General features: G+C 41.1%; 1 protein-coding gene and 1 long non-coding RNA gene across 6 annotated transcripts in view; both read left to right on the forward strand.

The window, feature by feature from the left end:
- Nucleotides 1–13,178: 13,178 nt before the first annotated feature.
- On the forward strand, nucleotides 13,179–254,400 carry ZFHX3 (zinc finger homeobox 3). Of its 4 annotated transcripts, none has more exons than XM_058528162.1 (10): nucleotides 13,179–13,791; nucleotides 97,792–100,550; nucleotides 105,482–105,978; nucleotides 158,159–158,390; nucleotides 212,187–212,294; nucleotides 229,935–230,068; nucleotides 230,217–230,417; nucleotides 239,973–240,075; nucleotides 241,402–246,870; nucleotides 251,017–254,400. In XM_058528162.1, exons 2-10 carry the CDS (start codon nucleotides 97,838–97,840, stop codon nucleotides 252,702–252,704), a joined length of 11,145 nt encoding a protein of 3,714 aa, XP_058384145.1. In that variant the 5' UTR covers nucleotides 13,179–13,791; nucleotides 97,792–97,837; the 3' UTR covers nucleotides 252,705–254,400. The 4 variants fall into 4 exon arrangements, with proteins under 4 accessions (XP_058384145.1, XP_058384147.1, XP_058384144.1 ...); XM_058528161.1 differs by lacking the exon at nucleotides 13,179–13,791 and adding an exon at nucleotides 24,154–24,395; XM_058528163.1 differs by lacking the exon at nucleotides 13,179–13,791 and adding an exon at nucleotides 24,154–24,395 and having other exon boundaries at nucleotides 212,190–212,294.
- A 132,620-nt stretch (nucleotides 254,401–387,020) lies between these two features.
- LOC131396158 (uncharacterized) overlaps nucleotides 387,021–576,716 on the forward strand; it is a 213,028-nt gene continuing 23,332 nt past the window's right edge. The window contains exons 1-4 of one of the 2 annotated variants that reach the window (XR_009216431.1): nucleotides 387,021–387,645; nucleotides 402,298–402,345; nucleotides 483,391–483,493; nucleotides 492,047–492,203. This is a non-coding gene — a long non-coding RNA (uncharacterized LOC131396158). The remainder of the gene's footprint in view (nucleotides 387,646–402,297; nucleotides 402,346–483,390; nucleotides 483,494–492,046; nucleotides 492,204–576,716) is intronic. The other variant, XR_009216432.1, reaches the window with a different exon arrangement.

Here is a 576,716-nt window from a genome sequence, read left to right on the forward strand (position 1 = left end):
AAACAGTAAGTCCTTGGCCTGAAACATTTGGAAGTTTAAAATTAGAACTTGTACAAAATATTTAAAGCTTGTAGAAAATTCTGGATTCCCAGCATGCCTGAAGAGGATTTAGATCCTGACATGCCTGAAGAGACGTATCTATGGCTGGACCTCCTCAACCAGACCCTCCTGCCAGCTTTGTCCATTGATCTGTGCAAAGGTTTCCAGAAGGTAACCTCACAATGTCTGAATTCTGTCCTTCCTGGCTGCCAGGGCCATTTTAACAGATACAGTGCTGGAAGTGTTTCTCAAGAAATAGGAATGCATCCGAACATTGAAGACCAGTACTATTTTAACGGGGAAGATCCCATCTCTGCATTTTACTAGGGTCTTCCAACAGGATGCTGTATTTCTGATTTTCTATATAACCCAGCGGTAAATATGCCCATCAAAACACTCATATCCTCCCGGTGGAGTCCCAGCTTTAGGTGCTTTGGGGATTATGAGTTCACACTTAAGTAATGATTATTTAATAGTCTCACTCTTGCATGACCTTCCCATGCTTCCTTCCACCTCACCACCCCACCCCAAACTAAAAGGTGTAAGAACCCAGGAGATGACAACCTGGGGTGGGGGGTGGGAGGTGGGAGCAAAATGGCCGGTGAGAGTCTGTGTTCTGCCCATTAGCCCAGGCGAGCCATTCCTTTTGATTGCCCCAGTTGTTTCACCCTCTGGCTCACTACCTTGCAGTCTACTTTTGAGGCAGTTTCCAGGGACATCCTATCTCCACCTTTCTGTAAGGATAAATGAAGAGTTTGAGGCTCCCTTGTCTTTATTAAACATTTCCTCTAAACTGCATGCTTTGGCTCTGCGCCCATGTGCACCAAGAAAGCTTTTCCGGGGCAGCTGAAGCCCAGAGCTCTGCCACATGGTTCCTCATATAAATAGCCCTTTGAACAGTCAAGGATGCACCTGCGGCAACGCCATGCCTCCTCTCTGCCTCCTGAGTCTTCCCAGCAACCTGGGGCTCCAGCTAGAAGGATGCTGAGAAGCCTCCCTGGCCCCTGACAGGAGGAGGAACAGCAGCGGCAGAGAACAGACTAGGAGCCAGTTGCACGTGCGCCCTCAGCACCAGGCCAAGAAGGGCTGGGGCCTGTGGTCTGGCTGTGGGGAAGGGAGGGCGCCCTGGCCTGCAGCAGTGATGGACACGTGGGCGGAAACGGGAAGAGGAAAGGCTGCAAATAAATAAATAAATACAGCATGTTTGACCAAACCCCCAACACCTAAATCTCCAGGCCCACTGCGGCAGGAAATTGAGTGGCTGGACGGAGCAGCTTGGCTCTGCCCACCCCACAACCTTGGCCTGGAAGGTTTTCTAGGACTTCCAGACTTTTTTTTTTCTTTTTAGAAATCTCCATCCTATAGAGAAAGAGGAAGTGTATTTTTAAAACAGAGTGAAGACTCAATGGCCACAGATCTGAAAGAGATTAAAAGAGGAAGAAAGGTTTGTTGAGGGAAAAGGCAAAGGGCACCCAGAAGTGAGTGTGTGTGTATGTGCGTGTGTGTGCGCGCCCAAGACAGTCTAGGAGACAGCCTACAAGGAAAAAGAAAACAAAGGCAAGTGTGACACGAGAGAGAAATAAGTGGGAGACGGAGTGAGTATTGGGAGAGGGGGCCGGGCGCCGCAGGGAGAGAGGCGGAGAGGATGGACGCCGGAATGCAGGCAGAGCCGGCAGAGGGGAGGAAGGGAGCGAGGGAGGGAGGCGCACATGTGTGAGAGAGAGACAATGATGTCAGCATTTCCTTCTGGATTGGTCACGTGGGCCTTGCCAGGTAAACAGACTGGAAATAGACTCCATAAAGGCTGCGCCTGCTGGGGGAGGGCGGGAGGCGCTGCCGCCGCACCCTTTCCTCTCTGCTGCGTCTTGAACAAGCTGGTGTTCACGTTGGCGACAAGGTGGTGTCCGAGTGGAACTGCATTTTTACGAGCCAAGGCATATGACTCAAGGAGGGAAAGCTATTTGCTTTTATAATTAGCTCAAGGAGTTTAGAGACATTTTGATTTTTAAAAAGAGTAGAGATGAAGATGACTGTAAATCTGAGCTCAGATGCTGTGAGTGCCTTGGGTGGGGGGTTTGGGGGCGGGATTGCTTATCCTCATTTGTCTCCTTGGAAGGAGGTCAGATGGGTCTAGATTAAGGATGGATTGGAAGGCTGCAGTTTAGAATGAAAGGATCAGATGCTGTGATTATCAACATTAGGGAAAAGAAAATGCTAACAGACTCCAAGAGAATATATTAAAGGAGTTTGATCCAGCTCAGTATGTGACCGTGGTGCCACAGGGAGGAATTGAGACCCCATGAAAGAGATTAGGTGAAAAAAAGACAAGTTACTATGATTTTCAAGCAGAGTTTTTTCAAAATGATATAAAACGATCCCCAACCAAAACATGGCAGGAATTCAGGGCATTTTAGAATGGCAAAGGCAAGTCTGGAAACTTTATCTGAAAAGCAGAGCGGATGGAACAGGTAATTCTTCCACCTAGAAAGCTCTAGAGACCAAAATGGTGTGTGTGAGGGTAGTATATATGGCTCTTTCCTCAAATTCCTGGAAATAGGGCTTTCACATCTATGATGGAATAGCTTATTTAGGTCATTCTTTGAATAATTTTGAATTGAAAGGAACTACCTTATTTTGGTCATAATTTTTTATGTCCTGGTGGAAATTTGGCCAAAGCCTGTGGGAGGGAGAGTGAACAACTGTCTCGGTTTTCCAAGGTTGAGGGGGTTCCTGGGATGCAATTTTAAATCTAGGACAGTCCTGGTCAAACTGGGACCAGTTGGTCACTGTAGAGGGAGGCCTAGTCTAGTCTAGAGAGAAACAATAAGATAATTCATCCCCACCCTGCTCCACCAACAAACAAAACAGAAAAACTCTTTCACTCTTTTTCTTCTCTCCTCCTCTCTCTCCCTTCGTTTCTTTCCCTCAACCTTCCCTGATCTGTTTATAGCAGGGAACACTGCAAGACTAATTTGAGTGTATGTGACTCTGGACAAGGACTTAGGAGCTGGCAGAATATAGCCAAGTTGAACAGTTGGCTTTAGTCACACCTGGGAAAAACAGGAGGGGAGAAAATAATGTGCATCCCCCCCCCCAACTTCCCTTATGGCGTGGGGGGAGGAGGAGTCCATCAGTGCCACAAGTGTACTTTCAGCCCTTGGGTTGAAAGATAGATATTTGATACCCCTCTCCGTTAACAAAATACGTCACTCTGACAAGACTCCCAGCCCAGAGTTATTTTTGCAGCATTATGTAATTGGATTGCCTGGTCAGGAGTACTTCCTTAACAAGGCTTTCAGCAACCCCTCCATGTGGGCCTGGCCAGTCCTGCCCAGTTACACACACTTGCTTCAGCCCATGTCAACCCAGCTAAGCACAGTGAAGAGCTGTCAGCCCACAATCTGACCACCGCATCCCCCACCACCCCAAGGAGTGCTTCGGTGCTTGGTGGCACACGTGGAGGCCGGTTTTGGTAGAAGACTTGCATGGCCCAAAGTCAATATATATCCACAAAGCAGGGCCTGCTGCCCTCCATACCCTCCCCCACCCCCCCCAAACCCAGGGACTGCAAAACTGAGCTCCTGGGGCAAGCCTAGAGTGCCCAGGAGACGCTCCTAAGGCCTGCCATTTCGAAGTCACTGCCCTCTCTTCTTCCCAGTTTTCTGGATTTTCTCTTATTTGTTCATGAGTAATTGGTCATCTGATCATCCCTTCCTGTTAGCCTGCTGACTCACAGAAGTTAGGAACTTGTCTGAGCTTCACAGTAAGAAAATTTACAAAGAAAAACAAAAGAGGCCGGGTATGAACTTCCCCTGGTATGGCCTTGTGCAGGTCTGCAAATCCAGGGCTGCACCAGGCAGTCATTTCAGGGGGGATGTTAGGTTGCTGTCATCCTGGGGGCCTGTTCCGGTGGTTGTATTTCATTGTCCTTTCTGTCTTTGGCCTTTAGAGAACATCCTCCGTGACTTTCAGTGACATGTCTCCTAGCCTGAGTCTAGCCCTGAATCCATACGAAAACCAGAGAATCCTTCCCAGAATATTTTTCTTTCCCTCCGCTCAGCCCATCTGCACTGCATCTCTCTCCTGTCTTCCCTTGGGTCCCTGGTTCTCCTGACCTTGACGAGAGGCAGACGGTGTAATAGAAACAGCTTTAAAGCCAGACGGAGCTGAGTTCGAAATCAAGCTGAGCCACTTCATAGCTGTGTGATCTTACTCTCTGAGTCTGATATTCCTCATCTGTAAATGGGACTAATAATACCAGTTCCCCAAGGCCACAGGGAGAACTGAATGCAATTACATGTAAAGCACCTGCCAGGGAACTAACACACAGTAGGTGCTCCACAAATGTGGAGCTTTCGGGGCGGGAGGAAGAGAAAAGGGCCAGTTGGCCAGGCTCCTAGGGGCTGACTTTCTTCCTCTTTACTACACTACCCATCTCCTGCTCCAGTGCCCTTTTGAGGGTGCTGAGTTGAATCTCACCCTCATTTGGGGTGGGGGAGTCAGGAGGGAAGGGGAAGAGGTGTTCTTGGTCCCAGACTCCCAGCACAGGGTCCCTGGATAGAGACCCCCACCACCACTGTTCTTTTTGGGGAACCTTCCCAGCCTGAAAATCTGGCCTCCACCTATCCTCTTACAGCCAGGGTCTCTCTGCAGACCCCTCCAATGCTGGGCACTAAGTTCAATGTATTAGCTCTGGTTTTGTTTGCACCAAGTTGCAGGGGCCACCAAGTGCCCAGAGCAAAGAGGCAAGGGACAAGTCTGGTTTCTCCCCAAGTGTCCACCTGTATGAACTTTGCATCTCTGTTGTAAAGGAGGGTTCACTCCAACTCCGCAGCAGGAACTAGTTGGAACCCGTGGGTCAGGGATCCCAAGGGCAAACAGAGGTACAAAGGGCCACAGGCAAAATAATGTGGGAGACAAGGAAGACACGTTCCCAGACTGGAGGTGGAGGTGGGGGGGGAGGGTAGGAAAAGCCAGCACCCAGGGGCACCTCTAGCTGAAGTGCACAAATGCCAAGAGCCAGTGATGTCGGCAGTACCTGGAGGGGGGCAGGGCAGAGTGGAGGAGAGCCTGTAGCAGCGCGCACCGCTGTTCCAGTTGGCAGGAAGCCCTTCCCCGAAGACTGTAAGTTTAACCTTTAGCATTCAAGTGTCGGGGCTTAAGTGTCGTTATGAGCAATTCTTCCTGCTGTGGCGTTCCCAGACTGCAGGAAGAGGGGTCAGCACAAATCTACCCGCTGTCCTCTTTCTTCCCAGACAAAATGAGACGGAGGGAGACGTGCAGAACCAAACACGCAGACACAGGCGCTCCTCGAGCCGGCCCCTCGCTAACCCTAAACATCCACTCCCACCTCCTTGGCCCACCCGGTTTCTGGTCTGCCTCCGTGGTGAGCAGGGCCCCAGGGGGTTCTCCACTCCTAGCTCTCTCGGGCCGCCTCAGCCAGGAGCGGCTGCTTGGGAACCCCGGCGCATGTCCTCCCGCAGCTGGGTTCAGGGTCCCCAAATGCCCCTGCTGGTCGACACTATGCCCCTACCTTGGTGCCCTGCAGGACGGGGTTGGGGCACCTGTGTCCCGAAAGAAGCCGAGAAGCCCGGTGAGGTCGGTGGAGAGGGACTCGAACCACGAGCGGCCCAGGGCGAAGAGTGGGAAGTGAGCGGGAGGCAGACACTGAGCCTGGGCAGCTCAGGCCACCCGCACCAAGGCACCCGACGCCGTGCCCTCTCCTTCCCAGGTGGCTGCTGAGGCCAGGCTCCGGGCCTAGTGGTTTTTCTCGGGGGCGCCCTGCAGGGGCGCAATGAGGTGCTTGAATTGGTCCGCCCGGGGCCATTTCTCTGCCCAGCCAGGGGCCGTGGGGCCGTGCCTTGCGCACACCTGTGAGGGGCGCCCGAGTCCCAGCGCAGCAGTTCTGCGCCGGCTTAAGCTCCCCAGCCAGCCTCTCCAGGGGCCTGCGCGCCCGGGCTTCCTTTCGGAGCCCCGAGCCGGCAGAATAAAGGTTTCCCAAATGGGGCTGGGTGTGCCAGACATTAGGGACGCGCGCCGTGGCTCAATGAACAGTGGTCTCCGAAAACTGTCGGGATCCGTGAGGTTATGGATCTTGGGGAGGAAAGAACAACGCCTGGTCGCTACAACACCAAGCCCTGGGGGCAGGAGAGCAGACGCAAAAAGGGCGCGCCCTATGCCTCGTCCAGAGGCAACTGGCGTCGAATGTCCTTGCTGCCCCGCTGAGCCCTGGAATTAAACAGGGAGGCGGCCGCGCCCACAGGGGGCCGCTGCCCTGGCACAGGCTGGGCTCGCAGGACATTCGTGGGGAGCCCAACTAGCCAGAGTCCCAGCCGGTGCGCCCCTGGGCTGGCGGGCACCGGACTTCTTGGAGCCCGCGGGGCCGCGCCCTCCGCCCGCCGGCCTTAACCAAGCGCTGGCACCAAATTTCGTGCCATCCACGTGCAGGAACATCGGGTTTGCCTTTTCCTCTGTTTCTGAGAATGGGAAACAAACGAATTGGAAAATTTTTGCTTTGGAAAAATATCTGTTCGATGTCGTTTGGTGCTTAAATTGTCCTTGGAATTTTTTTTCAGCTTCATTTGGAAAAGAAAAAGAAAGTCGACGCGCTCTTTAAACCGTCCCCTTAGACGTGCAGTCGGTTACTGCAGACATTTTCTGGGGCGAAGAGAGCGAAATGAAATGGGAGGGAGGATGAGGACTGGGGATCTCTCATTTTCAATCTCATTACTGGCTTTGAGGAAAGGCACAAAAAATCAGGAAAAGATAGTTCGTCGCCCACTGATTTCCTTCACTTCAAAGATCTCCCTTGCCCCTTAAATCAGAAATATTATGGCGCTAGGTAATTCTCACGGAAAAAAAATGCACGTTTCTTCAGAATATGTACATGGTATAGGTCCCTTTTTACATTTCTCAGCAAAAAAAAAAGCGGGGGTGGGGGCGCGGAATAAGGCAGTCAATTCCCTGGCTATTAAACAAGCCAAGCCTGGAAGAAATGCAGGCATCGGGGGATTGCTCAGCCGCGCATCCCTCCATTAGCGCACGCCTGCGTGTCTGCGTGTCAACAATGCACGTGCTACCCTGGGCACCGGCTCCCCAAGCCGGCCCTAGCAGGCTCTGCGCAAATGGGCGCCAGGTCTCAGTTGCCCGCTCGCAGTCGTGGTCCCAAGCCCGCCGCCCATGCCTCTCAAGGATCCCTTTTTTCTGCCTCCGGCTGGCAAGTCGGAAGCCTAGATCATTTCCCCTCCCCAAGTTATGCTCTTGGAAATCCCTAAAGCGAACGTAGCGGGACCAAGGGTCTCTTGCCCTCGAGTTGTTCACTTTGTTGCGTTGAGATGAGGATAGTTCTCTCTTTTCTTCTTTTCCCGCCCCAGGCTTCAGATGTAGTGCAAACTTCTGGTACCAGGTCACCAAAAGGGAAGCCAACGCTTGCCGGTGGGGCGGGCGGTGCGGAACCCAGGAGAGCCACCAGCTCCGAGGCGTCTCCTGCCCCAAGGTTGGCTTTCAGATTTCCATTGCAAAGGAGCTGAGGAAAGTGGGAATCTGACTCAAACCCTGGAACTGAATAATTGCCCTGCATTTTCACAATGCGCCATGTATTCGAAATGAAGGGCAGGCTTTATCATTTGGAACTCTTTCAAGGACCCGGGCGCTCCAAGTTTGGGGCTAATTCTTTAAAGGTTTTACTTCTGAGAAACAGGGAAAAAAGAATGAAAGAATGAAACATACCCACAATCCATGTACTGGGGATGGCACTCAAGAGTAGGTTGTGGTCTCTTTTAAATCGGGAGTTCAAAAGAAAAAAAAAAAAGGCTTGTTCCCTCCCCCTTGCCCCAGGGATGAAACCTCTCTAGGTTCGAGCGGCCAATTTGGTTTGATTTCCGTGGTTTGGAGGCTCTGGCGGGGTTAGGGGCACCGGGGCTGGGAAGACAGACCTCAGCTGCCTTCTGGACCAGCTGGTCAGCTGTTGGCCCTGGAAGCAGAAGCTGAAGTCAGGGTGATTCGCCCTCACTCTGGCGGTTGGAGGGAGCGTCTGGGGAGCGCGTCGCCGAGCCTCCCCCGCCGTGCCCTACACGCCTTGTATGTGGATCTCCTCACTTGCTCGTCTCCCTATCTACTCTCAGCACCCCCACCTGCCTCCTGTCCCCCAGAGATCCAGTTCGCCTTTCTCTCTGTCATCTCGAGCCAGTTCTTTTCCCACCAAAAACTCCTTTTTCTTGGAGTAACTTTAAAAAACAGCTGTCGTTGTCCTAAAGTCCAACCTGGTGGGGGTGGATTTGGGAAGCTCTTTCTCAATTAAGGTCCCTTTTGTGGGCACCGTGTACACGCCCCTACGGTCCCCAGGACATCACCTGAGCACTGAGATCCATAACCTGGCGCGCCCACGCAGCGCCAAAACAAAAGGGGGCTTCAGACGCTTTGCTCTTTTCCAGTGAAACGCCTCAGAAACAAATCTGAATTTGGTTTTTGGTTATCTTTCAGGCGTGAAAAATATTTTGACAAAAGTATTCTCCAGGCTGCCTGAGTTGGGGGAAAGAAAGCTTGTAATCGAGAATGTGGGCACAAAGCAAGAAGCTGCATATAATGGACGCCACTGTGTACATCCGCTCACGATTGTGAGGAGCATAAGCCGAGTCTGAGGGGCTGGCGCCAACATCCAAACTCCCCCATCCTGCCAAGGGCACCCCTGTCTTCCGCCAACAGGGAGCAATTTTTATCCAGACCCAGCTGCTCACCCTCTGGCGCATTAAGAGCAAACTTTCTGATTTGGTGGTTGAAGCTTGGGGCACAGTGGTTTAACCGTAGGACAGAGCTGCGGATGGAGCAATTCTGGATGTTCAGAAGAACCTCACCCCACACCCCTAGGAGAAAGAGGAACTGTTCGATTTGACTGGGGGTCAGGAGCTGGGCTGGGGGGTGGGGAGAGGGAACGGATGGATGGAGCGCCAAGTGCAGCGCCTGGCTGCCTCTCTCTCCTTTTTCTCCCCCCCACCTCATCTTCTGCCATTTCCAGAGGCAGGAGAAAGGTGATCTCGGACTTGACCCCTAAATCACAGCTGCTGGTGGCGGCACCTCGCTCCGGGATGAGCGCAGCCCCTTCCCCGGGCTCGGGCAGTTTAACCCTTTCATCTCCGCGCGCTCAGGGGCCGGCGGCAGCGGCGCCTCTGACCCCGGCACCGCGAGCAGCCCGCCTCCTCGGCGCGGCACCTTGGATCCCACGAGGAGACCACAAAAGGGCGAGACTGCGGGGCGCTGCGAGCCTGGGGCACCGGCCGGCCGGCCCGGAGCGCTGCCGGGGAGCCCGAGGAAGAGCCGGAGTTAGCGGAACGAAGAGGGATGTTTGGATCGTGTTAACTACCCAGACAGATGCACTTCGGCATGTCTGCATTTATGGAATCCATATGTTGTCGTGGCAAATGAAAGGACAGTAACACGTACATACAATAGACTTAGAATAACAATATACATTCAAAAAGGAACCCGCACATTCTTCACCCTGCAACCCTTCCCTTAGATCTAGCTCTGGAGTTGCACGGAGAGGCGTCCTCTCAACCTCCCCTGCCTCCACACGGGGTTTTCTTTTTTTCTTCCTCCTCCCTTTTTTGTTTTTGTGCCCCCAATACCCCAGCAGAAGAAAACCCAGGGCCCAGAAGCTAGGCTCCTTGGAAGTGAGATCTCCTAAGATCCCCTTCACCTCCCTTCCCCCGTAAGACTGGCCCATGGCATCTTTAGACCTTGGACCAAATAATAACTGCTCACATTGCAACCCCAGATTCTGAAAATTGCAGGGGAGCAGATTCTTCCTCAAATTCACCATCCACATCTTCATCATTAAACCAACACTTCTATGTTGTATTTGCAGAAAAGTAGCTTCAAACAGATCTGGAAACAATAACCCCCAGCAAGAGAGCACAGAGCACACGCATAGCTCTGTACAGGACCTGCATTTATGTACACCTTGTATATTCGTGTGCACATATATATTCACGCACACACAGAGATGCAAAGACATCTAAAGTCATTCAAATGTATATTTATGTACCAATTTATGCATATATCTTTGTGTTTATATATACATCCATTCATTTGACAGAGAGGCAGAGAAATATACACATCAATGCAATATTTAGCCTACATTCCACTTTCCCTCTCTACTGTAAATGTCTTAAAAACAGATCACTCTAAAATTTTCTGCCCTCTCGCCAGCTAAATGAAGGATTTAGATTCTGAATTTCTCGGTTCCTTTTTTCATTTTGTACATAAAATAATCCATATAGATGCTGGATTATCGCCTAAGCATTATTCAATCACACAAGCTTGGTACCTCTCCTCCTTATAACGAATTCACTCAGTAAAATTAGCATAAGTATTTACCAGATTAAGCTGACATTTTCCTATATTGCAACATGAAATACATTTATATCCAGAATTTCCCCCAAATAGCCTGGTATAAGTGGGGAGACTGACTTTCTCTGAGCCGTTTTGTATAAGAAACAAGCTACAAGTTCGCTTCTAGTAGTATTTACATTTTTAAAAGAAAATAAATACATAGCCTTTAAGTGAGTTTTCAAGATGTACAAGGAGAAATTTAATTCTGCTACATCTTAAAAAAATAAACTAACAGATTTATGAAGGTTCGTGAAGACAGATAAATAGGAGGCAAATATACTCCTGAGGGTCTGAACAATTTTCCTTACCTGACGTATTATGGAAAAATTCAGAATTTACCAGTCTTCCTTCAGTCAGCTACATTTTACACTGACCTGCATTTTGGACTGAAAGGGAAAAAAAAAAAAGATTAACTGTTGCCAATGAAAAATTTAAAATAATAATCAGAAACCGGACAAACTGAAGGTAAAAATATACAATGGCTACAATAAAGATAAATATTTATTTAATCAAAGTAGAAGTTGTGTTTGGACTGTAGGAATGTTTCATCCTTCCCTTAAAAAAAAAAAAAATCAAGAAAGAAAAAAGCCAGAGTCTTTGCAGGCTCCTGGAGAGTTCCCATTGTCCAGGGCTATCGAGAGCCCAGAATGGCATTAACCTCACAAAAGACACATTGTGCAGGGGACAAAAAAAAGCCCCTTCTTCTACAATAACTTTTAGCTTTTTTATTTTTAGAAAATGACAAAGGTTTTGCAAGCACTCTCTGGTGAAACCTGTAGCAAGCCAGGCTGGACTTGGCTTTATTGATCAACTGTCCCGCATGGAAAAGCAGCCAGGAAAAGTTTGAATGGCAATCCAGATTTGGCTCTTAGAGAGGAAACCCCCGATTTTTCTAAATGTATTTTCTTTTTTTTTTCCTCTAAATAAAACAGCATTATTCCCAGAGTGAATTCAGAAGGATTAGATGAGGTAACTCTCCAAAATCCTAAACCCGTTTCCTCCCCCTAGTCTTGACTAAGAAGCTGCATGCTCTTAAGAGCATTGGAAAAATCTCTCAGAATGAAGAATTCCTTTTTAATCAAACAGATTTCTCGATTAATTTCCAAATTCCTTCTAAAATAAGTCATCTAGCTAGGCTGGGGCAAAAAAATTTTTTTCTAAGAAAAATAAGTTTTAGTGCGGGCTCTCTCTTTACCTGAGGTTACAGGGTTCACTAATAATGCTTTCAAAAACATAAATGTTGTTTTTACATTTGTTTGCAGATCACTTAAAGTGCAAATTGCATTTTATTTTATTCCAGGCATTGTAATTTCAATGGTACGGGTTCATATTTAGAACTCACATAAATACATGCTTGTCATTAAAAAAAATCTATTGCAGTAGCAGTGACGCTAAGGCTAGGATTAGAAAGGGGGGGGAGGAAGAAAGAGAGAAAGAGAGAGAGAGAGACTGAGACTCTTGTTCTTCCTGCATTTGTTTGCTTCTTTTTGGAGGTACTGTCCACCCGCCTAAGTGATGGCTTTGATATACTGGGAATCGGTACAGTAGCAGGGTCCCTGGCTGCTGTCTTTGGTTTCAGGGATCTCCTTTGGGCTGTGGTGGGATGTACTGCTCCTAGTCTTTATCTGAAATCCATCCTCTCATTTCAAGCCCTTTGGCTTCGAGACTCTGCTCCAAACTCTTGGTGGTAGCTTTAAGACTTTTTTTTTGGCATTAGGGAAGGGGTATGTAATTTCCCCCCTTTCTCCACTCTAGACCTTTCCTCACTATTTAAATATATTGGCTTTCTTTCTTACGAATTTAGTCTGAAATTATTTTTCACTGCCTTTATTACATCCCTGCTTTTGATGGCAAAATAGCTTCCTGTGTTTTGAAAACATCTGCTTTCCAGGTTTTACACGAGAAAATTGATTTTACTTTTCTCTTCAGTCCAGAAAGGTAGAAAGTTGGATTTGTTTCCAAGTGCAACTTTTCCTCTTTCCTTAAGTTACCCCCCTTTCAGTTCTGATTCACTTTCCCCCTTTTATTTCTTCTAATCATCACTCCCCCTTCCTCTTTCCTTCTAAAGAACCAGAGAAGATTGATCGCTTCTTATTTCAGAAGACAAAATTAACATATTATATATTTTTTGTCTAGTCTATGGTACGTGTTAAAGTTTTCTCGGTATTTTCCACATTTGTCCTCTGATTTGGGGGGAGGCAATTTTTCTCCTTTAAAAAAATCTCAGATTTGCAATTTAAACTGGCCTCGATGCTAACTCTCTGCTCTTTCACTTAAATCTTTGCTTCAACCTATCCCACTCCATTATTGCCCCCCCCGTTACTCCTCTCTTCTTTGAAGATGCTCTTTCTATTTAATTTAAACATTGCTGCATTTGCCAAAAAAAAGAGAGGGAAAAAGAAAAACGAGAAAGAAAGAGAAAGAAAAGAGAAAGAAAAAAATCTTAAAAAAAATCTTAACCAGGTTCCTATTGTTGCTTCTCTGCATTTCACTTCTCGGTGTGTGTGTGTGTGTGTGTGCGTGTGCGTGTGCCGTGTGTGTGTATGTGTTTTTAATACATGCATAAACTTTTGGTGCCTCTCTCCCTCTTCCTGGGCTCTTCTCCCATCCTCTCTTCCTGCTCTCCTGGCCCTGCTCATCACTTTCCCCTGGTTTTTTTTTTTTTTTTTTTTTCCTCCCTTCCTCCCCTCTGCCTCCCTCCACCTCCCCCTTTTCTTTTTTGCTGAATCTTATTGATCCAGAAGGTGGCTAATTAGCCCTTCCCGTCGTGCCTGGGTAATGAAGCACATGCGCACTGAATTAATCACAGCCATTTTTTGCAGGAAACTAATTAGCAGAATAAAGATCCAAAGACTTTTTTTTCTTTTCACTCATCAGCTCCCACTTCCAGCGCGTCCCCTCCGACCGCTGCAGCCGCCGCCGCCGCCGCCGCCTCCTCCTCCTCCTCCTCCCGGCCGCAGCCGCCGCCGCCACCGCCTGCTTTGCATCCCAATTACAGCCTAGAGCCGCTGCCGCCGCCGCCGCCGCTTCTCCTCCGTGGCCCCTGCCCGCTCCGGGGGCTGTAAACTCCCCGCCAACCATGCTGCTCGGCGGCAGCGGCGGCGGCGGCTCCGGCTCCCCGGCTGCGGCCGCCTCCCGCCCCGGGCTCCGCCGATCGCGCTCCAGCTCCGCCGCCGCCGCCGCCGCCGCCGCCGCCAGCAGCGCGTCCTCCGCCGCCGCCGACCCCCGCCAGCCGCCGCTGCTGCCTTGATGGGCTCCGCGGCCCGAGCGCCTCTTTTCGGGATTAAAAGCGCCGCCAGCTCCCGCCGCCGCCGCCGCCGCCAGCAGCGCCGCTGCAGCCGCCGCCGCCGGAGAAGCAACCGCGTAAGTGGCAACTTTTCCCTCTTTTTTTTTTCCCGCCGCCGCCGCCGCCGCCGCCTGCTCCTCCTCCTCCTCCCGCCGCCACCGCCCGGACGCGGGGCTCCTCGGGGCGCCCGGGCTGCTTTGCATGGGGCTCGTCCTGCCCCCTCCCGGCTCCCGCGCCCGGCCGCCGCCGCCCGCGCTCCCCGCGCCCGCGCCCTGCTCGCTCGCTGCGTCCCGCTCGCCTTCCCCCTGCGCCAAACTTTCTCTTTCTCTTCTTCCTCCTCCTCCCGCCGCCGCCGCCGCCGCCGCCGCCGAGCCCGGGCCGCCCCCTCCTCCCCGGCCCCCGCGCCGCCGCCGCCGGCCGCCGGCGACCCCCGGGAGGGTGGAGGCGCCCGGGGCGAGGCCCGCGCGGCGAGTTTGGAGGCGCCGCCGGGCAGGGCCGGCTGGGGCGCGGGCCGAGGGCGGGAGGGCGGCCGGGGTCCGGGCGCCGAGACAAAGGCGGCGGCCGGGGGGGTCCGCGGTGCCGAGCGCCCCCGCCCCCCCGCGGCCCCCAACTTTGCCCCACCCCGAGAGGCGCCGGGGCCCCGAGCTGAGCCGCCGCGCGGGGCGCGCACCCGGCCCGGAGCAGTGGCCGCGGCCGCCGCTGCTGCTGCTGCCGCCGCCGCCACCGCTGGCCGGCCGGGCGGGCGCCTTCCGCGCTAGGGCTCGACTTGCCGGGGACGCGGCCGCCGGGCCGGAGCCCCGGGGTCCGAGAGGGGGAGAGGGGGCGAGGAGGCGGCGGGACCCTCTACCTGCGCACTCTCCGCCCTGCCACATTGGCAGCGCCGCGAGCGCCCAGAGGGGGCTCTGCCCTGGACACTAGGGGCTCCCGGGGGCTCGGGACTGCGCCGCCGGCCAGGACTAGACCTAGCCTGGCCGGCCTCTCCTTGGCCAGCTGAGTTGAGAGACATCGGAGGATTCTTTTTTTTCTTTCTTTCTTTTTTCTTTTTTTTTTTTTTGCTCACGCGAATCTGGGATTGTTTACATTCTGTTCCCCACTCTCACTTGTCGTCCTGCTCCACTCCTCTTTTCCATGTATTTTCTCCATTAGATGCAAAAACCATGTTCTTGAATTTTACATTATGCATTTTCATGTACATCTTTTTGCATGTTTCTTGGAGAATAGATCTAAGTGCATTTTATGCAGTGTACTATTTAAATTGTGTATGGACTCAGGACTCGTAGGCTTCTTGTGGAGCTATCAAATTAAAAAATATATTTTACTTTACAAATTAATCTGTTGCTCATAATCTGACTTTTGCAGAATGTTGTGCAATTCCTTCGACTGTGGCCAATTCTTTGATTACAAGTGCTTTCAGAAATCACCCACTCTTAACTTTTCCCCCTTGTTGCTTTGAAGTAGGGTAAATATGACAATTTTTATTGGTCTCAATTATTGAAACTTGATCTAAGGACTATATGGAAGGAGGAGGCTGATTGCCTTTTTCTGGCCTCCAGTTCTAGTGACTTTTAAAAAGGGGGTTTGTTAAGTACCTTTGAAGAATATAACATACGGTGGTCGCTTGGCTGTAATGCAAATTACAGAGCATAAATTCACTTCGGAATTAAAAAAAGGCTCGAGCCCTTTCAGGGGGGACACTTAAGGATTTATTATGTTTTTTAAAAAATTACTTTTTTCTCCCTACTTTGGGAGAATGGCTAGTTACAGACCAACTTATTTGGAGGTCTTCGGAAAGGCTTGGGAAATGGGAGAGCGGAGAAGATTGATTACAATCTGCATAATCAATAGGGCAGCGTGCTGCACTCGTCTACCTACATTTACTGTAAATTTCTACAATATTTGCAGCATGGGTGCTCCAGTGCCTTCCTCGGCTTCTTAGAGTGGATTTAGAGGCAGTAGAAGCAGAATTTACTGCCCAGCCCTCCGGAACAATATAGGGGAAGTCCACTCGATAGTGGCTAATTTTAAAACTCTTTCATTTTATGGTACATTTTTTTTTGGTAAATCTGTTTACGTGTGGGGGTTTCGGATACTCAACCCCCAAAGCATAGGTATCCTATAGGTTGAGGGGAGTGGAAAGTCTCGGGGGGGTTAGGGAATGGGAATTCACTTATTGAATTACCACTTTGGGGGCCCTCTTCTCATCCTATAATGTTAGATATCTTTAACTGGTATGAGTAATTTAGAGATAGGAATACAAGAGAGAGTAATACACCAGAGATTGAAGCAATGTCAAAAGTAAGGATTGCTGTGTGTGTGTGTCTGAGAGAGAGAGAGAGAGAGATAATACAGACACTTATCTTATAGTCAGGCTTGAAAGCTTGGTGGTAGGTGAATCCATATTTGGAGATGATTTTGAAATAGTCTAGCAAATGGTGCACGAACAGGATTTTGTAAAAAGTGTACACGGAGTCAGTTTTGAAAGGATTGCGGTTTGGGGAGATGAGGTGTGGGCAGGAAAACCCACTCTAGGCCAGCAGTCTTCCTCTGTCTGTGTCTCCTCCCTTCCCCCGCTCGAGTTTTAGTTTTTAATTACTTAATGCTGAAACGCACAGGGCTTATATAAATATTTGCAAATGCTCTTTCCTATTGATTTCTCTGAATAAACTGCCCTGCTCAGGTCCAGAGAGGAGGCAATTCAGATCTGTGGACTTTTTAAACATATAAAGTCTCTGGAGGAGTGTTCGTCTGTGCATGCGTGTGTTTATGGGTAGAGTTGTAGACACGAAGATTTTGGGGGGCTGCAAGGAGAGTTCAGGCTCTCCGTAGTGTGAGCTGAGAAAGCTGGGCTGGAGCTGGCCCCATGGCCTGGCAGTCCTCTCTCTGTGTGTGTGTGTGTGTGTGTGTGTGTGTGTGTGTGTGTGTGTGTGTACAGGTACACACTGTGTGGGCGTCCACACTGGGGGAGTCAGAATGCATCTGTACTTACATCTCCCCCCACCTTCCATTAAATATGGAGCGGTTTTCCAGGACTCGGTGACTGCCTTCTCCTCAGGGTCACATTGAGTTCGAATCTGATCCAAGGTGCAAGAATCCTGCAATGGAGAAATAAAGGAATATACAGAATGGGGTCAGGTCAGCTGCTCAGAGGCCAAAACCCCTACAGCTACTTTGATTTTATGTTTTTTGTGTATATTTTAGGCTCCTCCTGCCATGTTACAAATTGTGCCTCCTCCTCTCAGGTGTTTGCTCTGTGGCTTAAAGGCACCGGAGCCTTTGCTTGTATGGATGTCTGCTCCCAGCAAGAACAGAAAACCCACAATACCGAATCCAAAACAAAACGAGGGAGGAGGGGGAGGAAGAAAACCTCTATTGAGTTCAGGCAAATAAGGTTGGGTCTCCAGATCGGATTACAAAGCAGCTTTGAATATGCAAGACAGCACACAAGACCAGTTATTCCAGTTACAACAAACTATTAAAAAAAGAGAGAGAGAAAAGAAAAGGCATGTTTAGGTCGTAATTTGTTAGTACAAGGAAAAGAATCCCACATAAAGCTGCCTTTTTTTTTTTCCCCTCCCTTTGCTGGCTTCACATAGAATTCACTCACCCTTTTCCGATTCGTCTGCTTACTGTATAGGTTCTTTTATTAAAATCTTTTGGGTTTAGGAAGATCGCTGCAAGCAACACATTTTCTGTATTTTTTTTTCCCTTTATCTTAGAGGAGAGTTGGCAGGGGTTCTGTGGTTTGCAGTTACACAATATGTTATCATGTTTTTAATCACTAAATCATTGCAGTGGTTATAGATTTACAGTCTTGGAGTATTACAGAGAGGAGCAACGGCGGCTATATATATGCTTTTAAATTACACCAGTGTAAACTGAGATCAGCAGCTGTGAATATGGTCGGCAGGCTTCAACCCTCTCCCCCCCAGGATCTTAGTTCCTTTACCCTCTGTGATTTTTTCCAAATTGTTCGGTTTACTTAAAATTCCTTATCTCTTCAGCACCCTCCTCCAAAAAAATTAATTTTCATTTCAGACCTCTAATCCCTGGTAAGCTAGAATTCAAACTCTTGAAATATAACTTTGGATCAGAGAGTATAATAAAGAAAAAAAAAGTAGATTTCCTAAGAAATCCTCCTGGTTTCCATACCGACCTCCTGCATAGGGGTGGAGGGCCGACTGCAGATCAGAAAGTGGGGGTGGGCAGAGGGACGGGAAGGCAAGCTTGTGGCGCTGGCCTGCCTGGAACCTCCAGTGTCCTGTCACCTCGAGCCCACTTTCAGCTTCTGTTTTTCATATTATTATGTAACAGAATCCTTGGCAGCATTAAAAATTCAGTATTACAAGCTGATTGTAATGCTGCCTCATTAGACAGCACTGTCTGGCCTTGTATTAAGTGAAATACAGAGCACGGCTTTTAGATTATAAACACCAATAAATATTAAGGATCAGCAGAGGGGGGAAATAGTCAGCTGGGTTTTTGGCCCCTTCTGGTTTTCTATCCCCTCCCATCTTCCTTTCATCCCCCTCCTCCCCCTTCCTCCCTCCCGCCCATGGTAACTGTCATCTGTTTTCTTGGGATGCTGATATGTCGACCCTGGTGACATTTTAGGAGGGCTTTTTATAGAGTTATCTTGTGTACACAAAAGGTTTGGAAGTTTGTTTTGTTTTGATCTGCAATAAACAGGTCCTTCACTTTGCTGATGTCATTTCCGTTCATATTTGAGTTGTTTATTGTGCTTCTTCTCGGGGCCCTCTCATCCCTACCCCCACCTGGCTTTTCAGCCAGAGCCTGTGGCTGCCTGGGGAAGGGGGGACACGGTCCTAAGCTGCCAGGTCTGGGTTCAAAGGCTGAGGGTTGCGTGTCACTGCCTTGTCCTAGGGTTCGCCCGCTGGGGAAGATGTTTCTAGCTTGAAATCTGGTTAAACACTCCGACATCCACTTGCTCTGGTATTTTCATGGCATGCAGTGATTCATCTCAGTTTCCTTTCTTTGAAACCACCCCCCCCAACACACACCTTGTCTATTTCTTTAATACATCCTTATTGTCCACTTTCCATGCACCTCCCCCGCAAATAAAAACCAACCTTGTAATGACGACTTTGATTCAGTCGCAAATCTGAAGCTGGCATTAGCGAATTCATGCTGTGGAAAAAAATAAATGTTTCCAGGCACTGCCCCACAGCGCCCCCCCCCCCCAACTTCTATCCCTATTCAGTTTTTTTTTTGTTGTTTCTCCCGCGTTTATTTTTCTGCTCCCTCCCTTTTTGTAGACATAAAGGCTGTTCTGGTGTTACTAAAAATGACTACAATGTCCAGTGGTTCTTCCTTCCATGTGTTCTGCCATTGGAATCTCCCCTCCTCCAGAAATAAGTAGCATGGGGAAAGGAAGGAGGAAAAACTGTGTGTGTAGGACCCCAAGGCTTTCCTCTAATAAGTTGATGGGCTTTAGGTTAAAAAAAAATATTATTGTTTTGTTCTTTTAGGTTTAGAAATAATAGGGAGAGAGGGAAAAGCAGTCATTAGGAAGTTCACTGAGCTGCTTTCCAACTAAGACGGGTGAAAAATGAACCTGCATTGACACTTGGCTCCATGTGAAAGCCCCAGTAACCTCTCCCCCCTTCCGTGGCCCTGGTCTTTTGTTCCTGGAGAACGGAGCTAAGGTGCTTTTTCTCCCAGACCAAAGGCAGCAGGCAAGGAGTCCCCTTGTGTGCGCATCGCCTTTAGATGGCCTTCTCATGGTTATTGTCAATGCAGACTCCCCCAAACAATTGCTCCAGGGAGACACAAAAGCAAAAACATTTGTCCTATTTTTTTAACCTCTTTGTTTTAGATTTTTTTTTCATCCATTCTTTAAATTTCACAGTTTCCATTTGTCTGCAGAGAGACAAACGGAACAGCATGAAGCGCATTTTACCGTAGGCCTCACTGGCGATTGGAACAGCCTCAATAGAAATCCAAATTCTAAAACACTGGCTGACTTGGAGGAGATGTGAAATTTCAGCTTGGGGCTCTTAAGTCAGATTAGCACAGATTTCGAACAAAAATGCACTCACGTGAAAAGATAAGAAAATGGGATTCTAGAATCATTTTGGGGAAGTGTGAAAAGGGTCATCTTTTGTTTATCTCTTGGTATCCTGCCCCAAGAAGTGGTCGCTTGACAGGAAAGAATTGCAAACCCAAATGAAATCCTTAAAAAAAAAAAAATCTGATCCCGGTTATTGTGCTTCTGGTGTATTGTTGAAGTGATTGTTTAATGCGTGTGTAGGGGAACTGTTGGTAACCTGCTATGGAATTGATGCTGGGTTGGGAATTTTTTTAAAACCTACGATTTATATATAGAGGCCATATCCCTTCCCCTCTTTTTTTCCTCTCCTGTTTCCTTTTTCCTTTCTTTTCCCTCCAACCTGCTTCCCCTCCAAGAATTCAGTAGTTTGTGTCAGGCTGAGTGCAAAGGGATGTGTCAGACAGTGGGGGTGGCCCATGAACAAAATAGGAGTCCCCTTCTTTTCCTGGCCCCGGACAAAGCACCTCCCTCCCGTGATGTATGGACCCCGCATGTGATGCTGTCCTTAAGCATCTGTCTGCCTTTTCATTAAAATTCTCAATTTCAAGGTTTAGAAACACAAATGTAAGAATCCCCTTGGGTATAAAAGTCTTGCATGGCAAATTCTCTTTGCCCTTTCAGAAATTATATTTTTGTTTAAAAAAAAAAAAAAGAAAGAAAGAAAGCTTTTGACCTAACATTTTAAAGCTGTTTTAAAGCAAGTTCTTTATTTTTGCTTTTTAAAACTTGGGTTTTGTAACTTAAAATTAATTTGGAAAAGCTCTTCCCAATCACAGTTTTTAAAAAAATGGTTACTCATTTGTGTCTTTTTTATATGTGTCATTGACAGATTTAGGGTCTGAGCTGGGAGGGTGGGTAAGTAAACTAGATAATGTACCACCTACGATTGAGGGGTAAAAATTAATCTATGGAATTAGCGTTGCAGCAATAGTGGGAGGCCTTGAGGTTTGTGTCAGAGAAAAGCGAATCAAAACATCTGTGTATAGTCCTTGGCCCACCAGCCTCCACTGGTTGTGAAGGTGAGTGTGGGATGTTGTGAGAAAAAGCTGCATTTTGTGCCATACTCAAGATAGCCTGGCCACCCAGTGGGTATCGGGCCCCTAAATAGAATTGCCTAGAAATCATGGGGCGAATTCAGGGCATGGAGTGCAATTGAGCTCCCCATGTTTACTTGTTTATTTCAGACTCCCCCCCACCCCCCAGCCTCCCTTCTGGCTTTTTCTTTGTTAAAGCCTCAAAGTTATTTAAGCACTAGTTTTAAAATCAATGTCTATGTATAATTTAATAAAAATAGAAGGATCTAGAAGAATACAAAAATCCACCTAAACCTACTTGTCCTGTGAAAATAGAGCCCAGGTTTAGCCAGAAGTCAGAATGCTGACATTCACAGTATCTTAGCTTAGAGATCATATTTACCTTTGCTGAAGTGAAAGGATACAGCATTGGAGAGCGAGTGTGTATGAGGGGAGAGAGAGGAGCCAGTTTGGTTCGGTGGGGATGTTCGTAATTTACCAGCCAGCTAAGCATCAGGGGGCTGGCCTCCGGCTTGGAGAGTGGGTAAGGGGAGGCGTAGGGAAGGGGTTAGCATTCCCTGATTTATTTTTAAATATTTATCCTTTTGGCTGTAGCCAATTACGCTTTCCAGATGAGGTGAGACTAGTTATGGGGAACTGGGAGGGAAGAATGGCTTTTTCTGCGAGTGGCTTTATTTGTCAACAGTGTTCAGGTCAGAGCGATGACAGTGCCAGCTGTCATTGCTGGGTAGGCCGAGGGTTTAACATCAGGCAGCTGCCCTCAGAAGAGCTAGGGCTTTTCAGAGCTGGAGGACAGAATTTGCAACATGTATTTCAGAGAAACTGTTGATTTCATACGTCAGTGCAAAAGTCGCAGATCCCCTCTGAAGAGGTATTGTTTTTGTTAATGATGGAAGTAAGTTTTGATAGAGGTCACAGCTTTTGTGTAATCCATTATATTCATAATGACACAGAGGCCATAGATTACCTGCCTGTAGATTACCTGTTAAATTTTTGCCTGTAACAAAGGTAAGCTTGACCAGGCCTCACCGTGTATGTAGCTGGTACCGGATTAAGATAAAGGAAAGGGAGCCAGGGTCGCTCTCAGTTCTACTTGTCAGGCCTCTGAGGTGCAGGAGGCGGACTGCAGTGTCTGCCGCTTGGGAAACTGTCCGGACAGATCCTCTCAGGGCCTTCTGCCCAGCACCTCCGCATCCTTCCAGATTACTTTATAGCTGATTCTTGGGGCTTTCTAGCTTTTATTTTATTGAAGATATTTATCTGTTGGCCCACCAGGTCCATGATGTCACCTGATGATGAGGTTGTCTTCTGTTAATAAAAGTTAAGACAAATCAGCAAAATTAGATTTTCTGGGAGTATAAACATTTTCTTATTGCCTTTAATTTATCTGATGGGCCATGGGTTGCTGCCAGGTAAGACCATGGGGCCTGGAGTCTTCATTTTCCTGGGGGCATTTCCAGAGACATCTCTGCCTGGAGTGTGCAACGTTACTTGCGTTCTCGCCAGCATCATCATCTTCATGTATTATTCATAGTCACTTTTTCAATTAAATTATTAATTGGTTTTCTTTAAGGTGTTCTCAACTCGTGGGGCTAATATAAATAATAGTGTGTTTTGAAAACACCACCTGTTCTTGGGCCTGAAGTCAGGCGGGCTGGAAACAGCTCTGCCCTGATCCTGCTCTGGTTTACAAAATCATCCTCCACTTTTCCTTCTCGCTCTCCACTCCCCCCTCTCCTCACTCTCTCATGTGTGACAGAATTTGGCTTGTGGTCTCCTTTGTCCCTAATCGGACATGATTCCCTAGAGACAGTCTTTTCTCCCAGGGCCCTTGCTGAAAAAAAATTTTTTTGGAGTCTCTTGTCTGGATGAAAATGCAGAGAGGGCTTGCCTGTCCCCAACAGGTTAGATATTTACGTTAATTTGAACCCAAATTACATTGTGCACGATGCCTTATACAAGCGGACATGGTAGTTTTTATCAGCCAAGCATCCTCTTTCCTGCATCAGCGTGTGCTTAATGCTAATAGGATTCCATACATACAGCTCTTCGCCCCCTGAGCTTATTACATTTCTAACACTTGCATGGTTGGTTATTGTGCAGTCGGAAGGGACTCTCAAGGCTGTGTGGCCAGCCTGGATGGGTGGTTTTCAGAAAGGGTGAAAGCAGGTGCCTTTCTGTGGTGAGAGAATCAGGAGTAAATTCAGACTGAATGTGTGGGATTCTGGCAGGGAGGACAGGGGACTTCCGGCGAGATTTCTATGGAGCTGCCTTTGCATATCGGAATGGAAAAGGTGAACGTGGGGAGATGTACAAGTGCCTAGCAATTGCTTTGACCAACTGAAGTGGCTGCATTAAATGTGACCCCAGTGGTAGAATCTCCCTATGAAGGGCATGATCTGTGCCTTCTCTGAAATGAGGTGGCGTTTTAAGGCGAGTCTTACTAAAGAGACTAAGCTTCACTGCAAACTGTGACTTTTTTTTTCTCTTCTGATTGTCTCTGTTTTTCTTTTTCTCTTTCTTTCTCCGCCATGAAAAACTCTATCCTTAAAGTGTCAGTGGAGAGCGGGGGATGTTTTTATAAGTTTCTGCAGCTGAAAAACAGAAGTGCTCTGTAAAGCAGTTAATAGGATGGGTGTGTGTTTCAAATAAATTCCTGTCCACATTGGCTAATGTCCCCATGCTAGAGTGGCCTGGCTGTGACGTGGATGGGGCCCAGAGACCGATGGCTACGGTTCGGAGGCCCCAGCCTCCTTTTTGTGGCCGAGGGCGCTTCCCTTTCTTCTCGCCCGATTCTAGGCCGGCCCCTGACTTTTGATGAGTGAGGGGTCAGCTCCTGGGGAGGACCTGGCTTTGTTCCCGCCGGGCCGGTTCCCTGGGCGGTGTAGGCCGAGTCGCCCAGGGCTCCCGTCCCCCGGCGCGCGGCCCTGCCTGCCTGGAGGCCCCTGCCCGGAGCGAGGCCGAGCGCTGGGGCCTCGCGCGCCCCTGTGTCCCCGTGTCCCCGCGGGCGCGGCCGCCGCCGAGCACCCGGCCTGCGCCCGGCACGACTGTAGATGTCAGGCTTTGCCCGGGGAGCCGAGCCGCGGCGGGGCTGTGAGTTTCAAATTAACCTTCCGCTTTGTTGCTGTGTAATGTGGATCCCTGAAGGCCCCCCGCCCCGCCCGCCCCCCTTCCCCAGGCGGTGCGCGCTGCAAACTGCGAGTTGAGCTTCATTTACATAAAGCGATTCCGGGCGGGCGGGCGGCGGAGCCCGCGGCAGGCAGGCCGGGGACCGGGACTCGAGCGCCGCGCCCCGTGGGTGAATCCCTGCCGCGCGCCCGGGGACCCTCCCTCCGGGGGAGGGGCGACCGCCAGCCCCGGCCGCCACCATGAGCCCCCCTCCCCTGCCTGTGCCCCGCCTGCACCTAGCCAGAGCCACCTCGGAGCCCCGGGGGCAGCGGGAGGTGGGCAGAATGCCGCCTGGGCTGGGTAAGTTCAGGGCTCGGGTGCTGCCGGAATTTCCCCTTGTCGCGCACGCCGCGGCCCCCGGACCTGCGAGTGCCTCCTCCCTCCGGAGGTGTGCGGAGCCTTTGTGTGCCAGGTGAGTGGAGCCTCCCTCCCCCGGCGCCCGCCCGCCCAGTTCGCGCAGCCGGCCTAGAGCTGCAGGCAGGTGCTGCGAGTCTTGGCTGAACTTCCCATTCTCTTGGGGCGTGTGGGGGAAGGGCAGGCAGGATGCACTTGAACTACTAGACTCCAGTGGGAACCTACCTGGGGTGAGAGCGTCTGAATTCTGCTGGGCACAAAGTAAAGCCCTTCCTCCTCTCCCTTCCATCTTTCCTCCCTTCCCTCCTTCCTTCCTTATTTTGCTTTTGGATTAGTTCCTGCCTTCTGAATACTTGCAGAGCTGGTGTCATTTAGAAGTTTGGGTTCCTCCACCTAAAAATGCACCCTTTTCAGCCCAAGAGAAGTCACTGGTCAGTTCGAAACAGTGTGAAGAATGCGCTTGTTGTGGAGTAATTGAGAGGAGAAAGTGTGGAGCTGGAAGGCACGGTCGGAGATGGGCTTTGTCCACTCTCTAATTCTAGTTTATTCGCACTCGGGAAACCCGGAGCAGCATTCATTTCTGTGGAGAGGGGCTGGTGGAGAGGGAGAGCTGAGATGTTTGTCCTGTTAAAAGAAGAGGAATGCCCAAGTTAGGTCAAGAGCAGAAAAAAACCCAAACGTAATCATTATAGGCTTAGAGGGAAAAGAACTTTCTGGAAGTTGGTTCTTTCTGCTTTGGACATACCTATGTTATAATGATGGGAAAATGCCTTGAGGGCAGAGACCACAGCTCCTGCCTGGTGTAGTCTGAGAGTGCATTGCCTGGCATACGAACTGGTTTAAATGAAATCGGTGAGCAGGTGAATCCAGGCGAGTCATCCCTTCCCCTACCCTCTATTTGTGTCATTTAACCGGCCTTGAAGACTCTAAAAACCATGGACAGATAACCCTCGAGAGGACCTGTGGTCCCTCTTTGGGCATAGGGAGAGGCCTTGCCCTCAGGCTGGGGCCTGCTTGGTGTAATGTATTAAGGCAAGCAAGGAAAACAACCCTAAGCCTTGACGGTAGATAGTGGGAAAGTTACATGTCATCTGATTTCATCCCATGCTTTGAGATCCTTGGAGACAAGTCACTAAATAAATAGAGTATAATTTAAAGCCCACGTCAGCCGGGAACTTCATTTCTTTGCCATCAAGCAGCAGGTGCGAGTTTGTAGAGTTGGCCCCTCGAGTCCCCTCATTCCTAAATTCAGGAGGTGTCAAACCTTCATGTTCTTTTAATGGCTGTGGTTTCTGGATAGGTTTCAAGGGGAAACCCTAAAAATCACGAGTTCCAGTAGGCTGGGCTGGAGAGGGAAGCCCGAGTGCTGGGGCAGAGACCGCATCTGAGAGGAAAACATACACCTTCCAAGGTAACCTGATCAAGAAAGGACGAGCGAGGCCGGGGGCCTGGGCCTGTTCCTTGTTATCAGAACAGCCACTGGCGCCCTGAGATTCTGAATCCTTCTCGTTACCCAACCCCAAAACGGAAAGCAATTAGGGAAAGAGGTGGGGTGTGAGGGAAGTCAGGGACTGCGGCTCTAAATAATTTAAGGGTTTCAAGAATGGGGTCATTGGAGAGAGGAACATACCTGGATGTTTGCACACCTGTATTTGCGTTCATTCAATTTTGCAGAGACCCCGAAGGCCCCCTTTCAGAGGGTGTGTAGCTATGAAGGCCAAGAGAAACTTTCCCTCTCCCTTCCTTAAATTACAGGACTAAGGAGACTGTCTGCATTTAGTTTCCAGCGTGTTCTCAGAGAGCGTGTAAGTGCCTCTCAGAATGGGCTAGGGTCACACTTTGCTCTTTTATTTAATTACACAAATGTTATTTAACAACATGGGGCGGATGCAGAAGCAAGCACTTTTACACTTTAAAAACAATCCTTTTGGAATCACAAGGAATGAAGTGACTCGGAGACCTTCTGTCTTGATGACATGGGTCACCTCCTTTCCAAACTCTCGTTTGAAATGGCTGCATTTTCTATGGGATGGAGAGAGCTGCTGTTTTCCAGTTCTCCTGAAAACAGCTTTGATTGACAGGGAACTATTGAGAAACACTTGCTAACTCTTCCAAAATAAAAAATCTGAGCTGTTTCTCCAACCACCTGAGACTTTAATTTTGGTTTCTTCCCTTCCGCCTTTTATTTGCACAAATGAATACTCTGGGAGGGTGGAAAGGACCCAAATAAAACAGTGCTCTCAGCCGGCCTCTGTTTGGCTCGTCCCAACAGGACAGTGAGGTGCCTTCCTTCTTGCTGCTTTGGGGTTGGACTTGACTGCCATGTCAACTCGGTGCCAATTGGACTGCCCAGTGGCAAGGAGCTAAAATAAGTGAGATTTCAGTTTTCATCATTGTGACTTTAAATGATGATGACTAGACACTCCCAGGATAGGCCTGGCTCACCTTGGGTGACCCAAAGGTTGTTAGTTCATTAGAATAGATCTGTGATTGCAGACTGCTAGCAAAGTATTATCTGAGGCTGGTGATGATTTAGCTTACACTTCTGGTCACAGGTGGTGTCCAGGGAGCGTGTCCTTATTGTGACTGTGTGCCATTGTTCCTTTGGGACGTCGGGGCCTTTTTTTTGCTTCTGAAGTGTTAATGTGAGAGCGTAGAAATACTGGAGGGCCCAAGCAGACCCTTACCTAAGAAATCATTTTTATTGCAGAGTTGCAACAGTCTCATGTTAAAAAGTAAATATTTAAGTGACTAAGCAACATTTTATAAAAGTGTAGGGAATTGCTCAAATTACTTGAAGGGAAAGAAGGCGAGTTGTCCTTACACCCACTTTTTGGAGTAGCTAGCTTGCTTCTTAACGTGAAAGGGGTTAGCCTGGTCTTACAGGAGAGAAAGTGGTGATTCTGGCCTGAAGAAACTTGCAGGCTCCTCTCATACTTGCCAGTATTACAGGGATAATGTACCTGACGCTGAACATTAGTAACCTCAAGAAGTACAGTATGTGGTTTCTACTTGCATTTGTTATTAAAACGGTTGCTTGCTCTTCGCCTGACCTATTTCTGTATAGAGCTTGGGCCTGTTGGCCAACTCTGGTTCCTAAAGCTGGTGTAATTAACCAGGATGGGGGTGTTACCTAAAAACACAACAGGAAGGCAGATTCCATTACAGGGAACTTCATAGGGGTATCCACATGTGCTGGTATGGAGATTTGGTTGTAATGGTGATTGTTAGAAATCAGCACAGTTCAGAACCACCATCCTCTGCCTGGGTTAGAAACTGCGGTCCGGGAAATGGGGACCCAGTTTTAATAGAATCCAGGCAGGAGAATTCCTTGGTAGGAGGTAATCTCAATCAAATATTAAGGGGTGCCTGTTCTGTCCAAAGCACAGTGTCCTGAGTCTTTAGGCTGCTCAAATTGAGAAACAAGTACACAGAAGCTAAGATTGAGTCAAACTGCCCCAAGGGAGAGACCCGGGTGAAAAAATCTTGGCTCATTGGCAAGCCACTCTCAAAATCCAGATTAAGGAGAAAAACTACAAAATCAACAACTGTCAGATTTCTTTTCTGTATGGTTTAAAGTTGGCTGCCAGAGTGTTCTCTTTGTGCATGTGCAAAGTGACAATCAGATGTTAGAGGGCTTTTTTTCCCCGCTAATATGGTAAATGACTCCTCTATGGACAGGAACTGGGGAATTGACAGCAGCATTGTGCTGAGGCTTCAGAAGCAGTGAGATAACTTGAATGTTTTTTTCTGGTTTTCATTCTTTGGGACAGGGGACAGGTTGGTGAGGACAAGGCAGTGAGTAGTCTAGCAGTGACAGGTGTGTTTCTAGAGAGTTCTTTGCCCAAGGAAGGTGGCTTGACTCCTTATTAGTCACTTTTAAGGGTGATTTTTCCTTAGATGTTGCTGCCCGTCTTTTACCCTTGATTCCTGGAGTTTCTTGCTTTTGCAAGGATAAGGGTGTGAATGAAAAGGGGGGAAGGGACATAGAAAGTTTGCTAGGTGGCGAATTTGGCTCCATTTCAGAGTAAGATTTTGGTTTTGTTGGTTTTAACCCCAGACAGGGCCTCTTAGCAAAATGCCTGAGCTTAATCTGCCTTTTCGGGTGAGTCCTTCTCTCTTCCCACGGGAGGGTCACCATGCAGTCTTGTCAACATGAGGATTAATGCATGGGGTTTTGATGTCTACCCCTCCAGAGAGGCCGTAGCTGGCCTCCTGTGTCCCGGGGGGCTGGCGGGTCTTAGGTGGTTCAGCTGCTCATTCTTTGAATTTTGCTATTAGCACATGCTGCCTCCAAGATTTTTCCATTCTCTTTCCTCGCTGAAGACATTCTAAGGCTTCCATGGAAAGGAGGAGTGGGGTGCACAGAACATGTCCTCTGTGCCCCCCCACACCGCCCCTTCTGGCTGCTGCAGATTTGGGACTGAAGCCAGCGAACCCCCTTGCAGGCTGCTCCTTGTGAGGATGGGGGAGCACTGGGATCCCCCTCCCCTTCTATTCTGCTAATCACATAATGGCCTTAAAGGCTTTCTTAAATGATTATCTTGTCTTCAATTTTAAGTGGGTCTTTTGGGGCAACAGTTGGGAGTTTATGAAGTATCCGCAGTCATCTGTAGGGAGACTCTGAACTGGGAAAACTGGCTCGGTTGGACTCTGAAAAGATGGTGGAATTTTCATCTGCTGCCGATTTCACGCACCGTCCTGAAAGTGATTTCAGCCGCAAACCTTTGATCTGGGAGTGAGACTTCTCCCACCTCCTATGCTTCTGGAGGCAAGAGTTGGTGACTGACTGCTCAGACCTCCTCCTCTTTGTGTATGTGTGTGTTGGGGGGTGTTTGCTAAAGAGAAGGGCTGAGTGATTAGGGGAGATTGGGGGTAAGCATGGTGGGGGCTTGGAGGCAGGGAGGGGGCGATGTGTTGACTTCATTAGGTAATAAGGACTGAAGTACTTGGGGGTCTTTGGGGGTGGGCAAAAAAGCAATTTTGCTGGTTGCTTGGTTGTGCCTGATTTCACCTGGGAATGTGACTGGAGAAAAATTCTTCTGAGTCTATTGGTTGAGCTAGATTTTGAATGAGATGTGTTGCCTGCGCACATCTCTGTCATAGGCTCTGTGTTTCAATATTACAATTCCAGTTCACAGGTGGCTGTCTGTCTTCTCATCCGAGTCTCTTTAGTGGAGAGGCTGGAGTTAGATTAGCTGAGGGAAGAAAAGACCAAGGGGCTTAATTTGATATTTGATTTCAGCCCTGCAGCACCCCCCACAAGTCATATAAGTGCCTGTTCGAATATGGAATTCTCCCTTCAGTGTATAAAAAGCTCTTTTCAAAGAAGTTTAAACTCCTGTAAGTCTATAAAAAGTACGTATGTGTAGACGTGAACTTATTTGCTTCCCACACTCTGACGGTCTCTGAGTGGCCTATTTTGGACAACTTTTCCTTCCTGACATCTTTCTCCAGTGAAAATACGCTAAAGAACATGAGTGTGCCTTTTTTCTCCTTCTCAGCAACTTTTCTTTTTTTTTAAACAATTTTTCTTAACTACTCAAGAAACAATGCAAGCCTCTTCCACCGTTTCAGGCCCTGCTTCCTAAAAATGCTCTCTGGCTCAGGGCCTTGGTTCTTTATGTACATTTGGCTTGGAGGGGGAGTGGTTTTTGCTTTCCTTGTAACATCTCTGTAGTTCTCCATGGAGCATCTGCATCGTTGTTAAAGTGTCACATCAACTTTTGGACACTTAAGGAAGAGGCCCGCAGACTCAGTGTGTGTTAGGAGGCTGATGTCACTGTTAAAGCAACTGCCTTTAAATGCCACCTCTGTTCTACCCGGTGCTTGAATGGTATCACTTTTATATTTGATACATAATGATTGCCAAGGGACAGGCATTGATGAAAACTGTCAATCTGTGGACCTGATGATATGAGCACGTGTTACCTGGGCCCACCTGGCTTACTTTTAAAATGTAGTTCCAGGCAAAGAATGGCAGAAGTGAAAATAATAGGGGTCCCCCCGACTTTTTCAAAGAGGAGGTTAAAGCTGATTTTTCCTCCCACGGGTATGAAACCCAGAGGTAGAGGTGTCTTTGGGGAAAGCAGAGAACTTTTACGCCTGTTGGGAGAGGACCCTTGCTGGGGAGTCTGTATCAGTTGTCCAGAGAGTGGAGAAATTGGCTGATAGAGGAAATTCTGGAGCAAACCCCTAAGTGTGTAATTGGTGGGAGGTGTAGTCTTCAGTGGCTGAAGGAATGAGATCATTACAGAGTATGGTGGGGTAGAGTCCAGTTCAGGATCAGAGTGCTGCTCACGAACCAGCCCTTGAAATGGGGCTTCTGTTGTTAACACTCAGTTTCGTGGGAGAAGCAGAGATGAATCAAATGAGCCTGCTCTTTGGGAAGCCGGCTTCTGCTCTTCACTCTGCTTTAGCCTGCACCCCTCTGCTGGGGTCTTAGGGTAAGGCCCAGCTCTGCTCCAGCCTAGCTGTGTGACTGTGGACCCATCAGTTAGCTTCTCTGAGCCTTACTTCCTTTATCTGTAAAATGGGCATAATACACACCTCACATTTATAGAAGGAATTAATTGAAATAGGAAACAAGGCTTCGCAGTGCATATTCAGTAGCTGCTCCACAAACGTTCGTTCCTGTCTCCATATCCTTTGCCTTTGTGTTTCTTTTCTTCCTGCTGATGGCCTCTGCTACCTTTTGTTTCCCAGCACCCTGGAGGAAAGAAACCGAAAGGTCCAGCATTTCTTCAGCTCTTCCCTTACGGGCTGGGAATAAAGCCAACTTCCTTTGACATCCTGCAACTGCATTCAGGAGTGAAAGAATCTGAGATAGACAGTGTCCCCATCCTCCCCAACCCTGCCGTTTTGTGACCCCCACCCTACCCCCTCAAGCTGGCAGGCGGCCTTCTAAGTGAGCAGCCCACTCAATGACCCACCTAGAGAGGCCTTCCCGGGCTGGCTTGTATATGCTAATAGGCCTGACTTGTCCTGGCTTGTTTGTAGTGATTTGTGGAGGCATTTATATGCAAATACTATCAACTTGCTGAGTTAATTATCATGTGCCTCCCCCCTTCCTGCAACGTCTTCCAGCCTGGCTCCGCGAAAGGGACTATTCTCATTCATCGCCGCACTCTTCCTGTGTTGGCCTCCTCCATCCGTTGCCCTGTCCCCTTCCTGTGCCCTCAGGCCCGTCACAGGAACCTGTGTGGTCAGGGGTGGGGAACTGGGTACGCCAGTGGCTCGCCCAGTTCGGATCCTCTATGAGAAGTGTCACTTTGCGTGCAGGGCGGTCTGGCTCACGTTCCTCTGAGCTTTAAAACCCCAATTTTTACCTCCCAGCCTGAAAAACAGAGCTGCCCAGACCTACCAACTCTTGACACTCAGTCCTCAGCCTGGTGAGAAAGTGAATGTAGTTTTAACATTATTATTATTACTTTCATTTTCCCACATTGTTTATACCACTAAAACCCAGTACCAATTCTGAGTCCTACAGAAAAGCCATTTCACAAAGGGATGCCCCCTCCAGCCCCCTGCCCCTGGAAATCTGAGTATTAAAAGTGTGCGTGCGTGGACCTCGGATCTAGTCGTTTCCTGGTTATGAGTGGGCTTGGTTGACATTTGGGGTTGGATAATTTTTGTTAGGGGAGGGGGCTGTCCTTGACTTCTCTCCACCAGATGCCCGTAGCACATCCCTCCCTTTCCTCATGACAATCAAAAATGTCTCCAGTAATTGCTGACTGTCTCCTGGGGAGGCAGAGTCACCCCAGGTTGGGATAGAAATTGCATTTGATTCTCTTGGATAAAAGGATGGCGGATTCCTGCTTCCTACTCCATGTTAGACACAGTTATTGAGCAGCTTCTGAGTTTGTGATTTGACCTGGGTAATATCAGATATTTGCCATTTTTTAAATTTTTTGGTCTTTTTAGCATTTAAAAATTCATACTCTTTCCTTTTAGGGCATGGCGATGGGCTCGTGTTTGAGATGGCAACATTTTCCCCCTCTAGAACACTGTCCCGTAGAAATGGAACTCAAGCCCCATTCATATTGTACGTTTTCTAGTAGTCCATTAATAACAAAGTAAAAAGAAACAGGAGGAATTCAGTTTAAAATATGTTTTATGCAGCCCACAGGATCGCCACCACATTCTCGTTTCAACCGTTGGGACTGGCCACGTTTCTGTTGCTCAGGAGCCCTGTGTGGCCAATGGCTACCATATTGGACAGCTCAGCTCTAGGATGCTCCAGGTAGTGGCTACCATATTGGACAGCTCAGCAGTATCTAAGATGATTGTGGCCATTTCCAGCTGTGAAATCAAACAATTTTCTACAGTTAGTGAGTCTGGGAGAAAGTTTTTTTCTTCTCGCACAAAAAAAAAAAAAAAAAAAAAGGCTTTGTGTTTATTCTCTGAGAAGTAGGGCCTTGGCTGCACAGCTGCAGCCGTGGAGCAGAGGCCGAGAGAGCTGGGCCTCTAATCTCTGGGGAAGCTCCCCCGGCCTCCGTGGGGGAGGCCCTCTGGGCAGTCCTCTGGGCCGGGCCTGGAAGGAGGGTAAACATTCCGAGGGCTCAGTGTACTCTCACACACCACACAGACTAATGGTTCGGGTTAATTTTGTGTACAAGGTCCCTTTTGTTGGAGAAGGGGGTGAAAGTCCGCAGCTGTGACCGGAAACAAGGGAAGGGCCTACTAGGATGACCTTGTTTTGGAAAGTCTAAATGGAACACTAATGGCAGAGATCTAAGACGGGTGATGTATGTGTGTGTTTGACTGGGCCTAAAGATAAGCTGAAGAGTATTTTAAAAGTTACTTCAGTGCAACCTCCCAGATAACCGTAGGCCTGGGGCCAGTTACGATTTATGGGGAGCTGGTAGTCAGGCCTGTGTGTTGGCCTCATTTTATCTTTTGAATCCAGGCTGTGTAGCTTAACTGGTGGTGCTCTGTTTGTTTATTCTGTCATTTTTTTGGAGAGGGGCAGTGGGGGCACATCAGGTTTTGCAGGGAAGCATAGTGGCGTGTTATAATGCACACAGAGCTGTTCACCTTTCTGCTACTGGGTGCCTTGGGACGGTTCCTCCTTGCTGTCCCTAATAATAACGTACACTGCTGGGGTGCTGCATTGTAGCTCGCGGTAGCCTGGAGTGCAGGCCCACACATCGAATGGTGCCACAAGCCTGCCAAAGATGTGAGCTGGGGAGGAGGTGTGGAGGCCTTAATATAGCTCCGAGCCCCAGGTTTCTTTCATCTCTGAGGTCAGCCTTTTCCTGTTGCCTCTCAAGTCATTGAAACTGGGGCGCTGGGCCGGCCAGCACACCCAGCACACTTTCCTAGTAAACAGCACAGCTTTGGGTGGTGAGTTCTTAGCTTTTTCTGAACAGCAGATGAGCAGTGATATCTTCTGTCACCCAATGGGATCCTTTCATCCCTACATTGAGCCGTTCCCTAGACACTGCCCTTCTAACTTAAAGAGATCCCCAAATTTATAGAGTCGCCGAGGATTTGATGAATGCAGTTGAATAGCGACTGGATACTCTCCTTCCTACCCCAGTGTTCCCAAGGAGGAGCCTTGTACTGCAAAATACTCCCAAGTTTTGTTCTTGGAAAAAGGATGTTCTTGAGATTGGGGGACTTTGCTTTTCATAATACATATTATAATCTGGTTGTGGCATTTGGATGTTTGCTTAATTCTTGCACTGTTTCTTATTTACGCTTTGACAAGGTATAGTTTTGGGGGTCATTTCTTGGAGGACAGTAAGGATAAAATGGAAAGTTCTTTTGATTTTTGGACTTGATCTACAAAATCTCGTCTTTATTGATAGATTGGGGTAGGTGTATGGGTATCTTTTTTTTTGAGGATGGGGGATGTGGTCTAAGGTTCCTTCAGACTTTTCACTTTACCTATCCCATAAGCCACTGCCATCTGCTTTGAAAAATTTATTTTTTCATTTTAAATCCTCAAAGACAAAGGGACCTGGAAGCTCAGACCTGTCCTGCCACATTCCTGAGTAATTTGGTTTTGATTAACCCAAGGAGAAAAGTTGGTTTCTCCTAGCGACCGAGGGGATCAAAGCACCCGGAGGGGCCGTTCCCCTAATACACGCAACCCCCTCCCGCCGGCCGCTCTCCCTCCCTGGCCTTTTCAACCTCCCCCTCTTCAGAAAGCCTGAGCAGGAGTTATTTCCACTTTCTGACTCTCAGAGAAGTGGAAGTGTATCATAGAGCTTTGGGTGGACAGACTGGGGAGAAATACCCCCCCCATTCCTTTCTTCCTAAACTCCTTCTACCCCCACAAAGCTGCAAAGCACATTCCTGTGCTAATCCTGCTGCTGGAGGAATGCAAATGGCTGTAATTGTGTGCCCCAGGATGGGCCTTCCGCATCTGTGCAGCTTTTCTTCTTTGAGGAGGTGGCTAAAAACTTCATTTACATGGAGAAATGAGGCTGGCCTGTGATCCTCAGTGGTAGGATGAGCCCTTTCTAATAGGAAAGGGGCCATGTCTGTGTTCTCTGCCCCTTCCTCCTGCTTTCCTTCCCACCTGACAGTGTGGGTAGGTTGGGGGGCGGGTACCGGGCTCCTGCTGGGCATATTTTATGGGAAGGGCAGTTAAATGAGAGAACTCTGCTCTTGACAGTAAGAAATCAAGCTAGAGTATTAGGCAAGCCTTGTAATAGGTAATCCTTGCATTAAACTACAATAAACAACTTATTTGTATTTTTTAAGGCAAACTATGGGTCTCAGAAGTAATTGATAACATTTTGGAAGCGGTGCACCACTCCCCTGACCTTGGCTAGTTTCTGAAGAACATCTGACCTTCCATCTTTTTTTCTTAACTTCTACTTGCAATTTGGCAGTGGGTTATTTGGATACGAAAATTTTTCAGCACAATTAGAAGTATTGCTTGGGAGTCGGTACATTGTAGCTTTAGGGAGATGTTCAAAATAGACAAAATTCTGTCTCCCTCAGATTCAAGAACACTTAACTCCTAGCTGAATCTGACATTGAAAGATGGCCTGAGATTCTAGAACAGCACCGTCCAATAGAAACATAGTACCTGTCACATATGTAATTTAAAGTTTTCTAGTAGCCACATTAAAAAATTAAAAGAAACTGGTGAAATTTTAACAGTATATTTTCTGTAGCCCAGCATTTCCATAATGCTGTGATTTTAACATGTAATCAATATAAAGAAAACTATTAATGAGATATTTTGCATCCGTTTTTTCCTTAAATCCTGCGTTTGTTTTCTACTTAGAGCACATCTCAATTTGGACTAGCCACATTTCATAGGCTTGGTAGCCACAAGGGGCTAGTGGCTACCTATTGGACAGGGCAGGGCTAGCATACAAGTGGGCTCTTCTGAGGCATTCAATAGATGGAGATGAGTCTCTTATTATCTCTTGTGACCAGCTGCTTCTGTTTCCTGGGGTTCTGGGGTACGTGCTGTGTCTGCGCACAGTTTCTTCTGTAAAACTGCCAGGCCCCGCTGACATCCTCATAGGATTGTCAGGAGGCAAAAATGTGATTCCACTCTGCAAACGTTTTGTAGACTGCTTCATGGCCTGCGGGTGGGAGGTGGAGGTATCCACCTGGTTTCTAAGGCCTTTCCAAACCAAGAATACCAGCAGTGGCAGCAAGGTGGCCCACACCCTGGGGAGGTGGGGGACAGATAGGACAGCTCTCATTTGTGTGAGTTCTAGTGTGTTTATTACGACAGTCTTATGGCTTTACATGTCACCCCCACTTCATTCGTGAAATCACAGACTGGCAGGGCTTCAGGGAGCTTCTAGAAACCATCCATTCCACCCTGTCCTTGGTGGCTTGCTAGTTTGTAGCGGAACGGGGCATGAATCCAGGACCTTGGACACGTGGGTAGTTGGTGCGCCATCGCCTCTGACATCACGCAGGCATCCAGTTGGTTGGCCAGGCCCGGGCGGTGTGTTGTGTGGAGGGGCCTTTCTTTGAAGGCTCTGGCGCTGCCCAGGAGTGAATTGCAGGAGCCCCTGCTGTTCGCTAGGTCACCAAGCCTGACAAGGAGAGCACTTCTCCTCTTCCCTTAGTGTTGATTTGGATTTCTGGTTTCTCACGTATCTTAATGCCACGCAGTAGAACTCTCGTTCCCTAGTCGAGGGCCACTGGGCATCTCTGGTTGGGGGAGGAGAAAGGGAGGGACAGAGGGTGATAAGGAAAAAAATCAGAAACCACCTTGCACGGGAGGATAAGGGATATGATAGAGGGAAGAAGTCCCAGCTTAAACTTTTTTTTAAATGCTGTTCCTGTTTTTCTCTTGTTCCCTCTTGAAGGGACTTCTCAAATCCTGATGACTTAAGTCCTCCTAATATTACAGCTCTTGGGAGTAAAACAGCAAGGAAGGCTGTCCTCTGGCCTCTGCTGGCAGAAAGAGCAGCTGTAAACCGTGTCCCGCAGATGATGCGCCTTCTTTCTGAGCGGCGGTTAAGTACCGGGGTTTTCTCACTATTGATCCTCGCATTCCTTAGTCGATGCACGTGATAAGAACAGTCTTCCTTCGCCATGGCTGTGCCCAGGGCACCCAGCCAGGCTCTGCCTTTTTGAGGGCCTCCTCCGGGAGGATGGTGGGATTTGTGCCCCTGGTAAGCTGAGAGGCAGGGGCGGGTTGGGGGTTTTACGGAGGGAGGTATCTAATTCCTTCAACAGGCCAGCCTCCTGTGCAGGCAGGAAAAAAACTGTGAAAGTGTGAGGTTGAGTGGCCCCGGCGCCGGCCTCTGCTGGGGACAGAGGAGCGCAGCTGTCTGACCCCGGGTGAAAAGTTCAAATCTGCATTTAAAAGGAGTGCCAGGAGCACCTCCCCTCCCCATTTCCCCAGTCAAGTTGAAACCGTTCACAATTTAGAGGATGTGATCAGGCCTTGCGCTGGGACCTCAAACAGCTCCTGGTTCCCTTCTGCCACAAACCCGATGATGCGAGAAGCCAGGAGAGAGAGTGGGGGGCTCTTCTAAGATGCAGTTCTTGGGTAACAATGATTGAGGACCCCCCCAACTCGCCCCAGGCACTTGGAATGAGAGAGAAGTTTCTTTTTCAGTCAGACACAGGGCGTTCAACCCCTTTCCCCACATGCTTTTGGGGAGGACTTTCCTTTTCTGCCCTCCTCCATGGGTGGTGTGGAGCCACTGGCAGGCTCTGGGAGACCCCGGGATGGGGCACAAGGTGACATCTGGCAGCCGTGGTCCCCTCTCCACAGAGGGGCTGCTCCCCTGTGTTGGGCTTGTGGTTTAAAATGCTCTGCTGGGCCAAGTCGACCAGCCCCCTCCTCTGTGCCCTCCCACTGTCCTGAGTGAGGGGTGCCCAGCGCTTTTCTACAGGCTTCCACTGCCTCAGCAGGCGAAATCAAGATGGGCCTTGTGGGGTCAAGGAGGGCCTAGGCTTGCGGGGAGGAGTAGGGGTGGGGCGAGGAGGGGAGCCCGGCCCCTGTCTGCCTTCAGAGCTGAGAAGTGACAGCATCAGCCTTCTCTTCCTCCTCCTGCTTCCCTGCACACAGGGGGGTCTGGCCACAGCCCTGCCCGGAAACCCCTCCACTCGGCTCTGATTTGTTTACTTGAGCATTAGGTGAATGTAAACAGTTCAACCTCTCCGATTTTATATCCCTAAAGGGTCTGAGTGTGAATACAAATGGGTATTAGGCCCCTGCGGTTTCAGTGACTTCCCCCACCCCCTCCGGTTGCTAACTAGCAGGTCTGTAACCTGCCCGGAGGAAGATACAGTCTTCTGTAAGCTCCGGGACTTGGGCTGCCTCCTTTTTCTTTTCTTTTGGTTTTGAATGCTGAGATTTAAAAAGTGATGTTGGGAGGTCCCCCTCTGTAGGACTGGAAGTTTAAGGGCAGCAGAAGAAAGCTGCCGTCAAGGGGAAATCTTAGTTATTTTGATCTCTTGTTTGGGGAGGAGGAGAAATTTTGTCTTGCCTGTTACTTTGTCAAATGCACTCGTGAATCTTGACTGTTTGGTTACACCAATCCTTTACCACTGATCGGGTGGGATAGTATACCTTTGTTGCATTCTTTCTGAGTCTTCCTTTTTCAAGGTAGTTAGGAACTTGGGCTTTTGAACCCTCGACCTTGTAAGAAGTGTTCTGTCTAGGGAAGGATCTATCTGGTCAGTGTAACGTGAAGTCTTGCTTTCTTCCTTACTAGAGTAGGACACATACATGTTTTTTTTCTTCAGGGGATCATGGGAACTCAGTCTTGAGGGCTTCATGTTACCCAGAAGGTTCTAGAATGTCCATTCTGTTAAGGAGCTGGCCTTCATACCCCCACTCCCAACTCCTCCTACTCTGCCCCACTCTCAGTTCCAGTAAGGGGTGCCCTTTGCAGCCAGAGGGCCATTGTGACCTGCAGAGGAAGGAGCAGAACGTCACCCACCCTGTACGTTTGCGTTCTGGTTCACGCGTTCAAGGCTCGGGCGGTTCTGTTCCCTGTGGTGGCTCTGAGTCCAGTCACGCCATCACAGGGGCATTTTAATTAGCAGTGCGTTAGTCATTAGTGAGTTATTGTTTTTGTCTGGAAACACTTAAGTACTGTTTACTCGATGTCTCAACGAAATGCAAAACAGCAATTAAGCAGAAATTTGTTGTATGAGGCAGGAACCAAAATGGATTGTCGAAAGCAGGTCGTGGTTCCTCCAAACCAAGTAAAATCGCTTTCCTCTTCAGCCTCCTGATACCTGGAATGCTCCAAATCCTCTCTTTCTTTGCGACCTGCCCCCTAGAGTTATCTGATAGAAATACTTGGGAACTTGGTGTCTTCCTGTGTCCTTCCTTCATGGGTACGGACGTTTAGGTTTGGTGTAGTGTTAATGTTTACTTTTTTTTCCCCTGGCTTTTTTTTTGGCTACCTGAGGTACTTCAAAACCCTTTCAAATGAAATTATTTGTGAAAACTGTTGCATATCCTTGTGTGATGGTTTATAGAACTTGAGTATATTTTCTTTGCTCTTCTTGAGACCAAGTGCCATTGTTAGTCTGATAGATCCTTTGTGACCTCTTGAGAGGGTTGGGGTGCTGGGGTGGATATCCCTTTTACTTAAGAAAATCCTTTTATGAGTTGGTGGGAAAGAAGCTAAAACTAAGAATTCTGGCTGAGGCAGAGCTGGAGAGGCTCTAGGATGCAAAAACAAAACAAAACAAAACAGCCTACAACTTCAACAAGAATCACTGAACCCAGAGGAAGGAGTTGCTCCTTGCTGAAACAAACAAATAAATAAACTTTGGTAGGATTCCCACCCTTCCCAGAATCCAAGGGTTATGGAAAAAGGAATCACATGAGAAGGCTGAGGTGGCCGGTAAGGGGAGCAAGTTAACTCTGAATGATATCATATTGGCCTCCTTTCCAGGATACCAGTTGGTGTAAAATTCTTCCCACCAAGTTCGTCATTGGGGACCCCAGTTTCAAGCTGCTTGGGCTCCTGTCTCACCCTCCCTGTCTCTTCTTTTTTTTCTGTTTTCCCCTCAAACAGTATCTTCTGACTTCCAGATTTCTGATAAATTGATAAGAGCCATTGCTTGAGTCAATAGAGCTGTAGACACTTTGCCAATATAGCCCCGGCTCTATTGATCTGCCAGTAAATTAAAGTCTTACTTAGAGTCTGCCGATATTTCTAATCTCCTGCCTCACCAATTACATCCTCCCAGCTACCTGGAAAGGGGACTTGAGCTTTTGAACCTTTTGTGTATAGTTGCGAGCGGACAGCTGTCTTTCCACGGGGTTGGGGCCACTTGCTTTGCCTATCTGGGGGGGGAGGAGGAGGAGGAGGAGGAGGAGCATGGAGGAAAATGAACCAACTTCACTCCTTGTATGGGATCGGTTTTCATGCTACAAGGTTCATTACTAGAAAACAAATTCCATCATGGTGGTCACGTATATTTTATAGCAAGTCTTGCAGGCCACTCTTACCCTTGGATTTGTTCCAAGTTTGGAAGTAGAGAAAGTTGAGAGTAGCTGTTCTTGGAGTTTACCCTGGCATATTTCATGGCTGTCTTGCACTTAAAAAAAATTGTTGACAGCCTTTCTCTTGCACTGGGAGCGAATGGGAGTTTGGATTAAAAGCTGGGTTATTAGTGTTTATCACTTTAAAAAAATGCCCGAAAGTTTGTGGAAAAGAAGAACAGAAGAAGAGTGCCCAAAATAGGAAGGACTGGAGGCATGCAGAGGTGCTTGCTGCTTTTTTGGGGTTTTGCTGTCATTTTGCGTTCTCATTGAAGCAGAGGAACGAGGGAGAGAGAATTCATTTCTTTGTCTGTTGTAACTTTTGCCCATGGTGTCCCCTCTGCCACTCCCTTCTCGCTCACTTGTTTGAAGTTGAGTAACAATAACAACTGCTTCAAGATGTCTGTGCAGGAACAATGGGGCCCACAGAGTTCCCTACCGGGATGCCCACTTTCCGCCATGGCAGTTTGAGCAGATCGTTTGTCCGATAAGCTCTTTTCAAGTCCCGTTTATGTGGTTGGCTTTGGGAAGAAATCTCCAGATAAATGCTGTGTTCTCTCTAATACTCCAGAGTGAAAAATCAATGGGAGGGATAATTCCTTCCCTTGTCCAGCACACGCTTCTTGTGTGTTTCTACTGCGAGCAGCACTCAGAATTTTATTATGAGAAATCCAGTCCTGAAGTCCCTTCTCTTCTCCAGCACTTTGAAGAAGGAAGCCTTAGGAGATGCCTGTGTCCCCTCTAGTAGAAAGAACGGCTCGAACCCTGTGACCTGGGAGTGTTTCTAGTCTCCCTCTTTCTCCCTCTCCTTACTCTCAAGTGGGAGAGGTTGATGGTGAGCTGGGGTCAGGTCATGTGAAAAGCTGGCCAGTGGGGTTCGTCAGCTGCCTGAGGGAAGGAGGGGATGGAAGGTTCATGGGGGCCCAGGACTAGGAGTGAGGCGTTAACTGGCCTCCCCTTCTTAGCCAAGGCCTTGCAGGACTGCCAGAGGGTGGCCAAGATGGCGGCCCGCCTGAGGCTGTGAAGGGAGCCTTGCCTCTCCACATGTTCCCTCGGCTCCCTGGGCTGAGTGAGTGAAGAAGATGTTAGACAAGGAGAAACCCCAGGAGGTTGGGATTGCCTTTCCCCTTTGTTTGGATTGCATTGTGTTGTAGGAGGTGTTTAAATCTTGTTCACACCTGTCGAGGCTGAGGCCTGGCTTTGAGAGCAGTTTGTAACAAGACTTCTGTTGTTGTTGCCGAAAAGGTTTCTAGCTCACAACAGAGGAACTTGATTGTAGCAACTTGTTAATGTTCAATTAGGCAAATTCTGGGTGCCCTGGGGCAGTGGAAGGGCCTGCTGACTTTCCCTGGCTGCCTCTGCCCCTGTTTGCAGGGCTGGGGTGGGAGAAGCAAAGTCTCGTCCGTGGGCTCTTCCAGGGGCCACAGGTGGGGTCTTGGCTGAGCTTGAGAGCCTCTGTGAGGCGTTTGAGGTTGGTGAGGGTGAAGGGAGCAGGTCTGATGGCCAGCTCTGTGTCTTCAGCTGTAACAGCCTTTGCCTGTGTTGGCACTGGCTGACTCTCCCGCTCTTGGGTGGGGCGCGGGCTGTGCATCCTGCACAGTGTGCCTGTGGGCTGGGAGGAGGGGGTGGAGTGAGGACACAAACCCAGTGTGTGGCGGCTTCAGCATCATGCTGCCCTGGGCCGTGGAACCCGGTTATCTTGCGGAATCTGAGCCTGACTGGCCCCACCTGGGTATGTTCTCCGGCATGATTCTTCTTGAATGACTGTCCAGTACCTTGATGGGCAGTGTTTTCCACCTCCTGGTGAACTGAGGTCTTGGGACGGTGGAAAGGGAAAAACAGGAAGCTCGTTTCTCTAATAGGATGTTTGACTCGGAGGTGCTTACATTCTGCCACAGGAACGTGGTTGGCTGACAGTTGTCTCTTCGTGGTAGAAAAAAAGAAGAGGGGATGTGGGGTGGAGGGAGACTGGAGCTGTGCTTTTAAAAAAGAAAAGAGCAGCTCAGAGGGGCCGTGCTCTATCCTGTCCTCCCCTGGCCCACTGTCAAGGTGTGCCTGGGACCTGGCAGCCCGGAAGGAGGCGAGAGGTGTATGGTCCCTTCCCGCTGTCTCAGGGAGCTTCTGTGCTGGCAAGGCCTGGCTGTAAAATATCGTCCCCTGTGGTAGCCTCGCTCCGCAATGTTGAGCGATGAGGAGTGCGGGGCACCCGGCAGTGTATTAAACACTAGTTGAGCACAGGAGGGGCAGTATATCACAGGAGAGAGATAAGCAAAGTTCTCTGATAGTGGATCAATAAAGGTTAGTGACATCATATCTCAAAGTGAGGGAACCTGCTTTCTACACAGCCATTTATCAGATCACAGCCTGGAAGGGCGTTAACCCCTTTCTGGCCAGATTTCTTCTTTCTGAACACAGACCAAAACTTCTTCTTGGGGGGCGAGGAGTTCACTCCCCTCAACACTGTTATTTAAGCACTCTTTGTGTGCTGGTTTTGGAAATGCCTTCTGCAGTTCTCACATTAAGCCAATAGTGGCTTTGGGCATGCACTGTGTGTTTATGGAAAGTTTCTTAACTTTGAAACTTGTTCAGAAATTCCCATAAAAAGGCAGTGTTTCTACTGAAGCCTTAGGACGATGCCAGCGTGTTATGGGTGTGCAGCTGTCTTGCTGTTGGACACCTGGGGGCTGGGCTCTATGTTTGATGGTCAAGCAGTTTGACTGGACGGGATGGTTGCAATTGTCACAAACCCAAGAAGGCTCATGGTTTGTCTTTTTGGCTTTGTGGTGTTCTGGAGATTTACAAGTCTCCCAGTGGTCTGAGATTGGGAAACTGCAGCCTGTAGGTCAGAACCGCCCTGGTGCTTGTGTTTTTGTGTACGATCTGCCAGCTAAGAATGGGTTTTTACATTTTTAAATGGTGGGGAGAAATCAAAAGAAGAATGGCATTTCACGACACATGAAAATATGTGAAATTCCTATTTGTGTCCATAAATAAGGTTTTAGTGGAAAGCAGCCAGGCTTGCTCATTGACGTGTTGTCTGTGGCGGCTTTCATGCTACGATGGCAAGCCGAGTAGTTGCAACAGAGACTGAATGGCCTGCAGAGCTGAAAATATTTACCTGGCTCTTTACGGGAAAAGTTTCCAACCCCTAGTCTAGCTTCTAATCACAAATCTGCTGCTGTCTAGCTGTGTGACCTTGGGTAAGTCACTTAACTTCTCTGTTTCATTGGTCTCTGTAATAAAATCTTATCCCTTGTCTCCTCCAGGGTGTTCTGAAAGTCCAGTGACAATGGATGAGAGATGGGTTTGAAAAATAGCTTGTGTTTGCACACTGTTTATTATTAAATTAGCAGACCCTCCAGTATGTAAACCCATCTAAGATGGCTACGACATGGGAATTTTCCTCATGGAAACCTAGTGCCTGACATGACTGCTTGAGCTCTGCAGAGGTCTTGTACCTTGTGTCATTCCTGTGTCACATTGGGTGAAGTTTGAGTTTCTTTGTCTCTCTGAAAACTTGAGGGCATGCATCTTCCCGGCGCGAGCATCTTTTGCTTTGCGAGGGAACATCAATTTTCCTCGGCGACTGCTGAGATTTTTATCCTTAAAGAGTTGGATCACTTTTCTTTCCTTCCCACCGGTGATTTATAGATGGAGAGAGCAGGCCTTTTCCTGTAGGTCTCTGACTGTTTATCTTTTTGCTTGGGCCCTGACAATATGCTGGCTGGGATGTTCACATCAGCTGGGGCGTTTGGGGGCGAGGTGCCAGTTGCAGGGCTGGTTGTCGGGGGGTGGGGGGCGGAGGCCGGAGATTCCAGCCCAAAGCTAATGGGCTGATGTCCAAGTGGGAAGCGTATTTTCATTGAGGAAGTGTAGATATTAGTGGAGGCTGGATTACTGTGTGATTGTGCTGTCAATACTGCCGTATTGAGTCCATGAGAGCCCGCACAATACGGGGAAACACTTAGCTCTCTGCTACTGCTTATTGAGAAGCCAATAGCAATTTACTTGCTGACACTTGACATCAAATCCATTCCCAGAGGTGGAGCTCCTGCAAACGACCATGGAGCTTGCTTCCCTTCCCAGGGCCCTCTCCTACCTTGGGGGTCCGCACTGTGCATCCTGCAGGGCCCATGGCTGCCTCCTGGTTGAGGGAGGCAGCGGGGTTGGGTAGTAATGGGGGAGATGTTCCCCTTTAACTTTCAGAGCTGGCAACACGTTCTCTTCTCTTCCTAATGGCTCTTGTGCTCGTCTTCTTTCAACAAGTGCTAAATGACCCTCTCTTCATTCCTCCCTGGGGTGTGAGTTTCCTGCATGTGGGAACTTTCTTCTCTCTCCGTAACAAGTTTGTTTCTTAAAATGGATCCATGAGGCAGTCATATGTGGGAGAGGGCTGAGGAGTGTTTCATCTCCAGGAGATGGCGAGTGCCTAGGGGAGGATGCTGTGTTGGAGAGCAGAGAGCCCCCCATGGGACCCAGGGCAGAGGAGTAGGGCCTCCCCGCGCCGACGTTCGGGGGGGACATGTGACTCCAGGGCTGCGGGGATCGGGCACAGCCGAACACTTTGTTCCTTCTCTAGCTACACATGTGGAGTCTGTCTGCAAAGTGTCTGGCTGCTTGATTTACAGTATTTTCTCATGGCCAAGTTGAGATGCCTTCAGACCCTGGATTCTTCTCTGAATAATCAGCTTGCAAATCAGAGTAACCCGCTTCTGGGAGGCGGAACCTGACACACGGCAATTTAGGGGTGACCAATCCCTGGCTCCCGTGGGCTCCTCTGCCCTCACTGAATGGTGGTGCGCTTGGAGTTGTGTCTCTGCATTCCCATGCCTCGGGCCCCAGTCCAAACACCCTGTTAGTGTGTGTCTTACATGGGTTTCTTTGCAAACACTACTTGGAGGTCGGATGAAGGGAGAATGAGGCCTGCTTTGTGAAGGGTGGATGACCTTGAACTCAGTCACCATGGATGGTGCCTGTTGAAGGTGGTGGGAGGAAGCTATCTCTTTGCCTGTGGGCTATCTCGGGGCTCCTTGGAGACCGGCCATCAGTTCAGTGGATCTGCGGCCTCCAGTCTAGAAGTTTCTCCCTGACTGGGAGACTGTCCTGCCTCACCCAGCCACCTCCTCCCTCTGCTGAAGACTTGATTATTTCATTCATATCAAGCAAAGCAGAGTTGCATGGAAGTAAGGTTAGGGGGCACTGATGCTTTTACCTTTTCTCCAGTGACCTTGATTAGACCCAGCATACAGTGCAAACGTGTGTGCAGCCTGTTGAGCACTGTGCTTGAGATGATGATATTTAATTATGATAATAGGCAAGCTTTGTTTATAGAGCATCTTTCTCTGGAAAAATGACAGCACTCAAAGGAAGTCATTCTACTGGGTTTACAGCAAAAGCTGGTGTTTCCCCTGGCAAGCCTGTCCAGAAATGGAGGTGTTACTCAGAGTTCTGTTGCTGTTTGTCACAGTCTAAAGGAGGTGGAGCCATGTTGCCTTTGGACCGACAGTGTGGTGTGTGTTGTCAGAGCATCCTTCTGGTTGCTCAAGTTTCCGGGATCAGTGTGGGTGGTGGTAAGACGACACGAAGCGCGCCTGGTAGGTGAGGTTGTGGACCTGAGCTCTAATTCCAGCAGACTTCAACCCTTTTCTAAGCTCCAGTTTTATTTAAAACAAAGGGACAAACTTGAAGGGTGCCTTAGGAGTCCTTCTAGCTCCAGAGCATCATGGGAGGGAGTCCAGGAGGTGACTAGATCTGTTTGAGGTGGCAGGAAGCACACTCGTTGAGCACAGTGACATTGCCCTGATTCCTGGGAGAGGTTGATCATGATCTGGTCTGTTCCTTGGCGGTCTATGTGGACTGAATGGCGGGAGAAGGTCCACCGAGGGGCCAGGCTGGTTCTTAACCACTACACAGATGTGGAGGCCTTGGCGTTGTCCAGGACGGGTTCCAGGCTAAGGGTCATGTAGGTGCAGGCTCATATGCTCTTTAGAATTAAATATGGGACTTCCTGCATTTATTTTGACCTTCAAGAGACTCCCCAAAGCCTGTGGCTGTTACTCTGACACTGTGGCTCACAGGCCTGTGTTGTAATAAAATTCGGGGAGTTGTCCTGGTGTGCTTATCTTATTTCACCTTAAGCAGTTCTGGGATTCCACCCTTTTTTACATCCTCTCACAGGCCTAGTCCAGGACCCATCCTCTCGTGGCCGAATAAAACAAGTTCCTAGTGAATCGCTCATCTCCCCATCTCTTTCCACCTCCAGGCAGCCTCTATGCCAAAGATCGCAAAGTTGTGGCCTGTAGGCAAAACTTGGCATGTAGACGTGTTTTGTTCAGCACACCTACTATATTTTAAAAATTGGTATGCTTCATGTAAAAATCTGAATTGGAAACTTCTCTTGGAAAAAAAGGGGGAGATTTGGCAATTCTGGGCCTTGAGGGCAGAAGCTAGCTAGAGCAGGACAGTGGCTGCCCCTCCTAGAAGGGGCGTGTGCTTTTTTGGTCACCAGGTGTGTCTCACTCCATTACCTGACACCTGGCCAGCTTGCTCAGGTGTGTTACCTGCCTGGCCCCTGGAGGCCTGTGCATTCTGCGATCGCCCTGTGTGCACCGCCCCTGGATTGAAACTCTGTTTCAGTGGTTTTCAGTGGGGGCGATTTTGCCTTTCACCCACACCAGGGGTATTTGGCAGTGTCTGGAGACGTTTGTGGTTGTCACAACTGAGGGGGGAGATGCTACTGACATCTGGTGGGAGGAGGCCAGGGACACTGCTAAACCTCCTACAGTGCAGAGGCAGACCACTCCCCCTCCCTGCCCTCAACTGCCCAGCCCAAAATGTCAGTAGTGCGGAGGTCCAGACCCTGCTGTGTTTTCTTCCTTTCGTTCTCCTGATCAGGGGCCTGCAGTGGCTCTTGATGCCTAGCATTTTCCACCTGCCTGCAAGGACTTGCAGGCCCTGCCGCCACGAGGCTGGGCTGTTCCTGCTCGTCCTGATCGCCCCACTAAAGCTCCCAGTGTCTGTGCTTCCTTCAGGCTGCGCTCCATGCTGCCGCTGCCTCTGGGCCTCGGGCTCCTTCCTGCCCTTGACCTTCTGTTCACTCCCTCATCAAATGTTTGAGAACCCTTTGTGTGCCAGACACGGTTCTAGGTGCTTGTGATTCTGCAATGGGGGGAGGGGAAAAAAAGGAAGAATCCTGCCTTCATGGAGCTTGACTCCCTCCTTTCCCTCAGTATACATAATTAGTAAGTAGAATACAGTGTTTTAGAAGATGCTAAATGTTATGGAGAGAAGCCTGGTAAGGGATTAGGGAGTGCCACGAGTGGTTTGCAGGTTAAGTAGGGGGTGAAGAAGGCCTCATGAGAAGGCAGGGTTTGAGGAAAGACTGAGGGGAGTAAGTGATGTAGAGAGTTCTGGACAGAGAGAAGACTCCTTCAGAGTTCCTGAGTGGAGCATGCCTGGCATGTCCAAGGAGCAGTGGGAGGCCTGTGTGGCTGGAGTGGGTGTATGTGGGAGAAGTGGCAGATCCTGTAGGGCCTCGAAGGCCACTGTGAAGATTTCCCCTCTGCTCTGAGTGAGGTGGCTCCATCGAGGGGATTTGTCTGCAGGAGCCACTGATCCGACTTGGGTTGGACAGGCTCACTCTGGCAGCTGTGCTGGGCTGAGGGGGGAAGCAGGGGCTGGGGACAGAGAAATGATTGCAGCCAGCCAGGCAAGAGGTGGTTCCCGCCCGTGCCCTCACAGTCCAGGGCCCAGAAGTGGTGTACGAGTTTCCTGTGGCTGCCTTAACAAAATCTTACAAACTGAGTGGCTTACAACGACAGAAATTTGTTCTCTCACTGTTCTGGAGTCTAGAAGTCTGAGGTCGAGGCATCAGCGGGGCCACGCTAGCTTCCAGTGGCTGCTAGCAGTCCTCGGCATTCCTGGGCTTGTAGCTGAATCCCCAGTCTCGGCCTCTGCCTTCATGTGGCCTTCTTCCCTGTGGATATCTCCGTGTGTCCTCTCCTCTTTTAAGGGCACTAGTCATTGGCTTTTAGGGCCCACCCTAATCCAGTATGACCTCACCCTAAATTAATTATACCTGCAATGACCCTATTTCCAAATAAGGTCACATTCTGAGGCTCTGGGTGGATGTGAAATGGTGGGGGACACTCTTCAACCCGCTCCAAGTGGTCACCCTCTGGATATATTTTGAAGGTGGGGTATGGGACAAGAGGCAAAGAAGAGTCAAGGGTGCCTTGAGTGACTGGAAGAATGGGATCCCTATGAGCTTGGGCCGGGCAGCCTCCTCAGGGTCCCCCTCTCTTCCCCTGGTCCCAGAGCGGCAAGCCCCACTTCTCCAGTGTGTCTTTCCTGGCTGCTCTAAGCCCCGCCACCTTTTGTCCATCTTCTGCATGTCTACTCAGTGTCACTGTTTAGGCCTCTTTAGTTTGCCACTCAAATATTTAACTGTTTAATTCTACAAGGGAGAGATGGCCCATCTGAAGAAGACTGAAAAGGAATTTAAGAGGCTTCATTTTTCAAAGCCCTCGAGCCTGTGCTCTTTCAACTAATCCTCATAGTTGTTCTGTAAGGTATGCAGGGTGGCGACACGTCATTTTTTTAGATGAGAAAAACTCAGAGGCTAAGTGTCTTACGAGGATCACCTAGCGGTTGGTTCAAATCTGAGATTGAACTCCGTGGGCGGGCAGGGCACCAAGATGGAAGAGTGTTGGGGGTGGGATGGGGATGGATCCCGGGGAGACATTCTCTACTCACCAGCCCCCCTCTCCATCCCAGGATGGCTCAGAATCCAGACAGAGGGGGGCCTCAGAACCGCCTGCATGCATGTTGGGGATTCACCCTTTGAGGGTCTGGACAGGAGAGGGAATGGGTCACACTCCTCCTTCTGAGATGAGCAGGCTTTTCCCTGATAGTTTCAAGAGTTATAGAGAAGAAGGATAAATCGAGATGAACTCCTTGGCAGGAACTGTTTCGCATGTGAACCAGATGTTCTGCAGTCGATGCTCATAATTTGTTTGTTGGTTGGTATGGACTACCCTGCCTGGAAGAATGTCTACAGGTGCTTGTGCTCCCAGAGGCTCTGGTGTTAGAAAAACCAGGGACTGGATTCTTGCTCTGATACTTCCTAGCTGTGTGGCCGTGGGAAAGTTGCTTGGATTCTGTGGGCCTCGATTTCCTTCTTGGCAAAATGGAATCCATGCTAGTACTCAACTTGTAGGTTGTCTGGAGGATGAAACAGAGAGAGCAGGTAGAATGTTTAGCATAGTTTCTGGTGCATAATTGCACAGGTGTTAATTGTGCAGTTACAGTAACTTAATGCATTGTAATGTTTCCCCCGCTTTAGCTAGACTTGAATAGAATAAGATAGAAAAGGACCAATAACTATGCCTGGAACTCCCTGGCTTTACCTTTAAACCAATTTTTAAGGTAAATATTTGAATGGAAAAATGTCAAGAACATGTGGGGCATTGAAGAGTCATTGAGTCGAACTCAACACTGGAGGTCTGAGCTGATCAGTTCCACTTGATTTCAGTTTCGATAACTTTATTGCTGAGTCGTGGTTGACAAGCACTGCCAAAGCAATGGGATGGGTCTGGCTGGGGCAGCTGGTTTCACAGTGGTTTGTCCCGTGTGTTGTACAGTTCCCATTTTCTGTGTATTTCAAAAGCTGTCCTGTATGGTGAGGCCATTATTGGCCCTTACAGGCTGCGTGCAGGGGGGTGTTTCTTTCAGAATTTAAGATGGAGACCTTTGTTTTGAAATTTCTTGTCAGAAATCAGAACTGTATCTTTATTTCTTGATAGAACAATAGCCATGTTAGCCCTTTTTATGGTTTCCCTGGCAATCTCCCTTTGATCTGATCTGAAATTTGGTCGTGATGGCTAAGAAAGTCTTCTTCCAGTGAAAGTTTTCCTATGTGGTTCATTAAATTTATTTTTAAAACTTTTCAGTAAAGTACCCTGGTATCTCTGTAGAGTGCAGTGCTTGTTGGTGTTTCTTATACTGGGGACAGTGGCCTTTCCCACGTTCCTGGTGTTGTCCTGTCTCTTTCTTGTACATGCTCAGCTCTCAGACCAAGAATGTGAAGGATCCGTGTGAGATGTTGCAGGGTAAAGTGGATTTTGTCTTTCAGCAATGGTAAGGAATGGTGATAGTCAGTTCCCATGGAATGTCTGTGGCTGAGGCTCTTTCGAAAGGGTAGAGGGCTCAGGACAGGACCCATGTGAAGTTGGAACATATATTTTTTTAAAAAGTGTTTATGCCCTGCCAGGAATGGCAGACAACTTTCTCATTTTTCTTACCAGTGGGCTAAACAAATCAACAGTCCCAGTTGTGAGTAGATGGAAAAAGAGATGTTGAAAAGGCTGTAGAGGCAGGGGATGGGAGTGGGTGAGGCTGAACACATTATGAGACCAGGGGAGAGATTGGATAAATCTCTCTAGGAACTGGCTCAAGTTTTGGATTGGGAGGTTGCTTCTTGCGAGTAGCGATGACTCACGCTCTGCAGGTTCATGCCCTCTGAAGCAGGAAGGTCTACACGAGGAAGAATGCTAATCTGAGGGCATAGATATAAGCAGTGTGGAGCCGTTGCCCAGGGTCAGCTCAGGTTTGGACAGGAAAGTGCTGTTCCCTCCATGCTGTAGCAAGGCTGGGAAAGGCATGGGGTAGAGTCCAGGCAGAGGCCTCCAGTGGGCACACTGGTAGGGAAGGGCGGATTGTGTTCAGACGCAGTGGGAGGGTGGCAGTGGCCTATAAACCACACAGATCATGTGCGCGTGTGCACACACGTTGGTGCTGATGGAAGGTGCCAAGGGCCCTCTAGGGCTTAGTGGTGTGCCCGAGGGCCATTTTCCTGGGTATATAAAGTGAGAGTGAGGCAGACAGTCGCTGGCTGTTGGCCACTTAAGCAGCATTAGGCCACTTCTCGAAATGAACTGACTGCAGAGTCCTTCCCTCATAGAGGTAGCTTTGTAAAGTCACAGGAGGATTTAATCCCAACTCTTTGACTTGAAGCAGGATGAGAAGGTGCCAGATGTATGGCTGTTTTACTCTCATGTACAATGATGGCCTCAGGACTCTTGCATGATGCATCTCAGGAAATGGAATTATGGGAGTGATAGAACGGAGCGCTAGGTCTCTGAGGTGCGTGTTCTGAGAAAGCTAGGTCAAAGTCTTTTTGAGACTGGACACTTTGGCACCAACACTAGGGCACAAGCCAAGCTGGATGCTTAGTTCTTTTTGGGTTGGCTTGAGGAGGATGACCTTTGAATGAGAAGAATTGTAGCCTTTGGGATGAAATCCTGGCAGACAGGCATGGGGGAGATGGTTTGATGACAGTGTTCAGTGTTGAGAATTTATGGAGACTGGCTTCCTTCAGTCTTCAAGGGGAGGACATACTCCAGCTCCCTAAGATGAAGAGAATATGGCAACACACACCAATCAACGTAGGTTGATTTAGTTCAGAATGCCCCCAGAAATTCAAAGAAAATTCTAGCCATTTATTGCCTAAATAATTTTTTAAATAAGATCAAAAACGTGGGTCTTCCCTTCCCCCCTCTCAAAAAAAGCCAGAACTTTTCAGCTAGACTGGGGAAATCCTCCTAGGAAAAGAAGGGAGTAGAAGTAGGGAACCAAGGGGATCTGAAAACCTGGTGATGGCTGTGGTGGGAGGGCCTGCTGGGGCACGAGCTCTGTGCAGGCAGTGGGCGTCCCGGCCTGTTTGGCTTACTGCTCGTCCCTAGCCTGAGCCTGTAGGTCAGTCCCTGGCACACCGTAGCCACTTGGATATTTGAATGCACGGATGGACAATTCCCTGGACAGACCCTGACAGGAAAGAGTCTGGAAAGGCTCCTTGTGCGGGGCGGTGTTTCTAGCTCCCTGGAGTTGGAGAAGTCAGCTGATAGGTTGTGCTACAGATCAGAAAGGCACTGGTCAGGCGTGGAGAAGAGCAGGCGGTATTTAGACGTGAGGGCCAGCAAGACGTGGGCGGGGAGCCGAGGGAAGTGCAGCAGAAAGCACAGTATTGGCCAGGATTTGATGGCTGGGTGAGGGGAATCCTTGGGGTGGGGGCTGCAAAAATCTTGGAGCACTTTCAGATACTCCTTTTAAGTATTTTTCCTCCTTGGGCTGCTGGAGATTATTTTCTGGGACGTCTTCCCATACTCGCCTCCCTGAATAAAAACAAAAACAAGACCCCCCACTCCCCTTCATCCAAGTGTATAAGAAAATCCCAATCAGATCTTGAGATCACATACTAATTGCCGACCCAGGCTTCGTATTCCTTTGTCTTTTTTTAAAGGCACATTAATGCATCAGGAGTAGTCAGCGAACTCCCTAGGGACCTACAGCTGAACTTGGGTAGGGTCCCAAGTGAGCTTACACTGGTGGAGAGATTCTGCTCTCTGCAGGGTGTGATCCCACATCCGTGGGAGGCACGGAGAATGTTCTCGGTTCACGTAGAGGTTACAAGAGTGGCTGTAAATGGACGTTCGTATAGAAGAGGAGGAAATTACTGGAGTCAGAGCTCTGGTGCAAGGGCTTTAAAGGAGGCCATAAATTAGTCATCAGAGCTGAGGGAGATGGGATTCTGTTTCTAGGGCTGGTTTCTTTTGAGGGGGACATCGCAAGAAGCAAGAGGTAAAGAGAAACTGGTCAAGTAGCCTGAAGATTTTGAATCTTGGGCAGACTAGATGCCACTTTTGCTAGAATTCAGGTGCTCTTGGACTTTGAATATGCAAAGTTATCTTTGTTAAGCGGGAGGCTGAATGAGAATCCTCTGTGGAAGGTGGTTAATTTTTTTTAACTGCTTCACCCTGTTTAAAGGAGTATTTGTACATATGCACTGAAACTGCATGTTTAAATCCTATTGAGTAATCTTCTTTATCCGACCCTAAACATCATAACATAATACTTCATGTTAATTGTTAACATAAAGGAAATGGGCTAGACTGAGAGAGTGCAAACAAACGTGTAGGATTGGTAGAAATGGGAGAATTAAGTAGTGATGGGTGTGGAGGATTAAGTGGATGGATAGTCTGGTGATTAGAAGAAAGTTGGGGCAGATGGGAACAGGAAGGAGATCCTGGTGGGATCCTTCGTTGCATAATAAATGAGAAGAATGTTCTTTGCATAGGGGCAGATGTAAAGCAGAAATGCACTTAATTGCTCGGCAGCAGGACGTGCTCCTCTATCGTCCGGCCCCTCTTTTCATCTTTGTGTGGGACGTTCTTCAAGGTGCCATGCCTCGGTTTGGTCAACAGTGGCCTGTACCTGTGTGGTATGTAAAACCTAGTCCTGGAAAGCTGGCTCCTACGGAGGTGTTGGGCAATTGGGTCCAGCTGGCAGCCAGCTTCTGATGTGGTTGGCTGCCTGGCTCACACCTCTCAGGTGCTGGCGAGATGGCGAGATCCAATGGCCCCAGGCTACCACTGAGGTGGGCAGGATGCCACCACCTTCCAGAGCCTTCCTCCTCTCTTTGTCTTCAGGAGCCCAATGGGCACGGGCCTTGGCTTTCCTGTTCTTCAGGCTGGCTGCCTGGCAGCACAGCAAGGCTTGAGGCCGGCCCATCTGTAGGATCCGTTGGCTGAGGTTGGCCTGGCCCAACTTCTGTCCATTTGGAACTACGGATCTGGGGATTCTTCCCTGCAGAATTTTTTAGCCCAGTATCTCCTGTTAGATAAAATCAAAATATCATACACATATATTCTTTGTTTAACTGCTGTTTTTCTATTGTTTCCGTGGTTTATTCTGGAGGTTTATGAATCTCAGATGCAGTAGGCTAGTATGGACATTTTTTCCTGTCTCATGCTAAGATGCTCCACTGAGCACTACCCATAAGATGTAACCCTGGCTTATGGCATCAAGGGTTCTTGCTTTTTGTTCTAATTTTTGGTGATGGGGAAAGAGAGAATTCAGCTGGCTCTCAGAGTTTAGAGAGGGAGGTTGTTTGAATCCTAATGAGGGACATTCCTGCTTTGTTCATTGTCACAGTCCCCCTTTCTCCAGAAGGGTCATATTTGTTTCCTATTGATGCTCCAACAAATTACCACAAACTTTGTGGCTTAAAACAACATAAATTGATTGTCTTACAGTTTTGGAACCCAGAAGTCCGAAATCAGTTTCACTGTGTCTAATAGTGAAATGTCTAATAGGCTCATGTCAAGGTGTTAGCAGGGCTGGTTCCTTCTGAAGGCTCTGAGGAGAGAATCCGTTTCATTCCATTCTCTGGATTCTGGAGCCCGCCCACATTCCTTGGCTCCTGACCCTTTCCTCACATCACACTACCTCTTGCCTCCATCATTACGTCTACTTCTGTCTGACTCTTGACTTCTCCTGCATCCTTCTTATGGGGACCCTTATAATTTACATCAGGCCCACCTGGATATCCAGGATAATTTCTCCTGTCTCAAGATTCTTCACTTGATCCCATCTGCAAAGCCTCACTTGCCATTTAAGGTAACACATTCGCAGATTCCAGATTTTAGGATGTGAACATCTTGAGGGGCTGTTATGCAGCCCCCTGTGGTGGAATTGTTTAGTCAGCAAGAAGGAAAGCCCCATGGACCTGGAGTTATGTGGCTCGGGGTGGTAAAGCTAAACCAAGTATCCTCGTGAAAACTGGAGCAGCTTACCTGTTCTGGCAAAGGATGTTTCCTTGGGAGTGAGGGGGAGCCTTTGAGGTGAAACTTAGTGGCTTCTCTCCTCCCCAAATGATGTGATATTATTTTGTGAGATTGTATTGTGGTGAGATGCCAAGAGTAGTACTTGCGAGAGAAAGAGAGTGTTTTTATAAAGGGTCCCGAGGAAGAATCCAGGTGTTGTAAGAGTAAGAACAAAGGTTCAGGGCAGCCTGACATCACTTGAGAGGTCAGTCATAGGGTACAAATAGGCAGCCCGTGATGTTGAGTGGGACAGTGGCCTCTGCACTCTTTGAACAGCCTCTCAGGGTGGGCACCTCCCCTACACGAGGGCCAGGTCTGTGGCATGTTGCCAGCAGTGGTTCCTGTGTGCCCAGCTGGTATGTCCAGTCACTGGACCATAGCTTTCTGGCAGCCTCAGAGGGTCGCATGTTCATAGAATGAGGATATGTTTCTAGAACCATCATGGATACATTTTCTACTAAAGGCGAAATTGCAGTGGTACTTCATTCCTTGGCCAGACTCTGGTAGTATTAGTTTGAACAATATGGAATTGGCCTTTTTGGATTAAATTAGAGCAATTAAATGATATTATGGAGGAATGTGTTAGGTTCTAGGTAAAGATCTTAAGGGCACAAGTTTTGGAATAAAGTATAGGTAGTTGGGTGCTCAAATCATATCAGATGTGCCAGGATCTCAAAACTTGAGATAAAAATGATTTCTCTCAGATTCCTCTTTTTTATATTTAGTTGCCAAGATTAAGAAAAAAGTGGTTTCAACCAAGTTCCAAGGAGGACTTGTGGGCTGGAGGCCAGTTGCTGCCGTAACACGTGGCCACCATCGGACGTTGGCTGTGGGCTTGGGGGCCGTCGTGGTGCACAGGTGGAGCTGAGATGGTAGCTCCAATGCGCCATGGAGTTGAATGGGAGTGCGAGGCTCTCCGCCTGCTGTGAGTCGTACCTGTCCCATGAGATGGGGTGCTGTTGGGAAAGTGAGATCAGGTTCTCAATCAGCAGTGGCTGCAAAGCTAGGTGAGAAGACGGCCTTCAGGTGCCTCGGTTTTAAGTGGCTGTGACATTTGATTGTAGCTTGAATGTGCTTTTTGCTTGATGAGCTTGCATCACCTGCCTCTCTTTAGTGACAGTATTTTAGTAGTGGTGGAAGAGGCTTCCTCCTTGGGCCTGGAAGGCAGCAATCAGCTGCTCCTTGATAGAAACTTCTCTGGTGCCCCCAGAATTTGTATGAAACATCCAAGCAACACCAAAAAAGGGGGTCCCACAAAATGAGTTGAAGGGCATCTTAATTCTCCTTGTGTTATCCCAGCATTATTTTGGAAGATTAGCTTGAATCTTAAAAATCTGTCTGGGGGACTTGTGATGTTCACGTCTTCCGTGGTAGGCAGAGAGCAGGACTTGATTTGAATGGCTCTTTATTTTGAGTAGAGCCTGTGCTCCGGATGGCCTGGCTGCGCATGGCGTGGTTTCCGAAGACGGACGCGGAGCGTATCGGCCAAGTGGAGACTTCTGGCTGCCAGCTCAGTCCTTTTATGAGGTGCTTCGAGTCAGCTCCCCTGAGAGGAGGAGGCTGAGATGAGGTAACCTGGTTCTGCAGGTCAGCAGGGGAGGTTCTGCCTTGGGGCGATGTGCTGGCCGCTCTGATAATGCAGCATTTTCGCTTTAATGCATCTTAAATGTGAATTATACTATTAATTACTGCTGGACGAAAAGGGATTAGTGCAGCTGGCCTGCTTTCCCTTCTGCACTTTTACACTTCCCCTTCGCTAGGGGACGGCCAAAGGGCAGTAGGTTTTCCTGTCATCTGTCTTTTGTTTTAGCGGCAATGGCTGCAAAGCCTCCTGTGCTCATGAAGACAGTGGGGAATGCATGGGGCATGGTGCAGAGTCTTGAACTCTGCTTGGCACATGGGCGATCAATGGAGATGGTGCTGTTTCCTTCCCCAGAGTTGGGCATTCTTCACCTGGCTCTGAGGGTGTCTGTCTGGATGGCTCTTCTCCAGCCAGGAGAGTGGCCTGCTGCCTCTTAGCTATCAGAGGGCCTTGCTATGTGGTGGGAGCTAAGTGCTCCCTTGCCATGGGGTTGTGCCTCCGTGGACGCTGTCAGTGGAAGTCCCTGGGTGCTGTGTCCCTTTGTGAATTTCTTAAATGGTCAAATAAAGTCCAAACGATGGCTCTGACTTCTGCTCCTGGTCCACTCTTGTCCCAGTGCCAAGGTAGAGATTTTAGTAGCCAGCAATGCGCTAATACCTTATAATTTGAGACATTCTGAATTCCTAAGCTTTGGTACTACTACCTTACCTTTGTATAAAATGGTATAGATTTTAAGCAATATACGATTACATTTTATGTTTTTCCCGTATTCAGGCTAGTATACTCATTTTTCATCCATATGGAATGAATTTTTTTTGAATAGATGAGGCATTAAATAACAACATCTCACTAATAATACTCCCAGGAGTACATAACTTGGTAGTGTTTGCAATTACATACAGTGTAATCTGTTGTGTGTGCAGGCGTGTGGCTTTCTGTTTACTGGCATCCTTCATTATATGGTAACATAATATACAGAATTTCCCAGTTGCAGAAATTAGAAAGTGGGAAACAGATTTCTTTAGCATAAATTAGAAAACTGATTTATGGAGTTTGTTTTTTCTTTTCTACTTGATATTGCAAAGTTTGTGGGAAAGATGGGAGTTGACACTGCCTTAATGCTTATAATCACAAGTTAATTGAATTTTAAGTAATAAGGGAGAAGTCTGCAATAACCAAGATACACAATATGGGACGTTCCTAAAATGGGAAAGACTAGGTGAGGAGGTGGAGGAAACTGGAAATTCTACCATCTTCTCAGCTGTACATTTGTGAATTTCAGGTTTCAAAATGGTAGCCTGGTGGGAAACCTGGCTAAACTTTTTTTTTTGATAGTTTCTTTTTTTTTGGAGCTCTTAATTCTTCTGAGCTTGGAGGTTACAGAATTTGAGATCATTTTTTTCTCCTCCCTTTTCTAGCCACAGATGTTTATCATCTTGGAGCCAAGTCTTGCTTAATGAAACCAATCTCTAAATCTCATCAAAGAAAGTATGGAAATTTACTTGGTTGTATACTTAGTATATCTGGGATGGTTTTATTTCATTTATTGAGAGCTGGCGTTGCTTTTTAAATGAATTTTTAAAGAGGCAGTGCATGCCTATAATAAAATTTTCAGAAGGTACAGAAGAGACTTCCTTTCCCCTCTCTTCCTATGCTGCATGCCCCTCAATCACTCAGTTCCCCAGAATCACCTGCTGTTACAACCCTTCTGTGAGGCATGTACTTGGATATAGCTGTCACAGCATTATATAGTTTTTATTTTTATTATTTTTTTTTTGCTGAAGAAGATTCACCCTAAGCTAACATCCATTGCCAATCTTCCTCTTTTTTTGCTTGAGGAAGATTAGCCTTGAGCTAACATCTGTGCCAGTCGTCCTCTGTTTTGTATGTAGGTTGCCGCCACAGCATGGCTGATGAGCGGTATAGGTCTGTGCCCAGGATCCGAACCCCCGAACCTGTACTATGGAAGCAGAGTGCACTGAACTTAACCATTACGCCACGGGGCCGGCCCCTGTAGTTTTTTTTACTACTTAAACATTAAGTAGTGTTTTCTGCTTAAAAGGTTTTTTTTTCTTTTGCCAGAGTTTCTTCATCTTCTTTTAGAGATGTTTTTATCCTCTGTAGAATACTTAATATTAAAAATATTAATGAAATCCAGTTATTTGAAAATTAAAAAATTTTCTCCTGAATCACTTGGATCAAAGGGGAAATGAAATTACTGTTACAGAATCGTTAGGAAATTTTGAGAACTCTGTATATCTAAATGTATGGATTATTGCCAAAGTTATATTTAGGGGCACATTCATAGCTTTAAATCTTTTGATTATTAAATAAGAGAAAATGAAAATTAATGAATTAAGTATTCAACTCAAAGCTGGAAAGAATAAAACAAGCCTAATAAGATGCAAATGATATTAATGAATTAGAAAACAGACAAAAACATTGAACTGATACATCTAAAAGCTGTTTATTTGGGGGAAAAAATCATGGAGCTAGACCAGACCACTCTCATGGAAAAGAGAAAACCCAAATACACAAAACTAAAAATGAGTTAATGTGATGGAAAAAGAGAGTAACAAATTACAAATTATATTAGCAATAATTATTTTACAATGTAAAAATAAAATACAGTAACTTAAAATAGCAGAACTTCGAAAATCTCAGTGGACACGGCTGTTCTAGCAAAATGACTCAGAAGTCTGAAGCTTTAAGCCAGGAGCTAGGGAAGAAACTGAACATTTAAAAAAAAAAAACTTCCAAAAAGGGCTCTGGATGCAAGCAGAGTTAATGGGTGAGTTCTTCTAAACTGTGGAGGACAAAATAATTGCCTGTTAAATAAACTGTTTCAGAACATAGAAAAAGAGATACAGCATCCCAGTTGGTTTTACAAAGCTAGCACAACTCTGGAAACCAACATCATTACGAAGATTACACAAAAAGAAGGCTGAAGATTGAGCTCAGGCATGAATATAGATGCAGAAACACCAAATAAAACAGTTGCAGATTGAATTCAGTGTTTTAAAGGGATCTTGACCATATAGGGTTTACCCCAGAAATGTAAGAAGGGCTTAATATTAGAATGTCTGTTCTTCAAATACATCATGGAAGTAGAACAAAGAAGAAAAAGATAATATATATCCGAAAAAGGCATTTGGTAATTTTCTACTCTTATTCCTAGTTTGCTGAGAATTTTTGAAAACCAAGCTACAAAGAGATTGCATTAATTCGATGAGGAAACCACAGCCCCCAGTAGGTGGAGACTTACTGGTAACCCATGAGAAGCAGCGTAATGAAATTGGAAACAAAATAAAGATTGCTCAGCGTGCTCATTTCTTTTTCCTGCCTTATTGAATTGGCCAGGATGTGTAGAAACCAAAGTCAAATAAAGGTTAAAAAGAAGCAAAATTATTTGCAGATGTTATTGTCTTCCAAAACACACTTAAATTAAGTATGAAGTTCAGTTACAAAGTAAAACTTCAAAAATCATTAGCTTTCTCATATACCGGGAAAACTCAGAAAATATCATGGAGATCACTCAGTGGAATGGAATCAAATAGAAATGTGTCTGGGAACGGTAGCATTTCAAATAAATGAGAGGGATTAAAATAATAACAGCTCACATTTTTCAGTGCTTTTAAGTGCCAGGCATTATGCTGAATGCTTTTGCATGAACTCATCTCATTTAATCTTCACAAGAACTGTATGAGGTGGACACTACAAATAGTTCCATTTTTATAGATGAGGTAGATGAGGTTTGGAGAGTTTAAGGAACTTTCCCAAAGTCACTCAGACTTGAATACTGATCTGACTGACAGCAAAACCAATGCTTTCCATCACCGTGCTTTACTGCCTCTAGTATTATGTGGTATTACAAATTTTGCAATAAATGGTTGTAGGACAGTTAGATAACCAAGAAGGGAAAAAATTAAGTTAGAGTCATTCTCATAGCATATATTACCATAAATTCCAGATGAATTAGAGAGGTAAAAGTAAAACTGAAATCACAAAAGGACTAGAAGAAGGTTTAGGTAGATATTAATCTGAATATGGGGCAGGGAGGCCTATTAGGCCTAACTCTTCTGCTGAAGAAGACATAATGGAAAAGGCTCATGTACTACATTTTTTAAAAATTCTTTATGCTGGGCACTAATAACAAGATTTAAAGGCATATGACAAACTGGGAAAAGATGTTGACCATACATGTAATTGACAAAGTTTGTCCTAAGTATCCTTAATATATAAAGAGCTCTTGAAGTCAATGATAGCTAAAGATAGTGGAAAAATGAGCAAAGAATACAAATGGGCAACACATATGAAGAATAAATTCAGATTGCCCATTGGAAAAGCCAAATGATAGTTCATTGTTTTAACTTAAACGAGGTTGAGTTTTTTGTGTTTTTTAACCAAGATGTTTTTATAAAGCAAATACCCTGTTATGGTGAGGGGGTAGAAAAATTGGTGCACCCTTTCTGGAGAGTAGTTTGTCAGTGTGTGTCAAGAAGCTTTGAATACTTCAATTTGTAGCTTGTCCCATCATGAATTCCTGATTCTCCTTACTCTGTCCTGTTATTTTTTTTCCATAGCCTATGTTGCCTAATAAAATGCTATCTAACTTTTAAATTTACTGCCTTTGATTGTCTCCCTTGCTAGACTATAGGCTTCACAAGGGCAAAGATCTTTGTCTGTTTTTTCACTAATTTATCCCTAATGTCTAAAACAGGACTGGTGACCCAGCATTTTCAGTTATAATAAAGAAATCATCAGTTGTGCGTGGGAAATTATAAATAAAGGTTTTCATCACAGACATTTATAATAGTGAAAAACAGCAACAATCTAAATCTCTCAGAAGGGATTGATTTAAACTGTGGTATATCCATATGGCCGATTCTTATGTGGGTATTTAAAACCCCTGTCGCATGGTTATGGATGTGGGAAAACAGTGATGCTAAACTCAATGAAAGGAGGCTGTGTGTACTATAGGACTTCAGTTTAATTGAAAAAATATGCGTAAAGGAAAGGCTGAAAGATACATAGAACATTAACTGAGTGGTTATTTCCAGGTGGTAGCAGTGCAGGCTGCTTTTAATACCTTGTTTTCTGAACTCTGAATATCTGTTACTTTCATAATAAAGAATATATCTGTCGAAAAGTTACTGAGAATGTAAAATCACTTGAAAAGCAGTGGTCTGTGGCTATATCTGGAAGACTTTTGGAGATTATTCGATCTTCTGAATTAGCGAGAGCCTAATTAAAAAAAAATCAGCAAGAATGCTTCGCAAAATCTCCTTAGGCTACTTAGCCTTAATTATTTATGATCTTTACAGTAAGTGTCTAGAGTATGTGTTTGTAAAAATAGTGGAAGTCTTATGGATGTGCAAGCTTGTGGAATCCTCCTGGAGATGCGAGAACACCTCTGCCCACTTGAGCTTTCTTGATGGAAATGTGTCATCTTCCTGATGTGTCATACAGTCTCCAAGTAAGCTTAGATTGGGCCTCAGCATAAGCTGAGAATGAGGATTTTCAATTCTCACTTTCACCGAGAGGCACACTATCTACCTGTTGTGACCCGTCACTGTGTGGAAGGACCTAGGGAGACAGGTGTAGGAGACTCTGCCAAGTTAGAGGGTGAAATGTCCAGGGGAGGGGGACCGGCTGCTATAGAACGTTAACAGTGAAGTGCTGAAAGAGAAGATCAGAGTTCCTGATGGGATTTTCCTGGCCATTAGATCAGAAGTATGTTCAGCATGTTTGGGGTGAAATTTCCCAGATCGCTAAAGAGTCATGTGCCATCTTGGCCAGCATTCTGAGTTCCATGTCAGTTACTTTATGACTGTGGGTCTCAGTTTCTTCATCTGGAGAAGGAGAAGACCATCTCTTCACTCTGCGTTCAGATCTGACATTCTGAAAGAATCTGATGTCTTTGTTTTAAGGCATGTGTTTTAGGTATCTATGTCATCTGTGGTGATGGAAAGGCCCGGTGAGTGTTGTCACTTCATAGCTTCGTGGACCAAAATGTGCGCTTGATAGCTGAAGTCACATAGTCAGTGGAAGGATGAGTCTGGCCTAAATGAGAATCCCAGTCCTGCCGGTTACTGGCCCAAACCTTCTACTTTTCATTTGTAAAGTGAAGGGGGATATATTAGTTATCTGTTGCTGAAGAACAAATTACCCCTACACTTAGTGGCTTAAAACAACAAACATTTATTATCTCACTGTTTCTGTGGCTCAGGAATCTGGGTGTGGCTTAGCTGGGTCCTCTGCCTCAAGATCTCTCACGAGGCTGCAATGAAGGTGTTGGCCAGGCTTGCATTCTCACCTGAAGGCTCGACTGGGGTGGGGCCGGCATCTGAGTTCATTCACGTGGTTGTTGATAGGATTCCGTCCCTCCAGGGCCGTTGGATCGAGGCCCTCTGTTGCTGGTTTGCTGAAGGCTGCTGTCAGTTTCTTGCCTCTTGGGCCTCTCCTTAGAGCAGTGCACACATGACACTTGGCTTCCCTTAGGGAGAAGGACAGAGGGTGCAGAAGACAGAAACTACCGTCTCTTTGTAACCTCATCTCAGAAGTGACCTATTCTGTTCACAGATCCATGATTACAAGTGAGTCACTGCACAGCTCACACTGAAGGGGAAGGGATTACACAAAGGTGTGACTACCAGGAGGTGGGATCAGAGGGGCCTGCCCACCAGGGATTTTAAGTACTGAGAGAGGTGGTGGTTTGTTAAAGTGTTGGGAATGTCTTAGATGCTCAGTGTTAGCTCCTACCCCTGGCTTAAAAACTGCTTTTTTTAAGGGTAATCTGTGTGGTTGAGCAGAGACTCTAGGAGTGGGTTGGAATGTGGGGAGGGTCTCATCTCACAATCTGACATCCATTCACTGTCGTCTTACGTTTAAGCCTTCAAGTGTCTGTTGGCCGGCCTGTTAGACTCCCGACTCCTGGCCCTGTGTCTGCTGGGTGTGCCATGGCTAGCGTAATTCGAGAGGGAACTGGGTGTTTGGCTGCTGAAAACGTCCCGTGTGTTTCCGTGGGTTGGGCAGCATTCCGGGAAACACCGGGAGCTCTATGGGAGCCTGCACGTCGAAATGGAACAGCCTCCCGAAGTTGTCCCTTTTTTGTGCCTGCATGCCACCACCCATGAAGTTGAGGTCTGCCTGGCACAGCCTCTGGTTGGGGACACTCCAGTGGATCGAGCTGGGTGCCAGACATTGCCACAACCCTCGGAAATGAGTAAGAAAAAAATTTAAAGCAGAGACCTCCCCCTAGAACAAGCTGAGCTTTGTGCAGAACAGGCTCCAAATATGAAAAGACCATTGTTCCTGGATGGCTTTTTAATTAATGCTCACCACTCACACCCATCAGCTCGCCAAGAAGAGCCGCCTCCTTCCTTCCTCCCTCTGAGCGCCGGTCCCCTGCTCCTCTCCCCATTGCCTTGGGGACAGGTTGAGGGACCCTCGGGGATGGGAGGATGTTGAGAACAGTGTTGACGAGTGGTTCCCCCTCTTTTCTCCTGCCCTGGATGCTTAGTGGAGGGAGCCCTCCACCTGTTGGAGAGCAGCCCTCTGCATTTCCAGGTTCAGGAGCCAGGCCTGTCCCTTGGGGGCTCCTGGCACAAATCCCAGCCTCAGCCCATTCCAGTCCTTCCTCCCAAGCTCTGTGCACACCTTCTCTTGCCTGAAGCCAGAACAACAAGCCAGGATGAACTGTTTTCTATGTATTTCAGTTTCCCCTCGTTTTACTGCTTTTAGAGCCGAGTCTGGATTGATGAGCCTGCAAAAAGTCTAGCTTTCTAGATCAAATCCTGTACTCCTCTGGATAGGGCCAGTGTAAATGCCGGGAAAGGGGCTGGTTTAGGAGTTGCTACTGGGATGCTGTGTCTGGTGGGCTCAGCCCAGCCCCCTGCCCCGTCCCACCCTGGCGTTGGGAGGCTTGCTGTTTGGGACCTCATTTGCTTCATGCTCACTATCCTTGAAGAATGGGGTTCCTGTTGGGGCTCAGTGCTCAGGACAGATGCATTATCCCTGAGCTCTTGTACTTAAAGTAACTTTGTGCCACTCCTACACAGACCTGAACTGAGCTTACAGAGTTTTCTGGTTAACAGTTGCCGAGCCTCAACATTTTATCTCCTGTGGAAAATTTTTTTTTTCTGTTTATAGCAGCTCCCGAATTTGTGGGTTTGTCCTGTGTCTGTGCTTTAGGATTCCGCAGGTGTGGCCTCAGTTGATTATTCTGTATAATTTTGTATGTATAGTGTATATACATCTTTTGTGACCAGGGCAGAAATAATTCAGCATAATGTTGATTTCAAAATGGGATCTGTCATAGTCAAGAACACAGCAACCCAGAGACATTTGTGTGGCCACCACAGAGTTAACTACGAGTCGTCATCAAGATGGTGAATTTTCAAGTTACAGGGGTATGAGGATTTTAAATTAAGAAACCCCGGGGGTCTAGATGAATGGTGGACAAGCCCTGGAGTGAAGATCTGATTGACCAGATAAGTTGTACACGATTCCTTGAAAATCTGTTCACTCTGGGCCCGGCCAGCTTAACTTCTTGACATGTCACCCAAGCATAATTGTAAATGCCGTGGGAAAGAATCTTGAGTAGGGGTGAGTTCTGTGAAGTCTGTGAGTGGGAAAAACAAGCATGAATTATTACAGTGAGGCCAGATTAGAGTTATATTTTAGGTTCTCATCAGCTGAGGAAGCCACTGCTTTAGATCTCTGTAATGTGGCAGCCACCCGCCACATGTGGCTACTGAGCACTTGAAATGTGTCTGGTCTGCGTTGAGCTTTGCTGTAAGAAGAACATACAGCAGATTTCCAAGGCTTAGTATGAAAACAAGGGGGAGATATCTTAATAAAACTTAGATGGATTACATTTGAAATAATGTTTTAGACAAGCTGGGTTAAATAAGATATATTACAGTTAATTTCACGTGTTTCTTTTCACCCCACCCCCACCCCCGGCCCCAACATGGCTACTAGGAAATTTAAAATTACATATGTGGTTTCCGTTTTAGAGGAAGGATTGAGATGAAGGATGGCTAAGCAAGGGAGAAGTGCTGGTTTGGGTTCTTGGTCAGTGAACTTTGTGGAAAGTCAAGCTTGGCTCCACTTGGAGTACTGTGAATAATGATGCCATGGGAGCCGATCTGTGCTTGCTTTGCGGACTAACCCACCCTAGACAGAAGTTCGTCAGCTTGGGTCCCTCTGGCTGTGGTCTCGCTATAAAAAGTGATGAGACAGATGCTGTGGCCAGGAGAATGAGTCGTCCCACGTACTGGGGAGGCCTGAGTGCCATTAGATGCACAGAGGCTGTGGGGCCTTATCATGGCAAGCCATCGGGGGAAGGACGATTACTCAAGAGCTGGAGCAGCCCTCCAGGCTGGAGAACTCTTGCTCAATGGTGAGACCTTTAAGAGAAGACAACTATTGCTCAAATGGACCTCTGGACCCTCTGAATCCAATCGTTCCAGTTACATGGGCCCACGGGCAAGACAGCCCATTTAATTCTTCAGTGGTATTAAGATCTTACCCCACAGTCATCGATGGGCCTGACAGAGCAGTTTCATGTAGAACCTGTTTGTGAAGGTTTGCCTTTATATAAAGCAAAGTTAGACTTCTGTCTGTGATTTTCTTTCTCAGAATGGTTTGGGAGGGTCTCTTTTTGAGCAGGGCCCAGCGGGCCTCTTTCACGAGCACCGGATCTTGCCCTCCTGCACGGAGGCACGGACGCTTTCTGGGCAACACAGAATGTCCGGCCTCACTGTTGGCTTTTACCAGCCGAGGGGTCAAGGGTTCACCACTCCAGTTGTCGGTAGTATTATCCAGAGGGGTAGCAAAACAAGGTCGACCTTAAGCTGATTTTAAGTTTGTCTTTCTTGTGTTCCTGCATCCAGAGTACTGGTCAAACCAGTCTGTATCTGGCTGATTATTATCAATAAAGTAAACTTAACTCTGTGGCCAGAAACAGTCTCGAGCATCCGGCAGCTTGGGTTTGCCAGGTTAAACTGCCATAGCGACTGGTTTGCATTTCAGGGAGGGCAGTATCTCTTAATGTGAGAAGTCAGGGCCATTTCTGCACACGGGGAACCCGAACCCCCGCTTATCTTGTAGAGTCACAGACAGTTGGGAGTCTTGGTACGAGGTTGGTCTCTTTTCATAGAGTTGATGGATAGTTGTTAGCACATTGGTACTTGAGAATGAATGGGTAACTGCATGGGTTGTTGACTCCGATCCTCTTGAGGGTCACTTGGTGCTGGTTGGTGGTCTTCACACATTGGTTGCAGAAGATAAAAAGCCACAGTTCCTGCCTGTGAGGACACCATGTCTAGTTGGACTAATAATTATCCACACATAATTACCTACATTTAGGGGCTTAGGAGAAGTAGAAGAATCTATGAATAAATATTCACAGTTAAGCGGAAGGCAAGGATAGCATAGTGCCTCTTGAACAGAGAATTGAGAAATTCTGGAGCCTAAGGGCTTCGGTGGCCGGGATAATACCTATGTTTATTTGCATTTTCAGTTTACACTCTTCTCCTGTGTGCTACTTTGACCCTCTTAACAATCTCAGAGGTCGTTTGGCCAGACCAAGACTTTTCCTGTGTTCATGGAGAGTTCCCGGGGCCCTGTGAAGTTACACGATTCACCCAAGGTCACGCAGCTAGGGAGCAGCGCTCACCATGGGGTATAGGGGCTGATTCTTGTGTTCTTGCTGCCCACCACACTACATCCCTCAATTACACTTTCTGCAGAAGCTTAGAGAGCTCTGGAGACTGACTGATATAGCTTGTGTGTGTTTCATGTTAGAGGAATCTGGGGGCTGGCCTTGGGGAGAGGAATATGACAGCTATAGTTGTGGACGTGATTAGAGGGACAAAAAAGGTGTCTCCATCAGAGAGGTTTGTGCCAGCGGTTTAATTTCCTTTATTTCAGGACTGGAAGTTATTTAAATTACTTTATAGACTTCCTGTTTCCTTGCAAGAGCTCATTAAGCCCAGGCTGAACTGCAGTGTTGCCATAATGGAGCCGCAGTTCCCGTTCCATCCTCTAGGGCGCCCAGATTGGAGAGGTGCGCGCTGAGAGTGGAGGAGAATTTGGGTAGCTTGTTTATGGTGACCCTTTTAATAGATGTCCAGTTATGATTTGTCATTGACGGTCTTCCTCAAGCGTACCCAGTACTCTGGACTCTGTAGACTGTTTTCTGGACTTGGTAGCTTCACCGTCACATTATGGAGAAGAGGCAGGTGCATGATCTCATCTGGCCATGGGACTGGGAACCCTGCCTACAGTTTTGGTGATTGGAGTGCAGCCTTGGCTTAGATGTGGCATTAGAAGCTGACGTGTGTGCAGTGAAGGCTGAGGATTTCCTCCGTGATCAGGAACACGTGTTTGTGTGGGGGTTATGTTAACCCTGTCTTGATGGGAAGGTTTTCAGATAGGGATTCCAGAATTGTACTACAGCTTTTGAATCCAAAGACAGCTCTTGAAGAGATGTGTATTTGACTATGTGGTTTACCTTTACACTTGCCAAAAAAAATCATTTTAGATTACAGAGAAACACTCCGCCCCTCGGCATCCATAACTGTTCCATCAGGGGAAACTGCCCCTGCACTCAGGGCTGAGTTTGTTGCAGATGCTTATTAGAAATAATAGCAACAGCAGACAGGTGTTAGGAGGGAACATACGTGATGTCAACATCAAGAATCTGTCAATGGCTCCGTGCAGATTTGTGGGCCAGCTGTGATGCAGGGAGGCTGTGCTGCTTACCTACCATCCACCTGGGAAAGGTAGAAATTGGATAGGCTGCCACACCCAGGCCTTCCTTGACTCAATGACTTTTATTCCTTGGTTTGAAGTTCTGTTACACGCTATATATCCCTTTGGTACTCAGGACGTACTCAGTTATAGGTGGTCCAGAAAGTCCTGGGGGAATCCTACACTTGGGAATTGGGGAGGGATAAGTCATTTCTTACTAATAGGCAGACAAGAGTCTTTCTGAAGATGGAGGTAATACAGCGACTTAAGTGTAGCCTGAGTCAGTCTAAGTCAATATGCATGTGCGTGCCTACGTGAATGCTGAGTCTTAAATATTCATTTACAACGTTAAGATCTGTAATTTCTTCATAAAGAATTCTAAAATAATAAAGATGACCTGGTAGGCAAAATTCACTTGTATGTTCTAAAAGCTTTTGATAAGGTCCCTCATAAAAGATTAAGAGAGAACAAAACCACAGTGTGGTGTAAAGTCCTTGTTGTGGATTAAAAAATGATTAAGTGATAGGAAACAGAAGGATTCTGGTGGAGACCCACTGCTTCTAGTGGGGAGAGGTTAATAGGAGGGTGTCTGAGGAGTCTGTCATTGGGGCCGGAGTTATTAAGTATATTAATTGTTTGGAGAAGGAAATGGAGGGTGAATTAGTGAAATCGGCTGCTCTACCCTGGCTTTTGTCACTGGATTCAACCCAGAGTCTACACAGCCTGGAATGCACTGGGGGATCGGGTGGTGCAGTGGCAGAGGAAATGGAGTTTGAGGAAGGCTATAGTGTAATTCAGATTGGCAGAAAGTCTGGTCGGCGCGGGGAAGCTACAGTACTCCCTGAACTTGCTGCCTCTCCTGAGGAACGAGCTTCAGGGGTTATCAGGTGCAGCAGCAGTTCAGTGAAGTGGCTTTTTTGGGACAAGTAGATAAAGGAAATGGGGATGGGATGGGGTTGAAAAATAAAGGGTTTGTTAGGAAGGAGAAGCACGCTGTTGTGCTGCGGGACTTCTCTTACTGTCCTGCCGTATGGAAAGGAGGGACAATTCTGTAGCCTTTCTGACCATGTTCTCTTTTGTGTGGTTGTATTTGTTTTTAGAGTCATGATGAGGGTGGTCTGCTGTACATGGAAACGCTCACCTCTTTATTTCTCTGTGGGGACTTGGCGCATAACTCTGAAACATGTCATATGCATGTGTAGGCACCTAGTGGAGGTGGCCTGTTGGACGGGTCTGGTGGAATTACCAAACCATAGCAGATGATGATATAGATCCCTTCGGGTTGACCGCATGGCCTGGCATCTTGAATTTTCCAAGTTCAAGGTGGGGTGTCTAAGCTCTTTGGGGAGGAGAATAGTTTTGAGTTGAGCTGGTGGTGGTAGTATACTTTGGGAGTGCAGGCAAGCCAGCAGTGGAGCTGTCATTGTGCGTCCTGCCTTTTTGCATTTCTTTTTGTTGCCTCTTTAAGGCTGCTTGTTGTAGTCCTTCTGTGGCTGAAATGGAAGTTTCTTGTGCATGGCCATCTGCCTTGAGAGCTTGTACTTTCCTGAATGGGCTATTCCAGGCAAGCAATGGATTTCTTTCTTAGCCACTCTCTTTTATTTACCAATTTCCTTTTGTAGCTGTCTGTCTTCTTAACCGGGTCCCACTTTAATTAAAATCTGGAAAAGTGCTGGCCTCCTTCAGAAATGTTGCTGAGTCCCTCCTTTTGGCTGTGAGCAGATGCCTCTGTGTGGGTTGGGGTCCCCAGCAGGGTCCCCCCCAGGGAATTTTTGCAATCTTGGTCCAGCATAGTTAGAAGCTGCAATTACTACGTGGTCGCTAATTACCCCGGCCTAACATTAGATCAGTTTACAGAGGGAGCTTGGAGCCTGTCAGCAAAGGTCAGCCTGAGGTCCTCTCACTAAACAGCCCTCTTGTGATGGCTGTACAAGGGAAAAAGCATTAACGGGGGGAAGGCTGAAGAGCCAGCTCTGGCTGCAAGGTCTTTGCTGGGGGGATGGGAGAGGGAGAAGTGCTATTGATGACTGAAGAGGTCACAGAGGCTGATAACCCTTCTCACAGCGTTTCTCAGAAAGCCTGGAGGAAGGCGAAGCCCTTTCATTGAGAGGCCTTGCTTTAGAGAGGGTGAGAGGGATGCATGGAGGAAACCAGGTCGCTCCGCTCGGTGACTTAATGGTTGACTCTGTTGGAAAGATCAGTTCAGCGACAGCCTCTGAGAGGGGAAGTGGGGCTGAAGAGAGAGCTCCACGAATGTGGGGTGTCCTTTTTGTTACATCTTTTTACCACTTGTACTGTATTATTTGCCTAAAATTTTTCTTTTCATGGACTGTCCTATTAAAACCATAAATAACCTGCTCTAACATCATTTCCAGCAGTGATTGATATCTGAGGAATCACAGGTTTGGGCAGGTTGCATTGGCTCAAATACACATTAAATAGATAACGATTCGAATTTAAAATGTTTACCCCTGTATTGTCTACAATCACCCAGCCTATGGCCAGTGGGGCTTGTAGGACACGCTGGAAAGTAATGGCGGAAAAGACACTAGACTGGAGGTCTGAGTCCTGGTTTTCAAGCCCAGCGTTGCTTTCTCACGAGATGTGTCACGGTGGGTGAGTCTCCCTGCTTCTCAGAGCCTTAAAAATGAGGATACGGTCTTCGTTAGGTTTTATGCAAATGAAATGAGAACATTCTCTCTTTCCGTATGTGTATGTGTGTGTAATTATTAATAGCTGACACCTATTAAGCATCTACTGTGCTAAATACTCCACTGTCTTATTATTCCTTACACCAGTATGGGGCAAATGTGAGCTCTACGCCCCTTACATGTAGGATGAACTCAAAGCAGGTTAAGAACTTGCAGCTTTTCAGTGGCCTCCGTGCTGGGATGCTAGTCCAGGGCATACGCTTGTAGCCTATTTCATCCTATACTGTGTTATGTAGTGGAGTTTTTTGTTATTGACCCATTTCAAGGTGTTAGTTTGGTTCCTCTCTGATATCTGCCTGTTGGACTCAGTATTAGAAAAAAAACATTTGAAATGAGAAGGATTGGAAAGAAAAGAGTGTTCAGCTCGCCGTGGGTGGGTCTCTGAATTCCCTCAGTGGCTCGGTTCTAAGTGGCTCCATTCCAGTCATCTGTTCTTCCCTTCACTGGTTGGGACAGGCCTGGATTTCACCATAGCTCTCCCCGATCAAATCAGTGCAAGATCAGTATGCGGTGATGGGGGCCTCAGAGGCAGGGGTACGATGTGTTACATTGATAAAGTTCTTGCAGCCTGAGACATGGGCTTCAGAGCAGTTTCAGAACTCCATGTGCGATCTCGTTGCAGGTACAGCGTGTCTCCCTGGCCTCAGAGGCTCTGGCACTGCCAAGACCCAGGAGGACACTGTGCCATCCCGATGCTCCAAAATGGCCAAGGGACAGCACTGGGTTTAGTGATTGTCCCTCCATCACCTTAAGTGGGACTGCTATCTCCCACACTACTGTAGTTATGGATGTGTGCCCCTCTCTGGACTCGCTGAGTCTGAAATGGGCCCAGACTTAGCACTCTTTGATTTGTATAACAAAGGTACGGAAAGGAAAAGAACCCTGTCTTATTTTATAAATTAGGAAAGTTCAGCTAGAGAGGCCCAGTGAATGGGCTGTGGAAGCCCTGTCAGGGGAAGGTTTGGAGAGAGATCCTGGCCTCTGACTCCTGATTCCTCTTTTCTGGAGCCAGAGGAGCCCCAGGCCTGTGCGGGGAAACATGTTTTACTAAACTATTTTACTGAACTTCCACCCCCCGGGTGCTGACTAACACCACTTCCCCTCATATAACTTCACGTTCGTGTAATTAACATATAATTTGATACCTGGAAATTCATGCTGGGTGGAGCTGGAAAGGATTACTCAGCTTTTAGCAATTCAGACTCTCGGGCTGTAGAAGTCTGTGCTGCCTCCTGGTTCTGCTGTTACTGCTAGCTTGTTTTGCCAACATCTTGGCTACTTAATTCTTCCTTCTGTCCTGAGAAGATGAGTGAAATGACGATAGAGTAGGTTTTATCAGTTAAACTAGTGAAGAGTTGTTGACTTTTACATATGGACTGCCTGCTTCTCCAGTATGCGTGTTCTTAGCTTTCTTCTCCCATCGGCTGGTGGAGTTTGATGGTGCCGTAGTTTATTTCACTTCCTGCTTCTTCACTGAGGCAGTGCCATCAGTATTAAAAAATGCAGTAAGTAATTATCAGGGAAGAATAAAGATGAAAAATTAGAGCAATTTTGCAATTTAAATTTATTTACAGTGTATACTGGTGGTTATAGGTTTTGTTGGAGAAATTATTTACTGTGTTGACACATATTAATGTGGAGGGATCATAGTTCTTGATGTATATGATACCTGCCCATTTAAAGATATAAAGGCTGGGTAAACTCTGACCCGGAGCTGAGAATCAGCATAGTGGAAAGGCGATCAGGATATCTTGAAAATAAATCCGAATGTCCGCGTGCTTTGACAGAGGACATTTAGAGCCATACAGGAAAATTGTACATGATGTGAACTCAAAGGAAGGAAAAGAGTGAATCCCTTAAACAGCGATGGGAGATGGGTTCCAACTTGCGTGCCAACTCTCTGTGGTCACAGCTTTCTGATCCAGTGGATTGAGAAGGATCCCGAGTCCCGGCCCCAGCTGAGCATGCTCTCATCAGTTGGCTGCAGGGCAGGTAGGAGCAGGGAGAGTAGCTCAGAGGCTGGCCATTTGTTCCCTGCCCTGGATTGTGCTTGTGAGCCTCTCAGGGTTTGAGAACTTGACTTTGGAAAGCTTCTAAATTTGTTCCTAGTGGGTTGATTTATTTTGTTGAGGTCAAATTAGAGCTAATGGCCCTAATGGTTTACAATGCTCCTAAATGGTTCTTAGCACTTAGCCAGCCTTGGCTGGCCATTGTGGGCGGGTTTCCAAGTGTGGACCATATCATTCTGAGGGTATATTTTTTGTTGAAGTTGTTGTTGAGAGTACAACTTCTATGTGTGAGTGAGGTTAAAAGGTAACAGCAGAATTAGTCACACTTAATATTCAACTTTCTCTGGGTTTCAAATCCAGGGACGTGTTGGTTAACATGGGCCCCGTGGGCATATGGTGGATGAGCAGGGCATCCAGCTGGGAGTTCAGTAGTTGGTGATTGTCCTCGGCCACTTTGCCTGGGAGTGTGTTGTTCATGAAATGCAGTCATAGGGAAGCCTCAGATTTTCTCTGGCCCTTTCTGGTTGCCAGGTAGTTCCTGTGAGAGCAGGTAACCAGGTTAAACTAATCTCGGTGCATCCCTTCCAGCCATGCTGTGGTATCTGTGAGTTCATTGCAAGGTCTTTGGCAAGGAGATTATATTCTACATAAAACTGGCTCCAGTCTCCTGATTTCGGTGTGATTGGGAGTAGGCGGAGCAGACAGGTGTCTACAGAGGAGCTGCGTGTCTCTACTGGTCCACGGAATTAAACCATGCATGTGTATGCACAGGCGGGCTCTCTGGGCAGTGACCTCTCAGGGCTACTGGGTGCAGCTGAAAAGGCAGAGAATCAGGAGGGTAGGGGCTTTGCTACCTAAGCTGAGGTGGTGCAAAGGTAAAGGCAGGATTATTGGTTAATGACTTCTCCATGCTTTGATTGAGAAAAAAAGCTGCCTCCAGTTCATCTTTCTTTGGCCTATCAAGTCTCAGAGTAGTGCCCCCTAAGTTGCAAATGTGGTTTTGAAGACCAAGTCCAGTTGAATTCTCTTAGGGTAAAACCCTATTGGTCGCTATGGATTGAGCCAGAGCTCTTGAAGGTTGAGTGGGGGATGGGGGCTTTGCTTTCTGGTTGCTAATGGAATGGCTACTGGGTTCTTCTCAAAACTTGGATTCTTTTTTTTTCCTCTTGCACACTCTGAAAATACACTTTTAGTATATTTGCATGCTTTGTAGTCCTGAAGCTACCATACTTATTCTCAGGACCCAGTGGGTTTTCCCTTGAGCAGTTTGAAGAACATAATCTTCCTGTGAGTCGCCTACTTCTACTGAGAAAAATCTCCACATTCATCCAGTTCATCTTGAAAATAATATCACAGCATGTGAAAATCATATCACAGTCATCATTAACAGTGCTGTTAATCCAAAGACTTGGGTCTCAAGGCAGATGGCTGTGTTTGTGACCAAGAAGGAGTTAATTTCCACTGTTAATAAAACGAAGCTGGTGCATTGGGCGTGATAGAACTCAAGACATGGGCCCAGTGTAGCAACCAAAGTCACCATTGAGTGTTGTGTTGGCGGAAATGCATTCTAGAATCAGCCTTGACCATGTTCAGTTAGTTCCATGGCCACCAAGTTCTCCAGAGAAGTTTTAATTACAAACCAAGGTGATGTGGTTTCTTAAATGTGTTGTAACAAATGGATGTTAGTCCAAGTAGCCCTGAGCACCCCCTCCATCAATAAAACCCTCTAATTATCACATGGCGGGCTCTGAGGAGGAAATCTCAACGCCCTGAGTGTCTAGTCGGCTGTGCTTCCGGCCTCCCTTTCCTGAAGTTGGGGGCAGGGTGAGGGGTTGAAGGAGAGCCCTTTCCTCAGAGGCTCCCCGAGAGTGATGACACACCCAGGACAGGCTCCAATGCTGTCCCAGGGAGGAGCATGTTAATAGCCCCGGGGTGAAGTCTGCTTTTTGGTGGTGGGCTGGGGTTGGGAGTTTGGGGGAGGGAGGGTGGTTAAAATGGAAGACCTTGAAATGGCAAATCTTTATTAGTTTTGTAAACAGCTTTAGGAAGCGCTGGGAGCATCTTGCAGGGACCCTGCAATTATCATAATAAACAGTTTTATCATCTGCTTGGCAATCAATATTGTGGCTTATGCTGCTTTAGTATCTCAGTGGTATTGATTACTTTAACAACTGTGCTGCGGTCAGCTTCCATTAACCCCTGCTCTGCTGGCAGGGCCTGTGCCTCCCACGGTTGGAAGGAAGACTGCTCTGGTCCCAGCCCAGGCAAGCGCCAGAATTTGACAGCTGGCCAGAGAGTCAAAGATAGCTTTTATCTCAAGGCGCCCAACAGAAGGAAGAGTTTTAAACAGGGAATCTCGAAGCTAATGCGACTTTTTAAAGGCACCTTTTTTTTGTGGAGGCTGTGTATAAAACAATTAGAGCAGTGGGGTTTCAGCTGTGACTTGGGAATTTGAATGTTAAGAGCGAAAATTCCGATTCTTCCTGCGTTGGCTCTGTCCAGTGTTCCTCTCAACTCCACCTCCACCCTCCCCGGGGGAAGATGGACATGTGTGGAATTGAATTGAGGACTGCAGTGCTTATGCCCTTATGCAACAAGCATTCCTGAGACTCTTAAGCATTTGTTTTGCAATCCACATTTTACTTTTAGAGATAAGCCACTTCTTTGGGGACATCTAGTTCTGGGATTCAGGTTCCTCTGGACCAGTGAATGTCTGAAGTGCAGTGGTCCATCGTAAGATGACAGTATGCTAGAGAGATATTTCGGTGCCTCGTCAGTGTCTATCACTCTTGCTGATTGCCCCTGTCTCTTGTCTGGTTAATGTTTGCAATCTCCCTCTGGCCCAGTTTTAGTGAAGACTGTCATAAGGGTCTTCAGCATTGCAGACCCAACAGCAAAGGTGCTGTTCAACCTGAGTGACACTGACCTCTAATGAGAAGCCAGCTACCACATCTGAGAGTCAATTTTTAAAGTTGATGGGTTTCATGGAGTCTCTAGGGAGTGGAGGAGGAAGAGGAGGAGGAGGTGGCAATAGTTGGACTAGGAGGAGAGTGAATTGTGTTGGCAGCTGCCACCTTCCTGCCTGTCTTGCCAGGCTGCAGCCTGTGGCTTCCTTCTCCCTCATGGCTGCCCAAGAAAAGGCAGGAGTGGAAGTTTATCAGATGGGGAGGAGGCCAGTAGGTATGTGATGAAGGCGAGGGCTGCAGACTGAGCGTGGAGAACTGCAGGTAGCTACAGGCAAGGGGGTCGCAGGTGTGTGGGATTCTCAGCCATGGGATTCAAACCCCAACCAGATAAGGGTCCATATTAGAGAAGGTCGGGAAGCCAGGCCATAGAGTCTGGGCAGCAAATGTGTGGCAATAGGCTCTATCTGGTGAGGCCCCGGGTAGTAATAGCAAGACTTGACTTGGTATGAAGCCACAGGCTTGATGAGCCTGCAGATGGCAGTGAGTAGATAAACCTGTGCAGGTGAGGGCAGGGCCCCAGGGAGTAATGGTGGGTCTCCTCTGTTTGGAGGGGAACCTGGTGGGAGTGGTCCTCTACATGTGGTTGGAGAGTCTGCAGAGGGCCATGGCTTAAGCAAGCCTTCCCTCTTGACCCCACCCTACCAGATCTTCTCCTCCAACTGGGATGTCAAGGGATCTCCATCACTGTCTTGTGTCCTCATTCTCCCTCTGTCCAGGCTACCTTAGTTCCACAAATTGGAAAGTTTTATTTTAAGCATAATGCTCTTCCTAAGAATGTCACGTAGAACAATTATTGAGGTTCAGGAGGTGGGCAGTGGTTATCAAGTTGACCAAAGTTCCATTGTTTTCCATCATGATAGGGACTGTAGCTCGGAGGACTCCATAATGACAGAGGGCAGACTAGACTGCTCATGCCATAGAATAAGCAACATCTGTGATGGGAATGAAGCCAGTTCCCCAACTTTTGGTTTTACGTAGATTTGTGCACTTTGACTGGGTCATGGTGCAGTCATACTGTGGCCAAAATCACCCTTTATGTGACCCCACTGGTCACTTGAACTCTGCATTGATACTTGCCCTTCTAAGTTTGACCTCATTTGTGAGGAGCTCCTAGATGTTCACAGCTTTTTACTTTGTTTTTGCAAATAGCTTTTTGAGACGAGTGGTTGGACTGTCTCGGACGGTGGTATGGTCTGTGTGGTAGAGGACATTTTAGAGGGACTTGCTCTCCGCTGGCTCATGTGTTACATTTTGTTATGGCTGGAGATCCTTGCTTCAGCATCTGGTGCTTTACTAGGTGCTTTTCCAGGCACTGCAACACTCTAATCTACATAAAATGTTAAGACTTAGTCTTCCATCAAGGTTCTTGGCTGTGTGGAGCAAGCTGATGTTTGGTGTTATTTGTAACTCTGCTTTTTTAGGTGTGAGCAGTGAGATGTCTTTTTTGGGTCTTTGGTGTACTCAGATTTTCTTTTTTTATTTAGAAGATGAAATGTGATTTTGAAGGGTTTGGAAAGCTGATTCTCTTTCGGGGTATGATGTCTTCATCTCGAGAAAGGGAAACATGAATAGAAACCCAGAGACCGGGTCCTGGTCCCTGATTTGCCGCTAACCAGCTGGTGACCTTGCGAAAGAGTGACTCATAGTAGCCACTCTAATGTTTGCTCAATCTTTTTAAACCTGTAAAATCTGAATTATGATTCCCATTCTGTCTCCTTAACAAGACAAGATTGTTGGAGGTCAAATGAGAAATGAATATAAGAATGTTTAAAAATGTGTAAACCACTGTATAAATGGAAGGAGCATTGTTATTTGTTCCTGGGGATGTTGGAGCCGGGTATGACTGTTTTTTTGGTCAAATGCTAATGCTACTGTGAAAAAGTCCATTGCAAAGAGTATTTACCAGGAGCCCGCAGCATGGTGGTCGGTGTGTGTGGGCGCACTTGTGGCAAGAAGCCCACTTATCATTGGGCCATCCTAGTTGCTGATGAGTTAGAAGAACCAGCCCAATGGGAACCAGCTCAGTTCAGACTTTACAAAATAATTAAGGTGACTTATAAAACATTCACACTGAGATGAAAGACAGTGAGCTCAAAAACAATGGTTGGTAAACATTGCCTTGTTTTGTAAATTCACTGAAAGTGTTTATAACTATTTTTTAACCCATTAAATCAACAAGTGGAGGCTTTTAACTTATCAATGGATATGTTTTTCTTTTTTTGTGTGTGTGTGAGGAAGATGAGCCCCGAGCTAACATCCATGCCAATCCTCCTCTTTTTGCTGAGGAAGATCGGCCCTAAGCTAACATCTATTGCCAATCCTCCTCCTTTTTTTCCCTTTTCTCCCCAAAGCCCCAGTAGATAGTTGTATGTCCTAGTTGCACATCCTTCTAGTTGCTGTATGTGGGCTGCCACCTCAGCATGGCTGGACAAGCGGTGTGTTGGTGCGCTCCCAGGATCCAAACCCGGGCCGCCAGTAGCAGAGCGCGCGAACTTAACCACTAAGCCACGGGGCCGGCCCCTGGATATGTTTTTCTTAATCAGAGTTTGGCTCCAAGCTCTTATGTAACCTTAGGCTGTTCCATTGGGCTCGTTTTTGCTCAGTAATGATAGTGGTAGTTACCAGGTATGAATGTGTCGGGTCCTGTGCCCAGAGCGTGATGCATATCGTCCCTTCCTATGTTCTTCTTGACGTTAGCAGATGGTGGTGCTTGGTACCTTCTAAGGGTAGGCGTAGGGGTGAGGTCAGCAGGTGATTGAGTTTTGAAAGCAAGATTTAGAAATAGGTGGGGCCTAAAGGACTTCTTAGCAAGTCCTTGAGTCTCTTAAAGAAATCAGAACCCATATTTCTATGAAAATAGGCTTAGCTTGCCATGAACATGTCAACTCAAGGCTTCTGAGAAGCTTGGCTCTGGCCAATGCTGTTCTTTTTTCAGAAGATGCTCCTGAACTGGGTAAAGACAGAACTTTCTTTTTTTAAAGAAAAAAATTATGTAAAAATAAAATCATATGATGAACCCTATCACCTAGACTGACCAACAGTTCACATTTTGTTAGATTTGTTGAATCTTTTTGTTAGTTGGCTTTGATTTTAAATCCCATCAAAGAGCTCATGATGCTTCTTCATTTTCCTAGGTGATAATATTATGTTTACATAATAAAATTAACAAATTCTTAACATCATCGAATCCCAAATCGCTGTTCAAACGTATCTGATGGTCCCCAGTTGTGGACCTTTTATAGATGGTTTTTAGAATTGGTATCCAAATGAGGTCGACACAGTGCATTTATTTGTTTGGTTCTTAGGTCTCTTAATCTAGAACGGCACCCCCACCCCCCACCCCTCCTCCAGCCTCCATGTGTGCCTCCCGACCTGACCCAGCCAGCCCATGGATTTTGCAGGATAATGGGGAGTGGCTACGTGTGGTAGAAAGAGCGTTGTTAGTGTGGTGTGAATGTACCCAGGTCCTCTTCCTAGCTCTGCCACTGACCAGCTCTCTGACCTTGGGCAAACCACCAGCACCCCCTGGGGTCATTATTCTTGTCCATCAAAGGAGGCAGTAAGACTGAATGGCCTCAAACACAAACATTTTCATTATGACCTCCCCAAAGAGATCAGGGACCACTTGCTACCAGTCCTTATCCCAATTTTTGTAATTGAGAATTTCTTGGTGCTAAATCATCTTGAGCAATTGGCTTGTTCTTTTTTCTCTTGGACATTGTGAATAGTGTACCTAAAACAAGGCTATTATGTTTTTCTTCTGGACTTTTAGAAAGCTTAGAGCCATATTTATGGCTCAATGAGTTGTTTATTACTGTGTGCATTTTAAGCTTCATTTTTGGCTCAAATTTTCCTCCACTTTTGTTTGTTTCTTTCTTCTTTTGCCCTGGCCTCAATTTGTGCTATGATGTTGTACTGTATATTCTTGTGAGCAGTATAAATAAATAACTGTGTGCTGGGTATTCTTATGTGACTCTGACTAGTCTGTAAGCTCATGGGGGCCGGAGTCCCTGTCTTAGATGCTCTCTGCTTTGTTGAGCCACAAATTAGGTGACCAGTAAAAGCTTACTGATAGATTTTGGTTTGACATATTGTCATCACTTACGTACCTACTTTCTATTTTAGTGGTGAAGAGTTGTTTGGAGCAGTATTAATTTTGTGACTGTGGCCTGGTTCTTCTCTGATTCACATTTTATATGGCAAAGTGGTCTGGTGAGCCACCCGTCTGGTGGTGGTATTTTTGTAGAACCTGTCTTCTTGAGTACCTCTTTGCTTTTTTTTTTCGTAGGCCTTTGGTGAGTGAAGCGATATTTGCTGGGCAAACAGTTGGGGTGGGAGGGATCTTAACTGCTAAAACAGTAGCCATTCTACGCATTCCAAAGAGTTCATCTCTGGTTCCAGCCTTGGACACAGGGAGCGCTGTGGTTGGGATGTTTAGGGTGATGGAGGTGGATGAATCAGAATCTGTCATCTCCTATATCTGGAAAAAAGTAGACTGGACAATCAGAGGTACTTCATCTTCTCTTAGGACTCAAGTGTGAGTGAGCGAATTCTCTCATTGACTCTCACTCAGCCTTTCTTTGCTGTTTGGGAGAGTCTGTGCTAACCCTCAGTGAGGCATTGGTCCTAGCTGGCTCTCTCCTTTACCTCCCAGGACCTCTGCCTCCTCGATTGTCCAGGAGAGAGAAGGATGTTCATCCTGGAGTGTTAGGGGAGGATCTGAGTTCATGCATTTTGAGCATCTAAGCACGGCCTGGCACCAAGTGGACACTCAGTAAATGGTGGGTGCCTTCAGGATCATCTCTACTAGTGGTTGGGGGACATATTTACGACTATTGCTCGGTGGCCTCCTCTTTTCTTGTTTGTTGACACTTGGAAAGGGATCCTTTAAGCATTGGTTTTGAGGGGCTGTGGGGCTTGGTTTTGAGGGCTCCTATTCTGGGTTCCTGGAAAACTTCCCTGTTATCCACAGAGAAGAGCTGAGGAGCCCTGGTTGGTTGAAGGAGCCCTGCTGATGTTCCCCTTCCAGTTGGATGCTCTGCCAAGCCAGCAGTGTGGCATTTATCCTTTCATTGCTGTGTTGAGGAGAGCGCTTCCCATCCCTTGCTCCGTGTGGACTTAGTCCAGAGGAAGGCGAGACCCCTGGGGGTCCTGGATGTGGCGAGGAAGTTGAGGCTCAAGGCTTGCAAGTTTTCTTCTAATGGAATTTCCCATCACTTACTGCCCTGCTGATTTCTGATCAATGAAAATGAAATTGCATCACCTCCTCAGAGGCTCCACGTATGCCTGCTGCTTCCAGCTGTGTCAGTTCCGGTAAAATAATCTCATCAGGCGTGCGAGAGGGTAATAGGAAATAAAAATAAAAACCCACAATTAGCAAGAGGCCTTGCAGCTGAGTAACACTTTCCATCCCGGAGGCAGAAAAGGCTGGGTAGTGATGCTTAGGAAAGATTCCCTTTAAAAAAAAAAAGAAAAGAAAATTCCTAGTCCTTTTCTTCTCCCTGCTGCTTTTCCTCACTGCACCTGAACTCTTGCCTCACCCAGATGTGTGTGCGCTTTAGAATTGTGCACAGGTTTTTCCTGCCCTACTTCTGAGGTCAGTAGAATTGCTGTGTGATGGGCACATGTTGGGGTGGCATTTGCTTTTCCTTCTCCCGAGTCCCCTCAGAGAGACACCAAATGACTTCTAGACATTCTAGCTTCTCCCACTGACCTGTGACAGGGAACCAGATGGTCGGCCGGGGGGGGGGGGGGAAGCAGGCAGCTTGAGGCCAAGTTAGGGCTGTGAATAGACTTCTCAGAGTTGGTTCATTTTAATTCCTAGACTTTTTGCTTCAATTATCAGTCCATTAAGAACAAGACTCCCCCCTCTGTTATTCCCTGACACTCCCTGTACCGTGTCGTGAACACGAGGCTCTGTGAAAGGGCATTGCTTGGTCGTGTGGAAGATGGGCCGAGCCACCTCCCCGTGGAGTGCAGTGAACGTGGGGATACGCCAACCCCAGCGCCTCTTGATGAGACTTGGGGAGGTCCAACACTGCCCCTGGAATATTCTGCCGCTTACGTGCACGGAGCCTGTCAAGTTACAGAGTTCGGCCTAAAGAGGAGCCAAGGCCAAAAGAAACCAGGATGGGTAATACAACGGGGAGGTGAGGACGTGGGAAACCTGTTGGATCACTTGAGAGGAACCAGTAGAAATGAATCACATTGTCTCTTGTCTCTTGTCAGCTTGACAGCATCAAAGGAGAAAAAATGCTTGTGTGAAGGCCAATTCAGTGGTTCTGAAAGTTTCTCATAGGTATCTGAGGGACAGCATGCCCTTCATCCTGGGGGAGAAAATCTTGAGCTGTCAGGAAATGGTCGATCTCAAACATCCTTCATCTTCCTTTAATTGGTGACTCCCATGTGGATTGAGGGCGAGACCCCCGAGGGGACAAGGTAGAGGTGAACTGAAATGTGGGGGCCATGGTGTCCCCGGCACCGTAGAGTCTCAGGGCAGTTGCACAACTTGCCACACTATGTGTTGCAATAGTCGAAGCATGTTTTTAAATGCAGTGGATGTCAGAGGTCATCGCTGACCACATCTGGTTAATAGGAGGACAGATTCTGGCAGTGGAACAGGAAGATTCTGGAATGGGGGAGCAATAACCTAGATAATTGTGTTGATACAGTGAATCCAGCAACCGTGTGAAGTGCTAAGTCTGTCCCCACCAACACCATGATCATTGCCATCCGGGTTCTTATTTCGCATGTCTGGACTCTAAAGAGAGAAGCTAGTAGGAGTCTGTATGGATAAGAGGGATGCTGTGTATATTGTAGGCACTCAGTAAGTATTTGTTGTGTGAATGAATAAAAATCAGTAGAGCGGCTGGTGAGTTTTTGGCTAAGCATTATGCACAGGAGCTTAAAACTAAGAGCAGTGGGGCCAGAACCCCAGTGGCCTCATTATTGTGGCCTAAGGAATCACCCCGTTAACTGGCCCGGTTGGTTCCTCAGTCTTAGCCTGGCTTAATAAGGAAATCTTTCGGAGCTGCAGGAGCAGTTTCCATAACTTTCTCTTGTTCTGGCGCTGTCCAAGATTAGGACTGCTGGCTAAAAGTTTTGGTGGAATGAGCACAGAGCTCTAGGGGCAAAAGGAGAGAGGGTGCCACCTCAGAATGGAAGCCCAAGTTCTTTATGTTAACATGCATTTTTCATATGTTTATGTGTCTCCACAAATATGTTTCTCCTCTCTCATTTTAGACACTTAGCACAGGGTCTTGATCGACATTGATCACATTTTATGACTTGAACTGGCAATTCGCCCCCAGGGATCAGACCTAACCAGGGTGTTCAGGAAGCCATTAAGGAAAAATACATAACCACACTCGTTCCCAAACTCAATTGTTGGGTCTTCGCAGGGCTTGGATAAGAGACTTTCAAGCATAATTAATCTAAGTACTATTTAACGTGGCCTTGGTGATTCTTCAGGGCAGCTATTGACCCAAAAGCAGCATTTGGAGCAGCAAGAGGAGAGAGACCGTCTGGTCCATTTTTGCTGAGCTTGTGAGGGTGTAATTATTCCCCACAGTCACTTGGTTCCTTGGGAGGCTTCCGGAGGGTTAAGGAAGTGCGAACTCTTGGATCCTTACACTTGAAGAAGAAATTCTCCTTTGTTGTTTTGCCTAATTCCCAGGGCCACTCTTTGAAGTGGCCAATGGTAAATATGTCTCAATCTGTTTTTCTTGATTAAAAGTAACAGGGCAGATAATGGGCCTCCTAATGGCCACGTGGGATGGAGAAGGGGCCAGGAGGAATAAGACACACAGTTAAGTTTCTCTCCCCCCACAACCCGCACACCCACCCACCACCCAATGGGATTTTAAGCTTTGGAATTTGGAAGTCCTTCAAACACGCTCAGAGGGCAGACAGAATCTGCACCCTCTTCCATCTATCTTGAAGCCCTCCAAGGTCCTGATGGCTGTTCTTGCTGCTGTTCCACTCTGCCATAAGGAGGGGAATTGAAATTTGAAATAACCCCTTAGGCCCCTAGGGATTGAGGACTGCCCAATATGAAATACGCTTCTCAAATCTTCAGTTTAGTAAAAGGAAGCTATTGAGGAGGAAACTCTGTGATGGAATCGCCATCCGCAGTGTACCCTCCAAAGAGGCAGTCGGGGGGACGCTTGGCACACACAACCCACGGGGGTATCTGAGGGCTCCCAGCCAAGGTACACCCTTCCTGAGGCACGAGGAAGACCCCGTGCAGTGGTTCTCCCTTTGTATGGCCATCCCCTCTTCACGCCCTTGCCAACGGCTGGGCCTTATAGCTTCGGTTCCTGCTTTACTTAGTGGTGCCTCTTGCTCCCTGCTGTTTGAAAAGCTGTTTATGCTAACGAGCCAGGGAAGATCTGAAGAGCTTGCTGTGCCTGCGCTGGTGAGAGGCCCTGTGTGTGTGTGTTGCCCCATTAATGAACCTTCGAAGGGCAACCCTTGTTTGTTTTGTCATAGTGCCAATTCCAGAGCCTCGTGCCAGAGTGTGCTGCCAGTGGTGAGCCCACCGTGTGGCCTTCTTCCTGCTGAGAGGAAAACACACTGCTTTTTTCAAAGGGTCATTTTAGAGATGCCCATTGAGGGAGACTTTCCTTCCCCAAGGGCACCTCTCACCTGGCCCTTCCTGGGCTTCCCCAGCGTCCCGTGAACAACAGGTGGTGGGGTGATTGGAGAGCAGGGATTTCCTCTTTCCAGGAAAGTTGGATGGGTTTCCCAGGCGCTGCCCCAGGACCAGAGAAAAGCAGCTGTCACAGGTTACTCATTTGTTCTCACGTACGTCAGATCCGTATAAAGGAAAGCTTAAGGCTCGTGGCTGCTTCTACCTGCATTCCTGAGACAGCAAGTACAAACGAAGAACCTGGCCAAGTTCAGTTTCTCTTGGGTTTGTGCGGCCTTGAGCTACAGCGGTTACTCCTACTGTTCAAGTGAAAGGTTCTACTGACTAAGAACTGCTAATAAGAATTCAAGAACCGTCCTAGACTCATCATCCTGTTAAACTAGGGATCATGGCTTTGATAACCGTTTCATTGATCAGCTATTTAAGATGGCTGTCATGAGGGCTGCCTCTGTTGACTTCAGACCTTCTGTAATTTTGGAATAGAAAATAAGAAATCTAATGCTGGAAACCACAAAACCCTGAAATACTCAGGTATCATACCTGAGCCTCAGACTTAAGATGATTGGGTCTTTGGTGATTAGTTAACACGTCATGTTGAGATCAACACGCTCCCACTAATGTTATTTAAGGTGTCTCCTAGAAAGAGAAGTTGTGCTATTCATCAAGAGTTTTGTTCATACTGCAGGCTCAGCATGGTGCTAGGAGATGAACAGAAATACAGGCTGATTTTGGCCCTCAAGCAGCTTATAGTCAAGTTGTAGAGATAAAAGTAATCGAAGTGAAACAAGGAGAGGTTGTTTCAGTGACAAGCAGTGTGGGGATGATTACTGAGGAGTGCAGAGAGGAGAGAGGTTGGTGTGGGCTTGAGTGATGGGAGGGGGTTTTATGGCCTCAGTGGAACTTGAACTGTGCTTGGTAAAGGATGTCCAAGGTTTGGATAAACGTTGGGGAAGAGAAGGGACATCCTAAGGGCATGAGGCTGCAGAACAGAAGCAAGAATGCATTAGAATGTGGAGCTGATGGGGAGGAGACCCTCCTGTTGAGGGAAGTGAGAGAGATGATTGAGTGGGAGTGTGGGGTAGATTTTTAGAGTATAAGTTTGAATATTTTGGCAGTTGGCTCTTGTGTGGGAAAGGCACTGGATGCATATGACTATTCATATTGGGAAGGCTAGACGAGTCTTTCTTTTCTGTTTTCTGGAATCAAAGATGGTACCAAGAGTTCCATCCAGAGAGACCAGAGTGGTCAGGGTGGGGCAGTTCCGTGTGGACATGTTGAGCCATGCTGAGTGTTGAGTGATGGAAGGCCAGCCACTTACAGACATCTTGTGGTCTGCTTAAAGTATGAGATGCATATTCAAGCGATAAGTCAGGAATGGAAATTTTTGTTTTGGGAGTCAACTCATAATTTCCGTAATTGAAACCACAGAAGTAGTTAAGGTAGTTGATGTACAGAGATAAGAGCAGAGAGCCTAGGGAAAAAAGTATGATGATGGTTAAATACTATAGGAGAACAGAGAGGAGAGATTTCTGTGGGTTAAAGTAATAGGGAATTTTATTGAGTAGGTGGAAAAGCGCATCCATGGAGAGCTGTAGGAGCGGGAAGAGGGGCAGGCAATGTAGAGATCGCAGAGGTAGCAGGAGAGCCAGAAAACTACATCAGAGAAGCAGAGCAGGGAGAAAATTTCAAGGTGGGGTGGTCAGCAGTTTTGAATGCAGGGGAAATCGAAGCTGATGAAAGTAGAGGAAAAGCCATTGGCTGCCATGAGGAGGGCACTGATGACCTTGGAGAGAGGACCAAATCTTGGAGATGCTGGGCCATCTAATCCACCTGAAGCAGTGTCCAGCCCTCCCCTTCAGAGAGCCCAATCCTATATTCCGGGCTGGGGCCTGGCAACTGTGTGTATCTTCACTAAGCTCCACGGTTGGTTCTGCTGCACAGCAGAGCTTGAGAACTGTTGATGTGGCATGGCTCTCTATAAACACACAGAGGAGGAGGAACTCACCTGGCTGTAGAAAACTGGTATTGGGGAAGCGAAGCAGTGGGCAAAGTCCTTTTGTTTAAAGGAGTTGAGGTCCGAGGGAAGGACAGAGAGCATTGTCTGACGGGCGGTGTAAGTGGGTCAGACTCTGATCCAGGAGCTCATGGGGTAATGGAATATGGTAGAGACTCAAGTGGGAGGGATTGCCAGTAAAATCCTATAAAGCCCTTGTGTTAATCGTCGTGGAAAAGACAACACACCCCTCCCATAGAAATAACAGGCAATTCACAAAAGAAATATAAATTGCCTATAAGTATCTGCAGATGGGTTCTGTCTTCCTAGCAAAAAATGTAAGTTAAAATGAGATGCCATTATTGCCTGCCAAATTGGCAACATTTTTTTTTTAACAAAATAATGCCGACTATTGATGAAGGTGCAGAGAAATGGATGCTCATGTGCCAATGTGAGTGTGATTTGGAAGAACTTTCCTAGAGGGCAGTTTGGCATGTGCCAGAGAGCCTTAAATGTTCCCAGCTTTTGAGCCAGCAATTCCACTTCCAGAAATATGTCTTAAGGAAATAGAGACAGAATGTTGTGTAAGAGCCTGGGTTTCAGAGTAGTAAGGGAGGCTCACCTGGTTCCAGAGGCTGCCTTAGCTAGTATGTGACTTAGAGTAAGGTACTTAACTCTCTAAGCCTCACTTTCCTCATCTGTGAAATGGGCTGTTGCCCAGGTTGAATGAAATAATGTATATTTAAAAAGTGCTTAGAACCACACCTGGCCCTACTAAGTGGGTAGTCATGGAGCCACTACTTATTTTTATTAGTTATTTTGTTATTACATGTGCACCAAGATTTATGAGAGTTTATTGCAGTATTAACAGCAGAATATTAGGAATTGCCTAAATGTCCAGTAATAGAATTTAGTGAAATTATGCTTTGTCCCTAGGATGCCGTATCCATGCAGCCATTAATTCTAGCTTATGAAGAATATTTAATGTCATGGGAAAACGTTCATGCTAAATTAAGTTAAAAGGGCAGTCCACATAAGGAGCAGTGCGATCTGAGGTTGGTAAAGAAGATCTGGAACGATAGACGTGCAGAGGTAAAAAGCCTAAAAACTATCTGCCTACAAAGTGGTTCTCTGGCTGGTGGAATTACAGGTGATTTTATTTTAGCTATTGAGTCTTTCTGCATATATTCAATTTTTTTTAAGAATGAACTCATACTACTTTAATCAGGAGAAATTATTTAAAATAAATTTAACGTCATGAGATGCCAGATTGAAACCGTGTTGGGCCAGGTGGCACATTTTTACATCATCTCCTGGGTTTTGCAGCCTAAGAGCAAGAATGGAGAGATCAGAAACGGGATCTCTTGAGGGGGATTTTGAGGAAGTTGGAGGAGGTGAAAAGTTGTGGGTGCTGCAAAGAAAGCAATGAAGTAGTTGCTTACAGTTCGTGTGGGAAGGTACCCAGTTTACCGGGGAAAGCACCAAGGGGTGAGTGCAGATGCGGTGGGTGAGCTGCCTACCTTTCTGCCAAGTAGGAGGGACAGTTGATGCAGTGGGGTAGTTAAAGCTGCTGTTTTTGGTGAAAGGCGTGCTGCTTCACATCTGGGGGGTGGGGATCAGTGCTTTATGGTGATCAAATCCAAGTCAGGAGAGAGCCATTCAGGCCATTGATGGACCAAAGATGCTGCTCTTCTGTCTTCAGGGTGTGGCAGAAAGGCCTCAGGGTGGATGCTTAAGTAGCTACCTGTTGGGATACAAATACTTGAATAGTTGATTAAATTGTCCCAGATGCTTTTTGAGAACAGGGCAGAGTATAGGTAATAGCTGGGTAGTTTTGCTTTTTATTATTGTATCCATAGCTTTGGTGCTTGTTGAACTGTGGGTGTATCTACATAGAGAATAAAAAATTCTGTTCCCTTAAATACCAGCTCATCTCTTCCAATACCCACAGACTGGGTGCCTAGACCTGCTCTGCTTCTGATCTCACGACTCCCTCCTCTGTCTCTCCACGACTCTACTACAGTCAGAGCATCACTTCAGTTGTGGATTCCCTGCAGGATGGACTGAGCTAGCACTTTTCACTTCCAGGCTGATTTATGTTGATGCTGGAAAGAGCACAGATGCACTTATTAGCAAACATGAAGCCCAGGGCCTGGACGATACTCGGGGCCTTCCGGGCAGTGGGCCTCCTGCCACACGAGGACCTGTTTGAGCCTGTGTGTGTTCTCTGACCTTGCCATAGTTACAACATAATTCTTAAGGCTACTGGAAAATTGCTACCACGAGGATGGAATCTCACCTATTTATGCTTTAACACTTATTGACTTACTTGCAGCAGCGATATACAAATACAGTTATTGTATAAAGCACGGAGTGGAATCAGATATGGTTCTTCAGTGGATTCCAAGCTCAAAAAGTGAGAGTATTATTTCTTTGCCCCTTGAATGAAGTTTCTACTTATCTCAGAATCTGGGTTGCCTTGGGTTTTTTGTTTGTTTGTTTTAGGAGGTGGGGATAGTTTATTCACTGTTGTGTATTTGTTGTGTATTTTTCTTTAATATGTTTTAGCCTAGATTGAGCAATGCTCACCCTCTGTAGGTTGCTGGCGTTGTTCTTTTCTATGGTGGCTTCCCTTGTCCTTATGTTTAGAATTGCTTTTCACCAAGTTAGGGAGATCTATCTGAGTCAGGATCACAGATGTTTGGGGTAAATGTCTTTTAGTATGTGTTACTTGAAATTCTGCCCAAGTCAGAATGCCCATGTGTCTTCTCCAACTAGGGGGCTCTTTCTAGAACCTCCTGGCTGGAGGAAGGAACTTTTCTGTTCTTGTCTGTCTCCACCTCCCTATCCAGCCTCACAACCACAAAAAGTTGTGCCCGCGATGAATGTCATGTGAACATAAGGATATGGGGATCAGGGATGATTGGCTGTTCATATGTATTTTTGGAGGTTCAATATGTAGAGTTCTTATACTGGACAACTGTTTTTCCTTTGTTTTGACATAATTTCAGATGTACAGGAGAGTTATAATAATAGAATAATTTTCATATCTTTCATCCAGACCCCCCATGTTAATATTATCTTATATTCTGTCTGTCTGTATGTATACACAAATACACACAAACACAAATACACAGTCTTTTCCTAAGCCATTTGAAAATTAAGATATCATGCCCCTTCATCTCTAAATATATCAATGTGTTTTTCTTAAAAAACAAAGATTTTTTTTATATAACTACTCTGCAGTTATCAAAATTAGGAAATTAACATTCATATACTACTATTATTTGATCTGCAGACCTTATTCATATTTTGTCCGTTGTCCCAATTATGCCCTTTATAGGAAAGAAAATCCCAGATTGTGTTACGTTCATTTGTCTTGTCTCTTCAGTCTCCTTTAATCGGAAACAGTTCTTCAGTCTCTTTCTGTTTCATGACACTGACATTTCTGAAGAGCATAGGACATTTCGTAGACTGTCCTCAATTTGGATTTGTTTGGTGTTCCCTCATGATTAGAGTCAGGTTTTGCCTTTATGGCAGGAATGCCAGGGAAAGGGATGTTGTGTTCTTCTCGGTGCCGCCTCTCAGAGGGCACATAATGTCTCTTTGTCTTGGTCTTGGTGATGTTAACTTTGATAATGTGGTGAATATGGTGTCTGCCAGGTTTCTCCACTGTAAAGTTATTGTTTTTCCTTCTGTAATTAATAAATATCTTATGGGGAGATATTTTGAGACTGCGTAAATATCCTGTTACTACTCAAACTTTCGTCCACTGGTTTTAGTATCCATTGATTCCTTCCTGAATGGGTTATTATTATGATGGTTACCAAATGGTAATCTTCTAACTCCACTATTCCCTCTGCATTTGTTAGTTGGATTTCTACTCTAAGGAAGAACTTTCCTTAATCTCACATTTGTTTTTCTTTAATTTATAAAAGCATAGAATTATGGATTCTTATTTCACACGTTGGGTTGTAATCCTTTACTCTTGTGTAATTTTCTTGCTCAAATTGTCCCAGGTTGGGGCAGTGGGAGCCCCTGCAACCTGCTCCTGTGTCTTTTTGGTACACTCTCTTCATTCTCAGAGTACTTCCTTGTGTTCTGGCTCAAAAAGATGCTCCGGGCTCATCTTGCACTCTCCCTGCCTCAGCCCAAGAATTGGCCATTTCTCCAAGGAGCCCTGGTTCCATTTAGTGGAGAATGGTTACACCGGATATTTCTTCACCTAAGAGAAAAAGAAACAGAGTGTGTTAAGGGATCATCTTTTTTCCTCTTGAAGTGTTATAATTTCTCCCAATACCCTAATTTTCCCCATAGTTTTATTGAGCACCTATTACATCTTGGGTGTGAAGGATACAGAGATGAATGAGACATGGATCCTGCTCTCAAGGTGCTCACAGCCTAGTGGCAGAGATAGACCCATCAACAGATAATTGCAGCAGTATGATAACCCCAGAATTGCAGTGGGCCGCCGTGCACTGTGGGAATCACAGAGGAGGAGGGTAAAGCTGATTGAGTAACCCAGTCGATAACCGAGGAATGAAAAGAATCTTCACCTTTCAGAGGACCTGAGAGGCTGCCTGATGGGACCTCTTGGCCACAGCAAAATTCCCTTCTCCATTCATGAAACCAGGGAGAGCAGTATTTCACAGAGTCAGCATTCCATTTGGGAACCTGGATCATCTTGAGAAAGATTTTCATTTATATTGAACTGAACTCTAATTCTGTATAAATGCTCCTCATTACTCCTACTTAAACCCTGAAGTTAGGTAGAAGACATGTAAGTGGTCCTCACTGTTGGTGGCAGGCAAGACTTTGCTTGGTTGGGAACAGTTGTCTTGCTCTGCAACAGGAGTTTTCTGCGCTCTTGAGCTGTTTCTGGTCAGCCCTTCCGACCATGCTCCAGTTCGTTTGTCAGTACCCCTCTTATGAGATTGCCCCAAGTGGGAAATCAGAACATTCTTCCTGCACACAGAGAAAAGGCTGGGGCTGTGAACCTACTGAGTTTCAACAGGTACCGTGTACACCTGTATCCAGAGGACACATTTACATCTTTGGCCACCATGTCAGCTTTGGGCTTCCACTGAGTTTGTGGTGAAGTAACACTCCCAGATGTTTTTTGCATGAACTCCCGTTAATCCAAGTCTCTTCCCTCCTCAGTTGGTTTTACGAATTGCCTGAACTTAAATACAGGGCTTCCTATTTATCCTTTCACAATGTCATCTTGTTCGTTTGAGCTTGTTGTTCCATCTTGTGGAGGTCTTTTTTTTAGTCTTGCTTCCAGCATTTAGCATATTAGTTAGTCCTCTTAGCTTTATGTGCTCTGCAAATTCGTGTGTGTGCCTGGTCTCGTCCCTCAAGTTGTTGGTTTAAATGAAGGGAACAGGGACAAGACAGAACCCTGAGGCATGTCACTGGACACACTGAGTGGAGACTTAGGTAATGGCTATAAAATCGCCCGGACTTTATTATCTGAAAGACCTTTTGCTATCCTGGATACAAAGAAATGATAAACTTTGGGATACCTTATTAAAATAAAAAACTCTCTACTGCATTTATCAGATCATTGAATCTAAGCGAGGCTATTTTTCAGTTTATGTGCATTTTCTTACTGAACCTATAGCTAAAATTCCTCTGGACCACTTTTTTTTTTCATTTGATGCTATTTAGCAACTGTTGAATCTGTTCTAAAACTGAGAGGAACTTGGTCTCACTCTCCCTCTCGCTCTCTCTCTCTAATCTACAACATATCCTTTTAAATTTAATATCATTACTTTATCCAAAATAATGTACCCACACATCATTCTCTCCCCTTCTCTTGCTTTATATTATTTGAGTGCTTTTCACCACTTAGTGTTACATTTGCTTGTGGTCTCTCCCCCACAAGAATGTCAGCTAAGCCCTGTTTATCATCGATTCCCTAGCATCTGACATATAGTAGGTACATGGTAAATATTGAATGAATGAATGAGTGAATGAATGAATACAATTCTTGATTTACAGTTTCTGGAATCTGCCTTTTTTTCTTTAAGACAGTCAGGATAATAGGCCTACCATACAGTTCTTTGCAACAGCTTCTCCCATTCCCTTCATCCTATCTCTCCTGTGTGAAGATTTTCAACCATTTTGAGTCTATTTTGAACTCTGCTCCCCCCACCACTCCCAAGTCAGAAAACGGCGTGTGTGTGAATTGGTGATGTTCTTTTACATCACAATCCTGGTATCCTATGGTCTTAGGACAGTCCCCGGGTACATAAAGATTGAATGAGAATATTGGCTTGGAACATTCTTGAGTTCTCTTTGAGAAATCGACACTAAAGAAAAACGTAGGAGAGTGGCTAAGAGCACAGACTCCACAGCCAGACTATGGTTTTGTCTCTAGGCTGCACAACCTTGGGCAACCTCAGTTTTCCCATCTTTAAAATGGGGATAAAAATAGCATCCATCTCAGAGTGGTTATGAGGATCAAGGTGGTGCCCTACCTGCAGGCCTTAACATGGTGTCTACCTCAAGAAGCCATGGCTTCTCTTATGATGGTTTTAATTTTAAAAAGCTTTGGGGGGCCGGCCCGGTGGCGCAAGCAGTTGAATGCACGCGTTCTGCTTCGGGGGCCCAGGGTTCGCGGGTTCAGATGCCGGGCGCGCACTGACGCACTGCTTGTCACAGCATGCTGTGGCGGCATCCCATATAAAGTAGAGGAAGATAGGCATGGTTGTTAGCTCAGGGCCAGTCTTCCTCGGCAAAAAAACAGGAAGATCAGCATCTGATGTTAGCTCAGGGCTGATCTTCCTCCCCCCAAAAAAAAACTTTGGGACATACAAGCACGAAGGAGGAAATGGAGTCGCCCATAACCTCATCCCCTAGCAATTACCATTGTACAAAGTTTGATATGAATCTCATGTATTTCCATATGCAGACCTCTATATACTTCCTTCACTTAGCATCCTGTGTGACCATTTTCCCACGCCTGTAAATAGTTTCTTTAAAAAATGATATTTTATAACATCCTATGGAACTCTAGGCACTGTAATTTATTTAGAGAGTCCCTTGTTTTGCCAGATTATTGCCATCTTTTTTTTTTATCTGCTATAAATGTGATGAATAATCTTCTATCTCTATGCATATCTTGGGTTGTTTCCTAGAATGGGGGAATTGCTGAGTCAAAGGGCATGTGCATTTTTGAGGCTTTTGGTACCTTCTGCCAAATCGCCTTCAGGAAGATGGTGCTCATTGACTCCCCTCCAGCGGAGCAGGAAGCACCCGGAAACCGTGCTGCTTGCCCGCTGCGTGCTTCTCTCTGGCAATGCCGCACGAGTTATTCACAGAGGCAACAGTTCCATGCTGTCTAGATTCTCTCTTTGTTTTTCTTTTCTTCGTCTTTGTTTCCTTTCTTGGTTTTCTGCCAAACAGCCTCTTGTGAAAGGACCGCCTAATTAACCCTGTGCTAATTAACAATTTAAAATTACACAGTGCGACTGTTCATGTTTAATTCTCTGGGCGCTGGAGCAACAGCGGGTGCCCCCTCCTCTTCCTAATAACTTCACCCCCCACCCCCAGCTTCCCTGTAACTGTTGCATTGAACCCAGTCCTGTCTCCTTCAAGGAATGTGATAAAACCGTCACATCGCATCTTCTCAGTTGAAAGAGGGAGATGGATGACTTTGTTAATGGGGGGCCCTAGGGTAACTTGGTGGAGTTTTATCATTTTAAACAATCTTTGAAAAATAAAGACTGATATTTGCAAAGATGCTGGGGGCTTTACAGGTGGGTTCCAAGGAAACTCTGACTTGTGAGAGGAACAAGAGTGGGGGCTCTTGATGAAGTTATTGGAACTTTTCTGTACAAGATTACTCTCAAATGGCAGATTTAAGCACTAAGCAGAGAGAGGGCACACTAAATCACTCCTGTATCTTCCCTTTATCTCTCTTATTGGAGAGATGTGCTCTATTGAAATCTAACTAAATTCTTAAAACCACGTAAAAACCCATGTTGAGTACAATATTAGTGGTCGTGAGTAGAACACATCTATGTTTAAAGGGAATTTTGGGGTGTAAGCGGCTGAGAGAGGCAGGCTGCAGGAAGAGTTGAGGGTCGCGATGTGCAAGTTGGTCCTGACGTGAGTGAAGGATGAGGAAGGGGCGCAGAGACGGGGGAGGGGTGTTCTGAACAGAGCTGCTGGCGGGGCTGCCTGTGAGAGCGCGGGACCTGCTGGGTTCCCAGGCTGCCCTCTGTAACTGAAGATCATTGATTTTACGGGAAACCGTGTTTACAGACAGAGTGCTGATCGACCTGCTGAGTTGACTTCTGCTTCCTTAAGTAAGAACTACCTTTTTCTTATTGACTGGCTGATAAACAGTGCGAGAGGGACGGCCAGCCTGGTAGGAGAGTGGTGAATGGCCTGAGGTCCTTGAACTGAAGGACTGAGCGGTTTAAGCGATTTCTTCATCTCTGTGCTATGGTGCCCTCTTCTCTACCCACCATCCCTGCACCTCCCAGGGACTGGTCAGGGAGCCCAAGACCGACCCTGCCTAGTTACCTAGCAATAGAGGTACCAAGCATGGACGAATTGGCAATCTGGTGAAGATGTTGTGAAACAGAGAGTGTCTCAAGCTTTAATAATGTGCATTCTCTGGGGATCATGTTAAAATGCAGATCTGGGGTGGGGCTGAGAGTCTGCATTTCTCATAGGCTCTCTGGTGAAAATGATACCACTTGTCCCTGAACCCCACTTGCCTTAACAAGGTTGTAAAAGGTTCCGCTTGCTGTGGCCAGCGTGCATTGAAAAGAAGCCCAGAGCAGGCAGCTCAGATCCTGAAGTGGGATCCTTCTTTGCCACTGGTGTCTTAATGGACTGTCACTCCCTGCGAATGAGTGGTCTCCCACTCGTCCCCTCTCCTGGGGCTGGTGTCACCATCACAAGGTCATCTGACTTTCAGAGGTGGCCACCATGTCATCCTTTCTTGACACCTTTTGCTTGGGAATAGAAGACAAAGTTAGGCAACTTTTAAAAAAGTCCCAACGCCTTAGCTGGATGATTTGTGGAGGAGGAGGAGGAAGAAGAGGAGAGCAGAGCAAGAAAAGCCCACCAATTAATTGGTAAACGCTTGCAGGTTTCTCTGGCCCAGCTGAGGCTGGAGAGGAGATTGGCTTTGCTGTCGATACACAAGTCCCTGGTGAAGCATCAAAGCTGTTCTCCTTTATCAATCGTGGCCTCCCCTTCCCGCGTGTTCCTGTAACTTACCAAGCATTTACGACATTGATTTTACAATCCGGCTGTTAACCCTCCCGCCCCTTCAGGCCTGCCAACCTTTTTGGCCCGAGCTGTCAATCAGATGTCGTCCAGCCAATCAGGCAGCGTCCTTAGGAAGAGCCACCGTGGATTCTTACCTGTATCCTAGCTAAGCCTTTCGAGGAAGCCCCATCACATCTGCTGTTTGGTTTAGCATAGTCATCTTTGTTAAAAATCAATATGTCTTTTCTAAGGCATACGGAACTCTGTTGTAATGGAGTTTGAGGTTATAAACTGAGGGGTGGGGTGTGTGTGTTTTCAACAAAACATGACACATTCTTCCAAAAAGTTATTTCTCCTGAGACTTCTGGTAAACCTGCCTTCCCCGTCTTTTCCTGAGGGGGAGCTGTTGGCTTGCTGTGCAGTCAAGAATCGAGAGATCAAAAAAGAATGGGAAGATGGGGCTTGGGAGGGGGAGGGAGAGGGAGACCAAACCCAGCCAAAACCTTCATCCGCTGTGTATGAATGAGATGGTGGGTGGTGACGCAGCCAAGTGTTCTCCAGGAAGGAGGCCTGGGATTTGCAGGTGACTGATCAGGGCCGTGGGAGGTGCTGAGTTGCCCGTAGGAGCAGTGCTGGGACAGAAGAAATGCCCCTGTGATGTTGTTGCCTCAGGAGTGGAGTGGCAGCGGGTGAACTGATGCCTCCCTCCCCAGGGACTCCAGGGCTCGGACGGCAGATTCAGCTCAGTGGCACTTGAGAGTCGGAAACGGAGAAGCCCTAGGGCTGAAGGACAGCTGCTTGGGTAATGACTAATAACTAAGAGGCAGGTGTGGAACCAGGGTTGGCCGAGCCCAGCTGCCGTCTCGACTTGCCGCTCACATCCTTGACAGCAAAACCCACCAAGCCAGTGGTGGCTGGGCTCCATCCAGCCAGGGCGAGATCCACGCTGCTGGAGGGGGCATCGGCCGATAGAGAGTCTGGGCGGTTCTTCCTAGAAACATCGAGCTCACGTTTTGCACCTACATTATTTTAGTCTGAAGCCAGCTGAGTCACAAGCAAGGGTGTTCTACCAGTTGCAGGGAGGAGATGGAAATTCGGAGATCTGCCTTCTCTGTTTCACAGTGTTGGGGTGGCATGGGGCTCATTTTTTAGATTTAGCCCCTCAGTTTTACTGTTTGTAAAATGGGACAATACTTCCCAGATCCCAGAGGAGGAATGCAGCTATGGGCCCTGCCGGGGGCTTTGCAGAGCGTATCTAGATTGCAGGCTTGCTCTCTGAGCTGTGCGGCCCTCAAACTCTTTCCTTTGAACTTTTTCAAACTAGAAACGTGGTGGGTAACAGCAACAGCAGCAACTTTGCCTCTAGATCAACCAGCGTGTCCCCGTGCGGGTTTGCGATCCTTTTTCTGGGGGCGCAAAATCTTCCTCCTCTCATTCGTCCCTGCCCCGTGATCCCCTGGCCCACGAGGCAGCGTGGGCAGCTGGGGGAGACCTTGTGTGGGCTGTCTGTATGCAGTGGGTCCACGTTCTGCAACCTCGGTGCGGCCTGGCGAGATGATGCGGTTCTTCTCCGCTTTGGCCTGTCACCCGGCCCTGACTCGAACGCTGTGCTTGCAAAGAACGGAAATTGGAACCCATCTCCAGGGGTAGAGCGGCCGACAATCTGAAGACAAAGAGGGATGCTCCTGATGCCCCCTTCCCTGTGCCCCCTGCTCATGCCAGAGACTTCGGCTGTGACCCCCAGGGGTGCCGCCCACCCTCTGCGAGTTGGACGGCGCGGGGCGATTGCTGGGGTCCCCGCTGCCCCTGCGGTCTCTGTTGTGGGTGTGGACAGAAGCCTGTTAGAGTGCTCTGTGCGGGACCTTAGCCTCGGCCCTCCTAACCTCTTTCCTTTCTCTCTCTCTTCCCCCTCTCTCCCTCCTCTCCCCCTTGCCTCCGCTCTTCAGGTCCGATCCGTACTGGGTGCAATGAAAGCTCCACGCAGGCCTTACCATGGAAGGCTGTGACTCGCCCGTCGTCTCGGGGAAGGACAATGGGTGCGGTATCCCTCAGCACCAGCAATGGACTGAACTCAACAGCACCCACCTCCCCGACAAACCCAGTAGCATGGAGCAGTCCACAAGCGAGAACCACGGGCCCCTGGACGGCCTGAGGGCCCCCTTCAGTGAGCGCCTGGCGGAGAGCAGCGCCTCGGCCGGCCCCCCCGCCGAGCCGGCAGGCAAGGAGGTCAGCTGCAACGAGTGCTCGGCCTCCTTCGCCAGCCTGCAGACCTACATGGAGCACCACTGCCCCAGCGCGCGCCCCCCGCGGCCCCTGCGCGAGGAGAGCGCGAGCGACACCAGTGAGGAGGGGGACGAGGAGAGCGATGTGGAGAACCTGGCTGGGGAGATAGTCTACCAGCCGGACGGCTCGGCCTACATTGTCGAGAGCCTGAGCCAGCTGACCCAAAGCGGGGGCGTCTGTGGCAGCGGCAGCGGGCCTCTCCCTTCGCTCTTTCTGAACTCTCTCCCCGGGGCGGGGGGCAAACAAGGGGACCCTTCTTGTGCTGCACCAGTCTACCCACAGATCATCAACACTTTCCACATAGCCTCATCCTTCGGGAAATGGTTTGAGGGCCCAGACCAGGCTTTCCCGAATACCTCAGCCCTGACGGGGCTCAGCCCCGTCCTGCACAGCTTCCGCGTTTTCGACGTGCGACACAAAAGCAACAAGGATTACCTGAACAGCGACGGCTCTGCCAAAAGCTCCTGCGTATCCAAAGATGTTCCCAACAATGTGGACCTGTCCAAATTCGATGGCTTCGTGCTCTATGGCAAGAGGAAGCCCATCCTGATGTGTTTCTTGTGCAAGCTCTCCTTTGGGTACGTCCGTTCGTTCGTGACCCACGCGGTGCACGACCATCGGATGACCCTGAGTGAAGACGAGCGGAAAATTCTTAGCAATAAGAACATCTCCGCTATCATCCAAGGGATTGGCAAAGACAAGGAACCCCTTGTAAGTTTTCTGGAACCAAAAAACAAAAACTTTCAACACCCTTTAGTTTCCACAGCTAACCTCATAGGCCCCGGACACAGTTTTTATGGTAAATTTAGTGGCATTCGAATGGAAGGGGAGGAGGCTCTCCCAGCTGGCTCTGCTGCCAGCCCCGAGCAGCCCCAGGCTGGTATCTTGACCCCCAGCACCCTCTTGAACCTTGGCGGGCTCACCAGCTCTGTCCTGAAGACCCCCATTACCTCAGTCCCCCTGGGGCCTCTGGCCTCCAGTCCTACCAAATCCTCAGAGGGCAAGGACTCTGGGGCAGCAGCAGGAGAGAAGCAAGAAGTGGGCGATCCAGATTGCTTCTCTGAGAAAGCAGAGCCAGCCGAGGAGGAGGCGGAGGAGGAAGAGGAGGAAGAAGAGGCAGAGGAGGAAGAGGAAGAGGAAGAGGAGGAGGAAGAGGAGGAGGAAGACGAGGGTTGCAAAGGACTCTTTCCAAGCGAGTTGGATGACGAACTGGAGGACAGGCCCCACGAGGAGTCTGGGGCCGCGGCAGGTAGCAGCAGCAAGAAGGACCTTGCTCTCTCAAACCAAAGCATTTCTAACTCCCCCTTAATGCCTAATGTGCTCCAGACCCTGTCGAGGGGTGCAGCTTCTACTAGTTCTAATTCCGCTTCTTCCTTTGTTGTCTTTGATGGTGCGAACAGGAGGAATCGTTTAAGCTTTAACAGTGAGGGCGTCAGGGCCAATGTGGCAGAGGGCGGCAGGAGGCTGGACTTTGCTGATGAAAGTGCCAATAAAGACAATGCCACAGCACCAGAACCAAATGAAAGCACAGAGGGTGACGATGGGGGCTTTGTCCCCCATCACCAGCACGCTGGCTCCCTCTGCGAGCTTGGGGTTGGGGAGTGCCCCTCGGGGAGTGGTGTGGAGTGCCCCAAATGCGACACGGTCCTGGGTTCCTCGCGCTCGCTGGGCGGCCACATGACCATGATGCATTCTCGTAACTCATGTAAGACACTCAAGTGCCCCAAGTGCAACTGGCATTATAAGTACCAGCAGACGCTGGAGGCACACATGAAGGAGAAGCACCCGGAGCCGGGGGGCTCCTGTGTCTACTGCAAAAGTGGGCAGCCCCACCCTCGGTTGGCACGAGGCGAGAGCTACACGTGTGGTTACAAGCCTTTCCGCTGTGAGGTGTGTAACTACTCCACAACTACCAAAGGCAATCTCAGTATTCATATGCAGTCCGACAAGCATCTCAACAACATGCAGAACCTGCAGAATGGAGGAGGGGAGCAGGTCTTCAGCCACACAGCCGGGGCGGCGGCGGCGGCAGCCGTAGCGGCAGCCGCAGCGGCCAATATCGGTAGCTCCTGCGGGGCCCCCTCGCCCACCAAACCAAAAACCAAACCCACCTGGCGGTGCGAGGTATGCGATTACGAGACCAATGTGGCTAGGAACCTGCGCATCCACATGACCAGTGAGAAGCACATGCATAACATGATGTTGCTGCAGCAGAACATGACCCAGATTCAACACAACCGCCACTTGGGCCTCGGCAGCCTGCCCTCCCCCGCCGAGGCCGAGCTCTACCAGTACTACCTGGCCCAGAACATGAACCTGCCCAACCTGAAGATGGACAACGCTGCCTCAGACGCCCAGTTCATGATGAGTGGATTCCAGCTGGATCCCGCCGGGCCCATGGCCGCCATGACGCCTGCTCTAGGTGAGGCTGACTCCGTGTTTGTTTGTTCTCATGCTAGGAGTTGGGGGAAAGTTGAGAATAGACAGGTCCGGTTGATTCTATCGAGTCCTGTGGATTTGGTTGATTTTTATTTTTTTTACTTGAGTGTCTAACAATCAAATATTTTTCTCAAGAATCCCTTGACCTCTGTGTGTGCATGTGGAAGATTGTATGCATTCTACAGAGACATGATTACACTCCGGCTCCACAGGCTGGGATTAAAATTTAGTGTTTCCTCTGGTTTTTGGCTTCTGGTCAACTTTCCTTTCTGTTCCCATTCTCTCTTTCTCTGTCCCTTGCTTAATTTGAAAAATCGCCACAATTACCCGAAACTTTTGGATTCCATTAAATATTTATTGAAACTTACAGGAAACTGTAGCTGGAGTTTTAAATCATCTCCACAAGAGGAACTCGAACCCGTAGTGTACCTTATGCAGATATCCAAAGGCTGGTTCTGTGCGGAGCCACCCAGATATGTTTCTCAAAGTTGTCTAGCGTATTCACGAGGATCTTCATGAAAGAGATGCGTTCTTTTTCTTTCTTATTTTGCGTGAATTGTAGCTGATGAGTATAGTTGGGAATTAAATTGCCCTGGGGCCCCATAAGGAGTGGTGTAACAGAATAAAAATGAATAAATTCTAAAATTGTACATCAAAGAAAGCTAAGTTCGAATATCAGATCCTGGTTGATGGAGCCTTTGTTGACATGAAAAAGGACCCACGTTAGAGAACGTGAGTTGGCTGTGTCCAGACACCGAGTCTTACCGATTGGCTTGATAGATCCAGAATGAGACCAAGAGGATAGGATTTGGATGCTGAAAAGCATGAGTAAAGTATAAAAAGAATCATGACTGCCTTTGAGGGAGAGCTCCTATGGGAAGAAAATGTGCAAATCAGTTTCGTAAGGACCAGGGTGATGGTTGGCCACTCCTGCCCCCCCAACCTGTGCTGGACAGGTGCTGCCTGGTCTCCATTCCCTGACCCTGCTCACCTCTTGGGACCGGCGGTGATGGCCCAAATTAAACAGCATCCCCTTACTGACACGGGAGTAAATTGTTCTCACCAACAAAATGTGAACAGTACCTTTATTCTGGTGTGGTTTAGGTTAATCCATGGGGCCAAACCTCACCAGTTGTCACGTCTTTATTTGTGTGGTGTTTTACTGCTAATTGTTGCTGACGAGTTCTATTTCATAGCATTTAATTTGTTTTTCCTTCTCTGCATTTAAACTTGAATCCTGCTATTTTAATCTTGTTTTCTATTTTGGAACATTGACCTGTTGATCCTTTATTGCCAAACGATTTGAAGATGTTTTACCGACTGGTTAATCGTGGATGCATAGGGATTAGTCGTCTTATTTGTCCCCAGAGTGAACCACAGGGGATGCACACTAGGGATGGCATCAGTACTCGAAGACTTTCTCTTTTAAGCCTAGGGGAATTGGGGTTTTCTCATCTGTAGATTTAAAATCTTGGAGAGGCAGATCTTGGAGTAAATCAACTATAATGTAGGTGGAATGAAGACACAGAAAATGAATGGGTTCATACTGGGTCAAAGTGAGATCTTTTTAATTACCTTGAAAACCAGTAATTCTGACTGAGGCTTGAATTGAGAGGTAGAGAAATATTTTGCTTTTACAAGAAGTGTCTGTGAGTCTGCAGTGCATCATGCATTATGGGCTTATGGCAGATGCAAAAGAAATAGAAGAATGAATCCCTCTGTTCTGGATGTACATAGAAGATCTGCACTTTCTTGCTTAAAGAGAATAGAGCTCTTCCTTCTAAGGACCTTATCCAGGTCAGCCTAGAAGGGCCTTTGAATTTCCAGTGTCATCGTTGTCAGCTGAGGTGAGTCTCTGGGAATCTCCTGCGCCTGCCTTAGGCCACAAGAGCTGTTGAGATGGAGCAAGCGTGGAATACTTCATGCTGGAAGCCTGCGTGGGTGTGGGTTCCATAGGACGTGTCCAAAGGGCTTAGAATTTAAGTCATGTGACCTCCGTAGAAGCCAATGCATGCAAACGAGAAGAGCCATAGCTTTCAGTTCTTTCTGTGACGCTATTGATTTTTCTTTAGGCCATTTGTGAGAGGCTATAGGTGGTATTAGATATTACTGGGCCCTGCAGGGGAAATAAAGTTTTTGTGAAATACACTCCTGCTTACAAAGTTATTGTTCTTACTTCCTTTGACAGAACCTTCTCTTTCGTGATATCACACGGATGCTGGTTCTGGGGATGCTTTCTTTCTGGAGGCCTCTAAGGGGTGGGTCGGCACCCTTGGTCTGGTCGGGTTGGATCTGCCGCCATTTTGTAGACAAGAGTTTAGACTTGAGGCCATCTGACTATCCTTCTGAACATCCCTTCAGACACTCAAGTTCAGCACAGCACTGAGAAATGGGTAGCTTGCGGGGGCTTCCTCCTGTTTCCCAAGTAGCCAGCCGGCCACGGGACACCTATATGAGATTTAATAGCTCCTCTGATTCTGCTTTTGATTCTAGAATGTGTCTTTTAATCCATGTGCCTCTGTGATGATGTGCTAATGGGCGGGCTCGGGTGCCAGGCTGTAAATTTCCAGGGTTAAATTAGGTGCATGTGGGGAGATGTGGGCCACTTCTTCTCAAGACCATCTATCCAGCATGACTCGAGTAAACACCTGCCAAGTTCTCACTTAGAGAGGCTTCCTCTGAACTGCCCATGAATTAGGTGAGGTTCCTCCACGTCTTGGGGGCCGAATTAGTTCCTTCCAGCTCTACGGATCTGTAGGATTCTAAGCCCTGGGTTTGTTTCTCCAAGGTCTAGTTCTCGGAGGGGGTTTGGCTTGCCTGTTGCCCTCATGTCACCGCTTCTCTGCTTCTCAATTTGATTTGCATTTCATTTTAAGAGCTTGGAATGGGAATAGGGACTTATTTCCTCTGTGCATTCTGAAGACTTCTCATTTTCACGCAGGCTTCCAGAGAGTGACAGCTGAATTTCTCTTTAGAGTGGTATTGATGTGCCGAGGTTAAATTTAAACAGTAGAGAAGATTTGATGCTTCAGGTGGTTGGCATCAGAAACAAATATATATTTGCTCCTTGTCTTACCCTCTGGGCAGTTTCTGCTTTTCCTGAACACGGTGTCTTGTTTCACAGATGCTGCCTGCTGCCTGGCCTTCATCCCCATTAAGCGATGGAGCGTTTAGGGTCCCCCCGCCTCTTTTTTTCTCTTGTCCTAAAAAGAATGTCTTAGCTATGGCTCCTCTCACCAGGGGAGATGGCAAGAGACAAGCGGAAAGCTTCCTGAGCCTTCTGGAATGCACGTGCCAAAGATTTCTGCGGCTTGCTAGACTGTCCACAGGCTTCCAACGCAGCCGGTCTGCTCAGTAGAGCCTGTGCTGATCTTCTCACTTGAGGTCTTGTGTAGCGTAAATAAGAAAACCATTTTTTTTTTTTTTAATAACAGCTTTTCTTTGATTAGCCACTAACTTGGATTCTAATCAGTCATTAAAAAAGAATAACCTCAGCCCAACCACACGTAAAAGGTCAAGTTTAAATATCAGTAGGGGAGAGGCAGGGGCAGACATAATAGCTCAAGTGTGCGTGTGTTTAGGGGAGAGGCAAAAACAGAAGCTGACGCTCAGCGTTTGCTTGACTATACGTGCTAGGGAATGGAGGGAAGGCTGCTTTTTCCGAGCCTTTCTCGTGATATAAATAAGAGCTCGTGGTATTAATTTACCGCTGGTGAATGAGAGCCCGTGCCTGGCTAATGCAGGGCAGTGATGGACTGAAAAAGAACGGGGGTGGAGAGAGAGGAGCAGGGGTGGAGGGACTCGGACCCTTTTTCTTGGGACCGTGAGCTGACCTTTGCGTGGCGTTTCACTGCCCACCTTGATCCCCTTCCCAAACCTGTAACATTTCGGCTCCTTTTTACCCTTGTCTGGCACAGCAGGCATTTGAGCATCTGTGCAGGGGGCTGGGCCCTCTCTAGAGGCTCAGCGGCGATAAGACTGGACCCCTGTTCTAATGAGGCTACACTCTGATGGGGACCCTGGCCAGCATGGCTCTGTATGTAGCTGACTTATGACAAAGGAGAATGTGACATGTCCCTGAGTAGACCTGCATTTCACACAGTGTGGGGACTCAGAAAAGGGAAAAGATTGTACTCTTGGGGAAATGTGGGAGGGGCTGGCACCATTGACGGGCAGGTAGGATATTGACCAGCAGGGTGTGATGAGGAATAGGAAGGTCGTTCCGGAAATCTCTGATTTAGAGCTGTGCTGTCCAGTACAGTAGCCACTAGCCACGTGTGGCTATCTAAATTTAAATGAATTAAAATTAAATAAAACTAAGTATTCAGTTCCTCAGTTGCACCTTAGCCATATTTCAAGTGCTCAGTAGCCACATGTTTCTGGTGACGACTACATCGGACACCGCAGATATAGAACTTTTCCATTGCCACAGAAAGTTCTGTTGGGCGGTGCTGCTTTAGATAAATTGTGGGCCCAATTCTGATTCGCCGTAATGCCCTGGTATCTTATATTGAACCTGTAACTCATTTCCAACTTTTGGGGTCTGGAGTTTCAGATTCTGTTATGTCCAGTAAATGATGCTTATTTCTGTCTCTTCTTGGATCTGAGCAAGGGGTTGCATTGAAATATTCAAGAGATTATGGTTCCTGCCTTTTTATAGGTGTTCTTTTCTAAAAGAAAAAAAACATGATGCCTTTCACAAATTTCAGACTATCTGTAGGAAGGATCCAAACACATCAAGTTAATTGTTTTTTTTTAATTGTTTTTCCAGTTAGTAGCACCTTGCAACACTTGAATTGTGATCTTTTTCTCCTTAAACCTGGGTTGAAGATGGGGGAGGGCTGGGTGGTGTCTCAGTTACAGCCGCAGCTGTGAGCCCGGCCTCTGATTCTCTTCCCCTGTCCTTCCCCGCAGTGGGCGGTGAGATCCCCCTAGACATGCGGCTCGGGGGCGGACAGCTGGTGTCGGAGGAGCTGATGAACCTGGGCGAGAGCTTCATCCAGACCAACGACCCGTCGCTGAAGCTCTTCCAGTGCGCCGTCTGCAACAAGTTCACCACGGACAACCTGGACCTGCTGGGGCTGCACATGAACGTGGAGCGCAGCCTCCCGGAGGACGAGTGGAAGGCCGTGATGGGGGACTCGTACCAGTGCAAGCTCTGCCGCTACAACACCCAGCTCAAGGCCAACTTCCAGCTGCACTGCAAGACGGACAAGCACGTGCAGAAGTACCAGCTGGTGGCCCACATCAAGGAGGGCGGCAAAGCCAACGAGTGGCGGCTCAAGTGTGTGGCCATCGGCAACCCCGTCCACCTCAAGTGCAACGCCTGCGACTACTACACCAACAGCTTGGAGAAGCTGCGGCTGCACACGGCCAACTCCAGGCACGAGGCCAGCCTGAAGTTGTACAAGGTGAGACCCATGCTGTCTGCAGAAGGAGGGATTGGATCCCTGGGGGATGGGGAGGGCGGGGGTGGATGGACAGCCCACCCTCTCGTGGCTGGGTTGGTTGCCGGATGGTAACCTGCTATTGGAAGAGGAGTTAGCATCTGCTTCCTCCTGAAGCTGCAGTGTGGTGGCAGGCTTCAACTGGTACCTGAAGGTTCCCTTGGTGGGGCACCCCCTTGGTGAAGGCAGGTTTTGTTGACAGCAGCCCGATACTGCCCCATTGTTCCCCTTTCCCCTCAACTCTCTCTACAGCTGACTTTTTTCCTTGCTCACAATTGCTGTCGCCCTAGTTCTGGCTTCTCTGTACCTTTGTGCTTTTGTCTCCTCTTTCCTGCATGTTTTCTGTTCTCCTTTTCCATCCCATTGTTCCCTTTTTTTTTTTAATGTCTTCTCTCCCGGATGCCCGAGGGATGCTTCATTCATTTGTTCGTTGACTTGTTTGTCCATTCACTCGTTCATTCAGCAGATAGCCGTTGAGCACCTGCCATATAGCAGGCGCTGTTGTGGGCACTTACCTGCATCCATGCACAAAATAGACAGAAAATCCCTGCCCTCATAGAGCTTCTGCTCTTTTGGGGACAGATGGGTGATAAACACAATGAATAAGTGATCGAGCAGGCTAGAAGGTGGTCAGTGCTATGGGGGAAAATAAGGTCAGGTAGGGGGCTCCTTGGTTCTCTCTCCCTTCACTTGCCATGTTGTGTGGCCCCTCCTTCCTCTTCCTCATTCTTCTATTTTCCAGGCTTCCCCCATCCTCCTCCTCTCCCTCTGTCCCCTTGCCTCTTCCTCCTTTCTGATCCCCTGCCCTGCAGCCTTGCTCTCTGTGGATGAGAACAAGGAGGAGGTGTCCCGGATGCTGTAAATAGTCTTCTCACTTGCGCGGCAGAATCGCTCCAGACGTCTCTATTGATTTTCACTGGACTTAAAGCCTCACCTTTTTCTCTAATCATCCCGTAATGGCTTTAGTATGAACAATCAGGTACAAGTGGCCATAAATCTGCCCAGCCTCCTTCCACACACCTTCCACGCCCTCATGCTCTCTCTCCATTTTCCTCCCTTTTGTTATCAGTCTCTCCTCCTTCCTCTCACATTGTGTTTCCCATGTCTTTGGGTCCCTGAGGGTTGAGTTTCTGCTGACCCTGAGCTCTCTGAATCCCCTTTCCACTCGTGGTGATTTCAAATGGAGACTCTGTATAAGGAAGACTTCTGATCCTTTCCCCATATCGGTGTCTGCTGAGACTGATCACTGTCATTCATTTTACAATTGCTCATTCTCAGCTTGGTGAGAAGCCTGTGTAACATGGATGAGAAACCATTTAGGGAAAGGAGGAGAAAGCAGGCATGAGGTAGTGGGAATAGAATGTTCTAGCATTGACTGCTGACTCCAGCATGGATGGGCTGGAGTGGTGCAGTGGGGGAGGTCTGGACACAGGCAGCCAACCCCCTTGTCCTAAGAGAGCACGAACCTCACTGGAGGGTTAGTTTTGTGCTATCGTTGAAAGAAAATGCTCCTTGCAGTCATTTTAAATTGGAGGTCTTAACTGGCCACAGGGTGGTGCCGATGTGGTCAAGGAAACCTGATGGAAAAACCAGTAGAAAAAAGACTTTTCAAAGGACCCGACTTAGCAAAATTAGTACAAAAGACTTGGTGTGGTCATTGAAGATTGTATGCAACTTTGATGAAGGTCATTTAGAGGTGACATGAAGCTGGCTTCTTCCATCTGAGGAAAATATTGCCCTTTAGATTATAAAATGTGCACGGTGGTGATTAATTCGACACTGTGTCCTCCAATAAGAGTATACCAGGCCCTTGGCTTTGCTTCCGAAGGGCTTAGAACCTGGAGGATTTGCTGAGAAATCTCCCTTTTGGGTTCCCAAACCACGTCCACGGTCATACCTGGAGAGTCAGGTTGAGGTGGTATCTAGGATGGATGTGAGGGAAGCAATTTGTGTGTTTCCATTTGTGTTTTGCTGAACTAGCTCAGGACACTCATTTTCTGTGGCCTAAATTTTCTCATCTTTTTTTAAAGATGGAGGAAACTCCTGCTCAAAAAAGACAGTGTGAGTAGAAGGGCCGTAGGGATGCAGGGTAGAACATGGGAACCAGAGCCTGAAGGAGAGGTGCACAATGTGGCTGGCACATCCCGGGGGGTGAGCAGCCCGCCACACTCAGGGCAGAATTCCCTCTGTCAGGAGCCAAAGGTCGTTAGTCTGGTCTCATTAGTCCTTGGGTAATGAATGTCCCTTGGCTTGCTGTGGCTCTGCTGTGGGGGTGGGAAGTTCTCCCACCCACTCCTGGATGACACAGAGACGGGCTCATCATTCCGATGCTTGTCCGGCAGTGTGACTAAGACAAACTTCTCTTGCCACCAAGGGGGCTCCCTCTCGCAGGGTTCTGTGAGTCCACGGATTTGGGGTGGGGACGGGAGGTGGTTGGAGAGTCAGTTTTCCTCTAGGCCCTGGTGTGGCCTGTAGTAAATGGAGATTGATTGCATGTTATTTTTCCTCTTGCTAATGTAATCCATTAGCCCAGCACATGCATAATCAGTTTAGAGCGCAGTTAACTGGGTGTAATCGAGTTCTTTACTGTCTGCTAGAGAAACAGCTCCAGATGCTGCTGCCCCAGGGAGGGCACCGGGCTTCTCACACACAGCCCTCCTTACTCACCCCTTCCCCACGCCCCACCCTGACCCCGCCCTGGCTCCCTGGCAAATGATTCATCATTGGTCAGGGAGACTCCCAAACTTGCTTTCTGCTGCACCCACTCAAGTGGCCGTGATGTATTTGACTTCCTAATGAGCCTCCCTCCCTCCCCTGAGGCTTCATTCTCCTCCTCTTCCTTGTCCACATTGGAGGATACGGAGCAGCGGTCTCAGGAGATGCGCAGAGGCGTAGCTTTCCGGTTTGTCATTTGACCTCACACTGGTCCAGAGTCACATCTCTTGGTGTCACAAATGCTGGGACACACATTGCTGAATTAGGACTGAGCTGTCTGAAAGTGGGAGATAATTTCTAATCTAGACACGAGAGAGGGTTGGGCTCATTTGCAAAAAAAAAAAACCCCAAAAACGAAACAACAAAAAAACTGGTGATATTATCTCTGTTGCCTGGAAATGTCTGGTTTTGTTTTTTGTGTGAGAACAGTTTTTTAAATCAAGATTAATGTTCAGTGAATTCTTCCTCCCTGCCTCCTGAAAGTGAAGGGGCTTGGAGGGAGGCAGGAGAGCCTCGGGCGTCGATGGAAGCTGTGTCCTTGCCCAGGTTCTCCCAGGACTCCCAGGTTCTTTTTGTGGAGCACCGTGGTTGAATTCCTGGAGTGTTTTTTGTTTTAAATCATGGTGGGCTCTGGTCCAGCCCTAGTGGTCACATTCCTGTATCCTCACACCTGCCATGATGGGGCACTGGGATTGATGGACACCACGGGAAGGCCAGTGACCCCAGTCCAGCTTAGAGGCTGGGCTCTTGCTTTCTGTCCATAGTCACCATCTGAGCCAGAATGGAAGCGTGTTGTGGAAGAGGTACTTGTCTCTTATTAGGGCTTCAATTCTCACCTTTCTCCTTTCCCGTGTAAGTGAATCGCTCCTTTCTTAGAAGACCTGCACCCCCTGGCCCCACTCTCCCCCTCCTTCTGCCCATAGAGATGTGGGGTGCTCTTGCTTGTTTTAAATAGGGGGTGGCAGGTACTGGCAGACGCCCACCCCCTGCTCTCCTCCAGGCTGGCGTAGATCCTGAGTCCACAGTGTGTGGGTTCAGAGCTAGTGTGAGCTCTTCTGTGTTTATCCGGACTTCCTGCTCTGTGACAGCCCTGGTGTGCTCTCTGAAATTTGTAGTTTTTCTTCTTGGAGGAGGCGGAAGGGGCGGTTGGTGATCATGCACACCTGCCAACTATTAGAATCTCCTGCTCACTTTGATGTTCCCCTTCACCTGAGAGTCATTGGGATGGAAATCCATCAACTTTAGCAGATAGATTAAGACCCCACCAGACTCGATTAGTCAAAGAGTTCCCAGCTGAGGCTCCTTTGATTGGGCCAAGCGCAAAGGTTTCATATTAATCTTAAATTATACACAAAGCAGGTTGTCGACCACGGAGTTGGGTCTGGGCCCCATGTGAGCTGCCTTGGGCCAGTCAGGCAAACAGGGTGAGACGCCAACTCTGCTTGGCTTAAAGTCGGAGGAAGAGTGTGGCACCAGTTGCCTGAAAAACACACCTGCAAATTCGCCACATATTGGACTTGCACTCCTGACATCCTGTTAGGATTATGCAGGGTGGAAGGATGTAAGAAACCCTCCGTCAGACTCGGTGTTACTTGAGAATCCTTCTCAGTTCTTTCCCTGATGCGTAAGAAACTCGTTGGGGCTCACGGTCCCAGCAGGGCCATAAATTCGTCACAGGTTGGTGGACAAATGAGAAGATGGAGAACAAGTCAGAGCAAGATGTGGTTTGCAGTCTGCATGCTCCTTTCTGGGTGCACTGGGGGCGCGGGGGTCTTAGCAAGACAACTACACTCTTCATGCCCATAGGTGGTCGCTGGTGGGCTTTGTCTTGCTTGGAAAGCAAAAAGCGTAAATCCTCTGGTGAGCCTGCCCTCCCTCCTCGTCCTCTCCGCCCTGGTGTGGCTACGTGTTTGAAGCGCTGGTGCAAGTGTCATCTGGTTTACATCGTCATTCTGGAACCAGTTTCCTCAAACCTTGTTTTCTCATTAGGTCGACTGTTTTTTTTTTAAGTGCATGCTTCTGCCTTCTTCTCCCCATACCTTGGAGCCCTCAACCAAAAATGAAAGGAGAGGAATGTTTTCCTGTGGTTGATTTAGAAGGTGTGAAGGGCCAGATGTTTTGGTAAATTTTAGCACCTTTAGCTTGCATGCCCTCCGTCTCCTGGAGCAGCTGGGGGTCTGAAGTTCATTGCCCTCACTTGATGGCTGAGCTCACAGGATGTAGGGCTTCTGGAACTGGGGTGGGAGACTGCCTGTGGGCCCCATGGTCATCGGGAGAGCCCAAGTTGGCTCTGGCAGTCCTCCTGCTCACCCGTTAACTTCAAGGGGACTCTAGCAAGATGGAAAGATCAAATCTTTTTTGGAGGGAGTGCTTGTGCGATGACAGAGGTAATCTTTTACTGCTGTAGGAACTATGGCCAATGTATCGCCAACATGTGCAGTGTGAAAAGTTGACACCTCACGGTAGAGGTTTCTTGCCCTTCCCTCCCTCCAGAACCATCCTGTCTACCTTCATCTGAATCCCCCCAGTGGGTATTATCTCAATCAACACGTTCATTCAGCTGATTGTCTTTAAGCACTAACTTTGCTCAGATCCCTTTAGTTACAGTGTTGTACTCCTCCTCATGTCAAGAAAGTAGGGCCAGTGTTCTCTTTTGGCTCCGCATAATGGAGCTTTAGACACCGCATAATGGAACTGAAGTCTTATTTGATGTGCCTGGTTTTTAAAAGTCCAGTACTAAATATGCCACCTGTTGAAAAACCAGTTTTACAACTGTTAACTTTTCTCTTTTTTCCAGATGCTTTCAGTATTTTTTCTTTCTCTCTCTTTTGTTTTTCCTGAATCCTTTTTGTGGATAGTAAAGAACTGATCAGACCCTTTAAAAATATTATTGTATTCTTAATTATTTCTTACAAGACCAGCATTCCATGTTTACCTCAAGTGTAAGCTAATAATAAAATGTGGATTCCTTATTTTTTATGGTAAAAATATAGTATGAGTAATGGATGATCACGGTAGAAAATTTGAAGAATTCAAGGAAGCATAAAAGAAAATAAATAGCCTAATCTTATCATATGAGAACATATTTTTATTTCCTTTTTTTGTGTATAACATAGACATTTTACAAAATTGGAATAATGTTGCATATATATGGTATTACACCTAAGCCCTTTCTCATATTAACTATTTTCCAATAATTTTTTAAATGGAAGTCCTTTTTCTACTCGCCAACTCTACTTTCCAGAAGCAAATCACTGTTATGTTTAGAGTATATCTTTTTGGGCTTTTTTCTATGCTTATACAGATAGAAAATGTGCGTGTGTACACATACATACTGTTCACTTAAAAAATCTTCATAGACACATGCTATGCTTTTGACTTGCTTGGTTTTTTCATACAACTTTTTATTATGAAAATTTCTTCAGGTCAGTACATATAGACTAAGTTCACTCTTTTTTTATGGCTATATAGTATTCCATTTATTAACCAGTCCCTTATTGATTTACATTTAGATTATTCGCAGTGTTTTGATATTACAGACAATGAGATAGGAAACAGATGTGTACATCTCTCTCTGCTTGTGCTATTCCAAGAAATGGGATTGCTGGGTTCCAGGGTGTAATGCCAGTAGATCCAGTACTTTCTAATGGCCCCTCAGAAAGAAGGTGACCGTTTAATCCCCTCCCTATTAGGTGGTGCTCAAACTCCCACACGGTGACCAACACCATTGTCATTTTTCTGTTTTCTTCAGATCAGCAAAATTGTTCTAATATGGGACTCTTTAATTATTGGGGTAAACATTTTTTCATGTATTTATTGGCCATTTGTATATCTTTAGCAGCTTTTCTGGTTATAGTCTTTGCCCTTTATTTATTTTTGGTTTGTTTTTTTCTGATTGGTTTGCAGGAGCTCTCGGTTGATCAGGGCCAACAGTCCTTCCTGGGCCGTGGATGTGGCAGGAGTTTCTCCCTGTCTTTCATTCGTCTTTAACTTAGCTTATGGTGCATGTTAACATACAGAAACTTTGCGTTTGTGTGATGTCTAGTCTGTACATCTGTTTCTGTATGTTTCTAACTTTTCTGTTTTCCCAGGGAGGCTTTCTCTTTGCAATATTATAAAATAATAAAGATAAAAGCTCACACCTACACAGCACTAATTAGAAGCCGTGTACTGTTATCTTGGCTTTACATATATTAATTGATTTAATCTTCTATTAATTCACCTCTTTTCAAATGGGGAAACCGAGGCACAGAGAGGTTACAAGTCACAGGCGAGTAAGTGTTGTCGGAGTCTGTTCAAAACCAGCGGGTTGGCATCACTTCATTGTTATTTTCTTCAGTACCTTTTTCCCCATTTACGTGTTTAATCCACGAGGAATGTATATTGTATATGGTACGTTGTAGGACTCTGCTTTTGTGTGTTGTGTGATTTAGGACTGTATTTTCTTTCCAATTGGATGGTTGATTGTCCAACTATTTCTTAGACACCCATCTTTTCCTAGCTGATGTGAAAAGCCATGTTTACTGTTCCCGCTTCTCTAAATCTCACAGAGCATCTCCAGAGTACTCGCAGATGGTGATCACTCTGAATGTATTTACAGTTTGTTTGTCGAAAGCTCTGAGGAGCAAGAAGAGGGAACAGAGAGAGTTCTCTTTCCAAGGCGTGTAAAGTCTTGTGGATGAAATTTCTTCCTCTCACCTTTTCCTGTTTCTCTCCAGCATATTCCCCGGGGTGAAATTTCTTGGATTAATTACCTTCACCAAATTCACTGAGATGAGGGAATGTCCAAGAGGAACAGGGGCTTGGGACAGGGGCCGAATTTCCTATTGTTCCTTAATGGAGACTGTGAGTCTCACTGTTTATCTTTAAAAAAAAGTATAGAGAACGAATACAGAAAGTCCTGGAAGTTCCTTTTTCTGAAGTTCTTACTCAGTGTGAAGATAGCATGACCGTGTCTGCATATTTCCAGTATAAATTGTTTTCAGCTCCTGGTGACAAGTCTCCTTTTGAATTCCAAAGGAAGTGTGCCATGGCCTTTGACTCAGGCTGAGGAGCAAGGAGGTCTAATTTCAGAAAATCGAGTAACTACCACTTTCTCAAAATACTTGAAAGCTTCCCCCTCTCCCCCAAATCCTCAAGCTAAAAGACCTAGACTTTCTTGTGAGAGAAAAATCTCAAAGTCTCCATCCCCTCCAGCCCACCATGCCCCCCATGTAGAGAAATAAGTCACACTTGTGGAATTCTTTGCACGAATGCCATCTGCCGTCTTAGGGGTGGTCTGTAACTCTTAGGACAGTTTTGCTGCGAATATTCCATTGCCTCCGCATTCCAGAATAACTCCATGTGTTACAGTTGTTCTAGGTGAACCCATTCTGGCAGGAAAATGGTGCCGTGTAGCAGGGCAGAGACATGAACCCAATTTCCAGTCCTTCCAGCTTGCTGAGGACTTGGACGAAAAGGGCAAATTTGAATACATTTAGTCCCAACAGGTGTTTCTGGTTTTTTGCTTTGAAAGGGAAATTGTAAGGGAACAATTAAGCATTGTCAGGAACATTGTCAGGAGAAGGCAAGAGCTTTTAAATAATTACATAATACACCTGAACCATAGTCTTTATTCTGTTTTCAACATAACTTGAAACTATAAATACTATTTAAGTGTAGGCTGGGAAAGACTCTTACTATGAAAACCATTTTGGTAGTACCGAGTCATTTTATACTTTAATAAAATTAGGCTTCCAGCACTTTTTTTTTTTTTAAGCAACCAGGTTGTAGGATGACAGTTAAAAATGTTTAATGACAGAAAATCTGTTGCTCACAGAAATGTTGGTGATTATTGAAACCAGTGACGTTAGGGTGGTGACCCTGAGGAGCATTGAAAGTACCGCAGTGGAGGCTTGCAGGTCAAGTCATTAAATTTAGCAAATAAAAATATGGAATACCCAGTTAAATGTAAATTTCAAACAACAAATAATTATAAAATATAATTACATTTATTTATCTGAAATTCACATTTAACTGGGCATCCTGTATTTTATCTGGCAACGCTACCTTGGGATGGCGAAGTTCTTTCACTGTGTCCTGCCAGCCGGCTCAGCAGGAGCACGAAGAGAGATAAGTGGCTTCCTTGTTGGTAAAACCTTTTTTTCCAGTGGTTCCCAACAAAGGAGGAAAATTACAAATGCCTCTAATGATGATTTCCAATTTTTGTTATTTATAGAAAACTGTCATATCAGCTTTTCACATTTTCTACATTAAATAAAGTGCTTTTCCTATAATGAAATCTGAAAATTTCTCCAGAGCGTTTTGTGAAAATTTGCTTTTCAATAGTTTTTTCGTGATTTCCTTTGATTGAAGTGCTTTTGTGTCACACAGCGAGATGGGCGTCCGGATGCCCAGTTTTGTCCACTGCAGCTTTGCCAGATGCTTCGAGTGTCGTTGCTCACACGTGGGCTCCTCGGGCCTCCTCCCGCCGTCACTATTTATCTGTGGTGATGGGAATTCTCGGCACTGGGGCATTGGCTATTGTACACGGAAGACCTCGAGTGTCTGCCGCATATGGGGCGTTAATAGGAAATACCGAAAGAAGATTTGAATCGGGACTGATCATTAAGAATGATGAGGGAACTTGCTCTAGGGCCTACGTCCTCATCCTGTAAAAGGCAAACTAGTTAGAAGGTTAGAAATATTTGTCTACTGATGGTATTTGATTTGTAACCTGTTAATTAGCAGGGCAGGTTCCCAGACCCAGGAGGAGGGCCTTCGAAGCACAGCTGGTCTCTTAGGTCAACAGTTTTACCACCGTTGCGTTTGCCGGGACCCTGCTGGAGTGCGGGAGGAATTTCTCACCCGCTTGCTGTCCCTGCTGAGTCTGTCTGCTGTCTCTGGCGATAGGCTCCTTCTGGAGGGTTGTCGGGCCTCTGTAACCACTTCTGAGCTGACCGCTGGACCTCCTGAGTGACCTGCCACACCAGGTAGTCCTTGATTTCCTGTCCCTCAGAACGAGGCAGGAGACTGGGCACAGGGACCCCCGGTTCCGTCATGGGGGTGTCCCTGCACCTGTCCCCTTAATTTGCTCTCTTCCTGCAGGTTTGTACCCCAGCCTTGGGAGCTAGGTGGGCAGGACCCTGGGGTTTCCCAGACCATTCTCCCCTGAGGTCTCTGGGGACACAAATGAATGGGAAGAGAATTTCTCCCTCTGGGTCAACAACACGCATTGAGTGCTGATTTTGTGTCTGAAGTAGGATTTTGTGTAGACTTGGGTTAACAAATCTAACATGTTATTTAAAAGCCTGTTTTGTGTAGGGAGCTCTTTGTGAGCAGCATGTGCTGGAGTGTGTTTCACCTCCAGTGTCCCAGCTCCGTGATGGGGACCCCCAGCCCCTGTGTGTTGCTGTTTGCGTTACTTGTTGCTCTTTCTTCAGAAGCCTCGTTCCGTCTGAAGAGTGTCCTTTGGCCAAGCAGAAGGAGGTGAGCAGATACCAGGTGTGGTTCCAAATTAGGAGAGGATTATTTTTCCAAAAACTTGGGGCAGACGAGTCCTACCTGTGTGTGGCTGGAACTTTTTGCCTGGTAGACTCTTACTTCCCTTATGTCATCTTCCAGCCATAAAGCTGGAAAGATCAACCACAGCCTAGTGGTTCCTGTGCCCCTCTGACGACCGAGGAGGACAGAATCCTGAATGACCTCAAGGCTTTTCAAACAGAATTCCACCCCCTTAATTGTTGGAGGAGCACTGGTGTCACCAGGCTGTGGTTTGTTGCATAGTATTGGGGTACACTTGTAGATTTTACTCAGTTCGTTTTTGGCTTTTATGTAGATGCATCTTATGGCCTTTGGGACAGTGAGATCAATAATGCCGGGGTTTGGCGGTGGCTCCCTGGTTCCCTTTTGCCCTTCGGAGGGCACACATGTCACCTCGGAGGTCCTGCAGATGAGATGGTGCTCCTGACAATCTAGGAAAAGGCTCTGATTTTATTATGGCGGAGAATGTCCTAGAGGAATGACCCGTTTAGCTTTAGAATGTCTTGCTGATTTAAAATATGGCTTATTTGAATTGAATGCTTCATGTTCCAGCCTCTTTATGAACTATTGACTGTCAAGCTCCCAGGAAGGTTCTCTGAGCGACTTCACGTTCCTCCTCTGTCCTGGGCCCTCTGTGCATGTCTGCATGGGAGATAAAGGGCCACCCCAAGGGCTCACCTTCAGCTCAGGAGTCCCCGTGCCACGGCGGTTTTCAGTGTAATCTTCCCACTTCTGCTGTGCCTTCGTGTTCCTGTGTTTCCCTTCCACCACCCCTTCTCTTGTTTTTGAAAATCATTAAAGATAGAAGGAGCTTGGGGAGCATTCCTGGGCTCTTCCAGGCAGCCAAGCCAAGTGGCGTGGGTCCCGGGACTGATTTCCTCAGTGTCCTAGACATTAGTCAGCGAGCGCGACTTTGCAGCCAGCTGTGGTTTGGGAAGCGCCGCAGGGAGTGACTTGGCTGGCGGCATCTGCTTGTGTGTGTTTGTTCCACTTCTGCTTCTCAGATTAGGATCCGACCATTTTTATAGTTTTTTTTTTTGCCCGGGCTGGGTTCCCATTAGTGATGGCCACAGCTGCCGGTGTGGGGAGACCAAACAGTTCCTCCGGGGACAAGAGTCCTGTCCGGTCTCGTCGTGTCCACGTTGACCCCGTACCCCCTCTCTCCATCGCCATTATCTTGCTGCGATGATTCACGTCTCTGAGCCTTTGTGCTTCGAGTTTATCCAGAGTTCAGACTCGGGCATCTGCGGGTTTGCTCGGAGACGGCAAGTTCTTGAGTCATTCTTCTGGGGGTGACTTTTCCTCTCTGGTGTTCTAGCTCCCAGGGGACCCCAGAAGTCCCCTAGATGCTCCTTCTGCCTTCTCACTGCCTCCCACAAACACTGTTGTGCTTTTCTTCTTTGCCCGCCTGCTCTCGATTCCTCTTGGAGCATGGCATTTGGAATGAAATCTCACCTGGGAAAGCCTCAGACAGCAGCGACAAAGCCTGGCTCCACCGAGGGGAGACTAATTATACAGCTAATTAATCCAACAGATGTCATTGTAAGTGCTCGTTTCATCGTGATTTGGATGCACGCAACCCCCGTTGCTGAGATAGGCTTTGGGCCCTGTTGGAAAATATCTTTTTTTTTTTTTTTTTATCAGACTTGAAGGAATAACATACTTCCTTTCCAGCCTTTTTGCCCCAGTGACACATCCCTGGTTTTCCAGAAAGCTGTCTCCCACTGCTGCAGCCACAGATGGTGTCTCTGCCCCGAGCCCATGTTGCACCATTTGGCACCGAGCCGGCCTCTGTGTCTTGTGTTAGTTTGTTTCCCCAACTGGTTTGTGAACCTCTTAAGGAGACAGGCCGCCTTACCCAGTGTGAGTATCTCTCAAGAACGCGGCACGAGACAGGACAAGCAGATACCAGGAAAGGCTCACCAGTTCTTTCCCTTCACTTCCTTGTCTTTCCTGCAGGCAAGTTTGTTTGCAGTGAACACAGCTGAGGAGTGTTTGAAAGGTGCTGTTTTGGTATCAGATGGTTAAAAAGTATAGAACACGCGTGATTTGGTTAGTGAAATTGAACAAGTCATGCTTGGGACAAAAATGAGTTCTTGGAGGCGGAGGAGGGGGCTCAGGAAGCGGGAGGGAGGCGGTGTTTTCATTCCCTCCCTGCTCTGTCGCAGCAATGGAACGGGCAAGAGGAAAGCAACTGTTTTCTGCAGGTGGCCTGGGTGTGGCTCTGGGGTGTTACTAGTGGCCGTGGGCCTCAGAAGGTGACTGGCTGCTAGTGGGGGTGGTGGCACCTGCTCGAGGCCACGCTAACCGAGTTCTCTTTGCTAACAGCCCCTCACCCTCCATCATGCCTGCCCTGTGAGTGAACTCACCATGTCCCCTCCTAAAAACTGGATCCAGAAGTGACACATTTCGCCACTGATGTGACAGGTCGCCAGTGGCTTCTGTGTTGCCAAATCCATGGGCTATGTTCTGACTCAATGTGGTTTTCAGCAGCTTTTGCCACTCTTCCCCCTCCTTCTCCCCCCTCTGGCTTCTGTGACAACAGTCTTCTACTTTGCCTGGGCCCCCTCTGGCCCTCCTTCTTGTTCTCCTTGCTGGCTTCTCTTCTGTTACTTAGTGGTAAGTGTTGGAGTCCCCGGGGCTTGGCCCCAGCCCCCGTCTTTCTTGTGTCTATAAGTCTCCCTGAGTGTTTTGTTCAATCCAATGCTTATAAACAACACCTACCTTCTGTTGACTCTTGAGTCTGTGTCTCGAGCCCTGAGCTCTCCCTTTATCCACCTCCCTACTGGACATTTCCATTCAATGTCTGGTAACTGACTCCTCAGGCTTAGCCTGGCCTAGAGAGAGGTCTTGATGACCATAATCCCCAACCACTTTCTCCTCTGGGCTCTCCCTTCTGGGTCAGGGCCACCTCCGGTCTACCATGTGCTCAAGCCAGTAAGCTGGGAATTGTTGGTGGGCCATTCTTTCATTCATTCACCTACAGCCAAACTGTCAATAAGTCCTGTTGGCTCCATCTTCAAAATATGTTTCCACCACCCTGCCTGTTGTCTCTCACTGTGTCACCTCTCTCTCTGCTTCTGTTTTTGCCCCTTACAATCTAGTCTCCATACAGCAATTTTATGAAAAAGAAAATCAGGTCCTGTCACTCCCCTGCAGAGACTCAACAGTGGCTTTCCATCCCACTTAAAATAAAAGCCAAGCTTTTTCCTCTGACTTATAAACCCCTTTGTGATCTAGACTCTGCCCACCATGCCATCCTCATCTTGTAACACCCTCCCCTTTGCCCACTATGTTGGAGCCACGCTGACCTTCTTACTGTTCATTCAACGCGCCAAGCTTGCGCCTCCTGCCGGGTCTTTGCACTTGCTGTTCCACTGCCTGGAATGTGCTTCCCTGACCTCGACATTCAACTCTGATTAAATGTCTGGTCCTTGGAGAGGCTTCCCTAACCACCCACTCTAAGTAGCTACACCATCACTTTACCTGAATTTACTTCTCTGCATTGACAGTTATCTGTTTTTCTAATTTGTTCATTTATTTATTTGTCTCCCAGAAGATCAGCGACCTTGGTTGTCTTCTTAATGGCTGTATCCTTGGTGTCTGACACTAGCCCAATACATTTTTATTGAATGACAAAAGTACTACCAGAATATGCCCAGGGTTTCTCCTCTATCATAGGATCTGGTCTAGCAGCCCTGTCTGAACACTTGGCATTTATTTATTTATTTATCCCCCCAAAGCCCCAGTAGATAGTTGTATGTCATAGCTACACATCCTTCTAGTTGCTGTACGTGGGACGCGACCTCAGCATGGCCGGAGAAGCGGTGCGTCGGTGCGCGCCCGGGATCCGAACTCGGGCCGCCAGCAGCAGAGCGCACGCACTTAACCGCTAAGCCACGGGGCCGGCCCTGAACACTTGGCATTTAATAACTGAGAGTCTAGAAGCATATGTTGGAGTACACTGGGTGTCCTGTGGACCAGGGCATTCCAGAGCTGTTTACAGCCCTGTCCCTTACTGTCAGTTCTGCACAGAGCTTTACTCCTGTATTGACCCACTGAGAAGCAGTCTGGTACGATTATGCAACTTGTATCTAAGTATTTTGAAAGTTCCCTCGTGCAGCTGGCCTTGGTTCTGCATCCCAAAATTCTCCCAACAGAAATTACAACTCTTTCTACTCAACAGTCATGGATATTGATGTCTTGGTAGAAAAATTCATGGCGCTTTGCCCCTTTTACTTTGTATTATAGTCCATTTTTATAGTCATCTTTCTCCTCTGTACTAGCTTCTTTAGGGCTATGGTCCTAAGTGTGTAAACTTTGTTGACTGTGATCTAGAAAGAGATACATTTTACAGTGGTGACCCAGCCCATACATATTGATAGATATTTTGTATATATAAGTGAAACAAAAGTTTTACAAAATGTGCTACATTTACTACATGTGCTACATTCTGATACTTTCTGTTCTCTCCTATTCTGTTGTTTTACACAAATGCTGGTTGTACTCACAGCATTGATTTCATGACCCCACTAATGCAATGACTCTCAACCCAAGCCGCTTTAAAAAAAAAAATAATGTGCATGCCTGGCCGACCCTTGGAGCTTCTGGTTTAGATTACTGTGGGGTTCTAATGTGCAGCCCCAGGTTGAAAACCATTGCACTGGTGAATCACAACCCACAGTTTGAAAAACATTGCCATGCAAGATACAAAGAGGAGTTGATCATTCAGTAAGAGCAGTCAGATATGTACACAAGAGTTAACCCAGCCTGGAGGAAGGTGGAGGGAGAGGGAATTCACATCCAATTGGTTAGATCAGAGAAGACCTCCTAGAAGAGAGGGAAGCTGGAGTTTGGGCAAGATTTGAAGAGGTCGCACAGTGGTCGCACAGATGGGCAAGCTGGGCAAAGGCAGATTCTTTTCTTCTCCTTACCAAACCTGAGGCCATATTACTAAACTGATTTTAGTAACTGGAGCTGCCTTTCATGCACTTGTGCTTACTATAACTTTTCAAAGACAATCAATTGCGAGTTAAACATTTCATACTAATAACGCACTAGAATTGGGGCCTTTCTAGTGTTTTGCTAGTCAAGAGTTGTGCTCAAATGGTGTTAAAATAATAAAAATACTAAAAAAATACCCCATAAACAAATACTGAACTATAGTTAATGCTATGCGTGCTGGTATTTGGGGGGGTTAACTGTACTGATATCTGCAGTTTAGTTTGAATTGTAGCAAAAATGTAAACTGCATTGATAGATGGATCAGAGGATGGATATAGATGTATAGCTAAGTATTAGTTTTAGCATCTGGTTGGTGAATAGATACGTGTCTACTACATGACTTTTTCAACTCTTCTCTATAATTGAAAATTTTCATAATACAATGTGGGGGTAAAATACTAAAAACTTATAGTTAGGTATTCTTTCCAGTCTGAACTCCACCACATAGAAGCTGCATGTTCAACATGAGGTCTCTTCTCCACGCCCACTGTCCTCCCCACCGCTTCCCACACTGTGGAAAGAGTGGTTTTGATGTTCTGTTATGTCTCTGAAGGTGGGGCGCAGATGAATTATTCCTGTTGTTTTTTTTTTTTTTTCCAGACAAGGGCGTACATCTCACTGGAGGCAGAAACATGCCCAGTTGAGAGGTCTCAAACCACTGCAGGAAAGGCAGGGGGAGACCACAGGCCCTTGGTCTTTCCAGAACTTGTAGATGCTCACTAGATGCCGGGCTCTAGAAAACTTCAAGATAGGATGCCCAAGTGTCTTAAGGGAAACCCAGGTGGCTCTTGGGGGTTTAAAGAGAGAGAGGAGCTCCCTGGTGTCAGGCTGCCTGGGTTTGAATCCCAGCTCCTGTCCTTCACAGCTGTGTGGCTTTGGACATGTGACTTAATCCCTCTCTGTTCTTCAGCTGTAAAACGGGCTAACAAAACAACCTGCCTGACAGGACTGTTGAGCAAGTTAAATGAAATCATAATACATGGGATGTGCCTACACTGTAGTTTAAAGCACAAAACAATATGCTATTCTTTAAGAATACCATCTTTCTGCATTAGATTTTTCCATTGTCTTCTGTAGACCACAGAAGTGAAGTTATTTCATAATTTGGTTTTCATTAGCTTTGACCTTGGCACACTTTTGGTTTGGAGGACAGAAAGGCTGGTGGGTTTTTTGGTTTGGAGGAGGGAGAGAGAATTTCCCTGCTGTGAAATGTGACCAATGTGTAGCAAAATGACTTGGGGCAAGTAATCTGACCTTGGCCAGTCAGTCGTGGTCCCATCTGAAGAATGAGGGGACTGGAGAGATTAGTAAGTTCCCTGCAAGCACCAAGAGTGTTCACAGGACCTGTTTTTTTTTTAAGGACTACTTCTGTCTCTTCTCCTAAGTAATGGAGCAAGAAGTGATCTAGTGGTGTACTTATGCAAGTTACAAAGTGGTCCAGATCCAGCTTTATTTTGGCTACTACTTCGTAGCTGTCTCTCTGAGAAGTACCCAAGAGGTCTTCAGTTGTGAGAGGAACCAGCAGTGAAGTTACTTTTACTGACATAATTTTATACTATTTTCCTGCCTAACCTGGGAGACTTCAGTATTTGATTTTTTTTTTAAATAGAACTTTCTCGCAAGCACCAGCACACCCGTATTTGCATTATGTGACCAGAATTAGATGAAAGTAAGAATGCAGGCTTGGAAATTGGTGTAGAGTACACAGCACACTCAGAGATAACTCTACCCTCTTTTTTTTTTTCATTCTCATATATATATATATATATATATATATATGGGAATCATATATAATCAGAAATATATATATATTTAAATATTAAAGCTAATGCATATTCACTCTTAAAAAACATTATAATCCAGAAATGCACAGCATAAAGGTCAAAGAATAAAAAGTGAAAGTTAAATTCCAGTTAAACTAGAATGCATTTGGCTTTGGTGTGTCTTTGTCTTTTGTATTTGTGTCTGTTGACATTTTGTAACCTTGGCAATACCACAGAATATTGTAGAGGGGGAACAGCCTCCGAACACAAGTGAAGTATTAGCTGGCACCGCAAAGCTGCTGTACCCACCTTGCCTGAGTGAGTTCATTTATATTGAAAACCACAGTGTTGGTGACACGGATGACTGAACGTTGCCTTCGGAGTCTTCCTTCAGTGTTTACGTTTGTGTCCCTGCTTGTGGCTGTCCCATCCCAGTCTCCATTCACTTAGCGAACACCTGCAGTCAAGTATGCAAAACTGTTTCCATGGCAACCCTTTGTTATCCATTAATTTAAAATATTTCAAAATTTCTGTTCAGTTGAAACTTTTTTTTTTTAAACCATGCATTCCTCCTCTGCCCTATTTGTACATTGGAAGTTAATCTCCTTGGCTACTCAAGTTAGGGAGGTTTCCCCTACCCTACCTCTTTTGAAAGATGACTTTTTAAAATGGTTAAACCTGGGATCTCTGATTACAGCGCTGAGTCAATAAGTGGGTGAAGTTAATCTCCTTGGCTACTCGAGTTAGGGATGTTTCCCCTACCCCACCTCTTTTGAAAGATGACTGTTTTTTTTTTAATTTAATGAAATAAATGGCTAAACCTGGGATCTCTGATTACAGCGCTGAGTCAATAACTGCCCTCCTTGATTTAAAAGGAGCAAAACTTAATGCGCAATAGTTTTTAACATCTGAAACGATGTGCAAAGTATGTGCAACAGAAAAATCTCACCAAGTTCATTGCTGGCCTGTTGATTAGATCAGCATGAATGGATCTGGGAAGTATTCTTGAGAAACAGAGCAGCTCTTTGTCATTTGGATGGTGAATTTACTGGCTACTATGAGCACTGAGTTTTGGCAACATAAGTTTCATGCTGGTGTTGAGAGTTGTGTAAGGAATGTGTCTATGGCTTCTGTTTGGAAACACCTATGAAATGAAATGCAAATCGATGGCAATAACATGTTCAAGTTGCAAATTTGAAAACAAATGAGGAAATGCAAAAGCAAGTTTTGCATAGCAACACGCATTTCACATGTGGTAATTATTACTATCAAATATGATATTCTAATGTCTAGGATGTGAGACATTATTATATCCCACAATTATTACTCCTTGGGTGAAATTTTACATTTTATAACTATCGTATGTGGTCTTTTGCATTCCCTACTCACATGGATGTAGGTAACGATTCTGTCATTTATTGTCAGTATAATCATAAGCTTCCTTATTTTAGAAATGTACAGACATTACCTTTGTTTTCTTCCCTAGAAGGTTTTATGGGTATTTGTAAATGTATTGATTCCCAGCTGTTACTCACTATTGACAATGGCGGGTGAAGGCAGATGATAGTTTTGTTTTGTTGCCGTACAGTTTGAATTATTGTTGTCTTCCTAGCTATTAATTTTTGAAGTGTTCATGGTGTTCCATGTGCACCTTGCATTCTGGTCATGTTTGGAGTTAGGATTTAGGACTTTTGTTGGCCTCCAGATACTTTGGAGTAAATCACACAGGATTCATATCTTCCTCTCCCCTCTTCCATTTTTTTTATAAGTTTACTTTCATTTTTTTCCCCTTTCATTGTTAATAGTTGGGCAAAGATTTTTATGTGCAGAAGAATCTTAAAGGAATATTTTATCAGATACCACACTTCTCCCTTGGGGTGATGTAAAGAATGGGCAGGAAGTTATTTGTAAGGGGAGTATATATGAAGTATGGTTATGTGGTTTTTTTAAAAGTGAAGGTTTCTTTTCCCCCTTTTCATGTTGGGGGTCTCGGAGCCCAGTGCATCCCTGTGCCTTAAGTTGATTCAGCATAATTGATGCCGTCTCATTTCCCACAGCTGATGAGGATTATATCAGCTTGGTTTAACAGTCTCATTTTCTGCTCCCAGTGCACACTTGTTTTAATGTGTTTCAGTTAATGAGGTAGAAGAGAGAATGAGGTGTTACTGTTTATACACAGAGAGTGAGCTTGTGCAGAGAGCCTGCCACAGCCCACGTGGCCCTGGGCATCCTTGGGGGCAGGTCCCACAGAGAAGCCACCTTTTCGGAGCGTGGTTTTTCATGACTAATGCAGATAATGATTATTACCCATAAGTTTTGCCCAATAATCTTATTAATACCATTTCTCTTTTCTAGATGTGTCTTTCATATGTCATGATAAAAAGATTATAACGGCTCAGAGCTTGGGCTGCAGTCGAGGGAGTTGGTGAACCCTCCACCAAAAGCTTTGTCAAACTCAGCCTTCCTTTCACCAGCCCCACACCCCTAGAGGGACCCCTCCCCAAGTAAGGGCCAGTTCATTTGAAGTAATGCAAGTGGAACCAATCTCAGAAGTCCAAGAGGAACCTTACCTCTGTGTGGGGTATATTGAGAGCCTGAAACAGGCACTAAGAATTTGTGTTGTGTTCTGGGTCACAACAGCAGTACTGGTGGGGATGGTAGAAGAGATAGAAGAAACTTTCAGGGTTCAATTTCATGTGAACGTGGTCTGGTTTGGGTCATGACTTTGCTCCTGCTCATTGAGGGGAGCGCCCTCAAGGTTGGAGGCCATCATAATTGACATGCAAATACCACTGCAGCACCCCCCCCCCCCCCCCGGCCCCCCAGTCTTCAAGCTCCTTGGTGAGCATGCTGCTGCCTCAGGGCAACCAGGAAACCAAGGCTGGGTAGGCCTTTTGCATGTACGCAAATTGCCAGCTTGTGGACGCATGGAAAATAAAGGGTGTACCAGGGGTACAACAAAGGAGACCTTTCCCTCTTTGGGACCAACCTGAGCCATTTTGTCAACCACATGCACAGTTGTGGAAGGACACTCTCTTGTACCTCCCACCCCCTATCCTTCCATCAGAAAGCAAAAGTCCTTTTCTTCGCCCTCTCTCAACATGGAGCACCCTAAATGGTTAAACCTGTTGCCTGGCCTTGGCGCCGTGCCAGCCCCGTGGGGCGCTGCGCAGGCTGGAGGCCCCCAGTGCATCCTGGCTTCCCGAAGGCACAGCGGCCGTGGGTTTCAGCAGGAATTAAACAATTACTAAGTCTTAGTCCTCCCCACCTTCCGTGGATTGACTCTATAAATTGTCAGCCTGTTGACATTTTAATGCGAATTATGTCATGTGGTATCCCCTTTGATTTCAACATGCCTCAGTTTGTAAATACATGAGCCACTCAAAGGCTTGTGGTTAGTGTACACTCTGGAGGCCTCGGGGTTTTTGGTGGGGGAGAGAGCGCTGGAGAGCGCACAATGCTGGGAGTGTGCCTGGCACGGAAAGCCTTTTACAGTTACCCAGGGCGGCTCTGGAGGGCCATGTGGGGAGCCCGCTGCGAGCCCCAGAGCCATGCTGTTTGCCTCCCAGCCCCTCCCAGGGCGCTGGGAAAGCCACTGCCTTTGGGACCAAGTCACAGGATATTTTAATTGGATGCATTGATGGCCGAACATTTCCCCAAAGTCACTGTGCAGCTCTGTTCTTCCTTTTGTAAAGTGTGACGTCCTCTTCCCCCATCACCAGCACCTGGACGAGAACTGACTTATTCTAGATTTCAAAGCGAACCAGGAGGCCAGGGGAGCATTACCTGTGGTGGGTGTTGCCCTTGAAAGGGCTTGGCCATCCCGGTGGGAAAATGATTCCGGAAGGATTCTTAAGGAAATGATTGATAGAGATTGAGAGGTTGAGATAGAAGAAAGGTGAAGAGGAAGGCTTGTTAAGATGTATGGAGGCAAGAGGAAGACTCGTTATTTGTGTGGGAGAGGAAGAAAGAGTGGAATCTTGAAGATTCTGAATGTTCAGATTCTAAAAGTGAAATGCAAGGGAGGGAATAGCGACATAGATTTTAAGAGGCAATTTTCCAGTGAGAACAGTTGAGAAACCCTATGCGAGGCCTCTGCTCCAGCTCGCTGTTCTTAACACCCTATTTTCCAGCTTCTGATCTCCTTATTTGAGACTTTCCTCTAAAATTTGTGCCCCTGTGAGGAGCTGCCTTCTTGGCGATCCTTTGTGTGTAGAATATCAGTGCTCAAAAAAGTTAGAATTAGCCATTTTGAGATTTGCTGTGTTGTGCCCAGAAGAAGTTGGCTGGGGGACGACATCATCGATAGACCCTAAGAATGGGCCAGAAGTAGGAAAGTTGGTTTCTGCTCTGCACAGACGGGGCGTGTAATCTTCCCTCCTGCGAATACAGCAACTGCTGGGCCTGCTGTCTGTGTTGGAATTTGGCTGACTTACAAAAATGTCATGGGATCTTCAATGGCCATGGGTGGTCGGGACCTGTTTCCCACGTGCTGAGTAATTCCAGTTTCATGTGTGAATAATGCCCATGTTAAAGCAATTAGAGCTACATGTAATCTGAAAAGGAAGAAGGGACCCAAATTCCTGTTGATCAGAGGCACTTCCAGCTCATTGATTTCTCTGGTAACTTCCGTGGGTGCTCGAAAAGTTTTTTGATGGATTCTGTATCTTAAATCATTTTTAAAAATTTGTAATACAGACAAGTGTTGGAAAAGTGGAGTTGCTGTAGATAATCCCTTCTTTTGCCTCCTTCATCGATTTATCTGGGTCGTATTACTTGGGGAAGGAAGTGAGTAGGAGGGTATGATGGAGTGAGTGTGTGTGTGCGTGTGAAAGAGAGAGAAAGAGATTCACATGCCTTGGGAGTTTAGTTGGTTACCCTGAGAAATTATGTTTGGTCTCTCTCCAACATCGAGTTAGAGTTTAGCTGTGAGATTATATGTGCAACAAAATGACAAGACATTACAATAATCATGGCCTATAAGAACATGACTCTTTGCTAATTAAAAAAAAAGTTCCAATTGATGTTTTTCTAAATTAATAAAATAGTAACTTACTGTGTTTAAAATGAGCCCCATGCTTTGTCAAAAGATTGTAAAATGTTGTTTGCAACGTGTACATTGGTCTCACTTACCTCCTCCTCTATATTGTAGTGAATATAAGTCAACTGTTGGAAACACGCTTTCAGACACAATCTAGGGCCCTTTTCAATAACTTGGTGTGTATTCTGTAGCTTGCTTGGGAAAGGAAGTAGCAGCCTGTGCCTCTTTTCATTTCATTCCTGTCTTCCAGAAGGTGTAAAGCTTGCAGTCACTGCCTGCCGTTGGCTGGTACCCATTCCAGCCCCCCCCGGGGGAAACTGGTCAGGGAAGGAGTAGGCCACAAGGTGACGCTGGGCTTCTCAGCCTTGCAAATGAGAGAGAATTATGGATGATTGTGGAGTTGGAGAAGGGGATCAATTAATTTGCTTTCACTCCTTTCTTCCTTCTTCCTGAGTCTTATTCCTTCAAAAATAAAGGCACCTCAGGAATGGAAGGTATGGGACAGACATAGGGATGATGTGGAATACAAGTATGGGCTGCTTTTTAGCACAGCTGGGGAACGTCATCCTCAGAGTCACCCATTCTTCAGCAGCAGGGCGTGTCCTCGGCATTGCTGCTGTGGTTGGGGGCTGTTTAATCTGACCTGTGACATTCTTGTACCCCCTGAAATTTTCTGACACTTAACGGGCTCTAGAATTCTCTCTCTCTTTTTTTTTTTTAGATTTTATTTATTTATTTTTTCCCCCCAAAGCCCCAGTAGATAGTTGTATGTCATAGCTGCACATCCTTCTAGTTGCTGTATGTGGGACGCGGCCTCAGCATGGCGGGACAAGCAGTGCGTCGGTGCGCGCCCCGGATCCGAACCCGGGCCACCAGCAGCGGAGCGCGTGCACTTAACTGCTAAGCCACGGGGCCGACCCTAGAATTCTCTTGCCCTTTGTAGAGTTAGGGGCCTTGAAGTTCTTTTTATGGGACTTTATTTTTTTTCAGTATAGCTGGCTAGCTAGGTGAAGGAGTAATCGACAGCGTAAAAATGCACTGGACTCACGATGAGCAAGCTGAACTTGGAGCAACGTTGATGGTGGCCGAGGCGTGTTCAGAAGGAAGAAGCCAGCCAACCTCTGGGCAACCAGGGAAAATGGGCAGCCGACTGACCCATTTCTATAGCACAGCAATGGCTTTGTGTTAACTCCGCATTCCAGCTCGTCCCAGCCCCACAGGTTATTTGCATAGCACACAAACAGTGGATTGTACAATGCATACAGGTATCGCCGGTGTTGGCAATGGCCCACGAAGATGAATGGGAGCTGTGTGTCCCTGTTGTAAGACCTTCCCAAACCACCCCCGCTCCTGCCTGAACAGAGTGCAGACTTGCCAGTGAAGGGTGCCTGACCCTTCTGCATTCTTGCTTCTCGAGTCTGAAAATGCATTTATATAAAGGGTAGGAGGAGATGGGGCTGAAATCCCATAGGAAAGAAGTGCCTCGAGGAGGAAAACCCAGGAGGTTAGTTTAATAAGAAAAGGAAAAAGAGGGAACGTGAGAGGGAGGCGGGGGCTGAATGAGAGAGTGAATGAGAAAGGTTTCTGACAACTAACTAATTCTCCTTGCTCTAACCCATGACAGAATTAATCACACATTAACACACTGACAGCAAAATTAATGTCATATGCAAATTAATAGTGCAGGCTTGGCATTCAACAGCCTGTTGGCTTTTTAAGGCTGGCATTGGAGTTCCAGCCCCCAGCCCCAGCCCATAGGCTGCTGCCTCGGCACCACCCAACCCTCATTCTGCCTGAGAATCCCCAGTGCAACTTTGGAACTGAAGCGATATCCCCTCCGCTGGCTTGAAAAACGTGTGTCAAAGCCCATAAGTGCTGTGGCTATTGTCTTTTCATGGTGGGAGCAGAGTCAGGAATAAGACATGTTGGTTAGGAATCCTTTGCCTCTCATACTTTCTTACCATAGTTTTGCCGTCAGTGACTATCCTTGTAGGTAAGCAGGGGTCACCTTCCTGTAACATTCCTAGGAAGCTCCCGCGGTATTGCTCCTGCGGTATTGCTCCCGAGATGCTATCAATAAGAGATGCATTGGGTCGGAGGGAAGGAGTGTTAAGGATATAGAACAGGGTCAAATCTAACATCATTCTAGTTTTAGTTATTAGCTACAAAATGAAAATTGTCTCATGTGGCTTCCAAGAGGTTTAACCTATTGAAATCAACACTAGAAGAGAAAAGGGGAGCCTCTCCTTGATGTTAAAAAATAAGCAATCAGAAGAAAGAATGGTCTGTTTTAGAGCATTTTGATGGCTGAACTTGAGTGCCTGGGGCAAGGGCGAGCTTGCCTCGTTGTAGCCGGTGACTAACCCACTTGTGAATTCGCCATCTGTGATAATTATTATTATTTTGACACTTAATGAGTAATAGTGTTGTGAAGCAGGTGTTATGCAGAACATAAAGACATGATCCTCCCCGGGAGGCACTTCGGGAAGGACAAGGCAATTCAAAGTGGGATAAAGGCAGTCACCTGTTTATGTTGATTTCCAATGACTATTGGCATTTTCTTAGTGGTGTTGATTTCCTTAGCATTTTCATTAGCTCCCACTTCATCTACTACCAAGAAGAGACTTGAGATTGATGAGGTCAGGACACAGATCTGGGAAACACAATATTGCTGGCTGTGGAAGGGTCTTAATTCCTGGGCATGCTGGTGCTTCTTTTCATTGCATGCCTAAAACAGTCCTGTAGACCGACTGCCTGGCCTGAATCGGGGCCATAGAAACCGGGACCTTGGAAAATTGTTAATGTAATACTTTGGTTTTATAAATGAAGTGAGGTGTTTGAATGTATCAGGGATACAGTTATATGTATGTATCTATATCTTCTATCCTTGATATCCAGATGGATGGATGAATGGTTGGATAGATGGATGGATACCAGTTTGTGTCTATGTATATAATATGTACACATATATGCACACATACAGGCATATATGTGTGTGTATATATTTGCTGTAATTTTGATGTGTGGTTAGTGTCTTAGATACTACTAATTTCATCAGTCCTTATGGTGGATTTACCATGTATGGACTCTCAACCCTCTATCTGAGGAACCTGTTATGGACAGGGCAGGAAGCTGGAGTTGGGGGTGGGATTCTGTTCTGTTCCTAGCTCTGACATGTACCAGCCCCAGACCCTGGACAGGTGCCTTAATGTTATTTGTAAAATGGAGCTGTTTGCCTCCTAGAGTTACTAGGATTGCATATCTTGATAGATGTGAAGGAGTTAACAATCTAAAGCGACTATCTTATGATGAATATCTGATCACACTAGATAAATTCATAGACAAAAACTAGGAATGGGAGAGCACCTGGAGTAACAGCGCACTGTGCAAGGCCATAAAATGTGCTTTGCTGCACCCTTGCTTATCTGGTCGTCACTTTTACTCCAGTCCCTGTGTTGAAGGTGACAACCAGATGGATCTCCTGCTGTGACTCTAAGGCTGGCCTAGATGTTGGTCCTTTCCTGTATGTGCTATAGAGTAAGGGTAAGTCCTCATCTCAATTATCATGCCTCCCACTTGGCATTCGTTGGCATAATGAGTTGAATAGAATGTGATGAACTTAGGCTGATAGAGAAGGAACAAGTGATGGTAGTGAAAGGAAAAGTCATTTGTCTGGAACAGATGGGCCTGACCTGGTGACTTGGGATGGTCCTCATAGTCCTACTGGAGTGGTTGGGAGAGGATGGGGAGCTGTAGCCCATTTAGCAGAGGGTAATACCAAACTGGAGTGGGCTTGTTGAAGTAACTACAGAGGGAAGAATTTGGCTACAAAGAAAATAGTCAAGACATGGTGCCTTGGGCATCATTGCCCGGGATTAAAGTTCTCAGAAAGACAGTCATGTGTGCACTTTGGTTGTTGCACCTCTGAAATGTGGAAACTAGTCTGTTTCTGTTCATGGTGGCAGGGTGTGAGTTCACAGGTGTGACTCTGTTCTGCAAATATTGCAGGGCCGAGGAGAGGGCAGGGAGACCACCTCCACAGCTAGTACCCCAAAATGCCTTTCATTGGAGCTTGGTTTTGGAGCCGGCTGGTGGGGCCCCCTGTGTACCTCCAGGTCCAGCCAGGAGCTGGGCCTGCTCTAGTTTTGCATCTGTGCATGTGGCCGTTTTAATTTTTCCCTGGATGGCCTTGCCTTGGATACTGCCTGCTGCCTGTGAGGGTTGCTAGGAAACCGGCAGAGGCCTGTCTTCTTGCTCAGGACAAGGCCCCAGCCAGCTTGCCAGGGCCTGAAACCAGCATGCATCACAGGAACATGAGAGCCAGGCCAAATCTCCATGCCCTTTGCTCTCTGCCCTGACCCTTTCCCTCAAGACACCTTGACTCCCTTCTGCACATTCAGTGGCCGTTTGCCGTATAGAAGCATTCAGGGGAGGCCATGCCTCGTCTGCAGTTGTGTTGGTAGTCACGTACCTTTATCAGGGAACAAGGTAGCTCAAAATCGAAATGAAAATGTGATTCCCTATAATTGTTTTTCCTGGACCTTTCTTGGGTCACACCTGAGCAGACCAAGTCCCTGTCAGTTCTCAGTCCCCCTCTCTCTACTACTCATGTGGTCTCCTGGTAAAGCCCCAAGGATCTCCTTCTTCCCAAGCAATGCCTCATGCCTTTTGAAGAAAAGAAAAGCTGGATGCATTTTTGGCCAAGAAGTCTTGGAAGGAAGTAACCTCAATTGCATTGCTGTGAAGAGCTTGTCCAAGTCTCTAGATGCTACATCTCCTAGAAGCTATGTTGATCCGTTGCCCTATGACCTTCCTGCTGTCTGAGCATGGTGGTGGGAGAAGGAGAGAGCCAGGATGATAATTCAGAAGTGGGCTCTGGAGTTGAGGCAAAAGAATGGCTGTGTGTTCTGCAATGATCTTCCTTCTGATTTTTGTTGGATTTGCTTTAAAACCTAAGAAAGTTATCCTCTTCCACTGGGGGAAACTTCTCTGCACGCTACACACAGACTGGCACTTTTTCCCCTAAATATTTAAGTTGATTATATTCCCAACCATGAGGGAATTCTGGGGCTGGTGTGTCCTGGTGGTGAGCATGTAGTGTAATTTTTCTGCCGATGCCTGTCCATGTGTAAAGTGGGCTTATTCTTTGATGAGGCACTCTGACTTCTGGCCATCGATATGTTTGAAATGCTCCTCATCACAGCCTTGTTTGTATTTTGCTCTTTTTTTAAGTTAGTAAACTGGTCGATTAGACTGGTTAGAGTCATTTCATCATGTCCTTGCTGTGGATGACTGTGCAGCTGTTAAAAATGATGGTGCATATATATCTTTTAGTTGGAAAGATGGCCTCAACATAGTGCAAGAATGTTACAGATATAGATTATTCCTTTTATGTAAAATTGTGATATACTGTATGTATGGATTAGAGATGCCAAGATGGGTATTAGCCAAAAAAGTGATAGAATTTGCTGATTTTTATTTTTTATTCCTTTCTGTATTGCCTTAAAAAAAATAAGCAGATATCATTTCTTAAAATCTATTAAAGATGTCACCTTTCCAAGGCTTCCTGGACCTGATTTTACATCAGAATCAGCTGGTGAACCCTTTGAAGTACAGATTCTGGGGTTCTGCCCATGAGTTTGATTCTGTGAATCCAGGCTGGTGAAATACAAGGGAACTGTGTCTTAAAAGCTCTTGATGCACCTAGTCCTTGAATGGCAGTTAGGAAATACTGACCCTGATGAAGGAATATTCTATAAAAATGTGTCTTGTAAACAGTGGTCATCAAGTTTCTCTGAATGTTTCTACTTTCTTTACATAAATGTAAAGGGCACCTCTAATTGTGAGGATCCTTTCTGTTGAGATGGTATCTACTTCATTACCTGTAGAGGTAGAGACAGTTGTGTCCTGTTCCTCTCTCATAAGGCACTCTTCTTTGTGATATTATTATTTTGTAGAATGTAAATGGCGTGCTGTGTCTTTTGTTCTGGCTTCTTGTAACTTCGTGATGTGTGCTTTTTTGATGTCACTAAATATTTTTCTACCACATGAGTTTTAACAGTTGCACGGTGTACCCTCGTATGAAGGTGCCATAGTTTATTTAGCTAATTGCCCCCTCCTGTTTTTGTCATTTGTCCCTGTGCGTGTACCTTCTCCATTCGACTGAGTACACATCTCTAGCGTTTGCAACTAATTCTTCCTCTGCAGTGGTTTCCAAGCTCCTTACCACCCCTGTCACCTGCCTCTGACATGTTTGCTTGTTGATGTGTCTCCTCGGTGACGATGCTCATTATGGGATATGGTCTTCTTGGTGAGACCTCACTGGTTGATTACAGGGAGTCTTTATCCTTCCTTGATATAGACAATGAATCACTAACTTCCATCCTTTAATTAAGCAGCCATGTCAAACCCTTTGCTCCTCTGGAACTTGTCCCCTGGAATAAGCAGGGTTTTGTTGTCGCCTTTGTTTTCCTGGAACAGACAATTAAACCAGGCCTCCCTGTCCCTTAAACCTGAGGACAAGTTTGTTTACTGCTGTTTTCCTTCATCCTGTTTATTCCATTTTTTCAGTGCGTTAGCTGGCTGCCCTCCCAAATGTATAATATCTGGAAATGTGACAGTAAAGTTGTCATCTTTGTATTTTTTCATTTATTTATTTTTATTTTTGAGTTCATAAGTATTTCTTGTCTATTGTTAAAAAAAAAAATTCGGAGATGCAGAAAAACCCAAAAAAGAAAATCATGCCTAATCTCACCACCCAAAGATAGTTTTTTTTTCTTTTCTTTTCTTTTCTTTCTTTCTTTCTTTCTTTTTTTTTTTTGGTGAGGAAGATCAGCCCTGAGCTAATCCCCGTTGCCAATCCTCCTCTTTTTGCTGAGGAAGATTAGCCCTGAGCTAATATCTGTGCCCATCTTCCTCTGCTTTATATGGGACACTGCCACAGCACGGCTTGACAAGTGGTGCATCGGCACTCACGCAGGATCTGAACCTGCAAACTCCAGTCCACTGAGGCAGAGTGGGCACACTTAACCGGTTGCGCCAATGGGCCGACCCCCAAAGATGGTTTTAATTGTAAACATTTTGCCATATATAATTTTAGCTTTTTCTTTACAGATGTGATATTGTTTTGTAGAATTTAAATGATACTGTGTATATTTTGTAACTTTACAATGTTTGATTTTTTTCGATATCACTAAAGAGTTTTCTACACATGATTTTTAATAGGTGCCCAGTGCACCACTGTATGAAGGTGCCAGGGTTTATTAGCTATCCCTCCATTTGATGTTCAGATTGTTTCCAGGTTTTCACTATTCTAAATAAAATTTTAGTAAATACATAATATACATAAACAAGTTAACAGAGCTCTTTCTATAGCAAAGATGTAAAACGTTTATTTACTCTGTTAGTTTCACACTGCCCCAATTCATCATTATCTTTTACTGTTTATGATATGTTTTGAAATTCTAAAGTTTAAAATTTTAATATAGTGAGATCTTTTCATTTCTGCTTCCCTCCCCTTTGTTAAGCCTAGAAATCCCTTTCCTCTGCCAAGATCATGTTCCCTTATAGCCCCTTTTAGTTCTTTTTTGGGTTCATGTTTTGACACTAAACTCCATAATCCATCTGGAGTTTATCTTGGTATATGTTGTGAGGCAAGGATCTCTCATGTTTGTTTTTTTCTCAATTAGTTGTCTCTCTCAGCCCCATTTCCTAACCAGTCTACCCATCCTTTCCTGCAGTGCTCAGAAATGACCCCATATCACACACTACTGGTCCTAGACTTTCTGTTGTTTGATTAATTTGCCTTGACTTGGGCCCATATAGAACTGTTTTAGTTCTTTTAGTTTTGCGCTGCCTGGTATTAAAGTATAATAATTCTCATGAGTCATCTTTTAAAAATGTTTTGAATGTCACCTGTTTATTTCTCTCTACGGCTTTTAGACTCAATTTTTTGCCATTGATGGTCATGACTTCTGTCTCTATTCAGATCTTATTAGAAATGTTAGACAAGAGAGGACCAATTAGATAATTGTGATCTACTGTAGACATTTTCCTCCAGGGTGACTATGATTCATGGTCGGTGTTCTTTGGGTTAACATTCCTAAGTACAAAGACACCTTACCAGGCTAGAATCCAATCCTCTTCTTTCCAGATTGTTCACAAGGATATCATGAGAGACAAAATCAAGTGTTGTTAATCTCTAGTAGTCTGATGTGCCAGTTCAGAATTAGTAATAACAGCAGTAGCGACATTATTTGGGGGGGGGAAATAAGCAGAGTTAAGGAAAGAAAGAAGTTAGTCTCTTGTTCTGTCCTTGGTGAGCTTAAGTTTACTTCTAGTGATTCACAGCATTTCTACGTGCTTACAAATATCTGCTCAGTGATTTTGCCACACGTAATGTTCTAGTCCATAATTTTCTGGTTCTAGCACCATTAAAAATCAGGAAATGTGCCCCTCTTGAATGCTATTTTGTTTTTTCTGGGTGAGGTAATACACTGGAAAGGGTGCATTGACATGTTAAGCTCAGGTGTTGGTGCTGTATCTGTTTCTTTAGAATAGCCCTTAGATAGAACCGTGCCCAGCACATAGTCAGCACTCAGATATCAGCTGCTGTTAACAACACTCCTCTGCGTTTTATAAAATGAGTGTATATGCTTTTAAAATTTATACTGAGACTCCTTTTTGAGAGGAGGCATTTCTGTTTTCCTCTTAAAATCTAGGGTGGTGGACACGTTTAAACAGAGGCTGAGCATGCTGATCTGGAAAACTTAGATTGAGATGAACACCAACGGCCATCCTTCTCTTTGCGTGTTCTGTGATTCTGTGTGTTTACGGAAGATCTGCTCTCTGCCCACTCGTGAGATGGGATCAGTGTGGTGTCAGAAGACTTTGCATGACGTGGTTCTTTATTAGCGTTGTTTTAAAGGCAAATTTTTGAAGTTGAAACAGTAGAACAATGCAAGTCAGGGTTAAATGGTGGAGACATGAATGCCAAATATTTGGAGAAGACAGTGTGGGGTGGGCATCCAGGAAGGGAACATTTATTGCCTCCTGCTTGCTGCTTCTTCATTTGTTCACTGTGGCAAAGGATAACGGTAAGGATCAGTGTGGGAATTGAGTAATGTGGACTACCTGGGGGAAAGCAGTGGTTCTTATCCAAACTGTCCTGGTTCCTTAATTTTTTTCTAGAAGCAGTTCATTTCCTTGTTTGTTTCTTGTGTTGGGTTTTTTTTTTTTTTTTTTGAGGAAGATTCGCCCTGAGCTAGCATCTGTTGCCAATCCTCCTCTTTTTTTCTTTGCTTGAGGAAGATTTGCCCTGAGCTAACATCTGTGCCAGTCTTCCTCTATTTTGTATGTGGGTCACTGCCACAGCATGGCTGATGAGTGGTGTATGTCCATGCCCGGGATCTGAACCTGCAAACTCAGGACCCTGAAGCGGAACATGCTGAACCCAACCACTACACCATGGAGCCAGCCCTTCCTTGTATCTTTCTTATGTCAGAATATCAAATATTTAACAGTTAGGATTAAACAAGCCCACGTTAGGTATTTGCAAGTTGTAGACCTGAGAGGGTCACAGGCCAAGTGTTCCCCTCTGTCTGGGCTGTTGCTCTTTTGGTCTTGGCATCCTCTCTCTCTACAGCCGGACAGACTTGCTCCAACCCTGACCTCTGTGCCTTTATTGCTGTCTCTGCCAGAGTGAACCCTCAGAAGAGTAGGAAAAGATGCTACTGGGGAGACAATGCCAGGCTGGTCTCTGTGACAAACAGGGTGGGCTATGAGTGAGCAGCTGGGTCTGTGGATTTTGAGCATCTTCCATACCTGTTTGATGGAGAGTTCCTATCATGAGCTCAGGTGTTCTGTATTCCTTGCCACACTATAAGGGGAAAGGAGGACTGTCTTCTCGTGAAAACTCCCCAGAGCATCTCTGGTTTGTTGACCTTCGGAATGCGCCGGTGGGTGAGCTTCTCTCCAGAGAAGCCTCTGTCCCATTTGGCTCTTGATATCTTGCCCCAAGTCACTTTTCTGTCTCAATGATATTTTGCTGCTCCATTTGACTGACTTGAAATTTTTGGAATTGTAAATGAGAAGCAGGATAACAGAGAGCTCTCTAGACAACATGTCTCCAGAGCTAAGAGGCCTGGATTCAAATCCTTTGCCTGTCGCTTAGTAACTGTGTTGACATGAGCAGGAAATTTAACCTCTTTGTGACATGTTTCCCCATTTGTAATTTGGAGTCGATCGTTGTAATGTTGCAACATCACCTTCATCAGGCTGTTGTGAGGGTGAAATGAGTGTAAATGTGCCTGACCCTGCCTGACATATAGTGAGGACTCTGGGGCTGGGGGCATTGATTCATCCATGTTGTTGAGAACCTGGGTATTCAAAACAAAGACAACTCTTTGACTTTCTAGGTAGACATTTTCATTAGATACTTCTGTTTGCATGAAGAGAAGATTATCTCTTTGACAAGTTATTTTTATTTAACAACATAATAACCAGAAGGTGGAGCTTAGTTCCCATCCTCTTGACTGTGGACTGGACTTAGTGACTCACTTCTAATGAACAAAGTATGGAAAGGGAGAAAGAGTAACTAGCCAGTGGAGGAGCCTGGCAGGCACCACCTTCACTAAGTGGTGGAGGTTAACATGACCGGTGATGAGTCATGTTGATGTCACATCCCCCCGATAGGACTTGATGGGAGGGGTACTTTCCAAAAATCCATAACCTCAGTCTCACTGTGACAAAACATGAGATAACCCCCAATTGAGGGATACTCTACAAAAGTGTCAAGGTCATGGAAGATGGAGGAGCTGTCACAGACTCAAGACATGCAACAACTAAATGCAGTGTGGGATCCTGGTTTGGATCCTGGAACAGAAAAAGGGCATGAGTGGAAAGATGGGTGAAATCTGAATAACGTCTGTCCTTTAGTAATAGTATTAGACCAATGTCAATTTCTTGGTTTTGACAGATGTCCCAGATGTAAGGATGTAAGATGTTAACAGCAGGGAAAGCTGAGTGAAGGGCATGTGGGAACTCTGTACTGTCTTGGCTGCTCCTTGGTACATTGAAAATTATTTCAAACTAAAAAGTTTAAAAAACCAAACAAAAACAACTGGAAAACCCACAATACATGCTTGTTTGAAAAATATTTCATCACTTTAGAAGACGATGATGTAAAAACTGGAAGCTCCACCTCTGCCTCCTGTTCTGCAGTCATGCTTTTCGAGGACCACCACTGTTTCCAGTTGGTGTTCCTTCCAGACCTTCATCTAAGTGCATGTAAACATTTTTATTAAAAATCTTAAAAAGCCATTTTTACTCCCGTTCTGATTATATATGCCTTAGACGTTGCAAACCTTTTCATTTCAGTACAACTATTTTCCAAATAAATTCCTTCTTGGACATAGTTTGGCTCTTCTATAAGACCTACCGAACATGGTGTTTATTGAGCCAGCACCTAATTTTATTTTCCACTCCGACTTCTAACCCATCCAAGCCCCATTTAGATTGTCTCTGCCCTTGCCAGTCTTTCTAAAGCCTCCCAAATTAGCATCATCTGAGAATTTAATTAACTTGCTGTTTACTAACCCTCTCCTTTCAAGATAATTAATGAGGATGTGAAGTGACACTGGGCCCGACACTGCTCCCAGTGGCACCTGAGCAGGCACCTACCCGAGCGGCCCTGTGGGCTTGCCATCTCCCTCTCGTTTACCTTCCACTGGCGCCCGGGCTGCGTGGCCACGAGAGGTGCAGGTACCGATGGCAAATGTTTGCTTAAAGTCAGGCTTTCCTACCTCGCCTTTTACCCACTCGTTTTCTGCTTTGTTGATTAAAAAGCCTCATTTTACTTAGAATGGAATGCTTATTTTTTGTGTTATTCCCTAGACAGAGACTACATTATTGGGCTTGAAATTAAACCAGCCGGGAGAGTCAGGTGTTATGATTCCCTTTTGTTTCTGTAAAAGTGGCAGCATACCATCTCCTGCATTTTCATCCTCCCGCCCTGCCCCCCCCACCACTTTCTACTTAATCCAGAAAACTAGAGGTTATCGTTGACCTAGAATTCAGTGCTGTCCGCTAGAACTTTCTGCAGTGATGGAGGTGTTCTGTATCTGCGCCATGTAACACAGTAGCCACTAGCCACGTGTGGCTATTGATCACTTGAGATGTGGTCAGTGTGACTGAGCAAATGAGCTTTGAATTTTATTGAAATATTCACATGTGCCTCCTCACTACCATGTTGGGCAACCAGTACTGGTAATCTTTATCTGCCTTAGGTTATCTGTGGCAGCTCTGAAACCCCCAGCACTTTCCATACCCTCCCCAGCAGCTTTCTTCTCTAGCAGAGAAGGTAAACTGATTTCACCATCGCATTCGGCAAACCATAATTAGGAAGGTAAGTTTTCCAAAGGAAAAAGATGTTACTTTCTAAATCCAGATGTAAATGACTTGGATTATCCGTGTCACTGAGCGCTTCATTCATGCAGGTAATTGAGAATTGACAGTGTCCTTTTCCCTCAATTACTTCCTGATAGTTCCATGTGTTACAATGGGAGAAACATGGAGCTGTTTTTAAATAGCTATGTTAATGTCCTCGTTAATTTTACCTTTTTCTACCAATTAACAAATATTAAGTCCTGTGGCAGAATTAGGTTGGCTTCCCTTATGAAGCCACATTCATCCTGAACTCCCTGATTAGCCGAGCCCGGGGTAGCTCAGCTTTTCACCTTCTGTTTTGCTGTGTGCAGCTCGAACAGAGGTGCTGCTTTTTGAGGGGCTCTTTGTCCTGGGTTATTCACAGTGCAGCACAGCATGGTGTGACCAGTGCTGAACTAGGACTAGAAGAGTGAGGGTCCACTTCCGTGGCCCCCACTCACAAGCCACGTTCTCTTTTATACGTGGCATAACCCAGGGGTGACAAACCCCAGTGCCTGCAGGGGCTCTGCAGGTGTCAGAAATGGGTGCTAGGGCTGGGCTGGGGAGCACCTGCCCCATCTTATCTAGATAATTCTTGACATGAGGGGATGTGGAGCCAGTATAGCCAGATATTCTTCTCTAAAAAAAAAAAAAAAAAAACAGGGTCAGAAAATCTCAGTTGCGTGGGAAATGCACAGATTTTAAAGTGCTAATCATTAATTAAGAATTTTTAAAACTCCGAGAGTTCTGCATTCATGCTATCAGCCTCCCCACTTGCTGCCAGTTTGCCGTCTCTGACTCAGCTCTCTCCTCAGTTCACTAGACAGCCACGAAAGACAGCTGCCTCCCTTTAATTTTGCAAGGTGGTTGTGAGAATCAGTTGAACTAACGAAGGACCAAGGCTTTGAGTCTATACGGGGCTAGATATACGTAGATGGTGTTATTGAGAGAATGATGAAATGTTTTATTTTTCTAAATCCAGGCTTGCTGACCCCTCATTGTTAGGTATCAAGATCATTGCTAGCATTCTCCTTTTAAGAGACACTTAGGAAGTAAGAGTGTGGCATGTGAGAATATAGACAGGGATGACAGTGACCTAATTTTTCACCTTTTCATTTTGCTCCCTGGCTATTTAAACGTCGATTATTTTCAGCTACTTGAGGATGTCGAAGAAGCCTACTTTTCTATTCCTGTTAGTAATTCCATCATTAGGTTAGTTAAAAGTTGAATTAGTTACAGGTATTGTTTAGTTCTGAATAAATGTATAACCTTAACTCTTACTCCTGCGGCGTTATTCACCACGGTTATAGAATGAGATGCAGAGCTGGAGAGCAAGTGCGGTGGACTGGAGAGCACACTTACACGCAAGTTCTTACGTTCGAAAGTGTGAAAACAAGAGATGGAGCTTAATTGTTCTGGAGTCATTTCATAATTCAGAGTTAAATGGCATTTGAATTACTGTTGACCTTCAGTTGGAAACAGCTTATTTTTATAACAAGTTTGTAAGCCTGGCTCTTATTGAGTTTTGACAAGTTGGAAGAAACTTATTTTGCTTAACAAAGAGCGTGTGTGTGCTTGTGTATGTGTATGTCCTCCCCTCTTCATTGATATTCTGAGTGATTGGGTAAATTTTTCACGGTTTTTCATCAGTGGTTAGCACATCGCTGCCAGAATGGGGAATCCAGCCAGTCACTTGTTTGTATAAATAAAGTTTTATTGGAACACAGCCATGCCTGTTCTTTTACATATTGTCCATCACTGCTTTTGTATTATGATGGCAGAGTTGAGCAGTTGCGACAGAGACCATATGGCCCTCGAAGCCTAAAATATTTACTGTCCAGACATTTACAGAAAAAAGTTGGCTAACTGCTGGTGAGGTGATAGAAACATGTCTTTTAAGAGATTGTAGTTTTATGAATTCTAGGGACACTGTGGACTAAGAAATCATTTTATACAAACCATCGTTAAAAATGCAGTTGTTGTCAGCTCTGTTGGCTCTGGTTTATTTCTGTGATCTTAAGAATTTGCTTATTGTATGTTGAATGCAATGACCCTGGTTTCATGGTAACTAAACCTGCATCAGCTTCTCGCTAATGTACCGCTAGTCATTTTATTCAGTAGACTGAGTAGCTTTCAACGTTTCTATGGGAAGGACACTGCTCATTAGTGGATATGTTCAGCCTTCAGTTTAGCTAAAATCTGGATGCTTTCTCAACCTGAAACAGTGGGTATTATTCTGAATGTTAAGTAACATAGCTCTCTACAAAGACAAAGTGCTTCCCAGTCATTATTAGCTGTGCGCCATCGTCATTCCGCACGGTAATGCCATGAAGTAGGTTCTTCGTATTACCATCCAGATTTTATCACTGAAGCGGGAAAGAAGGGTGACTTGCTGAAGGTCACGTAATAACAAAGCCCACTGGCAATTTGTGTCATCTCATGAGTCATGTTGGCGCTGGGGAAGGCAGCTGGCACCAGCGGGACTCACACCCAGAGGCAAGCCAGTCCTCCTAACAGGTTCTTTCCCGGCAAAACCTGATGATTTCATTAGCGAGGTAAGTGAATGGGCGATCAAGTAATTAATTCATCTCTGTGTGACCTAGGACCCCAATGAAATCAGATGGTGGGGAAGACTTGCTGAGTCTTCAGGTGCTCCTTCCAGCCGATTCTCATCACCTGACAACTTTTTTCTTTTTATTTTGCTTGACCGTTTATGAAGTATGTTCACATTGATTTGCTCGCTAGAGCCTCACAGCCCCTCATTGCGTGGTGGTGTTATTCCTCGTTTGACAGTTGAGGAGAAAGCTTAGTGTCAGAGCCCCTCTCCTCTGCATGGTGCCTAACTCCCATGCCTGTGCTCACGCTATGGGACCTGACTCCTGTGTGTCCAGTAAGAGGGTGCATAGTCCCTGCCTTCAGGAACCTTCCAGTCTCGTTGGGGGATATGCCACATCCATAAAGCTGATAACCAACGTTCAGGGTGTCAGTGGGAAAAGATGTGCTGAGAGATTGAGACTTTGAGTTCAGAGGAGAAAGAATCACTGTGGACAGAAATAGGGTTGGAGATGGCATGCTCAGAAAGGGAGCAGAATTTGGCTGAGCTGGAATGCAAGTATGCATGGATGGCAGGAGCAACGCTGCCTGCACGCATACGCACGCACACGACCCCTGAGGGACCGAGAGGCAGTAGAGCTAGCTGGAGACAGAGTGTTCCGGGCAGTACAGTGGGTGATGAGACGCTGTAGTGGAAGATCCTTCTCATGTACGGAGAATGATGAAAATAATGCTTAGAGAAGATTAATAATCTCTCTCATTGTTGTGTGAGGAAACAAGAAGCAGGAACGTGGATAGACAAATGGAGAATGAATGAATCCAAAGCTGGAAGAAAGACCACTATAAAAACACAGGTGTTACCAGAAACTGGCACTGGCTGTTGGTTCCTCTGGCCTTACGTTATTATAGAGTAATCTGGAAAGGTCATTGAAATTTGTATTTTAAGACTTAAGCCTTTAAAATACCTAATAAAAAAGACTCTATAGTCTATATTAATACTTGCAGAGCAGGCTACTGGATTTGAGATTCTAAAAAGACGTCACCTACAAACTGGTGTGCTAGTGATCAATTGGCTACATGTTAATACTGTAGCCCCAGGAAGAAACCACAGGCTGGTTTGTGTCCATATGTCGCCGTGTAACATAGTATGTTACATGTGTACATACTATGTTACATATATACAGAATATATGTCACCAGTAACATAGTACCTCCTAACATGCAGAGCACAGGCTGTAGCCTCCTGCCTCCTGACAGGCAGAGCATGTGCTGTAGCCTCCTAGTGCCCTGGAGCTGGCAGGGACTTAGCGATCCTCTCTCTAGTCTTACCTTTCCCCACCCTCCTTTAAACCCCCCTAAACTCCACTATTTGCTCAAAGAAATTTTCCTCGTTGCCACTTTTAGATGCAGTTTTCTGAAATGTGGATTTCACTGAAGAAAATCCCTCATGGTTCTCCAGCAGGTTGTGTAAACCATCATCTGTATGGAATGAAGTTATGCCCCCAGCAGATCTTCTACTGTGGGTCCTTCCCATCTCCTCTCTGGTTCCTGGGCCTGCGGGAACAGAATGAACTTGCTGAATATAAGGAGAGGATGTTTTGGTCCATGTGGACCGGCTGATGAAAAACCTCTGTGTATTTCACCGTTTAAAAATAAATTAAAAACAACAAAAAAAATCTCACTGACTGGCCTCACAGCCACATTGCTTGGGAGCTGGAGAGCAGGAACAGGAGGCGGCATCTTTGGACCAAGTTGCTTGGAAGTCCCTGGGGAGGGTCTGTTGTGTTCGGGGCTGCCAGCCAATCAGAAGGCTGGGGAGCCCAGAGTTGGGGCATAAACTGGAAGGGGAAAGAGGCACGTCTGAGCATTCGACTTCTGAGCCCTGTGGGGAATGGTCCCTTCCTTTCAGGTCCCAGAATTTAAAATTGATGAAAGTGAAAGACCAGTTCCTTAGGGTCTGGACAGCAGCAGTCAGTCATATAGGAGGATGAGAAATGGGAAATTCAGGAAGAAAATAAAGATGTATGCGTGTGTATGTAAAAAAAAAAAAAAACAAAAACAAAACTCATCCTGACTCGAAAACCTGGAGATGGTCAAGCGGCTGAGCCATATGTTCCGGGAATGCCCAGTTGGCCACCTCCTTTCAGATGTCTGAGCACAGTCACCACTCCATCGGCTCTTGTAGACGTGTTAAGTTTAGAACTGAAATACACACTAGTTGTTTTCATCTCTAAAGGTGCAGTGGACACTGCTAACTCACCTTCATAGTTCTGACAGCTCGAGTTACTCCGCCTGAGAGGCATCTGTGCAGTTTGCTCGGTCCCTGTGCTCTTCTTCTAGATGTTCGAGATGTTTCTCGCTATCTCCAAGTCTTGCTGTTATTAGCCAGTTTGAAAGTAAAAGAGCTCTTGTAAAAGCATAGCTGTATTAAGTCTATGTAAATATAGCCAGGTGTGTAGATGAAATGGAAGGATAGAATGATGGTGACCAGCTGAGTTGTCCTCTGCCTGGGGGACATTTTGGCTGATTTGGAGGAGGGAAAGAGAAGCACTTTTGTGATCCATATACTAAAAAACTAAGTCACTAAGTACAGCCATTTATAGTAATTATCTCCTGCCATAAAATCTTATTTAAACAAGCAGTAAATAGTAGCAAATATATTTATTCTCTCAGTCCCAACTTCCTGTCTCGGTCATCAAAGAATGTAGGGCCCATGTGGAAGCCAAGCAAAAGCTGTGCACAAAACAGTGGTTTGTGGTGGGCACAGATGGGGACCGCCTCATGCTATGGGACCCGAGAGATGAGGAGACAGAGTTCTAGCTCAGGGGTGACGGGGAAAGACGTCCGGATGGAGGTACCATCCACCTGCCCTCAGAGTTGTGCAGCATTTCAGCAGGTGGAGCAAGTGTTCGAGAAGGTTTCCAAGCAGGAAAAGGCACCACGACCAGAAAGATTAGGGTTGATGGGTAAGGTGGGAACTGCCAGGAGTCTGATTTTATGTGGAGTGTGGAAGGGAGTGGAGGATGGAAATCTGAGATGGAGGAAGGGAATTTGGACTGGGTGAGATAGATCTTGAACAACAAGCTAAAGATCAAGAGGACCAATGGAGCATTAGAGGATTTTCCTCGGTTGTTCAGACTCCAGCCAACAATTTTTAAGTACCTCTGTGGATCAGGAGCTGTGCTGAGTACTGAGGTAGAAAGATAAGCTTGTGAGATGCTGTTCATGGTGTGGCGGAGGAGCAAGGGGTGATTTGTGACACAGTAAGATAAGTACAGCATGGAAGCGGCCACTGGAGGACTGCGGGGCAGGGAGGAGGGGGAAGTAGAGCCTGGGAGCTGGGGAAGGCTTCAGAGAAGGAGTGGCCTGTGAGCTGGCGCTTTGCACAAAGGAGGGATCCGATCTCTCGAGCTGTGTTTTTATTTTCACTTATTCTGCTCATCCCCATACCTGTAAAAAGAGACCCAGTTATTCTTATTTTACTTAAGTCACAATATGAGACTGTTAACTTTTGAAATTCAGTAGTGTGACCCACTCCATGGTCTTTTCCAACTAATAAAATAGAGTTTTCATATGGGCCTCATTCCTTTGATTTTATTATTCCCAGAAGCCTTAACATTCTGGAGCAGGTGGGTGGTGGGCTCTGATCCAAACTTCAATGAAAATACAGGTTTCTAGATATATCTTGGGCACTCAACTGTTTCTGATCCAGAAAGAACCAACTCTCCTCAACTTGCTAGAAGATCATCCCTACTAGACGCCACCTTGCCTAACTCACCCTGTAAGAGAGTGGACATCACATGGGCTTGCATCGGAGTCATGTGGAGAGCTTGTTAAAACCCAGATTGCTGGGCCCTACCTCAGAGTTCCTGTGGGTCTGTTTGGGGTCTGGAGGGGTTCCTAGTGAGTGCTGATGCTGTTGGTCCAGGGGCCACACTTTGAGAACCCCTGCCCTGGGTCATGCAGCCACTGGGAAAAGGAACTGATCTTTTCTTGGTGAGACCTTCCTTGAGCATGGCCCTTTCTCAAAAACTTCCATAGTGGGCTCTTCCATACCTATCAGCAGGAACAAATGTGAAGATGCAGAATGGCCTCCGAGGGAGGCAGAATGGCTCTCCAGACTCCTCCGGTGCCTGTGCGACTTGCAAAGGTGCTAGCCCATGTCAAATGGGGTTCTAGTCCCTTGACTTGCCACCTCCTCATCTGGGAGGGAGCAACCATTCTCAAGACCAAGATTTGATCTCAGAAATGGACATCAGCTGTGAGGAGTAGCATTTTTGTTCTCGTCCATCTTCAGTCCCCTGCCCCCCAGTGTGGCTGTCAGACTTGAAGATTCAGCCTTGTCTTCATTCTCTCCTGCTGGTTGGTGCTGGGACTCTTCTGTGAGAGGCCCCCCTTGTGATCTGCAAATGGTGTGGAGGAGACGAGGGCCCTAATGGTCAGTGACAGCCCGAAGGAGGCCAGCAGACACCCAGAGATCCTCCAGCCCAATGGATGCTCCTGGTCTTTGAGCTCATGCCATTGGAATGATTAATTGATGTCCTCCACTCTGCTGGACAATTAAGGAAAGCAGGAGAAGGAGGGAAAAGTCTTCAGTTAGACCTAATTTGGCACCATATTGTTTTCTGTTAATCTATTTTGTTTTCTGTCCGTCTGTCCCAAGGGACGGGTGCCTTGCTGCTTGCTGAAGCATGCATAACTAATGTCCTCATTAAAGGCTGATCTGTTTATCAGGGCCACGCGAGGAAGCCAGGCTGCCAAACCTAGGCGTAAGCTGGGGGCTGTTCCCTCCCTCTGGGCCTTAGCCCCACCTCATTAAGCTGGTCCGGGCTATTGATTGGGAGCCTGTGTTTGGAAGAGTCTTACTTACTCCATGCATTATCTTGACAGATTGATCAGACCTGATTGAGAACCTCTTAAAGGAACGAACAGCTGTAATGGGAAAGTTGGACTCTGTCATCCGTTAGGATGATTCTGGGAGCAAGAAGAACAAGGCTGACATCTTGGAGCAATTGTATTTACAATTAACATGGCTGAAAACGATTGCCTCTATTGATCCCCCCTTCCTGCAATTACAGCCCCATTGTTTACATTCCAGCACTTCAGTTATAAAAAGGAAATTCAATAATTATTGCATTATTTAAAGTTAAAGTGCCACAGAGTTTGCTGGCTACGCTCGCTGGTTGATTTAACGTTCGGGAAAATCCATGCTGGGCTCTCCATCTTGAGGCCGAACAGTATCGGCTTTTAATGAGACTTAAAAAAGGGGAGGGAGGAGAGCAAACCCAAGCTCATAGGGTGTTTGTCTGGGTTGTTTATGGGGGGAACCCAAAAGCAGGGCAGAAAAACTAGCCGTGTCATCGTTGGCAAGACTGTCTCCCCTCTCGCCACATGGCTGTCCGCTCTGCAGCCAGCCATCTCCTGGCCTCTCGACTCAGACTCAGCGCTATGTCCTCCAAGAAGCATTTTTCTGTTTTCACTCTCTTGGTCCCTTGTCACCTTCTCACAAGTATAACTGTCTCCTTCAACCTTCAACAAAATCCATGGAGTTTAAGGAGAAAGGGTAGAGTGTCTGTAGCAGCCAGGATGAGCGACATCGAAAGCGTTTCTTTAGACAGATTTTTCTCCTCTGCCTCATCACTTTCCCATTTTCTCTTTCGAGGGAAAAGTAAAATAAAAATTAAGCACTTCTTATAAGGAAGCAGTCAGCCCTGTGCATGCTCAATGCCCCCTGCCCGCCTCACCTGGGCTGCCTGTGTCCTCTTCCATAATGAAGGTGATGAGGGTGTTTGTCAGCAACTCGTGGGAGCTCAAGCGAAGCCTCCGGGTTTGGGCACCAGTTTCGTGCTTTCAGCAGCAGCAACCAGCAAGTTCAAGAGCATGGGGGGACTTTTAAAGACCACTTTGTTTTTCTTGCACTTGGTCGAAATTCTTCCTTGGGCTCTGTTCCAGCAAGACATCTGGACAGGTGTGCTCAGCAGGATGCAGAGCTCACGAGGAAAAAGTGATGCCTCATGTCTCACCATCAAGAGTCATGCTTTCAGCGACAGCCCCAGGAAATTTTAGACTGCAGGTGCAAAAGGGGAGAGGAAGATGAATAGAGCCAATTCCGACTTTTATGACGTATCTGGAGCAGGCCAGTAGCAGGCAGCTGCTTCCGCGTGACTTTTTCATTAAAGAGGTGACTTCATGTGTGCAGGCACTGCATGATTTATCTAGTGTAGTTTGTTAGAATCTGAAATATTCGGGAAAAGGTGCTGCAGAGATTTGGGGCCTTGGAAATTTTCCTTCTTATAGGGAAACATCTCCATATGTTCTGACTTGAGCCAGCCCTCGTGGTCTAGAGGTTAAGATTCAGCATTTTCACCACCCTGTGGCCCAGGTTTGTTTGCCAGTCAAGGCACCACAACCCCTGTCTGTCGGTTGTCATACTGTGGTGGCTGTATGGTGCCGTGATGCTGAGAGCTATGCCAACAGTATTTCAAATACCAGCAGGGTCACCCATGGTGGACAGGTTTCAGTGCAGCTTCCAGACTAAGACAGACTAGGAAGAAGGACCTGGCCACCCACTTCCAAAAAAATTGGCCATGAAAACCATATGAATAGGAGTGGCGCATTGTCTGATACAGCACTGAAAGGATGGTGCAAAAAGACCGGGCAGGGTTCCGCTCTATCGTACACAGGATGGCTAGGAGTTGGAATTGACTCAACAACACTAAAAAATTCTGACTTGGGTCTGTGTTCTGTGGCATTTGCTGTCCAGGCCAGAGCAGCAGTTCTGAGTGTGGTCCAGACCAGCGGTATCACTGTCACCCAGGAGATTGTTAGAAATGCACATTCTCGGCCCCACCCCAGACCAGGTGAATCAGAAACCCTTGGGGAGGGCCCAGTAATCTGTGGCGAAACAAGCTCCCCAGGTGTTTCTGATGCACACTCAGGTTAGAGAACCACTGAGCTAGAACACCATTTGCATCATTAACAACCAAGCCCACGATGTTGTACCTGCCAGTCACAAGTGAGGAAGCAAAATCTGGGCTCAAGCTAGAATGACAATGACTGTGCCAAAATTTAGGTAGTCCTCACATCTTACAAAGAATTTTCACATTTGTTTTCTCATGTGGTTTTTAAAATTGCCTCAGAGGAAGACAGGGCATGTATAAACATCTCCATTTTACAGACGAAGTAGTGCACCTGTTTTGACCACCAGGCAAGTATTTTTTCTGCTGTGTTGACTGTCATGGGATTGGAGATACAAATAAGCAAATTGTTCAGAGTGGATATGGGGAATCAGGGAGATGTCTACCAATTATTTTAGCTGGGTTCTGCTTTCTTTCCTGGTCCTCATTTGGGATGTTGGCAGACCTGGTGCAGAACATGGTCCTTGATTTTTCTTATATTGGCACCCTGATGGGCAAAGAGATCCAGTAAACAGAATCAGTTTTGTGGCAAGGACATGAGTTTGGGGTGTGGACCCCCATACACCAGTGGCATGTCTTTGGGCAAGTCACTTAAAATAAAAATTAAGCACCTCTTTTAAGGAAGAAGTCGGCCCTGTGCATGGTCAGTAACTTCTCCATGTCATAATTTCTATACATCACAGTTTCTTTACTGTCACCCAGGGATTCCTCTTTGAGGTAGGGGGAGGTGTGCTGGGAGGGGGACAGGAGAGGTTGGTTGTAAGGAGGGAACTGTCAAATAGGTAAATTCAGTAGACATTCATTTCCATCCCTAATCCCAAAGCTTCACTAATTTGAAAAATGATAGAAAAATAATAGCGTTATTTATTTATCTTAAAGGCTCTCTATGCATCAGACACTGTATTAAGCACTTTATATGAATTACCTCATTGAATCCTCCCAGTGGAGCTGTGAAGAGGTTCTGTTATTGTCCCAGTATTGCAGATGGGGAAACTGAGGCCCAACAGTATATATAACTTGCCCAAGTTAGCACAGGGAAAGGGTTTTCCACCGGGCTATCTTAATCCAGAGTGTACTTTAAACCACCATTATTGGCAACAATTTGACATAGAGTTGATTGAGGACATGCCCATGTGTATGGTGGCTTTTATTTTTGTATAGGGGCTTAAATCTGGGAGAGCTGGAAATTAGTGCATCTTAATGAAGGAAGAAAGTTACTGTTAACCAGTACACTGTCCTAGTGAAGGGGTAATTTCCAGGTCCTAGGAGCTTTAGGTAGTTCCAGAGGGCAGTCAGTGTGATGTTAGCCTTGTGGGACTCACTTTCTTGTTTTACCCACCCACATACCTCCCTCAGCTTCCAAGCTCTGTATATAGATGCTCTTTCAACCATCATGGAAACTAACCTGCAGTTTGCTTGTGACCTCGTGCTCTGGTGGGCCCCTTCCTTAGGGTGAACCCCTGCATACCTGATAAGCTTCCTCTCCTTCGTGGAGTTTTCCTAACAGATTTCCTAATAGAGGGGAATGTAATCTATTATGTGAAGGCATCAACATTCCACAAGAGTCCATATTTGGATTTTTCTAGAAAAGATTCAAAGCCAAGGCAGATACAACCTATAGATAGGTACAGATTTCTACTGTTATTTTTCCTTCTGGAATTTACTATGTTTCTCTCAAGGGAACACTCATATTGAGACTTTTGAATCAGAAAATATCATTCCTATAAGGGAAAAGCTGCAGGGATGGGAAGTCTTGACTTCAGCCTTGGAGCTCGGATACAATCATGGCTTGTTCCAGGGCGTAGGGATTCTGGCCTAGAAACCAGAAAATAGGTCAGAGCAACGCAAATGGATTGATCTAAAGGAACATTTTTACTTCCTTTAACTTTCTCTTGTAAATCGGGGCTGGGGCTTATATCTTACGATGTCTGCAGGGCTCCTACAGTGAAATAGGACTAAATTAGCATGTGCCAAGGATGAGGGCATGAGTGTGAATGAAAAGCCAATATTAAACAGAAAATACATATATATTTAGGTTGACCTTCCGGAGGCCTTCCTAAGAATGTGACATTAAATTTGGAACTGTAACACAACCTCTGATTAAAAAATTTAAAACTCTGTAACACAACCCCTGATTAAAAAATTCACCGCCCCCATTCCTGGTTGCATTACACCTGAAACAGTTTCTTTTAGGCATTCAAGGTGAACACCTAGGTCTGGGGTCTCGTGTTCTAGAACGCCGCTGTGGTCAGTGGAGCGTAGCTTGACGGCTGTGGACTTGGCATCAAGCCTTAAGTTCCAGTTCTATGTCTTCCACACTCTGAGACCCTGGGGGGAGTCACATGACCTCTCTTGACCGTTGGGTTCCTCCAAGGACAAGAGCCAAATGCTACCCACCTCATGGGGCTGTAATGGGAAGACTGGAAGTCTCCAGGTGTTTCCTCAGTGGTAAATGCTGTGCATGGGTACCACGCTGAATTAACACCCACTTGTATCTTTCTTTTTTCATCTTACAATGTGGGGAATTAGCAAACTAACTCTGGACCCTCATCTTCCCATTCCTTCTCACCGGAAGCGTTAGCAAGATTTTTATAGTCCTCACCCCAAGGGGAGAAGCCAGAGTCCGCCGGCATGCTTTGGTTAGCAGATTTTCCCGCCAGAGGCATGATACAACAGTGGCCTCCTCCACAGGGGACCTCTGTTTTATGGAGAGAGAGGCCCTCCCCCCTGTCTTTGCCTAGATGTGCTTCAGAGCCCAACGGGTGTCTCAGAGGCCTTTCTGGATGTGCGCCGTGGGGCTGCTTCTCTGTGGCGCAGGAGGTGTCTGGTACTCCCTGGGGTGGCCCATTGCTTGGAGGAATGCCTGGGAGCTGCCTGACCCCATCAAAGACCCCACCGTTGGTAGAGCTGCGTTGTGAGTGTGGAAAAGTGTGTTGAGGGGGTGGGGGAGCTGTGTGCTTGTGTTGATAGTAACAGGTGTTATTCCCCCGAGGAAGTTTCACTTGTGAACCCTGTGTGTTCTCACGTGTGAATGTGTGTGTGTGTGTCAGAATGTACTTTGTCCATTTCTTCTTGAAACGGGAGGCTTTGACAAAACCTGATCAATATTTTGCATTCCATGCATGAAGAGCCAGATGTTAGAAGTTTCCTATTGCTGGGGAGGAGGAGGGAGCGCGGCCCCTCCAGATTTATAGAAATCAATGTTCTCTGACAGAAGTTGGTTAGTTTTCCTGGGAAACAAGTAACAGGAACACATTTTTTTGATTTTCACGATGAATTATTTTCTAACAAGAGCCCTCCTTTCGTCTCTGACTCTCAGGCGTTGGCCAGGGTGAACGAGCACAACATATTGATGGGGTAGAATCCCACGAAGTAACGTGGGCTGGCTTCTTCTCTTTCTTTTCTTTTTTAATTATTCATTTGCGTTTTGCACTCACCTTTTTCCGAGTTCTTCCCCCCAGACCAGACCCAGAAGAGAAGATGTGGGACATCAGATGTTTCCATGTCAGGAGCACAGGAGTATCCGCTTCCAGCTGCACCGAGAGGGGTCGTAAACAGTGCCAATAAGATCAGAGGGAGGTGCAGGAAGAGGTCTCTGACCCATCCGAGTGAGGCCACGCTCGCTCATTTCCAGCAGGAAGTGCCGACTGCCTGGCGTGTGTCAGTCAGATCCCTACGTGGGGGCAGTGAGGACAGTCTGTTACCTGCTGCACCGAGGCAATTTGGAGAAACTGGAGATTGTTGGGCTCTTTTTCTGCTTCCATTTGTGAGTCACACTAGATACTTATTCTTCTAATAGGTCATTGTACTTCTTTGAGCTTTCAAAAAGTAAACCCTCTTGCCAACTGTAGAAGTTTCTTTCAGTGGAAACGACTGTGCGTTTCCAGTTCATATAACCCACTGTTGTGCAAGCAATTTTAAGCCAGCTAGTGCGATTGGAGGAATCAAGGAAACCCTTATGTGGCTTCAGGTTATAGGAGAGGCTGGCTAGACCCAGTGAGTTTGGGTGCCTTCAGATGCCACTTTTCTTTAGCTGGGTTGATCTTTCTTTCTTCATTGACTGATTGGTCTTCCTTTCTGAGTATTAGTTTCTGGATAGATGCCAGTTGTTCTTGGATGATTTTCACTGGTCCAGCTCGTGTATTCTCACAATGGTCTTCAAGCCGAAGGGATGCCCTGCAAGTCACCACCATCACTGCGTTTATCAGCTGCAGGTTAAGCCCCTCGGGTAGGGCATAGTCTGTGTGCATTTGCGTAGTGTCTGATGTGTCGTAGACACTTAGAACCAAACCCAGCCCTGCCCGATGGGCTCAGCAGTCAGTTTTCTTTGAGTCCACATGTAGCACACACGCCTTACAGCACACTAACCACAGTTGAAATTGTTGGGTTTTTCTCTTTTTTAAGCTGTACACCTGATCTGATAGAGGGGAGCAGTTAAGAATCTTGAACACAGAGTAAAGAAAAATGGAAAAAGCAAAACAAAACCTGGGTCCCCCTCCCAGATGGACCCCAGATGGGAGAACTCTGTGATAGAGGGGCAGAGGGTTAGGGGGTTCAGGATTTGTGGAGGAGAAAAATTTCTTGCCTGGCGAGGAGAGTTAAGAACTCTGGAAGGAGGCAGCTCCTTTACTGAATGTTCCACTGGGATTTGTGCCTTGGTGCATTCTTCGTATATTACAGTGAATTTAATTAAATACATTTTGATCCCAACTGAGGGTATTCTAATTAGCTGGGTCAGGAACAAATTATTCTCCTTCCTTCTCCAAATGAAAACATCTACTCTGTTCTGCAGGAAAGCATGTCCTTGACTGACTGGCTTGCCCCGGTGGAGCCCTCATCAGCCTCTCCAGCCCCATCCCCTCCTGCTCTTCCTTATTAGCAGGTTCCAAGGGTGGAATTCCAGGGACGGGTCCAGTGCCACTTGGGAAAGAGAGGATGTCTGGCCAACATGGTCAGGGCGTTGACCTACTCAAGGCTTGGGAAATGGCCAGATGGTGTGGAGAAGGTCACAGAGGTCAGAGCCCTACTGCCAGCTTTGGGCCCTGTTTGCTCCAGGTTGGACAGCCTGAGAAATACCGTGTGATAACTTAGAAAATTTGATGAGAACAGGATCTGTCACAGGCAGGTAGACTTCAGGAAGCTCAGGTTGAGAGCGGAAGTTTGGATTGAGATGTAACCTTTATAAGCAGGTGTTTCCTAGCACCCGAGAAATAGTTTATTCTGGATTTTTGTGTGTGTGTCTTGGAGAATGAACTTGGAGTGTAAGAGCAAGCTCGGAATTCTGAATTAAGCTTTTGTGCAGGTCTCTAAGAGAGGACCCCAAATGTTCCCTAGACCAGGATCCATGGGAGAGGCTGTGGCTCTGTTGACTTTGTTTCCTTTTATTCTTTTCTCCACCGTTTGTAGTGTTTGCTCATTTCTCTTCCAAAATGGATCTCGAATGGCGGACAGAAGGATTCCTGGTGGCACAGGAGATTGCCATTTACCATCACGAGTTCGAGCATAGAGTGGTTTTGGAACGTCTTCATCATATCAGTTATTTTTAAAGCAGGAGTCCCCAGTATGATGTTTATTTCAATTCAGGATTCATACAGACCTATCACCCTCAGGGACAAATGACATTTGACATCTCAACTCCCATCCAACTCCTTTTGGCCATGTTATCCTCTCTTCTGGCTCAGAGATTTGGAAACCCCAGCCATTTGGAAGAGAACCTTCACATCCATAATAAAATTTTATGTTTAAGATTCGGTGTTTTATTGCAAGGAAATCCTGCTTCACGGGAAGGTAATGGGAATTTGGGGGTAAGGCATTAGTGATTCTTGCTCTGATTTCCATAGTTTACAATTCCACCCAAATCCCTTGATAGAACTTACTGCTTTGGATTCCATGGTTATTTCCCCTGTTACCTTTTATTCAGTCAGTTTTTGTTAAAGCTTTAAAAATGTGATTCTCTTGGTCTTAGTGACCCAAGACAGCAGGTCCTGGCTCTTATACAAGTGTCCTAAATCCCAAGCCAAACTCTTGCTCCCAGGAATATCCTGGTCCGGTTTTTGGCTTTTGGAGGACCTTGTGGAGAAGTCAGGGAGAATGGATGTGGACAAGCTCATCATTTTCCTTTACATCTCGCCCATCAGACCCTCCATCTCCCCAGGGTTGCAGCCACCAGAAAACATTGCTTTGGTGCATTCTGTCCTCCTGAAATTCTCTGCCTTACCACAGAGGAGGCAAATTGAGGATAAACCATTAAAAAAAATCAGCTCAAATTTATTATCAGTTGTAATTTTTTAACGATTAACATTGAGCTCACGAGTTCTGGTTGTGAAGCTGCTCTGGGGCAGCTGCTGCTGGTGGGGACATTGTTTTGTTCCAGGGTCTATACTTGAGTGTATTAAGTCACCCATTTCTGGGGAAAGAAGAGATTGTTCTCTCTTAGTGCCTATGAAACCCTTCACATTCTTACGTGCAAGTTGGCATCAGAGCAAGAGTTATGTGGAATAGTTTAGCCATTTATATGATTGAGGGCCTGGGCCTCCCTCCCCTCCCACGCAATGATTTTTCCACACCCCTGCATTGGTGCATTCGTATTTCCTCTTCCAATAAGGTGCAAACAGGCTTCTGGAATTTTCACACTTTTCCTGAACGTAAGACATGCTCATGTAAGCACATGAGCCTCAGAGCTGTGTCGTCCCGTAGAAAGCGCTGGTAGGGCCACTCTGGTATTTTCAGTATTGGGCAGAGTGCAGGGCATCCCGACTGCTCTGCCTTCTCAGTGTCTCACATTATAACCTGGACAAGGACGATAGCCAAGCACGATCAGAAATAGTTATCAAGGCATGGGCATCGAACAGAACGAGTGCGGGTCAGAACGGAGAGGAGCAGCACATAGTGGTTCTGAGGCATTTGTCATGTGGCTCCTAGGGCCCGGCTCCGGGCACTGGGGCTGGGGGTGAGGGCAGGGAGAAAGAGGGAAGGGCAGGTGGTAACATGAGTACATAAGACACATTATCTGAATTTCCTCCTCCGAAAGAATGCTGGGGGATATGAGACCCGGGTTCTGGTTTTCTCTCGCCTGCTAACTAGCTGAGTTACCTTGGGTCAACCACTTAAACTTTTTGGAATTGTTTCCCCTACTTTATGTGCACCCAGTAGAAAAATCTCCTTTTCCCCTAAAATGGGTCATTTGAAATGAAGGGATGGCCTTTGTATATCAGGAACATATCACTTCCCTAACAGTTAGTAAAGAGGGTCCATAGCTTTCTGCGTATTCTCAAAGAGGCCCCAAAAGGTTGTAAATTTTATCTGTGGGTAATCTTTAGTTCTTCTCCCAGACACAGAAGTCGGAGGTCTGCTCACTGTTGCCAGGATCTCTCCTCTTCTTTCGCCCCTAACTTTCATCCTGTGTGCGCCTGCCTCCTCCCGGCTCTTGGGCTTCCATATTCTGGAATCTGAGTGCTGTGTCTACACAAACACAACAGAGAGCGCAGTTTTGCCCGTCTGTGCACTAAGCCACGTGACCTTGAGATGTTGACAGGGAACTCATCTGGAGAAAATTATTTTTTTGTCATTTTTTTTAATCCAGGGGAAAACCTAATGTTGGGTGCTCCTAATAGACTGTATGTAGTTCTAAATACAAAAAATTGACTCATCTTTCTTGTGAGAAAGCCACACAGCAGCCTTGGCGGAGGTTGGCTGTTTCTGTAAAGGGCCAGAGAGTAATGGTTTAGACCTTGCAGGCTGTATGCAGTCTCTGTTGGAACCATTCAGCTCTGGTATTTTGAAAGCAGCCGTAGACAATACACAAGTTCACAGCCATGGCTGTGTTACAATAAAACTTTATTTACACGAAAGGGCAGCAGGTTGGATTTGGCCCTCGGGCCATCGTTTGCTGACCCCTGATTTAAATAAAGCAGGCCGCTTTGGAGAGTGAAAGGGGAACCTCTAATTATTGTGTCAAGAAAAGCGGTGTTACCCTAGGAGGGTCCAGTCCATCAGCAGCGTTTTCAGCCCTCTGAAAGCCACAGGGAGAGGACGTCTGGGGGAGACAGGAGTGAGAGGCAGCTGCTTGTCCTCAAAGAGCTGCTGGAGAAGGGGCCACTGACCTCTCTAAGAATCTTCTCTGCGGGCTGTGGCCAGGACCAGGTGGGCTGATGGTGGCGGTGGGCTTCCAGTGGCTTACCCGGGTGTCCCTCTCCTCTGCCCTCGCAGCACCTGCAGCAGCACGAGAGTGGCGTGGAGGGCGAGAGCTGCTACTACCACTGTGTCCTGTGCAGTTACTCCACCAAGGCCAAGCTGAACCTCCTCCAGCACGTGCGCTCCATGAAGCACCAGCGCAGCGAGAGCCTGCGCAAGCTGCAGCGGCTGCAGAAGGGCCTTCCAGAGGAGGACGAGGACCTGGGGCAGATCTTCACCATCCGCAGGTGCCCCTCCGCTGACCCAGGTGAGCGGTCTCGCAGGCACAGGAGGCCCAGGGTGGGCCTGGGTGTTGACCTCCATGAGGCCTCCTGAGGACTTCAGTTTGGTGCAGCTGGCCCTCGAGTCCATTATCGACCTCACGGGTGACAGTGGTGTTCTGGAAGGAAGGCGCATGGATTGTTGCCCTTTTTTTTTTTTTTTTAAAGGACGTAGCACCACTTTTTTTTTCTTCAGGCGGCAGGAGCCACTGCCCAGTGAGCAGGCCAGCAGAAGATGTTTTGTCCCCTATCCCAAAATTCCTCGTGTATATGTTATAGATTCAGTATATTAGTTCACACTGACATAAATAAAGCAAACGCTAAGTTATGTCTTGCTCAGTATTAAGAATGGGCAGTTTGTGGCCTCAAGTCTGTTCTGTAAGAATGAACTTGCAAGAGGATCAAAACAGCAAGAGCTTGTTATAAACATTTTAATTATATTTGAGAGCTACACTGGTTGTTCCGTGGCTCAGTGCTGCCTGCTACTCCACAGAGTCAAGACCTTCTAGTGGGAACTCGCCCCGTTTCTGCCTCCCATCCTGTCATCTCATCCACAGTCACCTTTCTGTGTACCTCCCTTCCTCCTCTTTATGACTCTCATTCCCGTCGGGATCTCACTGGATGGAATCAGCCCTCTCTTCTGTTTTTTCAGCCTTCCAGCCCCTTTGTCTCAATGTGGAATCACAAGACAGTCGCTCAGCTCTTTAAAAACAGTAAAACAAAAGCTCTCCCTTAATCCCATGTCCCTCTCTCTTTCTACAACAGAATCTTCAAGATTATTGAAAGCAGAGTCTGTGTTGGTCGTCTCCAGTCCATGCCTCTGCCTACCATGGCCTGTTTCCGCCCTTGAGAAGGTCACCATTGACCTTGGATTTACCCAACCCAATGGCTACCTGCTGGGCCTTATTCTTTTTTTTCTGTGGTCTCTGAAATTGTTGCACTGTCCCTTCTTGAAGCTCCCTTCTCTGGGCTTCCAGGGCATGTTTCTCTCTTGTCTTCCTGCTTCTCTTGACTGTGCTCCATGCCTGGCCCTGGCTTGTGGTCCTCAGCCTGCCCTACATGCCAGTGTTACCCGGGCATTAGGCCCTCACCCTCCACTCCCAGCCTCTTGAAGCTTTGATCTCCTGGCATTGCCAAATGCACTTCAGACAGCTTCCTGGATTTTCCGTTGGTGCCACCTCAGAGACGCTGAGTTCATGACTCTCCCCCACACTTCCTTTTCCTTCTGATTGCACGTCATTGAATGACCTGGCCAACCTGGAGACTGGGACCCATTCTGCACCCCTCCATCGCCTACAGCACCCTCTCAGGCACTGAGCTGTCATGGCCACGTGGAATTTTCAATCTCAAAACCTCTTTTAATCTCAAAAAATTATCAAATTTCACATTTTTATAGTTTTTAAAGGCAAAAAGTTATATAAACCTTAGTATGAAAAATGACATGGTCTTTTCCCATCCTGTTCCTGAGAGCCATGGCTTTCAAGTTTTAGTTGTTTCTTTCATTACTTATTTCCATATTTCTTAACATGCTTCTACTATTTCTTGATTTTTTTTTTCTTTAACTTTTAGATATTACCTTTTGGTTTTCTACTCTGGAAGATGAGGATTTCACTAGTACGCCATTCTATAAACTCAAGCACTTATACCCACTTACACACACCCCATCCACAAACTCACATGACACCATACACACACACGTCCCATACTCCATACAGACTTACACACTCACACACCCACCCATGCACACATATACTCCACACAGACACACACCACACACACCCCCCATACTCCATACACCTTCACACTCACCCCATACTCCATACACACTCATACACAGACACTGCACACACACACCCCTCTACCCCCCACCCCACGCTCGTTCTCCCCCACACTCCCCAGCCTCCCTACGCACTCCATCTCTCCCTCCCTCCATCTTCCATTATGATTAAATAATAATTTGGGGTTATATTAATATTCAGTGTTTTCATTATTCTAACTCTATAAATATTAATCACAGCTGAGCCATGTAGAGTTTTATAATTTCATTTACCTTCTTGTACAACTTTTTGTTTTCCCCGGTTTTCCAGGTACCTATGATTAATTCATGGCTCACCTTCTGCCAGAGTAGACATTTCCGCCTCTCTGAAGGCTCTGCTGTATCAGTGTTTCTGTCAGGCTCTTATCAGTTTCCTCCTGGAGGCATCCCTCCTGAGCCCCTGCACGCCTCTCTGTCTGCCTGCTCCTATCCCTATCACCCGGCTGCAACTTTGCTCCCCTTTTCCACGTGAAATGAAAGTGAAGTCCCACCTGACAGGATATACCAAAATTTGAGGTTTCCTCCCCGTCAGAGTAGTTGAGGTTTCATACCACAGTGGAAAGGCCAGTCCTGACAGTATGAATCATTTCTTCAGAAAAGTGCCATTGGGCCCCAGGATAATCTTTGTCACCTCCAGGTCACCGCAAGACTGTCCCTTCCTTTGTGTTTTTCAAATGCCTCTTCTGATTAAAGTTCAGATGCCTTAACCCGTGGGGCTTCTGCTTCGTGTCTGACCCTATCCCTCTGCATCTGAGTGTTCTCGTGGGGGGCGGGGCCCGGCACCCACAGACACGTCTGTGCCGAAGACTGAGACCATCATGCCATCTGGCTGGAGGGTCCCCATTCCCCACTGGGGCGTTTGGCCTCTGTTTGATCCTGCCACTCCCCATTATTCCACTGGTGAGTCATTTCATAGGATTCTCCTTCCTCTACCAGTATACGCAGACCTATTTATCTCAGCGGCGGTTTTTTTTTTTTTTTTTTTTTTTTTGCCAGCTTTACATACGTCATTGTTTTAATCTTCCGTTAAAAGCTGGTCCCTTTCACCCCTCAATTCTTTCTTTCACTCTGCTCAGAATTCCCTTTTTATTAATGAGGTGCCCCAAACTAAATAGTGTACAGCTGCCATTTCACCCGGACTCTATGGACTGGAACAAACAGTTCCCTGTTTTATAATGTAATACTTCTATTTATGCAGTCCGCTCTGAAATTGCTTTCTTACACCATTGCCTTCTGGGTTTCTCTCATTTAATGCGTATTAGGGGTTCTTTTTCCCCCTGAAGTGTATGAGCAACTTTCTTCTAGATGATAGACTTCCTCTCTGTATTTCAAAATCCTTTTGTATTGTCTTTGGCCTGGAGTCATGTTTTTGCTCTCCACCCGCCTCCTTCCGACCCTCTATCCCCCTCCCCCTCGTATACTTGGGCTAAGTTTTTAGTCTTGACTAATGACAAAGGGGACAAATTATTAGGTAATATTCATATTGGCATTAACAGTAAACTGGGTGCTGTTTTAGAAACCCCTTTAAGAAAACTCATCTTAAAATATATCCTCCCTTCCCCCAGGGATTGGCTCTTAAAAAATTCTTGAAGGAACGTCTTGGGGGGCCGGCCCCGTGGCTTAGCGGTTAAGTGCGTGCGCTCTGCTACTGGCGGCCGGGGTTCGGATCCCGGGCGCGCACCGACGCACTGCTTGTCCAGCCATGCTGAGGCCGCGTCCCACATACAGCAACTAGAAGGATGTGCAACTATGACATACAACTGTCTACTGGGGCTTTGGGGAGAAAAAGGGAAATAAAAGGAGGAGGATTGGCAATAGATGTTAGCTCAGAGCTGGTCTTCCTCAAAAAAAAAAAAAAAAAAAAGAATGTCTTGAAGAAAAGGGACATTGTGGACCTGGTAGAATTAAGACATTGAAGGTCATCAACTTCAAGTTTTATTAACACAGACTTGATAAAATAGTTCCAATTTTCTCCTCTCTGGCATAAGGATTGGAACATTAATCTTCAGCTGGAAACGTCATTCATGCAGCAGATGGAAGCCTCAGGGAGTCTCTGAGCACCTTGGAGGAGCCTGCCCGCTCTGGCTCTGAGCTGTGTGTAAATGGTTGTGCTGTCTAGAGCTCTCAGTACTGGCGTTCTTTCCTCTGCTTTCCTTCCTTCTCTCCTCTGTTGTCCGCATATCAGGAAGTTTTAAGCCATCAGAAATTACTTCCTTTCTTTTTCTGAGCTCAAGACCTCATGCCCTAGTCTCACACCACCTTCTACGGGTATTAAGACTTCCCTTGCTGAGGCTGGTAGAGTGAACTCTAGAAAATTCCCTTCCCTGTGGATGACAAAAATATGGTCTCTTCAAATTTGAATTAACTTAAGCCAACGTGTTTCCAACCAGTCAGGGTCACCACATAGCCTGCCAGCCGATATGAATGTGTAAGTATGGAGAAAAAGAAGACCTCCTCTGCCCTTCAGAACTTTGTGGTAGTGGCCAGGATTACACTTGCCACTGGTCACATAACCCCTTGAGAGGCTTCATGGCCAAAGGTAAAACGTCTAGGTCCTGCCCTGCACCAAAGGGCTGTCGGCTGCTGGCAATGTGCTAATAATTAGGCCACTGTCCTCTATATGGTCCTGCTTGTGGTCAAGCTTCACCCTTACGTCAGTGGGCAGGCTGAGTCCTGTATTGTATTGTCTTTAATCTATTTGTGATGATCTTTGGGTTACGTTTGCCTCCCTCACCCCCACACTAGACACACACACGCACACTCACACTCACTGGACCTTCTCAAAAATGTCTTGGAAATTCACATCTTAGAGAAAAGAGAGTAACCTAACCAGGTGTGAGGTTCCCTCTAACCCCAACATTTTTTTATTGTGGCCTGGTCTTTTCATTATTGGCTTGAGTGTATTTTCTGCAAGCCCAAGTAGTCTGTTAACTTTGTTGGTATTTGGTCTTGTCATTTAATCCCCACACACAGATAGAAGTAGAGATAGCCCGTCGTCATAGGCCGACACACTGGGTTCTGTCTCTCAGTTGCTGACATTGGCTATTTACTTCCCCGTAGTTGACCAGAAGCTCTTGGAAGATGGAAAGCTCTCATAGGTGGGTCATGTGTAGGATCAGCTTCCCTGTTTGCTTATTAAAAAGGCATTTCTGGGCTCCCGGGTGAAACTGTAGTTAATTTCAGTCTATCAGTGCCCTGAGCTTCCAGAAGACAAGAGGCCCTTTGTGTTTCTGTGTCAGCCTGCCTTCTTCTCCTCCTCCTCCTATTTTCTCTCTTACCCTTGCCTTAACTACTTTTTCTTTCACATAAACACAGATCTCCAAACTTTGCACAGATGTAATTTAATGATTCTTTATTGAGCGCCTACTATATACAAGACTTTATGAGTTGAGGGACACAGCTGATATCTCCTCTCAGTTCTTGGCATGGATACACTGGTTAGTGCACCAGCCCAGGCGTTCGAGACAATTGGACGATGACTCGGTTTACAGAGGACACAGTCATTCAGAGTTTAAGAGAATATTTTGCTTGGAGTGGAAGACGGCATCCCCCTTTCCTGACACATCTTTGGCGCTCAAGGTAGTGAATTCCTGGGATCAGGAGGCGGAGGTAGCTTGCCAAGGGATGATGTGGTTTTGGTGACAACTTATACTGAAACACTCACTGGCTTCGTTTGATGGGTCATTTTTTTGAAGCGAGTTCCAGGGAGTTCTGCTTAACTCATACAGCTTAAGAGAATAAGAAAAATGTACTGTTTTCTACTTTCTCACTTGGTTTTCTTTTTCTTTTTCAAAATTGTCCTAAGGCTACCCTCTAAATATGAAGTACATCTTTTTGTGTGTATGAATTGCTACATGCAATTTCTAAGTAATTTTTCACACTAAAATATGTTGTGGCCATTTCTGAGATTCTGAAGCATTGTTTTTGTAAAGCCAAACAGCTCTGTTCTTTCTGTTTTCCTTTTTATTGTACATCTTGTCGACGGGGCTTGGGAAAGGCGTAGGGATAATATATTTCTAACTAGAGAAGTTAAATTCAAAACAAATTGGGTGACTGAAATTTAAGCCCTTACAGAGGAATGGAGAAAACAGGACTTTGTCTGTTTTAAATATATTCCCTGATGAAGGACTATTTGGACAAGTATGGTAACCCTCAAATATGCTTGTTAGAAAGATTCTTTACGATGCAAAGATAAAGAGAGATCATTATGTATTGACATGAAAGAGAATGTAATACTGTTAAATGAAAATTGGAGTTTACACAAAGTGTATAGTTTGATTCTATTTTTTTTTAAGTATTTTTCTTAAAATTTGAAAATAGCCATTCTAAGCAAAGTTTGTCATTGGCGTCTCTGGCTGTTTCCTGGGTGGGATCTATTTATACGGAATCTATAGAGTATCAGGCAAGAGCTCAAATGTCGGTGGTGCTTGTGGATAAGATATTAGCCGAATTGCTAATGCTATGCCAGGGAGTAAATCTTGGTTGTCTTTTGTTCATGGAGATAGTTTTCTGTTTGTCAGTGTGAAGTATACATAGTTTGATTACTGTCTGATTCCCTTGCATTTTGCATCTACATGGAAAGGACGGCAGCAGTTCTCAGGATGTACACTGTCTTGTTTTTCTGTTGCAACAGAGTTCCTGATTTGCGTTAATTAGTCCTCTAACAATCTACAAAGGTCAGTGCCAATTGCCTGTTCATTTACATTTGTAATTGTGATGGCTTCTGATTACATATTCCTTGTCTTAGTCCTTCCTCTAAGTGTATGCTAGTGTGTCCTTCCCTTCCCCTCCTCTTACACCCCCCACACACGCGCATATGCACACGCACGTGCCCCAGAGCAGTGTGGCAGCCGAGGATCTGACTCTTCACACAAGAAGCCTTTGTAGCGATGGCCCAGCCTTCCCTGGAACTTGAGTGTCTGTTATGGAAAGGCATCTTGGAGAGGCTATGGCTTCTAAGTTAGGGAACTAATAAGCCAGAGTCGGGGAGATTATGTCGACACCAGGCAAGAAATCTGAGAGCCATTATCTACCCTTCTTGAACTGGGTAATTAAGGGCAATTAAACTTTTCTGCTTGCTCTCTGCAAAATATGCTAATGATCTGGTCTGTTGGAAGGTGGACGTGTGCAGAGTGCTGTTTCACTGCTGTCCCATGCTCCTGGTCTGGAAAGGTCCCTCTGGAGAGGATGTGACATCATCAGGATAGTCACTTGGGCAATGGGTCTAGAGTCTACAACCTCCCACCTGATCTATTTCCTCTCTGTCTTCTCCAGGAGAGACGAGCATCCACACCCAGACATTCCATCTTTTAGAAATTATGCGAGACCTGGCTGCAGTAGCCTGAGTTGCAATGATTGTTACTCATTTACCCTTTCATATTCTAGATCCACCATTAAGTATTGCTTTATTGTTATGGGAGCATCAAAACTACCAGGGTCTTGTTTTGTTTCAGTATATAAAACTAGAGCATACGTTGCCCTATACGTTGGGCTGTACATACGGCTACAGTTGCTGAGCCAGTTAGCCTTGTTCTTGGTTGGAGGCTCTAGGTTGTCCTGCACGCTGTCCCCTGGGTGGGTAGTAGTGTGTGCCCTCTCTGTCACCCAGCACTGCCCACTCTGAGAGGCAGCAACACTGTGGCTGCTCCCTTCTAGGGAGGATGACACCCAGTGGCACAGCAAAAAGAAGAAAGGCACCTGCTGGTGGTTACTGGAATTAGGAGAGACTGTGTGTGTTGAGCGTGAGCGTTGGGGGTCCCCTGTTTAAGGATATGAGCATACCAGAGAGCCCAGAAATGCGGGAATCCCCAAGGGAGTCACAGCATGTCATGTCACACCAAGTGTTATTTTCATGTAACCTTTATGCCAAGTCATCTTGGAAAGGGGAGTGTCCAAGGAACTTGAAAGTTTGAAACTTGACCCTCAAGTGAGCATGGATTGCTAGCTAGTGAGTGGGTGTTTTGCTGAGTTAGGGATTGGAGTTCTGTACCTGGATTTCATTTGAGGGTAGGGGCCTTGTGATGATGACAACTGTAGCAGGATGCAGTGGTTGTCACCTGCTGTCCCGTCACATATGCAGATCCCTCATCCCAGCCTATGCACTTAACACCTCCTCTGTCGCCCAAATGTATTTTTCAAGAGAAATAATCACTTGTACTCATTTTGCCTTTAGAAATGCAGAAAGAATCCATTTCTTGGGCTACTTAAGTCCTGTATTAAACTTGTTCCTGACCTTGGTAGGGGGCCGGGGAGGAAAATAGAACCTGCATCTCTTTGCTTACAGAAATAGCTCAAAGCCTTCTCAGACTTACAGATCTTAAGGATCTCCCTTCCAACTGTGACCCAATTATGAGAATTATAGTCCCAAATGATTTTTTTCAAACATTCACTAGCAGTGGAAAGTTTTGTGGCCTTCGAAATCAATATAAGCACTGTCCATAGTTCCTTCATTCCTGGGTTTCTGGATCCCTTGAGGGCAGCAAGGAAGCTTCTCCAGATTCTCTGTCTGCCCGTGTAGTATGGTAGCCATGAGACACATGTGGCTATTTAAGTGTAAATTAATTAAAGTTAAATAAAAATTTAAAATTCTGATTCTCTATCATTACTAGCCAAATTTCAAGTGCTTAATAGTGACATGTGGCTCATGGCTACTTCAGTGGACAGGACAAATTTATGGAACAGTTCAGAAAGTTCTGTTGGACAGCATCGGGATCCCTCAGGTATTCTGGTGGGCCCAGGCTGGGTTTGGGCTCCTTTCTCCGTAATGTTCTTTGGCTTCCCTTGTAAAGAATATGGTACCCACCGGCCACCCACTTTCTGTTGGGCTGGTTAGGGTGTGTCCTTTATTGCCTTTCCGTCTCTCTTTCTGCTTTCTTGTGTCAGTTTTTCTCAGAATGGGAAAAATATGCTTTCAAACAGGCATTTAATTTTGGCTTTGCCACTTAATCCTATTCCATTAGCAGTTTTGAGGGAGTTCGAAAGGACTTTGTAAAGATGTATCTTTCAGTGTGGATGATAAAGGGCTTTTTATAGTTTTATACCTCAAGACTGTCTTGAGACCTTTTGTATATATGTTGATAAAAGAAGCTATTTATTGCTGTAAAAGATCCTTGACCTCTGCTCTAATTAGAATATTAAAACTGGACAGTATGTGATTTTTCTTGGAACAGGCCTGTCTGTTGTTTTAACTCAAAATTTTATCCAAAATTGTCATCATCTTGTGAATTCAAAAAAAGAATCTGTGGGGGCCGGCCCTGTGGCTTAGCAGTTAAGCGCGCACACTCTACTACGGGCGGCCCGGGTTCGGATCCCGGGTGCGCACCGACGCACTGCTTCTCGGGCCATGCTGAGGTGGTTTCCCACATACAGCAACTAGAAGGATGTGCAACTATGACATACAACTATCTACTGGGGCTTTGTGGAAGAAAAGGAGGAGGATTGGCAATAGATGTTAGCTTAGAGCCGGTCTTCCCCAGCAAAAAGAGGAGGATTGGCGTGGATGTTAGCTCAGGGCTGATCTTCCTCACCAAAACAAAACAAAACAAAACAAAAATAGAATCTGTGCACTTTTCTCTCGCTGATTGGATTGGATTTCGTTGGATTAAAATCCTGTGCTTAAGATAGAGTTTTTCCTTCTGGACGGCCTTAGGTTGCTTAGGGCTGCCATAGCAAAATACCACAGACCGGGTGGCTTGTTCTCACAGGGCCTTCTCTGTGTGTGCACATCCCTGGTGTCTCTCTACATGTTGTAATCTCCTTATAGGGACACGTGTCAGATTGGATTATGGCCCACCCTCATGGCCTCACTTTAACTTAATCACCACTTTAAAGGTCCTCTCTCCAAATACAGTCACATCTGAGGTTCTCCGGGTCAGAACTCCAACATATGAATTTGGGGAACACAGTTCAGTCCATAACATGGACATTCTGACATCTGACATCTGAGGCCAGTTTCTTTTTTCTTTTCCATGGTCCTTTTGGATGTAGAAGGAGGGTAGGACATGGAGGTGGACGCAGAGGTGAAGGGAGGTGGGGGAGACCCTGGACATGGCCTTCTGGCAGCGTTGTCCATGCCTGTTGGTCCCTCCTGGGCTTTCTGCTCTCGGCTCTCAGTCCTCGATGAGGACCTTGGCATGTGAAGAAACAGAGCGAGCCCCTTGGAAGGGGACTCCAGAGGAAGCTGAAGTGCTCGAGGAAACTTGTTAGGACAAGAAAGGTCAGAGCACTGCGTCTGCTGAGCCTGCTTTACCGTGAGTCTTTTCTCACCTGTCCTGACACAGCCTCCACTCAGACCTCCTCCTGGGGAACCCCAAGGGGACAGCCAGCCAGCCCCAGGTGGGGATTTTCTTGTGCCTGTGAAACTTGACAGTCTTAGCATCAACACAGTTGGCCCCTATTGAGGTCCCTCCAGCAGGCTGTCATGTGTGAGGCTCATGTGGGAGGGGTTTATTGAAATAGTGACTCCTCTCTGTTGCCCACTAGTGACTTGTGGGCGGTATTCAGTAGCCCAGGTTGTTTTTGCTCTGGTTAGGGTAAATGCCTCCCAGGGCCTTGTCACACTCTATGACCTGCTATGAGGCTAGAATTCTACATGGTGTAAGTTGATTGGGCTTCCATCCAAAGGATTTTGGTTGCTGGAAGTGCCTGAAGGACTTATTCCTTGGTTTTACCTTACTCTGTGTTGAATACTCCAGGCTTGACATTATATAACGGTCCTAGTGCATAAATTTTCAACCTTAACAACTTTCTTTTAGGACCCATCCTTCACATGTGTCCACAGGGCATCCTCATTCCCAACCCTGATCTTTCCCAGATGTGAGCCTGGGATGCAGGCTTCAGGCCGACCTCCAGAAGGGCTTTCCTTCACTGCAAGAGTGTGAAGCAAAAGCCTATTCACCCCTTCACAGCCAATTGTAGATGTCTCTAGGGTCCCACTGTTCCCGACTGTTTGTGTTCAATGCCATGTGTGGCCAGTGGCTGCCATATTGGACAGTGCAGATAGAGGACGTTTCCTTGCCTGCAGAAAGTTCTCAGGACAGTGCTGCTCCAGACAGTGGCAGAGCTGGGCCTCAGAGCAGAGACCCAGGGCTCAGGGTAACACTCTTCCCGCTGTGTCCTGCCTCCTTGCTGTGGGCCAACAAACTCACCCAACGGACAAGTGATGCTTTGTGCCAGAGACAGGGTTCTTCATATCTAGAGAGGCATATGATCCATTGCTGGGTTCTCTCAGGATAGAAATGAAGAAATCCCTAAGACTGAGGTGAGAGAAGGGGCAGCTGTTTTTTGTGACTCTGCATACCTCAGAGTGCAGGTGTTAGCCTTCTCTGAGAATTGGAAATGGTTTGCATGGTTTTCTGAACAATTCAGAGCCCTTCTGTGATGTTCTTGTGTGAGTCACCTCCAGAAGCATTAAGAAACTTAGAGAGTAGAGAGGGCAGTTCTAATCTGGTCGGCTCAGGCAGGGGTCTTTACTTCAGTGTCACCCTGTCCTGGCCTGTCACCAGCACTGGAACCTTGTGAGGCACTTACGTGAAGAGGATGTGGCCTGGCCATCGGCCATGCCAACTTGTGTCCACCCCAGGCATCTTTATGGTAGTAGCTGGGATTTTGTAGTAGATGTTAGCTAGACTTTGGGTTGTGGATCTTCAGTTATTAACAAAACAACAAAGGCTGTGTAGGCAGTAAAAAATAAGAACAAAATCAAAATTGGGGCCCAGATTTTTGAAAAAAGGGAAAGAGAAGGTACAAGGAGGATGGGCAAGTGCTGAAGAGTTTGGAAATGAAGAGGCATAAGTAGGGAAAAGACAATATTTGCCTTTCCTTGCTTCTTTTAGAGAAGAACTGTGGCTGGGGAAGATGTTACTGATTCGAGTCCGGAAGTGGAGTTCATTTATCCTGCAAACACGCACATGTCCTTAGTATGGCCAGGCACCACTCTAGGTCCTGGGGACTCTGCCAGCAGGGAAAGAATACAAAGTCTGCACTTTTCCCTCGAGTAGGGGGGAGACAGACACGAAATAAACAAATATAGAATGTCAGGTCTGCAAGGTGCTGTAAAAATAGAGCCAGGTGGGGTGAGATGGGGGAGCTGTTTTATATAAGATGCTCTGAGAAAGTCTCTCTGGGGAGGGACATTGGAGCTGAGCAGGAGGGTAGTGAGCGAGAGCAGTCCCGGCAGAGGGCCCAGCAGTGCAAAGCCCCTTGGCTGGTTGGAGGAGCAGGACGGCAGGCAAAGGGCTGGCGAGGAGGGATTGTTGCTGGGAGATGTGGTCTGAGCAGCCCGGTCCTGTGGGCCCTGCAGGGCATGGGAGGATTCGGCTTTTGCTCCCATCAAGATGGGAAAGGTCTGAGCAGAGAGATGGCAGTGTGACTTCACTGTTCAGGTTGCTATGGAAACTTGACTGCACATTCACCGTAGTTCAGATGAGAGTTGTCTCCCTCCCGCTCACCCCATCACCCCCAAGTAAGGGAGCCCCTCTAGGCAGGGAGGAGAGGGGGTGCCACAGTGTGCAGCCTCTCCAGGCACCTTGTGAGCAGGGATGACTGCAAGTGGAGGGGCTCCCGTTGACCCTGAACTGCTCAGAAGCCACTCCCCGGGATCAGCCTAGCTCTTTGGAGTTCTCTGCTTTAGCCTGGGGTCAGCAGTTTTTTTCAAAAAGCAAAATCCTTTCTTGGTGACTCACTGACTAAGTGTGAAGCACAGGAAAGACTTTTGTCCTTTTGACTTGAGGATGTGTTATCTCTACTCCAGCGTCAACACCAAACATGAAAACTGAGAAACTGGCTGTGGTCAGGGTATGTGTTAGGATGACAAAGCAAATTACGAACCTTTCATCTCCTCCTGCTGTCCACCTTCTGAGGGGTGTTCGCATTCCGAGGAGCATCTTGGTATGTAGGATCTCGATGTGTATTTCCAGGACAAGCATTTCATTTCACTACTTGCTGTTGTAATCCAAAAAGAGCTCAGGGCCCCACCACTGGTCTCTTGGTGTCCCTGGTGCTGCGTGTCCAGAGGTCATTATCCCATTCTGGAAGGCCTGATGACCCAGCTCTGACTTGCGTGTCTAGCCAGCCTTTGACAGACGGGCCTGATCTAATTCTGCAGCCATTTTATTCTCCGTGGACATGTGCCCAGACCCCAGGCGGATCTGAAGACTTCCTTAGAACACATAAGACCAGGAGATTTGGGCCGTACTGTCCTGTTTTCTCTGGGCTTTGCTTTAATCAGGAATGTAGACTGGTATGTGTGTGTGTGTTTCCGGTGGATGGTATGCAGGCACAGGACTTGCAATCCCTTCTGGAAGGCAGCCTTACACGGCTAATTGGGAAATAGTGATTCTTTCTCAATCACTGTTTTGGGGCCACTTCTGCCCCCTCAGGGTCCCCTCGGGATGGTCAGGCTCACATTGCAAGACCCCTGGAGGGAAGGATGTTGGTATATATCGTGGATATTTGGAAAGAATGTTTCAGCCACACCTGGCTGCCGTGTGTGAGGACAAATTTAATTTATTTTAAAAATCTGGCCACAGGCAGCCTCTTCTGTTTCTTTCTTTAGGGGGGAAAACACTGAGGAACAGCAGCAAGCTGTGGTTTGCGTTTGTTTTCTTCCAGATCTGACCAGCCAGCAGAAGAGAGATTATCTCTAAAGGATATGAAAGGTTTAATCATTTTAATTTTGTTTTTATTAAAGTTTATCATAACTTTTTTTGTCCTGACATGCCCTGGTCAGAACAGAAGGGAGAGAAGAGGAGGTAATATAAATATACACAAACCCCCAGGCATTTGGTTAATAAAACTCTCTAATGGGCGGCACCACGTGGGGAGGAAGTGGTTGGACGGCTGGGGACAACAGGCTGACCAGGGCATGCTGTGACAACGCTCAAATGTGGCCAGCCTCTCATAAGCTTCCTGTCTACCTTCAGCAGACACTTGTCATGGGGGAGCTCACGGCTTTCATTAAACAGAAAGAGGGGAAGCTCCAACTGTTGATTTCTGTTGTGGTTCTCAAGTGGACTGGAGCCCCAAGCCATTTCTAACTAAAGAAGTCTAAATTTACAGAGAAGAACAGAATTTACTTCTGTTAGAATCTTGCATTCCTTACCATAACAATGAAATATTTGAACCCGGATATTCTGACAACCTCTGAAGGTTGTGTGCATGTGTGTCATGAAACAGCAAAGTTGGGATAAAAATAGTCTTTAGTTTTGGGATGGAACACCTGTCTTATAAATTATGGTGAAATGGAGTAGGTAGGATCCTAGATTAACAGGACTTGGGGCTCATTTTCCCTTGGGGCAGTAAAATAAGCTTATTCAAAGTTAATTCAGTTGTCTAAAGTTGCCTGGGTCTGGACTGGAGTCGGGCCTTCCCTCTCCTCCGTGGCTGTAAGATGCTGCGAAGGCGTGACTGTTTGGAATGCCGATGTATCACCTGAGGATGATGAACTTTTGTTCACTCCTCTGTTCTCATGAAGGCTGGACTCTGACTTGTACCCTTTAGCCATTTTTTTGAGCAGTGGAGTTAAAGCATTGTCGTTTCGTTAAACCTGCCTTAAGCAGGGGGTTCGCTTAACCCTAATACATACCAGCCTTGAAGTTTTTGACTACATTAGGGCTTTACAGTACTCTGTCTGCTGTTTTTATGGGGGAATGGTTTGTTCATCAGTGGAGAAGCAGCTTTACTAGTGGCGGTTGGACCTCTAGTTCCTTGAATCAAATAGGAACCGTGTTGAGGCAGCTTCGACTCAGTTGCTTGTGTGAGGAGATGACTGGGCCCCTGGCCGGCCATATGGACAGTCAGGTGCTCCATCAAGGTTCCCTTGGGGTCCGGGGACACCCCAGGCTTCTGGGCTGTGCCTGCTGGGGGCTTCCATGCGGAGCTTTGTTGGGTGGAAAGTTCCCTGCAGGGCTGGGCTCAGACCAAACCAGGTCCCCCTCTGAGAAAGAGACTCAGAGCCCAGAGGCTGCTTCAGGTTTGCAGGCACCTGCCGCACCCAGCTGGCTGTGCTCCAGGTGGGAGGGCGTGCCAAGCCGCCCAGCAGCATGTAAGTCTGGAATTCTTTTATGGCAGTTACTGGAACCCGTGAGGGGCAGCTTTCTTGGTCCCGCTCAGCTGGAGTTGCATGGACAAAGGCAGGTCCGTATCTTTCCCTGAGGCTGTCCTCCACAGAGTAGGCAACCCTCGACGAGGGGAAGAGACACCCGACCGCTCCCCTATGCTGGACTTCCGTCTCAGGTTGGACTGGATGAGCACAGAAATTCTGGTTTGTATATGAGGTCTTGGTCCCGTATTTTCGAAGCTGTATAGACTGTGAAGGTAGTAAAAGGTGAGGAGACAGAAAAATATTCTTTTATCTCATAGCATTCAGCTGTGGTTACAGAGGCACCCCAAGAGTGGCTGAGATGAATTGGGGGTTTCATTTTTCCTCACGTAAGCAGACTTGGGAGGAGGGTAGTGAGGTGCAGGAGTGAAGGCCCCACGGGGTCAGCAGGGACCCAGCTTCCTTCCATCTTTCCACGCAGCTGTCCTCATGGTCTCCATGAGGCTGCTCCTGTGCTCCAGGCCGAAGGAAGCAGGAAGGCGAAAGCACACGCACCACCTGAGTTCACCTCTTTAAAGAGCTTTCCCCAAAGCCTTGCCCAGTTACTTCCTCTTGCATCTCATTGGCTGGAACTCAGTCATGTGACTCTCTCTAGGTACAGCAGAGATGGGAGATGCAGTTTTTAACTGGGGTGATGCCGCCCTGAGTAAAATGAGTGTTCTGTTCACCAGGAAGAACAGTTACTAGGAAGGCAGTTAGGAGTCTCCACTAGGCATCCTTTAAAAGATAAGGAGGGGATTAAGTAAACTGTGTTACGATTATGTGGTGGAAATTTAGGTAGCCATTAGAAATAATGTTCTTGATTAATATTTAAGGATATGGAAGAAAGCTCAAGAGAAGGGGACTTAAGACACAAGATCATATGTAATTGTCTTAGTTGCCTTTAAGATACATGTAAATACACTGAGATGTCATCACTGATGATAGGCGATTTTTATTTCCTTCATACTTTTTCACATTTTCAGGAGTTTCAACAATGGGCACTCATTGCTTTTATGATCAGAAAAAAAAATGGCAAACTTTAAGTGTAAGGACTAGAGAACTTGGTAATTACTACCTCATATATGAAATATACTTGATGGAAAAAATAAAATGAGTAATAAAGGGGAAAATCTATAAGCATGTAGTGATAATGGAATGATGATGACTAACTGTAGTGCTGTGGACTCATCAAGAACAAATCCCATCATACTAATAAGATAAAATGAAATCATGTACGTGAGTTCTCATTGAAAAGGGAAGTTGTATTGTACAAATGCAAACTTATATTCTGAGGGCTCTAAATGTACTTCAGAAACATTCGCCATTCTCTGCAAGCATCCTTGCAAGGTTACTCAGTGGCAATTCTTTCCCCCTATGTTTGCGTTGGAAACACTGGAGTATGTTGAGCTTTGCAGCTGTTTGTTAAGCACCTGTTAGTTGTAAACACTAATTTCTGTGAGAGAACATGAAAAAGTAGAATAAATGACCCCTGCCTGTCACCTTTTTAGGGGATGTGACACACACACGTGATTAACAGGGTTCAAGATAATCGATGGTAATTACCAGATAGTGAGGCAAGGCATTAAATATCCTGGGCCTTCGGAGGTGTGAGGAATTCTTGGGTTGAATGGAGAAACTCCAGGGAGTAGGCTTCTGTTCCTGGAAGGAAGGATGGGTAGTAGCAGTAGAGTAAGATCCTAGGGGTGTTGAGGAATTTTAGGAGTTTGGTCAGGACCCAGCGGGCAGGCCGTTCTAGCTAGAGAAAGGATCTGGTGCAAGGACCAGCAATTGCATCCTCATTTTCTTCCATCATTTGTATCTAGCTTCCTCCATTTTTCCCTTCACCACACCAGTTTGTCCTTTGCAAGACAAATAGGATTGCAAGTGTGAATATCATAGATGTATGAAAAACAAATACATAAAACTCCTGTCTTCCCTATAAATCCCCTAATCACATTTAGAGCCTAAAGGGAAATTTCCACGTGTTGAACCCTGACTAAAAGAAAGACTAATAAACGGGACTAATATGTTGATTTCTGGGCTGTTTGTGTTGAGGGGAACTGCGAGTGCTGGTGAGAGTTCTGTTTTTATTTAACATTTTCATTAGTAACTTGAAAACAATAAATAGTAAATGATATTTGCATACAATCTAAAATATTTATGCAGTAATGTGTGTAACTGCAAATACTTCAGAATAGAAAAATTATGCAATGGGACTAGAGATGTTAGGAGTCTTACTGTATTTTATTTTCAATTGTCCTTCTTTAAAAATGTTTCATTTTGATATAATTTCAGACTTAAAGAAAAGTAACGTAAAGAGTAAAAAGAATTCTCATATACCTTTAGCCAGATTCCTCAAATGTTAACGTTTTACCACAGTTGTTTTATCAAGCTCTCTCTCACATACACACTCTTTATGTGTATATGTAGAATGTATATATGTATAGATAGATAGATACCCACATTGTTTTTTTTTAGGAAGCATTTCAGAGTAAATTTCAGACAGGATGCCGTTTGATCTCTAAATGTGTTAGTATATATTTTCTAAGAACAAGGACATTATCTTATATAACCACAGAAAAATTATCAAAATCAGGAAGTTAACATTGATACAAAACTACTAGGTAGTCTACAGATCTTATTCAGATTTTCCCAATTATACTGTTTATATGAAAACAAAATCCCAGATCACAAGTTGTATCCAGATATCTATCTTTTTAAAGTCCTTTAATCTAAAACAGTTCCTCAGTCTTTCCTTTGTCTTTTACAACCTCAACACATCTGATGAGTACAGGTTAGTTATTTTGTAGGCGTGTCCTTCAATTTGGGTTTGTCTCATGTTTCCTAATGATTAGAATGAGGCTATGCATTTTGGTAGAAATTCCAAAAAAGTGATGTTGTTCTTCCTAGTGCATCATATCAGGAGGGACCTGATATTGATTTGTCTCTTTATTGATGATGTCAACTTGACCACTTAGTTATGGTAATAGTTAGTGATTAGTTAGTTATGTTAGTGATGAGTTAGTAATTATGATAATTAGTTACTCATTGTAAAGTTACTATTTCCCCTTTGTAATTAATGAGAATCTAGTGAAGAGATACATTTAGAGTCTATTTAATAAGGAATGGAACATTTAAATGGGATTATTTGGAAAAATATATGCTAATAAAAAATAAGTAGATAGAAATATTTGGCAAAAAGAAAGTAGTGTAGTCATTAAGGTTGATTTTTAAAGCTTACATATTATTTACCAGTTTCTAGATGATTAGGTAATTGAGCAGACCAGAATATTGAAAGAGTGGAAAGAGTTTTCCAAAATGCCACTGGCCACTGATGGTGGAAATGAGTAAGGAATGGTGAACTTTGAAAATAGCCAAAGAAACGATTATAGTGTAAGAAAAAAGATACAGCGTTAGCTTGGCGAGAGCCTGAGTAGCAGGGTCTTAGGGATGTGGAAGTTGGAACTATGATAAATCTTAACTCATTTCTAATTCCTTTCTTTAAGGAAAACAAACACTTTTTATTCTCACTGGCGTGCTCTGTTTTAAGCATCCCTCTGGTTGTGGAAAGCTCTGGCTGGCCAGCCCTGGGTCGATGCAAGTCGGGGTTGGTAGCTGTGTGCAGGAGAGCAGAGGGAAGGTGAGGGCTCTGGAGTCCGGCTTGCTGTTCGGTTTTTCGATGTCGCAGTATTTTTTAATGTAAGACATAGTAAGAGCATTTGATTAGCTTTCCATTTTCCTCTGCTCAATCTAATAAAAAGTCTAGATCTAATAAAAAAAATGTAAGGGACTGTTCCCTTACGTTCCATCTTCTCCAGTTGTTCTGAAGGGCGCAAACAAGAAGGCCGATCTTTGACCTGGCATGGCTCAGAAGGCACAGCCTCGTCTTCTCCTTCCATTCTTTTCTCTTACTTGCTTCAGTGGAAATACAGCCTTCTGATTTTTCTTCTTCCTTCATCAAATCATTGTCAGCTCTTTCTCCTGTCCATTCTTAGAATTCCCGCCAAACCCCATTCTTCCCTTTCTTCCTTTCTGGAGGTGATTATTCCTCTATCATCTTCGAGGCTGTACATACACTAGGGCTCTATCTCCCAGCTCCTTAGGTGAACAGAGCTCTACTGAGCCCCTGGTGAAGCAATAGAGATGGGCCAAAGGTGAACAGGACGTTCCCTGTGCCCAAGGGAGCTCACTAACAGGAAAAGATTCCTAAAAAGACCATTGACATGGACTTGGAAAACTGCTGATATGTGGATCTGTAAAGGGCACGGGGATGTTCTCTGTGGCGAAAATATACAGTGTGAGTAAGTGGGGAGGGCAGAAATAAGATCTGAGCCAGACTAGGAAGAACCATGTTCTCCATGAGATGGGAACTTGGACTTTCCTCTTGGATAACAGGGAACCATGAGATGCTTGTACCTGGCAAAGTCATGTGACCGCTCCCTGTTTTAGACAAACAGTACTGGAAGATGGAAGGATTTGAAGGTGAAGCTCATGTAAGGTGAGAAATGAGGGAGGATCTGGGCTAGTGGAAGGGGGAGGTGGTGAGACTGAGACACTGAGTGCTGTTTAGGTGGTTCCATCGGGGAGAAATGGGGAGAAAGCAGCTAAGGATGGTTGCAAGGTGTCTGGCTCAGGTCCCTTGGTAGGTGCTGATGCTCTAAGTGGGGGAGAGCAAGTCAAGAAGCTTGGGGTTAAGAAAGGGGCTTGGAAAGGATGTTATGATTGAAACCACACATTCTTCCCTCATCTCCCTCTTTGCTAAATGAATATAATGCTTAATCTCTACCACAGAGTCTTACACATAATTATAATTATGTATTGTTTATCTCATATTGTTCCAAAAAGATTTGACAGCCTTGTTTGGCTGATTATTTAATATCTCCTTACTGTTCATCCTTAAAATTGTAAACCTCTGTGGAGAGGGACTGTGTCTTACGCTACATGTGTAGCACCTGGTCTGGGATCTGTCCCGTTGACAAGTAGCTCAGCCAATGCCATTCTTCCTTGGGTGCCATCTTGCTGACTCCCTGTGTGTCCTGTGGTGGGCTCTGAGCATGCCTTGTCCCACACACGTACTCTGGTATGTCCCCATTGCTATTGTTGTTGTCTTCCTGCCTCTGCAAACATTCACCCCCTTTTGATGATTAGTGAGAACTAGCCAGAAAAACCCCCTGAACGGGTTTGCGTGTTGACCAGGAATATAGTCAGAAGAAGAAAGCTGCCACCTTGAGAAAAAAGTGTCTGGTCAAGTACAGCGTCACTTCTCTTTTGTTTCTGCAAAAGATCATACTCTCCCTGGGTCCGCGACTTTTCATCTTGGCTGGAAATTTGATAGGATGTGACTATATGAGCAAAAACAGATGATCCAACCAAAATAAATGTGGATTACAGGTTTGAACTTGTGTTGACAACAAATGGAAGAAGAGTTGAACTACTCTACTTGTTGGCTCCAGAGGGCACTAGCTCATAGGATTAGGATGTTGCTCCTTGCGGCCTTCAGATTTGGGCATGTTTTGTCTTCCGAAAGGTATTGCATGTGTTTATCCATCCTCTGGATAGAGGGGGGGCCAAACTTAGGAAACAGTACTTGTCTTCCTACTCAGGATGACACAGAATACACCTCTCCATCTGATAAAGTGCACATTCCCAGCGTTCTGTTACCTGGAGATGCCCTTCTGGACTTTGCCCTAACCTGCTTAATAAGTGCTAGTTTTTCTAAGTTTTGTGTAACCGCTCAGGATTATCACATAATATGCTACCATGCTGTCATTTGCTTTGTGGAGTAGAATGAAGAATGCTTCTCTCAGCAGGGTCACAGAGGACCGGTTTCTGGTACATTTAGGGCTGGGGCAGAGAATGCCGATGGGACCGTCTCACACTTGGTTAGTGAGACTTGACACTGGACCCTCCAGGTCATTATTGCTCAGCCTGCAGCTGGAAAGCATTTGTGTCGGTGAGATACATTCTTAGTGTATAAGCAACTCTCCTTCCAAAATAAGAAAAGCAATACATACTGTTATTTTTAAAACTGCAGTGTGTATATGAGGGCTTGGGAAATCCCACAGGCAGTGAGGATGAGACTTCGCCCTCCCCAAAGATAATGACTATTCATCTTTTGCAGAACTTCCTTCCAGAAAGACTGTAATTTAGGGAAACTGGATATTTATTGCTTATTCTGTCATTCCCATGTTATTTTCTGACTTCAGGTAAAGCTTGGACTATAGGTTGGTGGGTTTGGGTTTGTGCTTGTGTCAGTAATGGAGGTGGGGAGAAGGGGAATGGGGTTGGCTTCCATGGAAGAATGTCACTCTTGTACATTGAATGTGTTCAGGAAGGTGAAATTGCTTTGAAGAATGTCTGGGGTAGAGTGAAGAGGCCTGTAAATGTCCTCAGACATTCTGCTGTGACCCAGCACCCATCTTGTTTTCTTCTGCGTCTCCTCAACTCTGAGGAAACCCTTCTAGGGCGCTCGACCTTTCTCATGCAGTGAACAGTCAGACTTTGGGATCAGCCCTGGTTGCGAGAGCTTTTAAAAGTCACCCGGGAGTTTAGGTCCCAGCTTTTCTGAGCTGGCTGACTTTGGTCGTGTTATGTAACCCAGGGATTCTTGACTTTTTCAGGTAATTTGATGAACGAAGTTATCCCTCACCCCAGAAAAATGCATATATACAAAAAATTTTGCATGTTTACCTCAGGGGCCCCCAACTGCACACTTCGACAGTGTCACTTCTTTTATCTGTAGAAGGAGGTGCTCTTGCACGTTTTGGGGTCTGTGTCGTTAATTCTCATGTGACAGTCAGGTGGAAGAAGATGCATAAAAGGATCATGCTTAGCATGAAGTCGGGCACATGGCTGATGCACATGCTTTCTGACCTTCCCTCTCCTCTCAATTCTGAAACCGCTGTGCCTTGGCCTATGGGGAGAAGAGTTAGTCTCATTTCACTTTTGGACCATTAGTTAGGATAGAGCCCTGCCAGATTTTCACTTTATCTGTCCACAATGATTTCTTGGTTTCTTTTTTCCCTCCCTCCACTTTGGGCATCTCACGGCTGGAAGCATTGTGTTGTCTTTTTGGTCTGCTGCTCGGTACACCCATTTCCTTCCTGTGGGAGGGTCTGGTGTTGGTTGACCTCACAGAAGCCCTGGGTCTGCCTCTCCCACTTATGGCTGTCCTGGAGTTACGCAGAATCTTCAAGGTGGCATGTCCTCTACCCTTGAGGGCAAGGGAAGCCCTGCTCCAGATTTCATGCTTCAAACAAGCACGAGTGGCGTCATCATGTCCTTGGCCCACAGGGCACGAGGCTCCACCAGGGGATGGAGATACCGGGGAGATACCTGGGTCTTGTCAGTGGTGGAATTGGGGACCCTGGGAAGAGCCACCCCAGATGGTGGAAACACTCATTATGGGTTGGAGGTGACCCTGACCTCAGCGATGGCCTGCCTCCTTGGCCAGTCATGGTTAATGGGAGGCCCCCTCTATCTCAGCAGCAAAAAGCCTGCCTCTCTTCCTGTTTCCTGTATCCCACCCCATAAACGGTCTTAACTCCTGCCCTTGCATTGGCACATTGGGGACAAGGTCCAAGTTCTTTCTTGCTACTCTCTAGAGAGCAGCCAAGGAGTAGTGCTAACAAAGGGCTGTCACAGCCCAGGTGCCTGATGTGGCTCAGCATGGAGCCACTTTCAAGGGAAAGGCTCATCTGAAACACAGCCTAACTCAGGACCGAGTGGGCTTATTTGTAAAGTGAGAGCTCACCTGGATTACCGGGATGGGAGCTCAGAGCGATTCTTTTCCCGGTGGCCTCTTGCCCTTCTGGCCTGCCTGGTCCTCAGCCTGGTCATTTGATTCCAGCTCTGCCTGATACATGGCAGTCATCTGTGAATACTTGGTGGGACTCCTTCAAGTCACAGATTCATTTTGAGAATGTAAAAACTCTCATAGGTTCTTATGCTAATGTTCTATCTTCTACTTAAAATAGTTCATTAAGGTGGTTCAGCTGCTCTCACTAGCCTGAGGATAGGAAGGAATGCAGAATCCACTTTTTAAACTATTCTGTTGGGTAGACAAATGTTTGCCTCACCTAACACCTGCTCAGGCTCTCCCAGCTGGAAGTGCTCTGACCCACGACTTCATTCACATCCTCCAGGATTCCAGGAGAGTCTGTTATTTTTCAGCCAGCATCGTCACAACTCATAATTGAACACCACTTCCATTGGATTGCCCTAGGCTCCATCTTCAACACTGTAACATCTGGATGTTTCCAAATAGCTTGCCATGTGGATGATTGATGGCTTTCATTCTTGGTTCAGATTCTGATTTAGGCCATAGTTGTTGGAACTGGTATTGGTAGTCCTAATGTTCACCACCAACGTGACACAGTAACGTTGGTGGCCACACAGGGAGGCACAGGGGAACACGGGCCATTTGAGAGGTCAGCTGGCTCTCTGCCAACACGATTTGGTGCTTCACTCACAAGTGTATAGAAAGCTTTCAAAGCTTTATGTATCTGTCTTTTGATACAGGACAATCTGTTGCCAAGATATAATGCTTAAGCTATTGGAGTGGCATGGGAATACTTCTGTATTTTCCCAAGACTTGGGGTGGACGCCCCCTCAAAACTATATACGACCACATGGGAGCACAATACTTTGAGCTGCTGCTCCGTGATTGACGCAGTCTGTTTGTATGTGTGCCTAATGTGTATTTAATGAAGCTTCCTCTGTAGAAGGAAGAAGCAGCCAGGCATCTTCAAAGCCTTGGGGACATGGTGATGAACATGGGGTGGCAGGCTGAGGGTCCAGCTGGTGCAAAGGCTTTGGGTCAAAAGGAAGCCCAGTGCAGCTGGCACATCCTGGGGAGGGGAGAGGCAGGTGGCATCAATCACTCAGCCCACCTTTATAAGCAGGGCCCTGAGTCTGGGGTTTGAGGGCTGTGGGCAAGTCCTGGAGGAGTTTGAAAGTGGCCTGATGTTGTCAGACTTACCTGTAGATTGCATAGTATACAATTGGTCACACGTTCCTGTCCTCGTAGAGCTTACTGTCTCAGGGAGGGGAAGACACAGAAAATCAGACAGAAAATAGCTACATCTATTCTTGTATGAAAGAAAATCACGTGGACTTGCAGTTCTTGCATCTTTTCCATCTTGGTGATTTCACTTTTTCAGATAGAATTTTTCTCTGATGTGTTCTCCAGTCCTGGGCTTTGGTTTGTGGGGTGGCATCTGGGGCTGCCATAAGGGTGTTAAGTTGTTCTGCTCTCGTGAGACTGAAATTCTGAGGGTATAAGAATTCGTTGGTGTAATGAAATAACACGTGTGAGCGGGGAAATAGTGTCTTTTCATAGACTTTGAGGACCACCCCAAGACCCAGGTAGGACTGTTCTTGCATCTGGGGCTACGGTGGTGCCCACGTGCCGTGCTCATTCTCCCCCACATTGGGGGAGCCTGTCTGCATCTGAGTTGCTGTCTGTCCTCGTCCTGGGGGTTAGGTTCACTGTGCACTGTTGCTAACGCAAGAGTTTCCACCAAATGCTTAGGGGAAAGACCTAATGCCCCTTTACCTTTGCTGATATTATTCTTTATATAGAGATTTAAATATGCAGAAGGGGGAGCTGCTGTGTGACAAACAGTCTACAAGAGGATAGCCCTGTGGCTGTAGGGAACATTAGGCACCAAGGCTCTTCCAGAAGAACGGTGTAGATATACACAGCACAGGGGACACGTGTCTGCCATCTGGGCAGTGGGTCAGCGAGTCATTTGAATGCAAAGGGAAGGTGCAGGAGAAAGGTATAAACTGACCAGTTGCTGTTGGCCAGGTAAGAGAAGAAGATGAAGAAAATTGTAAAAGTAGCGTTTGAAACATAGGAAAATCCTGAGAGGCTGTAAAGTCTACACTGTGCACAACAAAAATTCATAATTTTTATTTGTTAGACAAGGGCTGAATTTTTGAGAGACGTCAGAGGAGCAGCCAGGCTTGGGTGAAGATCTGGAAAGGAAGGTTAATTGAGGGTTTACCCAAATACTGCCCTGCATGTGAGGGAGACCCACAGGGTGGCAGCTCTGAAGGTGACTTACAAGTTTGTAAATTATCAAGGAGGCAGAGAGGGACAAGTGTTTGATATTTGTTAAATGATAAGGGAAAGGGGAACTTAGCAGGTTTTTTATAGATGTTAAATATGTGGATTGTAACTTCCCATGGGAAAAAGGAGACGTTCAACATGATACCTGATGAAACAGGAAGGGGGGCCTCTGTGCACCATCCCAGACCCACTTCTTCAGGGGTGACCTGCTAGAACAGGCTCCATGTTTTCCTCCCTGCTCTAAACAGAAAGTAGATTTTCTGGATGGGAATCTGAATCTATTAAAAATAATCAGCGATGAGAGCAGTATTATTTGTTTAAGTATGGGGTGCTGAGAAGGGAGTACTAGGTCTGGAAAGGAGGAGAATGAAATGCTTCAGCTGCTGGAGAAGGTTGTTCTTCCCAGCCTTGCAAGGGATCACAAACATCCATTGCGTTGGAGATGCGCGTAAATAAGGACTCGCCACCCCTTCAGAGATGCCCTAGTTACTTCCTTTAATGTAAGCTTCTCTTCTCCTTGTTTTTGTTATTATCAGCCATTTCTGTACACCAGCCTCTGAGTCTCTGGTGGCTTGGGGGCCCAGCTTCTGTCAACATCATTGGAGTTGGGTCCTCCCTAGATAAACTGTACTGACTTGAGGAATATGAACACAGAGCCAGCCAGACAGATGTGTTCTTATGTCCCCAAGCAGAGTGGCCACAACCGAACTGTTCCATTTCGTCTAACCAATGTCCTGCCACCATCTTGCATAGCTGGGCAACTCTTTGTAGACTGAAGAACGGTGTCGGTAAAATGCCTTCCTGCCCTGACCTCTGCCTGTGTCCTCGTGAGGACAGCGAGCTTGAGCCTGTGGTTTCTTCTGTTGTCATTCATGTGCAGTTAAAGCTATATTTTGAATTCCCTCTGTGTCTTTATTTCCCTCTATGGGAGACAGAAAAAAGGGGTGCCTTGTATATGGACCAATAGATTTCCAGAGATTTTTACCACAACTGTAAAAGGGAAGTTGGGGCAAGAAAGCCAGGGTGGTGATGGAGGTGGGATTTTGTCTCTTGCCCCCATGTGGCCTCACTGAGATGATAATGGTTGTCATAGAAATCCACACCCACGGACAGCCCTTTGCCCCATTTCCACCCACAACGAATGGAATCCAGAAAACTCTCCTGCCTCCTGGACGTGAAGAGAATGGCTGAGTTGGTGAGAGGGGAAATAGAGAGAATTGGCCCAGCTGTTTGTTTATCTGCACTGGATATTTCTGGAGAGAGTAAGTCAGCGTCATCTTTTTGGTAGAAATGCCTTTCTGTGGATTGCTTAAAAAAGAAAAACAACTTAAAGATGAAAGTTCTGTTCTCCTTTTGGAAACATGAAGTGATGCTGCCTTGTTGGAGGAGTTCAGTCAACATGGGGAGGGCTTGCAGAGGCACAGAAAGAAGCCAGCAGGGAGAGGATGTGGAAGTAGTCTGAGAATGCCCCTCCAGTGGCCAGCCCAGCCTGTCTGCCAACCTGGTGGACTCAGGACCTGAGTGTGAGAAGCGGGCAGAGGCTGAAGTTGAGCTTGGTGGAGCTTTCCAGATTAGCTTCCTAAAATTGCCCTGTTTGGATTGGCCTGAAGCTGAACAGGAGGCCCAGCTAGCTTTCCAGAAGGGAAGCCAGCCCTGCTCGTCAGGCAGGGACCATGGCTGCCAGTGCCTCTGCCCTCTACCGTGCCCAGGTTGCAGCAGCTCGTGCATAAGTGGGGCAGCATGTCCACATCTCTCCTTCCCTCTGCACAAATTGGAAACGACTAACCTTGCCATATTTAGTGCAGCGCTAACGGCCACTCGCCTCTAAGGGGTAATCATGCAGGCATAAATTCGGAAAGTTGCTAAGCTATGAGCAGTCTTATGAGCATTAAAAGTGTCCTCTTTGCCAGAAAGGTCATTCATAACTTGGCTACCCTGCTGATGTACAGTCAGTGATATTGATTGATTAATGTATAAAAGCACCAGATCCATTTGCTTCTATGAAAGAATAAAGTGCAGTCTACTCTATTTTCACCTCATCCTTTTGTTTGAAGGACATTTTTTTTCCCTTCTTTTTGTTTTGCCGGCTAGGTTTAAGGGGGTTACAAAAAGCCAGTTTCTGCCAAGTAATGTGTTCACAAAGGGAACATTGATTCACATCAGTGTCGCTTGAATTACCCTTAAAGGTTTGCCAAGGAGTTGCTCTTATATTAACCTTCTGTTCGTAAAGGAAGAAATAAATAAGTCATAAAGTCAAACTCGTTGCTTTGGATTTAGTTTTGGGCTTGATCTAAAATAATTTCTTCCATGGATGATTGTGGTGAAAAGCATTGTCAAGAAGGCACCTGGTTAGTTTTTGGGGTGTGGGGAAGAGATACCAAGGGAAGTGAGTCCCACCCCCAGCCGCCTGCACCCCCCTGGGTACCAGATCATGGAACAGACGCTGAATTTACTTCCAGGGCAGAGATTAGTTCTGATTGGCTGCCTCGCATTCAGGCTGAGGAGCTGAGGTCCGCTTTCCTTGCTCTCGTAGGCAGCTCACACAATCAGGTGGTGGAAACAGCAAGAAAAACCTTCCTTTGTCTGGAAGATGAAGGATTCTGGTGGGGCAGGCAACTTTGCTTTTCGGCTCCGATGGAATGAATTAGTTATACAGTCTTCAGAGTCATCCTTGAATTTCCCAGTTCTTTACAAACTTTGCAGGGCAGTAGCCTGAAGTTGGAGAAAAAGAACTCCTCTGCTTTTTTTAACCTCAAATTAAGTTTGTTTAATTGTTGTTTTTGTTGTTTTAAGTTTTCCATTGTCCAAGTAGTCTAGAGAATTTCTCGTTCTTGAAAAACCAAAGTGGTGTTGGCGGTCTGTGGAACCTAAAGGGTATTGATTACCCTGTAATTTGGTGAGCCTTGGGTATTATATGGGATAGAGCTTTTTGCCAGCTAATGTGCTCTGCTGCTAAGGTTTTCTTTCAGTGACTTGACTAGCAATGCCTAGGAAGATAGCCCAGCACTAGGCACATATGCGGCCGTCAGTCAGTATTAGCTGACTGGCCATCTTGGATTCTTCAGCATTTGACGTGGCCATTTTCAGAGTTGGAAGTATTTCAAAACAGTGTTTCAAGCAGACTGGGAAGCCAGGGCAATGTGGAATTATGGAACATAAGGCTGCACTTAACTCCTGAGGAGGTGCGGTCTGAAGCATCGCCTGCAGGGGTCAGTGTGGAGTTCTCCATATTGGCTTCCCCAGGAGAGTAATGGACTTGGGAGCCATGGAATGAAAATGGGTCAATCTGTCTGTCTGTTCTTGTGAGCCCAGCCCCATTCACTTGGAGAAATCTGCTTTACCAGGCCCCGACTGTTCTTTCAACAGGGTCCAGCCCTTTCTGTCAGGGCTAATGAGATGCTGGAAGAAATGATTTCACATTCGTTCGTACCTCTCGGACGTGGAGAGTGTTGATGGCTGAGAGACACAGAGGACTTTTCTCTGTGCTTAGGAAGCATCGACATCTAAGTCTTCCCTAGAATCTGGGCCCTTGGACCCACGTACACCTTCTGTTTGCCCTGGACAGCCACCACCCAGGTGGTGTAAAAGCAGCAGGTGAAAAAGGAGATAGCTTTTCCCTCTCCCAGAGGTGGTTTGGGGGTTTGGAGGTATCTGAGCTCCTGGGAATCCCTCCTGGTTCAAAGGGGCCTCTCAGTGAACTGCCTGCACCTGGCCTGTGCTTTGATAGAGAAGCAGTTCTTCACTTGGGGGCATCAGAAGCCCCCCACTGTCACAGCCCCCCCCCCCCCCCAGGTTTTGCATGACACTTTGAATAATCTCTTCTGTTCAGCCATGAGTAGTACAGTGTTACTGATGGCTTGCAGTCTGACCACAGCACAGGTGCTCCTGTCAATCTCACTGGCTTCTCCTTCATTCTAGAACATGGCCTGGGAGCCACAGACAGACAGGGACAGTGCCTAGCTTTATAGTTACATGTACACTGTGTCATCATTTCTTTTCCCTTCATAACAGCCGGAGATCTAAATGCTCATTGCCAAGCTAACCCCAAGACACTGGTGAAGTGTTGGCGCATATGGAGAGCCAAACTAACTTTATGTAATTGTTGAATTGAAACCTTGGTTTTCTAATCGCGGTCTCAACACCAAGCGCCTTTTGTTAATGCAACGCAACCTCTGTGCTTGGTGTGCTACTGCATAGCATTCCTTCTCCATGTTTCCAACTTGGAAATCGACGTGTAAGTTCCCACCGTGGGGAAGGTGGCAGGTGGTGTTTCTTGCCGTGGGGGGAGATGTTCCACAATTCTTTTTGCCAGTGCTTGTCAGCATCTTATCGCGGCTCTGGTGGCTTTTCTGATTTCTTATTGCAATGAATCGAATTTATAAGCCCCTTCGCCTGCTGGAGTAGTCAGAGAGCCAGAGAACACCCCCAAGCTGCTCTGTCGTAAGCATTGTTTTCCATATTCCTGATGCAGGAGTTGATATAGATATGTTTTGATGTTTGCTTTTTAAAGAGGAAACCTTCCCTTGATTTCCAGATGAATCTTGGCACCTTTTTCCCCCCCCCTCCTCCCTCTGCTGAGGTGATCAGAGCTGGCTCAGAGGATACACTGAGAATGAATCCATTTTCTTTGCTCTGTCTCTGCAGAATAAATTAGAATTTGCCTGATTTAATAAAATGGCTTCATCTCCCTGCCATCTTTCCCATCTCCAGAGTATTCCTTCCATAGTGGCCTGCTCTTCTATAATGGATCTCAGCACCACTCTCCTTATTATGGGCTAGTGGTTTCACATGGAATGCGTTCGCTTGCGTTCTTATGCACACATGGTTTTACACACGTGTGTACACGCCAGCTTTGGGGTATCCTCACAGCTGAGGTGCAGATATTTGTCACCAGATCTCATTTCCCCATTGTCAGATGTGATGGTTATAATTGATGTAGAGGTCAGTGCAATTCGCTGTCTGTCTGCCCTTAACCCAGCCTCCTGGAGTTGGTGTGACCACAATGTAGGATATATTTTGAGGGGCAGGGGGAGAGGTGGAAGATGGGGAATTGCAGCATAAATCTTCTCACTCTGCCCCAGCCCGTTTCTCTATTTAATTGGCATGTATTTATCTCTGTGTATGGTGGAGTACTCTGTGTCTCCCCATTGCTGTCGGATGGACTGATGGGAGTGTGTTGTTTGAATTCGGAGTCGTTTTTCCATTTGAAGCCCCCCCCCCCTTTAAATTTGTTTTAATTTCTATTTCCTAGGTTGATTTTTTTTTTCTTCTTCTTTTCCATTCTGACACTAATTATGCCAGCCGCATTGGGAGCCCTCACTGCTGGGAGGTACCCAGCTAAGTGTTAAGAAGGGTTTTAAAAACAGGCTGAACTCTTTCTTAATGAGGCTCAATCGGGCTCTCCTCCGGGTGGTTTTGTTTTGCTGATCTGTCAGTTTTTCAAGGATTTAATTGCACTTTTTTCGTATTAGTCTTTGAAATTGGCCTATACAATTTTGCTATAAAATAACATTTCTTTAAAAAAAAAAGGCAAAAAGTTAGTAGTTTTTGTTTTCCCCCTTTTTATTACTGTTTGGGAATTTTGTTTTTCACTTTCATCTCTCCAGAACTATCTTCTGCCAGTCACTCTTGGGAACTAGCAATAGTGAAGAGCCCAGAATGGGAGTGGCAGGAGGGGGCCATGGAGAGCCTGGATCTCCAGGTCTCAGAGACAATTTCTCCATTTCTTAAGCCTTCCATCTTTGGGGCTTCAATAATGCAGCTCAGCTTATGTCTCTTCTTCCGGGTTTGCTCTTGGCCAGGGCCAGGGAGGCTCTCATGCACCACCACTGTTTCTTTAAGCACGGAAGTGACAGATTCCATCAAGTGGTGCCAGGCCAGCCAACCAGCATCTTGAGTCCTCAAGCATGGGAGGTGAAGAAAAGAAAGAGGCCAAAAGACAGAAGGCAGAAGTTGCCAGGCAGGGGAGCGGGGGAAGCCAGGCCATATCCTTTATGCTATTATCTTTATGGCATAGAAAAACATGCTTGAAGCAATCAGCATGAAATTCTTAATTGCTTCGCTTACTTCTGCTCTCCTCATGGGACAGATTGTGCAAATGCAGGAGCTGCCAGGACCCTCGTGTTAGCACACTGTCCCTGCTGCACACACTATTTTTAACTAGTGCTTTGTTTTGCAAAGATGCACAAAGCTTTTTCTTTTTTTTTCTTCTCAAGGATGCTAATAAACAGCAGAGGCAATAAAGAGCTGCTCCAGCCACCCTGACAGCAGCCACCCTTGATTGGGCTGTGCGCTTTCTTCCTGCCGCCCTGCCTTCTGCTTCCTCTCTTTGGTTTTCTTCATTCCTTCCCATTTGGCATGAGTTTGGGCTTTTTAAAGAAATTTTTTTCTGAATTTATCCTGTGAACAGACCAACTTCCCTTTCCCCCTTACCACTCTTCTGCATCTGATTTGCATGCCTCTACTCCCCTCTCTTCTGATGTGTGTCTTCCTCTTTGAGATTTCCAGTCCCCTCTCATGAGGATGTAAAATCCAAGAACCAGATCTCAGAGATTTCAAAATAAAATAAAAGTAAACTCTGCTTAAAAAACACTTTAGCAGGAAAGCCAGGCTAATTGTAAATCAATGGGTCTTAAAATGCAGCATCGATCTCCAGTTAGAAGTTTGAAGGGGAAAGCGGTAATTACTGCACCAGAAGGTAGTTTTTCCTCTTAGTAAGTTCTGGGCAGAAGGAAGGCTCATTAGGGCAGCACTTCGGAATCTGAGTAATTAGTTTAAAAAGTACTTTTGTGGTGTTGTTCCCTTGGCTAGAAATTATTGGAGTCTTCACAGATTTATAGCTCAATTCTGATAAGATTTGATTTATTATTGTGCTTGGTGTGGAAGAACCCTGATACATTATCACCCAGGTGAAGATTCAGGGAAGCTTGAATCAGAGTCTTGGGAATGAAGAGTCTTCTCAGAGTGGGTAGGGTTTGATTCTTGAATGATTCCCACTGTTCACTGATAGTGGATGTGGCCAACTCAGAGCCCTAGCATGGCACCCTGTTGGACCACCCAAGACCAACTTTGTCATCCCTCAGGTGAACAAGCAGAGACCTAGTCAGAGAGGTGGTTTTCTTGTCCCAGTGCGTGTTGACATGATGGTTCAGTGGCAACGCTGGATGTAACACAGCCATTTTATGTCACCCAGGGTGGGTCTGCTGGAGGGTAAGTTCCATGAGGGCAGGGATGTGTCCTTTTTGTCCAGTGGACCCACAGTGCCTGGAACCTAGTAGGCACAAGCTAATAGATATGTTTCATGACTTGGGGAATAAATAAATGGGCAAATAGACAATTCCTCTTTTCTGTCTTAGGGAGAGAGCTTCTGAGCTCTTGTCGTTCGGGGAGAAAACCACCATGGAAGCTTTCTGTCTGATTAGATCATCACAGCAGGGACAACCGCCATTCTGAGCATTCACCATTGCAGATGAAATAAGCAGCCCTTGCTTAAAGGAAGTGGGTTTTTGCTTCCAGGGGAAGTCATCAAGAGATGATTCTCCTTCCTCATTTTTATTGTAAAGAAAATATACATCGTAAAACAATACTTTTAAGTCGACTATAATCTTTCCACAGTGGCATGGCTCTCTCCGTTTTGGCACATTGTCTTTTGTGTGCCAGATAGTATTAACAGTGGGTAAATGTGCGTAAGAGTGCTGTGTTACCTGAGAGCTGGGAACTTTTGAATTCTTACTAGAATCTTTACGTTGTGTGTGTTGTTTTAAGAGAGGTTCTCCGAAGAGTACACTCCACTTTTACTCTGGAACTATACACCAGATGAAACAGTGGTTTATAACCTGTTATTAGTGGAGCCCTCTTTTCAAAAAAATGAAATCCAAGTTGAACCCAAAATATAAATAATTTTTTAAAAAAGCTTTATAGTTATTTTAGGAGTTCAAATTTGTAACATTTACATATCAAAAAATGAGAATAAAGCAGAGTTGATCAATATTTTGATCAAAATTGAGAGTTACGGAAGGTAGTTTTATAGTGTGAACTAAGCTTCTGTTTTGGTTCCATTATTATACATATCCTCATTCATGTGGAAGTAGTTCTGGATGGTTTTTAGCGATGTGCCTTGCAATCTCAGAAGAGTCTTCAATTAAGCAGAAATAGCAGAAGTTGGTTTACTCCGAGGTCTACACAAAAACTAGTTAACTCGGCCATGTTAATGCCCTCGCCTCTGGTATGTTAAATTTTAGCATAGATCACATTTGAGTATGCTTTATTATTACAGCATTTAATAATAACCAATAATTTAATAACCAATTTAAAATGAAATTGGAATCAAAATTTGCAGAACTCCTGCAGTATTATGGGGTTCCCCAGAGAGCAGTTCAGACACCATTGTACTATAGGAACTCTACCCTAGAAGTACACTGGGACTCTTCCTGTTGGAAGAACCTAAGGCTGCTCTTGCTGGGAAAATCACCATCGTGTTGAGTGGCTGACGAAGGGCCCCTTGTCTGGGTATCTCCCTGTCACCCGCATTGGGCGACCACTGCACAGAATGTGCAGCCTTCTGTTCCATGTAAAGAGTGGCTTTATAGGTTGAAGAGGTCTTGGCCTCCCCTCTGAGGCCTCTTGCCCCTCTTCTGTCTGCTATCTGTCAGTCTCCACCCTGAGAGGGTGTCACTCAGCTGGGGCACCTCTCTCTGGCCTCTGCCTTGGTCTGTTCAGGACTCACCTCTGTCCTGTGAATATGGTAGTACTGATGGTCCACGTGGAAAAATGTCACTTTCTATTTATAAATGAGAGGAAATATTTCTACTGTTTATCCTAGAAGCCCTGAGCCAGGCTCTCAAATGCTTAGAATTATGTCCCTAAGCCAAGGCCTCATCAGCCTCCTGTGCTCTGTCCCTGTTCTACCAAAAGTGGCCCTTTTTCCCACCCCCGTCTGCTTTCTGCCAGTTCTTGTCACTTGTACCATCTCTCCTTGAGTTAACATGCTCATGCTTGCAAAGGTTATTAATAGCACTAGCACCACTGAGTGGAGTAGCGATTTTCTTCCCATTTTTAATTTAATTTATTTTGGCTTTTAGAAAAAAATCTGGAATAATATTTCAAGCTTCTCCCTTTTGGGGCAAACTCCAGTGAATCCTTTTAAAACATGTCTTGGGGGTCCGGCATTCCCCACGAACCCTCTCAAAGCCACAGGCCTATCAGCTCGTCCCCTTTGCGGTGGCGTTCGTATCCTGGTGTTTGCTAGTCACAGTGGGTCCAGCTCTAAATCCATAGTTCGGTGGCTCCACCCTATACCCCAGTCCCTGAGCCTTTTCTAAAACAACCTACCTAAAGACACATTGCCGCCCAGAGAAATTGTTTTCCCAAGTGTGACTTTACAATGATACAAGTGCTGTGGAAACAATTTATCGTATGCATTTCAGCAAACATTAGAATGTCACTTACGGGCGTAAATTTGCTGATGGTGATAGTAGGGTGGTGGTTCCTAATGTGACAAGACCTTTTACATATTAAGACTTGGGATTTAAGATGGGCAGGCGGTGTTTTCATACAGGGCCCCTTGGGTTGGAGGCACTGACTGAGGTGGATGCCCTTAGGTCTGGTCAGCAGGTGTGATTGTGGATCAGGAGACCAGGGGGCCTGGGAAGGCTTCCCTGGGTGGGCAGAGGGCTGATGACTGTGGTTTGTGTTTTCAGGCTGGTCCCATCACCAGAGTCCAGTCTGTAAACCGAATCATTTCTATCAGTGCCTAATCTAGGACTATCCCCTGATTCTTCCAGTCCTCCTGTTTGCTCTAACAGTCCCCAGACCCCTCACACCTCTCCTTCTAGTTTATGTATCCTGATAGAGCGTAGCACCGTGTCACCACTAGAACATGGAAGGCTGATTTTCAAATGGAACAGTAGGTGTGAATTTTTTTGATAGATGAGCCCCGAGTGGCAGAGAGACCACCTGGAAGTCAGTTGAGAACTGGGAATTCTAAGTAAAGGCGTGCTTGACAGGGCTCTGTCTCCTACCCCTGAACAACCAGGGAGGCGAATGGCAGCTGCTGGCTGGGAATTGATTGCATTAATTGATATGCCAATAAGAGAGCTTGTTACATCCACCATTGGTTAGGAGGCCAGCTAAGAAGTCCACTGATCAATGGCACCAATAAAGATTTCATCCATTAATGAGCAACATGGTAATTAATGTTATCCATAAACCAATTAGCCTGACTAGCTAATATGCCCGTTTGCACCGTGAGTGGCAGTGCCGAAAGTGGGCAGGCAGCCGCCCCATCTGGTGTGGAGTTGGGGCTTCAGGCAGGATCATGAGATAGGAGAGAGCCAGAGACTCTGGAGAGTTTTATCCCAAATGGAGAAAGGAAAGAAAACATAGAGCATTCAGAGCCCCTGGCAGAGAGAGAAGACAAACCAAGTCCTTGCTGCACCCAAAGCTGGAGGGCAGCTGTGCCCTGCCCATCCCCATACCTGCTAGGGGTAGAGCCAGATGCAGTTTTCTCTTTCAACTCCTTTGGCTGCACAGCTTTCCCACACGAGTTTCTCTGGGGCTGTTAGGGGCCGTGAAGGAATGACTGAGTTCCCGGGTCACTCCAGTCCCAGCTGGGCACGCTCTCCCCAGGGACACCGCCATCAGTGGCTCACACGCACTGCCCTGTGCTCCTAGAGGGCGGGCCTTGGCCTCTTCTGGGAACCATGAACGGGTGGTAAAGTAATTAACATCCCCCCGGCCCCCCACCCTCGTGTTTCATTAGGAAGAAAAATTTTGCTAGAAGAAAGAAAGAAGGAGAAACAGATGATTTGAAGCTGTGCCTTTTTCCTTCCCCCCTGGTTTTTTGAAATGACATCAGTGGGTTGTTTGCCAAGCATAACCTGGCAGCCCGGCGGCTCTGCCTGACTGCCTGAGATTTCTGGGGACCATGCAGCTCGCCAGCTCCAGCCATGGCAGCATGCCAAGGTGACGTTCCGTGACTAAGCAGAAACGAGGGAGAGGGAGAGAGGGAGGAAAAAGGTATGTGCGGTTGGGGAACTGGGGGAGAGAGTGGTCCCGGGTCTGGGTGTGGCATGGGGAGACGTGGAGGCATGTCCTGGGGCATCTGATCAAGAGGGCGGGCGTCAGGGGAACGCACTGGCAGGCCCGGGAGTGTCCCTGTGGCAGCGGGTGTGGGGGAATGGAGGGTGGAGTCACAGGGCAACAGCCACAGATCCAGCCTGGGACGTGGCCTAAGGGGTCTGACTTATAAGGGAACCGAATGAGCAAAGTGAAGGTGACAGCCCTGAGGGCCTGGAACTGTTGAGAAGGAGGCTTAGGGAAGCTTTTATCAGCATCAGGCCCGATACTCCTCAGTGGAGTTTCCTTTGCATTGTTAGGTATTGACCCTCAGAGACCCCTTGTGGATTCCCTAATTGAAAATTAATACTAGATCAATGCCATGGGCAATTTGCATATTGATCATAAACAACTTTGAAGGCACCGAGTGTGCGGCAGATCAATAGGGCTCCTGAATAGGCTGCAGAGGGAGCACCTCCCAGTACAATGCGCTCCGAGAAAGGTTAATGATTTGGGAAGTTCCTAACTGCTCAGCGCTGGGAGCGGCCCCCACACCACACAGCATCCGCAAGAGCAATTAGTAGCGGGCCTCAGCGGCCTCTCCTCCCATCCCCACCCCGGCCCGCCCCCCAGGAGCAGGCCGGGGTTAGGGGGGGAGGAGGATGACTGGGCTGGTGTGAGGGAAGGGGCTGGCCGTGAGTGTTTTCACAGTTGCCTTTTTTGGTGATGGATGAAGTCTTGGGGCAGTTTATTCTGGGAAGCCTACTGTAAAAGGCAGCAGCCAAGTTAAGGCTCCAGTAATTGTTCTGGCCCCTTCCCCAAAACACAATTCTGACGATTTTAATGAAACAAACTGGAGAAGGGGTGCTGGCTCCTCCTCAGGCTTCCCTTGCCGTGGAAACTCGCGTTAATCTGCACTTTCAGCTCTGGTGGGTTGGCCCGTTGGGCGTCCTGTTCCGTTCAGCTCCCAATTTCTGGCTTTTGTCTCCTTGCCCATCACCTACACTCCCCTGTTTCGTGCCTTCGTGTTCCTGCTCTGGCTTTAGGCCTTGTCTTTCTGGGCCAGTCCTGGGTGCCCCCGTGGATCCCCAGCAGGCCTGGAGCCGGCTCCTCCAGGTGGCCCTTACCCCCACCTCTTCACTTCTTTTGTTTTCCTCCAGGCCCCTCCCTTTCTCTCTTCAGGCCCAGATCCAGCTCCTCTTGTCTCCTGGCCAGAGACACAGTGTATGGACCAGCTGCCTGTAGGTGCTCCGGGTTCACCCATTAATATTTAGCAACAAATCCCAGAACACTTGAGGGCTTGACTGCTTGCTCTGCCTCAGAGCTCCCAGGGTACTTTGAGATACCTGGGCTGAGGACTGGGCCCCATGCAGCTGCAAAGAGATGTGATGCCTCCCCCCCCCCCCGCCCCCGCCCCCGCCCCTTGCCTAAGTACCTGGGCTCCAGCCCTGAGGGTGGGGGGTGGAGGGTGGTGGTGCAGGCAGCAGAGAGGACTGTGTGTCACCAGGGGGAGACACCTCTTAGTGTCTGGAGCAGCCACTAAGTGGTGAGTGGAGCAGACTTTTTTCCACAATAGCTCATTTAAGAAAAATAAAGCCCGCCTCCCCCACACCCCAAATTCTTCTTGTCCTAGGGAGCGCTAGTATTAAAAGAGCAGCCCAGCCGATGTCAGGTAGCTTCATATGGTTCTTAAGTTTGCAAAGTACATTGAAATTCATTTATGTGCAAGAGCAATACTGTTTTCGAGAAGGGACATGCAGAATGGGCTGTAACAAATTTCTAGGTTGGACCTGCAGCCCTTCTGAGCCTGGAGTCCTTCACCCCAGTCCTGGTGCCGTCCCTTCAGCTTCTCAGGGAGATGTTTGGACCATGGTGGTCAGATGGCTCTCTTGGTTTATGGGTGACCGGCCCATTGCTGCAGCATGGCCTGTGGCAAAGGATGGTCAGTGTTCCCCTTCTTCTCTTTGCATTTCTTTACCTCAAGGTCAGCTCCCTCCCCCATCCTCCAGTAAAGGGAAAGGCTCAAGGAGATTTTATCTAGATCTGCATTTGTGTATTACACATACACATATTTAGAGAAATACGGGAGCCTTTCTAGGAGAAAGCCCTATCAGGGCAACCGTGTAAAGCTGTGCAGGTTGTCCCCCACACACACAGCTCTCTGCTAAGGGGACAAGTAAGGACCACAGTCCATCCCAGATTCTACTCACCAAGCAGAGTGGGGAGTCCGGGGCCATGTCTGCCAAGAGGAAGGGGTGCTGAAAAGAAGTGCCTTGTTCTGATTTTCATGAAAGTTCTTTATGTGTCAGCAGTGCCTCTGGCTCGACAATGGCCAATAGGGCCTACAGGACCCCGAGACCCCCCAAGCTCATCTCCTGGCCCCTCCCTTCTCTCTCCACTCGCTGTTCCTCCCGAGAGCCAGCCCTCCTCCCACCTTGGGCCTTTGCACTTGTTGGTCCTCTCTGCCTGGAAGGCCTCTGGTGGCTCACACCCTCACTTCTTGCAGGTCTGCGTTCAAATGTCACCCTCCCTGAGCTTCCATATAACCCCTGGGATTCCTTTTGTCCCCTGTCCCTGTGTTATTGACCTCCCGCATCAGCATCTGACTTACAGTGTGTTCGCTTATTTGGCTGCTTTTTGTCTGTCTGGTCCCACCCCTTCCCCGTCCCCTGCCCCTTGAGAGCATGGACTCTTCCTATCTTATTCACAGCTGTACTGTCAGTGCCTAGAACAGGTGCTCCATGAATAAGTGATGTGCGGGTGGATGGATGGATGGACGCACAAGCAGAAGCGTCAGTTCTCCTGGGAAGGCAGCTCTAAAGGTAGCCAGGAAGAACATGGGATCATGCTTGGCATCAGCTCTGTGGCCTTTGCGAACAATTGAACCTCTCTGAGTCTCAGTTTCGTCATCTATGAAATGGGAGTAATAATAATATCTACTTGAGTTGCATGACGATTGTATTACTACGGTTATTATTATTAGATAATAATGACTTAAGCAAATGGATGCTTTCTAGGTGCGTGGTATTGGTTTTCATGATCCGGCTCTTTGCAGTGAAGGATTACTCAGGGAGGAGACAAGGAGGTAGCCAGCGCTTTGTACTGATCAGTCCCACTTAGCCAGTCCCTTCTTCTCTTTGCAATCAGAGCATTTGTGATTAGATCAAAGAAAATGGCACCGAGGCCATAGGTCCCTGGAGCAGGATGGGGTGACCTGACATGGAGCATGGAGGCACCCGGGGGGTGGGGGTGGAGGGTGGGGTGAGATTCGAGAGCCCATGTAGTTTGATTCAGGGCTGGGTGTGGTTGCAGCCCTGCCAACCCAGCGGGCAGGTGCTGGGCCGTCCCCGTGCATGTGATTACTTCATTATGGAGCCTTTCATTGACTTGGCTGCACTATGCTGATGAACTGAGACTGGGGACAAGAGCGCATAATTGAGGGAAATAAATTCCCATCACAGGCCTGGCTGCAGCCGGAAGTAAGCGTCCACCTCCTCTGGGCACATGTGATGGGTGGAGATGCGTGTGTGGAGGTGTTCACGTTCTTCCCTGGGTGCGTCTCCCCTTCTCTTCTCCCCTTCAGCACCTCACGGGCATTGGCTGCTGGCTCAGTGAGCAGCATCTTTTCAGACCTGCCTCTGTTTCCCGTGCTTGGAGCTGCTGTTCCAGAAGCAGGCCTCTTGCATTTATTTGCACGATATCCTCTTTTCCTCCACTCTGAGGGACAGGAACCTGCTGGGGCCTCCCTCACTCCCTTCACACACCTATTCTTTCTTTCACTCAGTCCATCTCCCTTTGTCTGTTTGTCTGTTCACCTTCAGTCCTGTCCGAGCTCTCTACTTAGATCTGTGTGAAGACAGAGAAGGGGAAGCACCCGTGCTGCCCTGTGCTGCCCTTCCTAATGTAAGTCGCATTTCATTCATTGGGGAAATGAGGCAGAGGAGGGGGTGGGGCAGAGCGGTCCGGAGCAGCCCACTTGCAGCTCATTGGACAGAAAGCCAGGCTTGAAGATACCAAAGCCCTGCATACATAGCAAGATCTTCAGAATTTAGGAACCCAAGTCATTTGCATAAAACTAAACCAGAAACCACACAACCAGCCACATGCTTTAACCACCACAAAAAAAAAAATGTCCTACTGCAGTGCATTTTCTCAAAACCAGGAAATTAGTGGCTCAGGTCATCAGAGCATCTGATGTTGGTCATTACTAATCAGTTGTTTACAGCAAAGAGATTTTTTTTTCTCCCGCAGTGTTTTCTGGACCTTAAAAAACATTTCCTGGAATCCCGACTGAAGTCAGCCTGTGCCGTGGGCTGGTGACACACACAATGCCTGCGCTGGGGAGGCAGGTTGCCTCAGTTACAAAGAAGCATGGGTGACGTGGAGGCAGAGTAGAAAAGAAATGGAGAGCCCTCACTTGACACCCCATGACCTCAGCCGATGGAGCTGAATGCTGGAGAGCCAGCACTGAAATTGCAGTCACTTTAGATTATTTGGAGCAAGGAGAGGCAGGGAAAAAAGGGTCTGTTGACTACAGGAAGCTGAATTCTTCCTCTGCTGAAAAGCTTATTAGTAGAAGGGGAAAAAGCAATTACTTGGCTTTTGCTAGTTCTCTGCAGCGGGGATGCAGGGCTGTGACAGCCCCTTGGACCTCACCCTGGATCCAGAATGTCTATGGTGGGCACTCCCATGCCACTTGGGAGCAGTGCTTCTGGGATCCCCCCTTCCAGAAAGTGCATGAAGGGAGGTGTGTGCATGTGTGTGTGTGAGAGAGACAGTGCGAGCGAGTGAGCTATGGCTTGTTCTGTCTGTAAACATGGTGGTTTTATTTTGGGTACCGTGTTGCCACTGGGCGGGAAGTTAACAGGGTCCTCTATTTGCCTGGAAACATGGGTATCTGGGTTCTTAGGGGCTGGCTTTTGGTTGGTTTTGGTAAGCCCATTTTTATCCATGCTATGCCTTTTGTCTCAAAACGTAAAGAAAAACTAGATATTGCTTTGAACAACCATGGTGCCACTGTTGGAATCCATTTGCCTCAATATCACAGCTTTAACTCGGGAAGATTCCTGAGGAGCCAGTGTCCAGGGAGCAGGGTGGCAGGCTTCACCTTTCAGACTGCCCGTTGCTCCTTTCTTTGCTTGTCTGGCTGCATAAGCATCACTGTGACCACTTGTTCCATCCATGGCCAATGTCCCTCATCCTCGTTTGGAGACCCTCCTTTGGGTTACCTCACTGAGTGGTCCTAGAGCCCTACCCTTCTCCAGGCTCCGGGCTCCTAGTCTGTAAAACTGCGGTGCTTGTAGTCGCCTGCCCCAAATCCCTCAACAAAAGCAGGTCCCTCTGATGACCAGGTTTCTGCAAACAGCCATCATTTCTCCTCCCTAAATCCATTTTACTTGGGTTTGTGTGTTTATGCCTTCTCCTTGTTTGGACTACCCTGCCTATTTTGTATGTGTATATCTTTTTTATATTTTCTAAAACACTTAAAGAAATTTCTGATTTCCCCACCTTGATTGTATCTAGCTAAATTTTTACACAGCTCGATTTTTAGTCCACTGACCCATTCATCTTTTCTTGTTTATGTCTCCATTCTTCAAATTATTTCTCCTAAAGGCTCAGTTTTCTGTCATTTCCATTCTCCTGGAACATTTCCTGTTCTTTCCAACCTGTCACCAAAGTTTTTTAGTAGTTGAGTCAATTCATAGACCAACTCTTTTCAGACAGAAATTGATCTGTTTTCTTCTGACATAATACATATTTAAGATACACTCTTACATAGGCTTTAGGGGTTTTATTTAAGTTTCTCATTGACTGCTGTCTAAATCCTCTTCTTTACTCCTCCTCCTTTTTATATTTAAAGATGTTGCTTGGTAAGTGAGGAATCATTTACTTTTTTCTTCCTAATCATCGGGCGCTCTCATCTTCAAGATTGCATTGCTTGCTGGCTGCTTCTCATTCACACCTTGGCCTTACTCCGTTTCTTGCTAGAAGTCTTGGCCTTACAAAGTGAAGCAAAAACATTTTACTTGATGTGGTTTCCTTTCCTTAGTCTCTCTCTGCTTGGGGTCCATATTCACTTGGAAAAAGTTGCCCCGTTTTGCAAGTTTAGGAAGGATTCTGACTTAAGGATTTCCCTGTCAATGGGTTTCTAGTACTTTCTCCAGTTGCAGTGTATACACAGTTGTTGTTAAACATCCAAAATTACTTCTTTAAAGTATAATTGTGAGCTACAGATTTCTATAGATCTCTTACCCTCACTTTCCTGAGTACCAACTCTTGGTCACTGAGTTGCATTTTCTGCTCGGATCCATAATGGCTTTCTCAACTCGTGGCAACGGTTTCTTTCTCAGTGATTTCAGGGGTTAGTTGTTTTTCAGTCTTCCCACCATGAAAGAGTACGGGTGTGAGTCTAGAATTTAAGTTACTTTTGTTGAGTTGTTTGCGTTGATGATCACGATTGTGTGGTTTTGTGCCTTGGAAGGTACTGCAGCATAAATTTGGGGATGTGTAATGGAATGTGTTGCTTTTCCAAGGCTATCAGCCTGTTCTTAGGTCTGAGAAACACCTTGCAGAAGGAAAAGCTGCATAAATGCACACAGCGTCCTGAGGCTGAGTCTACAATAGAGTCAGTAGCTCTGGGAGATTTGAGGAGGGGCAGCTGCAGCTGAAATCATTATGAAAGGGCAGGGGTGGTGGTGGTCGCATTTTGTTAAACCCTAGAAAAAGAATATTTCATTGTACAGGATCCAAATTTTTAAAAATATAGAGGTTTTGGATTCAACCACTGGCATAACTTTGGAGTTTCTAAAAAGGAAAGAAGAAGATCCAAGAATTTTCTTTCTTCCTTTGGGCACAGAAGAGCCATACAAGCTACATGTTAAAAATGGCAATTTAGCAATTCCATCTGCTTTTTCTCCCATTAATGCAGGAAAGCTCTTGAACATAAACCTTTCGATTTTTCTCTGTCCCTCAGCTTCCTGCTTCACTTTCTTTGCAATTTCCTAGGAAATGTCAGCTGAAACGTTTTGCTTCTGCTGCCTGGTTGTTTCAGGCTGAAGCATGTTTGGGAACTTGATGGTTTTGGAAAAGGGCCCAGTTTTTGACTTTCCGCATGTAGACACATCCTTAAATGTCTCTGGTGTGACCAGAAATGCTCCTGGCAGAGGCAGGCTCTTCTCCGCTGGCGCCAGGCAGTGAATGCATGGCAGGTACCCGAAGAGTCCCCCGCATGCTTGGAGATGTAAGACTCTGTTCTGGGCCACCACCAGGGTCATGTGCATTTCTGGCGTTGCATTCTGGAATGTGCAGTGCTGTTACACGTGCAATAATCTTTGTACACGCTTGGGTCTGGCCAAGGGAGAGCAGGTTTAGCTGGTGCTTTGCTGGGTGCAGTGTTGCCTGAAGTTGGCCTGATGTCTGTTCCCCAGATTTGGTTTGGAAAGTGTAAGCCTTTGTTTGTGCTTTGTTTTTATGAATCAGCTTGTTTGACCAGCTGTGCATATCAGTGGCTTATGATCATGCAAAGTGAAGCTCATTGACAGTCAGTCCCTCACTCTGCTGTCCACTGGTGGGAGTAAACATATTTCTACCTGCATTCTGAGCTTCACAGGGTAAAGCTCTTTTCTTCATAGGCTAGAGAGCTTTCGGACACTGTGGGCATAAGAGTGAGGCAACAAACAGGCTGGGACTTCGAGTCCCTCACTTGTGTCATCATGTGACTAGGACCCCTGGAGTCATGGTTTTATTTTTCTCAGTTGTGTGCTATTCATTTTGATGGCCAGAAACAAAACGTTCACCAGTTTCTCTTTCAATTTGCTTCTTTGCATATCCTCGCCCCAAATATTCCATCATTCCCGTTGGCCTGGTCAAATCATGTCTCCCCAGCATTGTAGACGCCTTGGGCCTGCGAGGCCGCCCCTCACCTTCCTTCCCTTGCTCTCATTCCCGTATAGATTGCTTCCATCAACGTTGATGTTCCCGTTACGAGAGCCATCCCACAAGGTTTCACTTACACCCATTAGGTTCTAATCACCATCATTTAATATCACTTCTGGTACATCCTGCACATTTCCCATGCACCTTCATTTGTATATAGATGCTTAAGTACACTTTCAGGCCTTCCCTGACTTCTTTTCATCTGTGTATTTCCAACATTTTCCAATTAAAAATAAATAAATAAGGCAACGCATCATAGTTTTTGTTTTTGTTTTTTGTGTGTATGTTAAACATAAGATCTCTCTGACAAGTCGAGTCAGTTTTGACTCAGAAGGTGATACCAGTCTTCTTTAATGGAAACTGTTAGGTTTTTTTTTTATTTACACTCTTTCTATCACTCATGTGTGTTTATCTGTCTTGTCTTCTCCCCTCCAACCATGGAAGCCTGGCAGTGTTTATTTCAAGCAGGGTGTTACTGAAAGACAGATGCTTGTAGGGACTGCTCAGGCCTCACACCTGGAATGTTAAAAAGCTTTCAGGCAGAGCTGTTCTGTTGAAAAATGTCCCTTTCTGTAGAGGAGGGGTGACTAGAGGGACCTGGTATCCTTTCCTCATCCCCCCATATAGTCGTGAACCCTCAATTCTGACTGTATCTCTGGACACCTTAGATGATGCTTCCAAATCCATGAACCGGTTTATTCTGATGAGCAAGCGTATGAGGCCCCTTCTTCCTCTGTTGAGACCCTCTTCCTCCTCCTCACCCCGGCTTTTTTCGCCTCTGCCTAGCAAATATTCTGTCCCTTCACTCTCTCCCCTCCTCCTCTCTTTCTCAATAGCATACTGAGTTAGAATCATGATTTTTCTCCACTGCTTTGTTTTTAACAGAGCAGGGGTCGGGGGGAAACAACCTTCCTGGTTTCAAGGACCTTCTATTTTGCATGCCTCTTCTTTCCAGAACATTCCAGTTTGGTGTGAGGTTAAACTGTACAAAATACTGTTTGAAAGAAAGGAGGAAAAGAGAAAGGAACTTGTCAAAATGCATTTGTTAGATCACATTTTAAATGAAGTACAATTGAAGGTAGTTTTTTGTCCAAAGAAAGGAAAAACCCCCGCAAATCCGCTGAGCTCCCCAAGAGCGCGCGCCTTTGTCGTCGCCCTGACATTGAAGTGTAATTTTTCATGGTTATTTGGACTGGAAAATGGGGGGGGGGGCAGGGGAGAGATGGGCCTGCGATTATTTCCCATAAATGACAACACAATCACATCACGCTCCGCTACAAATACGCTTGGGGAAGGTGCCTTGTTCCATTTCGTGTGTGTGAGTCTCAGTGGCAATCACAGCTCTGCAGAGATCCAGGGAGCTAATCCTTGCTGGCTTCAGTTCACTTCGGAGTCCGGGATGGGGTTGGATCTCTTGTCTAGAGTAGATTCCGAAACCATCTCAGGGTTGGGTTTGTATTTTATAAACTGGAACTCGCGTCTTTCAGTTATTAAAAAAAAAAAATCTTCCTGTGAATAGCCACCAGGCGAGTCAGCGACATATTTAGTTCCAGCGAGCTTTGTCACCGCACACTCGCTTTTATCCTTTCTGCATTTCTGCAGGGGGCAACCCAGGTGCTTTTGCTGAGGACACAGATAAATGGAACTTGTTGCAATACTGGCTCAAGGCGTTCCTCCCTTTTTCTCCTCTCTTGACCCCCACCCACCCCCTTAATTCTAGCTCGGTTTTGACAAACTGTTCAAATGACCAAGTGGCCTTGCCCGGGAGAGGGAAAATGGCAGGACCCCTCCCCTGCCACACAACGGCAGCATTTGTCACTTGGTGCTCCGGTGTTCCGTGTGTTCGCGCAGGAGGACGGCTCAGAGAGGGGACGTTTTCTCCGGGAGGCCTGAACAGGCTGCTGCCACTTTCGACCCATGAAATGCTCTCTCCTGTCAGTGCTCGAGTCAGTGGTGAAATTAAGTGAAGAGCAAATGGAGAGCCCCCCAGGCTTGAGTTCTTGTCGACCTGGACCTCGCTTTCCCCAGCAGGGGCTGGACACGCAGGCTGCAGCAGGCCCGGCCTTCCCAGGCTCTCTCTTGCTGCACAATCCCCATTTTTCTTGTTTCTGTAAACAGTGGCAAGATCTTCAAATATACAAAAGCATAAATGGTCTCTATTCTCCAATTAGTCATTTTAATAATACCCGGAGTTGCCTTCAGAGTGTTGATTCTTTTTGCCTGGTGCCAAAAGGCAGGGTCGGTGGGGTGGGGGCGGGAAAGAGGGTCGGGGTGGGGGCAGCGAGTGCTGAGTGCCTTCAGTGTCAGGTCTTCCTGCAGAACCTCTCCTGGCAGCCCCCCTGGAGGCTGGTAGGCCTCCCCACCTTTCAAGCTCTGTCCAGAAACTCCAGGTGCCATGGCCTCAGGTGTATTTGGTAAATGAACACCTAGTGGTGAAAAGAATTCTTGTGGTAAGATGATCACTTAAAGGATCCACAGGAAAAAGAACTTGTCGTTGGAGGAAGGGAGCATGTCTGATCTTTTCTGTGTCTTCCAGTTCCTCGCCTGCTCACATTCTCTCACTTCTCAGAGGACTGAAATCCGTTTTTGTAAATGTCATCTTCGAGAACGCAGTTCTGTTTAAAACAACCAGGTAGCAGTTTGGCCACATTTTTTTCAAAAAGCCACCAGGTGGGAAAATTCCCTGCAGGAGCCCCAGGCTAACTGATGACCGTTCACTCGGGCCAGTAGAGAAGAGTCCTGGGCAAGATGACGCGGCCTGGCAGAGAACTTAGATGGGTGAGAAAATGGAAAATGCCAAAGACAGGGGTGAGCTGGAGCAGGAGACCTGCTCTGCCTTTCCCAGGCTCTGTCCCTTAGACCCAGTGCCAGGGGTCCCAGTGGGAAGAGGGATTTGAGAGGCCGGACAAGCAGGGGCGCAGGAGGCCAGTTTGCCTGTCATCCGTGTGGACAGCATACTTTTCACTGAATGCCTTGGCCTCTGTTAGTGCCCTGGAGTTGCAATGTTCATCGGAAAAGAAATGGCATCTTATCCTGAGAAGGTGGGAGAACACTACACTTCTGATGAGTAAATGAACGCTCCGGTCTGGGAAGTCCTGCCTGCTCCACCCTCCCTCCCCCCATCCTTCACCACTTTAAGGTTTCCTGCCTAGACTATGATAGTTGTATCTCAGAATGTTCCACTCACCAGTGTTGATTTGGATCTCAGGCCTATCATCTTGTGATTTGGCGTTTTCCTCAATCTACACCCTGTTAAGATGTAGAAAATGGAATGGACAAAGTTTGCCAGCAATTAAAAATAGTTTATCCACAAAGACCTTCTAGGTAGATTTATAAGTTCCCTATTCAGTGTGTGTGGGCATGGGAACATGCAGTCACCTTGACCAAGATGCTAAGTGTAAGGTGTTTTAAGAGAACAGTTTGCATTTGCGGTATTGTCACCCAGAGAACCTAATCGCTCAAAGCTATCTCTCAGGCAGCTTCCAGCCACACTGTCAGGGCTGGAAAGACACCATGGAATAAAACCATGGAGTAGACATTTGAGAAACTGTTGCAGGGTAGCTTGTTGTGCCCTGGATCTGGGTGTCACTATGCAGTTGGGATTTAGCCCAGGACACATGGAGAGTCACCTCCTGGTAGGACCTCTGGTCACCATTCAGTGAGATGACACTTGCCAAAAAGTCATGGAGGGAGAATGGCATAGTTAGTGGCCACCCCTGTGGGTGCAGCACAGGCATCACCACCACTCCCCTCTTCCTTCCTGGCTTAAAGAGGTGTCTCGCCATCAGCATTGCAGGTCACATCCTGTCACAAGTTCCTATCGGAGCAGAATTTTAATGCACTGGATCTTATTTGAAATAAGTGGTCTAGACCTTAGCAATTATCTTTTTTATTGTGGGATTTGATTTGACCTGTATTTGCAAAATAAAGCATGCATATTCTGTAGACTGTTTACAGCCATTAGAGGTTTCCTATGGATACCAAAAGGCCAGGAGGGTTGGGCACTCTGGAGTATCTGCCTCATTTTCTAGTTGTGCCAGTCAGGGCTTCAAGAGGACAGTCGATAGGCCAGGGCATCCTACAGTGTGTCTGGAGCCATAGAGTCCGGCACCTAGACGAGGGTTACAGGAACCAGAGGACAAGACGTAATCACAGACTCCCTCCCGCTCCCCACCACAGAGACCCCAGCAAAAGTGGCCGCCACCCTCCGTGTCAGTCCTGCTGATCAGAGTATGCCGGGCCTTTCCCGCCTGCTTCGGTGGTTGTCCTTGGTTAATTAGGTTGAAAATGGAGAAAGGAAAAGCTTTAACCCTATCTTCAAAGTAAGCAGATTGGTTATTTTGTTTTTCAAAGAAGAGGTCCTATATACAATTAAAACTTGTTTCTGGTAAACCTCATTCCAGGAAAGATGAGCTTTTAACAAAAGGCTTTTGACAGCTGCAGGCTATTTCATTTTTTTTAATGCCGAATGAAAAATCAATACATTTTTCTGGGTTATACATATTCAGAACAGGCCTGATATTTCCATTATAATGGAAAGTGGGTGTCTGTGCACATCTCGCCTGTCAGAGCTGCACCACCGCGTTTTCCAAGCCACTGCTAAATATTTCAAACCTGATTTGATTGTGGTTCATGACAGCTAATGTTTCTCAGCTCTTGAGCCTGCCGACAGGCAAACGCACTTTATTTTCCCCCCACCCTCAAACATTGCTCCCCCCAAAGAAAAAGGAAAGAAAAATTTCATTCTTCAGGGATCCCAGATTGGTGTATTATTTAAGTAACACGATTGCTTGAGAGCCTTGGGTAGAGACACCATGATTCTTAGGAGAATTTCCAAATTTCTATCAGAACGAGGCATTATGGGGGCTTTGTCAGTTTTGGGGGAAGGTTTGAATTAATCTGCATTATCCTGTTAAGAGTTAGGAACAGAGGGACTAGTCTTAGTCATTGATTGACTCCCTTCCCTTCAAGTCTGTAAGCGATTTGTCAAATACACCCAATGGACACGGCATTCAGCCCCAGTTATTGGGTGAACTGTATCGTTTTTTGCCAACTGGCAAGTTTTCTGGGGTAACACATTCGGGAGGTGTGTGGTGGTGGTGAGTGCTGACTTCATGATGCTGCCACCTCTATTTTTGCTTCTACTAGTGCTCCTTCCCCAAACCAATTTCCAGGTTGTTCATAAAATTACTGCAGATCCCCGTGGGGTTGCCACTTGGCACGCATGCCTCCTTTGGGAGCAGACTTCACCACAGATTGGGAAATCGTGCCATCACCTTCACCAACATGATAAGTATAAGGTATATTAAGAGAACAATTTGCATTTGTGGTAAGCAAAACCACCTGGATTGAAGGGAAATTTTCTGGGACTGTAGTGTCACCCCCCAAAATCCTAAGCTGCCCTAGAAACTCTTCCTTTTTAGATTCTGTTTATCTGCTGAAATTCTTAACACCTGAGAGCTCTGCCCTTAGCCAGGAGACATGAGTGACGTGAGCAGGCTGGGTTTGGCCCGAGTGCAAGTAAGTGCTGTCTGGGAGAGGCAGTTGTAAAAAGGAGGCGGTGATGGAAATAGATTTTTTAAAGGCATTCAGTCACGGTTTTACATGGAAGTTGGAGGCACAGAGGACATCAGGAATACCGTGCAGTTATTCAAAATTTGCTTCTATTTCCCCAGCCCTTAAACATGAAAATACATCGAAACAGGAGAGATGCCCTAGTTGGAGGGGTGTGTCCATCGAAGTAGGTTCTGCAGGGAGTTTAAAGGCACCTTCTCTGGGGTCTTCTAAAAAACAGATCTTCTGTCTAGGATGCGCTGGGCCTGCTGCCTCCTGCTAAGAACCAGCAGGGCAAAGGGAGCAGAGAGGACCTCCTCACTCAGGTCCTGGCTGCGCCCTTGAGAAAGCGTTCCTAGCGTGTTCTGGTTGGGTTCTGAAATATTGCTAAACTCTTTGGGGAGAAGATGGTTTTGATTTTTCTGTTTCGGCCTTCAAAATGGCACAGTGGCTGTGGTGTGTCCTGGCGAAGGAAAGGAACTTCATCTTCTGAGGGAAAGACAGGATTGTCCAGATAAAACCGGATTGTCGGTCCATCGGGTCTTCACTTGTTCCCGCCATCTGTCAGTAGCTGATATTATAGAAAAAAAAAATCGACTTCTGTAATGACCCCAGCCAGTTGCCACTGACTTCAAGGGGGGAAAATGCAATCTGTGATCTGTGGGAAAAAAACTCTCCCCTCTGCCCTGTGCTCTATCAGCATGCGGGTATCAATTATACATTCCTAAAGGGAACGAGGGCTGGATAACCAGCCAGGGGCTCAGAGTGTGGGCGCAGCTCTCTGTTTCAGAGTCGGATGCCGTCATGCCTCTGGTTCCTATGTGTTTCCAGTGCAGGGAGACCAGGCCCTTCCCATGGGTGCCCGAGGCCTGGGTCTTAGTGAGTGGGGTCGCTTTAGGCTTTTGGGACTAATAAAACATACCCTGCCTGCAAAGCGCTGTGGGCCCAAACTGTCCAGACGAATTCGTAGTTTGTACCTCTGTTTTTTAATCATTTCTCTGCCTTTATTGGTATTCAGAGCTCACGGTTTTCTGGTTACTGTCAGCCTGGGCTTTCATCCATTTTAAAGAGCTATTTTTCCTCTTGCTGTTGATGATGATGGTATAAAGACAGATGGTGTAACTGCTTATGAATGTCCTATTTTATTTCTCCAGGACCAGACAGTTCTCTTGAAGACGTATATTATTTCCACATGCTCAGGTTAGGCGTCCCAGACGGTGTCTGCCTCCTGCAGCTAGCTGCCCTTCCAGGCCTCGCCATGCAGAGGGCGACACCTGTAGGTCAGAGGTGGAACTGCAGAGAAGCGCCCGCTTGGCTGAATGGGACCTGGTTTTTAGCTGGGGATGAGGACAGTGATCCGCTTGTAAAGGAAGCTGGCCTGTCCGGGAGTTTCTTAATCATTTCTTCTTCCACCAAGCATATAACAGCCTTTTAGTGAATGACTGACAAATGATAATATTAAACCTAGCAACTCAAAAAGAAGAGGACTTGACTTTTAAATCTTCAAAAAAAGGGAAGGGAAAAAAAAGAGAGAAGCACAATAAGTTCCTGAATTAACCTCTGTCGTCTATCCCCTCATTGGAACTCAGCCGCCTTCACTTTTCTGCTTGTAGTGGGGCAGAGAGGGAAGAAAGCAAAGACCCAAATAGGCTTATAGAATGAGGGCTCCAGAATAGTCACAAAGCACTGTGCAGTTTCCTTGTTCATTGCATCAGTGACATGCTTATTCTTCACAGTCTCTATCTTCTGAATAGATTTGTTAGGAAAGGCTCAGAGAACTGGGGTCAATGCCAGAGTGACCATGAGTTCTTAACTTTCTGTTTGGATGTCTGCAGCCCACATACGGTGCAGGAGGGTGTGCTGGCCTTGGAGATGGCCTCCCAGTGGGTGAATTCCTTCCCTCCTCCGGCAAGCAGCACCTTCAGACACTGGTCATCACCACATCAGGGTGTTGTGTTTTGTAGGTGTCAGACTGTCTCCATCTAAGGCGGTAGTGCGTGTGTGTGTGCGCGCGTGCACACACGAGCACGTGTGCTGGAGAGGAGGGGCCATTGAGCCACCTCTTTGCATCATCAAATTTGATTAAGGTATCAGTACTACAGATATTTTGTATCACAGCATGTATTGGGCCAATGAGTATAATTTAAGAGACCTAGCTACTTTGGGTAGACCCAATTTACTAATATTGAGACTTAATACTGGTATCACCATTGAAAGATGGATTTTATAATTACGGTGTTGGACGATTTTATCAAAAGCCTAAAAATGTACATTGAACATCCTGCCTAGACATAACTAAGATGGTACATATGTCACACTGTGTAACTTGCTTGTTATTGCTCTACACTTACGTATGTTTTTTCTTCTCTGCTAAATGATGTATAGTGTTAATATGGCACTGCATATCTGATTGACTTCAAATCATAGTTGCCTGATTTTTCTCTGTTTGAACTAAGGGTGGGGGCAGGAAGATTTGATGTTAACTGTTCTATTCACTGAGACAGAAAGGAGACATAGAAATTATATGTGGAGGCCTCTTAGTTGGAGATGAAAATAAGCAGTATCTTATTTCATCTGTGTTCCCTTTGACTGCCTCATAAATCCCCTATTGGTGGTAATGAAGAAAGAATGTTCCCTGACCCCTAGTTCAGTTTTCCAGTATTTGGGCTTCCATTGTGTTTTGGGGAAGAATTAGGAAAATCTGACTCTAAATAGATGCTTTCTTCCTCAAATGTTTTATAAATCCTCTGAGGTCAATTTACTTTGAATTCCTTTTATTTCCTTTGTGAGATGAAATTTAGAAGCCATTTTCTGGAGGTTCAGAGGGTATTAATACCTTCAAATATTGAAAAGTAGAGTTGGAGTTGGAGGGACCTAGAGTGACATCGGACAGAACCCTAAATCCACAGTCCTAGATTGGACCCTAATAGATGGTCCCGGGGGGATCTGGTCTAGTGCCATCCTTGGGTGACAGATGTGGGCAGCTAGGCCGTCATGTCTCTGCACCCAGGAAGGTGTGCTCTTCAAAGTCTCCTAGGGTCTGGCCCGGTGGCGTAGCGGGTAAGTGCATGTGCTCTGCTTCGGTGGCCCGGCGGTTTGCAAGTTCGGATCCCAGGGGTGCACCGATGCACTGCTTGTCAAGCCGTGCTGTGGCGGCGTCCCGTATAAAGTAGAGGAAGATGGGCACAGATATTAGCTCAGGGCCACTCTTCCTCAGCAAAAAGAGGAGGACTGGCATCAGATGTTACCTCAGGGCTGATCTTCCTCACAGAAAAAAAAAAAAAAAGTCTCCTAATAATTTCATCAGTAACCCACCTTGGTTCACCTGCCTTTTTCATTCATTTAACCCATTCTTAGTGACTGCTTTGGATAATGATCCAAAGGGCCAGAAGAAGAAGAGAGAAATGTCTCACTTCCCTCTGCATCTAGGGTATCTTCTCCTCTTCTTGTGCACCTGGCATTTTACCTCATGATCACCTAATGTTGGAAATGACCATTCTTCTACATTTACTAAAGCATTGTGTGTTGACCTGGAGAGAATTTCGTTGGTCAGTTTTAAACCAGTGGTGGGTAAAGAATAGAATGACTTCAAAAGGGAAGTGGATGATTCTGTTAAAAAATTTTTTTCCTTTCTCTGCAAATCTAGCTTCTCACCACTGATGCCTCACATTCTCACAGATGTCATTTGTTTTCTAGAACTCTTCATATTGATAAAATCATATCACTGATATTCTATGACTCTTCAGAATATAAATGACTATAAAAAAACTCCCACCACGGTCTGGCACATGGAGAGGCACCACGAGGCCTGTGAGGGGTCAATGATTGGGTTTAGTCTAGTTGGATGCCAGGACACGCTGGGGTTGGAGCTAGGCAAGAAGCAAACATGTGGCTCCTCTTTTGCATTTTCAAGTGTGAAAGACTTGCCTGCAACTTCAGGAATTCAGATGGAGTTATTTCTTCAACAGGATTGGCTTTTCAATAAGAAAAGCTCAAATGAGGCATTCGGAATCCATCTGGAAATACCTAATGGCCACGTGTCTAGAGCGAGTCACAAGCTCATACCAACAGGCAGGGAAGGAAAGTCCCCACTGCTTACCCAGACCTCGGCATAGCTGTAGTGTAGTCAGCCGTTCAGGGGCCACTGGGAAGAGGAGTGACAGTCGTGGGTGTCTGTGTTTTGTGGTTGATAGTTCTTTGGAATTAGGAGCCAAGAGTCCTTCATCTTCTGTCTAGTTTTAATCCTTGACATTTTTCTTCTATTTCAGAAGAAGCCATTGAAGATGTTGAAGGGCCTGGTGAAACAGCTGCTGATCCAGAGGAGCTTGCTAAAGACCAAGAGAGTGGAGGCGAGAAGGACCAGAGCAAGTGGACAGGTAGTGTGTGTAGCTGCCCTCGAGCTCCTGATGTTTCCCCCCTGGGAGAGTGAGGCTAACAGGTCAGGGAGCAGATGCCTCCTTAATCTACCCAGAAAAGCCCTGTTGGCTCTGTGCGGGTGGGAGAGAGGTTTTGTTTTTGCTTTTTGCTTTATTGAGTGGTCACCTTCATTCTCCTTCTATAATGTTGTACTAAAGAATTTTAAAAGTTTTTTTAAAAGACCCAAAGCCAACTTGTTTACTGAGCATTGGGTGCCTGGCTGCGTGTTAGGGGCTCCATGTTATTGAGGTTGTGTTTCTTCGGCGGCTCTTCCCTGTTGCTGTTTTGCCTTTGATGTGATTCTTCCTCCATTGAAGTCCAGTCCCCTGTCCCACTTCCTCCCAAGCCCAGCATGGGGATCTGCCATGTGGAACTTGATCGGGGTCACTCCTGAATCTCTAAGGAGTCAGCATTGAAGGGTGGGCATCGTCCTGCATTTGGGACCCTGAGCAGGCTCTGCATGTTCTTCATGGCCTACCTTACCCCCAGGGTGAGCACTCACACCCTGAAGTACACCCAAAGGGGAGGCAGGCAGTGCCGCCAGGCAAGAGGATGTCTTAGCAAAAGCAGACGAAATTGAAGAAGTCAGGAAAGGAAGTGCTATTTCTGGAAAAGCCGTTGTTGAGAGGAGGGGAGCGGCCATCTCTCATGATGATAGGATTTCTGTAGTGAGGGAAAGAAGAGCTGACACTAAGAAGAAAAGCTTAGGTTTTTTTGAGGAGGAGCAAAGTCTTTTCTAGGAAGGCTTCTCGGGACAGATAAGTCTCCCAGAAACCACCATAATAATTAGAGGAAATGACATGAGAAGCAACAGAAATTATTTGATTTGGTCAACCTATTCTTACTGCCTTCCATTATTAATATTGTAATACTTAGATTTTTTTGAGAAAATATTTACCTTCTGGAGTCTGTATTGGTTGGGCCTTTGTTACTTTTCCAGGCATGACTGTTCTTAAATCATGTTCAGTGTTGGCCTTCACTATTTAAACAAGATACAGAATCTTGGAGAGAGGCCAGAGGAGAGCAATGAAAATGACTGAAGGCTAAGAAATATTGCCTCTGAGAAGAGGCTGAAGAAATTGGGGCTATTCAGCCTGGAAAAGAGAAATTCAAGAGGCAGCGTAACAGCTTCCCAATACCAGGAGGGAAATGGCAGAATAGCCCCTGTGCCCCTGTTCTGTGCTTCCTGGAGACGAGGATGGGGCGTCCCTGCAGCTGAAGGAAGGGATGGGCGTGCTGGGCGGATTGTTCTGTCCGTGCTGCTTATCCTCCCCGTTCGAACTGGGCTCGGTGGCGTCCAGAGGCCTGTGCTCGAGAGAACGCTGAGGGATAGGGCCAAGCCCCCTAGGGAGATTTGTAAGGTGAGACCCAGGAGTAGGGATTGGACATCTGTGCTCAAAGGCCCTCTGTATGGAGGGAGGATCGTCCTGTTTTGCTTTGCGTGGACCCAGATCCCAGTTTGTGCTGTAATTTTAAGGTGAGAGCTAAACCAACCTTGCCGATAGCAATTAAACATGTCTGCCCAGAGGAGGTGAACAGGGGAAGAGGATTTCACAAGCAGAGTTTAAAGACTGAGTAACCATCTAGACCATCTGTCCTTTGTTTTCATGGTTTGGGTGCCTGGTTTCTGATCCCGGCTCTGCCATTTATCAGCTGTGTGGCCTTGCTCAAGGTACCTTAACCTTTCTGTGCTTCCGTTTCCTCACGTGAGATGAGGACTAAAATCATTACCTACTTCCATAGGAGTGCTGTGAGGATTGTCTGACTGTGAGAAATTTAGAACGGTGCCTGGCGTATAGTAAGCTCTATATCGGGGGCGGTGGGGGGCGGTTTGTCTTTTGTTTTGTTTTTAGTTTAGTTAAATAAGATGAGGAAAACCAGTGGCAGTCTCCCTTTGGGTCCTCCCATCTGAGTGTGAAACTGTTGCCAGGCAGCGTGTGGCTTCTGGGACTTTGAGAAGCTGAGGATGGAACACCATACAAGGATTTAGTGGGATCCTGGAAATGATATTTGGTGCGTATGTTTCCTGCATTCTGTGTGCTAAGGACACTAAGGAAACAACAAATAGCTGCCATTTGCAAACCTCCTTCTGGGTGCCAAGGCCTGTGCTGGGCACTTTGTGTTTCTGTAATCCTTACGCCACTTCAGGGCCAGCTCTGTTGAGGGCGGTTCACTGAAATCTCATTCAGTGTTTATAATTCAGTGGGAGTGTGTTTTCACAGTGCGAGTGGACATGCTAGGCCCTCAGAAGCCCACTGAAAGACTTAAAATGAGCACCATAAAAACGAATGTCTTTAATAAGACGCCACTTGCTCATGCATTCATTCCAGCAACAGGCCATACTTAATCTTTATCTCCAAAGACAGAGATGAGACAGACAGAGAGAGAATGAATGAATAACTCAGAGGTGCACCTTGCCAGTTGCACAGTAGTAAAGAGAGAAGGGAAAATTCTTTCCTGACTCCTGCAAATGATCCTCTTTTGACCTGAAGCATAATTTTTTCTGTATCATCTGAGTGTGTAATGACGGGCTTTATTAAGGTACTTGGGGCGATTTGATCTTGGAATCGATATAGGTGCCAGCAATCTCTTCCAAGCTTTCCTTGGGATCCTTAGTATTTTATAAAAAATATCTGCGTTTGTTCCGTTTATTCCTTAAATTGAGCTGTTCCTATCTGATTAAATGTGATGGGGAGTGCTTCCTCCCAGCAAATAAATAAATAGTGATTTCACAATTTGTACTGTTGATTAGTGGCTGCTCATGATGCAGATTAATAATATTTCAAATGGGTCTGGATAATTGGCATTTTCTCAGCTATTGATTATGTAGTTTGGGGGTTTGTGCAAGAATGGATCATCTTTACTAAAAATGTTTAATTTATTGTACATTGGAATGGGACTCCTGATTTCCTTTTTGGTGTCTGTTGGTAACCTCTTTGGGCTTCTTTTATTTAGATGTCAGGTCTTTTACCTTGAGTGGCAGCAGGAAAAGCAAGATAGTGATTTGAACTACAGCAGCATCAATCCCACAGTCAGTGGCAGGGCACCGGGCCGAGTTCCACTGGTCACAAGTTCATGAGATTATGGCCTTGCCTTCAGGGAATGGAACACTCTCCTGGGGATTTCAGGAACGCCCATAGTCATCAGAACTCTGTTACTATAGATCAGTGCTGTCCCATGGAACTTTCTGTGCTGGTAGAAATGTTCTGCATCTATGCTGTACAAGCATAGAAAGGTTAAGCACTTGAAATACAGCAAGTACCACTGAGGAACTGAATTTTAGATCTTATTTAAGTTAATGAATTTAAATTGAAGTAGCGGCATGTGGCTCTTGGCTACCATACTGGACAGTGCAGCTGTCGATACTCAGAAGGAGCAAAACTAACCCTGACAGAATGCATCGCAGGTGTAATAACTTTCCAGTTACTATAGAGGCTACATTATGCTCTGACTTTGTGCCTGGCGCCCTTCTAGTGTGTCGCACCTGTCCTTCCCAGCAGGCGTGCCATGAATGGCTTACAGGTGCCCAGGTACTGGTCCCTGCAGCCCTTGGGTTGGCCAGGTGGGGCTGGGGGCTGCTGAAGCCAGGGTCAGCTGCTGCTTCATCTGTGTATTTGCCATCATTTTCTGTGTGTGCCGTGATGTGAAAAGGAGTTGGGAAGCACTGCTTTATACACATTATTTCATTTGATTCTCACCCCCCACTCTATACTCTATGAAATGATGCTGTAAGTAACCACCTCCCTCCCCTGCCAATTGGCAGGTAAGTAAATTGAGCCCTCAAGAGCTCAAGCAAGTTGTCAAAAGACATGCAGACAGGTTCAGATTTGCATACCGGCTCTGCCACTTACCCTAACTGAGGGCAGAGCCCAGGCTCTTGCCAGTATGCTATGCCACCTCTCCGAGATTGGAATTTTTCAGTCCAATCATTTGTTCTAGCTTCCATCTCTGTTCTAAGTATGTGGAGTAGCACTCTCCTCAAGTTGTACAGTGGTAACAGTAACACGACAGACCAACAGACACCTGTGTGTTCAAAATGAGTGGGACTGTCAGCCGTGAATATGCTTTATAGTGGGTTGGCATCGTGCTCAGTCTGAAAGCATGTTGGTGAAGTGGAGAGAACTCTGTAGATTAGGAGTCAGGAAGTCCACCAGTTAGCGAATGACCTTGGTTAAGGGACTTAGCCTCTTGGAGCCCTGGGCGCCTCATCTGTAAAATGTGGACGACACCCACATCCCCAGCCACCTAGGGTTCCATGATGGTGAGTGGTGGCACATGTACAAGCACTTGGTAAACAGTGCAGGGTCACATCTACTCAAGGCAAGTGTGAAGCACTCTGTGGGCCAACGGAGGGTAAAGAAGGTTCTTTGAAGCAAAGCTTCTCCCCTAATGCACAGCCATTTCCACCATCCAACTTTGTGGTTTTCTTTTTTGAAATGTGAAAATGATCCCTTGTTCTCTTTCAGCATTGTGGATTTGAAAGTGTGTTTTCTAGATTAAAGAGCCCCCAGTGTCAGCAACTGAACAATAATTAATGCAGTGATTATCCAATCAATCATTAATTGCTATAAATTAAGTGATATACAATTAATGTGATGCTTTATCACCAATAATTAGGGGAAAAATTGAACTCTTGGCAAAGAATCATAGGAGGATGGTTATTTAAATCCTGTAGCCGCCATGGTTTCCAGCCACAGAGCACTAAGCTGGGTCTAGTTAAGCTAGTTTGAGACAAGATGACCAGGGGGTATTGGTGCTTTAAAAGACAACGGAAAAAATGGAGCAGTAGCCCAACTTAAAATGACAACATGATAATGCTTCAGAAATCCCTAACTGATGTCCACGTTTGTATTTTTGTAATATTTTGAGTCAAAGTTATAGTTTGAGTGTTGTTTTTCTAGAGGAATGGCCGGAGGGGATTTTATTTTATTAAATTTTTTTTTTTAAATCCATGATGCTCACCTAACACAGAGCAATTAGTGCAATGGAGCGTCCCTGATTTGAATCTATGGAAGACTGCTATTAAAGGAGGTATTAATGGGCTGGCAAGGTCTGGGCAACTGTTAGGGAAAAGTGTGTTTATGATTCCATGGTGCTGGCAGGCATGATTTCAATCGGATTTGACATGTTTAACATAAATGTATAGTGTACGGCTCTTGCTGCATATGAATAATTCCTACAGACCCACTGCCTTTCTAATTACTGAGGTTGAAAAAAAACAGGTCAGGCACATCCTGGTGGAAATCTATTACCAGCCCTCCCCCATTCTCCTTGTTGTTTACAGCTTTGTATAAATAGGGATGCCATTGTATGGGGAAGTTAGTGCCTGAAATGTAATCTGTGACAGAGAATTGAAAGGGGCCAAAAAGAAATGTTTTTTTTTTTAATGGAGTCGTAAAGACAAAAGAAGGTATGTGCTGAGAGGAAGCGTTGTGTGTTAGGAGAAACACCGGGCTTCCAGGAGTCAGAAGCCCAGGGCTCAAGGGCTGGCTTGGCCGCTAAGGTTAAGCTGCGTGACCTTAGGTCTCTGGAACTCAGTTTCAAAATCTGAAAAACGGCAGGTTGGACTCAATGGGTTCTTGGCAGTTCTGGAACTGCTTAAAAATATAATTGGAGGAGGGACAGTTGTATAGTAGTGTAGCATCTTGAAGAATATTCATTTGAATATTTGAACTTTGAAGGATTTCCCTCTTCTGTGGCTAGTTGAGATAGCATGGATCAGGAGCCTGGATAAAGAGCTCGAAGAGGCCTCTTAGGCTTTTTCCATAAAGATCGGACAGTACCAAGTCCACCCTTCTCGATGGGACATCAGAGCATCACATTCTCTCATATAGTCCTGTGTTACTGGAAGCCATCACACTGTGTTGTCAGAGCTTAGTGTGGTGAGGACATCATGGAGAGATCCTTAGAGACTCACATGGGTACCTCTAAGTGGCTGCCCGTGTCCCAGCCCTGTTGTTGGCTGGAAACCAGGCTATTCACCACCACCACGCCTTTACAAAAAAAATTTTGGCCTAATTCTATGTTCTTCTGGTGCTTGGTTCCATTTCTGCACCTCACCCAAAGGTAAATTTGTCTTTACAGTAGGGTGCGTGTGGGGAATGCTGGGAGCCTGGCTGGTGTGGCCCCTTTGTGGTTCACATTCTTGTCAGCGGAAACTGCTTTAGGTTTTACGTTTTCACACACAGATGGGAATTGGGCAGCTATGTCAGCTTTTCCAGAGCCCATTTGTTCCCCTCCCCCACCTCCATTCCCCACCCTCTTTTTTTCCCAGGCCACTTTCAGTATAACTTGGCTGCTTAATGTCACTGCAGGCAGATTTCTGTCTCACAATTGAAAACAAACCATTTGAACTATTTTTATGTCGGGAAGCAAAAATAGATATAGGGTGTGGTGTATATCTGGGCTTGCCTCAATTCCAGTAATTCAAAGGTCTTGGCTTTGAGAATTTATATTGTAAGTCATAGAAGAGCTAGGACCACATCAATTGAGCAAACATTTTGTGTGCAGATATCTAAGGCAGATACAGGATATGCAAGAAAGTAAGGAGCTCACTTTCTAGAAGGGACATCATATGTAATCACATAACTATGGTACAGTGTAATGAGAATTATCATCAAAGTATAAAGGGCACTGAAGGTTAAGGAGCAAGGGGCTGTGTTAATCTTCCTTGCTTTGTTTCAGTTTTAGCTTTTGTGCCGATGGGGGAAGTACCTCTGTTGTTAGAATCATGATCATGATTTTTAAAAAAATACCATGGGATATTTTTCTCATGGGATATCTCACTTTCTCATGGGATATCAGAGCACTTCGTTAGGCTCTCACATTCTTCCTGGTCCAACATTATCTTTATTTTGCAGGATAGAGAACTAAGACTCATGGATGGGGAACTCCTGGATGTCAAATTTGTGATCAAACTCCGACTTTCCTTCTGGGTCAGGGATATAGACCCCAGATTATAAAGCTAAAGAACACACAACACAGTGGCTTTCTCTTATTGTATGACGATTGGAGAGGCCTTGAAAAATCCTGTGTTTCTCTGATTGTCAAACAGAATTGTCAGCTCTTTATGGTCGGGGCTATATGGCATTCATTCACATATTTTATTTTTAGTAAGACTTCATTTTTTTAGAGCTTACAAATGTTAAGTTTGCAACAGAATTGAGAGGGAGGTACAGAGATTTCCCAGTTGTCCCCTGCCTCCACACAGGCATAACATTCCCTGTATCAACATCACTCACCAGAATGGTACACTCTTTTACCAAGGACAAACCTACATTGACACATGATCATCACCCACAGTCTATAGTTTCCCTTAGGGTTCACTCTTGGTATTATACATTCTATGGTTTTGGACAAAAGTATAGTGACATATATCTATCATTATAACATACAGAGTATTTCACTGCCCTAAAAGTCATCTGTGCTCCGCCTATTCATCTTTCCCCATCTCCACCCCACGTTCTTTTCATTTTTATAATCCCCAGCACCTAGAAATTGCTTAATACTGTTTGAATGTTTCATTAACCGTTGTTAAATAGCATGATCATGAACACTTTCAAGTTCAATTTATTCTACTTTCTGCTTTTTAGACATTAAACCCATGGGTTAGTAGGCTTGTTCCATGTTGATATACAGAAAAGGCAAATTTAAGGCATCTGTGCTTGTCCTAAAAACGAGGCCTCTCCCCCCACTCTATGGTTGTATGGCTACACATGGACCCATATTGTTCCCAGAGATACTTATAAAGATGAAACCATAGCAACGGATGGTTGCACTCTCACTCTGTGCGAGACTCTGTGGTAGGCTTCATGTGCCTGATCTCTCGCCAGCCTCACAGGAACCCCGTCAGTAGATACTGTCATCCCCCTGACAGATGAGGAAACTGAAAGCTCAGTATGGTCGGGTGAAGTGCTTGCGGTCACACAGCTGGGATCTGAGCCGAGGTGTGGCCAGCACTGTAAACCACTGTGCTTTGTTACTTAGCAAGAGAGACTCACGCCTTTGGGTAAAGAGAACTTGACTGTAGGAAAACACCACGTGGAAAACATCCGTTCCTGAGGAGTCCCTAAAGATGCGCTAGAGCCACGTCCCCACCCCTCACACAGACCATTTGTCCCAGGCCTTTGGAGCGCTGTGAGCAGACTGAGCATGGGGACTCGGCGGAGACTGAGAGAGACACTGATGCAGATAGGATTCAGTGCGGGAGTTCCCTCTCTCTGTACTGTACAGAAGACCAAAGGGAGACATTTCCAGTCTTCTTGGTCTTTAAACCTACAGGAGAAAGTGGAGAATCATTCCCATTTTCCAGCCTTACAGGGGCCTGAGTGATGTCTCTCTTCCCCAAGTACAGCTTCTCACACTCTCGTGTCAGACCTGGGCTAGCAAGAAGAAAAATCCTTTGGCGGATCATGGGGAAAGTTGATTTGTAAGGGTACTGAAAAGTTAAGTTCAGAGCTCTGTGTCTGTCACCATGCTGGACCGAGATTTTATGTGTTTCTTTCACAAGTTCAGTTTCACTCTTAAAATTTAGTATCTTAGGAAGATAGGTTTGGAGTGGAGAAAAAACTGGAAGAGTATTGTTACATTCTGATCTGGGAGTCTGTGCTGTGTTGGGGCTCAGAGACCCTAACTAACCTAATTAATGTTTGATTCGATGGGGACTGGATGAGCTTCTGTTAATTAACTTTGGCCTGGTTGCAGAGTGACCCATATTGCCCCTTGTTTTGACCTACATCTCGCACCTCTGGGCTTTTTCCCCTGTCAGTTCAGGGGTCTCGGAGGTCCTTCCCACTCTGGTTTTCTCCAAGTCGGTGGTCGTCACAATCCTGTAATTAAGCCAGAGGGCAGAGTGATAAGTGCGGATCCCAGTGTATCCCCAACCCAACCGTGGACACCCATTGTCACAGACACTGTGACCACAGCTGCAGATGGTATCTGTGTACAGCTCAGGAGGCTCTGCCGGGGGAAGACAGGATCCTTTGGGGGAAATGACCAGAGGCCAAAGGCAGGCAGGCTGACTTGATCCCTCAAAGTGAGGAATCAGATCTTGGCTCCTTTGGTCCCCAGCTCCTGGCACAAGCCGGGCTCATGGTGGCAGCCCGATGTCAGAAGTTATTGAGTAGACCGACAGCTAATGTTGGTCTAAACGAGGTGGAGGCTGGTGGCTCTGTTTTGACTGGTGGTTCATTCACAAACCTGACACAGAGGGAGCAAGGTATCTTAACTGAATTGCGGGATGGCCTTTTGGGAGCTCAAATCAGTGTAGTTAAGCAGCCTTATGCATATTTCAACAAGGAATTAGTACAACAGATTGATGCCTCTGATGTAGGGCTTAGCACTATTTTCTCCTCAAAGATGCAGAGCAAGCACCAGCTGCCACCAGCATGGGCCCACCATTCCACCTCGAGGCTGCTTACTGGGAAAGCAGAGGCCCCACAGCATGGCGTGATCTCCCATTCCCAGATTGCAGACTTGTGCACAGAGGGGCTAGTGTGGATCTCTGCATCCTTTCCAGGGCTGAAGCAAAGGGGGCCTTGGGCTGGTGTGGCCTGCAGGTGCCAAGACCAGGGAAGCCAGCACTGCAAAGATGCTTCCTCCTTCTTCTGCAAAGTGGAAAGAGCCCATAGGTCTCTGCCCTCTTTTCACAGAGGTTCTCCAGGACACGTGGAAAGAACGAGACTTCCGTAAGCAAGGCAGTCTGTCATTTTTCTGGATTACACTGCTAACAGAACACGTGGAGGTTATTCCTTCTGAATTTTGGCTTTGAAAATGTGTCTGCGTTTGTTTTAGAGTGGTCAGGTTCCCTGAGGGACAGCCATATTTAATCTTTCACCTTTGGCCTGAGGGGGAAAACATCCAGCTTTGGGACCAAGCCTGGCTTTCATCCCTGAGTGTAGATGCTGAGAGTATCATTCAGCAAGAGTCATTTGAAAGTGGCCTGGCAGATGCTCCCACGCCTGCTGGGCCTCCACATTTAATTCTAGACCAACTACAGAATGCTTTGGCTCTGACAGCGGTTTCCAAAAGTGTGGTCCCTGGACCGTCAGCATCACCTGGAACATCACTGGAAATGCAAATTCTCTGAATCAGACCTATTCTAGGAGGTGGGGCCTGCAATCTATGTTTTGACAAGCCCTCCAGGGGATTTCTGGCTCATGCTTGAGTTTGAGAATGTTGGGGCTATGATCTTGGTTTCTCCTTTAACCAGATGATAAGACCTGAGCCCCTGCTGCGTGAGAGAGGTTCTGAGCTTTCCTAAAAGACAGGAGTGCCTAGAAGAGGCATAAGGCTTGAGTCTTGGCAGATGTAATCCTGGATAGCAGGATTGGGAGTGGAAGAGAGGTTTGGTCAGAGGGACAGGGTCAGAGTAAAGACTGATCAAAGACCTAGAAATCTGTTTAAACACTGGTTAAAAAGTAACACCTGCATGAAGGGTAAATGGACCTCTCTGTACTATTCTTGCAACTTCCTGTGAATCTATAATTATTTCCAAATAAAAAGCAAAATACCACCACCACCTCTACCACCTAAGGGCTTCTGGATTTTCAAAGTGCTGACCTGTTTAGTTCATTTTTGAGTTGGAGGAGAAAAATAATTAGCCTTTTCCTAGTACCAGTTACACTTATCTGTAGTGTAACTCAAATTTTCTTTGAAATCCTTTATAGAAACAGGAAGATATGTCTGATAAGTTGATGAGACCTGTATGTCTTGCTTTACCTATCTAGGCATATTCTTCTACTTTTTGAGTAGGTGGTTGTACATCTCAAAAATGCTTTGTAGGGATGTATAGGAGCAGCATAGCTTGCAGTTACTGAGAATGGGACTGTGTTTTGAATAGAAGGTTCTTAACCTCACTGGGCTGGACTTTGAGACAGATTCCACACCTTTGGGCAGGGAAAGGAGAAGCCCCAACTTTGTTTTAGGCATGGCATGAGGACCACCCCCCACTGGCTGTACCAGTGCATGCCTTTGCTTCACACAAGTTCCCTGATTCCTCTTGGTAACATCTTTAAGTGCTTGGCTGGAGGAAGAATGAGACCATGTATGTTTAAAGACCAAGTCGGCAGCAAAGTAGACCCTTTAAAGGAACTGTTGTTCTCTGCATTAGAGGAGGAGAGAATTTAGCCAGATCTCTGGCCACTTATCAAGTGCAGTAGCTCCACAGGAGATGTGAGTAGAAAATCCTAGCCTGTTCTCTGGGGAATAAATTGCAGGCAAATGCCAAGAGCATCTCCACTTTGAACATCAGTTGAAGATCACAAGTCCAGAAGCACAGATTACCCTCTGAAAACACTGCATTTTTGCTGTCTAGAGGGAGTATGAGGCCTATGAGAAGCTGAGGGAGAAGGGCTATTTAGAGAGCATACTGCACCTTTCATTTCATTATAATTATAAGCTCAGTGACCATTTTCGGATCTAGTGAAGCTTCTGTGTCTAGCATGCTGGGGTAGTTATCCCATAGTTATGTGAATTTTTTTCCCTAGTCAATGGAGATAGAAAAAAGATTGCTGTAAATTTCTGGGGCAGGTGGTAAGCTGGTTTACGGAACACAAGGCGATGAGAACCTCTGGCTTACGGAAAGTAGCATGAATTAATAATCATTTAATTGGCTCCTCCATTATGTTGCTGGTTTGGGAGATGGAAGTTTAGATGGAGGGGCTGTCAGTGGTACTTTAGCTAAGAGTCTGATGGTTGAGAAGTGGGGGTGGCGGCTGCCTTTGGCCTCTCCACAAGGATTAAATGTGAGGCAGCATCCCAAGCCCTTAGTGGGCTCACCTCGGGGGCCCCAAAAGGAAGAGGATAAGCACTTTCATGAATACCACCTCCAAGTGCTACTCCACCCTGAAGAGAAAGAAATGCAGAAGAAACTTCCCAGGGGCACGAACAGCTCAATGCATCCCCACAATCTCCCCAAGGGAGGTCTCTGGCCAAAGGGAGGCTAGCCTGTGGCACAGAATGTCCACCATGCCAACAGTGCCATCGGTGTGTTGAGTGATGAGAAGGTGAATTTTGCTCATGGAACAGAAACTAATTCTACCAGTACTTTTGGTTTTCTTGGAGGGCAAGTTGATGTCTTAGCTAATGATTAGAGAAAGCCAAAAACTGGGTGTCTTAAGGTTCCATTTCTACGTCATTTCCAATTGTTCTTCCGGTTTCTTCCTCATGAGGCGGCAACTCCATGCCTTACATGGCTTCAGAGTTGTACAGACCACGTCACTAGGTGAGAAATGAGGCATGTGTTGTCCACTGGCGTGTCTGTGGTGTTGCAAGTACAACTCTTAAGTTTTCTGTCACCAAAATTTCAGTAACTCGGATTTTAATTCATTAGGGTTGGAATTGGGTGAGAATTCATTCTAGGAAGAGTGGTTTTATCAGGTGAAGTTATAGGGGCTCTAGGGGCTCTGTTTCTACCATACTTGGCCACTTTATAAGCTCTCTAAATTATACTATTCTTACCTATTATTTAAAGCAAGTCACTTTCTACCTGAAGCTTTACTAGGCTTGTTTTAATTATTCATGCTTAGAACATAATAAAACCATTTCTTGAAAATTGCAAACAAAATTTACGTGAATTCACTTGGCTTTCTTCTCTTCCCTACTCCCTCTAATTGGTGTGACAAGAGGGGTAACTTTTTTTTTTTTTTGGTGAGAAAGATTGGCCCTGAGCTAACATCTGTTGCCAATCTTCCTCTTTTTGCTGAGGAAGATTGACCCTGAGCTAACATCTGTGCCAGTCTTCCTCTATTTTGTATGTGGGACACTGCCACAGCATGGCTTGATGAGCGGTGTGTAGGTCCGCGCCCAGGATCCAAACCTGTGAGAGGGGCAACTTTTTGTGTGTGTGTGTGTGTGTGTGTGTGTGTGTGTGTGTGTGTGTGTGGAAGATTAGCCCTGAGCTAACATCTGTTGCCAATCCTCCTCTTTTTGCTGAGGAAGATTGGCCCTGGGCTAACATTCGTGCCTATCTTTCTCTACTTTATATGGGATGCCGCCACAGCATGGCTTGATGAGCGGTGCATAGGTCCATGCCCAGGATCCGAAAATGCGAACCCCAGGCCACCGAAGCAGAGCGTGTGATCTCAACCACTACACCACCAGTCTGGCCCCTGAGAGGGGTAACTTTTTAAATAATTATTTAAATAATTATTGGGATATACTTCCCAAATAAATATGTTAAAAAGATATCTGGAAGCTGACGTCGTGCATGCATAAATGATTTTTTTTTCCTAAGGAAGCCATGCATTGACTAGTGTTTCCCTTTGAAGTGAAATTCTTTGGCCTAGACTATAGAGGAACCTAAGAGAATGAAATGGAGAGTGATGAATCAGGTCTGCCTCTCAGTATTTGTCTTTGTCGGTTGTAGTTGCCAACCCATCACAGTTTTAGGGGAAATGATGGCTTTCATCCCAGAAAGCCGACTTTGAATTTTCAGTACTCCATAACAAGTGCCGGTCCTTTTTGTGCCTCATCAGCGAGTTGGGTAGGGCAACCATAACTCCCAACAAGTTGAGCAAGTACCTTTTCACTCCTTAGAAAGTTTGTGTGGCAAAGAATCCACAGCTCACATCCTATAAGGTTGTGGTAGGGGTTTGACCCAGCATTTCGTTGTCACAGTATCCCATTTGCTAGCTTTGTAGTGTATGTAATCTATAGCGCATGCACTCACATGATTCCTTGCCACATTTTTATCCCCTTTGAAGTGCCAGGAGCCCAGCATGTTGCCTGTAGAAGACTCGTTGAGATTTAACACATATTTTCATATGACATAGCTGCCAAAATGAGAAAAATTGCTTTAACCAGCAAAGTAAAAAATACCACCTAATGTTTTGAACAGTATGGATCCAAATATCAACTTTTACATGGACAGTTGAATTTAAATGCTGAACTATTTAATTATAATATTAAAAATAATGTAACTATACGACAAACTTAGAAAATGGGAAAATGGTCCATGATGCCATCATGGTATTTTCTAATACCTATTTTTTACATAGCTGTATCATGGTATGATGCACATTTTTTCTTCTTTTTTTTCTGATTAATGTTCTCGAGGACTTTTCCATATTGCTTCATAGCTATCATTTTTAATGTCGTCTCAAACCCAGGAGAGCAGCTGTACCATTGTTTATTTAACCATGCCCTGTTGTAAGAGATCTAGATTGTTTCGAATTCATTTTGTCATTATTGTAAAAACTACTACAGGTAGTAACCCTTCAAGTTGTTTGGCTTTTTGTTGCCAGTATAAACCAAAGGTTCCAGGCACTGTTTAAACTATGGCTTGTCTCTGGAGTGCATCTATTTCCATTTCACTACTGTGACATCATAGTGGCCTTAAAGTGACCAGTAATTGATTTTTTAAATAATATTTTCTAGACTGTGACATCTCTCCTAGAATAAGTCTTCAAAGCAGAAAACCATAGTACCTTCTCTCTTGGTATTCATACAACCTCATTTACTTATGCCTACAGTGTATGCTAGTGATAGAATTGAAGTAGAAATTGATTTTGAGACTCTGGCTTCTTGAATATGTTCAGAGAGAAGAAGCTTGAGAAAACCTCAGACTGTCTGTGGCCTGTAGTAAACCCTCATCCAGCATGCAGATGGAGGATGTTTGCACAACTGTTTGCCTGTCTACAGAAACTATAAAGACTTTGGTACTGTGTCTTGATAGGGATTGACATTTTAATGTCTGAGGTCAGGCCAGGAGGGGGCCTGTCAGCCTAGTTAACCTAACTCTTACGAGCAGTCCCCGCATCACCCAGGGAAACACAATGGGATTGTAACTGGGTGTTAACAGAATCTGTTATAAGAATGGCATGGCTTTATCTTTAGAGAAGGAGCTAGTGAGCTGCAGGTGGCTAATGTCCACTTCTAGACAGATCTCATCTAATAAAAATGCAGGGTGTCCAGGATAGAAGGGAGATGAACCCCAGAGGTTTTACACCAGTAAAAGTAGTATTTCATATTATAGCAGGGCTGTTTGGTTACTGTAGAGAAAGAGGAATGAGTGAGAGATTTTATTTTTTAAAATGCTTTATAAGGACTCCTTAGCTCAAGCTCACAAAGGAAGCTTTAGAATTCCAGAGCAGTTTGAGAGTTTGAAAAAAAAAAAAAAGGTAATGAAAGTTCCCCGCTCCATGGAAGGGGAAAGAATTGTAGCTTCTGAAACCAGAATTCTCACCTCTGCAACCTCGTCACATTTCATCATGTGTTCAGCATTGAAAGAAGAGGATGGACTCTTTGGTCCTGTGAGGAAGCTAATGCCACACTGGGTTACACCGTGTTCGCTTTTCAGCTCCAAGTGAGTAAGATGAGTTGGGTGGTCTCAGCCTCGGTGTTCATTCATTCACACTGCCCAGCAACTGCACAATTGACAATCACTCTAAAGGGGGGCAGCAGGCAGATTGAGGGCATTTACAAGGTAGTGTCATGGTCCTGTAAAAGCAAGTGTTGTTTCAGGTCAGGCAGACTAACAAAAAGACAGAGGTGGGTGTTTGGAATGGAATCTGTATCTCGGTTTGCCTCTAGCGGAAGGAGGAGCAGATAGCGACTCTTTCCTAACTGTAAACCCTGAGCCTAATCTAATGCCTACAGGCCGGAGGTGGAAATAGGGAAGGTGAAGGGATGGCTATAACAGGTAAGCATCTGAAGTATCACCTAATGCCTCCACCCACCCCATCTTTAGCGTGCCTTTGAAGAGTTAACATATAGAAGATAAACAGTAAGCAAAAATGAAAAATGATGGAGAATAAGGAACCTTCTGGAGGCAGGAGGATCTTAAATCCCTGAAACAATAATTAAAGACTCCTGTTATGGGAGTGTTCCGGCAGGGGCCCATCACACTGTGAGGTCTAAAACCTGCGACACAAGGTTCCTCAAGATCAGGTCTGCAGGGGCCAGGAGATGGGAAGTGGGCCATGGGGGAACTGGTCTAGAACGTTACAGCACCTAGTTAATCAGCAGCCAGTCCATCACATTAAATATCCAGCCGTCATGTATTACCTTTCAAGTGAAAATGAATAACTCCCATTAAGAGCAAAATGGGTTTGAAGTCGATTCGAGACAGATTAAAGTACTGTTATGAATGTGTGTGTTGGCAGGAGGGAGGGGTCTGTGTGTAATATGCTTGTCCTTGTACTTTTTAAATAATAGATGTCCTACAAACTTCTGTAGACCAGGTTACCAAGATACTGGAGTTAAAGGTCACAAGATGTGCATTCTGGGAAGAGCATCAACTTCCTGGAATATTTCCTGCATTTAGCAATCTTTTTTTCAAAATTCTTTTGTGGCCTTACGATTTTAATGAATAAAATTGATTTTCTAAAATTGTTTATTAAAGCACACATCTATAATGACAGCCTCTTGGTATTCACGTCAGAACAAATGTCAAAGCTGAGCATAAAGTGGAAACACATGCTAGGTAACCAGACTGGGTGAGACAAAAAGCATTTTGACCAAGGAGTAGAAATTAGGCTTTCTAAACCAGTGACTTCAATGCTGAGTCACGTTATTTGTCAATGAGGGCAGTGGGTATATATTTTTTCACTACCATTTTTAGGATTTTTTTTTCTTATCGCTTTTAGCAAAATTCTGAAAAGTGGAGTTCCATGTCCAAAACAAGAGAGCCAACCCTCAGATACTGACCAGGTTTTGGAATGACCAAACCCAGCCATCTTGGGATTTGTGTTTACACTGGAGGAGCCCTTAGCCCAGTTGTTTTCGCATCAAAATCTTCCAGATCCTTCCACGCTTCAGAGAACTCCTTCCACCAACACTTTCATAGCCACTGTTTGCTACTTAAGTCTCATGTGACTCTCCTCATTAGTGTTTTGTTTTTTTGGTGGAGTGGCAAAGTGGGGATGTGGAGGGCGTGGTTTGGGCAAGCAGATAGGAAACTTTCCCTCTTACCACCCACTCTGAGTAAACTCTTGCATCTGGAGCATTGGCTACATTATAACTTGGGTTCACGCCCTGCTTAATTCCACTCTTCAGTTACTTCTTCCCCAAAAGTAAATTGCTGAACCCAAACTTGATTTTTTTCCCCCACGTATTTGTATGCACATGTCTGCGTGACCCTTTCTCAGGTCACATTTCTCATGTCTCCTGTGTTGTGCCATGCTGTGATTCCAAGAGCTGGAACATTAGAGTTGGGAGCACAAAGTTGGTTACTTCTGTGAAAGCGGAGTGTGTCTGGTACTGGGGTTGACGATCGGTTGGTGAAGCAATTGGTGAGACTCTCCCTCACACCCTCAGCCCTGCTGCCCCCTACAAGTCAGCAGATTGTATGTTGATTGGGGGAGGTCAGAATAGACTGAATTTAGCTTAATCCAACTCAGAGCCTTTTATTCCATTTCTTTACCTTCTTTTCTTAGTGTTCAGTTGTTAAAGTAATGACAGAAATTCATGAGGGGGAAAAAGAAACACTTGCTTCTTTTCCAACATGCTTGATAAGTCAGTCCGGAAGCTCATCCTTCTTGAATTTCGGAGTTTTAAGAAAATCCTGTGCTATAAATGAATGTTGATTTTCACCCAACACAAACCCTCTGGGAGCTGGCCTGGTCTGGCTGCTATATTGCATCTTCTGCTTTTTCTTCCAGCATCGTCCAGCCAAGCAGAGAAGGAGCTGACAGATTCTCCTGCAACCTCCAAACGCATCTCCTTCCCAGGTAGCTCAGAGTCTCCTCTCTCTTCAAAGCGACCAAAAACATCTGAGGAGACCAAACCGGAGCAGGTGAGGCCGGAAGGGGCTCTAGTGCTGGTGGTGGGGAGTGTTTTAGACACCAGTGGGGAATGAAGTCTTGTGTGGGTGGGCTAGGGGCGGCCACAGTTGCTGGTGGGAACTGAAGACTCAGCCAGAAGGGTGGGTGTGTTCCCCACAGATGTACCAGTGTCCCTACTGCAAGTACAGCAACGCCGACATCAACCGGCTCCGGGTGCATGCCATGACGCAGCACTCAGTGCAGCCCATGCTTCGCTGCCCCCTGTGCCAGGACATGCTCAACAACAAGATCCACCTCCAGCTGCACCTCACCCACCTCCACAGCGTTGCACCCGACTGCGTGGAGAAGCTCATTATGACGGTAAGGCAGCCGGGAGCAGGACCCTGTGGCTCTTCTTTCCCCAGGGGTCAAAGGTGATGCAGTAACATGAACAAGACACCATGTTGTTGGTCAAGAAAGCCAGTGTAGAGTTGGAAATGTCAAAAATGGTCCTAGTTCTGTGACCTTTGTTCTACTGTACCTGCCTTAGACTTGGCATGACCATGGTATGACTGTGGCCCAAAGGGCTGAATACTTATGTGTTTGTCAACCTTCCCTTATCACCCCCCACCCCCTGAGGGATGCAGAGGCCTAGATTAGCCAACCATTTATATGAAGAAATTGTTATCCAGATTCTCCAAACCTTTATTGAGCAAGTGCTGTTCTAGGTTGCTCTTATATTGATTATGTCACATTTTTATCTTCACAACAACCCTGTTTGAATAAAAGAAAAATTTTGACATATTTACCTTCACGGCTGAGGAAACTGAGGCTCAGAGAAGTTAACTGACTTGATGCCACTTGTAAGTGGCAGAGTTGAGATTTGAACCCACATTTTCCAGCTGTAGGAGTGTAGCCCTGTAACGTGGGAGTTTCTCAAGTAGACACTTTTATTCTCGAAACAGGAAAATGGTCAGTTGGATAGCGCGTGTTGATTCATGACCAAGGGCCTTGTATTTTGAACATGATCTTGCTCCACCTGCAGGTTTTGAAAGCGTGTTCTAAGTGCCTCTGTAAACATGGCCCAAGAGGTTAGCATAAAGATTTAAGTCTAATTGTAACTTGAAAACTTTTCAAAATACTACAGGTGATCCTGATGTCCTACCTTCTGTCTGTGCTGGGGCTGTTGTGAAAGCCCTTCCTGATCACTAGAAGGACAACCACCAAAGATAATTACTCTCACCTCTCACTTAATGGCAACAGTGGAGTAAAAAGAAGTTAATTGGATTGCCTTTTCATGTGAAGATTCCCAGAGAGGTAGTCTGTTCAGAATTTCACGTTATAACGTGCAGGTCACAGACATATAAGCTGTAGGTATTTCCCATTCCATCTGGTTATGCAAAATTAAAGAATAATGTTGTAAGTTATGTGTAGTTGTGAGGAACATATAATTGATGATGCATCAGAACTTTGCCAGCCAGTGGGAAACTCAAAGGTGACTTAGCATGAGTTTCATTTCAGAGATCTTTTAAGTATAAATTCACTTTCCATGGTATTTTCAAGTAGATTGGTGAACACTGTTGAAAGATTCTCTGTAAGTGGAAACCTCCTTCTGTGGATGGGTGGGTTTGTATGTTACAGGTTTCCTTGGCATTCTCACCAGCCTTGGAAATAACAAGTGGGATTTTTTCAGGCCTCATCATACTTCCCATCGTATCACTGATAGCCTGGAACCAGGGGAGCCTGACGGTACAGAAAAAGATGTGGGAGGGAAGCATTTTCAATACTTAACTACATTTTTCTTTTGCTCAGGTGATTATATTTCCTGTTTAATATAAATCTGGTCTAGGAAATATGGGCCTATAGTAATCTGTATGACAGTTTCATTTATACATCCCTAGAGACTAGAGTGTAAATTACATTTCAAATATTCATTGTTTGTCATATTTTTATAACAGCAATAGTAAGGTACATTTCAAGTAGCAAGTCTGGTGGTCATTATGAACCTTCTTCATTTACCAACAGTCTTCAAGGGCAGGATGTTACTGTTGTGTTTGCTTGGATACCAATCCCTAAGATATTTCTGGGTATTACCCAGTAACTAGCACCTTCTCAAGCAGTGATTCTCAACCTTTTGGGAGACTCTGATAAAAATGATTCAGTAGCCCTACTGGGTTCTTCTATGCACATTAATGTCTGACAATCACTGTTAAGACCTCCATCAAGTATTCTGTGTATACAGAATTGTGTGTACAATGCCAGGAAGCATAAAGATACCCTAAAATTCATCCACAGAATGAGGTTAATAGACCCTGTTCTGGAAGAATCCTTGACAACATAATTATGTAGGAGAAACATGCTCCCTAAAAGGGCTGTGCTTGGCACCTTGTGCAGAAACGGCTGTGCACCTCATCTTTCCACAGCAGACACTGGAGATATTTTCTAGACGTTTCTGAAAAACGTGCAAATTGTGGGAAATATACTGATGATAGGAAGTCGATTTGCTAGTAACAAGAGAAAGTTAATGGATTCAGAAATAAAGTTGAAAGTTGTGGGAAATGTAATCATTTGCATTGAGCTAAATGAAGCATTTCCACCTTGATCCTTTTGAACTAAAGGAAAAGATGAGTAACCAGCATTAGAGGGGAATTTGCGGCCACACCTCAGGGTGAACTCAGAATCCAGTTTGAGGACTGGACTGTTGATCTGGTCTCTGCCCTAACGAATCAAAACAGATGCCGCTGTTTGAAAAGTTTAGTATTAAGAACAGAATTTGCAATTGTTTTACAACCAAGTGATTATAATGAACCTGTGGTTAAAACCATGTCCCTGTGGGGTATTTTACTATAATTTTATTAGAAAATTGGCCATGGGAAAGTATCGGTTAGGTTTTCTGGCTATATATCTGTTTGTTCCTGGCTAACTGGAGCAGGAAACTCTGAAAACAGTGTAATGAGAAATGTCCCCCAAATCAGAGCTCCATTTTCTAAACCATATCATTAAGGAATGCCCAGTGTATGGACATTCATCCTCCAAGAGTAGAAAGTTAGGTCTGCTTTGTCCCTGAGTGGCTAGGGTGAATGGCAGTGAGAGGAGTGAATCTTCTTCCTTGCCAAACGGCTTGACTGAGTTAGCTGCCTTTGGCTGCAGAATAGGAAAAGTTGGCAAAATCCACCAAACAGACAATTCCTGGCAGACCTGGGGTGTGTCCAGGGTATCTAAAGCTATAAATTCTAGTAAATATTTTTTGTTATCTGGGTCCAAGGTCTCAGGATCTGGCTTGAAGTGGGTTTCAGTCCCTCTAAAAGTAAATTCCACTCTGATAAATGGAAATAGATTACTTTCTACACAATGTCTTTCCGTTCAGTTGTAAATGGAGAGTGTTTTGAGGAGGCTTCATTTAATAATACCTTATCAGACAGCTTTCAGGAACCTGCAGTGTCTAATATGTCTGTTGCTATGGTAACAGCTGCTTGCTTATGCTCTGCATCTCATATCTGTGTCTTCCATGGGCCCCCTTCTTTTTACTGATGAAGGGGCTTGAAAAATATTCTCCACTGGAAACAATTGTAGTTCTGGCCCTCCACCATGGAAACTGCACCCATAGCACTTCATTCTGCTTGGCCTATTGGAAATAGAGCTCCAAAGGGTGTCTTTACACATATCATATGAAAAAAGGAAATCTATAAAGCTTAAGGGCGATGAGACAAGTGCCCCTTCAGACCTGACTGAGCAGCCCACCTCCCATGTCAGTTCCACAGACCTCTCACCTATTTGCAGGGAAGTTAGAGATTTCAAATTGGTGGTGGGGATGTAGGAGCTGCTGCTCTGTGCCTTCATTTTCCCACTCTTTTGGGGAAGGAGGGTTGAGGGTGTGGGGGTCATGTTTCTGGTTCCTAAATAAGAATGGGAAAGACCACCTACCATGCATTTCAATACTCTTAAATTATTGTAATTGATCACTGTCTTAAGTGACAAGGACACACCACTGGGATCCTGTAGCATTAATATGAGGAAATTGTTCCTCAATCACCTAACAAAATATGGCCTTACAGTGGAGTTGGGGATTGGCTCCTGAGCACCCAGGAATACCCTTTTCTCCAGCCCTTGTCTTTTCTCCCTCTGGTAGTTCTTAATGATTCTGTATTTTTTGTACATGCACAGATTTCCCTTCTCTGCTCCTGGCTCACTCGCTCCCTCTCTCGCTCGCGCTCTCTTTCTCTCCCTCTCTCTCTCTCATAGGAGCAGCAGTTCAGTCAGTGTCTCTCTCGCTCTCTGGGCTTGCTGTGTGCCTGTTCCTCTGAGTCTCTGGGACAGGCTGGCCGTCTGGCTTCCCACACTGGGGCTCTCTAGTGGCCGCTGGCCCTGAGGCTGTTGCACCCGCCTGGGTACCAGCTCTCTCACTTTGTCTCCATCTCAGAGGAAGGTAATGAAAATAATCGGGCTTCATTAATTCCAAGCCCTGTGAGATGATAGCCATTTGGATGGAGCCTGTTTGCCAATTAGATGGTCTAAATTAGAAGTGACCTTGGTATACTGCCCTGCTTCCCTCTCTGAGTCTAATGAAGCTTTTCTCTCCAATTCATTCTCCTTCTCAGCTCTCTTTTCTCCCTCTCACTCTGTGTGTATGCGTGTGTGAGTGTGTGTGTGAGAGAGAGACAGAAAACTGTTCGTGTGTTTCCTATTCTCCTACCCACCTCCTTTTTCAGAATTTCTCATTCTTAGTTTTTAAAATCTGGTTCAGGGCTATGTTTGTTTCCGGCCTACATGAATGTTAACATGGCCCTGTAGTTTTTCCTCCTGGGTTTTATGTTTTTTTTTTTTTTAAATGGATAGACAACCAGGTAGAAGACATTTTCGAAAGGAACGAGAGAGAAGCCAGGTCCTCTAGACTACATGGTCCTGGCACATTCGGAAGGTAGTAGAGGAAGGAAAAAGGCCTCTGCTGCCAAGAAGTGCCTTGGTTTGCTGGCTGTAGAAGGGCAGAGCCCAGCTAGTGGGCCCCAGCAGCCATCTAGGTATAGGAGAGGAAGTGAGCGACCAGGCTGTCACTGGAGAGGTAGGCTTTAGATCCACCACTAGCTAGAATGCTCAGCTCTGGAAGCAGTTGGGTTTTAACCTCATGCATAAATATTTTGAACAGAACACCACCTCACTCACAAGGATGTAGAGACTGGCCGGGTCTGTGCACGGAAGGCCTGTGTCTGAGGCTTTTCTTTTTTTTTCCTTCTGAGGTTCTTCATTCTATTGATTTTCACTGAAAAGTGGAGGATCTGAGGCTTCCTTGGGAGTCTAGGTTTTGGCAAATGTATACTTTCACTTGGAACAGTGAGCCTTTCAGAAAGAAGACAAACAGTGCCAAGACTGTAGGGCTGAGGGTCTCAGAGAAACAAGGTTCAATACTTTTTCTAAGAAAATATCTTTGCTTCCCAGCATGTGGAACTTGTTGGTTGCATTGATCTGACCTCAGACAGGGTGGCCTTGAGAGGTGAATTTGCATAAACAGTCCCGTAAGAACTTAGCTTGGCTGCTCAGGGTGTTGTATTTGGCCATTTCACATCTATGACCTGGAGAAAGCAAGGATGGGGAGAGGGCTCCTTATAATTCCAACTTCTTCTACCAAGAAAGAATATACATTGGCCCCTGGTCATAGTGGGGACCAGACCCACCTCTAGGTCCCTGGATTTTATAAGGTGTGTCCTTGGGGCTTCAGGGTCCTCTCACCTCATAGAAACTTGAAAGGCATTAAATCATAATCCAAAATGATGGTGAACTGAACAAGAGGTAGGAACTAGGTATTTACGAACCCATGTTACCTCTCCTAGTAGTTCAAGGGCAATTAACTTGAGTGCATAGATTTCCCCCTAGGGAGTCTGTGATTTCCTGAAATTATCTGCAGTAGTCTATGTGTGAAGAAGTCCTATTTTTCTAGGAGTCTACAACTTGCATCAGATTTTCTAAGGAGTTTATGATCTCTAAAAGGTTAATTATTCTGGATTGTGAGCTTCTTGGGCACAAGGAGTTTGTCTAGCTCTATCTCACAAGCCTGCAGCACAGGGACCCTGTACAATGTTTAGTGAATGAGTCAAATGAATGGAAGAACAGAGTATCACTTGAGGTCCTTCCTTCTTAGCGACTAAGTTGTTTTGGAATTGCTTAAAGCTTGAAGCTTTTTAGTATCAGTGTGGAATTCTTTTATTTCTATTGTGATTTATGAGAATTGCTTAAACTTGAACATTTTCAGCATCAGAGCAGAACTTCACGTTTCTCTTGTTATATATGAGACATGTTTACTTGTTAGGAAGATATTAGAGCCACTATTTGTTTTCAGACTTTCAGCACCCCAGCTTAGATGATGGTTTCTTCCTGCATTCCCATCAACTCTGCATAGTCTGTGAGGAATGTAGTTGACTTGGCTCAGAAGGGTGGGAGGAACACATGTGGTATCTAGAAGATCACCATGGAACTGCCCTTTGCATGGGCAAGGCCAGTCTTAAGAGACCCAAATTCTGAGGAAGTAATGGCTCTAATCATTGAGTTTTCATACTAGAAAAACTTTGTTTTACTTTTGGTTAAAAGTCTGTTTTAATAGTCTCAGGTCCCCTCTATACATTAATGAGTGGAGTATGGGGGGCATAATTTAATATAATCAATGTTTATGGGTGTACATGTAGATTATTAGAAGAATCAACCTACATGGACGGTATAGTCAATGTAGAAAGTGTAGGTGTTTGGACTGATTGTGTACCATCATCTAGCCAAATCTAAAACTTTCTGTTTGGCTTTTGAGTCTGTGGATGGGGTAGGAGAGTAGGTAGAGGGAGAGAGAGGGTGTGTGTTGTGTGTGTAGGGGAGCTGGTGGTGGGGTCCAGTTATTTGAGGGCCTCTGAGGCTTGGGCACATTTGGGATGGCTCTGGTTATGCTATAGCCAGGTCTTCTCCTCTCCTACACCTACATGCTCCAGTGCTTCTAGCAAAAGGGAAGGTCTTTACAGAACTGTGCTCCATACAGTTGACTGCCTGCCTTTCCCCTGACTTTCAGCTGTCCATCCGAGACTGTGGCTGGATAGTCTGAACCTTTGACACAGTTTGGTAGCCAGATATATTGGAAAAGAAGGGAGATGCCAAGGTGGGTGTTGAAGGAGCTCTGCCTTTAGCCAACTCTCCTTTTCTTCAGTGAGCAGACTTCCTCGGTGAGCTGTTGGCAGGACTATATTTATGGCTCTTTACGAAAGACCATGCAAACTTTGAGTGAAAAGCTTTGGAAGTGGTAGGAGAGGGAGGAATGGACACAGGCATGGGAACATTAGTGTCTGAGAGCTGAATGGGGCCCTCCAGTAGCCTGTGCAGCAAGGCTTCCATTCTCAACCTCTCTGTTCAGACACATGTGCAGATAGACCCTATCAGAATTTCTAGATCCTTAGGATTCCCTTTAGACATGTTCCTCTTTGCCTTCTGGGAATTTCTTGCCTGTTAAAATTTTATACACCAAACCTTTTTTTTCCCCCCAGGGAGAGGTTGGGTATACTATAGATAAGATGATGCAGATAGATAAAAGTAATTACTTAAACACATATGGGGCAAGACTTACAGGTTTGGAGGCCCAGATTAAGATGCAGAGGAGCATGTGAGGTTGATGATTATATTTCGGGGAGAGTTAATTGATGGAAGGTGAAGGCAGACAAAGAACCGCTGCTTACTGCCTTCTTGAATCCCAATCAGGAATTATGATTAAAGTCGTGGCGAGACAACAGAGGGCTGATGAATTGGTGTCTTTTTTTTTTTCTTTTTTGCCGTCATTCACACTTGATTGACTTCAACCTTTCAAGTGCAAAAGTCTCTCTTTTCCATTATTATTCATAGCCATCTGAGTTTTTCTAATTAAAGTGTATGAAAACAATTACTGATCCATCGTACTGAGTCTGTTAGAGGGGATGTCTGCCTTACTGTAATGCGTATAAAAAGCCCACAGTTTTCTATAATGATGTGCAGCTGAGGTGTTAGATAATTTTATTCTTTTTTACTCTGTAGGGCTTTTTTTTTTATTTCTCATGATTCATTTTTGATAATTCCTAAAGATCCCAGGAAAGGACTGATCCTGCAGCTACAACCGAGAAAGGAAGTGGGGGAGCAGTCTTTTTTCCTTTCCCTTTCTCCCTGTTCTTGCCCCCAACCTCGTGCTCCCCCTCGGCTGAGGACTATAAATTAATCGGTGACCTTTCACTTCTTGGATTCCCGCTGGACTCCCCAACCACACTGGTCAGAAATGCTTTCTATTAAAAAGAAAATAGATGGAATGAGTTTGGCAATCTCCGCTCCATTCCTAACGATTCGTCAACAGCTAGTCTTAACCAGCTGCCGACGAGCTTTGTATGAGGGTGCAGACATCTATGAGAGCAGGGATTCTGTGTCATGCACGTTCACCTGCCACGCACCTGCTCTGCGTCAACACGAAGTTTCTCAGAACCCTTCTCCATAGTGCCTGTTGCTTAATTTTTGCACCTATTGGCATCCGGGTTGCTGAAATTGTTCTAATACCCCTAAATGTGTTGGGGAGTTACCTTTTTGGTATGTATGGGGACAATTGTCTGGGTTTCCTTTCAGAGTTGAGCCTATCACTGATGATTCTAGTGAACATGTCAGCTGCTGTTTTGAGCGAGGGAGGCCAGGACTTTCAAACCATTAACAATTAATAAAAATTTATTTAAAATATTTAATTTTGAACAGTAATCTGGGTGTTCCAATCTTCGCAACAGCAAGTGAAGATATTATCGTGATATTCGTGTTTGATGGGAAAATAATGCCTCCAAGTGGGGTGGACACCATGTAGAAAGATTAGTGGTGACCATAGTTTCTGTTCCTGTAACTGTAGGTCAGTTTGTTTCTCAGGCTGTCATCAAATAGGGAATGATTTCTAATTCATTTGGGATTATCATCACCAACTACCTTTCCACCCTATAGCAGGCAAAGGGATACTGCTTATTTTTAAATGAAGAACCTTTATCCTTATATTGGATATTAAAAGCTGCTCATCACATTAACATAGGGCAAATGGTAACTTGTTTGGATAAGCTTCTGGCCAGATGGCAGGGAAGCCTAGAGAAATATCTAAGGATCTGACCTAAAATTGTAGCTCTTTTGATCCAGGCTAATTCTGGAATTGCTCTATTAGGAAACAGTGGCCCTGGTCAAGGTGGGGCTGCTCTGTTGTAGAATGCTGTGCAGGGCACCCTCTGTGGCTGGGACACTGGCCCAGAGGTTCCCTCTGATGCCATTTACCTGGTCAGAGACTCTGGAAGAAATCCTGGCTTAAGTGAGTCATAAGAAATGCTCGTTTGCACTTGATCTCAGCTCATAAAGGGTTACAAAATGTTGTTTCCTGGAAAATCTGCCAACGTGTCTGCATGTCCTTAGCCTTCCCTTTGTTCTCTTCTTCTTACCCTTTCCTTCGCTCTTATTCCCTCCTCTTCGTGCCTGAATACATTTTGAAAACAGTACTACAATGCTCCCTGCTTCAAGATTACAGTGTACTTTACTAGGTATGATTTAATTAGGGCCCTTATTATGTTTTCAGCAGCTTAAGGTGGGCCTTTCAACTTATCTACCTAATTGGTTGCACAAGAAGTTTCACAGCCCATGACAAAACATTGTCAGTGATCAAAGTCAAAATTCTGCATAAAGGAAAAATATTAATAATAAGATTATTCTTCAAGTGTGCACTGCTAATTATGTCCAGAATGTAACCGTAGAAACACTTTTGACTGATGTGAGCTTTGTCTAATAAACATGAATCTTCAGTGAGCTATGAAAAATGATACCTCCAGCTTTACATTGGTGAAGGCTAATTTTGCTTATTAAATAATTTTTACACATTTCTCTCTTTTGTGTCTCTTTCCTCTGCCTTTGACTCTCATTTCTCTGCCTCTCGCTCCTCAGGTGACCACCCCTGAGATGGTGATGCCCAGCAGCATGTTCCTCCCAGCGGCTGTTCCAGATCGAGAAGGGAACTCCAATTTGGAGGAGGCAGGAAAGCAGCCTGGTTAGTGTCATTATTCTTGACCCCTGGGAATAGAAACAAGGAAATCTCAGGCCACAATTTTCACGGAGTGAGAGTACCAAGAATCCTTGAGGATACTCCTTAGCTGAATGTAACTGATCAAGAGATGAGGGGCACTGTTGTCAGCTACTTTATTCGCTGATTCTTGGCAGGTATTTGTATACTATTTATATGGTTTAAAGTGAGAGAAAATTAGGTGAGAACCAGTGGGATTTTCGTGGACACATATTCCCTTAGACTACGCATGTCAGAGTGAATAACCAGCGACTCCGTCAATAGACCCATGACTCACCATCCTATGCCGTTAAACACTCCATCTCCGAGAACTTAATTACTAGGGACTTGTGGAGCACTTGGGTGATTTCAGGCCACTGGGTTAGTTGTCTTTCTAGGAGCTGCCTCTGCACAAAGTTCTTTGAGTCTTCTGGGATTGCCTTAGGATGCAGCAGAGAGTTGCATTTGGAAAGAACATTGTTATAGACATGGATGCTGCATAGTATAGTAGTGGTGCCCCACAGTGGTTCCTAGCTAGATGGATCATTAGACCTCCATTTATGAGGCTCTCCTACATCTTCAACCTCTTGTCAGCAGCTAAGATTTAAGTTAGGAAGAGTTCAGCCACACTACTGCCCCACCTCTTCCCTTGTGACTTTTCCATATTAGGCAGTGGACAGCTGACTTGAAAAAGGGTCAGAATATTTATGGGTGTGATGATCTCACTGTAGAAAAAAATTTGAATGTATTTTCATAATTGGCCACTTGAATGTTCATTGCTTATTGAATAGAGATGACAGCCAAAAGTCACATTATAACAAGAAATTAAATGCCAAAAAAATATATATTCCAAAATTTCTTATATTACAATGGACAGCGGTTCTCATAAATTCCCTGCAACTTAGGACAGCATTATTTCACCTATTCTACAATTCAGATCCGTGTAAAAAGGGAATCCAGTCTAAGATCAATAATCTTCAAACCAGTTCTTGAGAATTTGAGGATTCTGAGTCAGTCAATTCAATATTGTTTAAAAGACAGATCTGTGATATGATACAGGCCTATTATGAGTTGAAACTTTTTGTATTTCCTTTTCTTCCTCTCTGTTCATGTGTACCTGCTTATAATGTGTACTCTATTGCCGGGAAGGAGAAAGTGGGAGGCTGTGTGGAGAGTTTGTGTTCAAGTTGGGTATTTCCCTCCTCATCATATTATGTGTTTGTGAGACCTTGCTAGGTAGACAGCTCTGGGTGCCATCCTTGAAACAGAGCCTTCTTTATCATTGGGCTTGATGGTTTTTTTTTTTTTTTACAGAAACCTCAGAGGATCTAGGAAAGAACATCTTGCCCTCAGTGAGCACAGAGCACAGTGGAGATTTGAAACTCTCTCCTGCTGACCCAGGGTCTGTGAGAGAAGACTCAGGCTTCCTATGCTGGAAGAAGGGGTGCAACCAGGTTTTCAAAACTTCTGCCACTCTTCAGACGCACTTCAATGAGGTTCACGCCAAGAGGCCTCAGCTGCCTGTGTCAGATCGCCATGTGTACAAGTATCGCTGTAATCAGTGCAGCCTGGCTTTCAAGACCATTGAAAAGCTACAGCTCCATTCTCAGTACCATGTGATCAGAGCTGCCACCATGTGCTGTCTTTGTCAGCGCAGTTTCCGAACTTTCCAGGCTCTGAAAAAACACCTTGAGACGAGCCACCTGGAGTTGAGTGAGGCCGACATCCAGCAGCTTTATGGTGGCCTTCTGGCCAATGGGGACCTCCTGGCAATGGGAGACCCCACCCTGGCCGAGGACCACACCATAATTGTTGAGGAAGATAAGGAGGAAGAGAGTGACATGGAAGATAAGCAGAGCCCAACGGGCAGTGACTCTGGGTCGGTACAAGAAGACTCCGGCTCAGAGCCAAAGAGAGCTCTACCTTTCAGAAAAGGCCCCAACTTCACCATGGAAAAATTTCTAGACCCTTCTCGCCCTTACAAGTGTACAGTCTGCAAGGAATCTTTCACTCAAAAGAATATCCTGCTAGTGCACTACAATTCTGTCTCCCACCTACATAAGTTAAAGAGAGCCCTTCAAGAATCGGCAACTGGTCAGCCAGAACCCACCAGCAGCCCAGACAACAAACCGTTTAAGTGTAACACTTGTAACGTGGCGTACAGCCAGAGTTCCACTTTGGAGATCCACATGAGGTCTGTGCTACATCAAACCAAAGCCCGGGCAGCCAAGCTGGAGGCTGCAAGTGGCAGTAGCAATGGGACTGGGAACAACAGCAGTGTCTCCCTGAGCTCCTCCACCCCAAGTCCTGTGAGCACCAGTGGCAGTAACACCTTTACCACCACTAATCCAAGCAGTGCTGGCATCGCTTCGAGCTCCAGCTTACTGAGCCAAGTGTCCACTGAAAGTGTAGGGCTGCCGCCCCTGGGGAATCCCATTGGTGCCAATATTGCTTCCCCTTCAGAGCCCAAGGAGGCCAATCGGAAGAAGCTGGCAGATATGATTGCATCCAGGCAGCAACAGCAGCAGCAGCAGCAGCAACAGCAGCAGCAGCAACAAGCACAGACACTGGCCCAGGCCCAAGCTCAAGTTCAAGCTCACTTGCAGCAGGAGCTGCAGCAGCAGGCTGCCCTGATCCAGTCTCAGTTGTTTAACCCCACCCTCCTTCCTCACTTCCCCATGACCACTGAGACCCTGCTGCAGCTGCAGCAGCAGCAGCATCTCCTTTTCCCCTTCTACATCCCCAGTGCTGAGTTCCAGCTCAACCCCGAGGTGAGCTTGCCAGTGACGAGTGGGGCACTGACACTGACTGGGACAGGCCCAGGCCTGCTGGAAGATCTGAAGGCTCAGGTTCAGATCCCACAGCAGAGCCACCAGCAGATCCTACAGCAGCAGCAGCAACAGCAGCAGCAGCAGCAACAACAAAGCCAGCTCTCTCTGTCCCAGAGTCACTCTGCCCTCCTACAGCCAAGCCAGCACCCAGAGAAGAAAAACAAATTGGTCGTCAAAGAAAAGGAAAAAGAGAGCCAGAGGGAGAAGGACAGTGCCGAGGGAGGAGAGGGCAACGCGGGACCAAAGGAATCGCTGCCAGATGCCTTGAAGGCCAAAGAGAAGAAAGAGTTGGCACCAGGGAGTAGTTCTGAGCCTTCCATGCTTCCTCCACGCATCGCCTCAGATGCCAGGGGGAATGCCACCAAGGCCTTGCTGGAGAACTTTGGCTTTGAGCTGGTCATTCAGTACAATGAGAACAAGCAGAAGGTGCAGAAGAAGAATGGGAAGACCGAACAGGGAGAGAATCTAGAAAAGCTTGAGTGTGATTCCTGTGGCAAGTTGTTTTCCAACATCTTGATTTTAAAGAGTCATCAAGAACATGTTCATCAAAATTACTTTCCGTTTAAACAGTTGGAAAGGTTTGCCAAACAGTACAGAGAGCACTACGATAAACTGTACCCCCTGAGGCCCCAGACCCCAGAGCCACCGCCACCTCCCCCTCCACCCCCACCACCCCCTCTTCCTGCAGCACCGCCTCAGCCGGCTTCCACGCCAGCCATCCCTGTGTCGGCCCCACCCATCACTTCACCTACAATTGCACCCGCCCAGCCATCTGTTCCACTCACCCAGCTCTCCATGCCCATGGAACTGCCTATCTTCTCGCCGCTGATGATGCAGACAATGCCACTGCAGACCTTGCCAGCTCAGCTGCCCCCCCAGCTTGGACCCGTGGAGCCTCTGCCTGCTGACCTGGCCCAGCTCTACCAGCATCAGCTCAATCCAAGCTTGCTCCAGCAGCAGAACAAGAGGCCTCGCACCAGGATCACAGATGACCAGCTCCGAGTCTTGCGGCAGTATTTTGACATTAACAACTCCCCCAGTGAAGAGCAGATCAAAGAGATGGCAGACAAGTCCGGGTTGCCCCAGAAAGTGATCAAGCACTGGTTCAGAAACACTCTCTTCAAAGAGCGGCAGCGTAACAAGGACTCCCCTTACAACTTCAGCAATCCTCCTATCACCAGCCTGGAGGAGCTCAAGATCGACTCCCGGCCCCCTTCACCTGAGCCTCAGAAGCAGGAGTACTGGGGAAGCAAGAGGTCTTCAAGAACAAGGTTTACTGACTACCAGCTGAGGGTTCTACAGGACTTCTTTGATGCCAATGCTTACCCAAAGGACGATGAATTTGAGCAACTGTCTAATTTACTGAACCTTCCAACCCGAGTCATAGTAGTGTGGTTTCAAAATGCCCGACAGAAGGCCAGGAAAAACTATGAGAATCAGGGAGAGGGCAAAGATGGAGAGCGGCGTGAGCTTACAAATGATAGGTACATCCGAACGAGCAACCTGAACTACCAGTGCAAAAAATGCAGCCTGGTGTTTCAGCGCATCTTTGATCTCATCAAGCACCAGAAGAAGCTGTGTTACAAGGATGAGGATGAGGAGGGGCAGGATGACAGCCAAAATGAGGATTCCATGGACGCCATGGAAATCCTGACACCCACCAGCTCCTCCTGCAGCACCCCGATGCCCTCACAGGCTTACAGCGCCCCAGCTCCGTCAGCTAATACAGCTTCCTCTGCTTTCTTGCAGCTTACAGCAGAGGCTGACGAACTGGCCACCTTTAGTTCAAAAACAGAGGCGAGTGATGAGAAACCAAAGCAGGCTGAACCTCCCAATGCACAGCCAAATCAAATTCAAGAAAAGCAAGGACAACCAAAGGCAGAGCTGCAGCAGCAAGACCAGCCTGAGCAGAAGACAAACGCAGCCCAGCAAAAGCTCCCACAGCTGACTTCCCCGCCTTCGTTACCACAGCCTCCTCCACAAGCGCCCCCCCCTCAGTGTCCCTTACCCCAGTCGAGCCCCAGTCCTTCCCAGCTCTCCCACCTGCCCCTCAAGCCCCTCCACACGTCAACTCCTCAACAGTTGGCAAACCTACCTCCTCAGCTAATCCCCTACCAGTGTGACCAGTGTAAGTTGGCATTTCCATCATTTGAGCACTGGCAGGAGCATCAGCAGCTTCACTTCCTGAGTGCACAGAACCAGTTTATCCACCCCCAGTTTTTGGACAGGTCACTTGATATGCCTTTCATGCTGTTTGACCCTAGTAACCCACTCCTGGCGAGCCAGCTGCTCTCTGGGGCCATACCTCAGATTCCAGCAAGCTCGGCCACTTCTCCTTCAACTCCAACCTCCACGATGAACACTCTGAAGAGGAAGCTGGAGGAAAAGGCCAGTGCGAGCCCTGGAGAAAATGACAGTGGGACGGGAGGAGAAGAACCTCAGAGAGACAAGCGTTTGAGGACAACTATTACACCAGAGCAGCTAGAAATTCTCTACCAAAAGTATCTATTGGACTCCAATCCAACCAGAAAGATGTTGGATCACATTGCACATGAGGTGGGCTTGAAGAAACGTGTGGTACAAGTCTGGTTTCAGAACACCCGAGCCCGAGAAAGGAAAGGACAATTCCGGGCTGTGGGCCCAGCCCAGGCCCATAGGAGATGCCCTTTTTGCAGAGCGCTCTTCAAAGCTAAGACTGCCCTCGAGGCTCATATCCGGTCCCGTCATTGGCATGAAGCCAAGCGAGCTGGCTACAACCTAACTCTGTCTGCAATGCTGTTAGACTGCGATGGGGGACTCCAAATGAAAGGAGATATTTTTGATGGAACTAGTTTTTCCCACCTACCCCCAAGCAGTAGTGATGGCCAAGGTGTTCCCCTCTCGCCGGTGAGTAAAACCATGGAGTTGTCTCCCAGAACACTTCTTAGCCCTTCTTCCATCAAGGTGGAAGGGATTGAAGATTTTGAAAGCCCCTCCATGTCCTCAGTTAATCTAAACTTTGACCAAACCAAGCTGGACAACGACGACTGTTCCTCTGTCAACACGGCAATCACAGATACCACTACTGGAGATGAGGGCAACGCAGATAATGACAGTGCGACGGGAATAGCAACTGAAACCAAATCCTCTTCTGCGCCCAATGAAGGGTTGACCAAAGCGGCCATGATGGCAATGTCCGAGTATGAAGATCGGTTGTCATCCGGTTTGGTCAGCCCAGCCCCGAGCTTTTACAGCAAGGAATATGACAATGAAGGTACAGTGGACTACAGTGAAACCTCAAGCCTTGCAGACCCCTGCTCCCCGAGTCCTGGTGCAAGTGGGTCAGCAGGCAAATCTGGAGACAGCGGGGATCGGCCCGGGCAGAAACGTTTCCGCACTCAAATGACCAACCTGCAGCTAAAGGTCCTCAAGTCATGCTTTAATGACTACAGGACACCCACCATGCTAGAGTGTGAGGTCCTGGGCAATGACATTGGACTGCCAAAGAGAGTTGTTCAGGTCTGGTTCCAGAATGCCCGGGCAAAAGAAAAGAAGTCCAAGTTAAGCATGGCCAAGCATTTTGGTATAAACCAAACAAGTTATGAGGGACCCAAAACAGAGTGCACTTTGTGTGGCATCAAGTACAGCGCTCGGCTGTCTGTACGTGACCATATCTTTTCCCAACAGCATATCTCCAAAGTTAAAGACACCATTGGAAGCCAGTTGGACAAGGAGAAAGAATACTTTGACCCAGCCACTGTACGTCAGTTGATGGCTCAACAAGAGCTGGACCGAATTAAAAAGGCCAATGAAGTCCTTGGACTGGCAGCTCAGCAGCAAGGGATGTTTGACAACGCCCCTCTTCAGGCTCTTAACCTTCCTACGGCATATCCAGCGCTCCAGGGCATTCCTCCCGTGTTGCTCCCTGGCCTCAACAGCCCCTCCTTGCCGGGCTTTACTCCATCCAACACAGGTGGGTTCTGCTCTAGGTGATCCTTTCAGCATTAAATAGCTGTCCGGTTAGTGCTTTGTTCTGTGGCTACCACCCAAACCCTCTGAGCATTGAGCAGATAGATAGGAAGCTTCCCTCTCTAGTTTTCTAACAGTACTAAAACTTCAGGTCCCTTCTGTTGAGTCTCGCTGGACCTGTGGTGTACAAGGTTCTTTGACTTCCCAGTTCAGGGATGGGACCTCCTGCTTGGAACAATCTCCTCTGAAACCATTCTTATGTCCTGTGTTCAATAGCACAACCAGGGTGTGTGCTAGAGGGAAGAACTTGAGGGTCCTGGTATACTAGATCCTGGGGTATCTTCAAGAAAGAAGTTTCCATCATAGACCCTTCTATTCAGTCCTTGTGGAAATGCCAATCCCATCTAGATATTTGTTGAAAATATAAGACTTGAATATCTTAGCTAGTTCTGGATTGTGCCCTATGGAAACTGGTTCAAGAGAATTTAAATCAACTCGCTGCCCTCACCAGTGGTCCCTGCCCCCTTTTTTAGAGAGCTACTCTGGAAGGAGAACTGTTATCAAGAAGAACCTCTGTTGATGTAAAGATGGTGGATCTTTACTCCTGGGGTTCTCTTCTCGCTAGAACAACAGTGGCTATGTTAGTTTGTAATGAGACTGCCCTTTGTACTTGAATGCACTGACCAGGAGTCTTGTATTGGGCAATGTGTGTCTGAATTTTGACATGTTTGTGTTAGTCCTCCAGACAGACAAAAAATGTTAATGGTCATTTTTAGGGGTACCCAATCACCCCTTCACTTCCTTTTTCCGATCTCCCTTTCTTTGCTCCTCCCAACCCACTAATGCAGAGTCATACACTTGGTACTCTTATTTTTCCACTTAACAGGGAGTTTCGCAGTTCTTCCTTTGTACCTCTCTTTTGTTCCTCTTCCTCTGTCCTCACCCCTCTTCTCAATTTAGGAAATCCAGCTGCCTTTCCTAAATTGGACCTTTACCTCCAGGATCTTGTGAGACTAGGCACAAGTCAGCAAATTACCCCCATGGGCTTCATTGACCAGTGCACATTCACCAAGGGAGAGTCCCCTCAGACTGCCTCCTTGCCTTCAAAACATGTCCCTGTTCCCAGGGGTTGAAGCAGTTCTGCTGTTTCCCAGAGCAATCCTGGTTTCTGGTTGAATTAAGTCCAAGTTTTACAGTTTGGGCAGTGTTTTACAGAACATGAGGCTACCACATTCCTGGTCAGAAATTCCTTATCCATATAGAAGAACAAGAAAAGAAAGCATTAAGATGTAGAAGTCGTTGCTTATATGTGTTGGCAAGTAATGTCACAGAATGATACTAAAGCTAGCAAGACATAAGCCAAGAAAGAAGCTACGGAAAGTGGCCAGGCACTGAATTACCCTTGTTGCCCAAGACCTTGGCAGAGGGGCTTGGGAAGGCCCATATTTCATAATAATGTGAAAAAATTAGAATCAGAATGTCTGATCTATTCCCCTTGTTTTACAGATGAGAAAACTGAGGCCCAGAGAGGTCAAGACCATTCAGCAAGCTAGGGTAGGAGCCAGAGCTCCCACCCAGGCCTCCAGGCTCCCAGTGCTATGTGCTCCTTCCACAACACCCAATATGAGCCAGTCAGTCAACAGGTATATGTTTAGTGCTAATCAGGTTCTGACCACTTAGAGTGGACTCAAGATAGAAAGATATGCTTTTATTTAAGGCAGCCAGGTGTGCCCCAGTTACCACCACCTGACTGTACCGTAGCTCACAGGAGCACTGGATCTGGAATAGGAGGGAAGGAACTTGTATTTAATATGTCAGGCTCAACGGTAAGCTCTTTCCATATGACCTTTCATTTAATCCATACAACCATCTATTGAGGAAAGCTAAGGTTCCAAGCAGCCAACTAATGGGCCCAAGATCACACAGCAGATGTGTGTCAGCCACAATCCATATCGCCTCAGTCTGACTCCAGAGGTGCGTGACAGAGTCTCGGGGGTGAAGTGCCTTGGTTGGTTCTCATCTTACAGATGAGAAAACTGAGGCTACAGAATTATTGTGAGAATGTATTGAGCTACTGTATCAAACGTGGCTAGTGCAGAGCTTAGTAAATAGCAGGAGTTCAGTAAATATCTCTTAAAATTTGAATCTCTTATGTGGACTGTCAGTTCAAGATACAGAAAGTCAGTTTAAGGTCTTCTGATCTAGATCTTTCTCCTGAAAGCCTGATGCCATAGGGATGGGGAAATCTCTAGATGTTCCTTCCTTGCCCCGCTGATCTTTTGGCTCTGGCTCCAACCTAAAACTTGGAGCAGGCCCGGTGCCTAGAGGTGGACAGAAAGAGCCACGTCCCAAGTTTAGAATTCATAATCTGTTCCGCCTCCACCTCATCTGTGCCGATTTAAACCAACAAGCCTTTACTGAGTTCTTCTGAGTCAGACACCGCTTCTCCTCTGGTTTCAGTCCCTTATGTGCATTGAGGAAACTGGATGACTTAATCTCAGGGGTCCCTTTCTGCTGTTTTGGAAGAGTAGATTAATGATGCTGTGCAATGCTGAGGGAAGCATCCTCCTTGTCTATCCAAACGTTAATGGATGTTTTTCTGGGATTGGTAACTTGAGGCAACCTTGCTCTCTTCATCATCTGAAGTTTGAGGGTTTTTAAATGCAGTGTGATAGCCCAGGAGACACTGCACCACTGTAGCCAGAAGTCAACATCGTCTTCACCCAGGTCTGGGCTTCAGAGTGGTTTTTCTCATGAGGACAGTGTCGTGTTATAGCACCCCCTACCCCAGCTTTCTGGCAGAAGGTGGTCCAGATGAAGTAGGGGCTATAGGATTTTTGATTTTACATTTTGGTGCCCTGTAAAGTGAAGGGATGTACAATGTACTGTCTGGTTTCTTGGGTGTGGTGAATGTAAAGGTGATCCGAGGGCTGCTGCCTGTGAACTCTTCTCAACTCCTGTCTTTTCTCAGCATGTCATCATCTAGCACATCCTGCCCCCCCAACAATGTTATCCTTCCCCACCACATTGCTAGTCTTAATGCACCTGCAGCTTGATGTTCCAGCAGCAGTATCATCATCTTCCATCACCCTGGAACACAAGACTCAAACCAGGAGATGGCTATGGGTCAGAGAAGATATTAGGCTCTGGGCTGGGTGGAGGCTTTACAGGTAGTGGGTAGATTAGGCCTGAGTGTGATTGAGGATGGGGCTGTACCCCATGTGGGCCTGGTGACATGGTCAAAGACCTTTGCCACTCATAAGCAGTGGTGCTTGGAGTAGGTTTCAATGTCTTAGGAATTGGTAACACCTAATTTGGGCTGTTCTGTTTCTGACACGCTTTTCTCCTGTTCTGTGGCTGGCTTCTCAGGCATCTGCAGCCCCAGCCCTCCTGTTTGTCATTCAAACAGGGGCAGGAGGAGAAAATGCTCATTTCTCCAGTGGACTCCAGAATCCTATTCCTAGCTGGATACATTTTTCAACAGATTTGTTAAAGCAGATCAGCTGAGCCAAGGCAGTGGAACAGTTTTCCCTAAATGGATTATTTTTATTTCTTCCCTCCTCTCTCTGCCTCCTAACACATCCATTCAGCTGCATCAGTGGAGGCCAGAGAGGCACACGTGTAGAGCCTGTTGTTTGATCACGTGCTTTGGGGGCCTGGCCAGATTTCTTGCTTTTGCTCTCTTATTGCCTCTCTCCTCTTGAGAACTTCTGGTGGGACCTCTTGGCTGTACTATTTCTGTGGAGCTTTGATGAAGGCCTTTGGTTCAGATGGGTCCCAGCTGGAAACACATAGTTTGGGGGCCTCCAGACTACTTGCCTTGCGTGAAGTGAATGACATCTGAGAGCGTGGCAAATAAAATATGAACTAGTGGGTGTGGCACATTGGGCAGGAAGGTGTTGGAAGTTGTTTAGCTGAAAAGGGAATTATGGGAGCTGACCCAGGACTGTGTCCTGATTAGAATACAAGGCTATCCAACCCTGAGCCTGGCGGGACACCTCTATTGAAAACATAGGTTTTGAGAGGATCCTTCAAGTTTAAACCTTGAGATCTCAGACTTTGTGCCAATGACACAGGTACAGCGTCTCGAGCTTCAGCTCACCACCCCAGACTGACACATGATTTCTCTACTTGTCTCCATTCCTTTCAGCTTTAACGTCACCTAAACCGAACTTGATGGGTCTGCCCAGCACAACAGTTCCTTCCCCTGGCCTCCCCACATCTGGATTACCAAATAAACCGTCCTCAGCGTCGCTGAGCTCCCCGACCCCAGCACAAGCCACCATGGCGATGGCCCCTCAGCAACCCCCCCAACCCCAGCAGCAGCAGCAGCCACAGGTGCAGCCGCCGCCGCCAGCAGCCCAGCCACCACCTGCGCCACAGCTCCCGCCACAACAGCAGCCACAGCAACGCAAGGACAAAGACAGTGAGAAGGTAAAGGAGAAAGAAAAGGCTCACAAAGGGAAAGGGGAACCCATGCCTGTCCCCAAGAAGGAGAAAGGAGAGGCCCCCACGGCCCCAGCCACGATCTCAGCCCCGCTGCCCACCATGGAGTATGCGGTGGACCCTGCACAGCTGCAGGCCCTGCAGGCAGCCTTGACTTCAGACCCCACAGCGTTGCTCACGAGCCAGTTCCTTCCTTACTTTGTACCGGGCTTCTCTCCTTATTACGCCCCCCAGATCCCTGGCGCCCTGCAGAGCGGGTACCTGCAGCCTATGTATGGCATGGAAGGCCTGTTCCCCTACAGCCCTGCGCTGTCACAGGCCCTGATGGGGCTGTCCCCGGGCTCCCTACTGCAGCAGTACCAGCAATACCAGCAGAGTCTGCAGGAGGCGATCCAGCAGCAGCAGCAGCGGCAACTACAACAGCAGCAGCAGCAGCAGCAGAAAGTGCAGCAGCAGCAGCCCAAAGCAAGCCAAACCCCAGTCCCCCAGGGGGCTGCTTCCCCAGACAAAGACCCTGCCAAAGAATCCCCCAAACCAGAAGAGCAGAAAAACGCACCCCGTGAGGTGTCCCCCCTCCTGCCGAAACCCCCCGAAGAGCCAGAAGCAGAAAGCAAAAGTGCAGACTCCCTCTACGACCCCTTCATTGTTCCAAAGGTGCAGTACAAGTTGGTCTGCCGCAAGTGCCAGGCGGGCTTCAGTGACGAGGAGGCGGCGAGGAGCCACCTGAAGTCCCTCTGCTTCTTCGGCCAGTCTGTGGTGAACCTGCAAGAGATGGTGCTTCACGTCCCCACGGGCGGCGGCGGCAGTGGCGGCGGCGGCAGTGGCGGCGGCGGCGGCGGGAGTGGCGGTGGCTCGTACCACTGCCTGGCGTGCGAGAGCGCGCTGTGTGGGGAGGAAGCTCTGAGTCAACATCTCGAGTCGGCCTTGCACAAACACAGAACAATCACGAGAGCAGCAAGAAACGCCAAAGAGCACCCTAGTTTATTACCTCACTCTGCCTGCTTCCCCGATCCTAGCACCGCATCTACCTCGCAGTCTGCCGCTCACTCAAACGACAGCCCCCCTCCCCCGTCGGCCGCCGCCCCCTCGTCCTCGTCCTCCGCTTCCCCCCACGCCTCCAGGAAGTCTTGGCCGCAAGTGGTCTCCCGGGCTTCGGCCGCGAAGCCCCCTTCTTTTCCTCCTCTCTCCTCATCTTCAACGGTTACCTCAAGTTCATGCAGCACCTCAGGGGTTCAGCCCTCGATGCCAACAGACGACTATTCGGAGGAGTCTGACACGGATCTCAGCCAAAAGTCCGACGGACCGGCGAGCCCGGTGGAGGGTCCCAAAGACCCCAGCTGCCCCAAGGACAGTGGTCTGACCAGTGTAGGAACGGACACCTTCAGATTGTAAGCTTTGAAGATGAACAATACAAACAAATGAGTTTAAATAAAAAATTAATAACAAACCAATTTCAAAAATAGACTAACTGCAATTCCAAAGCTTCTAACCAAAAAAAAAAAAAAAAAAAGGAAAAAAAAGAAAAAGCGTGGGTTGTTTTCCCATATACCTATCTATGCCGGTGATTTTACATTCTTGTCTTTTCTTTTTCTTTTAATATTAAAAAAAAAAACCTTAACCCTGTTACATTGTGTCCTTTTGAAGGTACTATTGGTCTGGGAAACAGAAGTCCGCAGGGCCTCCCTAATGTCTTTGGAGCTTAAACCCTTGTATATTTGCCCCTTTTCAATAACGCCCCAAGTTGATAGCACAGAGGAGCCCGGCACGCACTGTATGGGAAAGCAGTCCACCTTGTTACAGTTTTAAATTTCTTGCTATCTTAGCATTCAGATACCAATGGCTTGCTAAAAGAAAAAAAGAAATGTAATGTCTTTTTATTCTCAGGTCAATCGCTCACACTTTGTTCTGTTTTCAGAATCATTGTTTTATATATATTATTTTTTCGGTTTGTTTTTGTTTTTGTTCCAGAAAAGATTTTTTGTTTTGTTAATTTAAAAACGGGCAGAAAGTATTCAAGAAAAACAATGTGAACTGCTTTAGCTTTCTGGGGATTTTAAGGATAGCTTTTCTGCTGAAGCCAATTTCAAGGGGAAAAGTTAAGCACTCCCACTTTCAGAAAAAAAAAAAAAAAAAAAACCCCACACACACAAAGAGTGTTGAGGACTTGTAGCTTAAAAAAAATAAGTTTTAAAAACTGACTTTCTGTATTTATGATAGATATGACCATTTTTGGTGTTGAGTAGATTGTTGCATTGGAAATGAACTGAAGCAGTATGGTAGATTTAAAAGGAAAAAAAAAAAACCTTTTGTGTACATTTAGCTTTTTGTATGGTCCAGCTGACAGCTCCTCATTTGATGTTGTCTTGTTCATTCCTAGCAGATAGATTGCAATCCGTTGATTCGCCTAAGCTTTTCTCCCCTTTGTCCTTTAATTCCACTTTCTCTTTCCTCCTCCCACCTCCCATTCTATAATCTCCCACTTAAGGTAGCTGCCTTCATTTCTTAGAGGGTAGCTGCAGAATTATTTTATAAAACTAAAGAAAGAATTTCAAAGGGTCCTAGGGGTCATTAGGATCCTCAAAGATTATTTTTGGTTGGGGAGTTGAAACTTTTTAAAGGCATATAATTCTAGTTACCCATGTCTGATAGCCTTGTGCATTTATTTTTTATTTATCCTTCCTTTGGCTTTTCTTTTCACTTTTCCTCCTTTTCCTCCTTGTTTGGTAGATGCTTCAAATATTCTTTTCCTAAACTAAAGCATTTGTTTCGGTTTGTGTAATTGGGCTGTGTGCTTTCCTTTTCTTAAAAAGTTTTTGGTTAGGGGTTTGGTTTTTGTTTTTGTTTTGTTTTCTTTCCTCTCTCAGAAAAAGAAATTTCATGCTTTAAATAAAATCCAAAGACACACCCTTTCACTGCTGATGCAGAAAAAAGGGAAAGGGTTCTTGTTACTTGAGAATTTGTTTCTGATTTAAACAAACAAGACTTAGTTTAATAAAAGAAAGAGTAAAACAAAAGATTCCCAGGTTGTTATGTGCTTCTTCTGCAAGCAGAGAGGCATCTCTGTTAATGACAATTCCATATACCAAAAGACACATTTTTTACTTCAAAGTTTTGTCCTTGTGTTAGGCAGTCTGAGCGGCAAGTGATTCAGAGCGCAGCCAACAAAGAAGCAGATAGCAATGTACAGAGAGCAAAAAAGGAACCGTATGTGCGGCACTTGTGTTTATGTTAATATCTGTATTCCTGTAACACACAACACAACACAACATACACCCTTTCTCATCTTAAAAAAATGGCCTGAACTTTGAAAGGAAAACTTTGTGCTGCTAAAACGTAGATTTTGGAGACAAATAGATGCTTTGCTGTTTCTCTTTCATAGCCAAACATCAACAGAAACAATCTCCCCTTGCCCTGAAAGTGTGAAATCCTTCTTCCCTTCATTCTCTTCCTTATGTTTCAAAAGGGAACTTTGAAGACTGTGAATGCAGGTTCCATTGGTCACCTTTCGGGCTTCTTTCCCCAGTGCTGAAGCCACTCATCGAGTTTGCAAAAAGACTGGAGCATTCCAAGATCTGAAAATGGATTTCTTTTTTTCTTTTTTCTCTTTTTCTTTTTTAGCCGGGACTATTTTATTTTTATGAATTTGTTTTTAGTTCAATGCAAGAGTAGATCCTGAACTGTTGTACATATTTCTAACTAGGCTGATGCACAGTGCAAATTCCTTTTTTAATTGTTGTTTTTTTTAAGTAGAAATACTAAAGAATACCATCTAACTATTCATACCAGTATCCAGTTGTAGCATAAGGTGTCAAAAACAAGTACACAAAACATTTGCTGTTTTAACAAGCTATTTTCTTTGAACAAGAAATCTTGTATTTCTCCCTGTGTTTGAGATGAACATTTTTAAATTTTGAAGTTGTACAGTTTTTTGTTTTCCATTATTTTATCTTGTTTGTAACTCTATGAAATATATATATATTTTTTGCCATTTAACTGTTGTATGTTACTCCGTGTCTGTATCATATAGAAAAAAAATTGGTTTGTTTTGTTTTGTTTTTGGTTCTCTATGTGATACCAATTAACAATTTAACACTAGTTTTACCTGTCAAATTCTGCTAGGTCTTTTCTGAAAACTTTGTTTTTAAAAATGATATTGCTTGGTAATAGTGCAATTTCTATCCCTTTCCCTCCCCCCTCAACTTTAAGTTCATTTCCTTGTAATTTTGCCACCCCCTCCCCAATGGTTTTTCCTTTTCTTTTTTTTTGAGCTACTATGCCATCCCCCCTCTGTGAGGCAGTGACTGTCAGTGTTTTGTCACACCATGCCTTGACCTGTGGGTGTGTTTGGCAACAGCAAGGTGGTTGGGTAGATTGGCTAAGCATGCTTCCACCCACCAGTGTTCCTCAGAGGGGTTGTGTGATTGTTTCAACCTGGAGTGGGTTGCACACTTAATGCTTTCTTCTACAGCTCTACCACCCACATAAATGTTCATTCAAAAAAGAAAAAATAATTCTCAGCATTAACCCAGAAGTAGCAAAGCAGTCAGTGATGGTGAAAATTAGAGGGCAGACATGAGCTAGTTAGATGTTTGTGGGCTGACATCCACCATGGCTGTGACCGTATCATTTACAAAGCATGAATTCACTGCAGTGCTCAACTGTTTAGATTGGTTTCACTTGGAGAATTTACTCCTGTCTGCTGCATAGTAGGTAGCTGAATAGGATATTTCAACTCATTTTTTGAAGTAGTTCTTCACCTCCATTGACACTTCATATTTTGGTTGGTTTGGTTTTTTTCAAATACTCCATAGTTTGGGTTGGTGCTAGACACCATTCAGTCATAGCACCAAATGGACCCACAGAACGGGAGTTATTTCATCCATCCTTCCAAAACGACACTTAAGAAGGAAACACACACACACACACACGGAAAAGTTTAATAAATCTAGGAAGTTTTTTTTTTTAAATGAAAAGCTATTTAAAGAGATGAATGTGGCCAAAGTTTTACACAATTGAAAATAAAGTAAAACAGACGGCATGTGTTTAAACCTGAGTTTATCAGGCATGGCAGGAAGTTGCAGGAGAGAGGCAGTGACCTAAGCCAGTGCACTTGATGTTCATGGACATATATTTTTTTTAAATAATAAATTAAATTAAAGCATTTTAAATAGAAACATAAATTGAGTTGGTTGTTTGTTGGCGCTGAGATACTGCCCACTGTGAAACAAAGCTTTGACTAGTTTTTTTTGTTTGTTTACTTTCTTCGGGGGGGGGGGGCAACTTTGGGTAGGAAAGAAAGCATAAATGAACGTGACCCTGAGGTGAAGAGGTATATGAACAGCCTTTGCAATGTACAAAAAAACAAAAAACAAAAAACAAAAAAAAATAGAGCAAGTGAAACCAAAAATGATGTTCTTGGTGTTTTTCTATAATGTAGTCTTGTTAGCTTTTTTGTTACTGTAACAATGCTGATCTCGAACTGTACCAAAATACATGGAGACTAACAAACAGAACCACATGGAACTTTCAAACTGAAAAAAAAAATTTGTCACAAAAACTTTGTTGTCATAGTTAAGTTGATTGTAGATGGTAATTGAATATACTCCTTTGAAAATATTTCATCAAGTATGTTTCCTGCTCATTGTGATACATTAAAAAAAATATGAGCAAAAGCTCTTGTCTCTGTCACTAGATTTGGTGTGCGTACATGTGTGAGAGAGAGAGGTTGATGACTGGCGAAGTGTAAATTTGAACAGCGTCTTGAGGTTGCATGAACAGGGATACTATTCCAAGGTGCACAAGCTCTTTGGTATTTCTGCTAAAGGTGTCCTCATGTTTCCCATCTCCTGGCACTCACGAAAGTGCAGGAAGTTTTGGCCATGATGCTGACTAGCTTATTTCATTGAGAAGGGTAAGCCTGACAGCTTTGATGATAGTTGGCCCCTGAGAGTCCTAATAGCACCTATATTTTTAATTTAAATGTTTTTATGAGAATTTTAGACACTTGGCACAACTCCAAGCAAAGAAGTTTGCTGATGGCCAGGAAGAGAGGTAAGTTCAACTTCTCTGAAATGGGAATTGGATCCAGTGTTTGTGACAGAAGGAAGGATATGAAAGGTAAGTTGAATTAAGTGGGTGACTGACTACATTTACCTCTTCTAGCAAAGGACTTTTCTAAACCCTTGTTAGAGCAGAATTTGAGATAAGAACAGTCTGCAAAAACAGCAACAGCATTAGTAAGTCCTACGTACAAGAGAACACTCAGTCCTCTTATCAAAAACCCTCCCTTACAGCAGAAAATGCCTGAAATTCACTAATAAAGAGTACATCCAAGATCGGGGCCAAAGGCCTTCCATTCATCTCTAATTTATAGCCACAGCTGATAAATTAATTTACGGAACTCGAGCAGCTGGGCTTGGATGGCATTGTGGGCTAGCTGTGTCCTTGCAAGGTCTGCGGCATCTGCCCTTGGCCAACAGGAGTCTTCTCTACGCCAGAAGTTAAGCTATGGAACCCTCTTCTATTGGCTCAGGCAGCCATTGTCAATGAAGTCTGTTTTTTTAGTTCCTGCAGCAGGCACTCAAGGAGGAGTGACCCTGTTAACTCAAAATTTCAAAGAATTCTACAGCTGGCACAGGCATTACTAGTGCTCAGAAAGGAAAAGCTGGTTCCCCTGCCAGTGCTGGACCCTCTGTGCCAAACAAGTGTCACCGTCCCTAATGAAACCCTCATCTTTCCCCAAGCTTTGTACCTTTCTTTTGGGTGTTTCTGCAGAAGCACATGCCTTCTATCTCGGTATGTATGTTTTCTTGGCACACAGTTATGAAACTGATCTTTCTTCCAACCCCACGAAAAGGTACAGTATGATAAAAATTGTTCAGGCCCAAAGCCACGTCTGCCTTTGTAAGCTATAATTATTTTAGGATCTGGCAGGATCACACTGAAATGTTTTAAATGGAACTAGTTTTGCAGAGAGGTTTTGCTGCCTCAGCTCTTTGAAGGAAGGTGACTACAATTCAGATTCTTCTAAAGATAAATTATTTTTAAGAAAATAAGACAAAACCTTAGCGATGTTTGAGCCCTTTGTATCAGAAAATCTCTAAGCACCTAAATTACGTTGAGAGAGAGTTGGATAAGGGACTCTTTCTTTTACTGGAAAAGCTTTTTTCTTAAGGGAAAAGAAGTCTTCCAATCTGGCTTCAATATCACGCTCATGTGGATATTAATATCCTTGGAATTAATAGCTTTTCCCCCCTGGAAAATGTGAAACGGCAACATCTTAAAACGGCTGATATGTGTTAGTCAGGTAGCTGTTTCTAATTTTGCTTTAAAGAAATGTCTGTAGTGCCTAGCTCCTGTTATAGACTAATGACCTTCCAAATCTCACTTTTAACAAGTTTAGACTTTAAGTTACAAAGAGCACAAAGCAGCTTAAGAGTCAAGTTGAAGGATGAGAAGTTCGCACCTGCTGCTCTGCTCTGCAGCCTTAATTACAGCAGGACAGATGTGCCTGCTCAGTCTCTGTACATTACTGCTGGGGGTGGATCAGCCAAGGCTCTGGCAAAACTTGCAAAGAAATTAGTGCTCTCAGGGCCATAAAGTAGAGGCAGCTTTCCATTACTTTTTACCTCATAGCAAAGGTGGGTATTTTCTTTCCTTCCTCCCACCCTCCCTCTGTCTTTCTTTCTTTTTTTAACTTGAGGTGTATGTTTTTAAGATGTCTTAGGCAATTAGGTTAGATTCCTCTCTTATCTTCTCGAGTTTTTAAATTACAGTTGCAAAACTAAATTTGTTCTTGACTCTTTATAACTTTCGTTTCTTATCCTATGTGGGACAGACAATTTAACCCAACTTACGAATCCCTTATTAACAGAGGAATGAACACTTTCAGATGAACTATTTTACTCTTGGGCCAAGATCTCTTGGCCTGAGAAATGAGTGCTAAGTAACAACTAAGAGTAGCAAGAGAGAAAGGCATCAGTATATATTCTCTGCCTCGGTGATACCACAAGCTTCTTTTTGACACTCACTTTTCCTTGCCTTCCTATCTCAATACACTACTCTTCCCTAAGCCCCCTTACACATTGCTGCTTTTAGACCTCTATAACACCTTATTTTTGCATGACACTTGAAAATATTTTCTAAAATTTCTCCTTGGTTGTTCCTCAAAATGATGTATAAGGTAGGCAAAGTGGGTGACATTAATCCCAGGTGTTCAGGATAGTGAGGTAACGAGTGAGGAGAGAACCATGTGTTTCACTTTTGTCCAGGGCTCCTCCTTCCCCCCACTATCTCTTGAGAGACACTAAAGAAGAGGGGTTTAGGGTGTGGACTCAGGCATCAGACTGACAGGGTTCAAATTCTGACTCCACCACTGTGACCTTGATTGCATTACCATTCCCACTGTAAACTAGGATAATGGTACCTACTTCAGTGGGTTGCTGCGAAGATTACATAAGTTAATATATGTAATGTTTTGAACACTGCCTGGTACATACCGAGTGCTAAGTATCTGTTGCTACAATTATTGTCAGTATTAACTCTCCACTTCACTGTAGGTCCCTTGGGATTGCAGCTTTCTAACTCTCACTTTACTTCACAGAGTGTCTGGGGACTGCAGTTGTGTAAATCCGTCCCATCGAGCCTTTGCCATACATTTATATCTGATGCTTTCCTGTCTGTACATATCTCAGAGGGTCCAGAGATCCTTCAGGGAGTCTCTGCTCATAAGCTGTACAGGAATACAGGAGTTTACATTTCAGTCTTTCATAGCCCAACTTCTAGTGATTAATTTGGTCAGAGGAAAGGATGGCTTGTAGTTTGCTTTTGTTTGCAAGAGTAGACATATTCCTGCTTCGCCATGCCTTGATGGGTGAGCAGCTTAAATGTCTGGGTTACAGAATAGAGAAAATGGAATAGGTGGTGACAATTTGCCCACTGCCACTGCCTGTTGGAGGTGGTTCAGATACACAGGTTGGGAGGTGTAGCATCTAAAATGAGACTGAGAGTGAATGAATTGTACATGAAACAGAACTGAAAGAGGAACACACACAAAGGAATGCAGCAAGAGGATCTTTCCACCCCCAAAACACTGAGTTTTTAAAAATACTATTATTCCAGTAACCTGCAAAATAAACATCTGGAAGAGGTGTGAGAATGCGTGAGTAAAAATTAAATTAACACAGGAAAAAAAGGCTTGAGTAGAGTGTTTCCATGATAGCCTTTGCATCTATGAACTCATCAGTGATACAGGCTTTAAAAGGCTGTGGCTTTGTGACCTTTCTCCATTTTTAATCAGAAACAAAGATGGTATTAGAAATAAGGTTGCTGATGTGGGTATGAGAAGGCTAGTAAAGGCTATGGAGGATGGCTGGTGGGTGATTTTTTCCTTTTCTCTGAGGATAATAACCTACAAATGTGGCCTTGGCATATTGCCTGTAGATAGGATATCATCATTCAGTGTCTGCATTGGGTGTCTTTGTTATATGGTTCTAAGTTTAACATTGTTTGAATAGTTTTCAAAGTCTGATTTGTATTCAGCTGAATTTGTTTCTCTCAATACTATAAAGATATTGCTCCACTGTTACCTCATTTGAATTGTTTCCAATAAGAAATCTGCTGTCATGTTTATTTTTTTATTGTTATTTGTTGTGAGGAAGATCAGCCTTGGGCTAACATCCATGCCAATCCTCCTCTTTTTGCTGAGGAAGAAAGACTGGCCCTGGGCTAACATCTGTGCCCATCTTCCTCACTTTATATGGGATGCTGCCACAGCATGGCCTGACAAGCCGTGCGTTGGTGCGTGCCCAGGATCCGAACCCAGGCTGCCAGCAGCAGAGTGCACACACTTTACTGCTATGTCACAGGGCCAGCCGCTATTTTTTACTTTTTGAGGAAGATTGGCCCTGAGCCTAACATCTGTTGCCAATCTTCCTCCTTTTTTCCTTTTTTCTTCCCAAAGCCCCAGGAGATAGTTGTATGTCATAGTTGTACATTCTTCTAGTTGCTCTATGTGGGATGCCGCCTCAGCATGCCTTGGTGAGCAGTGCATAGGTCCACGCCCACCATCCAAACCGGTGAACCCCAGGCCACCAAAGCAGAGCACGCAAACTTAACCACTACAGCACTAGGCTGGCTTCTGTCATCCTTGTTTTTTAATGTATTTTTTTCTCTCTAGCTGCTTTTAATATTTTTGTCTTTATCACTAGTTTTATCACATCATGTTTTGATTATGATGTGCCTTACTGTAATTTTATTCATGTTTCTTGTGCTTGGGGTTTGTTGAGCTTCTTGAATCTGTGGAGTATTACTTTTCATTACAATTGGAAATTCTTCAGCCATCATTTCTTCAAATATATTTTTTCTGTCCCATCCTCTCCCCCACCTGCCCCCGCCCCCCACCAGCCCAGGGACTCCCTTCATATGTATTAGGCCATTTGAAGTTAACCCATAGCTTAGTGATTCTCTGGTTTTTTGGGGTTTTTTGGGGGGTGGGGGGGACGGGATTACTCCTTTTTCTGTGTGCTTCATTTTTGGTAGTTTCTGGTGCTGTGTCTTCAAGGTCACTCATCTTTTCTTCTAATTTATCATTAATCCCATCCAGTGTGCTTTTTCATCTCAGACATTATAGTTTTTATCTCTAGATGTTTAATTTGGGTCTTTTTTTTATATCTTCCATGTCTCCACTTAACTTTTGAACATATAAAAATACAGTTATAATAATTGCTTTACTGTCATCCTCTGCTAAGCCTAACATCTATGTAAGTTCTGAGTCTGTTTCAGTTGATTGATTATTCCCCTCACTATGAGTTGTTTTTTCCTGCCTCTTTGCATGTCTGGTAATCTTTGATTGGATGCTAGTCATTGTGAATTTTACCTTGTTGGATGCTGAATAATTTTGTATTCCTATAAATTTCCAGTTTGTTCTGGGATGCACTTAAGTTACTTGGAAACAGTTTGATCCCTTTGGGTCTTGTTTTTAAGTTTTGTCAAGCAAAATGCTATTTAGTTGAGGGCTAATTATTCCCCAGTATTGAAAAAAGACTCTTATGAGAACTCTACTCAAATGTCTCCACCCTGTGTGAGCATCAGGTACTGTACTCTCTTATCATTTGGCCTGATTCTTTCCCAGCCTCAAATAGTTTCCTAATGTGGATTCACTGGTCAGCAGTTTTCTGAATACCTGAGGGACCCTGTGAAGCTCTCCAGAGGTCTCTCTTCTCTGGTACTCTGTCCTGCAAATTCTAGCTGCCTTGGTCTCCCCAGACTCAGCTTTATCTCCTCAACTCAGGGAGTCTTCTGGGCTCCACCCAGGTTCCTTGCCCTGTGCTGTGGCCTGGAAACTCTCTCAAGGCAGTAAGGTGGGATAATCATAGGGCTTACCTTGTTTGTTTCCCATCTCTCAGGGATCACTGTCCTTCACAGTATTATGTTCAGTGTCTCAAGAACCATTTTTTTAATATATTTTGTCTGGTCTTGTTAGTTGTTTCAGCTGGGAGGGGTATGTCTGGTCTCTATTACTCCATCTCAGCTGGAAGCAGAAGTCAAATTTAGTTTTTAGATATATGCAGTAAGAGTCCTGCATACCTTTCTGAAGTACTAAGTGCTACCTACACTTATGAAATTTCCCAAAAAGTTTCAATTAACATAGGAGTTTGATTTCCCCAGCAGACTTCTCTGGACATGATATGGTGCTAATTCACTCTTACAATCAAGGGTTGCAACTAATTCATCCTTTTGCTTAATCACAATGATCAGAGGTAGAAGAAAGGTAGGTAAATGCATGAATTCTTCTAGCCATTTTTTGCCTCTCCATAATACCACATAGAGTAGGAAAACCATTTCTTCGGTTTTAAAGTTGTAAGTCAGCCCATGGAAGCAGAGGTATGACTGATGGTAAAACACTATTTTAGCTCTTCGCCTTTGACTATAAAGGTTATCATTATTCATAAAGTTATTCAAGTCTTTAAAAAAAAACACTTCATTTCAACGTCTTCCTTCACACAGATCATTTTTCAGGCTAACTAAATGTGGCTCAAGGAAATCCATTAGTTTGGAATTGTGGCTCTCACTCTGAGATGAATTCACTGCACTGAGTAATATACAGAGGAATGATAAAAATAAGGCCCCAGCAGACACTAGTCATTCTTCCTAAACTCAAATCATGTTTTTTGTTTGTATGTTTGTTATTTTGGCAAAAATTTGTTCCTACCTAAATTGGGCATATTAATACATCCATGATAAGTGAAATTCCTAAAGTGTTAACCCATTACCTGCTTTCAAAACTCTCAAGATTTGTTCCAGAGGACCTTCCCCACTGTACTTATCTGCAGATAATCTGCTCCACTAAAACCAGTCTCCTTCCAAATACAACCTATACTTTCCCCTCTACATTTAAAGGCTTCACTAATGTCATTTACTCCATGACATCTTATCACATCTGCCCAGTCCCTTTTCTGACCTCTTATAGCAGCAGATGTAATGCTTTGTTTCGCAGTGATTCATGTGTGTCTTATCTTTAGATAGCCTGCTACCCTACATTTACATTTAATGTTTGAATGATTGAGTAAATTAAAGAATGAATGAAGGAAAGGATATTCAGCCTCATCTTTATGCTTTTTATGGGAGGAGAGGTCTTAAATGGGTAAGCGAATACAAACAGAATTATATAAAATTATTTAAAATTTTTTCAGTCCCCAAACCTTCTGTAAAGTAAAGGGAGAGGGAATTTTTCAAAAAATAGTAATGGAGAATAGAAATCAATGAAGCAATTAAACTGGACAGGATAAAAACCATACTAGGCAAATGTTTTCTTTTTAGGAGATAAAAATAATTACAATAAAAAAAAAGTCTAGGAATTTGGAAGTACCAGTTGAAACCCTTTGTAGCTGTCCCCAAATTGAAGGGTGGTATTAAGTAGTTATTTAAAAGGAGTTACATGGTTATGCTTTTCTAATCAAAATGCAGATGTTTGTAGAATATTTGAAAGCTAGGCCTCACCCCAAACCTAAAAGAACATGAGAACATAATTATCTAATTCTCAATTAGGGCTAGTAAGTCTGAAATTTGCCTTCAGTTTTTACTAGCTGTTTTCTTCAGTTGGCTCATTAGAAAAAAAGATACCTGCAATATTTTTATGATTTTCTGTCTGTAAAATCTCATACCAATAAAGATATTTCCATATGTCGTGTATAAATGCAACAGAAAGACGTTGAAAACAGAAAAAATAGATGCAGACTTCTAGAGCTCCATTTAATGGGTCTGACCTGTAGGGCATCCCCTCTAACTTTAAAACATTTTTTGCTATCAAAGAGCTATACAGGTAAACATCCCCTCTTCCCCCAAGAAAAGCAGCATGCCCAGAATATTTTGTGGGTTACTTTTACCAAGCCTTTAAGGCCAGTGCAGAGGCAATTGCAAAGCCAGTAGAGAAAGGGATAGGTGAATATAAAAAGAGATGTGAGGGGGAAAAAAAACTTCCACTTAAGTTAAGCCCCAAAATTAAAATTCCAAACCATATGAAAAAAATTTAGCAAAATAATCAACAACTTAAAAATCAAGATTTACTTAAAATCTAATGGCCTACAATCCATTAACAGCTACTCATTATATCACAAAAGCAGATGGGTGTGACTGAAGAAAATAATCAAATTAAAAATCCTATATATGAAAAATATAGTAACTGAATTAAATTAAATAATAAATGATAATCAGAGATAATGATATGGCCATTTTCCAGAATGGAAAAATACTTTTCAGATTGAAAGTACACATGACATACCAAGAAGGATAAATGAAATAAGTCCACACTGAGACACACTCCAGTGAAATTATAGGTAAACTGTAAGCTATTTGTCTCCTCAGTGGCTTTTAAGATTTTCTCTTTACATTTAATATTTGGCAAAGATACAACAATTAGACTGTGAGCAAATTTTTTATCAGCAAGAACAGATACAGGAGACAGTGGAAAAACAGCCACAGGGTACTGAGAGAAACGAGCTAACCATGTAGGTTTCTATATCCAGCTAAACTATCAATCATTCAAGAGTGACAATAAAGAAATTGTGGGAAAACTTTAATCTTTTTTTTTTTTTTAATTTTTTTGGTGAGGAAGATCAGCCCTGAGCTAACATCCATGCTAATCCTCCTCTTTTTGCTGAGGAAGACCGGCTCTGAGCTAACATCTATTGCCAATCCTCCTCCTTTTTTTTTCCCCCAGTAGATAGTTGTATGTCATAGTTGCACATCCTTCTAGTTGCTGTATGTGGGACGCCGCCTCAGCATGGCCGGAGAAGCGGTGCATTGGTGTGCACCCGGGATCCAAACCCGGGACGCCAGTAGGGGAGCACACGCACTTAACCGCTAAGCCATGGGGCTGGCCCCTGGGAAAATTTTAATAGAAGCTAATTTATTAAATCTCTCATAATCGCCCTATGAAAACAGAATGACTAGAATAACAAAACCAAAATCCACAAACAAGATCTACAAAAGAAACCTAAGTGATGATATCTTCACAAACCCCAAAATATGAGTAGAAAGGGACAAACCACCAAAGCTACATGCCCTGCATTGCATCAACAAGTATCTGAGAGAGGTGTCAGATGAACTTGAGAACAGGGAAACCCTAAAACAGCCAACAGGTACTCATGAAAACAGCTGAAACTAGGAGAAGTTTTGCATGTTCTAATTAGGGGGTCAGGGAGCTAGGGAGCTGTGGAGCAAGGCAAGGTAAGATCTGAAATGGCTGGAATTAAAGTTCTCTTTTAGGACAAAACGCCACAACGAGAAGAAACTGCAGTCAAGAGAATTCAAATTGAGCAAGATAGGGATAATAGGGAGGGTAAGGGGAGAGGAAGAGAAAGAAAGTATGTGTGAGAGAGCTAGTGCAAGCAAGCGAGAGCACCCACTTAAAATTGAGGGAGGGGAACAGACCAAGAATTCTCAGAGTATGAGAATATATTTTTGAAGACTTCACGAAAATAACATAAGAGGGATCACTAGAGCCAGGGAGCTAAAAAAGTTATCCCAACTCATCCATTCCTCCTAAAAGTTCAGGAAAACTAATTTCACGTAAGAATGACCAATAGAAAAGGACTGTGGCTGAACCCCATAGAAAGTTATTATAAGAAAAAACAGTAAGGAGCACAATAAAATTCCTACAATGAAAGAAAAGACATGCCCATAAAATAGATGAACATTATATTGTAGCCTGATATTTCAAAGTGAGCTAAAAGAAAATTTTTGGAAAGAGAGATGATACAAAAGAACAACATCAGAATTAGAATAAACAGAATTTAGGTGATAACTTGGAACAAAATTAGAAATAAAAGTTCATTTTAGAGATGAACAGAAGAGTGAATAAACAGAACAAAAAATCCTTTAAGAAAAGTGGAAACTTTTTGAAAAGAGGAAATTTTAAGATTCAAAAAGAAATGAAGAGATTGTCTTTTCTCTGCTTCCAACTAGAATGTAGAACTACAAAGACTCTTGCACCCAAACAATGAAAGAAATAGATAATCTACAAAATTATAATTTTTCTTGAATCCACTAAAGAGCTGAGGTTAGATAACAATGAAGTAACGTGAGTTGCAAAGAGGAACAAGCCCTTCCAAGGAGAGAGGGGGCTCAGAACTCTCTCACCTTTAGCAGAGCACAGGAGAAAGAGGTGGCCACTATAAAAGCCTGTAAGAAGAAAGCAAGTACAAATTTAACAGGATGTTAATAGCCAAGTGAGAGCATTCACTTGCATCTCTTCCACAGGCCTCCACCAGCTGCTCTGAGAGCACAGGAGAAAGAGGTGGCCACTATAAAAGCCTGTAAGAAGAAAGCAACTACAAATTTAATAGGATGTTAATGGGCAAGTGAGGGCATTCACTTGCATCTCTTCCACAGGCCTCCACCAGGTGCTCTGAAAAGACCAGAACAGGCCAATGGGAGGCCTGTTGTGGGAGCAGCTGTTCCCAGCTGCTGCTGGGAAACAGGCAATAAGCACCACTTGCTTCCCTGGACCTTCCTCTCCTCTAAAGCAAAAGCATCAAAGAGGGAGGAGCAGCTAACGCTGTTGCCCCAAGTCACAGGGAAAAGACACTTTGTGGCTGGGGGAGGAGGTAGAAGGGAAAAAACCCTATACCCTGGGGCAGGGGCAGGGACAGGAAAAGTTCTTGGCCTCAGGATCCTACACCAATACCAAGGAGATGTCTGCTACCACTGAGGGAGGAGCAGAAACTCCTGCCCAAGACCAACTACAGTCAAGGTAGAGTTTGGCTGCCAAAGGGAGGAAGAGCAAGAATGCTGAGAAAGGCCCTTCCAAGGTATACAGGTCCTCCCTAGAACTGAGGCTAGACCTAGACAACAGAGAACCCCTCCCTGCTCCCACCGTGAGCCTACCACCAAGTGATGAGCAACAGCCAGAGTGTGAAGAAAGACTCTCTTCATGGTGCAGGCATGCAGGAGCAGCTGAGATACTAGGGGGAGAGCAAAAACACTGGGAAAAACCCTCTGAGACCCAAGTCCACAACCTAAACACAGGGCAACAGCAGCCTACGATTAGAGGAAGTTGTGGTGTAATGAAGTCAACTCCTGACTTTATTGACTCAATCTCCTAACAGAGAAAAGACATGCCAATTTCTAGGCATAAATACTATTTACTTTACTCCCTACCATTCTACACACAACATCACAAAAAAAAGAAGCAACCAAACATTATGTGACTACTTATGGAAGAACATATCATCTTTTATGAAGCTACCTTGACAAGAAAACTGATCAAGTCTCTAGATGCAACTACCAATTCGCAAGGTGTTGTGGGTTGAATCATGTCCTCCCAAAATTCATATGTTGAAGTCCTAACTTCGAGCATGTCAGAATGTGAATGTGACTATTTGGAGATAAGGTCTTTAAAGAGGTAATTAAAGTTAAATGAGGTCATTGGAGTGGGCCCTATTCCAATATGACTGATGTCCTTATAAGACTAGGAGATTAGGACAAAGACACATACAGAGGGAAGACCATGTGGAGACACCAGAAGACAAGGGAGATCTACAAACCAAGGAGAGAGGCCCTTAGAAGAAACCAATCCTGCCAATATCTTGATATTGGACTTTTAGCCTCCAGAACTGTGAAGAAAGAAACTTCTGTTGTTTAAACTCCCTAGTCTGTGGTATTTGTTACAGCAGCCTAAGCAAACTAATACACAAGGTATATGGAGAACAGAGGAACACGTTAAACTACAGCACACGGATGCAATAAATAAAAAGTAGACTGTGGGAAACTCTCTAGGTCAAACAGATTTTTTTTTTTTGGTGAGGAAGATTGGCCCTGAGCTAACATCTTTTGCCAATCTTCCTCTTTTTTTTTTTTTGCTTGGGGAAGAGTGTCCCTGAGCTAACATCTGTGCCAATCTTCCTCTAATTTGTATATGGGACATCACCACAGCATGGCTTGATGAGCATTGTGTAGGTCCGCGCCTGAGATACAAACCCATGAACCCCGGGCTGCTGAAGTGGAGCGTGCAAACTTAACCACTACACCACTGGTGTGGCCCCCAAATAGATTTATTTATCAAATAAATTGCAAGGAGAGTAAAAGAGGTGGAAGGAAAAAAAACCTATGCATTAAAAGAGACCTAAAAACCATATTAAAAACAGAATGGCAAAGTGGATTTACTTGGGTCTTCATTCAAATTACAATTTGTTTAAAAGTTATGACATTTGAGACAAAGATTTGATTGTGACTAAGAATTTCATAATATTAAGAACTCACCATTAAGGGAAAGGGGGCTGTGGAAATTAAAGCCCAGGGCCCCCACAAAAGAGGATTCTAACAGGAGACCACAAGAGGCTACAATAGAGGCTACAACACTACAGAGGGTTGGGTTAATCCATAGGTGGAATAGGCCTCTCCCAGATTTATAATCTGGGTTCAAATTCCCTAGGAAGTCCATGGAATCTCAAAATTTAAACATGGTTTTCTGGACTAACAGTAGCCACAGTTGCCTGGCACAGCAAATGTAATGCTTCTCTAGAAGGTAAATTTATCATATGCCTAAAATTATCTTTACATATAATTTTCAAATACAGTTTCCAGCTCACAAAGACAACCAAGGACACAAGGAAATTAGACTCCATGAGTGAGAAACAGCAGACAATAGAAATAGAGCCTCAATGACTTGGATATTGATATTAGATCAAATGCAGATCATGAAATGACCATGTTGACTATATTTGATGAAATAAAAGCTTAAAGATATCTTCATTGGACAGAAAAGTAATATAAAAATGACAAAAAAATTATAAATGAAATTAAGGACTTGATGAATTTAATAGCAGATAGGACATAGCTGAATAATTAATGAATTAGAAACAGATCAGAACAATTTGTTAAAAATGCAGAATGGAGATATAAAAAGATAAAAATACAGATGAAAGAGTAAGAGACATAAATTATTTAGTGAGAAGACCTGACATATATTTAGTCAGTGTACCAGAAGAAGAGGAGAAAGAGAATGGTGAAGAGGCAGTATTTGAAGACATCATGGCCGAGTATTTTCTAGAAATAATGAAAGACAAAAATCCAGAGATTTTAAGTCCAACAGAAAGTAAAGGAAAAGAAAAGAAAAAGAAAAAAAGAACTATACATAGCCCTATCTTAGTAAAAGTGCAGAAAACTAAGTCCAGGGTAGGCGTAGAAAGCAGATTTGTTACTTTCAAAAGAATACCCCTTAGATAGTCAATTGATTATGCAACAGCAACAATGGAAGCTGGAAGACAGTGGAATGATATTTTCAATCAACTGAAAGAAAATAACTGCCAACATAGAATCCTATACTCAGGAAAAGTACAATTTTAGAATGAAGGCAAAATAAAGACATTTTCAAATGAACAAACACAGAGTGTGCCACCTGTAGACTGACTAAATGATGTAGTTTAGTCAGAAGGAAGATGACCCCAGAGAGATATGATGCAAAAAGACACGAATGTTTTAAAAATACTGAATTTTGTAGACAAATCTAAACAAATATTGATCTCCACCAAAAAATTGTTAGAACCAATAAATGAATTCACTAAATTTGCAGGATACAAAATCAATATACGAAAATATTGTGTTTCTATATACTAATAACAAACTATCAGAGAAATAAAGAAAACGATCCCATTTACAATTGCATCAAAAAGAATAAAATACCTAGAAATAAATTTAACCAAGGAGGTGAATGACTTGTACACTGAAAACTATAAGACACTGATGAAAGAAATTGAAGAAGATACAAATAAATGGAGATATTCTGTGCTCATGGATTGGAAAAATTAATATTGTTAAAATGTCCATACTACCCAAAGCAATCTACAGATTCAATGCAATCCCTATCAAAATTCCAATGGCATTTTTCACAGAAATAGAAAAATCAATCCTAAAATTTGAATGGAACTACAAAAGACCCCAAATAGCTAAAGCAATCTTGAGAAAGAACAACAAAGCTGGAGGCATCACACTTTCTGATTTCAAACTATATTACAAAGCTATAGTGTTCAAAACAGTACGGTATTGGCATAAAAACAGACACATAGATCAACAGAACAGAATAGAGAGCCCAGATATAAAACCCACGCATACATGGCCAATTAATTTACAACAAAGAAGCCAAGAATATACAATGGGGACAGGATAGTCTCTCTAATAAATTGTGTTGGGAAAACTGGACAGCCACATACAAAAGAATGAAACTAGACCACTATCTTACACGATACACAAAAATCAACTCAAAATGTATTAAAGACTTGAACGCAAGATGTGAAAACATAAAACTCCTACAAGAAAAGATAGGTAAGCTCCCTCCTTCACATCAGTCTTAGCAATAGTTTTTTTTTGGATTTGACACCAAAAGCAAAGGCAACAAAACCAAAAATAAACAAGTGAGACTACAGCAAATTAAAAAGCTTTGCACAGCAAAGGAAGCCATCAACAAAATAAAAAGGCAATCTATGGAGTGGGAGATAATATTTGCAAATCATATATCTGACACGGGATTAATATCCAAAATACATAAAGAACTCATACAACTCAACAGAAAAAAACAAACAATCTGATTTTAAAAATGAGCAGAGGAACTGAATACATATTTTCCAAAGAAGACATACAGATGACCAACAGGTACATGAAGAGGAGCTCAACATCAGTAATCATCAGGAAAATGCAAATCAAAACCACAATGAGATATCACCTCACACCTGTTAGAATGGCTATAATTAACAAGGCAAGAGATAACAAGTATTGGTGAGGATGTAGAGAAAAGGGAACCCTTGTGCACCGTTGGTGGGAATGTAAATTTGTGCAGCCACTATGGAAAGTAATATGGAGGTTCCTCAAAAAATTAAAAATAGAGCTATCATATGATCCAGCAATTCCACTTCTGGATGTTTATCTGAAAGAAACAAAATTGCCATTTCAAAAAGATATCTGCACCCCCATGTTCACTGTAGCATTATTTACAATAGCCAAGACATGGAAACAACCGAAGTGTCTTTTGACAAATGAATGGATAAAAGAAAATGGGGTATACACATACAGTGGGATATCATTCAGCCATAAAAAAAGAAGGAAACCCAAAGGAAGGAAATCACCAAAAATAAATATAACCTCACCTCTGTAAACACACACCCAAAACACAAGATAGAATAAGGTATAAGAAGAACGACTTAGAAGAGGAAGAGGAAAGAGATTGAATTGACTTAGTATAAGGAAATAAGAGGCCATCAGATAAAGGACTATCCCATACACAAGATTTTTTATACAAACCTCAAGGTAACCACTAAACAAATAATCAAAACAAAGTCACATATGATAAACAGAAAACTAGAAGAGTCATAAGACAGAACAACCAAACTGAACTGGCAGTCCGAAACAAATGGGACAAGAAACAAAGGAAATGCAAAAGAACCGGAAAATAACTGACAAAACAGCAACATTAAGCCCTCATATATCAAAAATTACCCTAAATGTAAATAGATTGAACTCTCCAATCAAAAGATACAGAGTGGCAGGATGGATTAAACAGCAAGACCCAACAATATGCTGCCTCCAGGAAACACATCTCAGCTCTAAAGACAAGCACAGGCTCAGCGTGAAAAGATGGAAGACAATACTCCAAGCTAATGGCAAAGGAAAGAGCGCAGGTGTTGCCATACTCATATCAGACAAAGTAGACTTCAAGATAAAACAGGTTAAGAGAGACAAAGAAGGACAATATATAATGATAAAAGGGACACTCCACCAAGAAGACATATCAATTATAAATATATATGCACCCAACATAGGAGCACCAAAGTACATAAAGCAACTATTAACAAACCTAAAAGGAGATATTAACAACAACACAATAATAGTAGGGGATCTTAATACCCCACTTACACCAATGGATAGATCATCCAGATGAAAAGTCAACAAAGAAACAGTGGACTTAAATGAAAAATTGGACGAGATGGACCTAGTAGACATATACAGAGCACTCCATCCAAAAACAGCTGACTACACATTCTTCACAAGCACGCATGGAACATTCTCAAGGATAGACCATATGTTGGGAAACAAAGCAAGCCTCAATAAATTTAAGAAGATTGAAATCATAACAAGCATCTTTTCAGACCATAATGCTATGAAACTGGAAATCAACCACGAGAAAAAAACTGGGAAAGTGACAAAAATGTGGAGATTAAACAACATGCTACTGAACAACCAATAGATCATTGATTAAATTAAAGGAGAAATAAAAAAATATCTGGAAACAAATGAAAATGAAAATATGCCATACCAAACCATATGGGATGCAGCAAAAGCAGTCCTGAGAGGGAAACTCATAGTGATACAGACCCACCTTAACAAACAAGAAAAAGCCCAAATAAGCAACCTTAAATTACACCTAACAGAACTAGAAAAAGAAGAACAAACAAAGCCCAAAGCCAGCAGGAGGAGGAAAATAATAAAAATCAGAGCAGAAATAAATGAAATTGAGAGCAAAAAAACAGTAGAAAGGATCAATGAAACAAAGAGTTGGTTCTTTGAGAAGATAAACAAGATTGACAAACCCTTAGCCAGACTTACTAAGAAAAAAAGAGAAAAGGCTCAAATAAATAAAATTAGAAATGAAAGAGGAGAAATTACAAGAGATACCATGGAAATACAAAGGATTATAAGAGAATATGAGAAATTATATGCCCACAAATTAGACAATCTAGAAGAAATGGATAAATTCTTAGACTCATACAACCTCTCAAAACTGAACCAAGAAGAAATGGAGAATCTGAATAGACCAATCACAAGTAAAGAGATTGAAATAGTAATCAAAAACCTCCCAAAAAATAAAAGTCCAGGACCAGATGGCTTCTCCGGTGAATTTTACCAAACATTCAAAGAAGATTTAATACCCATCCTTCTCGAACTATTACAAAAAACAGAGGAAGATGGAGCACTTCCTAACTCATTCTATGTGGCCAACATCACCCTGATACCAAAGCCAGACAAAGACAATACAAAGAAGGAAAATTACAGGCCAATATCACTGATGAACATAGATGCAAAAATCCTCAACAAAATATTGGCAAACCGAATACAGCAATACATTAAAAAGATCACACACCATGATCAAGTGGGATTTATACCAGGGACGCAGGGATGGTTCAACATCTGCAAATCAATCAAGGTGATACACCACATTAATGAAACAAAGAATAAAAACCACATGGTCATCTCAATAGACGCAGGGAAGGCATTTGACAAGAAACAACATCCATTTATGATAAAAACTCTCAACAAAATGGGTATAGAAGGAAAGTACCTCAACATAATAAAGGCTATTTATGACAAACCCACAGCCAACATCATACTCAACAGGGAAAGGCTGAAAGCCATTCCTCTGAGAACAGGAACAAGACAAGGCTGCCCATTCTCACCACTCTTATTCAACAAAGTACTGGAGGTTTTGGCCAGAGCAATTAGGCAAGAAAAAGGAATAAAAGGAATCCAAATAGGCAATGAAGAAGTGAAACTCTCACTATTTGCAGATGACATGATTTTATATATACAAAACTCTAAAGAATCCATTGGAAAACTATTAGAAATAATCAACAACTACAGCAAAGTCACAGGGTACAAAATCAATCTACAAAAATCAGTTGCATTTCTGTATGCTAATAACAAACTAACAGAAAGAGAGCTCAAAAAGATAATACCATTTACAATGGCATTGCATCAAAAAGAATAAAATATCTAGGAGTAAATCTTATCAAGGAGGTGAAAGACCTATACAATGAAAACTACAAGACCTTATTGAAAGAAATTGATGATGACATAAAGAAATGGAAAGACATCCCATGCACATGGATTGGAAGAATAAACATAGTAAAATGTCTGTATTACTTAAAGCAATCTACAGATTCAACGCAATCCCAATCAGAATCCCAATGACAGGGCTGGCCCCGTTGCTTAGCGGTTAAGTGCGCGTGCTCCGCTACTGGCAGCCCGGGTTCGGATCCCAGGCACGCACCCACCCACCAATTCTCCGGCCATGCTGAGGCCGCGTCCCACATACAGCAACTAGAAGGATGTGCAACTATGACATACAACTATCTACTGGGGCTTTGGGGAAAAAAAAGGAGGAGGATTGGCAATAGATGTTAGTTCAGAGCCGGTCTTCCTCAGCAAAAAGAGGAGGATTAGCACGGATGTTAGCTCAGGGCTGATCTTCCTCACAAAAAAAAAAAAAAAAAAAAGAATCCCAATGACATTCTTCACGGAAATAGAAAAAAGAATACTAAAGTTCATATGGGGCAACAAAAGACCCTAAATAGCTAAAGCAACCCTAAGAAAAAAGAACAAAGCTGGAGGCATCACAATCCCTGACTTCAAAACATACTACAAAGCAGCAGTGATCAAAATAGCATGGTACTGGTGCAAAAACAGACACACAGATCAATGGAACAGAATTGAAAGCCCAGAAATAAAACCACACATATACGGACAGCTAGTTTTCGACAAAGGAGCTAAGAACATACAATGGAGAAAGGAAAGTCTCTTCAATAAATGGTGCTGGGGAAACTTGACAGCCACACGCAAAAGAATGAAAGTGGACCATCTGCTATCGCCATTCACAAAGATTAACTCAAAATGGATCAAAGACCTGAAGGTGAGACCTGAAACTATAAAACTCATGGAAGAAAATATAGGCAACACACTATTTGACACTGGTCATAAAGGAATCTTTTCGGATGGCATGCCTACTCAGACTAGGGAAACTAAAGAAAAAATAAGCAAATGGGACTTTATAAGATTAAAGAGCTTCTACAAGACAAACGAAACCAGAATCAAGATGAACAGACAATCCTCCAGCTGGGAGAAAATATTTGCAAAACATATCTGACAAGGGGTTAATCTCTGTAATATATAAGGAACTCACACAACTGAACAACAAAAAAACAAACAACCCGGTCAAAAAATGGGCAGAGGAAATGAACAGACACTTCTCCAAAGAAGATATACAGATGGCCAATAGGCACATGAAAAGATGTTCAACATCACTAATCATCAGGGAAATGCAAATCAAAACAACACTAAGATATCACCTCATGCCTGTTAGAATGGCTATAATCACCAAGACAAAAAACAAATGTTGGAGAGGATGTGGAGAAACAGGAACCCTCATACACAGCTGGTGGGAATGCAAACTGGTGCAGCCTCTATGGAAAATGGTATGGAGATTCCTCAAAGAATTAAAAATAGAAATACCCTATGATCCAGCTATCCCACTACTGGGAATCTATCCAACGACCCTGAAATCAACAATCCAAAGAGGCTTATGCACCCTTATGTTCATTACACCATTATTCACCATAGCCAAGAAGTGGAAGCAACCCAAGTGCCCCTCAACTGATGACTGGATCAAGAAGATGTGGTATATATACAGAATGGAATACTACTCAGCCATAAAAAAAGACAAAATCGTCCCATTTGCAACAACACGGATGGGCCTGGAGGGTATTATGTTAAGTGAAATAAGCCAGAAAGAGAAAGACAAACACTGTATGATCTCACTCGTATGTGGAATATAAACCAACACATGGACAGAGAAAACTGTATCGTGGTTACCAGGGGCAATGGAGGTAGGGGGTGGGGACAAGGGGTGAAGGGAGACATATATATGGTGATGGACAAACAAAAATGTACAACCTTGGGCCGGCCCTGTGGCTTAGCGGTTAAGTGCACACGCTCTGCTGCTGGCGGCTCGGGTTCGGATCCCGGGCGTGCACCGACGCACCGCTTCTCCGGCCATGCTGAGGCCGTGTCCCACATACAGCAACTAGAAGGATGTGCAGCTATGACATACAACTATCTACTGGGGCTTTGGGGGGAGAAATAAATAAACAAAATCTTTAAAAAAAAAAAAATGTACAACCAAAAATTTCACAATGTTATAAGCTATTAAAACATCAATTAAAAAAAGAAAGAAATCCTGCCATTTGCAACAATATGGATGGCCTTGAGGGCATTATGCTAAATAAAATAAGTCAGACAGAGGACAAATACTGTATGATCTCACTTATATACGGAATCTAAAAATCAAACTTATAGAAAGAACAGATTGGTGGTTTCCAGAGGCTGGGGGTGGGTGAAATGGATGAAGGTGGTCAAAAGTTACAAACTTCCATTTATAACTTAAATAAATCCTGGGGATGTAATATACAGTATGGTGACTATAGTTAACAATATTGTATTGCATAAAACTTCTCATCACAGGAAAAAATCTGTATGTGTGGGGATAGATGTTAACTAAACTTATTTTTGGTAATCATTTTGTAATATATACATATATCAAATCATTATGTTGTACACCTAAAACAATGTTATATGTCAATTACATCTCAATTATAAAAATAAATGAATGAATGATGGTATAAAACAATAACAATTGTGTAGTTTTTAAAAAATATATAGAATTAAAATATAACAACATTGGCATTTCGGTTAGGAGAGAGTAAATGGAGTCAAAATCTTTTAAAGTCCTTGTATTGTCCATGAAGCAAGTAGAAATACTGGTTACCATTAGGCTTTTACATGTTAAGAAGGATAGTTTTAATTTCTTTTTTTAAGTTTTATGCATTTATGCATTTGTATTCAATACTCAAAATTATGGCACAGGACGAGCTGAACGTTCAATCAGTTCAATAAATGGTCTATAAATTGAGGAGGCATTCTTGCCATATAGGAGAAATCAACATTCAGAAAAAAAGATGAAAATTTAAGTTTTTAATTTTCAAAATTTCATTAGCAAAATAAAATATATACACTAGCCAAACCTCAAACTCTACTGCCTTTAAAAAAAAAATCCTTGAGTACTAAAAACTTATTTTTAAGTCAGATCTAATGAGGTGTAATCTACATACAGTAAAAATCATATTTAGGTATACAGTTTCATGAGTTTTGACAAATATATATGTTGTATAACCACTACCAAAATCAACATGGAGGACATCTCCATTACCCCAAAAAGCTCCTTCCTTTGTTGTCAATCCTCTCCCAATCCCCAGCACAGGCACCACCGATCCATTTTCTTTTCCTATAGCTTTGCCTTTTATAGAATATAATATAAACAGAATTATACCATATGTAGCCTTTTGCATCCGGCTTCTTTCACTAAGCATAAGGATTGGAGATCCATCCATGTTGTCACATGTATCAGCAGTTCCTTTTTATTATGGAATAGTGTTCCGCTGTGTGGCTATACCATGATTTAGATACCCATTCACCAGTTGATGGATATTTGGGTTGTTTCCAGTTTGGGATAATTTTTAATAAAGCTGCTTTACACATTCATGTATAGATCTTTGTGTGGACATACATTTTCTTTTCTCTTGAGTAAATACCTAGGATGGCTGGGTCATATGGTAAATGTAACATATAACTTTATACGAAGATGCCTGTGGTAGACAGACTCTAAGATGACTCCCGATTATCCCAGCCTCCTAGTATTTATGCTCTGTGTAATACCCTTCCCTTGACTGTGGGTGGGACCTGCTTCTAACTAATAAAATACAGCAAAAGTGGTAGAATGTCACTTATATGATTATAGTACATAAAATTGTAACTTTCATCTTGCTAGTAGACTTTCTCTATGTATTCTTTTCTTTGTTCTGATGAAGTAAGCTGCCATATGGAATGGTCCATTGGCAAGAAACTGAGGGCAACCAAAAGCCAGCAATGAACTGAGGCTCTCAATCTGACAGACTGCAAGGAACTGAATCCTGCCAAGAACCACATGAGCTTGAAAGCAGATCCTTCCCCATTTGAGCCTCAGATGAAACCCCAAACATGACTGACACCTTTACTGCAGCCTTGTTAGAAATGCTGAACAGAGAACTGAGTAAAGCTCTGCCTAGAATCTTGACTCACAGAAACTGAGATAATACATATGTGTTGTTTTAAACTGCTAAATGTGTATAATTTGTTATGCAGCAATTGATAACTAATACACTGCCTGTTTTCTAAAATGATTATACTATTTTACATTCCCACTAGCAATACATGAGCAATACAGTTGCTTTGCAGACCCACTAGTACTTGGTAGTGTCAGTTTTTGTAAATTATAACCATTGTAAAAGGTGTGTACTGGTATCTCATTATGATTTTGTGTTTCCCTTATGATGAATAACTTGGACTAGCTATTCGTGTGCTTATTTGCCATCCATCACTTTATTTTATTATTTTATTTATTTATTTATTTTTAATTTTTTTCCCCCCAAAGCCCCAGTAGATAGTTGTACGTCATAGTTGCACATCCTTCTAGTTGCTGTATGTGGGATGCGGCCTCAGCATGGCCAGAGAGGCAGTGCGTCAGTGCGCGCCCGGGATCGAACCCGGGCCGCCAGCAGCCGAGCGTGCGCACTTAACCACTAAGCCAGGGGGCCGGCCCTCTTTATTTTATTAATGCTGTATTTTGAAGGCCTGAGCTTTAAATTTCAAGTCAAAGTTGTTAACTTTTCTTCTTAGTATGTACTTTCTGTGACTTAGTTGAGAAATCTGTGCTAATCTAAGGTCACAAAGACTTTCTCCTATCTTTTCTTCTAGAAGTCTTATAATTTTAGGTTTTACATTTAAGTCTATGATTTATTCTGAGTTTTTTTTTTTTGTATAGAATATGAAGCATGGGTTGGGTTTCATTTTTTTACATATAGATATCCAATTGTTCCAGTACCATTTGTTGGAAAGTTATCATTCCTCCATTGAATTACCTTGACATCTTTGTTGAAAATCAATTGACCAGGGGCCGGCCCCATGGCTTAGCGGTTAAGTGCATGCGCTCCGCTGCTGGCGGCCCGGGTTCGGATCCCGGGTGCGCACCGACGCACTGCTTCTTCGGCCATGCTGAGGCCGCATCCCACGTACAGCAACTAGAAGGATGTGCAACTATGACACACAACTATCTACTGGGGCTTTGGGGGAAAAATAAATAAATAAATTACGAAAATCAATTGACCATATACGTGTAGTGCTATTTCTGGACTCTCAATTCTGTACCATTGATCTCTATATCTATCCAAATCAACACGGTATTGTCTTGATTAATGTAGCTTCATAGTAAGTCTTGAGATCAGGTACTGTAAGTCCTCTAGCTTTGTTCTTCTTTTTCAAAATTGTGAATTCCCTCTACTTTAATAATATAAGATTCAACATCAAACCAATCAAAACTCAATAGGCTGTATTGTAGCACTCAACAAGCTAATTCTAAAATTTATATGGTGGTATGGTCTAAATCTTTGTATTCCTCCAAAATTCCTATGTTGAAAATCTAATGCCCAAGGTGATGGTATTAGCAGGTGGAGCCTTTGGGATGTGATTAGGTCATGAGGGCAGAGCCCTCATGAATGGGATTAGTGCCCTAATAAAAGAGACTCCAGAGGGCTAGCTCACTCCTTTGCCATATAAGGATACAAAAAGAAGTCTGCAACCTGGAAGAGGACCCTCACCCAACCATGCTAGCGGCATCCTGATCTCAGACTTCTAGCATCCAGAACTGTGAGAAATGAATTTCTGCTGTTTATAAGCTACCCAGTCTGTGGTATTTTGTTATAGCAGCCCAAACAGACTAAGACATTTGGAAATACAAAAGACCAAGAAGAACTATAATACTCTTGAAGAAGAAACAAGGTAGCATATCTTGTTCTACCAGATAACAAGACTTGTTATACAGCTACAGTAATTAAAATAGTGTGAATAGGTGCATAGATGGACAAATAGAACATAGAACAGAGAGCCCAGAAACAGATCCACGCGTATATGGATACTTAATTTATGACAAACGTTGCAATTCACAGCAGTGGGAAAAGAATGGTCCTTTCAATAAAAGGTACTGGAAAAAGTGGGTATCCATGTATGAAAACATATGAAACTGGACCCCTATGTAGCATCAGTTTAGGTAGTTGATAGATCTAAAATCTCTTTTAGATGCATAATAAAATTTTTAGAAAATAATATAGAATATTTTCATGACCTTGGGGTAGGGGGCAATTTGTTTTTAAAAAATAATTTAGGAGAAAGAGAAATGCTGATAAATTTGACTGTATTAATATTAAGAAAACCCTATGAATAGCAGTGAAGCATTGTCTGAATCAGTGCCAGAAGGTGAGATGATGGCACAAAAAGACTAGGCAGGGTTCACTCTGCTGTACACAGGGTCACTAGGAGTCAGAATTGACTTAACAGCACTAACAATAATTAATATTAAGAACTTCTTCAGTATATCAAAAGACATTATCAAGAATATGAAATGCAAGCCACAGAGTAGAAAAAAGCATTTGCAACACGTATAACCAAACAAAGCACTAGTGCCTGGATATACAAAGAACTCCTACAAGTCATTAAGAAAACAACAGACAAGCAGACAAATGGGCAAAAAAACCCTGAACAGGCACTTTGCAAAAGAAGAAATTCAAAATGCCAATTAACATGTGAAAAGATGCTCAATCTCATCAGTAATCAGGGAAATAGAGATTAAAAGCACAATGTGATACTATTACATATCTACCAGATTAGCTAAAAATCTGACAATACCAAGTGTTGCTATGGATTTGGAGCAGCAAGCACTCTTATAAACTAGTGGTGGGAGTGTAAATTGGACAACACTTTGGTGTTATACAGTAAAGACAGAGCCATGCATGCCATGTGATCCAGCAATTCCACTCCTATTTGTATACCCTAGAGAAACTCACCAACAGGTAGTCGCATGCAATACCAAAACATTCTTCCTAGCAGCACTTTTTCTAAAGGCCTCACACCAAAACTCTCTTATTTATAGATCAATACTTATATAGTAAAACTTTAAAGAAAAGCAAGAATGTAATTTCCATAAAAGCCAGGACAGTGGTTACCTTTACTCTAAGGGTGGTGATCAGAAAGGGGCATGTAGAGAAAGCGAGGTGCTTCTGGAGTTCTAGGGTTCTATTTCTTAACCTAGGTGATGAGAAGTATTTCCTTTATATGATTCAGTTAAACCGTACTTTTAAGTTTTAAGCCCTTTTCTCTATACGTGTATGTTTTCCACAATAAAATGGATTTAAAAATATATAAGATGCAGAACAGGCTACATAATATGCTAACATTTGTATACAGAAATAAATAACAAATATATTTATTCTATATATGTATATAAATGTATATGTGTAAGAGTGTGTGTGTATTGAGTTATCTCTGATGGATTCACAAGACACTAGTAACACTGGTTGCTTTTGAGGAATTGGGGGCCAAGGGTGGGAGAGAGACTTGATTTTTATTAGATTTCTGTTTCACTGTTTGAACTTTATACCAAGTGTATTTCTTTTACAAAATGTATTTTAAATATTATTTAAAACATAAGCAACAAAACAAAAATTACATGTTATACCAGCTGAACCTAATATTACAGTGGGCCAAGAAAGCTGGTCCATCTCAGGTTTTTCCAGTGAAGAAGAGATTAGGATACAAATGCTGCTTCCTGTAGGCATAGCTTACCTCTTTGGGCTAAGTCTTGTACTAGGCACATCCCTGGGTTTAAGTGTTTTGGTACAGTGGACACAATAGTAGAGTTGTACACATTAGTGATGAAAAAGTCACTTTGGTTCTGGAAACAACAGAACCTAACAGGTGACTTGATAAGGCTTAAAAGTGTGTCACTGACCTACTTTGGGTTTGATCTTAATGTTTATTGGGAATGAAGGCATTTCTCTCCCATAAACCTGGAGATTTATTCCCATTCATATCATTTGAGCATAATGGCAAAGCAAATCCACTAAAGCAAATGCCCAGAATTGTGGGGTGGCTGGCACACTCACAGAGCTTAAACTGTTCTAAGATTTTTCTAAAAATTTTCTGTTCTTTTGGATTGCTGTAACTGAATCACTATGTGCTTTTTAAAGACTCAAAAAAACTTTTTAGGATGGCAATACTCACAGGAGGAAAAATTGAGACAATCAGAAGGAAACTCCTATTTAGTAATGTGTCTAGTTTTTTAGTTAAATTTTAGTAATTTCAGTAATGTTTTAATGCTAGGAATATGAAAATTCTATGCAATAGTTAAAACCAATTCAGCTGAGAATACTTTACTTAATCTTTTTTCCTAAAGACCCATCATGTATATCTTTTGTTTCCATCACTAGATCATCCATTTGTAGTCTCTTGCCTCCTCCTCAGCTTGCTGTCTCAAATCCTTTCATAAATGACTGCATGTACACAGTCCTCAGCTTGCTTGCTTGCTTTTCCTTTTTCTTTCTCCTTCTCTCCCTCCTCTCCTCTCCTCTCCTCCCCCTCCCCTCCCACATTCCCTCCCTTCTGTGTGTATGTGGGGGTTGGGGGGGATGGGGGGGATGGTGTTGGGATCTCATTTCCAGTGACTGATTATAAATGCCCTTCCTTACAATGCACTGAGGAACTCACAGGACATCTTTTCCTCTTCTATGTGTTTTCATAGTCAAAAGTTCAAGTAAGATAGTCATGCTGCTCAAGCCTCTTTTACCTTGCTGAAATGCTCTTTTGGTAAAACATGCCATAACATAGTACGATAAAGATAAATGAAAGAAAATTACTGAAGGAAATAAAATATTTTCTGAAACTTCACTTCTTAACTTTCTTTTTAAAGAATAATGTATGTCATAGTTGTTTTTTTCCAATTTAAAGGTCCATTAGATATAAAGACTGGCTATATTAACATATAAGAAATCTTGATTCCCTAGCAAGAATTTACAAATGATTTCCTACATTTTGATATCTAATGCAACCATTACAGGAAAAATTTATAAAGGTAAGCACTCAAGATCAAAGCATCCTGGTTTATTTAATTTCAGATTTGGACTCAGCACTTTAAAGACATGCTCTTCTTTACTGAATGCCAAAAAGAAGTGAATCATTGCAGATTCTTGGCTGATATGGCTGTGAATTCCATCAGTGGTCATTCTGTGTTTAGAGACAAGCAAGATTCAAAGGTCAAGTGTATTTTTGTAAGTAACCACCTTGTTCTTGTCTTCTCTACTATAACTATGAGAAATTATGAAGAGTGTCAATCTAGAATATGGCCTCCTGATTGCCCAAGAAGAACAGAATATAAACCCTGGTACTAATAAGATATTCTAATCTGTAAAGCAACGAGTCTTTCAGGACTCAAGGAAAGACAGCCAGAGAGATGTCAATAGGAGTACCAAACCCAGGCAAGACATCTAGGGCATAGACTCTGGGTTAATCTGAGAGTTCTCATAATAGGAGAAACTATCAAAAAAAAGAAGAAAAACAAGCCAGCAGATATGCTAAAAATACAGAATATCATGTCTAATTATGTAAGTTTTGTTACCAATTTCTACGTAGTGGCCCCCTTTCTTCCAATAAAAACCCTCTGGAGTTCTCAGTATGTTTTGACAGGATACCTGCCTGAAGTCTTGCAGGATATCACTGAAAAGGATCTTCCTTGGTTCTTATTAACAAATGATTTAATAGTTTCCAAACACAAACAGAAAACGATTAGCATAGACCGTTGCTGTCTTTTATTTACTTTTTGTTTGGGACATTTCTGGACCTTTTCTGGGATATATCAACTGCTCAGCACCTTCGAGTTTTTGCAAAGATGATTGGCGCAGTGGAGAAGATCCTTATAAGTATATTTGTTTTCAGAAAACTGTTTCTTTATGCTTATAATTGTAGGCAAAGGAGATTTGAATTTGCGATCATAAAACTTTAACAAGAATTTGTAATCTTTCTTCAAGCACTTTCTAGTGCTTGAAGCTCCCAAAGAAGCCATGTAGCACATCTGACTATCCTCCAACAAAGACTGCCCTGTGATGTGTCTGAAAGAAAGATGACAACCATATTCAGACTCTTCATGGACTGGCCCTCTATTTGGACAACTGCATAATATCCAGATCTTTGACACCCTGTCTAGGGACAACATTTTGTCAGCTGTGCAGGAACCAGGTTATCCTGTAATACAGTGAAATAAGCCATAAAACAATTCTTTCTGCTTATCAGGCAGAACAAAATGACATTGCTTCCTTTAAATCTGGTTTGTTTTCCTTTTCTCTTACCTAACCAGCTCTTCAACCTGGCTCTCCAACCTGGGGCTGGAACTGATTGGGACTTTAAAATGCTTTGTTACCGTCTGTTCTTTTTTCTAATAAGCACAATGGTTCACTCCCTTTTGAGGCAGGGGCTCCATGTAATGAGTTGATGCTTCTGTTAACTCTAAGAACCCTTAATTATTTCCACCATTTTCTCCATGTGTTTCCTTCGCTGACTGTGTGAATCGTGAATCAGAGGCAGGCTGCTGGTTGTCAGAGACTGGAAAAGTCACTGGCCTTCCTTGTTGGCAAGGAACTGCATTCTGCAGCGTCTGTATTCATGGACAGAGTATCCTGTCTCAGAGTTTGTGCAGCACCTTCTGTTTTTAGTTTACTGGTGATCGGGGCACATCACAAGAACTTGGAGTGCAGCTAAAGCCAAATCAGACTTGACAGAAAATTATTAGCAGGGTACAGAAGGAAAAAAGATCCCCCTTCCTTTCTGTAATCAGGTTAATATGTGCATGGAATGTTTCACTTAAAAAGGTAGTGTGTTTTGGCAAAGCTGGTTTCTTAAGTAGAATTTCAGTTCCCATTATGTGAGGCTATCCATTGCTGCTCTGGCAGGGCCTTTGATCAGTGAACTCAGTGGGGAAGAAGGGCATAGGCATATTAATAACTTCAACATGTGGCCCTTCGGCCCAGCTGTACCCTAGTCTTGGAAAAAGGCCAACTGGAAAGGGTCTTCTTAACACGACCTATGTATGCATATTTTGGAAAGGGGTAAAAGGAAGATATGAGTTCAAAGGAGGAAATAAAATCTGGTTTTATGGTGGTTCTTTCTCTTGTCCCTGTTCCCTATTTGGGGCATTCTGCTACTACATATTTGGATCCTATGGACTCTGGCTCCATCCTCAACTTTTACTATCTTTGTTCCTTCTGCTATAATGTTATAAAGATTAAAGCTGCTGGTTTAATTTACATACCAGCTCAGGACAAGGTTAGGGAGAGGCAGGAGGCTCCCTAAGAGTCTGTAGGGATGAGAGATTAATGGGAACCAGGTGCCTGAAATAAGAGCCCAGGGTCCATTTTGCTGGGACTGTATCTTTTGCCCTTTACCCCCTGCATTGGTATTTTTGACTGTTTTATTTTAACAATCATAGGCTTTGGGCCTCATTAAATTACTGCCACAGACTAGAGCCCAGCCTGCTCTTTTAGTGTGTGTTCCCGTGTATTATTTCATACCTTCTCCTTTCATTTTCTTCTTCTGCGATGTTCATTTGCCATGTATCCCTGTCTGGACCTAAAAAGGTTCCCAAGTGACTCTACATCAGAGTCATGAAGAGCAGGCTTAGCTCAGCACAAGTGGCTTTTCAACAGTGACCTCAGCTGACATCTGCTCTCTCTCTCTCTCCTCTTCCTCCTTCGATTTTACGATTATTGTTATCATTTCCTTGATCCAAACCTTAGGCTTCTAATTCCCTAACTGCCTGATACTGACTTGTCACAAAGGATTAGCAGGGAATGATCCCAGGAGTGAAATGAGATACCCAAGTGCACTGTATTAGTTAGGATATAGATTTGACTTCTATAACAAAGGCCAAAATAACAATGACTTAAACAAGACAGCAGTTGATTTTTGTGTCATGTGAACAGTCCAAGCACTAGCAGCATAGGGCTTAAAAGGTGGCGCCATCATTTCAGGTACCCTGGACTCCTTCTAACCTGTTGGTTTCTTATTCTCAATACGCAGCTTCCATCAGATAGTCTAGGATTGCTTCTCCAGCTTCTGTTCCCATATTTCCATTCCTGCCAGCAGGAAACAAACATTTCCTTCCATTTTAAAGGTGTTAAGTCGTACTTATTACTTCTCTTATTCCATTGTCCAGAACCTAACCACTTGGCCACATTTAGCTGCCCGGGAGGCTGGGACATGAATTCTTTAGCTACTGGTTGTCTTTGCCACAGAAACTTGCTTAGCATTTTCTTTCAGACAACTATGGGCATTGTGAAATTGTGAGATAGTTATCAACTGAACTAGCACAGTTATGTTGTCTTCTTGGAAAATGTTAAGAAGTAGTAGAACAGGTAACAGTGTGATGGTCTTTTTTTTTTTTTTTTTTTTTGAGGAAGATCAGCCCTGAGCTAACATCCGATGCCAATCCTCCTCTTTTTGCTGGGGAAGATTGGCCCTGGGCTAACATCTGTCCCCATCTTCCTCTACTTTATATGGGATGCTGCCATAGCATGGCTTGACAAGCGGTGCTTCAGTCCCTGCCCGGGATCCGAACCTGTGAACCCCAGGCCACCAAAGTGGAACACGTGAACTTAACCACTATGCCACCAGGCCAGCTCCCAGTCATGTTTTTTTTGTTTGTTTGTTTTTGAACTACTGCTCTCTGATTATCTCACTCACTTATTCAATCCACAAAGTAAGCATGCCAGGTACTATAGAAGGCTCTGGGCCTACAAAACCATGTCCAATATAGGCCCTGGCTGTATGAATCTTCCCACAGGCAGGTGAAGGAGTCAGACAACAATGCAGATGTGCATGGACATGGGACTTCAGTGGAATTCTCATAAGGAGTATGTTCAGCAGATGAAGGGAAAAGAGCTAAGTAGGAATGAGATAATAAAATGCCTTATATTTCAGGATAAGAAGATTCAAATTTGTCCCGTAAAAGGCGATAGTGAGGTATCAAAGATAAATTAGCAAGAAATAACATGAATAGATTTCATTTTTAAGGGTATGATTTCTCTATAAAAGAGATACTTGATCAATTTGACTACATGAAAATTAAAAAAAAAAACTACTTGACACAAACATCATGAACAAAATCAAAAGATGAATGACAAAGTGAGAAAAATATTAACCACACATATGACAGACAAGGGGCTAATTTCTTCACATATTACAAAAAAAAAAAATACCCATAGTAATCTAAAGACCAGTAATATAAAAGTACCCAAAGATATGAACAGATCCTTCAGAGAAAAAATAAATTACTAATGACTTTCAAATGTGGGAAATACGTTCAACCTCTCTTGAAAGAAATTAAAATAAAAACTTGACATATTACATCCAAAGTTTGCTAATATATCTTACTGGTGAAGATTGCAGGAAATGGGCACTCAGGGCAAAAAGCATTAGTCCAAAGTAAAAGGAGTACTTTATAATAAAAAAAAGACACTGTAGCAAACAGGCTCTAAAATACCTCCCAATGATCCCTACTTCCTGGTATTGATGCCCTTGTGTAATCTTCTCTTCTTGAGTATGCGTTGAACCTAGTGACTCTCTTTTAACCAAAGAATATAGCAAAAGGACTCTGCTTTCCATCTTGATCACTCTCCTGCTTTCTCCCTCACTCACTCGAAGGGACACCAACTGCCACATTGTCAGCTGCTCTTTGGAGAGGCCCACGTGGCAAGGAGCTGATATCTCTAGCCAACAGCCACTGAGAACCTAAGGCCTGCCAACAGCATGTGAGTGAGCTTGGAAGTGGATCTTCCTGCAGTTGAGCCTTAAGATGACTGCAGCTCCAGCTGACAATCTAATTGCAGCCTTATGAGAGACTCTGAGACTCTAGCTCAGCCACACCGGATTCCTGACCCACAAAAACTATGAGATAATAAATGTTGTTTGAATCTCCTAAGCTTTGGGACAATCTGTTATATAGCAATAGATAACTAATATAGATTTGGATACCTGAAAATGGGATACTGCCTTGACTTTGGAACCAGGCTGTGGGCAGAGGCTAAAAGGAGTTTGAGGAGCCTGTTGGAGAAAGCTTAAATTGTCTTGAACAGACTATAGGAGAAATCTGGACCTTGAGGATGCTGCCGTTAAGGGGACAAAAGGAAGCTAAGAACATGTTATTGGAAAGTAGAGGAAAAGGGTATGTAGTTGTAGAAAATTTAGCAGCACTATTGCCTTCAGCAACATGGAAAGCAGGATATGTACTGAATGAACTTGGTGACCTAGCTGAGATTCTCAAACAAACTGCTAAAGCTGTTGCTTAATTTGTTATTGCTATTTATAATAAAATGAGAAAGCAGAGAGACAAATTGAAGGAAGAATGTTTAAACAAAAAGGAATCAGAATTGGAGAATTATGGAAAGATGGTGGAGTAGGAAGGACTAGGAATTCATCTCCCTATCTAGACAACATTTGTCCTGGCAGATTCTGTCTGATATAACTATTTTGGAACTCAGGAGTCTATTCAAAGGCTTGCAACTTCCAGGAGAAGGCTTGAACAGTAAATTAATTTAGGCCAATTTCAGCTCTTAGCTCAGTAGCAGCTCCCCATTTCCCACCCGCTAGACCAGTGGCAGGAGGCCATGTATATTCCAGGAGCAGCCTGCATGCAGCTTGTCAGAGCCAGAGTAGGCAATAAGGACCTTGTCCTCCAAATATCAGGGATCTGTGCTCTGATCACTGATTGCTGCCTCTGACTGCAGAGGTGTAGACACAGAGATGGGCAGCCATAGAGATGGGCAGCCATTGCTGTAACTCTTATTGTCATTGCTGCAAGCCTATCTCCTCCAGCTGAAGTGAATTCTAGGAGATATGAAGGATGGGTACATTTTCCCCCCTTAATTTTTCTCTTTCTGCCCTTGTGGGAGCCAGACATTTAAAGACTAGGACATTCAAAAGCAACCACATACAGGGGAATTTAGAAAGTCATTGCACATATGGAAAGAAAGATGCATGCTCAGAAAAGACTTGAGAAGAGCTTAAGTTAAGGAACTTAATTGTACACCTCAGGCTGATTACTGACACAGAGATAGCCTATAACTAAAAACAAAAAAAGATAGAGAGAAATTCTGTTTAATTGAATCAACAGAAACTGTCTCCAACAATGACCAGATGGCCGACTAACCAGACAAAGATTTTAAAATAACTGTCTTTAAGATGCTCAAAGATCTACAGGAAGACGTTAAGAAAGTCAAGAAAATGATGTATGAACATAGTGAAAATATCAGTGAAGAGACAGAAAACATAAAAAAAAAAAAAAGCCCCAGAAATTCTGGGCTGTAAAGTACAATAACTGAAATGAAAAATCCACCAGAAGGATTTGAAAGCAGATTGGAAAAGGCAGAACAAAAAATCACAAACTTGAAGATAGGACAATTGAAATTATCAAGTCTGAGGAACAGAAAGAAAAAAGACTGAAGAAAAGTGAACAGGGCCTAAGGGACCTGTGGGACACCATCAAGTAGACAAAAATATGCATCATGGGAGTCCCAGAAGGAGAAAAGACAAAGGGGCAGAAAGATTATTTGAAGAAAAAATGGTTGAAAACTTCCCAAATTTGATGAAAGAAATGAATTTAAGCATCCAAAAAGCTCAACTAACTCCAAAGAGGATGAACTCAAAGAGACCCACGCCAAGACACGCTGTAATCAAACTTTCAAAATCCAGAGACAAAGAGAAAATTTTGAAAGCAGCAAGAGAGAAGCAACTCATCCATATAAGGGATCCTCAGTAAGATAAGATTATAAGCAGATTTCTCAGCAGAAACCTTGGAGGCCAGAAAACTGATATATTCAAAGTGCTGAAAGAAGAAATTATCAACCAAGAATCCTATGTCCAGCAAAACTGTCCTTCAAAAGTGAGAGAGGGGGGCCGGCCCGGTGGAGCAAGCAGTTAAGTGCGCGTGCTCCACTGCGGCGGCCCGGGGTTCGCCGGTTCGGATCCCAGGTGCGCACTGATGCACTGCTTGTCAAGCCATGCTGTGGCCGTGCCCCACATAAAGTGGAGGAAGATGGGTACCAATGTTAGCCCAGGGCCAGTCTTCCTCAGGAAAAAAAAAAAAAATAGGAGGATTGGCAGATGTTAGCTCAGGGCCAATCTTCCTTACAAAAAAAAACAAAAGTGAGAGAGGAATTAAGACAGTCCCAAATAAAAAGGGAGTTATTACAACTAGATCTGCCCTGCAAGAAATTCTAAAGGGAGTCCTTTGGGTTGAAATGAAAGGACACTAGACAGAAACATGAAGCAGTATAAAGAAATAAAGATCTGCATAAAATTGAATACATGAGCACTTATAAAAGCTAGTATTATTTTTAACTTTGGTTTGAAACTCCACTTTTTGTTTTCTACATGGTTTAAGAGACTAATACATTTTTTAAAAACAGTTACTAGTCTAAAAGTTAGCATTATTGTAATTTTGGTTTGTAACTACACTTTTGGGGGTTTTTTTGTCTTTTTTGTGTTTGTTTTTGTTTTTCCTTTTTGGTGAGGAAGATTCACCCTGAGATAACATCTGTTGCCAATCTTCCTCTTTTTTTGGCTTGAGGAAGATTAGTCCCGAGCTAACATCTGTGCCAATATTCCTCTATTTTTTTTTTTTTGTATGTGGGTCGCTGCCTCAGCATGGTTGATGAGTGGTGTAGGTCCATGCCCGGGATCCAAACCTGCAAAGAGTGCACCGAACTTAACCACTATGCCACGAGGCCAGCCCCACACTTTTTGTTTTCTATGTGCCTCAAGAAGCTAATGATAAAAAAAAAAATTATTAGTCCACATTTTCGACAGAATGTATAAAGATATGATATTGTGACATCAGTAACTGACAGGAGGTGGGGACAAAGCTGTATAGGAGCAGAGTTTTATATGTTATTGAAATTAAGCTGGTATAAATTCAAATTAGACTGTTATAACTTCAGGATGTTAAATGTAACTCCCATGGTAACCACAAATAAAATAACTATAAAATATACACAAAAATAAATGAGAAGGGAATTTAACCATTTCACTACAAAACGAATAAACACAAAGAAGACAGTAATGAAGGAAATGAGGGACAACATAGCTATAAGGCATATTGATAACAAATAGCAAAATGACAGAAGTATCTCCATATCAGTAATTACTTTAAATGAAATGGATTAAATACTCCAATCATAAGACAGGTATTGGAAAAGTGGATTAAAAAAAAATCCAACTATATGCTATTTATAAGAGACTCACTTTAGATCCAAAGACACAAGTAGGTTGAAAATGAAAGGATGGAAAAAGTATTCTACATAGATAGTAACCAAAAGAGAGCAGGGAAACAATACTAATATCAGACAAAATAGATTTTAAAGATTTTATTTATTTTTATTTCTTCCCCCCAAAGCCCCAGTAGATAGTTGTATGTCATAGCTGCACATCCCTCTAGTTGCTGTGTGTGGGACGCGGCCTCAGCATGGCCGGAGAGGCGGTGCGTCGGTGCGCGCCCGGGATCCGAACCCGGGTCACCAGCAGCGGAGCACGCGTAACCGCTAAGCCACGGGGCCGGCCCCAAAATAGATTTTAAATCAAAAAAAGTTTACAGGGGCCAGCCCCGTGGCTTAGCGGTTAAGTGCGCGTGCTCCGCTGCTGGTGACCCGGGTTCGGATCCCGGGCGCGCACCGACGCACCGCCTCTCCGGCCATGCTGAGGCCGCGTCCCACACACAGCAACTAGAGGGATGTGCAGCTATGACATACAACTATCTACTGGGGCTTTGGGGGAATGAATAAATAAAATTAAAAAAAAAAAGTTTACAAAGGACAAAGGAGAACATTACATATTGATAAAAAGTTCACTACAGCAAGAAAATGAGACAAACATTTATGCAGCAAATAACAGACTATCAAAATATATGAAGCAAAAATTGACAGAATTGAAGTGAGAAATAGACAGTTCTACAACAGTTAGAAACTTCAAGTACTCCACTCTCAACAGTAGATAAAATAATCAGACAGAAGATAAGTAAGGTAATGGAGGATCTGAACAACACAATAAACCAACTAGATTTAATAGACATATAAAGAACACTTTACCAAACAACAGAATAAACAGTCTTCTCAAGTGCACATGGGACATTCTCCAGGATAGACCATATGTTAGGCCACAAATTAAGTATCAGTAGATTTTTAAAAGATGGATATTATATATAAGATAATGTATCTTCTCCAACTACAACGAGATGATGTTAGAAATCAATAACAGGAGGAAAACTGGAAAATTCACAAATTTGTAAAAATTAAACAACACAGTCTTAAACAACCAATGGATCAAAGACGAAATTATAAGAGAAATTAGAAAATACTTATAGATGAATGAAAACGCAAACACAACATACAGAAATTTATGACTTACAGAGAAAGCAGTGTTAAAGGTGGAAATTTACAGCTACAAATGCTTATATCAAAAAAGAAGATCTCAGATCAACAACCTAACCGTACAACTTAAGGAAGTAGAAAAAGAAGAACAAACTAAACCCAAAGCTAGCAGAACGAGGGAACTAATAAAGACTAGAGCAAAGATAAATAAAATAGGGTAGAAAAACAATAGAGAAAATCAAGAAACCAAAAGTTGCTTCTTTGAAAAGACTAACAAAATTGACCAACCTTTCACTAGATGGAATGATAAAAAAAAAAAGAGAGAAGACTCAAATGACTAAAATCATATATGTAAGTGGGAACATTACTAGCAATTCTAGAGAAATAAAAAAATATATATAAGAGAGTACTATGAACAATTGGATGTCAATAAAATGGATAACCTAGATGAAATGTACAAATTCCTGAAAACACAAAACCCACCAAGACTGAATCATGAATAAATAGAACATCTGACTAGATCTATAACTAGCAAGAAGATTCAATCAGTAATCAAAACCTCCTGATGAAGAAAAGGCCTGGATCTGATTACTTCGCCCATGAATTCTATCAAACATTTAAAGAAAAACTAACACCAAGCCTTCTCAAACTTTTCCAAAAAATTGAGAGGAACACTTTCTAGCACATTCTATGAGGCCAACATTGCCCTGACACCAAAGCCAGACAAAGGCACTACAATAAAAGAAAACTACAGACCAATATCCCTTATTAACATTGATGCAAAATCCTCAACAAAATACCATCAAACTGAATTCAGCATATTGAAAGGATTATACCACATGACAAAGTGGGATTTGCTCCTGGAATCTAATCTAATATGAAAATCGATTGATGTAATACACTACGTTAACAGAATAAAGGAAAAAATCCATGATCATCTCAATTGATGCAGAGAAAGGATTTGACAAAATTCAACCCTCTTTAATGTTAAAAAATACTCAACAAACTAGGAATAAAAGAAAACTACCTCAACATAATATGAAAAACCCACAGGAAACATCATACTCAATGGTGAAAGACTGAAAGATTTTCTTCTAAAATCAGGGACAAGGCAAGGATGCCTGCTTTTGGCACTTCTATTCATTAGAGTACTGGAAGTTCTGGACAGAGCAATTAGACAAGAAAAATAAATAAAAGGCATCCAAATTGCAAAGGCAGAAACAAAAGCATCTCTGTTCACAGGAGACATGATCCTATATGTAGACAATGCAGAAGATTCCAGACAAACAAACAAAAAAAAACTGTTAGAAGTAATAAATGAATTCAGCAAAATAGCACAATACAAAATCAGTACTCAAAAATCAGTTGTGTTTCCATAGGCTAACAATGAAAAATCAGAAAAGGAAATTAAGAAAACAATTCCATTTACAATAGCATCTTTTTTATTTCAATAAATGGTGTTGGGAAAACTGGATATTCACATGCAAAAGAATGAAATTGCACCCTTATCTTATACAACTCACAAAAGTTAACTCAAAATGGATTAAAGACATAAATGTAAGACCTGAAACCATAAAAATCCTAGAAGAAAACATAGGGAAAAAGCTCCTTGACATTAGTCTTGGCAATCATTTTTTGGTTATAACACCAAAAGCACAAACAACAAAAGCCAAAATAAACAAGTAGGACTACATCGAACTAAAAAGCCTCTGCACAGCAAAAAAAATGATCAACAAAGTGAAAATGAAGCCTACAGAATGGAAGAAAATATTTGCAAACTATATATCTTATAAGGGGATAATATCCAATATATATAAGGAACTCCTATAACTCAAGAGCAAAGAAACAAATAATCTGATTTAAAAATGGGCAAAGGACCTAAACAGACATTTTTCCACAGAATATATCCAAATGGCTAACAGGTACATGAAAAGATGTTCAACATCACTAATTATCAGAGAAATGCAAATGAAAACCACAATGAAATATTACTTCACATCTGTTAGAATGGCTTTTGTCAAAAAGATAACAAGTGTTGGCAAGGACATGGAGAAAAGGAACCCCTGTACACTGCTGGTAGGAATGTAAATTGGTGCAGCCACTATGGAAAACAGTAAGGAGGTTCCTCAAAAAATTAAAAATAGAACTACCATATGATCCAGCAATTCCATTTCTGGGTATTTATCCAAAGGAAATGAAATTACTATCTTGAAGAGATATCTGTATCCCCATGTTCAGTGCAGCATTATTTACAATAGCCAAGACATGGAAATGACCTAAGTGTCCACTGTCAGATGAATGGATAAAGAAAATGTGGTATGTGTATGTATTTATATGTTTGTGTGTGTGTGTGTGTGTGTGTGTATAATGGAACATTATTCAGTCATAAAAAAGAGGAGATCCTGCCATGTTCATGTTCATGGATGAACCTTGAGGGCATTATGCTAAGTGAAAGAAATCAGACAGAGAAAGACAAATACTGTATGATCTCACTTGTATGTGGAATCTAAAAAAACCAAACTCATATATTGGTGGTTGCCAGGGGTGGGGAAAATGGGTAAAGGTGGTCAAAGGGTATAAACTTCCAGTTATAAGATGAATAAGTCCTGGGGATCTAATATAGCATGGTAACTATAGTTAACAATACTGTACTGTATACTTGAAAGTTGCTAAGAGAGTAAATCATAAAAGTTCTCACACATGCACAAATGGTAACTTTGTGGGGTGATGGGTGTGTTCATTGCCTTATTGTGGTAATAATTTTACAATATATACATATATCAAATCATTGCATGGTATATATTAAACTTACACCATGATATATGTCAATTATATATGGAAAAAATAGAAATTAAAGAAGACATAAATAAATGGAAACACATCCCATGCTCATGGATTGGAAGACAATGTTGTCAAGATGTCAACACTATCCAAAGTGATCTACAGATTTGATGCAATCCCTATCAAAATCCCAATGATTTTTTGCAGAAATAAAAAAAAAAAAAATCCTATGGACCTGGAGGGTATTGTGTTAAGCGAAATAAACCAGAGAGAGAAAGACAAACACCACATGATTTCACTCATATGTGGAAGATAAACTAACACACAGACAGAGAGAACTGTTTGGTGGTTACCAGGAGCAAGGGGATTGGGGGTGGGCACAAGGGGTGAAGGGAGGCATTTATATGGTGACTGACAAACAATAACGTACAACTAAAATTTAACAATGTTATAAACTATTAAGACGTCAATTAAAAAAAAATCCTAACATTCGTGTGAAATCACAAGGGACTTTGAATAGCCAAAAAGGTCTTGAAAAAGTAGAATAAAGTTGAAGGACTCACAACCATGATTTCAAAATTTACTACAAAGCTATAGTAATCAAAACAGTGTGGTATAGGCCTAAAGACAGACATATAGACCAATGGAATATAATAGAGATCCCGGAAAAAAACCCTTCACATATATGTTTGCCATGGGCTAAAATGTGTCCCCCCCACAAATTCATATGTTGAAGCATTAACCTTCCTTATGACTGTATTGGAAATACAGCCTTTAAGGAAGTGATTAAAGTTAAGTGAGGTCAGATAGAACTGGCGCCTTATAAGAAGAGGAAGAGTCATCAGAGCTCTCTCTCTGCCACGTGAGGACACAGCAAGAAGGCAAGGGTCTGCAAGCCAGGAAGAGAGCTCTCACTAGAACCCGACTATGTAGGTACCCTGATCTTGGATTTCCAGCCTCCAAAACTGTAAGAAAATAAATAAATATCGTGTAAGCCACCCAGTCTATGGTATTTTAAGTGTATTTTACCACAATTAAAAGAAAAATTTTTTAAAGGATGGTTTTGAAAATTTGCAGCCTCTCCAGATTTAAAAGATGCTAACATTAAGAAATAGTTCATACTGCCAGGAGGACCCCAGTCTAAAGGTGACACCAAGAGTATGACTAAAAACATTGGTTAGACTACAAAAGATAAAAGGTGGTACCTTCAGAGTACTATGCAGAGTCAGACAAAGGGCCTTTTACAAAGATTAAAGGTGTGCTTCACAGATCGTCTCAAACAGTAGGGTCTCTAGGAAGATTAAGAGATTTGTCCTGCCGACTTCTAGGAACCTAAGGTAAAGAAGGGCTTATCTAGAAGAGTTTTCTGGTTGTGACTTTTGTGTAATGGAGTGAACCTTAATGAGATTCACATGGGGCCCACAAATTTTTTTCAAGAATTATATCAGCAAGAACTCCACCAACTTGAACTGAAAGGAACAGAATGAAAAGTACAGTAAAAAATAAAAAGAGGCCATTAGACCCCCCAAATTCTACTGGCAGGAAAAGCAGGCTGAACTTCTTTTTTGTTTTGTGAGGAGATCAGCCCTGTGCTAACATCTGCCAATCCTGCTCTTTTTTTGCTGAGGAAGACTGGCCCCAGGCTAACATCGGTGCCCATCTTCCTCCACTTTACATGGGACGCCGCCACAGCATGGTTTGCCAAGCAGTGTGTCGGTGCGTGCCCGGGATCCAAACCGGTGAACCCCGGCCCGCCGCAGCAGAGGGCACGCACTTAACCGCTTGCGCCACCGGGCCGGCCCAGGCTGAACTTCTGGATGGTAACATGTGCTACTTTTCTTGAAAAAGAAAAAGGTTCTCCTCAGAGTGAAACCAGGAGCCCAGATAGCAGAGCCCAAACCTATGGAGAATCATTCCTAGGTCTTGAGACCTTATCAAGGAACTTCCAACACTGGCCCAACTAGATTTCAGAATCGCAATGGACCAGTGACACTTTTGCATCTCCCATATCCCCACTTTTTGAACAAGAATGTCTATAGTGATTATCCTGCACCTGCCTCACCATTGCATGTTGAGTATGGGTGGAGAGGAGTTTTACAGGTTGAGAGGAACTGCAAGAGTCGTACTTAAGGAACTACACCTGAGGAGCCTCATCTGCAACCGGATGTGATTTAGATGACAAGGTTCTGAACTGTGAGCTGATGCTATAACTGGATGAGACTTTGGGGGACTTCGGGTTGGGAGGGGGATAAGTGTATTTTGCAAGTGTAAGGGACATGAATCACTGAGGACATAGGGAAGACTATAATAGCCTCTAAAATGGTCCCCAATGATCGCTGCTTTCTTGTATTTATGCCCTTGTGTAATCCCCTCCCTTTGAGTAGGTGCTGGACCTAGTGACTCTCTTCTAACCAAAAGAATATGGCAAAGTAATGAGATGTCATTTCTGAGATTAAGTTATAAAAGGACTTTGCTTTTCATCTTGATCACTCTCTCTCTTGCTTTCTCCCTCACTCACTCTGAGGGATACCAACTACAATGTTGTAAGTTGCTCTGTGGAGAGGCTTACATGGCAAGGAGTTAATATCTTTAGCCAATAGCCAGTGAGAACCTGAGGCCTCACAATAGCCAGGTGAGTAAGGTTGGAAGCAGATCCTCCCCAAGTTGAGCCTTAAAATCACTGCAATCTTGGCTGACACCTTAACTACAGCCTTGCGAGAGACGCTGACCCGAAGGACACAACTAAATTGTGCCTGGATTCCTGATCCACAGAAACTGGAAAGTAATAAATGTTTGCTGTTTAATGCTGCTAAATTTGGGGGTAATTTGTTATACAGCAATATATAACTAATATACCCATAATGAAGACCTAACAATCAGTAATATTTATGTTCAGTATGTATCTAATATGCATATTTATGCAATATATATACATAATATTATCTTTTAAGAACCTTGGAACACTCACAAAAGTTAACTATATATTAGCCCTCAAAAAAAAATCAATAAATTCCAAGAAGCAAAAATAGTACAGATAAAATTCTCTGGTCAAATGGTGAAAAACACTGTGGAAATATTTTTATAAGTTTCTTAATTTGGGGTACAAAAAGGAAATCAAAACCAAAATTACACACTTTCTTTAAAAAATGACAACAGAAAAGCATATTTCAGACCGCACAGGATAACCACAGTGCTCAGAGGAAAATATAGACCCTTAAATATTTATATTAATTTATAAGTTATTCACATAAGAATAAAAGTTTAAGTTCCCAATTCAAGAAATTAGAGGGCACCAAGAAACCGTTTAGCTAATAAGCAGTCTAAACAAGAAAAGGGGTAGAAAACATAAATAATATAAAACATTAGAATGGGGAAATAGATTCAGAGGAAATATAAAACAAATTATAATAGATTACTTTTTAAAACTCTCTATATATTTGAAAATATTATTGAATGGATGGATTTTTAGGAAAATACAAACTATAAAAATGTACCTTCAGAGGGGAGAACAAATATAAATGGATAAAGTACCATAGGAAAAAAATGTTTTTAAATTATCAAAGAGCTACTCTTCCCCCTCAAAATGCCTCAAACCAAGTTTTCAGTAGTTCACTTTTCACCGCTATTATTTCGCAGTATTACAGAGACAGTAACTGATACAATTAAGCAAGGGAAAGAAACAGGAGGTCTTTAATTGGAAAGGAAGAGGCAATACTGTCATTATTTGTAGAAGGTATAATGCCTACTAGGCCTTTTCAGGTTCTAGAGGCAACACATTCCACAACTAGGAATGCTGCTCTGGCCCACATATCAGGTAATATAGAAGGCTGTCAGCTTTGAATGGAGCCAGGAACAGGAAAGAGCTCTGTAGAAGGTACAGGCTGTGGCACAAGTGGTTCAGCCACTTGAGTCATATAATCCAGCAGACCCCAGGGTGTTGTAGGTATCAGTTGTGATAATAGGTGCAGTGTGTTTGTAGCAAGCCCTAGAGGAAGAAGCAACATAGACCTTGAGGCCTGGAGCAAGGCCATGACATCTAGAGCATAAAATTACATGACTTAAAAAACAGCTTCTGGCATGAATACTAGGACACCTAGTGATCATATGTCCAGAACTGTTGAACTTAGCAAGCCATAAACTTAAGTTGGCCCACTTGTAATCCATTCTAAGATAGAAATAGTACATATAGCATAATCATGAGCAGCACCAGGGAGTACCTGCAAGCTGCATGAGCAGGTAGACCAGACCTCCATATCATTCACCATAGTTCACAAGAGCCTCTCCCTCAGCTCACATCTATGGCCTATGTGTAACCTATGTACATCACACCTTTATACAATACACCTATGTAAACTATCTGAAGGAGGTGGGTAAAGCCTGAATTTTGAGGTAATGAATGGGTTAGACTCAAGCCAAAACTGGATGGCAACTGCATTACCACCTCATTCAGGGGCAGCCTTGAAAGACAGTAGAGAGAGAAAATCTTTATTGATGGTCAGAGCTTTGGATGGTCATCATCCAATTTGTATGGAAGAGAAGTGGCTTGTGGTAAGAGTATGTATGGACTCATGAGCAGTAACAAATGGCCTAGCCTACTGGTCAGGGACTTGGAAAGTAAAAGATTAAAAGATTTAGAGACAAGGAGTCCTGGGACAAAGGCATATGGATAGGCCTACGAGAGTAGGCATGCAGTGGGAAGATCTTTGTATTGCACATTAATGCTCACCAAGAAACATCTAGCATGGAAGAAGCATTAAACTATCAAGTAAACAAAATGACTTGGTGAGTTAATATTAGCCAATTTTTGTCATTGTCCATGTAGCGCAAGGGGCCTATGAATGAAGTGACCAGAGTAGCAGAGATGGAGGCTATACATGCGTCCAGCAGCCTGGACTCTTTTTAACCATATAGTTGTCTCTATATGTCCAACTTGCCAGCAACAGACACCAATGCTGAGCCTTCCATATGGCAACCAGCCATAGATGGAAAGTTGATTACACTGGGTTCCTTTCATCCTGGAAGGGCCAGTATTTTTTCTCTCAGGAATTGATAACTATCCCAGATATGGGTTTGCTTTTCCTTCCCTCAGGACCTCAGCAAGACTACTGTCTAAGGGCTTAAGGAATACTTGATCCATAGGCATGCAACTCCACACAACACAGCATCCATCCAGGGAACCCATTTTACAATAAAGGGAATGTAGAAGTGGGCCCATAGAGATGTCCAATCTTACTGAACCACCTAGAAGCTGCCAGTCTAATAGAGCATTGGAATAGACTGCTGAAGGTACAGCTGAAGCACCAGCTCAGAGGCAATACCCTTCAAGGATGGGTAGCCATCCCCCAGGTCCTGGTATACACATTGAACCAGAGACATTTACATGCTGCCTATGTCCTCAATAGCACACAGCATTCAGGAACCAAGGAGTGGAAGCAGGAGGGGGTCCCGTTTACCATCACTGCTAATGACCTACCAGGGGACTTTGTGTTTCCCATCTCCACAGTTCTGAGATCTGCAGAGTTGGAGGTCCTGGTCCTCAAAGAGGGAACACTCTCACCAGGAGACATAGCAAGAGTTCCTTCAAATTGGTGTTTTTGAGCTATAAGCTACAGCTGCCACATGAGCACTCTGGGCTCGTTGTAAGGGAAGTCACCACCTTGTCAGGGGAAAATGATCTTAAACAGCAGAAGAAACTAGGGTTTCTGCTACACAGTGGGGCAGAAAAATATGTGTGAAACTCAGGTAACACAATTGGGCATCTCTTGGTATTTTCTTACTCGATCGTGACTGAATTGTCAAGGGCAATCCCCAGCTTGAGAAGATTATGGTTAACAAGGACCCAGACCCAGGAATGGGTCACCCTACCAGGCACATCACTGAGACAAGCAGAGGTGGTAGCTAACAGTGAGGGGAATTTAGAATGGAAAGTGGAGGATGGAGACAATGAGTACCGGTTAATCCCAAGACCAACTTGTAGCAGTGAGGTTGTAGTTCATCGCACTAATTTCCCTATTCTAAGTTTCCCCTCAGGAATAGAGGCCCCCCAGTCCTGGAGGAGCTGCTACCTTCGTGGGTATGAAGGAGTAGATCTGCACAACACAAGGGGTGAGCTGTGGCAGACACAGAGATGTGCAACTCAGATTCCCCTTTAGGAAAGGATTTGCTACCCAGCTCTGAGCAGTGTGGTTAATGTACAATCTCCAGCTGTTGGTTTTGAATCAAGGTCATGATTTTCTCAGGGTAGTACCTGGGCAATCACTGAGCAAAGTAGTGGTAGCTGAAGGCATGTTCTTCTCACAGCAGTCCCAGCAATGACTGAACTAGGTGGTGGTATCAGGGTCTAGCTGATGCCTGACAAATGCAGGACTCCTCCAACAGGGGATCTTTGCTCTGGAGCTCCTCATTGAGCTGACAGAGACTGGGTCAGGTCAGTATTGTAGACTGATCCCTCTCTGCCCAATTGAGATTCTTCCTTTTCCTTTCACAAGTGTTATTTGTACTCCTAACTGCATCTCAGCAACTGCTTCCCAGAGAATCCAACTCATGTCACTGAGGTAAACCTGATATTTTTTCTCCTCATAGGTAACAATCTTTTTTCCTGACTAACTGAAGAATTCATTCATTATTTTTTAGAATTTAGTAACTTTACTAAGATAAATTCATTTTGACTATTTTGGGTCAATTTTGTTTGACATACAGCGTGTGGCCCTTTCAATATGTAATAGATTCAGGATTTTCATTTTGAGAATGTTTCTTGAAACATGTTATCTTTAAATATTTGTTTTATTTCCTTTTTGCTCTCTTCTGGGATTACAGTATGACTATGTTAGAACTCCTTTTCTGGTATATCTATCTTTTTCTCCCTGAAACTCTTTAAAACTAATTCTTCATTTTTATTTAATGTTGTTCAATTTTCTCATTGCTATCCTCTATTTGCTTTTATGTAACTCATTCTTTGTTTCTTTCAATGTTATCTTCATTCAAGCTTTTTCTTCTACTTCTTTCCTGAGTAATTATAGTCAATGTTTTATTTCCTTCTGCTGTTTCACCATTATTTCACTGCATTTTGCATTTATGCTTTGTGGTCTTCGTTCTAGAAGTGATTTTCTTCATTCTTCATCTGTTTTTGTTTTTGTTTTTGTTTTTCTGAAGTTATTCCTAATTTTTCTCCTTGGGCACCTTAAATATATCTACTTTAAAGTTCCAGGAAATCATTTCTGTCTAGAATGAATTCAAACTCTGATTAATTTGGTTGGCTTCTTTCAGATGAATAAACCTGTTTCTCTGTTGGAATTTTTTCCTATTTTGAGGTTTATTTTTTCCCCCTTTCTCTTCCTCAGTGTTCAACCCAAACCTTAGTCATGTAGTTTTATGTTTACCTCCACCCACATCCTGATCCCCCAATCAAGAATGAGGTCTGATAATGGCATGTTAGGATTCCTGACCCAAGTTGATATGGAGGATATCCCTAATGCTGTCATGAAGCTCACAGGCAGCTTGGTTCTGTTTAAGAGGATATATCTTCCTTCAAATGTATTCTGAAGTTTTCTGAAAGTCACAGCTCAACATAGTGACCGGAACCTTCCGTCCAGCCCCAACCTTCTTTTGTGAGAAGAATATCCCTTAGCTCAGCTCCTGGATTCATGTGGTAATCCAGGATTCACATCCCTGGTTCATTTGGAGCAGTTTAAGCACCGCTTATCTCATGGGAGCTAAACTCCTGGCAAATACTGCCCTTTTGTTTTCAAACCCACAACACAGAAGGCCATTGACTTCAGCTCCACTCATTGTTTTCCTTTTCTGTTCTATATTTGGTCCACAGAGATATTTATCTGTTTCTGACTTTACCTGGGTCTTTTGGTGTTTTAATATTTTATTGAACAGTGTTTCATAATCACAAATTTATGGAGTCATTGTGATTGGAAATTCCCTAAAGGTAGCATTTAAAATTTTTTTTTTAATTTTTATTTATTTATTTTTTCCCCCCAAAGCCCCAGTAGATAGTTGTATGTCATAGTTGCACAGCCTTCTACTTGCTGTATGTGGGACACGGCCTCAGCATGGCCGGAGAAGTGGGGCGTTGGTGCGCGCCCGGGATCCAAACCTGGGCCGCCAGCAGCGGAGTGCGTGCACTTAACCGCTAAGCCACAGGGCTGGCCCCTAAAGGTAGCATTTAAAATATGAATTATTTAAGAAATGTTTTTTGCCAACTGAAAGAGCATTTGGAAAAAAATAAAATTGGATCCCTACCTCATATTTCTTACTAAAATAAATTCTTGATGGATTAAAGATTTAAACTTTAAAACGAAGCCACTAAGGTATTAGAAAAGACCTTAGGGTAGACAGAACTTCTTAAACAAGACACAGAAAGTGCTAAATATAAAGGAAAAAAATTAATAAATTCGACTACACTAAAATTAAGAATTTTGTTCATCAAAGACACCGTTAAGAGAATGAAATGGCAAACCAAAGTGGGAGAAGATATTTGTAATAGATGTATCCAATAAAGAACTAATATCCAGAATATATTTTTTAAAACTACAGATCAATAAGAAAAAGACAAAAAATCTCATTCTAAAAAATAGGGAAGAGATTGAAACAAGGACTTCACAAAAAAGATATGCATGAGTTTAATAAACATATGAAAAGGTGCTAAGCGTCATTTATCATCAGAAAAATGCAAACAAAAATAATGAGAAACCACCATACACTCACCAGAATGTTGGTGAGGATGTGGAGAAACCGAAACTCTAAAACAATGCTGTTGGGGGTATAAAACAGTAAAACCACTTTAGAAAACTGGCATTATCTACTAAAGCTAACTGTAGGCCTAGCAAAGGTCATATAGGTTAAATCATAGGCCCATCCAAAGTCACATAGAAAGGAAGTGAAGGAAATAATGTCTATCTCACATCAGAGCCTTTGTTCTTTACTGCTACTCTGCCCTTCCACCATAACCCAGGTCTTCTACAAACACACCCATGACTTAAATGGATTTTATTTCTTTTTCCGGTTCATTATTTGAATTTGTTTAAAATGGAAACCCTTATCATAGCCTGGCCCTTGGTTGATTGTTGAGGTTTACTAAGCACCTTAATAGAAGCCTAGAACTGAAATACTAGATCAGGATCAAGAGAATCAACAAATAAAATCGTAGAGTTTGTTATTTTATGATTTCAAGTCTATCCTGATATACATCAGAATTGTTTTTTAAACTGGGTTGCCTTGTTACTAGTTCTCTTGGTTGTAATCCTCAGTGTTCAGAAGATCCTCACTTCCTGCCCATAATCAAAATTCAAGGCCATGGTCTTGCCTGGTATATATTTTGTTTCTGATGTCATCTGTCTATTACCTTGGAGTCCTGTGTAGCCTCATGTTTGTGAGTCTACTAAACCTGATGATATTTTATTACTTAAGGATCGCATCTGAAATCAGTTACCTGAAATTCATCACAGGTTTTTTTCTTCTAGAAAATGTTTTTCATTCCTGTTGCTTACCAGGATCCAGTAAATCTGCATCATTAGGTTAAAATTTGTAATCCCTGTGGTCAAAACTTTTTAAAGCTTTTCCAAATCTTTGTCTTTTGGACAATGCTCAAGTGCTGCTTTCATTGCCAGTCCATGAGTGTCCAATCACTCAGAAGCACCAAACCTGGATATCTAAACATTCTCCCGATAATTAATATTGCCACATTGATCTGTTGAGTTAACATGTCTTATTAATATTGTACTGGAGCCTAAAAGGCAGGTATGGAATGTTCCATTAGAAAGGAGCAGCTTAGAAACTATAGAAATTTAATTTGTGTTGTGATTTAACAATAGTAATATTCGCCCTGTAGGTGTCTCAACTAATTAGGAATCCTTTTTAAAACAATTTAGGAATCCTTTATAAACACTGACAATTTTTAGACAGTACCTAAGAGAGAGAAAGACGACTCTCAAATTTCAGTAAAAAGCCTGAATATTTCAAACAGTTTGCTGGAACAAAGTGAAACAAAGAAATCTCCCCAGATGTCAATCTTTTCCCTGGAGATCAAGAGGCTTGGGCATGGACAAGAGCAAGGAGGAGTACACTTCTGAGCTCTGAATCTGCAGGAGAACTTTTTCTTGATTGATTAAAGAAGCAAAAAGAAGCTAAGAATTAAAGCAATCTGGCCAAATGAGAGAACAGGTTTGTAATGACTTTTTCCTTCTCCTTAAGACATTTTATGACATGTGGAAATGTATAGGCTTCTTCAGCACATTTTTCATTTCAGACTTTGAAACTGTGAGGAGTTCTTCCATATGAACAACAGCAACGAAGACGAAGCATTTTAAACAGAAATTAATGTTGTATTCGGACGTCACAAAAAATTTCAAATATTTAATAATATACATAATTATATATTTATGCATATTGTGACAATGCTTTTTATCAAAGTTTGGTTCATATTGTGCTATATGCCCTATTGCTCATATTTATTTTTAAAAACTATGATCCAATTTCCTTTCTTCCTCTTTGTAGTTGTCTTAGTTTGCTCAGGCTGCTATAATAAAATACCATAGACTGGGTGGCTTATAAACAAGAGAAATTTATTTCTTGCAATTCTGGAGGCTGGGAAGTCCAAGATCAAGGCACTGGCAGATTTGGTGTCTGGTGAGAGCCTGCTTCCTAACTCATAAACAGCCATCTATTTGCTGTGTTCTCACATGGCAGGAGGGGTGAGGGATCTCTCTGGGGTCTCGTTTATAAAAGCACTAATCCAGAGCCCTCATGACCTAATCACTTCCCAAAGGTCCCAGCTCCAAATACCATCACACTGGGGATTAGGTTTCAACATATGAACTTTAGGGGGACACAAAACTTCTATAGCAGTTTTTTAAAAAATTGTCCTGAGGCTCAAGTTTCTTGCATTTTCCTATTTTTCTGAGACTGCTCTGCATCACCTAAGGGTTCTACTTTTTGCTTCCCAACCTGGGTGTTAAAGAGTTCTCAACAATAAAATTCTGAGTCAGGGGCTGTGGAATGGAACCAGCCAGAAGGGTCTGAGTGAAGGCAGTGGATATCAGGCTCTGAGGTAGGACAGCAGTAGCCAGGGATATCCCAGAACCCACTGCCTCTACCTTTGGCCACTTTGGAGAAGAAACTTCCAGCTGGACCATTACTATAGTTTTGTCCTCACTCATTCTTACAGAATAATAGATGTTAGATCTACTTTCTTCTAAAAAGAGAAGGAAGAAGAGAAGGATATTTTTAGAAGCATCACTTGTGTTGTATGTTATTGCCATTGTTCTCTTGATCTTCTTCACAATCAGAATTCGTTTCTAGCCTTCCACAACTGGAAAATTTCCTGTAGATCCTTCTCATACCTCTCTGGAATTCTATTTGCTCCAATAGGGAATTCGGCCACCTCTTTTGTAAACAAGTAGAACAGTGAATGACAAAAATTCATAAGAACACTAGATAATTATTAAAAATACAAAACAACAGTTTCTACCTCTGGCCATGGGAGGGACACGAGAATCTTTACTTTTAATAGGAACCCCAAGTGATATTTTCATTAGGTAACTTTAGGATACACTGCAGAAAGTCATAGTACTTCTGGTTATTTATATGGTGACCAAATAGTTTATCATCCAAACAGGACACTTTTGAAAGTGAAAGCAGAGTTATTAATTCATTGGCCCAACTGGCAAAAACTGGGACAATTCTGGGCCAGTCAGGACATACGGTCATCCTAGTCATAGATCACCATCTTCATCTCCACCTAGGTCCTTTATTTATTTTTGCAACAGTTTTTGGGAGATATAATTCATATACCATGCAATTTATCCATTTAAAATGTCCCATTCAATGTTTTTTAAAATATACTCAGAAAGTTTTGCAATCATTACTACAATCAATTTTAAAACATTTTCATCATCCCCAAAAGAAACACTGTATCCTTTAGCAGTCATCCTCATCTCCCCATGCCCCTTCCCAAGCCCTAAGCAACCCTTCATCTATTTTCTGTCTCTGTAGATCTGCCTATTCTTGAAATTTCCTATAAATGGAATCATAGAATACGTGGTCTTTTATGACTCACTTCTTTCATTTAGCATAATGTTTTCAAGGTTCATCCATGTTGTAGCATATACCAGTACTTCATTCCTTTTATTGCCAAATAATATTCCATTTTATGGATATACCACATTATATGTAACCATTCATCAATGATGGACATTTGGGTTCTTTCCACTTTTTGGCTATTATGAATAATGCTGCTATGAACATTTGTGTACAAGTTTTTGTGTGGACACCTGTTTCAGTTCTCTTGAGTATATACCTATGATACCCCTTTTGTCACTCCTACCTTGGAAGACTCTAATAAAGAGTTTTCACACAAGCCTTGCAGACGAGCAAGAAATAAGTAAGAAGGATTGAAAGGCAGAAAATTATGTTACTTAGATTAGGTGAAATAGCTATTTTGTTTTTAAAATACATTTATGCCATTTCTAGCAATGACCCAAATACTTGTCCAGAAATTAAAGTGGTTGAGAAAAAGACACAGATGGAGAAGGAACCAACCTTAAGGATCAGCAAAAATCCCTGCTGGGCTACCAAGGGTCCTTCTTTCAGAGTTTAAAGTCATTCATCTAAGAGCAGATGGACTAATACATCAAAGCTAATAAAACAGTCGCAAAAAGCTCCTAGGTCTTTGTTCTCTGATCAAATATTTGCATTCTGTGTCCTGAATCAAAACTTTTAATTTCTAGTATTAATGGTTTACTCATTGATGACTTCTTTAATTTGGTCTTTTTCTTTAAAATGCATGACAGGCAGGCTGAGTTTTCATAAAATGTGTTTAACCTTTTAAAGATCTACGCATAGGTGTAATGGTCTTATGCGAGGAGAGACACAGTAAAGTTAGTTGTGTTAAAGTAAAATCAATACCTACAGAAGAGAATATTAGAAAGGAAACTGCTGATTTTCCTTCCCTCTTTCTTTTCTTTTTTCCTGTCACTAGTCTTTGCAAGTTTGGAACTCTAGGAATCATTACGTTATAAAAGTCCCCAGGTTTCCATTCTAATGGGTTCCAGGTTTTCCTGCTATGGGGATGAAACTAGCAGACTTAGTAAATCCTTATTTATTTGTCCCAGAGGCCAGGCAGTACTCTTTCTTCTCGGGTGCTGGTTTCTATTCATTCACTGCCTCCTCTCAGGTTCTTTTGCTGCCCATCATTAATCTTTCAAGCTACAGCTGGGTGGGTTCAGAACAAAACCATCAGAGAAACTTAAAAATGAAATATTTACCTGCACCGATGGGGAAAAAAGGCCTATCAACCTGGTCCTTTCAATGTAATCACATTTTCATTTTATTTTATTCACTTTCTAGATGGAAGATAGGATACATATATACACTCACATATATATATTCCCTCTCTGTGTTAATATATTATTTTTCTTACTATCTATCCTCATTTGTAATGAGGTGTAATATATAGAGCTCAGTTAGTTACCATGGAGACACTGGTCCTCTGTTTCTTATCACAGAGCCACACTATCGTCTGGTGTCAGCCAAGGAGGGATGACAAAGGCCTCCCCAAGAGCCTAGCTCTGCAATTACTGAGCAATCAAGTGTCTCTTTTAATAGAATACATCCAGGTATACATGGCTCCTCGCTCAGCACTATCCTCTCTTCTTCCCTTTTAAACTTACATAGCAGGATGCAGTTACGGAGTATAGATATCTTCCTCTGTTAGATGGCCTGTTTATTCGGGATTTCAGTGATATTCTTTGGTTTATATAACAGAGCTCACTAGCTACTATCCTCTTTATTTTTAAATCTCCTATATTTTTTATTTTAACAACTATTATTTTCTTCTGAGGATATACAGTGATCTTCTCTTTAATCACATTAATCTACTTTTATGGTTTATCATTAACTGATACAATGAAGGACTAGATAAAAGAAAATCACAGTCTCTGAATTTCCTCTTAGTCCAGACTCTTCCCTAACTTTTCTAACCAAATTGCTAAAGCGATCAACAAAAAATTTTAAAACTTGAATGACTGCTGTTCATTCTTTATCTTCTGGTAGTGATAGAAATGAGAAGCTAAACGAATCGAAGGCATAGAATAGGAGAAATGAAAAGCCTAATTTTTATTCAAGGATTTTTAACTTATTTGAGGGTTGGTGTGACTTCTCCATATTTGACTTGGATGCTCAGACTCAGATGTTCTAAACCCACTTGCAAAGTTGGGGTGAAATGGGGAACGGAGGATGCCCTGAGGCATTCAAGTTGGCCTGGACCTATTATTGTAGATAGGCTTCTTACAATAACAGCTAAGTTTTGCCCCATATAGTATCCATAATGTTATAAAATATACAGTTGTCTTTGATTCAGTTCTAAAGGTCCAGAACTTTGTTAAGATGCCGTTTTCTCCAAAGAAGGAGGAATGTTCAGGTGTTTAAAAGGATGATGATGGTTGGAGTGGGGAGAGATGGAAACAGTGAGAAATTAAAAACGTATATCACATGATCACTGCTCTGAGAAAACTTAAAATCAACTTGGGAAAACAAGCCTTTAAATGTATGTATAAAGCTCAGTAATATGAATTAAATAGCAAAAAGTATACAACAGCATAATGGCATAATGGAAGGAAGAAGAAAGATCAATCACGTCCAGAGTTAGCAAGATTTACTAGAAGAGGTGAGATTTAAGATTGGTCTTGAAGGATGGAAGAAGAGAAGAGGAAAAAGCATTCTAGGCAAGGAAAATAGCAGAAACTAAAATGTGGCGGTGGGAATGGTCATGGTCTTCTCAGAGTACCATTACATTGTTAGCATCCACTCAAGGAAACCATTCTTGAATTTCAAGAAAATTTCTAGAATCAGTTAAGTGATGATGTTAGTTTCCTCATATTACACCATGCCTCCCCCACCACCACCCCAAAGGTGCTAAGGAAGGAAGACAGAGAGAGAGAGAAGGGTGGGAGAGAGGGAGAGACAGAGTGGAAGGAAAGAGGGAGTAGGGGGAACGGAGAGGAAGGAAGGAGGAAATGCGGGGAGAGGAGGAGAGGAGGAGAGGAGAGACAGGAAGGAGGGAAGAAAAGAAAAGAAAAAAAGAGAGAGGGAAAGAGGGAGAGAAGGGAAATGGAGGGAGGGAGAACAATTACATTCAGAATGAATAAAGAAATGAAAAGCAGAGGTTGCCAATTTTTTTTTTTTTTTTGCAGGTGGAGAACAAAGTGGGTTTTTGCAGGCAGAGTATGAACACATTCTGTGTTATATGATCCCCATATGCCAGGAATGTCATTAATTAGATAGAAATGAATGACTGGAGACTTGCCAAATGCAGCTCAGGAGATCAAGGGCTATATACTCACACGTTTTCACCTATGCTCTGGAATCGTTGGTAGAGCTACACAGTATGTATAGGCTTTGTCAGGAGCTTGACAGGAGCCTGAATTAATAGTAGGTTTTTAAAAGACCACTGACTCCTGGCATTTTTGTTACCAAAAGATGGTCTCATAAATATACAGTTTCTTTCAGCTGGACACTGGAAAAAAAGATATTTGATCAGTGGCATGAGCTGAGGGAAAAGCCAACATAAAAGTTTATTGGGGCTACTTGAAAAAGTTTGCAGAACAGGTTTTCTTTGAGGTGACTGGAAAGAATGATATCATGATATTATGGATATCAAGAATGATAACATGATAACAGTAAGTGTTCCATAAACATTAGCTATTCTGAGTATGTGCCAAGCACTATGATAAACACTTCATGTGCATATCTCATGTAATCCTCACAACCCTGAGAGAAAAAGAGTAGTCATCTCCATATATTATAGATGAGGAAACTGAGGTTCAAGAGAGGTTAAGTAACCTGCCCAAATTCACATAGTAAATGGCATGGACCTGATGGTATACAATGACCTGAATCTATTATAACAAAGGCAGAATTTGCTTCAAAAGCTATAATTACTATAATATATATTTCTTCAGTATTTTTCTCTCCTCCATTTCCTTGCATAAGGTTATGATGAAAAGGCATAAAAGAAATAATCTGTATTGCCTTTGTAAATTTTATCAAAAAGGAAATAATCGGGCCGGCCTGGTGGCTTAGTGGTTAAGTGCGCGCGCTCCGCTGCTGGCAGCCCGGGGTTCGGATCCCGGGTGCGCAGCGACACACCGCTTCTCCGGCCATGCTGAGGCCGCGTCCCACATACAGCAACTAGAAGGATGTGCAGCTACGACATACAACTATCTACTGGGGCTTTGGGGGGAAAATAAAGAAATAAATAAAATCTTTAAAAAAAAAAAAAGGAAATAATCATTGGAGAGGATATTTCTTAATAGTCAAAGGAGGAAGAAAGGAGACATGGTATTCAAAGGTAAAGATTTCTTAGGACACTAGGGGAAAGTAGTAGAACAGTCAAGATAATTCTGTTCTTTAAAATAGTTCATCTTGTCTTTTTAGCTATGAAGGGACCCATGCAAAAAGAAAAATAAAAATTTATGAGTAAAGAGATTTCAGCATTTCTTAGCCTCCCTCATTCATTTGCCATTCTGTGGCTATAAGGTTAGAAGTCCCAACGAGCCTTACTTACTTCATGACCTGGCCTTCTTGCTATTCCTTGAATAAGCCAAGCTTGTTCCTATCCCAGGGTCTTTGCAATGCTTGTTCTCTCCACCTGAAATTTATAGCCGACTTCTGCTCAACACCCATGGCTCTGTTCAGCTGTCAGACCCTCAGACTGAACTCTCCTGCCCAACCTATTTAAAATATTTCTCTTTTTTCCCTGCACACAACCCACTCTCTTCCTCACACTCTATCTCAATAGCCTGTTTTTTTCTCTTCATAGCATTTATCGCTATTTGAAGTTCTTTATTAATTAATTTTTGTTTTATTTTATGTATTTTTGTTTTATTTATATACTTAATTTATGTATAAAATGTTACATTTTATCCATTACTATTTTTCCAGTACTTAGAAGAGTAGTTGGCACATAGTATGCACTTGGTAAATACGTGTAGAATGAATGAATGACCACTATACCAGCCAACAGAAATAGAGCAATCCTAAAAGAGATACATTTGGTAATGCTTCACAATTTAGAAAGTGCTTACATACACTTCAATAGTCAATATCCCACCGGAGGTTAATCTGCATATCAACTAGCTATATCAAAACACCTACAAATCAGGGAATTCTATTTGCTAACAAGAGTCTTATTCACATGAAGGCCCTCAGCTCAATTTAAATTCTTGGCATAATTGTGTGCCCACTTACTGTCCAAACTCTTTTCAAAGCATTGGTAAGAAGGACTTTCAGTAGAATGCAGAAGAGCAACAAAATGTGTTATTTCAACGAGTTTTGAAGTTTTTATTGCCATTTCTAACAGACAATAAAGTTCTTGCTTTCACTTGCCAGAAATGTCCCTGTAAACACTGAGGTTTTTATTTCTGCTTTTCTGACTGGTACAAGTTACACCACTCTGAACAGCTAGAAGATAACATCATGTGCTATAGACTGAATATCTGTGTCCTCCCAAAATACATATGTCAAAACCTATTCCCCCAATGTGGTTGTATCTGGAGGTGGAACCTTTAGGACATGATTAAGTCATGAGGGCAGAGCCCTCATGAACGGGATTAGTGCTCTTATAGAAGAGACCCCAGAGAAGTTCCTTGCCCCTCCTGTCATGTGAAAACAGAGAAAAGACAGCCATCTATGAGCCAGGAAACAGGCTCTCACTAGACAATGTATCTACTGGTACCCTGATCTTGGACTTCCCAGCCTCCAGAATTGCAAGAAATAAATTTGTGTTGTTTATAAGTCACCTAGTCTATAGTATTTTGTTATAATAGCCCAAATGGACTAAGACACCATAGTTAACAAATGAAAAACAGGCAATCAGAGCAGGTAACTTTTTGTTTATAACTCAGAGTTAGCTTGGAATTTTCTGTGTATTTGGGGAGAGAATGGCATCCAGGGCTGAGAATTCAATCTCACACTCGTGAATGTTCATACGTTTTCTTTGCTAGTTTATCAGGAATTATGAAAGTGCCCTTCAGGAGTTCCAACCCATTCCAGCTTCACTGGCCTGAGATCAATCAGACTGAAGAATTAGCAGCCTGACTCTATCTCCTGCGGCTGAATCTCCCACTATAGAGCTCGGCAAGGTGCGAGAACCAATATATTTGGATTTGATAAAAGATAGAGGTAGCAAACGGTTAATCCTAACCTGAGAAGTAATTATGTTTCAAAAACACTGAATTATTGGCATCTTCACTGCCAAATGACTTTTTGTTTGTTTTCATTTGCAAAATGAGGCTTAGGTAACAAATATCAACAAGAAAATCCCATGTTGGAATTGACAAAGATATCCCAGTTCCTTCCAAGATCTCCAATGGGAGTCTTGACTTTTTTTGCTAAACTGATGACTAAAGATTTTTCCTACTGCATCTTTTCTTTTCAACAAGAGGTAGAGACTACAGTTGACAATGACTTCCGTCCAGGTTTCTGCTCTTAATTCATCAAGGAGTTCTGTTTCATTTTTAGGACATCACACATCGTTTCAAATCTTCTTTCACTATAGGAAGTGAAAACAGATGTCTAGTTCCTTGGACATATTTGGTGGAAAAGAGTCCCACTGTCTCCAGTCACAAGAGCCCTTCCTAATTGACTACAAATTACTAATCATTCTCTTTCTGTGGCAGTATTATTGTGCAAATGTATATCCCATTATGTATTCATAAGCTGATAATTTTTTAAAGTTTATGTCTATAAGTAGCATGTTTATCTTGGAAACATTTCTAGCAATTTCACCTTAAAAACTTGCATTGTGGTTCATTTGTCTGAAAAGGATTTTTTGTTTTGTTTTGTTCTGAAAAGGATGTTTAAAGTAAAATACAATATCCAATGCACCATATGAAATTCTTCTAGGGATGCTTTTGGCCCTTTATTACCATTCCAGAGCAGGTGCAAGGTGATAAAGAAAAGCTGATCAGATTAGCACATAGGGCAGTATTTAGTGAACTGCACATAGGTAAACAATAATGGTAAGGAGACCCTTAATAAACCCAATAATGATATCAGGAAACTGCAATAGAATATAGAAAATGGTAGTGCAAGAATGCATCTTTGAACGGCTATGCAAAGCCTTTCAAATTACCCAAATGTAATAGAACTTCCCTCTCTAGCTTCAGTAGTACCTAAAGTTAACAAACCCCAGCTTTCCCACCCTCCCCACTTTTTTTTTGTTTTAAAAAGCCAGTTTTTTTTAATAGAATATAAAAACGAGTAGTAACAGAAACAAAGAAAATCAACAAGATGTGGCAGCATCCAAGAGGTACATATATCAGCAGGCAATGGTAAGCAAAATAATAAAAGGCCAAATCTGGTCCTTATCCTTCAAGTATATTTTATCCCCATTCTATATGAATGTATTCAAGGAATTATCATTATAAATTAATGACTAATTTTAAACTTTATTAAATTTTTTCATTAAAAAGGTAGTATATGTAATATTACTGATGATTAAATAACTAAACTAACATTCATACAACCAAGTGAGTATTTTCCTTTAAAGTAATAACCTGGGGAAATTATATATCTATTCCACCGATAAATGTGCTATATATTTTTTTGTTTTCTAGCACATGTCTTTTGGAATTGCCTTCAGTATCAGTTTAAGAAGCCATAGGACAAAATCCATCTCATTACTTTTTAAATTCATATTTTCTGTTTTATAACCAAAAATCTCCCACCTTGGCCACTAGACTTATTTCCAAAGACTTTTTGATTGTTTCAAAAACGATACCCTCAATTCAAAAACTTGAAGAATTAGTATGTGCATGCCACGAGGACCTTGCAATATCTCTAGCATCCATCCTTTCCTTTTCATTTCCACAGCCAATGCCCCAGTCCAAGCCCTCATTTCCCCTTCCTAGAACTCTGTCTTTTAACTAATGTCTCTCTGACGATGAATTATGTACAGTACAGCCAGGATCATCATCTCAAAGCACAGCTCCTATCTTTTCACCCTCTTGCTCAGAAACTTTCAGTGGCTTCCAGGGAAGATTCTCCACTCTCTCGCCTTCTCCACTCTCTCGCCTTCTAACACTTACATAGTGCCTGCTATGTGCCAGGCATTGTTCTAGGTATATTATTATTATCCATATCAACACTGAGAGCTAGGTAAAAATATTATCCCCATTTTACAGATGAGGAACCAAGACATAGAGTTCAAGTCACTTGTCAAGAGATGGGTAATGTGTTTCAGTATTGAGATTTGTGCTCAGGGACTCTGGCTACAGAGTTCTATCCTCCTGTTTCTTTTCCTACCTTGCCTACTATTCACCATTCTCTAACTGAATCAAGTGCTTTTCTGCTTTTGGGTCTTTGCTTACAATTTTCTCTCTGCCTGCTATACCCTTCTTCCATATTTTCCTATCCATATCCATCAAGATCCATCTGAAATGCTACCTCTTCCATGAAGCTCACCCAGATACCTCCTCTGCTCCACTGTATATTTCTCTTATAACTATTATAACATTGTCTTTTGTACTATATTCATTTCTAAATTATAATTCTTGGAGGAGTTGAACCATTTCTTATTTTTCATTGTCCCCCCTTCAGCACTCGGTTATTGTTACTGATGCAAAGTAGATTGGCAGGCAATTGCTGTAATTGAAAAGAAATGAACTACTGATGGGTGAAATCATGATATTAAAAAACATATACTGGGAGCTGGCCCCATGGTGTAGTGACTAAGTTCAGTGCATTCCGCTTCTGCGGCCAGGGTTATGGGTTTGGATCCCGGGCATGGACTTACACCACTTGTCAGCCATGCTGTGGTGGCAACCCACATATAAAGTGGAGGAAGACTGGGACAGATGTTAGCTCAAGGCTAATCTTCCTCAAGCAAAAAAAGAAGATTGGCAACAGATGTGAGCTCAGTGCTAATCTTCCTCAGCAAAAAAAAAAAAAAAAAAAAGTTCTGTAAGCACTCAGTAAATGTTAACTGATATAAAAAGATGAGTATATTCAAAAGATTGTACCACAGGCTCCGAAGGCAATTCCAGACCTGTTCTGGACATTGATATAATAAATATATAGCATCTCAAAAGAATCACTTGGAAAATGCTAACAGATTTTTATGGATTCACTCAACTATTATTATTTATTGTGTACCTACTACATGCCAAGCACAAGAGATATGAAAATACAAAAAATTGGGCCGGCCCCGTGGCTTAGCAGTTAAGTGCGTGCACTCTGATGCAGGCAGCCCCGGTTCCGATCCCGGGCGCGCACAGACGTGCTGCTTCTCCGGCCATGCTGAGGCCGCGTCCCACATACAGCAACTAGAAGAATGTGCAACTATGACATACAACTATCTACTGGGGCTTTGGGGGAAAAATAAATAAATAAATAAAATTAAAAAAAAAAAAGAAAATACAAAAATTAAAAGTTCTCATGTGTCTCACACACACACACAAAAATCTGTCTAGCTTCCTCACATGTTTAAGGAAAGATATCTTAATGGGAAAATATGATTGGGAATTCTCCTGTGCTATAAGTCTCTAAAAAACATGCCAACGGGGCATAGGTCTCCCTTCAGAGGGGATAATCAGGAGGAACTTAAGAAAAAGTTCTAAAAACAATGACATATAATGCATACACTCCCAGAGACTTGCGAGAAGAAAAGTCTCATGTTTTATATATTTAACATGTAATAACTACTATGCATAGAATTTGTGGGAATTTGAAATTCCTTGGTGGAAGATGCTACAGAGGTTCGAAGCACGAACAAAGATGATAGCTTTGTCTGCCATCAAATACGCAGCTTTAATATACCTATTAAGGGGTATGTTTGAAGCTGTGCTATTTCCTAGATCTCTGTATGATAATATCCTCAAAAGAGAAGTCTAGATTTTTAAGAATTGCATATTTTTCTTCATTTCCACAGATGTCTGCTTCTATTTTGAGCCACTCTTTTTCTTATTCCTATGGAATAAACCCAATCGAAATGTTCCTTTTCTTTCAGTTTTTGTTTATTTAATTAAGATGATTTTCTACATGATTGATTATAAAGGCTATAATTATACTATCAAATCCCTGTCAAAGTAATAATTTAATGTAAAACGTTAACACTTGGCAATGTTTAAATCTAAAACAATATAAAAACCCTGTGTGTATGAATAAGGTGAATTTATTCAGGGTATTTATTTCCTCTGGAGTGCAAAAGAAAGTTTAGGCTATGCTTATTATTTATTACTATATACTATTGTAAAGAGAAATAGTTTATAAGCCATTATAAATAGTATATGACTGTGCCAAACCAAGATCCTTTTCTGATGAGTTTATAAAGGGCACTAGCTATCATGAAACCAGGAAAGATAATATGACAACATAAGAACATAGCACAAGCAAGGTACACACTAGCAGGTAATATTCATAGTTAAAATATTTTGGGATAACAGAATCAGGGAAGCGTGAGGCTAGACAGGGATTCATTAGAATTTTCTCTTTCCTTTGGCTGGGAACACATGTACACACCTATTCTAGATAAAATAAGAATATTCTTTGTTTTTAGCCTTTCTTATATTTGGAGATTCTATCATCCTCTTTGGTCATCCATGCTGTGTTTATCTACATTTAAGTCTATTTCGTTTCTTCTGTCCTAAGGATGTTGAACTGGCAGCCACCCTTTCTGTAGCAAGAGCCTTCCTGTACTTGAAGATAATGTTTAATCATTCATCAGCCTTATTATCGCCAGAAAAAAAGAAAATAAAGGTTTTTCTTTAAGGATGTCAGTGGGTGTGGTTTAATGATGATCCACACATATCATTTAAAAACCTTAAGCAAGTGAAGGAAGAGAAAAGAAATAGTCAAGAATAAAGGAAAAGCAGGCCAGATGAGAGAAGAAATAAAGGCTAAAAGGAGAGAATAAAGAAAACAGATCCATGATGGGCTTCAAAAATAAGATTTGAGTGCTTAATATACACAAGGCACTGTGCAGAGTGCTTTTTATAGTCATCGTCATCATCCTCATTAGCTAACACTCAACTGAATGTATACTTTGTGTCAGGCATCATGCTAAGTGCTTTTCATATATGAACTCATGTAATCTTCACAACATCCTAAGGGTAGAATTATTCTCATATTTCAGAAAAAGAACTGAAACATAGGTTCATAATACCTTCATATTCTTGGTACATTCTATAAGGGACATTGTTATTTCTACTTTACAGATGAGAAAACTGAGTGTCACAGATTAAATAACATGCCCATGGTCAAAATAGCTGGTAAGTGACAGAACTGGGATTTAAACCAAGAATTGTCTGATTCCAAAGTATTTTTGATTACATGTTTAACTTGAGAGAAGAAAGAAAATGTAATAACAATAATAAGCACGAGCAGTTAACTTGGGAGAAGAAAGAAAATAACAACAACAATAAGCACAATAAGAGAGCGTATTACATGCCAGGCACTGTTCAAAGTGTTAAGTATTAACACATTTACTCCTCATAACATCCCATGAAAATAAGTACTATTATGATTCTCATTTCACAGATGAGGAAACTGAGGCACATGATCCTAATGTAACTAGGGTCATTCAGCTGCTTACTGGGGAACTGGGACTCAAACCCAGGAAGTCCAGCTCCAGAGCTATGCTCTTACCACAACACTATACTGCCTCTTGTAATTAAAATATATAACAGGAGTAATTGTTTGGGATACTGAAAAATGAGAATGATTTCACCAGTAAATATATATGGGCATTACTGTATAGCTAATATTTATTGAGCACTTACCAAAAACTTCTGGTGGACCTTGTGATGTGCCACCCAGATGCCCCTTCAGGGAAGAAAGACTTCAGGGACGAAGGACCAGCTGATGGGAGTCCTAAAAGAAGATGGCTCTCAGTTGTCAGCTCTCAGTTGAAAAAACTTACCTGTGGGGTTGGCTGAGGTCTTTGTTGGGAATGCACTGCAGCTCATTTTCCATAGGTGTTGATCCCAAGAGCCCTCCCTAATAAATAATAAACATCCTAAATGTTAATCTCCACCTTAGAGTCTGCTTCCCTAGGAATCCAACCTACAACAACACTTTACATAATCTCATTTAACTCTTACCATCCTACGACTTAGGCGCTATTATCCTCATATACTCATTTTACACATGAAGACATCAAGGCTTAACTTGCCCAAGGTCATAGACCTGATCAAAGATAGAAACAGAGGGGGCCAGCCCCATGGCCTAGCAGTGAAGTTCAGCGCTCTTTGCTTCAGTGTCCCCGCTTTGGTTCCCGGGTGCGGACCTACACCACTCATTGGGCCCATACTGTGGTGGTGACCCACATACAAAATAGAGGACGACTGGCACAGATGTTAGCTCAGGGCTAATCTTCCTCAGCAAAAAAAAAAAAAAAAAAAAAGATGGAAACAGAATTTGAACTGAGATTGTCTAACTCAGGAGGCTGTACTCTCAGACGTTACATGATTTTGTGTAGAAAGAAAGGCTTCAACAATTGAGACTTATTAGTTCAACATGTATTTAATACTGAAGGGAAAAAAAGGCACTCTGAGGGACTCTTAGAGCTTGAGGGGAAAAAATCTAATATCTATGTTTAAAGCATAGGTAAGAATAATGGTAGTAGTTGGAATGACCTGAAATGTAAACCAGATGGCCTGAAAAGGAAGACTGGTCAAGAAAATAGTGAAACAATTTTTCCTCTAGGCCTTCTACAACTTATTTCTTGAGAAGAGAGAACTGAGGACAAAGAAAAGTTCACATATGGCAGAGGAGAAGAAAATGTTCAATTAAAGATATACCCTTATACATTAAATTATGTTAAATTCAAAGAGAAAAGGCTTCACTCTCAATATGCAGTGTTTATCATCTGATACATCTGTCTAGCATCTTTCCTCATATGAGAGAAGTTGAAAACATAAAATGCCAGCATATGGCTCTGACTTTAATGAGAAGTTACAGAATATGATATCTGTCCACAATATCCTAAGAGACATAGGGCAATGTTAAAAGATGAGGTGGGAAGAGAGGAGTTGAGGTGGCAAAGAGCCATAGCTTATGCCTGAGTTATGCTGTTCAATCACAGGTTTTCCCCAATGTTGTAAATTTCCAGGTGCTACTATCCATCTTAATTTTCTCACTTTTCCCGGGATGGATGAGATTTAAGACATAAACAAATCCCTTGACTCACATGTAACCTTAAATTGTGTAGAATCCACTTTTTAAAATTATACTTCTTTTTTGTGGGTATGGATAATTTCCTATATTTCCAACAGAGGGAAGGAAAAAAGTGTAATTAAAAAAAATCGAAACGTTAAATTTATCCTCTCAGAGCTCAGATGTCCTGGGTGCATCTTTGATTTCACTTAAAACTTAAAGTAAATCTCAAATATACCCAGAACATAAGACGGCTAAAAAACCAAGTTCAGAGAAAATGGGATGCAGTTAGCAAAGATTACATGCATCAGTGAACTGTACTAAATTGAACACTTTTAAATGCCAGAGATTTTCTGTGTGAAACTGGGGGGTTTGAAAGAAAAATCAATAATGTTGGGAAAGAGAAACCCTCTTCACACATCTCTAATTAATCATAGCAGAATCTGGTGGATTTCCATATTACAACTGCATCAAACTTGTGAAATTGGTTTTGATCCCAGACTCATTTGGTACATTTTCCAGAAGAGGCTCCACTCAAGACAATCAAAGGCTTTTCAACCTTGAATGATCCCCAAGATCACTCTTTCAGTTTGCATCCGTCCTACATTATGTTCAGTGTCTGTCTAATGTTACCTACAGCAAATCTCCCTGGAATTACCCTGAAAGAGCTCCATTTATAAGAACAGGCAAAGGATCTTCAAACCGCTCAGCTTCAACTTTAGCTTGAGCCTTCAAAATCTATATTAGTAAGTGAAACCAGGCATAAAGAGGCACAGTTCTTCAGATCTTTTATTTTTTTAATAAATCGAATAAATATTGGCCATATTGTTTATATTAGGGCATGAACCCTTCTGTAAAGTCACTGCTCAAGTCTAATAATGGAGTAGGTAAAGGGTTTCTGTATTTTTCTGAATAATCAATACCAAAGCTGCTGATGCAAATTTATTTGAACCCCAGGGAACACACCCTTTGAAGTTCTGGGAAAATTTTAAATATAGTGCGCAAATCAATAAGTGGACAAAAACACCTCTGTCAATGTGTTCATTTTTACTTGGAGAAGAAATATATCTTTAAATGTACTCTCTCACTCCCTCTATGAAGCATTTCCTCAAATAATTTCTTTTACAAAAGAAACTGATGACAGTCAGCTGAACATAAACATTTCCTTTTGGCCATGATGAGAAGTGATGTAGATATAACCTCTCCGAACACGATGACTACTCAGGCCCAAAAGACAGTCTTCCTCTTTCCTCCCTTTTCTAGTGCTCTCAAGCTTTTCTCTTTTCCCATCATTTCACATCCAGTTTGGGAGCCTGAGCCAACTGAGATGGTTTGAGGGCATTTTCAGAAGTGATTCTACTGGCTTGGTTTGGTGGTATGTGTTGTTTTGAAAGGGATGCATCTATGAGATTAAAAATATATTTTTTCATTACTGCCTATTTTCACAGTTCACTAAGCAAAAATACAAAGCAATTTTTTTTTCCTCCTGCCATTCTTCCTTTCTCCCTTCGTTCTCTTTCTTCCCCTGTGGAGTTCAAATTAAAGAAAGGTGAAAATTGAAGCTGTTGTAGGGAAGGCGATTGCAACATGCATATTTGATTTTCATGATGGATCTAAATTGCTGAATAAGGCCATGGAACAAAGGGAGACTGAGGCTTCCTGCCCATCACATGCAGCCACTGAATGCAGAACAAAAGCTTTGGCCATTAGGGGCTCAGCGGGGAGACACATTATATAAATGACTTTGTCTTTTCTGCCCCCTCCCCCCCACTGGGTGCACTGGACAGGGATGGGGGTGTGTGTGTGTGTATTATGATTTGCCAGGGCAGGAGATAAGAAATCCTGGGAGCAGCAATGGGAATAGAAATGTACAGCACGTTATGATTCAAAAGGGCCATGCTTTACTCACTGGACCAGTGAGGCTCTCAGTGCTGTGGTCAGAGCGCCACCTAAGACAACCACTCCCCTGAGAAACTTTGGTGACTTTTCAGAGTAACCTGTAGCTTTTCTTTTTACTGTTTTGTTTCTTTCATCAGGAATGATGAAGCATAAAGAAAAACACCTGGAAAAAATATGAAGGCCTAGTATTCCAAGGTAATTGCCAGACCTGCTTAAAGAACAAACTGACATACATACAGTTCATTGTGGCACTAGTTTCCTAAGAAACTACTACTCTTAATTCCTCCTTCCAGACTCAAGGCTTTTCTTTTGGCAGAAAAAGAGAAATATATATCAATAAAAATTCTAAGCTATCACATAGCAGAGTAAACCTACTTTTAAGAGGCCCCCTGTGGTGGTGACTTGAATAGGTGCTACTGTTTTACCTGGCTTGAAACACCAGCAATCCTGCACAAACACACTCAACACTCTTTGCATAGAATTTGTTTTGTAGAAGGATTTCAGTATGCTTCACAAAGGTGAATGATTTCATTACTTTTAATATCACTGAAAGAGGTAGCAAATAGGAGAGATTCTCTTTGCAGACTCTAACCTGAAGCACACAGTGTTATGTACCTTGAAGGTGACACAGTGAGTCGGGGGCAGGTTACTGAAAGAGGATGCTCACTTCAGCAGTAACTGTCACTATACATTTCATGTGAGGGAATATCGCAATGGTGAGTTTCTATTTCTTAGTACCATTTAGAAATTGTACTAAGATGTTCCAACAGTCCTTCGACTCTAACATAGTAGAGAAAGCAGTCCCACTGCAAACCAAAGTAACTGAAAGTCTCTGTCACATGCTGTAGAACCAGAACTGAGGGTTCTTGGAGAGAATAAATTCCAAAGACAAACTCAACATAAGGATACATACATCCTTAAATAACCTAACAATGACTGAATTGTGTAAAGCCAGCTAACGGAAACACCATGAGACAACTGCCATTTGTCACATACCATCATTACTCTGTCTCAAAATGGGCAATTCATTTAAAATAAGGTAGACTCTTATGATTTATATGAAAGCTGAGAAGTCTTGAGGGACAAACAGTGGGTTATCACTGTAGGGTAATTCAGTTCTTAGCCACCTTTTCACTAGTTCTTTTTGGGTCTCACTTTAAGATGGTTAAATTCCTTTTTATTGGGTGGGAAAAAGTCTCTCAATAAAGACTGCTTAGGGCCAGCCCAGTGGCGTAGAGGTTAAGTTCACACGTTCTGCTTCGGGGGCATGGGGCTCATGGGTTCGGCTCCTGGGCACGGACCTACTCACCGCTCATCAAGCTATGCTGAGGTGGCATCCCACATAGAAGAGCTACAACTCAACAACTATGATACACGACTATGTACTGGGGCTTTGGGAAGAAAAAAGAAAAAAGAGGAAGATTGGCAACAGATGTTAGCGCAAGGTCAATCTTCCTCAAAAAAATAAATAAATAAATAAAATAAAGACTGCTTAACGGAATAAGGATAGCATTGAGATTTATGCTTATCAATAGTTTTAAGCAACTGGGATGAAGAGATGGTTAAGGGGAGTCCTTAACCCTGCAGAGGTGGGTGGAATAAGAGTCAGTATGGATAAAAAAGCAGATGGATGAGCATAGCGGAGAAGAGAATACTGTATAGTCATTCACTTTTTTATTCATTTATTCAGTTATCAAATATTCATCAAGAGCCTACTTCAATTCCATGTGCTGTGGATTCAGTGTGAATAAGATATGGTCCCTGCCCTAAATAATAATCTTATGTGTGGTTGAAAGTTGTAGTAAAGACATTAAATAGTTATACAAATATCTTCATAGATTATAATATATGACAAGAGATATGAAGAGAAAGTGTAGTGCTCTATGAAAATATTAGCTGGGAGGACCTACCTCACCTGGAGGGGGGTCAGGGATGGCTTTAATGAGGAAGAGACATTTAAGCTGAGGCAGAAAAGAAAAAGATATGCTCTAACCACCTACGTTTCACCTTCTGAGGTACATCTCAAGATATCAATAAATGTGACAGTCAAGGAAATGATCTATCTTTTTAGGTTCTTACATACCTTCACCTCATTTATCCTATCAAAGAAGGAAACTTTGTTACTTTGTTTAAAAGTAAAACAAAATACCAATTTGGCAATAAGCCTTAGGTAATTCAAATTTAATTACTTCAGAGTAAAAGCCAAAGGCCACAAAGCTATAGCCGTACTGTCCAATATGGCAGCCACTAGCCACACACGGCTGTTTCAATTTCAATTTATTAAAATAAAATAAAATTTAAAATTAAGTTCCTCAGCTACACTAGCCACACTTCAAGTGTTCAAAAGCCAATATATTGGACATTGCAGCTAGAGACTATTAAAATTAAATAAAATTAAACATTCAGTTCCTCAATTGCACTAGTCATATTTCGAGTGCTCAATTTCAAATGAGTAGTGGCTATCACAGTGGACAGTAGATAGAGAACATTTCCAACATGGCAGAAAGTGCTATTGGACAGCACTGTAGGACTATCTGGCACCTTGTTGCCTCTCTAACCTCATTTCTATCTATTCTCTCTTTGCTTATGCCACTCTAGCCACGCTGGAATCCTTGCTGCTCCTTAAGTATACCAGGTATGATGCTGCCTCAGGGCTTTTGCATGGTTTGGTACCTAACTTCCTCTCCATCCCCATCATGTATGACAGTCTCTAGCTACTGTCTCTATCCTTAGTCATGCCAGCTTTCTTTCTATCTCCCTCATTCTCCAGGTCTCTCTTGTCTCAGGGCTTTGCACATATTATTAGCTTTCCTTGGAAGGCTCCTCTTTTCCTTCAAATATCAGCTTACTTATTATTTCATCAGGAAAGCCTTTTCTGACTTTCTGACTCCTCTTACAAACTCACACCCCTTTCTTGCATAGTGCTCAGTTTACATTTCTTTATGTCATTTTTTATTCATATCACACTCTTCAAATCCACCGAGAGCTCCATGAGGGCAGGAACCATGTCTGGTTTTGATCACTGTTGTAGTCTCAAAAGGTAGCAGAATGCATGGAATGAAATAAGAGTTGAATAAACATTTATGGTTGAATTATGAATGAATGAATGCTAGTGAAAAAGTAGCCAATGGCCAGTTTAAAATATACACATTGTGTTGCTTCTTCCATGAATGTCAAATACCCAAATTTCAAAGTAAGATTATATACAGTGAACAAAAATGAATGACAGGAATTGTAATAATTTCAGAGGTGTGAAGCACTTCTTTCAGATTGATAAAAAGTAATGCTTTTTATTAATCATCTCAAAGGATGATAGAATTATAGGTATAATTTATACTCTTTTTGTTTATCTGAATTTTCTAATATTTCTCCATAATCATGTTTTGGTGTTGTAAGGATGTTATTTTTTTAATGTAACATCAAAAATTATTCTGCTCCAGTGCAACAGAAAACCAAAATACCTAGCAGGCACAGTGGTTAATACAAGTGCTTTTTTTATTTTTTTCTTGCCAGACAGACCAGAGTTGAATTCCTGGTTCTGTCGTTTGCTGGTTCTGTGACCTTGAGCATGTTACCTTACCTCTCTGAACCTCACCTTTCAAATGGAGATAATAATGATATACACTATATAGGGGGGTTGGGAAGATTAAATGATGAATATAAAACATGCAATAAATGGCAGCTTAAAATGCATATGCCAAAATGGCCATGTTTAAAATGTGATGGCTAGCTGAGCATAGATCTCAATAACTGTTCTGGTTCTTAATTATTAATTGAAAAGTAAAAGATTTTCGCACATAGATTCCAAGTTTGGCTTCTGATAGGGGGTTTGCTCCCAAGGTTACACTATCTTTCTTCTGAATGTGAGTGGTCCTTAATACTCTAGGAATTGAAGTTTTGTGTGCCTTTTGTACATCAGGCACTGTGTTAGAAATGAGATGGTTAGCAAAACACATATTAATATATCTCTTTCAACATTAATAACCTACATGATTCTGAGCATCTAAGATAAAAATTCAGTTACCAAATGTCACATAAACTATTTGCATTATACAGGTAAGAAAATATTTGAATAAATTATTTTTTAACGAGTGTTTTTCATAGATTGTGAAAAGTACTTTAATAAGGATATTCTTTTACCATTTTTTGTACTATTGAATATTTAAATGCCCAAAAATAGTGGATTAGTTACATAAATGATAATAAACCCATAAAATGGAATACTATGTAACTATTAAGAATGCAGTGATAGAAGTATACTTACTGGTAAGGAAAGATATTTATGAAATGTTGGTAAATTTAAAAAGTTTTAAAATTGTGTATTTAGTAAGAATTATTTATATAAAAATTGCATAGTATATGTCTATGAAAGCAAAAAGACTGGAAGGACAACATCAAAACGTTATCATTTTCTATATCAGTCATTCACAACTGTGACTGCACGTTAGAAACAATAGGAGAATTTTAAAAATATATTGATGCAGGGACACAATTAGAAATTCTGATTTAATTGATCCTCCAAGGGTCCCAGCCATCAATATTTAAAGGATGCATCCTAGGTGATTCCTATGTGCACCTAGGAGTAAGAAACACTTTTTCCTAAGTGGTGGAACTATAGTGTATTTTGGTATCTGTTTTTCTAAGTTATATACATGAGCATCATATATTATTTATACAATAAAAAGTTATGCCACAATACAGAACATTGTTAATATTACTATAGGTTGCCAAATGGTGAATGGATATATAGTGAGGTTCTCCCACTTTTTAATTCCTGAATTTGGTTAGTGTTTAAATGATTTGGTACATCGTATTATTGACCCTAGTTCTTCACCCTTTCCCGTATCTACATCCTTTGCCATGTGACTGCTCTTCCTTACACGAGAGGCAGAGTACCTCCCTGGGCTTTGACTTTGAGTTCAGTCATATTACCCATTTTGGCCTTGAGATGTTAGCAGCTATAATGCATACAGAGCCTTGAAAAGTGCCTATTCAGTTGATCTTGCCCATGCTTCTGCCATTACCATAAGAATATGCCCTGACTAGATTGGTGGTCCAAGAAAGAAGAGTAGACCTGGACCCAAACTCCAGTTTGAAGCCAAGCTAAGCCTAAATCAGCTCATCCCAAGATGTATGAGAAAGAACAAATTATTTTTGTTTGAAGCCACTGAATTAGGGGCATTATAGTGGCAAAAGCAAACAGATACGGAAGATGGTAGGCTATAAGCGGGGTGCTCCAGTAGCAAAAACCTGAAATATACAGTAGTGGATTTGGAGCCGGGAAGCAGGTAGTGAGGAAACTGTAATAGGAAGCTAGAAAAACGGCAAGGAAACAGAGGAGATTGGAAAAATGATGACTCATGTAATGGCAAGACATTTGGTAAAAAAGTTGCATGGGATAATGACAGAAAATTATTTAATAAACATGTAGAGTTGAGGGAGTACCATTTGAGGGAAAATGTTAAATGCATAAACTGTTTGTTTCTAGCTGCATTTGGCAAGATACTACAAGAAAGAGATGACTTCAGAAAAGGAGTGGTCTGTTTGCAAGCAGAATTAAAGAGACTATAAATTGCCCAGACATTTAAGGATTGGAAAATAAAACTTTCTCATCAAATAAAAGCTCTAGTCATTAAGAAATAGCTTCAGGGAGAAGACCAAACCCAGGGCACTGGGTAAAGACCAAATCAAGGGTATGGCTATTAGAACTTTTATTAAGACCTCTGGAAGAATTAAGGAAGTGCCTTACGGAAACAAACTTCTAGAAACATAAAAAGCATAGTCCCACAAAGGTGTGATGTACCCCTCTTAAGTGCAGAGAGAAGGGCATGTCTCAAAAAAAATTGTGGGTATGGTTTTTGGCATATAAAGTTGATCAGAATCAAATATGAAATCCTAGGCAGTTTTTGAGAGAATCAGTAGGAGCACTGCCAGACTGGACTAAAAGAAATTGTGCTATTTTGAGGTATAAAAAGACTTCCGGATAATACTACATACCAATTAGGATGGCAAAAATCCAGAATATTGGCAACACCAAATGCTGACAAGGATGTGGAGCAACAGGAATTCTTATTCATTGTAGATGGGAACGCAAAGTGGTACAGCCACTTTGGAAGACAGTTTGGCAGGTTCTTACAAAACTAAATATACTCTTATCACACGACCCAGCAATCACACTCATTGCTATTTACTCAAAGGAGTTGAAAACTTATGTCCACACAAAAATCTGTAACACAAATGTTTATAGCAGCTATATTCATAATTGCCAAAACTTGAAAGCAACCAAGATGTCCTTCAGTAGGTGAATGATAAATAAACTGGGGTACATCTAGACAACAGAATATTATTCAGTGCTAAAAAGAACTACCAGGTGCCGGCCCAGTGGGGTAGTGTTTAAGTTTGCACACTCTGCTTTGGCAGCCCAGGGTTTGCAGGTTTGGATCCTGGGTGTGGACCTATGCACAACTTATCAAGCCATGCTGTGGCAAGCGTCCCACATACGAAGTAGAGGAAGATGTGCATGAATGTTAGCTTGGGGCCAGTCTTCCTCAGCAAAAAGAGGAGCATTGGTGATGGATGTTAGCTGAGGGCTAATCTTCCTCACCAAAAAATACATAAAATAAAATAAAAAGAGCTACCAAGCCATGAAAAGACATGGAAGAACCTTAAATGCATGCTATTAACTAAAAGAAGCCAATTTGAAAAGGCGTCCTACATACTATCTGATTCCAACTACATGATATTCAAGAAAAGGCAAAACTATGGAGACAGTAAAAATATCAGAGGTTGCTAAGGGTTGCAAGGAGGAAGGAATGAACAGGTAGAGCACAGAGGATTTTTAGGGCAGTGAAAATACTCTGTATGATACTATAATGGTAGACACATATTACCATACATTTATCCAAACCCATAAAATGTACAACATCAAGAGTGAATCCTAATGTAAACCATGGACTTTAGGTGATAATGATGTGTCAATGTGGGTTCATCAGTTGTAACAAATGTACCACTCTGGTGGGGGATGTTGATAATGGGGAAGGCTAGGCATGTGGGGAGGGGGTATATGAGAAATCTCTACCTTCCTCTCAATTTTGCTGTGAATCTAAAACTGCTCTAAAAAAATAGCCTTAAAAAAAACAAAGACTTTTGGGGCAGAGGATTCTGGGGAGATAGTGGAGTAGAAAACACTATACCAGAAATCTGTTCCCCATCTAGACAATAATTGCACTGGCAGAATCAATTTTGGAATTCTGAAGTCTGTTTGAAGGCTTGTAACTTCCAGGGGGCAGTTTGGACAGTAAACAGCGTTAATTTCAGCCAGATCTTAGTACAGTAGCAGCTATTCATGCCCCACTCTCCAGCCCCATGGCAAGCAGTTGTGCATATGTTTCTGAAGCAGCTTTTGAGAGTCACAATGTACACAATATTTTGAGGACAGGGTCTCCTCCAAATATTGGGGATCTGTGCTCTGATTGCTGACTGGTGCTCCTGACAGTGAAAGGACAGATACAGAATCAGGCAGCCATTGCTACAAGCCCCTCCACTTCCACCTGAAGTAACTTTCAGGGGATTTAAAGAGCTCACGCACTTTTCGCCCTCCTTCATTTTTGTATTTTTCTCCTTTTGAGAGCCAGACATTTAAGGAGTAGGACATTAAAAAGCAACTGAATATATAGGGGATTTAGAAAGTCATGGCATAGGCTCAGAGAAAGGTACAAGCATAGAAAAGATCTAAGAAGACCTTAAGTTTACATCTCAGGTTGATCTCCAGCACAAAATCAGCCTACAACATCAACAAAAAAAACCCAAAAAACAGCAAACTCTGGGGAAGAGGGAGAATATGATTTCCGGAGTTACTACATTATAAGATTCAGTTTTTGTCCAGTTTTCAATAAAAAATCACAAGGCATACAAAGAAACAGGAAAGTATGGCCCATTCAAAGGAAAAAATTAACAGAATGTAACACATCACATTAACAGAATAAAGGGAAAAAACCCTTACATGATCATTTCAATAGATGCAGAAAAATCATCTGACAAAATTCAACCCACATTTATGATAAAAACTCTCAATAAAGTGGGTATAGAGGGAATGTACCTCAACATAATAAAGGCCATTTTGACAAGCCCACAACTAACATCATACTCAATAGTGAAAAGCTGAAAGCTTTTCCTCTAAGATCAGGAACAAGACAAGGATGAACACTTGCACTATTTCTATTCAATATTGTATTGGAAGTCCTAGCCAGAGCAATTAGGCAAGAAAAAGAAATTAAAATCACCCAAATTGGAAAGAAGGAAGTAAAATTGTCACTATTTGCAGATGACATGATATATATAGAAAACCCTAAAGACTCCATCAAAAAATGGTTAGAACTAATATATGAATTCAGTAAAGTTACAGGATACAAAATCAATACACAAAAATTTGTTGCATTTCTATACACTAATAATGAACTATCAGAAAGAGAAATTAAGAAAACAATCCCATTTACAATTCCATCAAAAAAGAATAAAATACCTAGGAATAAATTTAACCAAGGAAGTGAAACACCTGTATATTGAAAGCTACAAGACGTTGATGAAAAAAATTAAAGACGACACAAATACATGGAAAGATATTCCATGCTCATGGATTGAAAGAATTAATATTGTTAAAATGCCCATACTACTCAAAGAAATCTACAGATTCAATGCAGTCCCTATCAAAATTCCAATTGTATTTTTCACAGAAATAGAACAAACAATCCTAAAATTAGAAAGGAACCATAAAAGACCATGAATAGCCAAAGCAATTTTGAGAAAGAACAAAGCTAGAGGCATCATGCTCTCTGATTTTCAAACTATATTACAAAGCTACAATAATCAAAACAGTATGGTATTGGCTTGAAAACAAAAAACATAGAACAATGGAACAGAATAGAGAGCTCAGAGATAAACCCATGCATACGTGGTCAATTAATTTATGACAAAACAGCCAAGAATATACAATGTGGAAAGGGCAGTCTCTTCAATAAATGGTGCTGGGAAAATTTGCCACATGCAAAAGAATGAAACTGGACCACCATACACAAAATTACACCCTACACAAAAACTAACTCAAAATGGATTAAAGACTTGAGCATAAGATCTGAAATGATAAAACTCCTAGAAGAAAACATAGGGGGTAAGCTCCTTGACATAGGTCTTGACAATGATTTTTTGAATCTAACACCAAAAACAAAAGTAACAAAAGCAAAAATAAATAAGCAGGACCACATCAGGGGCCCGCCCCGTGGCTTAGCGGTTAAGTGCGCAGGCTCCGCTACCGGAGGCCCAGGTTTGGATCCTGGGCGCGCACCGACACACCGCTTCTCCAGCCATGCTGAGGCTGCGTCCCACATACAGCAACTAGAAGGATGTGCAGCTATGACATACAACTACCTACTGGGGCTTTGGGGGAAAAATAAATAAATAAAAAATTAAAAAAAAAAAAAGACTTAAAAAAAAATAAGCAGGACCACATCAAACTAAAAACCTTCTGCAAAGTAAAAGAAACCATCAACAAAATGAAAATGCAACATACTAAATGGGAGAAAATACTTTCAAATCATATATCTGATAAGAGGCTAATATCCAAAATATATAAAGAACTCATACAACTCAATAGCAAAGAAAAAAACAACAATCTAAATTAAAAATGGGCAGAAGATCTGAATAGACATTTTTCCAAAGAAGACATACAAATGGCCAACAGATACATGAAAAGATGCTCTACATCACTAATCATCAGGGAAATGCAGATCAAAACCACAATAAGATATCATCTTACACCTGTTAGAAAGGCTATTATCAAAAAGATTAGAAGTAACAAGTGTTGGTGAGGATGTGGAGAAAAGGAGACCCTTGTGCACCGTTGGTGGGAATGTACACTGGTGCAGCCACTATGGAAAACAGTATGGAGGTTCTTCAAAAAATTAAAAATAGAACTACTATATGATCCAGCAATTCCATTTCTGGGTATTTATCCAAAGAAAACAAAAACACTTACTCGAAAAGATATGTGCACCCCCATGTTCACTGCAGGATTATTTACAACAGTCAAGATAAGGAAACAACCTAAGTGTCTGTTGATTGAGGAATGAATAAAGAAAATGTATGTACATATGTGTGTGTGTATATGTATATATGTGTATATATATATATACATGTATACACAATGAAATATTATTTAGCCATAAAAAAGAATGAAATCTTGCTATTTGCAACAGCATTGTGAATCTCAAGGGCATTACGCTAAGTGAAACAAGTCAAACAGAGAAAAACAAATACCATATGATCTCACTCATATGTGGAATCTAAAAAAAATAAATTAAAAAATAAAACAAGCTCATAGATACAGAGAACAGATTGGTGTTTTCCAAAGGTGGAGGGTGAGGGGTGAGAGAAATTAGAAAACTTTTTGTTTTTAGTTTAAATAAATTGAATTTAAAAATTTAGTTGCATTTCTATACACTATTAATGAACAATCTGAAAAGGAAATTAAGATCATTCCATTGACAACAGTATCCAAAAGAAGTAAATGCTTAGGAATTTTAACCAAAGAGGTGAAAGACTTGTACAATGAAAACTACAAAACATGGATGAAAGAAATTAAAGACAACATAAGTTAAAGGAAAGACATCTCATGTTTATGGGTTGGCCACTTATTATTGTTATGATGTCAAACTACCCACAGTGATCTACAGATTCAATGCAATCCCTATTGAAATCCCAAAGACTTGTTTGCATAAAAGTCCATCCAAAAATTCATATGGAATCTCATGAGACCTCTAATAGCCAAAACAATCTTGAAAAAGAAAAATTTGGAGGACTCACACTTATGATTTCCAAACTTACTAAAGCTACTAAAGTAATCAAAACTATGTGGTATAGGCATAAAGACAGACATATAAACCAATGGAATAAAATAGAGAGCCCAGAAATAACCCCACACATATTTGGTCAGTATAGACTGAACTGTGTGCCCCCAAAATTCGTATGTTGAAGCTCGAACTTCCTATATGACTGTGTTGGAGATAAGGCCTTTAAGGAGCGATTAAGGTTAAATGAGGTTGTAAATGTGGAGCCCTGATCTGATAGACCTAGTGTCCTTTTAAGAAGAGGAAGAGAGACTAGAGCTCTCTCTCTCTCTGCCATGTGAGGACACAGCAAGAAAGCAGCTCTTTGCAAGCCAGGAAGAGAGCTCTCACAGGTACCCAACCATGCTAGCACCCTGATCTTGGACTTCCAGCCTCCAGAACTGACAAATTAATTTCTGTTGTTTAAACCACTCGTTTATGGTGTTTTGTCATGGCATCCCAAGCTCACTAATACAACGGTCAAATGATTTTGATAAGGGTGCCAAGATCATTCAGTGAGGGAAAGGACAGTCTTTTCAACAAATGGTGCTGGGAAAACTAGATATCCACATGCAAAAGAATGAAATTAGACCCTTACCTAACACTATACCTAAAAATTAACCCAAAATGCATCAAAGACTGAAACATAAGAACTAAAACTATAAAACTCTTAGAAGAAAACATAGGACAAAAGCGTCATAACTGGATTTAGCAATGATTTCTTGGATATGACACTAAAGGGACAGGCAATAAAAGTAAAAATAGACAAACTGGACCTCATGAAAATTAAAAACTTTTATTCATCAAAGGACACTATCAACAGAGTACAAATGCAACCCACACAATAGGAGAAAATATTTGAAAATCACATATCTGAAAAGGGATTAATATCAGAAAATACACAGAACTCCTATGTTAAGCGTACTCATTGTGAAATCTCTAAAAATTGCATTACCTGAATCATTTGTGTAAGTCTCCTCCTATTGGGTACAGTTTCTCTTGATTTTCTCTTTTTTTAAATTTTTTTTTTTTCTGAGGAAGACTCGCCCTGAGCTAACATCTGTGCCAATCTTCCTCTATTTTGTATGTGGGTTGCCGCCACAGCATGGCCGATGACAAGTGGTGTAGGTCTGCACTCAGAAACTGAACCCGGGCCACCAAAGTGGAGCACACTGAACTTAACCACTAAGCCCATGGTGCCGGCCCCCTCTCCTGATTTTCTATCATATGATTTTATCTTTTGCTGTGCCTATATTTTATTTTGATTAAATACCAATAAGTATACATAAAAAATTGTAGAGAGTCAGTGACCTAAGATAATTTTTTCTTCACCTCTAAAAATTTTAGTTTATTTCTGTGAGTTGGTAAGGGCACTAGCAATTTTGTATCATCTAAATCAGATCAAGATTTGAAATAATTTGAAGCTGCTTTTCATTCCCTGAGTAGGCTGGCCTATTTCAGGTTCATCCTTCCTCTTACACTTAATCAGGTATTATTCTGCTCTTTTTTTTTTAATTGTGGTAACATTGGTTTATAACCTTGTATAAATTTCAGGTGTACATCATTATACCTCTATTTCTGCTTAGATTACATCGTGTTCACCACCCAAAGACTAATTACAATCCATCACCACATACATGTGCCTAATCATCCCTTTCACCCTCTTCCCTCCCCCCTTCCCCTCTGGGAACCACCAATCCAATCTCTGTTTCTATGTGTTTGTTTGTTGTTGTTTTTGTCTTCTACTCATGAGTGAGATCACATGGTATTTGATCTTCTCCCTCTGACTTATTTTTGCTTAGCATAATACCCTCAATGTCCATCCATGTTGTCACAAATGGCTGGATTTCATCATTTCTTATGGCTGAGTAGTATTCCATTGTGTATATATACCACATCTTCTTTATCCATTCATCCCTTGATGGGCACCTAGGTTGCTTCCAAGTCTTGGCTATTGTGCATAATGCTGCAATGAACACAGTGGTGCATGTATCTTCATGCATCTGTGTTTTCATGTTCTTTAGATAAATACCCAGTGGTGGAATAGCTGGATCATATGGTAGTTCTATTCTTAAATTCTTGAGGAATCTCCATACTGTTTTCCACAGTGGCTGCACCAGTTTGCACTCCCACCAGCAGGCTATGAGAGTTCCCTTCTCTCCACATCCTCTCTAACACTTGTTATTTCCTGTGTTGTTAATTATAGCCATTCTGATGGGTGTGATGGTGATATCTCATTGTAGTTTTGGTTTGCATTTCCCTGATAGTTAATGATGTGGAACATCTTTTCATGTGCCTGTTGGCCATCTGTATATCTTCTTTGGAGAAATGTCTGTTTAAGTCTTGTGCCCATTTTTTAATTGGGTTGTTAGTTTTTTTGTTGTTGAGATGTATGTGTTCTTTATATATTTTGGAGATTAACCCCTTATCAGATATATGGTTTGCAAATATCTTCTCCCAATTGTAACATTGTCTTTTCATTTTGTTGATGGTTTCCTTTGCTGTGCAGAAGCTTTTTAGTTTGATGTAGTCCCATTTGTTTATTTTGTCTGTTGTTTCCCTTGCCTCGTCAGACACAGTACTTGAAAATATGTTGGTAAGACCAATGTCAAGGAGTGTACTGCCTATGTTTTCTTCTACAAGTTTCATGGTTTCAGGTCTTATGTTCAAGTCTTTAATGAATTTTGAGTGAACTTTTCTGTATGGTGTAAGATAATGGTCTACTTTCATTCTTTTGCATATGGCTCTCTGGTTTTCCCAACACCATTTATTGAAGAGACTTTCCTTTCTCCATTGTATGTCCTTGACTCCCTTGTCAAAAACTGGTTGTCCATAGATGTGTGGGGGTATTTCTGGGCTCATGATTCTGTTCCATTGATCTGTGTGTCTGTTTTTGTGCCAAAACATGCTGTTTTGGTTACTATAGATTTGTAGTATATTTTTAAATCAGGGAGTGTGATACCTCCAGCTTTGCTCTTTTTCCTCAGGAGTCCTATGGGTATTTGGGGTCTTTCGTTGTTCCATATAAATTTTAGGATTCTTTGTTCTATTTCTGTGAAAAATGTTGTTGGGATTTTGATAGGCATTGCATTAAATCTATAGATTGCTTTAGGAAGTATGGATATTTTAACTATGTTAATTCTTCCAATCCAAGAGCATGGAATATCTTTCCATTTCTTTGTGTCTTCTTCAATTTCTTTCAACAATGTTTTATAGTTTTCAGTGTACAGATCTTTCACCTCTTTGGTTAAATTTATTCTTAGGTATTTTATTCTTTTTGTGGCAATTGTAAATGGGATTGTATTCTTAATTTCTCTTTCTGCTACTTCATCATTACTGTATAAAAAAGCAACTGAGGGCCGGCCCGGTGGCGCAAGTGGTTAAGTGCGCACGATCCACTGCGGCGGCCTGGGGTTTGCTGGTTCGGATCCCAGGCATGCACCAACGCACCACTTGTCAAGCCATGCTGTGGCAGCGTCCCATATAAAGTAGAGGAAGATGGGCATGGATGTTAGCCCAGGGCCAGTCTTCCTCAGCAAAAAAAAAAAAAAAAAAAAAAAGAGGAGGATTGGCAAATGTTAGCTCAGGGCCGATTTTCCTCACAAAAAATAAAAATAAATAAAAAATAAAATGCAACTGATTTTTGTATGTTGATTTTGTATCCTGCAACTTTACTATATTCATTTATTATTTCTAAAAGTTTTTTTGTGGATTCGTTAGGGTTTTCTACATACAAAATCAAGTCATCTGCAAATAGTGACAGTTTCACTTCTTCCTTTCCAATTTGGATCCCTTTTATTTCTTTTTCTTGCCTGATTGCTCTGGCTAGGACTTCCAATATTATGTTAAATAGGAGCAGTGAAAGAGGGCATCCTTGTCTGGTTCCTGTTCTTAGAGGAGTAGCTTTAAGTTTTTCACCATTGAGGATGATAATAGCTGTGGGTTTGTCATATATGACCTTTATTATGTTGAGGTACTTTCCTTCTATACCCATTTTATTCAGAGTTTTTATCATAAAGGGATGCTATATCTTGTCAAATGCTTTCTCTGCATCTATTGAGATGATCATGTGATTTTTATTCTTCATTTTGTTAATGTGGTGTATCACATTGATTGATTTGCGAATGTTGAACCATCCCTGCATCCCTGGAATAAATCCCACTTGACCATGGTCCATGATCTTTTTAATGTATTGTTGTATTGAATTTGCTAGTATTTTGTTGAGGATTTTTGCATTGATGTTCATCAGTAATATTGGCCTGTAATTTTCTTTTTTTGTGTTGTCCTTGTCTTGTTTGGTATCAGGGTAATGTTGGCTTCAAAAAATGAGTTAGAAAGCTTCCTCTCCTCTTCAATTTTTTGGAAGAGTTTGAGAAGGATAGGTATTAAGTCTTCTTTGAATGTTTGGTAGAATTCACCAAGGAAGCCATCTGGTCCTGGACTTTTATTTTTGGGGAGGTTTTTGATTACTGTTTCAATCTCCATACTGGTGATTGGTCCATTCAAATTCTCTATATCTTCTTGATTCAGTTTTGGAAGGTTGTATAATTCTAAGAATTTATCCATTTCTTCTAGATTATCCAATTTGTTGGCATATAGCTTTTCATAGTATTTTCTTATAATCTTTTGTATTTCTGAGATGTCCATTGTAATTTCTCCGTGATTTCTTATTTTAGTTATTTGAGCCTTCTCTCTTTTCTTCTTGGTGAGTCTAGCTAAAGGTTTGTCAATTTTATCTTTTCAAGAACCAGCTCTTGGTTTCATTGACTTTTTATATTGTTTTTTAAGTCTCTATTTCATTTATTTCTGCTCTAATTTTTATTATTTCCCTCCTTCTAATGATTTTGGGCTTTGTTTGTTCTTCTTTTTCCAGTTCCTTTAGGCGCACTGTTAGATTGTTTCTTTGAGATTTTTCTTGTTTGTTGAGGTAGCCCTGTATTGCTATAAACTTCCCTCTTAGAAACATTTTTGCTATATCCCATAAATTTTGGCATGTTGTATTTTCAATTTCATTTGTCTCTAGATATTTTTTGATTTCTCCTTTGGTTTCTTCATTGACTCAATTGTTGTTCAGTAGCATTTTGTTTAAGCTCCACATATTTGTGGCTTTTCTGATTTTCTTCCTGTAGTTGATTTCTAGTTTCACATCATTGTGGTCAGAAAAGATGCTTGGTATTATTTCAACCTTCTTAAATTTATTGAGACTTGTTTTGTGGCCTAATACGTGATCTATCCTGGAGAATGTTCCATGTGCATTTGAAAAGAATGTCTATTCTTTGGTTTTTGGATGGAATGTTCTGTATATATCTGTTAAGTCCACATAGGCTAGTGTGTCATTTAAGGCCAATGTTTCCTTATTGATCTTCTGTTTGGATGATCTATCCATTGGTGTAAGTGGAGTGTTAAAGTCTCCTACTATTATTGTGCTACTGTCTATTTCTCCTTTTATGTCTGTTAATAACTGCTTTATATATTTATGTGCTTCTATGTTGGGTGCATAGATATTTACAAGTGTTATATCCTCCTGTAGGATGGTTCCCTTCATCATTATGTAGTGTATTTCTTTGTCTTTTGTTATAGTTTTTGTTTTAAGTCTATTTTGTCTAAGTATTGATACTCTAGCTTTCTTTTCATTGTCATTTGCATGGAGTATCTTTTTTCCATCCCTTCACTTTCAATTTGTGAGTGTCTTTAGGTCTGAAGTGTGTCTCTTGTATGCAGCATATATATGGGTTTTGTTTTTTTATCCAGTCAGCTTCTCTATGCCTTTTGATCAGAGCATTTAGTCCATTGACATTTAAAGTAGCTATTGACAAGGATGTACTTACTGTCATTTTTTACTTTTTGTCGAGATGTTTTAGTATTTCATCTCTGTTTCTTTCTTCTTCTCTTGCTCTTTTCCCTTGTGGTTTGATGGCTTTCTTTAGTATTATATTTGGGTTCCTTTCTTAGTTTTTTGTGTATTTATTATAGGTTTCTGGTTTGTGATTACCATGAAGTTCATGTATAATAATCTAAGTATATAGCAATCTATATTAAGTTAATGATCTCTCTAGTTTGACCTCTTTCTAAAAGCTCTGCTCTTTTACTCCCCTCCTCCCACATTTTATGTTTTCGATACCATATCTAACCTCCTTTTTGTGCGTTTGTATCCATTACCCTTATCATGGAAATATATAATTTTTTCCTATTTGTGGTCTTCTCTTTCCCCCTTAAATAAGTCTCTTTAGCATTTCTTGTAGGACTGGTTTCTTGGTGATAAACTCCTTTAATTTTTGCTTGCCTGGGAAACTCTTTACCTCTCCTTCCATTCTGAATGATAACCTTGCTGGGTAGAGTATTCTTGGAAGTAGGTTTTTTCATTTTAGCACTTTAAATATATTGTGCCACTCTCTTCTAGCCTGTAAGGTTTCTGCTGAGAAGTCAGCTGATAGCCTTATGGGGTTTCCTTTGTATGTAACTTGTTGCCTTTCTCTTGTAGCTTTGAGGATTCTCTCTTCATCTTTAATTCTGGACATTTTAGTTATGATGCGTCTTGGTTTGGGCCTCTTTGGATTTATATTTTTTGATGCTGTCTGTGCTTCCTGTACCTGGATGTCTGTTTCCTTCCTTAGGTTGGGAAAGTTTTCAGCTATTATTTCTTCAAATAGATTCTCTGCCCCTTTGTCTCTCTCTTCTCCTTCTGGGACACCTATAACACAGATGTCAGTGCACTCGATGTTGTCCCAGAGGTCCCTTAGACTGTCCTCACTCTTTTTAATTCTTTTTTCTTTTATTTGTTAGCTTGAGTGATTTCCACTAGTCTTTCGTCCAGCTCACTGATCCATTCTTCTAGTGTCCCTCTAGTGAAATTTTTCATTTCTAGTATTGTATTCTCCATTTCTGAATGGGTCTTTTTTATATCTTCCATTTCTTTGTTGATGTTCTCACTGAGTTCATCCATTCTTCCCCCAAGATCAGTGAGCATCCTTATGATTCTTTGTTTGAACTCTCTGTCAGGTAGATTGCTCATTTCTGTTTCATTTAGTTTCTTTTCTGGGGTTTTGTTCTGTTCCCTTATTTGGAACATATTCCTTTGCCTCCTCATTTTGCCTCTTTCTCTGTGCTTGTATCTATGTATGAGGCAGGTCAGCTACATTTCCTGTTCTTGGAGAGGTGATCTTATGTAAGTGATGCCTTACGAGGCCCAGCAGTGTGCTTCCCTCTCATCACCAGTTCCAAATGTTCCAGGAGTGACCCCCATGAGGGCTACATGTGTCCTTCTGTTGTGGCAGGGTTGCTCTTGCCATAGGTGCCCAGGGAGGCTGAGCTGTCCCCCTGGCCAGCTGGTTGTAATGCTCAGTGCGGTTGTTGTGGATCCTTCAGTCTCTTTATCGGGTGTGGGGAGCCCCAGCACAGTTTGCTGCAAGGTCTAATAGCACTTTCCTGTTGCAGTTTTCCTATTAACTGAGTAGGATCCCAGCATGGCTGGTTGTTAGGCTCAGGGGATTACAATTGCTATAGGCCTCTGGCCTATAAGGCCCTTGTCAGTTCTCTGAGGATTGTGGCTGGGTTGGGCTGGCCCCAGGCACAGGAGCACCCAATTGTTTCAGGCTTTGGAAGGTCGGGCCAATCCCCTATGTGCCTGTTTGAGAAGCATAAGTCTTCTGCAGCTCATAAGCCCCACCACCCACAGAGCCACACACACAGAGTCAACATAGTCCTGCCCCGAGCGTGCATCCTGACCCCCTGCAGTAGACGCAATCACCCAAGGCAGAGGCCCCACCCACTCCACCGATGCCTCACATACTCCACCTGCTCCTCGCGCATACCCTACCCCACAGAAGTGCACCCACTTGCCAGGCTGCAGAGAATCCACGCAGGTAGCCTATGGAGGCCCACAAGTTGCCTGAGGGTTTGTTCTTGGATGGGGCCAGTTCCTAGGGTGGGCTGTTTTCCTTGGCTGAGCTGGATTAAATTGGTGCTCTAGTGGGTGGGGCAGATCCTGGGCTAGCAGGCCACAGGGAGAACTCCAATGGCATCTGCCAAGGTCTGTGTCAGCACGCCCACATCAGATCACAACAATGGCCACCACCACTGTCCCAGTGCCTGGAGAGGTCTCACCTCTCACTGAGATGCACCCAGAGCCTATCAGGTGAGTGTCTTTTCACCAAAGGACTGTGCACCTTTCTTTCTGATGATTTTAGGTTGCTTTCTGAAATGGGTGAATTTGTGTGTGGGCCCTTTAAGAGCCAACTTTAATTTCCTTATGTGCCAGCTTTTCTGGGGGTATTCCCCATTGTTGTTAGCAGCCAGCAAAGCCAGATATTATGACACGTCTCAGTGGTGCTGGGTCCAAAAAATGCTTATAGTGGCAATGCTCCCCGGCTCAGGTGCCCCACTCATCCAGGGAAGGCTGTGTACCTTTGGATTGCTCCTGGGTGGCTGTGAAGTGTTGCAGCTTGTGAAGGTGGTGTTTTTTCTCTCCAGAAAGGAATTTCTGCCTCTTCCAATTCAGTCACGACTGTCATTTGTTGCAGAGGTTCCTCTTATCTAGTTTTCAGTTCTCTCTCAGTGGTAATTTTTCCAAATGTAGTTGTAACTCTGTTGTGTCCATGGGAGGAGGTGAGTTCAGAGTGCGCTTATGCCGCCATCTTGACTTCTCTCCTATTCCACTCTTTTTGTGGGCCTTGAACTCTAGTTTACCCCATAGGCTTCAAGATTCTGAGCATCTCTATTCAGCTTCTCAGCCTTTTAGCCAATTTTATTGGAAATAGCAGATACTTGGATCTACAGGAAATGGCAGACACCTCTAGGGGAAAAGCACTTCTAAATGTCAGACTCATCTCTCTTGCATATCCTTCAAGTTGGTCTCATAGGTTTTTACTATATTGTTAGCATTACAGGGCCTCAAAGATATTTTTGTTTCTATTTCATCTAGCTTTTCTAATTGTTCTCAGTAGGAGGGATAGTCCAAATTACTCAGTCTACCATTATTACTAGAAGCCAAATATCACATCTCACTTTTCAAAAGTATATTTAACTGTCAAAGCAAATTTCCATAAACTGGTATGCAGAACTTCTGATTTTTCTCTCCAATCTAGCTGAGTCAGAATTGCATTTGAACCAGCATCCCAGCTCACTGAGTACCTATCTGTATACAAAAGTAAATAATTGGAGAGATATCCTTATTTATATAATGATAATTGACCATCAGTCATAAAGTAACCACTACTTTACAGAAAAGTCAATGAAAGTATTTGTTTTCTAAACGGAAGTTCCTAGTATATTAACATTTTTTAAATGTAATTAGGTAAAAGGAAAGACAAATATGAAGCAAACTTCTATAGTTTCAAAATGACCTATCTTAAATGGTTAAGCAAATATACTGGCAAATTTTGCACATAAAAAACATATATTATCATTCTGATATTTTATTTAAATGTAAACTGTTATTTTAAAACATGACTAGGAGAGTTATATCTATATATGTAAAATATGAAATGAAAAGAACCAAATCAAGAAAATCTCATCTTATTAATAAGATTAAGATGTGTTATAATGGGAAACTATCCAATAACAGAAATTATTTTACCTTTTCTGTACTAATTTGGGATTTTTATTTAGTGAATTGTTAGATCAAAGAATTATAAGATCAAGAAAAACGGTAAGAGTAAACATTATAGAACATATTTAAAACTTAGCCTAATGAATCCTAGTTAAAATTTCCTAATGGTGAGCTTAAAATTTCATGTGCAGGAAGAAATGAGAAATAATTTTATTCTCTTACAAACATAATCCCCAGTGGCATGTTAGACAGCTTATATTTCTCCTTGAAATTTTAAATGTTTATGGCCAGTTCACATTTTTACTTAGCAAAGCAATACATATTAATTTCTACTAAACTTGACTGAGATATTAGTGTCTTTTAACCCTTTCATGTCTGAAAATACAGTCTTATTAATTCCTTTTATTCAGATATTCAAAATGCAACACAATTTTCTTGTATAGTTCTACTGGAAGGAACAGAAGTATATAATTATACTCCCTTCAGTTATATGCTAGCATTCATATGATTATTGATTTGCCAGGTAGGAACATTTTAATTAATTTTTCATTTCCCTATTATTTGTTTCTACATATTGCTTAGTCATCTTCATGAAAGTTCTGCACAGTCTTTGATCTTTCAACCCAATCTAACCACAATGCTTCCCAGCACTCTATTCATCCTCTCAGAACCTTCATCTCTGGTAAAAAGGTGACCTTCAATTATGCTGTTCAAGCCTCATGGGATTTTGAGTCATTGACTTAGTTTGCCTCTTAAAACCAGTGTTTGGGTTTATTTGCTGCCCTGTAACTGACCCTCTTTATAAAACTTTCTATTTTACAAAACTCAAGTCCAAACTATATGTTACTAGGGAAAAATAAAACCAAGAAGGTAAATGAACAAGGTTAAAAGAGAACAACTCAACTACTCAGGGAATTTAGGACCATACTGATACTCAATTTCAGTTATTCAGGCCAAGCATATTTTGCTTTAGCATAAACTGTATGAATTTGCTGTTTATTTGATTCTGAATTCTAAACATAATTGTATCATGCTCGGCTGCCTACTCTCAAAATACTACTCTTGAGTCCATAAATTAACCCTTAACATGAAGTTTCTGGGTATCTCTACTACACTGAGTTTGATAATGACAATGTGGGTTTTTAAAAAAAATTTCCGTTGCTTAATTTAACACCTATTTTAAATTATGTACATAACTTTCTTGAACTTTCTGGTAGTCCCATTCTTACTCCAGCCTAATTTATCCTTCTCAATATTAAAGTCAGGGAATCTGTCCATCAGTTCCTCTCATGCAGACAAAGATTGTATTACTCAACCATACCTGAAGGACTGTTTTCACCAAGATTTCCAACAATAGGCTCTACTTTTCCTCATGAAAATAATCTACAGTGTAGAGAACACTACAGCATGGAGATCATTAGCAGAGTTCATGATTGGTAATCTCTCCTAGTTATGATGTGAGTTAGATGAGAAGACATAGTGCTGGGGTGAAGGCTAGGGTTCAATAAAAGAAATTATTATTATTAAGTGAAAAATAATTAATATTTAATTTGGCAAAATTTCATGCCTGAGGAGCAGCAGTTAATTTTAATGTATTTTGTTCATACTTTTTATGGAAATGAGAGAAAAGTCTCATGGGAATAACTTTAAAATCAATGAAAATAAAATGTTAGGAAAAACTTGCCATGTTAGAAACCTACTGCTATAACTATAAAATTTCAGATGTTTCTGACATTTTTTGAGCCTAAGACTTGAATTAGGGTTTAGAAGGTGTTCTTTTCTCCTCTCTGTAAAAATGAGAAGATACAGGAGGTTGACAGAAACAGGACTGCTTGGCCTCCCTTCCCTCTATGATGCCACCTCCAACATAAAAAATCTAAGTGTTGGCCCACCAAATAATGTCCGAACAAAAAGAATCAAAATTAATCTGCAAAACACTGTAGGCATTTTAATTACACTTCTTGTTTGCTGCATATTTTTTCCTTTCTTCAGGGACTTGCACTGGGAAAGGAAGCTGTGCCCCTGAGAAACAATTCCCAGAATGTACCATGACCTGTGCTGCATCTGAAGCCTCTGCTCATTAAGAAAACCTATGAGTTTCTTCTTTGTTTTTTAAGAGGGCAGAATCCAGTAATAACTCACATGCTCAGACCTCTCCCCAGACATCATTTCTCTAACAGTCCAAGAGGAGCTGATTCAAGGTCAGAGGTCATAGGCTGTGCTCCATTTGCCAGCTGGCAGTAAGCTCCAAGGACAGAGGGTGCAAGAAGCGTGACGATTCCTCAAGATGCTCATTCACAGAGCATTGAGAGTATCCCCACAGATACCTCAGAAATACTCATTTTATCTCAGTTTGGTGGGTTGGAGAAAAAGGGGTCAATTTTCTAAGACAGCTTTGCAGAGCTTCACATGCTATGATCCCATCTCACTGAGGCTAACTTTATTTTACACTAACACAATAAAGCTTAAGAGAGGATAAAAAGTTTCTACTATACATAAAAATTATCTGCCCTGTAACTCAGAACAAAGCAATACCGACTAAAAGGCAAACGTCTGGAATCTCAGTTGAGGGAGAAACAGCGGCTAGCGTGAACACTCTCTCTGGAGTGATAAGAAAACTTCCAAAACAGAGGGAAATGATATTAAAATGTTGCTCTACAGTTATTTTGGGTGAGTTCTTTCCTCTCTCAAACTTGTTCCTCCGTTTTTGTGCGCTGGTCCCATATCACACCCAGAATTTGACTGTTTTTCCTTTCCTAAATGGCTAAACTGAGATGCTGTGTGTAAGAAATGGAAAGTGACAAGATATGACCAAAGCATTGGAAATCAATCCAAAGTAAATGTGCTTCTTAACTATAAGTGAACAGTTGAAAACAATCCTCTTTTATAGCCATGGAGATAAATACTCTGTTTTTATTAGGAAAAAATTGCTTTGGACTGAATAAAGTCATTTGATTAACAAGTCAAAGCAGATGGTTTATTGATGTTTCAGAAAGGAGTTTACAAGGTCTAGTGAAAAAAGAGACCCAGCTCTGAATTAACAAATTACCCTGCTATATAGGACATTGACAGTTCACTGCTAATAAATTTATGGGCTACTGTTGGGTGTTTCATCCCTATTTGGTTCATGATGATAAAATATTGGGGCATGGGTAACCTATAGCCTTATTGCAATATACTATATTGACCTTTGAACTTTAGGACCTGACAGCAAAACTATGTATTATATTTTTAATTTGTCTTAATCTTACAGGATCAACATCAGTGTTGTGTGGTTTATTTTGAAGAGGCTATTCAGTGTAACTAACACATGGCATGCTAAAACTCAATAAGTTAGCACTCAGAGGTTGTAAGAGTCACTGGCAAAATGGCATGTGGTTTGAGTAAAGAAAATGTCTATAAGAAATCTCATTGTTCAACGCAGAAGGAAGTATTTTTGTCTCTTGGGAAATTTCAGAATCTTTGTATTTGAGAATAGATATTTTTATTTCAATAAATTTAATTTTTATTTCTAGAAGTTCTTTTTTTTTTAATCTGCCTGGATAGTTGATACTATCTGTTCTCTTGTTTTCTATTTCTTCTTTTATGTCTTTAAATATTTAGAACAGTTCTTTTATAGTCTCTACCTGATAATGCTATTATTGAAAATTCTTGGGCATCTAATACTGCCATGTTGTATCCGTTGACTCTGAGGATGGATTGCTTTCTTTCTGTATTTTCTAATTATGGGTTATGAGCTCATTTTTTAGTGGGGTGCTATTTGTGGGAATCCTTGGATGAGGGTATGTCTATCCAAAATTCTTGCTTTTGCTTCCTATAGTTGCTTCATGGCCCTTTCCAGCCTAGGTTGACTTTTTATGTCAATTTCTCAGTTTGGGAATTCCTGAACCATGCAGTCAAGGTAAATTTGACCTCAAACCAGAACAGGGGTAGGCCTGTGGCTATGGATACCTAGAAGAAACTAGATATTTCATTTCTCTCTCTCTCTTTATTCCTCTCCCCTTAATCCAGAGCCCAGGGTTAATCAGACAAGTTTTCTTGAGCTCTTACTGTGCAATGAAAAGATATGTTTTTTTTAGTTTCACCCTTTCACCTGAAGTGTAGTCTTTGGAGGATTTCGGTTTACATATGGGAATCTTAGCTATAATTCTGTGCCTTTCACAGCTCCAAGTCCTACGTGGCAGTTAAAACCATAGACCCTTGGGTACTGAGATGGGCAAATTCCTCCAGGCAGCTAAAGTATTAACTCATACTTACTCGATTTCTTTATCTTCTTACTTTCACGCTTCTGGGAAATAATTTTCCCTACTTTCTTGTTACCTTACTTATGCATTCAAAAGAATTTTTTAAATAGTTTACCCAGGAATATTTGTTAGCAGTTTTCAGGTTAACAAATCCACCAAATTGTCAGTACTGGTAGTCAGAATCTTGTTTTCAAAATGTCCGTTTTCACATAAATGAATTAGGTAGAAGCAGGCAAGAAACTTAAGGATCAGAAAATTTGTCCTACCAACTTTACTCACTTTATAAATCATTGAATGAATGACTTGATATATTGAATTAGCCTACATGTCTCATAATTGCATGTTTCTTCTATTGTCTATTTTCTATATTCTGGATATGAGGTTCGATGTTTTGGGACAGCATATAGAATGACATGCTAACAGCTCTCTGTAAAACTCCCATGCTTGAATACAGGGACCGCTTTAACTAGCCAGTTTTATGTAAATTATCAAATCATCAAATTTTCATGATATCAAACATTTAGTTTGATATGGTATTTTCAAAGGGATTTTACATAGATCATTCCAAATACAAAAATCATTGTATTAAATGAGTTCACAGATACATTTCATAAATCTGCAGGCCTTTAAACATTTCTGCTTTTCCACAGGAGCAATCATCAACTGATGAATACAACTAATGCTTCACCCCTCTGTGATTCCTATATTCTTTGCTGCCATAATACTGGATGCAAGAATCTGCTTTTAGCCTACCATATATTGATACTACAAACAGATTACCTAACCAAAATATAATGAAAAAGAAGTGATAAAAGAGTGAATATTATAGTTTTAATAGATATCTATACGTCTTCCAGATAGAGGAAAAATTGAAATGAGGATGAGGAAGAAGCCAACAATGAAGAAAATAAGGAAAAAATTGATGAAATAATACATTTGTTATAGGTTTTCTTACAAGAGATCATGAAAATGTTTCATAAAATATGTTAATTTTATAGCATGTTATTTAGTATAAAATATTTAAATTCTTTTTCTGATTCTGTGCTTTTGGAATAGTACTTATTACAAAGATGAGAGAGAAATCACTTATTGATAAAGTAATTCAAAGCCTCTATAAAAACTGTTTTTGAAGTATAGGAAATGAAGTTATTGTTGCGTTATCCATATGGTGAGTGGAGACTATATCAGTGACATTTTTCTGATTTCTTTTCTCAAACTTAAAATTTTGCTTTGAGCATTTCATGGATAGTCAGAGAAAAGGATACATTTAGAAAAATGCTATTTCAAATTTTAGTTTTGTAAATACGAGAGCAAAATGATTGAACTGAATGGGAACATTGGTACACAGATATTTCTATTCTTGTCCATTTAATTATCCCAAAGGACTTTTACTCTTACTTAGTAACTCAACTTGTTATTTGAGTATGGGATTCTTATTCAACTTTGACACTTAGACTCATCATCTGATGATTTCTGCTTATGGTTCATAAGTATAAATCTGGTTCAAAACACACACACACACACACACCCTACATACTTTATACTGGAGCTAACACTCAATTCTGCTATTCTGTAAATTTATTGTTTTCTGCTCAGCTCCAAAAAAAGATGAAAAATGAAAGCAGGGAAGTTTAAAGAACATGTCTAAGATATTGTGACACTTTGTTCTGAAGCTAGAGGAAGGAATGGAATAGAAGAGAAGTTGTTGCCTTTCAAAAATTATACTATAAACTATAACACCGATACAAGAATAAAAAGTCACTCCTAGATTTCGAAAAATAGTCTAAAAGAAAATGAATCAGATGATGTTTTCCTTAGAAAATAAGAGGAAAAGGCTGAGTTATTTTGAATTGTTGGAAGAGAAAATATCTGAAATCAGGGAGTATGTGTTCATTTGCACCAAAGTTTAGCTCTGCAGTGGTGCTAAACAATATCTGTATCTGAGGATGACGTGGTGATGAATGGGACATGCAACATCTTTCATTGCCTCTCTCACTTTTCCTTAGTGAGTGCTAGACAGCTGGATATAGAAATTCTTATGATTTGTTCTGCAGCCCCTCCCCCTACCTCCTACTGCAATAAGATCTGCAGAAATAATTTAAAATGCTGAAAGATAATTTAGTGTTTTCTCTAAGTCTTCTTTCCTCCACTCCCTTTACAGTTTCCACAAGCACTAGGTACCCTCCAAGTGAAATAATCCTACTGTAAAATATTATTTCCCATCTTTATTCTTCTAATCTATTAACTGTCCTCAGTTTTATTTACATTGTTTTAGATTAACTCTGATGGAAATTACTGTTCTTTATTTCTATCTTCTCTTCAGACTTTACTTTCTATCATTTATTCTTTTAAAAGCTGCTATTATTTTCTTTCTCTCTCCCCCTGCCCACTTTTCTTTTTGTTTGTCCATGATAGGGGTATTATATAAAAATAGAATTATAGAATCTCAGTTTTCATTCTCTCAAAATTTTATTCAAGAATCTTTACTCTTTGGAAAAATAAACCCCAACTACCAATATGGCTTTAAATATCTGTGTAAATACAATTTTTTTTTTTTGTAAATGGAAACTTTTATTTTATACTTGAGAATTATAGACCTGAAAGTGAACCTATAGAGTAAGAATAAACAAGACTTGTCAAATGATATAGCCCACCTAAAGTAAATTATAGGATAAGAGGATAATTGAACAGCTACAAAGTTGGGCATATTGCTAGATGACTCTGGAGTAGAATCTGCTATGGTTCAAGGACAGAATACTGATAATGAGATATCAGGTCTACAGAGTTAGCTTTAAACAATGGAGAGATGCACATCCAAGCATTTTTGCTTCAGTGAAACCACCGATAATGAGATCATGGATGTGTTTCAGAAAGGTAGTGAAGCATTTCGAATTATGTGTCTCTCTCAGATCTGAACTGATTGTCATGGCTAGGGTTCCTCCATTTTTTCCTCCTTTTAAACAATCTTTAAAAGTTGAGATGTGCTTGTGGAGGAATATACAACAGGCCTCCAAGCCAAAGCAACCTAGTTTTAAAAGCAAGAGTTGTAATAAAAGGCATAGGCAGATATAAGTGCCAGATATAAGTGAATAACTGTTTAGTTTAACTAAGTCCTCCAAGGAGCTCTGGGATGAACCCATAATGCTGTCCCAATTTCTGCCACTCTCAAATTAGCATAAATTCCCTTTTATCAGTTGCCCATGGCTTGTCTTTCATCTTGAGTTTTTAACCTATAAAGATAAATGAAAGCATATTTAAAGGTGGGAAAAAACTGGGGAGTTTGTAGCCACAAATGACTCAAATTTATGATGGAAAGGAGGGTTGCAGTTACAACTAGACACAGTGGGTTATTATATTTTTGAAAAGCAAACAGTTAAAAAGAAGAATATTATGAATAAAATGAAATGAATAAATGAGAAATGAATAAAAGAAAGAATTGTATAGGAAATAGAAAAGAGGGGAGAATGAAAGGATATAATATGCTAATCATCAAGGAAGTCAGATAAAACAGACAAAAAAGCAAAATGAAATAATGCTCAATAGGGGAGTTAAAGGAAACCAGAAACAATTAAAAATAGATTCAGAAGGAAGTGGGATACGACCACTATAAAGCACAACAAATGAGATTTGGCAGGAATGTTAAATAGCTCTTTTGCTTAGCCTTCTGTAAAAAGGCTAATAATAATAAGAAAATAAAGAACATTATACAAGACACCAGTAATTGAAGCCAATAGTTGAAAAAACTACGAACCTGAAGGGTTAATAAAGAGATTGGAAAGAACAATTATATGTAATTATATTTAAATCTACAGATTTGTATGAAGTAGTCTCAAGGATGAACAACTGTGGAACACCCATAATTAATCTTGGAGTCCAGAGTTAAACCCATTATCAAAAGATAAACAAAAAACAAACAAAAAGATTCTGCCTCCACATTCTCAAGATAACAGAATTTGAAACCTTGTGTTACATGGCTTGGCATTGGCTCCACGAAAACTATAGACTCACTGCTAATTCGTATATAAAAAGCTAGGAGAAAGATGACTAATTGATTACTAGTAAACCTAATTTTTCCTAAATAATCCATATCAAATAAACCACATAGGCTTTTCATAAAATTTAGGATTTACTTAACAATGATAATTTAGAATGGAGAGAGCACAAATATTTGGATATCATCAAGCACTTTGCAATACCTAGTTATTATTTTAAAAACATCTTGTGACATTGAATAGATTCCAAGAAAATAAAATTATTATGGCCTGGTTTCTATATGACAGAGCCTGTAAAGGTGACACTGAAGTCCCACCATTTCATTTTGATCACATATTGCCTGATTACATGCAGTTGCAGTGAATTCAGTGCAAAAGAAAGTGAACTAAAGCTTATCATACCATATGTTAGAATTTGATTAATAAGCCAGGAGTAAAGAGTCATGATCTATGGTAAAAGGAATAATAATAGAAAAACCATAAGAAATGGAGTGAAACCCCACATTATCTTCCCTTTTTATCAGTGTCTAAAATAAGCATTAACTCTTTTGTTTTAAGTAAATGGAACACATATCCTACGCCCAGGTTTTATGCACAAGGAAAAGATGTGACTCTTTTGAAATTTCTTATCCAAATTTTGTGGAAGTAGCTATGTGGGAAAATGAGTTAGGAAGAAAAAAGGAAACATTTTAAACTGGCATTTAGAGATATTTGCAGTACTTATGGATGCTTCAGAAACCCATATGAGGACACTAATTTAAAAGATACTGCAGATTCTATTACGAACACCTCCATAAATGTCACCATCACTGCAAAGGAAAGTAACAATAACTCAGTGAACTCAAATTATAATGAAAGGATTAGAGGATAAACACTAGACGAAGTTTTCCAAATGATCCACATGGTGTTATATTTTGTACTCATAGTTTAGCATACTTGCCTGTTTTTTTTTCTATGCAACGTAGAAGTGGATTATAATAATAAAAAAACAAATATAGAGATCTCATTCCATGATTAGAATATGTGAATGAAAATAATAAAACAGGAAAACATGGAAATCTAATGCCATAATTAGGATAATTCTGTAATTATTTTAATATTTGGTTAGTTTAAATAAAATTATGAAATATAAGGGAAAATAATCTGAGAATAGGAAAAAATTCTTAGGGAAATTCTCTGAGGAGATAGTACAATTGAGTAATTTAAAAGATGAAGACAAAAATGGAGGAGCCAGACTCAGAATAAATTACCCATTTGTTAAAGTGAAATAGCAATTGTATCTTTAAAATGATGAATTCCTGAAATAACTAGACAAAAGGAGGCAATAAATAATTCTAATCTTAACTTTCATAAGAATAGTAAGAAAATATCCCCCATCATCTTCCAAGTGGTCCCCAATAATACTTTTCAGAAGCTATGGCAAACTCATATAGTAGGATAATGTAAATTTAGGTAATAACCATGGTTCCTGATAAACTTAAGTAATTCATTACCCTAAAAAGCACCAAAGCTGATAAATCAGCAAAAATATATATATATTATGAATGTCAAATCCATAGTAAGTTATGAGGGCTCCTAGAAACCTCTAACTTGTTGAGATTTGAAGCATAGTAGACAACCACTCTCTCCCACAAAACATACTTTGGCATTACTTTTGGAAGCTGAATATAATACTGGTTAAGCTATAGGTACGACTAAGTATGATGTCTTATTGTTTCTTGTACTTATGTTATAAAGAATATTTGTTCTTACCATGACTATATTGTTTATTCAGAATGGAACATTGTAACATATTCTACCAAAATCTACATTAAAAATCAACATCAGGGGCTGGCCCAGTGGCGTAGTGGTTAAGTTCACATGCTCCACTTCAGCAGCCTGAGATTTGCAGGCTCAGATCCCAGGTGCAGACCTAGGTACTGCTCATCAAGCCATGCTGTGGTGGCGTCTCATATGCAAAGTAGAGGAAGATTGGCACAGATGTTAGCTCAGGGACCATCTTCCTCAAGCAAAAAGGGGAAGACTGGCAACAGTTGTTAGCTCAGGGCCAATGTTCTTCACAAAAAAAAAAAAAAAAAATCAACATCAGAATCCAAAAAATCCAGGTCTAGTAGCAAATTTCCTGAGATGAATCATATCAATTATTTTTTCCCTAGGCCTTAATTTCTAAATCATATATATATATATGATTTATATGTATATATATGTATATGATTTATGTGATTATATATTTATATATATAATCTATATATGTATAAATAAATGTGTGTCTGTGTTTTCTTCCCCACTAACTGTGATCAGGACCAAAGTTTTACAACTTTGCTGATGATCTTCAGAATTCCTATAGTAGCAAAAGAAGAGTATTTCTCTTCTTAGTGCACATTATAAAGAATCCAGAGCTCTTGTTATACCTTGGCAAGTAGTAAGCATGTTAGAAATAAACATATATTACATTTAACCAAAATCTACCTTGAAATCTACAAATATAAAATATTTTAGCAATATAGTGTTTATATAAGGGTGCCAGAGTTTCATGAGATTACTCCAACTCATGCCTATATAAAGATCAATATATCACAGGTGATGACAGCTGGGGTAAAGTAAGAAGAATGATGAAAAGAGACCATGAGAACTAAGCTTCAGAGTGAATGAAACACCTAGAGAAATCTGGGGATTTTTAGAGGGTGGATTTTGACTGGTTTATTATAGAGAGGGTCAAGAGTCACAGGCTAAGGCAATAGGTCTTAGGATGAAATTTGACGAGTTAGGAAATCTGTTTGGCACTTATATTCAAAGATGTTTCCAGGTGGTGGAGCCTATATGAGAAATCTACCACCCACCATGATACAAATATTTAAGTTCAGAGAAATGTGTAATTTTGCAGAATGAAATGAATGGACTAATAAAATCTTGCTACTGCAAAACAAACAAAGAAAGCCCAAACAATTTAATCTCATTACCCTTTAATCAAGTTACATTTGATTGTAACAAATATTTTGTTGCTCAGTTTATTTTTCTGTTTTGCAATCTGTTATAAAAATCATTTGATGGAAATACAAGAAGGTAGTAAGGGCCAAAATTCATGTCTGTTGTTTTTATGAAGAATATTTGGGAAGTGACTAAAATGAAAGATAACTGACCCTACCTAAGATCAGGAGCCCTTCTCAGCTGTAAATATTTAAAACGGTTCCACATATTTTGGCTACGACAAATTGGAAAAATTTAAAGATAAAATGTTATGCCAGACAGGAAAAAGCTCATGGTCAAGAGACTAGTCTTAGTTTCTAAGGAAGAGAGATGCAGATGTTAAGAACTAAATAAAAATCAAGAAGTGGTAACTAATGGCATCTAGGATGATGAGGATATGGAGGAATATGTGGCTTTCTAAAGAAATTAAGTTCTAGATGAGCAAAATTAGGTGTTTAATATCAACAGGAAACCACATTCTTCTATGCTTTAAATCAGTGGACATGATCAGTTTACTACAGATTGTTGAAGTGACTGTAGAAATGACAGCTGTGCCTCTGACAGATGGGTAAGGGTCAAATTATGACAGGGTTACCTCAAGGAATATCAAGAATGCAACCTCTTGGAATTTGCTGGAAAATGTCTAAGAAAATATTGAACAGTATGAACTATTTCAGGTATGGTAGCATCATGCCCCTTTTTATTTCTTGTCACAAAGGTTTTCAAAGAATTAATGATAAATGTGCTTATGTCTAGCCTTTTAACCTCTCTGTCCTTCTGGTGTTCATGTTTTGTATTTTATAAGTTAAGGCCAGGCTGTCTAGTAATGAACAATGCAATAACCAAGCACATCACCTAGGCAACTAGAGCCTGAATTGAGGGAACAGTTCCTGTTGCACTTTATACATTCTTGTTGTATATATATGTAATTTGCTATATTTTACATTGAATAGCTATATCTCCATAGTGGGGAGGGTTATTGGAAGAAATGGATGGATGATATTCTAGGTAGTTTTGTAAAGATTTTGAGACAACATATTGTGTCCGTATTCTATAGGCGTTCAAGCAGCCAAATGATTAACACAAAATATGCTCAGAGTATGGGAAGGGACCTTAGAAGTGATTTGATCCAGTCTCCCATCAAATGTAGGATTCTCCTCAGTTTCTCAAAAATAAAAGATCAATATATTTTGTTTAACACCCTTTTCCCAATCATGTGGGGGTGTTCCTTTCTTCATCTCTGTGCCCTCCATGACCTTACACATAAAAGGAAGAAACTGAAACAAGATCTCAAATATTTCTTCTAACTCATTGATTCTTATAACTTTGTTACTAGTTGGAACTTACTGAGCCTAAACATTATGTGTGCCCTCAGGATTATAAATTTTTTTCAGTGCAGAATTTAAAGAAGTATTCTTAAACCACAAAAAATGAAGATTCATAGAGATATTTTGTGTTGAGAAAACTTTTTTAAAAGCATCTATTATATAACACGTAATAAGTATATTGTAGTCATCCAGAAAAGAGATTTCTTCATTTATTATTTTGAATGACTCCTTGCCCATGTGTGATAACGTCTTGGGGTTTCCTGATTTATGCTGTGATCACCGGAACATTGCATTGCTATAGCAATTCTGATCTGTGAGTTTTTTTCTTTTAGTTGTTATTCACTTAGTTCTCAATTGCAACACACTTCTCAGATGTTATTCTTGTTTATGCTCTTTGTTCTAGAGCTGCTGGTGGAGGCATATATGCACGTATCTGCAAGTAAGGATTGCAGCATTGGGATGTAGATGTGACATAGGCCTAAGTCAGTTTTAGCAAGTAATCAAGAGAGCCTATATGTAGTTTAACATAAATGAAAATTAGAACATATTAGAAAGAATCAATTTGTGAATTTAATTTGGGAGAGAAGGGAAAAAGTTAAAAAGAGTTGGGTAAGTTGCTCTGAGGCTTAATATAAGTTATAAGTCTGAGTGAGGAAGGGTCACCTACATGGGATATGAAGTAGAATCAGCAGTTATGAGTGGAAAGACTGGTAAAATAACTCAGTATAATTTGCTGAAGATGAATATACTTGTCTGCAGAGTTCTAAGGCTTAATCATTTTTATTACTACTTCTATTTTGTCGACGGTGGTTAGGTACCAACTTGACACAAAATGAATTCTGTCTTCCAGATGTCATTTTGCTAGAGGTATGAAGAACAGACTATTCTATTCTTTCTCTGTGGCATGTATATATAGCCATAATCTTCAAAATCACTAGATCATAAATTCATATCTACTTTGTTATTCATTTTCACCCTTAGGTCTTTTTGACCATTTGATGACTTTCAGATCTCGCTCCCTTTGAATACCTATTTTGTTTTATTGTTTTTCTCCTAATGCAGTAGTAGTTTCTATTCTGGAGAGGCAGAATTTCATTTTGTTGTTTCCACTCCGTATTTCTAAGCTCTCTGGATACCTTTATATTGCTCTGTTGCCCTTACTGCTATTTGCATCATCTCCCAATTTGATATCATCTGTGAATGTCATTAACATGCTTTTTACACTCTCTTCTACCTCATTAATGAGGCAGCTATATAAGACAGGACATAACACTGATCCTCGTAGCACCTAGACATAGTCCCCAACTTGATACATTTCCATTTATGGTTTATCAATATTTTTTTATGGTTCTCCAGCCAGTTTTGAATCCATGTGACTCTGCTTATATCCAGGACAGTTTGAATTAATTGCGCACAGATATCATGAGACACTGCATCAAGGGTTCCTAATTTGAGAAATACTACATCTACCGCATTTTTTCATTTACTGATATTATATCTAAAAAATTCACATTTTCAGACTAGCTTTATATTTATAATTCCATTGATCTCTACATATTTACTGCTCTTTTAATATTTGTACCATTATTTTCATGTAATTAACACAGGTGACACAATGATATTTATTTTTTGAATACTTCCTTTTTTTAACGTTGAATTTTGGAATAATTTTAGATTTACAGAAAAATTACAAAGAGCAGGTGAGTTCCCTTATACCCTTCCCCCCAGCTTTCCCTAATATTACCTTAAAAAAACATGGTACATTTGTCAAAACTAAAAAATTAACATTGATGTAATACTACTAACTAAACTACAGACTTCATTCAGATTCCCCCATTTTTCCACTACCATCCTTTTTCTGTTACAGGATCTAGGATACCACATTGCATTTAGTGGTCATGTCTCCTTAGTCTCTAATGATCTGTGATACTTTCTCAGTCTTTCCTCGTTTTTCATTATATTGACACTTTTGAAGAGTGCTGGACACATATTTTTAGAATGTCCCTCAATTTGGGTTTGTGTGATGTTTTCTCATGATAAGACAGGGGTTATGATTTTTTGGAAAGACTACCACAGAGGCAAAAATACCCTTCTCATGTGTCATACTGGGGGTATATGGCATTAAGAGGATTTATTACTGGTGATGCTAACTTTGATCATTTGGGTAAGGTGGTGTCTGGCCAGTTTCTCCACAGTAAGCTGGAAAATTTCCCTTACTCTGTTCCATGCATTCTTAGTGGGAGTTATTATGATGTCCTCAAAGGAATAAAAATTCATTCTTGGGGGCAAAAAAAATCCAACTCATTTTATGCATAAAACATGGATATACATATAGTACATAAACAGATGTACAGTATATTTGTGGTGTGAAGGCATTAGGAAAAAATGTCTAAAAAGACTTCTATGTGTGTCTGTGTGTGTGGAGGGGGGCAATGATTTTATAAAAAAGGGCTGGCAGATATTGCTCTATTCATTAGAAGCAAGCCACTAAGCCCAGCCTACATTCAAAAGGAGGAAAATTAAGCTCCACCTCCTAGAGGAGGGAATATCTACATATACTGTTTGGAATTTTTCTGTAAAAATATTTCTTTTTTTTTAAGTCATCATTTTGGTCCATTTTCTGTAAATAGTTTGAGTCTGTGTTTCTATGTTAGTTTGAGTCTTCCAAGAAGCAGATGCCAAAATGGGATTAGACATGCAAAAGATTTTCTTAAGGGATTTACCTATAAAAGGTGAAGAGAAGGGAGCAAGGGAAGGCAAGAGAGCCTCCAGACTGTGACATAGGTCTGGTATCTGTGGTGGAGAAAGGGAGGGAAGGAGGTGTGGGTAGGAAGAGTCTCAAACTGCAGCACAGTTCTAAGAAAGTTTTGGCCCAACCAATAAGGAGTCCTTGAGCCAAAGTAACCCATTAAAGAAGTCCTGCATCTCACAGGAAAGAACCTGCATTACAACCCACACCATATGCAGCCATTGCCTGGAAGACAATCGTGGCCTTGGTATGAACTTGAGAGTGGATTCTAAAAGGCAGCAGCTGGGGCAATCAGTCAACTATGTTCCCAGCAGTAGGAGATCTAAGCAGTACATTTTCATGCCCACCATTGTTCATACTTTTACACAGTCATATTAAAACACCAGAAATTATTTTTGAAAGAATATTACTGGCCGGCCCTGTGGCTTAGCGGTTAAGTGCGTGCGCTCCACTGCCGGCGGCCCGGGTTCGGATCCCGGGCGAGCACCGACACACTGCTTCTCCAGCCATGCTGAGGCCGCATCCCACATACAGCAACTAGAGGGATGTGCAGCTATGACATACAACTATCTAGTGGGGCTTTGGGGGAAAAAATTAATAAATAAAAATTAAAAAAAAAAAAAGAAAGAATATTACCTAATTCTTTCTCCAGTCTAGTAAGTATCTTTTTACTTTTTGCTTTTCTAAACATCGCTGCATACAATGCAATAACCAAAAATTTCTTAGAAACCAAACCTTTGCTTTTCCATTTAAAAATACTGCTTTAATGACTTCTGGCATTCATAAGTAGTAGAGTATCTTAAATTAGATACCCTTCTGACAATAACAATTATGAATTCTGACTAAAATATACTAAGACAACTATTTGAACGCACTGTGGAGTGATCAATAGGAGGTAGAAACTGAAGGGGATATGACCCTTGAAAGAACGGAAGCCAACAGATGATATCTACATCTTTCTAACTTTTCTCTAAGGTTATTTTCCAGTCTGCATGGTGAACAGGGAATAGAGCTTAAGGAGACAGCAGCAGTCTTTTGGGCTGAGGAGTCAGAAGTTGGAGTTTAAGGCTGCTGGAGCAGCTGGAAATTGAAAGAGGGAGTCTCCAAAAAGGGGAAGCCATGGGGAGCTGGGTGAGGCAGGGAAGGTCGCTCCCAAATCTGCATAACACTTCCCTGCAAATCCTTGACTAACTCCTGAACTCTGCATGTACAGGGTGAGATCCAAGAAACCTAGAGGGAAGCAACAGCTAAAAGACTGAAATAGCTTCAGTAGCTACCCAGTGATGATGAGTCAGAGTTTAGAGGGTGAATCCCTTAAAATTAGAGGGACTTGGTAAATACCTCAGACTTTCTAGAAATCCAAAAGGGGCATACCTTAAGAGTAAGAGCCATGCCTAAGAGTAAGAGAAAAACTGAAATAGATTAATTTGAACCAAGCCTAAAAGCAAGTGAAAGGGTTCAGAACAGGCATCCCCAAGATGTGCCACTTTGGCATGTGGGATATTTTGAGCGAAAGGCAATCAATAGCCTGTGGGCTCAAGAGAAACTTTTACCTCTCCCTTGAAGAATTTACATTGGAGGGCTTGCTCATAATCAGAGTTATTACCAGAAATAAATTTTTATGACCTATCTGTATGGTAGGGCAAACCTCTAATTACTGAACATCTGCTCTTCTGATCATCCTATGAATTACCCTCCTCACCACTGAAGCCTCAGGTTCCTATCCAATTCCTTAGCTCATTTGGCATAATAGATGGCATAAATACCTCATTTTACCTTTTTGTCTCTGAACCTCTCATGTATGTGGCATCTCTGACCCTCTCATGTATGTGAAGTTCCCATACATATGAAATTAAATTTGATTTTCTCCTATTAATCTGCTCATGTCAATTTAATTCTTAGACCAGCCAGAAGAACCTAGAAGGGTAGAGGAAAATGTCTTCCTCTCCCACACAAGCTTCCAGAAAATCAAAGAAATCTACCAGAAATTTAACTACCTGCTAGAACAAAATTAAAAACACTCTTCAGAGGAAGATAATAAAATCAAGAGTTTCTTAAACTTATTTTCCACAATGGTAATATACCACCAAAAAATTACAAGATAAGAGAAAATTCAGGAAAATATGACCTATAGTCAAAAGAAAAAAAGTCAACAGAAATGGACTCACAGACAACCCAGATGTTGGGATTAACAGACAAGAACTTTAAAGTACCTATGATATATATGTTAATGAATGTACAGGAAACGAAGGATATAATGGGTAGAGATACAGAGAATTTCAGTAGAACTGTGAAAACTGAAAATAAAAATTATATGGAAACTCCAGAACTGAAAAATATGATATCTGAAATGATTAAAGAAAATCACTGGATAGAATTAATAGCAGATTGGATAATACAGAAAAAAGGCTCAGTGACCTTGAAGACAATTCAATAGAAATTATCTAAACTGAAGAACAGAGAGAAAAAAAGATTGGAAAAAATTAACAGATCATCTATGACATGTGTTCAAGATTAAGCAATCTAACATGCTTATAAGTGGAATCCCACGGGGAAAGAACAAAGGGAAATGGGCAAAAAAAATTTGATAAAATATTGAACAAAGGGCTGGCCTGGTGGCATAGCAGTTAAGTTTGAGTGTTCCACTTCGGTGGCTGGGTTCACTGATTTGGATCCTGGGTGCAGACCTACTCACCAGTCATCCAGCCATGCTGAGGTGGCATCTCATGTAGAAGAACCAGAAGGACCTACAACTAGGATATACAACCATGTACTGGGGCTTTAGGGAGAAAAAAGAAAAAGAGGAATATTGGTAACAGATAGTTAGCTCAGGGCCAATCTTCCTGAAAAAATAAAAAATAAAATATTGGACAAAATTTCCAAAATTGATTAAAAACATAAACTTATAGATCCAAGATGCACAGCAACCCCCAAGCAGGATACATAAAAACAAAACCATAGTTAGCCACATTATAGTCAAACTGCTTAAAACCAAAAATAAAGAAAAAAGTTTTAAAGTAGCAAATATACATATATATATACACACAGGGGAACAACAATAAGAATGATAACTGGCTTCTCATTAGAAACAACAGATAACATAAGACAATGGAACAACTTCCTTAAAGTGATAATGAGAAAAATATCAGCCTGAAATTCTATACCAGTGAAAATATCTTTCAAAAATGAGGGTTAAATAGATATTTTCAGATAAATGAAAACTGAGAGAATGTGTTACCTATAGACTTACACTACAAGAAATGCTAAAGGAAGTTTTTTAGGCTGAAGGGAATAGTATATGAAAATTTAGATCTATAGGAGGAATGAAAGGCATTAGAATAGTAAATATGTGGAAAATATAAAACACTCTTTCTCTTTTTTTTTCTTAAATTCTTTAAAAGCCAATTGACTTTTTTACAAATGGTGCTGGGAAAACTGGATATCCACAAAGAAAAGAATGGAGTTGGACCCTTACCTCATGCCATATACAAAAATTAACTCAAAATGAATCAAAGACCTAAATGTTTAAGAGCTAAAACCATAAAACACTTAGAAGAAAACATAGTGGAAAAGCTTCATGACATTATATTTGGCAATGATTTCTTGGACATGACACCGAAAGCACAGGCAACAAAAGTAAAAACAGATAGATTGGACTATATGAAAATTAAAAACTTACATACATGAAAGGATACAATCCACAGAATGAAAAGATAACCTATGGAATCTGAGAAAATATTTGCAAATCAAAATCATATACCTAATAAAGAGTTAATATCCAGAATATATAAAGAACTCCTACAACTCAACAACAAAAAAACAAACAACCTGATTAAAAAATGGGCAAAGTACTTGAATAGACATTTCTCCAAAGAAGATATACAAATATCCAATAAGTGCATGAAAAGATGCTCAACGTCACTAATCATTAAGCAAATGAAAATCAAAACCACAATGAGATACTACCTCATACCCATTAGGATGGCTACTATGACAAAAAATAGAAAATAACAGCCTTAGAAAGGAAATCCTCACACATGCTACAACATGGGTGAACTTTGAGGACATTATGCTAAATGATAAAAACCAGTCACAAAAAGACAAATACCGTATGATTCCATTTCTGTGAAGTACCTGGAGTAGTAAATTCACAAGAGACAGAAAGTAGAATGGTGGTTGCCAGGGGCTTGGGGGAAAGGGAATGGGAAGTTGTTGTTTAATTGGTATAGAGTTTCTGTATTGCAAGATAAAAAGAGTTTTAGAGATTAGTTGCACAACAATGTGAATTTACTTAATACTATTGAACTATATACTTTAAAAAAATGGTTAAGGTGGTAAATTTTATGCTATTTTACCACAATTTTTAAAAAGTCAATTAAACGCTTAAAGTAAAATAATAACATATTTTGGAGTTTTATGATATGCATAGATGTAAAATATAAGACAAAATAGTATAAAGGATGAGAGGGAACAGAATTACACCACTGTAAGGTTCTTACATTGTAAGTTAAGTAGTGTAATATTAATCCAAGGTAGACTGTGATAACTTAAGTACATATATTTAATCTCTAAAGAAATCAATAAAAAAACAACACAATTATGTATGATCAAAAAAAACCAAATGAGAAGACAGAATAAATATGAAAAAAATACTTGATTAACCTAAAAGGAGATAGGAGAGGAGGAACAAAGGAACACAGAACAGAGGGGACCAATAGCAAACAAATATCAAGATGGTAGACTTAAATTTCAACCAAATTAATAATTAAATTAAACGTAAATGAGCCAAATACACCAATTAAAATTGCTGCTTTTAGAAAATACATTGACAAATATTAACAGCCCCATTTGAGAACTCTTTCTAAAAAATGTTTTAACATGAAAATTTGCAGTATAGATATGATGCCTTATTCTTCAGATAGTTCTGATTTTACCATATGTCATGGTTGTATATAAAAGAAATCTGTATTATAATCTGTTCTATTAGTTATCTGTATTACAGATGTTTAAAAAACGCTTCCAATGAGACATACTGTCAGTAGCACTTCTCCATGATAAAAAGATGATGGTACAAAACCAAGAAAATTTCTAACAAGTGGGTTGTTTTTAGGGAGATTTTACAGAAAAACAGGGTAAAAAGACAGATTATCTCAATTTCTTAGGTTTCTTATGAAAATTATTTCTATATCAAGCCAAGTTCATAGTAGCAAACAGATTTTTTAAGTGGGGGTATGGAGGAAGGAAAAAGAGAAATTAAACTGTTTCCCAAATATATTACTATATAATCATACTTCTCTCTTTTATAAACTCCTTGGTATAATGAAAAATGTTTTGTGGACCATTCCTTGTATTCCTTCACAAATATATTGCAATATCATATTTGGTTCTCATCTTGGTGCTGCTAATACAGTAGATTACCTAATCCAGATTGAAAGTAAATGGAGAAATAACTTTTTAACTGATTTTTTTAGCTTGGAAAGCAAGATTTTGTATTTATAAGTCAGGTACAGTAATGATATTAATTTGCTTCCATCCCAAGATAAAATTCACCTTCAGAAAAATAGCTATAGTTATCATGTCATTTATGTTTTTGACCTGTCTCAGGTAAACCTGGTATACCTAGGTATTTGCCATTTTTAGCTGTGACACTTCAGTAACGTTCTGCCAGTAGCAGCAGCATAACAGAATGAAACAATTTTTTAAAATATTGAAAAAAGAATGAAATTGGCATTAGTTTGTCTAATAAGCTGATGACAATGATGTAACTGATGAGTGACGATGGGAAGTAACTGAGCAGTGATTCAGATATCTGAATCTCCTTCATATGAGGATAAAAAAGGAATGGCAAATATTCTATTATACAGAACAAATAGCTACAGTTAACACCCATTTTCCCTAGTTAATAGAACACATATTTTGTTTAGGTATCCACCCTTTAAAAAAATGACATGACCAAAAACTCAGGGATAAATCTTCATTTGTTTAAGCCCATCCTTAGGTAATTCATAATCCCTTTCTCCTCGCCTGTTATCATTTAGGAGGTGAGGATGTAACTCAGACAATGACTCACAAAGCCAAGTGTGCTGGAAGGCTTCTAAGAAAGATTTCCTTGTTCTTAAAAAAGAAACACACATGAAGAGAGTATTTTCTTTTGTTGGATGCTGTTTTGACTGGATTTGAAGACTGAAACTGCAGCAGTCATCCTGTGACCATGAAGAAACCTAGTCTGAAGATAAGGGCTAACACTTTGAGGATAGTAGAGTGGAACAATGAGAAGATTTGGATCCTGATGATGCCACTAGGCAGCTGAAATAACCAATCTTGGAGTTGTTCCATCCTGAAATTTCGTATTTCAGAATACATTTTTCAAATTTTTAAGTAATTTTGAGGTTTAAAAAATTTTTTATTGCAATTGAAAACACTCAATATGTACTTATTAGGTATCTGGTATTGTGCTAAGTGCTGTACCTGGATTATCTCATTTAATACAATAAACCTATGACATAGCTATTACAATGCCTATTTAACAGAAGAAGAAATTTTGTCTTATAGGGTTAAACTACATTACTCACAGTCACATAGCTAATAAATGGCACAGTTGAGAATTCAAAAGTTTTTTACTTCAAAGTTAGGCTCTTAGCTACAGTAGCTCTTGAGCTACTGACTCAATATTATCATTAATTCCACAAAAAAATGACTGACAACATATTATGGGGTATGTAATGTGCTAATTTCTTGAAAATTGTATTCTGATAAAAAGTTTTTTAGTAGAAGGAGTATCTGAGATTGTACATGAGAACAAATATTAAGTCAACCCTACAAATAGGCTTGGTAATAGAGTTTTCTATTTGGTAGGTAATATCCCCACTAAATAAGTAATACGCTTTACTTATTTCAGTAGCTTTAGTTTTAGAGTGACTTGGAAGGCAAGGCACGTTGCAAAGATCTGCATTGTGGGTTGGAGAGGTATGAATCACTTTTGTCAGGTCTGCATCTGTTGGGATATACAGGAAGGTCACCTTCGAGTAACGGGAATTCTCAAGAACGAAGCAGCAATCACATGTTCAGAGTGACTGTTAAATCTAATTGATATTGTGATATGCTTAAGGGCCTGCTTAGAAATCTCAAATTACTAAAAGTAAACAAACACTTACTGAGTATTTTATTAAAGTACATAGTACTGTGCTAGATGTAGGAGACAGAAAAGAAATACAAGCTATGAAACATTAGCTATCCTCAAGCAGTATACACATTCCTGTTTGGGAGATGAGATTAACACCCATAAAATAATGAGATAAAATGCAAGGAAGTGTATCATTAAACACTTAATTATATGATAGTGAAAATAAGGAGTCCAGAAAAGAGAAAAAGATCTATAATCAGTTGTCAAATGTATATCTATATACCAACTTGCATGTTTCAAAAAGCTTTCATGTTATCTCTTCTCATATTCACAAAATTGCATAAAGGTAGGAAACTCAAGTAATATTTAATCAATAATGACAACTACCTTTAATGATGACCTCCAATGTATTATATATTGTGTAAAGCGCTTTTCATTTTCTCTTACTTTATTCTCACAAGAATCCCATGTGCTAGAGACTATTGTCTCATTTCCGGATGCTCAAACTGATTTAAATGAAGTGCTTGAGAACACACAACTAATAATTCACACAGTTGGTATTTAACACTAGCATCAAAATTGATATTTACCACTATCAAAGTTGAGAGTTCTACTACTGAATTTTGCCAACACTGAAATAATGAATCTCCAAAACCTATAACTATCTCATATCTATAAAGAAAACTTTTCCTTATTTTGTCTGAAATAGGCTGAAGCAAAATTTCAATAAGTCTAACCTTACTTGAAACATCACATAGGTCACTGTGAAGAAATTTTTAAAATATAGGTCAGTATGAAAGAGCCAATGCTATATCCCCATCACATCAAATCTACATTAGCCTCCAAGGTAGTGAGGTTGGGACTAAATATGAGGGGAACTTTCTAACCACTCTTGTAGTTAGTTGTTGATGAGAAGGCGATGCCAGACAAATATAGGAGTTTGTTACTGCAGCACAGCCTATCCTATCCTATTAAAAAGGTAACAGGAATTATGTTTTTAGAGTTATTATTTCAATAGATAAAGTTAAATAGGTCATCTGAATCATTCTGCTTGTGTAACACAAGTCAAATACTCAGTTTCTACCAGGCTTCCAGGTTTACTATTACCTAGATACTCTATATTCTGGACTCTCAGCCTCACAAACCCAGCTCAGCCAAGCCTAATCAAACCCCAAAAAAACTAGGCCAGTGTCACCAAATTCTTCTGAGAATGATTTGTAGTTGAAAGATATTACATTAATTTATAAAATTAATACCAGAATACTAGAATATTCCTGATGCATGGTCACTATGTTTTATTCTCAAAGGAAAAATCTATTTGGAAAACCCAAATAAGATTAAAAGATAAATAATCAGAACAAAGAAAATCAAAGGGTTTTTTCACTAACCTGTAGGTTAGAGCAGCGATTCTCGAAAGCAATAACTACATTGAATTCTTAATCACACAAATTTTTTATTGTGGTAAAATATACAAAACATAAAACTTACCACTAGAACCATTTCTAGGTGTATGATTTAATGGCATTAAGTACATTCTCAATGTTGTGCAACCATTACCACTATCTATTTCCAGAACTTTTTCATCACCCCAAACAGAAATTCTGTACTCATAAAGCAGTAACTTCCCATTTAACCTCCTCCACCCCTGCCCCTGGTACTCTCTAATCTACTTACTGTCTTTATGAATCGTACAACTTTTGAAATCATAAAATATTGACCTTTTATATATGGCCTATTTCACTTAGCATAATATTTCCCAGGTCCATCCATCTTGTGACATGTATCAGAACTTCATTCCTTTTTATGGCTAAATAATATCCTATTGTATGGATATACCACATTTTGTTTATCCATTCATTTGTTGAACACTTACGTTGTTTCCACCTTTTGGTAACTGTGAATAATGCTTTTTTGAATACTGGTGTACAAGAAGCTGAGTCCCTATGACTCAGTCCCTATGAGTCCCTATACCTGAGTGGAATTGCTATGTTTAACTTTTTAAGGAACTGCCAAACTGTTTTCCACAGCAGCTGTACCATTTTACAGTTCCAACAGCAATGTAAGAGGGGTCCAATTTCTCTAAATACTTGTTAACACTTATTTTCTTTCTTTTCTTTAATAACAGCCGCCATCCTACTTGCTGTAAAAAGGTATCTCATTGTGGTTTTAATTTGCATTTCCCTAATGAATAACGGAGTTGAGGTTTTTTTTGTTTTTTTTTTTTTTGCTTATTGGCCATTTGTATATCCTCTTGGAGAAATGTTTATTCAAGTCTTATGCTAGTTTAAAAAGTTTGGTTGTTTGTCTTTTTATTGTTGAATTGTACCAATTCTTCATATATATTCTGGATATTATACCCTTATCAGATATATGGTTTGCAAATATTTTCTCCCATTCTGTGGATTGTCTTTTCATTCTGTTGATACTGTTCTGTGATGCACAGAAGTTTTAAATTTTGGTGCAATCCAATGTATTTTTTTTAATTGCCTGTGCTTGTGGCATCATGTTTAAGAAACCATTGCCAAATCCAGGTCATACAAATTTGTCGTTACGTTTTCTACTAAAAGTTTTATACTTTAGCTCTAAAATTTAATCCACTTTGAGTTAATTTTTGTATATTGTGTAAGGTAAGGGTCCAACTTCATTGTTTTGCATGGATATCCAGTTTTTCCAGCAGCATGTGAAAAGACTGTTCTTTCTCCCATTGCATGGTCCTGCCACTCTTGTTTAAAATCATTTGACAGTACACATGAGGGCTTATTTCTGGGCTCTGAATTCTGTTCCATTGGTCTACATGTCTATCCTTATGCCAATACCAAATTATTTTGATTACTGTAGCTTTGTACTAAGTTTTAAAATCAAGAAGTTTGTGTCTTCCAACTTTTTCTTTTCAAAATTGTTTTGACTACTCAGCATCCCTTGAAATTTTTTAATTTCAGGATGAGTTTTTCTATTTCTGCAAAAAAGTGTTACTAGGATTTTCATGGGGATTGAAAATAATCTCTAGATCCCTTTGGGTAGTACTGTCATTTTGACAATATTAAGTTTTCCAATCCATGAAGATAGGATGTCTTTCTATTTATATATATCTTCTTTAATTTTTTTCAGCAATGATTTCAAAATGCTTTGTGTACAAGTCTGGTACTTCCTCGGTTAAATTTATTGCTAAGCACATTATTTTATTCTTTTGGATGCTTTTGTAAATGGAATTGTTTTCCTAAATTCCTTTTCAGGTTGTTCATTGCTAGTGTAAGGAAATATAACTAATTTTTGGGTGTTGATTTTGTATCCTGCAACTTTGCTGAATTCATTCATCATCTCTAAAATGTGTGTGTGTGTGTGTGTGTGTGTGTGTGCGCGCGTGCATGCTTGTGTGTGTATTCTTTTAGGTAACATATATAATCATGTCACCTGTGACTACAGATAATTTTACTTCTTCCTTTCAATTTGGATTCCTTTATTTCTTTTTATTGCCTAATTGTTCTGGATAGAAATTTCAGTACTATATTGAATAGAAGTGGTGAGCATGGGCATCCTGTTCCTGTTCCCGATCTTAGGGGAAAAGCTTTCAGTCTTTCACCATTGAGTATGATGCTAACTGTGGGTTTTTCATATATGACCTTTATCATGTTAAGGAAGTTCCCTTCTAGTCCTAGTTTACTGAATTTCGTTTTATCATTAGACGTTGTTGGATTTTGTCAAGTGCTTTTTATGCATTAATTGAGATGGTCATGTGGTTTTACTTCATCATTACATTAATATAGTATATTACATTGATGGATTTCAATACAGTGAGCCACTCTAGTCTTCCGGGGATAAATCCCACTTGACCACGGAGTATGATCCTTTTAACATGCTGCTGGATTTGGTTAGCATTTTGTTGAGGATTTCTGCATCTATATTCATTAGGCACATTATCTTGCAGTTTACTTTTCTTGTAGTATCTTTGTCTGTAGTATCAGGATATTGCTGGCCACATAAAATGAGTTAGGAAGTGTTTTCTTTCTTCTTCAATTTTTTTGGAAGAGTTTGAGAAGGATTTGTGTTAATTCTTCTTTAAATATTTGATTGAATTAATCAGTGAAGCAATCCAGCACTGAGCTTTTCTTTCTTGGTTACTGATTCAATCTCCTTACTTGTTATATATGTCTAGTCAGATTTTCTATTTCTTCTGGAGTTGGGGTTGGTAGTTTGTTTCTAGGAATTCATTCATTTTATATAGGTTATTCAATGTTATTGTAGCATTCTCTCACAATCCCTTTTATTTCTGTAAATTCAGTAGTAATATCCCCATTTTCATTCCTGATTTTAGTCATTTGAGTCTTTTTTTTCTTTAGTTAATCTAGTTTAGGTTTGTCAATGTTGTTGACCTTTTCAAAGAAACATCTTTTGGTTTCATTGATTTTTCTAGTCTCTATTTTATTTATCTCCATTCTATGTTTTATTATTTCCTTCCTTCTGCTAGCTTTGGGTTTAGTTTGCTCTTCTTTTGCTAGTTTCTTAATGTATACAGTTAGATTATGAGTTAGAGTTTTTTTTCTTTTTTAACTATAAAATTTGCTCTTATCACTGCTTTCACTGTATCTCATAATTTTTGGGATACCATGTTTTAGTTTTCTTTCGTCTCAAAGTATTTTCTAATTTCTCTTGTGATTTCTTCTGTGAGCCATTGGCTTTACAGCAATTTGTTGGTCAAATTCCACATATTTGTGAATTTTCCAGTTTTCCTTTTGTTGTTGATTTCTAATTTCATTCCATTGTTGTTGGAAAAGATACTTTGTATGATTTCAATGTCATAAACTTATTAAGATGTGCTTTGAGACATAACATATGGCCTATCCTGGAGAATGCTCCATGTGTACTTGAGAAGAATGTGTATTCTGTTTTGTTTTGTTTTTTTTCTTTTTAGTGAGGAGGGTAGGGAGTATTCTTTGCATGTCTATTAGGTCTACTTGGTTTACAGTGTTGTTTAAGTCTTCTGTTTCTTTATTGATCTTCTGTCTGGTTGTGCTATTCATTATTTAAAGTGAGATACTGAAGTCTCCAACTGTTATGGTAGAACTGTCTGTTTCTCCCTTAACTTTTACGAAATTTGCTTCATATATTTTGAGGCTTTGTTGTAATGTGCATGTAGGTTTATAATTATTATATATTCTTGATAGATTGAACTATATCTAATGTTCTTGTCTCTCATAACGTTTTTTGACTTAAGGCCTATTTTTTCTGATAAGAGTATAGCTACCCTAACTCTCTTTTGGGTACTATTTGCATGGAATTTTTCTTTTCATTCTTCTACTTTCAAACTCTTTGTGACTTTGTATCGAAAGCAAGTCTCTTGAAGACAGCATACAGATGGATCATGTTCTTTTACCCATTCAACAATCTCTGCCTCTTAACTGCAGAGTTTAATCCATTTATATTCAAGAAACTTACTGATAAGGACTTACTTCTGCCCTTTAGGTATTTGCCTTCTGTATGTCTGATACATTTTTTCAACTTTAATTCTTTCATTAATGCTTTTTTTTTTTTTTTTGGTATTTAGTTGATATTTTGTAGTGTGCCATTTTGATTCACACACAAGTGTGTGTCGGTGTTATTTTCTTTGTGGTTACCTTGGGGATTACAATTAATATCCTAAAGTTATAAAAACCTAGTTTGAATAATACTAACTTAGTTTTAATAGCATACACTCTGCTCCAAAAATCTCCCTCAATTTCCCTTTATATTGTTATTGTCACAGATTATATATTTTTACATTGTGTAGCATTAACATACATTTATAATTATTGTTTTATGCATTTACGTTTTAAATCACATAGTAAAAAAAAGGAGTTACAAATCCAAAGTACAATAATACTGGTTTTTATATTTACCTATGCAGTTACCTTTACCAGTATTCTTCATTTTTTCACATGACTTTGAGTTACTTCCACTTCAGCCTGAAGAACTCCCTTTAGCAATTCTTGTAAGGCAAGTCTACTAGTAATAAACTCCCTCAGATTCTGTTCATCTGGAAATGTGTTAATTTCTCCTTTACTTTTGAAAGATGGTTTTTCCAGATATAGAACTCTTGGCTATCCCACTTCTGCCCTTCATAATTTCTGATAAGAAATCAGTTGTTAATCTTATTGAGAATCCCTTATACATAATGATTCTGTCTTTCTGCTTTCCAAATTCTCTGTCTTTGGAGAATTTGACTATAACATATCTTGCTGTGGATCTCTTTCAGTTTATGCTACTTGGAATTCCTTGAGTTTTGTGGATGTGTATATTCATGTCTTTCATCAAAATTGGGAAGTTTTAAGCCAATATATTTTCAAATAATTTTCCTGCCTCTTTCTGTTCTCTCCTGGGACTCCCATGGTGCATGTATTAGCATGCTTGATAGTGTTCCCTAGGACTCGAAGGCTCTGTACTTTTTTTCATTCTTTTTCCTTTCTGTGCCTCAGATTGGATAATTTCAATTACTGTATCTTCAAGTTTGCTAATTTTCTTTTTTGCCAGCTTATATGTGCCATTGTAGTCTTCAAGTGAATTTTCATTTCATTTATTGTACTTTTCATTTTCAGAATTTCTATTTGGCTCCTTTTTATAATTTCTATCTCTTTATTGATATTCCTTGATTATTTATACACAGTTATCCTGATTTTCCTTAGTTCTTTGCCCATGGTTTCCTTTAACTCACTGAGCATATTTAAGATCATTGGATTATGTCTTTGACTAGTAACTGCAATGCCTCAGCTTCCTCAGAGATGATTTTTGTCACAATTCTTTTTTCTTCCTCTGAATGGGCCATACTTACCTGTTTACTTGTATACTCTGTAATTTTTTTTGTTGAGAAGTGGACATCTTGAATATTACGATGGATTAACTCTGGAAATTAGATTCTGCCACTCTTCAGGGATTGCTAATTTTGCTTGTTGAGGGCTGCAGTCATCCATGTGGTCACAGAAGTTTCTCTTCCATTATCTCTGTAGTTAGGCAGTGACCTGACAGATATTTGCTTAAATGTTGGATCCAAAACAAAAAAAAAAGTATCTCTTTAAATCTTCTGATAGTAGCCATAGGGGAGCTGCTGCAGCCTGAGGGGGCTGAAACAAAAGCAAACTTCTTTGCTGGTCCCTCAGGGAACCACCAGACTTATCAAAATGCACAATCTCCAAAATGTGGAGGACAAAGTCTTTACTGCCTGCCCTGGTATCAGCCAAGTGCCTCCGAAATGCAGGCCACTATCTCCACAACAACGGCAGGGCAGAGGAAAGGGGGTTGGTAGCTGGCTCATGCATGTCATTCTCTTACTGAATTTCAGCATCTCTCCCTTCACCAAGCCCTCTTCTGGTTGCTGTGTCTGATCAGGCTTGAGAGTTCCAAAATGGATGATTATGAGTATTCCCCCCCCACCTTTTCTTTATTGATGTCTTAATAGTTTATAACACTGAGAAATTTTGGTTGCACATTTTTGTTTGTCGATCACCATATACATGTCTCCCTTCACCCCTTGCGCTCACCACCTACTGCCATTGCCCCTGGTAACCACAATATAGTTTTCTCTGTCCGTGAGTTGGTTTATATTCCACATATGAGTGAGGTCATACAGTGTTTGTCTTTCTCTTTCTGGCTTATTTAACTTAACATAATGCCTTCCAGGTCTATCCATGTTGTTGCAAATGGGACAATTTTGTCTTTTTTTATGGCTGAGTAGTATTCCATCACACATATATACCACATCTTCTTGATCCAATCATCAGTCGAGGGACACTTGGGTTGCTTCCACTTCTTGGCTATAGTGAATGATGCTGCAATGAACATAGGGGTGCATAAGCCTCTTTGGATTGTTGATTTCAGGTTTGTTGGATAGATTCCCAGCAGTGGGAGAGCTGGATCATAGGGTATTTCTATTTTTAATTTTTTGAGGAATCTCCATACTGTTTTCCATAGAGGCAGCACCAGTTTGCATTCCCACCAGCTGAGTATGACGGTTCCTCTTTCACCACATCCTCTCCAACACTTATTGTTTTCTGTCTTGGTGATTATAGCCATTCTAATGGGCGTGAGGTGATATCTTAGTGTTGTTTTGATTTGCATTTCCCTGATGATTAGTGATGCTGAACATCTTTTCATATGCCTATTGGCTATCTGTATATCTTCTTTGGAGAAGTGTCTGTTCATCTCCTCTGTTCATTTTTGATCGGGTTGTTTGTTTTTCAGTTGTGTGAGTTCTTTATATATTATGGAAATTAACCCCTTTTCAGATATATGTTTTGCATATATTTTCTCCCAGCTGGTGGTTTGCCTATTCATTTGGACCCTGGTCTCAATTGTCTTGTAGAAGCTCTTTAATCTTATAAAGTCCCACTTGCTTATTTTTTCTTTAGTTTCCCTAGTCTGAGTAGGCATGTCATCTGAAAAGATTCTTTTATGACCAATGTCAAATAGTGTGTTGCCTATATTTTCTTCTATGAGTTTTATACTTTCAGGCCTCACCTTCAGGTCTTTGATCCACTTTAAGTTAATTTTTGTGAATGATGATAGCAGATGGTCCACTTTCATTCTTTTGCATATGGCTGTCCAGTTTTCCTAATGCCATTTATTGAAGACACTTTCTGTTCTCCATTTTATGTTCTTAGCTCCTTTGTCGAAAATTAGATGTCCATATATGTGAGGTTTTATTTCTGGGCTTTCAATTCTATTCCATTGATCTGTGTGTCTGTTTTTGCACCAGAACCATGCTGTTTTGATTACTAGTGTTTTGTAGTATGTTTTGAAGTCAGGGATTGTGATGCCTCCAGCTTTGTTATTTTTCTTAAGATTGCTTCAGCCATTCAGGGTCTTTTTTTGCCCCATATGAAGTTTAGTATTCTTTTTACTATTTCCGTGAAGAATGTCATTGGGATTCTGATTGGGATTGCATTGAATCTGTAGATTGCTTTAGGTAATATAGACATTTTAACTATGTTTATTCTTCCAATCCATGTGCGAGGGATGTCTTTCCATTTCTTTATGTCATCATTGATTTCTTTCAATAATGTCTTGTAGTTTTCATTGTATAGGTCTTTCACATCCTTGGTAAGATTTATTCCTAGATATTTTATTCTTTTTGATGCAATTGTAAATGGTATTATCTTTTCGAGCTCTCTTTCAGTTAGTTCATTATTAGCATACAGAAATGCAACTGATTTTTATAGATTGAGTTTGTACCCTGCGACTTTGCTGTAGTTGTCAATGATTTCTGATAGTTTTCCAATGGATTCTTTAAGGTTTTCTATATATAAAATCATGTCATCTGCAAATAGTGAGAGTTTCACTTCTTCATTGCCTATTTGGATTCCTTTTATTCCTTTTTCTTGCCTAATTGCTCTGGCCAAAACCTCCAGCACTATGCTGAATAAGAGTGGTGAGAGTGGGCAGTCTTGTCTTGTTCCTGTTCTCAGAGGAATGGCTTTCATCCTTTCCCCATTGAGAATGATGTTGGCTGTGGGTTTGTCATAAACAGCCTTTATTATGTTGAGGTACTTTCCTTCTATACCCATTTTGTTGAGAGTTTTTATCATAAATGGATGTTGGATCTTGTCAAATGCCTTCTCTGCATCTATTGAGATGACCATGTGGTTTTTATTCTTCGTTTTGTTGAGGTGGTGCACCACATTGATTGATTTGCGGATGTTGAACCATCCCTGAGTCCCTGGTATAAATCCCACTTGATCATGGTGTGTGATCTTTTTAATGTATTGCTGTATTCGGTTTGCCAATATTTTGTTGAGGATTTTTGCATCTATGTTCATTAGTGATATTGGCCTGTAATTTTCCTTCTTTGTATTGTCTTTGTCTGGCTTTGGTATCAGGGTGATGTTGGCCTCGTAGAATGAGTTAGGAAGTGTTCCATCTTCCTCTATTTTTGGAATAGTTTGAGAAGGATGGGTGTTAAATCTTCTTTGAATGTTTGGTAAAATTCACCAGAGAAGCCATCTGGTCCTGGACTTTTATGTTTTGGGAGGTTTTTGATTACTATTTCAATCATTTTACTTGTGATTGGTCTATTCAGATTATCTATTTCTTCTTGGTTCAGTTTGGGAGGTTGTATGAGTCTAAGAGTTTATCCATTTCTTCTAGAGTGTCCAATTTGTTGGCATATAGATTCTCATAGTATTCTATTATAATCCTTTGTATTTCCATTGTATCCGTTGTAATTTCTCCTCTTTCATTTCTCTTTTTATTTATTTGAGCCTTTTCTCTTTTTTTTTAGTAAGTCTGGCTAAGGGTTTGTCAATCTTGTTTATCTTCTCAAAGAACCAACTCTTTGTTTCATTAATCCTTTCTACTGTTTTTTGGTCTCAATTTCATTTATTTCTGCTCTGATTTTTATTATTTCTCTACTTTTGCAGACTTTGGGCTTTGTTTGTTCTTCTTTTTCTAGTTCTGTTAGGTGTAATTTAAGGTTGCTTATTTGGGCTTTTTCTTGTTTGTTAAGGTGGGCCTGTATCACTATGAGTTTCCCTCTCAGGACTGCTTTTGCTGCATCCCATCTGATTTGCTTTGGCATATTTTCATTTTCATTTGTTTCCAGATATTTTTTTATTTCTCCTTTAATTTCATCACCGATCCATTGGTTGTTCAGTAGCATGTTGTTTAATCTCCACATCTTTGTCACTTTCCTAGTTTTTTTCTCACAGTTGATTTCCAGTTTCATAGCATTATGGTCTGAAAAGATGCTTGTTATAATTTCAATCTTCTTAAATTTATTGATGCTTGCTTTGTTTCCCAACATATGGTCTACCCTTGAGAATGTTCCATGAGTGCTTGTGAAGAATGTGTAGTCAGTTGTTTTTGGACGGAGTGCTCTGTATATGTCTACTAGGTCCATCCCTTCGAGTTTTTCTTTTAAGTCCACTGTTTCTTTTTTTTTTTATTCAGACTTTATTTTATTTATTCATTTATTTGTGAGGAAGATCAGCCCTGAGCTAACATCCATGCCAATCCTCCTCTTTTTGCTGAGGAAGATTGGCCCTGAGGTAACATCTATTGCTCATCCTTCTCCCTTTTTCTTTTTCCCTTTTTCTCCCCAAAGCCCCAGTAGATAGTTTTATGTCATAGTTGCACATCCTTCTAGTTGCTGTATGTGGGACGCCACCTCAGCATGGCTGGAGAAGCAGTGCGTCGGTGTGTGCCTGGATCTGAACCCAGGCCGCCAGTAGCAGAACGCACACACTTAACCACTAAGCCATGGGGCCTGCCCCAGTCCACTGTTTCTTTATTGATGTTTTGTCTGGATGATCTATCCATTGATGTAAGTGGGGTATTGAGATCCCCACTATTATTGTATTGTGGTTAATGTCTCCTTTTAGGTTTGTTAATAGTTGCTTTATGTACTTTGGTGCTCCTATGTTGGGTGCATATATATTTATAATTGATATGTCTTCTTGGTGGAGTGTCCCTTTTATCATTATATATTGCCCTTTTTTGTCTCTCTTAACCTGTTTTATCTTGAAGTCTACTTTGTCTGATATGAGTATGGCAACATCTGCTTTCTTTTGTTTGCCATTAGCTTGGAGTATTGTCTTCCATCCTTTCACTCTGAGCCTGTGCTTGTCTTTAGAGCTGAGATGTGTTTCCTGGAGGCAGCATATTGTTGGGTCTTGCTTTATAATCCATCCTGCCACTCTGTATCTTTTGATTGGAGAGTTCAATCCATTTACATTTAGAGTAATTATTGATATATGAGGGGTTAATGTTGCTGTTTTGTCACTTATTTTCTGGTTATTTTGCATTTCCTGTGTTTCTTGTCCTATGTGTTTTGGACTGCCAATTCAGTTTGGTTGTTCCGTCTTATGACTCCTCTAGTTTTCTCTTTGTTTATCATATGTGATTTTGTTTTGATTATTTGTTTAGTGGTTACCTTGAGGTTTGCCTAAAAAAATATTGTGTATGAGATAGTCCATTATCTGATGGCCTCTTATTTCCTTATACTAAGTCAATTCGATCTCTTTACTCTTACTCTTCTAAGTTATTCTTTTTACAACTTATTCTATCTTGTCTTATGGGGGTGTGTTTACAGTGATCAGGTTACATTTATTTTTGGTGTTTTCCCTCCTTTGATCTCTGATTTTTGTATTTAAATGGTTGCTAACCTATTCCAGTAAAGATTTACTATTTTTCTGATTTTGTCTAACTATTTTTCTCCTTGCTCCAAGCTTTGTACTCCCTTTCTCTTCTTTTTTTCAGGCCTGAGGGCCTTCTTGCGCATTTCTTGTAGTAGGGGTCTCGTGGCCATGAACCCCCTTAACTTTTGTTTATCTGGGAAAGTTATTATTTCTCCATCATATTTGAAGGATATTTTTGCTAGATAGAGTATTCTTGGCTGAAAGTTTTTTTTTTTTTGTCTTTCAGTATTTTGAATATATCATTCCAGTTTCTCCTAGCCTGTAAAGTTTCTGTTGAGAAATCTGCTGAGATCCTGATGGGAGTTCTTTTGTGCGTTATTTTTGGTTTTTGTCTAGCTGCCTTAATATTGTTTCTTTGTCATTGACTTTAGCCAGCCTTACTACTGTATGCCGTGGAGTGGGCCCTTGCCTGTTGACATATTTAGGCGACCTATTGGCTTCACTTACTGGTATTTCCTGCTCCTTCCCCAGATTTGGGAAGTTCTCAGCTATTATTTCCTTGAATAGGCTCTCTGTTCCTCTTTCCCTCTCTCGCCCTCAGGAATACCTATAATTCTTATGTTACATTTCCTAATTGAGTCGGCTATTTCTCGGAGATTTTCTTCATTTCTTTTTAGTCTTAGTTCTCTCTCCTCCTCCATCTAGAACATATCTGTATTCCTATCCTCTATATTGCTAATTCTGTCCTCCATATTGTCAGCTCTGTTCTTTAAAGATTCCACATTGTCCTTTATCTCTTCCATTGTGTTCTTCATCTCCATCAGCACTGATTGGTTTTTCATTATGATTTCAATCTCTTTTGTGAAGAAACTCTGTATCTCGTTGAATTACTTATCTGTGTTTTCTTGTATTTCATTGAGCATTTTTATGATAGCTGTTTTGAATTCTCTGTCATTTAGGTTATGGATTTTTGTGCCTTCAGGGTTGATTTCTGGGTGCTTGTCATTTTCCTTCTGGTCTGACGATTTAATGTACCTTTGCATTGTGGTTCCTGTATTCGCTTTGTTTTTCCTCATCCTGGAAATATCTGGTTGCAGTTTCCACCTGCCGCCACTGTGTGGGGGTTAAGGGCTGTGTAATCTGAGGCCCCTGTGCTCCACCCCAGCTGCTCTGTGGCTGCAGGGCCACCTGCTTGTGATCCACCCCAGCCGCTCTGTCTGGTCGGCTGAGCTGCAATGTTGGGCATGCAGGGCGGGGGCTCTCTCTTTTGCCCGCTGGGTCCCTGTGGTGGGGAGTTTCTTGCTCACCCCTCATTATCCACTCTCCTGGGGTGCTCAAATGTTGATGGCACCCCTATAGCAGTTCTGAGTCCTGTGTGTGGGAGTTTCCCACTGGCTGAGACAGCCCGAAGAGCTATGGCTTCCCTGCAGAGTGCCCCCCCGCCCCCGCTCTCTAGTTGCCGTGTGGACCCAAATCGCCATTCTGATGGGGAGGGAGAGCATTTCTTCTTACCTCTCCTCACTTCCTCCAGAGGCCCCAGCATGTCCACTCTCAGATGTGAGGCAGCGGCGGTCTTTCCGATCTTCCTTTTTGCTGTGTAAGAGTCCCTTGTTGGTCTGTGATTGTCCCTTCTGTTGTTTCTTATCTGGGGAAGAGTTTATGGGAAAGCTCACTCCACCATGATGCTGACGTCACTCCAAGTTTTTTCCCTTTTAATGGCTGTTTTGGTGGGAAGACAAAGCCTCGAAACTTCCTATTCCATCATTTTCCATATCACTCCCTTCTTTATAAATTTTTCCACAATCACTGATGTGACAGTAAAAATCCACCCAAGATCTACAACTAGGTTCATTTTCACAAGAAAGAATTTTCAGAAGAAAGGCAGGCAATGGTCACTGAACCATTTTTAAAGAGAAAAAGTGACACTATCTAGAAACCCAAGAACAATTGTGCTAGGATTTGAAATGTGTCCTTGCCATTGCTAACTGCTGTCATGTGGCTTTATTCCTCCAATCCTTCTCTCTTACTATCTATAAGCCAAGAACTTGGAAAAAGATCCTCTCCTCCACTAGATAGAAGGTTTATGTTTTGTTTTTAAATGTCTTTATTCCTATTTCATACAATTTAAATGTAAATTTTATTAACAACAAGATTTATCTATCTCAAAAGGTTACAACTGCTATTCCATTTATATAACATTCTGAAAGTAACAAAATTATAGACATGCAGAACAGATTAGTGGCTGCCAGGGCTTAGTGGCTGGGATCTAGGCAGAAGCCTTGTGGCTATTGAAAATGTAACACAGAGAATCCCTGTTGTGAAAGAAGAGTTCTGTATCTTGACTGTAATGATGGTTACATGAATCTACAAATGTGGTACAATTCCATAGAACTAAATGCACACATGCAGACAAATCAGTACATATAAAACTAGTGACATCTGAGTAAGATCAGTAGATATCAATGTCTTAGTTGTGATATTACACTATAGTTATACAAGATATAGTTACCTTTGAGGGAAACTGGGTGAAGGTGTACAAGAGACCTCTCTGTACTATTACTTGCAAGTACAGGTGAATCTAAAATTTCAAAATAAAAAGTTAAAAAAATTGTTTGTGACTTAAATGTCAGATATTATTTGGTGTGAAAAAGAACTGGCCTGGGAGTGAGAAGACTTTGCTTCTTATTTGGCCCTAAGTTACTTAAGCTTTCTGACTCTCATCTGTAAAACGGACTACTTCACAAAATGGTTGAAAAGACTATATGAAGAATATATTACAAAGCACTGTGAAAAGTGATATAAATAAGTGGTATTGAGATTTTTGACATAACAATAGCATTTGCCATTTACTGAGTGTTTTTATGTGCTAAGCATATTACAAGATCTTCTAATAACCCCAATTTTCTATTACCCTAATCTTCTTGATAACCTTATGTCCTTGTATGGATGTCTTTATCCATATAACTATTCCTATTTGACCGAGAACACTTAAAAATTCAAAGCAATTAGGTAACTTTCATAAAGTTATCCAATTAATAAAAACAGTCACCATGCTTACTATATGACAGGCACATATTTAATATAATATTTTATTCAATGCTATGAAGCAAGTTTTGTAAATTTCCATTTTATATAATAAGACCTTAATCAAGATTGAACACACATCTAGTAAGAGGCAGGTCTGAATTTGAATCTAGATCTGTTATACAAACTATCATAATAGTTATGTACTTATGGATAGCTTATAAGGTTGGCATATAAGATGCAATGTTATAAAACCATTTTGATGCTAAGTCTAGAAAGGATATTAGTTTCCTTCCCAAAATTTTCTTCTTTAAAGCTTATCTTAAAAAAAAACTCTACTCCAGAAATTCCTTATATTCCTTTGTTTTCTTTGACTTCTTAAAAAGGAGACTTTTAATTAAACTTATTAATTCATTTCCTCCCTACTACCCAGGAGAAACCTTAGAAAAATCCAGGTTTTGCTAATGATGGATGTTTACTATTTATCAAGGTCTTTTTATCTCTTTATTTCCTTTGATCCTGCTCTTAAAAAATCATTTTCAATTGTAATAAAAAATAGAAATCCCTAACAGAATATAAGCATCTTGATGGGTTATTTCTTTCATGTAATGACAATGTCTCACTTTTTTTCCCCAGTTTTATTGAGATATAATTGACATATATCACTGTATAAGTTTAAGGTGTACAGCATAATTGTTTAATTTACACATATTGTGAAATGATTACCACAATAAGCTTAGTTAGCATGCATCATCTCATACAGATACAATAAAAAGAGAAAGCAAAAAAAGAAAAAAAATTTTTCCTTATGACGAGAAGTCAGAATTTACTCTCTTAACTTTCATATATACTATACAGTGGTGTTAACTACACTCATTATAATGTACATTACATCCCTAATACTTATATATCTTGTAACTGGAAGTTTGTACCTTTTGACTACCTTTCTCCAATCCCACCCCCCTCCCCCGCCTCTAGTAACCACAAATCTGATCTCTTTTTCTATGAGTTTGGTTTTTTTTTAGATTCCACATATAAGTGAGATCATACAGTATTTGTCTTTCTCTGTCTGACTTATTTCACTTAGCATAATGCCCTCAAGGTTCATCCATGTTGTCAAAAATGGTATGATTTCCCATTTTTATGGCTGAATAACATTCCATTGTATATACATACCACAGCTTCTTTATCCATTCATCCACCAGTGGACACTTAGGTTGTTCCCTTGTTTTGGCTATTGTAAATAATGCTGCTATGAACATGAGGGTGCAAATATCTTTTCTCTCTCACTTTTTTTGCTTCACATTGTAAGGTATGCTTAACCATCCCTAGCTTAGATTTTCTTGCCATCAACTTGCCAACTCACAGCAACCACAAAATTCTACAAAACTCCCTCTATTAAAGGGTACCAGATAGACGTTAATTCCAAAAGTCTCTCCACATCCACCCCACAACCCTTGTAGTTCTCATTCATACTAGACAGAAATATTCTTTGCCTGAGACTCTTGTTTTTTGGTTCTTCCACGTTTTCTTCCCACCTTCTGTTTCATATGCTGCCTCCTTTGTTTCAAAATCTCTAAAGGGAGAAATACCCCCTTAATTTTCTCCATAACTCTCTTCTTTTTCCTTGATCTCTCTCTCTTAGAAATCTTTATTATCACAAAGGTTTTCCAATTTTTTCCTCACTCTCTACCTCTTTCCAAGGCTCTCAAACTGCATTTCTTCTTGCTGAATAGCTTCATGGATGAAATTTATTTCCCTCTAAACCAAATATTCAGTGTCTCTTAATGGCTTTTCATTCTCACTCTCTCTCAAGATTTAATCTTTAGAATTATTTATCATTCTCACTCTGTCTCAAGATTTAATCTTTAGAATTATTTTTCTATCTTCCCTCTTCCTCACTCAAAATGGTCAACAGATCATCGTGTTCTTAAATTGAAACAATTAAATAACCTTAATAAAAATCATGAGGGAGGGTTGTTAAAAAAATGCAGATACACTTGCCTCACCCTGGACTAACTAACTAAACAGGATTTCACAGATAGAGCCCACCAACCTGCTTTTTAAATAAACACCCCACGTTAAGTCTTAGGCACACTATGTTTTGGGAACTAGTGCATTATATCAAGTTTCATCTAATTCTGTAGATTCTACCTTTCCAATGTTTCTCATCCATTTCTCTCCTTTCCTATGGCCTCTACACTAGTTTAGGGTTGCTTCATCTCTTAGCTGGACATCTGTAATAGGATTTCCTTGCCTCTAAGGTATTTTCCACTCTAACTCATCCTACACACTGGGGTTTTATTAATCTTACTAAATCACAGCTCTGCTCATTTAATCTGACAAAAATTTATTGAGAGCATGCTATATACTAGGTGTTCTAGGGCAGAAGGTTCCAAATGGGGCTGATAATCAGGATCACTAAGTGGGAGAAACATTTTCAAAATAGAGATTCTCTATCACCCCTCCAGGCCTACTAAATTAGAATCTCCAGAGCTAGAATTGAGAAACATTTATTTTTAAAAAAGTTCCCCAGATGACTCTCATATTTTTGGGTAACACTCGACTGGAGCATATAAAGACTAAGACATTCTTGGATATTTCAGAGTGTATTGAGGGAGATATGAACATATGCAAATAACTACCATATAACATGTTGATTAATGATATATTAGAAGTACCAGGTGCCATGGGAAAGATTAATTCTAACTGAATTCAATACCTTTAGTAACACACCCAGCTGTAAGAAATCTTTTCCTCCTCTAATTTCTCACAGCACTTTATCTATAATTCTCTTATGGTCTCACTTTTATCTTGCATTATAAATATTTTTGTATACGTCTGATTTCTTCTATACTTGTACTTGAGGACACAGCCTTAGCCTTATCAGGGGACATAAGCTGACAAGGAATTTTTTTTCAGAGTTCTAATTTATTTACAGGATAAAGTTGTACCAAAAAGTACTTAATTATGCACAGTTATACACTTAATAAATTATCTCAAAAATAGGATGTTCTTGTAACTCTTGGATATATGTGGCCAAATATATGGATTTTAATCACAGCATGGCACTTAGTACAGTTCCTTTAATACAGCAGGTACTCAGTAAAAAAGTTATGTATGAACCAATGGGTCTGGGGATAATGTCTTTGGATATGCAAAAACATACTTAATATGTCCAGTATCCACCATAAGAGGTTATCAATTCCAAATGAAATAATATGCTGGTGGCTTTTGCAAACCAATGCCCTGTGAGCCAAAACCACTTAGCTGTTTGTTTTGTTTGGATGGCCCAGTATTATTTTGGGGGGGAGCCAGGGTGAGGGTGGGGGTTGTTTTATTTATAAATTTTAAGTCGAATGTCTCTTGTCTGGGCAAATATACTCTGATTTACCACAGGCTCTACTACTCTCTACTACCTTATACTAATCTGATTTACACATTTATGGTATCTTTAGCTCTAAAGACGAGAGTTCTAATGGTGACAGACAACTGCTCCCAATCATTTCTGCTTTTTGAGTGTTGGCTATTGTTATGGGCTGAACTGTCCCCCACCCACCTCCCCCCTCGCCCCTGCCAAAATTCATATGTTGAAGTTCTAACCTTCAGTACCTCAGAATGCAACTATATTTGGAGATGAGGCCTTTAAAGAGGTAATTAAGTTAAAATGAGGTCTTTAGGATGGGCCCTAAACCAGCATAACTGGTGTCCTTACAAGAAGAAATTTGGACACAGAGACATACACACATGTAGGAAAGGCCATGTGAAGACAAAGGCAGAACATGGCTCTCTATAAGCCAAGGAGAGAGGCCTCAGAATGAAATCAACCCTGCTGACACCTTGATCTTGTACTTCCTAGCCTCTAGAATTGTGAGAAAATAAATTTCTGTTGTTTAAACCACCCAGTTTCTGGTATTTTGTTATGGCAGCCCTAGCAAACTAATACAGTTACCAACTATATTTAACATTAATCTTAACTTAGGCATTTTTACATCAAAATTATGTTTACCATGTCCAAGTCATTCTGCCAGGTACAGTAGTGAATACAATTCTAAGAAGCTTAGAATCTAGTAGATGAGGCAAACTATATGTAAGATACATTCATCAATATAAATGATAAGAAACATTACAAAGCTTAAAGCAAAAATGCCAAATAAAGAGTATATCTATAATTCCATAGGTTTTTCAGGAGAGAGAGAGTTGATTATGGGCCACATCTCAAAAAATTCAGAATTTGACCTGGTTCTGTAAGGATAAGTAAGATTCAACTAAGCAGAGGAGAGAGGACATCTAGGGGAGAGGAATACAGTGTACAAAATCAAACACATGTCTGCTACTAGAGGGAACATTCTTTTTTCCAAGTATACCTAACTTAGGTTCAAGTCTCCTTTCTCTGCTTTCTAAAGCCTAAAATCACTATATATATATATTTTTTAATAATTTTATTTATTTATTTATTTTTTCCCCCAAAGCTCCAGTAGATAGTTGTATGTCATAGCTGCACATCCTTCTAGTTACTGTACGTGGGATGTGGCCTCAGCATGGCCGGAGAAGCGGTGCGTCGGTGCTCGCCCGGGATCCGAACGCGGGCCGCCAGCAGCAGAGGGCGCGCACTTAACCGCTAAGCCACAGGGCTGGCCCATCACTATATATTTTTAAATTAATAACCTAAGTTCTTATAAAATTTAGGCATTTTTTTCTTGCCAGATGAATAACAGTTCAACTGACTTTGTTCAGTACAATACTGACATCCCAAGGATGCTCTGGTTCATCTCTGAGGCCTCTTGGGCTTCTGCTGAGAGTTAGTTTTATTTTCAAATGGTCTATGAAGGCAGTAAGCAGCTCACGGAACATTCTCTTTTGAAACCCTGGCCATTTTTTGATCTCTTGCCTATCTATCAAATCTCACCACATTATATGGCTCTACAATGCAGGTGGCCTGTGTTTTCTTAAGTGCCTCCTCTTCTGAAGAATGTATTACTCAGTTCATTAATGTTTCATACCTAAGTATTCTAATGTATTTAATTTTTTATTTAATGAAATTTCTAACCTTCAGGCTGAGGAAGTTATTCAGAACGTTTCATCCAAGCTGCTGGAAAAGTGCTCATTAGCAGGGAGTTCTGAAGATGGAATTTTAAGAAAGGGGTTGGCAGAAACTTAAACACATATAGATCTAAGCTTTCATAAACGCTTCCCTGCCTTAACTCTAGAGTGAGAAATTCTTCTTGATAAGCAGATAAGTTTTGCTGAAGTTTTCTTTCAGATTCTGGTGACAAGAATTTAACAATGACTTGTGGTTTGCTAAAAGATGTGTTTTAAAGCTGTAAGATTTTTTTAGAATTATCTGTCTGTTGAAAGCCTTATTTCTCCTCTGTCATTTCAACAATGTTGACTTCCTTTCATAAACGAGATAGACTTATGTGAGACCATCATCATTAAATGAGATATACATTGAACCAACGGAGCCATGTTTAGCATCTGGTTTCAATTATTTTAGACTAAAATAATTCTCTTAAAGAAAGTAGACTCAACTGAATTGATTTGATTCTTGGAAGGGTTTGGGCTCAACGCACCTGCCATCTAACATCTGCCTTCAGATTTATGGGGGAGTAAGAATTTAAGTCAGAGAAAAGTTTGAGACTGTTACAGAAAATTTAAAAATTCAGATCTTTGTCCATTACCAGGTTCAGATGGAATTTGGGGATCAGAAAGAACCAGAATTTTAAATTCAATCGTAACTCAAGTTGAACCCAATGTTTAAAGACTACAAAATGTGTACAACGCAGTAAAAAATTCCAAATCCTCACCTTTTCCTTTTTCAGTACTCGCTCATTGTGTGACAAAGGGTCAGTTTCCGTTACCCCCTAAAAAACGAGGGGGTGGTTTTAGCACAAGCTTACCTTAGGGAAACAACTTGCACTTTATAACTTGACAGGAAAAGCGTTTGGTGAGAGAGAAGGATAAAGTCAATGGCGGCCGGTGGCGTGACCGCGATGACTCTTGAGGAAACGGCCTCAGCCAGAAACCTCCTAGTCACCTACCAGGGCGTCTTTTCCCGCGGAGTCTCGCCTTCCGGTCGGATGTCGCCTCGACCCGCCCACCCGGAAGCCGTCGTCATGGCAACACTGTATCGTCCCACCCTCATCCCTTTGCCACGCCCACCTGCTTGGACGTCTGGGGCTGCCGGGCTTCGATTGGTCCATCCGGCCTTTGCTCTGGGAGACGTTCGGGCCCGCAAGGCCCTGGAACTCGAATTTGAATTTGTGGCGCGTAGGGTCCGAGAGGTGCAGAACGGAGCGGGGCGTCTTGCTGGAGCCAGCAGCTCGGTGGTGAGAGACCCTGAGGGGAGAATGAAGAAAGGGGCAGCCGGCCCTGGAGGGGCACTGAGTCCCACAGGCCGCCACAGAATGGGGACTTCAGCCGCGCTGCTTCGCTCGCCTGAGGCAGGCCCTCTGTTCGCCCCCTCGCAGCCTCTAGATTCTTCCCTCTCGTCGTTTTCCTCGCGTCTCAGAGACTGCGCGCCCGCCCCCATTCTGTCGCCCCTGAAGGAAGGCTCCTCCTAACGCCTCCTTTCCGTGTCTCTCAGCTTCCTTGCCTCCCCAGAAGCAACCCTCCAGCTCTGTCGTGTTTACATCTCCCCCAAGGCTCCTTCACTCCCCCCCGATCTATTTCATAATTATATCCTCCTCTCCATCACCAACACTCTCAGAAAATTTTTACCTGCCCCTGACAGTGTGGAAAAATGTCTCCTGAGCAACCTGGTGAGCGTCCCACACCTCACTAACTGAGTCCAGAACGTTCCTTATCAAGAGGATGCTGCTCCCACCTGGGATGTAGTGACGGTCACGTGGAAAGCAGCGAGTGAAAGCGCTTTGTAAAGTGCTACAGAAATGTAAGTCACTGTTGTTGCAGTTGCTGCCTCTGTCTGCAGTTGCTGACTTTCGAGATGGATTCATCTCGAAAACTTATTTCGTTCTTGGTCAGACCTTGTTGATATAGATACGTTTCATAGTGGGGTTAGAACACTGTCCAGATCTCAAAACAATAAAGCCAATAGGTCTGTTGGAGTACAATCAAACTCGCACGCTTGATCCGAAACATAAAAGCAACCATTGATTGAAACAGTCTCTTCACTAACCTTTAGCTTCTATATCTATTATTATACAACTTACCCCACGCCCCCGACGTATTTAATTTCAAATTGAGATTCAGGACCATTTCAGGAGTTTTGCAGTATAATTGGACAACTTTCCCTACATCCTCTATGACTACGAAAATCCTCTATTTTCTTTCCAATTTGATAATTCAACTTGATTTTCTATATGTCCAGCCTCTAGAACAGAGTTTTTTAACTTTGGGAGGAGTCCCAGTCCCCTTTAAGAACCAGGGAAAACCTTGGAGCTTTTGTACAGAATATGACACAATCACATACAAATTTTATATCAATTTCAGGGAGTTCTAGAGCCCACTTTGAAGTATGAATATTTGTAGAACCCCAGTCCAGTTCTGGAAGTTTATTTTTATTTTTTGAAAAGAAGAAATAGTTAAGTGGCAAAACCAGCTAAGTGTTTTACTTTTAAAAAATGGCCATGTCATTTAATTTCTGAGTTGTTTTAAGACTTGTAGTTCTGAAGGAAGTGGGGATTGAGAAGGCTGAAGCAGTTGCATGAGCAGTAAAACTTCAAGTGAGCACTGGTTTAAGAATTTTAGAAGTCACCGAAATACTTTCTAAAGTTATAGGAAGGTCATTCACAGATGATGGTAATATATGAGCACACAGGCATACAAGACATAAGTCGACAAGATTTTATATCCAGAGTCTTTTTGAATTAACATAAAAAGTAGGAAAATTCTTGATCAACATGAAGAGTTAAAATAATTTGTGCCTTAATTTTTTTGATTTTTTTATTAAAATAATTTTTATTGTGAAATTCTACCAGCATGTTCTGAATATAATCTCCTACCTCATCTTCTGAACTATTTCAAGCATTATTTTTTCACATTAGAACTTTAGTTCACCTGAAACTTAGTTTTCTGTATGATGTGAGGAATGGTTTTAACTCAAGTTTTTTTCATTGTTCTGTTGCCATTTGGAAAACCATGGCCCATGGGCCAGATCTGGGCCACCGTCTGTTTTTGTAAATAAAGTTCCGTTGGAACACAGCCACATGCATTTGTTTACTTGTCTGTGGCTGCAAGGTCAGAGTTGAGTAGTTTGACAGACTATATGGGCCTCAAAGCCTTATTGTCTGGCCCTTTACAGAAAAAGTTTGCCAGTCCCTGGAATATGACATACTGAATGGATAAGTTATGTTTGTCCCGTATAGTTTCCATCTGTTTGCCTGTGTTTTTGAGCTCTCTAGTCTGTCTCATTTGACTAGCCCTGCACATATAATACGGTGTTTTAATTACTTTAGCTCTAAAATAAGACAATTTCCAACAGGTTAAACTGTTCCCTCTAACCCGCATACCAAGTTGTTCTTTTGCTTTAGTTATTCTTGGCCCTTAGAGCCTCCATATGACTTTCATGATCAGTTTATTAAATACCATGAGAAATCTTTTTGGGGTTTCGATAGGAATTGCATTGAATATACAGATTAATTTGGGAAAAATTGTTAACTTTACAGTATTCAGTCTTTCCATCCATGAACATAGTATATCCTAATTGTTCTTATATCTTTTAATATGGTTTTGTAAGTGTTTCCTTTAGAGTGTTCATAAGGGAGGTTGGTCTTTGGTTTTGCTTTCTTGTGTTTGTCTGGTTTTAGAATTAGGGCAATGCTAGCTGACCTCTTTAAATGATGTGTTGTATTCTCCTCTATTTCTTGAAAGAGTTTGTGTAGGATGTTTGATAGAAAACCCCAGTGTATCCATCTAGGCCTGGCATTTTCTTTGTGAGGAGGTTTAAATGAAATTAAGAAAATGAGAGTAAATTCTATTTGCCTACATATTACCATTTCTGGCACTCTATTTCTTCTTGTAGATCCAAGTTTTCATCATTTTTCTTCAGTCTGAAGAACTTCCTTTAACATTGCTTGTAGTGTGGCTTGTTGGTGATGGAATCTGTTAGGGTTTATTTGCTTAAAAATGTTTTTATTTAACTTTCACTTTTGAAAGATTTATTTTTAAACTGGATATGCAATTCAAGTTGACTATTTTTTTAGCACTTTATTATTCTTTTGTCTTCTGGCTTGTGTTGTGTTTAGTTAGATATTTGGAGTCATTCTTATCTTTGTTCTCCTGTGTGTAATGTGTTTTTTTTTTTTTTCCTGGCTGCTTTTTTTTTCTAAAGTCACTTTTATTGAGGCATAATTTACATATGGTAAAATTCGTTCTTTTTAGGAATATAGTTCTTTGAGTTTTGATGAATGTAAACAGTTTTGAACTATTACTATAGTTAAGATATAGAATATTTCTGTAAGTCTATAAAGTTCCTTCATGCTCCTTTGTCATCAATCCTCAGCCTTTAGCAACCACTGCTCTGATATCTGCCACTATAGGTTTGCGTTTTGAGAACATCATGTAAATCAAATCCTATAGTTTGCAGCCTTTTGTGTCTTGCTTCTTTCGCTTATCATAATGCATTTAAGATTCATCCATGTTGTTTCATGTATCACTAGTTTATCCCTTTTTATGTGTGAATAGTATTCCATTGTATACATGTATCACAATTTCTTTATCAATTCACCAGTTAATGGACCTTTGAGTTGTGTCCAGGTTTTGGCTATTAGCAATAAAGCTGCTATAAACATTTGCCTACAGGTCTTTGTGTGGTCATAGATTTTTATTTTTATTGAGTGACTACCTAGGAGTGAAACTGCTAGATCATATGGTAAGTGTATGTTTAACTTCATAAAATACTGCCAAACTTTTTTCCAAAGTGGCTATTCCATTTGTTTTCCTATCAGCAGCATATGACAGTTCTAGTTATTCTATGTTCACAGAAGCTCCTGGTGTTGTTAGTAGTTTAAAATTTAACTACTCCAGTAAGTGTGTGTTGATATCTCATTGTAATTTTAATTGCATATTTCTCTAATGACTAATGATAAAGAGAATCTTTCATGTATTTATTTACTGTTTATCTTCTTTGGTAAAGCATCTATTAAAATCTTTTGCAAATTTTTTTTGACAGCTTTATTGAGGTATAGTTGACATACAACAAATTTCATATATTTAAATCATAAAAATTGATAAGTTTTGAAATATGTATACCCCCATGAAATCATCACAATCAAATTAATGTACATGCTACAACATGGATGAACCTTGAAAACATTGTGCTAAGTGAAAGAAGTGAGTCACAAAAGGCCACGTATTGTGAGTCTATTAATATACAATGTCCAGAATAGGAAAATCCATAGAGACAGAATGTAGATTAGTGATTGACAGGGACTGGGACAGGGGAGAATGGAGAGTGGGTATGGGGTTTCTTTTTGGGATAATGAAAATGTTCTGGAATTAAATACTTGTGATGGCTGCCTGATTTTGTGAATATTCTAAAAACTATTGAATTGTGCACTTTAAAGGGGCGAATTTTATGGTATGTGAATTATATCTCCATAGAGCTGTTAAAACAAAGGGAAGAAACCCACTAGTCATGATCTACTAATGGGTCTTTCAAACAGCATTGTTTAAAATTGCAAAACATGGAAACTAACTCAGTTGTCTAAGAAGTGATGTCCAGAATGATTCTTCCCAATCAGTAGAAGAATAATTATAAAAATGGTTGTATATTCTCAGAATGAAGAAGTGAAGAAGCTATTAAAATAATGAAGCAGAGACATATGTGTCAATATGATGAATCTCACAACCCTAGTTTGAGCAGAAAAAAAAAAAAGATTGCTGAGAAATCTATAACAGGTATAATACAGAATTACAGTTTAAGAATATATAGAGCACTATATAATTTAGCAAAAGTATAAAAAATGCATAGGGGTCATAAACATCAGCTTCCAGATAGTAGTTAGTTGTGGGGATAACTTGTAGTGTGTACTTGTAGGGGGAAAAAGAGGAAGAATGTTATTAAGGAAGAATTCATAGAGTGCTTAAACTATATTTGGTAATGTAGTATGTCTTTTTCTTTTTCGTTTTTTTTCTTTTTGAGGAAGATTGGCCCTGAGCTAACATCTGTTGCCAATCTTCCTCTTTTTTTGTTCTTTTTTCTCCCCAAAGCCCCAGTACATAGTTGTATATCTTAGTTGTAGGTCCTTCTAGTTCTTCTATATGGGACGCCGCCTCAGCATGGCTTGATGAGCAGTGAGTAGGTCCCTGCCCAGGATCCGAATCAGTGAACCCCAGGCTGCTGAAGCGGAACGTGCAAACTTAACTGCTATGCCACCGGGCCGGCCCCAAGTAATTTGTTATTTCTTAAGGTGTATGATAGGTATACAGAAGTTAGTTTTATTTTATTTTTAGAATATTTCAAATAATCTTTTAAAGAAATATAAAGGAAAATATAAAGGACAAAAGGGAGGTAGAACCTAGAAGGGATAAATAAGCTAATTTTTTTTTTACTTACAAAAGAGTAGCAATATCAAATGTGGAATTGAGGATAGATCAAAACCAATTGAGAAAAGGATGTTGGGGGAGGACTGATTTGCATACATGAAGTCATAATCATATAACTTCTTTTAAAGAAGTTGTGGTTTCCTTTGGGAATACTACACCAAGCAAAAGTGTAAAGCATGATGACCTGGAAGCAATTTCACTAATGCACATTTTGCAAAGTGGTGCTACCCTGAGAAGTCAAATCAATGCCTTCTCGGAGATTTCTGAAATGATATCAGATAGTCTCAGAGGGAGGAAAACATAAGGATGTGGGGTATGAGGAAAAGACTTAAGGAAATCTTTCTTACATGGCATAGGAGCTCAGTTAAAAGGTAATCACCTAGTCAGGAGGTCCCCTGAGAAACAGATTACACAGCTGAAAGAAGAGGGTACTTCAATGATTTCTTTTTATTGATATCAGACCCTATTCTGGTATCAGGGAATTATAAAGATTTGATCCCTGTCCTCAAGGAGGACAGCAATTTATTCTAACTATACTATTAAGCCTGTTACCTAGGAAGAGAAATTTTTGTAAAGAGAAGACTTTATAGGAGCTGGGAGTTCATAGGGCTAGGGTCATTTAAAAAGCACTATTTACAGGGATATACGAGGAAACAGGAGGCCCAAGGGGCTTCTAGAAACCCAGACCTGCACAACATGGACAGAGATTATAAGAACTTTGTTCAACTTCTTAAATTTAGAGACATTTTTTGTTTGGGTTGAATTGTGTCCCCCAAAAAGATATGTTCAAATCCTAACCCAAAGTATTTGTGAATGTGATTATATCTGGAAATAAGGTGTTTGCAGATGTAATCCAAGTTAGGATGAGGCCCACCCTAATCTCATGACTGGTATCTTTATAAGAGAAAAGAGAAGGGGATTTAGATACAGAGACACAGAGAGCAGACATACACTGAGGGAAGAAGCTATCTGACCACAGAGGCAGAGACTGGAGTTATGCAGCTGCAAGCCAAAGAACACCAAGTATTGCCAGCAACCACTAGAAACTAGAAAGAGGGAAGGAGGGATCCTTCTCTTGACTCTTCAGAGGGAGCATGGCCCTGCTGCTACCTTGATTTCAGATTTCTAGTCTCCAGAATTGTGAGAATAAATTTCTGTTGTTTTAAACCACCCAGTTTGTGTGGTAATTTGTCACTGCTGTCCTAGGAAACTAATGCATTCTACATCTTCATTATTTTTGCTAGGCACTACCTAGTTCCCTACAACAATTAGCAATAAAATACTTAAAATGAAAATGACTACTCGGATTACTTGGTGGGACATAAATTAAACACACACACACACTGCGGAATATGTGTCCTATTCTGCAGTCAATCCTGAAGGAGAAAACGCCCCAAGAGTTGGTGACAGCTTTAGGGAAGAAAGGAATAAACAAAACAAAACCCTAAGACCTGTTTCTGTGGTAATGTAGAGCCAGCCTATCACAGACATACCCTATAGGGGTCTCATTTGTTTCTATGTGAGATCCTCAAGATTCCTTAGAGTGGCTTATTCTAGGTATTTGACCTTACTCTGAAAAGCAGTTATTATTGCTAGGATATACTCTTAAAAGAAATTATCATTGCTGGGAAAAATAATAAGTGGGAATACTAATAATAGTAGCAACAGCAACAACTAACATTTATTATCATCTTACAGTTACCTCATTTGTTCCCTTTGATCGCACTATGTGCTAAGTACTATTAACTTCTTTTACAGATGAGGAACTGTGGTCACTGGAAAAGTTGACTTATTGAAAAAAAAAAACCCTCAAAAAAAAGACATCACCCTTTCTGTCCCAAGAGAGTATGGAAGATAGGAGTTTAGGTATTAAATAGTATGAATTAACAACAGTATGAGATTCTGAACTTAAAACCTGCTGAATAAAGAAGGAGTAAATGCAAACATTTTAATTATGTGTTCTGAAGTTGAACTCATGCAACAAGTATCTTGTACCTGCTGTAGAAATAAGGATGTGATTTCTCAATTGTCATTCTATAAAGATGACACAATTTACTACATTTTATTAGATAGGGCCATCTTAACCATTTTAAGTATTCAGTTCATGGTATTATATGCACTCATAATGTTCTGCAACCGTCACTGTCATCCATCTCTATAACTCTTTTTATCTTGTAAAACTGAAACTCTATACTCATTAAACTATAACTCCCTATTTCCGCCTTCTCCCAGCACCTGACAACTACCATTCTACTTTCTGTCTCTGACTTTGACTACTCTAAGTATTTCATATAAGTGGAGTCACACAGTATTTGTATTTATGTGACTGGCTTATTTCACTTAGCCAGATGTCCTTCAGATTCATCCACGTTGTAGCATATTGCGGAATTTCCTTCCTTTTTAAGGATGAATAATATTCCATTGTTCCACATATATTCCATATATACCACATTTTGCTTATCCATTCATTGGTCGCTTTTTGGTTGCTTTCATGTTTTAGTTATTGTGAATAATGCTGCTACGAACATGGGTGTACAAATAACTCTTCTAGACCCTGCTTTCATTTCTTTTGAGTATATACCCAGATGTGGAATTGCTGGATCATATGGGAATTATATTTTTAATCTTTTGAGGAACTGCCATATTGTTTTCCACAGCAGCTGTTCCCTTTTACATTGCCACCAACAGCACACAAGGTTTCTGATTTCTCCACATCTTTGCCAACACTTTTTATTTTCTGGGGGGGGTTTTGATAGTAGCTATCCTAATGGATATGAGGTGGTATCTCATTGTAGTTTTGACTCAGACTTCCCTAAGTTAGTGATGTTGACCATCTTCTTGTGTGCTTATTGGCCATTTGTATATCTTCTTTGGAGAAATGTCTATTCAAGACCTTCACCAATTTTTGAATCAGGTGGTTTATTCTTTTGTTGTTGAGTTTTATAAATTCTCTGTATATTCTGGATATTAATCCCTTGTCAGATATATGATTTGCAAATATTTTCTCCCATTCTCTGGGTTACCATTTTACTCTGTGGATAATGTCTTTTGATACACAAAATTTTGAAATTTTTATGAAGTCCAATTTGTATATTTTTTCTTCTGTTACCTGTGCCTTCAGTGTCACATCCAAGAAATCACTGCAAAATCCAATGTCATGAAGCTTTTGCACTATGTTTTCTTCTAAGAGTTTTATATTTTAATTCTTACATTTAGGTCTTTGATCCATTTTGAGTTAATTTTTGTATGTGATGTTAGGTAAGGGTCCAGTTTCTTTCTTTTGAGTGGGGATGTCCAGTTTTCTCAGCACCATTTATTGAAAGAGCCAACCTTTCCCCATTGATTGGTCTTGGTACCCTTGTCAAAAGTCATTTGACCATACATATATGTGAGGGTTTATTTCTGGGCCCTCTATTCTGTTCCATTGGTCTATTTGTCTGTTTTTATGCTAGTACCTCACTGTTTTGATTATTGTAGCTTTGTAGTAAGTTTTGAAATCAGGAAGTGTGAGTCCTCCAGTTTAGTTCTCTTTTTTCAAGATTGTTTTGGCTATTTGAGGTCCCTCGAGATTCCAAATGAATTTTAGGATGAAATTTTCTATTTTGCACAAAAGATCATTGGGATTTTGATAAGGATTGCATTGAATCTGTAGATCATTTGGGTAGTATTGACATCTCAGCAATACAGGCATACCTCAGAAATATTACGGGTTCAGTTCCAGACTACCACAAGAAAGCAAATATCACAGTAAAGTGAGTCACATGCATATTTTGGTTTCCCAGTGCGTTAAAAGTTATGTTTACACTATACTGTAGTCTATTAAGTGTGCAATAGCATTATGTCTAAAAAAACAATGTGCATACCTTAATTAAAAAGTACTTTATTGCTAAAAATTACTGACCATCATCTAAGCTTTCAGCAAGTCATAATCCTTTTGCTGATGGAGGGTCTTGTAAAAAATGTAATATCTGCAAAGCACAATAAAATGAGGTATGCCTATGTTAAGTCTTCCAATTCATGAACATGGGATATGTTTCCATTTATTTATATTTTCTTCAGTTTCTTTCAGCAGTGTTTTGTAGTTTCTGTTGTATGTCTTTAACCTTCTTGGTTAATTCCTAGTTATTTTATTCTTTTTGATGTGTGTGTGTATGTATGTATATATGTATATATATATGTGTGTATCTATCTATCTATGAGTAGAATTACTGGATCGTATAGCCAGGATGTGTTTAACTTTAGTGGAAATTGCCAAACAGTTTTCTAAAGTGGTTGTACCAATTTACAGTCCCACTATTTTGTATAAGAATTTCAATTGCTCCACATCTTTTCCAACATTTGGCATTGTCTGTGACTATCTTGTTTAGTGGGTCAGTTTATATTTCCCCTTTCACTGAAGACTGTGCTAGAAATTTCTAAAATTACCAGGTGAAAGACTCTTTATGTTTTATTTTTTTTTTAAAGATTTTATTTATTTATTTATTTTTCCCCCCAAAGCCCCAGTAGATAGTTGTATGTCATAGCTGCACATCCTTCTAGTTGCTGTATGTGGGACTCGACCTCAGCATGGCCAGAGAAGCGGTGCCTCGGTGCGTGCCTGGGATCCGAACCCCGGGCCGCCAGCAGCAGAGCGCGCGCACTTAACCGCTAAGCCACGGGGCCGGCCCCTCTTTATGTTTTATTTTGTTTTTAATTGCTACTGTTACTGTATGATCAAAGAATATTATTTATATTGTTTCTACTTTATGGACCATGTTGACGCTTTATTTGAGACTTAACATATAGATAGTCAATTTTTGTGAATGTTTCATGTGCACTTGAAAAGGAAATTATTTTTTCTGTTACAGGAGTTTAAAGATATAGATATTGATATAGCTTGTTGAGTTTATGTCTTCTATGTCCTTTTACTTTTTTTGTACACTTTTCTGAGACTCAGTTTGGTACGTTGATGTCTTGTATTTGATTTCTTTCTTTCTTGCATCTTTATTTCTCCTTGATTCTATTTTGTCAAAGTAGTTGCTGTATTATTTCGTGCATAGGTATTCACTATCTATGCACTATTATATATTTATTTTGAATATTGTCTTTAGATCATAAAATGTTGTGTTTTTTGTATGTAATGCTTTTTGCTCTTAATTCTATCATATCTAATATCAGAATTACAGCACTTACTTTCTTTTTATTACCATTTGCCTTGAATACCTTTGTATTTTTACCCTTGTATTTTTACTTTTTGACTCTCTTTATTTTAGATAAGTTTCTGTAATACATTGCGGAGTTGAGTTTTGCTTTGTACGTTAATTTGAAAATGTGTTCTTTTAAAAATAAGTAAGTTAAAGAGTGTACATTTATTGATATGACTATGTATGGTCTCTATTCTGACACATTATTTTATATATATTTCATCTTCCTTCCTTCCTTCTTCCCTCCCTCCCTCTCTCCCTCCCTCCTTACCTTATTTTGGAGAGGGGTGTTCATTAGCTGAAAACTTTGGTTCTCATTTTCTGTATTCTTTTATAATAACTTTTTTTCATTCTTGCCTTCTGTTTTCTGATCAGTTTTGAATATTTTATTTTTATTGACCAGCAATAATAGTTTATATAGAAGGTGGTGAGAGAGTTTATAAGGTTTCTTTGTTCAAAAGCACCCTATTCTGTTGCTATAATAAAGTACAGTATCTTGAATCTATGGTGCATTTGTTTTGGAGGGTTTGACTTGTCTCTAATTTTGTGCTTCTCTTTTATTTCTATAGAACCATTATTTTTCTCTCTTGTTTTCTTCTTTTTCTTTTCCACCAAAGTCACTCACTGTCCCCTCTCCTAGAAGTGGTGCTTTTCCAAGATTGTCACTTTGGTTTCTTGCAATGGCAGGCCCCTTTCTTTTGATTCCACAGTAGCTAGTACTCTAATCTAACAGGTCTTAGACCTATTTTTAAGATTTCTCCGCTTCTGCTGCTTATTTTATCTGTATTTTGTCACCTTTAAGCCCCTGTTTCCCTCTCCTCTTTTCTATATAGTCTCTATTTATCTCTCTTTCTCCAGCATGAGCTTCAGAAATGGTTGCTGCATTTTAGTGTTCATTTCTCTACTTACATGTATTTGAAATTTATGGTATCTTTGTCTCTTAGTTATGCTATAGATGTGGAGTATGAGAGTTTTCCTCACTCCATTTTTATTTTTAAAGTTTTGTTGAGGTTATGTGGAGACACTTGGATTTAGTGGTTGCCCTTATTTTATGGGAAACTGAAGTCTTTTTCTATTTTCTTGAATATATTAATCAAAGGTATTTTAAAGTCCAGGTCTGATAACTGCAATACCTATGTCTCTTGTAGGTCTGTTTCTTTTCTTTTCTCTTTAAAAAAATCTTATTGTGATTTTGTCTCCTGGTATGCCTAGTAATTGTCAATGGAATATCAGACATTGGGTGTGATATTTTGAGGATCTGGATGATGTTAACTTTTCCAAAAGAGGGTTTATTTTTGCTTCTGGCAGGTAGGTAGATTAGAGACAGTTAAACTTAATCCAGTCCACGATTGAGTTGATATATAGCTGGGTTTCATTCTTCGGATACATTTCTGGTTTACCACAGGCAGTTCCCAAACTTCAAATTTTTTTCCCCTAGTCTGTGATGCTGCTAACAGCTCTCCTTAGCTTCTCAGCCTCCTGACTGAGAATTGGCAAATGACTTAAGAAAACCCAAGGTGAAAGTTGAGCTTACCTCTCTGTACTTCTCTTTCATACTGCTTTTGGTAGCTCTCTCGTGCCTTCACATAGTTGTTTTCCATATTTTACCTAGTTTTTCTCTTTAGCCTTATTGGGAGGGTTAGTCTCTTCTGAGATAGTCTGCTATAGCCTCTCCATTGAGTTTTTATTTTCAATTATTGCATATTTGATTTGTATACATGTCTTTCAAACCTTCTAGCTAATTTATTTTTAATTTTCTGTTCTGTGAAGATATTTTTACACTTTAAAAATTATTTTAAACATTAAACATGGTTATTATATTATCTGTGTTTGACAATCCCAAGAAATGAAATCCTTGTAGATTTGTTTTTGCTCGTTCTCTTCCGTGGTGACTTGTTTCCTTGTGTATTTAATAGATTGTTCTACCAGATAACATTTGTGTTTGCTACCTTCTGGCGTCTGAGGACACTACCAGTTGTTCACCACTTTATGTTTAGTTATTTTGAGGGGCCCATTCTGGTGATGTGAATTTGGCATGTATGTTTACTTGATTGCTAGGTCTTGTGGTTTTATGTTTTTCCTCTGCTTTACTCATCGCCAAGACAACTTTCCTTGCAATCTCTTAGGCCCAGACTCCTGGATCACCTTTACATTGAGGGGGTAAGCCTTTGAGTTCCCAGCTTGTGGGAGAAGAGTGTCCCATTAGACTCTTAGGTGGTGTCTGTTTTTGTTTTCTATCCCTCATACCTAACAAGGTTTGTAAGTCTAAAGCTCTGGTCAAAATGGTTGACCAAATATCCTCAGAGCAAAAGCAGATTCAGCACCCCACTTACCATCTCCGAGTTCCCACTTTCACTTAGATTTTGAATTGATAATTTCTTACCATTTTTATCAATTTGGATGATTTTAAGAAGATATTTCTATATTACCTGGCATTTTAAGTTGTTTTCGGTAATGGAGTTGGTGCAAATATTCTGGTTCTCTACATTGCCTGAAACAGAACTTTCTGTTTGACTATAAAATTTAGAAAGCCGTTCATAGGAACTTTGTCATTTCTCTTACTATTTTCCTCCCACTGCACATGCGCTCGCGTGCACACGCACGCACACACACACTTTTAAAAGGAGACAGATTCTTCTATTTTTAAAACTTTGCTTTTAGGAAAAAAGGTTTTGAAATGCATCTGGTATTGTCTGTAAAGCTGAGTTTTACTTTTGGTGTGGGATTGTAATTGCTGATAACAGTCTTTAGATTCTATAAAGCCCTTAAATAGTTTTCAGAAGGTAGAGATTTAGGCTACAATCAATTTTTCTGGGATATTTCTGTAATTCTAAGAATTTGGTTGTACTTAAGTCGTATTTCTTTTAATAGTGAAAAATAAGGCTTAACATGAAAAAAAAGTCCACTTTCTATTTTTGTCTCATCCCTTAGCTCTCCATTTCTTGAGTGGTTAGAAATTTGGCAAATTGATGGAAGTTTTTTATGAGTTTGTATACTCTTGCGATTAAGTTTTCTAAATAGTTTTGGAATTTATCTTTCTTAAAGCATGAATACCCCAAAGACCAGGACTTGTTTTAAGATGATTTTTAAATAGTTTCCTTTTATGAAAGACTACCTAATCAATATTAGTTGACAAAGAGGTATTTTATGGTAGAGTAACACATAAATTTAATGTTCCTTTAGTATTTGGCTTTGTAAATAAATATGAAAAGTGATCATATCTTAATATGTTTTTAGATTCACTTTCTTCTTTCTCCAGAAAGTAGTAAAGTAAATAAAACCATCATTCTTTTCTAATCTTCATAAATAATTTCTCATTGGCCTTGGGTGAGAGACTGTTTTCAAGGCCATCATGTGGTATCTACAAAGATATAGTTTAGACCTTGCAGCTTAGGCCTCTGTGAAAGCGCTTCTAAATTACAGAACTGAAGAGAGTTTACACTTAATCTTTGGATAATTTCAGTTGTGGACTTTAGAATGAAGCAGCTAGGGGGAAAAAGGTTCCTTGTTAGACTACTGACTGTATCTTGGCGAGTGTTCCCTTTTTTCCAGTAAGCTGTCTGCTATACAGAGGTGTATAACCCTAATGGCTTGTTGTATGCCATTAAAAGGTATTGTACACTCATAAAAGAATGACATTTTGATCAATGCTGTTAAAAGAATTACTGTCTTGACACAGAAAAGCTTTCCTGCTGCAAGTTTAAAAATATGCCTTTAAAAGCTTTTTATTGAATACCTTTGCATCTCTCAGAAATGTGCCATTTTGGCATGAGGTTACTCTGAAGTATTCCACATTGTAACTTAAATGCAAAACCTCCTATTTACCTTTAGAAGTAGTGAGCAAAACAGGTATTTCCCTACCAAATACAGCTTATAGACATGGTAGTATCTGAAACCGCTGTATCTGATCTAAAAATAGAATTTTTGTAAAAAGAAAGGTGAAAAACTAAATTATTCCTTTTTATTTTGTGAGGTATTGATTTTTTTCACGCTGTTTTGTTTAAACTTTGTGGTTTTAATTTCCCTTTGGATTTAGGAATCATGCCTTTCCACCCAGTTCAGAGACAAATCTTTTCTAATCACCTGGGAGTTGGTTCTCTTAAATGGTGATATGTTGGCTGTGGTTTTCTACTGTTTCTTTTTCTCTTATTATATTTTTGATTAGGAGTTTATGAAAACCATGTCATAATAGACACGGTCTTCCAAAGCTTATGGTTTCTTCTATACATAGCTGGTCTCTTACAGATTTTCTTATGTATCATTGCTACAATTTTAGCTTTATTTCATACTTTGTAAGACTTCTGCTATTAACTAACTCTGACTTTACATCATGTTTTCCTGACTTGTGAACTGAGCGTTTTAAAGTCCAATACTCTGAAAACAATTTTCTTAAATGTGTCACTATAGAATGATTATTTATTTGATAGATTTTAAGTTTTGTACTTTTTGAATTTGATATTTAATCCCAATCTAATGAACTTTTCACACATTTCAGGGTATGGGACTATTTTAGGATAGTCAGTATTGATTTTTATATAGCATGTTGGCGTTGTCAATCAGTTTTACTTGTAAAAGCAGGTGTATTTTATTGTTGTTGGTAGTGGTATTGGTTGTTTTTATTATTCACTACCCACTAAGTGGCAGGTAATTTATATATAATATTGATAACACTGAAACTTGTTACAGTTATTATGTGCCATGTTCTGTGCTAAAGTACTTCCCATGGTTCAAAGAAGCTATATAATTTGGTCAAACAACGAGTAAATTGTGGAGTTGGGATTCGAACACGGGTAGTGTGACTCGTCACTATCGTGTTATTCTAACCCTTTTTATATCTTATTTATTTGTTTTAGGTGGTATTATCTCCAATTTACAAATGAGGAAACTGACACTCAGATAGAGTAAGTACTTTGCCCATTGACACAGAGGAAAGGAGTGATGGAGCTGGCATTTGAAACAAGCTCTGTTTGACATCAAAGTGTATTTTCTACTATATCATACTAGTTATTTTCCTTCATCCTTCTCATCACACCTCCTCTTAATTAGCTTTGTGTATTCAAAGATGATTTTTATTAGAAATTTTGAATAGAAATTTGTCTCATGATTTTCACTTATGCTTTGGAGAGAAGCATATTGAAAAGATAATTGGAGAAGGTATCAGGAGTCCTGAATTCTTATACTGTCTCTGATTCTGGCCATATCACTTTTTTTGGGTTTATTTATAAAATGAGGGCATTGGACTAGATGATTTTAAAGGTTTCCTCAAACAAAAATTTAATTTGATTTTGATTTAATGTTTACACTTGTTCTTTTTTAGCACAGATAAAACTTTATCACCTGTATTTTGGCCCATTAAATATTATATTTTATTAAAGTTAGGGGGCAAGGGGCTTTGATTTTTTTTCTTTACTTGCACTATTACAACTGATGTTGATATTCAATAATGGGAAGAAATTCCATATAAAGAAGTAATTAATGTTATTATAAGGACATTCTTTCTTTTAAAATATTCAATATTCTCTTAGTTTTTTACAGTCAGAAAGAATAATTCTAGAAATCTAAATATTATAAAAGGAAATAAATTATTTTTAATAGAAAATGTTTCCACCAAAGATGATAGGAATAGATGACTGCTACCTTCAAAGCACTTGTAAGTTCTTAACAGTACAATAATGCTGTTAGCAATTATAATAATAATTAAGATTTATTGAGAATTAGTTTTATGCTATGGTATTGTACCAAGCATTTTATATATATTACGTCATGTAATACTCATGAAAACCCTATGAGATAGGTATTATTATTTTCCTCATTTTACTTACTAGGAAATAGAGGATTAATGAGGTTAAGCAATTTCTCCTAAGGTTACATTGTTGGTAAGTGGTGAAGCTGAGATTCAAACCTATAGAATGCCACAGAGATTTTCCTCATATTTACAAAATAGAATAATTGTAGGAGATTACCTATGATAATGCTTAGTGAAGTGAATATGATTTAAACGTGAAACTTTTTAGGAAAGAGTGAGTCTGATGACTTGTGATGAATGGCAGTTTCCAAGTTCTCAGATTTGATCCCTGCCAGTTATGTATTTTACTGATATAGTCATAAAAAAAATAATATCTGTTGGATAATTTTATAGCACCGTTTATTTTCTGAAGAGTTAATAAATTCGTTGTAAGTTTTAGGAAAATATTCTTTGGAGTTTGAGATGTGGATAGGTGAGAGTGAGTGTGTGTGTTTGCACACACACATGCACATGCATGGATTGGTAGCTGTAGATTAGGGTAATTAACCATCCCAGTTTGCTTAGGCTTGGGTTTCTAATCATGGAACTTTCAGTGCGTTAACTAGGAACCTTGCTAAAACAGGTAAACCGGGGCAAGTATGTATGTATATATATATGTTGGATGCATATGTGTGTGTATATATGTGTGTGTGTGTGTCTAAGGTAGTGGTAGTGGTTGGCCTACAGGGAATTCAGATCTTGCAGAGCGTAAAACAGCTCTAAATTCAGTGCCTAGACTGATATTTGTCTGTTTTATTAGCAGAAAGCTCAGTCTCCTGTGTTTTCCCCGTTTCAGATAACCTTTTCTTGTCATCTAAGAAATTAATTTCTTTGTTGGAATCATTGCAAGTAAACTTGATAGCAGGAGTGCTGTTATTGAGGCAGCTTACACAGTGATTTGCTAAGTACAGCCTCTTCATAAAAGGTGAAGCAGAAGTCGATTTATTGATCACTACCAGGATTTCAGTAACCTGTTGAACTGCCTGATTTTTTCCCCTTCTCATAAAGCCAACTATTTTTATTCTTCCTTATACCTTTTTTTTTTTTTTTTGTGAGGAAGATCAGCCCTGAGCGAACATCCATGCTAATCCTCCTCTTTTTGCTGAGGAAGACCGGCTCTGAGCTAACATCTATTGCCAATCCTCCTCCTTTTTTTTTGCCCCAAAGCCCCAGTAGATAGTTGTATGTCATAGTTGCACATCCTTCTAGTTGCTGTATGTGGGATGCGGCCTCAGCATGGCTGGAGAAGCGGTGCGTCGGTACGCGCCAGGGATCTGAACCTGGGCCGCCAGTAGCGGATCGTGCGCACTTAACCGCTAAGCCACAGGGCTGGCCCTCTTCGTTATACCTTTGCATTTAGTTGTTTCCTTTGGAAACCTTTTTTACATGTATTATTACATCATGTAAACATTTTTTTGCATGTATTTGCTTTTTTCTAAAGTAGAATTGAAACTGTCTAAAAAAACTCTATTAGGTTAAGCCACATGAAACTGCCAAAATTTAGCTGTTTTTGACCTATAGCAATGGCAAATTCATATGGCTCAATTAATAGTTAATTCAACTTTTGGTTATTTAGAAATATTAGGCTACTAAAAACGTAAATCTAAAAAGAATATTCCATTGAAACCCTGGTTAATGTTAGAGAGGAACTGAAATGAACTTTAGGCTGATTAGTCTATGCTGTCCATTTGCTAAAAATACATTTTCAAAGGTATAACTTTTCAGGTAGGTCTTTTCAGGAATAAAACATCATGATTATCAAGACTATTTAAAAAATACTTTCCTAAGTCTTTAGAAAAAAATAAGTCTCATTGTTATATACTATATTATGAGATTATAGACCCAAATGTAATGAGACATATTCCATTGCTCTATGTCTAACTTGAATCTATCCTTAAACAGTTTAGCTTGGAAAGCTGAAAAACAAGTACGTGTGAAATTTTAGTTGAGTATTAAGTAGTTAGCTAGATTTAAAAACTGTCTGAAGAGCAAGACTACTTAATATTTGCACAAATTATCCAGATATGTTATTTTCATCTTTGGCATACTAGCTATGGCATATTAATAATCAATTTAATTATACAGAGTTTTAAATGTCTAGAGTTTCCTTAGTTGTCTTTGTGATTGCTGAATAAGGACTTAGACAATTTCTGAGTGTGATCCTTATTTTTCTGATTAACTGCATTGCTTGGACAGTGATTGACATTCAAAGCTAATTTGATTGGCCCCTTACGTTTCTCTGTTTTGAGTTGCTGAGATTACAAAACTCAAATCACATGCAGAGAATTTGCCATTCAGACTGACAGTTCTGTCAGGTCAGATGGTGCAATTATCATGCATGCTGCAAGTACACTGTTATTGCTAGGTTGTCTTCCCCCCTCCCTTGAAAGCTAGGGGGCAGCTCTGATCTCTGAAGGTGAAAAGCTAGAACATCAGTCTGCCATCTGTACTTGGCTTTAGTTTTTCTGCTAAGTTTCCATCTGTGTGTGCTGATCTATTCTAGCCACAGCCCCAAAACTCAGTGTTTTTCACTAATGTTTTATCAAAAAAGATCTGTCCTCTTTGGTGAGATTGAAATGAGTAATAGTCTTTTGACACTACTGGCAAGTGGCTTTCATGGTCCATGGCAATCTAATGAGCTACAGCTGCCTGCTTGGAAAATTCAGCTTTCAATTGTGTGAGAGGATCTCTGGAATATGGACTTGAGTTTCTGTGTGCATAAAACATAGCAACACAATTTGACAAACTTATAAATTTGTTATAAATTGCTTTGTAAGATATTTTGTAACAACTTTCGAAGGTCTCCAGTTTCAACTGCAATCCTCACTTTTTGCAGAAACCTGGAAAAATAAATAATATAAACTATTTGCCAAAGATAGTTTTGCATCATGAACTGAATTTATGGTATGTTTGTTCTACAAGTTTAGTTGTGCATTCATATTTAAGAGCAGGGAAATTATATAATACTGCACTCTACAGTGTGGATTGTATGTATTGATCTTCTCTTTTTTTTGTCCATCACATTCCTTCTGCATGTACAACTAGGTATACCATGATATGGGAATAAATTGTATTGCATGGAAGCATATAACAGAGTGTGACAAACTTGTGGTTCACTGATAGCCCAGTATATAAGCACAATTACACTCAAGGATTAGGGTTGCAATCTGTTATTTCTGTTATTCTGAGAATGGAGAGTGTTATCTTACAATTCTCAAGTAGAAAAGTAACTAAACTCTTTTGTCTAAGTTTGTATGAGGGAAGTGTTCCATCTTAAGGTTGAAGAAACCCCTGTTTATGGGCTTGGATAATGATATTTTATTAATATAATGAAACTGCTTTAATGTATCAGTTTCAGGAAAGTGTTTTTTTGATGGCTTGATCACCTATTCAGAGAGGACATCAGGGGCTATTTACTATATGTAAAGTACCCAGTTTATTTCTTGGCACATACAGTAGATGCTCCATAAATAATGTTCTTAATAACTTTTGATTTTCATAACACTTGCCAGTTGCTGATTGTGTGTCATTGTACTCTCTAGATTCTATATTTTTTATGACTATAGCTTCTCTTTTTACCTGTAATATAGCCTAACTCACCTTAGTGGGAATGCTTAGTATTAAGTATAAGTACCTACCAGTCTGCTCATACATATGTAACTTGTTTTATTTGCAGCACAGTATTATAGATGGTTATCAGTATGGGCTCTTATGTCAAAACCACTTGTATTAACTGATTACATTTCATTCCTGGCATTGATGCTTAATAGCTATACAACTTTTGGCAAGTTACTTTTCTGTGCCTCAATTTCCTCATTTGTAAAATGGAGATATAAAAATATTTTATACTTACGGGGCTGCTGTGAAGATTAAATACATTATTTATATGTAAAGCTACTAGAATAATGCCTGGTCCAAGTATGAGCTCGAAAGACATTTGCTATTGCCTGATAGATAAATCTTCACAATGAATATTATTTTATATTTATTGTAATAGTATTAAATATTTCTCAGAATTTATATGATATAAAGTTTTACAGAGAGGGAATGGGGTAAATATTTTGGTGAATAGTCAAACATGATAACAATGACAGGAACATGTATAAAGGGAAAAAATTGACAAATGTGAGATAGAAAGTAAGTAAATAAGAATTAATATAAGGAAAGAATCCAGGCTTTATAGAGGGCTCCAAACTGAATGAGTTAGCGGTATAATGAAACAGAAAAGAATACAACACATAAAACTGCCATATTTTAACCGTATCAGGGATAGCATCATGGAGAAGACAGTACAAAGATTCAGACTGATGATGAAGGAAGTACAGGTTATTCAAAACAGTAAAAGACCTTAGCAAAGGTACGAGAGGAATACAGAAGACCCATTTGGAGGCCAGTAAACAGATTTGTCTGCCTGGAACCAAGAATTCCTGTAGGAGAAGAGTTGATTTGGTGCTCTCAATTCCTTTCCCCCAGAGTTTAGCATGCATACATGATAAGGTGCTGATTAAATATCTGTGTAAAAGATAGGATGAATTCTGATTGCAACCAATCTCAAATGCTAGATTAAGCAGAGCTTCGCAATCAGTTTGCCAAAGCATACTGGTGTGCCCAAACTGGGTGACAGGTATCCTGAGATGGTGATACTCTCAGCCCTTGGAATCCAAAACCTCCAGCTATAAGAGGGCTTGCCTACTACCCCAGTGTGCCACACAAATAACACTTTTTTAAGTGTACCGTGCCATAAAAGTCAGGAAACAATGGGTTAAGAATATGGCTATTAGGGAATATGCAGTGGGACAAAGATAAAGAAGACTAAATAGAAGAAGATAAAATGTACACTAGATGTTGCCTAGTTTGGTGGTACTGTTGGAAGATCAATTAAACAGGGAAAAGACAAGTAGCAAAAAGAGCAGTTCAAAAACTGCTGTAATAGGAGAGCCATGAAAAATAAGGGCCTAAATTAGGATAGTAACAAAAGGGATGAATTCAAACCAGGTTGTGAAAAAATAACTGCTTAGAACTCAGTTTAGTTAGGTTCAATAAACATTTATTGCTGCCTATTATGTGTCAGCCATTTTCCAGGCATTAGGGATTTAAAAAATTGAACAAATAATTTCAGTCATTAGAATTTTTTTTAATTGTATAAACAGAATTCCAGGTTTTCCTGAATGCATTCTATTTCACATTAGCTCTTAGAAAAAAGGAAATATTAAAAGGTGTGGTATATTGCACTATAAACCAAAGGTAGTTTTAACCTACCTTTAAAGCTTCCAAAAGGAAGCCTTTTGGTTAAAAAGCTCACTATCAGGAGCCAGAGTGCTATGAAGAGAATTTTGTGGAATAGTCACCTAAGCAAATAGTTGTACCTATGGTTTTTAATATATTTATGTCTGAGCAAAGATTAGAATACATGTTATCGGCAAACTTCTTTTAGCCTTTAACAGATGATAATAATAATAACAGCTATCGTTTATTAGAGGCTCATGATATATCAAGCATTGTGCCATTTTACATATATTCTCTCAGTTTATCCTCCAAAAAACCCTGGAGGAGTAGGTATTATTATTCTTTCTTCTTTCATGAAAACCAAAGTTTAGAATATTAAGTCATCTGTCCAAGTTTACCTAGCTAGTAAAATGGCAAAGCCAGAATTCAAACCCAGGCCCATCTTACCCTCAAGTCTATGTTCTTATTAAATGTGTTTTAGTAGATAAGTCATTCAAGAAAGGGCTTTGAGACAAAAACAGACAAGGTCCACCCATGCACTATTCTAGGAGAAGGTGGGCTTGCCCAAGGCTCACTGACTAGATCCATACAATAAGAAATTTAGAGGTCTGTGTATTAGTTTTCTACTGCTGCCATAAACAATTACCACAAATTTAGTGTCTTAAAACAACACAAATTTATTATCATACGATTTCATAGGTCAGAAGTGTGACATGAGTCTCTCTGGTCGAAAATCATGGTGTCAGCAGAGCTTCATTCCTTTCTGAAGGCTCTAGAGGAGAATCTACTTCCTTGCCTTTTTCAGCTGCTAGGGGCCACCAACATATCTAGGTTTAAGGCCCCCTGCCACCATCTTCAAAGCCAGCAATGGTGGGTTGAGTCCTTCTCATGCTGCTGTCTCTCTCGTTCTTCCATAATCCCATCTCCCTTTCACCACAAGGTTCTTTATTTATAAGGAAACACGTGATTAGATTGGACACACCCAGATAATCCACCATAATCCCCACATTTCAAGGACATTAATCACATCTGCAAAGTCCCCTTTGCTCTGTAAAGTAACAGGTTGTGGGAATTAGGACATAGACATTTTTGAGGGGTCATTATTCTGCCTACTACAGTCTGACCATAAGAGAATGATACCATTCATTGTTTGAACTGTGTGACTAGCCTCCTTGTTCTGGTTCCACATATATAAGGCGACTTACTGATAATGTTTTGGCTTGCCCTATAGCTTACTTATAGGAAGAGAAGGTGCTGTTCAGAAGATACAGTGTCCAATCCCCTGGGAAAATATGTTTTACATTATATTGAATAGCTTGTTTTCTAAGTTACACTTTAGTGTCTTTTGAGTGCTGTCAGAATGCGTCAGAATTTCTTAGTCCAAATTCTCTACAACTCAGACAAGATCAATATTCTGAATCTTTAGTTAAGGATCAGAGTCAGGGGTGAGGGGGCTATATTTATAAGGCCTATATCTATGGTTAAAAAAAAAAACACCTTTTGAAAATCATGTTTAAGAAGCTATATATAATTAGATATATCTAAGAATGCGGTTATATGTCACTCCCTTTGATTTATAAGACTTGTATCAACAAAGAGAATAGTCACGGTTTTCTGATTGTACCTGTGTAATCAATCAAATGGTTTGAAGTAGAATGTCCTTGGGAAGGCAGCAGGTAATTTCAAATCAACAACTTTTAAAACTTGGATCATGTAGATTAGCGATTGCCTAGGGCTGGGGTGTTGGGGGAGAATAGGGAGTGACTGCTAATGAGTATGGGGTATCCTTTTGGGACAATTAAAAATGTTCTAAAATTGATTGTGGTGATGGTTACACAACTCTATGAATAACAAAAAATCATTTCATTGTACATTTTATTTTATTTTATTTTGTGAGGAGGATTAGCCCTGAGCTAACATCCGATGCCAATCCTGCTCTTTTTTGCTGAGGAAGATTGGCCCTGGGCTAACATCCGTGCCCATCTTACTGTACTTTATATGAGATGCCACCACAGCATGGGTTGACAAGTGGTGCATAGGTCCGCGGCCGGGATCCGGGCCTGCAAACCCCGGGCTACCGAAGCGGAGTGCGTGAACTTAACCGCTACGCCACTGGGCCGGCCCCTACATTGTACATTTTAAACGGGTGAATTGTATGGCATGTGAATGATATCTCAATAAAGTTGTTAAGAAGGAAACTTAGGTCACAAAGAGAAGACAATGAGAAGAGGATCTGATTAAATACTAGGATTAAATGGGTAGGAAGGTCTTATGCAATTTATGATCTTAATGAAGATCCTTCCTTAACATCTACTACTTTCCTCCCTGTTCTTGTCTCTACTCTAGCTTTTTATAGATTCTATTCTTAGAAAAGTCACAACTTCCCACCCTTTTCCTTTCCTTTTATGTTTTTTAGTTTACTAATCAATTAATATACACATACAAACATATACGACAAACTTATTCCATAAATTATAAATAATACAGAATGTGTTGCTGATAATACAGAATGTGATTCTGATGTTAACTCAAACAATGCTCTTTACTAAAGAATAAGTATAGATAAAGGAAACATTCCCATCCTGATTCTGTTTTAGATGCTAATGTTTTGTTGCCTTTATTCTGTATTATGTGCTGATTCTCGATGTGATCTAGATCATTCCATGTGCTACAACAGCCTGTGTGAGATTCATGCCTTCTTGTATCAAGATTCTCATATTAAATTCAAAGAATTTTTGGTCTCTACTCGTAAATGTAGAAGGTTCACGCTTTAGTAGACAACCTCCATTGGCGGTATTTAATAGGTATAAGTATTACAGTGCCCAGTAGTGACTCCACTGATCTGTACAATGTTATTGAATGACCTCTCTGCACTGCTTTTTACCTGCATCCTCTTTCTCAAGAGCAATGATACTCCCTTTATCCAAACACCAAAGCAGAGTGAAACATGCTGTCAGAGGTCACTAGGTAGTTATGCTTACAAATTAGAAGGTCAGGCAAAGTTATGCTTGAAGATTTCTTGTAGTTGATATAAAGATAATCAACTACAGGCATACCTCATTTTATTGCACTTCAAAGATAATGCATTTTTTTACAAATTGAAGGTTTGTGGCAACCCTGCTCTGAGCAAGTCTATCGGTGCCATTTTTCCAACAGGATTTTCTCACTTTGTTTCTCTGTGTCACATTTTGGTAATTCTTGCAATATTTCAAACTTTTTCATTATTGTATTTGTTAGGGTGATCTGCAATCAGTGACCTTTGTTTTGGGTGCCGCAAACTGTGCCCATATAAGATGGTGAACATAATTGATAACTGTTGTGTGTGTTCTGACTACTTCACTGACCAGCTGTTCCCCTGTCTCTCTCCCTCTCCTCGGGCATCCCTATTCCCTGAGACACAATACTATTGAAATTAGGCTAATTCATAATCTTACAATGGCCCCTAAATGTTCAAGTGAAAGGAAGAGTTGCACGTCTCTCACTTTAAATCAGAAACTAGAAATGATTAAGCTTAGTGAGGAAGACCTGTCAAAGACTGAGATAGGCTGACAGCTAGGCCTCTTGTGCCAGTTAGTCAAGCTGTGAATGTGAAGGAAAAGTTCTTGAAGGAAATTAAAAGTGCCACTCCAGTGAACATACAAATAATAAGAAAGTGAAACAGCTTTATTGCTGTTATGGAGAAAGTTTTAGTGGTCTGGATAGAAGATCAAACCAGCCACAACATTCCCTTAAGCCAAAGGCAAATCCAGAGCAAGGCCCTAACTCTCTTGAGTTCTCTGAAGGCTGAGAGAGGTGAAGAAGCTGCAGAAGAAAAGTTTGAAGCTAGCAGAGGCTAATTTACGAGGTTTAAGGAAAGAATCTGTCTTCATAACATAAAAGTGCAAGATGAAGCAGCAAGTGCTGATGTAAAAGCTACAGCGAGTTATCCAGAAGATCTAGCTAAGATAATTAATGAAGGTGGCTACACTAAATAACAGATTTTCAATGTAGACAAAACAGCCTTATATTGGAAGAAGAAGCCGTTGAGGTCTTTCATAGCTAGAGAGGAGAAGTCAATGCCTGGCTTCAAAGCTTCAAAGGACAGGCTGACTCTCTTGTTAGGGGCTAATGCACCTGGTGACTTTAGGTTGAAGCCAGTGGTCATTTCCCATTCTGAAAATCCTAGGACCCTTAAGAATTATGCTAAATCTATTCTGCCTGTGATCTATAAATGGAACAAGAAAGCCTGGATGACAGCACATCTGGTTACAGCATGGTTTACTGAATGTTTTAAGCCCACTGTTGATATGTATGCTCAGAAAAAAAGATTCCTTTCAAAATATTACTGCTTATTGACAATGCACCTGGTCACCCAAGAGCTGTGATAGAGATGTACGATGAGATTAATGTTTTCATGCCTGCTAACCCAGCATCCATTCTGCAGCCCATGGATCAAGGAGTAATTTCGACTTTCCAATCTTATCATTTAAGAAATACTTTTCGTAAGGCTGTAGCTGCCATAGTGATTCCTCTGATGGACCTGGGCAAAGTAAATTGAAAACCTTCTGGAAAGGATTTACCATTCTAGATGCCATTAAGAACATTTGTGATTCATGGGAAGAGGTCAAAATATGAACATTAACAGGAGTTTGGAAGAAGTTGATTCCAACCCTCAAGGATGACTTTCAGGGGTTCAAGACTTCTGTGGAGGAAGTAAGTGCAGATGTGGTGGAAATAGCAAGAGAACTAGAATTAGAAGTGGAGCCTGAAGATGTGCCTGAATTGGAGCAATCTCATGATAAAACTTTAATGGATGAGCTGTTGCTTCTCATGGATGAGCCAAGAAAGTGGTTTCTTGAGATAGAATCTACTCCTGGTGAAGATTCACAACAAGCTGTGAAGCTTGTTGAAATGACAACAAAGGATTTAGAGTATTACATAAACTGAGTTGATAAAGCAGCGGCTGGGTTTGAGAGGATTGACTTCAATTTTGGAAGAAATTCTCTGGGTAAATGCTATCAAACAGCATCACATTCTACAGAGAAATTGTTCACGAAAGAAAGCGTCAATCAATGCAATAAACTTCACTGTTGTCTTGTTTTAAGAAATTTCCACAGCCACCCCAACCTTCAGCAGCCACTACCCTGATCAGTCAGCAGCCATCAACATCCAGGCAAGACCCTCCACCAGAAAAAAGATTACAACTTAGTGAAGGCTCAGGCGATGGTTAGCATATTTTAGCAATAGTATTTTTTAATTAAGGTATGCATATTGTTTTTTTAGACATAATGCTATTTTACACTTAGTAGACTACAGTATAGTGTAAACATAACTTTTCTATGTACTGGGAAACCAAAAAATTAGTGTGACTCACTTTATTGCAATATTCGCTTTATTGCGGTATCTGGAACCAAACCCAAGATATTGCCAAGGGATGCGTGTATTATGTCGTTAAGCCTTATAATAACACTATTGAATAGTTACTATCATCCCCATTTTATAGACGAGGAAAAAGAATGTCAAATCAGTTCCTTGCCCAAAAGTTACTAAGCTAGAAAACAGCAGAGTTGAGGTTGGCACCTGGGCACTTCTGCCCTGTTTTCTTTTCATTGTGCTGTACTGCCCCTCTGATGATAAGGTGCCCTGGCAGAAGGGTAGGGCACAGGTAAGCAAGCTATTGCTAGCATGTAGTTAGAGCTGTGCTTAATTTTGGAAAACAGAACAGTCGTGCACCGCAAAGCATTTTGGTCAACGACGAGCCTCATATATGACAGTGGTATCATACAGCCTGTGGGTGTAGTAGGCTATATACCATCTAGGTTTGCGTAGGTATGCTCTATGATGTTCTCACAATGATGAATCGCCTAACGAGGCATTTCTCAGAACATATCCCCACTGTTAAGCGATCCATGACTGTACTGTTATAATGCTACTTTTCCTTTCAAATTAGAGTTTGAGGAAGGAATATAGTCAATATTCTGGAATAAACCCAGTACAAGCAATATTCGTTGTTGCTAAATCATTATCTTGTGATCTTGGCTAGGCTTCTTTCCCTTTTTGTGCTTCAGCTGTATCTTCTACAACATATGTGTGGTTAATAGGCATCTATTTATATCCAAAGATGTTTTATGATGTTAGGAGTAATGTTTCCACTCTGGAAGTAAGTACTACATAAATACTATTTTTTAGTTCTTAGTCTGAACATTGACATTTGACACCACTATGTTTTTCCTTTACAGCATCACACTTTTACTTTACTATTTTTTTTTCTCCTGACACTGACAAAGAGATTTGTTCATAGAGAACTGACTCGGAAGATGACAACTCTTCATCGTATCTCAATGGGTTAGGCTTCACATGCACTTTCTTCTCTGTCTTTAATTAAACTTGTTTTTTTCAGTGTTGTAGCTGGGAGCACTGTGTTGACACAACTCACTCTTGTACAGAACAGATTAAAATGTCAGTGTTCTAATGTTCTCATCTGTGGGAAAAAGAAAATATTTGGGGTATTTTATTTATAACTTTTAAAAGACTCCTCTGTGGAGAAAGATTACTTGTAGGATGGAAAACTATTTGACAGTTAAAGGGACAGAACTCTATTTAATATTAGTCTAACAAAAAGAGGGAAAAAAGTATGAAAGGTTACTAAAACTCTTTTCTAGGTATTTAGAACACATCTTTCTATTTCCTTTTTAATTTTCACTTAATTGTATCTTTTCATTCCCTAGTGTTCTGCTTAATCCTTCCTTTGCTGTGTATACAGAATATCAAGTTTCCTCAAAAGGCAGTTAGTCAGTCATTACAGTAAACACATATATTATGCGGAAGGACTACTAGTCAAGGGAAATAGAGTCAGTGTATTGAGCCTTTAACCTTCAAATCGTAAGTCTGAATGTATCTATTTTTACAGTGGAGTCATTAATATTTGCTAGTTATTTATTAGTGAATAGGCCAGCAAATTTTTCATGCCATAGCTTGAGACCCTTTCCTGCCTATCAGGCATTCATAGGGTATAAGCTACATCAATTAATGCTGGATGCCATGCAAATTTTAGAAGTCTTAGTAGAGAGATGGACTTACTGCAGATTGATAAGATAGGGACTTAATAAGAGGAGCTAAGGCGTATGGAACACTTACAGTGTATCTAGAATATTTGTAAGTGTCTGTATGTATTGATGTATTGACTGTCTAATCCTCACAGCTCTATGTGTAGGTAATATTATCTTCATTTTACAGATGGGAAACTGAGGCCTCTAAATGTAAAGTAACTTGCCCAAGGCAACACAGGAGATGGAGAAGCTGGATTTGAATCCATGGAATCTGATTCTGTAGCCTATTCTATTAGAGAGTTTCTGAACTTTTGATGTTGTCCAGTTTGGGGGCTTTTACTCTCTGGTGATGTTGTTAACCAATATGTAGTACTGAGTAGAGGAAGACGATAAATATTAAAATGACAAGGAAAATCCCTTCTCATGTTCATATGGTAGGTAGTAGCCAGGCAAAATTTTTGGTCTTCTTTGGGTGTATCTTAATTGGCAAAGGAATTATGAATTGTGCTGGTTTGCCCATATAAAGGCAAAAGGTAGCCTTCCAGAAAGGCAGACGTTAGCATTCCAAGTGCCCACTCCATACTCCTGGTTTTGGAAGTTAGCTGCCCCCTAGCAGAGCATCTGCCTTTCAGACCTTATTTAGAGATTTGCCTGATTTCAGTCGTCTCCTGGGTTAACAGCTGTGGAATCTGTATTTCTTTGGCATTGCTGCCTTCTATGTAAATTACAGATGTTCTCTAATGCCCTTTTGGGCTGCTTTTGGAAAAAGAGGAAAGATGAAAAGCTTTTTTATTTTTAAAGGGTTCTATCCTAGTTCTAAGTAGGAGGAAATATATTTACTGAATTTTTTCCCCCTTTATGTTTCCCTTCAATCTTTGAAACTACTCCCTCTAGCCCTGCTGCTATGGGATCAATTTGTTGGCAAGGGTTATTCAAACATGAGCAGAATTTGTGGCCTCTTTGGACATTAAAGTGCTAAATCTAACAATAACAATTTTCGTGTGGGAACTGGTGCTCGATACCAAATCAGACTATACTTGGTGGTCTGTAATTTACTCCAGATTAAAAACATGCATTTGAGGGGAAAAGGGTCTTTTCCCAGGTTTTTATTTATTTTCGTTTCCAGTGTTTTTGTTACTTTTTTTTTTTAACCTGTTGTTTTTAAATAGATGTTTTAGAGGTACTTTTTTTGCCTCTTGATTTGGGGGTGGAAGGATAGGGTACTTGAAATGAGACATACAATAGAGTTCGTTTTTTTTTTTTTTTTTTGTGAGGAAGATCAGTCCTGAGCTAACATCCATGCCAATCCTCCTCTTTTTTTGCTGAGGAAGACTGGCCCTGGGCTAACATCCATGCACATCTTCCTCCACTTCATATGGGACGCCGCCACAGCATGGCCTGACAAGTGGTGCATTGGTGCGCGCCCAGGACCAAACCCGGGCTGCCAGCAGCGGAGCGTGTGCACTTAATCACTACGCCACTGGGCCGGCCCCACAATAGAGTTCTTTTTTTAAATTAACATTTACATTAAGGTGTAACTTACAAACGGTTAAGTAAACAAATCTGAAGTGTATAGCTTAATGAATTTTTGCGTATGTACAACTCTTTTCTTCTCCACTCCCATTTTATTTAACTTTATTCTTTCATCCCCTATGGCTGGAGGGAAAAAACACATAATCTTGACGACTGCTTATACTTAGTTTAGATTTTTGGACTTCAACTTCGTTGGGACCCCTAGAATAGTGTGGCAGTTCTTCTCTGTGTTTCTAATTCAGCTTTCCTCTTTCATTCTTTCAACCATTACTTCAAACTTTTGTCACTATCCTCAGGGCTTTTTTCTTACTGTTTCCATATTATCTTTTAGCATGTGACCTTACCTCTTACTTCACCAAGAAAGTGGAGGCAATCCAGAAGGAACTCCCTTATCTCCTGCTACCTCCTTTGCTCTCCTATATTTAGAAACCATACCCTTTTCTATCCTTCCTGTCTAAAGCTATGCTTTCATCCCCTTCTGTCTTCTCAGTGATTGACTCTATCAGTTGATCCCCTTCTCCCCCTTTAGCTTCTCTATTGACTTCTTCTCAGTGTATCTGCATAATTGAGACTTTCCAATTAAAAAAACAAACAAAACAAGATAATACAAAGTTTACCCTGGACTCTGAACCACCTCTAGTTACTACCCAGCCTTTCTCCTTCACCTCATGGTCAAGCTTCTTGACTCTTCTCACTATTTCCATTTTTCCAGCAAATCTCTCGTTTGCTCTTCCCCAGCTGTATGTTGGCTTTTCACCTCTCTTTATCCCCTGAAACTGCTTCTGCCAAAATCATCAGTGACTTTCGCCAAATCCAGTATATACCTTTTTGCACTTTTTGAAATTCTTTCCTTGATGTCATTTTCTCTGATTTTTCCTTCTTCTTCTGTAATCCCTCCTCAGACTCCTTTTGTGAACTCTAATTACTCTGCCCCTCCCTTAAATATAGGAGTTATCCAAGATTCTGTGTTTATCTGGCTTTACTTCTATTTTATGCATTTTGTGGGCAATCTGGTCCACATGCACAAGATTTTAGTTATTGCCCATACCTCCTATATCCTGATACTTAATAACTCTATTCCAAACTTCTTTCTTGATCTCCAGCTTTCTGCCTGACAGTTGTATTTGGATGTGTTGTAGGCACATATGAAAAACTGACATTACTACCTTACCTCGGCATGTCCCTTCCCCAACCAAACCTGTTTCCCTTGTGGTGTCCTGTATCCTAGCTGGTGGCACATTCTGCATCCATTCTTTAGTTCAAAAGCTTTTTTTTTTTTTTTTTTGATGTTCTGTGCCAGGCGCTAATTTCTGGAGTATAGAGCTACAAAGACATTCTGAGATAAAGTCCCTGCCCTCAATCATAGGGACTAATGGGGGAGACAGACACATGAACAGAAAATTACATTACGTTAACAATATAGTAAATATAACGAAAGAGGTGTGTACCATTTGCATTTGTAACGCAAAAAGGGACATAAAACTCAAATTGTGGATTTAGGAAAAGCTTGTTGGAAAAGGTGATGTCCAAAGTGGAGTCCTCAGAAGTAGGAGCTTGCTCTGACTCCTACCTTTCCCTTTTCCTTTCTCCTTCATTATTTGCTGAGTCCCATTAATTCTAGACTCTTAATATCTCTCAAATTTGCCCATCTTTTCCATCACATCTGCTACTGCCTTAGTTCAGGCTTCTCTGCAATCTCCTAATGTCCTTTCTCCATTCTCAGTATCCACCCCCCAACCTGAATCAGTTATCCATAATGATACTACAGTAAATATTTATTAAGAAAAAAAAACCAATCTGGGGCTGGCCTGGTGGCATAATGGTTAAGTTTGTGCGCTCTGCCCCAGTGGCCCAGGGTTCGCCAGTTAGATCTCTGGGGGTGGACCTACACACCGCTCATCAAGCCATACTGTGGCGGCATCCCACATATAAAATATTAGCTCAGTGACAATCTTCTTCAAGCAAAAACAGGAAGATTGGCAACAGATGATAGCTTAGAGCCAATCTTCCTCACCAAAACAAACAAACAAACAAAGAACCAATCTGATCATGTCCTTCACAAGATTAAATGTGAAATAATATCTCACTGTATGTGTATATCACATTTTATTTATCCATTTATCAGTTGTTGGACATTTGGGTGGTTTCTACTTTTTTGGCCATTATGAACAATGCTGCTATGAACATTCATGTAAAAGATTTTGTGTGGACATATGTTTTCATTTCTTTTGGGTAAATACTTTGGAGTGGAATTGCTATGTCATACATCCTTTGAGGAGCTGCCAGACTGTTTTCCAAGCAGCTGCCCCATTTTACATTCCCACCAGCCTTGCCAACACTTATTTTTCCCTTTTTTTTTTTTTTTTTTTACTAGCCTGTGATACTAATACTAATGGATGTGAAGTGTTATCTCAGGGTGGTTTTGGTTTGCATTTCCCTGTTGGCTAAGGATGTTGAGCATCTTTTTTATGTGCTTCTTGGCCATTTGTACATCTTCTTTGGAGAAATGTCTATTTAGATCTCATTTTTTTAATTGTTACTTATCTTTTTATTACTGAGTTATACGAGTTCTTTATATATTCTGGATACAAATCCTTTATCAGATATATGATTTGCGAAATTTTTCTCCCCTTTTGTGGAATTGTCTTTTCACTTTCTTTTTATTTTGGTGAGGAAGACCAGCTCTGAGCTAGCATCCATTGCCAATCCTCCCTCTTTTTGCTGAGGAAGATTGGCCCTGGGCTAAAATCCATGCCCATCTTCCTCTACTTTGTATAGGACATGGCCACAGCATGGCTTGACAAGTGGTCTGTCGGTCCGTGCCTGGGATCGAACCTGTGAACCCTGGGCCGCCGAAGCAGAGTGCATGAACTTAACCATTGTGCCACCAGGCCAGCCCAGTCTTTTCACTTTCTTATTAGTGTGTTTTGAATCATAAAAGCTTTTAATTTTGATGAATCCCAAAGTATCTATTTTTTTCTTTTGTCCCGTGTGCTTTTGGTGTCATATCTAAGAAACAGTTGCTCAACCTAAGGTCACAAAGATTTATCCTCAAATTTTCTTCTAAGAATTTTATAGTTCTTGTATTTAGGCCTATGATCTATTTGGAGTTAATTTTTGTATATGGTGTAAGAAAGGGGTCCAACCTCTTTCTTCTGCATGTGGAGATTCAGTTGTTCCAGCATTATTTGTTGCAAAGACTATTTTCCCCCATTGAATTATCTTGGCACCTTTGTAAGAAAATCTATTAACCATAAACGTAAAGGTTTATTTATGGACTCTCAGTGCTATTCAATAGATCTATACATCTCTGCTTACGCCAGTACCAAATTACCTTTATTACTGTAGCTTTGTAGTAAGTTTTGAAACTGGAAGGTGTAAATCCTCCAATTTTGTTCTTTTGAAAGGTAGCTTTGGCTATTTGGGGTCCTTTGCATTTTCATATGAATTTTAGGATCTTGTCAATTTCTGGAAAAAAAGACAGCTGTTATTTTGATACAAACTGAGTTGAATCTGTAGATCAATTTGGGACGTATTGTCATGTTAATATTAAGTTATCTGATCCACAAACGTGGGCTGTCTTTTCATTTATTTATATCTTCTCTAATTTTTCAACAATGTTTTGTAGTTTTCATTGTATAAGTTTTAAATTCTTTTGTTAAGTTTCTTCCAAAGTATTTTATTCTTTTTGATGATGTTATAAATAGAATCTTTTCACTAATATCATTTTTGTACTTGTTCATTTCAAATTTATATTAGAAGTACAATTGATTTTTGTGTATTGATCTTGTATGTTACAACTTTACTAAACCAGTTTTTTGGATCTAATAGATTTTTAGTGGATCATTAGGATTTTTGATATACAAGATCATGTTATCTGCACATAGGGATAGTTTTACTTTTTTGCTTTCAATCTAGGTGCCTTTTATTTTATTTTCTTAACTAATTATCGTGGCTAGAGCTTCCAGTACAATGCTGAAGGCAAGTGGACATCCTTGTCTTTTTCTTTTCTTAGGGGGGATGCATGCAGTCTTTTACCATTAAGGATGATGTTAGCTGTGTGTTTTTCTTAGATTCCCTCTATCAGGTTGAGTAAATTCCTTTCTATTACTAGTTTGTCGAGTGTTTGTTTTTTTTTAATCACGAAACGGTGTTGGGTTTTGACAAATGCTTTTTCTGTTTCTCTTTAAATGATCATGTGATTTTTGCCCTTCTATTCTGTTGATATAGTGTATTGCATGAACTGATTTTTGAATGTTGAGCCATTCCGCCATTTCTAGTATATGTCTCATGTTGTCTTCGTGTATAATCTTTTTTCTGTGCTGCTGGATTTAATTTGCTAGTATTTCTCAAGAATTTTTGCATCTACATTAATAAGAGACATCGGTCTGTAGTTTTTTTTCTTGCAACGCCTATGTCTGATTTTATTATCAGGATAATACTAGCCTCATAGAATGAGTTGGGAATTGTTCCCTGCTCTTGAATTTTGGAAGAGTTTGTGAAGATGTAGAATTAATGGTTTTTTTCAAATGTGTAGTCGAATTTACTAGTGAAGCCATCTGAGCCTGGGCTTGTGGAAAGTTGTTAAATTACTAATTCAGTCTCTTTACTTATTATACAGGGCTACTCAAATTTTCTATTTCTTCTTGAACCAGTTTCAGGGAGCAGTTTGTGTTTTTCTAAGAATTTGTCCATTTCATCCAAGTTATCTAATTTGTTGTTATACAATTGTTCATAGTATTTCCTTCTAATTTTTTTTTCTGTATGGTCGATAGTGATGTTTCCTCTTGTATTCCTGATTTTAGTAATTTAAGACTTCTCTCTTTTCTTCTTGGTCAGTCTAGCTAAAGGTTTGACAATTTTGTTAATCTTTTCAAAGAACCAATTTTTGGTATGTTAATTTTTCTTTGCCTTTTTTTTTCTATTTTCTATTTCATTAATTTCCACTCTAATCTTTTTTTTGGTGGGGGGTGCGGTGAGGAAGATTAGCCCTGAGCTAATGTCTGTGCCAGTCTTCCTTTATTTTGTATGTGGGATGCCTCTGCAGAATGGGTGAAGAGTGGAGTAGGTCTGTGCTCGGGATCCGAGCCTGTGAACTGGGGTCGCTGAAGCAGAGTGCACGGAACTTTAACCACTGGGCCACGGGGCCAGCCCCTCCACTATAATCTTTATTATTTTTTTTCAGCTTGGTTTAGGTTTAGTTTCCTCTTTTCTAGTGTCTTAATGTGGAAGGTTGATCTGTTGATTTGAGACCTTTTTAAATGTAGGCATTATAGTTATAAATTTCTATGTAAACACTGCTTTAGCTGTATCCCATATTTTTTCCCATAATTTTGCTATGTTTTGTTTTCATTTTCATTTATCTAAATATATTTTCTAATTTCCTTTGGTATTTTAGTTTTGATTAATTGGCTATTTAAATGTGTTTTTGTTTTTTACATATTTGTGGATTCCCCAAATTTCCTTCTGCTACTGGTTTCCAATTTCAGTCTACTCAGTGTGATTTTAGCCATTTTAAATTTATTGAGACTTATTTTATGGCCTAATATTTAGCTGATTCTGGAGCATTTTCCATGTGCACTTGAGAAGAATGTGTATGCTGCTATTGTTGGGCAAAGTGTTCTATAGATGTCTTTTAGGGCCTGTTAATTGATAATGTTATTTAAGTCTTCTATTTCCTTGTTGATCTTCTTTGTAGTTGTTCCATTCATTACTGAAAGAGGGATATTGAAGTCTCCAAACACTGTTTTTTGATTGTCTATTTCTCCCTTCAATTCTGTCAGTTTTTTCCTCATGTATTTTGTGGCACTGTTGTTAGGTACATATATGTTTGTAATTGTTAAATCTTTCTTATGGATTGACTTTTTTTTACCATTATAAAATGTTCCTATTCATCTCTAATAATATTTTTGTTTTAAAGCCTATCTTGTTTAGTATTAATATAGCCACTCCAGCTTTCTTATGGTTGCTGTGTGAATGATATATCTTTTCCCTTCCTTTTACTTTCAACCTATCTAAAGTGTATCTCCTGTAGAGATCATGTAACTGGATCTTTTTTTTTTTAGATTCAATTTAACAGTCTCTGCATTGTCATGGTTTATAATAGTACAATTGTGCTGTGAACTGTTGTTTGTGCTTCATTGCCTAAGTAAACCCCCCCAAATACAATGATGCTCATGGAAGCTTCATATTGAGTACTTTCTGAATTTCTTCTTCTTCCTGTACCTATTCTAGCACTTTGAATGCTGCCATTGTTATAGACTAAAGCTAATGTGCCTCATATCATGTAGGTTGTCTAATTAGCAAAAATAGTTATCTAATTAGCTTTGAAACCAGAGTGTTCAGTGTTAGTGGTTGTTGGATCACATTCGTTTGAGTCAGTAAGGTATAAGCATATGTATTAGAATTAAAGAGGATGTTTCTTTCTTTAGCAGAATTTTCTCTCTTCTAACCCCAACAATGTTAAAGTTAGAGTTTTGGCTTTGGAGTTGCCGGGAATAACTTTACTTTACATGGATAATTAACCAGACTGAGTAACAGAGCAAAAGAACATAATTTATTTCCACACTGTAGTAATAATAAAACTGTTACTAATTTTGGAGCTCCACATTATTTCCATAGTTGGATATGTCTTAATAAGGGAGTGGCTTCCTCTCACTAACTTCAAGTCACATCAAGAAACCTGCTTCTGCATGAAGGGGGTTTAACTTGTGTTCTAAGGTAAATAATTTTTCAGCACAGGATGTTTAGGTACTTATTTTTCTTCAGGCTACAATCTAGAATTTGTAAGTAAGAAGGTGAAGTTCAGAATTCCTGCTTTTGTTGATTCAGTGCTTTACAACCTGAACTGTTCCTTGGGGCAAGCTATGTGTCAATTCCACTTTCCTACTATACTCTGAAAATGCTAATTATAGACACCAATAGCCATGTGGTAACTTCAGTGTTGGATCCTGCTTATTTAAAATCAAGGATTTTGAGGGGGAGGTTGGGAAGAAGGTACTGGAAAAGAAGAGTAAAGATGTAACTTAAAAATGTTATAATCCAGAGTTCTATGTAGTGACATTTAAAAATCAAACTCAAAAAAACGGTTCTAAGTGACATTTCTAGGTTTCTATTTAATTTTTGGTTGAGAATATTCAATGTTCCATCAGTTTCTTTGCATTTCTTAAATAAAAGGCACCAAAGAGTTCAAATTTTGACCCTTGATAGTATTTGTGGCTTAGTTATGTATTACCCTCAAAGTTAATTGTTTGGTCTGTGTTCACTGGAATTTTAAAGCAAAAATTAAAAGAGCACTGAACACTAAATAGATTCTCAAGGAGTACTTGCTATTTTTGTTTATATTGAAAAGCTATTTAGCTTAAGGGAGAAAATTAAAATCTCCTGGTAATCACTTTATTTTATCTCTCCTGTCTTGGTAATGATTTATCTTATTGCGGTAGAATATGGCAGCTAACATGTGATCTCATTTTAGCAATTTGTTGGTTGAACCTAATCATCTTTAATAGTTTTATGTCAATTATATATTCATGGTGAGAATGCCTCACAAAAGGTCTTCATTCCAAACTACTAATACGTTCCATTGGCGATTAAAAGGCATCACTGACTACCTATTAGCTGATATTTGTTTCTTATCTGCTATTTTTTTTACATCATATGTCAGTGTCCACTGTGAAAGGAGCTAGAAGCCACCTAATCAATAAGATACTCTTGATTTTCTGCCTTCTCTCTATATATATTATTGAGGCATAATTTACAAACAATAAAATGTGTTTTATTTTATTAAACAAGTTATACAACATTTTATTATTTTTAAATTTTAAATTATTTTTTACTTAAAATTATTTGTTTTATTAAACAAACTTACACAAATTTTAAGTGTACACAAATGTCAATACTAACCTAATTTAAGTATAGAATACTTACATCACTTCAGAAAGCTCCCTTGTGCCACTTTTCTATCAGCCAGGAGGTGAGTGTTTCAGTTCCAAACCCCATCCAAATGCCTGCTTTCTTGGATCACTACTGGTATTAACTGTCCCAGGCTGGGTCGCCCAGGATGTAGACTCTGAAAGGGAGTTTAGCTTCCAGAGTGCTTGGGGTCAATATTTGTGGAAGGCAGGGGAAGAAAGCAGGGCTAGGTGGTGGGAGAAGTCAAGCTGCATGAAGGCCAAATGCCAGCCTGGACTGACCCCGTGGGGAACTCCGGGCCTTTATTGGCTTTGTAGAGTTATCTGAAGCTGGGGCAAGGGAGTCAAGCCTTTATATTCCCATTTTGATCAGTCATTGGATGCACGTTGCCCTGAGGAGGGGCCCAGCCTTGAGGAATGTGGCTCTCTGCAGCTGAGGCCATCACAGAAGGGCCTGTCAGATGATGGCTGAGCACTCTCCCAGGAGCTGGGCAACAAGTCCTACATCTAAGGGGGAATCGGGAAAGTACCTCATGGTGTCTCTCACATCCCGGTTAAAGAAATTCAAGCTGCTTGGAAGCACAGATGTTTTTTATTCAAGTCTGGAAAAAGGAAACCAGAATTAGAATAAAGAGTAATTGATAGCAGTTAAATACTAGAAAATTTATAATTACAGGTACTTATTTAAAACTTACTATAATAATATTTTTTCAATATATTTTAGGATTTATTCATTCAAGAAATATTTGAGAGCCTATATAAATGCAGACATTTACCCTTCATTTTGGCCACTTAGCAGCTGAACTCCCTTCTTGTATTTGGGAGCTCATCTATATGAGGCCAAGCTCATCTACCATTATAGAAGCTGAAAATGCAAGCTGAAAGTGCTTGTTTTCCCAGCCTCCCTGAAAGGGGAGCAGGCGCATAACGTCAGCTTTGCCAAACAGACAAAATTTTGAATCAGACCTGGTGATGTGAAGGACTAGAATTTTTTTTTTAGATGATGCGTTGTGGCAGCGGGAGCAATGAGTTAAGCGACATTCACTTTCCAGTGACAGCAGCATTTCTGTCGCCAGACTCCACTTTGATGGTGTCAGCAGTGTAAATATCCAGAGCAAAAGACAGTAGTTTTCTTGCCGGACTGGTTTTGTGGCATGCTTCTTTGGGCTTTGTTTCTGACTGGATACCCTATCTGCTTAATTAACCAGGATTGGTGACTGTTGCTTGCTCCCCCAAATCCCTACTAATATAGCCTACCCTCTACCAAATGTTCTAGACACTAGGATTATCATGGTGAAAAGAAAGACAAGATCTAGTGGGGAGAGACTGATGGTGAGTAAAAAGACAAATAGACAATGCAATTCTAGATTGTGACAAGTGGCATGAAGGAAATAAACAGAGAAATGGGATAAATAGGGGAGGGGGAGGTTTGAGATGGGGGGCAAGGGATCCTTAAAGAAGACTAAGAAAGTAAAATGCCCTGAGACCCGTAGGCTGAGAGAAAGAATGAGCTGAGCGAAAAGGGAAGGGATGCGATGAAGAATTTTGCAGCCAGAGACAATGGCAATTGCAAAGTGGATGAGAATAAACTTGACTTAACTATTAAAGGAACCAAAAGGAGCATAGTGGTTGTCAGTTATGTTTGTTTAGCTATTTTAATAGAGTTTCTGTTTTTAAAGAAAAATGCATTTTGGTATAGACACCTATGCTATAGTTCATGTCTCTCTATTAACTCTCAGGCAGCACTGTTTATACCCCAAAGCTTGTCTGATTGACTACATTAGAATCACCAGGGAAGTTTTCTCTAAATACAGATTTCTGGGTCCTACCCATAGAGAATCTGATCGGCCAAGTTTGTAATCAGTAGTGTTAGACTGTAATGTTGTATGAGATAACGCTATCTGCAAAGCAGTGGCTTACTTTAGTTTCAGGTAAAGCATGTGGGAGTAACAGCTCTGGTTACTACAAATGCTGTGCATAGACCATGCATGTAAGATTGGTATATACCCCTTTACTTGATAGACATAAAACTTTTACCTGACTAGAAATAAAACAAGGAGAAGTCAGTCTTTCTTTCATTAAATTTTGCTTCTTTATCTAGAGTTCTATGCTAGTCATATTCCGTAAGGTAAAAAAAAATTTATTTGCAAGTCTTGCTGCTAGGTGTATCCTACAAGGTGAAAATCCTGGTAATTCTTAGTAATATCCAGTATTAAATAAAACCCCAGATGCTAATAGACTGAATCCTAGTATGAGGTTATCGGTGATAACAGATTAAATACTTTTTTATTGTCTATAGGACATACTTTTTCTCCAGAATCTCCAAGGATACTGTGGTTATCTTCAGGTTCAGCTAACTTGAAGGGAACCTCAGTACAGCTTTTAATTAACAGATATAAGACCAAATATATCCTACCAAAGGGTCAACCTAATTAAAGGACTCTGAGCGGAAAGCAAGCTATGTTTCAGTTATGAAGCCATTGATGACTTGGAGTTCTTCTAGGTGAGGATCAATGCATCCGAGTAGAAGCCATGCTATGTTTATTCTGATCATAATCAGACAATTAGACAATTTTGTCTTCTTGTGTATAAAGTTTTACCAAAAAAACCCATATGCCATCGTATTCAAATGTGAGAAAACTGTTTTCTCAGATCCTGTGTTTGTCAAACTGGTGTCTAGTACATTTTACCACACTTCACTCCCCTGAGCTGGAAATAAACGTGGCACTTCTTCCTGAAGCACCACTTGCCCTTGATGCTTGTGATAGAAAACCTTATTTTCATATAGAAACAAATATGAGTATGTTCTGGAATAGGGAAAATATTTTCATAAAAATGTGTTATTAGTAAGTAGTATTTTATTATTGTTTTAAAATGATTTAGTAGGGGCCGGCCCGGTGGCGCAAGCGGTTAAGTGCGCGCGCTCCGCTGCGGCGGCCCGGGGTTCGCTGGTTCGGATCCCGGGCGCGCACCGACGCACTGCTTGGTAAGCCATGCTGTGGCGGCGTCCCATATAAAGTGGAGGAAGATGGGCACCCATGTTAGCCCAGGGCCGTCTTCCTCAGCAAAAAAGGAGGAGGATTGGCGGATGTTAGCTCAGGGCTGATCTCCTCACAAAAAAAAAAAAAAAAAAAAAAAAATGATTTAGTAAATGTTTCAAAATTTTCTGTTTTAATTTCCATTATTGCAGGTATAAATTGTTATAACTATATAAACAAACTCTTTAGAGTCCTCAGTAATTTTAAGACCTGCAGGAGGTCCTGAGACCATAAAGTTTGAGAACCACTGGACTAGGTAAAAGACTACTTCCCCCCAACTTAGCTAGCATTTAAATATATCCTCACAACCTTGTCCATGGAAGATATTCACAGCTTCTTGCTTCAGTTTGATTCTTACTCCTTATTTTCTTTCAGTTTTGCAAAGAGTTCAGGTAAAGCAAAGACCTGGACTGGGAATAGGAAATGAGTAAGGAAGCGGGTAAGCATGCTTCGATTTTAAAGAGGTATTTGAAAGTATTAGGAAATATCAAAGCATATCTTTTGTTTCTATGGTTATGACTTTAAAAAGTAGTAATTTCTGATATATTTTAAGCCTAGGTAAAGAAGTATATTTTGAATATATCAATGTTTTATTTTTCTTTAAAAATATTTACTTCATTTTTAAGGAAACAATGTTTTTTTAAAATTAATGTTGGGTTTTTTTTTTAATAGTAACACATTTCCAGTTTTTAGTAGGTCATGAGGAAAATTATTTCATTTATATTTGTTTTGCTTCTAAGCCATCAGGAATGGTTTTGTATATTCTTCAAAAGTGAGATAGATAAACTGATAATTAATGTTAAATCTTTTTTTCAAACTTTCTGATATTAAAAAAAAAGAAAGATTGCTTTCTAGAAAGAATTCCCAATTCTTTTTTCTGAAAGAACTTTAAAAATATAGTTGTCAATTGCAAGAATAAATATCTCACCGAAACTCTCGTAGATAGATGTAGACATTTGGCAATTATTCCACCATTAATTGGAAATTCATGGAAACATTTTTTTGCATATCAAGGGGATGAATATTTTTATATTCTAACTAAGGTGCCATCTTATTCACGAATATTAGGCTTAGGGCATCAGAACATCTGGGAACCAGAGTTAGATTTTGAATAAAGTCAAACTCTTCTCCTCTAAAAGCAGTAGCTTTAGTGACCATATGTTAAGATGGGAGTCACCACCAAGAAATGCCAGTAAGTGTCAATGGGTACCACTTGGGAAGACAACAAAGAAAAAACTTAAGAGGGTAAGAATAAGAGAAAAAAAGAAAAAGTGAAGGCTGGTAGTGGTAGGGGCCTTTAGTAGTATCCAGTGAGAATATGCAAAATAATTTAGGGCCATTATAGGTTTCAGGAACTAACCAACAAATAGATAAGGCCAACAAATCTCTACTGTGATTTGTTGGTTAGCTGGTTAGTCCCCTAGGTCAACAAAACTAGCATGTTATTGATTCCTCTGAGTGCATGGGTGGTATTGAGAGAAGGGTCAGGAAATACTTGGTGATCATATCAGCCACATATCAGATGGTGGTTTAAGTGCTTTGCTTGATATCATTTATTTATTTATTTATTTATTTATTTATTTATTTATTTATGGTGAGGAGATCAGCCCTGTGCTAACATCTGCCAATCCTCCTCTTTTTTTGCTGAGGAAGACTGGTCCTGAGCTAACATCTGTGCCCATCTTCCTCTACTTTATGTGGGACGCCGCCACAGCATGGCTTGCCAAGCAGTGTGTTGGTGCACGCCCGGGATCCAAACCGGTGAACCCCAGGCCGCTGCAGCGGAGCGCATGCACTTAACTGCTTGTGCCACTGGGCTGGCCCCTCAATATCTTTTTTTAAAATGAACTTTTTATTTTGGAATAAGTTTAGAAAAATTGCAAAGATAGTACAAAGAGTCCTTATATGCGCCTCACCAGATTGCACTTGCTCGTCATGTTATCATCTTACATTACTGCTTGGTTTCTTTTAATCCTCACAAACAACTCTTGAAAGAAACCACTGTTATTTTGTTTTCCATAAGAAGAAACTTAGGCCATGTTGTGAGGAATAATTTATTTATTAATTAAACAAATATTTGAGTGCATACTATGTGGCAGGCATTATTTTAGGGTGGCCATAGGGATACGTTGATAAGTAAGATGGTATGCCTGCCTTCATGGAGTTGTAATATTTATGTCATTTGTTCTGTGTAATACTACATCAGACTAATTTCCTTTTTGTTCCTCTAGGAAGTCACTATAGGAGAAGCACTGAAATGTTTATCTTATGGGTAGAGTAATACTGAATATCCCCCCACCACCCAACGTGTTTCCTCAAAATTATGAGATCTAGTTAGCTCCAGATCTCTACACTTAGCCGCCGTCACAAACTGCTCTGTAATGTTAATTGATATATGCCAGTTTGGATTTCTGATCATCTGTATACCCTGGTATATTTTTTGCGGTATATTGTCATCCTCTAAACAGCCTTTGTTGTCTTATGACAAACTGTATTGCTCTGTTGGTAGTATAGGTTATGTGAAAATACAGTTCTCTGCATCAGAGGAACCCTGGATTAGATTTTCAGTGAGGGAATATAGCCTCTCACTCCTGTTAACAGTGATGGGAATCCCATGACTACCTCACCACACTCCTTGCTGAAAATGCTACTTTCCTGAGGGAGTCACTGACCTTTTCATCCATTATAGAGGTATGGGAGGAGCAGGGAACGAGAAGTACCTTAAGTAATAGGTTAGCCACAGAGAGACAAAAGAATAATCAGAGCACGTAGAGGCTGAAGGAAGCTTATGAAAGAATAGGCAAGTGAGCTGCTTGTAACAGGAATCCCTGCTGTTCTCTATTTTCAGTGTGGCAAAACAAACCAGGCCCCTATGGACTCTAATACTAAAGAATGAATTATGGACCTGAATAGTGATGTGGTAGTGCTAATGATTTCATCAGTGACCATGGCCCTTGTCATTCCTTTTTGGGTGTGTGTATGTATGTATGTATGTATATTTGGGGCAATTAATTTATTAAATAACTTATTTGGCTTAAAAAGTAAATTGTAGTTTTTCAAGAATAATTTCCTCATCATGAATTTGGCAATGCACTTTATATATATTTCCACAATGATACTGACTGTATAAACAAATAGGTTACATCATTAATTTTTGTGTTTAGTACGATATACATATTGCTTTTAGCCTAGTCCTTTTCTCTCAGTCTTTTAGACATTTCTCCAAATTATATCAAAAAGTGAATTTTTTACTCTTCTCTCTGAACTTTTTTCCATCCTTTAATTCATTGATTAGTTTTTATAACCTTCTAGAGACAGATTTTCTTTTGTTCATATTTATATTTTTTTTAGAAATCTGGATTGTAATCTTGATATTTTTGAGTTCTGTGCCTTTTCTGGCAGTTAGGATTTATAGGGCTCCCAGTTGTCAATGGGAGATGTTATACCACTATTAAGGCTAAAAAACATAATAATGAAATGAATATTTTTTTAGGTGTGTATTTGTTGTTCCTCCAGATTGATATCTAAGATTTAATCCAAAGTTCAGTTTAGTTTTAGAAGAAAAATTTTACATCTTCTCATATTTCCTCATCTAAAATATTCCTGAAGAGTTTATATGCTTTTTATGTTCTCTCTCTCCCAGCTGTACTTTTATGACATTAATGTCCTTAGAGTTTAGTGTTTCAGTAGTTTTCCAGAATCTCATGGTCTTCTCAAGCCGTATTTTGATTTCAGACTACTAGCTTTAAAGTTCTCTAAGATTCTCTCCTGAGATCCTTGAGCGAGTTGGAATTATATTTCTTGAGGTGATCAAGAATCGTTATTCAGTCTGTTCTTAAGTTTGTGACATGGGTCAGCATTTCACTGAAGACAAATGAAATCTCTCTTAGTTTTAAGGTAAAAATTATCTCATCCTCTTGATAATCCACTAAATACCACACTGCGAACAACCAGAGACCACAAGGAGATGGAGAAGCAATGCTATGCGGTGCTTTACTATACTGTACTAGGTGGTGACAAGTGCAAGGATGGCTACTCCTCAATTTATGTGAAGATTTGTGCGAGAGAAATGTACCTGGAGGAGGTGGATATCCTCCAAAGCCTGTCTCTTCTCCCTGAGTACCTTTGCCACTGACAGTAAATAGCAACTTTGAGCTAGTTGTATGCAGACCAAAATGAAGTAGAGAATTAATAATCATCTGTAAATCTGGATTGTCATCTGGATCATTTGGGACATCAATCTATTTTTTATTCTTCTACCACTAGAGCAGGCCCTTGTGCAAGTGACAGAATTTACATTTCTGTTGAGCTTGAGACTTCTAAGAAATCCCCTTTCTTTTCTACAAAGGGACAATTTAAGATCTCTCACTGAGACTTCCCACATTGTCTTATATGCTGAATACTGCTTGCTGAGTTCAGATTGCCAATTTCTGTCTACTGGTTTTATCTTCTAGAAATCGCAAAAGCAAATAATTCTGTTGCCATTTTTCTTACGGGGCGTATATGCCTTTCAAATATTTGGTTGGAAACAGAAGACTGTTCCTGTCTTGCTTATCTGGGTAAAACTCATTTACTATTTTTCCTTTTAAACTGTTAGCTCAAGTGACCTTACACACGAGTCCCAGCTGTGCATTAGCATTGCTTGGGGATGTGTTTGTATCTTTTGTCTAAAAATACCCAGCCGGTAGGATTCATGATCCATGAAAGCTAATTGAAACAATTTCTCTTCAAGTTTTGGCAAGCGAAGCATGCATTATAAGCATTAATATCTATAAATTGAATTGTTAATGAATCTAGACACTAATAATGAATGCAATTTTGCAGGCTTAACTAGAAACACTAAAATTATCAGGATCTGGAGCAGAATTTTCAATCATTTTTGCTTATTAAATAGCAAAGCTATGCTTTTAATAAGCTAATCATTTTTATTTGACCCCATAGGAGTAGCTCAGTTGATTAGAAACAGGTTTCTAAGTAAAAAACAATGTTGTTTTTCTCTTACTGTTTTAACCACCAAAGCACTGAAATTTTAAGATGGATATTTGATCTCACAGTCTGTGTCTTCTAATCACATTTGTATGTATATTCAATGCTTTATGAAATTTTTACTTATTCCATTTCTCCTACGTTATACTGTATGTCATCTATCTGTCTGTCTGTCTATCTATCTATCTATCTATCTATCTATCTATCTATCTAATCTCCTCTTCAGTTTTTAAAACAGTGTCACAATTGATTTAAACAAATGGTCTCATTTCACATGCAAACATTTAAGATTGCATTATCAAGGTAATACAATTTTGAGTACTCCATGATTGCCTGATAGCTTTTTTATTTTCTGAGACTTAGTAACTCCTTTTATATGTATTTCCATTTGAGTATCATCTCCTAAAACTTTTGTATAGACCCACTTTACAAAGCAGCAAAATCTAGTAGATAATGTTAAATAACAACGGAATATTTTCTCCCTAGTGCTTGAGTAACTTGAGGCACTTAGTGCCTTTCTGTAGCTGTACACCAAATAGTTCCCAAGCAACCTGAAAGAGTTAATGCACCTTTCTGTGTCCCTTCACTTACTACCCAGGAATGACTTAAGCACTAGGGAGAGTGAAACAGAACTAACTTGGAATAGGTGACATCTCTGTATATATTCTCATGGAGGTGGCTGAAATTGGAATTCAAAGTACCTTTTCTGATTGCTTCTTGCCCTACAAATCTTAAGGATATTGACAATTGATTGGGCTTGAACTATGGAAGACTAAGAAGCTGAAGTGTAGAAGTTGTCTGATAGTAAATATGTATTTTTACTTCAGAGTTTATGGATTGGAACTTTTGTGCAAAAGTAGAGGGGAAAGGTTGTTAGGATTCTTTGGTATTGTTTTTTTTTTCTTCAACGTTGTTGCATATTCCTTTTGACTACCAGGTCTAAGAATCTATAAAACATTTAGGAAAATGAAATGTATGACCAATGTATATTATACAGAATTTCTCAGGAACATAGTGTGTATTGCATTACCATTTATGAAATTGTTTTCAGAATTTGTCAACCAGCATATATGTGATAATTCTAGGCATGCACTTTTTTCCCCATAGCTATTCACTTTACTTAAATAAAGACTATACCTCAATTCTCTTATAAATGGCTTTATCAAAATGGCAATTGAATAGTCTTAGAGCATTTTGTACTGCTCTTTCCAAATGCTGATAATCAGTCTTCATATATGTGACTGAATCAGCCCAGGAAAAGCTTCCTAACCACAAAGCCCAGTAAAAAAAACAAAGAGCAAATCAAAAATCTTCCGTAAAGAACTGTTCAGAGAATACTCATTTCTTAGCTAATAAACTTTTACTACTTTCTGGGATTTTGATCAAGATTTTAAAGTGTTTTTTTATTGAATTTAGTCTTTCTTTACCTGTTAAAGATAAAATTTGGGTTGACTATATTTTTCATATCAGTAAATCTTGGTTAAATGATTCCCTGTATTATAGTTCTGCCTGGATTTGACCACCTATTTTTATTAACTTCCAAGAATGTGTAATTTTAAAACTATGTATACTAGTCTAAGTTTTGTTATCAAAGTCTTCTCCAGAATTGCCTAAATCAATTGGCAACCATTTCACATGGCTACTTGTAGCACAGAAATAATTATGCTCCTGAATAAGCAAGAGTTTTTGCTTACTCAAACTTTTTGCCATTATCTGGTCATTAATTCCACAGATAAGTCTTAATAGTTAAGATCAACTTATTGTAAGTAAGTATACTTAGAGCAGAGTAGGAATCCTTCTACTTTTCTTTCTTATCCAAATATTTGAAAAAATTTCGGTATCAGTTCAATTTTTTTGAAGTTTTTACAATATCCTGGCCATGTATTAGTTTGCTTTAGAAAAGTGACTCAGAATCTTTATTTTTTTTATTTTTTATTTTTGTGAGGAATATCAGCCCTGTGCTAACATCTGCTAGTCCTCCTCTTTTTGTTGAGGAAGACTGGCCCTGGGCTAACATCCGTGTGCATCTTCCTCCACTTTATATGGGAGGCCGCCACAGCATGGCTTGACAAGTGGTGTGTTGGTGCGCACCCGGGATCCGAACCGGCGAACCCCGGGCCGCCACAGCGGAGCGCCGCGCACTTAACCGCTTATGCCACTGGGCCGGCCCCTCAGAATCTTTAATATGAAATTTATTTATATTTTTAGTTAGAAGGAAATGTGCTACCGTTATCACTGCAATATTTGATTTCACGTTGCTCTATTTCTCAAAAATGTTTCTTTTTATATCTGTAGTATTATAAGTAGAAAGACCAAAATATGTGTTACACTGAATGACATACCTCATTCCAGGGCAGAGTGGGATTGAAAGGATGTCTCTAACAGAAACATTTTCTCTTCTTAGAAGTGCTTTAGGAAAATAACATTCTATAAAAGAAATTAAAAGCAATAAATCAAACATGAACACAAGAATAATTCTTATTGCAAGTTTAATTCTTAAAATATCATCATCATCTTCATCTTCAAATATATCATCATCATCTTGAAATATTCCTTTTAATTAAAATAGTAGGACTCGAGGCTTTGTAATTTAAAAAGTCTATTCAGTAACTCTTATTTTAAAATTGCGATGCTAACAGAGTGATTTTATACCAAATCCTGAGCTATACCTAAAGATTATGGTTAGACATGACCAAAAACCAGAATTCTCTTTAGATCTTCAGCCCTGTGCTTCTCACAATATCTTTCTATGATTTATATGAGACAAGAAATCAGGGGGGGCACTTTCAAGCTGCTTATATGAGGAAACCAGCAATCCAAACACATACCAAAATGGGTAAATTATGAGACTTGGAAATTATGACTACTTGTTAATATTATTCTATTCTTGGAAGTTAACTTAGGAGTGCCTTGGGAACATTATGTTCTTTATGAACGTAATGACACCTTTTACTGTCATTGTGACCACCCGTTGGCCTCCTTTGCATTATAGTACAGGCTTTAATGTGGGTTCTAAGACTGTATCAGTTACAACTTTATCTTAACTACAGTAGATTAATCCAATATTTTCTCATAAAATAAGTAGTCCAGACGTAGGCAGTTCAGAGCTGATTCAGCTACTTGAGGAAGTCAGCAAGGACCCAGGTTCTTTTTGGCAACTTCCTATTCTTCCATCTTTAGTGTGCAGCTTTTGTTTTTCCAGTCAAAATGGTTGCTCCAACTGTAGATTATATCTATATCCCAGGTCAGAAGAAGGGAGAAATAACAAAGGGCAAAATTCATCTTGCTAGGCTTCTGTTTATCAAGAAAGAGGAGCCCTCCTCAGGGATTTTCATTTATATCTTATTGGCTAGTACTGTCTCCTGATCATTCCTAGCTGTGAGGGAATCTGGGAAAGTGACTATTTTTTAAAAATTATTTTTTCTGTTTTGTTTTAGTAGCCAATACGTTCTCAAACTTAAAACATCAGAGTGTAAAAGGGTATATAATGAAAATCTCCCTTTTGCATTGCATTGCCTTCATTCTTCCACCTTCAAGCCCCCTTTCCCCCGATAAAACAGGCAACCAAAATGGTATTAGTTTCTTTTTTATCCTTCCAGAAAATTAAAGAACATATACACAAGCTGATTCAAATATGTATTCTTTTTTCCCCTCTTTTTTTTTTGTAACATAAGTGGTGCATAATGTAAGTATCTTTAACTGATCACATAGCTGCCCTAACCAAACTAAACCAAACAAACAAACCAGGATTCTTTTTAATAAGGAGGAAGGGAGACTAATGACATCTGCCATTGACTGTTTTATTTAATTTTTTTTATCTGAGTTCAGTCCAGTAGTATCCAGATAGCAATGAAACTATTGATTCTATAGATACCTATATCGTCTGTGTAACATAGTGCTTTGTATAAAGTTGATCAGTAAGTGTACAAAATGGAGCTCATGATGTCTTTTCCCCCATGACTTCTCATCTTCAACTCAGTTAATAAGACTACTATTTGGTAAGTTGTTCAAACCTGAAAATAGGGGGTCATCGTTGATTCCTCTCTCTCCAGCCTCCTGACACCTCTTCCTTCTCTTGTACACCATATCTATTCAATCAGTAAATCCTGTTGGCTCTATCTTCAAAAGATATCCTAAATACCTCACCCCCTCCACCACGATCTCTGTCCTGGGCCTGGCCATTTTACTCGTCTCCCTGCTTTCCTTCTTGCCCCCTACAATGCATATAACAATCTAAGTGACCTTAAAAACAAATCATTTCCCTGCATAAAATTCCCCAAAGGCTTCCAACTGTCATTAGAATGAAATCCAAAGACTATACTGAGGCTTATGAAGCCCTAGGTAATCAGGATTTTTTCTAGCTCTGCTTCATTTCCTACCACTTTAGGCTCTCTTTCTGTTCACAATTGTTGAACAGAAAGATTTCTCCTGCCTCAGTGTCGTTGCATTTTCAGTTCCCTTTGCCTATAATGGTCTTCTCCCAGATAGATGCAAGGCTCTTTATTCAGGACTCATGACACCACCTCATGACAATTTTTTTTATCTCTTATACAACCCTTCCTACTTGTACTCCAACATTTTCTATTCCATTCCTCTATTTTCCTCATAACACTATGACTATCTAAATATTATTATTTATTTACCTGTTAATTCTCTGGCTTTCCCCACTAAAATGTAAGTTCCATGAGTGCGAGGCCTTTGTCTGTCAGTTTATTTATTCATTCAACAAGCATTTATTGAGCACCTGCTATGTAGCAGGTCCTATTTGCTGTGCAGGGGTGCTAACAATAAACAAAATGGACAAAGATTACTTCCTTCACGGAGCTTTTATTTGTGCATGTATGTGTGTTTACATATGTGTATGTAGGGGGATGGACAATAAACAAAGAAGTAAAATATATAGTACTTTAAATTTAAATGCTATGAAGAAAAATAAGGAAGGGGGATGAAGATCCTCTGGATGTGGCAGTTTTCAATTTCTGTTTGCTATTTTCACAATAACGTGTGTAACAAACCACCTAAAAATCAGTGGCTTACAACACCAGACATATCTGTGGGTTTCCTGGGGTTCAAATAATCCAGGCTAGACTTGACACCAGTCTATGGCTCAGTTTCAGGTATGTTCTAAAAATGTCTCCCATTTTTCTGGCACCAATGGAATATCAAATCATGTTATCTTCCATGGCAAAAAGCAGGAGTACAAGAGACCGGACCTAGCAGGGCAAGCCATTTTGAGTCTCTGCTTCAATCATCTCCACTAACTTTCTAGTGGCCAAAACGAATCACATAGTCAAGCCTAAAGTCTAGGGGCAGGGATACGTACATTCTGGCCACCATGAGGCCAGAGTGTGAATGTGTAATACTGCTACAGAGGAGTGAAGAATTGATACTGATAATGTAATCTAGTGTATGGTCAGAGGAGACCTTGCTGTCATTTGAGTAAAGTAAGAGGTGAAGGAGGGAATCATGTGGATATCTGGGGAAAGAGTGATCCAGGCAGAGAGAACAACAAACACAAAGATTCTAAGGTGGGAATATGCCTGGCCTGTTAGAGGAACAGCAAGAAGGAGGCCACTGTAAGCAGAGCAGAGTGAGAGTAATGGAGAGAAGGTCAAAGAGATTGTGGAGGATGGAGGGCAGGTAGGCTTGTAGATCATGGCAAAGACTTGGGCTTTTCTCAGAGATGGGAAGCCATAAGAGGGTTTTGAGAAACAGGACATGATCTGACCAGAACAGAGCCTGGCACGTGGTAATTGCCCAGTATATATTTGTTGAGTGAATGCATGGTGGTAATACTTATTCTGACTTTAGTAAACCTCCCCAAAATAATGAAAGAAAGAAATACTTAGAGTGTGAATGGAGTAAAATAACCAAAGCCATAGAAACGGTAGTTATTAACAATAAAATAGAAATGAGTCACAAAAAGGATATCCTGGTGATAAAGGAGTAAGGTATTGCTTGCCAAGTAAAAGCCATTTGGTAGAATCTTCTCAACCCAAAGAAAGGCCCATTGTGTTTGAAATTGAGCTAGTCATCTAGAAAGTGCAAGACTGAGCTTGGTGGCCATCCTTTAGGGATCTGAAGGGGTCAGAGCGCTTGTAAAATGATGGGAAGGAGGTGATTTTAAATAGAAGCAACTCACTGCAAATTGCTAAAGGCCTATGCAGATAGTAAGCACCTAAGTACTTAACTAAGACTGTAATTGAATTGCAGTGGTTTTAGCCTCTGAACCAAAGAAATTGGGTGAGATTGAATCCTGCTCTATGGCTACTGTTGTCATAAGACACTAAAAGAAATTTGTCTACTTTACCAACCCAGGGTTTTGGTTCTCTCCCTGGCCTAGTGGGCCAGCTGTCTCCAAAACAATTTTATTCCTTTATGTGTCTGTCTTCTATCTGATAGCATTTCTACAGAAGAAAATTTTAAGAGATAGAAATAGTTTTGCAAAGACATTACATATTTACTTTCTGATTGAATATCCAAACTAGCCATCTGTGAAAAAATTTCTTGAACAATACAAAGATTGTCTTTCTGAATATCTTTTGCTTAAGACTTTTAATAAAAGTTCATCTGGTCTGAAAAATCACAGTTGTCTTTTCCTTTCAGCCCCTGTATTGCTCCTCTGTTGCTCATCTGTTAAAGATGACAGTTGGTCAACAAAGATAAAAAATATGAATTCCATTTGTTTGCTGTCATAAGTGTTATTTAGTCAAGCTATTATTTTATTTTTAGTTTTAGGGATAACTTTTCATATTCAAATCCACACAGTCTGGTTTCAGAGTCTATACTCTGTACGCTGTACACTGTACTGTCTCATCACACAAGTTTTTTTTGTTTTTTTAATTGATGTTTTAATAGTTTTTAACGTTGTGAAATTTTGGGTTGTACATTTTTGTTTGTCCATCACCGTATATATGACTCCCTTCACCCCTTGTGCCCACCTCCCACCCCCATTGCCCCTGGTAACCACAATACTGTTTTCTCTGTCCATCTGTTGGTTTATATTCCACATATGAGTGAGATCATACAGTATTTGTCTTTCTCCTTCTGGCTTACTTCACTTAACATAATACCCTCCAGGCCCATCTATGTTGTTGCAAATGGGACGATTTTGTCTTTTTTTATGGCTGAGTAGTATTCCGTTGTATATGTATACCACATTTTCTTAATCCAGTCGTCAGTCGAGGGACACTTAGGTTGCTTCCACTTCTTGGCTATGGTGAATAATGCTGCAATGAACATAGGGGTGCATAAGCCTCTTTGGATTGTTGATTTCAGGTTCGTTGGATAGATTTCCAGTAGTGGGATGGCTGGGTCATAGGGCATCTCTAATTTTAATTCTTTGAGGAATCTCCATACCGTTTTCCATAGAGGCTGCACCAGTTTGCATTCCCACCAGCTGTGTATGAGGGTTCCTGTTTCTCCACATCCTCTCCAACACTTGTTGTTTTTTGTCTTGGTGATTATAGCCGTTCTAACGGGTGTGAGGTAATATCTTAGTGTTGTTTTGATTTGCATTTCCCTGATGATTAGTGATGTTGAGCATCTTTTCATGTGCCTATTGGCCATCTGTATATCTTCTTTGGAGAAGTCATCACACAAGTTTTTAAACACACAATCAGTAGTTATCCATATTCACTAACCTGCCATGTTAATATCCTTCCTTATTTTTGCTTCGTTCACTGCTTCCTCTTGGGTTTGATTTTCTTTTTGTTGAAGTATATCTTTAGTATTGTTTTCAACAAAAGCTGTGGATAGTAAAATTTCTTAGTTTTTATATGTCTGAAAATATCTTTTTTTCACCCTCTCTCTTATGTGATATGTTACCAAACCAAAGTGAGTCCACTTCTTGATGAGTTGAAATCACAGCCTTCACCAGAAGTAGTTGTCACACAAAGTAAGATTTATTTACATCAAATAAGGAGCCCATGGGGAATTATTTCCAAAGCTGTGGCTCCTTGAGCAAGGGTAAACAGAGGCCTTTTATTTAGGATGGGGAATGAATATTCAAAAGGGACAGGTGGGTATTCCCTTGCACAGGCTTGGTTGGAAAACATGCTTCCGCATACATCGCATGTTATGGTAATAAGGCCTAAGCTGCTCCTAGGGCAGAGATCTTAACATTAAAAGGAAGCAAAGGTAATCTCTTGGGCACTTCTTGGTCCATCTACATTGGGGTTGCTCTTGTGGTGGGGTTTGGACTGGCTCGAGGTGATTGCTGATTGCATCTCTTAACATAACTAAAAAACAATTTGGAGAAACAGTTAAATGCTTTTGAAACCTCCCTTGAGTTCCTTGGGGGCAATTAGTTGGTGACAGACAGAATTTTAAGTTCATAGTTATTTTTTGCTCCACATTTGGTAATATTATCTGTTACCACTGATAAGAAGTCTGCTGTCAATCTGATTGTCTTTCCTTTGTAGATAATGTATTTCCTGGAAAGTAGCTTTTATATTTTCTCTTTTACTAACAATATGTGTGAATTCCTCTTGTTTGACATTCTGGCCGCATTTACATTTGTTAGGACTGTAAAATATTGTCAATATTTTAAGGGTCTTATGGGTCTGAAATGGTATCTTTTGGTTTTAATTTGCAGTTACCTCATTAATAATAAGATTGTCATATGTTTATGAACCATTTGTGTTTTTGCTTCTCTGAAGAACTCTTTTGCTGATTTTTCTATTTGTTTGCCATTTCTTGCTGATTTGTGGTGTTGGATTCCCAAGGGGAAGGGGAGGGAAATCCCAACTCACCAGGTCTCGGGATGACGCGGGCCCACAGACACAGAAGACCGAACTTGATGCAAACGCAAGAGGTTTATTGAACGGAGCTCCGGGTCGACTCGTGTCTCTCGCAGGAGACAGAGGGGTCGACCCCGAGCCTTAGGGGGCAAGTTCTTTTATAGGATTTGGGAGCATAAAGCGGGAAAAGGTTGGCGCGGTTTTACATGACTGGTTAATTCAAAACATTCAGACAGTTACATTTTATGGCGCGAATTGCTACGGCGCGAAACAGCTATCAAGGTGCACACACATGTCCCCATCTGGCCCCCCTCCACCCCGACCCTCCCAAACTTATCCCTCTGTAGCACTCCCTTGTTCTCAATTTTCTCTGAACAGTTTAGGGTGAGTCTTCCGCGAACAGAGTCAGTTGGGATCGATAGACTCTATTCATAGAAGATTCGCCCCAACTGCCCCTTAAGGTGTTAACATATTAAATTTTTAACATAATTTACATCCTTCATTCCCCACTTCTTCTTTTGTCCCTAGTTCTAATCTTAGAACTTAGTTTTCGGTGTCTGCTATTAGTGGCTCATTGCGTGGGAGAGCTTGGTAATGGCGTTGGAGCATCATAGCATGCACTGTATTGACTCTTTTTCTTATGAAAGCAGTAATTCTATTGAAAACACACGGTCCAAAAACCAAAAGTAGAAAAAGAATTAACAAAGGCCCTGCTAGGGAGGATAGTAAGGACGTCACCCAGGGGGACTTAGTGAACCAGGATTCAAACCAGCTTTGTTGGGCCTCCCTGCTTCGCTGCCTCATGTCCAATCTCTTCTTTAATTTTTGCATTGAATCTCGGACTACTCCTGTGTGATCTGCATAGAAACAGCAGTCTTCTTTAAGAGCTGCACAGAGCCCTCCCTCCCTTAAAAACAACAGATCTAATCCCCTTCTATTCTGGAGCACTACTTCAGACAGGGAGGTGAGGGACTCTTCTAGCTTAGAGATAGACTGCTCTAAAGTCCTGAGGTCTTCATCTATAGCATTGCTCAGGGCAGTTAATCCTCTCTCCCCTGCAACTAAGGCTGCAGTGCCGGTTCCTACGCCCGTGGCAACTCCCAGTCCCAGGAGCACAGCTAGGGTGAGGGATACTGGTTCTCTTTTCCTTAGTATAGATTTCTGATCAAACTCATCTTCGAAACTATTGGCAGTATGATAGTAAATTCTAGGCACCAACTGCACAAGCACGCAAAAATCTTGTGACGAATTGAATATGCTAGTGGAGATGCAGGGGGTTAGGCCCGTGGAGCAGGCCCACCATCTATTGGGTCCTGGTACCAAAAAATGACCAGGAGTAGTCGGAAGGCTGACTTCAATCTTATTACATAGAGCCTGGTAGCCTGGGGGAATTTTTCCTAAGCATAGTCCTGAACCGGTCCCCGACACATCCGTTAGGGTTAGCCGCCCTTCTTTGCCCCAAAGACAAGTCGTGTGGTCTGGGGTGTTATTATAGACCCCCATGGTGGCAATTCCTTCATAATAAGGGGGGCTGATCGCTAGGCATAGCCAGCATGATTCAGTCATTTCAGGGTTGGAATCATTCAAGGCGTAGTAAGCTCCCCATACTAAGTTAAACAGTCTGTGCCATCTTTGCTCAGTAGGTACTGCGGGAGGTGGCGTAGATGGTGGTCGCAGAGCAGACCTGGTGACCATATCTACGGCCCCATTTAGGGTTATGGATTTTACCTGGGGGGGTTTGGGGCTATTTAACCCTATCGGTCTGCTGGCGGGGGATTTTTGGGGCAGAGGGGACCTCTGATCGGCTAGGATCCCGTTTGGCCCTAGTGGTCTGCTGGCGGGGGGTTCTATTTTTAATCTAATAGAGAAGGTCAGGCCACCATCGTACCGTTCTTTGTACAATCTTATTCCCCATGAATGACCATTCCCGATCCAGGTTTTAATTGTTTTTCCCTTCCCTGTGAACTGAATGGTTAAGGGGTGGCACCAGGTATTGCATTCTGAGCCCCGACTCGTCTGGTGGCTATAATTTGCTCTAACCCTGATTAAATCCCAAGAAGAGGAGGGTTCCCAATAAGTAGTCCCACTGGTTTCACATCCCCAGTTTTTACAGTAGAAGTCTTCTTTGCCCCCGCACCAGGAGTCAATTGAACGAGGTCTGTGGTGACCGGGGCACACGTAAAAGGGGTATGCCTTTAGTTTACCCTTGCGAAGGGGGGAGTGGCATCCTCCGGCTTGTTTTGCCCCCCCTCGTCGACCCATGAAATCCCAGTCGGGGGTTCCTATAGCCAGTTTACAAAGGTCAGGGTGTAAGTCTGGCCACCATGTCCAAGGGGAAGCAGTTTTTTGGATTGACCAGGTTATATCTCCTACCTGGGAGACGACTTGCCACGTGAGCAGTTGAGGAGCGTGGGGGTTAGGATTGGACGGTCTGTCTGCCGTCCCCACGACGCAAACGCAGCTTAAGAGGGTTATCAGTCTTTTCCACCTTCCAAAGATCTGCTGCATTCTGGGGTGCCTTCTTCACGTGTGTGGCGTGAACCCAAGAAGTTATACCGTCCACCTTGACTGCTGTGGGTGTAGTGAGGAGCACCACGTAGGGCCCCTTCCAACGTGGTTCTAGCGACCCCGTCCGATGTCGTCTCACAAGGACAGAGTCCCCAACCTGGAACTGGTGCGGTATGAGCAGATCACCAGGCTGGTAAGCCTCTTTTAGCTGGTTCCAGATGTCGCGCCTGACAGCCTCGAGTGCTTTCAAGCGGGCTGACAAAGGTATAGAAGGTACAATGTCAGGGTCATGTATCCCTATTTGTGCCAAAGGGGGAGGGGTTCCATAGAGGATTTCAAAGGGTGTAAGTTTTAAGGGTCCCTGTGGGGTGTTCCGGACGCGGAACAGGGCAAAGGGCAGGAGGGCTGTCCAGTCACTATCGTTGGTCTCTATGGACAATTTAGTTAGGGTCTCTTTAATTGTTCTATTCATCCTTTCTACCTGGCCTGAGCTCTGGGGTCTATAAGCACAATGTAATTTCCAATTGATCCCCAGTTGACTGGCCAGTCCCTGACTTACCTGGGCAACGAATGCAGGACCGTTGTCAGATCCAATTACCTTTGGGATCCCGAATCTCGGGAGGATTTCTTCCAATATCTTCTTGGCTACTACAGAGGTAGTTTCTTTTCGGGTGGGGAAAGCCTCTACCCATCCCGAGAAGGTATCTATAAATACTAGGAGATATTTATTTCCATACCGGGCCGGTTTGATTTCAGTAAAGTCTATCTCCCAAAAGGCTCCTGGCCTATTTCCTTGGAGTCTGTGTCCCGTGCTGCATTTGGAAACTGCAGCGTTTGTGAGAGCGCAGGCTCTACAATTTTTATAAACTTCTTCAGCCGTTTTTTTCAAATCTGGTACCTGGTATGGGGAGGCCTGGATAATTTCAATTAGTTTCTGAGGGCTCAAGTGGGTTAGCCGATGTAAATGTGATAGGTATTCTCGCCCTTCTACAACAGAAAGGACCTTTTCTTCTTTAGTCAATTCCTCCCTAGAGGCGGTTTTGTTGGTTTTAGTTCCCTGGAGGGTCAGAACCATGGGTCCTAGTGCCGCCCGCTTGGCTTCTAGATCCGCCAAGCGGTTCCCTCGAGCTATGGGGTCGGTGCCTTTCTGATGTCCCGGGCAATGGATGATTGCCACCTTTTTGGGCAAGTGTATAGCCTCTAGGAGGCCCAAAATCTCCTCTTTATTTTTGATATCTTTTCCAGCTGAAGTAAGCAGCCCTCTTTGTTTATAAATAGCCCCATGAACATGGGCAGTAGCAAAGGCATACCTGCTGTCCGTGTATATATTCACAGTCTTATTTTCAGCTAACCTTAACGCCTGTGTCAGGGCGATAAGTTTAGCCTTTTGTGCAGAAGTTCCTTCCGGCAAGCGGCTTGCCCACAGAGTCTTTTTCCCGTCTACCACAGCCGCCCTAGCCATCCTCTTACCTTCTGCCATGAAGCTGCTGCCGTCGGTGTACCAATTAGGGGCTCCAGCCCATGGCTCATCTGGCAGATCGGGTCGGGTCCCCGTTTCTGATGCTAAGATGTCGCCGCATTGGTGAACAGGTACTTCATCATCTGCTTCGGGCAGTAGTGTGGCCGGGTTTAAGATGGCCGGTGGGGCGAAGGTAATTTTCTCAGTTAGGAGCAGACTTTGGTAGTGAGTCATCCGGGCGTTAGTCATCCATCGATCTGGAGGCTGTCTGATAATGCTCTCCAAGGCATGGGGGGCTACTATGGTTATCTGTTGGCCCAGAGTTAGCTTATCTGCATCTTTTACCAGCTGGGCAGTGGCGGCAATCGCCCTTAAGCAGGAAGGCCATCCACTGGCTACCGGATCCAGTTTTTTTGATAGGTATGCGACTGGGCGCTTCCAGGGCCCAAGGGCTTGAGTCAGGACTCCCCTGGTTATTCCCTTTCTTTCATCTACATACAAGGTGAAGGGTTTAGTCAAATCAGGTAGGGCTAACGCGGGTGCCTCTAATAGTGCCCGCTTTAGAGTCTCGAAAGCCCTCTGGTGCTCTAGAGTCCAGACAAAGTTCCCACTTTCCTTAGTCAATGGGTACAGTGGAGCAGCCAGGGTAGCAAACCCAGGGATCCACAATCGGCAGAAACCGGCCGTCCCCAGGAATTCCCTTACCTGGCGAGCGGAGGTTGGGGCCGGGATCTGAGTCACAGTCTTTTTCCGGGCGTCGGTTAACCACTTTTGGCCGTCTTTTAGTGTGTAGCCTAAGTAGACTACTTTCTCTTGGCACAATTGTGCCTTTTTCTTTGACGTCCGGTATCCCAACTCATCTAACTCGGCCAGGAGGCGCTTGGTTCCTTCCTCACAGTCTCCCGGGGTTTCCGCCGCCAACAGTAGATCATCTACATACTGTAAAAGAGTCACTTGAAGGTTTTTAACCCTATTGTCAGTCAAATCCCTGTGGAGGGCCTCATGGAACAGGGTGGGGGAGTTTTTAAACCCTTGAGGCAGTCTTGTCCAAGTCAGTTGTCTAGCGATCCCCATATCAGGGTCGCCACTCGAAAGCAAAAAGTAATTGGCTCTTTGGGTGCAGCCGCAGACAGAAGAATGCATCTTTCAGGTCCAGGACAGTATACCATTTCCGTGATGGGGGGAGGGAGCTGAGTAGGCTATATGGGTTTGGCACAGTAGGGTGTAAGTCCTGCACTCTCTTGTTCACTTCCCTCAAATCCTGGACCGGCCTATAATCAGCAGTTTCAGGCTTTTTTTACAGGCAGGAGAGGGGTGTTCTAAGGAGACCGGCAAGGAACCAGGCATTCTCTTGCCCAGTGTCCTCTCTCTTTACAATAGGCACATTGGTCCTTGTCTTAGGGCTGTCGTCTGCGCGAGCCTGGTCGTGGGGCGTTGCCTAGGTTCCCTGACTGCCTATGATCTGGCCCTGTCGCCTTTATCACTGCGGCCAGTATTTTGGTCAGTTTTTTCTCTTGTCTCCTATCTCTCTTATCTTCCCTCTCTTCAGCCTCCCTTCTCTCTCTCTCTCGCTTTTCCTCCTCACTCTCTCTTTTATGATACACCTTTTCAGCCTCCTTTACCACATCCCGCAAGTCGTAGTCCTGCAGCCCTTCTAGCCTTTGTAATCTCCTTTTTATATCTGGGGCAGACTGTCCAATAAAGGCCATAATGACAGAGGCCTTTTGCCCTTCCGAGGATGGGTCGAAGGGCGTATACCTGCGGTAAGCCTCCATCAATCGTTCTAGGAAAACGGAGGGAGGTTCAGTGGGCCCCTGTTGGATCTCTCTTACCTTAGCCAAATTGGTGGGCCGCCTTGCGGCCCCTCGGAGACCCGCCACTAGAGCCCGGCGATAAACGGACAGCGCCTCCCTACCTTCAGCCGTGTTATAGTCCCAGTTGGGTCGGTTGTGCGGAAACCCTTCTTCCGCCTCAGCTATCGTTGCCGGCTGCCCGTTGGTGCCTCGGATATTCTTTCTTGCTTCCTGTGTGATTCTTTCTCTCTCCTCCGTGGTGAAGAGTGCCTGTAAGAGCTGTTGACAGTCATCCCAAGTGGGCTGATGGGAAAACATTAGGGACTCTATCAGGGCGGTTAATCCGGCGGGGTTTTCTGAAAAGGGGGAATGGTTATTTTTCCAGTTATACAGGTCTGAGGAAGAGAAAGGCCAGTACTGGAGGGGTGACAGCTGGTTGGGCCCCGCAGGAGCTCCATATTTTCTTAGCGGGAGCGCCATCGTGGTATCAGGCCCGTCCGGAGTGGTTCCGCGGCGGCTTCGGGTTCCAGCGGAGGGACCCGAGCCAGTCGCCCTCCGTCCTGATTGCGATCCTGGAGCGGGGGAGGGGTAAGGGGGAGGCGAGAAAGGGGGCCATTCGGGAGGAGGGTCAATCTCAGGGTAGACCCCGGGGGGGGCCGAAGGGGTCTCCGACTCCGCTGTTCGAGTTGATTTCGATTTTTGCCGTGTCTCCGCATCCTGCAGCGCCAGGACTCGGGGGCTTAGTTTTTCTGCTTTTACCCATGGCTTAACCCACGGGAGTGGGTTCTGCACCAGATCCTGCCACACTGTAATATATGGTCGTTGGTCAGGATGGGACCCCGGTCTCTCCTGGAAAACAATAGCCCTCACTGCGAGGATAACAGTTAGATTAAACGTCCCCTCAGGGGGCCAACCCACATTGAGGGAGGGCCACTCAGAGGTGCAAAAAGTCTGCCAGCGCCCTTTTTTTATTTCTACCGCCAATTCGTGCGCTCTCGCTCTCACTTCAGTCCAGTGGTCTAAGGTCAAAGAGAGGGGGGTCGTCATAGTCTGTCCCATCCCGTCAAATGAGGTCCACGTAACGAACAAAAACAGAACAATGAACATCAAAAACACAGCAAGACAAAAACAACTTTGCCCGGTTGGTGTCTGTACAAGCCAACCGAAGGCGGTTTCAGACGGGAGGGGTTTTCGTGTCCTCCCTGGGAAAAAGAGTGCCGTTTCTTTTTCTATTTGAAAGGGGGTAGTCAGGCTTTCCTGACTCCCCTTGTCCCTTGGGGCGTCCCCCAGGGTTGCAGCCTGCAGTTCCCAGCACGTCTGCCACTGCAGCCGTTCGGTCCTCATGGGTCGAAGCGGCGGCTGCCCGATACTGAAACCAAAACAATAAAACAATACTTTGCGGCGCCGCACACATTCACACACTCAGTCACTCAGGCCTACCTCCAAGGGGTCTTCGGAGTCTGGGGTTACCGCGTGGATCCCGGACGAGCCCCCAAATGTTGGATTCCCAAGGGGAAGGGGAGGGAAATCCCAACTCACCAGGTCTCGGGATGACGCGGGCCCACAGACACAGAAGACCGAACTTGATGCAAACGCAAGAGGTTTATTGAACGGAGCTCCGGGTCGACTCGTGTCTCTCGCAGGAGACAGAGGGGTCGACCCCGAGCCTTAGGGGGCAAGTTCTTTTATAGGATTTGGGAGCATAAAGCGGGAAAAGGTTGGCGCGGTTTTACATGACTGGTTAATTCAAAACATTCAGACAGTTACATTTTATGGCGCGAATTGCTACGGCGCGAAACAGCTATCAAGGTGCACACACATGTCCCCATCTGGCCCCCCTCCACCCCGACCCTCCCAAACTTATCCCTCTGTAGCACTCCCTTGTTCTCAATTTTCTCTGAACAGTTTAGGGTGAGTCTTCCGCGAACAGAGTCAGTTGGGATCGATAGACTCTATTCATAGAAGATTCGCCCCAACTGCCCCTTAAGGTGTTAACATATTAAATTTTTAACATAATTTACATCCTTCAGTGGAAGTTATTTAAATATTCTGGATATGAATCCTTTGTGATGTATATATATTGCGAACATCTTTTCTTAGGTTGTGGCTTATCTCTAACAGTTTTTTAATTGTGCCTTTTTTACAAAAGTTCTTAATTTAATTTTATTTTTTTAAATAATTTTATTTATTTATTTTTTCCCCCAAAGCCCCAGTAGATCATTGTATGTCATAGTTGCACATCCTTCTAGTTGCTGTATGTGGGACGCGGCCTCAGCATGGCCAGAGAAGCGGTAAGTCGGTGCGCGCCCAGGGTCTGAACCCGGGCCGCCGGCAGTGGAGAGCGAGCACTTAACCGCTAAGCCACCGGGTCGGCCCAAAGTTCTTAATTTTAATGTGGTCCAATTATCAATTGTTTTTTTAATAGTTTGAAGAATGTAAATTATGTTAAAAATTTAATATGTTAACACCTTAAGGGGCAGTTGGGGCGAGTCTTCTATGAATAGAGTCTATCGATCCCAACTGACTCTGTTCAGAGAAACTGTTCAGAGAAAATTGAGAACAAGGGAGTGCTACAGAGGGATGAGTTTGGGAGGGTCGGGGTGGAGGGGGGCCAGATGGGGACATGTGTGTGCACCTTGATAGCTGTTTCGCGCCGTAGCAATTCGCGCCATAAAATGTAACTGTCTGAATGTTTTGAATTAACCAATCATGTAAAACCGCGCCAACCTTTTCCCGCTTTATGCTCCCAAATCCTATAAAAGAACTTGCCCCCTAAGGCTCGGGGTCGACCCCTCTGTCTCCTGCGAGAGACACGAGTCGACCCGGAGCTCCGTTCAATAAACCTCTTGCGTTTGCATCAAGTTCGGTCTTCTGTGTCTGTGGGCCCGCGTCATCCCGAGACCTGGTGAGTTGGGATTTCCCTCCCCTTCCCCTTGGGAATCCAACATTTGGGGGCTCGTCCGGGATCCACGCGGTAACCCCAGACTCCGAAGACCCCTTGGAGGTAGGCCTGAGTGACTGAGTGTGTGAGTGTGTGCGGCGCCGCAAAGTATTGTTTTATTGTTTTGGTTTCAGTATCGGGCAGCCGCCGCTTCGGGCCGTGAGGACCCAACGGCTGCAGTGGCAGACGTGCTAGGGACTGCAGGCTGCAACCCTGGGGGACGCCCCAAGGGATAAGGGGAGTCAGGAAAGCCTGACCAACCCCCCTTCCAGGTGGGAAAAGGAGCGATACCTTTTCCCGGGGAGGACTCGGAAACCCCTCCCGTCTGAAGCCGCCTTCGGCTGGCTTGTAGAGACGCCTTCCGGGCAGGGTTGTCTGTGTTTTAGTGTGTCTTTAGTGTTTATTGTTCTGTTTTTGTTCGTTACGTGGACTTCCTTTGACGGGATGGGACAGACTGTGACGACCCCCCTTTCCTTGACCCTAGACCACTAGACTGAAGTGCGAGCGAGAGCGCACGACTTATTGGTAGAAATAAAGAAAGGGCGCTGGCAGACTTTTTGCACCTCTGAGTGGCCCTCCCTCAATGTGGGTTGGCCCCCTGAGGGGACGTTTAATCTAACTATTATCCTCGCGGTGAGGGCTATTGTTTTCCAGGAGAGACCGGGGTCCCATCCTGACCAACGACCATATATTACAGTGTGGCAGGATCTGGTGCAGAACCCACTCCCGTGGGTTAAGCCATGGGTAAAAGCAGAAAAACTAAGCCCCCGAGTCCTGGCGCTGCAGGATGCGGAGACACGGCAAAAATCGAAATCAACTCGAACAGCGGAGTCGGAGACCCCTTCGGCCCCCCCCCCCCCCCCGGGGTCTACCCTGAGATTGACCCTCCTCCCGAATGGCCCCCTTTCTCGCCTCCCCCTTACCCCTCCCCCGCTCCAGGATCGCAATCAGGACGGAGGGCGACTGGCTCGGGTCCCTCCGCTGGAACCCGAAGCCGCCGCGGAGCCACTCCGGACGGGCCTGATACCACGGTGGCGCTCCCGCTAAGAGAGTATGGAGCTCCTGCGGGGCCCAACCAGCTGTCACCCCTCCAGTACTGGCCTTTCTCTTCCTCAGACCTGTATAACTGGAAAAATAACCATTCCCCCTTTTCAGAAAACCCCGCCGGATTAACCGCCCTGATAGAGTCCCTAATGTTTTCCCATCAGCCCACTTGGGATGATTGTCAACAGCTCTTACAGGCACTCTTTACCACGGAGGAGAGAGAAAGAATCACACAGGAAGCAAGAAAGAATATCCGAGGCACCAACGGGCAGCCGGCAACGATAGCTGAGGCAGAAGAAGGGTTTCCCCACAACCGGCCCAATTGGGACTATAACACGGCTGAAGGTAGGGAGGCGCTGTCCGTTTATCGCCGGGCTCTAGTGGCGGGTCTCCGAGGGGCCGCAAGGCGGCCCACCAATTTGGCTAAGGTAAGAGAGATCCAGCAGGGGCCCACTGAACCTCCCTCCGTTTTCCTAGAACGATTGATGGAGGCTTACCGCAGGTATACGCCCTTCGACCCATCCTCGGAAGGGCAAAAGGCCTCTGTCATTATGGCCTTTATTGGACAGTCTGCCCCAGATATAAAAAGGAGATTACAAAGGCTAGAAGGGCTGCAGGACTACGACTTGCGGGATGTGGTAAAGGAGGCTGAAAAGGTGTATCATAAAAGAGAGAGTGAGGAGGAAAAGCGAGAGAGAGAGAGAAGGGAGGCTGAAGAGAGGGAAGATAAGAGAGATAGGAGACAAGAGAAGAAACTGACCAAAATACTGGCCGCAGTGATAAAGGCGACAGGGCCAGATCATAGGCAGTCAGGGAACCTGGGCAACGCCCCACGACCAGGCTCGCGCAGACGACAGCCCTAAGACAAGGACCAATGTGCCTATTGTAAGGAGAGAGGACACTGGGCAAGAGAATGCCTGGTTCCTTGCCGGTCTCCTTGGAACACCCCTCTCCTGCCTGTAAAAAAAGCCTGGAACTGCTGATTATAGGCCGGTCCAGGATTTGAGGGAAGTGAACAAGAGAGTGCAGGACTTACACCCTACTGTGCCAAACCCATATAGCCTACTCAGCTCCCTCCCCCCATCACGGAAATGGTATACTGTCCTGGACCTGAAAGATGCATTCTTCTGTCTGCGGCTGCACCCAAAGAGCCAATTACTTTTTGCTTTTGAGTGGCGCGACCCTGATATGGGGATCGCTGGACAACTGACTTGGACAAGACTGCCTCAAGGGTTTAAAAACTCCCCCACCCTGTTCGATGAGGCCCTCCACAGGGATTTGACTGACAATAGGGTTAAAAACCCTCAAGTGACTCTTTTACAGTATGTAGATGATCTACTGTTGGCGGCGGAAACCCCGGGAGACTGTGAGGAAGGAACCAAGCGCCTCCTGGCCGAGTTGGGTGAGTTGGGGTACCGGACGTCAAAGAAGAAGGCACAATTGTGCCAGGAGAAAGTAGTCTACTTAGGCTACACACTAAAAGACGGCCAAAAGTGGTTAACCGACGCCCGGAAAAAGACTGTGACTCAGATCCCGGCCCCAACCTCCGCTCGCCAGGTAAGGGAATTCCTGGGGACGGCCGGTTTCTGCCGGTTGTGGATCCCAGGGTTTGCTACCCTGGCTGCTCCACTGTACCCATTGACTAAGGAAAGTGGGAACTTTGTCTGGACTCTAGAGCACCAGAAGGCTTTTGAGACTCTAAAACGGGCATTATTAGAGGCACCCGCGTTGGCCCTACCAGATTTGACCAAGCCCTTCACCTTGTATGTAGATGAAAGAAAGGGAATCGCCCGGGGAGTCCTAACTCAAGCCCTTGGGCCCTGGAAGCGCCCAGTCGCATATCTATCAAAAAAAACTGGATCCGGTAGCCAGTGGATGGCCTTCCTGCTTAAGGGCGATTGCCGCCACTGCCCAGCTGGTAAAAGATGCAGATAAGCTAACTCTGGGCCAACAGATAACCATAGTAGCCCCCCATGCCTTGGAGAGCATTATCAGACAGCCTCCAGATCGATGGATCTGACTAACGCCCGGATGACTCACTACCAAAGTCTGCTCCTAACTGAGAGAATTACCTTCGCCCCACCGGCCATCTTAAACCCGGCCACACTACTGCCCGAAGCAGATGATGAAGTACCTGTTCACCAATGCGGCGACATCTTAGCATCAGAAACGGGGACCCGACCCGATCTGCCAGATGAGCCATGGGCTGGAGCCCCTAATTGGTACACCGACGGCAGCAGCTTCATGGCAGAAGGTAAGAGGATGGCTGGGGCGGCTGTGGTAGACGGGAAAAAGACTCTGTGGGCAAGCCGCTTGCCGGAAGGGACTTCTGCACAAAAGGCTGAGCTTATCGCCCTGACACAGGCGTTAAGGTTAGCTGAAAATAAGACTGTGGCCCAGGTCATCAGAAAGGCACCGACCCCATAGCTCAAGGGAACCGCCTAGCCAAGCGGGCGGCACTAGGACCTATGGTCCTGGCTCTCCAGGGAGCTAAGGTCAGCAAAGCTGCCTCCGGTGGGGAACTAACTAAAAAAGAGAAAGTCCTTTCCGTTGCAGAAGGGCGAGAATATCTATCACATCTACACCGGCTAACCCACTTGAGCCCTCAGAAACTAATTGAAATTATCCAGGCCTCCCCGTACCAGGTACAAAAAAACGGCTGAAAAATTGTAGAGCCTGCGCTCTCACAAACGCTGCAGTTTCCAAATGCAGCACGGGACACAGACTCCGGGGAAATAGGCCAGGAGCCTTTTGGGAGATAGACTTTACTGAAATCAGACCGGCCCGGTATGGAAATAAATATCTTCTAGTATTTGTAGATACCTTCTCGGGATGGGTAGAGGCTTTCCCCACCCGAAAAGAGACTGCCTCTGTAGTAGCCAAGAAGATATTGGAAGAAATCCTCCCGAGATTCGGGATCCCAAAGGTAATTGGATCTGACAACGGTCCTGCATTCGTTGCCCAGGTAAGTCAGGGACTGGCCAGTCAACTGGGGATCAATTGGAAATTACATTGTGCTTATAGACCCCAGAGTTCAGGCCAGGTAGAGAGGATGAATAGAACAATTAAAGAGACCCTAACTAAATTGTCTATGGAGACCGGCGATAGTGACTGGACAGCCCTCCTGCCCTTTGCCCTGTTCCGCGTCCGGAACACCCCACAGGGACCCTTAAAACTTACACCCTTTGAGATCCTCTATGGAACCCCTCCCCCTTTGGCACAAATAGGGATACATGACCCTGACATTGTACCTTCTATACCTTTGTCAGCCCGCTTGAAAGCACTCGAGGCTGTCAGGCGCGACATCTGGAACCAGCTAAAAGAGGCTTACCAGCCTGGTGATCTGCTCATACCGCACCAGTTCCAGGTTGGGGACTCTGTCCTTGTGAGACGACATCGGACGGGGTCGCTAGAACCACGTTGGAAGGGGCCCTACGTGGTGCTCCTCACTACACCCACAGCAGTCAAGGTGGACGGTATAACTTCTTGGGTTCACGCCACACACGTGAAGAAGGCACCCCAGAATGCAGCAGATCTTTGGAAGGTGGAAAAGACTGATAACCCTCTTAAGCTGCGTTTGCGTCGTGGGGACGGCAGACAGACCGTCCAATCCTAACCCCCACGCTCCTCAACTGCTCACGTGGCAAGTCGTCTCCCAGGTAGGAGATATAACCTGGTCAATCCAAAAAACTGCTTCCCCTTGGACATGGTGGCCAGACTTACACCCTGACCTTTGTAAACTGGCTATAGGAACCCCCGACTGGGATTTCATGGGTCGACGAGGGGGGGGCAAAACAAGCCGGAGGATGCCACTCCCCCCATCGCAAGGGTAAACTAAAGGCATACCCCTATTTTTGCGTGCTTGTGCAGTTAGTGCCTAGAATTTACTATCATACTGCCAATAGTTTCGAAGATGAGTTTGATCAGAAATCTATACTAAGGAAAAGAGAACCAATATCCCTCACCCTAGCTGTGCGCCTGGGACTGGGAGTTGCCGCGGGCGTAGGAACCGGCACTGCAGCCTTAGTTGCAGGGGAGAGAGGATTAACTGCCCTGAGCAATGCTATAGATGAAGACCTCAGGACTTTAGAGCAGTCCATCTCTAAGCTAGAAGAGTCCCTCACCTCCCTGTCTGAAGTAGTGCTCCAGAATAGAAGGGGATTAGATCTGTTGTTTTTAAGGGAGGGAGGGCTCTGTGCAGCTCTTAAAGAAGACTGCTGTTTCTATGCAGATCACACAGGAGTAGTCCGAGATTCAATGCAAAAATTAAAGAAGAGATTGGACATGAGGCAGCGAAGCAGGGAGGCCCAACAAAGCTGGTTTGAATCCTGGTTCACTAAGTCCCCCTGGGTGACGTCCTTACTATCCTCCCTAGCAGGGCCTTTGTTAATTCTTTTTCTACTTTTGGTTTTTGGACCGTGTGTTTTCAATAGAATTACTGCTTTCATAAGAAAAAGAGTCAATGCAGTGCATGCTATGATGCTCCAACGCCATTACCAAGCTCTCCCACGCCATGAGCCACTAATAGTAGACACCGAAAACTAAGTTCTAAGATTAGAACTAGGGACAAAAGAAGAAGTGGGGAATGAAGAATGTAAATTATGTTAAAAATTTAATATGTTAACACCTTAAGGGGCAGTTGGGGCGAGTCTTCTATGAATAGAGTCTATCGATCCCAACTGACTCTGTTCAGAGAAACTGTTCAGAGAAAATTGAGAACAAGGGAGTGCTACAGAGGGATAAGTTTGGGAGGGTCGGGGTGGAGGGGGGCCAGATGGGGACATGTGTGTGCACCTTGATAGCTGTTTCGCGCCGTAGCAATTCGCGCCATAAAATGTAACTGTCTGAATGTTTTGAATTAACCAATCATGTAAAACCGCGCCAACCTTTTCCCGCTTTATGCTCCCAAATCCTATAAAAGAACTTGCCCCCTAAGGCTCGGGGTCGACCCCTCTGTCTCCTGCGAGAGACACGAGTCGACCCGGAGCTCCGTTCAATAAACCTCTTGCGTTTGCATCAAGTTCGGTCTTCTGTGTCTGTGGGCCCGCGTCATCCCGAGACCTGGTGAGTTGGGATTTCCCTCCCCTTCCCCTTGGGAATCCAACAGTTAGTGCTTTTGGTCTTTTGTTTAAGAAATCCTTTCCTGCTGTAATATTATAAAAATTCTGTTTCAAATTGTCTTCTAAAACTTTTATATGTTGTCTCGCACATTTAGGACTGTAATCTACCTGGAAGTGATTTCAGTGTATGGTGAGAAATGGGAGTCAGTTTCATCTTTTTCCATATTGAATCCCAACTATCCCACCATGGGACTGATTAGTCTAAGCTTTCCTCATTGATCATCAATGCCAACTGTGTTATAAATGAAGTTTTCATAATAGGTGGGTCTATTTCTGAGTTCTGTCTTTTGTTCATTGATCCCTGTGCTACTATCACTGTGTCTTTATCTTGGCTTTAATCAGTGTTGGTATTTGGAAGAGGATTTTTGTTAGGACAGTCCCCCGAATTTGTTCTTCTTCATGAGTATATTGGTCATTCTCTCCTGTTTGCTTTTCCGTATGTATTTTATGATCACTTGTCAAATTCAAGTAAAAGGCTATTGAAATTTTTTAAATTTATAGATTAATTTGGGGGAAAATTACTCTCTTTAAAACATAGAACCTTTCTATCTATAAACATACATTATTATCTATTTATATCTTTCTTACTGTCTTTTAATAAAGTTTTACAATTTTTTTCATAAATCTTTTGTATATTTTTGCTATATTTATTGCATATACCTTTTTTGTTACTGTTGTAACTGATATTTTATTTGTTTTATTGTGAAATATTTTAAATATACAGATAAGAATATAGAATAATGTAATGAACACCTGTGGAACTATTTCTAGCTTTATAAAATATTAGCACTATGCCTGATTTCCTGCTGCTGCTCTTTCTCTTCCAATTAAGCATTATAAACACAATTACTTTCCCACTGTGTTCCTCTCCTATTCTCCTATCTCATTCTCTTCCCTCCCTCCTTCTCTAGTGTTTCACAGATCTGGTGTTTTCATTGTTATATACGTTTTTATGTTTCCACTACATGTTTATGTATCTGTGAGCAATACAGAGTATTGTTGTGTGTGTTTTATAATGTGAATGGATCGATGTCCTTTATTAAAGCAGTAGTTTTTTTGTATTAGTAGAAAGTAGTCTCTAAAGAAAGTCTTTCTGAGTATAGTGTTGGTAATTCTTATTTTTCTCCTGAGTTCTCACTCAAACATTCCACCTTTGGAACTTATACTGTTTTTCTCTTTGAGAAAGTTCTGGAGAGAGGAAGGTATAAAATTTTGAAATGAAGGAATATATTTGAGCCTAATCATGTATGTTTCCCCACTGACATTTCCATTTCATATGAGAAATACTTGAGTTAATTATTTTAACTATAACTGAATGAGACAGAATTTTGCTACCATTGATTTTAGGCATTTTTAGCTCTTGCCTCATTCACCCATAGCCCCATTTCTTATGCACTTGTGCAAACTAAATAAATGATAAACAAACAAAGAAAACATAATCTAAATTATATATTCCAGATCCCACAAACCAAGATCAGTCTGGTTTTAAACATAAATTTTCTCTTTAGCTTTAGCACTGAAGATAGAGAGGAAAGACAAAAGTAGTCACTTTTTTTGGTTGGATAGTTGCTGATGACTAAAAGTAAATTGAAGAATTTTCTTTGTTAATTTAGAAGTCTGGTTTGGCTTTCCCTGGTTGTGGATCTATTTTTTCTCAAGGTTTAAACAGACTCAAGTGATGTTTTGCCTACTTTGAGCTAAACATTAACCCATGTCCATATATCAGGAAATGACACATGGATGCACATCTGCTTTTGTTACCTACTACTGCAATGTTTATTTACATGGCTAAAGGAACTAATTACTGCCTTGCCTGAGAAGAGTATAATAGTTCACTCATGGGTGAAAGAAATCAATGGAGATTTATTTTTATTTATTTATTTAAAAAAAAATTTTTTGTGTGTGTGTGAGAGGAAGATTGGCCCTGGGCTAACATCCATGCTCATCTTCCTCCACTTTATATGGGACGCCACTACAGCATGGCTTGACAAGCCGTGTGTCGGTGCGCACCCGGGATCCGAACCGGCGAACCCTGGGCTGTTGCAGAGGAGCGCACGCACTTAGCCGCTTGTGCCACGGGGCCGGCCCCTGGAGATTTAAATAGAGTACTTCATGGAAAACTTAGGAATTCATAAGATAAATTCCCAATACTAAGACTTCTATCACATCACTTTTCCTGTATTAGTGGTACTGTTAGAACAAATAAATCAAGCAAGGATTATTTATTTTGTGGGTGATTTTAATAAGACAAGTTTAGGTGCTTTATGTAAAGATTTATCTAAATAGTCAATTTTTGTAGCCTTTTGTAAAATATACTGTCCGAAGAGAGATAGAATTTAAATTTATGTTTTTTAAGATAGAAACGATATTTAAACCACATCCCCCAAAAGTTGTTGTTGTTTCAGAAAAAGGTAACAAAATCAGAGAGGTGAAATTCTAGAAGATAAAATAAAACCTGACTGTTTGGAAAATTATGAATAGAGTCACACTGTTCCTGTAGTTCTGAACACAGAGGGTAACTTTAATTTTAAAATCTGGAGAATTCAAACATTTTATCCAAGGACAGGTAAATATTTTTATTTTAGTTCCTGAAAATTGCTTTAACCTGGGTTCTTGACACAGTGAAAACGCCACAATAGCAAGTTCTGACTGCTGGCTTTTGTGACTACCTTGTGTATGTAGTCATGAAGCAATTACTACACCATTCCTTTTTTTCTCCATCATAGATAGAAAGCAAAGGATATATAGTAGCTCGGATAGAATCTGCAGACTCAAAGAAAGATGCCTGAATTTGGGCTACTTTAGCAGTAAATGGGGAATCCTATGAGCTTGTCTATCTGTACCTTTTTAATCCCTTTAGATATATAGCAAAGTACTCCTGCCAATTTTGCCTTAGGGTAAAGAGAACTGTAAGGGTAAAGAGAAAAAGGCCACAGAAGCTCTTTGTTTCTTGGCTATCCTATCTAGATAAACAATGACCCACTGCCTCAGAGGAAACTGCGTATATAGAAAGCCAAACTGTCCATATAACTTATCAAGGACTACTGACTTCAGTCCTTTTTGTTTTTATTCTCCCTATTTCTTATCTTATAATATTTATTACCTTTATTTATTTTTTACTTAAAATATTATTTTGAATAGGGAACGTTTACACAGTATTAAATTCTAAAGGGTGAAACAGTACTCATTAAAATGTAATACTACCCTTATATCCAAACCACGCAGACCTCTTCCTCAGAAGCAACCACTATCACCTGTTTCCGGTGTGTATTTTTTAGAGATCTTTTATGCATATGTGAATAAATAAAACTGCACACACACACACACATTCTTTAAAAAGCAGACACCTACACATATCATAGTATTTTTTATATATTGCTCTGTACCTTTTTTTTTATTTTATTGAGGTCATAATATCTATAACTGTGAAATTTCAGTTGTACATTATTATTAGTCAGTCACCATATATAGGTGGCCCTTTACCTCTTTTGTCCACCCCCCAACCCCCTTCCCCTCTGGTAACCACTAATCTGTTCTCTTTGTCCATGTGTTTATCTTCCACGTAAGAGTGAAATCAGACAGTGTTTATCTTTCTCTTTCTGGCTTATTTTGCTTAACAGAATACCCTCAAGGTCTATCCATGTTCTTGCAAATGAGACAATTTTGTCTTTTTTTATGGCTGAGTAATATTCCATTGTGTGTGTGTGTGTGTGTGTGTGTGTGTGTGTACACTACATCTTCTTTGTTCATTCATCAGTCCATGGGCACTTGGGTTGCTTCCATGTCTTGGCTGTTGTGAATAATGCTGCAGTGAACATAGGGTGCGTAAATCTCTTTGAACTGTTGAGTTCAAGTTCTCTGGATAAATACCCAGTAGTGGGATAGCTGAGTCGTATGGTATTTCTATTTTTATTTTTTTGAGAAATCTCTATATTGTTTTCCATAGTGGCTGCACCAGTTTGCATTCCCACCAGCAGTGTATGAGGGTTCCCTTTTCTCCACATCCTCTCCAAATTTGGTATTTTTTGTCTTGCTAATTATAGCCATTTCAATGGGTGTAAGGTGATATCTCATTGTAGTTTTGATTTGCATTTCCCTAATGATTAGTAATGTTGAACATCTTTTCACGTGCCTATTGGGCATCTGTCTATCTTCTTTGAAACAATGTCAGTTCATATTCTCTGCTCATTTTTTGATTGGGTTGTTTTTTTGTTGTTGAGTTGTGTGAGTTCTTTATATATTTTGGAGATTAACCCCTTTTTGGATATATAATTTGCAAATATTTTCTCCCACTTGGTGGGTTGTCTTTTTGTTTTGTTCTTGGTTTCCTTTGCCTTGCAGAAGCTCTTTAGTCTGATGCAGTCCCATTTATTTTTTCTTTTGTTTCCCTTGCCCAAGTAGACATGGTATTCGAAAAGATGCTTCTCAGGCCAATGTCAAAGAGTGTACTGCCTACATTTTCTTCTAGAAGTTTTATCATTTCACGTCTGACCTTCAAGTCTTTAATCCATTTTGAGTTAATCTTTGTGTATGGTGAAAGATAATGGTCTACTTTCATTCTTTTGCATGTGGCTGTCCAGTTTTCCCAACATCATTTATTAAAGAGACTTTCCTTACTCTATTATATGTTCTTGGCTCTTTGGTTGAAGATTAGCTATCTGTAGAGGTGTGGTTTTGTTTCTGGGTTTTCAATTCTGTTCCATTGATCTGTGTGTCTGTTTTTGTACCAGTACCATGCTGTTGTGATTACTATAGCTTTGTAGTATATTTTGAAGTCAGGGATTGTGATGCCTCCAGCTTTGTTCCTTTTTCTCAGTTGTTTTAGCTCTTCAGAGTCTTTTGTTGCCCCATATGAATTTTAGGATTCTTTGTTCTATTTCCTTGAAGAATGTCATTGGGGTTCTGATTGGGATTGCATTGAATCTGTAGATTGCTTTATGGAGTATGGGCATTTTAACTATGTTTATTCTTCCAATCCATCTGCATGGACTATCATTCCATTTCTTTATGTGGTCATCGATTTCTTTCAATAATGTCTTATAGTTTCATTGTATAGGTCTTTCACCTCCTTGGTTAAATTTATTCCTAGATATTTTGTTCTTTTTGTTGTGATTGTAAATGGGATTGTATTCTTGAGTTCTCTTTCTGTTAGATCGTTATTACAGTATAGAAATGCAACTGATTTTTGTAAGTTGATTTTGTACCCTGCAACTTTCTATAGTTGTTGATTATTTCTAATAGTTTTCCGATGGATTCTTTAGAGTTTTCTATATATGAAATCGTGTCATCTGCAAACAGCGAGAGTTTCACTTCTTCCTTGCCAATTTGGATACCTTTTGTTTGTTTTTCTTGCTTTGGCCAAAACCTCCAGTACTATGTTGAATGAGAGTGGCGAGAGTGGGCACCCTTGTCTTGTTCCTATTCTCAGAGGGATGGCTTTCAGTTTTTCCCTGTTGAGTATTATGTTGGCTGTGGGTTTGTCATATATGGCCTTTATTATGTTGAGTTACTTTCCTATTATACCCATTTTACTGAGAGTTTTTATCATAAAGGGATGTTGGATCTTGCCAAATGCTTTCTCTGTATCTATTGAGATGATCATGTGGTTTTTATTCCTCATTTTGTTAATGTGGTGTATCACATTGATTGATTTGCAGATGTTGAACCATCCCTGCATCCCTGGTATAAATCCCGCTTGATCATAATGTATGATCCTTTTAATGTATTACTGTATCTGGTTTGCCAATATTTTGTTGAGGATTTTTATATTATGTTCATCAGTGATATTGGCCTGTAATTTTCCTTCTTTGTGTTGTCCTTGTCTGGCTTTGGGATCAGGGTGATGTTGACCTTGTAGAATGAGTTAGGAAGTGTGCCATCATCTTCAATTGTTTGGAATAGTTTGAGAAGGATAGATATTAAATCTTTGAATGTCTGGTAGAATTCTGAGAAGCCATCTGGTCCTGGACTTTTATTTTTGGGGAGTTTTTTCATTACTGTTTCAATCTCTATACTTGTGATTGGTCTATTCAGACTCTCTATTTCTTCTTGATTTGGTTTTGGGAGGTTGTATGAGTCTAAGAATTTATCCATTTCTTCTAGGTTATCCAATTTGTGAGCATATAGTTTTTCATAGCATTCTCTTATAATCCTTTATATTTCTGTGGTATCTGTTGTAATTTCTCCTCTTTCATTTTTAATTTATTTGAGCCTTCTGTCTTTTTTTCTTAGTGAGTCTGGCTAAGGGTTTTTCAATTTTGTTTATCTTCTCAAAGAACCAGCTCTTAGTTGGTTCATTGATCCTTTCTACTGGTTTTTGTTTTTTTTTTTTTGGTTTCTATTTATTTCTGCTCTAATTTTATTATTTCTCTCCTTCTGCTGACTTTAGGCTGTGTTTGTTCTTATTTTTCTAGTTCTGGTAGGTGTAGTTTAAGATTACTTATTTGAGATTTTTCTTGTTTGTTAGGGTGTGCCTATATTGCTGTGAATATCTCTCTTAGGACTGCTTTTGTTGCATCCCATATGAGTTGGTGTAGTGTATTTTCGTTTTCATTTGTCTCCAGATATATATATATTTTTTTTTGGTAAGGAAGATTAGCCCTGAGCTAACATCTGTTGCCAGTCCTCCTCTTTTTGCTGAGGAAGATTTGCCCTGGGCTAACATCCGTGCCCATCTTCCTCTACTTTATATGTGGGACGCCTGCCACACCATGGCTTGATAAGCGGTGCATAGGTCCATGCCTGGAATCCGAACCTGCGAACCCCAGGCCACTGAAGCAGAGCTCGGGAACTTAACCACTATGTCACCAGTCCAGCCCCATCCAGATATTTTTTTATTTCTTCTTTAATTTCTTCATTGATCCAGTGGTTGTTCAGTAGCATGTTGTTTAGTCTCCACATATTTGTCACTTTCCCAGCTTCTTTCTTGTGGTTGATTTCTAGTTTCATAGTATTATGGTTGGTAAAGATGCTTGATATGATTTCGATCTTCTTAAATTTATTGAGGCTTGCTTTGTTTCCCAACATATGGTCTATCTTTGAGAATGTTCCATATGCACTTGAGAAGAATATGTATTCTGCTGATTTTTGATGGAGTGTTCTATTTATATCTATTAAGTCCATCTGGTCTAGTTTTTTTGTATAATTCCACTATTTCCTTGTTGACTTTCTGTCTGCATGTTCTATCCATCGATGTAAGTGGGGTGTTGTCGTCCCCTACTATTATTGTGTTGCTGTTAATTTCTCCTTTTAGGTCTCTTAGTAGTTGTTTTATGTGCTTTGGTGCTCCTGTGTTAAGTGCATATGTATTAATAAGTGTCATGTCCTCTTCCTGGAGTGTCACTTTTATCATTATCTACTACCCCTTTTGTCTCTCATTGCCTTTTTTATCTTGAAATATACTTTGTCTGATATAAGTATGGCAACACCTGCTTTCTTTTCTTTGCTGTTAGCTTAGAGTATCGTTTTCCGTCCCTGCACTCTAAGCCTGTGTTTGTCTGTAGAGCTGAGATGTATTTCCTGGAGGCAGCATACTGTTGGGTCTTGTTTTTTAATCCATCCAGCCACTCTGTGTCTTTTGATTGGAGAATTCAATCCATTTACATTTAGAGTGATTATTGATATATGAGGGCTTAATGCTGCCATTTTATCACTTGTTTTCCAGTTATTCTATATTTCCCTTGTTTCTCATCCCGTGTATTTCTGACTGCCAGTTCAGTTTGGTGTTTCTCTATGATAGTTTTCTCAGTTTTCTCTTTATTTATCATTTATGTCTCTGTTCTGATTTTTTGTTTAGTAGTTACCGTGAGGTTTGTATAAAAGATCTCATAGATGAGATAGTCCATTTTCTTATAGTCTCTTGTTTCTTTAACCTAAGCAGTTTCCATCACTTTCCTCTTCTCCATCTGAGTTATTGTTGTCACAACTTATTCTGTTTTGTATTGTGAGTTTGTGATTAAAATGAATTGATTATAGTTATTTTTTATGCTTTCCTTCCCTTTATCGTCAATGTTATAATTAAATGTTTGCTAACCTGTTCTGATAGAGAGCTGCAATTTTCTGATTTTGTCTGTCTGTTTATCTCCTTGCTCAAGGATTTGTAAACCCTTTCTTTTTTTTTTTTTTTTTTCAGGTATGAGGGCTTTCTTGATCATTTCTTGTAGGGAGGGTCTTGTGGCAATGAACTCCCTCAGCTGTTTATCTGGGAAAGTTTTTATTTCTTTATCATATCTGAAGGATAGTTTCACTGGATAGGGTATTGCCTGAAGGTTTTTGTCTTTCAGAATTTTGAATATATCATTCCACTCTCACCTAGCCTGTAAGGTTTCTGCTGAGAAATCCACTGAAAGCCTGATAGGGGTTCCTTTGTAGCTTATTTTCTTCTGCCTTCCTGCCCTTAATATTTTTTCTTTGTCATTGATTTTTTTGCCAGTTTGACTAATATATGCCTTGGAGAAGGTCTTTTTTACATTGGTGTGGTTAGGAGTTCTATTAGCTTCATTTACGTGTAGTTCCAGCTCCTTCCTCAGGCTTGGGAAGTTCTCAGCTATTATTTCTTTGAACAAGCTCTCTGCTGCTTTCTTCATCTCTTCTCCCTCTGGAATACCTATGATCCTTATGTTGCATTTCCTAATTGAGTTGGATATGTCTCAGGATTTTTTTCATTTCTTTTTAGTCGTAGTTCTCTCTCCTCCATCTGCAACATTTCTATATTTCTGTGCTCTAAAATACTGATTCTGTCCTCCATAATATCAGCTCTATTTTTTAAGCTCTCCAGATTTTCCTTTATCTCAATCATTGTGTTTTTCATCTCCAACATTTCTGATTGGTTTTTCTTTATAGTTTCAATCTCTTTTGTGAAGAATTCCCTCTGTTCGTTAATTTTATTTATTTATTTATTTATTATTTATTTTATTTATTTATTTATTTCCCCCCCAAAGCCCCAGTAGATAGTTGTATGTCATAGCTGCATGTCCTTCTACTTGCTGTATGTGGGACGCGGCCTCAGCATGGCTAGAGAAGCAGCCCGTCGATGCACGCCCGGGATCCGAACCCGGGCCACCAGCATCGGAGCGCAAGCACTTAACCGCTAGGCCACGGGGCCGGCCCATTAATTTTATTTTTGAGATCATTAAACTGTCTTTCTGAGTTTTCTTGTAACTCATTGAGTTTCTTTTTTTTTTTTTTTGTGAGGAAAATTCACCCTGAGCTAACATCCATTGCCAGTCTCCCTCTATTTTGTATGTGGGTCGCCGCCCCAGCATGGCTGACAAGTGGTAGGTCCATGCCTGGGATCGGAACCCATGAACCCAGGCCACTGAAGCGGAGCACGCCGAACTTAACCACTATGCCATGGGGCCGACCCCTCATTGAGTTTCTTTATGATAGCGATTTTGAATTCTCTCATTTAGGTTGTAAATTTCTGTGACTTCAGGATGCATTTCTGGGTACTTGTCATTTTCCTTCTGATCTGTAGTTTTAATATATCTCTTCATGCTATTGGATGGGGTGGATTTGTACTGTCACATAGTAGTAGTATCTGGTTGCAGATTCCACCTGCCACCTCATCTCCTGGTGAGGGCAGGAGCTGTGTCTTCTGAGCTGTTGGCAACTCCTAGCAGATGTGCCTGTCCATTGGAAGCTCTGCTGACAAGGCCTGTCTGCATTTGCCCACTGGCTGCTGCTGCTTTACACACGTATGCACAGGCGCTCTGGCTGGGATCCCCTATTTTGGCCAACCGGCCGAGCTGGCAGGAGGAGGGGAGGGGCGCTTTCTTTCCCCTGCACAATCCCGCATGCCCTTGCTCTGTGCTCACTGTCTGCTGGCTTGCGCTGCTTGGCTTGGTGTGGGCACTCCCATGATTGCTTAGCTGCCCCGGTGCTGAGTGTTCCTCCTGTGGGAGGCAACTCCAAGAGCGCAAGTGTTCACGTGGAGGGCTGCCTTTTTCCCCTTCAGTGTTGTGCACCAACTGCCAGCAAGGTCCTACAGCCTAGATTGCTGCTGCTCGGGGAGGGAGAGGAGATCTCTTTACCTCCTTCCGCTGCCTCCTGGAGGGGTCTAGCACCCCCACCTTTACACGTATGGCTTTGTGGATCTCTCAGACATCTATTGTGTTGTGTGAATGTCCTCTGTTGGTTTATGAATGTTCTTTTCATTGTATCTTAGCAGGGAGAGACTAAGGGAAGAGCTCACTCAGCCATGTTGCTGATGTCACTCTCCTGTACCTTGCTTTTTTAACTTAACAAGACATCTCAGATCATGCCTATATTAGTTCCTATAAAGCTGCCACCTTTTTTTTTTTTTTTTTTTTTGATATTTTAATGGTTTCTAACATTGTGAAATTTTGGGTTGTACATTTTTGTTTGTCCATCACCCCATATATGACTCCCTTCACCCCTTGTGCCCACCCCCCACCCCCACTTCCCGGGTAACCACAGTCCAGTTTTCTCTGTCCATGTGTTGGTTTATATTCCACATATGAGTGAGATCATACAGTGTTTGTCTTTCTCTTTCTGGCTTATTTCACTTAACATAATACGCTCCATGTATTTGCGATCCATGTTGTTGCAAATGGGACGATTTTGTCTTTTTTTATGGCTGAGTAGTATTCCATTGTATATATATACCACATTTTCTTAATCCAATCGTCAGTTGAGGGACACTTAGGTTGCTTCCACTTCTTGGCTATGGTGAATAATGCTGCAATGAACATAGGGGTGCATAAGCCTCTTTGGATTGTTGATTTCAGGTGCGTTGGATAGATTCCCAGTAGTGGGATGGCTGGATCATAGGGCATCTCTATTTTTAATTCTTTGAGGAATCTCCATACCGTTTTCCATAGAGGCTGCACCAATTTGCATTCCCACCAGCTGTGTATGAGGGTTCCTGTTTCTCCACATCCTCTCCAACATTTGTTGTTTTTTGTCTTGGTGATTATAGCCATTCTAACGGGCGTGAGGTGGTATCTTAGTGTTGTTTTGATTTGCATTTCCCTGATGATTAGTGATGTTGAGCATCTTTTCATGTGCCTATTGGCCATCTGTATATCTTCCTTGGAGAAGTGTCTGTTCATTTCCTCTGCCCATTTTTTGATCGGGTTGTTTGTTTTTTTGTTGTTCAATTGTGTGAGTTCTTTATATATTATGGAGATCAACCCCTTGTCAGATGTATGTTTTGCAAATATTCTCTCCCAGCTGGTTGGTTGTTTGTTCATCTTGATTCTGGTTTCATTTGTCTTATAAAAGCTCTTTAGTCTGATAAAGTCCCACTTGTTTATTTTTTCTTTAGTTTCCCTAGTCTGGGTAGGCATGTCATCCGAAAAGATTCCTTTAAACCCAATGTCAAATAGTGTGTTGCCTATATTTTCTTCTATGAGTTTTATAGTTTCAGGTCTCACCTTCAGGTCTTTGATCCATTTTGAGTTAATTTTTGTGAATGGCGATAGCACATGGTCCACTTTCATTCTTTTGCATGTGGCTGTCCAGTTTTCCCAACACCATTTATTGAAGAGACTTTCCTTTCTCCATTGCATGTCCTTAGCACCTTTGTCGAAAATTAGCTGTCCGTATATGTGTGGTTTTATTTCTGGGCTTTCAGTTCTGTTCCATTGATCTGTGTGTCTGTTTTTGTACCAGTACCATGCTATTTTGATTACTATTGCTTTGTAGTATGTTTTGAAGTCAGGGATTGTGATGCCTCCTGCTTTGTTCTTTTTTCTTAGGATTTCTTTAGCTATTCGGGGTCTTTTGTTGCCCCATATAAATTTTAGTATTCTTTTTTCTATTTCTGTGAAGAATGTCATTGGGATTCTGATTGGGATTGCATTGAATCTGTAGATTGCTTTAGGTAATATAGACATTTTAACTATGTTTATTCTTCCAATCCACGTGCATGGGATATCTTTCCATTTCTTTATGTCATTGTAGATTTCCCTCAATAATGTCTTGTAGTTCTCATTGTATAGGTCCTTCACCTCCTTGGTAAGATTTATTCCCAGGTATTTTATTCTTTTTGATGCAATTGTAAATGGTATTATCTTTTTGAGCTCTCTTTCTGTTAGTTCATTATTAGCATATAGAAATGCAACTGATTTTTGTAGATTGATTTTGTACCCTGCAACTTTGCTGTAGTTGTTGATTGTTTCTAACAGTTTTCCAACAGATTCTTTAGGGTTTTCTATATATACAATCATGTCATCTGCAAATAGTGAGAGTTTCACTTCTTCGTTACCTATTTGGATTCCTTTTATTCCTTTTTCTTGCCTAATTGCTCTGGCCAAAACCTCCAGTACTATGTTGAACAGGAGTGGTGAGAGTGGGCAGCCCTGCCTCGTTCCTGTTCTCAGAGGAATGGCTTTCAGTCTTTCCCCGTTGAGTATGATGTTAGCTGTGGGTTTGTCATATATGGCCTTTATTATGTTGAGGTACTTTCCTTCTATTCCCATTTTATTGAGAGTTTTTATCATAAATGGATGTTGTATCTTGTCAAATGCCTTCTCTGCGTCTATTGAGACGATCATGTGGTTTTTATTCTTTGTTTTGTTGATGTGATGTATCACGTTGATTGATTTGCGGATGTTGAACCATCCCTGCGTCTCTGGTATAAATCCCACTTGATCATGGTGTATGATCTTTTTAATATATTGTTGTATTCGGTTTGCCAATATTTTGTTGAGGATTTTTGCGTCAATGTTCATCAGCGATATTGGCCTGTAATTTTCTTTCTTTGTATTGTCTTTGTCTGGTTTCGGTATCAGGGTGATGTTGGCCTCATAGAATGATTCAGGAAGTGTTCCATCTTCCTCTATTTTTTGGAATAGTTTGAGGAGGATGGGTATTAAATCTTCTTTGAATGTTTGGTAAAATTCACTGGAGAAGCCATCTGGTCCTGGACTTTTATTTTTTGGGAGGTTTTTGATTACTATTTCAATCTCTTTACTTGTGATTGGTCTATTCAGATTCTCCATTTCTTCTTGGTTCAATTTTGGGAGGTTGTATAAGTCTAAGAATTTATCCATTTCTTCTAGATTGTCCAATTTGTTGGCATATAATTTCTCATAGTATTCTCTTATAATCCTCTGTATTTCCATGGTATCCGTTGTAATTTCTCCTCTTTCATTTCTAATTTTATTTACTTGAGCCTTTTCTCTTTTTTTCTTAGTTAGCCTGGCTAAGGGTTTGTCTATTTTGTTTATCTTCTCGAAGAACCAACTCTTTGTTTCATTAATCCTTTCTACTGTTTTTTTGGTCTCAATATCATTTATTTCTGCTCTGATTTTTATTATTTCTCTCCTTCTGCTGGCTTTGGGCTTTGTTTGTTCTTCTTTTTCTAGTTCTGTTAGGTGTAATTTAAGGTTGCCTATTAGGGCTTTTTCTTGTTTGTTAAGGTGGGCTTGTATCGCTATGAGTTTCCCTCTCAGGACCGCTTTTGCTGCGTCCCATATGGTTTGATATGGCATGTTATCATTTTCGTTTGTTTCCAGATAGTTTTTGATTTCTCCTTTAATTTCATCAATGATCCATTGGTTGTTCAGTAGCATGTTGTTTAATCTCCACATTTTTGTCACTTTCCCAGTTTTTTTTTCCCGGTTCATTTCCAGTTTCATAGCCTTATGGTCTGAAAAGATGCTTGTTATGATTTCAATCTTCTTAAATTTATTGAGGCTTGCTTTGTTTCCCAACATATGGTCTATCCTAGAGAATGTTCCATGCGCGCTTGAGAAGAATGTGTAGTCAGCTGTTTTTGGGTGGAGTGCTCTGTATATGTCTACTAGGTCCATCTCGTCCAGTTTTTCATTTAAGTCTAATATTTCTTTATTAACTTTTTGTCTGGATGATCTATCCATTGCTGTAAGTGGGGTAAGATCCCCTACTATTATTGTGTTGTTGTTGATTTCTCCTTTTAGGTTTGTTAATAGTTGTTTTATGTACATTGGTGCTCCTATGTTGGGTGCATATATATTTATAAGTGATATGTCTTCTTGATGGAGTGTCCCTTTTATCATTATATATTTCCCTTCTTTGTCTTTCTTAACCTGTTTTATCTTGAAGTCTACTTTGTCTGATATGAGTATGGCAACACCTGCTTTCTTTTGTTTGCCATTAGCTTGGAGTATTGTCTTCCATCCTTTCACTCTGAGCCTGTGCTTGTCTTTAGTGCTAAGATGTGTTTCCTGAAGGCAGCATATTGTTGGGTCTTGCTTTTTAATCCATCCTGCCACTCTGTATCTTTTGATTGGAGAGTTCAATCCATTTACATTTAGGGTAATTATTGAAATATGAGGGTTGAATGTTGCTGTTTTGTCACTTATTTTCTGGTTCTTTTGCATTTCCTTTGTTTCTTGTCCCATTTGTTTTGGACTGCCAATTCAGTTTGGTTGTTCTGTCTTATGATTCTTCTAGTTTTCTCTTTGTTTATCATATGTGGTTTTAATTTGATTATTTGTTTAGTGGTTACCTTGAGGTTTGGGCGAAAAATCTTCTGTATGAGATAGTCCATTATCTGATAGCCTCCTATTTCCTTATACTAAGTCAATTCAGTCACTTTCCTCTTCCCCTTCTAAGTTGCTCTTGTTATACCTTATTCTATCTTGTGTTGTGGCTGTGTGTTTACAGTGATGAGGTTAAATTTATTTTTGGTGAATTTCTTCCTTTGATCTTTGAGTTTAGTATTTAAGTGGTTGCTAACCTATTCCGGTAAAGATCTACTATTTCTCTGATTTTGTCTACCTACTTTTCTCCTTACTCCAAGCTTTGTGTTCCCTTTCTCTTCTTGTTTTCAGGCCTGAGGGCCTTCTTGAGTATTTCTTGTAGTGGCGGTCTCGTGGCCATGAACTCCCTTAGCTTTTGTTTATCTGGGAGAGTTACTATTTCTCCATCATATTTGAAGGATATTTTTGCTGGATAGAGTATTCTTGGCTGAAAGTTTTTGTCTTTTAGTATTTTGAATATATCATTCCAGTCTCTTCTAGCCTGAAAAGTTTCTGTTGAGAAATCCGCTGAGAGCCTGATGGGAGTTCCTTTGTACGTTATTTTTTGTTTTTGTCTAGCTGCCCTTAATATTGTTTCTTTGTCGTTGACCCTGGCTAGCCTTACCACTAGGTGTCGTGGTGAAGGCCTTTGTCTGTTAATATATATAGGTGTCCTGTTGGCTTCGCTTACTGGTATTTCCTGCTCCTTCCCCAGATTTGGGAAATTTTCAGCTATTATTTCCTTGAATAGGCTCTCTGTTCCTCTTTCCCACTCCTCTCCCTCAGGAATACCTATAATTCTTATGTTACATTTTCTAATAGAGTCCGATATTTCTCGGAGTCTTTCTTCATTTCTTTTTAGTCTTAGTTCTCTCTCTTCTTCCATCTGGAGTATATCTGTATTCCTATCCTCTAAAGTACTAATTCTTTCCTCCATATTGTCAGCTCTGTTCTTTAAAGATTCCAGATTCTCCTTTATCTCCTCCATTGTGTTCTTCATCTCCATCAGCCCTGATAGGTTTTTCTTTATGATTTCAATCTCTTTTGTGAAGAAACTCCTTATCTCATTTAATTGTTTGTCTGTGTTGTCTCGTATTTCGTTGAGTGTTTTTATGATAGTTATTTTGAAATCTCTGTCATTTAGTTTATGGATTTCTGTGTCTTCGGGGTTGATTTCTGGGTGCTTGTCATTTTGTTTCTGGTCTGGTGATTTCATATATTTTTGCATTGTCGTTCCTGTGTTGGTTTTGATTTTCCTCATCCTGGAAGTCTCTGGTTGCAATTTCCACCTGCCGCCACTGTCTGGTGGTAAAGGGCTGTGTAGTCTAAGCCCCCTGCGCTCTGCCCCAGTTTTTCTGCTGCGATCCGCAGTTTTGTTTTGTTTTGTTTTGTTTTTTTTCCCCACTGCCATCCACGGGTCCAGTCCAGTTTATTCAGGTCTGCCTCGGACCGCTAGATCTGGTCGAGCTGCAGACTCCGGGTTGCGGGGAGGGGGGAGCTCTCTCTTTTGCCCTCTGGGTCCCTGACGTGGGAGGCTTCTCGTTTGCCCCTCTTTATCCGCTCTCTGGGTTGCTCAGATGTTGATGGTAGCCCTGTGGCTCCTCTGAGCCCTCTGTGCGGGAGTTTCCCACTGGCTGAGAGAGCCCGAAGAGCTACAGTTTCCCGCCGAGGGCCGCCCCTCCCCCCTCTCTGGGAGCCGCGTGGACCGGATCGCTGATCTGATGGGGAGGGAGCGGAGTTCTCCTTACCTCTCCCCACTTTCTCCGGGGGCCCAGCACGTTCCGCTCTCAGATGTGCGGCAGTGTGGATCCCTCCGCTCTAGCTTTTCACTGTCTGGGATTCCGTTGTTGGTCTGTGGCTGTTACTTTTGTTGTATTTTGTGGGGGAAGAATTCACGGGAAAGCTCACTCCGCCATGATGCTGACGTCACTCCTCGAGCTGCCACCTTTTTAAAAAATGAAACGTAGCATTCTGTTATACAGATGTCTTTATCTAATCAGTTCCTTCATTTCTGACATTTAGGTTGTTTTCAGCTTTTTTATTATGAATTCTGTTGTGATAGATATCACTATATGATAGTGATTTTATATATGTGTAAGTATATGTAGGAACTGCTGGGTTAAAATGTATGTGCATTTTACTGGTTTTCTCTATTATTACTATATTTTTCTATTTCAATGATTTCCACTCATATATTTATTATTTCCTTCTCTCTGCTTTCTTTGATTTAAATTTGTACTTTTTTTTTTCACTTTTTAAGATAGAAGCTTAGATCATTGACTTTAAATCTTTTTTTTTTTTAATTTTTATTTATTTATTTTTACCCCAAAGCCCCAGTAGATAGTTGTATGTCATAGCTGCACATCCTTCTAGTTGCTGTATGTGGGACGCGGCCTCAACATGGCCGGACAAGCAGCGCGTCAGTGCCCGCCCGGGATCCGAACCCTGGCCGCCAGTAGCGGAGCGCGCGCACTTAACTGCTAAGCCACGGGGCCGGCCCTAAATCTTTTTTTTCTAATAGAAGCATTTAGAGCTATAGATTTCCCTTCAAACACTGCTTTAGCTGCATCCTAAATTTTTGATGTGTTGTTTTTGTTATTATTCATTTCAAAACACTTTATGATTTTCCTATAGTTTCTTATTTGACCTATGTGTTATTTAGAAATGTGTGGCTTTAATTGCAAACACTTTGGGCTTTTCTGTATATCTTTTTGTAATTGATTTCTAATTTGATTCTGTTTTGGTCACAACACACACTCTGTATGATTTAAGTCTTTTTAAATTTATCATTGACTTGTAAAAATTCATTAAGACACATCATATGAATTGGTGAGTCTTCCTTCTGCACTTGAAAAGAATGTGTATTCTACAGTTTATGGGTTTACTCTTCTTAATAGTTAATTAGGTCAAATTGGTTGTTCAAGTTTTCTATTCTCTTACTTTTTTGTATAATTTTCCTATCAACTACTAAGAAAGGGATATTAAAATCTCTAATTATGATTGGGGATTTGTCTATATCTTCCTTTATTTCTGTCAGCATTTGGAAATGTATTTTGAAGCTCTGTTATGAGGTGGATACATGTTTACTATGGTTATGTAATCTTGATAAATTGGCCTTTTACCATTATGAAATGTCTTTCTTTATTCTGAAGTCTATTTTGTCTGATCTGAATATAACCAATTTAGCTTTCTTATGCTTGATGTTTGCATGGTATATTTTTTCTGTACTTTTACTTTTAACTTGTCTGTATTTTTATATTTAATGTGTGCCTCTTGTAGATATTGGTTCTTATTTTTTATTGTCTGACAATTTCTGACTTTTAGTGGGAATGTTTTGTCCACTTACATTTAAGTTAACTTGCTTTGGGTTAAGCCTACCGTCTTGCTATTTGTTTTCTATTTGTCTTATCTCTTTGTTCTTTTTGCTTCCCTTCCTGCCTCTTTTTGAACTAATTGACTCTTTTTAATATACAATTTTTTTCCTCTACTGGCTGATTACCCATATCTTTTGTATTATTATTTTAGTGTTTACTATAGGGTTTACAGTATTCATCTTTACGTTATCACAGTCTGCCTGCAAATAATATTATACTACATCACATATAATTTTACACCCCCCATCATTCTTTGTGTTTTTATCATACATTTAAATTTTATTTATATAATAAACCAACTGTACAATGTTTAAAGAAATTAAGATATGAAAGAAAAATATATTTTGTATTTACCCATATATTTTTCATTTCCAATGCTCTTCATCCTTTGTATGGATCTAGTATTTTCCTTCAGCCTAAAGAACTTCCTTTAACATCTCTTGCAGTGCAGGTCTTCTGACAACAAATTCTCTGAGCTTTTTTTTTGTTTGGGTTATGAAATTCTTTGAAAAATATCTTAATCAAACTACAGATTTTAGACAACACTGTTGATGCTTCTAGATAAAAGACTCAATATACTTGTTCCCTTATCCCCCTTTTTCCTAGCTCTCCTTTGAAGCTAAATGCTTCATTTCTAAATTATAAGATTCTCTAACCATCAATCAGTTTGGAAAATGAGAATTTCATTAACCCTCTCCAGACTACTTCACTTCACAGACTCTCTCCTCTTTTTATCATCCCCGTTATTAAGGAATACCAGTTTGTGTCAAATTCAATGTAGGTGATCTGCTTAGAAGGTCTCTAGTTTCATCAACTTTGGATATTTGGTATGGTAGGCTCAGCTATCTCATTGCAGTATAGGCCTATTTAAGAAGAAGCAACCCTAGTTACATAATATTCATTTCCCTATTTTACAGTTTAACGTCTTTTATCTCTTGCTGTCAAGATAAATAACTTTAGCAGATGTATTTACTGACCAATCGTATCTCCATCAACTTTAGGAGACTGTTCTCCAACTGCCAGTCTTCTCTCACTCTGCATTCAATCCATCAGCAAAATCTGTCAGGTTTACCTCCCAAATATATCCCAAATGTGACCACTTTTCATCACCTCTAGTGCTCCCACTTGTTCCAACATATTTTGATCTCTTATCTAAACCTTTCTAATGGCCTCTTAACCTGTCTCCCTTTTTCCACTCTCACCTAAAAGTCCATTCTCTACACAGCAGCCAGAATCATCCTTTAAAAAATCAAAGTCAGATCATATCACTTCTCTGCTCAAAACTCTCTAATGGCTTTCCTTCTCACTGAGAATAGCAGCGAGTCTTCACCATGGCTTACAGTGCTCTGTATGGCCTGGTCCTAACTCTCAATGCCCTACCATTTGACCCCTTTCTGATTCTACTCCAGACACACTGGCCTCCTTGCTTTTCCTTGAACATGCCAAGCCTGCTCCATTTTCTGGGCTTTATTCTTATTGTTTCCTCTGCCTGAATGTTCTCCCAGATATTCTGAGTTGGCATCATTTATTTACTCAAGCCTCAGCTCAAAGTCATAGCACAGAGCACTTCTAAAGTAGCAACTCTCCCACTTTGCCCCCTTGTTAGCATAGTTACTCTCTATCCCTTTGTCCTTAATAAATCAAGAGAGACATCAAGGATATAATTCCGGCTAAGTGATTTCTATCAGAAACCCCTTTCTGATCATGTCCAAAGTGCATGTAAACATTTTTTTGCATGTGCATTTTATGCTTTTTAAGCAATTGGTTTACTACCTAATGTACATTATGAATTATGTAACTGACAAAGTGATTAGAAAAGTTAGCCAGTTATTAGAAAAGTTATTAGAAAACTATGTAACCTACCTGTAATGAATGTGTATCCCTGCATTGTACAATACATTATTTATTATTTCATTCTGTTTCCATCATTGTTTTTCTCTCTTTTGTTTCACCTTTAGTATATTTTCCAGTGTTATGTAATGTATTTTTTTTCAAGTTATCTTAAATTCTTTCTGGAACAAGGTAAGATATAAATAAATAAACCCAGAAGTTATAGCATTGCCTACCAAAGTTTAAGTTGGTAGAATTGCAGAACAAAATGAGATGAATTCTATCTTCCATGTAGTCACTGTTTATAGTTAAATAGAAAAAAATGCATATTGACATTAACTAATTTTAATATATGAACTTATGGAAGAGAATTTTATTTTTTTTAGGGTAGGGAACATCTATGGGATAATGTGTCCAGCATATCTTTTCTGGAATTTTCTCTCCCCATTCATATGTTTAACACACCTCTTGGTCCCAGATGTGTACTTTAGGCATCGCTAGCTATTTGTCCAAGGTAGACACAGTTCCCCACCTACCCAGGCAGAGTTAATTTGTCCAGGGTTAGATACATGCTCATTAGTTGGATAATGAGAACCTTCCCTAAGAATTTTGGTTTTGGGAATGAAAGACTGACTGAAGCTGTGAAATGTGCAGCTCTGTAGCTCTGGGCAGCCATGTTTTTCTTTTTTTTTTTTTTTTCCTGTAAGGAAGGTTAGCTCTGAGCTAACATCCAAAGCCAATCCTCCTCTTTTTGCTGAGGAAGACTGGCCCTGAGCTAACATCCATGTCCATCTTCCCCTACTTTATATGGGACACCGCCACAGCATGGCTTGATGAGCAGTGCGCTAGTCCGCCCTGGGCATCCGAACAGGCAAGCCGCCAAAGCGGAATGGCGAACTTAACTGCTAAGCCACCGTCCCGCCCCCATGTTTTTCTTTATGTGGGAAAAGCCAGGCTGCAGTCATAGAGGATTAAGCTGGCCCATGGAAATAGATGAGATATGAGAAAGGACCTGGACAAGTTCTGGCTGTGTCTTCGTCCTTCATTTTGTACAATTCTACCTTGCACTCAATAAGATACTCCAGTATCATTTTAGTAAATTCCTCATTTTGCTAATCCAGTGCGAGATAGTTTTGGTTACTTCCTAACCAGAAGAATTCTAACTGATATAGTTAGCGCAAAGTGTGCAGTAGGAAGTACATGTGGGTATAGAATCCGTATCCTTACCCTAAACTACCTGAACCCGAGAGTCTGCCCAAATATAGAAAGCTCTTACTCCTAGAATTAAATTATGAAAATATGCAAGCTGATGAGTAATTAAGAATGTGTAACAATTTTCATTAAAGTAGTTTTCTCCATGCTTAGATTGTTTCAGATTTTTTTACTTGTTTGCTTCATATTCTTATTTCAGAATCTGATGCCTATGCTTTTATAGGAGGTAATTAAGTCAGAAATAATAATAATAATACCAGGCTATATTTGGTCATTTGGATTAAAAAACCCTTGGAATAGAATGAAGTTTTGTGTAATATACATTGTATCCTATGACTGAATGTTAGCCAGGTCCCCAGGGACAAAGCTTTTATCACTGGCAGAGTATAGCAGCAACAGCTTTCTTCTTCTCTTGCAATCAGCACTTTGTGTTTAATGTTTGAAAATATTTGGCAAATACAACAAAAGAAAGGTTGTAGATGTTACCTTTAATTGGACTTTAAAAATTAATATAGTGAAACAGTGTTCTGGTTTTTGCCCTTTTGCCATTGACCAGATGAAGAGAACCCAGAGTACTTTTCTCAGCTCTATTTTATTCCTAAGAACAAAGCAAGGCAGTGGTATTAAGAAGAAATTATTTGCTCTAAGTGGTAGTGTGACTAGTTGCATTTTGAGGGTTTTTTTGTGTCTGTACATAATCTATGTACAAGAATATACAATGGTTTTATATATAAGAGAGGGATTATTCAAATAAACATAGCAGGAGATCACCAGACCTCATTTCTACCAATAATCTCAATTGTTTTTCCAAACAAAGATGCTAGATGCAGGAAAACTGCAACTTAATTTGGTTTTTATCTGCTCTCCTAAGCCCTTGCCAACTTTTAATGGAGGTACAAATGAAACAGCAAAACAAAGAATACGAACTAATCTTGATAACCCACAAAGCGAAATTTTAATTTTTCAGTTTTTCAATTAACTAAAAGTCAAATCAAGTATTTCCTCTAGCTTCAGAATTAGATTGATGCCACCACACATGCAAGGTAAATGAGAGTCTTTCTTTGGGACTAATGACTTTTGACTTCTCTCTGGGATTAATGTGTCAAGCCGTCAGTCTGTGCCACAGCCAGCTCCTTTGAGCGAGTTCTACCACCCTTTAGGTGCTCTTATGATTTCTACCAAGACAGAAGATTGTAGGAAAGGAACCACTGTTTTTCCAGGATATCTGGACTAGGATTCCTTTGGTGGCACCAATAGAATCTGTGCAAAGATCCTCATCTGCTGGTCAAGTCCTCCACTTAACTGAGGACTCAACTTAAATTCCTACTAAATTTTCATCTGAAACCTTGAGTGTCTAGTGGGCATAATTGTATGAGTTTGGACTCAGGCAGAATTGAGTAAAAATCATTACTCCTCTCTTTAATAGCTGTGCAACCTTGAGAACATTATTTAGCTTCTAAGTCTTACTTTTCTTATCTGCCACAAAAGGTTGTAATGAGATATTATATCTGAAGTATCTTCTAAAGTACCAGGCCTTTTTAGTTTCCCTAACATTCCTTAATTTCACCATGTTTCATATTTCTATCTTCCTTAGTCTTGAGCCCAAATACTAGCCCCTGTAGTCCTTTCTTTTATCTTAAACTCTCATCCCAGCAATGCTCTGTGCTTGATCTCATGATCTTTCAATGTTTTTGCACCTCCTCAACCTTTCCATTGTGCCCTGTGGAACTTGTCCTATGAGAAATAGTATACCAATATTCTTGCACTGGCTTGACATGTGGAGCTACCCCAAGAATTTGACTACCTCTGGATCCCTCTTGAGTAGAAACTACTTTGTCTTTTTCGTTGTACATCCACATGCCTGGGACATTGGTTGCTCAGTATTGTTCAGGTTCCTTTTTGCTGCTTATAATCCATCACTCCTCTATTCCATGCTAAAAATAATCTCCTATGACACAACTATCTTTCAAGAATATGACTATCTTGCTTTCTTGTGGTCATCTTCTACCAATCTCCAAGTTACTTTTCCATGTTAATTAAAGGCTTATGCCAGGTTGAGAGTCTTTTTCCCTAATCTCATGTTATTCTGTTGTTCTAGATGCTATCACTGGACTCAACGGAGATGTCCTGTCTGATGGCATATTCACATAGTTTCTTGACATCCTTAACTCCAGTTATCGTCTGTGTCTTGATGACTCTATTGCTGAAATGTCATCTGATAATGTACAATATCTGAAGATATTGTATGAGCCAATGAATTATTTTCTACATATATTCCATCTCAGTTCACCCAGATGAAAATCTTAGCAGTTGCACTGCTACAGCATACTAGGAATCACTGGCCACTAGTTTTATCCTTATTGACAGCCAGCCTTTCAGTGAGTGAATCAACTCTAGAATCTCACCATTAGAGTGTGCTTTTTAGGGCCACTTCTGTCACCAATTCTCTTAGGTTGGGTCCCCTAGAAGCAGAGCTCAAGAAAAAAATTCTTGTGCAATGATTTATTAAGAGAGTACTCTTCAAAAGAAAGTGAGGAAAGCAGGAAAGGACAGAGGAAGATGCTAGGCAAAGATGTGGTTTCAAAAGAAGTCTAGCCTCAGCTTGATCCCATGGGGAGCTCTGGAAAGTGAATGGTACCACAGAATTATCTCTTTTATGGGCAATCCCTCTGTGGGACCCAGATGTGATGACTTGGCTTTTGTACTCTGTATTTGTTACTCAGCTGTTATGGGCCACCCCTAGGTGGTTGCCTCTTAACTGTCGGAGGGTGAAATTGGTAATCACCAATTTTAATTAGGTTCCTAGTATTCCCTTGTAGGATTGCACTTATATTTTATTTAGCTAGATCCCTAATTATTGGACATTTTGATTGTTTCCAATTTTTTTTCTATTGTAAACCAAATGGAAGTGAACATCTTCTCTAAATAATTGAGCACATGTAACTTTTTAAAGTAGTAGCAAGATAATTGGCAAAATAAAAAACTCTAGACTCATCAGTTTTTTACTGTGTCATACAATTTAAGGATGAAATTTGAGTTAAGTTTGTTTAAAAGACAGAAATATTTTAAACTTGTTGCATGGACATAGAGATGAGAAATAGAAGATAAAATGGAACCAAAAACTATGCAAAGAAAATTTTGATAACTAAATAGAGTAGAAGTTTAAATTTGTTAGAGAAGAAATATAGTTCTTATATTTAGATACTCACAAAATTTTCTAATCCCTTAACAAATATATTGAAATATAAGACTTGACTGAAAAGCAGCATAAAGGATCCACTCATTGATTTAAGTATGTGAAATCAGACCTCTGTGCCATAATTAGGCCATAATAAGTAATTTAAGAATATATGTACATCCATAAATGACAAAGAAGCAGCACAAGAAACTGTCTAAAAATACATAAGTTAAGGAGGATGGATTAAAAAAAGAAGAAGAAAAAGCTGTATGTAAAACCAACACTAGGGATTTAGGTAAAGGGAGAATTGAAGAAAAAAAATGTATTCTTTCTTCCAAGATTGTTAAGGACATATCACAAGATTCATGTCGGAAAAGTGAAATACTTAGAAAAAAAAGAATTAACTAGTGTAAGATGGAAATTGATAACTAAAATGCCTGAGATGTTCAATTTTTGAAAAAAATACATCTTAGCTGTATGGATGCATATATAGTTGTATTAACAAAAAAGATAAACTATTTTCATAAATTTCACAGAAGCAGGTGCCCCTAAAGGAGAGAAGAGGGATGCAATTGGAGAGATGTGTTAAGGTAGCTGCTAAGTTTACTGGTAATGGCTTTTTTTAACCTGGATGGTGGGTACATGCATGTTGTTTCTAACGTTATGTTTTCAAAGCACACCTTTAGAAGTCTGATGTATTTCCCCCTAAAAATAAAATTAAAATACATTTTAAAACAGCAAAAGAATTTTAAATAACCAATAAATTAAAAAGAAATTACAGTTATAAAGGAGGAACAAAATTGTTTTCTCAGTTCCTGTGAACCATGTTGATCTTGGTTCAACTTACCAATTCCAAAATAGTTAAAATAGAAGCATTCTAAATTAATTTTTACTCATTTACTATAACAGAATATTGTCATGGTAAATTGGTATCTAAAATTTAAACAACTCATTGCACAACAGAATTTGAAATAAGAGATCTTTGGTAATTTTACGTTATGGATGTGAGAACATCGTAGTGAGGCTTCCATAATGTTAGACTACATTTATGAAAAATGTAGCAATTGCAGAAGGGTAGAAAATTGTCACTAAAAGTATTGTTAATCTTCTGAAGAACAATTGTAAAGGTAATTTAGCTCTAATATTCAAAAAAAGGAAAAACAGTGACCCTGAGCATGATTCTGTTGTTAGTCCACCATCAGCCACTCCTAAAATAATGAAATAAATATTAAGTGGCAAAAAAGTGGTACATTCTTAAGAATATAGCAAAACGATGAACATTAAGCAGAATTAGAGTTTAAAAAAATAAACAAATCATTGTAGAAAAACTTCATTAATGATTTATAAGAGAGGATATACATCATGTTAATTAAATTTACAGATGATACTAAATTGAATAGTGTTGACAAAACCAGTGAGGGCAGATAAAAGGGACCTAAAGTGGTTAGAAATATGGGCAGGAAATGAAATGTGATTCAACCTGGAAAAATGTAGCTAATACATCTGGGGAAAAATAATCAGAAACACAGCCATTCAATTGGCAGGATATACAGTACTTGGAAAGCAGTAATACCAAGAGACTTTGAGATGATAGTGGGTTGCAAATTATATATGATCTTGTAATGCAATACGAGAGTAAAATCAGTCAATGAGATTTTAGTCTGTATATGCAAAAGCTTCACATCATATGGCTGGAAGATAAGAGTTATTTAAATGGTACTGCTGAGATCACAACAAGAATACCAGTTTAAAACATAAATGCCTCAAATAAGTAAATTGAATAGCATTCAAAGTGGAAAATAAATGTATAAAAGGCTTCAGACTTTAATTTGTAGGAAAAGATTAAAATAACAGAACATATAATATTTGTCCATCTCTGACTGAGTCTAGTTATGATAACATCTCACAAATATTTGAAATATGTAAACATCATAGAAGCCAAGTCATTTTTAAAGGTAGAATAAGAAGTTTATAGTTAAGTAATGGGATGAAATTAAGTAACGGAAATTTAAGGCTGAATCCGGGAAATGTTTCCTGACAGTGAAATCTATTAGTCTCTGGAATGGATTCCCTAGAGAGGTGAGGGGAAGTTCCATTCCTCTAGTCATTGGACTAGATCAAGGCTTGGACAACACATTATTTAAAAAAAAAAAAGAAAAAAAGTGAAAACTAATTTGACTGTTTTGCATCAGCAGGGATGCACACATAACATTGTTGGGTCTCATCCAATTGTCTTAGATGGTCTCAGACTTTTCTGACATGTTACGTCCTTTAAGGAACAGCATGTTATTTTTATAATGAATGATTTCTAAAAGACCCAATTCATATTTTCCAGTTCATGAACTTCAATTTCCTGGATTTTTTTTTTCTTCCAAGTCATAAGAATGCTAAAAAAGAAAACACCCATCCTTTTCTTTGTTGATGAGCTATGGCCGTAAATATTCCAAGGCTTTTGGATCAGATCAGATGAGGTAGCTGAACTCTGAAGTCTCACTTATATCAGTGCATTGAAAACATATTTTTACTGCAGTTTTGCAACCACAACTATGCACTATATAAAAATTCATTCACTTCCTTTTCTGGGTTAATCCACAGAGAGATTTTTACCAGATGGTGTCCTGGAGGTACTATTTACTTTTAGCAAAGCAATATAACCTAGTTTGAAAAATATAAAGTATGTATGCACTTCATCCCAACATTAAAACATTCTGTCAATTGTACTTTTAAATTATCTAGGTTAAAGTTTGTCTATAACTTTGTTCTGTGTCCCAGCTGAGTGAAATGAATGTGGAAGAAGAATACTTTTCAAGACAATCAGTTTTAACCCAAAGTGTGATTCTTCTAAGCAAAAACAAAAACAAATTATGTACCAGAGGTAAGTTTTTTTAAGAGGTAAATTTTATATATATCCATATATTTATGTTTTAAGGTATATGTGTGTGTACATATATATATATGTATATATGTACACACACACACACACAGTATTTCACATTATTAGTCCTTATTATTATCTCTGTAGAAAGAAGTAAAGAAAATAGAGGCTCCTGTCTCGAAGTGCTTAATAGCCTAGCTAGAGAGAACTATGTGAGAAGCAAATATAGGTGGTGCAGATGCATATCAATTATTTAATAAAAGCATTTAGATGGAATTGTGCAAACTATGTAGGAGGTGACAAATAGATTTGATTCAGTGGAATGGAGGATCTGTTGAGGTCTATAAGAAATGAGCTGGTGAAATGGGACTACAGAGTTGGAGTAGGCAGAGTGTACTAGGTTCTCCAGAGAAACAGAACCAATAGGATGGAGAGATTATCTATCTATCTGTCCTGTCTGTCTGTCTGTCTGTCTATCTATCTGTCTACCTATCTATCTTTTTGTTGTGATTATGGAGGCTGGTATTCCAATTCAAAGGCTATCAGGCAGAAAGAGCTGATATTACAGTTCGAGGCCGTCAGGCTGGAGAATTCTCTCTTACTTGTGGGAAGATCTTCCTTTTGTTCTGTTCAGACCTTCAACTGATTGGATGAGGCTCACCCACATAAAGTAGAGGGTAATCTACTTTACTCTGTCTACTGATTTAAATGTTAATCTCATCCAAAAACACCTCATAGAAACACTTAGAATAATGTTTGACCAAATATCTGGGTACCCTGTGGCCCAGTCAAGTTGACACATAAAATTAACTGTCACATAGAGACTGAGAGGAGTTTGAATTATCGAGAACAATTGTAAGCTTTTGAACAGGGAAGTAACATAATAGAAATAGCACTTGAGAGCTATTCTAATAGCAGTAAATAGAAAAGGTGGGAGAAGCAGACTTGATTCAAGAGAAATTGGTTGCTGTGGAAAAAGAAGGGAAGGAGAAGATCCAAAAGCCATTTCTAAGGGGAGAAAGATCATGCCTCGGTCATGAGCTACGAGTATAAAGAGAGACTACTAATCTGAATTTAAAGGTAGATATCAGTCTGATGATTTAGAGTTGTTAAGTGGAAATGAGGAAGTTGAGATTATTTTGCTTTATTTGGTTTCCAAAAATGATTGCTTTTGTCCACCCCTGAGAAACAATTTTGAAAACCACAATTGTATTCCACTTTACCATTAAATATATTAAAAATATTTTTTGAGGGAAATAAATGATCAGTTCTGATTTTGATATAATTAAAACATAGTATAGTATAGTATGTCATATATAATGTAATAATATAATATAAATTTTAGGTGTTAACAAGCCATCCAAGTAGAAGTGAGTTACATAAGTTACATAAGTACAAGTGAGTTGAAAATTGTCCTTTTTTTCTTATTGATTGAGTAAGTAGTACTGTGCCAGGAAAGCAGCTCATCTAATATTACAGAAGCAAGACATCTGTTTTTAAGTTTTTTGTTGTTGTTATAAACAAAATTCAAAAGTCCCTATTCCAAATAGCTAAGAAATAAAAAACCCACATAAATTAGAGGTAAATCTTGACTTTAGAACAATTTACACTTTTAAACAACGTGCCTTAAATCTAATCACAGAAGCAGAATTCAAACTTACTTAAATAGAATTCATATGTTTGTATATTACTAACATAAAACAATTCTGAGCTATTATTACATGGTAGCCTGCCAGGTAGCAAACAGTTCAACTTTTAGAGTTTTTACTTCTTTGTATTTATTCGATTATTTGTGTTGCTTTTTGCTGCAACTTCCAACTTCTTCTTTCCCAAAACCTGTAGAGGTTCTTTAGATGCCAGTATTGAAGGAAGGGCAGGAGTCTGAGTGGGAAGGGTCTGAATCTCCACTCTGCTTCAACCAGGGCAACTCCAGGTTATTTTTGCTTTATTGGGCTTCTAAAAAAGATTTCTTTTGTGCACTCCTGAAAAAACAATTTTGAAAACCATAATTTTATTTTACTTTACTCTTAAATATATTGGAAACATTTTTGTCAAAGATTATGCCTAAAAGTAGAGGTATATTCTAGATTTTTCATAATCTATATGTAGCTCTTAGGAATAGAACACTTTTATAAACATAAAACTGTGATTCCACTTTTTTAAACAGAATTATTGAGATATAATTTACATACCATGCAGTTCACCCATTTTAAAGTGTACCATTCAGTAGTTTTGCTTATATTCACAGAACATGCAACCGTCACCACAGTCAATCTTAGGACATTTTCATCCCCCCCCAAAAAACCTCATATCCATTAGCAGTCACTCCCCATTTCCCTCTAACCCTCCCAGGCCTAGGAAAGCTCTAAGCTACTTTTTGTCTCTATAGATTTTTCTATTCTGGACATTTTATATAAAAGGAATCATATAATTTGGTCTTTTGTGACTGACTTCTTTCACTTATAATGTTTTTGAGATTCATCCATGTTGTAGCATAAATCAATACTTCATTCCTTTTTGTTCCTGAATAATATTCCATTGTATAGATATTACCACATTTTATTTTTATGATTCCATTTTTGCACATTTAACTTGCACTCAAATTTTTAGGAAAACATTATGTATAAGGGTAGAAGACTACTTGTAAACCATGGAAAATTTTCAATTGATTCAGATGTAATTACTATGTACAAGGTGATGTGCTGGGCATTGTAAGAGAGACCAAAAGAAAGTAAAATGCTAACTATCTTAAGATACTGTTTTATGGTTTACTCAGCTCCTTCCTATATTTTCTAATATTCTCACTACAATATTCTGTGGATAAACATCATTATTGTTAATCCCAAAGAATTAGTACTTTATGTAAGTTATTTAACCTTTCTGGGACTCAGTTTATTACTTATTTGAGAAACAGAATGATAATAATAGAAAAGTACAAATGAAATAATATATATAAAGTGTTTAAATAGGACCTGAAACATAGTTTTCTGATCTTAGAATATTTATTGAGAAATGGCTAATTTATTGTCATTCAAGACCACACTGTCTAATCTAGCCACTAGCCACATTTTATTTTATTTTTTTGTGTGTGAGGAAGATCAGCCCTGTGCTTACATCTGCCAATCCTCCCCTTTTTTTTTGCTGAGGAAGACTGGCCCTGGGCTAATATCCGTGCCCATCTTCCTCCACTTGATATGGGACGCCGCCACAGCATGGCTTGCCAAGCGGTGCGTCGGTGTGCACCCAGGATCCGAACCGGCGAACCCTGGGCCACAACAGCGGAGCGCGCACACTTAACCGCTTGCGTCACCGGGCAGCCTAGCCACTAGCCGCATTTTAGATGCTCAATAGCCACATGTGGCTAGCGGCTATTGTATTGGACAGCACAGATATGGAACATTTCCGTCATTGTAGAAAGTTCTATTTAACAACATTGCTGTAGGATCTTAAAATGCAGTATTGTGGGTAGACCATACACATGACTACCAAACAATGAAGAAAATTCTAAGAGAGTGATTTAGACTGTTAGTATCACATGTGCTCAGAGTGGGTTGAGATCTCTTCCTTCTGTAATGGTCAAAGCCCTGGGAGGAGATGCTACTTGAGCTAGACCTTGAAGTATAGGTATACACAAAGGAAGGGGATCATTCAGTAGTATCAGATTCAGCATGTATGTACCAAAAGCACAAGGCATTTAAATGAAGAAAAGGATTTATAGGAGAGAGAGTAGTGAAAATAACACTAAGGAGTTAGGGAAGGATTATATTATAGAAGGTTCTTCCTTGTTTAAAGTGTTTTGTGCTTCTTTCTGTCAACATTGAAAGTATCAGATTTTGAGAAGGGAAATGATACTTTAGGAAGTTTGATATGACAAAGTGGTTAGAATGAATAGAATGGATCACAGACTGGGAGACTTATTCAGAAAGTGTTGCTACAGGTCAGATTTGGACCATCAGTAGCCTGAATTATGATAATGATGCAGAAACAGAAAAGAAGCTTTGAAAGAATATAAAAGAAGAACCAGGTGACTGATAGGAATGGGGGATACTTGATGACTGACTGAGGTTGGAGAATGAGGAAAAGAGAGAAAATAAAAAGGACTGAGGTGTGGAGCCTGTAAGAACACAGCAATAGGATGGATAGTTTAGAGTAAAATATAATAAGTTCAGTTTGAGACAAAAAACTTAGAGTTGGGAATAATTTGCTTCTGTCTCAAAGATGAAATTCACTTATTCTCAAAGATGACCATCTAGTTCTAAGAGGGCTAATATTATTTGAATGTCTGTTATGTACCAGGCACTATATGGAGTGGTAATATAGGTCATCCTTTTTAATATTCATAAATAACTGTTTAGTATAGGTACATAGTAATTATCCATATTTTACAGATGAGAAAATCGAAGTTCAAAGAGATTGGTGAGAGGGAACCCACTGCTTTTAGAATCTGCCTATTATTTCATTGTTGGTACAATTCTAATTGTTATGAAATTCCTCTTGAAATTTGTTTCTCTATAACTTTACCATCAGTTCTGCTTCTGTTCTGTGAAGTAACTGAACAGTGCCAAATCCTCTTCCCTCTTCCCAACTTTACCCTCACCGCACCAGGCCAGAAAGCTCTTCACATATTATTTGAGGACCTTTATGTCTTTTCTTAATCGTATCTTCTGATGACTAAACATTCTAAGTTACTCCAACATTTCCTCTTATGATCTGGGTCTTGTACCATTCGTCTTCCTAGTTCCCTTCTTTGGAGTCACTCTAATTTGTCAAGACCTCTCCTGAAAATGTGGTACCCAGGATAAATCTTGGTGTTCCTGGTATGGTTTGACCAATCTAGGATTCAGGGCAACTATTTCCTCTGCATATACAGGCATTTTATATGTTGATGTTTTGATGGCATCCGAGCCAAAATTTTTAGCAGAAATTTGGAAATTTAGCATTAGTACTCATTCATTCATTCATTCGTTCATTCATTCATTCAATTAAGTATTTCACAGCTACCATATGCCAAGTACTTTTTAGGTACTCCAAACTAGAGACAGACATTTGGTGGCTACTGGATTTAGCAATTAACAGATTCTTGATTACTTTTCTGTTTAATGACAGCGAAATCAGGCTTTTAATAGATTAAAGTTTTAGTATGAAGAGGAGGGAAGTAGAATTCTTTTTATGAACAGTAATGTTGTTTATATGAAAAAAATAAGTAAGAATAATCAGGGGCCGGCCCCATGGCTTAGCGGTTAAGTGCATGCACTCCGCTACTGGCGCTCCGGGTTCAGACCCCAGGTGCGCACCGACACACCGCTTCTCCGGCCATGCTGAGGCCACGTCCCACATACAGCAATTGGAAGGATGTGCAACTATGACATACAGCTATCTACTGGGGCTTTGGGGAAAAAAAAGGAGGAGGATTGGCAATAGATGTTAGCTCAGAGCCGGTCTTCCTCAGCAAAAAGAGGGGGATTAGCATGGATGTTAGCTCAGGGCTGATCTTCCTCACCAAAAAAAAAAAAAAAAAAGAATAATCAGGAAAATTCTTTAATAGTAGCATGATGAGGAGAGACTGTCCCACTCAGATGTTAAAACATAATGTAAAGCTATGTTGATTTAAATAGTATGGTAAGAATACATTAATAGACAAGGAGATCAATTGACTGAATAGAAATAGAAATAGTCTCAAATACATATGGAAATTTAGCATATAATAAGGATGATATTTTGAATTAGTGTGAGAAAAGTGGATTATTCAATAATGTAACAACTGGTGATGTAACAACTGGTTAGCCATTTGTATACACATAAAATGTTGGATTCTTACCTCACATCTTACAACAAAAATTTCAGATGGATCAAAGATTTAATCTTGAAAAATAAAAACATAAAAGTACTAGAAAAACCCCTGAGAAAATTATTGTTTTTGTGACAGAGTGAGAAATCCTTTCTAATTAGATCACAAACCTCAAAAGTCGTAATGGAAAAGATTAATTAATTTGACTATATAAAAATAAAAGAAAAAAATCCACAGTCAAAAAAACACCATAAGCAGAGTAAAAAGGCCAACTATAAACTGGGGAAACATAGTTGCATTCTACATTGCAGATAAAAGATAACCTTAATATATAAGGGGCGCTTACAAATCAGTAAGAGAAATACCAACAATCTGATAGAACATAAACAAGTGATCAAAAAGGAAATATAGTTACTCCTAAAATCCTGAACAGATGCTCAGTTTTACTTAGAAGTAAATTTGGAATTAAAACTACATTGAGCTACCATTTTTCACCCATCAGATAGGCAAAGGTAAAAATATTGATAGTGTTGTCAAGTGGTGAGAAGGAAGAAGCTCTCTCATATATTTCTAAATGGGAGTCAAAGTTGGTAAAACTTCAAGAAAGCAATTTGTTAGTAGTTCTTGAAATTACAATACATGTGCTTCCTGACCAAATAATCCTACTTTTAGGAATTTATCCCAAGGATAGACATACCCACATGTGAAAGGTTTTGTGTACAAGAGAAGTCCTGGCAACATTGTCTATAAATACCAAGAGTGGAAACAAGATAAATGTCTACCAAGAGAGGAATATTTAAAGAAACTCTGGTATAATTCTGTGTATAATTCATAAGTAGGGAAGTGTTATCATTATAACACAGAAGCCATGGTGATTCCTATGATTTTCCTAGCATGTGGATGCCTTGCACCAAGGAACAGTGGCTTCCAGTGCTTTCTTGTACTGTGCTACCTAGCTCATTGATAATGACTACAGCTTGAACAGCGCCTGGTAGCCTCCAACCAGCTCTGACTGCTGAGGGGCCTACAGGTTGGAAGCTGGGAAGAGGAATGTCTTAGTTTGGGTTCCCCAGAAAAGACCCTGAGACAAGGATTTGAGTACTTTATTTTGGAGGCGATCCCAAGAAACACTGGCGGAGAAGTAGGGAAATATAAGAACAAGAAGGTAGTCAATAAAGGATGCAGTATCAAGTTAGGAGTCCTGTGCATAAATTCTGGGTAACAGTGGAATATAGATGATTAAGAGTTATCCTACTCAAATATGGGGTAGATTCACACCGACTCCCATTAGTCATTGGTTGAGAGCTTTTACTGGTTGATTTTTTGTTTTTGTTTGTGTTTTTCTTTTTTTAATTCCCCTGCCCTTCCAGCCTACTGTGTACAAGGGCAGAGTGGCTTAGGAGAAAGCCCTCAGGCTCTGCTAAGCCCTCAGCTGGAGCAAGAGGAGGGGATATGTGTGGGGAGGAAGAGGCGGGAGAGCTGGAAGAGGGGATAATACCCACTTCAGTAGGCTGCAAGATGGGATGAAATCTGCTACTATAAGTTGCAAGACTGATCTCCAAGACCAAAAGGACTAGGAGAGGGGGAGCTGGCTTAGTCTCCAAATCTGCAAGTTCCCTTTCTTCAACAATATATTTTTTTCCCCAACAATATTTTTCTCAGCAGCTGATTTTGCAAAAACTCAGGTGTTTCAGAAATGATGTAGCAGAAATACCTGTCTTTATTCAGTCATGCTGTGTAGATGAAAGATGTGACTGCTTAGTTCAGGTAGAAATGCCTGTACTATGCAGCTGTTAAAAAAGTTTTGAAATGGGTCAGCCCTATGTGAAGTATTGGAAACATCTCTAAGATAAATTAAGCAAAAAACCCCACACACCATGGAATAAAACAGTGTGGAGAATATATGTTTAAGAGACAGCTACTCTCCAAAAATTTATGCTACCCCTCCATAGAGTAGAGTTGAGTTAAGTGCCAAGCCAGGGACCAAATTTCCCAGCCTCCCTTGCATCTAAAAGCACCATGTGACTTGCTTCCAATGGAATATATGCAGAGTGATCTGGTGACTTTTTGGCAAGAAGGTTAAGAAGCAGTTATGTCTTCTCTTCTCTCTCACTTTTCCCCATTTGCCACTGAAGTGAAGACTCTGAAGCCTGGGCTGTGGCAGCACTTGGGCTCCTGAAGCATGCATGGAAGACTGCCCACTGAACAGTGGCCTGTCATGTGTATGCAAACTAACCTTTCATTGAGTTAAATCATTGAGATTTCAGGGTTTAGTTGTTGCAGCAGCTAATATTACCTTATCTAAACAGTTTGTTGCCATTTGAATGTATCTATAACGTTGAATATAAATATGTGTTTCCATATGATTGAAGAATACATAAGAAACTGAGAATGTTTCACTCTGGGGGTGGATGGTGTTCAGGTTCAGCATATAAAGGAGACTTACTTTTCATGGTCTGCCCTTTATACCATATTGTTTACATGTAATGTCTAGCCAAAAAATAAAGAAAAGATAAATATTTGAACTTAGAAAGAAAGGAAACAGTGGGAGGAATATTAAAGATACTGGAAGAATAGAGAGTAATTGAAGTAAGTTCCTCAATGCAGTAGGAGGAAACCGAGTCAAAGGCATAAGTGGAAACTTATAAATCAGGAAAGATTCCTCATCCTCTGACATGGGAGGTAGCAGAAATAGCAGTTATATTGCCCATAACAAGAAAAATGCAAGTGAAAACTGTACTGAGACACAATTTCTTACCCATCAGATGGACAAAAAACCAAAGTTTGATAACCCTTTCAGTTGGCAAGACTGGGGGAAACAGGCACTCTCATGCCTCAGTGTGAGAGGAAGAAGAATCTGGTAAAATCTACCAAACATATCCTTTGACCCAGCAGTTTCCCTTCTGGTAATCCATCCTACAGGTAAGTCTGCATAGGCACAAAATGGCAAAATATACAAGGTTATTTATTGTAGCATTGTTGGAAGAGTACAAGATTGGAAATAACTCAAAGGTCCAGTAATAAGTGATTGGTTGAATAAACAGTGGAACATACACACCCACACAAAAAGAAAGCTCTGTGTACAGGTATGGAGAGACCTCCATGATATATGAAGCTGGCAGGGGGAGGAGAAGGGACAAAGTATAGAATAATGTATACTGTATGTTACTTTTTTGTAGAAAGAGTGGAGAAATAGGAATATATATTTCTATTTCCTTGTATTTTTGTAAAAAAACTGCACAGATAATAAACTAATAAAATGGTTACCCAGAAGGGGTGAGTTGACAAGAAATATGGTGGAAATGCCAGGAGTGGAAGTGAGATTTCTCTGTTACATTTTTTTATGTAGGATTGACTGTTTAAAACTTTTTATTATGGACATTATATAAAAGTAGAGAGAGAGAATGATGAACCTTCATATTCATCACCCAGCTTCAACAATTATCAATATAGATGACCCATCTTATTTCATCTATAACCCGATGCCCATACCCCTTCACCAGGTTATTTTAAAGTCAATCTCAGACATATCATTTCATCTGTAAATATCCATAAATATTTTAGTATGTATCTCTAACATATAAGATCTATTTTTTAAAAATCATTATCACACCAAAATAATTTCTTATATCTAAAGGAAATTTAAAGAATATCTAGTTAGAGTGTATTTTTGTAAACATTACTTTATATTTCAGCTGCCCTGTTTGCCTCTCTACTTACAGAGTCGAAGTTTATTGTGGGGCTTTGTAGTACAAAGTATTGATAAATTTTCATTTGGAAATTTAATCTCAGAGTAGAGCTGCAAAAATAATACAAAGAACTTCCATATGCTGTTCACCCAGGTACCCAAATTGTTAATATTTTACCACATTTGCTTTCTATCATTCTGTCTCCCCTCCATATGTATGAATTATGTGCATGTATTTGTGTATATATAAATTTTTTTTCTGAACCATTTAAGAGTAAGTTGAAGACATAATGCCTCTTTTCCCCCAAATACCTCAGTTTGAATTTCCTAAGAGTGTTCTGGTACATAATCACAGGCGAAATTAACATGATATAATACTATTATTTAATCTACAAACCTGGTTCATATTGTACCTATTTTTCCCTGTAATAACCTTTATAGAAAATAAAATAAATAAATTTTTTCTTGATCAGGATCCAATCCAGGATCACACACTGCATTTATTGTCAGATCTCTTAGTCTCCCTTAATCTGGAATCATTTCTCTGTCAGTCTTTGTCTTTCATGAATTTGACATTTTTTAAGGAATATAGGCTAGATATTTTGAAGAATATCCCTCAATTTGGGTTTGTCTGATGTTTCCTCATGATTAGATTCAGGTTATGAGTTTTTGGCAAGGATATCACCGAGGTGATGTTGTGTCTTTCTCAGTGTATCGTATTTGGAGGCATTTGATGTCTTTTTGTCCCATTACTGTTGATATTAACTTTAATCATTTGGTTTAGGTGGTAGTAGTCAGGTTTTTCCATTGTAAAGTTACTTTTTTCTCCCTTGTAATTAATAAGAATTTTGTGAGGAGATAATTTGAGACCACAGAGATAATCTTATTCCTCATCAAACTTTCACCCACTAACATTTATTGATGATTTTTGCCTAAATCTGTTATTACTATCTATTTGCTAGATAGTGATATTCTAAATCTATTATTCCTTCTGTGTTTACTATTGTTAGTTCTACTCTAAAGAAAAGCTTTTCCTTCTTTCCCATTTAAAAATAAATTTATATCAATAGGGATTCATGGATTTCTCATTATTTCAATGCTTATACTGTCCAAAATGTAGCCAGTGGAAACCTCTTCAGGCTGGCTCTTGTGTCTCTTTCAGTATTTTTTTTTATCACTTCCTTGTTTTCTGATAGAACAAGACATTCCAAGCTCATCTTATACATTCCTTCCCTCAGTCCTTCAATAAGCCATTTCTCCAAGGAGTCCTGGTTTCTTTTAATGCTTGAAATCAAGACCTGCGTACTGGCTATGCTTATTATTACCAAATTTTCACTTCTTCTTGGCCCAGTGTTGACTTTTGAATCATGTAAGTATATTGCCTTTTAAATAATTTAAAAACTTAGACCTGAATACACCTGAAATCACAAATACATTGTATTGCCAGTGAATACCCCATTAGGAAGAAAATTTGATATAGTCTTTGAGGATGCAGGCTTTGGAGTTGGATAGCTCTGGGTTCAAATTTACCACCACCACTTAATAGTTGTGTAATTTCATTTTATTTACCTGCCAATTGGGGATGAACATGTAAACCTCATTGGATTGTTGTGAGGATTTAATGAAATGTAAAACTAGTGACGTGTAACATACATTTAAACGTAGCTGTTGCTTTATGAATAACTGTATTTATACTTAGCACAGTATTGAACATTATATTCAGGAAGTACTTGTTGAGTTGAGTTATAATCCTTTTCTCCCTTAACTTTAAAATACATTTCTAGATTCATTAGTAGTGGAATGCTCCTGAGCGTTCCCTGAGATCATGAAAAAATATGGAGTCAAATAACTTAATAGACATGGGGACAAAAAACAAATCGGAGTTGCTCTTCAGCTCCAGGATGAGTTGATAGAGACTTGAGTTAACCATGCCTAGATCAGACCTGTCAGATATAGACAGAAATAATTTATGAAAACCGTTTATTCTAGGTTAAACCTATACCTGCCTTATTACTAAATTTCCTCAGGTCTACTATTATAGTATTTTATACTTTACCACTTTAGGAGTAGAGAATGAAAGCCAGAAACAGGAAGAATAGCAGAATATTGGGTTTAATATAATAATAGAATAGCATAGAGAGGAATAGAAAGGAGAATGTTATTGTAAATTAGATTTTCAGCTGGTTCATACTTGTCATACAATGTAGAAGTGTTCAAATAGATTCACATGAAGTTCAGGAAGATGACAAGTTGACTGCTTTTGCAGCCACAACTATTGTATTTTCTTATTCTCCAATAGTTATGAACCATTTTATATTCAAAATACAGAAGTGGCCACTGATGGAACTACTATTATTGTCACTAGTATTCACTGCTACCCTGCCTAATCAGCAATATGTTGAGTATTTTGGATGGGGAAAAAAAGGGCAAGCCAATGCAACTATGGTGGTGGTTAGTCACATTTACTATAGCAAAGAAGAGGGCTGGAGAAGGACCTTTTCCTTCAGCATAACTCTCTATATTTCATAACCTTTTCTCATGATTATCTTAACCAGAAAGAAAAGAAGAACAATCCTAATTTATAAAATGATTGCTAACATGAATCAGATGTTTCTCCTAGTTCTCTTTATATGATTTACCTTGAAGTGATGTATGTTCTTGGAGTGGGTGGATAGGGTGTGTGCATGTGCATGTGTGTACGTGTTTTAGAGATAACGAAGGAATACAGAAAACATGGATAGAAATTGTGATGGGTAGCTAAAAGTTTTCCTTCTATAGACAAGTAGGCAAAAATGGAGGGGAAAAAAAGGAACTAAGGTAACTATCATATGAGAATTATGTAATAAGTATGTAATGGCATTTTGTATAAATTCTGATAGTTTTTTTAAAAATGAGAAAGAAGCTAAAATTTTCCTATATTCCATCTACCTCATAGTTGGACTTATTTTCTGAGCAGCATAGTGAGGATTAATGAGTTGTTGTCTATATGGTACCTTTAGGTACGCAGTTAAAAGATATTACGAAATAGTTATTGCTATTGTAAAAAAGCATTGCAGTATGGCACAAACTTGTGGCAACATGTGCAGCTGTTCTCAGAAGACAATGCAGAGAGGTGTAGGTTTGTCACTGCTCCAAACTTTTCAGTGATTACTAATGAATATTTCAACTTAGACCTATAAAATCATAAACTAGATTACATTGTCTCAGTACAAAAAGAATTTTTAATGGATTGTTCAGATTTTCAATTTTCATTGCTTTTCAGAATCTAAGGGTTACTCTGAAGTTATTATTTCTTAAAATATAAAACAAGCGTTGAGATGTAGGCCTTTATCTGTTGTTACTCCTTATACTCACCCTGGATAATATCATCCATTCTAACAGTTTTAACTATGATGTATATATGGCAACTTAAACCACACCTCACTACCACCATTTACTACTGTAACAATACAAAAACAACACTTAGTGTCCCAAATAGACCATACTCTTTTACTTCTTCATACTATTTGCTCTACCAGGAATACTTGATTCTCAGGAGGCCCGCAGTCCCACTCTAGGTCTTATTTACTTGACTAACTTTTATACATACTTCAAGATGGCTTGCAAACCACCTCTACTACAAAGTTTTCCCTGACTGCCTGCCACCATCCATGGGCTTTCTTCCCATCACCACCATGGCTGGGGAGGTGCCTTGAATTTTTGTGCCCATAGCACCTTGCACTTCCTGGTTTCATTCCTCAAAGCATATTGAATAACAAATTTTTGGATAATAGGAGACTACCTTGCATTATTTTATTTATTTTTAGTTTTTTCCAGCTTTATTGAGATAAAGTTGACAAATAGCACATTATTTTAAATGGAAAAAGTACAACCTATATAACAATCCACTAAAGACATATGCAAAACATAAAGCCTTTAAAAACGAATTTCTTTTTAAATGCATAATGAACTCAGTGAGCATGTTTGTATGCAGTGTGAAATGATAAATGCACAGTATCAGACATGAATTTCATTATCCTTCTGTATTGCAAAGAACATGCATTAAAGTGTAAATAAACATGAATTAATACATTTAAGATGAATAATGTAAGGCACTTTTGGAAAGGCAGAGTAAGGCCCTCCAAAAATTTGCTCCTCCATTATATCAATAAAAACTCTGGCAAAAATTGTCAAAACCAACTTTTTGAGAGCTTTGGAATTTAACCAAAGTCTTCCAGCAATCTGAGGGGCACTTAATCAAGAAAAATGGCTGAATCTCAATATGAACAACAAGCTTTGTTGTGTTTTAACTTACTTTATTCTTATAATCCTCTACCAAGCTCTGGCCTTGAAAACCAACACCCTCAGAACCATAGTAGCTGTGAAAACCAGCAGCCTAACAGCTACTGGAAGAGGCAGAATGAGTTTGGAGCTCTCCAAGAAGTCCCATCCCCAGAGAATTGTCACTGTTTGAGCTATTTGACAGTTTCCTGGAAAAGTCCTATTCACAGGGCTTGACCTGACTCAGAGTTTACTCAGTGAGGAAATCTCTATCACTGGGGCATTTGTTGAAAACAATTAGAAGCAATTCTTTAATATCACAGCTGCCCAAGACAGTGACGCAAGTTGGGGCCAACAGAAGTCTGACCAAAATGCATAAATGGAAAATCTAGGGAATGAGATGTCTATAAGAGGCTTTGAAAATCTTGAACATACTCCTGGAAATCTAGAAAGCCACAAGCATGTGCAGACTTTTTGTAGGTCCCAGAAATACCTGAGCAGGGCTTAAGATCTCATCTCTGTTTGGATCTGATGCTCTGTATCAGCAGGAAGTAAAGACAGTAACAAAAGAATAAAGGAACAAAAGAGTTCCAAGGCCTATACAAAGCAAATAAACAAATAGCACACATAAAGCCTCTGTTGTTAGTAATTACATTAAACATGAGTAGATTAAACACTCCAATCAACAGAGATTTGCAAATGGATAAAAAAGCATAATCTCACCATATGACATTTACAGAAGACATATTTTTGATTCAAAGACACACAAACAGGTTAAAAATAAAGGATAGAAAAATATATACTATGGAAATAGTAGCCAAAATAGAGCTGAAGTGGCTATACTAATAACAGACAAAGTAGACTTTCAGACAAAAATTGTTACTAGAGTAAAAGCAGGTCAATTTATAATAAAATGTCAATCCATTGAGAAGATGCAAAAGTTATAAACATAAATATACTAGTAACAGACCCCAAAATATACAAAGCAACAACTGACAGAACTGAAGAGAGAAAGAGACAATTCAAAAATAATAGACTTTATACCCAACTCAGTAATTGATAGAGCTAGGAAGAAGATCAACAAGGAAATGGAAGACCTAATGACACTACCAACTAACAAGAACTAACAGACATCTATAAAACACTCTACCCAACAACAGCTGAATATACATTCTTCTCAAGTATTCATGGAATATTCTCCAGAGTAGACCATATATTAGGCCATAAAACAAATCTCAATAAATTTAAATGATTGAAATCATACAAAGTATGTTTTCTGACACATTGGAATGAAATTAGAAACAAGTGAAGGAAATTTGAGAAATCTAGAAATACATGAAAAATAAACAAAACACTCTTAAGTAACCAGTGAATCAAAGAAAAAAAATAAAGAAAATTCGAAAATACTTTGAGATGAATGAAAATGAAAATAAAACGTAGAAAAATTCATGAGATGCAGCTAAAGCAGTGCTGACATGGAAATTTATAGGTATAATGCCTATATTAAAAAAGAGAGAGCTGAAATCAATAACTTAATCTTAAGTGATAAGAAGAACAAACTAAACATAGTGATGCAAAAGAAAATTAATAATAAATATTAGAGCAGAAATAAATAAAAATACAGAATAGGAAAACAAGAGAGATAATCAACAAACCCAAAATTTGGTTCTTCAAAAAGATCAACAAAATTAACATAAGTTTAGCTGGACTAACAAGAAAAAAGGAAAGACTTAAATTACTAAAATCATGAATGAAAGAGGGAACAGCACTAATGAACATACAGAAATGAAAAGGTAGTCTAAGGTAACACTATAAGCAATTGTATACCAACATATTAGACAATGAAGATGAAATGGAAAAATTCCTAGAAAGACAAAAACTACTGAAAGAAATGAAAAATCTCAATAGACCTGTATAATCAGTAAAGAAATTGCATTAGAAATTTAAAAACTTCCCACAAGCCCAGGCACAGGTAGCTTAACTGGTAAATTGTACCAAATGTTTAAGGAACAATTAACACCAATCCTTCACAAATGCTTATTACAAAAAATACCTGAGGAGAGAACACTTCCCAACTCATTCTCTCAGGCCAGTAGTTGCCCTGATACCAAAACTAGACAAAGACAAACCTAAGAAAAAATAATATTGACCAATATCCCTCAGAAATGTAGATGTCAAAATCTTCAACAAAATACTAGCAAACGAAATCCAGCAACATATTTTAAAAAATTGTGTGGTATGACCAACTGGGATTTTATCCCAGGAATGCAAGTTTGGATTCACATTTGAAAATCAATGAATGTAATATATCAAATTAATAGAAGAACAAAGGACAAAACCATTTGATCATTTCAATAGATGCAGAATAAGCTTTTGACAAAATTCAACATCTTTTCATGATAAAAACACTTAATGAACTAGAAATAGAAAGGAAATCTCTTAACTGATAAAAAGCATCTGTGAAAAACCCACAGCTAACATCATACTTAATGGTGAAAGACTAAATACTTTCCACCTAAAATCAGGAACAAGACAAGGTTGTCCACTCTCAGCACTTCTGTTTAACATTATACTGGAAATTCTAGCAAGTTTAAGCAAGAAAAAGAAATAAAAGGCATCCAGTTTGGGGAAAAAAAGATATAAAACTCTCTTTGCAGGTGATGTGATCTTGTATATAGAAAACCCTAAAGAATCCACAAAAAAACTATTAGATTGTTAAATAAGTTCATCAAGGTTGTGGGATAAAAGACATATACAAAAATAAATTGTATTTCTATACACTTGTTCCCACAATGTGGGCCCAATTTCAAAACTTAATACAAAGCTACAGTAATCAAGTAGTACTGACATATTGATGAGTACACATATAGATGAATAGAATAGAATTGAAGTCCCAGAAACAAACTCTGGCATTTGTGGTCAATTGATTTTTGACAGTGACAAGACAATTCAGTGGGGGAAAGAATAGTATATTCAACAAATTGTGCTAGGAGAACTAGACATCTGCATGGAAAAGAACAAAATTTGACCCCTACTTCAAACCATACATAAAAAATAATTCAAAGTAGATTGGATGCCTAAATGTAAGAGGTAGAACTCTTAGAGAAAACATAGGAGTAAATATTGATGACCTTGGGTTAGGCAATGGTCTCTTAGTCACAAAACCACAGTGACCAAGGAAAAAATAGATAAAATGGATTTCATCAAATTAAAAACTTTTGTGCTTTAAAGGACTCTGTCAAGAAAGTGGAAAGACAACCCACAGAATGGAAGAAATTATTTGCAAATCACGTACCTCATAAGGGACTTATATTAGGAATACTAAAAAAAAAAAGCTCTCTTACATCACAACAGTAAAAAGTACCAAACCACCCCATTTAAAAATCTGCAAAGGATTTGAAGTTTTTCAAAAGAAGATATATGGATGGTCAGCGAGCCCTGAAAAGATACTTGATATTATTACTGATTAGGGAAATCCAAATTTCCTTTCATTGAGATACCACTTCATTCCTACTATAAAGGCTAAAATAAAAAAGACAGACAATGACAAGTGTTGATAAGGATGTGGAGTAATTGGAACCCACATATGTTATTAGTGGGAACGTAAATGGCACAGCCACTTTGGAAAAAAGCTTCATAAAATGTTACACAAAATTATCATATGACCCAGCAATTCTACTAAGAATATACCCGAGAGAAATGGAAACATGTCCACATAAAAGCTTGAATGCCATGTTCATAAAAGCATTTTTTATAGTGTCAGAAAATGAAAATATACTGGGAGGTAGAAGTGGAAAATAAGCTTAAATGAACATTGGGAATGTATTAAAACTGTCTTCCTAGGAACTGGTGGAATCAGCCATTATTTCTGGGTGGATTCTGGGCAATTGGGCATTATGTTGAGAGCAGCTATATTGCATTGAGTCCTAAAGAAACTCAGCTTCTGCCAATAGTAAGGCCCAGTAATATTAGTGTTTTTTCTGGACTATGAGTTGGGTGAGGTTTCCTTTCATAATATGAATAAATAGGTCTCTTCTCTATACTTTTAATGATTCTTTTACAGAAGCTGTTTGGCCCTATTTCTGTACTGGAACAGATTCTGAACCTCTTAAAAATCTCTTCAGTAGCATTATGAAAGATGAAATACCTGGGAAATGCTTCTGTTTCAGTTTTAGGGATAACTTAGCCAGTAAATATAGTCTCAGTAATTCCGAATTCTTTTATTTATTTATTTTTTTTTTTATTATTTTTTTTGTGAGGAAGACTGGCCCTGAGCTGACATCTATTACCAATCCTCCTCCTTTTTTTCCCTTTTTCTCCCCAAAGACCCGGTAGACAGTTGTATGTCATAGTTGCACATCCTGCTAGTTGCTGTATGTGGGACGCCGCCTCAGCGTGGCCGGACAAGCGGTGTGTCAGTGCGTGCCTGGGAGCCATACCTGGGCCACCAGTAGCGGAGCGCGCACACTTAACTGCTAAGCCACAGGGCCGGCCCCCCCAAATTCTTTTTGAGTTTTACCACTGAAAATCAGAATAGAGTTTTCTCCTTCATTTACAACAACTATAAATACATGGTAGTAATACCAGTATGAGTATCAATTGTCAAGTGCTTTGAAATTCTAAGATAAAATATTGGAGAATTATATTACTTAACACATCCAATAAAATATCTTGTTTAAAAAAACTGGAGATAACCAAAAGTTCCATCAACTGATGAATGGAAAAATAAACTGTGATATATCCATACAATGAAACATTATTTGACCATAAAAAGGAATGAAGTAGTTATACATATAATGTGGATGAATCTTGAAAGCATTGTGCTAACTGAAAGAAGCCAATCACAAAAAGCCATATATTGTATGATTCCATTTACATGTAGCAATGTTTTTCTTAAAGCATTCAGCTCTTTTGGATAAGAGATGACTTAGCGTTAAATATTATACTTGCTTCATTTGTATCTTTGGTAAGTGGAATAATGGCAAACAGAATTACTTCTTTTGAATAGCTCTGAAAGGTCGAAAGTGAAGACTTCCTATTTATTTAGCTGTCATATGCATTGCTGATATAAAAGAAAATTAGAAGAATTTCTTTTAGTGCAGTGCAGTGTGAAAGTTCATCAGGTTAGAAATAATTTTCATCCTGACTTAAACTCATTGGTAATTTTTTAAAAAGATTTAATTACAGTTGTCATTTCTGTGATTTCTACTGAGAAAACAGTAGGGACAATACCCCGTGAAATGTTCTCTCTCATTCCTAAATAATTATTATATTCTGGAAACAATGACCTTGTCAGGTGACACTTAGTGGGAAGGCCAGAGAGCATCTGATTTTTAGAGTGTTTGAATTCATGCATAGTAATTTCACCTTTTTAAAAAATTTAACATTTTGACTAAATGAATCCTTTGACTTTTAGAAGTACTTTAATGCTGGCTCAAGTAAATAATGCTTGCCTTTGATATATTGATCAAAGAACAGAAAAATCCTTTTGAGGAGCTTTACTGTTTGGGGAAACTAAATTTATTGGATCACGCCATCTTGTGTGTGTGTGTTAAAAAAAAAATGTATATATATATATATATATATATATATACATTTTTTTTTCCTGAGGAGGATTTGCCCTGAGCTAACATCTTTTGCCAGTCTTCCTCTATTTTGTATGTGGGTCACTGCCAGAGCATGACTGCGGACAGGTGGTGTAGTTCCACGCCCGGGAGCCAAACCTGGTCCACTGAAGCAGATCACGCTGAACTTAACCGCTAGGCCTTGGGGCTACCCCTAAAATATATTTTAAACATACTGAAAAAAAGACAGAGACTGATATAAGCAATACCCATATGCCTATTATACAGGTTAATAAATTCTTATCATTTTGTCATCGTTGCTGCAGAATTTTTAAATAATAATAATGGTACATTATAGATGCAATTCATGTCTTCCCAAATCCCATTACCTTCCTTCTCAGAAGCAGTTCATAGCTTGAAGTTAGTGGGTTTTATTTTGAAGAATTTTTTACATTATAATTATATATTTATGTATCCAAAAGTGGTATGTGATGTGGTGTAGCATGTTTTTGAGCTATAAATGGTATCACACTATGTTTCTCATTCTGCAATTTGCTTTTTTCCTCAACATCCTATTTTTGAGGTTTATTTTCATTTGATACATTTTATATGGTATTCCATTTAAGAATATACCCCAATTTATTTACCCATTCATCTCTTCATAAACACTTGGATAGTTTCACTTTTTTCAACTATTAAAAACAGTGCTACAACGGGGGCCAGCTCAGTGGCATAGTGGTTAACTTCGCAAGCTCTGCTTTGGTGGCCTGGTGTTTGCAGGTTCAAATCCTGGGTGTGGACCTACACACTGCTCATCAAGCCATGCTGTGGCAGCGTCCCACATACAAAATAGAGGAAGATGGGCACAGATGTTAGCTCAGGGCGAATCTTCCTCATCAAAAAAAAAAAAAAAAAGATGCTACAGTGAACGTTCTTGGGCCTGTCTTCTTGGGCTCATGTGTAAGATTTTTCGCCTGGTCATATACCTAAGAGTGGAATTGCTGGGTGTATGTGTATATTTAACTTTATTAAATGTTGCCAAATTGTTCTTCAAAGTGGTTGCACCAGTTTACATGTCAGCCCCATCTTCAGCCATTTTATAAACACTTTATTGAGGTATAATTTACATGCCATAAAGTTCACAATAAAGTGTACAATAAAGTGTACACTTCAGTGCGTTTTAATGTATTTACAGAGTTCTACAATCATCGCCAAAATCTAATTTTAGAATATTTTCATTTCATCACTCCCAAAAGAAACCTTGTACCCATTGGCCATCACTCTTTACTACTTCTCCTTCCATATGATCATGCCCTAGCTCTATGTAACCACTAATCTGCTTTCTGTCTCTATAGATTTCCCTATTCTGAACATTTGTGTTTATGGTATCATATAATATATGGTCTTTTGTAACTGGCTTTTTTCGTTTACCATAATGTTTTTGAGGTTCATCCATGTTGTAGCATATATCAGTTATGTCATTCCTTTTTTTTCTTTTGTTGAATAATATTACCGCATTTCATTTATCCATTCATCATTTTATGGACATTTGGGTTGTTTCCACTCTCTGGCTATTGTGAATAATGCTGCTGTGAACATTTATGTACAAGTTTTTGTGTGAATATATATTTTCATTTCTCTTGGGTATATTCTGGAGTTGTTAGGCTGGGTCATATGATAATTCTTTGTTTAACATTTTGAGGAACTGCCAAAAATGGCTGCTGTATTGTACAGTCGCACCAGCAATGTATGAGGGTTCTAATTTTTTCACATCCTTGCTGATACTTGTTATTGTCTGTCTTTTTATTATAATTATCCTACTGGGTATGAAATGGCATCTCATTGTGGTTTTAGTTTGTATTTCCTTGATGATTAATGACTAATGAGCATCTTTTCACATGCTTATTGGCATTTCTATATCTTTGGAGGAATTTCTATTCAAATCCTTTACTCATTTTTTAAATTGGGTTTTTAGTCTTTTTATTGTTGAATTGTAAGTGTCCATTACACATTTTGAATACATATTCCTTATCAGATATATGATTTGCAACTACTTTCTCTCACTTTCTAGATGGTGTCCAATGAAGTACAATTTATCAAACTTTTTTTTAATTGTTTGTGCTTTTGCTATTATATCTGAGAAATCATTGCTTAAGCCAAGGTCAAGAATATTTACTCTTATGTTTTCTTCTAAAAGTTTTATAGTTTTAGCTCCTACATTTAGGTCTTTGATCTGTTTTGACTTAATTTTTTATATGGTGTGAGATAGGGGCCTACTTCATACTTTTGCATGTGAATAGCCCTTTGTCACAGCAAAATTTGTTGAAAAGGGTATTCTTTCCCCCATTGAATTATTTTGGCACCCTTGTTGAAAATCAATTGACTATAAACATAAGGGTTTATTTCTGGGGTTCTATTTCATTGATCTATATGTCTATCCTTATGCCAGTTACCACACAGTCTTAATTATTGTGGCTTTGTAGTAAGTTTTGAAATGAGAAAGTGTGAGTTGTACAATTTTATACGTCTTTCTCAAGATTGTTCTGGTTATTCAGGGTCCCTTGCATTTCCATATGAATTGTAGGATCAGCTTGTCGGTTTCTGCAAAAAGACACCTGTGATTTTGCTAGGGATTGTGATGAATCTGTAGGTCATTTTGGGGAGTGTTGTCATCTTAAGTCCTCCAACTCATGACCATTAGATGTTTTTCCATTTATTTAGATCTTTTAAAATTTTTTTCAACAACGGTTTGTAGTTTTTAGTGTACATCTGTGTTTCTATTGTTACATTTATTACTAAGTATTTTATTCTTGTTGATGCTATTGTAAATTGAATTGTTTACTTAATTTTATTTTCAAATTGTTCTCTATACATTGGTAGTATATAGAGATGCAATTGATTTTTTTTTTAATTTTTGTTTATTATAGTAACATTGGTTTATAACATTGTATAAATTTCAGGTGTACATCATTATACTTCTATTTCTGCATAGATTACATCATGTTCACCACCCAAATACTAATTACAACCCATCACCACACACATGTGCAAAATTATCCCTTTCGCCCTCCTCCCTCCCCCCTTCCCCTCTGGTAACCACCAATCCAATCTCTGTCTCTATGTGTTTGTTTATTGTTGTTATTATCTACTACTTAATGAAGGAAATCATACGGTATTTGACCTTCTCCCTCTGACTTATTTCACTTTGCATAATACTCTCAATTTCCGTCCATGTTGTCAGAAATGGCTGGATTTCATCGTTTCTTATGGCTGAGTAGTATTCCATTGTGTATATATACCACATCTTCTTTATCCATTCGTCCCTTGATGGGCACTTAAGTTGCTTCCAAGTCTTGGCTATTGTGAATGATGCTGCAATGAACACAGGGGTGCATGTATCTTTACGCATTGGTGTTTTCAAGTTCTTTGGATAAATACCCAACAGAAGAATAGCTGGATCATATGGTACTTCTATCTTCGATTTTTTGAGGAATCTCCATACTGTTTTCCATAGTGGCTGCACCTGTTTGCACTCCCACCAGCAGTGCATGAGAGTTCCCTTCTCTCCACATCCTCTCCAACACTTGTTGTTTCCTGTCTTGTTAATTATAGCCATTCTGACGGGCTTGAGGTGATATCTCATTGTAGTTTTGATTTGCATTTCCCTGACAGTTAATGATTTTGAACATCTTTTCATGTGTCTGTTGGCCATCTGTATATCTTCTTTGGAGAAATGTCTGTTCAGGTCTTTTGCCCATTTTTTAATTGGGTTGTTAGTTTTTTCGTTGTTGAGATGCATGAGTTCTTTATATATTTTGGAGATTAAGCCCTTATTAGATGTATGGTTTGCAAATATCTTCTCCCAATTGTTAGGTTGTCTTTTTGTTTTGTTGATGGTTTCCTTTGCTGTGCAGAAGCTTTTTAGTTTGATGTAGTCCCATTTGTTTATTTTTTCTATTGTTTCTCTTGCCCGGTCAGACATGGTGCTTGCAAATGTGTTGCTAAGACTGATGTCGAAGAGTGTAGTGCCTATGTTTTCTTCTAGAAGTTTCATAGTTTCAGGTCTTACATTCAAGTCTTTAATCCATTTGGCGTTAATTTTTGTGTATGGTGTAAGGTAAGGGTCTACTTTCATTTTTTTTGCATGTGGCTGTCCAGTTTTCCCAACTCCATTTGTTGAAGGGACTTTCTTTTCTCCATTGTATGTTCTTGGCTCCTTTGTCTAAGATTAGCTGTCCATAGATGTGTGGGTTTATTTCTGGGCTTTCGATTCTATTCCATTGATCTGTGTGTCTGTTTTTGTGCCAGTACCATGCTGTTTTGGTCTACATATTAGGTAGGTCAGCTACGTCTCCTGCTCTATGATAGGTGACCTTATATAAGTGATGTCTTAGGAGGCCTGCAGTGTGCTTCCCTTGGTTCTCAATGTTCCAGGGATGACCCCCATGTGGGCTCCGTGTGTCCTTCTGTTGTGACCTGTTTGCTCTCCCTGTAGGCGCCCAGGGAGACTGAGTTATGCTCCTGGCCAGCTGTTGTAATGCTCAGCTGCTTGTAGTTGTTGTAGGCCCTTCAGTCTCTTTATCAGGTGTGGGGAGCCCCAGCACAGTTGGCTGCAAGTTCTAATACCACATTTGTGTTGCAGTATTTCTTTTAAGTGAGTAGGCCCCCAGCGTGGCAGGTTGTTAGGCTCAGGGGCTTACAATTGCTATAAGCCTCCAGCCTTTAGGTCTCTTGTCTCTGAGGATTGCAGCTGTGTGGGGCTGGCCTCAGGCATGGGAGCACCCAGTTGTTTTAGTCTTTGGAAGGTGGGCCAAACCCCCTATGTGGGTCTTTGAGAAGCACAAGTCTTCTGTAGCTGACAAGCCCTGCCGCCCACAGGTCCACACACACAGTCAACAGAGTCCTGCCCCATGTGCGCACCCCGACCTCCTGAAGTGAACTCAGTCTCTCCACAGCAGGAGCCCCACACACTCCACCACCGCCCCACACTCTCCACCCGCTCCTTGTGCAAGCCCTGCCCCACTTAAGTTGGCTCAGTTGCCAGGCTGCAGAGAATCCAGTCACCAATCTATGCAGGCCCACAAGTTGCCTGAGGGCTTGTTGTTGGGTGGGGCCAGTCTCTAGGGTGGGCTTCCTGCCCTGGCTAAGCTGGATTAAATAGGTGCTCTAGTGGGTGGGGCAGCCCTGGGCTAGCAGGCCCCAGGGAGAACTCCAATGGCGTCTGTTTCAGCACGCCCACACCAGGCCACAACAATGGCCGCCGCCAATGTCCCAGTCCCTGGAGAGGTCTCACCTCTCACCGAGATGCACTCAGGGCCTATCACGTGAGTCTCTTTTCACCAAAGCACTGTGCACCTTTCTTTCTGGTGATTTTAGGTTGCTGTCTGAAACGGGTGAATTTGTGCGTGGGCCTTTTAAGAGCCGGTTTTAATTTCTTTGTGAACCAGCTTTTCTGGGGGTACTCCCCAATGTTTTAGTAGCAGGCAAAGTCAGATATTATGCCACTCATCTTGATTGTGCTGGGTCCACAAAGTGCCCACAGCGAGGCCTCTCCCTGGCTCAGGGCCCTGCTCCTCCAGGGAGGCTGCATACCTGTGGGCTGCTCCCGGGCGGCCGTGAAGCTGGCGGCTTGTGAAGGCGGCGTTTTTCCTCTCCAGAAGGGAATTTCTGCCTCTTCCACCTCAATTAGGATTGTCGTTTGTTACAAGAGTTCCTCTTATCCAGTTTTCAGTTCTGTCTCAAGGGTAATTTTTCCACAAGTAGTTGTAAATTGGCTATGTCCACGGGAGAGGTGAGTTCAGAGTCTGCTTACGCCGCCATCTTGACTTCTCTTCGAGATGCAATTGATTTTTGTATATTGGTCTCATATTCTGCAACCTTGCTGAACTCAGTAGATCTAATAGCTTTCTTTTTTTTGATTCCTTAGGGTTTTGTATACAAAATTCAGTCTAGAGTTTATCTATATTATTGAGTTTTTAATCTCAGTGACTATATTTTCACTTCTAATTTTTTTCCATGTCTATCTGTTCTTATTTTATTTCTGCCTCTTTCACTTTATAATTTTTTATTTTCTTTTGCTAGAAATTCTTTTTTTATTTCTGCCCTCAAACATCCCAAACATACTTCTTTTAAATTCTTTTTCAGACTGTTTCAATAAAACTAATTTTACGTGAAATGAATTTGTTTTCTGACTGTTGATTTGTTGACTTTGTTGGATACCTTTGTTAGGATTAGCTTTCTGCAAAGTTTGGTTTACAGGCCTATTTTGAATGAGAGGTTTTATGAGTGTTTTGTTCTTTTTATTTGACTCTGCTCATTCCTCCTTATGATGATCTTTCAATTACCTGTATCTGGCTCCTCAAGGTCGTATACACCACACTGGAGCCAAGCTCCTGGCTACCACTGTTTCTCTCCAGAGTCCAGCAGGCAAGTTACCTCAGCACTGCACACTATTTTGCATTTCTCTTTCCTTTCTGGTCTATGGAGGCATATATCTTGTTTATATGCCTCTTTATGTCTTTTATTTTTAGTTATCCATATTTATATTTTATCTACCATGTTTTCTACTTTGAGCAGAGGTAGTATGTCAAATTTTACATCGAATTGTAAAATCACTTCATTTTCATTACTGAAAGCCCTTTCATATTTATTCTTTAGGTTATTTTTAAATTGTCAATAGGTTGAAACTAGTGTATTTATTCTTCTATATGCAATGTTATTTTGTTATTATAAAACAAGTCATATAAAGTGAATATTATATTTACATTATCAGATAGGTTGCCCCCTCCAGGAAAATCTTTCCAGTAATAATTATCACTTGAATATTTATTTGCTCGATGACAGGCACTGTGCTGATCATTTTACATATATGATCTTATACAATCACAACAACCCTATGAAGTTGATATTGTTGTTATTATTAGAGAAGAATAAATTGAATTTTAGACTGTTCAAGGACTTGTCAGTACTCAGTAGAACCAATATTCAAATCCAGGTTTGTCTGATTTGAAAGCTTATGCTTTAAATCGCTTTTTTTATGCTTTTATATTTTAATTGTCGAGAAGTTTGCATTCTCTTCTGCATTTTGATAAATTAATACAATATGAATGATGTTTTGGTACAGAAAGTTAAGAAACTGTCTGAGAAGGGGACGGACTGGATGTTTTCAGCATTTGGTTAGAGCTTTAGCTATTGTTTACTGTGGTATAGGCCTTCAGAATATTTTTGAGGGACATCCCCTGAACTGGTGAAATCTTTCCTGATAAATTATCATTTTTGTTATTGTTAAGACTTTCAGAGGTAATGGTGAGAGACTTTATTTCTTTTTCCATCTGTCCATTTTCATTACTTTTGTATTATAAGATCACTTACGTAGAGGGATACTTGTGATTATGTGGCTTTGGGAACTTTATTTTTTGGTATAGGGTTAATTCTTAAAAATTTTACATTCTAAGGAAGTACCAAGAAATAAGAGACAAACCTAATTATGGAAGGACAAAAGAAAGGCATTAATGAATTCAGTGGTGTCTTTGGAAGTTTTAGCAAGATTCCTGTAGTAGGAATCTGTAGATGAAGAATCAGACTTAAATCTCGTATTCTGCCAGCATTTATTAACTAACTGAAATATGCAAGTATTTCCAGTAAGAAAAAAAGCTACAGAAGTTTTCATCCTATACTGGATAAGTAAACTTAAGGATAAAGAATAATAATGACTGGGCAAGAGTAGCATCATAAAAGATTTTAATTTGTAAGAAATCAAGAATTAAGATAGGAGGTGTCAGAATCAAGTGACTAAGAAGGACACGTGTATATGCCAATGCTCTATTAGGTGATTATAAGATTATAAGAGCTTTAGTGCTAGTTTGGAGTGAAGCATTGGAGGAACATGATTTTAGTTAGATTTTTAGTGATGAAATAAGTAAGGAGGAATAGAATAATTCTTAATGGATTGAAACTATCTTCTGAAATGAATCTCCTCCATGCCTTTCTTCTAATTGTAGGAGATGGTTTATTGGAAATCTCAAGTTTGAACTACTCAGACTCTGTATCCCATCCCTCTAGGGCCAGCTCAGCCCTTCATCCTGTCAAAGCAGATAAAAAGGAACAGCCTGCAATTTACTATAAAGGGGTCCTTGGGATGAAGCATTTTAATGTCCATAAAGAGTAGACAAGACCTTCATTTTTAAAGACTCCCATGGAACTTTTCAAACAGCATGGATTTGTCTTGGTGCCCTTTGCCAAAATTAATAGATTTGGGCTGCAGAGATGGAGGAAAGCTAAGCTTCAGGCCTACTTATCATTCAATAATATTTTATGGTATTTATCTTATTTTAGCCAAGATGCCCTAAAACTGACAACACATCGAGTAAATAATACTTAAGGAAGGCTACTAATTTTGAGATCTACATAAGTTAAACATAGGAGGAATACAAAGTTACAACAATATTATTTTAGAAATTAAAAATCAAGTACAATGATCTAAAGAACAGATCAAATTGATCTAACTTAACCATTGTTTTTTAAATTTTTGCCTCTATTTGTCAGTCTGGGGTTGAACTGCTTTCCTGGTTCCAAATAACTATTCTAACCAAGAGCCTTCTGATAAGGAAATGGCACAGAGGGACTGGAGTGTAATAAAATACCAAGTGTGTTTTTTTAAATTCTTCTCATGCTTTGAGAACAGGAATATCTTACGCTTTGATAGAATGGTGCAATTTTATATTTTCCATTTGACTACTTTAAAAGGTTTATTGTCTTTTAATTAAACTACAGGGGGCAAGAGCAGAGATTAAAAGATGTAGTACTATAAAGGGGATGGTTTTTAGCTTCTAGTACATGAGTGAAGACACCACAGTAAAGCAAGATGGAGTGCAGCAACAAGTTTTGTGCCTTGGAGCCTCCTCTTGTCTGACTGTGGCAGTAATTTGGAGTTAATTTGTGTAACTTCTCAGAAAAAGACTTTGTGTTTTATATTCTTTGATTCTTGCTAGCATCTTTTCCCAGCTGTTCTTTTATCTTCCCTTTCATGAGGTCCATTGCAGCTTATACAACTAGATGTGATATGAGGTAAATCAGTGTAGGTGAGAAGCTTGGACCAGGCTCAGTACATGGATATTTCCTATTCATTACCTGCTTTTTACTTTCTGCATAATAACTACCTCAAGTAGCACCTTCCTCAAATCTCCCACTTTCTGCTGTCACTGACTAGTGGAGATCCACTTTCCTCTGTAGTGATTTGTAGTTTTAGCATAGAGTAAATGTTTGGGTTTCTACATTTGGGAATATTACTGCCTGGTAGTTGTCTTATTTTCCTTTGTCTGTATGAAGATTTTTTTTCTTTGTGTCTGTTTTCTCCCTTTGCTTTTTACTCCCCCACGTGTCCCCAAGTCCTTCAAGCCAATGAGGCTGTGGTGACACCTTCTGGGCAGTGCTGGGAGTGAATTACAGCCGTAAGTTCCATGGTGGTGTTAGCATACCAAAGATTTGGTATATACTACTAAATTTAGTTTGCTTCATCAAAAGAACTGATACAGCATTCTGCTTCTGCTCAGAGTTTCTAAACCTTGTTAAATATCAATGTTATTTCTTACTAATGAGCAGGGATTTGTAGTTAGCTAAATGAAAAGACGGTGGGCCTGCCTGCTTAATCAATGTAAGAATATGGTACTTGGTTGAGCCTGAAAATGAATATTAACAGAGGAAAAATTAACGATTGTATGTTATTAGAATATCAGCTCTGTACACCATTGTTTTTTTCCATGCTCTGATACAATAGTATCAGATTATATGCCAGTGCTGCATCACAATGAGACGATTCCTGTAAACACTCTTGGTAGAAACAGTGTCATCCATCATGACCATCCACTGTTGGGACAGTGTGGGATGAAGGCTTCTCCAGAGCTGTTCTTGTCCACCCACACCTCTCATCAGTTTTAAAAATCATCTAAGGAGATCCTCTGTTGGAACGTTGCTTTTTTCTGATCAGACTTCATTCCTTCCACATCTACGTCAAAGCTAATTTAACTCTTGTATTAAAAGATTTTAAATTATAGCTTTTTCATACACAGACAACATAAATACAATAAGAGTTTACTGTTACCAATTTATTAATTTTTTTTACTGACCTTTGTTCAGACACTGAACATGCTAAAAGCTATAGTTTCTAAGAAAATCACTAGATAGTTCTACCAGACCTTATGAAGTTTGTTATTAAATTCAGCGATCTCAAGAATCTTTCCTCTATTATCTTTAGTAACTGATTAGCAAATGTAGAAGTATCAAACAACAAAGGTGTGACTGGCTGTCATAATAGCTGTAAAACTACCCATCTCTACAGCATTGTCTTAGGGCAGTGTCAAATGGGTAAGCACAAGACACTAAACTTAAGGGCGATGACAACTGGTACAGCTGGATATGAAACCTTTCAAATGGTACTGCATGCCTTATCTTAGCTCTTTGCAGTATCGTTTGGTCGAATATGGCATATTCACTATATAATATATGCATTTATATTTTGGTACAGAACCTGATATTTCTATTACTACTATATAATAAAATCAAGGCAAGGACACATTGCCTAATTTTGATTTGCAAACAGATGGTAGGTAGCTGGGAAATAGACTGAAGCTATAAAAAAAATGGGAGAAATGCTTTCATGAAGTTAAAATAAAGCTAGTTTAAAATACTAAAAATGTGAATGAGTAGCAAAATATCATGAAATAACTGTGCAGATGATGGTTTTATTTGAAGTGGGGGGAGGGAGGAGAAAGCTAGAAGGAGGCAAAAACACAATTTGGCCTAAAATTGAATTTCTCTGATAAGGCATTTCAGAAGCGGCTTGTCTTATTCACTCAGCACCAAAATAATCATATGCGCTTTAATAATCTTTATTTTACAGAAGTGTGTTGCCAGGGTAACGGAATGTAAGCAGGGGAACAGCACCTTGCAGATCACAAAGGCAAATCTGTGGAAAGAAATTTCGCTGTTTCTCTTTTCCTTACCAGTGTAATAACAACCCCTATTTTTCCTACGCTATTTAATAATCTCACATAAACATTCTTTTCTCTTTCTCTTTTCCGTATCTGTTTAAACGTGGACAATAGCATAAATCTAGAACTGTCAAGCTCAGTGGGCTAAGCAGAAAAACAGATGTTATATCTTTAGCATTTTTATATAATTACTTTTTATTGCTGTTTTACCCCTGTCTCCATCCCTCCCAACCTTATTGTTATTTCCTTCTCTCTGCAAACCAATCAGATGATAGTATTCCAAGTAACGGGGGCTTGAGGTGGGAGTTGGTATTTGTCTACATTAATCAAAATCTATTAGCTAAGCTTGCCTGCATGAAGATCCTAAAGAGGCAGGGACTGCAACTGAAACATGTATCTTTTTGTAAGGGGGTAAATTGAATTTTAGCAAATAGAGTGACAAGCATTCAGGCCAAAAGCTGCAAAAATAATATTTTCTTTACACGTATGCACACATACACACATATACATACACAAGGGAGGAGAGAAGAAGGAAAGGAAGTAATGTTAGATTCCTTCAACTTTCCATTGGACACTGGAACCTCAATTCATTCTAGGAAATTGGCTAATATGAAATTAACAAAATGAATGTTTCCAATGCCTTTTCAAAAGAGATAGAAAACTAGCAATAAGAATATGCCTACTGATCATTTGATTGAATCAAATTTATGAGAAATCTATGCCTTATAAATATTTGCCTGTCATCATCTTTGCTAAAGGCTGTAGGCTGTGAAAGTGAATGTAGAAACAAAGTAATATTAAGCTTGTGAGACTGGCAAAAAAAATTTTTGAAAAGCCTTCATGAAATTAGATATGAAAATCTATATTCAAATCATGATTAAAGGTTTGGCTTCTGCCAAGAATTTTAAATTAATGCTTCCTATTAGATCGAACATGCCCACTGTGTACCCAAGTTGTACAGCTCATACAGTGCTTTCCCTAGGTCTGTAGAACAATCAGGTACCAAAAATAGGTGTTCAAAAACCAGTTTCTGGATGGATTTCATTCAAAATTACATTCTTCCTGGGTTTTGGTGAAATTTACTAAAAGTGTAGTTTTAATTATTGTTATTAATAATTTTTCTAGAAATTATTCCTTCGTACTAGATAAACTTGCACAAATACTTAAAATTTAAACTAATTAAAGCTACCTTAAAAACAGATAATGGTAAAAGAGCAAGTAAAATTTGAAAAGGCCGAGCAAAGACTCATTAAAATGTCAAATTGTAGGGAAAACATTCCATAGTTGTATGGCTGGTATATCTCAGATGTTGAGAAAAATGGAAAAAGATCATGTTGAAATAGTAAGATTTCTGATGTTCCCAGAGGAATTTTAAGCCCAAATGCCACAGAAGTCAAAGCTTAATTCCCATAAAGCACCATTGAAAGTTCTTGAGAAAATGTTTAAACTCAAAAAAGTCCATTTAAAATTGCTTCTCCATATTATAAAACTGTTGATTTAAACTCAGCTCCTGATTATTTGTTCTACATAGAGTCAAGTCACTTGGGACTTTCTTAGAGCCAATATCTTCTTTAATATAAAATCTCTATTTGACCTCTATATCGTTAACTATGTCTTAAGGGCTTATGAGTTCCCTAAGATAGCATAGCCAAAAGGGAAGACATTTTTCTCTCTTTGGGCTCTTGTTTACATCCTGGAATCAGTGTTCTGTGGAAATAAGGTTAGCAGTTTTGGGCACAGAGTAGCATGTCTATTTTCTTGGGATTTGAGCCATAATTTATCCTTAGTATGTGAAAATCACCAATAAATCTACATTTTTATTTAATTGTTATGAAGATGAGCATATGGTTGGCAAATGGAAACGTGGTGGTAAGTAAATACTGTTCATTTGGTGATCTTACTTAAGCTATAAAATTTTTTAAATCACCTGCTAGCATTTGCTGTTCCTTATTTGGTGAAAAATAATTCTTTCCCCTCACTTCCTAAATTTGGTGCAGTTTTGGAACCATGTGTAACAGGATCTTAAAATGGGACTCTCCCTATTTGTTTTAGCTGGAGCCCTAAGATAAAAGATTTCAAAATAAGATATGAAAACACCCTCCAGTTTTCACATGAAGAGGAGAGAGAAAACCAGTATGTGATTCTTAAGCTACTTAACCATGTCAAGGATATAAAAGAATTAGGAGGCTGGAAATTAAGGAAAGGAAGGTTTTTGGAGAGAGTTGGTGTGCTGAGTATCCCATCACACCCACAAGGGGAAGGAGTAGGGATGCATCTCCCTTCATCTGAATACAAGAGAGGCTTCAAGGAGATGCCTTGGGAAGCTTAATAACTGATCCCTGCTGTTTAAGAACTGTTATCTGATTCGTGCCTAAAAAATCTAGAGCTTGAGACTGGCCAGCTGCTTTGAAGGTGGAGTGATGAAGAAGTAGCTGTGTTGGGCAACCTACATTCTCAGAAGTTTTTAGAGCAAATGTTGTTTAAGTGTATGTCATGGATCAGAGGTAGGCCATATGCACAAGAGATATGATGCAAGGTTGTTTTAGACTCATAGTCTGTCTGGAGGACCCCAGTAATCCCAATAGTGAAGTGAACTGCCATCTTCTCAGGAGCACTAAGCAGAAAGAGAGCTTCATCTAAATCCAAGGATCTGCAAGTGAGAGTCAGACACCCACTTTCCTACTGTAAGTGGCGAGCCTACAGCAGGACTGAACTGGGAAAGAAAAGTAGTCATAACTATGAAAAATTTTTTTTAAAGTTTTTATTACTAGACTAGTCCACATGTATTAATTGTTGACTTCATATATTGGTATATGAACAGAAACACACAATCTGCCCTAAATTTTATGCATGAGCATGGGAAACCCCATAGAATAAATTAAATGGCATACTGAAAGACAACAATAAATTTTCTTTATTATTACACTTGTTCAACTTAATGATTATATATACGGCAAATATATATATTTGGCAAAATAGTAATCTTTGAAGAATAGAAGAGTTGCATGTTGGGAAATAACATTACAAATTTCTTTTGATCCCCGCTAGCTTATTATCTCTATCTTTGTAGACAATATTTCTACCCATTCTACTTGGCCCTATCTATACTTTAGTGAGAAGGTACTAAAGCCAGGCAAAAAAGAATAGTTGGGAGGAAGATTTTTGACAGGTTATTTTATCCATGTGATTTTATCTCTTCTCCAAAAGCCCTTTTATGGCTTTTCTTGATTTAATATTTTGCCACTTTTTTCTTTCTTTGTCAAGAGCTCAAGTAAGGGTATTAAAGTCAAAGGGCTTTAATTAAGCTACAAACTGGATCACACATTACTAAATATCTGAAAATTAATGGTAGTATTTTTAGAAGGATATAATCAAGTTCTTAATACAGTATAATGGATTAAATAATAAAAAGAAATAGATAATATAAATTAATGCAATGTTTTCTAAAGGCTAATACTCTAAATAATCTTTTTGTTGTTAGTGCAATCGAGTCGATTCCTACTCCTAGAGACCCTGTGTACAGCAGAGCGGAACCCTCCCTCTTTTTGCGCCATCCTCTCACCTTGTGGCACTATTATCAGACAGTGTTCCTCTGCTATTCATAGGGTTTTCGTGGCCAATTTTTTTTGTAATTGGGTGGCCACGTCTGTCTTCTTGTTCTGTCTTAGTCTGGAAGCTCCACTGAAACCTGTCCACCATGGATGTCCCTGCTGGTATTTGAAATACCAGTGGCATGGCTTTCAGCATTACAGCAACATGCAGTTGTCATAGTATGACAGCCAACAGATGGGTGGTGTAGTCCCCTGACTGGAAAGGAATCCAGGCCGCAGCAGTGAGAGCACCAAATCTTAACCACTAGGCCACCAGGACTGGCTAAATAACCTTTAATAAAATTTAAATACATAAGTATAATCTCTAAAACGTTATCCATATATATGTTACTACCATTGTTGCTTCCAGTTTCGTTTCCTAGGGACACTTTGGCCTCTGAGTTTTGTGGGGCTTGATTGGGCTATAGCTATACTTATGCCTTCTATTTAATTTCTCTAAAATGTTGAGACTCCTTAGAATGTAGGAGAGATAATGATAGGGAAGAATGGGTAGAGAGTAAGATACTAATGGGCAGACGTTAGAGAAAACAGTAAGAAAATGAGAACAACATAGAACTCTTTGGAGAGCATATGGCAAAAACACTGGAAGCCAATGCTGATGATGTATGCATGAACAAAAGGAGAGATGCTGTGAATATCTATCTTCATAAATTAGGTCTCATCGAGCCCTCTAGGGTGATCCCATAATGCCCTCTACAAAAAAATACTCTTCTCTCTTGACCTCAACAGGAATAATACCTTAATTCAGACAAAAAAATCAACATATTTTCTAAAGTCTCTCCTTCTCTTGCTCTGTCTCTGTCTGTCTGTCTGTCTCTCTCTTTCTCTCTCTCTCATATACACAAACTTAAGGAGAGAAATCCAATTCTTAAATATAGTTGGTCTCAGTGTTCTTATACTATTTAATAGTTCTTATTAGTTGAGTGAGATTTTGCTTATTATTTGCACAGTGATTTATATTACAATCTCTGTAAATGTCAGATTTTTTTCTCTGAAATTCATTTGTTTTATACATCTATTTGTATACAAATATTTGTTTTTGTATTTACTATAAAAATTAGTTGGTACAGATGTTTCTAAAAATTGTTATTGAAACATAATGAAATTGACTGTCTTTATTAAACATTTCTAGCTGTCCTTATAATTTTATCACAGTGAAGCATACTGAAAATGTTGTCTGACTAGTTCAAGTCTTGACTCTGCCACTTAATAGCTTTGAGACTTTGGGGCAGTCACTTACCTTCTACATGTCTTCTGTATCTCACCTATAAAATAGGAATAGTATTTCTTCCCCTGCTTAAATGATAGAGTTGTTGAAAAGATCAAGATAAGGAAATATATAATATATATCTATGTAGATATAGATATTTCTGTATATATAATATTCTTCATTATATGATTTCATATTTCTGATATTCTTTTTCATTATTATGACTTTAAACACACAAAAGTATCCAATTGGCCTTTCTTCTTTCCATTGCTGAGAATTGTTTGTTGAGTGAGATATAAGTATATTTTCAATCAACAAGTGGATTCATCAGGTCCCACAATTAAAGGCAAGTCATGAATTTGAAGAGAAAACAGGAATTTCAGTAGTTTTCATTCGTTCAGGAGAATGGAGTCAAAGTTGTTAGATTAGGGACAGAGCAAGGAAGGAGTCTTATTTAGAAGGATGCTGAAAGAATTATAAAGAACTGTCCTGAATATTCTATTTAGACATCTTAGCCAGCATTTTTGGTTTTGGATAATAGACCTTTCTATCTCAGTAGTAGAATAAAAAAAAAAAGAGGAACAACATGAACTTTACTTTTTTCTTATGGAACCCACACATGTCCATAGAAGTCTTAAAATAAAGAGGATATAGCATCTCTTACTATCAGTGAGAATAATGTAATTCATCACAGATCAAATACGCAAAGTCTTAAAAGCAAGTTTGGGGCTAGGGCTAAGCTTGAAACTTATTTCATTTAATTCAACAGTGGAAATAATGTTTAGAAATAGTGTAATATTATTAACCCTGACAGTCCCTTCCCCTCATCACCACACCCTCTGTATGAGAAGTGGTTCAATGTATTTTAGTAATTTGATGTTAGTAAACTGATGGTCAAATCTGGCTACAGTTTCAGCCCAGTGTAATGTGTGATAGCCAAAATATGTTAAACTTTCCAAATAGAGCACAAATCAGAAATGTTGTCAGCCAAAAGTAGGGATAAGTGACTTAAGACAACAATAAGTACTTGTCCAGTTCCCAATATTAAGAATCATAAACTAAGAACTTTCGATGTGAAGTTAGAAAGCAAGACAAGGACCTTCTGACACCTTATGCTTAGTTCATAAACAAGATTTTGTTTTTTTTTTTTTTTTGGTGAGGAAGATCAGCCCTGAGCTAACATCGATGCTAATCCTCCTCTTTTTGAGGAGGAAGATGTTAGATGAGCTAACATCTATTGTCAATCCTCCTCCTTTTTTTCCCCCAAAGCCCCAGTAGATAGTTGTATGTCATAGTTGTACATCCTGCTAGTTGCTGTATGTGGGACATGGCCTCAGCATGGCCGGACAAGTGGTGTGTCGGTGCGCACCCGGGATCCGAACCCCTGCCGCCAGTGGTGGAGCGCGCACACTTAACCGCTAAGCCACGGGGCCGGCCCCAACAAGATTTTTTTTAATAAGAAGTTTCACATATTTTTATTCTTTTAGGGCATATCTTATTGATAATGCTTCTCCCCTCATTGGAAAATAAAATGGGCTTATAGGGACAGTTTTTTTTTTACAAATTAACTTAGGGCTTGTATGTACAGGTCAGTGAGGAAGACCTGATAAGTAATCCTCTCCAGATTTTAAAAACTATTTCATCATTAATATTAATTAACACTTTACAGTGTCTTCTATATGAATGGTTTAGAAAGCATTTTTCAAAGGATAGGAGAAATATGTTCTATCAACTTCAGGAATTTGCAACTTGGGAAATTATTTCTATTTTGCATTTAGATAAGAGAAACTCCCTTTGTTTAATGTCCTCAGCTTGAATTCATGTTTCTCTAGCTTTGATTTATTTTGTAGGAGGACATATCATGGACTGAGAGAGAAGCAAATTTTTACTTTATTGTTAAGATGATTACATTAACCTTTATGATGTAAACTATCTACTTATTTTACAGGTGATTGAGGTATTAGTAAAATTGTAATTGGAAATCTGGGTTGCATTTCGAATCTTTTGATTCTCAGTACACTAGGCCACATACACGTAATGATTGTGGTTTAGTGTGACTGTTGTGTTTGAAAGGGTTGCTGACTTATGTAGCATCTCTTGTAGTTTGAGGATGGATTTTGGCATGACCTACTTCAATATAATTTCTATTAGTAACTCCATTGAAGTGTTAAATGATAAATCCTTTGAAATTTTTTCCTTGGGTAATCCTAACTTAACCATATTATGAAAATAGAAATAGCTCTCTAAGGAGGCAGGAGGGGTTTGTGTGTGTGTGTGTGTGTGTGTGTGTGTGTGTGTGTGTGTTAGCCTTTAGTCCTTTGAAGAACAGATACTTTGGGCTTCCTTTTGTCTCTAGAAATGTTATTTAAAGATGGAGTTGACGTTTTCCTATGTAATGCAAGGATTTGTGAGAATGCTTTGTCATTTCAGGGCATGTGTATAAAATTCAAATATCACAAGACTTAAAAGAAATGATCCAGTTTCTTACTCTAAAGCAGAGTGACAACACATCTTTATCCCACCACAAAGTATCATGATGAGGGTGATGTACTCCAATTGTGATAAATCGTGTCAGAAATAAAATAGCTTATTTCTAAACTTTAAGTGTATTTACACCTTAATTTTGAGACAGTAGAAATCATCTGCAAATATTATAAGTGATCAGCTAATGTGTTCTCCATTGGAAGTGAAGATAACTATATATCTTAGCTAATTACAGACTGCCAAACCTAGGGATGTTTGTAGATCATTATAGCTAAGGAATATAAAGAAGTAACACTAACTAAATTGCACAAAGGAAATGGATTCTCATCGTTATAACCAAGTGTTTGTTACTGACTGCCTTCTTTCCTCTTCTTCTCCACCTCCCCATCTCCCTGTACCTCTTTCCATTTCAGGAGGAGTGAACATTTTTATAATTTTTTTTCTCTAATCAAGCTCCATTCTCTCTTAAGTGAACAATGAGGTGACAACCTAGTTGTACTAATGTAGTCTTACATGGCGGAGATTCTTATAGCTGTCGTGCCTATTGAGGGTCTGTGTCTTTTTTTTTTTTTTTTAATATGCTTTAGCTGGGGAAGAATTAATTCATAATTTACCTTAATTTTCACAAGGAAAGGTAAAAGTTGTTTTTATTTAAATAAGCCATCATATTTTCAACAGCTTAAATTAGATGATTTACTTTTTCCCATCATGGTAACCCGAATTCCCTCGTCTTTTGAAATGGAAACTGTCCTAACCCCATAACCTCAACACCACTGTGAGTAAAACTCTTTCTAATTATATGACTGTGTAGTGTGCACATTAGCATTGCTAATCAGCTTACTGCAATGGATTTGTATCTTCAGTACTGATGTTCATAGAATGTCTGTTGACATAATTGCAGCTCTGTACCAGTGCTTAGATGCTGGTGTATTTAAAACCATAAGTCTGAAATTCATAGTGCATACCACAGTATATGGAAAAATTTTAAACCACATATAATTTTATGTCACTGGCTTGAGTTTATATACAGTTTTGTTTATCCAAAATGTTCATGGAGCCTAATGCTATATTACACTGGATCTTTATCTAAAAAAATTAAAAATAAAAAAAGACTTGTGACATCACTTGTTTTTGCTGTATTTTTGTTTCTTCTCTGACTGAAAGGCAATCATCTCCTCTGGGGGAAGATTTAATCTATGTTAAAGAATAGCTAATGCTTTCTGAAAATCACTTTCAGAAAGCTTGTGTGAGATCATCATGATTGTCACAAATGAATATTTATTAAATGTCTGTTGAGTTCTTTATATTATATTAGGTTTTGCAGAGATTTCACTGAAGACAGACAATAGTATGTAACATTCAGGGGTGGGCTAAGGTGTAAAAGGGAAAGGATTCATGTGAATATAATTTTATACATATATAAATATGAATAAAATTATTATGTAATTAGAATGTATGTGTATATTTTAGCAAATATATGGTATACTCCTAATACATGTGAACATGGCAGAAATATGATGAAAGAGGGGTATATGGAACAATTTCTATATTTACTCTGGAAACTAAAACAAATCCTTATGTAGAATCTTCCTCAAGTTAATGAGTTATCAAGAATAAAGCAGAATATATTAGCAGCAAATGATTAAGAATCATCTTATATGCTACTCATATTTGACACTGCCTTATGTAGTGGAAAATATAGTTGAGTATAAAGAAGAACAGAGTTTAAGTTGTTAAAAATGATAAAAATAAGATTTTTGCAAGTCCATTGGCAGTAAAACAACATAGCTAGAGTTTTGTGTTAAAAAGATAACTGGCAGATCCACATGAGGCAAACAGGAGAAAGAAGCTGAAGGGAAGATTATCATGACTACTATAGAAATCAATGTGAGAAAATTATGCTAGTCTAAATGAAGTTTGTAAAACATAAATTCAAAAACACAAATTTATTATGAGAGATTTTTGAGAAATAAAAGTTTGAGAAAAAGAATTAATGAAGGAAAAGAATGCTGATAAAGAATAATAATTCATTCAATCAGTCACTCAATACATTTACTATGTACTGCTCTTTGCCAGCCACTGTGCTAGGCGTTATGTGAAGATTTATGAGAGAATCCTAGACAGGCATCCTTGTATTAACTTGAAAACTCACCCACTACTAAACATCCAGAAATGGTAGATAAAATGCAACAAATATCCTTTTGAATGTATAGCTGTGCTTGTGAGAAAGTTAGGAAAATTCTCAAGACCTAAAAATGGAGAGGGTTTGAAAAATGGAGTGGTAAGCATGAGTAGTAACATGGGCTACCCCGGGAATGGGGGTGGGGAAATGTCCTAGCCCACTAAATATAGGCTGAATAGCCAGTCAAGATTGGGAGACAAGATTTGGGGCCTACACAATGAAGGGAGTTAGAGCTGAGACACCACTGTTAAGCAGGAGTCCTAGGAGTTTTTATCAAAGAACAAGATATTTAAAAAAAAAAAAAATCTGCTCTCCAGCGTAGGCAGACCACAAGGAGGATGTTTTCTCTACCTGGGTTCTGTGTCTAAGTGGATTGAAAAGCTTCCCTGAGAATTTCTAACCATAAGTGTACCATTTTTTAGATTTGAGGTTAAAATTTGCACTTCTTACCATTCTGTATGCTGAGAAGTCAACATAAAAGTAGTACTGAACATGAATTCTCCTAAGGTGCATTATAAGAAACTCAGATAAAAGCCATTCTAGGAGGCTCTCAACCCAAGCTATACTGTATTTCCTCAGAAAATACGCTACTTAACATAAGCTGACTTTCTAAAAGTTACAAAATATGCAAGGAAATAGCCAATAGGAACAAGAGTCAGTAAACCCAAGAAACACTAGATTAGCCTCTATTAACTTCAGATAATTGAATAGAGAATGTAAATGAAAAAGTATAAAATATTTTCAACAAAACATAAAAGCAGAACATCTAAAAATGAAAAATTTGGCCAGTGAAGAGAGAATTAACAACCAGAAGGTAGATCTGAGGAAATTACCCTAAAGGCAGTACAGAGTTATATGGATAGAAACTATGAAGTGGAGTTTCATAGATACAGCAAATAAAATGAGAAGATCCAACATACATATAATAGGAGTTCCAGATGGAGACAATGGAAGAATGAAGGAGAGATAATATTTGATGACAAAGTGATTGAGAGTTTTCCCAACAGCTTTGTAAGCACCTAAAATTCTGTATTAAATACTTTTAAACTTTAAATATCTGGAATGATTTCTCTTTTCCTGAGTGATCCATGATTGATACATAATCCCACCTTAAATAAGCTATTATTTAAGAATGAAAGCATAGTAAAGGCATTTTCAAAACAAACAAGAAGTAAAAGAGTTTACTTACTTGTAGACTGTCTGAAAGAATTACTAAAGAATACTTCAAGTAACAGGAGAATGAGCCTAGAGGGAAGCAGGGCCTTATGCTGAGTGAAAAAAGCCAATCTCAAAAGGTCATTTAAGGTGTGGTTTCATTTATACAACATCTTCAAAATGACAAAATTTTAGTGAAGGAGAGCATATTCATGATTTCTAGGGGTTAAGGATGGTGAGTTGGGGGAGGGCAGAGAGGACTGGGGTGACTATAAGGAGTAGCGTGAGAGAGAACTCTGGTGATGGAACATTCTGTATCTTGATTGCAATGGTGGTTACATGAATCTACACATGTGATAAAATGACAAAGAACTATACTCACGCATTGTACCAATGTAAATTTCTTGGTTTTGGTATTTTGCCATAGTTATTTAAGATATAACTATTGGGGGGAACTAGATGAAGGTGCATGGGACCTCTCTGTATTAGCTTTGCAACTTCTTTTGAATCTATGATTACTTCAAAATAAAGTTTTTTAAAAAGGAAAAATAAGGGTAGAACTGAAATACTGGGCAATAATATCATGTAAGAAGGGGAAGATTGCGTTAAGTGTCCTAAATTCCTTGTATTATTTGAGAGGAAGATACATTGATGATTTTAGATTTTAAGTCAGTTTTCTATAGTAAAAGCTTAGGTATATCCACTAAAAATGTAAAATTACAATGTGTGATTTCTCAACCAGAATAGAGAAAGGTAAAAGGGCAGAGTAAAGAAAATTTAAGAGGTGAACTTTATTTCTGGCAGCGTGGTTAACTAAGTACTAACACCAACATCCCACTAAAAATAATTTAAAATGCTGAATAAAATTTAAAAGAGACAATTTAATTCTATCCATGATTTGGTAAGAAAGTAAGGGAAATTCAAGCCTAAAACTAAGTGAAAGCAAGAACCTAAGTCAAGTAAGAAAAACACTGCAACCAGCTTTCACCTTGAAGACATTTGCTCAACTGAGTTAAACCTTTGGTTTTTATGACTTCTCAAGGTACAAGGAACAGGAGTCAATCCAGAAACCGCCCAAGTAAATATCTTCTTAAAGCGGGGGACCCTAAGGAGTATAACTGGAAGGAAACTACAAAATTATTGGAATTAAAAGTTAAGTTCTCTCTAATCTTCAGTAAGAAAGATTGGATATTTAGATATTTAAGTTTGGGCTGTGATAAAGTAGGTGTGTATGCAGAAGTTTATATGGAATTACTAAAAGAAAAATAATGGCAAGTAATATATATATTTTTAAAGTTTGAAGAACTATATGAATTTCACATAGACTTTAAGGGAAAAGCTGTATGAGAGATAAAGACAAGTTATTACATAAGTATAAAAGTTTCAACTCGCTAGAAAGATACAACATTTCTAAATGTACATAATAAGAGGGTCTAGAAATAAACAAAGTAAAAATGGACAGAACTATACGGAGAAATAGACAAATTCACCAACCTATTTTAGAAGTGTTTAACATATATCTCTCAATTTTTGCAAGATTCACGTAATATTAATAAATTGACTACTATAATTAACTGCACGTTAAAATAAAGAGCTAGACATACCTTACACTTATTTAATAGATTTTTTTTATTCCCTCAATATTTAGTATAAACAGTTTTTTAAATAAAAACACTGTGAAGTTAGCAGAAGATGGAAAAAGACGAGGAAGTTCTAAGAAAGAGCGAAGTAAAAATATTAAGTACAAAATAAGATGATAGAAATATACTCAAATAGTTTTCAGAAATGTAAAATACACTAATCTTATCAGATTAAAAAACAGTATTGTCAGATTTTAAAAAACTCATCTACATTTTACTTATAAGAGGCATACCTGACACATTAGGACACAGAGAGATTAGAAGTAAAAAAAAAAAAAAAAAAAAAGAAATGTATGAGGCAAACACTAATGAAAAGAAAACTGATGTAATATATTGATGTCAGATGCAATGTTCTTTAAGGCAAAAGCTTTATTAGAGAAAAACAGGTTACTACAATTTGTAAAATGAAGAACTCCAAAGAAGATATATGAGAAAAACTTGAATGCACATATTAATAAAGCCACAAACTATATACAGCAAAAATTGACAGAATTACGAGAATAAAATGACAAATCTGTAATCATAATGAGAGATTTATTACCCTTCTCTAAATAATTGCTCAAGCATACAAATTATTAGTCAGGCTGGAAAAGATTTGCACCAAACAATTAATAGTGTGGTTTAGGGGCCAGCTGAGTGGCATAGCAGTTAAGTTTGCACGCTCCACTTCTGGTGGCCTGGGGTTTGCAGGTTCAGATCATAGGCACGGACCTACACACCACTCATTAAGCCACGCTGTGACAGGCGTTGCAAATAAAGTAGAGAAAGATGGGCACAGATGTTAGCCCAGGGCCAATCTTCCTCAGCAAAAAAAAAAAAAAATGTGATCTAATGGATAGATTAGCACAATGATTCCAATAGTTAATGAATATACTTTTCAAATAAATGTGTAACATTTGTAGGAACTTACCATATACCAGGGCACAAAACAAGTCTTAATAAAAGCTAAAAAAATCAGTATCACACTAACTGTATTCTCTAACCAATGAAATTAGAAATCAAAAACAAAAAGATAATCCAAAACATCCCTCAGCCTTGGAAATTTAAAAACACACTAGTACGGCTAGCCCCTGTGGGCTAGCGGTTAAGTTCTGCACTCTGCTTTGGTGGCCCGGGTTCGGTCCCCGGGCACAGACCTACACCACTCATCTGTCAGTGGCCATACTGTGACAGCAGCTCACATATAAAAAGAGGAAGATTGGCAATGGATGTTAGCTCAGGGAGAATGTTCCTCAGTAAAAATAAATAAATAAATAAAAACACACTTCTAAACTCATGAGTCAGAAATAAAAATTGCGATAGAAGTTTGAAAATTTTTAGATGGCATATCAATAAAAATATACTATTTCAAAACTTGTGAGATGAAGCTAAGGAGGTACTTAGAGGAAAAGTTATAGCTAAATAGTCAACTCGAGAAAGAGTAAACCAAAAGAAAGTAAAAAGGAAGGAAATGAACAGAAAGTGAGGAATTGGAAAGTAAAGATAGAATAAAAAGATTGTTCTTTGAAAAGACTAATATGATAGACAAACATGAAGCAAAACTGATCAAGAACAGAAGAAATCCACAATTAATCAGTATTGGGAATGAAAAGGGAGTCATAGCTACAGGTACATTAATTTTTAAAAACATAATGAGATGCAGTTGTGAGTCAAGTGTTGCCTAGCCCTGTTCCCCTGGAAAGCTGTTCCCTCTGTTTCCCTGGAGTTGCAAATAATAGTTACAGCTGACTTTTGGAATATGAACTATGCTTATACCAGGCACCAATGCTTATGTTAAAAATGACACTTGATGCGTAAATCACATTGGTCTGGAAGGGCTATAAATAAGCTATTAATACCTGGTTGGAGATCATAGCTTTAAATTTCCCAGAGTGTGGTGATCTTAAGCTATGTCTGTAGAATTATTATAGGAAATATCATTGACTCCTGCACCCACCCAGTGTGATCAGAGGGATGACCTCAGATCCCTCATATCTGAGATTAGCTCCTTTTTGGGTTGATAGCCTGTTGTGATTACTATTCCCACTCAAGAAAAATGCCTGACATTGCCCTGCCAGTATGCTGTGTATCCTGGCCTGTATTCTGCTAAAAGAATTTATGCCAAGAATGGCCTATAATAGTTATGTTAATCTAATTGTTAGTTAAGCTCAAAAAACTTCCCCTGGTGGACATAAATTACCTTATAGCAATAAATTTAAAAACTTAGTTGAAATGGACAATTTCCCAGAAAAATAAAACTTTTCCAGGTTGACTCAACAGCAATTTGAAAACACAAATAGAACTAAAACTCTGTAAGAAATTAACATACCTATAACTTTTTAAGAAGTTAAATTTTTTTGTTCACTGGAAGAAATGATAAACAGTGCAAGTACAATCTAGAAACTGAGAAATCATTTTGATAACATGTAATAAAGGCAAAAATGCTCACACCCTATGGTAGAGCAAATCCACTTCTAGGTATTACCCTAAGGAAACTCTCATATATATGCACAGAGACATGTACAAGAACATTCATTACATCATTGTAAGACTGAATAATTAGAAACAAACTATCCATCAAAAAAGAGAATAGGTAAATCTCCTGTGATGGATTAATGTAAAAGAATATTATATGGCCAATTAATGAATGGACTAGAGCTCTTTGCATCAACATGAATAAATATGGTAAACAATGTAGAGCAAAGTAAGCCAAAATATAATGTGTACATTGGGATGTCATTAATATAAAGTTTTAAAATGCAAATAGTTATATATGTAAAAATATAAATAAAAGTATAAAAACATGCATGGAAATTTAGGGTAATGGTTACCTCTACTAGGAGAGGTGATTGGGATTGAGAGAACTGTACAGAGTGCTTCAGTTTTATCTTTAATGTTTTATTTCTTCAGCTGGGTGCTGGTTAAATTTCTCTTAACTTTTTTGAAAGCATTAAGTATTTTATTAAAGAAAGTTATATAAGGTGCAATACCAATTTTAAGGAATTATATTACAACAAGGGCTATAAGATGATAACAAACCATTATATTAAAAGGCATTACATAATCACTATAAGAATAGTAAAAAGAGTGAGTACGGTAAGATTTTAGATAAGTGAACAATGCCTTCTTGTTAGGGTGATAAAAGAAAATTTCATGGAGAGGGAGGCATTTCATCTGGGTAAAATTCTGATAGACTTGTTTTTAGGGTTCTAGTTTGTCCTTTTTCTTTCATTATATATTTAGTGAAATACCTATGGCATATCTGCAAAAAGACATGGTTGGCAAACATGGGATGTTTTTTCAGGCAGGGCAAGTAGATTAATTTGAGAGGGGCAATGGATTTGTGAAGCAAATAGTAGACGATAAGAATATATAGGTAGTTAGGAGTAAGATTGTGTTAGATCTTAAATGTATGGTGTAGAAATTTAGACCTTACCTTTTAGGCCATTGTTTTTTAATTTTTTTCTTTTTAATCATGATTCACAGGATACATTTACGTTATGACTCAAAACAATGGGAAAAGTTTCACAAAAGATTACACACCCTTTGAAAACACTGTTCTAAGCAAATGGAAAGCAATTAAATGCCTTCAAATATCAATGTGAGATGCAAAAAATAAAAACTAAACCAAATGTGTATCTGACCATAGTTTGCAGTCAATTTTCAAATGAAAAGATTCTGGATATAGGGTGACCAGATAAGAAACTGTTGTATTAGGCTAGACATAATGGTCTTATCAGTTGAAAAACAGTTGAGAGAATTGTGAAAGAAGAATTAGCAAAACTTGTTTCTTTTGGAGTCTGAAAGAACCTTTATTACCAAGAGCATTAGAACCTTTAACAAAAATGAAAGAATATGGCATCTGATCTTATCCTGAGGGGTTCGAATTCTCATGACACATTGTAAAGGGATAGATTGTGACCCATATTTGAGGTTGGTACTCTGACTTTCTGTTAAAGAAAATGCAAATGATTCAAGAAAGGTACTGAAAGCATAGGGCATTTACTAAGGTACTTGGGGTCCTAATATGAAGCTCAAGTTGGAAAGAGGTAATTTGGAAATTGGTGGCATCATAGATATCGATATTGAAAACTAGCAAGGTTAAATAGACTGCACATAGACACTTGTTGTTCATTGGTGAAGTAAGGGTATATAAAGCAGTAAATGTAAACTGGATGGGAATTGGGTTATGGTATTTAAAATAGCCTGGGCTTGAGAGTGAAATACAGAGATAAAAGGCAGTGAAGCATTCTTCTAATTCAAAATGAAAATAAAAGTTAAAAACAGAATTCTGAGGGAAAAGAGAGAATGACCTTGGTGTCAGACTCATCTGAAGCAGTTTGCAGGGAGGAAATTTTATAGTAGTCAGCATGCTGATGATTTTGTTTTTTAATATTGCAGAAAAGAAGAATAAAAAGGAAAAAGGAATGTTACCTTTTAATACCTAAACTGTTTCACTTAGACATAATAAAACACTTCTTTGTCAAAAAGGAAACTACAGTCAAGTTTAAATTGACTGAATTTTATTGAGTGATACTTTGGCATCTTTAAGATGACAGAGTTAGCTTCTGGCTTGGTTTTTGTTTGTTTAATTTTTTACTTCTTACTTTCTATCCTCCCCCACCCCCAGCCAAAGCCGATTGCTTTTTTAAATTAAATTTTTTATTTTGAGGTAATTGTAGATTCACCTGCAGTTGCAAGAAATAGTATAAGATCCCATGGACCCTTGACTCAGTTTACCTGAATAGTCATATCTTGCAAAACTATAGTACCATATCACAACATGGCTGTTGACGTTGATACAGTCAAGATACAGAACATTTCTATCTCAAGGATCTCTCACTTTGCCTTTTATAGCCACATCTGCTTCTCTCCTGCCTCCAACTCTCCTTAGTCCCTGGCAACTACTAGTCTGTTCTCTATTTCTATAATGTTCTAGTACCAAGAATGTTATATAAAGGAAATATACAGATAATAACAGGGTCTTTGCAGACCAAGCGTTTTTAATTTTGATGAGATTTATATTAGCAATTTTTCCTTTCATGGATCATGCTTTTTGTGTGTGTGTGAGGAAGATTAGCCCTGAGCTAACATCTGTTGCCAATCCTCCTCTTTTTGCTGAGGAAGATTGGCCCTGGGCTAACGTCCATGCCCATCTCCCTCTACTTTATATGCAGGACGCCTGCCACAGCATGGCTTGATAAGTGGTGTGTAGGTCTGCACCTGGGACCTGAACCTGCAAACCCCAGGCCACCAAAGCAGAGCACGTGAACTTAACCACTATGCTGCCACCGGGCCAGTCTCTCATGGATCATGCTTTTGGTGTCAATTCTAAGAACTCTTTCCCTAGCCCTAGATCTGGAAGATTTCCTCCTATGTGTTTTTCTAAAAAAAAATCTGTAGTTTTACATTTTACATTTAAATCTGTGATATACTTTGAATTAATTTTTTTTTTTTTTTTTTTTTTTTTGTGAGGAGATCAGCCCTGAGCTAACATCCGCCAATTCTCCTCTTTTTTTGCTGAGGAAGACCGCCCTGGGCTAACATCTGTGCCTGTCTTCCTCCACTTTATATGGGACGCCGCCACAGCATGGCTTACCAAGCAGTGCGTCGGTGCGCGCCCGGGATCCGAACCAGCGAACCCCGGGCCGCCGCAGCGGAGCGCGCGCACTTAACCACTTGCGCCACCGGGCCGGCCCCTGAATTAATTTTTATGTAGGGTGTGAAACTTAGATTGAGGTTTGTTCTTTTGCCTATGGATATCCAATTAAACCAGCACTATCTGTTGAAAGGTTGTCTTTCCTCCACTGAATTGCTTTGTAACTTTGTCAAAAATTATTTGGGCATATTTGTGTGGATCTAAATCTGGGTTCTCTCTTCTGTTCCATTGATTTATATATCCATCCTTCCATGAATATTGCACAATCTTGATTGCTGTAACTATAAAGTAAATCTTGCAACCAGATAGACTGATTGCTCACACTTCATTTTTTTTCTAAATCATTTTAACTGTTTTAGTCCTTTGCCTCTCCATATGAATTTTAGAATAACCTTGTCTATATAAAAACTCTTTCTGGGATTTTTATACTTAAATATATATATTAATTTGGGGAGAACTGACATCTTTACTATGTTGAATCTTCCAGTCCATGAACACAGTATGTTTCTCTATTTATTTCTACCTTCTTTGATTTTCTCTATCATTGAGTAGTTTTCCATACAAGTTCTGTATATGGTTTCTTTAGATTTAATCTTAAATATTTAACTTTTTGAACTCATTGTAAATGATATTGTATTTTTTTATTTCGGTGCCATGTGCTCACTACTTGTATATAGAAGTACAATAGATTCTTGTACTTGCTGAACTCAATAGTTTTAGGAGTTTTTGTAGATACCTTGAGATTTTCTACCTAGATAATCATGATAATCATCTGTAAACAAGGGCAGTTTTACTTTTTCCTTTCCAATGTGTATGCCATTTATTTCCTTTTCTTGCCTTACTGCACTGGCTAGAACTTCCAAGACTATGTTAAATAAGCACTTTGAGAGCAGACTTCCAACAGTATGTTAAATAAGTACATTGAGAGCAGACATCCTTGTCTTGTTCCCAGTCTTATAAGGAAGACATTCAGGCTATGACCATTAAGTATAATATTAGCTGTAGGTTTTTTATAGTTGTTCTTTATCAAGTTGGGGAAGATCCCCTCTGTTGCTATTGTTATGAGCATTTTATCATTAATGGGTTTTAAATTTTGTCAAATGATGCGTTTTTTTGCATCAGTTGATATGATCATGTGATGTAGCCTGTTAAATTTTGAATATTTAACCAGCCTTGCAGCCCGGTAAGAAACCGCACTTGGTCATGGTGTATATAATTCTAATTGTATTTGCTAATCTTTTGTTAAGCATTTTTGCATTTATGTTAATGAGATATTGGTCTGTAGTTTCCTTCCTTTTTCCTTCCCTCCTTTCCTTCCTTTCTTTTTGCTGCTGTCTTTGTCTGGTTTTGTTATCAGGGTAACCCTAGCTTAATAAAATAAGCTGGAAAATGTTCCCTCTTCTTCTATTTTCTGGAATAGATTGTGTAGAATTGGTGTTAATTCCTCCTTAAATATTTGGTAGAATTCTCCAGGGAAACTATCTGGGCCTTGGGATTTCTTCTTTGGTAGTTTTTACATTACAAATTCAATTTCTTTAATACCTATAGGTCTATTCAAATTATCTATTTCATATTGGGTGAGTTGTGGTAGTTTATGTTTTTTTAGGAATTAGTCCATTTCATCTAAATAGTAAAATTTATGGGTGTAGAGTTGTCTGTAGCTTTCCCTCATTATCCTTTTGATATTTGCAGGGTGTGAAGTGATATTCTGTGGTTCATTCCTTAGTAATTACTGGAGGTTTGTCAATTTCATTGATGTTTTCAAAAACTAGCTGTTTCATTTATTTTCTCTATTTATCTGTTTTCAATTTCATTGATTTCTGATCTACATTTTGTTATTTCCTTTCTTCTGCTTGTTTTGGGTTTATTTTGCTCTTCTCTTCCTAAATTCTTGAAATTGAGCTTAGATTACTGATTTGGGACTTTTCGTCTTTTCTAATGTATATAGTTAGTGGTATAAATTTATTGTATTGCATACCAACATATATATAATTTTTAAAATTCCATTTACAACAACAATGAAAACCATAAATATACAGGAATAAATCTATAGAAGGATGTACAAAATATTTACAGAGCCAATGATAAACCTTATTAAAAGTTTAAAAATCTGAATAAATGGTCAGAGAAGCTATGTTCATTAATAGGAAGACTCAATATTATAAAGATGATAGTTTCCTCCATATTAGCCCTAGTCATTGTAATGGGATTCAAATAATTGTAGCCTAAAAGAAAGATAAATATTTATTATAGATGCTATTTCATACTCATCAGACTGACAAAAAATAAAATTAAAAATATTTATAAGCATAGATGTAGAGAAATAACTTCAAAAACTACACGTGGTAGCAATAAATAGGTAAGTCACTCTGAAGGGCAGTTTGGCAATATCTAGAAAAGTTGAAGATGCTCATATGTACCTTCGTGAAACTCTCATATATGTCCACAAAGAAAGTTAATGTTTATTGCTGCATTGTTAATAATAATGAAAAATTGGGAAAGGCTAATTGTCCATCAGTAAGAGAATGGATAAATAAATTTGGGGATATTCTTTCAATGGTACACACATAGCAATTAAAATATATGAACGAGAACTACATGTATCATTAGGAATAAAACTCCAAAACATAATACTGAGCATGAAAATATTATTGCAGAATATGCGCACTATGATATCATTAATGTAGACTTCTAAAACATGCAAAGCCTGCATGGAAATAATAGACATCAAATTCAGTGTTCAGGTTACACCTAGGGAGGCAAGAAGAAAGGGAAATGGGGTGAAGAAGGGTTCCTTATAAGGCTTAAGTTGTAGCTATAATGTTCTATTTCTTAACAAACAAAAAAATTAAGCAAATAAGGAAACATTAAATTTGACAAAACTGGATGGTGGCTATACAGGTGTTCAATGCCATTATTCTTTTTACTTCTTTGTATGCTTGAAATATTTGATACTTTTTAAAAAAAGAAAACAAAAAGAGCAAAAATATTTTGCTCATGGACCCAAGAACCATATACAGCTTATTTTACGAACAGAAATCCCAAGAAAGAGGGGTAGTAAGAATTATCAAAGACCACTGTGAAAGAAAGTGACGCGGTCAGCATGTAAAGTTAATCAGTTTGTGCCTGTGTAGCTGGCTAACAAATGTTAAATTTAAACCTCTATATTTGAGGTACTGGGTACTTGTGGAGCCCACAGGCTGAGCCTCACAAACAGCCTTTTGCTGTTTATCTCTCTTTATCTTTGTTCCAATGTCTCTCTCTTCCCTCTTCCCTAGATGTGATGCTAGTCTAATGTTTTGTCCTTTCCTCTGTTAATGAGAAGCAAGAAACATTTCTTTATTTAAATTGATCCCTTTTCTAAGTCAAAGGGCACTCACGAGAGACTTAAACCAAGTCTCTATGCCTATAAAAACCCTCAAAGAGGTTTTTTTCCAAAAAGTGGGAGGTAGCATTTTCAGGATCCGCCTGTAGAAGCCAATTCTCTTTTCCCTTTTATCTCTAGCCTTCCTCACATAGAAAGCTCTCTTTGTTGAAGTTTACTACCAGGGCAGGTATGTGTGTCAAGTGCTTGTTATCTATTGAAAGAGCAACTAACTTCATAATATATAAGCCTTAAACATACACATAAAAAAATCCTTTGTTAATTCCTATAAGAAAGGATCAGACCCATTTGATGTAATATATTACATAGAATCTAATTCTATGAGGACTCTACCTGATTCACCTTAAAAATTGAAAAACTTTGTTAATATATGTCGTGGTTTTCCAAGCCGGCACAATAAGGTGATAGGACAAATTTTCAATCGGCGATCATATTTAGTTAAGCCCTATAGATTCTGTTATCACCAGTAGACTAGTCTATGTTATTTATGTTAGGTGGTGATAAGTGCTATAGAGAAAAATCAACGTGAAGGAGATAGAGAGTGCCAAGGCGGGGAGTGATTGCTCTTTTATAATGGGTGATCAGGAATGATACCCAAAATAAATAAGAGGAGGAGGCTTATGACTGTGGGAAACAATATTTCAGCTAGAGGGAGCAGCAGTTATAGGGCACTGAAAGTGAGAGTGTACTTGACACATTCCAGGAACCACAAGGAGACCGGAGGAGGCTGGTGTAGTGTGAAGGAGATGAAGAATAGTAGGAAATGAGGTCAGCGGGGTCGGAGTGGGGGTGGTCAGATTAAGTAGGGTCTAGTAAGTCAAGTTAAGGATTTTGGCTTTGGCTTTGAATGAGGCAGGAAGCCACTGAAGGATTTTGATCAAAGGAGGGACCTGATATAATCTATGTTTTAAAAGGATCACTTTGGCTGTGGAGAAGAGAAGAGGCCTATTAGTGATTCTTCCTTTATAATTTGGAGAATTTTAATGAAATAATAATAATAGTTAATATTTATGTGCTGATAAATATTTACTATACTGTATTTTTCAAATATTTATTTATTTAATCTTTACCACAATGCTACGAAATAGGGTCATGATTATCCACCATTTTACTAATGAGGAAAGTGAAACACAATGTGGTTCAGTAAATCGCCCACAGCCACACAGCCACCAAGTAACAGAGCCTGGATTCAAACCCAGGCAGTCTGACTTCATTGCTTCCACTCTTAATTAACAAGAATGCCATACTGCCTCTTGTACTTCAGGGTGGTATTACGAGGAATGTGTGGGTGTGTATATCTTAAAAATGTTGAAATCCACCAAGTATATATAACCAATGAAGTAATGGAAAGAATAGAATTATAATATAAATAAATTCTATAAGTAGTTGTATGGGTAGAGAACAGAATTTGTAGATCATTGACTTGAGGAAAAAATGGCTTGTAAAAGATGTGTAGTGTGTAAAGAGAATTTTATGTTGAAGGAAGAACATTTCTCTAAATATTTAATTAAAAGGCTAACTTAAAGGGTAGGAAAAGATTACAATCTAAGTGGCAATATTTAGGCTGGTTGAGAATTGATTGCTACTGGATAAAATTAAATTTGAATAAGATGAGCAAATATCATAAAAAACTAAAGAACTAAAAGTTTTTGTCATCTTATAGAAGACTGATCCTCTGACATGCCACAGTATGTTCTGAAAGTACCTACTTCAGTATTTCTTTACCTATTTGCTGGATCGAACTGGGTTTCAAGATCAGTTCCATTTGAAAGGAAAATGTTTCTAGTGGTGGTTTAAGATTTTTTTTTTTCGGTATTTAAACTGAGTCATCCAATTTGAGACTATTGTGTCACATTTTCCACCTTTCATTCTCCTCAAGAGGCAGGAGTCAGGAGAAACACAAGTGATAAACATTAGTGGCAGAGTGTGTGGTTACAAGAATCAATAAACCACAGGATGCTTCAGATTCTGAAACAGTAAAAAAAGGTGAGGCCACCATGTGGAGTCCACAGAAAGAGTGATTGTCTAAAGCTAGTACTCAGAGTGCAAGGACCCAGCCCATAATTAAAGCTTCCCTATCCTATTATAGCTCCTTCTTTTACATAGACATCCTGAGAGAACCCATAACCTTGACTGTATCTGAACGTTTTTAGAATTAATGTTTTACAAAACAACAATGCAGTTTAGTAAAGAAATGTATACTATGTAGTGCTTACATTGTAACTGCTAAAATGTTAGTCTTGCATACAGATTAAAGAAAACCTCCAGGCTCAGATTTAAAACATTAAACCAGTTCATTCTAATCTCTCTAGTCTTTTGTAATGACATAGAGCATCACAACCTCAAAAAAACTGTTTAGGATTTATATTTTGAATTTTTATTAAAATTCTTTCTTGCTCTCAGTCTGATTTTTTAGGTTTATTTTAACTTCTTCCATATTTAATTGTGTAACTCAGACTGATGAACTTGTATTGCCAGCCCTTTAACTGATCCTTTAATTGAACAGATATAGGCTGTACTCTGTGAGTTCTAGATTAGCCAAACAAAGGAGACAACTAGGAAAACCCTGACAGTTTTAACATGTCCCTTATCTTCATTTCTTCAATTCTACCTTTTATCCATTTAAATTGAGTGGTGTTAGCTTAGAGACTTCATAATAGAAGTAAGCCTTTACAAATAAATTTTAAAAGCGGAGGACTTTTTCATTGTTTCAGGAATGGGACACGGAAGTTGACAGTAGACGGAAGACAGTAAGAATGAAAACGAACTAAGTTTAAAAAGACACAAGTCTTCAGGATTGAAGAGAAGAGGGATGTTGATAGGGGCTAATTGAAGGAGGTCTGTTAATATGAAAACAGTAAGTCTAGCTACTCCATGTATATATTTAAAAGGAGTAGCTCTTTAGGTTGCCTATGAAAAATTGACATTGACTGAGCACCTACTGTGTGCCAAACACTACTTTACTTGTCTCAACTTAGTCCTTACAACAGCTATATAAGGTCATTACCATTATTTCTCCCATTTTACAGATGAGTAACTGAGGCACAGAGAATGTAAGTAACTTGACCAAGGTTATGTACCTAGTGAGTGATGGTGTCAGGTTTCAAAATCAGACAGTCTAGCACCAGAGCCTCTGCCCTTAACCACTATTCTAAATCATCTCTAAGATAGCAGTCCTGTTCTTCAATGTTATACAGCAAATTTAAAAGTATTTTTTGCACAAGTCTTAATTCGTTGATTATCAGAGATGAGGATAGTTTAAAGGTAGAGATGTGCCAAGATACAGGACCTACCAAGCATGTAATAGAGGCTTTCTGAGTTGGGAACCATGGTATAGTGTCATATCTGATTGGTTGAGAAAGAGAAGAGAGTTTCATTTCACACATTCAAAAAATTTTCTCATCTTTATATTTGTTTTGTAATGGTACAAACTATAGAAGCTATTTTCTAAATTTACCTTAAAAAATTTTTTTAGAGAATCCTATATAAAATGCAAAGGTATGCACAGATGAAATTAATAGGAAATACCAGCTATGGAGGTATCTACTATAAAGATAATATGAGAATGAACACATTGAAGATTATCTAATTTACAACAAAATTTAAATGTTAGTAATGGTTCTGTTTGTTGGTGGAACTACAAGTAATTTTGTACCTTCTTTCTGCTTTCCTTTATTTCCAATTTTTCTTTTATGAACTTACTTTCCCCATTATGATAAAAGTCATTTTTTAAAAGCTTCATGAATTTGAATTAAGAAATTTAATTAAGGATAATTTCATAATTGATTTGTAATTTTTAAAAGGGACTGATTTAGCTTACTGCATTATAAACTCATTGAGGGCAAAGAATATATCTTCTGCTTCTTATAACTTCCCACAATACCTATTCTTGCAGACAGTAGCAGCCTAATATGTAATCTTTAACAAGAAAAGAAAAAAAAAAAAACAACCCTTACTGTGAACTCTTGAGTTCAGCAGAGGAAGAAGTAAAATAAAATTTAGAAAACTTAGAAGAATCTTCAAAAGCTTGTGGGGTAGAAGCAAGTTCTGGGGAATAGTGAGCCATGAATCTTAGGGAACTTAGCAGAGTGAAAAAAACCCATAAGAATCAGAGCTCCCTATGCCATTGTTATAGACGTACAGCAGTTTTAGTTTCCACTAAAATTTGAAACTTGCCAAAATAGCTCTTGTGATTTCACTAGAGACTTTTTAAAATTATAAGGAAAGTGATATCAAAAACAAACAAGGTTACTACAAGAAAAGAAAATTACAAACTGGTCTTTCTCATGAACAGAGATATAAAAATGCTAAACAAAATGCAAGCAAATTGAATCCAGAAATATATAGAAATTATTATAAATTATGACCAAGTAGAGTTTATTGCTGGAATGCATGAGTGGTTTAACATTTCAGAAATATCAATGTAATTCACCATATTAACAGAAAAAACAGAATCACTTGATCATCTCAGTAGATTTTTTTTAAAGTCTTTGATAATCTTTAATACCCATTCATAATAAAAACTAGGAATAAAAAGGGACTTTCTGGGCTGGCCCTGTGGCTTAGCGGTTAAGTGCGCGCGCTCTGCTGCTGGCAGCCCGGGTTCGGATCCCGGGCGCGCACCGACGCACCGCTTCTCCGGCCATGCTGAGGCCGCGTCCCACATACAGCAACTAGAGGGATGTGCATCTATGACATACGACTGTCTTCTGGGGCTTTGGGGGAAAAAAAAATAAAATAAAAAATAAAATAAAATAAAATAATATTAAAAAAAAAAGGACTTTCTTCACCTGATTAAGAGGATCTACAAAAATCTACAGCAGAAGTCAAAACAAGAACAAGATGCCCACTATTATCACTTCTGTTCAACATTGTACTGGAGGTCCTAGCTATATAATAAGACAAGAAACCAAAATCAAAAGTGTAAACATTGGAAACAAAGAAATAAAATTGTTGTTGTTCACAAATTACACATTAGTATACAGGAAAAATACAAATAAATTTACAATCTTCATGTCTTTGGGACAGGCCATATATCTTAAACAGAACTAACTACAAAAAAAAAATTGAATTCATTGAACTACATCAAAATTAAGAATTTCTTTTCATCAATAGATACCCTTAAAAAGAGTGAAAAGGCATACCATAACCTAGAAGATATTTACAAAAGATGACCTGACAAAAGACTTGCATTCATAATATACACATAACTCCTACAAATCAATAAGAAAAAGTCGGTTAACCCAATAGAAAAATAGACAAAAGACTTAAATAGATGGTTCACAAAAGAGAATACCTAAATGGCAATAAACATATGAGAAAGCTCTCTCAACCTTTTATATTGAAACAACAAGAATAGCTAAAATACCAAAAGTTGACAAGAAAAAGAACAATTAGAATTCTCATACACTGCTGGTGGGAGTGTAAATTGATAATAGGCACTATGGAAAACTGTTTGGCAACAACTACAAAAGTGAACAACATATGCATACCGTATACTCAGCAGTTCCACTCCTAGGTATGTATATGTTCACCAAAGACATGTTCTAGAATGTTTATAGCATATATTTATAATAGCCCAATACCGGAAACAGCCCAAATATCTTTCAACAGTAGAATGGGCAAATATATTGTGGTGTGGTCAAATAATGGAACGCTTTACAGCAGAAGTCGGCAAACTTTTTCTGTAAAGGGCCAGATAGTAAATATTCTAGATTTTGCATGCCAAGGGTTTCTACCCTAACTACTCAACTCTGTCATTGTAACATGAAAGCAGCCATAGACAATACTTAAACAAAAGAACATGACTGTATTCCCAAAAAAACCTTTATTTATGGACACTGAAATTTGAATTTCATATAATTTTCACGTCATGAATATTACCTTTCTATTGATTTTTTTTAACCATTTAATAATGTAAAAATCTTCTTTAGCTCATAGACCATACAAAAACAGGCAACGGGCCAGATTTGGCTCACTGGCCATAGTTTTCCTACCCCTGGTCTATATCGATAACAATGAACGAACACAGCTACATACACCAATGTGAATTAAACTCACATAATTTTGAGTGAAAAATATAGTCACAACATAGTACATACTGGATGATTCTATTTACATGAAATTCACAAATAGAATTAATCTATGACATTAGAAGTCAAGATAGAGACTGCCCTTGGGGTAGTTGGTGGTGACTACACAAGAAAGGTTTCTGAGACACTAGGAAAACATTCTGCTTCTTGGTCTGGATACTGTTTACACAGTGTGTGCAGTTAGTGGAAATTCATAGTACATTTTTGATTTGTGTACTTTTCATTGTATATGCTACTTTAATGAAAACTTTATTAAAATGGGGGTCTTTAGTTATATGGGATTGGAGAGGAGGGAAAAAAGAGGTACATACAGCAGTAGTTCTCTACTAGGAAAAAAAAGTGACATAAAAGGCACAACAATCAATGGTAGATTTTTTTTAAAGGATCACTGAAAAAGTTTTAAATAATTACAGTATATCAATGACAAACAAAATTCCAAAACAAAAGAGGGCCTTTGAAGATGAAATGAAATATTATTATAAAATGGCTGAAGTTTTTAACTCCTCTTCACACACTCTGTTTCTTAAGGAAAATAGTATAGACGAACTTTATTGCTGAGGAAATCTCCAAAAGGAGAAAAATTAGAGGGTCATTCAGCATTTCATTAAACCTCTAGCCTTTTCAAGCATCTCTGAATATGGACTGATTAGTTCCTTTCTGATGTCTTTGGATCCTGCTAGTACTATAGTTATAACTAGGTCATACTAAGCCCCAGCCATGCAGCCTTGAGAAAATATAGCCTTTCATTTTATGCTGTGGACCTGAAATTAAATTTTCATTTTTTATAACCAAAGAATAAAAAAAATTTTATCCAAAAATATATATATAAACTTGTAGTGACGTAAGTTCGTGTGGTTGATACCATTGTTTCAGTGGTATCTGTGGGAGATTTAAGAACTTGTTTGGGGGTTTGCTGCAGGAGCCAAGAGGCAGCTTTAGCCACTGGATTCCATGAAATTTTAAAATAAAATTTTGAACTAAGAATATATAGAGGGCAAAGCATGCTGTTACATAATTAGAAACCAATAGAATTTTTACTTTTTGTCTGTTTGTCACTGAGCTTTGTAATAAGACAAATGCAGTTTTTTTAAAGCTAGAATACTGTACTTGCTGAACACTCTCTTTACAGCTCCTTGGAGTATTTGCATAATGTAGCATTAACTTATTTTCTGTTACCTTTGCAATTCACCTTCTTTGCAACGTTACTGAGAATTTTTTTAGCCAAATTTCTTTTGTTTAAGACATGCTTTATGTATATATATTTTGTTCTCTTGAATTGTCATCTTCATTTACAGACCAGCATATACAAACCATTCCAGCCTGATTTCTAGAATTTTTTATAGTAAAAAAACCCCTGCTGCTTATGGCTATGATACCTGGTATTATTTATGGGTTTTCATAAAAGAAGAGGGGAGTGAGAAGAAAAAATACAGCAGTACTCTCTGGCCTCTCTCTACCTTCTCTTCCTTCTCTATTCCCCCTCTCCACAGAGGAGTTTAATTTTAAATGATAAATGTGGAAATTAGAGACCATCGAGAAAATCCAATTTGGTGAGGAGTTTTAAAAATCCCATAATAAACGCAGAGTGAAATGTATGATTTAATGCAGGGCGCCAATGGCTGCTATTATGGGCTATTAGCAAATCGGGGCTGAGAGTGAATCTTTATCACTTGGTGAGTGCGGGTTGGTCCTGCCTTTCCCTCTGCTATTGATTTGTAGCCGCTTGTCATAATGACACCGGGAAGCAATGAATGGAAGATGTGCTTTTGATAGGATTCAGGGGGGTCTTGGAGGGGGGAGAGAAAATTCAGCAAGTTTTCTATCTCTTCTGCCTGATTAGATTTTTTCTTCTTTTAAGAGCTTTCACATTCCAATAAAAATGCTAAATCAGCTCTGTACCAGAATTGTTAGGGTGTAAATAGCTAGTCACATTTAAAGGAGGAAAAGATATAGAAATACCAACCAGACTATGCAATGTTAGATGAATTTCACTTTATAGGAATGGAGTTGTGTGTGTGTGTGTGTGTGCGCGCGCGTGCGTCCGAATACATGAGAAGCAGTGTGAAGGAGTGTCAAGGCGTAATGCTATAAGTATTCTTACTATCTAAAGGTACACCTGTATTTTTGTAAAGATGTGATGGTTTGCATCTAATATATGATAAGAGGTGGTATAGCTTTACATGAATGTTCATTTTATGAAGAGGACACATTCTGTTTGTGTGTGTGTGTGTGTTTAATTCCATCAAGGACACATAGAAAGAGGTATACATGTGCTGATGATTAAGAAAATTAAATCCCTAAATCTAACTGGTCATAACAGAGCTTTACTCAAAATTTTCACATACGGAAAGCATACTGTTTGAGAACAAAGGCACTCACAGGATGATCCAATGGAAAAAGATTTCTCTATAGAAAAATCTACATAAAATTTTCTTTAGAATGAGTTAGCTGTGGTTATGTGGAAATGGTTAGTTGGAGCCTCAGTATATTTCATTCTCCCCTTTTAAGAGGAAACAATTGCTTTCCTTCCAGGTTCTTTTATTCCAAGATAATGCAAGGCATTAGAGTCCCTGTCTTTGCATGCAGAAGTACATGCATGCAGGCAGTATGATATTAAAGCAGTGGATATGGCAAATGCGATCATGGAGGGAGGAGTGGATTCAGTGAATATGCTAGACCATTTTGTTAGTAACATCCTGTGGTAAAACTGACCTTCTCACCTGCTTTATTTCTCAGGCAAGTCTAGATGAGACTTTTAGTAAGAGGAGCACTTCCTCCTAGTAAGTAGAATACCGCTGTTAGATATTTGTTAAATGCTTGTGGCTTTATCTGTACTGGTTGAGGAAGAGTAAAAAACATTAAAATATACTGTTGCACTTAAGCAGGAACCAGGTTTGGAAAACAAATACCATCTGAATCCTTAAAGACAAACTTAAACACCACCAGGTTTTCTAGTCTATTGAAATATACCATGAAAAAATTAGATAGGCCTGGTTTATAGACTTTAATGTCAGGGAAACAAAAAGCAGCTTTGAAAAAAATGAAAACTAGTAATATAAGTGTATTTCTCACTTCTGTGAAGTAAAAAGGGCTGTGTCCTACTGTAGGTATTAATTTTACTAAAACTGTGTGTGTGTGTATGTGTGTGTGCTTGTGTATGTGTATGATTTGAATCTTTATAGAGATAGATGTTTATAGAAAGGTAGACCAAGAACAGACAGACAATTTATCCACATTTAGAACCTTGTGCTATATAGGAACTGCCTCCTGTTAGCCATACCACCTACCTGAAAGGACTTATGAGAGTGTGCACCTTTTCAAACTTTGAAAACAATGCCCTTTAACAGAGAAGGTCTCACAGCCTATGTAAACAGCTGTCAGAGTTCATACACTCCCAACTCCCATTCAAGGACTGTGCCTAAACTGTGAAAAATTAGAATATTGCCATTTATTGTGTATCATTTATTAAAAACTAATTAGGGACAGAAAGAGGCATTTCTCCATTTTTCAGTGGGGTTTTATGCTATATAGTAATTGATTATTGTTTGGTCTATATATGGCTGTTTCATACTACTATGAATTACCTGTATTAAAGTAATAATACCGTATGTTCACATAGCCTTTGTTCTGATGTAAAAGCATAATTAATCATTCCAAGAGCACAATGAGGTAGTCGTTCCCATATTTTGTATATGTTAAGTGATTTCTGCTGTTATCCAACCAGAAGTAAGAGTTGAAAATAGAACTGTGAAACATTTTTATTTTTCTTACCCTAAGGTTCTATAAAATTTAAATGTAAGATATCTCATTCTATAAATTGGGAGAAATATATATTTCATAAGTTGGAAAATTTTCTGAAATATCTATACTATTGTTTGCTAGGAAATCTGTGAATAATTATAATAAAGTTTATTGTTGGTTTATTATGTCCAGTGGTTATTTCCTCTTTCAAAGTGATAGAGTGAATATTTTCCTACTACTGAACATTTTACCTGTTTGGGGCTTATAAGTAATGTATATAAATTATCAACAATTTTTCTGATTGAGATTAACTTGAATAAATATATGAAATGAGATTATAGTTTGTGTACAAAGCATGTTCACATTTATTTAGTGCTAGTATCATTGTTATGTTTGCTTTTTATTATAGTTGGACAACATAGAAATAAGTGATAGAAGAAAAATAGCCAAGTATTTACATATATAAATAGAATGAGGGAAAGGAGCAACTCAAGACAAGAATAATTCATTGTTTTTTGCAAATAGAATACTAAAAATAAGGCAAATAAGATAGAAGATGAATTAGAAATTCCTGGACATAAAAATAGTAACAAATAACAGGTAATAAAAACAGTGCATTGAAGAAACTTTCAAGCTAATGGAAATGAAGACATTAGCATTTAACCTAATGTTTTATACATCCATTATCTGCTTAAGCTTTTGTGGGGTAGCAAAAGAGCAAGATCTTTTCCAAAAGTGTTCATGGCACAGTAGAGTTTCTATAAGCTCTGTGCATTATCACACTAATCCTCCCATTATCAACACCCTGTGCGGTTTCTGGCAAGAGTTACTGCCCTTGTTTGATGGAGAAGCTGAATCACAGTGGAGATCACTGATTTTGTCAAGGTCAGTGGTGAGTCAGGGATGGATAGAACCCAGAGTTTTTTATACCCATTTCTCTGTCTACTGTTGTCATTGATTTGCTAGAGCTTCCCTTCTATTTGGACACTGTTCAAGGATTTAAATAACACAAGTACTTGAAGGCCGTGTTTCAGGAATATTTCATCTCTAAACATCGTCCTATGCTAGAAAACATTAGGGCATGTAACCTTTTATTTGCACCTCTTATATTTTTGGATTGGTATTATTTAACATATTTTGTTTAATTACATTTTAATGCATTGTGCACATGTAGCCTTATTTAATGTGCACAATGCAGAATAACATACCTCCTCCCCCCCAAAAGAAAAACTAAACTGAACAAAAAAAAAAGCTAATAGATCTATGAATTCTAATTCTTCTGTTAGTGTTGTTAGTTTACTCATTCACCAGAAGACAACTTCAGAGATCTCATATTTACCCATGTTCTGGGCCACGTGTCTGATTGATCCTCAGTTTAATTATTAAACAGAATGACAGCAATACATAAACGTGCATACATACACAGATATACCACACACACACATACATATATGCATTAACATGCTTATTAGTCTTTTTTGAGGATTTAGCTTTTCCTAATCTTTATCATGCTCTGGCTTTAATTCATTGTGCATAGACTCTTTTAAAAGAGAAAAAATTACGCCCAAGATAAAGTGGTAGTTTATGGAGTTACCAGTTTCATGGTTTGAATTCCTTGGTGTGTATTAGACAATGAAAACATTGATTTCCTTCACTCCTTTAAATTTCTTTGTGCTAGTGTCAAAACTGTTTAAAGGAATATCTTGCCAGTATTTAATACTGCCTTTTGGAATATCTCATGTTTTTTTTTCCTGGAATTTAAAGACACACTGGCCTTATAGTCACGTAATTTGTTTTTCTATGTTGTCCCTTTTGGATTTTGACTAAGCATGAACAAAATTTTTACTATGTGTTACCAGAAATAAAAAGTTCAACACAAATACGTTTTTAAAAAATTTTCTTAGCATACCACCAGCCTAAGTAGATAGTTTTCCAGAGATTGAGAGGTTGAGAGAGGCAATTATTGTCGCTGCTAACTTTTTTCTGAGGAAAAAAAAGTCCTGTTTTTTTAGGTACTATGAAGCACACTACAAGTTTTGCAAATTATTTTCTTTAAAAAATAGCCTTTCAACAAAAAGCACGTTATTTTAAAAATAGGTGTACCTCATTTCATAAAAGTTAAAAAAAAACCTCTCACTCTTTAATATATTGTGATAGTCTTACTTAGATGGCATTACAAGCCAGAAAATTGTTCTAAAGCATCACTTATCTTTCTCTCTTGGCTAAAGTTCCAAAGGAAACCTCAAGTCCAGTATAAGCAAAACAATTCATGAAAAAAATGAAAACAATTCATGAAAAACATTTCATTTGCAAGACAGCACTAGAGGGCGCTCTTCAGCAGGTTGCAAGAAAAGGTCTTTCTTACTGGTATCAGAGCCTGACTTGGTAATGGAAGTTTGAGGAGCTGGGGGGAGGGGGAAGAGTGGGACAGCATTTAACCTTTTATAAGATCTACTCTTCCTAAAAGACTAGAAAATCGCAATCAGTACCAATAATACAATACTATGTCTCTTAAAACACATTCTTAGAATTTTCCATGAAGCATGCATTTTCTAGAAATTAATAATCTCAATTATGTTCAAGTGTCTCTCCTTTCTACATGAATTAAAGGTAATATTTATTATTTTATTTTGTTTTAAAATTAAATATTGTAAGTTTCCCCCGTGTTACTGTTTATGTCAATATTCTTTTCTACAGTAGGTAAATAGGAAAAAAATAACTTTTGATACTTCATTTCTGAAAAAAGGAAATGTATTATTTTCTCCTCTTACATTAAAAAAGCTGAAATTAAACCTAAAGTAACATATTTTATCCTGTCTGATAAACCTTTTTCCTGTCTTTTCCTCCACTATAGATGAAAACCTTTTCCTTTTTTTCTTTGGAGTTTGCTTTGAAGTAACCTCTTTGCATACTATTCTAATCCCCATTCTTATTCTATTATTCTAGTACACAAAAGGGACATGATTTCTAAAACATATCTTATCTCTTATAATCTTTTGTTTTTTCCATCTCTCTTTTCTTTCTCTTACATTTTCATTTTCCCTTTGTTAGTACACCATGCTATAAGGCTGCCGGAATGAGTAGTCTATGTAAAGGTTATTAACTCAGTTTTTCTAACAAGAATTCTGAATCTATGTAAACAATTGGCATTTAAATGTCTACCTATAGTAGAGATATCGTTGACAGGTCACCAATGTTAAGTGGTTATGGTTAGTAAGGCAGCAAAGCATAGCAATTAAGAAACTGGGCTTTGGAATTAGATCATCTTGAATCCCTACTGGCTCTATGAGTGTGAGCAAATTACTTAACATCTGTAAGACTTAGTTTCTCTATCTGTAAAAATGGGAATAGTAATACTAATAATACTTTAACTCAGAGTTGAGTACTAAAGGAGAATATAAATAAATAAATAAATAAATAAATAAATAAATAAATATTCATCAATCACACAATAACACTAAGAAAGTATTTGCAATTACTTATAATTATTTGGATTTAGCTGTGACCTCTAATTATTTATATTGCTCTACTTGTTTATTTTTTTTATTTTTTGTTTATTGCAGTAACATAGGTTTATAACATTGTATAAATTTCAGGTATACATCATTATACTTCTATTTCTGCATAGATTACATGATGTTCTCATGTTCACCACCCAAAACTAGTTACAATCCATCACCCCACACGTGTGCCTAATTATCCCTTTCACCCTCCTCCCTTCCCTTTTCCCCTTTGGTAACCACCAATCCAATCTCCGCCTCTGTGTGTTTGTTGTTGTCATTATCTACTACTTAATGAGTGAGATCATACAGTATTCGACCTTCTCGCTTTGACTTATTTCACTTTGCATAATACCCTCAATGTCCATCAATGTTGTCACAAATGGCTGGATTTCATCATTTCTTATGGCTGAGTAGTATTCCATTGTGTATATATACCACATCTTTATCCATTCGTCTCTTGATGGGCACTTAGGTTGCTTCCAAGTCTTGGCTATTGTGAATAACGCTGCAATGAATACAGGGGTGCATGTATGTTTACACATTGGTGTTTTCACGTTCTTTGGATAAATACCCAGCAGTAGAATAGCTGGACCGTATGGTAGTTCTATCCTTAATTTTTTGAGGAATCTCCATACTGTTTTCCATAGTGGCTGCACCTGTTTGCACTCCCACCAGCAGTGCATGAGAGTTCCCTTCTCTCCACATCCTCTCCAACACTTGTTGTTTCCTGTCTTGTTAATTATAGTCATTCTGACGGGCATGAGGTGATATCTCATTGTAGTTTTGATTTGCATTTCCCTAGGGTTAATGATGTTGAACATCTTTTCATGTGCCTGTTGGCCATCTGTATATCTTCTTTGGAGAGGTGTCTGTTCGGGTCTTTTGCCCATTTTTTAATTGGAGTTGTTAGTTGTTTTGTTGTTGAGATGCATGAGTTCTTTATATATGTTGGAGATTAACCCCTTATCAGATATATGGTTTGCAAATATCTTCTCCCAATTGTTAGGTTGTCTTTTCGTTTTGTTGATGGTTTCCTTTGCTGTGCAGAAGCTTTTTAGTTTGATGTAGTCCCATTTGTTTATTTTTTCTATTGTTTCTCTTGACCGGTCAGACATGGTGCTTGAAAATATGTTGCTAAGACTGATGTCGAAGAGCATATTGCTTATGTTTTCTTTTAGAAGTTTCACAGTTTCAGGTCTTACATTCAAGTCTTTAATCCATTTTGAGTTAATTTTTGTGTAGGGTGTAAGGTAATGGTCTACTTTCATTTTTTTGCATGTGGCTGTCCAGTTTTCCCAACACTATTTGTTGAGGAGAATTTCCTTTCTCCACTGTATGTTCGTGGCTCCTTTGTCGAAGATTAGCTGTCCATAGATGTATGGGTTTATTTCTGGGCTTTCGATTCTATTCCATTGATCTGTGTGTCTGTTTTTGTGCCAGTACCATGCTGTTTTGGTCACTATAGCTTTGTAGTATATTTTGAAATCAGGGAGTATGATACGTCCAGCTTTGTTCTTTTTTCTCAGGATTCCTTTAGCAATTCGGGGTCTTTTGTTGTTCCATATAAATTTCAGGATTCTTTGTTCTATTTCTATGAAAAATGTTGTTGGGACTTTGATAGGGATTGCATTGAATCTATAGATTGCTTTAGGAAGTATGGACATGTTAACTATGTTAATCCTTCCAATCCAAGAGCGCGGAATATCTTTCCATTTCTTTCTGTCTTCTTCAATTTCTTTCAGCAATGTTTTACAGTTTTCAGTGTACAGATCTTTTACCTCTCTGGTTAAGTTTATTCCTAGGTATTTTCTTCTTTTTGTTGCAATTGTAAATGGGATGGTATTCTTAATTTCTCTTTCTGCTACTTCGTTGTTAGTGTATAGAAATGCAACTGATTTTTGTATGTTGATTTTGTATCCTGCAACTTTACCATATTCGTTTATTACTTCTAAAAGTTTTCTGGTGGATTCTTTAGGGTTTTCTATATATAAAATCATGTCATCTGCAAATAGTGACAGTTTCATTTCTTCCTTTCCTATTTGGATCCCTTTTATTTCTTTTTCTTGCCTGATTGCTCTGGTTAGGACTTCCAATACTATGTTAAATAGGAGTGGTGAGAGTGGGAATCCTTATCTGGATCCTGGTCTTAGAGGGATAGCTTTCAGTTTTTCACCCTTGAGGATGATATTAGCTGTGGGTTTGTCATATATGGCCTTTATTATGTTGAGGTACTTTCCTTCTATACCCATTTTATTGAGAGTTTTTATCATAAATGGATGCTGTATCTTGTCAAATGCCTTCTCTGCATCTATTGAGATGATCGTGTGATTTTTATTCTTCATTTTATTAATGTGGTGTATCACGTTGATTGATTTGCAGATGTTGAGCCATCCCTGCACCCCAGAATAAATCTCACCTGATCATGGTGTATAATCTTTTTAATGTATTGTTGTATGCGATTTGCTGGTATTTTGTTGAGGATTTTTGTATCGATGTTTATCAGTGATATTGGCCTGTAATTTTCTTTTTTTGTGTTGTCCTTGTCTGGTTTTGGTATCAAGGTAATGTCAGCTTCATAGAATGAGTTAGGAAGCTTCCCCCCTCCTCAATTTTTTGGAAGAGTTTGAGAAGGATAGGTATTAAGTCTTCTTTGAATGTTTGCTAGAATTCACCAGGGAAGCTGTCTGGTCCTGGACTTTTATTTTTGGGGAGGTTTTTGATTACTGTTTCGATCTCCTTACTGGTGATTGGTCTATTCAAATTCTTTATTTCTTCTTGATCCGGTTTTAGAAGGTTGTATGATTCTAGGAATTTATCCATTTCTTCCAGATTATCCAATTTGTTGGCCTATAGCTTTTCATAATATTCTCTTATAATCTTTTGTATTTCTGAGGTGTCTGTTGTAATTTCTCTGCTTTCATTTCTGATTTTACTTATTTGAGTCTTCTCTCTTTTTTTCTTGGTGAGTCTAGCTAAAGGTTTGTCAATTTTGTTTATCTTTTCAAAGAACCAGCTCTTGGTTTTATTAATTTTTTCTATTGTTTTTTTAGTCTCTATTTCATTTATTTCTGCTCTGATTTTTATTATTTCCCTTCTTCTACTGATTTTGGGCTTTGTTTGTTCTTCTTTTTCCAGTTCCTGTAGATGCATTGTTAGATTGTTTATTTGAGATACGCCTGTATTGCTATAAACTTCCCTCTGAACCACTTTCGCTGTATCCCATAAATTCTGGCATGTCGTATTTTCATTTTCATCTGTCTCAGGGATTTTTTTATTTCTCCTCTGATTTCTTCGTTGACCCAATAGTTGTTCAGTAGCATTTTGTTTAATCTCCACATATTTGTGGCTTTTCTGATTTTCTTCCTATAGTTGATTTCTAGTTTCATACCGTTGTGGTCAGAAAAGATGCTTGGTATTATTTCAATCTTCTTAAATTTATGGAGACTTGTTTTGTGGCCTAATATGTGATCAATCCTGGAGAATGTTCCATGTGCATTTGAAAAGAACATGTAATCCTCGTTTTTGGATGGAATGTTCTGTATATGTCTACTAGGTCCATCTATTCTAGTGTGTCATTTGAGGCCAGTGTTTCCTTATTGATCTTCTGTTTGGATGATCTATCCGTTGGTGTAAGTGGAGTGTTAAAGTTCCCTACTATTATCATCTTACTGTCTATTTCTCTTTGTATGTCTGTTAATAATTGCTTTATATATTTAGGTGCTCCTACGTTGAGTGCATAGATATTTACAAGTGTTATGTCCTCTTGTTGGATTGTTCCCTTGATCATTATGTAGTGTCCTTCTTTGTCTCTTGTTACCATTTTTGTTTTAATGTCTATTTTGTCTGATATGAGTATTGCTACCCCAACTTTCTTTTCATTGCCATTTGCGTAGAGTATCTTTTTCTATCCCTTCACTTTCAGTTTGTGAGTGTCTTTAGGTCTGAAGTGTGTCTCTTGTGTGCAGCATATATATGGGTCTTGTTTTTTATCCAATTAGCCACCCTATGTCTTTTCATTGAAGCATTTAGTCCATTGACGTTTAAAGTGGCTATCTATAAGTATGTACTTACTGCCATTTTTTAACTTTTTTTCTCGCTGTTTTAGTAGTCCTTCTCTGTTCCTTTCTTCTTCTCTTGCGCTCGTTCCTTGTGGTTTGATGGCTTTCTTTAGTATTATGTTTGGGTTCCTTTCTCTTAGTTTTTTGTGTATTTATTGTAGGTTTCTGGTTTGTGATTACCATGGGGTCTATATACAGTAACCTACATATATAGGAATCTATATTAAGTTGATGGTCTCTTTAGTTTGACCTCTGTCTGAAAGCTCTACTCTTCTGCTCCCCTCCACCCACATTTTATGTTTTTGATATCATATCTAACCTCTTTTTTGTGCATTTGTATCCATCACCCTCTTATCATGGAAATAGATAATTTTTCCTATTTGTGGTCTTTTCTTTTCCCCTTAAATAAGTCCCTTTAGCATTTCTTGTAGTACTGATTTCTTGGTGACAAACTCCTTTAATTTTTGCTTGTCTGGGAAAATTTTTATCTCTCCTTCCATTTTGAATGATAACCTTGCCGGGTAGAGTATTCTTGGCTGTAGGTGTTTTCCTTTTAGCACTTTAAATGTATCATGCCACTCTCTTCTAGCCTGTAAGGTTTCTGCTGAGAAGTCAGCTGATAGCCTTATGGGGTTTCCTTTGTACGTAACTTGTCTTTCTTTTGTGGCTTTTAGGATTCTCTCTTTATCTTTAATTCTGGACATTTTAATTATGATGTGTCTTGGTGTGGGCCTCTTTGGGTTTATCTTGTTTGGTGCTCTCTGTGCTTCCTGTACCTGGATGTCTGTTTTCTTCCTTAGGTTAGGGAAATTTTCATCTATTATTTCTTCAGATAGATTCTCAGCCCCTTTGTCTCGCTCTTCTCCTTCTGGGACACCTATAACACGGATGTTAGTGTGCTTGATGTTGTCCCAAGGGTCCCTTAGACTGTCCTCACTCTTTTTAATTCTTTTTTATTTTGCCTGTTCAGTTTGGGTGATTTCTTCTAGTCTTTCACCCAGCTCGCAGATCCATTCTTCTGTATCCTTGACTCTGCTTTTGAGTCCCTCTAGTGAATTTTTCATTTCCAGTATTGTATTCTTCATTTCTGATTGGTTCTTTTTTATATCTTCCATTTCTTTGTTGATATTCTCACTGAGTTCATCCATTCTTCTCCCAGGATCGGTGAGAATCCTTAGCACTCTTTGTTTGAACTCTCTGTCGAGTAGGTTGCTCATTTCTGTTTCACTTAGTTCCTTTTCTGGGGTTTTGTCCTGTTCCCTTACTTGGAACGTATCTCTTTGCCTCCTCATTTTGCCTCTTTCCCTGTACTTGTGTTTATGTATTAGGTAGGTCAGCTACATCTCCTGCTCTTGGAGAGGTGACCTTATATAAGTGATGCCTTATGAGGTCCGGCAGTGTGCTTCCCTCAGTTCTGAATGTTCCAGAAGTGACCCCTATGTGTGCTACGTGTGTCCTTCTGTTGTGGCATGGTTGCTCTCCCTGTAGGTGCCCAGGGAGGCTGAGCTCTGCCCCTGGCCAGCTGTTGTAATGCTCAGCTGCTTGTAGTTGTTGTGGGCCCTTCAGTCTCTTTATCAGGTGTGGGGAGCCCCAGCACAGTTGGCTGCAAGTTCTAATAGCTCATTTGTGTTGCAGTATTTCTTTTAAGTGAGTAGGCCCCCAGCATGGCAGATTGTTAGGCTCAGGGGCTTACAATTGCTATAAGCCTCCAGCCTTTAGGTCTCTTGTCAGCTCTCTGAGGATTGCAGCTGTGTGGGGCTGGCCTCAGGCACGGGAGCACCCAATGTCTCAGGGTTTTGAAGGTGGGGCAAACCCCCTATGTGGGTCTTTGAGAAGCACAAGTCTTCTGCAGCTGACAAGCCCTGCTGCCCACAGGTCCACACACACAGTCAACACAGTCCTGCCCCATGTGCACACCCCGACCTCCTGAAGTGGACCCAGTCTCTCCAAGGCAGGAACTCCACACACTCCACCACTGCCGTACACTCTCCACCTGCTCCTTGCACACGCCCTGCCCCACAGAGGTGGACCCACTTGCCAGGCTGTGGAGAATCCAGGCAGCTCACTTAGCAGGTCCACAAGTTGCCTGAGGGCTTGTTGTTGGGTGGGGCCAGTCCCTAGGGTGGGCTGCCTGCCCTGGTTGAGCTGGATTAAATCAGTGCTCTGGTGCGTGGGGCAGACCCTGGGCTAGCAGGACCTAGGGAGAACTCCAGTGGCGTGTGCCAGCATCTGTGTCAGCACGCCACACCAGGCCACAACAATGGCCGCAGCCAATGTCCCAGTCCCTGGAGAGGTCTCACCTTCTCACCGAGATGCCCTCAGAGCCTATCAGGTGAATCTCTTTTCACTAAAGCACTGTGCACCCTTCTTTCTGGTGATTTTAGGTTGCTTTCTGAAATGCATGAATTTGTGCATGAGCCCTTTAAGAGCTGGTTTTAATTTCTTTGTTAACCAGCTTTTCTGGAGTACTCCCCAGTTTTAGTAGCAGGCAAAGTCAGATATTATGCCACTCGTCTTGATTGTGCTGGGTCCAAAAAATGCCTACAGCGGGAGCGCTCCCCGGATCAGGGCCCCACTCCTCCAGGGAAGGCTGCATACCTTTGGGCTGCTCCCAGGCGGCTGTGAACCGCTGCAGCTTGTGAAGATAGCGTTGTTTCCTCTCTAGAGGGAATTTCTGCCTCTTCCACCTCAATTAGGATTGTCGTTTGTTGCAGGAGTTCCTCTTATCCAGTTTTCAGTTCTCTCTCAGAGGTAATTTTTCCATGAGTAGTTGTAAATTGGCTGTGTCCACGAGAGGAGGTGAGTTCAGAGTCTGCCTACGCCGCCATCTTGACTTCTCTCCTAATCTCCACCCTACTTGTTTAATTTTTATGCAGTGCCTATTTATTATAAAGTCTTAAAATTATTTCCTTGATTTTTGTTAGCTTTCGAGCAACAACAACAAAACAATGTGAAACCAGAGATAGCATTGTCTTAACTCTTAAAAGACTTTTAGAAATAAAAACCAGAGCCAGGACCAGGGTGGGGATAACAAAGTGCCTATGTAGCAAAATTTAAGGAGGTATTAGCTCATAGGTGCCAACCCTGTACTTGTGTGACCCTGGGACTGAGTGCCTCCTTAAATTTTGGACTCTAGGCATTTCTCTTGCCTCACTCCAGTCTTGGCCCTGATAAAAACCTCAGTTTTCACTTTGGGTTTTGCCTTAAGTTCATGGAGTCAATGCTTATCAAAAAAGATAATTTTCCTGTGGCTTGGTCTGTATGCAGAGTCTGGGCATAGAAGAGTTTAAAGGACCTTATCCAAGACCTTCCAATCTATGGACTGCGTTGAAGACTCAGAGTGTCTTTGTTGTTCAGATGGGTATTTAACTCATAATAATAAAATGCCTTAAATATCTTGAACACTAAATATGATATACTAACCTTTCTTATTTTTCTCAGGCATATTATGACCTAGAAATCCAACTTTAGCCATTAAATCCTTTAGGGAATTAAATTTATTTCTGACACAGCACGTTTTAGGGCATTCTAATAGGGTTGCGCACATGTCATTTCAGCTGCAAATGACTTAAGTAAAGTAAAGGGGGCCGGCCTAGTGGCATAATGGTTAAAAGTTCAGCATGCTCCCCTTCAGCAGCCTGGATTTGCAGGTTTGGATCCCACGCATGGACCTACTCCACTCATCGAGGCCATGCTGTGGCAGCGACCCACAGACAAAATAGAGGAAGATTGGCAATGGCAGTGGATGTTAGCTCAGGGCCAATTTCCTCACCAAAAAAATAAATAAAATAAAATCACCAGTGTTATATCCACAAGCTAAAATTACATGCAGGTTTAGACTGTAAATAGCTACATTACAATTTAGTAAAGTGACAATGCTAGTGTTTGTTTTGGTGATCATTGAGAGATACACATCTATAAGGGAAGAAAGATCACTTTTTTGTGTTCTCATACCAGATTAAAAATTGATATCTGATCAAAGAACCAGCATTCCTGTTCTTCAGAGACATTATGTCCTCCACATTCCACTCAGTTCTAAAGAATTCCTTATGCTAATAGTGGAAACATTCATTTTGCTCATACTTGCTAGGGACCTCAATATATCAACAATTGCAAGCATAAAAGCACATGTGTAAAAAAGACTATAAGCATAAAACAAGATGTCTTGATTAAATGATAATACCCAAGGCTATCTACTTAGAACCGTTCCTGGATCCTCTTGATTTCCAAATTCTTACCACTCAATAAGCTTTCCTCCTTTGGCTATGATCCTTGTTGAGTCTAGTAAACTGAGTTAGATTTACATATAGCCCAAGAAAACTAAGTCTGTTGACAGTGATAACTTTCTAGGAAGGGTTCCTTCCTGTGAATCAAAACTTAAACCAGTTCCTAAACACTACTGTTGGACAACATATTGCTAAAGATGATATTTTTCATAGTTATATAACGTGATGCAATTTAAATAACTGAGCAGGAGATTAATTCTGTGTCATTTAGACAAAACAGTAAACTCATTTGATATTCCTAAAATTTTTTTTCTCCTCATAGTTTATATCAGAGTAAAGCTGTCATCATTTGTTCCTACATTATTACTATAAATATGCAATGTTTACTCTCTACACAATAAGTCTTCAAAAGATTTTGACTGCTATAGTTGCCACTGTTTCTGAGAGGGAGGTTTAGTATAAGATGTACTGAGAAAACAGTCTAACAGAATGGTTAGGAGATCAACCCTAGGTTTGAACCCTGGCTCCTGGATAAGTTAAATTACTTCTCAAAGCCTTAGTCTCTTAATATGTAACAGGAGAATAATGATAGTACCTACCCCATAAAGTGATTATGATAGTTAGTTAAGATAATACATTAAAATGCTGATTATTATTTGACGTTAGAAGGTTCATGAGGATTTGGTACAGTAAATGTGTTCTTTTCTGCAAAATAACTTGGTTTTTTTAATTTATATTTTAAGTAATTGGAGAATATTCTCTCTTTTAGGAGATCTCATCCATTCTCAGATTTCAATTATCTGCCTTTAATTCTTTGTTTTTATTTATGCCTTTGATTCTTAAATTTCTGTCTCTAGTCCAGATTTCTATTCTACTTGACATCTCTAAACATCCCCAAATCAACATGTCTAAAACTGTACTCATCCTCATCAACTCTCCCTCTTAAAAAATAAAAACAATCTGTTCTTTTTTTTTCAGGGTTGATATTTTTATTTCAGGTATCTAGATGTAAAAGAGCTATAACACTGATTTCAGCTGTAGAGTATTGGAGTTACTTATACACATATTTCTTTCTCATAGTTTTTATTTTTTTTTGAGAAATACAGTAACATGTATTCATGGGTGAAAACTATCAAAGCCAGTAAATAGGACATAGTCTGTTTGTCATAACACACAATAACAAATTGAATTTGAATTTACAAGACAAAATGGTAATATCAACTTTCAGAACAAATGCTATCGTTTGAAACTTCTCAATCACAAAATATAAGGTGAAATATAGCAAAATATAATGCTATAATTTATATTACAGCATTAATTATGTTCTTTCAATTTGAGAGTTATGTTTACCTAGGCAAGAATAAAACACTGACAACTAATCATTTGAATATATGATGTGAAAATTATTAATATGATTAAGCAGTTCATTTAAAATTTATAAATCATTCACTACCCTTGAAAACTCAGCTTTCCTAAATCATTAAAAGTTTTCATAAATTAAAGTTAGGGATAATATTATAACTATATATACTCCAGATGTTTTCTGCTTTGTCATCTTTATTATTGGAATAAAAGATGTTCAATTTCTTTATTAATGTAGCTTCCCCTTTGTCCCTTTTTTATTATTTTTCATAAACTTTTATGATTATTTTAGCAGAAAATCTGAATTTTTATTGATTCTCTCTAGAGACTTCTCTACAGGCATTCAAACATACTCCTAAGATACATTTACAAACAGAAAAACAATCTGTTCTTTTGTCTTGCATTCCTTTTGTAAATGACTTCACTGTCTATCCAATTGCAGAAACATAAGAATCATTTTTTGTACCTCCCTCCACATGCCCAATTCATCATCAAGTTCTGTTAATTTTACTTTACAAATAGCTTTTAAATTCACCTACTTCTGTCCATATCTGCTGCTACTGCCCTAAGCCAAGTTATATCGTCTTTCACCTGGCCTACTGCAGAAGCCTCTTGTCTTTCCCACATCTGTTCTTAGTTCTGACAATTATTTCTCCATATCACAACCAAGATGATCTTTTTAAAAAACACAAATCTGATTATTTCTCTCCTGTTCGTGAAACTCTTCAAAGGCTTCCCATTTCTCCTAAGATGAAGACTTGACATTCCTAAGCCAAGTGTGATCTGGACTTTGCCTGACTCTCCAACTTCATTATATCACATTCTTCCCTCTATTTTCTATTTCTGTCACATACCTATTATAAAATATGATCTTTGCACAAATCTTTCCTTTTGTCTGGAATGATCTTTTTCCTCCCATCTCCCTTTTCCCTAGGTAACTCCTACTCATCCTTCAGATCCCAGTTTAGCATTGAATTCCTCAAGGAAATCTTACCATACTCTCATTCCTTCCCCACCAAACTGAATCAGTTCTCTCTCTTCTATGCTTTCATAGATCCCTATAATATTCTTTATACCACTTATGCAATTTTTTACAATATACTTGTATAATTATTTGATTAAAGTCTGTAAACTATGGGAGTAGGATCTATGTCTAGTTTTGCTCTTAGTTGAATCACTTGTGCCTACAAAGCTGGCTAGAACATAATAAATATTGTCACATGAAAGAGAAAAAGTAATCTCACTTGATAAAAGAATGGCAATATTCTAGATCTTTAGATATCAAGAAACCTTAGAAAGCAATTAATCATATATATTTGTTTTGTAGATCAGGAAGCAATATCCTGAGATATACCTTTCTCTGATAGAAATTTTATCTTGGGAAAAGCTTTGACTAGATCATAGTGATAGAAATAAAAGGCTGGGCCAGTCTTTGAGTAAGCAGCCACAACCTATCAATTAACTAGTTGTATTTTTATAATTTCTGTTTAACGCACCGTTAGGAGTCATTGCAACTACTCTGTGTCCCATATGGCTTCAGTAGCTAGTAATTTATTTATTATCTGTTCTTCAATTTCCCTATTCTTCTATTGCATCCCAAAATAATTTTACATACATATATATCTATGTGTATGTATGAATATATCTTCCTTCTCTTCTTCCTGTTATCCTCATACACCATAGAATCTATATGTTGAGGTGTACCATAAAAGATGATGGGACTAAGATGCAGGCTGAAGTTTGATAGGGACTATTCTTTACCATAAAACTGAAAAAGAAAGAAGGCAGAATATCTGCAAGGAGAAGGTATCACAAAGTGCTTTAATGACTTACGGGACAATGTAGAAAGCCAAAGAAACAACACCCCCGTCCTAACAATGAGCAAAAGACAGATACTCTACAAAATCATATCTTTCTTGAACCTATCAGAGAGTTGAGTTTGTGAGGCAACCAGGTAAACTGAATTCCAAAGAGTGGCAAGCTCCTCCAAAGAAATGGGACACACAAGTTGTTTCAACTTTGTCATAGTAAAGACAGAAGACATGGCCTCCATTAGAGTATGTAAAAACAAAACTAGTGTTTTACCAAGTTCTTAAAGGCCTAGTGTGGATAAGTGTGACATTTTAGAATCCCTGAGAGTGCCAGACACAAACGGTTTCTGCACTCACTTGCAAGCTCTTTTCCATAGAGTTCTACTACATACTCATGAGAAAGATTGAGGTGCAGTGGGCAGATCAGTAGATGAGCGAGAGCTTCTCTTGCTTACGCTCAGATGAAATCCTGCTTACTTCCCGGACACTTTTCTCACATAAAGCAAAAATCTTAAGCCATTGTGGTGGGACAAGAAACTCTCCCCTGGGATTCAGGCAGATTCACTGCTTCTGGAGAAGGGGTAGACACAAAAGCCATCATCCACTGTAGGATGGAAGCTATCATTATACAGGAGTTGAGTCAATTTAGTTAGTAGTTGAGGATAAATATGTTTACCCCCATCTCTACTATACTACATACAATGTCCAGGATTTAATAAAAAATTATAAGACACACAAACTCAAGGGAAAACAGTGTCAAGAAGGAAAGCTGTTAACAGAACTAGACTCAGAGATGGTATAGATGTTGGAAAATTTATACAGGGACTCTAATATAACTATGATTCATAAGTTTAAGGATCTGGTGGAAAGGGTAGATGACATATGTGAACATGTAGGGAATTTCAGGAGAGATGAAAACCATAGAAAAGGAGTCAATAGGTATGCTAGGAAAAAAACATCACACATGAAGAATTCCTTTAATGGCTTATCAACAGATAGTACACACCTAAGGAAACAATCAATGAACCTGAAGCTAGAGCATTAGAAATTACCCAGAGTGAAAAACAGAGAGCAACAAAAGTGGGGATAAAAAACTGAACAGGGTATCCAAGAACTGTGGGAGAATAGCAAACGGTCCCATTTATGTGTAATTGGAGTCCCAGAAAGAGAAAGGAGACTGAGAACTACAGAGAAGAAAAATTTGAAGATATAAAATCGAATATTTTCTAAAATTAAGACAAAAGAGCAAAAATTCAAGAGGACAAGAAGGAAAAACACAAACACATGCCCCAATGGACTTCATATTCAAACTGCTAAAAAACAAAGATAAAATCTTGGAGGCAGCCAGAGGGAAAAGGAATCTTACAGAGAAACAAAGATCAAAATTACAGCAGACCTCCTCAGAAACTGTACAAGTTGGAAGACAATGTACCAACATCTTTAAAATACTGAAATAAAGAAACTTTCAACCTGGAATTCTACACGTAGAGAAAATTAAGGAGAAATAAAGATGTTTCACTAAACAAAAGCTGAGAGAATTCTTTGCCAGCAGACCTGTGTTACAAGACTATTAAAGGATGTTGTTTAGTCAGAGGCAATAAAATACCAGATGGAAATCTGGGTCTACACAAAGAAATAAAGAACACCAAATATGGGGGAAATGTTGGTAAATATAAAGAAACTCCTTTATTTTTAATCTCTCTACATATAATTGACTATGTAAAGCAGGGTCAGCAAATTACAGTCCATAGGCTGAATTTGACCCATGGCCTATTTATATCCAGCCTGTGTGTGAAGTTGTTTTTTACATTTTTAAAGAGTTGTAAAAAGAAATGAAAAGAATATGTGACAAAAACCATATGTGACCCAAAAAGCCTAAAATATTCACTAGCTGGTCTTTAAAAAAAAGTTTGCCATCCTCTACTCTAAAAATAGTAGCAATATATTGTAGCATTTAAACATATGTAGAAGTAAATCGTATGATAACAATAGCACAAAGGATAGGGAGGATGAAATGGAAGTACACTGTCGTAGATTTCTAACACTGTACATCCCAAGTGATATGTTGTTTTTGGAGGAAGACTGTGATAAGCTAAGTATGTATATTATAAACTCTACAGCAATCACTATATTAAGAAAAAAAGAGGCGTAACTGTTAATCAAATAGTGGAAATAAAATGGAACCATAAATGAATACTCAGTTAAATCAATAGAAAACAGTATAATATGGGGTGGAGGGAGATGGGACAAAGAAAGAGAAAACTAACTGAAAAGTTGTAGGTGTAAACCAACCTTAGTCACAGACAACGTGGTCGTGTATGTAGAAAATCCCAAGGAATCTACAAACCTGAGTTCAGCAAATTCATAGTATGCAAGGTCAATATACAAAAACTAATTATGTTTCTATTTCTCTATAGTAGAAATGAAAATTTGGAAATTTAAATACCATCTACAGTAGCATCAAAAACCATGAAATAAGAGGCATAAGTTTAACAAAATGTGCTAGATTTTTATACTGAAAATTACAAGACATTGCTGAGGGAAATTAAAGAAAACCAAACCAAATATGGAGATATACGGTGTTTATTGATTGGAATATTCAATATTGTTAAGATGTCAGATCTCCCCAGATTTATCTATCGATTTAGTGCAATTCCAGTAAGAATTTCAGCAGACTTTTTAAACATAGAAATTGACAATTTATAGGGCCAGCCTAGTGGTGTAGCGGTTAAATTTGCGCGCTCTACTTCGGCAGCCTGGGGTTGGTTCGGATCCGGGTGAGGACCAACACACTGCTTGTCAAGCTATGCTCTGGCGGTGTCCCATATAAAGTAGAGAAAGATGGGCATGGATGTCAGCCCAGAGCCAATCTTCCTGAGCAAAAAGAGGAGGATTGGCAACAGATGTTAGCTTAGGGCTAATCTTCCTCACAAAAAAGAAGAAGAAGAAGAAATTGACAATTTACGTGGAAAGCAAGGGAAAAAAAGAAGAGTAAAGTTGGAGGGCTTACACCAGTTGATTTCAAGACTCACTATAAAGCTATAGTAATCAAAACAGTGTGGTCTTTGCATTACAGTTAGATCTTCAGATCAATGGAACAGAATAAAGTACAGAAAGAGACCCACATATATATGGTCAATTGATGATTAACATAGGTGCCAAGTTGATTCAAATGGGTTTTCAACAAGTTGTGCTGAAACAACTGGGCATCCATATGCAAAAAAAGGAAGGCAGGGAGGGAAGAAAAAACCGTAAACCTTGACCCATACCTTGTAGCTATACAAAAATTTTCTCAAAATGGATTAAGAGCTAACTATAAAATCTATAGAGGAATATATAGAAGAAAATCTTTGTGACCTTGTATTAGGCAAAGATTTCATTAAAAGGAAACAAAGACACTAGGCATCAAAGAAAAACATCGATGAATTGGATTTTATCAAAATTTTTAAAAACTTGCTCTTCAAAACGTTAAAAGAAGAAAGACAAACTATAGACTGAGAGAAAATCTTTCAAAACATGTAGCTGATGAAGGACTTCTAACCAGAGTACATAAAAACTCTTACAACTCAATAATAAAAAGACAAAAAACAAATTTTAAAATGGGAAAAAGATTTGAGCAGACATTTCATCAAAGTAGATATTCAGATGGCAAATAAGCATAGGAAAATTGTTCAACGTCATTAGTCCTTAGGGAACTGTCAATTAAAACCCACAATGAGATACCACTACTACATCTGATAAAATGTCTGAAATATTTTTTCAAACCATGACAATCCTAACTGTTGGAAGGATACAGAAAATCTGGAACTGCCGTACATTGCTGATGGAAATGCAAAGTGGTACACCCATTATGGAAAACAATTTGGTACTTATCAAGTTGAACAGACATTTTAACAGATGACCTAGAAATCCCCACTTCTCAGTATTTACACAAAAGATGTGAAAACCTGGAAAAGGCAAAACTATAGGGACAGAAATCAGATCAATGGTTGCCGGAAGCTGGAAGTGCGAGGAGGAGATTGATTGTACAGGGGCATGAGGAACTTTCAGAGGTGGTGGAAATATTCTTTACCATGGTTGTGCTGGTGGTTTTATGATTCAATACATCTGTCAAAACTTATGGAACTGACACTTAAGGGTGAATTTTATCTGCCTTAAAAATGACAGTAATCCTGCCATTTGTGATAACATGGATGAATCTGGAAGACATTATACTAAGTGAAATAAGCCAGACACAAAACGACAAATATTACATAATCCCACTTATGTGTGGATTCTTTGAAAAAAAAACAAAACGTCAAACCCGTAGAAACAGAGAGAGAATGGTGGTTACCAGAGGCTGGGGGGTGGGGGAAAGGGGAAATATTGATCAAAGGGTACAAACTTTCAGTTATAAGATGAATAAATTCTGGAGACCTAATGTACAGCATGGTGACTATAGTTAATGTATTGTATACTTTAAATTTGCTAAAAGAGTAGATATCAAGTGTTCTCACCACACACAAAAAAATGGTAACTATGGGAGGTGGTGAATATGTTAGCTTGATTGTGGTAATCATTTCATAGTGTATAGAGATATCAAAACATGTTGTACACCTTAAATATATAAAATTTTTGTCAAAAATAAACACCAAAAAAAGGATGAATTTTACTGTATGTAAATTATGTCTCAAAGCTGATTTTTTTTTTAAATAAAAAAAGACAGTATAACAGGAATGTGACATTTGGCTAAAAACTTGATATAAAGAATTGACTATTGAAATTTTGAATGTCATCATCAGAGTAAGAAACCACGCTACATAATCTCTAATCTGTAAACTTGAGTCCTGTTTTTCAACACTGGCTTATAAGATTCAGTGCTATCACCTCAAATATTATAAAAGTATCATACATAGGTTTTCCTTTTGTAATTTCATATAGTCTGTGTTATGATTGGAGATATCTCTGTCACTCAGTGATACTATTTCCAGCCCCAAATGTGGTGTAGTTTCTCTTTTGATAGACTATTTACTTCTTTAGGAATTTGTATCCCTGAACCACTGTAATAAGTGGCTCTTATTACATCTGTTTAGGTAATGGGTTTCTTGCGCATTTTAAATGTTGATTAGCCATAATTAATTATATTTATAATATAGTAATAATAGCTAATATTTATTGAGCACTGCTGTGTTTTAAGTGCTTTTTTTTTTTTTAAAGATTTTATTTATTTATTTATTTTTCCCCCAAAGCCCCAGTAGATAGCTGTATGTCATAGCTGCACATCCTTCTAGTTGCTGTATGTGGGACGCGGCCTCAGCATGGCCGGAGAAGCGGTGCGTCGGTGTGCGCCCGGGATCCGAACCCGGGCTGCCAGCAGTGGAGCGCGTGTGCTTAACCACTAAGCCATGGGGCTGGCCCTTAAGTGCTTTTTTATTCTTCTATATCCTTGCTGACTTGCAATCTACTTGTTCTCTCTATATATTAGATAAGAGTGTGGAAATCATCAATTTATACTTATGGATTTGTCTGTTTCTCCTTTCAGGCATATCAATTTTTCCATCCTGTATTTTGAGGCTCTGTTATTAATACATATATATTTAAGATTGGTATGTCTTCTTGATAAATTTGGTCTTTTATCATTATGAAATGCCCCTCTTTCTCTGGTGATATTCTTTATTTTGGTGTCATTTTGTCTGATGATTAATATAGCCATGCCAGTTTTCTCACGATTCGTCTGTGAGTGTTATATATTTTTCCATCCTTTTACTTTTAAATTGTCTTTGTATTTAAATTAGGTTTGTTGCACACAGCATATAATTAGATTTTGCTTTTTTATTCATTCTGACAATCTCTGACTTTTAATTGTTTAACAATTTACTTTTAATTTTACATTTAATTTAATTTACGTTATCAATGTAGATGGTTTAAATCAACTATCTTGTAATTTGTTTTCTCTTTCTCTCGTCTGTTTTTTTCTCTTTTTTCCAGCCTTGTTTTGGATTACTTGAATATTTCTATTTTATTTCCTCATTTGTCTCATTAGCCAAACCTGTATGTTTAATTTTTTTTAGTGATTGCTCTAGGGTTACAATATATATTTCAACTTCTTACAGTCTACTGTGAAATAGTAGTTTGCCACTTCCTGTATAATAGAACTGTTTTATGACAATATACTTCTATTTCTCCTTCTTAACCTTTGTGCTACTATTATCAAACATTTTTACTTCTATGTAGGTACAAACCCCACAATACAATGACAGTATTTTTGCTTTAAACTAGGGGTCAGAAAGCATTTTCTATAAAGGTCCAGCAAGCATTTTCTAAAAGTAAATATATTTGTCTTGGTGAGCCATATGATTGCAACTCAGCCGTCTGCCATATACAATATGTAAAAGAATGAGCTTAGCTGGTTTCCAATGAAACTTTATTTTCTAAAACAGGCACAGATTTGACCCAGGCCATGGTTTGCTCTAAATAGTCAATTATCTTCTAAAGAGGTAAAAAATAAGAAAAACATTTTATATTCATTCACATTTTAAACTATTTTTTCTACTCTCCTTTTTTTTCTGTAGATCCATGTTTCCATCTGCTTTCATTTTTCTTCTCCTGAAGAACTCGTTTTAAGAATTTTTTTTTCAGGGGCCGGCTGGTGGCTCAGCTGTTAAGTGCGCGCACTCTGCCCCGGCGGCCCGGGATTCGCAAGTTCAGATCCCGGCACACACCGATGCACTGCTTGCTAAGCCATGCTGTGGCGGCATCCCATATAAAGTAGAGGAGGATGGGCATGGATGTTAGCCCAGGGCCAATCTTCCTCAAGAAAAAAGGGGAGGATTGGCATCAGATGTTAGCTTAGGGCTAGTCCTCCTCACAAAAAAAAGAATTTTTTTTTTAGTTTAGGTCTTCTGGGAATGAAATTCCTTAGCTTTTGTTTATCTGCAAATGTCTTTATTTCACTTTCATATTTAATGGTTATTTTTGCTGGATATAGAATTCTAAATTTACAGGGTCCCCCCCCCCGCACATTAAAGATATTCCATTTTTTATGACTTCATTGATTTTGAAGAGAAATCAGGAATTATTACTGTCTTTATTTACTTGTCTGTAATGTATCTTCTTTTTACTCTAGCTACTTTTAAGGTTTTCTTATTGTTGGTGTTTTCAACAACTTGATTATATTTTGTTTTGATATGGTCATCTTTGTTATCTTGCTTAGGTTTGTTGAGCTTCTTAAATCTGTGGCTTTATACTTTTCACCAACTATGGAAAATTTTCAGCCAATATTTCTACAAACATATTTTTATGCCCCTCTCCCTTTTCCAGGGACTCTAGTTGCACATATGTTGGATCAATTGATATTGTCCAATTGTCACTGAGGCACTGTTCATTTTTTCTCATTTCTTTTTTCTCTTTGTGCTTCAGTTTAGATAGTTTCTATTGCTGTGTCTTCAGTCACTCTGCTTTTAAGCTCATCTAGTGAATTTTTTATTTTGAGTATTATATTTTTCAACTTTAGAATTTCCATTTGGTTCTTTTTTATATCTTCCATTTCTCTCCTCATTATGTTCATGTGTCTTCTTTAAGTCTTTGCACATATTAATAACAGCTGTTTTAAAGTTCATATATTGCCATCACCTCTGTTGTGTCTAGGTCTTTTTCTACTAATTGATTTTTCTCCTGGTCTTGAATCAGATTTTCCTGCTTCTTTGCATATTGTTGTTTTGTTTGCTTCTTTGTTTGTTTGTTTTAATTGGATGGGTATTATGCTATTGAGTCTGGATTTTGTTGCCTTCTCCTCAAGTGTATTGAACGTGTGTTATCAGGCAGCTAAATTACTTATGGATCAATTTGATACTTTTGAAGTCTTGTTTTTAAAAGCTGTTTTGGTCAGTCTAAGGCAGCCTTTACGCAAGAGGTAAGTTTACCCTACCACCTGCTAAGGCATGATCCTTCTGAGGGCTTTTACTGAATGTCCTGCATGGTCAACAAGTCTCTCTATGCTAGCTGGTCAGAATTTGGATATCTTCCAATCTTGTGTGAGCTCTGAGAATTGTTGAGTTTACAGTTTCCAGGTAGTTCTTTTCCTGGTCCTATGGAGTTTGACCCTTCACATATGCAGCTTAGTTTAGCCAAAGACTCTAGGGCAAAAATTATGGGCCAGAGTCCGCTGGGAATCTTCAGTATCTTTCAGAGTCTGTAAGTTTAAAACTACTTCATAATAATACCAGGGCTCATGAGTTCAAACTATTTTTATAATTATACCAAGATGTTATTTTCCTTTCTGCTCTCATTCACTCAGTAGTGTACAATGGAGTTTTCCAGAGGCTATATGATTTGTGATTTTGCAATAAATTGAACTCAAAAGCAGATATGACAATCCAAATGTCTTCTCTTAAGCCAGAAAATAAAGAGAATTACAAAAAAAAGTAAAACAATGCTACTATCATCACTATCATTTTTTATTTGCATAAAATAGTTATTTTTCACAAAAAGTATGTTATATATGGCATTTATTTTTAAATGAATTGATAAATATTACAAATATTTTAGAAATTTATGTTCTAATTTCTAATAAACCAAATATTGATAGATATAATCCACATAAATAAAATCTCTTTGAAGTCCTCAATTTTTAAGAGAGTAAAAGGGTACTGAGACCAAAAAGTTTGAGAACCAGTGCTCTAGGGAACCACTAGGCAGCTTTTTGGATTTATGTCTCGTTGGATTTCCCTCCTCTTGGGTACCCTGCGTAAATTCCAGGCACTTTGGCTTCCCTAAATTTTGTTTCTATTTCCTCAACTACATGAAACTGCCATGCTCTGTTTAGTTCCCCTTCCCTAGGGTGTGGTCTGGAAAGTGCCTCCAGACAGAAAGCTGGGGCTTGCCTTGTTTATTTCCTTTTCTAGGGGATCATAATCCTGTACTGCCCTTTATCCAATGTCTGAAACCAGTTGTTTCATATATTTTGTCCAGTTTCTCTACAATCACCCAGGTTATGGTAATGGTTATGGCAGGTTATGGTTAAGCCAGAATCTAAGCCCTGGCCGTCTAAGTTCAGAGACTTAAACTGTATAATATAGTGTCTTCCATTGATTAAACTAATAGTTATTGAGTGCGTATTATGTGCCATGCACAGTCTAAACACCAGGGAACACAGCAGTAAACAAAACAGACAAAATTCCTGTCTTCATGTAGTTGATATCCTAGTAAGGAGAGACGAGGAATAAATTAGGTAAGTAAATCATATTTCTGTTAGGTAACTACTCTGGAGAAAAAGAAAGCAATAAAAGTTATGGAACGATGCTGAGATAGAGAATGTTGTCAATTTAAAATAGGGTATGAAGGAAAGACTTCATTGAGAAGGTGACAATGAAGGAGGTGAAGAGTAAACCATTATAATATCTAGTGATGTACCAGGAGGAGGGCATGACATATGCAAAGGCCATGAGGCAGGAGTGTGCCTGGCAAGTTTGAGGAGGCCAGCATGCAGGAGTAGAGTAAGCAAGGGAGAGAGCAGTAGTAGGTGAGATCACTGAGGTAATGGAGGGCTTGATTGTATAGAGCCCTGTAAAATCTTTGTTTTTCACTCTGAATGAGATGAACCTCATTGGAAGTTTTTAAGCAGAAGAGTGAGATGAACAGATTTCTATGGCTGTTATGCTGAAAAATACACTGTAGGGAGCCAACAGTGGGACCAGGGAGACCAGTTAGGTGGCTATTGCAATAATCCAGGCAAACTCTGATAAAAGCAATGGAGATAGTGAAAAGTGGCTTGTTTTCTTCTTAATAAGAATAACAGTAGCAATAATAATCATCTGTATGACAGTTATATTATTTTTGTTGTCATTTGTATTAAATTCCTCAAATTATACTTTCCTCATCATATATCATCTATCAATAATTAAGATAATTTTTGAAATCCTTTATGTCATATGTTATTTCTCTCTTTCTTAATAGTTTACAAATTTGGTGTATTTGAAAATAAATGGTCACACATACACATAAAAAATTTCATTATACCATCATCCACAAACAGTTAATCACATACTGGTGCTCACTTAATTCATACCCCATTTTGGCTGATACACTCACCCCATGGAATCTATTGTTGGTTGTTTGCAAACATTGCCTGAGGATCCATATCTTTCTCTGAGGATTAACTATATAAAACACAGCTTGTCCCTTCTTACCATGTGTGCATGGGAATTATCTGCCTTAAAACTATAGCTTTCTCTGAGACCCTGTTGGGAATGAGACACCTCCTTCTGTTTCATATTATAGAGAGAAACCTGGCATTGGTGGTCATTCTTCAGAAACAATAGCTTTATCCTGATACCTAATTTTTCCTAGGAACAAACAAGCAAGTGTAGCCTTGCCTTAAAGGGCAAAATGTAGAAAACAAAGCAAAAAAAAATCTATGGTCTTCAGTTGTCTATGGACATTTGGCTTATCTAATTGTTAACAATTAGCTTTGAGAGCTCACAGTAACAGCCCCCAGAATTAGTTTTAGTTAGTGCTTTTTACTTTCACAGAAGTGAATTTATCTTTGTCAGATTGAATTGAAAACCCTTAAGACACAAGAAATTGGTTCTCAAACCTACTAATTTACTGTCTTCATTAACACATCTCCTTTCATAATGGATCTTTATACCTTGGGTCCAAGATGGTAAAAGAGCTGGTTTTCAATCCTGTTACTCATCTTGGATTTATTTTTTGAGAATACAGACAATTGAGTATTAGTTGCCCTTGTGGTTTAGAAGTGTGGAAATACAGAAACTGAGTCCTAATAAATTCCTTCAGAACAGTACCAAATAGCAACAACTTTTAGCTGTTATTTTCTGCAATAGATTTTTGATTTATAAGATTATTGATAGGGGCCAGCCCGGTGGCGCAAGCGGTTAAGTGCGCACGCTCCACTGCGGCGGCCCGGGGTTCGCCGATTCGGATCCTGGGCGCGCACTGACGCACCGCTTGTGAAGCCATGCTGTGGTGGCCTCCCATATAAAGTAGAGGAAGATGGGCATGGATATTAGCCCAGGACCAGTCTTCCTCAGCAAAAAAGAGGAGGATTGGCAGATGTTAGCTCAGGGCCGATCTTCCTCCCCTCAAAAAAAAAAGATTATTGATAGAGATCTTAACACTGTGGCTTGTTACTGTTTGAGTCACAAAGTAACATCCTCCTAATCTTTGACCTTGACTTTTTTAAAATGCTGTTCGATTTTACCTTGTTAAATTTTGCATTGACTAAATGGACTTAATCATACTTACTTTTCCCCACACTGAAAATTAAAGAAGACTACAAATAACATTTATAACGGCACACAATTGCCATACTGAAAATATCCAAGGATTCTGACTCCTCGTAACAGGATTGAAGAGTGCAGTCTGGCACTCTGTTATCAATCAAGAAAACATCCCAGTCTCCCTTTAATAACATATTATGAATCTAACATCCATTTATTTGTTTAGATTATTTCAAAACTTATTTATTTTTTTCTTGAAGTAAGAATTTCTGAAACTTACTTTATTATGTCAGGTTAACCTCTGTTTCATTTCATCATGTGTGTTCTGAGTTTACCACTTCCAAGCTTCCAGAAATGCCCCTAATTCTAGGATTTGGTAAATCAGTTTCATCTTGTCTAGGGTCTTTATTACTCTCAGCTTTCCAGACTGAAGCATCATAATCATTTTAAGTTTGTCTCCCCGTTCCCTAACCCCATTGACTTTAGAGACCTTTAATGTTATTTTTTTAAGGTTCCAGATCTACCCATAGAATATCAAGCATGAGTGCACCATAGTTTATGTAAGAAGCCACTTTGTGGATTCATTCTTATATAGTATGCCTTTTCAATGGTGCCAGCGTTTTATTTTTAATTACAATTTTGGCTGCTGAGACATACTGAGCCAAACTCTTCAGGGAACACTTAGTAACTACTGAAGAAGAAAAGCACTCATTAACATAATGGATCATTTTTTCGCCTTTAAAGGTCGAATCACCTTAGTTTTAGTTAACATTTTTTTACTTTTGTTTCTGACATTCATTTTTTATCTCCTCAGCCTGTAGATTCAGTTCTGACAGAAGTTAACTTTGAATTTTTCATTTTTACTTTAACCAGTAGAGCTAATTTTCTAGATAAGACATTTAAAATAGCATTATAAAAATATATATACACTCATTCATACCTAATACACACAAAGTAAATTGAATTTCCTTGATACCATCCATCTTAGGAAAACTTTGGAAGGGAAAATTTCAGGGAACAGTGGCTTTTGTTTTATAGAGTGATTTGCGTTAATATATGGATATCCTTATTTCTACTTGAAAGATAAAGTTATTGCTAACCATTAACCAAACACTGTTTTTAGTTATGTTCAATTACAGTACCAACTAAGTGTTCACTTGATCCTCTCTAGCATTCATTTTATTATACAGTGCCGAATTTTGAGATACAAGTAGCTGCTTTTCTGTATTAATGAGAATTGAGGAAATGAGGGAACTTATACATCAAAAATAGCTGAATTATTCTTTCTTCTGAAGAGGCCTCTGAATCATGCTTTACAAAGAAAGCATTTAATGTAATCCAATGGATTTTCTCTGTGTGATACAATTTCATAGAAATTCGGGTGTTACTGTACTTATTTAAAAAATGGTGTGAGGTTATAGGCAGGGCCATCAGTGGTTCAATTTTTACAAACTACCTAGTGCTTTAGCGTCTATAGGCATAAAGGATTTTTGATCCGTAATTTTATTTGACTCACAATGTATCTGGTGTCTAATTTGCAAAAAGCAAGTGGAACTTCAAACTCAATTATGTAGAAACCAAATGACTGTTTAAATTTGAAGACAGGTAATAGAAAGAAATAGAATTCCAAATTAGTGTATCCAGAACATATAGACGCTATGACTTTCACAAAGTCAAGAATAGATGACTTCCTCTGGCGTTTAAAATTATGAACACCTTTAGGTCTTGACCAATCATTCTCATAAGGGATGAGAAATAATTCATCCTCTCAACTAGTCTGCATGAAAGAACACCATATCATCACTTTCTTCAAGAAAGAGCCAACATTTCATTAATAGCACCCTAGTATCTCAAACTCTAGAATGACTTTGGATAGGCAGATTATATTCTCCGTTTCTCTCAGAGAATATATAGACTAAAGTTTTATCCACTTAAAGCTTTTTCCTCTCTTCACAAAACCGTTGTCAAAACTGGATTGAAATGTAATTTTACAAGAGAAAAAATTCACAATTTCTAACTGAGAAATGATTTTATGGACAGAAAGAGCTCAGAATTCTAATTTTAAAAAGAGATTGGGAAAAGAAGGTGGTGCTATGCAAAGAATATTGATCTAAGAGATAGGAGGCTCAGTGTTAATCCTGATTCTGTTATTAACTAGTTGTGTGAACTTGGATGAATCACTTAACCACTTTAAGTCTCAGTTGCCTCCTCTCTAAACTAAGGGGATTAGATTAGGTGATCTGATCTCTAATGTATATAATTCTGTAAGGAAGGGAAGGATAGCTTCAAAATTCTATAGCCTTATTTATTTAGAAAGAAAAAAGTCAGAAGAAAATGAGTTGTGGATTTCTAGATCTACCATCTATTAATTTGAAAGTGAGCGTCCATAAAACCTTGCCCAGGAGTTCTGTGTGCCTTGCAGCCCTTTCCCCTGTATTAGATGGTGATGCAAGGATCAGAGCAGAAGTATACATTTTTTTCACTGAAGGCCTTTAGCATATACAGCACCTTGAGTTGGTGTGACATCGCTGGCTACAGTGTCCTATTTTGCTAGTCTGGAAATTCATAGCTAACTTAGGGATTTTATAAAGCATTTGCACTCTCCATTCTTTATCAATCACTGACAGACTCATTGTTTTATAATGTACTTCTCAGCAAGCTGTTTGCGACTCATCGCCTGCCTTGCTTTATAGTCTATAAATATTTAATTCTTTAATAAACTGCTTATATGTAATATAAAATGACTGATGCTATTCTCTCTTCCCTCTTTTAATAGTGCTACTATTTGCAAAACAATTCTTATTTTTTTCTAAATAGCAATATGTTTCATAAATGTTTGACTTTCCTTTTTCTAAGTAGCAATTTATTCTGGGAGGTTGGTAGAATGACAGGCAGGAAAACAGCCCTTTGCTCCTGGGAGTACAGTATAATTCTTCCCTCGCCCTCACCCCTACCAAGCTGCAAATTGATGAGGTAAAGAAGATGGACTTTGGAATTGTGGCAGAGAGCAATCACCTGTCTCTCAACAGACCCAGTGTGCAAAACAGCCTTTAAATCTGTAGACTAAATGTATGCTTACAATGAGCAAATATGGTTCCCTGTTTGCTCTGACATCCTTTGTCTAAGGGAATCATAAAAGATAGTCAGGGATAAAATACCAACACCTTAATGTTCTTGTCATCTTTAACTGTGTACTTTATTTTTGAATGTTGGCTGATTTGCTTTCTGTGCCGTGAAATGATTTTCAATATTTAATGACTCATTTTTTAAATCCAGTAAGGCAGACATTTCCTGAGTGCTTATTGTGTGCCCTGCATGGCTGTTACAATATTTTCAACCAGGCTACTATTATTTTTCTATGATATTGCAATATAATTTATGAATCCCTAAAAATTGTGAACTCCCATGAGGGAGGACAGGGAGGATGAATTGGGGAATGCCAGAACAAATAATGTTTCTTCACTGCGTACCGCTAATCAGGTACATGTATTATCCCATGGCACTAACTCAGTTCTGCATTTCTTTAGCATACTGCCTTTCACTTAGCATACGTTCTAAATTTTCTGCTAGAACCCAGTATACTTGATCTGGAAAAAACATGAGGAGAATGGGCATAGCAAATTTGTTTACAAGTTAAAAAATCTGAGATTTATATGCTACTTCCACCATGTATTAGCTATTATTTAGGCTTATCACCTAGCCTTTCTTATCTGTAATATGGGCATAATAAAAATTATATAGTTTATATAAACACCTATATAATGGGCCCTCAAATACTTTTAATTCTTTCTCTAAATGTTCCACTTTATCTAAAGAAGAACATCAAGACAAAATCAAAATGAGCGAATGTTATTAATGCAAAGATGGTATTAATTTTATGTAAATAGGAAATATAATTTAAGTTGTTTATATAATAATAGTAATTGGTCACTTTAAGCAATAAATACTTTAAATTGAGGCCTTCTGTTTAAATGACAGCACACATTTGTGAGGAGACTCATTAGGGTCTTTTACTAAGACCCTAATGGAGCAGAGAGTTTTTTTTTAACATAAAACTGCGTAGGTTAAGCATTTATCCTTGTTCTTATAATCCATATGATCAATCTAAGTGAGTTTATACAAGTCAGATTACTCCAGCCTCATGTTCCCTGCACCCCACCCCATTTTATACACTATTCCTTATTTCACAGACATCATTCAGTTTTTTTCTTTCATTCAACATTCACATCACACATGTACTTCCATTTTATTCTTCCTAAAACAAAATTTTCTGTGATGCCCTCTGTATAACTTTCTACCCCTTTTGAACATCATAAATTCAAACCTGCACAGGTGTAATCTCAGATTCCCTAACAAGTTCCACTTCCACTGGGTTGTACTGTCTAATTTACTTCTGAAACAGACTTTTACTTCTGCCTCTTTTCATGACTTGATCTATGATATTTGACCAGTCATTGTCTCATAGCTAATTATTTCCTTTGCAAATTAAGTTTTATTGAAAGGTTATGAAGGTCAGTGAGAAAGATTAGATAATTTTAATAATAATAGTAACGTTGTTGTTATTCTTATTGAGTTCCTACTACATACTAGGTATTGCTTTAGGATATATGAATTTTTTCTCTTAATCGTACTCTATTTGGTCAGAATTTCTAATTCATAGATGAGGAAAATTGAAACATATACATGTTAAGTAGCTTGCTCAAGGTCACATAGCTAGTAAGTAAATAAAACTAGGATTCCTACGTAGGTCTTATTGACTCCAAAGCCTGTGCTTTGCCATATTGCCTTTTGAGAAGCTCAACAAAAAAATGTGCTGTTTTTATATTGTAAAATGATAGGCATAGTTTCTTTTTCCATTTTAAAAGTGCCACTATTCATCGAAAAAAAATTTAGTATCATTTCGTATTCTTGTCATGCCTTTCTTTTAAAAGAAACAGTATATGTGATAGTGCTTTGTACATTGTAAAGTCCTAGACAAATATAAGGTATCAATAGTAATGAATTCCAAACACTTTTACTATAACCTTGTCAATAGTAATGGCACTTTTATGCCAAATATAGGTATATCTTGCTCTTTTAATAAAAGGTTTTCTGAAAAATTATAAGTAATATTTTTAACTTAAAAAAATACTATTTTAAATGTATAAAAGAGCTTATTATTCGTGGGTGAAGTCTATAACAAAGTAAAGAATTAGTTTGTAATGTGACTAATTCCCTAATTATCTGTTTTGAATCTTAAATTTTTTAGCATTAAAGTTTTTAAAGGAGGACACTCTTAAATAATGTTAACTGACACCTATAATCTCATGAAATAATTGCCAAAAAGATAGCAAGAGAAAGCTGCTAACTTATTTTTGAGGTCAGAAACCATCATAATTAGAGCTATTATGGAATCCCTGGGTTTTTATTAATCCAAAGCCTGAACTATTATCCCTACACATTGATGTCCACTAAAATATGGACAACCAGACACATTTCATTAGAAAAAAGTTTAAGTCCCCATCTATAAATCAGTTCATTTATTTCACGTATGCAGTGAACACATATACATCCACAATACTCAAATTTGAAAGATATTATGAGAGGCCATATGATATTTCTGTGTTACCTCTCATTCA

Source organism: Diceros bicornis, chromosome 32, assembly GCF_020826845.1.
Source record: "Diceros bicornis minor isolate mBicDic1 chromosome 32, mDicBic1.mat.cur, whole genome shotgun sequence".
Lineage (NCBI taxonomy): Eukaryota > Metazoa > Chordata > Mammalia > Perissodactyla > Rhinocerotidae > Diceros > Diceros bicornis.

Bases quoted from the DNA above. Each gene is read 5' to 3' on its own strand.
- ZFHX3 (XM_058528162.1), top strand. From the start codon at position 97,838: ATGGAAGGCTGTGACTCGCCCGTCGTCTCGGGGAAGGACAATGGGTGC. The intron at 158,391-212,186 runs GTGAGCGGTCTC...CTTCTATTTCAG, and splicing joins GTGCCCCTCCGCTGACCCAG to AAGAAGCCATTGAAGATGTT. The intron at 230,069-230,216 runs GTGAGGCCGGAA...TGTTCCCCACAG, and splicing joins AGGAGACCAAACCGGAGCAG to ATGTACCAGTGTCCCTACTG.